The sequence below is a fragment of the Anomaloglossus baeobatrachus genome, chromosome 3 (assembly GCF_048569485.1).
Source record: "Anomaloglossus baeobatrachus isolate aAnoBae1 chromosome 3, aAnoBae1.hap1, whole genome shotgun sequence".
NCBI classification, from domain to species: Eukaryota; Metazoa; Chordata; class Amphibia; order Anura; family Aromobatidae; genus Anomaloglossus; species Anomaloglossus baeobatrachus.
In genome coordinates, this window is record NC_134355.1 from 272,129,015 (window position 1) to 272,590,412 (window position 461,398).

A 461,398-nucleotide genomic window follows, 5' to 3' on the forward strand; every position below is an offset into this window, starting at 1 on the left:
CAGTCCCAATCGGACCGAGAAACCGGATTCTTGCTTAGACTGTACTGTGTTCCTTGTTTCTCTTGCACCCATTCAAGTCTATGGGGCGAGAGAAAAAAAAAAAAAAAAAAAAAAATCGCACTGCACTCGCGGTACACTGGTGTACCGCGAGTGCAAGGTGAGAATGACAATAGCTAGTTTCGGAGAAGAGAGGGAGATAAATCCCTCCCTCCCCTCCTCAGCGCTGCCCCTCCCCTCCGCAGCAACGGCCCTCCCCCCCGCAGCTGAGGTCCGATTGCATGATCTCATGACACTCGGCTCTGCTGTACTGCCACCGTAAGCTGCGTGTCATTTGAGGGGATCGCAGTAACCCCCGTGTGGCCCCAGCCTAACAACTGGACAGGAGAGGGAGTACTAGCTCTTACCTTCTAGCATCTGCGGTTCTGATAATTAGCCACCCAGAGGCAGGCAGAGGGCTGGGGAATCACAGACAGGGAGGAATAGATCCAGTGTACAGTCCAGCCACTGTGCACCAAAATCTAATTAGCAGAAAACTTCAAATGGTGGTTAAAGAAGAACTACAAATTGGATATATAGCAATTTAATCAGTATTACAGTTATCACAGCAATGTCTTAAATTTACAATACAAAATCGTGCTGTCAGTTTCTCCTTAATATATTCAATTTTTAAGGTTTATCAAAAGCTGTGCCCATACTAAGTGTTGTATGGATGGAGATTGTTTTGGAAGCAGATCCTTATGATATCAAACCAGAAAACTAGACATTCATACTTCATACATACAGACCACTGCCGCACTACAGACAGATGACTGTGCTTTACATCCCACACACATCTGAGACAACAGTAAGTTATAAGCCACTAGTCACAGAAAAAGAAACCAAGAACATATAGAAGGCTAGGCAGAATACACAAGCTACACATGCCTCTGTCCCTGCTTGGCTGCAGCACGCCTACATTGTAACTGGTGTAGGGCAGTGAGAGCAGAAATGCTGATGCACAGCTCGAGGGGCCGCCTCCTGACGCATTAACCCTTCCTGCAACACAGCTCTGGGAAGTGACACGACTATACATACCTCCCAACCGTCCCGGATACAGCGGGACAGTCCCTCTTCTGAGCCTTTGATCCCGGGTCCCGCCCGTGAGGCTGTTTGTCACGGCTCCACCCACCCACTGTAGCCCCGCCTCGCTGTTTCTCCCTTCTACTATTCATTACAGAGCCGAGCGCGCACCTACTCCTGTGACTGCTGCTGAGGTATGAATCACCCCCTGCAGCAGAGCCCCCCCCCTGCACCAGAGCCGACCCCCCCAGTCCCGGAGCCTGCGTTTGTCTGCAGCTGTTCTCTGATTCCCCGTGTGCGGCTTCTCACTGCTGCAGACACGCGGGGAGTCAGGACGCTGAGGAGACCGTGCAATCAGCACTTATCTCCTGCAGATAGCAGTGACAATAACCTATGCAGAGTGACATCTGCAGGCTTCTATTACCGATCAGTGGTCTCCTGCCTGTGGAGCAGAGCTGCTGGGTCCTAGCTTCCCAACAACTTCAGCTCTGCTTTATCCTGGCTCCCCTACCAGTTAAAGGGAACATGTCAGCAGAAATTTCACAATAAAAATAAAAGATTCCCCTCTGCAGCTCCTGGGCTGCTTCTAGAAAGGTTCCTGTTGTTATTGTGCCCCCTTTGAGACCTACAAAAATACTTTATGAAGTCTTACCTTTTTGTATGCAAATGTGTTTTTATGGTCACGGGGGCGGGCTGTCTGGCGTCCGTTATTCCCCCTCCTGCCGCTTTACGCAGTCCCCCATTGCTCATTTACATACACAAGGACGCCTTCCTCATGTAACTGTCCTCCCGAAGTTTTGCGCATGTGAACGCTTTTTCAGGTGATTGCGCAGGCACGAGATTATGGGCGGCTCTGTGATTGTCATCAGCAGCGTTAACCAAGTACCCGCCCATAATCTCGTGCCCGCACTTTTCCCTCTGACTCCACCGTTATGCGCAAGTGCTGGCCATATGAACCATGTTACCTATTACTGCTTGCACGAGATTATGGGCGGGTACTTGGATGACTTTGCTGATGACAATCACAGCGCCGCCCATAATCTCGCGCCCATGATAATAGGTAACGTGGTTCATATGGCCAGTGCTTGCACATAACGGTGGAGGCAGAGTGAGAAGCGTGGGCACGAGATTATGGGTGGGTACTTGGATGACTTTGCTGATGACAATCACAGCGCCGCCCATAATCTCGCGCCCATGATAATAGGTAACGTGGTTCATATGGCCAGTGCTTGCGCATAACGGTGGAGGCAGAGTGAGAAGCGTGGGCACGAGATTATGGGCGGGTACTTGGATGACTTTGCTGATGACAATCACAGCGCCGCCCATAATCTTGCGCCTGCGGTAATAGGTAATGTGGTTCATATGGCCAGCGCTTGCGCATAACGGTGGAGGCAGAGTGAGAAGCGCGGGCACGAGATTATGGGCAGGTACTTGGATGACGCTGCTGATGACAATCACAGCGCCGCCCATAATCTCGCGCCTGCGCAATCACCTCAAAAGCGTTCACACTTTGCACAGTGCTTACTCCCGCGAGAGTGGCACTGGGCATGCACAAAACTTCAGGAGGACAGTTACATGAGGAAGGCGTCCTCATGTATGGAAATGAGCAATGGGGGACGGCGTACAACGGCAGGAGGGGGAATAACGGACGCCAGGCAGCCCGCCCCCGTGACCATAAAAACAGATTTGCATACAAAAAGGTAAGACTTCATAAAGTATTTTTTTAGGTCTCAAAGTGGGCACAATAACAACAGGAACCTTTCCAGAATGCAGCCCAGGAGCTGCAGAGGGGAATCTTTTATTTTTTTTGCTAAATTTCTGGTGACAGGTTCCCTTTAAAGGGAACCTATCAGGTGCAATCTGCACTCAGAGCCAGGAGCAGTTCTGGGTGTATATTGCTAATCCCTCCCTAACTGTCCCTGTATACACCAGCATAGATAAAGGCATCTATAGAAAAAGTATTTTTAAAGAGCTTATATCTTATGCTAATTAGCGCGGGGACTAGTCCCAAGGGCGTTACTTCACTTGGCTAGTCGGCTCATATAGCGTGTTAGTACTCACACAGGGGCGTAATAACATGCTAACATGCTATGCGAGCCGACTAGCCAAGTGAAGTAACGCCCTTGTGACTAGTCCCCGCGCTCATTAGCATAAGATATAAGATCTTTAAAAATATTTGTTCTTGATCTCTTTATCTATGCTAGTGTATACAGGGACGGTTAGGCAGGGATTAGCAATATACACCCAGAACTGCTCCTGGCTCTGAGTGCATATTGCACCTGACAGGTTCACTTTAAAGGGAACCTGTCACCAGATTTGGGGCCTATAAGCTGCGGCCACCACCAGCGGGATCTTATGTACACATTCTAACATGCTGCATACCTCCCAACCGTCCCGGATACAGCGGGACTTTCACGCTTTACGTTGTTTGTCCCGTTGCCACGGGCGGGACGGCCGGCTCCCGGGCTCCGCCCACCCACTCTCTCTCCGCCTCCCTGCTTTTCCCTCCTACCATCCTAGTAGACGTGGCATAGAGAGGAGCGCTGCCTGTGCTGCTGCTGGTACAGTAAACTAATCTCCCCAGCGCTGATTTCCCTCCCTCCCCCCTCACCCCCTGCCGCCTGTCTGTGCGGGCGCCCCCCTGCCGCCTGTCTGTGCGGGCGCCCCCCTGCCGCCTGTCTGTGCGGGCGCCCCCCTGCCGCCTGTCTGTGCGGGCGCCCCCCCGCCGCCTGTCTGTGCGGGCGCCCCCCGCCGCCTGTCTGTGCGGGCGCCCCCCCGCCGCCTGTCTGTGCGGGCGCCCCCCCGCCGCCTGTCTGTGCGGGCGCCCCCCCGCCGCCTGTCTGTGCGGGCGCCCCCCCGCCGCCTGTCTGTGCGGGCGCCCCCCCGCCGCCTGTCTGTGCGGGCGCCCCCCCCGCCGCCTGTCTGTGCGGGCGCCCCCCCGCCGCCTGTCTGTGCGGGCGCCCCCCCGCCGCCTGTCTGTGCGGGCGCCCCCCCGCCGCCTGTCTGTGCGGGCGCCCCCCCCGCCGACTGTCTGTGCGGGCGCCCCCCCGCCACCTGTCTGTGCGGGCGCCCCCCCTGCCGCCTGTCTGTGCGGGCGCCCCCCTGCCGCCTGTCTGTGCGGGCGCCCCCCTGCCACCTGTCTGTGCGGGCGCCCCCCTGCCGCCTGTCTGTGCGGGCGCCCCCCTGCCGCCTGTCTGTGCGGGCGCCCCCCCGCCGCCTGTCTGTGCGGGCGCCCCCCCGCCGCCTGTCTGTGCGGGCGCCCCCCCGCCGCCTGTCTGTGCGGGCGCCCCCCCGCCGCCTGTCTGTGCGGGCGCCCCCCCGCCGCCTGTCTGTGCGGGCGCCCCCCCGCCGACTGTCTGTGCGGGCGCCCCCCCCGCCACCTGTCTGTGCGGGCGCCCCCCTGCCGCCTGTCTGTGCGGGCGCCCCCCTGCCGCCTGTCTGTGCGGGCGCCCCCCTGCCGCCTGTCTGTGCGGGCGCCCCCCTGCCGCCTGTCTGTGCGGGCGCCCCCCTGCCGCCTGTCTGTGCGGGCGCCCCCCTGCCGCCTGTCTGTGCGGGCGCCCCCCCCGCCACCTGTCTGTGCGGGCGCCCCCCTGCCGCCTGTCTGTGCGGGCGCCCCCCTGCCACCTGTCTGTGCGGGCGCCCCCCTGCCACCTGTCTGTGCGGGCGCCCCCCCCGCCGCCTGTCTGTGCGGGCGCCCCCCCGCCGCCTGTCTGTGCGGGCGCCCCCCCCGCCGCCTGTCTGTGCGGGCGCCCCCCCGCCGCCTGTCTGTGCGGGCGCCCCCCCGCCGCCTGTCTGTGCGGGCGCCCCCCCCGCCGCCTGTCTGTGCGGGCGCCCCCCCGCCGCCTGTCTGTGCGGGCGCCCCCCCGCCGCCTGTCTGTGCGGGCGCCCCCCCGCCGCCTGTCTGTGCGGGCGCCCCCCCCGCCGCCTGTCTGTGCGGGCGCCCCCCCGCCGCCTGTCTGTGCGGGCGCCCCCCCGCCGCCTGTCTGTGCGGGCGCCCCCCCCGCCGACTGTCTGTGCGGGCGCCCCCCCGCCACCTGTCTGTGCGGGCGCCCCCCTGCCGCCTGTCTGTGCGGGCGCCCCCCTGCCACCTGTCTGTGCGGGCGCCCCCCTGCCACCTGTCTGTGCGGGCGCCCCCCTGCCGCCTGTCTGTGCGGGCGCCCCCCTGCCGCCTGTCTGTGCGGGCGCCCCCCTGCCGCCTGTCTGTGCGGGCGCCCCCCCGCCACCTGTCTGTGCGGGCGCCCCCCTGCCGCCTGTCTGTGCGGGCGCCCCCCTGCCACCTGTCTGTGCGGGCGCCCCCCTGCCACCTGTCTGTGCGGGCGCCCCCCTGCCGCCTGTCTGTGCGGGCGCCCCCCTGCCGCCTGTCTGTGCGGGCGGCCCGCCGCCTCATTGTGCGGGCGGCCGGCCGCCTCTCTCTGCGGGCGGCTGGCCGCCTCTCTGTGCGGGCGGCCCGCCGCCTGTCTGTGAAGGCGGCCGGCCGCCTGTCTGTGAAGGCGACCGGCCGCCTCACTGTGGCTGCCTGCGTGTCCGTGCTGGAGGCCCGCCGGCTGCCTGCGTGTCCGTGCTGGAGGCCCGCCGGCTGCCTGCGTGTCCGTGCTGGAGGCCCGCTGGCTGCCTGCGTGTCCGTGCTGGAGGCCCGCCGGCTGCCTGCGTGTTTGTGCTGAATGGGTGTGGATGGGGAGTGGATATGGGCGTGACTGTGAAATGGGTGTGGTTAGGGGGCGTGGCCTAAAAATTTGCCGCGGCGCGCTACGCGCGCCGCAAACTTTGTCCCTCTTTTCCTTCTTTAAAAGTTGGGAGGTATGGACTATATAATGTGCTCAGAAACACTTCTGGAAACGAGTTCTAAAAGAGGAAAAAAGAAAATAAACCTTTGACTGTATTCTTAAGGCAGGATAAGGGGGGGGGGTGTAAAGATGTGGATGGTTTAATTAACATTTAATCATTTTGCTTACATATAACATTGCGTCTTCTGTCTGCTATAGGGCAGCAGAATATATCCAGTGTGCGGTCTGAGCACAATAAGGAACTTCTATGTCTGCCTCTAGTGATGTAACGTGTATAGTATCCCGCCCAGTGGGCAGTCACATAACACGCAGGCATCAGGGGCGACACACACTACCATCGAAATCTCCAATCTAGCAACAAGCTGCTTGTATCTAGTAAGGGTGTAGTCTCTAGGGCAGGTACAGCTCAGCCTCTCAGGAGAAGCACAGTATGAGGAGCTGCAGGAGGTGACTATGAACAAGCCTGAATGCATGGGACTGAGCCAGGCTGACTGCACGGAACAGAGTCAGGCTGACTTTAGGGGACTCTGAGCCAAGCTGACTGCACGGGACAGAGTCAGGCTGACTTTAGGGGACTCTGAGCCAGGCAGACTGCAGGGGACAGTCAGGCTGACTTTAGGGGACTCTTGAACCAGGCTAACTGCAGAGAATTGTGTGCCAGGCTGACTGCAAGGAACAGAACCAGGCTGACTTTAGGGAACTCTTGAGCCAGGCTGACTTTAGGGAACTCTTGAGCCAGGCTGACTTTAGGGGACTCTTGAGCCAGGCAGACTGCAGGGGGCAGTGCCAGGATGACTTTAGGGGACTCTTGAACAAGGCTGACTGCAGGGGACTGTGAGCCACCAGGCTGACTGCAGGGGACTGTGAGCCACCAGGCTGACTGCAGGGGACTGTGAGCCACCAGGCTGACTGCAGGGGACTGTGAGCCACCAGGCTGACTGCAGGGGACTGTGAGCCACCAGGCTGACTGCAGGGGACTGTGAGCCACCAGGCTGACTGCAGGAGACTGTGAGCCACCAGGCTGACTGCAGGAGACTGTGAGCCACCAGGCTGACTGCAGGAGACTGTGAGCCACCAGGCTGACTGCAGGAGACTGTGAGCCACCAGGCTGACTGCAGGAGACTGTGAGCCACCAGGCTGACTGCAGGGGACTGTGAGCCACCAGGCTGACTGCAGGGGACTGTGAGCCACCAGGCTGACTGCAGGGGACTGTGAGCCACCAGGCTGACTGCAGGAGACTGTGAGCCACCAGGCTGACTGCAGGAGACTGTGAGCCACCAGGCTGACTGCAGGAGACTGTGAGCCACCAGGCTGACTGCAGGAGACTGTGAGCCACCAGGCTGACTGCAGGGGACTGTGAGCCACCAGGCTGACTGCAGGGGACTGTGAGCCACCAGGCTGACTGCAGGGGACTGTGAGCCACCAGGCTGACTGCAGGGGACTGTGAGCCACCAGGCTGACTGCAGGGGACTGTGAGCCACCAGGCTGACTGCAGGGGACTGTGAGCCACCAGGCTGACTGCAGGGGACTGTGAGCCACCAGGCTGACTGCAGGGGACTGTGAGCCACCAGGCTGACTGCAGGGGACTGTGAGCCACCAGGCTGACTGCAGGGGACTGTCTGAGGTGGAGGAACCTGCACAGCTTGAACTGTCCCCTCACTTGAGGTCAGACTCCATTGCTGCTGTGGGAGAGGAAGCTTTCTCAGAAACAACTTGGGGAACTTGCAATTCTCCTTCCTCCTGACACTTTCTGCGCTGAGGAAGAGCCATGAGTGACAGCAGTGAAGGTATTTTATTCTCGGTGCCCGTGTCTCCGCTGCCCCAGCCTGGGTGCTGTATGTATGAGGACAAGCCTGGTCCCAGACTACAAGCAGCACCAGTAGCAGCAGCACCCTGTCCTGGCACCAGGCTCCCTGCAGCTGGCAGCTTCTGGCATGAAGATTACATACATGCCACTGGTGGGGGAAGTGCTTCAGGTCGATGTGCCAAAGGCTTCACCTCAACAGGGACTCCTGCTACCAGCACCCGAAGTATAACTGTGGTCTATGTCATCAATGAGGGCTCTTCAGGGCTGCAGGCCTGTGAGAGTGCAGCCCTACACAGTCTACAGGAGGCGTGCGAGAGTCAAGGGGCAACATTGGAGGCACTGCAATTTGGCAAACTAGACTTCGGAGAGACCACTGTACTTGATCGCTTCTATAATGCAGGTGAGGACACTTTTTAATTTTTTTAATCCATAAATTTCCCTACATCTGAAAGCTTTGGGGAATTCTTTTCTAATCTCGGTAAAATTGTTATATTGTGTAGGTTGTAAATATGGTTAACATTTTATTTGGTATTATTTGAAATATGAATACTGATAATATGTGATATTGATAAACTGCCATCATTACAAATGCGCTATAAGGCTATGTGCCCACGGGAGCCTGTTTGTGCGGATTTTGCCGTGGAAAACCTTCAGATTTTTCTGGATTTTCCAGATAAATCCGCAGGTTTTAGCATGTACAGGCACTCCCCATGTTATCCTATGGGACATGGGGAGTGCTGTGTCCACGCTGCGGAAAGTGCGGCTGCTGACCATGCTGCGGATGTAGGCATCTGCATGTATAATTCCATGTCAATTATTCATGCGGAATTACCTGCGGATGTCCCGGATCTCCGCTATGGAGGTGAGAGGCCGAGATGTCTGCAGGTAAGCCGCGTGAATGTCCGCATGTTTCCCGCAGCTATTCCGCTGTAATCTAGCAGCTAAAAATAGCTGCGGACGCCGGCGGGCAGCTGCGGGAAACATGCGCTCGTACCTGCGGATACATCCGCAGGTACGAGCGCCCGTGGGCACATAGCCTAATGGTACCTGGTACCTTATGATCTGCTTGATGAATCTGTTAACTGTTTTTCAAGTTTCTGTTTAGCTACAGTTGTATATTTGCATCAGATGATGAATTTTTATTTCTCCTAATGAAAGCCAGTGAAACATTATTTATTGTTTTTACAAAAAAAATAGGTCCCCAAGGGCTTTGAGCTGTAAAATTTAACAAATTAAGTGATACTCCTCTCCTTATTTGCTTTTTGCCTGGGCAAGCAAGGCCGCTCCATAGTCTGCACTGACACAGAAAGAGAAGACTTCATTGTTCCACCACCAGTAGGACCACTGCACCATGGATGAAGCTGTCAGGAGAATTGAACAGCGCATTATCTGTTGTTTTTTTTTAGGCCACCTGACCTCTGCAGTCATACACAGGTTGCAGCGGTCTTGCTCCTGATGGAATAGTGACGTCTTCTTACTGTGTAAACAGACCACAAAACTGCCTGCTCTGGATTCAGAGGTGTGCCAGTAGTTGAGTATGACTTAGTTTGTTACTTTTGATGTATTTTATTGGGATTTTATGTGATATACCAAAACTAACTGGTAAGTATAATGATACATGGTTTCCTAAATATTTTAAAAATGTAACTCTAAAAATTGTTACTTGCATTTGTATTCAGCCCCCCACCCATGTCAATATTGTGTAAGACTACATTTTGTTGTAATTACTGCTGTAAGTCTTTTGGGATATGTCTCTACCAGCTTTGCACATCTATGTGCTGACATTTTTGCCCATTCTTTACATCCCAGCTCTGGCTCAGTGAGATTGGATGGAGACGTCTGTGAACAGCAATTTTCAAGTCTTGCCACAGACATGAATTTTCTATGTGCTAAACATTGTAATTGTGGCAGAATGTTTAGAGTCATTGTCCTGCTGGAAGGTGAACCAGTCTCAAGTCTTTTGCAGCCTCTAACAGGTTTTCCTCGAGGATTGCCCCGTATTTAGCCCATCAACCTTCTCATCAACAATGACTGGCTTAGGCTGCTTTCACACATCCGTTTTTTGCCATCTGGCACAATCCGGCGAAAAAACTGATGCAACGGATCCAGCGAAAAAACGGATCCGTTGCATCAGTTTTTTCCATGCGTTCCTTCCGTTTTTTGACGGATCCGTTGTGCTACTGAGCTTTCATTGTAACTCACGGCGCAAGCAGCGTTTCATCCGGCCGCTGGATCAGCATTTATGCCGGATCCGGCAAAAGCCGGATGCAACTCAAGGCCATGCGGCACAATCCGGCGCTAATACAAGTCTATGGGTGAAAGAACGGATCCAGCGGCAACACACGCCAGATCCGTTCTTTCCGGTTTTTACCGGATTGTGCCACATGGCAAAAAACGGATTTGTGAAAGCAGCCTTACCAGTCCCTTCGGAAGCATGATGCTGCCTCAACCATCTGTGCTGATGTGCAGTGTCAGTTTTCCGCCACACATAGCGATTTGTCATTAGCCAAAAAAGTTCCACTGTGGTCTCATCTGACTAAAGCACATTCTTTCACATGCCAGCTTTTTCTCCTATATGGTTTTTTTCCAAACAATCGGGACGCGGGCGGAGTAAGGGACGCTACGCTCTCCCACTGCTCGGGTCCAGCTGCTGCTGCCGCTGCTCGGTGGTGGCTCGAGCGGTGGGCCGGATCCCGGGGACTCGAGCGGCGTTCCTCGCCCGTGAGTGAAAAAGGGATTTGATTGGATGGTGGGGATTTGGTGATTGTCCGTGACGCCACCCACGGTTGTGGTGAAGTTGGTGACACCACCGGTGCTTTGGACGGGGATCCCGGGAGCGGTGACAGGGAGCAGCTTTGATGTTAGTTCTCCCCTCCGTGGGTAGGGGGTTGGTTGTCCCGGGGCCCGGTGATGGGGTAGGGATGAATGGCAGGCGGGTTACGGGGCCTGGTGAAATGCAGGGTCGCGGGGGCAGCGCTGTGCCGCACGGCACGGTGGTACTCACTCAGCCAATGATGAGGACACAGTTCTCAGTAAAACACACGGCTGGATGGACGGGTCCCACAGACGGCTGCGGTGTTGTTTCTCCCGGCAGGTTGATGGTGACTGCCTTTCCCTGCACCTATGTACTGTAAACGGTTCCAATGGGTTCCCACCAGTAACCCGCTCCCCGGCTTGGATGTGGGCCAGAGGAGCCCCTTTTGCCTGCAGGCTCTGGCCCTGGGAACGGTAGCCTTGGCGGTGGCTGTGTTTCCCTCTGACGGTTGGACTGTTGCGTTCTGTCGGGACTTGGCTGCTGGGAAACCCAGGAGGTTCCCTTCGCTGACGGATTTGGCAAATTCACGGCGACTCCTAGCCTTGCCGGGGTCCGTAAGCCCCTGCCAGATGGTGCTGACTTCTCTTTGTGTACCGATCCGGTACCGCCGGGCCACCGCCCGTCCACGGTCCTTACGGTAGACTCCAATAGGCCACTCCTGCAGACGGTCACCACCGTCCGCCAACCTTGCTGATCCGTCCGGGCCACACACCCGGACCAACTTCTGTCTGCTCCTTTACCACTCTCCTCCTACCACTTTCACTTCCAACTCTAATCTCTCTCCACTCCTCAACTCGTCTGCCTGCTTTTCCCGCCTCCAGGACTGTGAACTCCTCAGTGGGCGGGGCCAACCGCCTGGCTCCACCCCCTGGTGTGAACATCAGCCCCTGGAGGAAGGCAACAAGGGTTTGTGTCTGACTTCGGTGTGCCTGACCGGAAGTGTGGGGTGTGTGGGTGTTCTCTGTGGCCCCTGGCTTGTCCAGGGTGCCACATTCCCCCTTAGTAAAATGCAGACCGTCCGCGGGCTGCCCGCCCATCACCGGTTTTATTTTCACAACTGAAAAGATAAACGGTAAAACAGGGCTTACAATTAAAATATCATCTTCCCACATCGGGAGGTACTCTTACTTTAACGTTGCAAACGGTAACAGCTTCCGCTCTCTCCCACCCAAGCAACCTGGCCCTGATGCTGCCCCTAAGCAAACAGGCAGCACCCCTTGACCCCAGTCCAGCACAAGTTGCCCGAGCGGGTTCTGTCCTTTTCAGGGGACCCACGTCCATGGGGAACCCCTGAAACCCCCAGAGGATCGCCACCGTTTCCGGTGGTGGCTGGGCCCCAGCCTGCTCCACTGCGGGCCCTTCCTCCAATCTGCCTCTCCGGAGGCGGTAACGGTGAAAGCCTTAAAATAACATTTTTATTTACAAGCCACAAGCTCGTGGTTGCCTTGCAAGTTCTCAGGCTTGTCCATAAGGAGTTCCTTACGCAAAACTTGTAGAAAGTCCCCACGGGGACAACGGTGCCGGCAACGACCGGTCTCAATCACGGTTTGTCAATCAGGTGAACTTCACGGTAATCATTTACTTATCATTCTTTTTCATTCACAACTTTTAAACGGTACCTTTAATACACACACAGAATTTTTCCCCCTTTAAAGAACAGTTTCCCTGTACCTAAGTGGGGGTCTACCTAGGTTGGGCCGAGTGGACCTCCAGGGTCCAGTGTCAGTGGGGACAGGCGGTGGGGCAGAGGAAACAATCAGTTCCTCTCCCCTGCTATCGTGTGGGGCAGGCGGAGGCATAGGGGAGCTGGGTACAGGTTCATCCCTGGGCACTGGCTCATGGTCGACCACTTCCATCACTCCTTCTTCCACAGGTTGTGGGAACAGTATCACTGGAAGGATCACTGCACCATTCTGTGTAGGCCAGTCTGCTGGAAAGTCACCCATCACGGTGTGGATTACCTCTTTTGCCTTCTCCGCCGGTCTAGGAACCTGAGCTTCAGCCGCTGCCCTCAATGCTGGTGGGCACCTCTTCAGATGGTCCCGGGAAACCGTGGCCAAAGTGCCCCCTTGGTCACGACTGATCTGGTAGGCCTTCCCATCTTCCCATCCTGTGGGCTGTATGACATATGGGGTTTGTTCCCATTGATCATCCAGCTTGTGGGTCCTCCTTTTTCGCTTCAGCACTACATCTCCAGGCTGGAAAGGGCCAGCAGACGCCTTCTGGTTGAAGCGCTGCTCCTGTTGTTCCCGACTCCGACTCAAATTCTTCTCGACATACTCCTGAATTTGTCGGTACTGCACCCTCCGCCGAGTGTCCCATTCAGCTGTCGAAGGGAGTGCTTCTGGGGCTTCCATTCCCATGTCCAGATCCACCGGTAGCCGGCCGGGGCGAGCCCTCATCAGGTATGCTGGGGCGCATTTCGTTGAGCTGGAAGGGATATTGTTGTACATGTCGACTAGGTCAGGTAGCTTCTCCAGCCGCAGGTTCCGCTCTTCTAGCGGCAACGTCTTGAGAAGGCCCAGGACCAGGTGGTTCATCTTTTCACACATGCCGTTGGTTTGGGCATGGTAAGGCGTGGTCCGGATTTTCTTGCAGCCGTACAACTGGCAAAATTCATGGAATACCTCCGCTTTAAAGGCCGGGCCTTGGTCAATAAGCACCTTCTCAGGGTATCCATGTGGCCTACAAAAATAAGCCTGGAACGCTCTAGCGGCGGTACGGCCGGTTAGGTCTTTGACTGGGACAACCACCATGAACCTTGAATAGTGGTCGACAATGGTTAGAGCGTAGGTGTACCCACTTCGGCTGGGGGTGAGCTTTACATGGTCCAGGGCGACCAGCTCCAGCGGTTGATGGGTAACGATCGGGTGTGGGGGCGCCTTCTGGCTGGCCTCGTCCATCCGTCTCAGCGTGCAAGGGCCACACTCTCGGCACCAGGCCTCTACAGATTCCCGCATTCCATTCCAATAGAACCGCTCTCTCAACAGCATTTCTAATTTCTTCCATCCGAAGTGTCCAGCACCATCATGGTACGCTTGCAGGACGGTGGGCACGTTAGCTTGGGGAATCACCAACTGGCAGATTTTCTCATGGGTCTTCGGGTTAATCAGCTCACGGTACAACTTCCCCTGGTGTAGATACATCCGGGTCCGTTCTCGCCACAGGCGTTGGGCTTCAGCTGGGGCAGCAGGGTCTATTCCAGCAGCGCCTTGTTCCACCAAGATCTTGACTAAGCGGACAGCGGGTGCCTGGTCCTGAGCTTCTTGCCACTCCTGGCTGGACAGCGGGTCCAGGTTTACCCGTTGTTGATAGACATGCACCTTCTCAGTCGGTGGCTGATGAAACGCGGGTAGCTCAATCTCTTCGAGGTCGTCATCCTCAGGCCCTTCTTCCAACAAGTGGGGCATCCGAGAGAGTGCATCGGCATAAACGTTGGCACGGCCGGCCCTGTACTTGATGGTGAAATCGTAGTTGGCTAGCCTAGCCACCCACCGCTGTTCCAACGCGCCCAGCTTGGCGGTGTCCAGGTGGGTCAGCGGGTTATTATCCGGGAAAGCGGTGAACTTAGCCGCTGCCAGGTAATGGCGGAACCGCTCGGTGATAGCCCACACCAGTGCCAGGAGTTCAAGCTTGAAAGAGCTGTAGTTCTTGGGGTTCCTCTCAGTCGGTCGAAGCCTTCGGCTAGCATAAGCAATCACTTCTTCTTTTCCGCCTTGGACCTGGGATAGGACTGCCCCTAAGCCTACATTGCTGGCATCGGTGTAAAGGATGAAGGGGTGGTTGTAATCAGGGTATGCTAGGATTTCTTCTCCGGTCAGGGCCGCTCTCAGCTGACGGAAGGATTCCTCATGCCTTTCTTCCCACACCAATGGGGCTCCTAGGGGTCTACCACCTTTTTGGTCTGTCCCACGAGGAGGTCTTGCATGGGGCAGTCATCTTCGTGTACCCTTTGATGAAGCGACGGTAATACCCCACCAGGCCCAGGAACTGCCTCACCTCCTTCACCATGGTCGGTCTCGGCCAGTCCTGAATGGCGGTGATTTTATCAGGGTCAGGGGCGACACCCTCTGCACCGACCACATGCCCTAGGTACTGCACTTTGGGTTTCAGCAGATGACACTTTGAGGGCTTCAACTTCATCCCATATTTGGCAAGGGACGCGAACACCTCGGCTAGGTGCTCCAGGTGGGCTTCATATATCTGGGAGTATACAATCACATCATCCAGGTTTAGCAGGACGGTTTCAAAATTTAGATGCCCCAGACAGCATTCCATCAGCCGTTGGAAGGTTCCAGGGGCATTGCACAGCCCGAACGGCATGCTATTAAACTCGCAGAGTCCCATAGGGGTAGCAAATGCAGTCTTCTCTCGGTCTTCTGGTGCCACAGCCACCTGCCAGTACCCACTGGTGAGGTCAAGGGTGGAAAAGTAAGCAGTTCTCAGCGCAGCCAGAGATTCCTCAATGCGGGGCAGAGGCTAAGCGTCCTTATGTGTTATCTGGTTAATTTTCCGGTAATCCACACACATCCGCATGGTCCCATCCTTCTTCTTAACCAGTACCAACGGGGCGGCCCAGGGACTACAGCTGTCCCTAATAACCCCTGCCTCCTTCATGTTCCTCAACATGTCCTTGGCACATTGGTAGTGCGCAGGGGGAATAGGCCTGTACCTCTCTTTGATAGGGGGGTGCTCACCGGTGTGGATATGGTGTTGGACCCCTTTAATCTGCCCAAAGTCTAGGGAATGTTTGCTAAAAACTCGCTCATACTCCCGTGCCACCCGGTATACCCCTTCTTTGTGATGTGTAGGGGTATCGTCAGTGCCTACGTGTAGCTGTCGACACCACTCGTCTAACTCCCCTTGGGATGGGTGAGTGCTGGCAGTGGGTGGTGAGGTTGGGGCAGTGGCCTCGTGGATGGTGTGAGGATCCAGGGTGAACAGCTTGGCAAGGGTAGCGTACCGACGAAGCCTGACTTCTTCCTCCCCGCAGTTCAGCACCCTCACGGGCACTCTCACCTTCTTTACATCTACCAGCCCTCGGGCGGCCAGTACTGTGGGCCAGTGTTCAGAGGGCATGGGCTCTATCATGGCGGGGTAGTCACGCCCCTGGGGCCCTACCGCTGCCCTACACCAAATCATCATCTCGCTCCTGGGAGGTACAATCAAAGGGGCAACATCCATCACTCTCATCCCACCAATCTCTCCTCCTGTCGAGTTCACATGTTGGTGGTACATCAAGGCTCGGATCTCACGCTGCACAGCTCTCTGTCGGCTCCCCGCCGCCGTGGCGGCCAGCTGCTGCAGTAGGGTCAGCACGTCACTCATACAGTGCTCCATCACGTTGGTCCCTAGCACTACCTTCGGGTTATGATCACTGGGTTCATTCATTATCACAATCATACCCTGGTGTTGCAGTTCAGCTCGCCCCACAGTCATGGCCACTTGTTTGTATCCCACTTGGGTCAATGGGAGTCCATCAGCAGCAATCAGTGTCATACTGGCATCTGGGAGAGCCAGTTTGTCTTTTCCCCAATACCGTTGATACAGTGGGTATGGTATGGTGGTTACCTGTGATCTAGTGTCCAGGAGAGCCATCACCGGTATGCCATCCACAGCCACGGGGATGATGGGCCGGGCCCCGATGTACCGGTCCCGCCAGTCTGGGGGGCCATGGGGTTCTACTCCTGAGGATTAGCCCTTGGCCCCAGGGGTTGCTCGTTTAATGGACACCGTCGGGAGTAGTGGCCGGGTTTGCTGCACCTGTAACAGATTGGGGGTCCATTCCGTGAGTCATTGGCCCTTCTCCGCTGCATCCAGGGGACGTCCACAGGGCTGTCGGCGAGCTGCATCTTCACTGGGGCCTGGGATCTGGTCGGAGGCTGGAGCGCGGCGAGGATCTTAGCGAGGTCCCCATCCATGCGGCAAACTTGAGCAGCGAGCTCTTCCATCGTTCCGCTTGAGGCTGCAGGCACTGGAGGTGCTGGTGGGGTAGAGGCCACCACGACAGGAGCAGTCTCAACCGGCCACGGGCCTGGCTCAGGAGCTTCAAATGCGGGGGGTTGCAGAGCTTTGATGGCCGGTTCCTTTAATATGGCAAAGTCCACATCAGGGTGTTCTAGGGCCCACAGCCGAAGCTGTTTGCGGTCCTCTGAGGACCTCATCACCTGCACAAACTGCTCACTTAACATTTTGTTACTGTCCACACTGTTGATGGTGTCCACCCGCTTCAGTGTGCGGAGTGCGGTTTGCAGGCGCAAGGCATAGTCCCGAATACTATCTGCGGGCCGTTGTCGGCATTGATAGAATTGCATCCGCAACTCTGCCTCGGTACGGGTCTCAAAGGCAGTCTGCAGCTTTTCAAAGATGGTGGCTACAGAGGACCGGTCCCCCTCGGCCCAGGTCTCCGCTTCTTGCTCAGCCGCGCCGGTTAGCTGCCCCAGCACTAGCGCTACATGTTGCTTATCCGACAGGGGATACAGTTCTAGTAGCGGACTAAGTTTTTTCCGGAAAACCTGCAAGGCATCAGGTTTCCCATCGTACTGCGGTAGCCAGGCAGCTCCGGGCACATAGGACAAAGAGAACGGCATCACCTGAGCGAGAGCCAGGGCCGCGGCGCCCCCCCGCCAGCGCGGCCGGGACCTGGGCAGGCCCATTCCCATCTACGGGTGCTCCAACGGCTGCGTCCGCCGCTCTTCCAGCGGCTCCGTCGCGCGCAGACATCTTGTTTCCGTCCCCCTTAGTCTCTTTCCGTCTCCTCCTCTACAGGGGCGGGGTTTTGGCCTTCGCGCCTCCACTACTCGAGGAGACGCTCGAGCGGGAATTCTTCGCGCCCAAGATGGCGGCTACACAAATTTTTCGGCCAGACACCTCCGGCGGTTACACAAGGCGCACTTCCACCAGTTGGTAGAACGGTAGGATCCTGTTCGTGACGCCAAGTTGTCGCGGGAGGAGGAAGGGACACTACGCTCTCCCACTGCTCGGGTCCGGCTGCTGCCGCTGCTCGGTGGTGGCTCGAGTGGTGGGCCGGATTCCGGGGACTCGAGCGGCGTTCCTAGCCCGTGAGTGAAAAGGAGATTTGATTGGATGGTGGGGATTTGGTGATTGTCCGTGACGCCACCCACGGTTGTGGTGAAGTTGGTGACACCACCGCTGCTCTGGACGGGGATCCCGGGAGCGATGACAGGGAGCAGCTTTGATGCTAGTTCTCCCCTCCGTGGGTAGGGGGTTGGTTGTCCCGGGGCCCGGTGATGTGGTAGGGATTGATGGCAGGCGGGTTACGGGGCCTGGTGAGGTGCAGGGTCGCGGGGGCAGCGCTGTGCCGCACGGCACGGTGGTACTCACTCAGCCAATGATGAGGACACAGTTCTCGGTAAAACACACGGCTGGATGGACGGGTCCCACAGACGGCTGCGGTGTTGTTTCTCCCGGCAGGTTGATGGTGACTGCCTTTCCCTGCACCTATGTACGGTAAACGGTTCCAATGGGTTCCCACCGGTAACCCGCTCCCCGGCTTGGATGTGGGCCGGAGGAGCCCCTTTTGCCCACAGGCTCTGGCCCTGGGAACGGTAGCCTTGGCGGTGACTTTGTCTCCCTCTGACGGTTGAACTGTTGCCTTCTGTCGGGACTTGGCTGCTGGGAAACCCAGGAGGTTCCCTTCGCTGACGGATTTGGCAAATTCACGGCGACTCCTAGCCTTGCCGGGGTGAGCCCCTGCCAGATGGTGCTGACTTCTCTTTGTGTACCGGTCCAGTACCGCCGGGCCACCGCCCGTCCACGGTCCTTACGGTAGACTCCAATAGGCCACTCCTGCAGACGGTCACCACCTTCTGCCAACCTTGCTGATCCGTCCGGGCCACACACCCGGACCAACTTCTGTCTGCTCCTTTACCACTCTCCTCCTACCACTTTCACTTCTAACTCTAATCTCTCTCCACTCCTCAACTCGTCTGCCTGCTTTTCCCGTCTCCAGGACTGTGAACTTCTCGGTCGGCGGGGTCAACCACCTGGCTCCACCCCCTGGTGTGAACATCAGCCCCTGGAGGAAGGCAACACTGACTTCGGTGTGCCTGACCGGGAGTGTGGGGTGTGTGGGTGTTGTTCTCTGTGGCCCCTGGCTTGTCCAGGGCGCCACATTATTTTTTGCTTTCAAAAATGGCTTTCTTCTTGCCACTCTTCCATAAAGGCCAGATTTATGGGTGTATATGATTACTAGTTGATCTGTAGATGTTATGCTCCTGACACTAATTTGAGTCTGCTCCATGTCAGGCCTTGCAGGCATTGTGGACTCTATTGGATGTCCTGCTTAGGCCTATTTAAGGGCTTGGAGGACTTTCACCTGGGCCCTGATGTTGACTGATTGATTTAGACTAACCAGTCTGCGTGGTGTGGGACTGATTTGTACTTTGCGTGTTATGCTGCTTCATGGCGTCTGGTGAACTCTAGAGTTGTGTCTGCAACCAACCCTGGGTCTTGGACCTTCTGTTCCGTGGTTGTCTGACTTCTGTGTCACTCCTTTTGAGTCTTCTGCCTGTTACCTGTCTGCCAGTGGTCTCCAGCCATGCCGTGTCCACCCATCAGTAACTCTGCTGCCTGTCAGATTGCTGTCTCCAGTCATCCTATGATCGCCTGTCAGTAACTCTTCTGCCTATACTCGGAGGTCTCTGGACATCTTCCACCTGTCCGCCAGTGGTCATCTGTCATCCTGTTCACCAGCAGCTACCCAGTTATAGTCATCTGTATCCCTGCTGTTTTGTCTCAGGTTCTCTGTCTGTTTTGTTCTGCCATTCTGTTCCTGTCCTTTATTTGTTTATTATTTGCTGAACTCTTTACTAAACAGTTTTTGCTTGTTTTTTTTTTTTTTACACCTGTGTTCCATAAGACCATAGATTCTCCCACCTGAGCTGTCAATCTCTGCAAGTCCTTTAAAGTGACCATGGGCCCCTTGGCTGCTTCTCTAATCCTTGCTCTCCTTTCTTGAGATGTCAGTTTAAGTGGATGGCGATGTCTTGGTAGGTTTGCAGTTGTGCTATACTTCTTTCATTTTTGAATGATGGATTAAACAGTGCCCTGTGAGATGTTCAGAGTTTGGGCTATTTTTTTTCTATAACCTAACCCTGCTTTACTTTTCTCCACATTTCTGTTCCTGACCTGCCTGGTGTGTTCCTTGGTTTTCATGACGCTGTATAATCCCCAATTTTTTTTCAAACAAATCTCTGAATCCTTCACAGAACAGCTGTAATTATACAGAGAATAAATTACACACAGGTGGACTCAGTTTATTAATTAGGTGACTTCTGGAGGTAAGTGGCCTCTTTTATTTAGTTTTATCAGAGTACAGGGGGCTGAATACAAATGTACTTTACAATTTTTATATTTATATTTTTAAAATATTTAGAGAACCATATCTAATTTCCGTTACACTTCACACATACTTGCTACTTAGTGTTGGTAGGAATGTTCACGGAAATTTTCAAAGTGGCCAACTTCAAGGACAAGTTCACGTGACCGTATTTTTGTTACAATTGCTGTCCATGAAGAAACTGACAGCTTACAGACACACTCAAACCAATGTCATTTAATGGCGCAGTGCAGATGAGAGGTTTTGTTTACAGACTAAATCAGTGCATGAAAGAAATCGCAGCATGCACTAGTCTTTTCCTTGGGTCAGATGAAACTTGCCCATTCAGTCTATGGATGCAGAAAAAAAAATATGATCCCATACTGAGCCACCATATAGCATCAATCCTTAGGCTATGTTCACATACTGCATCTTTACTGCTTTTTTGGTGCATTTTTTAGGTCACAGAGATGCACCTAAATGTATGCATTTCCTTCCCCCAGCAAAGTCTGACATTTCTATTTTGCTGTCCAAACTGGGCATCTTTTTTTGGCTGTATCTTGGCTGCGTTTTAGAAGATGCTGCATGTCAATTCTTTTTACATTTTTGCCAGCGTTTTTAGCTTTTCCTGTCAATAGATTTGACTTAAAAAAACGCTTTGGGCAAAATGCGTCAAAAATGTATGCGTATTTGCCACGGGTGCGTTTTCTTTGGGGCAAAAAACGCTGCATCTTTGTGGTTAAGAAAAGATGCAGTGTGTGAACATGTATTTATTCTTGTACATTTTTAAGATCTTCCATTGTATATAAATGGAATGCAGTCTGATGACAAATGAAAGAAAAAACAAAAATACAGTCATGTGAACTTAGCCTTAAGGCCCCGTCACACACAGAGATAAATCTTTGGCAGATCTGTGGTTGCAGTGAAATCATGGACATATTGTTCCATTTGTACACAGCCACAAACCTGGCACTGATTGTCCACAATTTCACTGCAACCACAGATCTGCCACAGATTTATCTCTGTGTGTGACAGGGTCTTTACAGTCATCATACCCGTGCCAGCTGCTGTTTCGTCTGTCTTTTTTCACAGATGTATTGAATCCCACATGTTGAGTGACTCTGTGCATTTCTATTGAAAGTAACCATTGCAGAAACAGAAACCAGATTATGAAAGTCATCATTTAGCTTGAGACTGTGCACACAGGGCTTTTTAAGGGGTACTTCACACACAGCGAGATCGCTACTGAGATCGCTGCTGAATCACGGTTTTTGTGACGCAGCAGTGACCTCATTAGCGATCTCGCTGTGTGTGACACTGAGCAGCGATCTGGCCCCTGCTGTGAGATCGCTGCTCGTTACACACAGCCCTGGTTCGTTTTTTTATTGTTGCTCTCCCGCTGATAAGCACACATCGCTGTGTGTGACAGCGAGAGAGCAACAATCCTGAATGTGCAGGGAGCAGGAGCCGGTGTCTGACAGCCTGCGGTAAGCTGTAACCAAGGTAAACATCGGGTAACCAAGGTGGTTACCCGATATTTACCTTCGTTACCAGCCTCCGCAGCTCTCACGCTGCCAGTGCCGGCTCCTGCTCCCTGCACACTCTAAGCTAAGCGGTGTGCGCTGGTAACTAAGGTAAACATCGGGTAACCATACCCGATGTTTACCTTAGTTACCAGTGTCCGCAGCTTCCAGACGCCGGCTCCATGCAAGCGCAGCGTCGCTTGCACGTCGCTGCTGGCTGGGGGCTGGTCACTGGTCGCTGGTGAGATCTGCCTGTTTGACAGCTCACCAGCGACCATGTAGCGATGCAGCAGCGATCCTGACCAGGTCAGATCGCTGGTGGGATCGCTGCTGCGTCGCTAAAGTGTGACGGTACCCTAAGGCTTGGGACACATGAGCATTAAAGGGAGATAATTGCATGACACTCGGCTCCCGCTCTGATGGAGTGTAAGCTGAGTGTCCTGCCACTGTGCCCATTCTCCTCCATTGTCAGGTGATGTGATTCTCTCACTGCATTCGCATTACACCGCTGTAATATGAGTGCAATGCGATGTTTCTCTCGCACCCTTGCTTTACACGCTGCGACATCGCTAACGATTTATCGTCGGGGTCACTGTGTTTGTGACGCACATCCGGCATCGTTAGCGACATCGCAGCATGTAACACCTCTGAGCGACCTAAAACGATCGCAAAAGAGGTAAAAATCGTTGGTATTGGAGAGGTCGCTCCAACACCAAAAATCGTTGACAGGTGAGTAGCGAGGTTGTTTGTCGTTCCTGCGGCAGCACACATCGCTATGTGTAACACCGCAGGAACGAGGAAACTCGCCGAACCTGCGTCCCGCCGGCAATGAGGAAGGAAGAAGGTGGGCGGGATGTTTGGCACGCTCATCTCCGCCCCTCCTCTGCTATTGGGTAGCCACTTAGTGACGTCGTTATGACGCCGAACGAACCGCCCCCTTAGAAAGGAGGCGGTTCTCCGGTCACAGCGACATCGCTAGGCAGGTAAATAGTGTGACGGGTGTAAGCGATGTTGTGCGCCACGGGCAGCGATTTGCCTGTGTCGCAAAACCAACGGGGGCGGGTATGCTCGCTAACGATATCGGTACTGATATCGCAGTGTGTAAAGTACCCTTTAGACTTGTATGGGTGCGAGTGAAAACTAATCGGATTCCATCCGCAGCATGCTGTGATTGTTTTCTCGTCCAATTAGGACTGAGAAAAAAATCGCTCATAGGAGCTGGCCCATAGCATAAAATTAGTCCGACTGGAATGCTTTTTTTTTTTTTTTTTTTTTTTAACGCATACCACTCGCTCCGTTTTACTCGCCGTTTGTGCTTAACCTTAAAGTGCAGTCCTTGAAGCTACTTGTGTTGAACTTTTGATTGACGCATTCATGTGATCTTTGCATTGTATTTACAAATGTTAAAGGGTGTATCTGAAAATGTTTTAAATATGTCTAAGAACTAACAAGCAGGTAGTTGCTACTTACCTACCTGCCTGTTGTGCCCAATGCCGTTCTTCATCGGCACAGAGCGGTCACAGACATTTCAAGCCAGCAAATCAGCTGCTTTGCCAATGTTGCAGTGATATTTTCACCTCTGCTCGGTAGCAGGACGTCATGCTGATTGACAGCTATCTCCCCCAGTTAGACAGCGGGGAGTCGGCTGTCAATCAGTATTATGTTCGCTGTCCCACCCAGTATATAGAGCAGAAAAGAAGCCTCCACTCTGTTGAAGAAGAAAATGTATTGCCGGCAGGAGGGGTCTGTGCCAGCGCAAAGAACGGCAACAAGCACAATAGGCAAGTAGGTAGCAATTACCTGCCAATTCGTATTGTCGAGTTACACAGACATCCCTTAGTAAGGCATTCCCATGTATATATTTTTTATTAAATTATTTTATATGTATTGTCATAGAAAATTGTAAAATTCATAATACATCAAATAACTAACCAGGAGCTAACAATCCACTCAACCGCCACATGCAGTTGCCCCATCCCCTTTTGTAATCAAGGAAACTTCCAAGAGCTTTTATGGCCAACATCTGTGAGGCCAATCTTAGCGTGAAGCACATGAATGTGAGAAAGGGAAAATGTATTATCAGGTACAGATCAGGACCATGTGGACAAAAGACTAGGTAATTGAAATCCCTTTGTTTCATCTCATAGAAATTATGATTGAGATTTTATGTTCGGCGTTGAGCGATGGTCGATAGTCCATCAAATGGATATCAACCAGATAGATGATATTAGCCATGTCATGTTTCCTATCTATGAACAGGTAAAATCATGATAGGAAAGGTTATGGTAATATCTCCCGGCTGGGACCTTCAGGAGTGGAGATATTTTGCAAGGTGGAATTTCATAACAAGGTTGGTAACATGAGGCAATAAAAGACAGCCTTTGTCAGATCTTGGAGGTACAGCTAGCAGTGCTGTGGTACTGTCTGTTTCTCTTCTAAGGAGCACCTCCCTCCTCTAAGCTTTGAAGCCATTACCTTGAGACAAGTTTTGTAAGTTTCTTGTGTTATTCCTTTTTATTTTATGTTATTATCTATATGGTATTGTTTTCTCCTCGTTTTTTTTTAAATTTTTTTGTATTTTGTAAACACTGCCTATTTTTTCGGATAAATATATAAAACTAGCTGTAGTACCTGGGATAGTAACTGTTTATCTCTCACTCCCCCCCTCTGTCTCTGTTCCTCTCTGTTCCTCTCTGTTCCTCTCTGTTCCTCTCTGTCTCTCTGTCTGTCCCTGTATCAGTCTGTGTGCATGTGGGTGTGTGTGTCTGTCTCTGTGTGTGTTTGTATCTCCCGATATCATATTACCTCACATACAGTATAAGCTTCTTATACTAATAATGTCCTTTGTTGCCTATAGCAACCAATTAGAGCTCCTATTAATGCCCTGTAGCTCCCAGCTCCATTGACTTTAATGTAAGCAGGTTTTTTGGTGGATAACTGTAAAGCGCGTGGTTAAATTTCCCTCTCAAAACATAGTCTATGACATTCCCTTAGTCACATGCGGTGTCTGTGCAAAATTTCTTGATTGTAAATGCAATGCTGCAGATTCCTTTAGCAGACATCCACATACATATTTTCAACTTTATATATTAGACTAGCTGCAGTACCCAGGTGTTGCCCGGGATGGTAACTGTCTCTCTGTCTCTCTCCCAGTCTCTGCCTGTGTGTCGCTGTCTGTCTCTGTGTCTTTCTGTGTCTATGTCTCTGTCTGTCTGTTTCTATCTGTGTCTGTCTCTTTGCCGAACTGTCTCTCTCTTTGCCGAACTGTCTCTCTCTTTGCCGAACTGTCTCTTTCTTTGCCGGGCTGTCTCTTTCTTTGCCGGGCTGTCTCTTTCTTTGACGGGCTGTCTCTTTCTTTGCCGGGCTGTCTCTTTCTTTGCCGGGCTGTCTTTCTTTGCCGGGCTGTCTCTTTCTTTGCCGGGCTGTCTCTTTCTTTGCCGGGCTGTCTCTTTCTTTGCCGGGCTGTCTCTGTCTCTTTCTATCCGTCTCCCCACCGACATCTTATTACCTCACACATAAGCTTCTTATACTAACAGTTTAAATAGCAAGATGTGTGGACATTGTGGAACCGCACACTAAACATAAAATATAACTTTTAATGGTGCTCATTTAAAACGAGTAAACCTCATAAAAACGTGAGTATAAAATGAGAATACCCAAAGCAGTGGTCACCAAGCTCAAATGGACCCTGGTCTGGGTACAGCGCACAAAACACTATCTAGACTGGGTCATTATTATGTCACCTCAGTACGATATTAGAGGTCACCTGTACAGGGAACCGCCCTCCACTTTGTACCTCCAATATTATCTAATGTGTAGATAACTGGTGTAAACGACCGCCATTAAACATATACCATTTCTTTAAATAATATGGTTATAATAATTGGAACGGTTTCACCAAGGACTTGTGGGCTTCAAAATTCTCATGGATAGGATATTCACTGATAAACCTCCTTCATGTTTATCTTTCAAAAAATATTAGCAGCAGGCCTCCGGTCACTCGCTACGCGTTTCATCCCCACATAGAAATCATCAGGGGAGCCCGTGCTCATGGAAATCTGAGCATGATCAACACGAGGCCGGAGAAGGAAATATCATTAATCACAACATCCAGCAGAGAGTGGAGGTCCCTGTGCTTAAGAAAATAATAATCCAGTCTTGAATATCAATCATGTACCAGAGAATAAAATGTGAAACCCCTATCTGCTGGATGCAGCAACCGCCACACATCAATTACCGTAACTGCTGCTCATGCAGTCCCCCTTTGATGCAAAAAAAATGGCTGTCCCAGGCATGGTGGAAGCCCCCCGTGAGACGTTAACTGATGGATCTAGCGCAAAGTTAAAAGTCCCCACCCAGTATTAGTGTACCCTCAGTGAACTCCTCTAATACGTTCAGATATTGAAGGAGAGAAAGACATTGACCAGCATTGGGTAAATATAATTCTGTAAAGATGAACACCTGGGACTGAATGCGGCCCTTTAACATAACCAGTCTCCCCTCCTCATCTGAACGAGATTCCATTAGCTCCCAAGGAAGCGAGCCAGCAATCAGGATACTAGTTCCCCTGGAGCGTGAATCGGGGGACAGGGAGTGGTATACTGTCGGGAATCTCCTATCAGAAAGCCTATACGACTTGTCTGAGCAATAGTGAGTTTCCTGGAGAAAAACTACCTGGAGACGGCTCTTCCATAACAGATTCAGGAGGATCGAGCACTTCTCTGGGCTGTGAAGGCCTTTGACATTCAAGGATCCCACTCGTAGTTTTAGACTGAGACACTGGCTTCATGTCGGTAGCTAAGACCTGTGGAAGAGACACCAAAACAAGACAAACACACATACCACAGAAGGGAAGCAGGAGGGGGGAAAAGTTGGGCGAGGGAGGAGTGTAAATCAGAGACCAATAAGAGCTATGTAGGGGGGGGAAGGCAAAAATGAAAAGGATACAAAGGAAGAGTTGAGGAAGCAGAAGACGAAGTAAAGAATGCTAGTGCAGAAGCAAAAGAAAAGGAAAAAAGACTGTTTAAGGAAGAAAAGACGGAATAGGGGAGAAACAACCAATGGAGGAAAGAAAGCTCACGAGAAGCTCGCAGACCTATGGACCAGCCCTATGTCTACAGGAGAAAATGAAGCGGGGACGGGTATAGATACTCCGGCAGAGGTCAGGTTCTCGCCCGCTAATGTAATGTCGGACCCCCACCCGCACTAACCGCGCGACAGGGTGTCTGCTAACTTTAACACCAATTAACCCGTGACTAAAAATGTTGAGGCTAAAGTAAAATTTTAGCAGAAAACCCTACGATTTTCGTTTTCACAGCCCAATCTAATAAAATTCTGTATAATTTGTGAGTTAAAAATACTCATCACACCCATCGATGAATTCATTATAGAGTTTAGTTTGCCACATGAGATCACCTGTGGGTGTTTCTACAGTTTTGGTACCTCAGGGATTCTGCAAATGCAACATATTGTCCAAATTTTCATTCAAAAAATGAAATAATTCTGTTTGTATTCCGAGCCCTGCCATGTGCCCAAACATTAATTTTTGACCTTGTATGGGGTGTCGCTGTTTTCGTAACAAACTATGGGGTCTGTTTTCTCCTATTATTCATTGTCAAAATTACAAATCTTAGGCTAAAATAACATTCTAGCTTAAAAAACGTAACCAACATTTTAACATCCACATTTTAAAAAGTTCTGTGAAGCACCCATGAGTTTAAAATGCTCAACACATCAATACGTAAATTCCTTAATGGATCTAGTTTCTAAAATGGCGTCACTTTGGGGTTTCTGCTGTTTAGGTACCATGGGGGCCCTGCAAATGCGACATGGTGTCTGGAATCTATTTCAGCCAAATTTATGTTCCAAAATTCAAATATTGTTCCTTCCGTTTCGGTCCCTCCTATTTACCCAAACAGAACTTTTTGACGTGGGGTATGGCCACGCTCATAAGAAAGTGGGTAACAAATTGTGGGGTCAAATTTTTGGTGGTATCTTTTGCAAAAGTGAGACATGGTGCTAAACATCATTTTTTTGAAAAAAAAAATAATTCTCAATATGACGACTTAATGTTATCAAATTTTGTGAAATACGTGTGAGTTAAAAATGCTTACTATACCCCTGGATACAATGTGTCTAGTTTCCAAAATGGGGTCACTTCTGGCGGGTTTCTGCTGTTTAGGTACCTTATGGGCCCTGCAAATGAGACATGGTCTCTGCAATTTATTTCAGCCAAATTTGTCTTTCAAAATTCAAATATTGCTCCTTCCGTTCCAAGCCCTGCCATGTGTCCAAACAGAGGTTTCTGACCACATGTGGGGTATCAACATGCTCAGAAGAAACTGGGTAACAAATTTTGGGGTCCATTCTCTTATGCCATTTCTTGTACAAGGGAATAATTTGGGGCTAAAACAACATTTTTAGTTAAAATGTAATTTTTTTTTTTAATTTCAGTCCACTTTGCATTCATTCCTGTGAAGGATTAATAAACTTCTTGGATGTAATTTTGAGTACTTTAAGGGATACAGTACCTTTTGAAAATTGTGAAAAGGGGGAAGTATTTACAGGGGATGGTGTGGAAAGTTTGTGATGCCACCCGTGGTGCGTGGTAAGATGGAGTATCACCGCTGAGATTGGGAGTACCCGGTGGCGATGGTGTGGGCAGCCAGGTGTTTAACCCCTCCACGGGTAGAGGGAATGCCCCGGAATTCGGTGATGGTGACGGGGAGGTGCCCTTGGGACGGTAAGGGTCACTGTGTACTCACTCAGTCCAATAACGCTGACACCGACAACTGTGATAAACCAAAGTTCTTGACACCGCTGCCGCTTAGAGGGAGCACGCCTGGATCCCGTGCCCGTTGGTGTTGCTTGTTAGTCTGTGACCTTTACCTTGGCACCTTTTCTTCTAACTGGTCCCTTTAGCATAAAACTAGTCGGGTCCCGCTCACCAGTGTGGCTAACTGGGTGAGCTTGCTGTCAGGGTTCACGCTTGGGATTTTCTGGACTATGTAGTGGGAAAGTCCTATCCCCCTCGTTGCGCTACTACCCCGATTTTGGAGCGGGTGGAGAACGGATCTTGAAGGCTCCGTCCTCGTCGGGTAAATTGTCAGGACGCCTGAAGCTGCTTCCTTACCAAGGCCCACGCACTCAGTCGTTCCCTGGCTCCTGCCAGGTGATGGCACAAGTCCGCCGGCTGTCCTCCTCGACAGTCCGTGCCCCTTGTCACGATCCCCTGCGACCGGGGTACAGCTCCTACCAGGCCCAGATCAACGTTTGTCACCTAGTAGTCTCAAGGAGCCCAGCTCCTGACCTCTCCTCTCGAGAGTCACCACTCAACCCACTGTCTGTCTGTCTGTCTGTCTCCTGACACGCCTGATCTCCCCTTAACCAACCCCCCAAGTGGCCAACCCTATTCCCTTCAGGCTAGCCACTGGTGGGTGTAGTGAAGAGTGTTTCTAGGATTTTGATTAGCTGTTCTTGGCAACACCAAAGGTCAGGGACCCGTAACCAAGGAGGAGGTGGATATTGTACATAAGGGCAGATTGCACAATACCCTGTGACGACCTGATAGGCCAGGGAGTCACATTATAACCTCATAAAGTGACACTGGTCAGAATTCTAAAATTTGGCCTGCTCCTGAAGGTCAAATTGGCTCCGTCATAAAGGAGTTTCCTGGTTTGGAAAAACGAGTGTCCATAGGCTGCAATTTGTTAAAAATCAAAACAAAAACAGACTATGCTTTGCTTCCCTGGGTCCTGCACTGTCTCTACCGCTTCTACTGGTAATAGGACAACAGTGCTGAAGCCAATAACTAAGCTCGCCGGCTGTGCCGAATTTGATAACATAAGCCACTGAGCTCAGCTGTTGGCTCTAGCGCTGCAGACAATAACACAACGAGAGCAGAGACACACGTTGCCTTTTTTGTAACCACAAAGATGCAGCATTTTTGTGCGTTTTTGGATGCTAAAAAAACGCAAAAAAAAAACCATCCGTGGTACAGAAACGCATTAAAAAAAAGCATGTGTTTTACCGCGGTTTTTGCCACATTTTTGTTCCTGCGTTTTTTCCATTGCATTGCATGGGATAAAAACGCTGGCAAAAAATGCAGAAAGAATTGACATGTTGCATCTTTGTAGTCACCACAAAAATGCACCTAAACCAAAACTGCACTGTGCAGACAGCAAAAATGAAAACTCAGAGTTTGCTGGGGATACAAGGTCATGCAATTTTAAGACCAAAAACGCACCGTGCGTACATAGCCTTAGGAGAAAGATTTTCAAAAATGGGAAAACCCATTTAAAGGGTAACATTCAAGTGCACACAATGAATATATCCAAAATATTCTATGTAGTCATTCAGTACATGACAGTGAACTTTAAGATTACAACTTCAGACCACTGTGCATGTTCACGATTGCAGACTGTGCAACATTTATTTTTGACTGTGGACCCAATTATGTAAAAGAGCACAGAAATGTCTATAGCCATAGTTCAAATAGCAATGTCCAAGAATCGATACAACAACAAAGCATATGCATTTTGATTTGGTTGCACAATGAAATTCTCAATTAGGCAAAGTTCACAATTCCAGTAATCATCAGTTAGAATGGATCCATCAGTAATCCGTTGGCAAAAAGTTGTATAAGACATAATTTTTTTGTCCAATTTTCAATAACAGATTTCAGCTGGATCCATTTTTTTTTACATTGGAGTTTATGGAAAACAGATCCGTTAACGGATGTCTATTTAGCAATCCGTTTTTCTTTGCTTTGAAAGGATCCTTATTTTTTTTTTTTGCATTAATGTAATCAGTTTCAAATGGAAGATAAATAACAATCAGTGGAAGGATCCGTTTTCCTTAGACGACAATGTTGAAATCAGTTATTTAAAATTGGACAAAAAAAATTTGTCTGCACAACTTTTTTGCCAACGGATTACTACTGGATCCGTTATAATGGATGGTTACTGGACATGTGAACTCAGTCTAAGGCTATGTGCGCACGTGTGCATAATTCATGCAGTTACGCTGCGCTTTGTAGCGCAGCGTAACTGCATGCGTCCTGCGTCCCCTGCACAATCTATGAAGATCGTGCAGGGGCCGTGCGCACGTGGCATATTAGAACGCAGCGCTTCGGCTGCTGCCCGAATCGCTGCGTTCTAAGAAGTGATATATCACTTCTTCCGTGCGCTTTGCCGGCAGCCCCTGCTCTGTCTATGGCAGGAGCTGCATGCAGAGCGCACGTTCTCACCGGCACCATGCGCTTCAGAACGCAGCTTTTCAGTTGCGCTCTGAAGCGCACCTTTTCGGTGCAGTGCAGAGCGCACACGTGCGCACATAGCCCAACTGAGAATTTCATTGTACAACCAAAACTGAACAATCACAAGAAAATAAATATTAATATGCTTTGTTGTCGTATGGATTCTTGGACATGGTCATTTGGACTATAGCTACAGACGTTTCGGTGCTTTGGTGAATGTGCACTGAATACTTTGCAGATATAGTGCAAAACAGAAAGTTATCCAGGGCCAAATCGATAAAACAAGATTTTGCCCTTGAAAGTTGGTGACAGTTGGCAGCTATGCACTGCTCTTGGCTCCATGTACAGAGGCCTTCGTCAAGTTATTGCAAGTAATAATTCTTCCAGTGCTTTGTGCATGAGCCTTATACAACATTGTTGCAAGAAATGACAGTGTAGTACATCTATATCAGATGTCTTTGCTAAAATAGCGCATTGTCTATCAGACCTGCCGCCTATACAGAAAAGTAGAGTACACGACTTGAGTGGAAGGGTATGTGCCCACGATTAGCTTCACTCTCTAATTTTTGACCCTGTGTATTTTCTCTTTGTCACAAATACAGTGTTTTACACTTCAAGCAAAGTGGATGGGAGTTGTAGAATTCTCATGTCCAGTGTGCTTTTTTACGCTGCGTAAACTGACCTGCAGAGCGTTATTCCAAGCCATAGCATGTCCATTTCTCTCGCGGGTACGCTGAGTCTTCTCTGCAGAATTTCCCCATAGACTTGCATTAGATGCAAAAAAACCACAGGTAAAAAACGCACATACATTTTTGGTGCATTTATGTGGCGGAAATGCATCAAAAACGCATGTCAATGATGTCAACACCAGGAAGTTTGAAAAACAAAATGGCTTTATTTAAAAAAATTACAATACAGAGACAAAAAAAGTAGAGCCAAAAAACGCAATAAAAACGTGGCGTCAAAAATGCAAGTCACCTAAGGCGCGGGGATGGTGCAGAAAAACTGCAACGTCAGAAATTCAATGGATACTGATCTTGGGAACGTAGCCTAAGTAATGTGTACTTCCATATGTTACCGTACCCGAGCATCCATAAATTGTCATAAAGGACATGGAGCCTAGCAACAAAAGTAACATAATAACATGCAAACCTTTCTAACTCTCCTAGTAACAACATAGGAATGCATGAACGTTTTTTGCAAAATGAACTTGTCACACCAAAATATACGTATTTGGTGCGTAATATATGGAATGTCATCTTACAGATAAAGAGTATAATATGTCATACTTAAAAAAATTCCTTGTAAACTATATGACATCTTGAGGCTATTTTTAGTTGGCTTAGATATTGTTGTGCATGGTTTGCGCTTGAAGTACATACGTGCTCTATTTACAGCTACGATCCTAAAGTTGGAAAGTGTAAAGAGAGGAAAAAAAAAAGTATATCTGCTATTTTTTTTCTGTTCCAATTCTAAACTAAATTAACAGGGTTTTTCACTTTCATGAAAGTGAATCTCAAAATCTCTAAAATGCCTAAAATAAACAGAGCAGGTAATTACTGTAATTGGGTCCAGCGCGGGGTCCCCTTCGCTGTAAAGGCCACTTCTGTAGCCAATTACTGATCTCATAGGCTCCTGATCTACTTTGGCACAGCCACTGAGCTCAGTGATTTGCTACAGAGGTAATACGCACTGTCGTTATGATGTCACTACTGTAGGGGTGCTCGGGTACGCTCGGTGCTCGGCACAGTATTGTGGGTGCTCGAATGTGTTGTTCGTGGAACATTGAAGACAAAGAGCCAGCTTGCTTCACTACATGATACAAGCCGCCACCACAGTGAGAGCCATTTCCAGTCTTTGAATAACTCTCACTTGGGGTAAAAATAATGTTTTTGGATGCAGTGTGTCCAAAATAAAAATTGGTTAAATTGCCATGTTGGCACTTCGGAAAAAAAAAAAATTTGGTTTAGGGCTACAGTTTGGGCACTTGGCCTGTGAAAGGTTCGCCATGATTAGTATACATCATCAAAGTAAGAATGGTGGTCAGTGTCAATGACTGCAGCTCAGCTCTTTTTTTACCCATCCATAGCAATTGCCTTCCAATACGGTTATTGACATTCAGAGGCTGTATTGTGTCATTGCCTGAGTTAGATATTCCATGATGGCTCATGATGTGAGAACACCTAATTCTTTGTAAGGGATTGGTTTGCCTTCGTCAAAACATCTTATTTAATGTAAACAGTGATTGAGAATGAATACCTCCATTATCAGGTCTAAAGTTACAATGTTTCTATTCTGAAAGTGACAGACAAAAAAATAAAACTGATTAAAGGAGTTTACCGAGAATGAGATTAATAGGTGTCCCTGGTATAATTCAAACCGCAGCCCATCTTAAGGGGGCTTTACACGCTACGACATCGCTAATGCGAACTTGTTGGGGTCACGGAATTGGTGACGCACATCTGGCTGCATTAGCGATGACGTTGCGTGTGACACCTTTGAGCGATTTTTGCATTGTCGCAAAAAACGTGCAAAATCGCTCATCGGTGACATGGGGGTCCATTCTCAAAAATTGTTACTGCAGCAGTAACAAAGTTGTTCCTCGTTCCTGCGGCAGCACACATCGCTCCGTGTGACACCGCAGGAACGAGGAACCTCGCCTTACCTGCCTCCTGGCCGCTATGCGGAAGGAAGGAGGTGGGCGGGATGTTACGTCCCGCTCATCTCTGCCCCTCCGCTTCTATTGGGCGGCGGTTCAGTGACGCAGCTGTGACGTCGCTGTGACGCTGAACGAACCGCCCCCTTAGAAAGGAGGCGGTTCGCCGGTCACAGTGACGTCGCCGGGCAGGTATGTATGTGTGACAGGTCTGGGTGATGTTGTGCGGCACGGGCAGAGATTTTTCCCGTGTTGCACAACAGATGGGGGCGGGTACCCATGCTAGCGATATCTGTACCGATATCGCAGCGTGTAAAGCGGCCTTTAGTCACGTCTCTTAAAGGGATTTTCTGGTTTCAGTAAAACCTTGTCCTCCAAGTGCGGTTTAAAAAAAAAAAAAAGGGGGGGCTTTATGCACCCTCCCTGGGTCCACCACTGAGTCTCTGCTGCTGCTGCTCCTGGTGTCTGTTATTATCTGCAGTGCTGAAATCGCATCGATAGCACTGCATCTAATCTGTGAGCTGAGCAGCTCGTGCCGTCAACTCAGGTGAGCTCATTTATACACTGCACTGCTGTAGACAAAAAGGCTATATTCACAAGTTGCATTTTTGCAGCTTTTTATGTGTTTTATGCAAATTAATAGGCACCTTTTTGAAGTATCAGCAAAATTTCAGAAATCTCATGCGCGCGAGCGCATTCACGCACACACATGCAACTGCTGTGTCTTTGAAAGAAGCAGCATGCCAATTCTTAGTATTTTTGCAGTAATTTTTCCCCATTAAAAACAATGAGGAAGTGCAAAAACACAACCTCTGGTGAGCGAAAAACAAACTATATTAAACATGTACTGTAGACAAATAGCACTCCCAAAAAACTTTTTGGAAGCAGCTTTTTAAGGCTGAGTTCACATGTCCTATAATCATCCAATAGAACAGACCCTGCAGAGATCCGTTGGGAAAATCTATTAACGGACTACTTTTTTATCTTTCATTTGATACAGATCCTGTAAGGGAACAAAAGGTTCCTTAACAATGCAAGAAAAACAGATGAATAAGTAGCAATCCGTTACTGGATCCGTTCTCCATAAATTCAGTATAGAAAAAAACGGATTCGGTAGACATCAGTTATTTAACATCAAACAAAAAAATGTGTTTGCACAATTGTTTTCACCAACGGATCTCTTCAGGATCCGTTCTAACAGATAAATACAGGATATTTGAACTCAGTATTAGGCTATGTGCGCACGTGTGCGCTCTGCACTGCACCTAAAAGGTGCGCTTCAGAGCGCAGCTAAAAAGCTGCATTCTGAAGCGCATGGTGCCGGCGAGAACGAGCGCTCTGCCTGCAGCTCCTGCCATAGACAGAGCAGGGGCTGCCGGCAAAGCGCACGGAAGAAGTGACATGTCACTTCTTAGAACGCAGCGATTCGGGCAGCAGCGGAAGCGCTGCGTTCTAATATGCCACGTGCGCACGGCCCCTGCACAATCTCCATAGACTGTGCATGGGATGCAGGACGCATGCAGTTACGCTGCGCTACAAAGCGCAGCGTAACTGCATGAATTATGCACACGTGCGCACATAGCCTAAGAGAGCAGGTTTTGGCTGCAGAAAAAAACACAACAAAAACGTAATGTGTGAACATAGCCTTACAGACAATTGAACCGGAGTGGAAATTCAGTTCTGGACCCGTGGAGGGTAAGTAAAGCAAAATTAGGCTTTTGGAGTTTTTTGTTTTTTGTTTTTGTTTGTTTTTTTTTTTAAATAAACTGCATACAGAGGACAGGTGTTTTCTGAAACCAATAAACCTCTTTAATGAAGAAGGTTGATATGACTATAGGGTCAGTTTACAACATCCCATTCCATCATTACCATAATGCTAAAAGAAAGTAACACCATATTGACACATTCAGCAACAGTAAAGTATGATGCCCTAATCAGTACCTTATGGCTGTGTGATGTGCAGTTATAGATCAGGCAACTAAGGGCATATACTAAAGGGGTTTAAAAGTTCATTTTAAAGTTTATTTTAATGAACAGATCGTAGAATAATAAGTTCCACAACTGAATGTTTAAAAAAAGTTCCTGTGCTGAGATAATCTTTTAGACGGTATGTGCCCCTGCTATGTACTGTGTAATCGACATGTCTGACCATACAGGCACATGGTCTGATCATACCACATCACTTGGGCAGGGGAAGAAGTAAAAGCTAATACAGAGATTACATTTTTTTTAAAAACAGGCAGGGAAATGTTTTACCTCACAAAAAGAATCAGCTGTGATTCGGTGCTGTAATGTCTGTATATTCGCTTTTGTCTCCTCCCTGGCCCAGGAAATGTGGTATGATCAGACCATGTCCCTGTACGGTCAGACACAGCCATTGCACAGCACATAGCAGGGACACATATATAAGATTATTTCAGCACAGGGAACTTTTTTTTTAAAACATATTCAATTGTGGAAATTCCAAGATCTATTGATTAAACTCAACTTTAAAATTAACTTTGTTCATGTAAATTCCCTTTAAGTAATATTTATGTTTTACCCTCAATAGTTGTACTGTTATCATAAAAGAAGTGCACTGGAACCATGGAGGGTGAGACAAGAAGAGTTTGTTTCTTTAACCATTGTCTGGTACCATGAAAAAAATCACTAGCGCTGGCAATCTTCATGGGGTCCCATTGACCCCATGGTACCAGACAAGGGTTAAAATAAATTGTAGGTCAGGTAAAGGAGTTTTTTTAAAACCTTTTAAGGAATTTAGACAAGATGTGGTGTTGTCTCACCAAGCTCGGTACCTGCAGTCAGCTGCAGCAGGAGACTATGGGCACTGACCTGCCAAAGTAGCTTTAAGGCCTCGGTTCCACTTGCATTTTGCATAGACGAGTACATTCCGATAAAATATCGGATTTCACTTGCACCAGTGCAAAACTATGGGGCAGTGTCCATCTGCGATTGATTTCTCATGCCATATCGGCATGAGAAAAGAATCGCAGCATGTTGCGTTTGGTAGCAAGTCTCGGCTCACACACACCCATACAAGTTTATGGGTGCGTGTGAAACATCGCACTGCATATGGATGTCATCCAACTGCAGTGCGATGTATGCAGAGACAGGCAGCGGAGGAGAGAGAGAGAGAAAGTGCTATCTCCATCTTCTCTGCAGCTGTGATCCGATTGCAAGATCAGATCACAGTCGCATGACCCTTGGCTGACACTCGCAGCAGAGCGTCATTAGCATATTGCTTCCTATGCTCTCACATCGGAAGCCATGCGCAAGTGGAACCAAGGCCTAATGAACATAGATGAGTGAGAGGAACGTCCAGTGAGTGGAACACTGTAAATCCTTGAAAATCAGAGGTAAAGGACATTTTTTAAAAAAAAAAATGCTTTAGTTTCTCGGACTGCATACCGAACGGTTTTCCACTCAAACATACAAATGCATACTATATACCTATAGCAAAATAACTATATAGTTTAGCTACAATCAGCATTGTATTTATCATATATAACATGCAGAAACCTAGGAGTAGTTTAATAAGTAAATTCCTGACGTTGGGTTCCCTTTAAGTCCAGACATTTTAGGATGTTTGGAGGGTACCATTGTTGGTACCATGGTTACAGTGTTAAAAATGTAGCACATAACTTTTAATGAACTTTCTGAAACATAATGCACAATTTATCAGTTTGCTTTTTTTTTTCCTTAACATAAATAGTGCATGCAAGCTTGGATCAGATCACAAAGTCCCATTTTCCAGGCACTGTTTACATTTTGTTGTCTGAGAACTGCGCTCCAGCTGCTGTACCTTCCGCAGAAGTTGTTCTTGTGTCTTTACAAGGTAATAGAGCTGAATGAGATATTTGGATTCTAGGAATTCTTTGCTGTTGGAGGAGGGGCATTTGTCATGGAACAGAAAATTTCAGAGAAACTTTTAAGACATCTGGCACTTCTAGTCATGGAGGAGCTAACATTTTATACTGCTCAGGATTCTTGCTATGTACGGTATGTAGTGAAGAACATTGGAGCACTTTTGGCATAAGAACTTTCTTTTGATTGGACAAAATGCAACATTTTTTAATGATAAATGACTCGCGTACCCAGGATCAAAACTAGTGGGGGGGGGGGGAGATATGGTCGTTCAGGTTGTAAAATATTAGAACGGAATATTCGGAATATCCCCCTCACCCCACTATACCAGTATACAACCAGCTCTGCCCTCATCTACTGTACCCTCACCCATCCCTCTCACCACACTATACCAGTGCACGACCAGCTCTGCCCTCATCTACTGTATCCTCACCCATCCCCCTCACCCCACTATACTGCTGCACAGCCCATCAGCCTCACTTCACTATACATATATAATTATATACAGAAATTTTCAAGGAAAAAAAACCCCTACATGTAAAAAGTCAGGTTTTAGTCTTTAAAAATAAAGCTGTCACAAGTACAAGATAAATGCAAGAAAAAAATTAAAGAAAAAGAAAACAGTGGCAAGAACGCATTTAAGGCCTCCGGCCATGGCTCTCCTGACCTAAGCTTCTTGTATTCTCATGGACCGGCTTTAGGACTGGAGTGAAGCGGCCGGTGACAAGGTCCTTATTGCAAAGAGAGGAGGCGGTGTCGGCGCCGGCGTGCGTTCCACTGTGGAACGCTTATGGGACAAACAGTACCTAGTAATCAAGAGAGGGAGGTGCCCCACCCCCACCCCCCGACTCGTTATGCGTTCCACAGTGGAATGCAAATGTGAGGAAGACCGGCGTGCGTTCCACTGTGGAATGCTTATAGGAGGAAGTGCCTACTCAGAACTGAGTCTGTGCGCTGATCAATCTGTGAAGCCCCGCCGACCGCCGTTGGAAGAGGAAGAGACGTTCGGGGGTGGCCGTGGCGGGATGACAGCAGCAGGTGGGGCAGGTCCAATATGCTCCACTCTCCATATTGCAAAGAGGAGAGAGAAGGCGGTCTCAGCATGCGTTCCACTGTGGAACAGGTCTCCTAGATAGCATGAGTGGGCCCCTCCGTCAGTCCAGGGCCCCGGCACTTGCCCAGGTGTGCCCGGGTGCTGACGCTGGCCCTGATATTAGATGCGTACCCCTCGCTGGGTACGCCCATGTCTCCACTTATAGCGTTGATATATATTCTGAATAAATTAAAGAGTAACTGCAAGACACTCCTATCTCATGTCAATTTCAGTAAATATTTTGTAATACATTCATATATTTCCTTTAGGCTATGTGCACACTAGAAAAGTGATTTTTCTCAAGAAAATTTCTTGAGAAACTTCTGGGAGTTGAAGATTCCCACACCTGCGGTAAAAAAACGCACCAAAACCGCGGGAAAAACGCATGCGTTTTTCTCGCGGTTTTACAGCGGATTTGCCACGTTTTTTCCGCAGGTTGGTCTCTGCGTTTTTTTTATGCTGTAACTGCAATAAATAATATAGATAATAGATAATCGATAGACAGACAGATAATGGATAGAGGGAAAGATGGATAGATGAATGAATAGATAGATAGATAGATAAATGAGAAAGACCTATATAATGTCCCACCTCCCTGCATTTTCTAAGCTGGCACCCTTTAATGACTTTCATGTGGCGCTAAAGGGTGTCTAGCCTTGTATTTAGCCATAAAATAAATAAATAATTAAAAGAAAAAGCACGTGAGGTCCCCCCATCTTTTGTAGCCAGCTAGGGTAAAGCAGACAGCTGCAGCCTGCAAACCACAGCTGGCCGCTTCACCTTGGCTGGTAATCCAAAACAGAGGGCACCCCACGCTGTTATTTTACATTAAATAACTAATTTAAAACAAAAAACGTGGGGTCCCCCCAAATTGGATCACCAGCCAAGGTAAAGCGGACAGCTGTGGTCTAGTATTCTCAGACTAGAGACACTCACCAGCCTAAAAATAGCAGGCCGCAGCCGCCTCAGAAGTGGCGCATCCATTAGACGTGCCAATCCTGGCGCTTCGCCCCAACTCATCCAGTTGCCCTGGTGCGGTGGCAAACGAGGTAATATATGGGGTAGATACCAGATGTGTAATGTCACCTGGCATCAAGCCCTGGGGTTCGTGATGTCAGGCGTCTATCAGATACCCGACATCACCAACCCAGTCAGTAAGAAATAAAAAATAAAACTTTTTTTGTTGTTTATTTGAAAAAAACACTCCCCACATTTCCTCTTTCACCAATTTATTGAAAAGAACAATCAATTCCACGTCCGGCGTAATCCAATAAGGGGGGGGGCCCACGACGATCCATACTATAGTCACTGTCCCATTCAATGAAGAACAGAATGTTCCCCATTGGCTGGGAGAGCAATGCAGTGACCTGAGCTAACATCAATAGCCCAGGTCACTGAAGAGGGATGACGAGCGCTGCCATCAGGAGGATAGATGAGATCATTACCTGCTGTGATCATCTCCTGTACTGCTGACGTCAGCGCTGTCACTGCCTTCTATGCCCGCCGCGTTCTCAGCAGTATCGCGAGAGCCCGTGACGTCACCGCTAGTGACAGTCTCGGGCCGCTCGTGAGACGGGCATAGAAAGCAGTGACCGCGGTGACGTCAGGAGGCAGGAGATCATCACAGCAGTTAATGATCTCTTCTCACCTCCTGACAGCAGCGCCCGTCATCCCCGCGGCTGCACGCACTGCTGTGTGTCACTGCCTGCCTGCGCTGCAGCGTGACAAGCTGCCGATACTGCGGGCAGACACTGACACACTGCAGGGCAGGCAGCCGCGGGGACGGAGCGGGACACAGACTGCACGGGCACCTGGAGGTCACACGGAAGTGCTTCTGTGCGGCGTCCAGCGAGTGTGACGTGTGTGTTTACTCTGCTCCGCTTCCTCTTCTGTCATAATGACATCACTTCCTGCAAAACCGCAGGCAGCGATGAGCATTGCCGCAGGTAAATCGCGGCTATACCGGGGGTATACCGCACATCATTTGCTACCTGCGGTATACCCCTGGTATTTCGCGATTACATTACAGTGAATGGAGTGAAATACCGGGGGTATTCCGCAGGTACCTGCGGAAAAGAAGTGACATGCACATTTTCTCAAGAAATTTTCTCAAGAAAATCTTCACAAAGAATTTTCTTGAGAAAAAACGCAGTGTGTGCACAGCTATTTTTTTCCCATAGGTTTTGCTGGGAAATGTCTGCAGAAAGATTTCAAACATTTCTCAAGAAATTTCCGCAGCAAAACCGCGGGTAAATCCGCGGGTAAAACGGCCTAGTGCGCACATAGTCTTAGGCTGGAGTAACACAGGCATATGACTCGCACGAGTGCAATGTGAGAAAATCTTGCATTGCACTCGGCCCCATGTTAGACAATGCTGCAGCTCAGATCTGTGTGTTTTTCCTCGGCCCTAAACTGACTGAGGAAAAAAAATCATATCATGCTGCAATTGTCTGCGAGAGCCGTGTCACTTGCACCCATTCAAGTGTAAAGGTACCGTCACACTAAGCAACATCGCTAGCAACATCGCTGCTGATGCACAACTTGCTAGCGATGTTGCTTAGTGTGACATCCAGCAACAACCTGGCCCCTGCTGTGAAGTCGCTGGTTGTTGCTGAATGTCCTGGGCCATTTTTTAGTTGTTGCTCCCCCGCTGTGAAGGACACATCACTGTGTGTGACAGCGACAGGGCAACAACTAGATGTGCAGGCAGCAGGAGCCGGCTTCTGTGGACTCTGGTAACCACGATAAACAGCGGGTAACCAAGAAGCCCTTACCTTGGTTACCCCTTATTTACCTTCGTTACCAGCATCCGTCGCTCTCAGCTGTCAGTGCCGGCTCCTGCTCTGTGCACATGTAGCCGGAGTACACATCGGGTAATTAACCCCATGTGTACTGTAGCTAGGAGAGCAGGGAGCCAGCGCTAAGCAGTGTGCGCGGCTCCCTGCTCTCTGCACATGTAGCTGCAGTACACATCGGGTAATTAACCCGATGTGTACTGTGGCTAGGTGTGCAGGGAGCCAGCGCTAAGCGGTGTGCGCTGGTAACCAAGGTAAATATTGGGTTGGTTACCTGATATTTACCTTAGTTACCAAGCGCAGCAGGCTTCCACGACGCTCCAGCGATCCCTGCCAGGTCAGGTTGCTGGTGGGATCGCTGGAGCGTCGCTTAGTTTGACATCTCACCAGCGACCTCCTAGCAACTTACCAGCGATCCCTATCAGGTTGTATCGTTGTTGGGATCGCTGGTAAGTTGTTTAGTGTGACTGGGCCTTTAGGGTGCGAGAGAAGCATCGGACTGCCCTCCGATGTTATCCCAGTGCAGTGCGATATACGCACAGGCTGACAATGGAGGAGATAGGGAGATTAACCCCTCCATCTCTTCTGCAGTGCCCTCTCCTTCGCAGCTGTGACCCGATCACAGCAGAGCCTGAGCCGGGGGGTCAGTAGCATATTGCTCTCGCATAGGATGCCATACGCAAGTGTGACTCATGCCTTAGTAGCAATATCGCAGCATGCATGTCTTCTTGTTTTCTGAGGACAAGTCTAGTCATATCTGCAGTTTGCCAATGTGATTAACCCAAGAAATCACATGTTCTAATAAACTCAGCCTAAGGGGCACTTTGCACGCTGCGATGCCGAGCGTGATAGTGCCCGCCCCCGTCGCAACTGCGATATCCTTGTGATAGCTGCCATAGCGAACATTATCGCTACGGCAGGTTCACATGGACTCACCTGTCCTGCGACCGTCACTCTGGCCGGCGACCCGCCTCCTTATTAAGGGGGCGGGTCGTGCAGCGTCACTGCGACGTCACACGGCAGGCGGCCAATAGGAGCGGAGGGGCGGAGATGAGCGGGATGTAAACATCCCGCCCACCTCCTTCCTTCCGCATATCCTACAGAAGCCGCAGTGACGCCGGTAGGAGATGTTCCTCGCTCCTGCGGCTTCACACACAGCGATGTGTGCTGCCGCAGGAGCGAGGAACAACATCGGACCGTCGCGTCAGCGTAATCATGGATTACGTCGACGCTGCACCGATGATACGATTACGACACTTTTGCGCTCGTTAATCGTATCATCGAGCCTTTACACACTACGACGTCGCATGCGATGCCGGAAGTACGTCATTTTCAATTTGACCCCACCGACATCGCACCTGCGATGTCGTAGTGTGCAAAGCCCACCTAAGGCCAGGGTTAGATGATTGTATGATAAAGGCGCTGATTTTCATGACAAAAACTCAGTTTTCATCCATATTACCCTCCCTGTGCCTGTATTTTTTGCTTGTGTGCCATCTGTTTTGATAAATTAAGATTTTAAAATTTACAGCACATGATCAAATACAGTTTCCTAAGTTTAAAGCAATGTATTCTTAAAAATTCAGATGCTATATGGATGATTGGTATGGTATGTGTTTGGGCACCCAAAGAGTTGTATAAGCAAGTCTCATCCAAGACACTGAAGAGAATAGTGCACTCCGCTTGTGAGATAAAATTATCACCTGAGAATCCCTATTGAATTACATTAATCAGTGTTGTGCTGTCCGATTTTTTTTTTTTTTTTTACTCAGACAATGCATGTCCATATAATGTGCTCATCTGAATGAGCCTCAATGTTAGGATGCATTAACACTGTGTAATGTGTACATTGAACATACGGTATAATAGGCTTCTATTTGCGCAACACAACTGTCAGGCTAGTTTACCTTTTTAGGGGGTGGAGTAGAGTATTGGGTACAGAGTAGACTAAGGCCCCTTTCACACATCAGTTTTTTGCCATCAGTCACAATCCGTTGAATTTTGAAAAAACTAATCAGGCGACTGATGCCGCTGGATCCGTTTTTTTTCTCTTAGACTTGTATTAGCGACTGATGGCCTCACGTTTCACCTGTCGTTCGACGGATCTGTCGAAAATTGTTTGTCCGTCGGACGGAGACTCCGGACAAAGTAACGTTTTTTGTCTACGTTGATAAAACGGACAGCGACGTCCCCATCGCCGTCCGTCGTTTGGTTAATGGAAGCCTATAGGCGCAGGATCCGTCGTAATCCGTGAAATGACGGAATCCGGCGACAGATTCCGGTTTTTTTAACGGAGCATGCTCAGATGGGGTGTAAAACACTGTTGGGCTGAAAAAACTGATGTGACGAATCAGTTTTTCCACAATCTGCGACGGATCCGTCAAACCAATGGATTGTCAATAAAGATATATTTTTTGGCTTGCAACTCTGTATACATATACACATTTGTGCTCACTTCAGTCATCCTTTAGTAAACCAATGGACTGTGACTGATGGCAAAAAACTGATGTGTGAAAGGGGCCTAAGTGGTTATATTGTACCTACTATAATATACCTAAATGGTATGTAGTGGAACATGTTGATATTGTGCTTCCATACTGTATGAATTAAACCTTCTGTCTACTTCTGTTAATATAAATCATGGCTTGTTGGCTTGTTCCATTGTATATTCTTTACAGAGGAATTCTACCCAAGAATCACCTAAGATTATACATTGTCACATGGAGGCACCAACCATAGTGTAGTACACGGAATAGCTCATCATATGTAAATCACATGGAAAGGATCATTTTCCCAAACCTGTACTGCAGCCATAGGTACTTGTTGTGCAGCCACATCTCACCTGCACCATGTGAACCTAGCCTCATGCTGGGCTCAAATGGTGTGTACAAATGCGGTTACTTTACAGCAGGGGTGGGGAACCTTTTCACTGCCGAAGGCCATTTGAAAATTTCTACCAACCTTTCGGAGCCGCACCAAATTATCACTGTGAAATTTACCCGGCTACATTTGGTCAAGCAATTAATTAACTCGCCCCTACTGTGGTGGCCAGAGCTGCTTCTCTTTGGTGCGGCGGTTAATTTTCGGTGACATTGATCATGTTGCATCTCACAACTGCTTTTCCACGATTGTTTCGGTCTGGAGCGCAGTCAACTCTTTGTGATAAGATTGGTAAATCATATACATCACATAACAGACTGGGACTGCTGTACATACATCACAGGAGGGCCTGGGGGCATGTAGGAGACATTGGGACTGCTATATATACATTACAGGAGATGCCCCAGCCCCTCCTTTGATTTGTATGACCCAGCCCCTCCTGTGATGTGTATGCCCCCAGCATCTCTAATATGATGTATATGCCCCAGCCCCTCACGTGATGTATATGCTCCAGCCCCGCCTGTGATATATACATCACAGGAGACGCAGGGGGCATATACATCACAGGAGCCGCTGGGGCATATACATCAAAGGAGGGGCTGAGAGCATATACATCACAAGAGAGACTGAGGGTATATACATCACAGGAGGAGATGAGGGCATATACATCACTGTGAGACATAGATATGGCTTTTGGGCACAGACAGTATTTGGGGGGCACATAAATCACTGGGGGGGCACGGACAGCACTGGGGGGGCACTCACAGCACTAGGGGGCATTGGGGGTAACTGACAACACTTGCAAAGCACAAATAGCATGGACATGGGGGGGGCACAGCATTCGGGGTGGTACACAGCAATGGGGGGAGTCACACAGCCCTAGGGGAGGGGGGCACACAGCACTAAGAGGGAGGCACATTGCCCTGGTGGGACGGGCACACGGCACAGGGGGAGCAGACACATGGCACCTGGGAAAGTGGGCACACAGCACAGTGGGAGCACACACTGAGGGAGCGGGCACGGAACAGTGGGAGCGCGCACAGAGGGAGTGGGCACGAAACACAGTGGGAGCACGCACAGAGGGAACAGGCACACAGCACAGTAGGAGCTTGCACAGGGGAAGCGGGCACATAGCACAGCCGGAGCGAGCACACAGCGCTTGAAGCCGTGAAACTGCTGCTGGTCTTCTTCTGTGGGACAGGGTGCAGAGTGCTAACCCCGCCTACAAAGTAAGTCTTCCGCACACAAGCACTAACCAGCGTTCAGCACACATGGGTATTTAAAGGGCTGGCAGCCGGCAAGACGCTGCGGCTGGTAGATTCCCGTGGGCCGCAGAAAAGGTCATTGTGGGCCCACCCCTGCTTTACAGTGAAAGCATATGCAGATCGCCTTGACTGACTGAACACAAAAAAGCATTCGGCTACTATGCGGTCTTTAATGCAATTCGTACTACACTTTCTTTGCAGTGTGCATACCCAGACTGTGTGTATAGTCAGAGGTTGCAAATAAGTTGTGGTTAATGCTTCGCCATGTTTTTGGACACATTTTATTTTATGCTACGCCTCTTAAAAAATGCAATGAAAACCGGGGTAATATACAACCACATGATCTTTCACAATGCAGTTTAGGGCTTGGTTGAGACTGGCGTATTTCACAGTCCGTATATGGAACACAATGCCCAGATGGACCACGGGTCTCTCCACCCAAACTTACAGCCCCATAAACACATAAGGCTGTAATGTCTGGACAGTCCGAGCATTGCGATACGTATAAAGACCCTAAAATGGGTCAATCTGAACTCGACCATAAGAACATTTTCAAGTAATTATTCTTCAATAATAAAGGAACTGTGACTGCAAAATCTTTCACATGTTAATCTGCAGTTTTGGTATGATTTTCAATTAACCACTTTGTAAAATGCATCTGATATGGAGGTGTCCTTGAAAAACTATTTAAGTGCAAATTTTAAATAGTGAAAAAATAGACAATTTGAGCTATTCTAATCAGATTTTTACAGAATGTTTAGGTTTGACACATATTTAAATTTTTTTTTGTGCTTCAACTACTTTTCTGTTCCCTGGGGCATGGTGTAAATGCACCATCTTCCATCATCTATGGCGAGGCTATAGAGTGACATGTAATCACAAACCTGTTGAGCACGTTTTGGAATTTGTAGATAGAACATCATTTTTCTTTATGGGCTTTGTATCTTGTTACTTCTGGTAGGTTTCATCTTACCAAAATTGATGTGTTTCCGCTGTCTAATGACAGTAGGTGTGGGCTGAATTAGCCGACTTGCATCACATGTGAAAGGACAAGGTGTAGGGCTGCACATGTGAGGATCACAACACTGGCATGCTCTTGATCTGTATGTATCTCCATTTATTATAGTATAGTTTTAGTTTGTGATGAAAAGAGCTACCTAAGTTGCAAACAACAATATGCCATCAGATTGTGGTATGTGAGAGGGGTGAACATTGGAAGGATAGACATTATCAAGAGGGAAATGGAAAGAACAGAAGTGGAATGAGTGGTATTTATTGAACTTCACTGGATTGGAACTGGGGACTTCCGTTCAGTCGACTACACCTTTTCTTACTCAGGCCATGAGACAGAATAAAGTATAGTGGATAAAATTTCGGTCTGGTTGAGCGCTATTGAATGGGCCGACAGGCTAATATGATGATTTGCTTTATTATTATTATTATTAGTAATTAAAAAGCTCCTGTTTGTTATATACAACGCGTTTCAGCAAAATATCTGTTGCTTTCCTCTGGAATAACATGTAAACCCATGACACCATTTATTCTCCAACGATATAGATTGATAAATGTGTGAAGACGTATGCATGTAGATGTTATATATATATATATATATATATATATATATATATATGTATATATATATATATATATATATGTATATATATATAATATGTATATGTGTATCATGTGAGGGTGTGTGTGTGTGTGTGTGTGTGTGTATATATATATATATATATATATATATATATATATATATATATATATATATATATATATATATATATATATATATGTATGTGTACAAAAAATAATTTTTTTTTTTAAAAAAATAAAAAGAGAACAATTGATAATATCTGAGAAACCAATCCTCATATATACATACCCCAAACAACAAACAGAAAAAGCAAAAGATAATAGCAAAATTAACACTGGTATAAAAATAACTAGTATAACAAATGGACAGTACGGAAGATATGGAGAATAACCTCAATTGTAAAAATAATCTAAAAATAATCCAAAAAGGGCTTCCTAATCCTATTACTATTATTTTATCGGTATTATGACTTTTATGATAACCCTTTTTTTTCCTTAAAATACTAAAATATTAAAATATTAAAATTGATGACATAAGAAATATTTTAAATTATAAAGATTCTATAAGATTTTATATATCTACATAACCGTTATATTCTATATAAATGAGTATAAATATTTTTAATCATATTTATATAATTTACAATTACATTTCTTATTAATATTGCTTTTAATATCATTCTTCTAGCCATTATTGCTTTTAATGTGAGTTTATAATATGTGTTTTTATCATATATATTTTTTGATCCATTATAAGACTTTAGTACCCTTAGGGTTAAATGATCCAATGATTTAATCATACGGCACACCCATAGGTTTCACCTGTGGGGTTCTTATAAATTCATTGTATGTAAACCACTCCTGTTATACCTGAGGAAAGCAACAGATATTTTGCTGAAACGCGTTGTATATAACAAACAGGAGCTTTTTTATTACTAATAATAATAAAGCAAATCATCATATTAGCCTGTCAGCCCATTCATTAGCACTCAACCAGACCGAAATTTTATTCACTATATGCTTACTCCCGACAAGGGAATTCGGTTAGAGCTGCTGAGTGGAACAGTACCTGCCAGATCTAACGTGAATCCTTTAGCTGAAGGACGGTGGATCGCACAGGTGCTCCAGGATCCAAGGTGCCGGTGAATCCTAGGAGCTAGCAGCGGTACCAAACCCGGAATCATTCAGCACAGCAACGGAATATCAGCAGTGATAAAAGAAACCCCATACCCCGGAGGATCTATCTATCTATCTACCACCGGGGTTGTGTGAGGGCGCACAACCTCTTCAGGTGAGCAAACCCATAACTATACTAAATATCATTTCAGCCCACGGGTGCTTCTCATATGCGCTACTCTATATTTTTCATGAGACAGAATAAAGGGAGTTGTAATTTTGGCCACCAAAGGATCTGAAGAGTCCCCATAATAATAATAATAATAATAATAATCTTTATTTCTATAGCGCCAACATATTCCGCAGTGCTTTACAATTCAGGAGGATCATATACAAACAAGTAACAATTATAGCAAATACAATATTTAAAGGGAAAAAAGACAACCCTGCTTGTGAGAGCTTACAATCTACAATGAGCTGGGGGGAGCAAGGTACAAGTGCTTATTTACAATGACAATCCAGCCATCTCAAGAAAATGGGGGATAGATAATGGCTTTCTGGGCCAGTTGGCCAGAACCTTGAGATGCATTTGGGTGCCATGGAGTTTGACGTGGGGTTATTTTCTGAGAAGTTGTGGAGGGACTATGTGAATTTAGTTCGGGTAGGAAGTGTGATAGGCCACCCTAAAAAGATGCGTTTTTAGAGTGCGTCTGAAGCTGAGTAAGTTGTGATTCGTCCTAACTTCTTGGGGTAGAGCGTTCCAGAGGTTTGGTGCAGCTCGGAAGAGTCTTTGATTCGGGAGTGGGAGGTTCGAATTAGTGTGGATGTTAGTCGAAAGTCAATATTCAGAGCGTAGAGAACGGGTGGGGTGATAGACAGAGAGGAGGGGGGAGATGTAGGGGGGTGCCTCACTGTAGAGAGCTTTGTGGGTGAGAACAAGCAGTTTGAATTGGATCCTGTGATATATGGGCAGCCAGTGCAATGACTGGCACAGAGCAGAGGCATCCGAGTAGCGGTTAGCCAGATAGGTGACCCTGGCTGCTGCATTAAGGATGGACTGTAGAGGAGAGAGTCTAGTTAGGGGGAGACCAATTAATAGAGAGTTACAGTAGTCAAGGCGAGAGTGGATCAGGGCCACGGTGAGGGTTTTTGTCGTTTCCATTGTGAGAAAGGGGCGGATTCTAGAGATGTTCTTGAGGTGCAAGCGGCAGGAGCGGGCAAGATATTGTATATGGGAGGGGAAGGAGAGATCAGTGTCAAGTATAAAAACCAGACAGCAGGCTTGCTGCCTAGGACTAGGACTGCCTAGTATATAAATGATTTGATCATGTCCATCTTTATCAGAGGGAAACCTCAGAATGTGACTATCATGTAAGTCTATACCTCTGCTATGTCAAAGCAGAAAATTGAGGATGTCCACGCCTAGGTCCAAAGTGCACTCATCAAAAGCTCAAGGAAGGTCATCATCTACATTACGTATGACTTCAGTGCCAAAGTTGGAATATGGAGTAGGAGAAAATGCAAGAGTGCTTTGCATACATGGCATAGGGGACAGGAATGAAGCCACCTGAAGACCATCTAGTTCAGTTCTGTCATGATAATCAACATAAAGTCACCAACACTTTCCTTGATCCAGGCACTTTTACACCTGGGTAAACCAAAATGGACAGCATCACAATCCAACTACATCAGCAGAAATAGAAAATATTGATTTTCTCTGCAAAAACACCAAATGCAGACTATGGATCTGATAACCAAGTTTTTGTAGCCAAAGTCAGGTGGAAGGGAGCCTAGACAAGTTGTCGGCATAGGTCAAAGGAACAAGCACTGAAACTGCTCAAGACCATGCAAGAAGCAAATACATGGTGAGCATTGTTTACAATTGCAACCACCCTCCAGATCTATTAATAAGAGATGGGTCAAAGCAAAGAGTAAGTTGAATAAGGTGAGGCGACTCAATGCTGACTTCTAAAGAAAAGCTAGAATAGATGAGAACAAATTATGTAATGCCCTATGCATTAAAGAAAGCCTATAAAGAAGGGCTATACCAAGATTTATTTGCCATGGTGAATCAAGCGATGAAGTCTTCCTTAGGATGCTAAATAACCATTAAATACCATGGTGGGAATCAAATTTGCAATAAACAGGACATGAAGAAGAGAAAGAAAGAATACAAAAAAGAACCATATGCGTGTGCCAGCATCAACCATCATTAGCGCAGGGGCCAAGAGGTACCGGAACCAGGCAGATTGAAAAGTGAAGTGGATTGGGTGCTGGGTCACCTCTCAAACAACAAAGCACCTGGCATTGATGGAATCCCTGTAGATGTACTAAAACCAGTCCCAAAAGCCACACTAAGAACACTTTACCAGAAAGACTGGAAAAGATCAGAAGACCTGCACATGACCAAAGAACTAGAAAAGATGTCCTTTCATCCCACTGCCAAAGAAAGGTGACGCCAGGGACTGTGCCAAATATAGAACAATTGTTTTGTTCCCCCACACCAGCAAGGTGCGAAGTATAAGTATTCAGAAGTGTATGGGCAACATCCTTGAAAGAGAACTTTAACATCCAAGCTGGATTCCGTAAAGTTATAGGGACCTGTGATCACATCGCAAACCTGAGGTAGCTCATAGACAAAACTAGGTATATACAGATGAAACACTACCTGTGTTTCATTACGTTCACCATGGCTTTTGACTCTGTTGAGCATGCAAAGCTTTGGGAATCAATGAGTGAGGTATGAGTGTTAACAAACATGATTAGATAGGTTATTCAGGTCACTCTACAGTGTAAACTAGGTATGGAGATACAGAGTGGGTCAAGATAAAAAAAAAAAAGGACACAAGGGTGCATGCTATCTCCTTTTCTTTTCAAATTCTATGCTGCTAGAAGTAATCATGAGGAGGCTGGGATTAGATGATTCAAGTGTGATGGTGAAAATAGACAAGAAACATTAGCAATTTGAGATATGCAGATGATACAACAATGCTCTCAGAAAGTGAGAAGGATCCAAGGAAGATCCATAGAGGATGATATTTTTTGAAACAAGAAAGCAAGAAGATGGGACTTAAGGTACCGTCACACATAACGAGATCGCTAGCGAGATTGCAGCTGAGTCACGGTTTCTGTGACGCAGTAGCGATCCCGTTAACAATCTTATGTGTGACACCTACCAGCGATCAGGCCCCTGCTGTGAGATCTCTAGTCGTTGCAGAATGGTCCAGGCAATTTTCTTCAAAGGCGTTGTCCTGCTGGGCAGGACACATCGCTGTGTTTCACACTGTGTGACGGTCATTGTGACTGCTGAGATTTATTATACAGGTCGCTACTGTGACTTGCATCGTTGGTAAGGTCTGACTGTGTGACATCTCACCAGCAACCTCCCAGCGACTTACCAGCGATCCCTATCAGGTCACATCATTTTCGGGATCGCTGGTAAGTTGTTGTGTGTGACTATAAACCAAACAAGAATGCAGTAGTTGGATGTCAAAATCCTTTTCTTTTATTTCATTTTGTAAGTGCAGAAATGTGAAAAAACGGTGCTGTACAATTGTCCGCCAGGTGTCGACGTTTCGGCTAACAAGCCTTCATCAGGTCGGACAGGCTTGACTTACACTGGGATGGCAACCTAGTAAACATGTAGGATGGCTGTAAGAATGTAATGCCCTCCGTGCGGAGATAGCTTATATTATATCAAACATGTGAATTCTCTGGGTAATGTATCAGATCCTAGGAAAGTATGTGGATCATGGTGGGGAGGTCTCAGTGGTTGTATATACCCCTTTGTTGGAGAATCCAGATGCTTGGAAAGGGTGGCGACCATGCAAGTCTGGGGGAGAAAGCGGCTCCTATTGGCTCTGGTGTTATAGCCTAGAGAAAGATCCGCACGGCCTGAGATATATTACAATCATAAGATAGTAAGGAGAAGGGCAGCTCCTGTGGTGTGGAGTCAGGGTCCCGGGCTCACGCTGGGAATCAGGATATTGTGCCTGATTGAAATCCTGGTGACTTCAGTGATATAGCTTGGAGGAAGGTTCGTTGGACTTGGGGGATATAGCAATCATGAGGGTCACACAGAGGACAGCTCCTGTAGCACGGAGTCAGAGTCCAGAGTTCACACTTGTAGTCAAGGTGATATGCCTGTTTGTTGCCTCAGCTAATGACTTCAGTGGTATGGCCTGGAGGGAGGTCCGTTGGGCCTGGAGGGAGTCAAAGGTAGCTAGCATGAACCTGTGGTGCTGCAGAGGTAGATCGCTCGTCCTGTGGGGTCCCCACAGGACGAGCGATCTACCTCTGCGGCACCACAGGTTAATGCTAGCTACCTTTGACTCCTGTGGTGCTGCAGAACCTGTGGTGCTGCAGAGGTAGATCGCTCGTCCTGTGGGGTCCCCACAGGACGAGCGATCTACCTCTGCGGCACCACAGGTTATTGCTAGCTACCTTTGACTCCCTCCAGGCCCAACGGACCTCCCTCCAGGCCATACCACTGAAGTCATTAGCTGAGGCAACAAACAGGCATATCACCTTGACTACAAGTGTGAACTCTGGACTCTGACTCCACAGGAGCTGTCCTCTGTGTGACCCTCATGATTGCTATATCCCCCAAGTCCAACGAACCTTCCTCCAAGCTATATCACTGAAGTCACCAGGATTTCAATCAGGCACAATATCCTGATTCCCAGCGTGAGCCCGGGACCCTGACTCCACACCACAGGAGCTGCCCTTCTCCTTACTATCTTATGATTGTAATATATCTCAGGCCGTGCGGATCTTTCTCTAGGCTATAACACCAGAGCCAATAGGAGCCGCTTTCTCCCCCAGACTCGCATGGTCGCCACCCTTTCCAAGCATCTGGATTCTCCAACAAAGGGGTATATACAACCACTGAGACCTCCCCACCATGATCCACATACTTTCCTAGGATCTGATACATTACCCAGAGAATTCACATGTTTGATATAATATAAGCTATCTCCGCACGGAGGGCATTACATTCTTACAGCCATCCTACATGTTTACTAGGTTGCCATCCCAGTGTAAGTCAAGCCTGTCCGACCTGATGAAGGCTTGTTAGCCGAAACGTCGACACCTGGCGGACAATTGTACAGCACCGTTTTTTCACATTTCTGCACTTACAAAATGAAAAAAAAGAAAAGGATTTTGACATCCAACTACTGCATTCTTTTTTGGTTTATGGGAAATTGGTAGTGTGCCGGAGTTAGCCTCTCATGACTGTTTATTTTCTCCCGAGCACCTACAAGAGGTGATGCGAGGTCTTCACTCCTTCACAGTTGTGTGTGACTGGGCCTTTACCAATAGTGACATTTAGCGGTGAGGTGTAGACGCTCCCAAAAGCAAAAAGGAGGAAAAATTGATGCCTTTGAGCTGTGGTACTGGAGAAGAATCTCATTGACAGCTAGGATCACCAGCAAATATGTTGATCATAACCCAAAAGTGTCCCTGGAAAGCAAGATCACCAGACAGAAACTGATCTCTTTTGGGCATGTGATGAGGGCAAATTGATTGGAAAAGAAGATGCTACTCAGAATAGTCAGTGGCAAAAGAAACGGGAAAGGCTTGCGGTAGTAATTTTTTTTTTTTTTTTTTTTTTTTGCCAGGAGGTGTAGATTTGGTGCAGGAATATGGTATAAAACTTTCAGCATCAAATATGCATCTCTTGGCAACCCCCCCCCACAGTTTTCTGCCAGGAGATGCAGGTCTGTGAACTCTCCATTGAGGTCACCTGGGGTCAGATTACCTGCGACCATTATAGTGGAAGACTGGGACTGCCAGCTGTGACCGCAACTAACCTTAGGTTCGTGTATTTGCACCACCTGGCAGGAAACTGCACCCAAGCGGCGTGAAAACAGTTTTTTTGCATTTTTTTTTTTTTTTTTACCAAGAGATGCAGATTTGCTGCTGTAATTTTTACACCCTATTCCTGAACCCAATCTACACCTCCTGGCAAAAAAAACATCACTACCATATCCTTCCGCATGCGGTAGTAATGAGTTTTTTACCTGCAATCACAGGTGGAAGACCATGGGAACCTCCAACTGTGATCGCAGCTAACCTGTGTGCAGTTACTGCTCATCACGGCTCAGTCTCTGCCTGAGGCCTGAAACACACATCCGTGAAACACGTGCGTGTTTGGTCCGTTTCCGTGTATACTGGAGACACGGCCAAACGTGGACCAATGTTACTATATCTCTGCGGTTACAATTGCGTTTTTGGTTATGTCCGTGAGTCCGTCTCCGTGATGCGTTTTTTGGTCCGTGTCTCACGCCAGCATGTCCGTTTTCTGCACGCAACACGCAGCACGGACCCAATGAAAGTCAATGGGTCTGTGCGCACGTCCGAGTGACACGGACGCATCTCTGTTTGCTCCCTGTACATTTTGTGCTTTTCATGTGATGTCGGTCTTTTTTCTTTTTCTGTTTCGTTCTCTCCCTCAGCCCGTCGGTCGGTCTCTATGTCTGTCGGTCGGTCTCTCTGTCTTATCTGTCCCTCTAGCTGTCTGTCGGTCAGTTCCCCCCCCCTCTCTCATACTTGCCGCTCCCCGATCTCCGGCGCGGCGCTGCACTGCTGTTATAAAAACTTCGGCGGCTTTTACTATTTTGAAAAAGCCGGCCGCCCATTAATCAATCTCGTATTCCCTGCTTTACCCGCCCACCGGTGCCTGTGATTGGTTGCAGTCACACACGCCCACCACGCTGAGTGACAGCTGTCTCACTGCACCCAATCACAGCAGCCGGTGGGCGTGTCTATACTGTGCAGTGAAAAAAATAAATAATTAAAAAAAACGGCGTGCGGTCCCCCCCCATTTTAATACCAGCCAGATAAAGCCATACGGCTGAAGGCTGGTATTCTCAGGATGGGGAGCTCCACGTTATGGGGAGCCCCCCACCCTAACAATATCAGTCAGCAGCCGCCCAGAATTGCCGCATACATTATATGCGACCGTTCTGGGGCTGTACCCGGCTCTTCCCGATTTGCCCTGGTGCGTTGGCAAATCGGGGTAATAAGGAGTTATTGGCAGCCCATTGCTGCCAATAAGTCCTAGATTAATCATGTCAGGCGTCTATGAGACACCTTCCATGATTAATCTGTAAGTGACAGTAAAAAAAACACACACACCCGAAAAAAATCCTTTATTAGAAATAAAAAACACAAACAAATTCCCTCATTACCAATTTATTAACCCCGACAAACCCTCCATGTCCGGCGTAATCCACGGACCTCCAGCGTCGCTTCCAGCTCTGCTGCATGGAGGTGACAGGAGCAGCAGAAGACACCGCCGCTCCGGTCACCTCCACGCAGCTAATAAGATGAGTAGCGCGATCAGCTGCTGTCACTGAGGTTACCCGCGGCCACCACTGGATCCAGCTGTGGCCGCGGGTAACCTGAATGATGTCACCGCAGACAGCGCGACTCACATCAGTTGCTCTGTGGAACTCAGTGAGTGGCAGTGTTCGACTGCCGCTCCTGTCAGCTTCCGATGTAGCAGAGCTGAAAGCGTCATGGGACCTCGTGTGGATTATGCTGGACCTGTAGAGTGTTTGGGGATTAATAAAGTGGTGAAAGAGGGTGTTTTTGTCTTTTATTTCAAATAAAGGATTTTTTGGTATTTGAGTTTATTTACTTTCACTACAGTTTAGTGATGGTTGGTGTCTCATAGACACCTACCATCACTAAGCTAGGACTTAGTGGCTGCTTTGGGCTGCTGTCATTAACTCCTTATTACCCTGATTGCCACCGCACCAGGGCAATTTGGGATGAGCCAGGTAGAGTCCCGGGACTGTTGCATCTAATGGATGCTGCATTTCCGGTCGGCTGCTGGCTGATATTTTTAGGCTCGGGGGCTCCCCATAACGTGGGGCTCCCCATCCTGAGAATACCAGCCCTTTGTTACAGCCATACAGCGCCACATCGGTGATCGGTGAGTATGAGAGAGGGGGTGAGAGAGAGACCGACATCAACACAGAGAGAGAGATTTTCTAACAAAGGAATTTACACATCTGAGCATGCTCCGTTAAAAAAAACCTTGATCCGTCGGTGAAATGCGTTTTTTGCCGCATTACGATGGATCCAGCACCCATGGGCTTTCATTTTACAACACGCCGGTGACAAAAAAAAAACGTTCCCTTGTGTGTCCTTTCCAGCAGCCAGACACAGAAATTTTGCCGGATCCGACGCACGCCGGATGAAACGCAAGGGCATCAGGCACAGTCCGGCACTAATACAATTCAATGAGGATAAAAACGTATTCGCCGGATTGTGCCTGACGACAAAAACTGGATGTGTGAAAGCAGCCTTACTGACCTCAGTAATGTCTATGCCCCCCACTGACCCCAGTAATGTGTATGATCCCCACTGATCCCAGTAATGTTTATGCTCCGAATTGACTGCAGTAATGTCTATGCCACTTACTGACCTCCATATTTTCATTGAATCTTTTGTATTGTTTAACTTACTGTTTGTTTATGAAGGGATAGTATATATACTATATACAGTATTGGGTAGAACTGAGTTAATTAGTCCGACCCTCTAAAACCATCCCGATTTCTCATGCGGCCCCATGAGAAAATGAATTGCCCACCCCTGGTCTAAACAGTCATTCTGTGTTGATAGTCCCTGATTCATATTGCCCAAAACACAGGCAGCATGGATCAGATCTTTGATGAGTGATTGCAGCTGGGTATATTTTTATTCTGAAACTGTATGGATTTTCAGAGAGAATATAATTTACACATAGGCCTCCAAGACCTCTCGCGAGCTGTTCCAGTTCTCTGCAATACACTACCAAGAACAATTCGCTTACTTTACTACACCCACAGTTTTAAGCATGCACTAAAAACGCATTTCTTTAGAGTAGCCTATCACCGCACCTCTAACTAGTCCCTTTCTGCCCTTACAAAATCTTTCAAATCTGGTCCTTTTTATCATCTGTTTACACCCCGTCCAGGCACTTAATAGCAGTCTGTGTCTGTACATACTGGCTGGTGACCAGTTCATGCAGCATTATTTGAACACACTATTTATTATATTAATAGCTGGACTATACGATTCAAGCACTTCTCACCGTTTAACTTTTGTGCCTCCTCTATTTCCTCATAGATTGTAAGGCTGATTTCACATGTCCTGTAATCATCCGTAAGGCCAGAGTCACACTTGCTAGTAACTCGCGCGAGTCTCGCATCGCATCACCCAGCACGGCCACACACTCTCCTGACAGGATAGGATCGGTTGCATGTATCTCTATGCAGCTGAGATGCTCCCCTCCGGAGAGTGTGCGGCCGTGCCGGGTGATGCGATGCGAGACTTGTGCGAGTTACTAGCAAGTGTGACTCCGGCCTTAGAATGGATCTGTACCGCCCCGCGGGCTCGGCTGCAAACGCCGAGCCACTCGGATCCGTGCTCGTACTGCGGGTGGTGGCTCGAGCCCCTCACAGACCCGGGGGTCACGTCACTCTGCAAGGGAGTTGGCGCTATACGCGGGGACTTGGGTGAGGAGTCCCACGGCCGAGGCCGCAGTGGTTTGGTTCGGAATGTAAGTTCGTGATGCCACCCACGGGTTGTGGTGATTGTAGACACCACCGCTGCGGTGAAGGTATGGGGGCTCCCGGAAGCGGTGTAATGGCGCAGCTAGGTGTTGACCCCTCCGTGGGTAGGGAGTGTTGGTCCCGGGGCCCGGATGGCGAAGGCCGGGATGCAGGGTGAAGTGTTGCGGTGCGTGGCCCGAAGGCACTGGTGTACTCACTATGACACAAGACACCGGAGTCTCTGGTAAACCAAACGGAGTGATGAACGGGGCCTGCAGCCGGCTGCAGCTTCTCCCAGAATAGGTTGGTGGTTTCCGCCTTTCTCCTGCACCTCTGTGTGTAAATGTTTGACTCCTATGCCTAGACACCGGTAGTCCGCTCCCCGACTTGCATATGCCGTAGGAGCCTGTTTGCCCGCAGACGCTGGCCCTTTGGGTCTCACTGCCTTGGCGGTGGCTTTACCCTGTATGGTTGGGCTGTTGTCTTCTAACGGGGCTTGTGTGGGATAGGTCCTAAAGTCCATTCCTCAATCAGTTGATTCGACTTGGCCCTGTCGGTTCAGGGCTTTGTACTAGGTCTGAATACCCCTCCTGGTGCTCCGGTTTCCAATCGGTTCCCCGGTTCGGTACCGGCGGGCCACCGCCCGACCCCCGGTCCCTACGGTTCCACTGGCTGTAATCCCAGCTTCTGCAGGCGGCCATCACCGCCTCCTTGCCAATGGTGACTGGGCTCTGACCCAGCCACCCGGTAGTCTCTTGGCAGGCCTGGACGCAGGACTGCCCGTGAAGTTGAGTGCTCACTACCTCCACTCAAACTTGTCTGTCTGTTTTCCCGCCTCAAGGCCTGTGAACTCCTCAGTGGGCGGAGCCAACCGACTGGCTCTGCCCCCCTGGTGTGGACATCAAACCTGGAGGGTGGTGACAAGGCTTTTAGTTTGACTGGTGTCACCTAACCGGGAGGGGGTGTGGTGTTGTGTGTGACTACCTGGGACGACCTGACTAGTCCAGAGCGTCACAGATCCAGTAGAGATCTGTTGGCAAGAAAAGTTCTGCACACAACTTTTTTTTGTCTGTTATTAAATAACTGATGTCTGCTGGATCCGTTTTCTTAACATAAGTCTATGGAGGACAGATCCATTATATGATTGTTATTTAGCCATGCGTTTTTCTTGCATTTGTATTGGGTCAGTTTTTTTCTTACAGGATACAGTTCAAATGGAAGATAAATAGCAATCTGTTAATGGTTCCGTCCTCCATAGACTCCCATGTTAAATAATTGGATCACAGAAATTATTTTCCCAACGGATCTCTGTAGCATCTATTCTAATGGATGATTACAGGACATGTGAACGCAGCCTAACCTTGCATGTAGGGCCCTCACTTCTCTTGGTATCTGTTGCATTGTGTTACTCTGCAATGTCCGATATTGTCTGTATATATCTCCTCTGAATTGTAAAGTGCTGCGAAATATGTTGCCACTATATAAATAAAACTTATTATAGTTTTCTGCAAAATTACTCAAATTTTGTCAATATTTTGAGGAAAATTGGTTGACTGATAACACATGAACCAACCACACTGTGAATAGATCCTTACCTTAACCTTTTGTTATAACCAGAGATGTTAAAAGGTTATAGCCATATCCAAGATCCTATCCCAATATGTAATAGGCATATTATTAATATTAGCACATACAGTGCCTACAAGTAGTATTCAACCCCCTGCAGATTTAGCAGGTTTACACATTCGGAATTAACTTGGCATTGTGACATTTGGACTGTAGATCAGTCTGGAAGTGTGAAATGTCTGACAGCCTGCGGTAAGCTGTAACCAAGGTATACATTGGGTAACCAAGGTGGTTACCCGATATTTACCTTCGTTACCAGCCTCCGCAGCTCTCACGCTGCCAGTGCCGGCTCCTGCTCCCTGCACACGCTAAGCTAAGCGGTGTGCGCTGGTAACTAAGGTAAACATCGGGTAACCATACCCGATGTTTACCTTAGTTACCAGTGTCCGCAGCTTCCAGACGCCGGCTTTGTGCAAGCGCAGCGTCGCTTGCAAGTCGCAGCTGGCTGGGGGCTGGTCACTGGTCGCTGGTGAGATCTGCCTGTTTGACAGCTCACCAGCGACCATGTAGCGACGCAGCAGCGATCCTGACCAGGTCAGATCGCTGGTGGGATCGCTGCTGCGTCGCTAAAGTGTGACGGTACCCTTACTGTGCAACTTTCCATCCCTTTGGTATGTTTACAATGTGTGAGGCCACACCTTTTAGCTCTAGCATTGCTCTAATTAGTCTAATAAAACACATAGTATTTAGCCTAAAGACATGTTTTCCTATTAGTCTAAAGTTCCAAATCATTTCTCTGTAGGCCTCTCCCTGTGTGGACCATGTCAAAAAACATGTATAAAACACATAACAAATGTGGTGCAAATCATTAAAGATTTCTGGCACATATAGTTTATTAAGGCTATGTGCGCACTTTGCTTTTTTTCATGCGTTTCAGCAGTGTTTTGAGCTGCAGCGTTTTAATGCAAAATTGCATGCGTTTTGATTTCCAGGCAAAGTCTATGGAAAATAGGGCTTTCTTGTGCGCACGATGCATTTACAAATGCTGCATTTTACTTGCGGAAAATTTGTCAAAATCCCTGCGTTTTGAAGAAGCAACATGTCAATTGTTTTTACCATTTTGGCAGCGTTTTAATAACATTGAAGTCAGAGAAATGTCAAAACGCATATTTTTCAAGAAAGAATGCGTTTCACTTGCTTTTTACTAGCGATCTGCATGTGTTTTTGACATAATAAACGCAGGTCTTTCGGTCTCTCGGTCAGTCTGTCAGTCGGTCTGTCAGTCGGTCTCTCTGTCCATGTCGGTCTCTCCCTTCTACCCCCTCTCTCATACTCACCGATCCTCGAGCACCGGCGCGGCGCTGCACGACATTCACACTGTGGCGGCTTATCGTCTTTTGAAAATGCCGGCCGCTCATTAATCCATCACGTATTCCCTGCTTCCTCCGCCCACCAGCGCCTATGATTGGTTGCAGTCAGACACTCTCCCATGCTGAGTGACAGCTGTCTCACTGCAACCAATCACAGCCGCCGGTGGGCGTGTCTATATCGAGCAGTTAAAAAAAAATAAATAATAATTTTAAAAAAAACTACGTGCAGTCCCCTCCCAATTTGGGTACCAGCCAGGGTAAAGCCACACGACTAAAGGCTGGTATTCTCAGGATGGGGAGCCCCACGTTATGGGGAGCCCCCCAGCCTAACAATATCAGCCAGCAGCCGACTCTATCCGGCTCATCCTGAATTGCCCTGGTGCGGTGGCAAACAGGGGTAATAAGGAGTTAATGGCAGCAGCCCATAGCTGCCACGAAGTCCTAGGTTAATCATGGCAGGCGTCTCCCCGAGATACCTTCCATGATTAACCTGTAAGGTAAAGAAAATAAACACACACATCCAAAACATCCTTTATTTGTAATGAAAGACAAAAAAAACCCCTCTTTCACCACTTTATTATTCCCTCAAAAACACCTCCAGGTCCGACGTAATCCACACAAGGTCCCACGACGCTTCAAGCTCTGCTACATCGGATGCTGACTGGAGCGGCAGTAAAACACCGCCGCTCCTATGAGCTCCATGCAGCAACTGAAGTGAGTCGCGCGATCAGCTGTGCTGTCACTGAGGTTACCCGCGGCCACCGCTCTCAGGTGGAGGACTGCAGCTGTGGCCGGGAGTAACCTGAGTGAAAGCACAGCTGATCGCGTGGCTCACTGCAGTCTCTCAGGGGATTTGCGATCACAGATGAGTCCTTCACGTATGACCGCAAATCAGGCTGCCACACAGAGAGCCGTGCAATGTCAGTGAAATCGGGTGAAGCTCTGACGTCATTGCTGTGGACTCCTGTGTCCTGGCACTGACCTCGGAGGTTCATCTGAGTTCATGACAGCATACAGAAATAGAGCCGCGGGATGACCATGAAGTCAGGTGCAGTTCATCAGAGTTCATTCTCATCGCCCGACTCTGTCTGTGTCTGCTGTCAGCGGGCATGTAGCAGAGCTGAATTGCCGGGGGAACGCACTGACAAAAATGCATCCAAAACACATGTAAAATGCATCCAAAATACATGCGTTTTTGATGCATTCTTTTTGTCAACACGCAGCGTCACGTCTGCCAGAGGGTGCGTTCTTTTCCGCACTGGTCAGGACGCAATGTGCGCACATAGCCTAAATCTTGGTATGTGCACACAGTCTCTTTTGGAGCGGGTTCACTAAAAAAAAAATCACTAGAAAAATCGGTCAATAATCTCTTGAAAGGTCTCTTTTGTTCTGCTTCACTTGGCTGTCCATAAAAACTTTTCCAAAAAGCTTCAGGAAATGGAAATTTCCTCAAGGAGGGAACATTTCCTGAAGCGGTTTCCAAAAAACATATTGTGCTCATACCCTGAAGGAAAGTCTGTAATTTTTGTTTCCTGATTTGTATTGTTTTTTTACAAGCAAAAATGCCAAAATCCCAATAGAAACATGAAGCAGTGAAAACATGTTTAAAAACCTGAACATATGTACAGCAAGTAGTTTTTAAATAGAAAATGCATATATTCATTCTGTTCAGCATTTTCTAATAGGTTTTTCAGGCGGCTTCTGCGATGGAATCCACCTGAAAAAGACATGATGTGCAGATATTCAGTAATGCGAAAAAATGGCAAGGTTTTAGTCTTTTTATTCCCTCTGCTCCCCTAAAACGTATTCCGTTTTTTTAAATCTGACCAGTGTCATTTTATAAGGTAATAATTCTAGAACGATTCAACGAGAATGTGTTTTTTCATGACACCTACTTTGTTAGTGGTAAAGTTATGTTGAAAGTTTGTGTTTATTTGTAATAATATTGGAACTATGGCGAAAATTTTACAATTTTCAAACTTTCAATTTTTATACTCTTAATCCAGTTAGTCATACTCTAAAAAATAATTTATAAATAACATTTATAAATATATTATAATATAATATAACATTCAAATGTCATTTTATTTAGTTAGGATGTTTTGTAGAGGTTAAAGGTTTAGCAGCAATTTCTTTTTTTTTTTATCAAGAAATTTACAAAACTTGTTTCTTTAGAGACCAGTTAAGATTTAAATTAACTTTGAGGGGCCTATATCTTGGAAAATCCCCCAAAGTGATACCATTTTAAAAACCGAACCCATCAAATACTTCAAAACAGCTGTTAGGAAATGTATTAACTTTTTTCGGTGCTACACAGACATGAAAAGAAAATTGTAATTTGTACTCTAAAATGTTCCTTTTAGTCTCAAATGTTTTCCGTTTTACAAGGGATAGATGAGAAAATGGACCCCACAATTTGTTACCCAGTTTACGCTCAACATGCTGATACCCACATTTAATCAAAAAGTTCTGTTTAACCTCGGAAGGGAAGGAGCGATATTTGATTTTTGGAACACAAATTTGGCTAACAGATTGCAGGCACTATGTCGCATTTTCAGGGCCCCTATGGTACCTAAACAGCAAAAATCCCCCACAAGTGACCCGATTTTGGAAAGTACACCTCTCAAGGATTTTATCCAGCAATATAGTGAGCATTTTGAACCCTCAGGTACTGCACAGAATTTGATTATATTTTGTTTGTCATATTGATAATTCTACTTTTTTTTTCATGAAAATGTTGCATTTGCCCCATATTGCACAGGTAGTACTAAAAATAAGACCCCCACAGTTTATCCATTTTCTTATGCGCATGGCAACATCCCACATGTAGTCAAAAAGTTCTGTTAGGTCACATGGCAGGGCTTTTAAGGGAAGAAGAGACATTTGTTATTTGGAATGTAAATTTCCCTGTAATAGATTGCAGACATCATGTTTCATTTGCAAGACCTTAGAAGTAGGAAAACAGCTGAAAACCCACAAATGACTCCATTTTGGAAAGTAGGCCCATCAAGGAATTTATCTAGGGGAGTGTTGAGCATGTTAAACCCATAGATGCTTCACAGAACTTTTTAAAATGTGATTTGTGAAAAAGAATATTACGAGAGGTTTTTTTTTTTTGCTAAAATGTTGTTTTAGCCCCAAATTTGTAATTTTCACAATGTATAATAGGAGAAAACGGACCCCATAATTTGTTACATATTTCTCCCAAATGCGATGATACCCTATATGTGGTGGAAAAAATGCTGTTTAGGCACTTGGCAGGGCTCGGAAAGTGAACAGCGCTATTTGATTTTTGGAACACAAATTAGTCTGGAGTTACTTATGAATGCTATGTAGCATATACAGAGCCCCTAATATGCAAAAACAGCAGAAACCCCCATTAGGGAAACTAGACCACTCAAGAAATGTATCTAGTGGTGTACTGAGCATTTTAACTAACCTATAGGTAATTCATGAAACTTTATAAAATTTAGATGTAAAAACAAAAAAATATTTCTCTTTCCACTAAAATACTGTATTAGCACTAAATTTATACAAGGAGTAACAGGAGAAAATAGACATGAAAATTGGAAATGCAATTTTTACCGAACGTGGCAGTACCCCATATATGGTTGTTCACTGCTGGGTTGAGCACATGGCAGGATCAGATGGGAAGGAGCGCTACTTGGCTTTTAGAACTTAGATTCCCTTTGAATTAGATTGTGGCCTCCAACAGCCGAGCCCCTGAGGTGCCAGATCAGCAGGAACCCCCACAAGTGATCCTATAGTGAAAGCTTTACTGCTTAAGCTATTCATCTTCATCTAGGGATGTTATGAGTATTTTGAACCCACAAGTGCATCACACAATCTTATAACGTTGAGACATGGAAATATAATATTTTAGTGGTAAAAAAAAAGTTTTGTTTTTTTTTTCATTAGCTGTCGATTTGTCAGTTACACGAGGGTTAAAAAGTAAAACTGGTGCAATTTCTCCTGAGCTATCATGCACTCGGTCATCAGAAACTACTCTTTGGCCACATGGCAGAGCTGAGCAGGAAGGAGTGCTATTTGGCTTTTGGAGAACAGATTCTTTCGGAATAGTTTGCGGAACCCCTAAAGTTCCACAGTACAAAACCCCCAAATGTGACCCCATTGTAGAAATTGCACTTCTCAATGAATTCATCTACATCTGCAGTGACTATTTTATAACATCCACTCCATGTTTTTTTTTTCTGGAGAATTGCAAACATGCCAGCTTAGTTCCCATACATTGTGCTAAGCTTATGATTCTGGCTACGCTTACTTCCTAAATTGTTAATTCGCTTTCCCAACTACAATAATGCTGATCCGAAATGGAAGATGAACGTGAAAAACTACGCTACCAATCAAGAAATAGTAGAAATCGTGATTTTTATTTTTTTTTATTTGTCAACGCATTTCTGAGACTGATTTTCATTCATCAGGTCAAACACAACACATATCTATGTGATTCGTCCTCATGAAGTACAATCTGTCTTTATAAATAAAAATAAAAAATCATGATTTCTACCATTTCTGGATTGGTGCTTCTTCCACAGCAGGGCGGTTTTACCCATTCATCCTCCATTTTGGATCATCCCTCCCAGGGGTATGGCAGTAGCCATGTTATATGCATTGATAATAGTTGTGACTGTCACAACTGGACAAGGTGAGCCTTGTAATTCATTTTACGATTCATCTCTATCTCTCGAATATCCTCTCTTGTCTTTCAAGTTTCTCCCTAGCTACAATAATACAACACACAAGACCGCTTATATGGTTTGGGCACAGTGGGGCTCAAAAGAATGTGGCATTTGGATTTGGGAGCTCAAATTTCACTGGATTTTATTTGAGGGGGTGTTGGAGATGAGTTGCTTTTCCAAAGTCTTTGTTCTTCTATTAATGTGGGAGCCCTCTAAACTTCCAGTAACAGATGACAAACCTAACTGGGGGCTGGTATTGTGTTGGATGTTATGGCTTTTATTGATAAAATTGTGTTCTACGCTAAACACTTATGTCAGGGTTTCCATGTAAATTCCACAAAAATGTAATTCAGACAAAACCCTCAACGAAACCACTAACAGAACTGTGGTCAAACACGCTTGGGCTCTGTAAAGATGCCTAAAATGATGGCACACCGCCAGCAGAAAGACCAGACTGAGTCCAAAATGACTCCATCTGCCTCATTATAGTGAGTGGTTCCGTCCAAAGTTTAGTTTGATTTGTGGATTTGGGATTTACACAGAAACCCTTGTAGCACTCGGGAGAGAGCACAAGACCAATGTGAACAGAGTTTTATGTGTAATCCAGTGGTTCCCAAACTCCAGTCCTCACAACCCCCAACATGTCATGTTTTCAGGATTTCCTTAATATTGTACAGGTAATGCCTTGACAATGATTCCATCACCTGTTCAATAGTAAGGAAATCCTGAAAACATGACTTGTTGGGGGCCGTGAGGACTGGAGTTTGGGAAACACAGGTGTAATCTCTTTTATTAAAGTTGGAGTTAAAGTTTCACAAAAATAAAACATACAAATAGGTGCTGCATTGTGCAGCCGAGGAAACCTCCTCATAGCTGCATTATCAAACATTAAGAGCAACACCTGAGTTATCAAAGAGCAAAGTACCGTAATCCAAACCATAAGAAGTCCCAAACAATTGAGGCAACAAACCTCTGGGACGAACAGAGTTTTATTACAATTGTTGGGAGGTAGAGTGAATATAGACAGAAGTTCAGGAATAGTTCCGAATTTTATTTTTGCACTGTTCACCATGCAGTATTAGTGATAAGATGGCTTTATTCTTCGTGTTGGGGCGATTTACAGCAATACCAGATTTACCGTATATGGGGGTTTTGCCATCACACAGTAAAAATGTTTTTTAGAATAATTTTTTTGGCACCTTTTTCTGAGAGCTGTAACGTTTTAAATTTTGGGCGAAGAAAGCTGTATGAGGGCTGATTTTTTGTGTAACAAGTTGGAGATTTTTTTGGTACCATTTTTTGAGGGATATAATATTTTTTTATTCGCTTTTTATCCAGATTTTTAAGACTAGGAATGAACAAAAATTAGCAATTCATTTATTGTTTTTATTATTTTTTGTGCAGTTCATCGTGCGGTAAAGGTGATAAGACCAATTTACAATTTATTCTTCAAGTCAGTATGATTATAGCGATGCTAGATTTACCGTATTTTTCGTTTCATAAGACACACCGGATTATAATACGCACCCCAAATTTAGAGATGGAAAAAGGTAAAAAAAATGGGGTTCGTCTTATAATCCGGTGTTGTCTTACCGAAGGGAGACAGCAGTGGTGGTGAAGCGGGGTCACAGGAGGCAGAGGTCAGTAGCGTCAGCCATGGCGGGTCAGTGGTGGTAGCGGCGGTCAGTGGCGGCAGGTGTGGCGGGGTCCGTGGTGGAAGCCGCGGCGAGTTCGTGGCGGAAGGTGAGTGGTGGAGCAGGCCGATGCAGTAAGTGTCTCAGTGTGTCCGCGGTCCCGGTTCAAATGATGGCGCCTGGAGCAACGCATGCACAGATGGAGCCGCTCTCATCCATCTCATGTCTCCCAGCGCCATCATTTAAAACTGGGACACCTGCTGCACAGCCGCCCGCCCGCATGCATGCACGCACAGAGAGGCAGCCGGCACCCACAGGCCACCCGGCTGCCGGCACGCAGCCACAGGCACCCGGCTACCCGCACGCAGCCACAGGCACCCGGCCGCCCGCCGCACAGACAGCCCCTTGGTAAGCTATATTCGGATTTTAAGAAGCACCCCTCATTTTCCTCCTAAATTTTTGGGAGGAAAAGTGCGTCTTATAATCCGAAAAATATGGTATATTTTTTATGCTTTGCTACTTTTAGATACTAAAAACAATATTTAACAAAAATTTATGTTTTTGCTTCACCATATTCTGAAAACTTAACTTTTTTTATTTTTTTCAAAATGAGCTATATGATACTTTTTTTTTTCAGGACAATTTGGCGTTTTGATTTATATCTTTTACATATGACTTTTTCATTTTTTTTAATTCTATTTTTGTGTGGCAGTATGATGAAAAAACAGCATGTTTTTGTTAATCTTTACGGTGTTCGTTGTATGGAATAAATAATGTTACGGTTTTATAGATCAGGTCATTCCAGAAGTGGCAATGCCAAATTATGTTTACTTTTTAAATTTATTTTTGATTGAACACAAATGCTGCATTTTTAGTGTCGAAACAGGTTTTTATGATGCTGTTTTGTGTTTTTGTTTTTTGTTTTTGTTTTTTTGTTTTTTTTTACTATTTCACACGGTTTATTTCACTTCTTCCTTTTTCACTTAGTCTCACTGCAAGTAGAAAAAATGGTGGGCACTCAGCTGTAAATGCAGTTGATTCTCTGTGGTAGAAACAAACTCAAATGTAATAAAGTATACCATGGAACTTCAAATAAATGTGACGAAATATTTTATTTTATATGATCTCACAACTGTGCTTTAGGCAAATGTTTGTCTATCTGACCTTGTTCACAACCTATAAAAAAAAAATCAAAAATATCTATCAAGGTAATGCACTCAATTACAACATGAAAAAATACATATGTATCAGCACAGAAAGTCTTATATACATACAACTAAGTAATAATAATAATAATAATAATTTTATTCATTTATATAGCGCCATTAATTCCATAGCACTTTACATACATTGGCAACACTGTCCCCATTGGGGCTCACAATCTAGAGTCCCTATATGTATGTCTTTGGATTGTGGGAGGAAACCGGAGTACCCGGAGGAAACCCACGCGAACACGGGGAGAACATACAAACTCCTTGCAGATGGTGCCCTTGGTGGGATTTGAACCCAGGACCCCAGCGCTGCAAGACTGCAGTGCTAGCCACTGAGCCACCGTGCCGCCCATAAGTACAAAATAATATGTTAACATTAGCAGAAAACAATAGAATATATAGGTATAGATGATATAGAATAAAATATTTCTTCACGTTTATTTGAAGTGCAGTGATATGCTTTAATACATTGGTCCCACTGTGAGCCATGCATAATTTTTACTTTTATTACTTGTCTCATGCATGTACTATTGTATTGCAATGCCGGAGACCTGTCCATGACTCACTGACACAGGCTTTTAGAACCTGCTAATAGCAGGATCTAGCAGTCCACTGTACCTTAAGTCATCAGATGACCTTGGGGTACCATGGCAACAAGCGGCACCCTTTTAACCCCCTTTAAACCACAGAGATGCCATGTCATATACAGCTGTAACTGGCGGGAATTTTGTCCACGAGGGAGTGCTATTCACTTATTCCTCATTGCTGTTTAAAACAACGATGAGGGAATACGGTCCCTTAACAACCGCCATTTTTTGTTTTCATTTTAACTGTTTATTTATTAAGGTATTTTTCATATAAACCTAAAACTACAAAATTTACATCATTTTGATAAGAATAGATGAGACATCAGGTTGGGGGAGAGACATAGGGAAAGATGGGGTATGGGAAAATGGGGGAATAACAAACATGTGATACGAATCACCCGTCCGAGTAAGGCCTTAAGGCATACAAACTCTTTACTCAGACGACCGGCTATCGACTGTCCACAAAAAGGTCCCAAGGCAACCATATATGCTGAAATTTGTCCAGCTGATTGTTGATGAACGCTGTAATATACCCCATCTGCTTCGTTTCTCTGATCCTTGTTTCCAGCTCCTGGAGAGTGGTAGGAAGGGTTAGTTTCCAAAATCAATCAGACACTTTGCCAAGGTCCATATGTGGAGGATCAACCTGGCTGAATCTTTTGTGACCCCCTGGGGGTTGGACATTAAGAAGGTGATGAAATGGGTCTAATGGGACCTTATATACCAAAACTTCGTGGACCAGCTCCCCAACCTCCCTCCAAAAGGGAGAAAGGGTCTCACAGTCCCAGAAAATATGGGTGAGAGGGACCCAAGGATCTCTGGGCTATGGTAACAATGCATTAAAATTTTATATTGATTTTCCTTTTGCGTAGTACATAAAGAGGTCTTTGCTGTTCGTTCCCATATGGTCCATCACATCGATTTCAGAGTATCTCTCCCAAAATACGTTTCCCATTTTGTCATATATGAATGTTGTATTTGTGCATGAGAGATGATTGTCATATATATGCGAAATTAGTCGCCTCGTCGAAGGGCCCTGCCTGCAGAGGGACAACCGCCGTTTTGAGTCTTATTGGTAGTCGGTAAGGAGTTAAGCATGACAAGACATGAAGAAATAAAACCTGATTTCCATATATTGAAAAACAGACACAATATACTGCTAGATTTCTTCTCTTGTTATTTTGGTAAAATGGCAGTATTTTGTTTTCTTTTATCTTCATAGTCTATCAAGATCATATATATTTGTAGCAGTTTTGTCATCCATATAGTCTTTCTTATTGAAGAGTCCTTAATACAAAGGTTATAGAAATGTATGGTATCAATCCGTATTATACTTTGCTTATCAATCCCTGTAGTTGGCACTCTATGTGCAGCAGTTTCCAGTCTGATTATGAGCAACATCAGCATGAAGCTTGTGTTCTCTGTGTTTGTATGGGCTAAGGCCCTCATACACTGGGTGATAGGATCGTTTGTTCCTCACCATAGCCTCAGCTTATTAGCATAGACCACTTTGTAGCTTGTACAGTAGCTTGACATAGAAAACGTATCAGGATTTACTGGACTGAACTGGGAAATTGAGTAATTGATAGCTGCAAAGCAGACAAATATTTCAAGATTGATAACCAGACCCCCTGTCTGAAGCTGAGTCTAGTGGAAAATGAGGCTAACCATTGCAGAAGTACAGGCTGATAAGATGCTTTACTTCCTGAATACTCAAGCAACACATGACTGTCTGAGCCAGCTTAAAAGACCTTTGGTAATAACTATGGATGATCGAATACATCAAATATTCGGCTTTGCGAATATTTTCCGAATAGGTCGCCGCTATGCGAATATTCGATGTGCATTGTAAGTCTATGGAAAGCTGAATAGTTCCGAATAGTTGTTATTCGGGTTTTCCTTAGACTTACCGTATTTTTTGGACCATAAGACGCACCCTGGTTTTAGAGGAGGAAAATAGGAAAATAAAATTTTAAGCAAAAAATGTGGTCATGACACACTGTTATGGGGCGAGGATCTGCTGCCTACACTGTTATGGTGGTAATGTCCCCAAATTCTCTACTAAGGTACCCCATCCTGGTAATGATCCTCCTGCCTTGTATATGTACCCCATCCTGGTATATGCCCTTATCCTGCTATATACTGGCATCCTGCTATATACCCCCATCCTGCTATATACCCCTATCCTGCTATATACTGCCATCCTGCTATATGCTCCCCATCCTGATATATACTGCCATCCTGGTATATGCCCTTATCCTGCTATATACCCCCATCCTGCTATATACTGCCATCCTTCTATATGCCCTTATCCTGCTATATACCCCCATCCGTCCTGCTATATACCCCATCCATCCTGCTATATGGCCCCATCCTGCTATATGGCATGTATCCTGTATCACACAAAAAATAAACGTTCATACTCGCCTTTCCTCGCTCCATGCAGCATTGCTCCTCTCCCTGTCTGTGGTGGCAGCAGCACTGCTGACCTGTGTGGAGCCGTCACTGTTTCCTGCAGCATCGCTCGTCCTGCTGTCTGTCGATCAGCTGATCTGCGTGACTAGCGGCGCGCACAGCGATGACGTCATCTCTGTGCTCACCGCTCGCTACACAGATCAGCTGACCGGCAGACAGGAGGAGATTGCGGTGCTGCAGGGGAACGGTGATGGGTGAGCGCTGGCTCCCTGCACACCTAGCCACAGTACACATGGGGTTAATTACCCGATGTGTACTCCGGCTACGTGTGCAGAGAGCAGGGAGCCGGCACTGACAGCTGAGAGCGGTGGACGCTGGTAACGAAGGTAAGTATCGGGTAACCAAGGTAAGGGCTTCTTGGTTACCCGCTGTTTACCGTAGTTACCAGCGTCCGCAGAAGCCGGCTCCTGCTGCCTGCACATTTAGTTGTTGCTGTCTCGCTGTCACACACAGCGATGTGTGCTTCACAGCAGGAGAGCAACAACTAAAAAATGGCCCAGGACATTCAGCAACAACCAACGACCTCACAGCAGGGGCCAGGTTGTTGCTGGATGTCACACTAAGCAACATCGCTAGCAAGTTGTGCCTCAGCAGCGATGTTGCTTAGTGTGACGGTACCTTTTATACAGCTAATCCCTTTATCTGCTTTGTTTTTGTTGTTTTTTTTTTTTTACTTCCTGTTACATGTTGTTTTGAGGGAAGTCTCAAGCGAGATGTTATCAGCAGGATGAACCTGTAGTCACTTCCTCACAGCTTCTATCTGCTGAAACAGGACATCACTATGTTGTGGCACTGCGGTCACTTACCACAGCTTTTTCACTGCCATCCCCTAATGATGTCCAGAATCCATTGCGGTGATGGACACAGACAGAAGTGACTGCAGTGAAGCAACTTCTATCACCACCAGCATACTGTTTCTGGACCTCACCACCTCTTTCACTGAAATGATATGTTATCATGTGTCAGTGACAAAAGTAGGGTGAGTGACCGGCTCCTGATGATTTGTTTTATGGCGGTAAGAGAATTTGTGAGGAGTTGCTGCTGTCACTCATCCTGCTTTTATCATTAACCCTTGGTGATGGCTTCAATTCTTGATGGTAACAAAAACTGTAGGGTAGCGCTACTGTTAATCACCCAGTTTCTATCATTGCCCTGTGATGACGTCTCGTTTCAATGAAAGAGGTGGTGGGGACAGAACCTCAAAGCAGCGAAGCAGCAGTGACATAAGAGGTATGGTAGCAGTGAAAGAAGCCGCAGTTCTGCGTTACTTCACTCTGCCTCCATCTCCAGTGTTGATTTAGTGTGGGTGATAAAGGTTGCAGAAAAGTGACTGCAGGACCATCCTAGAGTTACATCCCATTTGATACTCACCTCAAACAAAAATAAGTAAGACAAGAAGTAAAGTATAAAAAAATAACATATAAAAATTAGCTGTTTAGTGATTACACTGGAGAATTTTCTAATAAAACAAATTACAAAAGTGGTTAGGGTTTTTTTATTTCACTGCCAGAGTGGCTGCTCCATCGTCTTCTGCTATTTGTGACCTGTCCAATTGCTTCAACTGAGTGAGCTGGAGGTCACTTCTCAAAGTCAGTCTATAAGAGCCAGAAAACGGCTGTCATAGACTTACAATATGAGAGCTTATGACAGGTAGTTTTGACTTCTGGTCAGTTAGGAGTTATGGTCTCAAGACGAAGGAACAGGACCAGAGTGTTGCTGGGAAGTGCAGAAGATGGCAACTTATAACTATTTTACTAGAGGGCAGGAACTTACATTAGTTATACCACTATAGAGGTGAAATGACAAGAAAAAAATGCTGAAGTGGTGCTTTAAAAATATATATTTATATAGGACATTACATGTATAAGACAACCCCTTACTTATGAGTATCAGACACTTGCCTGCACTGGTTCATAAAATTCATGTACATGTGCTCCTACATCAAGAGAGAACAGTGCAGACACCAGTGGCAGTAGCAGCACAGGGAATACATCAGTGGCCAGGGAGAAACAAATACTGGAACCCCCTTCTGCAATGGATCATATGGTGAGAAGAGGCTGTTACATTCCTATGACATACTATCATGAGTGCCTCACTGCCTGATGTGATCTTGGGTGGATCTGGGATCAGAAGGTCACAGCATATTGTGGATTGCAGATCCACTTTAGTGCCTGCTCTGTATTTACCCTGAGTTGGAGCATATTTAATTTCATCAATTACTGAAGGGGTTAAGGCTCATTTTTATCCTGCAGTGATCTAACCGGTGATTGTAACCTCAGCTGCAACCACTCCCTTCTGCTATGAATATCCACTCCTCTCTATGCCGGCTATAGCTCATACCTAAGCTGACCATGTTGAAAGTGCTAGTCACTGCATAGCTGTGATGTCGTTTTTATTGCAGCTTCCTATGGAAGAAACCTTGGAGTGCTTTTTGTTCTGTCTTTCCCCACCTGTTTGTCTCACCTACCTCGTGTTGTCTTATTGCAGTGACTAGAGATGAGCGAACCTTAAGCTCGAGGTTTGACGTTCGACTACAAGCAAGGTTCGAGTTCAGAGTTCGAGTGAGTTACGAGTTCGAACCTCTCAAGCAAGCAGCACTATGCTTGGTTATGAGTGATGCACAGCCCTGTGCAAGACGCGTGCAGTGTTTGATCGGCTCACTTTTGGGGTAGAAGATGTAGTGTAGACACACAAACCTAAAAAAAAATGCAAAACCCTGCCCACTTTTCCCCGGAAGGGTTTTGCAATTTTTTTTGTTTTCAAGTTTGTGTGTGTGAGGTTCGAACTCGTAAATCACTCGAACTCCAAACCCAAACCTTGCTTTTTGGTAGTCGAACCTCGAGCCTAAGGTTCGCTCATCTCTAGTAATGACGAGACTGGCATCTCGCTGGCCCTCACTAATTAGTGTCTAGGCACATGATCAGCACAAGTGGGGAAGGGCCCATCTCGGGACATTAGGGTCAGCCTCAGGAGAGTGTTAAGAGATGACCCCGCTCTCCACTCCCTAGCACAAGGGCCTACTGTTGTATTGTATACCCTTTGTGTTACGTCGCTTGCCGGGAGTTTTCCCCTCCCCTGGGTTAACATCACCCTGGTGTTTCCGTTGAGCTGCGCTGTTTGCTACTACTTGTACCAGTCATCACACCTTGACACCTGTAGTCACATCATGACACAAATATATGATTGATGGAATTCAGATTTTGATTTTACATTAATAATAATAAAAGAGAAGTGAAGTAAAAAAAAAAAAAACACTCACATTTAGGGATTAGGTGGATAGGGAGAAGTGTAGGGTATTGTATAATTCAGCTAATTACAAAAGTGGTTAGGGTGTAAAAATAATTGTCGACAACACATTTCCCCATTTACACAGTACAATGTTCTGGTGACAATACTCAGTTCTATTTGGCCATACATTATCTGATCACGTTCGTTCTTTGGGTAATCAGAACATTTTAATGAACAATCATTTGACAGTTATCAGCCTATGTAAAAGGGCCTTTATACTGTCATGAATGTTTTACATAATCACATTTACAGAATCTCAAAAGTAGATTCTGCTACATATTCCCCCAATATTTCCTTTCATGTTGAATTTATCTGGCCAGGAATAATGGATTGAAGACACATGCTGTTTCAGATATCTGTTAATTCAGCTTTATGTTCCTGTTCCCTCATTTTCTAATTACAGCAGCCTGAGTTTGTTCTAGATAAAATTGGCTGTGATGGATAGTCATTTATTCAGTAAGAACATAGTAAAATTATATTTAGTCATTTCACACTGCTTCATGTGAAAAAGACAACCTGAATTGAAAGGTCACTGTCACTTTGCCTTTTTGGAGTCCTCTCTAGTAGCTTACAGAGAACAAAATATTCTGTATTATTTAAAGTGAACAATCAACTAAAATGATCTTTCATTGGTAAATTTCACCTGCCAAATTTTCGTTTGGTGAAATAAACTATTTCAACCATATCTGTGTCTAGTGTGTATGGGAAACTATTTCAACCATATCTGTGTCTAGTGTGTATGGGCACCTTACGTTAGTAACACATTTTTTATATTAAGGGGAACCTGTCACCACTTTTTTGGCCTATAAGCTGCGGCCACCACCATCGGGCTCTTGTATACAACATTCTAACATGCTGTGTATATAAGAGCCCAGGCCGCTGTGAGAACATAAAAAACACTTAATAATACTTACCTAACGGTCGCTCGGTTGGCCATATGGGCGTCTCCGTTCTCCGGTGCGGGCGCCGCCTCTTTCGGGCATCTTCGTCCTCCTTCTTCTCTAGCCACGGTGCATGACGCTTCCGACGTCATCCACACTCACCGGCATTCAGGTCCCGAGCAGGGCAGATGAAAGTATTGTAGTGCGCCTGCGCAGGACCGGCGAGTGTTTATGATGTAGACGCATCCTGCACACAGGAGTCAGAAGGAGGACGAAGATGGCCGAAAGAGGCGGCGTTGGCACCGGACAACAGAGACGCCCATCTGGCCAACCGAGCGACCGTTAGGTAATTATTATAAAGTGTTTTTTATGCTCTCACAGCGGCCTGGGCTCTTATATACGTATATATATATATATATACGTATATACGTATATGTTAGAATGCTGTATATAAGAGCCCGGTGGTGGCTGCAGTTTATACGCCAAAAAAGTGGCAACAGGTTCCCTTTAAGGGGTTTCTCCAACAATACCATGACAGGTGCATGATACATGCCAGCTCAATTATGCTTGAGTGGTGAGAGCAGGGTTACAGAGAGCAGGATGACTAGGTGGCATGAGGCAGTTAGTCCTGTAGTGATAATGCTCTGCTGATAAAGCAATGATTTAATCGAAACAACACACAGCCTAGTAAGATAGATATAGATAGATATATATAGATATAGATATATACTGGAATCAGGATCTGAGTCTCTATATTATGGTATTCTCAAATAGCATAGCAAAAACCTGATGACGTATTGGCATGAATAGTTTGTCGCTATAATTAATTTTGCCAATCCTTTATCTTTCCAGTTCTTAAGAATCCAGGGTCACCCATTAGTCTTTGTACTTTCTGCTCCATTTGGTCAGAAATGTAACAACTGCAGCCAATTACAGACCGGAGAAGGTGATTACAGTAATCCTTGTCAATCCAGATGGAGCTGGAAGCACAGAGACTGGCAGGGGACCAGGGAAGCATCGAAATGGGAGGGCATTGGATGAGTAAGATGAATATTGCTACTTTTATGGTAATACGTTCCACCAATCTGAGTAGTTTTGTTGTTTGTTTCTTTCAGGTAGGTTAAGAAAAGGTAACTAGCCAGACAAATTTTTCAACGTTTGCTGATATTCTTGTTTGTAACTTGACAGTTTCTAGTTGTCTTGGGTGATAATTGACTAATAGTGCCCGTTTCCTTTTGTGGGATCTCAATTACCATGTTTTAAGAAGAACCTTTTAGGAGTTGTACGGTCGCTAAATCAATTACAATGCTGGGTAGGATAATATTAAACTAGCTGAAGTATACCTTACTTGCCGCAAATAGCTTCTGCAATGCTGAAGAATACATTTTCTCCATCTGATTGATTCTTTATAGGCTCTAAAATTGTAATCCCTGTTATCCTTGGTCTTGATAACATTTTTGACATTTTATTTCCACCTATTACTATTTTCATTAACGTTAGCTATATACTTTGGATCCTATGGGTGATACAGGACATCTGGTAAAGCCATCCTATTAAAATGAAAAAAAAACAAACCTCATGGGATCCATCCAACTTTTACTTTTTGTTTAAATGTTTAATTTAGAATTATTTTTTTTTTACTACGATCATTGCAAGGATAGCAGGACACTGTTTATGTATTGCGATCAGTTAAAAGAAAAATAATGGCAAATAAGAAAATATAATTTGTTTAACGCATAAAATATGTTAAATTAATATATCAAATTATGTTAATAACCAGTGAAGCTAAAAATAATTTATTGAACTTTATAAATTTTCTACAGCAGGAAAATGTTGTAAGGTTTTTTTGACAGCATTGTTACACGTTGTGACTGAGTTGTTTGGTATATGTGCTGAATATATCCATAGGCAACAACAGTGGGTTTGCTGAAAATGTTGGTTCTATATAAGCAAGAATAATAAATATTTAATATTAATGGTCTTGGCATTTACAAAGGAAAACAAGGGCAAACATTTGCATATGTCAGGGCTATAGTTTATCACAGGGATAGATACGTAGTAGACGTAGATTATATCTACGTAGTATATCACAGGGATGGAGATCAGGAAGGAAATGTTGCAGAAGAACCTGATTTATGATGAAGGGAATTTTGTTACTTACCGTAAATTCCTTTTCTTCTAGCTCTTATTGGGAGACCCAGACGATTGGGGGTATAGCTACTGCCCTCTGGAGGCCACACAAAGCACTACATTAAAAGTGCAAGGCCCCTCCCCCTCTGGCTATACCCCCCCGTGGTATCACGGGTTCTCCAGTTTTAGTGCCAAAGCAAGAAGGAGGAAGCCAATAACTGGTTTAAACAAATTAACTCCGAATAACATCGGAGAACTGAAAAACCGTTCAACATGAACAACATGTGTACCCGCAAACAACAAAAAAACATCCCGAAGGACAACAGGGCGGGTGCTGGGTCTCCCAATAAGAGCTAGAAGAAAAGGAATTTACGGTAAGTAACAAAATTCCCTTCTTCTTCAGCGCTCTATTGGGAGACCCAGACGATTGGGACGTCCAAAAGCTGTCCCTGGGTGGGTAAAGAAATACCTCATGTTAGAGCTGCAAAACAGCCCTCCCCTACGGGGGTGTCACTGCCGCCTGCAGGACTCTTCTACCTAAGCTGGCATCCGCCGAAGCATAGGTATGCACCTGATAATGCTTGGTGAAAGTGTGCAGACTGGACCAGGTAACTGCCTGGCACACCTGTTGAGCCGAAGCCTGGTGACGTAATGCCCAAGACGCACCCACGGCTCTGGTTGAGTGGGCTTTTAGCCCTGAAGAAACCGGAAGCCCCGCAGAACGGTAGGCCTCTAGAATTGGTTCTTTGATCCATCGAGCCAGGGTGGCTTTAGAAGCCTGCAACCCCTTGCGCGGACCAGCGACAAGGACAAAAAGTGCATCGGCACGGCGCATGGGCGCCGTGCGGGAAATGTAGATTCTGAGTGCTCTCACCAGATCTAGCAAACGTAAGTCCTTTTCATACCGGTGAACCGGATGAGGACAAAAAGAAGGCAAGGATATATCCTGATTAAGATGAAAAGAGGATACGACCTTAGGGAGAAACTCCGGAATAGGGCGCAGCACTACCTTGTCCTGGTGGAACACCAGGAAGGGAGCCTTGGATGACAGAGCTGCCAGCTCAGACACTCGCCGAAGCGATGTGATCGCAACAAGAAACGCCACTTTCTGTGACAGCCGAGAAAAGGAAACTTCCTTTAGAGGCTCGAAGGGCGGCTTCTGGAGAGTAACTAGTACCCTGTTCAGATCCCATGGATCTAACGGCCGCTTGTACGGGGGCACAATATGACAGACCCCCTGCAGGAACGTGCGCACCTTAGAAAGACGTGCTAGACGCTTCTGAAAAAAAAACACGGATAGTGCCGAAACTTGCCCTTTAAGGGAGCTGAGCGACAAGCCCTTTTCTAACCCCGATTGCAGGAAGGAAAGAAACTTGGGCAATGCAAATGGCCAGGGAGACACTCCCTGAGCAGAGCACCAGGATAAGAAAATCTTCCACGTTCTGTGGTAGATCTTAGCCGAATTCGACTTTCTAGCTTGTCTCATTGTGGCAACGACTCCTTGAGACAATCCTGCAGATGCTAGGATCCAGGACTCAATGGCCACACAGTCAGGTTCAGGGCCGCAGAATTCTGATAGAAAAACGGCCCTTGGGACAGTAAGTCTGGTCGGTCTGGCAGTGACCACGGTCGACCGATCGAGAGATGCCACAGATCCGGATACCACGACCTCCTCGGCCAGTCTGGAGCGAAGAGTATGACGCGGCTGCACTCGGATCTGATCTTGCGTAGCACTCTGGGCAAGAGCGCCAGAGGCGGAAACACGTATGGGAGCTGAAACTGCGACCAATCTTGAACCAAGGCGTCTGCCGCCAGAGCTCTTTGATCGCGCGACCTCGCCATGAATGCCGGGACCTTGTTGTTGTGCCGGGATGCCATTAGGTCGACGTCCGGCACTCCCCAGCGGCGACAGATTTCCTGAAACACGTCCGGGTGAAGGGACCATTCCCCTGCGACCATGCCCTGGCGACTGAGGAAGTCTGCTTCCCAGTTTTCTACGCCTGGGATGTGAACCGCGGAGATGGTGGATGCTCTGTCCTCCACCCACATTAGACTGCGCCGGACTTCTTGGAAGGCTTGCCGACTGCGCGTCCCTCCTTGGTGGTTGATGTATGCCACCACTGTGGAGTTGTCCGATTGGATTCGGATCTGCTTTCCTTCCAGCCACTGTTGGAAGGCCAGAAGAGCAAGATACACTGCCCTGATCTTCCAGAACATTGATCTGAAGGGTGGACTCCTGCGGAGTCCACGTCCCCTGAGCCCTGTGGTGGAGAAAAACTGCTCCCCACCCTGACAGACTCGCATCTGTCGTGACTACTGCCCAGGATGGGGGCAGGAAGGATCTTCCTTGAGACAATGAGGTGGGAAGGAGCCACCATTGCAGAGAGTCCTCGGCCGTCAGGGAAAGGGAGACTTCCCGTCCAGGGAGGTTGACTGCCCATCCCATTGGCGGAGAATGTCCCATTGCCGTTGGCGCAGATGAAACTGCGCAAAGAGAACTGCCTCGATGGCTGCCACCATCTTTCTTAGGAAGTGCATGAGGCGCCTTAAGGGGTGCGACTGGCCTTGAAAGAGAGACTGCACCTCTGTCTGCAGTGAACGCTGCTGGTTCAGCGGAAGCTTAACTATGGCTGATAGAGTATGAAACTCCATGCCGAGATACGTTAGTGATTGAGTCGGAGACAGATTTGACCTTGCCAAATTGATGATCCACCCGAAAGTCTGGAGAGTCTCCAGCGTAACATTCAGGCTGCGTTGGCATGCCTCGAGGGAGGGTGCCTTGACGAGTAGATCGTCCAAGTACGAGATCACCGGGTGTCCCTGAGAGTGCAAGACTGCTACCACTGCTGCCATGACCTTGGTGAACACCCGTGGGGGTGTCGCCAGACTGAATGGCAGAGCTACGAACTGAAGATGTTCGTCTCCTATCACAAAACGTAGAAGACGTTGGTGCTCCGTAGCAATTGGCACGTGGAGATAGGCATCTTTGCTGTCTGTTGAGGCAAGGAAGTTTCCTCAAAACATTGAGGCAATGACGGATCGGAGGGATCCCATCCGGAACAGCCTGGCGTTCGCATGCTCGTTGAGCAGTTTCAGAACCAGAACAGGACGGAGGGAACCGTCCATTTTTGGAGCCACAAAGAGATTGGAGTACAAACCCTCGCCCTCGTTCCTGAGGGGGGACAGGGATCACCACTCCTTCTGCTCTTAGAGCGTCCACCACCTGCAGCAGGGCATCTGCTCGGTGGAGAGGTGGGGCCATTCTGAAGAATGGAGTCGGAGGACGAGAACAGAACACTGTCCTGTGCACGTGAGCACAAAGTCCGTCACCCACCGGTCTGTGACCTGTGGCAGCTAAATGTCGCCAAAGGCGTGGGAGTCTGCCATCAACCGCGGATGCGGAGAGAGAGAGAGAGAGCTGAGAGTCCTGAGGAGACCGCCTTGGTAGCGGTTCCTCCGACTGCCTTCCTTGGGCGAGATTGAGCCCGGCCGGAATCTGCGCCCGTCTGAGGTTTTGTAGCCCTTTTGCACGAGGACAATTGGGACCTGCCGGAGCTTGGGAAGGACCGAAACCTCGACTGTACTCTTAGGACAGTATTAACAGGGTAAGCCGCAGTGCAGACATTGCGGGGTTACGGACGCTGCTCAAGGTCAGCTGCGCAAGAACAGCTGAAAAGGTTAGGTTGTCAATACGGCTGTGGATGCCGTAGCAACCGACACGCCGATAGCCTCCTAGACAGATTTCAACCAGAGTCCATCTGTCTGTGAATGGCATCTTTAAGTGATGCCCCATCTCCAGTGCAACTATGTCTCTAGATGCAAGCCTGGCGATTGGATAATCCACCTTTGGACCCTGGGTCCAGCGCTTGACCCCGTCAGGGAGAAAGGGATAACGTGTATCCTAAAAACGTTTGGAGAAGACGCTTATCTGGTAAGCGTGGTATTCCTGGACTGCTTCTCTGAAGTCAGCGTGGCCAGAAAAATACTCAATATCTGCGTGAGATACTGAAAAGGAACTTCTCCTGTTCGTCTCCTATCTCCACTGGGGGAGCTGAGGGAGAAAGATCCAACCTTCCAGTGATGGACGGTATAGGATCCTTCCGTATGGCGTTACCACCCGGTGTATCCGGATTGAGAGCGATGTCAGTATCAAAACCCTGAAGAGCTGCCTTTTGGTCCAGTAGATTGCCCATGGGTGCAAGTCTCTATATTATGACTACTCCGTCCCTGTCCATGGACAGGGTTGACAGGAGGTTTCTTTGGCCACAACTAGTAGAGCCCCGGCAGACGAAGTGCTAGAGACCCCTGCAGACGACGTGCTACAGGGGAGCATGCACACAATGGGACGGTGTCATGAACAGCATCCCATGTAGTAAAAACAGCACTGAAATCTGTGTTGCTTTTTTGCCGCTGCCGACTAGCTATCTAGAAGTATATAGCCAAGATTGGTGACCGTACATTGCAATGTATAGCATACAGGCATAAAGTACAAATGACCACTGCAGCACAAGCAATACAAGCAGCATAGAAGCCTGTGCCCTGGCACCCCTGCTCTTCTGCTGCTGTATACTAGTCATCTAGGGGAATATAGCCCAGAAGAGTGACCCTACAGTGCAATGTATAGCATACAAGCACAAGTACACATGAACCCTGCAGCACATGCAATACAAGCAGCATAGAAGCCTGTGCCCTGGCACCTCTGCTCTTCTGCTGCTGTAGACTGGTCATCTAGGGGAATATAGCCCAGAAGAGTGACCATACAGTGCAATGTATAGCATACAAGCACAAGTACAAATGCACACTGCAGCCCATGCAATACAAGCAGCCTGGAAAAAAACCTGTGCCCCAGCACCCTTGGTTTTCTGCTGCTGTAGTCTAGCCATTCCAGGAGAATATAGCTAAGACTAGCGACTGTACAGTGCAATGTATAGCATATCAGCATAAACACAAATGAACACCTCAGTCGTGCAAAACAAGCAGCCTAGAAAGCCTGTGCCTTAGCACACCTGCTTTCCTGCTGCTGATGTGTCGCTTGCAGTTAAAAACAACACATGTATACACTGCAGTTATATTGTGTTCAGCACTATGTGTGCCTCTTACCGCCCGCCTATAAGCGGGTGTATGACCGCCACCGTCCTGCCTTGGTACTGAAAGTCCGATCTCGGTGCAGTAATGGCTGCCGGCTTCTTCCCCAGCTCGTGTGAGGAGGGGCGGGCCGTGGGCGTGCCCCCAAGGCAGAGCGGGAATCCGGCGTCCGACCGTGTGCAGTGAGAGGGCTGGAGCATGTAAATAAGGCTCCAGCCCTCGGCGCTGCTGATTGCTCAGCGCCTGTCCCCTTCCCTGAGTGACAGGGAGGGGGCGGGAACGAAGCGGCACTAGGCCGCAGAAGCCGGGGACTGGAGTTATAAGCGCCGCCGCCGTAAAAGCGCGGTCGGCGCCCAGTCCCCGGCGAACTACAAGTCCCAGCCGCGCCGCCGCTCCCGGAGCGTCCGGCGCGGTAGTTCCCCAAAACACAAAGTCACTCAGCAAAGCTGCAGTGACTGTAACCCATTACTGTCCCCGGCGCACTAGCACACCCAGCAAGTCTGGAGTGTGCTGTGCCTGTGTGTACGGGGACACAGAGTACCTGTAATGGTGCAGGGCCATGTCCCTGAACGGTACTCCAGCTCCGTATCCAGCAGGTTCAAATGGGTCTGTGGATGGAGCCCGGCGTCAGAGCTTTGAGGCCGGCAGGATCCCACTTCCTCAGAGCCCCTCAGGGGGATGTGGAAGGAAAGCAGCATGTGGGCTCCAGCCTCCGTACCAGCAATAGGTACCTCAACCTTACAACACCATCCAGGGGTGAGAAGGGAGCATGCTGGGGACACTATATGTGTCCTCTTTTCTTCCATCCGAAATAGTCAGCAGCTACTGCTGACTAAAATCTGTGGAGCTATGCGTGGATGTCTGACCTCCTTCGCACACAAAGCTAAAACTGGAGAACCCGTGATACCACGGGGGGGTATAGCCAGAGGGGGAGGGGCCTTGCACTTTTAATGTAGTGCTTTGTGTGGCCTCCAGAGGGCAGTAGCTATACCCCCAATCGTCTGGGTCTCCCAATAGAGCGCTGAAGAAAAGTAGTTTATGGGAGAAAGCCTACCAACATAACATAGTGGAAGATGTTTTGTATAGAGGAATGGGCTAAAATTCCTCCAAGTCTTTGTTCAGTACTAATCAACATTTTCCAAAAACATTTAAATGCAAATATTGCTGCAAAAATGATCACAACAGATATTGAAATCAAAGGTTCACTTACTTTTGACACTCACAGACATGATATTTGGGTCATTTTCCTAAATAAAAAATGACAAAGCCTGATATTTTTTTAATAGCTTCTTTTTATCTACTTTTAGGACTTGTTTGAAAATCTGATGTAGTTTTAGGTCAAATTTACTCACAAATATGGAAAATTCTGAAGAGTTCACAAACGTTAAAGCACCACCACCATCTTGATATATTTTTGTTCACAGGCACAATACATTGGATGACAAAAAAAAACATTTTGAAAAAAATCAACATTGTTAAAAACAGTAAATAGTAGGAATGAGCGGACCAGGCAAAATTCAAATTAGCTTGTTCGCACGTTTTCCTGGGAAATTCAGTTCACTGAGAAGTTATTCTCCAAGAATTTAATTTCTCTTATTATTCTCTTGGTCTCTCAAGACCACAGAGAATAATAAATGTAATATATAAAAAAATAAACATACGTTATAATCATCTTTCTTGCCTTTAGGGGTACTTCACACACAGCGAGATCGCTACTGAGATCGCTGCTGAGTCACGTTTTTTGTGACCTCATTAGCGATCTCGCTGTGTGTGACACTGAGCAGCGATCTGGCCCCTGCTGTGAGATCGCTGCTCGTTACACACAGCCCTGGTCAGTTTTTTTATTGTTGCTCTCCCGCTGATAAGCACACATCGCTGTGTGTGACAGCGAGAGAGCAACAATCCTGAATGTGACGGGAGCAGGAGCCGGCGTCTGACAGCCTGCAGTAAGCTGTAACCAAGGTAAACATCGGGTAACCAAGGTGGTTACCCGATATTTACCTTCGTTACCAGCCTCCGCAGCTCTCACGCTGCCAGTGCCGGCTCCTGCTCCCTGCACACGCTAAGTTAAGCGGTGTGAGCTGGTAACTAAGGTAAACATCAGGTAATAATACCCGATGTTTACCTTAGTTACCAGTGTCCGCAGCTTCCAGACGCCGGCTCCGTGCAAGCGCAGCGTCGCTTGCACGTCGCTGCTGGCTGGGGGCTGGTCACTGGTCGCTGGTGAGATCTGCCTGTTTGACAGCTCACCAGCGACCATGTAGCGATGCAGCAGCGATCCTGACCAGGTCAGATCGCTGGTCGGATCGCTGCTGCATCACTAAAGTGTGAAGGTACCCTAACACTACTCACTGATACTTCGCCGCATCTTCTGGTTTCCTTCTGATCATGTTGCAATCTTTGATCTTCTCACACTGTCCCGGAATTTAGAGATGTCATGGTGCCCGAGCAGGTTCTGTGCCAGCAAGCGGAAGGTCAAAGGCGCCATGATATCACGTATGTAGAGAAAACTTCCAAAAGCTCAGCACAGTGCTAGAAATGTGAAGATTCAATCCCAAGTGGCGGGGAATCAGAAGATGTGGCAGAGCAAGGACGGGTGGCTATGAGTAGACAAGGGGCTATAGAGGCGAGTACTGAGGTGAGTATAAAGATTTGTTACAGAATTTTACAGCAATTTGCTACAAAAAGGGAAAGTACCAAAGTTTTGACAGTTAAAGGGTTACAGTTCTAACATTTAGTTTAGGCAGAGCGGATATTTCTAAATGTCGAATACGACCATACGTCATCTCTGAGCTGTCAGTTTGCAGCGGTGCCCTCCTTTTTTTTTTTTTGTGCCTTCACACGTCACTGTTTGATGGATTAGTCATAGTAATGGGGACAAACAATCACTGTAGAGAACCATAATATTGTAGATTGTTCTTCAAGAATCGTTTGTTTCTGTTCACTATCAGAGAACAAGTAGTTTAGGGCTAATGGTTATATAGCTCTCAAACTGGGCATAGGGAACAAGACCTACAACTTTCACATACATTCAACACAACTGCAAAGTCATTTATTTATATGACTGTTTCCTGTTGCTATCTTGTATGTCTTTTGTGGCATTAACTCTATAAATATTACGTCAGGCGGATGTATGCTGACTCATAGTCAAAGATCAGCCACTTGCTCACCTGAAAAAGCTGCTGAGTCATTGTTGTTGAAAACTAATACACAAGGTAGAGTTTCAATGTAGCCAACGTTGTGCTCTTTATAGTACAGGCTGTAAATGCAAAGGATTCCAGATATGTGTTTAAATTCTCAGGAGATGCGACCATTTTCTGTTTTTTTGCTTTCTTGAAAAAATTCCAAATGGGGTGAAATTTAAAAAAACAAAAACAAAACAAAAATAAAGCAGCAATTCTAAAATTTTTGTTTTTATGGCGTTCACTTTGTTGGAAAATTGACCTGGTAACTTTGTTATACATGTTAGTACGGTTATGTTTTTTTGTTAGTTTGCTATAGTTCAGTGTTGAGAACCTATAACACTCTATTTTTGTGTCCACAAATTTATCAAATATTTACTGGCTTAGATGGACAGGAAAATAAAACATAACATTTAATAGAATTTTTTTAAAAAGTAGCATGAGCATCTCCATCATAATAGATAAGAAGGCCCATCCAAGATTAGTACTCCTAGATAATAGTAGGAAGTGTATGGGAGGAACAACCTTCTCTATTCCCACTTTCATATAACTGGATCATTGAATATAGGGAGGAAGGCCCTCATTTATTCCTTATTTACCTATGTTAATTAATTATTTAATGGTCTCTTCTTACAACCATTCAATCTTGGGAATTTAATTTACATTCACTCCCAATTTCATTAGTAGATAATTCTTCAATATTTGTAAACCATATACATAAGATGGACAGTATATGTTTAAAAAATAGTTGTTAACATTGTGTTCCTCATTTGTAGCACTAACTTCCTTTTATTAAGTTTCGTAAAAGCTACTTAATATAAATAGATTTACATTTATATGACACACTAGCTGTAGTACCCGGCGTTGAAGGGATAGTAATTGTCTTTGTCTCTCTCCCACATTTTCCCTCACATTCTTCCCCACTATCTCGCACTCTGTGTCTGTCTCCGCCTGTGTCTGTCTCTGTCTCTGTCTCAGTCTCTGTGTCTGTCTCAGTCTCTGTGGCTGTCTCAGTCTCTGTGGCTGTCTCAGTCTCTGTGGCTGTCTCAGTCTCTGTGGCTGTCTCAGTCTCTGTGGCTGTCTCCGTCTCTGTCTCCATTTCCCTGTGTCTCCGTCTCCATCTCTGTGTCCATGTCTATCTACGTCTACATGTCTGTCTCCATCTCCGTGTACGTCTCTGTGTTCATCTCAGTGTGTGTCTCCATCTCCTTCTCTGTCTCCATTTCCCTGTTTTCGTCTGTGTCAGTGTCTGTCTGTAGGATACAGTGTAGGATACAATGTGGCGCGGGATACAGTGCAGCGTGGGATACAGTGGGGCACTATACCAGCTGTCCTTAGTGACACTTCAGAGATTAGGATCACTTTGCGGTCACCAACAAAATGGCTTTGTACTGTGTCCCTAAACTTCATTCTCTCATCTTTTTAGAAACACCCAGGTTGGGAGGTGGGGTGACATCAAACACAGGAGAGCAGATCCTGCCCACTTTTACTGCAGCTTTAATATGAGCTAGTTCTACAGTAGGATTTCAGCAGCTGTTCCCCCTAGTGTTTGAGTGGAAAATATCAAACTTTTAAATTTTTTTTTATATTTTTCTCAATTAAAAACAAATAATATTTAAACAAAACATTAATACTTTACATTTTTTAGTTATTGATTTTTTACAACACCTTCCCTTTAAGCAGGGTAGTTTGAGGGACATGACTTTTTTTATCTATTTGTATTCTGCTGTCTGTGAAGTAAGATGTACAAAAAGAAGCAATTCTGCTAATGTTTTCTATTCTCTGATTGTTAGGGCTCATTTATGCAACTGTATTTTTGGTTTGAGTGCTGTCCATGAAAAAACCCAGAACTCAGACCAATGTTATTTAACCCCTTTACCCCCGGGCAATTTTTCGTTTTTTGCTCTAATTCTTCCAAGAGCTGTAACTTTTTTTATTTTTCTGGCAATCTTGCCATATGAGAGCTTATTTTTTGCAGGACAAATTGTACTTTTGAATTAAACCATTAGTTTTACTTTATAGTGTACTGGAAAACAGGAAAAAAAATTCCAAGTGTGGTAAAATTGCATAACAAGTGCAATTGCACGATTGTTTTGGGGTCATTTATTCACCCTGTTCACTATATGGTAAAACTATGGAGTCAGTATGATGCCTCAGGTTGGTACAAGTTCGTAGATGCCAAACATGTATACTTTTATATAAGGGGTTTACAAAAAATTCAGAAATTTGTCCAAAAAAAGAGTAGCGCTTTTGACACAGTTTTCCAAGACCCGTAGTGTTCTCATTTTTTGGGATCTGGGGCTCAGTGACAGCTTATTTCTTGCATCTTGATCTAACGTTTTTAATTTTTTTCAGTTTTGTGTGGATGTTACGTTTTGATCGATTGTAATTGCTTTTTGAAAAATGTATGCAACAACAAAAAAGCCTCATTTTGGTGTTTGGAATTTTTTGTCTTACCATGCCGGGTATCGATCAGATTAATTGTTTTTATATTTTGATAGATCGGGCAATTCTGATCATGGAGATACCAAATATGTGTATATTTTTTAACTTTTATTTTCAATAGGGCGAATGAGGGGTGATTTGAACTTTTAGGGGTTTTTTTGTCATATTTTTAAAAACTTTTTTTTTTCCATTTATTTATTTTACTAGTCCTCCTAGGGAACTTTATGGATCAGCAGTCTGATCGCTTGTGCGTTGATCAGAGCTGCAAAGATTTAATCAGCAAAAATGCACTGTTCCTTCAAGAGCCGCCGCTCTGTCGGCTCTTAAAGGAAGTATGTCATGGTCGCATCAGGGGTCATCACATGACCCTCAGTTACCATGGCAACCATCGGCTCCTCTTGATCACGCCGATGGCGGCAGGGAACTGTGCGGTCCCCGCCGTGGCCATTTGAATTGCGCGGTCACATTTTGACAGTGCGATCTAACTGGCAAGCAGGTGTGGATTGCAGATTAGCCCCACATCTCTGCTATTCAAATCTGCAGACATCTGCGAGGATCACTGCCGACTCACCGCAGCGGCTGGCAGTGATTACCATGACAAGACCGATGATGTACCAGTACGTCATCAGTTGTGAAAGGGTTTAATGGGGCAGTAGTGATGAGCGATTTTTTTCATTGACCGAATCTGCATGTGAAAAAGATTGCAGCATGCACTAGTTTCTTCTGTAAAATGGATGAGACTCACCAATCAAGTCTGAGTGCATGGAAAAAAATCAAATGCCATTTGGAGCCACACTATAGCATCGGATTTTTATACATAAATTATAATTCTGTAACATGGGAAAATCTAAATGATTTTGTAAATGATTAATAGCTGCTGTAAAACAAATGGATTACATATGGATGACAAGTGAGGAAAAAAAATCGTCCCACGTTTCTGGATGAAACTATTAAAGATTTTTTTTTACATACAGTATTTTTCAGATACAGTGCCTACAAGTAGTATTCAACCCCCTGCAGATTTAGCAGGTTTACGCATTCGGAATTAACTTGGCATTGTGACATTTGGACTGTAGATCAGCCTGGAAGTGTGAAATGCACTGCAGCAAAAAAGAATGTTATTTCATTTTTTATTTTTTTTTTTTTAAATTGTGAAAAGTTTATTCAGAGGGTCATTTATTATTCAACCCCTCAAACCACAAGAATTCTGTTTGGTTCCCCTAAAGTATTAAGAAGTATTTCAGGCACAAAGAACAATGAGCTTCACATGTTTGGAATAATTATCTCTTTTTCCAGCCTTTTCTGACTAATTAAGACCCTCCCCAAACTTGTGAACAGCACTCATACTTGGTCAACATGGGAAAGACAAAGGAGCATTCCAAGGCCATCAGAGACAAGATCGTGGAGGGTCACATGGCTGGCAAGGGGTACAAAACCCTTTCCAAGGAGTTGGGCCTACCTGTCTCCACTGTTGGGAGCATCATCCGAAAGTGGAAGGCTTATGGAACTACTGTTAGCCTTCCACGGCCTGGACAGCCTTTGAAAGTTTCCACCCGTGCCGAGGCCAGGCTTGTCCAAAGAGTCAAGGCTAACCCAAGGACAACAAGGAAGGAGCTCCGGGAAGATCTCATGGCAGTGGGGACATTGGTTTCAGTCAATACCATAAGTAACGTACTCCACCGCAATGGTCTCCGTTCCAGACGAGCCCGTAAGGTACCTTTACTTTCAAAGCGTCATGTCAAGGCTCGTCTACAGTTTGCTCATGATCACTTAGAGGACTCTGAGACAGACTGGTTCAAGGTTCTCTGGTCTGATGAGACCAAGATCGAGATCTTTGGTGCCAACCACACACGTGACGTTTGGAGACTGGATGGCACTGCATACGACCCCAAGGATACCATCCCTACAGTCAAGCATGGTGGTGGCAGCATCCTGCTGTGGGGCTGTTTTCTCAGCCAAGGGGCCTGGCCATCTGGTCCGCATCCATGGGAAGATGGATAGCACGGCCTACCTGGAGATTTTGGCCAAGAACCTCCGCTCCTCCAAGGATCTTAAGATGGGTCGTCATTTCATCTTCCAACAAGACAACAACCCAAAGCACACAGCCAAGAAAACCAAGGCCTGGTTCAAGAGGGAAAAAATCAAGGTGTTGCAGTGGCCTAGTCAGTCTCCTGACCTTAACCCAATTGAAAACTTGTGGAAGGAGCTCAAGATTAAAGTCCACATGAGACACCCAAAGAACCTAGATAACTTGGAGAAGATCTGCATGGAGGAGTGGGCCAAGATAACTCCAGAGACCTGTGCCGGCCTGATCAGGTCTTATAAAAGACGATTATTAGCTGTAATTGCAAACAAGGGTTATTCCACAAAATATTAAACCTAGGGGTTGAATAATAATTGACCCACACTTTTATGTTGAAAATTTATTAAAATTTAACTGAGCAACATAACTTGTTGGTTTATAAGATTTATGCATCTGTTAATAAATCCTGCTCTTGTTTGAAGTTTGCAGGCTCTAACTTATTTGCATCTTATCAAACCTGCTAAATCTGCAGGGGATTGAATACTACTTGTAGGCACTGTAAGATAAGATGGGGGTGTGTCTTATAAGCCACATGTAGGTTACTGGATGGGCACGGGGTGGTGGAGTCGGGTCACAGGAGACAGGGCCACCGCTACAGGCAGCATGTGTGGTGTGATGCTGTGGGCCCTGGGCTTGGAGGAGCGGTGTAACGTTTTACTACTGGACATAGATTAGGACATTCCCTACAGGGTACAGTTTGTTGCGTTAGGATGACTTTTACGCTTTTTGATAAAATAATGTAAACTAAATACCCTACGTTATTTACATGTACTATTGCTATTTACCTATTTTGCTACTACAGTGTATATGCTTATTTTGTGGGAGTTTTTTCCCTCCAGTTTTCTCATTGAATTACAGTGGTCTGAGTTCTGTACGCACTTGTCTCATTTATACACTCTTGTGAGCAAACCCTCACTAGGATGCTGTTTGTATATTTCAGCTTATGGCAAGAGTACAGCTGCAGTGTCTATACCAGCTACTGGACGTATACAGTTGTATTTAAAACCCTACAAACACGGCAAATGGAACGTGGTTGTACACCATTTGTGAGAAGGGGGTTAAACTGTTTAGTTTTGTGTGTATGTACTTTCCTTATCTTGTTTGACAAAGATTGACCATTAAGGCCCAGTCACACTAAACAACTTACCAGCGATCCCAACAACGATACAACCTGATAGGGATCGCTGGTAAGTTGCTAGGAAGTCGCTGGTGAGATGTCACACTAAGCGACGCTCCAGCGATCCCACCAGCAACCTGACCTGGCAGGGATCGCTGGAGCGTCGCTACACGCGTTGCTGGTGAGCTGTCACACAGGCAGATCTCACCAGCAACCAGTGACAAGCCCCCAGCCAGCAGCGCCGCGTGGAAGCGATGCTGCGCTTGGTAACTATGGTAAATATCGGGTAACCAACCCGATGTTTACCTTGGTTACCAGCGCACACCGCTTAGCGCTGGCTCCCTGCACTCCTAGCCAGAGTACACATCGGGTTAATTACCCGATGTGTACTCTGCTACGTGTGCAGGCAGCAGGAGCCGGCTTCTGCGGACGCTGGTAACCACGGTAAACATCGGGTAACCAAGAAGCCCTTACCTTGGTTACCCGATATTTACCTTTGTTATCAGCGTCCGCCGCTCTCAGCTGTCAGTGCTCCCTGTTCCCTGCACTCCAAGCCACAGTACACATCGGGTTAATTACCCAATGTGTACTGTGGCTACGTGTACAGAGAGCAGGGAGCCGGCACTGACAGCTGAGAGCGGCGGACGCTGGTAACGAAGGTAAATATCGGGTAACCAAGGTAAGGGCTTCTTGGTTACCCGATGTTTACCGTGGTTACCAGCGTCCGCAGAAGCCGGCTCCTGCTGCCTGCACATTTAGTTGTTGCTGTCTCGCTGTCACACACAGCGATGTGGGCTTCACAGCAGGAGAGCAACAACTAAAAAATGGCCCAGGACATTCAGCAACAACCAGCGACCTCACAGCAGGGGCCGCCCGGTTGTTGCTGGATGTCACACACAGCAACATCGCTAGCAACATCGCTGTTAATTCACAAAAGTTGTTCCTTAGCAGCGATATTGCTAGCGTTGTTGCTTAGTGTGACGTGGCCTTTAAGCAACCTCTTAAGACTAGATTTGGAGTATTTCATAGTCCTTTACAGATTAACTGCCTAGACTGACTGTATGTCTCCACACCCAAACGTGTTGCCTCATATTTATCTATGAGGCCTGTAAGTTCTGGTGGAGAGACTCATTCATTCTTGACATTGCCATCCATATAATAATAATAATAATAATAATTTGTTTCATTTATATAGCGCTATTAATTCCACAGCGCTTTACATACATTGGTAACACTGTCCCCATTGGGGCTCACAATCTAGAGTCCCTATCTGTATGTCTTTGGAGTGTGGGAGGAAACCGGAGTACCCAGAGGAAACCCACGCAAACACGGGGAGAACATACAGACTCCTTGCAGATGTTGTCCTTGGTGGGATTAGAACCCAGGACCCCAGCGCTGCAAGACTGCAGTGCTAACCACTGAGCCACCGTGCCTGTGAAATACCGCCTGAACCCAGTCGAATACAGAAACCTTTCAGCTTGTTTTCATTTAATTACATTTGATTTTTAGAAAGGATCTGTCACTTTGCATTACATTTACTCTTCCAGTTGTGTCTGCCTTTTTTAGATGGACCCAATAGCCTTGTATACTATGTTGTTTTGGCCGCCTAAAAAAAGGACATTACTCGATCTCAGGCTAATAGGAGTCGAAAGTGACTGACTGCCCCATCATACTGAATGGCTCCATCAGAAGTAATGTTTGATTCCGTTTTTTCAGGGATTTAGATGGAAACCCCGATGCAGTGCTCAATGTAGAGTACTGTATCAAGTGTAATATGGAGTGTGCAAAGTATGATATTAGTGTTGGACAGCTTCAGCTAATGGAAAGCGTCTTAATTTTGGCTGTAAACCCCTGCCATAAATCACATTATGACTCAACGGTAGTTATTATTGCTTGTGAGGTAATAGACCTATAGTGTACAAATTACCTGTGAAAGACGTAACTACCAGGTATGTTAAATTACCCGAGTAGGTCAACATCACTAATTATAACAACTTGTCAAAGTTTTCAATTGAATTAACCCTTTCACTACTAGGAATGTCTACATAATTTTCTAAATAATTACCGTACAAATGCAAAAAGTCTAAAATGTAAAATATTAAAAAAAAAAAAATCACACAATACCAATGTAATAGACATTATACCCCTTGCACATTATAAAAATCACTCAGAACTTTATAATCATGGGCTGCTTTATATACTTTTTGCTTCAAAGGATACTGTTTTGATTGAAGTAGCCTGAGATGGAAAACACTTCTAACTTAAAAGTTAAAACTTTGTAGTTTATACATGCCACTAATGACTGTATCTGCATGCAAAAGCTTCATCATCAAGCCTGGAGACAAAAAATGAACACCATTCATGTGCCAGTAAACATGAGGATTATAAGATATATGAATGTTTTTCTTCCTATTTTTTTCAATAGGGAAAAACTGTATTTAGCACATATTCTCCCGGATTCATAAGAGGGAGTTGACAATAAAAAAAAAGTTGTTATAATGTATTTTGTATGTCTTTGTTAGTGAAAAGGTTAAAGAACATGGCAATCTTTGCCACCAAGTTTTGCAAATTAAAATGGTTACAAATTTTCTTTTGTTCCATGACTAGTTACTTCTCCAATCTGTGTTCCCATGATAACAGACTACAAACAAATTGTATGTGGTCTGATTCTGCAGTCATATTCTCTTCTGTCCACCCCATAGTTTTTACTAACGCTCGTTTCGTTTGTTAACAACATGTATTAAACAGATGAAAAGTGTTATGGCTGCAGGACTAGAATGCATACATTTATTGTTATCCTTTTATCATGGAAATGCATAGCTCTATATAGGAGCTGTTGATACTAAATTCTCAAAATTATAGGTCATGTTTAATCAAAACCATTGCAAAGCTGCTTCTTTTTATGTTAGGTGCATTGAGATAATTAAAGTGATGGGGGAAAGTTGCCTTTGCCTTTAAAATATGCTTACTGGTCATAGTATTTCAGAATGAATTTACATCATCTGTGGAGTGATGAAAGTAAATAGAAGGATCATTTTTATTTTCCTTGTTTGTTTTTGCCTACTAGTTTTATAGTATGGAGGATTGTTCATTTATTTTTTAATTATCTCAAGTTCAATCCAAACTAATGTCTGAAGACTGTAAAGAAAAATGTCATGCCTAATCAAATATTCTATGTTCTGTTCAGCTGACACATAATTTCCATGTTTAAATGGAATCTGTCAACAGGTTTTTGCTTCCTCATCTGATGTAGGTAAAGAGACCGTGAATCCGATGATGTATCATATGGATCACTGGGCGCAACTGTTCTAATACAATCAGAGTTTTTAGATTTAGCCATGCAGCAGAGCTGAAAAAGCTGCCTACACCAGGCCAGGGGTGGGGTTCAGCCAGTTCTTTCCGGTTTTCCCAAAACGGATGTTAAAATCGGAGACAGTTTTCAGAACCAGCAAGATGTGCTCCGATCCGGTACGGTCTCTCAGAGGGCGGTACATTCTTCCTGCTGCAGGACACTGATTGTGTTACCTTTTGAGAGAAAGCCGTCTGCGCTGCACTGCAGGCTGGTCAGGGACCATCCTGACATAGTGAGAAATGCTCACTCCAGCCTGCAGACAGAAGAGACAGGAGCCATGCAGCAGAATTGTTCCCCTAAATGGGGCCTAAATGAACAGGGCGGAGCCAGAGATAACTTGGGAGATGGAGTGTCATGCAGTATGCTGCTCTGTACACACCAGGTGTCATGGTGACTTAAGACTCTGTTCACCCTGCAGAGTCTGATACGTCACCTGGTGCTTCTGTTTAGTCAGAGCCAGGCGTCAACCAGTCTTGTGTACACTGATGATCGGTTTGGCAGGAGTTAATTCCTGCTAGCCTGTGACTTCCTGCTGGGGTAACAGGTTACTGAAGGCCTATCACAGCCACCTCCACCCTTTTAAAGATGGTGGATCCTGGTCCTCCATGCCGAATATAGAAAAAGTGATATAGATCATGGTGCATGGTGTTTCATCTGCTGGAGCACTGTTGTATGCTATTGTGGTGTGTTGTGGAGATACCCTTGTGTAGTTCCTTCCTTTTTCTTTATTTCCCCCTGTGCACATATTGTCTTTACTTCTATGATTGACTGCTGTGTGTGTGCGTTTTAGTTCCTCACCAGTTCCGGCCCCCTCCCGGGGTGGGGATGTAAATCATGGCTTCTCAGACGTTAGGGTTATCCTAGGAGTCCAGGCCTCACCACCATCAGACGTACTTCCGGGATGAGAGACAGGGGCTCCCCTAGCCTGAGAGCCAGTTAAGGACTCTTGATTCCCAGTAATTACGTTACTACCATGACACAGAGATAAAAGAACAGAAAGAAAAGATTAAAAAAGTGACAAAAAAGTGATGCTGGAGAGAAGATGCAAACAGCAGACAAGATAGAGGCAGGATACAATAGAGAGACAGGATACAAGAGAGAGACGGCAGACGAGAGAGACGGCAGACGAGAGAGACGGCAGACGAGAGAGACGGCAGACGAGAGAGACGGCAGACGAGAGAGACGGCAGACGAGAGAGACGGCAGACGAGAGAGACGGCAGACGAGAGAGACGGCAGACGAGAGAGACGGCAGACGAGCGAGACGGCAGACAGACAAGTAGTAGATGAGAGAGAGACAGGCAGGAGACAAGAGAGGCTGGGAACAAGAGAGAGATGAGAGGTCAGTATATAAGACACTTGCTGTCTACTAATTGCTTTAACTCCTTCACGACCTTTGAAGTACATGTATGTCAAAGATCGAGTCTTTTGTCTTTGATGTGAGCTTGCATTCCAAGCCCAAATCTTTCCTGGCAGATGGCAGCTGATTTAATCACCAATTATAATAATAATAATAATAATTATAATATCATTTGCCTATAAACAATGCTGGTGGATTGGAGATGTGCTGGCAGTGGTTAACCAGTTAAATACCGCTGTCAGTCACTTAGCACACGCCTGCAGAGGGATGTGTCATTCCACCTGACGTGATCGTGGGCAGCCGGTGGTTTCTCATGAGAGCCGGAGATGTGCTGATGACCTCTGTGCCTATCATTACGATACTCTTTTGAACGCCATCTGCAAGCCAGCATTCATAGGAGATTTTCATTTCTGCTATAAATACCGTAGCAATGTCAATGCTCTGCTCAGTATAGCACAAACAGTTGGCCAGTCACAAATTCAAGAACCCTAAGGGGTCTATTAAATACATTAAAATTTGAGAAAGCAAAGATTTTAAAACAATTAAAAAAACACAAGTTCAAATCATCACCTTTGCCCCAGTTGAAATAAAACAATAAAAAAATACTCATTTGCTACTGCTTCATTCGTAAATGTCCTATCTACCAGTATATAACATACATTTATCCAATCGGTAAACGGTATAACTAGAAAGAAAATCAAAGTGCCAGAATTATGGGGGGTTTTGGCCACCGCAGCACTGCAATAAATGCCAAGTACAACTTGTCCCATCAAAAACAAGCCCTCATACAGCTATGTGGACAAAAAAAATATAAGTTATCGCTCTTGGAAGAAGGGGAGGAAAAACATGGAAAATAGCCATTTCATGAATGAGTTAACCCTTAATTTTTCCTGTACCGTCCTCCCTCTTCTCTGACTGCAATACTGTATATTAGGAATACATGCCATTACTGTTTGTCATTAATCATAAATTATAACAGGCTCACAATTTAGATTTAATCCCTTAACGCCCCATGTCAGATATATTCATCATGGAGTGTGTCAGCTAAATTGGGAGTGGGCTCAAAAGCAAAGCATCTCCAAAGAGAGCTGATGCCGGCTTTACTATACGGCTGGCATCTGACTCTAAAGTCCGCTTTACACGCAACGACATTGCTAACGAGATGTCGTTGGGGGTCACGGAATTCGTGACGCACATCCGTCCTCGTTAGCGACGTCGTTTCGTGTGAAACGCACGAACGACTATTAACTATCAAAAATACTCACCATATCGTTGATCGTTGATACTTTATTGAAAGTTTAATGAATTTTGCAATTGAAGTTTAATGTAGATAAATGTAAGGTCATGCACTTGGGTAGAGGAAATAAAATTTATAATTATGTACTTAATTGTAGAGCACTGGGTAAAACAGACACAGAAAAAGACTTGGGTGTGTGGGTGGATGGTAAACTTCACTTTAGTGGACAGTGTCAGGCAGCTGCTGCCAGGGCTAATAAAATAATGGGATGTATTAAAAGAGGTATAAGTGTTCATGAAAAAAATATAGTTCTACCTCTGTACAAGTCACTAGTGCGACCGCACTTAGAATACTGTGTACAATTCTGGTCACCGATATATAAGAAGGATATAGCTGAACTGGAGAGGGTGCAGAGAAGAGCGACCAAGATTATTAGAGGAATGGGTGGGCTGCAATACCAAGACAGGTTATTAAACTTGGGGTTATTTAGTTTGGAAAAACGAAGGCTTAGGGGGGATCTAATCACAATGTATAAATATATGAGGGGACAGTACAGAGACCTTTCCAAAGATCTTTTTACACCTAGGCCTGCGACTGGAACACGGGGGCATCCGCTACGTCTTGAGGAAAGAAGGTTTAAACATAATCACAGACGAGGATTCTTTACTGTACGAGCAGTGAGACTATGGAACTCTCTGCCGCATGATGTTGTAATGAGTGATTCACTACTAACATTTAAGCAGAGCCTGGACGCCTTTCTTGAAAAATTTAATATTACCAGTTATGTATATTAGATTTTATGACAGGGTATTGATCCAGGGAACTAGTCTGATTGCCGGATGTGGAGTCAGGAAGGAAATTTTTCCCCATTGGAACTTGTTTGCCACATTGGGTTTTTTTTGCCTTCCTCTGGATCAACATGTTAGGCTACGGGTTGAACTAGATGGACTTAGAGTCTCCCTTCAACCTTAAAAACTATGATACTATGATACTATGATACTTCGTTCATTGTCATAAAATTGTTGCTACTGCAGGACGCAGGCTGTTCGTCGTTCCTCCGGCAACACACATCGCTACGTGTGACACCGCAGGAACGAGGAACATCACCTTACCTTCGGCCGCCCGCAATGAGGAAGGAAGGAGGTGGGAGGGATGTTAGTCCCGCTCATCTCCTCCCCACCGCTTTTATTGGGCGGCCGCTTAGTGACGCCACTGGGACTCCGCACGAATCGCCCCTTTAGGAAGGAGACGGTTCGCCGGCCACAGAGACGTTGCTAGGCAGGTAAGTATGTGTGACGGGTGTAAGCTATGTTGTGCGCCACGGGCAGCTATTTGCCTGTGACGCATAACCGACGGGGGCAGGTACGCTCGCTAGCGATATCGATAGCGATATCGCTGCGTGTAAAGTGCCCTTTACAGCAGAGATTGGTGTACCCGCCAATCATTGCTATTAACTTCTTATATGTCGCTGTCAATAAACCCTGCGTTCTGGCCCATACGAGAGTTTGGGCAGCTATCAGCTTCCTTGCAATGCAATTTCAGTCGAAGCGATGGTTTGCTATGACAGCCGGAAGTCAGCTCAACATCTTATGCCTGTCATGTAATGTCCTCCACGTAATCCAGCCTGGAGCTGGGCATCATAGAAGATGTCAAAGTGATATTTATTATATACTGTAGTGCTGCTGTACCAGCGATCAGACAATCTCAGGTTCAGGTCCCCTAACAGGACTAACAGAGTAAAGAAAAATGTTTTTTAAAATATATAAAAATTCAAATCCACCCCCCTTTTCTCATTTAACAATAAAGATATGTTAAAAATAAATAATACACATACAGTCATATGAAAAAGTTTGGGCACCCCTATTAATGTTAACCTTTTTTCTTTATAACAATTTGGGTTTTTGCAACAGCTATTTCAGTTTCATATATCTAATAACTGATGGACTGAGTAATATTTCTGGATTGAAATGAGATTTATTGTACTAACAGAAAATGTGCAATCCGCATTGAAACAAAATTTGACAAGTGCAAAAGTATGGGCACCCTTATCAATTTCTTGATTTGAACACTCCTAACTACTTTTTACTGACTTACTAAAGCACTAAATTGGTTTTGTAACCTCATTGAGTTTTGAACTTCATAGGCAGGTGTATCCAATCATGAGAAAAGGTATTTAAGGTGGCCACTTGCAAGTTGTTCTCCTATTTGAATCTCCTTTACAGCAGAGTGGCATCATGGGCTCCTCAAAACAACTCTCAAATGATCTGAAAACAAAGATTATTCAACATAGTTGTTCAGGGGAAGGATACAAAAAGTTGTCTCAGAGATTTAAACTGTCAGTTTCCATTGTGAGGAACATAGTAAGGAAATGGAAGAAGACAGGTTCAGTTCTTGTTAAGCCCAGAAGTGCCAGGCCAAGAAAAATATCAGAAAGGGAGAGAAGAAGAATGGTGAGAGCAGTCAAGGACAATCCACAGACCACCTCCAAAGACCTGCAGCTTCATCTTGCTGCAGATGGTGTCAATGTGCATCGGTGAACAATACAGCGCACGTTGCACAAGGAGAAGCTGTATGGGAGAGTGATGCAAAAGAAGCCGTTTCTGCAAGCACGCCACAAACAGAGTCGCCTGAGGTATGCAAAAGCACATTTGGACAAGCCAGTTACATTTTGGAAGAAGGTCCTGTGGACTGATGAAACAAAGATTGAGTTGTTTGGTCATACAAAAAGGCGTTATGCATGGAGGCAAAAAAACACGGCATTCCAAGAAAAGCACTTGCTACCCACAGTAAAATTTGGTGGAGGTTCCATCATGCTTTGGGGCTGTGTGGCCAATGCCGGCAACGGGAATCTTGTTAAAGTTGAGGGTCGCATGGATTTAACTCAGTATCAGCAGATTCTTGACAATAATGTGCAAGAATCAGTGACGAAGTTGAAGTTCCGCAGGGGATGAATATTTCAGCAAGACAATGATCCAAAACACCGCTCCAAATCTACTCAGGCATTCATGCAGAGGAACAATTACAATGTTCTGGAATGGCCATCCCAGTCCCCAGACCTGAATATCATTGCAAATCTGTGGGATGATTTGAAGCGTGCTGTCCATGCTCGGCGACCATCAAACTTACCTGAATCGGAATTGTTTTGTAAACAGGAATGGTCAAATATACCTTCATCCAGGATCCAGGAACTCATTAAAAGCTACAGGAAGCGACTAGAGGCTGTTATTTTTGCAAAAGGAGGATCTACAAAATATTAATGTCACTTTTATGTTGAGGTGCCCATACTTTTGCACCGGTCAAATTTTGTTTATATGCGGATTGCACATTTTCTGTTAGTACAATAAACCTCATTTCAATCCAGAAATATTACTCAGTCCATCAGTTATTGGATACATGAAACTGAAATAGCTGTTGCAAAAACCCAAATTGTTATAAAGAAAAAAGGTTAACATTAATAGGGGTGCCCAAACTTTTTCATATGACTGTATATGGTATCAACATGTTCAGAAAAGTCCGATTTAAGCAAATATGAAACCCAATTTGGAAAAATTGTAATGAGAAAGAAAAATTGAAATTGTGGGTTTTTTGGTTGCCTCAACTCCCCCAAAAAAAGGCAATAAGAAGCAATTAAGGCGTCCTAGATACCCTAAAATAGTGTCAATAAAATATAAGGTTACCATGCAATAATGAACCCTCACACAGCTCCATAGATGGAAAAATAAAAATGTTATGGATTTTGGAAAGTGGTGACTCAAGCTTATTTAAATTTTTTTCCCAATTTTCTGAAATTTTTACTTACCACTTAAAGGCAGGTAGTTAAAGGCATCCTGTCACCAGTTTTGGGGCCTTTAAGCTGCGGCCACCCCCAGTGGGCTCTTATATACAGCATTCTAGCATGCTGTATATAAGAGCCCAGGCCGCTGTGTTGAACATAAACACTTTATAATACTCACCTAGGTCGCTTTGGTACAGACTGGTCGAATGGGCATCTCCAGGAATGGTGCCTCCTCTTTTGGCCATCTTGGTCCTCCTTCTTCTGAAGCGGGCGTGCGTGACACGTCCTACGTCATGCACAGAGGCCGGTATTGAGGTTCTGCACAGGCGCACTACAATACTTTGATCTGCCCTGAGTAGGGCAGACCAAAGTGTGCCTGCGCAGGACCTCAGTGCTGGCGAGTGTGTATATGATGTAGGACGTGTCATGGACGCCGGCTTCAGAAGAAGGAGAACAAAGATGGCCAAAAGAGGAGGCGCCGGTCCCAGAGAACGGAGACACCCATCTGACCAGTCTGCATTTATGTTCTACACAGCAGCCTGGGCTCTTATATACAGCATGTTAGAATGCTGTATATAAGAGCTCAGTGGTGGTGGCCGCAGCTTATAGGCTCCAAATCTGGTGACAGGTTCCCTTTAATAACTACCTGACTATAAGTTCTTAGCCCCATTGGGAAAAATAAGCAAGTCCCGGATTACCCCTTTTAAATCTGATAAGGTGCTTCATTCATGGAGCTTTCTATGAGGAAAGGCTAGTCTTCTGAGTTTTCTCTTCCTCCCGAGCTAATCTTCAAAATTAAGACAAAGTGTCAGATAACCCCTTTAAGAAATTATTTTGCTACTGCTATATTACTGGTTGAGAACAATAAGGGGAACTGACAGGTTCCCTTTAACGCTGTCCTGATTGAGGGCAGAATAAACCTAGTGACAGATTCCCTGTAACGACTATAGTACATAGCATCAAATGTACATGGTAGACAGTTTTTTGCATGGTTCCTTTACCGTTTACCAACTACTTATTGTTTTTGTTTAGATATTCTTTTAGATTATCCCCCTAAAGTCTAACACAGCCAGTAAAAATGGAGTGAACGCCAGCTGAACTAGTGTTTTGTTCTACCTCCTCCAGCTGTAACATTTAGCTAACAAGACATTTTTTTCTTGTGCCATTTCTGACTTGGCAGGAAGTCTTATTCATAATCATACGGCTCTTTGATTAGCATGGGGTTTTCTGCACTTTTCTGAATGTCATAGTTCAGCTTTTCTTGAATACAGCTTTCTTTTTATGAACTCTGTTCAAGAAATGGCAACATAAATAGGGTAAATTCTATTTTTCAAACAAAAACGCCGGCCTACATTGAGCATTTATTTTCATCCTAAGTTACTTTATTCACTGTATTTTAAAATATAGTAGTACTTTAGTAAGGGAACTGCGGGAATAGTGTTACTGTCGCGGGCGGGGAGGGAGCCGTCGCCGCTGGCGCTCGGGTCCAGCGCTGCTGCTGCTCGGTGGCTCGAGCGGTGGGCCGGATCCGGGGACTCGAGCAGCGCTCCTCACCCGTGCAGTGAAAAGGGGTGGTTTTGGGTTTGGGGAGTTGGTCCGTGACGCCACCCACGGTTTGTGGTGAGGTTGGGACACCACCGCTGCTCTGGACGGGGATCTCGGGAGCGATGACAAGGAGCAGCCGAGATGTTTCTCTCCCCTCCGTGGGTAGGGGGTTTGGTGGTCCCGGTGCCCGGTGAGGTGGGACAGGGAGGCAGGGTTGGAATGGTGCAGGGTCGCGGGGGCAGCGCGGTGCCGGACGGCACGGTGGTACTCACTCAGCCAATGATGGATACAGAGTCTCCGGTAAAACAAACAGCTGGATGGACAGGTCCCGCAGCCGGCTGCTGTGGTTACTCCCGGTAGGTTGGTGGTGGCTGCCTTTCCCTCCACCTGTTTTGTATCTTCGGTCTTGATGGCTTCCCACTGGTAACCGGCTCCCCAGCTTGGATATGGGCCGGAGGAGCCCCTTTTGCCTGCAGGCTCTGGCCCTGGGAATTCTAACTGTGGTGGTAGTTGTGCTTCCCTTTCTCGGTTTGGACGGTTGCCTTCAGTCGGGTCTTTGCTGCTAGGAAACCCCGGAGGTTCCGGTCGCTAACTGATTTGACCGGTTTAACGGTGACTCCAAGCCTGGTCGGGGTCCGACGGCCCTGCCGGTTTGTGCTGGCTTCTCTTCGCTCCCCGGTTCGGTACCGGTGGGCCACCGCCCGTCCCCGGTCCTACAGTTCCGCGTCGATCGGCCTCTCCTGCAGACGGCCACCACCGTCTGCCAACCTTGCTCTTGGTGCCCGGGCCATGTACCCGGACACGGTCAGTCTGCTCCTCTACTACTGCTTCTTGCTCCTTCACTTTCACTCTCCCTCACAGAACTCTCCTCTCCTCCACTACACTCTCTTCTACACTGACTTCCTTTCCCGCCTCCAGGACTGTGAACTCCTCGATGGGTGGGGCCAACCGCCTGGCTCTTCCCCACCTGTTGTGGACATCAGCCCCTGGAGGGAGGCAACAAGGATTTGTGTGTGACTGATGTGCCTATCTCGGGGTGTGGGGTGTGTTGTTGCAGTACCTGTGACGACCTGGCTTGTCCAGGGCGCCACATTACTAGAACATATAGGGTTAGGGGGGCAGCTTTTGTCTTATTTGTGGTTATTCCTTACCATGTGTGGCAATGTATAATTTATAGTTTCTCCAATTTAATTGAATAAGAGGGATCATTCCATAATGAAGAGTTATAAGGCTTTGTAATATGGTTTGTTTCTACTCATCAATTTGGAAGTCCAAACTGCTTAAAGGGTCACAACAGATTGTATACAAAAGGGGTTTCTTTTTCGTTTCTAAAATAAATAAAGGAAGCTACTATGCATCCAAAGCAAAAGTAATATACAATCATACATAGAAGACAAGGAAGTCAAAATAGTATTTAAGTGTAAAATTGGAGGAGAAATGGGAAAATAAAGAATGAGGAGTACGGATGGAAGGAGTAAGATATATTAGCTTCCTCTGCCAAGGATGGGTCAGGGCCATAGCCCCAAACCACCAATATATCTTTATACGCTGCAGTGTACTAATGGACAATTGAGTAATGCCAGAGAAACGTGTTCTGGCTGATATTTGGGAACTAAGATCTGCTATACTTTTGTGGGTCTTCAATTTTATGAAAGAAGAGATTGAAAGAAGGAGGATATGATGCAGGAAGCATTATCAATGAGTTGCACAATTAAACCATGATAGGCTATATCACTATTTTTAAAGCAGGTAAAACTGTCACGAGTGTGTCATGGCCTCATCTGTGGGATGTGTGATCAGAAGGTTACAGCATATTGTTGATCACAGATCCGCTTTAGTGCCCGCTCGTCGTTTACCCTGAGTTGGAGCGTATTTCATTTAATCCGTTACTGAAGGGGTTAAGGTTAATTTCTACCCTGCAGTGATCTAAAAGGTAGTTGTAACCTCATCTGCAGCCACTCCCTTCTGCTATAAATAACTGCTCCTCACTATGCCGGCTATAGCTCATATGTATGCTGTCCACTTTGAAGCTGCCAGTCTCTGGAGAAGCTTAGGTGTTGCTTCCGTTGCAGCTGAGAAGCTGTAAAGTGTTATTTTGTGTGTATTTCCCCACCTGATTGTCTTACCTTCCTCGTGTTTGTCTTATTGCAGTGGCGAGACTAGCGACTCATTAGCCTTCACTCATCAGATTTAGTTCAGGGCCAGCAAAGGCCTAAGCAAGTGATGGCGCATGGGGGGAAAGACACGGCTAGGGACATTAGGGAGAGCAAGGATCAGCCGCAAGTGAGTGTTAGGTGATGACCGTACTCCCCTCCCCCTGGCACTAGGGTGTTATGATCCGGAACCATGGAAGACCACCATAACTCATTGGTAAAAGGTGACAAGAGCATTGGCAACTAATCTGGCCGCCATCCCCTTACTAACCATCAACACTAGAAGTAGCCGAGGGGTGAACTAACATCCTGTTCACCGCGAACCCAGCCGGAGAACTAGCTATCCTAAAGGAAGGAAAGATGAATAACTCTCAAAGAATAGCAAGCCCCCCACATTCAAAGACTGCGGTGATATAGGAAAACACAATACACATAGAGATGATCGGATTAGCAAAAGGTGAGGCCCCTACTGACTAAAATAGGAAAGGACAGGAAAGGGGCTGATGGTGGCCAGAGAAAAACCCTGCAAAATTCCAAATTCCTGATAGTACAAAAAGGCCCTCAGATCGCACGATCTGCCCTCTGTCCTATACCAGGCGCTCTTGTCATACCAATGAACAGAAAAAGAAGAATCATTACAAATTCAAAAAGCCACAAACACATGGACTTATAGGAGCTATACTCCAAACAAAACTGCAGGGAGTTTCCCAGCTAAGCAACTGAGAGGGAAAATCCCTGCAAGCAAATAAACTGAAAACAACCACAGCAAATGACAAACTCAGATAAGAGTAAAGAACCAAACCAACAAATAAAGAGCAAAGCACTTATCTGGGGTAGATGTGGTGTGGAGCAGATTGAAGCAGGCTGGTGAACAAAGAACAACTGATATCCGGCATAGCCTGCTATCAGACCAGGATTTAAATAAGCAGAGAGTTAGCAATGGAAACGCCCATTGCTCAACACACCTGGTCTATGTCCAAACCATTCCTGGCCACAAGAGGGAGCCTCCCAGCAGCCAAAGCATAACTGACATATACAACACTAGGGCGTTCCATTGTATTTCACCCTGGTGTTCCTTCTTGTTGCACAGCTCACTGGGAGTCCTCTTGTATCTGGTGTGACACCTAATAAATAAATAAATGCAGAAAATGAAAAAAGTAGGACATTGTCTGGTGTAATTTAGAATGAACACTGTACCATTTAGAATATAGCTTGCTTATTTCTGACCATCTAGACATGGAGCAATGGTACATATGAGGTTTTAATTTCAGCATGTAAATTTATAATATTCCCATTCACTGAAACTAAGCAGGGGTTTTAAAAATAGACATATAGCTGCAATGAAATTACCGATGTTATCACACCAGAGGCAATATGTTATATGTATCATATGTTGCCTCAAAATATACGATGACTTGGTGTCAGACAATTGTGATCGCTCTTAGACAAATAGTCAAGCAAATAAAGGTCTGAAACTATTTCCAAATAAACCCACTTTTGCTTACACAATCCACATAATAAGAATCAAGGGGGAAGGGGCAATTCTTCAACAATTAAAAGTGGATTTTGGGGGCAGTCCTGTAATGTGGCTTCCATGTCCACGTAAATAAAGACTAGTAGTAATCAGGGAAGTAAGGATTGCTTATTTTGCAGTATTATGAGCCTTTGTCCCATTCTTTTCCATTTTCAGACAATAATCATGAGTAGCTGTATTAGGCACTGCAAGTTAATGCCAGTTTATTTCCCTGTAGCAGAACAGTTTTAGAATCACATGTCCCGTGTATTCCCATAAATAAATGATCCCTCAGGACTTGGAATCACTCCACTCGCTCTTAAATGTTTCTATCACCTTGGTAATGCTGGGCATGTGACTTCATTCCTCAGATGCCACTGATTAGCAGCATTGCCTGCCGAATCTTATTCCTTATTTTACCCCCTAATAAAAATCTTTGAAATCTATATGCGCCTTGTCAGATGTGCTACACATATCATTAGTATGAACCAAGCTTTCATTTTTTTCTGTTTTTGTTTTTTTTCCATCAAGAAAGTTGAAGGCTTTTGTGTTTAATCATGAATTTAGTTCACAAACCTCCAACAAGCAGAATGTGCCATCCCCTATGTTACTGACCTCTGTACACTATTTGGTATATTAAGTGCTTACCATGGTTCTCTTGTGTATTGCAGATATTGCCGTGGTAGAAATGACGGATGCTTTTCGCCAGCCTTCACTGTTTTACCACTTGGGCGTAAGAGAAAGTTTTAGCATGGCCAACAATATCATCCTATACTGTGATACAAACACTGAAACTCTGCAGTCTCTTAAGGTAAGAAAAATATAATTAAATGTTTTGCCAGAAAATACTGGGCTTAAAAACAAATTATCAAATGAATTACTTACGGTAAGTCCAGTTCACATCACTCTTTTAAGGCACCTCCCTAGGAATATATCCCAGCCTATACTCTGAGTATGTTCACACTGAGGGTTTTTTTGCAGGCATTTTTGGAGCGTGTCTGCTCTGAAAAATGCTTGAAAAAAATTGCACACAAAAAATGCCTAAAAGGCTCTTCCTATACATTTTTATTGAGAAACGACTGTTCATACGTTCACTTGTTCACACCAAGCATTTAAAAAAAATGGCTAGACCATTCTTCAGGTGTTTCCCTCAGCCACTCCATACTTTACAATAGAACCAAATTGAAAGGCTAAAAAGTCACAAAAATCCTTGCAATTTTTTTATTTATGTTTTCTTAAGCATTCTCTCCCTAAAAACGCTAGAGTTTTATTAATTGCTTAATAAATTTCATAAATATTTAGGAAGTGGCCTCATGAAAAATGCTTAAGGCTAGTTTCACACTTGCGCTGAACGGTATCCGTTGCATTGCGTTGTGTAACGGATGCAACGGATGTGTTGCATATAGTGGCACAACGGATGCTGCAAAACAACGCAATTCGTTTTGATTTTTTTTTTATTTTTTTTACAGTTTTACCAGCGGCAGACTATTGTGAACGATCAGCTGATCGCTCCCTGCAGCCGGCCGCCGGGTGATCAGCTGATCGCTCCCTGCAGCCGGCCGCCGGGTGATCAGCTGATCGCTCCCAGTAGCCGGCCGCCGGGTGATCAGCTGATCGCTCCCTGCAGCCGACCGCCGGTGATCAGCTGAGCGCTGTCACTTGCCGGCCGCCGGGTGATCAGCTGATCGCTCCCTGCAGCCGACCGCCGGGTGATCAGCTGAGCGCTGTCACTTGCCGGCGCCCGGGCATGCCGGCGGGCGGGCGCTCAGCTGAGCGCTGTGACTTGCCAGCGGCCGGGCATGTTTTCCAAAAGGGCGGATTGTAACGGAAGGAAATAAACGCAAGTGTGAAAGTACCCTAAGACACGTAAAAAGTGCTGAAGTGCTAAGAAAAACATTAACAAAACCGTTAAGGTAAAAAAAAAATCACGAAAACATACAAAAGAAGAACATTATTTCAGCTTGAAAAATTTGTTTGTTTTGACCGTTTGAAAAAAAACATGCCCCTAATCAAAATTATTTTTTCTTCGGCATACGTTTTGCTGTTCAGTATTGCACTGGGAACATGTTCCCTGCGTACTCCCCAGGAGCTTGTAATCTATCTTGTGCCAAACAGACCAGTCCCTGTGTGTCAGGAATATGGGAAGCTATTCTCCTTACGGAGACTGAACACCATTGCAGCATGTCAGTGAGGAGACTTTGAAGCCCATTGCTCCTCTGGGATATATTCGAATTGTCTCAGAAGACAAACTCTGGTGCCACCTATTGGAGGTAGCAATCCTAGAAGTCAAAAGTGACCCTCCCACAAGTCTTATCATTTAACTTAGGATTTGTGCCAGATCAGAACCTCAATTTGCAGACACGGTGTTTTTTCCTAGTCAGTGCAAAGTATGAGATTTGATCTGGCTGTATGAGAGGCTAAGATGTAGCCTAAAGGAGAAGCTATTCTCCTTACAGAGACTAACAGCCAGATCAGATCTGATATCTTGCACTGATGAGGGACAACCATCCCGAAACAGTGTCTGCAAATTGAGGTTCTGATCTGGCATAAATCCTAAATCATATGACAAGACTCGTTAAAGGGTCACTTTTGATTCCTAGAATTGCTACCTCCAATAGGTCGCACCAGAGTTTGTCTTCTGAGACTATTTGAATATTTCCTAGAGGAGCATTTGCGGCTTAAGTCTCCTCACTGGCATGCTAGACAGGTGTGTTAGTCTCCGCAAAGAGAATAGCTTCCCCTTTAGGCTAAAGGGGGCTTTACACGCTTCGATATCGTTAATGTTTTGTCGTCGGGGTCAAGTTGTTATTGATGCACATCCGGCGTCATTAACGATATCGCAGCGTGTGACACTGACCAGCGACCTCAAAAATGGTGAAAATCGTTCACCATGGAGAGGTCGTCCGAAACTCAAAAATCGGTAAGGGTTGTTTATCCAGGTGGTTCATCGCTCATGCGGCAGCACACATCACTGTGTGTGACACCGCAGGAGCGAGGAACGTCTCCTTACCTGCCCCCGGCCACAATGCGGAAGGAAGGAGGTGGGCGGGATGTTCGTCCCGCTCATCTCCGCCCCTCCGCTTTGATTGGCCGGCCGCTTAGTAACGTTGCGGTGATGTCGCTGTGATGCCGAACGTCCCTCCCCCTTGAAGGAGGGATTGTTAGGCAGTCAGAGCGACGACGACGACCAGGTAATAATGTGACGCTGCCGTAGCGATAATGTTCGCTACGGCAGCGATCACAAACAATCGCATGCGCGACGGGGGCGGGTACTTACACGCTCGCTATCGCTACAAATTGCTAGCGATATCGCTACCGTGTAAAGCCCCCTTAAGTCTTCGACTACGTCTTAGCCTCTCATACAGCCAGATCAGTCTCATACTTTGCACTGATGAGGGACAACCATCCTGAAACACAGTGTCTGCAAATTGAGATTCTGATCTGGCATAAATCCTAAGTCATACAACAAGTCTCGTTGGAGGGTCACTTTTGACTCCTAGGATTGCTACCTCCAATAGGTGGCACCAGAGTTCATCTTCTGAGACAATCAGGAATATGGTACATATTCTGGATGCAGTGTATTGGAGGATCACCACTTCTCAACCCAGATACTAGTCTATTCATAATTAGTTCCTTCCTCACCCCTATCATATTGCACCTTGTCAACCTCTTCTGCACCCACATTCCCCTTCCTGGAATCGCTTGGCTTTGTACATTAACTTGCAGCTATATTATTTCAGATTTATTTTGTTTATTAAAAAGTCCCATGTTTTATACTTATGACAACAATTTGACTTTCACCTTTATTTACCAAATAAGTGGTGATTGTGTAAATTATATTTAATTTAAGACACAGGCCCATCAAAAATGTTATCCTCTTAACCCCTTCCCGTGCAGCCACTCTTCATTTTTGCATTTTTGTTTTTTTTTCCTCCCCTTCTTTCCAGAGCCATAACTTTTATTTTTCTGAATATATGAGGGCTTGTGTTTTTTTACAGAACGCAATGTACTTTTGAATGACATCATTCATTTTACCAACTACCTTACTGTAAAATAAGGAAAAAATTTCAATTATGTGAAAAACACAATACAGTGGAACTTTGGTTTCAGAGTAACTTGGTTGCAGAGTGTTTTGCAAGACAAGCAAAGCTTTTTACAAATTTGTAACTTGGTTTAAGAGCAATGCTTTGCAAGAAGAGCAAATACTCACCGTGCACACTTCCGGTTCGTTCCTGCGCTGACACCCTGACCGATAATATGCTTCACCGTTTTCCCCCTCTCCTGCTGGGACTTCCAATTTAGCCATTGTGGCTGGTCTGATTTTAGGGAGGGTTGAGCTTAAACGGTGTGGAGGCGGTCTATTTTTAGGGCGGGTCTAAGCTTACCCACTGTACCTCTTATCGCTGTCTCTTATACCTTAGGTCTTATTGTGTCACTATATATGCAGATTGTCTATTTATCTATCGCAATGAAACTTGTTTTTACTATTTCATACCAATAAAGCCTTTTATATTTGTATCCTATAAAACTCCTCTTTTCTGGGTTCTGATTGGTTGATGGAGTAGGTTGTGAGCCTCCAGCTTTCATTTAACTGCATGGCTGCACTCACATTACATTAATATGTGCCATAAGTTTTTTTTGTTTTGCTAACACTTACGGTTCTGTCCTTTCACCGCGCTCTGACCCGCACTGGAGGTAATTATCTGTCCATATGTACTGTATATAGTATACCATTGTACAGTACAGTATATACTATATAGCATGTCTATCAATTTGCATTTATGGATACAGTATTGAACTTTCTTTCTGCTAACCAGTGCAGCACATTGCTTATACTGTATCTCCCGCACACCAACAATTCTATTGTAAGATAATGTGCAGTTCAATTTGCTTTATATGTTATTACTGTACAGTATTTTGTATTAGTATACTGTAATTTATATGAATACAGTACATTATTTTGTATTACTGTAATGAGTCTGTATAAATACAGTAAATATTTTTGGGTTGTGGAACGAATTGTCTGTGTTTCAATTATTTCCTATGGGAAAATTTGCTTTGATATAAGAGTAACTTGGATTTAAGAGCACAGTACCGGATCGAATTAAGCTCTTAATCCAAGGTTCCACTGTATTAACATTGTTTTTTTGGGAATTATTTTTGTGTTAAAAAAGGACCTCGCAATATGATTCTCTTCAGCAGTATAGTTACAGAGATAGCAAACACGTCCAGTGTTTTAAATTATTTTTTGTTTGCTAAAAAAAAAAATTGGGGAGGTTGTGTCGCCATTTTACAAGAGCACTAACATAACGTTTTCATTTTTCAGTCTATGGAGCCACAGAATTTTGGCGTTTTTAACTTTTCTGTGTGTACCGACCAGGTTCTATATATATAATATAGAATACATTTTTTTCATATTTTTTAATTTATTTTTTTTTAACTTCGGATTGTTTTTAATAGTTCTCTTAGTGACTTTAACTTGCGATCATCTGATCGCTTGTTCTATATATTGCAATGCCATAGTGTTTCTGTATATATCAGAAACCACAGTCTCCTTTGAAGCCCAGCAACAGGAGCTGTGCAATGACAAGAAGATCCCTTGCTGTCATAGCAACCCATTGGCGACCCCTGATCAGATCACAGGTGCTCCAACGGGAGCTGAAAATACTGTGCCCCTATGATGGCACATGTTAAATCCTGCTGTCAGTTTCACAGCTGGAATTTACAGAATAACAATTGCGGGCAAAACTCAGCTCCACCAACAATTGTTAATAGCAGGACCTTGCTGTAACACACAGCCATTACCTACCGGGTATGGAGCGAGCTCACCCCTTGAGCCCGCTTCTACACTCACTTCAGACATGCACCATACGTGTAGTACATTGCAGGCATCATATTATATAGCATTGTGTACTTACAATTGCACATTTTGCCCTTCTATCCAGGTAATTTTTCTCTTTTTCATTAAGCCTATGACATCATATGAATAAAAACAGACTAGCTGAATCCTTTTAAGTTCTATGTAGAAGCTGGAAGTCTCTTTTCTCTGCATGAGTCATCATTAAACTTCAAATCTAGCTCACTGATAACACTATGTAGTGCTAACAATGGTTCATGTAGGGAAAATATACTTCCCGTTTCTACATAGAGCTTAGTATGTGATTCAGCTAGTCTGTTTCTAATCATGTGATGTCACAGACCTAATGGAAAGGAGAATAATTAAGTGGATTGAAAGGAATTTTCAGTAAACAGTGCTATATAATATGAATATTTCAATATATTAAGAGGATAACAACTTTGATGTGAGTAATTGTGTTATGTTTTTATTTTAATTAATTATATTCTTTTTTTTTTCTGTTTAGGAAATTATTTGTCAGAAGAATAATGTGAGTATTCATATAAGTTGTCTTTTAAGTATCGTACTAATCTAAAGTATCCATTTACATTAAAGGGGTTGTCAACTACTAGGACAACCCTTTGTCTTCCTCATGTTTGGCCCAATTAAGATAAAAAGACTTTTGCTCACCTCCCATGTCGGCGTCATTCCAGTGGTGCCAGCTCTCGCTCTCTCAGGGCTCACGTGAGGTTGTGAGGTAACGCAAGCCCCATGCCCAATCACTGAAGAGCTTCTTTCTCTCCTTATTCAGACTTATGAGCAGTCCACAGGAAGTGAGTGGCCAGCCGCATCTCTTGCTTCCTGTTAATTACTTATACGTCTGAAGGCAGGGATAGAGATGCCGGTGGTGATTTGAACACAGGGCTCAACTGCAAGTTGACCTGACATCACTGCGGCAGGCCCGAGTCTTCCTAAGTGAGTGGGCTGTGGGCAGTGTTTCACCGCTCGTCATAGCCCAGCATCGCTCCTGCTTGCGGCGCTCTGCAGTGAAGGAAAGAGCAAGGGAGATGCTGGGATGTGACGAGCGGTGAAACGCCGCCCACAGCCGTCACTCAGGAAGACTGGGGCAGGCCTCGGTGGTGTCAGGTCAACTGGAATTTGACATGACATCACCAAATATCAGAGGTCACGGAGTCCGGAAGGTCACGAGAAGGGGATGAGTGGACCGCAATAGCACCGCCCACATGCACTATTGGCAACGCAAGGTATTTGAGAGAAGCCTTGTTTCTCCACATTATATCAATGTGGCTTGGAAAAATAAGTAGTGAACCACCTCTTTAAGAGTGACCTTGCTCATGGCAGTCCATCTGAAGGACTCACTGGAGTACATTGTGCCAAATTTATTAAGAGGTGCACATCACTTAATGAATTTGGAGCATTTTCTCAGTGGCCTGAGCCTTTCCAGAAATGCTAATTCACAATGCTTGTTTATATACAAGTCATGCTACTTCAGTAGCAGATTGTAGTAGCATTTCTGTCGTAAAAATGTTTGCACTTTTTGGTGGAGCTACTTCACTTGAAAACACAAAAAGTCGCAAAAAACTTTGTGACTTTTCAAAGTGTTTTGCATCAGTTTTTCACTATAGTATAAAGTATCGGTAAGTTGTTCATAATGAGCCTCATCTAGTGTTCTTTTGGATTTTAAGTAGCAACAGTAGAGGAAAAAGGAGATCATATGAATTATTCATATTTTCACGATCTGTGCAGCAAAGTAAACCAAGACTGTAATGATGCATACACAGAAGTAATGAGAAGCACATTACAACAAGCTGAGCAGCAGGATATTGCGTTATCCCATTTTAACACTCTCAGAAATGCATTTATTCTCACTCTTATAAAAATGTAGAAAGAAGAACATTGTCTTCAGCACGCCCCAAACCTAAATCTAAGGGGATGCGGAGACAATGAAGTTTTTAAATCCCCACTTCAATCAAACATTATTAAAAAATAGAATATGACAGCATCCATATTGGTAAAATAAGTCTGATCCTTGCATTCTAAGTCTATGGCAGTAAGATATGAAGATAGCGAGTCAATTGGTGCACTCACTGTTATAGACTAAAGGTGGCTTTACACGCTACGAGATCGCTAAAGCGATCTCGTTGGGGTCACGGAATTTGTGACGCACATCTGGCCGCTTTAGCGATGTCGTTGTGTGTGACGCCTATGAGCGATTTTGAATCTTCGCAAAAACGTTCAAAATCGCTCATCGGTGACATTCGGGTCCCTTCCCAATTATCGTTGTTGCTTCAGTAGCAATGTTGTTTGTCGTTCCTGCGGCAGCACACATCGCTATGTGTGACACCGCTGGAACGACAAGCCTCTCCTTACCTGCATCCACTGGAAAAGGAGGAAGGAAGGAGGTGGGCGGCATGTTCCGGCCGCTCATCTCCTCCCCTCCTTTTCTATTGGGTGGTGGTTCAGTGATGCTGCTGTGACGTCGCTGTGACGCTGAATGAACCGCCCCCTTAGAAAGGAGGCGGTTCTCCGGTCACAGCGACGTCGCAGAGCAGGTATGTGTGTGTGACGCTGCCATAGCGATAATGTTCGCTACGGCAGTGATCACCACATATCAGCCGTACGTTGGGGGCGGGTGCTATCGCGCTCGGCATCGCTAGCATCGGCCTGCGATGTCGCAGCGTGTAAAGTACCCTTTAGAATGGAGCGTCAGGGAACATGCACAGCAAGTTGCTCCATTCACCTTCCCCATTCTGGACCATCATTGGAATTCACACCAATGAGATAAGTGATTTATGTAGACTAGAAAACCCCTAAAACTATGCTAGTTGAAATATAGTTCAGATTAAATAAAGTTTTATGAAACCCTTTAGAACTAAACTAATTTAGGTAGCGAGTCAGCCACTTTGGCATAAGTTAAATAGGACTCCCTACTAAAATAAACACAGACATTGTGAATTAAATCTAGCACATTCAAGCAAAATTTTCATGTTATTAAAGGGTTTTTCAATATTTGATGATATTAGCGGCTAAGAAATCATTCCAAAAGATTGTGGGCTGCCCTGGAACTTCACTGGCCGCTCTACAGGCCTTTTATTAATTAAAGGAAACCAGTCAAGTTCACAAACGCTATTAACCTGCAGGTATAGGGTTAATCTGCAGCTAAATAGCATTCCAAAGCTGTCTTGCTGCCTTACCAAATGTGTGGCTACTGGTAAATAGTGAACTTTATTGCTTCTGGCAGCTTTCAGTCGTAGAGGCGCAGCCGGAACAACTTCCGTCAGTACTCCATACATCATGAGCTATGGTTGTAAGTACAGGACGCCACTTTAATTGACGGCTTGCCTTACAGCATGAATGTGCTGTATAATGAGTGATGACTGAAGTATCTCCGGGTATGTATATATGACTGAAAGCCAACGGCTCCTAGGAAGAGTAAAGTTGATTTTATCCTTGTAGCCTCACTTTCAGTAAGACGGCCTGACAGAATTGTAACGCTATTGAGCTACATATTCACCTTATATCTCCAGGTTAATAGAGCTTGGGGACATGATAGGTTCCTTTTAAGTTGTTCCATTCATAATTTAGGGCCCAAGTAATCATTTATGATTCTTTTTTTTTTTTTTTTTTTTAAGTCCTTTTTCTTTTGTATTCCTAGCTGTTTTTAGTACCTAATTCTTTAACCTAGAGTAAAGTCATTCATGAATTTGCCGCAAAATAAGAAAAGCTCTTTATTTATTTATTTTTTTTTGTGCCTTTTGAGAGCAAAAAATTGCATGATCAGTTAAAATGTCCCACGTAACTCTAAAGGGTGCTTTACATGCTGCGACATTGCTAACGATATATCTTCGGGGTCACGGTGTTTGTGACGCACATCCAGCGTCGTTAGGCGACATCGCAGTGTGTGACAGCTAGGAGCGACTATTGCAAAAAACGTCAAAAATCGTTGATCGTTGACACGTTGCTCCTTTTCATAATATCGTTGGTGGTGCATGCCGCTGCTTGTTCGTCGTTCCTGCGGCATCACACATCGCTATGTGTGACGCCGCAGGAACAACGAACATCTCCTTACCTGCGTCCACCGGCAATGAGGAAGGAAGGAGGTGGGCGGCATGTTCCGGCTGCTCATCTCCGCCCCTCCTCTGCTATTGAGCGGCCGCTTAGTGACTCCGCTGTGACGCCGCACGAACTGCCCCCTTAAAGGAGAGATTGTTCGGTGCCTCCAGCGATGTCGCTAAGCAGGTATGTGCGTGTGATGCTGCCGTAGCGATATTGTTCGCTACGTCAGCGATCACCCCCATGACGAAACAGCGATGTGGGTGGGTGGTATCGTGCACGACATCGCTAGCTATCGCTAGCAATGTCGCAGCGTGTAAAGCACTTTTTACATTGCGTGAATAATTGAAACAGAGAAAAAAAACAGCTGAAAAGTAGGAAAAAGAATTGAAAATAGGCGCAGCTTAATGGGAATCGGTCAGTAGTAGAATCAACCCCACTAAGCATTTAGGTCGCAGAAATTTGAGTAAAATGATTCCTTGATATCTGTGATCTAATGTTTTATTTAAATTTTATTTATTTATGTAAATGATCTGTGACAATCTATGGGCCAGACACTGATCTGCATTAAAATTTGCTTCCATAGCTTATTGTAATCAAAAGGGGGCATTACCAGTGTGAGACATGTAATGGCTGATACTTTGTTCTCATAATCACACACAACTCTGCTGTAAGATCAGGTCTAACACAGTACAGCAGAGTTAGCACAGTACATTAGAAGTGACCTTTGTCTTATTACAAACATTTCCAACTACAGTTGTCCTCTCATAGTGCTTTCAGCTCTGCTGCAGACCTGGACCTGGCTATAACTAACACAGTACAGCAGAGTTGAACTTTGACTTATGCAAATATATTTGCTGGGTTTGTAATATGTCTACTCAGTCACCTCTTCTGTTCTGTCGTTCCTCCACACCGGCTGCTGTGAGATGGAAGTGGAAACAGTAAAAGAGGACTTCACCTGAAAATGTTTTTGTAATAAGATAAACTTCACTTTTGCTGTCCATAGATTCAATCAAAATATACAGCAGCCCCAAACGATAAAACGTGAAGCCTTACTTCACATATTTAAAATTCCATGGATAAAACTTTGTTAAAACAAGAGCAGATGACGCGTTTCAGATCAAACAGGATTCTTACATTATATGATCCTACTGACAGATTCCCTTTAAAATAATTATTTGGCGCAAAACCTAAAACAGATTTAAAGGAGTTGTTCACTATTAGGACAACCCCTTTTGATTCCACATGTTTCCCCCAGATGAAATAATGCCTATACTCCTCTTTCGTTTCCCGTCCGATCAGCGCCGGTTTCCGTCTTCCCACTTTGGGATCACAGGAACAATGAACAGGAAGTGAGCAGTAGCTGCAGCGCTCACTTCCTGTTGATTAACTGTTTTGGTCTGAAAGCGGGGAGACAGAAGCCAGTACTGATTGGACTAGGGGCTCGAGTAAAGTCACAACGTCATGGGAGCCCCAAAAACGCGAACCGCGGCATCACTGGAACAGTGCCTGTACGGTAGGTGAGTATAGGCTTTATTATTTTGCCTGGGGGAAACGTGGAATCAGAAGGAGTTGTTATAGTAGTGCAGAGGTTCCCAACTCCAGTCCTCAAGGCACACCAACAGTGCATGTTTTCAGGATTTCCTTAGTATTGCACAGGTGATAATTTAATCACCTGCAAAGGTGCTGAATCCAACACCCATGCAATGCTAAAGACATCCTGAAAATATGCACTGTTGGTGTGCCTTGAGGACTGGAGTTGGGAACCTCTGTAGTAGTGTATAACCCATTTAATCCAGGAAAATGTTGACAAAAAGAAGGCACAATAATGAATCAAGCCCTTAGTTTACAAATTTTAGTCTAAAATTTTACTTTTTCTTTGTCAATGTTGGTGAGAAGATTTCATGATTCCTTAGTGTAAAATATAAAACTGGTTTGAACTTACTGTTCTTAAAGGGATTGTAGTCTTTTAATACTTCTTCCTCCATAGAATCAGAGCTATAGAAAATAAAAAAAGTGAGCCTTTACTCACCCTCTCTGGGCACAGTGCTAGTCCAGTCTCAGTTGATCAGCCACAGCTGTGTTGTCCCATCTACAGCGCTAGTAACCACTTCTACCGATGCAGATGGCATGAGCCGCTGAGCCAACTGAATTTCTGTAGAGGTGATGTCATCGCTGCAGACAGTCAATTACAAAAAGAGCAGCGGGGAGTGCTAGACCAGGAGAGAGGGAGTAAATGATTAATTTCTAAACATCTCAACCCCTTTAACTGATGGGCTAATAACTAATGTCATTCTGAGACTATTCCCATCATTTAGAGCTTTAAATATTTACTGTGCTTCATGATCTGCCTGGAAATTTGTTAGCATTCCTAGTAGCTCATTTTCTTCCTCTATTTTAGGTTCCTGCGGTTTCACGAGTATCATATTAAATTTTTCTCAGGACATTTTGTACTAATTTTATATTGTGTTGACATTCACCAACAAAGTGGACATGGCTATATAAATCTGAGTATGCTCCAGAGATTTGTCCTCCATGAACTTTTCTCACATTGCATTAAATTATATAGTTTGTCATAATACCAATTCAATATAGTCTCGCACCATCCAGTAAAAAGATACATATGGAATCCTATGAATGATGCAAACATTATAGCCATCTAGTAAAAAAGACACTCGTTAAATATATCTAATTTTTTTTAATATGGCAGCCTATTGATGATGGTCATCAAATGACATCCATTGAGGCATCCCACAGATATAGATCTGTTGTATCATGTTTTTTTGACATCCAATACCATACAGCTTGGTATGTTGGGTTTAGGGAAACATTTAGGAATGACACATCTGTTTGTCAAATTAAAAAAATTTGTATGGTCAAGAAGTTCCCGTGATTTCTTGGCTACATTCACACCGTGATGCCTCTTGATCTCTCACCACCAGTCTCAAAGGCTATGGAGCAAGACAGCAATAGAAGCTGGAATGGAGGTCTAGTTTCTCCAGCGCGGAGTCACACTTTTTTATTGAATGTAGTTCTAGTTGGAGATTTGGTCTGGAGACTACTTGGGCAATGCCTTGAAAAGATCTTTGCGAGGGAATGTCACATCGTTCCTACTCATGATGTGAATGGCATAATGTACGTTAGCAGAACTTCTCTAGTCTTCGTTTTAGGTACACTAATGGCACTGCATTATTGATTTTGTCATAGAATCAGTGGTACAGCTATTTCTTCAGTGTCGCAAGTGCTTTTTTTCGACTTGACATCACCAGACCAAAAGTTGCACACACTTCTGTGAGCAGCCTCCATGGCCTAAACCTGCTACATGGCCTACAGTCTCTCCAGACTGGTTTCCCATTGAGCACATCTGGGATGTACTTGGTCGGCAGTTGCAAACGGAGCTGCTAGCTCTTCTTGAGGATTTGTGTGTTCAAGTGCATTCGGCATGGCAGAACATTCATTAGGCAACCATTAATAACCTTACTGATATCATGACAAGGCGTGTAAGTGTATTTCTTAACATTGAGCTCATACTTGATACTGAATAAACTTAAATTGTGTGAAAATTTTGTTACTGTTTTCCATCCTTTGCTTATTATTAACATGTATATCCATCCTTTGATCTCCATAAGTCCATGATTTTTTCTTCTTGGTGATGCAGTTTCAATGTTGAGGAATGTAGTTGCGTTTTCTAATTAATGATAAACATTCAGTTACATTCTCATTTCTATTTCTAATATCTTACTTCTATATGTGTTTTTTTTGCAGATGTGCACAGCTAGCTACACATTTATTCCTTACATGATCACACCCCATAATAAAGTGTTCTGCTGTGAAAGCAGCTTGATGAAGGGACTGACGGAATTGATGCAGCCTAACTTCGAATTGCTTCTTGGACCGATTTGTTTGCCCTTAGTGGATCGCTTCATCCAGGTCTTGAAGATGGCACAAGTCAGCTCATGGTAAGAGACCTTTACAACAGGACGGCCAAGTAATGTAAACCAAACTGAGTATGTACCCGTCATTTTGATTTTTGTTAATAACATGAAAATAAGCAACTTTGTAATATATTATATCACAGAAGTGTGCTTCTTACTCCTCCTGGATTGATCTTTCATTTTCAATTCATGTGTAAAATCTAGTCACTAAAGACTGACTTTCCTACTGAGATAGATAACAGTTGGTGCTTTTACAGCTCTATGGAGGGGTGTAAGAGAAGAATCTAAAAAGCAGACACAGACATTCTGCTGCAAGTTCTTCTGAAATGACCATTACAGTTCTCCGCAGAACCTCATGAGCACCAGCTCTCATCTCCTGTCTCAGAAATGGGAAAATCTGTATTTACTGAAGGCAAATTTACATCTATGTAGCAGGGACAGAAGTAATAAAGTACGGTATATCTCTTAATGCATGTGAGGATAAAGCCACATTGTTGGACTGATTTTATTTTTTTTGCAACTAGTAGCCAGTCTGTCATTATGTGACCCTTCTGGGAACACTGGATTAATTACTTTTAAGCACTTCTGTATCTCCTATCCTACTGCATATTAAAAGGTATATTTTAATACTTCTCAACTTGCAACATACACAGTATATTGTGTCGATGTCTGTACATTTCTTGACAGATTTTACCCGTAAATGGAGAATTTTGAGAATGAATCAGCATTCCTGGCAGAGAAAGAAAATGTCTCTCATATACGATATATTACAATGTTTCTTATTTTCATGTGTAATGATTTAAGGAAGATATTAAATAAAATGACAAGTAGTCTTTAAAGGGAACCACAAGTTTTTGCCCTATAAATTAGAGGCAATGCCATAATGGCACTATGATGCTGATAAAAATGATACCTTTAGATAAGAAATCTGATGCTTAATTGCAGAATAATCGTTCAAACCTTCAGAAATGATATAATTTGTGCACAGACTTAATTATTGGGGTGAGACTTTGTGGGTCGGGTCCTCTGTTATGATTCCTCCTCCTGCCTTGCCTAATTTTCTTCAGTAAAATTTTGCGCTGTTGCAGCCATTACCGCGTGTGCATTGCTAGTGTGATTTTGTCTTTTAATAAAATGACGCCAGAATCAGTACATGCGCGTACCCCAATCTCCGGTGCCATTTTACTGAGGACACTGTGGAGATCACTGTGAGCGGCTGCGGCGCCTGCGCTGATAAAAATAAAAAGTGTGCGCATACGCCACCGCCACTCTTATTCATCTCCAGTGTCTTCAATAAAATGGCAGCATCTGAAAGCGTGGTATTTGCATGCGGTGATTCCAGTAAATTTTTATTGAAGACTGCATCACAATAGCGATTCGCACGCGCCGTCGACAGCGGTAATGGTGGCAGCGGCGCACAATTTAAATTGAGAAAAAGGAGGCAAGGCAGGAGGAGGAATCATTACAGAGGACCCGATCCACAAAGTCCTGACTGGATTCTCAAACCTGTACACAAATTACGTCATTTCTGAAGGTTTGAACAAGGATTATTTTGTAATAAAACCTCGGATTTGTAAACTAAAGGTAGCCTTGTAATCACCATTATGGCACTGCCTCTAGTTCAGGGTGTGTGCACACAATCTGTAGACAGTGCATTCTAGACGCAGTGTCAGCCCTCCCTTGGAGACGCGAGTGTTCTCTACACGCTTCCCGTGCTCACAATTAGTGTTCAGGCCACTGCAGAATTTCGCTGTGTTCTCGCGTCTCTGCAGCATAAATTGACATCCTGTGGCTTGGAAAGCCGCACCGCCTGTCAGTTTATGCTTCAGAGAAAAGAAGCGCAGTGGGCATCAGATTTCTATAAATTCCATCCACCATGCTTCAACTATACAACGCAGCGTTTTTGACACCGTGGAAATACGCTGCATCCAAAATGCTGCTTATCCTGATTGTGGGAACCCAGCCTAAAGGCCGCTTTACATGTAACGACATCGCTAACGAGATGTCGTTGGGGTCACAGAATTCGTGACACACATCCGGCCTCGTTAGCGACGTCGTTGCATGTGAAACGTACGAACGACCGCTAACGATCAGAAATACCTTATCGTGTTGATCGTTGACACGTCGTTCTAATCTCAAATATCATTGCTGTTTCAGGACGCAGATTGTTCGTCGTTCTTGAGGCACCACACATCGATACGTGTGACACCCCCTGGAACGACGAACAATGTACCTTCATCCTCCGGCAACGAGGTGGGTGTCACTTTCCTGCGGCTGCTCTCCGCTTCAATTGGACGGCTGCCGTGTGACGTCGCTGTGACGCCGCACCAACCGCCCCCTTAGAAAAGAGGCAGTTTGCCAGCCACAGCGATGTCGCAGGGAAGGTAAGTCCGTGTGACTGGGCCTAGCGATATTGAGCGCCACGGGCAGCGATTTTACATGTGACGCACAACTGACGGGGCCAGGTGGAATCGGCAGCGACATCGCTAGCGATGTCGCTGCATGTAAAGTGGCCTTTAGAGAGCAATAACCTGGTGGTTGGTTCCCTTTAAGCACTTGAGGAGAAAGTTTCGTAACTGAAATGTAAGAGTTTAAAATTGTAAAGGAAAAGCACCTCAGTTTGCACAGCTTTCACAAAATGTAAACCCGTTTCATAACTGTTAATATCATTATTTATAGAATATTATTTATAATATTTGAAATGCAACAAGAATCTTGGTCCTCTCCTGTGTCCTAGATCTTCTACCCAGACTGTAACACAATATTTAAAGGCAATTTGTCACCCGGTTTCATATTATAAACAACACAACTTAAGAAAAGTGGTGGTCAAAAGGCCAAAGTAATTTTCATTTTAATAAATATCTGTTTTGTGCCATAACCAAAGCTATTTTCTAATATTTTTCCATTAAAAATGTCCTCTCCTCCCCTAATTACACTATCTAACTGCTCTTCTATTTTTTTCCCTGCTTCCTTTTTGATGACACTTCATTTGATAATCTCCGTGTATGCTGAGATACTGCGGTCACTGCCTCTGCCATCTCCCTGACACTAAGCCATCAGTGATGCTCGTTTCAGGGGCTTGGCTACTACCTACGTTCTGTGCAATGTGCACATCCTGACAGCGCTCTCTGTTGTCAGCTCATATTACCAGTAATGGGTCGGCCAACAGAGTGATGTCAGTATTCCCGGCGTGCAGAGACCAGTGATGTCACTTGTGTGGATGGCACTGGTCTCTGTAGACTAGGTATTCTCACATAGCTCTGTTGCCAACTCGTTACTGCTGATCTGAGCCAACAGAGAGCGCTGTCATTGTGTACATCGCAAAGAATGTAGGGACTAGCCGAGCCCCTGAAACGAGCATTACTGATAAAAGTTAATTCCAGGGAGGGGGCAAAGGCAGCAAAGTTACCACAGCTTCTGCCCCCTGATAACGCTTTTTTTGAGCATCCCAACATGCACTGGGATTCTCAAATGAAGCCTCATCAAAAAGGCAGTATGGGGAATAATTAGACTAGCAGTTAGATAGTGTAGTTTGGTATGGAGAGGGAATTTAATTAAAGTATTTTAGAAAATTGTTTAGATTATGGCACTAAAAAGGGAGTTGGGAGGAAAATTACTTTGCATTTGGATCACCCCTTTAAGGGGTTAAAATGAAATCAATCCAGCTGGATTTTGGTAATCTTTATTAGCTCACTGAAAGTTTTACAATGGCAATTTTTCTTACGGATTTTTATTTAATTTAATGCTACAGTAATAATAAAAAAACAGTGTCACACGGTGTCTGTCGCAAAACTCGCTGACTGTCAGGACTACTTCTGACGCTGTTCACACAGCAGAGTCAGACACTGCACACGATGCTGCTTTTGAGTTGCACAGACAGGTTTGGGTGTCGACCAGCTGTTTTAGTAATCAAGCTTATGACTCGCCAACCCCAGGGCCTTAGATGACTCGGTGTTTAGCCGGACTAGTCCAGGGTAGTCAGCGGTGGCGGGGCCCGACTCCGTGACCCTGGCGGAGTCAATTTAAGTGGCAGTATGGGGGAGATGGTAATAAAGTTTATATAATAATCATGACGCCACCTGTGGTATTTGGCGGCTATGAAGCTGCAGCTGCTGGATGGGACCTTCGGGGCTGGTGTTGTGGCAGCTGAGGTGTTTCTTGCTCCCCACAGGTGGAGCGGGAACCCCGGGGCAACCGTTAGGATAAAGTCAAGGGTGGTCTGGTCAGGTAGGGACCGGGTGGACTTCAGCAGCAGGAGCGGGATGGAAGGGACTTTTAGTACTCCTGGTGGTATGTTGCAGGGCCGACAGGGCGCGGAAAGACGGAAAGAAGTAGGCGACACAAAGGCTGCGGTTCAAGGTGTTTTTACTCACTGTTTGTTATGCCCGCAGGGTGCCGGTTTCCACCATGATGGGCTCCAGGCGATTCTGAACTCCTCGGATCCCAGTGCCGGTTGTGACCCGGTGAATTCTTCTCTCATGCACCTCTCTGTTACTAGTGGGTCCAAGTAGCATGTAGCTTTCGAAGGCCCCTGCTTGGCTTTTTTGTATAGAAAGTCCCAGTCCGTTTGCAGGCAGTGCAATCCTTTCAATGGGTTGTAGCTCTGTACCAATTCCCGGGCTCTGAGTATGCTGCGGTGCTTCGGACACTATGGTGGGCCGAGAAATGTGCAATATTCTCTCCCTGTAGATTTATTAGGCGAGCCTGAAGTGTCCCCTAATCTAGGGCTATATACCCTGATGGTGCTCGGTCCTGTGAGTAATCACACTTCACTCCCCAGCAACCGCACTCCTCTTTTCACCAAAGTCACTAGTGAGCTCTGACTGGAACTGATTGGGACTGTCAGCTGTCCCCCTCCTTCTCCTCAGACCGACTGCCTGGACTCCCTCTCTCAACTCGACTGGTCTCAACTGTCAACTTTTCAAAACTAGCTCCACCCACTTTACCTACTGACTCCTCCCACACTCTCTTTGCCAGGCCCCATCCCTACAGGACAGTGAATGGGACTTAAGGCTTCATAACGAGGTATACTGTTTGCTGCTTCCCAGCATTAATGGAGTACCTGCCTTAAACCCTGACCCGAGGTGTGTCCCTACAACTGGCGTGTGTTGAGATGTGATGTTGTGTAGTACCGACACTGATCACCCAGGAATTCAAGATGAGCACAGCACCTAAAATCAGGTGCCGTGCCCTGTGGCGTCTGAAGCCTCAGGGGTGCCACACTTACATCAGTTAATTTCTGCTAGCCTGTGGATTATTTCTTGTGATATGCCCCACCAGGGTCTGGGGGCACTCGTTACCGAGCTGGCTCTGTTCTTCTTGGAGGATGATGTTGCGGCAAAGCCAGGTTCCGTGTCCCCGGCGGTTTCGTTATTTAAATGGTGGTGAGGATTATTTACAGGGGATGATAGTTCATAACGCCACCTGTGGCATGTGACAAGATAGGTGCCGCCGCTGTGGGATGGGATCGCTGGGGCAGATGGTGACGCAGCTGAGTTGGTATAGCTTTCCACAGGTAGAGCTGGGCCCCAGGGCTGTTGGGCGTAGTAGTCTTCACAAATGGTGGAGATGTAAAGGCGGGGCGCAGGGCCGGAGGCACAGGCAAATAACTGGGCAAGGCAGTCTCAAGATTTTACTCACTGTTGAAAGCTCCAGGTTTACATGACCGGTCAAATGTCACCCCCAGAGTGCTGAGTCCTGCTGTGATGGGCTCCAGCCGATCCCCGGATAGTTTGGAGGTAGAACCCGGTACACCCTTCTGTGTTTTTTCCTTTGTTGTCTTCCTGCGCTGACCTCTCCCGCCTGTCCCCCGCCTACACACACAGAGCCCCGAGCCCGTGTCTGTGGACCCTGTCGGGTGGCTTGAAGCTCAATATCTTGGCCCTATGTGGTCACCTTTTCATTGGATGTGTGCGGATGTGGCTTCTGTACTTGCAATAACCTCAGCGTCCTTTTTGCTAGCTGAGTCTTGTAGTACTCCACTAGTTGAGGGGCCATTCCCATTCTGCGGCCAAGTCCCTCCACTCCGGTATGCCGTTTGTGAAATGAGACCACGGGTGTATGGCACACTTCCTGTGGGCTCTAGGACCCTTCTCTCCTTTGCCTGGGCTGAGCTACTCCAGCTCCAGACCACAGGTCTTTGCTCCTCCGCTCCTACTTCCTGACTGACTGATCTTCTACAGTGTGCTCCCACTAACTAAAACCCTGGTCTGATGGAGTGTTGCTAAATAAAGAGTGTATCTGTGTTTGTGTGTATACCGATTTGTGACCTCCTCCTTTTCCGTGAATGGTATATTACACTTCTGGCTGAGGTGCAGTACCTCTGTAGCGACTGGAGCCTTAGGGGTGCCCCACTTGAGTCACATGTTGCAGGAGATCTTTCACAGTTGCCTTCCACCTTTTAAAATGGTGAAGCCTGGTTTCCCTTGTCGATGATACCTTTTACGATTCCGGTTCTTGTGCTTTGATATCCAGTTGCTGGTGTGTTGTGGAAATACTCTTGTTGTCTGATTATTTGCTGCATGGCTGCAGTCTATGTAACCTAGTGTGGCGCCAAACACTAACAGATGTGTGCACACTTCCTGCCAAGAATGTCCGTGCTGGGCCTGATCTCTGGACTTATGGTTCCACTCGTCTGGTACAGGAATATTGGGATGGAAGGTGAAGGTATCAGTAGATTCCATTGGAGTATTTGTATCTTCGGTGGCCGACAACCACCCGGAAAGAGTCACCAGAGTAACGAGTTCAGCAAAGTGGTTTCGTGCTGGCAACACCCAAGAATGTCTTCTGCAATACAGTTGTCAGTACGTCAGCAAATGCACTGTTTTTCCTCGATGTAGCACTAACACCTCTCACGCTCAGCAGACAGTGTCTATCCGATCCAGTACTTTCGATAAATAGATGGCAGCAGATCACCACACGCTCTCTTTGGGCCTGGTCCACTCACTGTCCTTTACCTGACCACACAGTGTTTTGTCCAGCCTACCCAGAAACCCCTCTGATGGACGGGAGGAGACACTGCAGGCGTCAGCTACACACACTCACGCAATCTCAAATCCCTTTCAAAGCTCTTTACATCAGTTTTCTGCTGTAAAAGCTTTGATGAATCGGGACCTATAGCTGTATTCTGTATAACTGTAGGCAACGTAAATGCTGCGAATGCAGTCTGCGCTTGACTAAATACACTCTGCTGCCTGAATACTACAGTATAGAAACATGGTCACAATTGTGCCAATTTATGGTTCCGCGCTGGAAAAGATTGCTTCCATTTGGATGCTCCACAACCACATGGGATGCACTCTCTATACTATTGGGGTTTTATGCAACCTTTCTGGTGGCCTGCAATTTCCCTACTTTCTAACTTGTTTTTATGTTTCATAGAAAAAGATCATAGACAACTCTGTTGGCTTCTTAGAAGTCCTGGCACATAGCTTCTGCTTACTTATGAGTTTCAGTAGAATCTGCCTTTGAGAAGCACGTTATCTAGGGACTGAAACTATGCGTGTTCCTGTGCTTTGTGGAATATTTCACTTTGAGATACATAGGCAAATATGCAAGCTTGTTATTACCCTTATTTTGGCTGACTGTTATTGAACGTTAACCTTATGTATACAGTGCCTATTAATTCACCCATCTTTGTTGTTTTTTTTTTTCTTTCATTATATATTTGAATCACAGTGCATTTTATTTTTCATATTAAATATAAATTTATAAAATGCATACGTTTTCACACCGTTCAAGTACTTGGCAGATATGCACACGTGGTCAAAATTGTTAATACCACTCGTTTAATGAAAAACCCACAATGGTCACAGAAATAACTTGAATCTGACAAAAGCTGAATACATAGAAATACATGCTGTCATGCTCAGATCAGGAAAGCAGACGTCCAGTCCAAGGATTGCAATGCGATGCTCGTGAAAGTAATATGGCAGTCTGACTGCACCTAATGACTGACGCTGGTGCAGAGGGGTGGGTGGGGTTATGGGACCCTGTGAAATATTAATTTTTCTTTAACCTATATTTGACTAGTCAACGTTCAACTATAATCTTTCCGGGCATTAGAGCAACATAACTGTGAAACATAAAGCAATGAAAGTTATATATCCTAAAAGGGGTGCACAAGCTCTATTTAAGGATACCATTAGTATGGTACTCAAAAATCAACTGCAACTAGGGCTTATTTATGGAGTAGAGCTTATATTTTAAGTATATTCTAAAAAGCACAAAAAATTTGTTAGGGCTTATTGTCAAGGTAGGTCTTATTTTTGGGATACGCGATAATATATAAATCAAGATGTTTTGAAATTTTATTTCCAGTTTTCATAATTTTTTTTCAGCAACATTTCTATCAATCCTGTGATTTCTCCACAAAGAACAAAAAGGTTTGACTTTTCTATGTCACAACATCATTGGTCAGGAGAGAATCAGTAGGCCCCCTAAAACTGTCAGGTTTTGCAAACTGTGCACTAATGTCTGTGGGCACCTTAGAACTGAGCTGCTGTGAAAACAGGTAGAAACAGAGGGATCCAGGAGACCAATGTGCTGTCAGATGTTAATGAAGGCTAATTATTTGATTCTCGCCTTTAGGAATTAACAATACAATTTTGTAATGTGAAGGTGTCCATACACTTTGTCATTTTCAAATACCTTTTAATATGCTGAAGTTTAAAAAAAAAATAAAAAATAATGCATTAGGTACTCTATAAGTCCCATCCCGCAACCAAACTATATGTGAAACACTTGTCAGGCTCTAGGTGGGTACCTGATCTCCAGAAGCTCTACTTTAAACTACGGTACTCTGTTTCATCTAACTTCTTACAATGTGTCTTTAGTGGATATCCGCAATTTAACTTTTAACCTCGTGTCACAGGGTCCTTCTCCGATATCACCCAATCGGCAGAGCGAGAGATGGGTGAAATTCAAAGAACATTTATTCCATGCAATCCAGAAGGTCATAAAATAATCCACAACACAGAGGGTAAAATAGTCCAGGAACACGGATACAGTCCAGTAAGGGATAAATGTCCAGGTCTTTCTTGGGAGCATCAGCTTCTCCTACAGAGGATAAATCAGTCATCATCCTCCAACAGTCCTTTTCCAGGGAAATTGGGGTTTCTCAACTTTTCTCTGGGGTGCTGCCTGTAGCTGCAGCTTCTCCCCCAGAAGATGAATCTTCCTGCCTGTCTCGTCTCCTTCTCAGCCAGCCTGAATAATCCTCCAGGTAAGCAGAGAGTTTGGGTGGATTCCAGGCCCCCTCTCCCCCACACCTAATGACAGAAGCACTGCAGGCTGCAGACAGGACAAATAATACATAGAATGGACAGAGCCTAAAATACGAACCTACACAAAATGATACACAACACACAATATTACAACTAGTAACAAGAAAAGGCAATCAGCTCACCTGCCTGGTGCCTGGCAAAAAGCTCTGTGTTGTGATTTAAGTAGATCCTCGTAGAAGCCTGCACTTTATAGTATTCCATAAAAAATTACGGTACATTTTATTATTCAGATTAAAAACTTGAGTGGCAAAGAGCAACAACAAAAATAATTAAAAATCTATATAACAATTAGAGAATGGACACATGAATATTCAGGCTTCCAGGCCTGGATTCCAGAATAGACATGCGTCCACTCTCTACCAGTGTTATATAGGTTTTTAATAGTTTTTTAGATGCCTGAAAAAACATGCGTCCATTCTCTACCATTGTAATATTTATTATTTTTGTTGCTGCTCTTTGCCAATCACGTTTTTAATCTAAACAATAATTATAATTATGTAATTTTACAAATTCTGGCTTCGACGTGCTTCTATTTACTTCAGTGTCACTTTTTTTACATTATGTGTGCCTGCTTCAGATGTATATATTCCTAGCCCTCGTGCAGGGTCATTTTTTAATAGTATTTTTTTTTTATTTTATTCCAATAAAGATTGTCATTTTTAATGCCACTTGCATAATAACATTAATTTCATATGAAGCAGATTAACCTGTATCTTGGAGTGTGGGAGAAAATCTGAGAACCTGGATAAAACCCACCTAAACAAAGGGAGAACTTACACATTTCTTTCCTTCTACAAATGGTTAATAAAATAATATTTGGTGAGAAAAACAGTATTCTTTAGTTCCCTGACTAGTGTGATGCCCACAACCATATTACCTTATGACGATCAAGGAAATTTTAAAATCCATTCAAGTACAGTGACTATTTAGTGTATTTGTAAAAATGTCCAACAGTACAGACACAGGGACAGAACCTCCATATAAGGCTAGTTTCACACTACGTCTTTTTAACATCCGCTGAAAACATTTTTTTAGCGGAAGTACGGATCCTGCTTTTACAGCAAATAACGTATGCAAACGCATATGTTATTTTGCAGGATCCTGCACTGGATGTTTAGGGGCGGGCATTGGAGTCATGTGATCGGGAGTGAGGGGAGCTAGACTGGGAGGAGGCTTCTGACAGCTGCAGACGCTGGTAACCAAGGTAAACATCGGCCTTGGATACCCGATATTTATCTTGGTTACGAGTGTCTGCAGCTGCTAGGAGCAGGGCTGCCTGCACGCGTAACCAACGTAAACATCGGGTAACTAAGAGAAGTGGTTACGCGATATTTACCTTGGTTACGAGTGTCCGCAGCTCTCAGGCGGGGGAGAGAGGAAGGGGAGGAAGGGGGAAAGACATAGATAGAGAGAGAGGGTGAGGGAGGGAGTAGAGAGATAGACAGATCACGCGAGACTGGTTCTGGGCATGCTCAGTACTTTCTGGGCATGCTCAGTACAAAAGCAGGATCCTGTCTATCAGCACGCCAGCGTTCACCTGCGTTTGCGTGCGTTATAGTCAGGATCCAGCAATTTGCAGTATTTGGACGGAGCTCAAAAACGCTACAAGTAGCGTTTTTGAAACATGTTAAAAAACTGCAAGTCACTGGATCCTCACTATAACGCAGGCAAACGCAGGTGAACGGATGTTAACGCGAGTCCATTGCAAATGCATTGAAATGAAAACGCATTTGCACTGGATCCGCTTGTCCGCTAAAATAACGTTAAGGACGGATGTTAAAAAGACGTAGTGTGAAACCAGCCTAATAAGTGTTATATAGCTGATACCTAGAGATGGGCGAGCAGTAAAGTGCTCAGTGCTCGAGTCGAGCAGCTCAGGCGCTCTGAAAGTACTCAACTTGAGTAACGAGTATAATGGAATTCAATGATTGGACAGTTAATCTCCGCCCACATATAGCCAGCCATAAACAGAGCATTTCTAGGGGGACGGTGTGGACACACTATATCTAAAAACATTGTTTCAACCCAAGTGAGAGCCATTCATAGACTGCAAATTGCTCTTCCTGAGGTGTCTGCTCCCATCATGCAGTGAAGCGAATCTGTGCTTTGTGGTCGTTGTTTTTTCACTGCAAGTGCCTGAGTACCCCAATGCGCAATCAAGTACTGAACAGTGGCGAACACGCTCGCTCAACGCTACTGATCCCCCTTTTTATCCTGGTAGTTAGTGCCTGTCCTGTTCGCTGTTCAAAAACACCGGATCCCAGCTTCTGTAAGGCTAAATTCATACTTTTTCGGTACTTTTACAGTACTTATGCAGCTGTGCAACTATATATGACACTAATTAAATTGTGATATTTTTTTTTATACAGAAAGAATATTATTTGACCGTTAAAGTCTATGGATGTGTTGGCTTATATGTATAAAATACCAGTATATAAGAAGAGGTGTTAGAGTGAATTGAAAACTGGACATCCATGTAGAAGTTCCTCTAGTCCTCCTGTTTGTTTACTGGGCCTGTGGTATCAGGGGGCAGACCCAGATTTCTCAATGACCATTGGTGTTTCACATATTCTCTTATCAGGCCAGGAAATTTTTTGACATATCATTGACTTGATTCCCCCCCTCCCCTCCAACTATAACGGAGCTTAAAAGTAAGATGAATAATGTGATTTGTCTAGAGAGAGGTGTGTATTTAAAAAGGAAAGCCTAAGGCCTTGTGCGTACTAGACGGAATTTCCGGTGGATTTCCCGCGGATTTGCTGCATGTTTCGCTGCAGAAAATGTTCATAACATCTCTGCAGTGATTCACCAGCAAATCCTATGGGAAAAAAAATGCTGTGCGCACTAGGCGGATTTTGACAGCTACAGGTTTTGCTGCGGGAGTCCCGCAGCAAAAACAATTGCATGTCACTTCTTTTCCGCAGATAGCTGTGGGATTTCACTCCATTGACTGTAATGTAATCGTGAAATCCTGCAGGGACTAACGCAGGTAGCAAACTCTGTGTGGTTCATTGCGTTTTCCTGCGTTCTTCCCTGCGGTATTTAGCGTTTTTTTGGGACATAATGTTCATCACTGCCTGCGTTTTTGCAGGGAAGTGATGTCATTATGACAGGAAGAGGAAGCGGAGCAGAGTAAAGACACACACATATCAAACTCACACACAGACATATAGAGTACACATAGAAATCAAACGTATATATAAAAAAAACAAAAACATGAGCTCCGCCATATTCTTACCGTCCAGCCGAGGTAAACACACAGCGGCGGCCCAGTATTCTAAGGCTGGGGAGGGCGAGGGCCCGGGTTAATGCCCCTCCCCCTCCCGCAGCCAAGAATATCAGCCCACAGCTGCCCCGGGACTGTCACATCCATTATGCGACAGTCCCGGAGTGTCCCAAGCTCTTCCAGATTGCCGTAATGCGGTGGCAATCCAGGTAATAACATGTTAAATGGCAGCGGATCGCTGTCACTAAGGGTGGCTTTACACGCTGTGATCTCACTAGCGAGATCGCTAGCGTGCGTACCCGCCCCCATCGTTTGTGCAACACAGGCAAATCGTTGCCCGTGGCGCACAAAATCGCACGGACCCGTCACACTACTTACCTGCCTAGCGACGTTGCTGTGACCGGCGAACCGCCTCCTTTCTAAGGGGGCGGTTTGTTCGGCGTCACAGCAACGTCACTAAGCGGTCGCCCAATCAAAGCGAAGGGGCAGAGATGAGCGGGACGTAACATCCCGCCCACCTCCTTCCTTCCTCATTGGCGGCGGCTGCAGGTAAGGTGAGGTTCCTCGTTCCTGCGGTGTCACACTACATCGTCCAAGCAGCAGCAACGATAATTGGGAAGAGGGGGTGATTTCACCGATGAGCGTTTTTGCGACGTTAAAGCGGCCGGATGTGCGTAACAAATTCCGTGACGCCAACGAGATCGCTTTAGCAATGTCGTAGCGTGTAAAGCCACCTTTTGTCCAGGCTTAATCATGGCAGCGTCTGAGACAGCTTTCATAATTAACCCATAAGTAAAGTGAATAAACACACACACCGAAAAGTCCTTTATTTTAAATAAAACACACAAAAAAGACTCCTCTTTCACCACTGTATTAACCCCTCCTACACACAGCTCTGGCGTAATCCACCGAGGTCCTACAACGCCTGCATCCAGCCGCGACTGACACATACTCAATGTAGCCTCGTAACGAGACTGCAGAGGTAATTACAGGTCATTTTTCATGGTCGGTAATGTTAACACACTACCGCTCGTGGGAACTACAGGGTGTCATCACAGGGAATCTATCTATTGATTGATTGATCTGTCCTCTTATTGATTATCTATCCATCTATCTATCCTTCTATTTAACTATCCCTCTACCTCTCTATCTATCCAATATCTATCTATCCTCGTATCTATCTGTCCATTATCTATCTATTTATTTATTTATCTGTCTATCTATCCCTCTATCTATGCATTATCTATCTCTCTATCTATCTATCTATCTATATCAGAAGGAAATGACCTTTTTTTTCTTTTTTTTTCTTCAATGTGCTTTATTGCATAGAATGCATTAAAACACATGTACCAACCTGCGGAAAATCCGCACCAAAACGCATGCGGATTTCGGTGCGTTTTTTTTCCGCGGGTGCGGAAATCTTTCAGAGCCTGCGGACTTTTCTTAAGAAAATTCCATTTTCTAGTGCGCACAGGGCCTTAGGTAAACTCTATAATATCTGGCAGCCATGGATGGACACACCAGTTCTCCTTCCAATGTTTTGATTCAGGACAGTATGATGCACTGTCTCCTATTGTGTTTGCAGTGATTGGAGTTACTATAGAATTAAGGATGCAACTACTGCTACTGTATCAATAGTTCTTGTTGAGCACTAATGGGAGTTATTAGATGGTGCTGAAAGGTGCTACTGATGGAGGTGGAGAGGAGTTAGGGGGTAGGGAAATATGGCAAAATGATACAGCTGGGAGACTATATATATTTTGGATATGGTTGTTCTGGCAATGTCTTTTTTCCTTTCTTATTTCATTAAAGTTAAGATGTTCTGTTTCTTTCTTAAAAAATATATGAAGTTGTAAGAATGAATCTAAAGAGGTTAACTGTACCGTTCTGGATAGTATTACGCTGTCATGCATAACATGGCTTAACTGTACATATGTAACAAAATGTTTGCTTTCTTAATATGTAACCTCTGTTTTATTTGTTAATAAAAAATGATCTGATTTAAAAAGTTGTTCCAGCTGTGCAACCATTAAAGGTTTATTATGTGTTAAAAAAAAAATCTTTCTGCTCATTTGCTGTTTATTTTTTTTCTTCTATTATTGTAGCCAATACTTCCGAGAAGCCATCCTCAATGACATTAGACACGCGCGCAACAAATACACTGGAAAGGAGCTAGCGGCTGAGCTGACAAGGATACGACATCGTGTAGATAACATTGAAGTCTTGTCTCCTGATATCATTATAAATTTGCTCTTGTCATATAGGGACATTCAGGTAATGACCGCTTATTGTTAAATGTGGCTTTATGCTTTATTCATATTTCTAACTAGCTTGTACTGACACTAGCACAGGTATGTTAAGGCTGGGTTCATATTGTGTTTAGGCTCATCACTCTTTTGGGGGGTGACTACTGAATTCCCTTCAAAAAGGGATTCAGAAAGAACGCTCGACAGAGCCATTGAGCACAATGAGGCAAGTGGATTCCCTCGTCTGCAACTTAGTAGACTCCGCTACTGTATCTGGCTAAAAAGACAAACACCGCCAGCAAGAAGGCCAAATAGTCAGTTTCATTTACCTCTTTGTACTCAATTACTTCCTGACAGGTTCCTAAAATAGTGATCATGAAGAAACCCCTGATAGTGCTGTGAAATGTGAACCCTAAACACAATGTTTAAATGGCTTAGGGCAGAATAGAATTCTATTCTCCAAGTCCTGTTACTTTAGGACCATTTAGACTACTCCAAAGAAATGATCAACTTAAAATATTAGTTGTGTTTGTCCAGTCATGTATTATTTGTGCTTCATATATCTACACAAATACACACTGTGATCGCAGGACTGCAGAAATATATACTAGCCTATCACCATTATGTAATTGCATTTATTTTTCCTCTCTCTTTTGAATGATTCACCTGGAAAGGATTATGATTCTATTGTAAAGCTAGTGGAGACACTAGAAAGATTGCCAACCTTTGATTTGTCCTCACATCTCCATGTGAAGTTTCATTACGCATTTGCCCTAAACAGGTGAGAATACATTTCTGGTGACTTTTGCATAGTTAGAAGCAATCAGTGTTAATTTTGATCCCCTTTTTAGTTTATCCCAACTCTACATTGATTAAGTCTGAAATGATGATCTTCTTCACGACTGTAAGAAGGAGAATTAACCGTAACAGCATGATGCTTCACTAATTGCACTAGTGCTGGATTTATGGAGGCCATATGGATTTTTATGTACATGTGATTTAATTTTAATATGTAAATTTGACTTTATATTTGTAAACTGTAAGTTATGCCTCATATATCAGGTTTTAGCTATATGTGCTATCGTTTTTTTTTAAAACATAAAAACTGAAGTACGAAACCAGCCTTAGAGCACATTGGGAATTAGATTTTCATGATATAAATATTTCTGTTTTGGGGTGGATATTGTTTGATTATGTAAAAGCAGCAAGTACAGCCAAATTGATTAAAAACGTTTGTGGAGGGGGTAGGCGGGTGGGAGCGAGCGCGGTGTACTCACCGAGGCGCTGTCATGGCGGCACACTCATTCCAGGTCACACTTTTACCTTCCGGAGCCAACAATTCAATATTCATTGTTTTGCCTGCCCACCGGCGCATATAATTGGTTGCAGTTAGTCGCGCCGCCACCCTGAATGGCAGCTGACTGCAACCAATCACAGGCGCTAGGATGGCTGGTGGGCGGGGAAAGCAGTGCAAGTGTCTGCAGGTCAGCATGGTAGTAAAAAATAAACAATCGGTAGCACAGATATAGCTCGCGGCTGCAGCCCCAGCCGTCGGGCTGTATCTGTGCTGTGTATCCAGTCACACGTGCGAGGCTTTGCCAGGTGATTCCATGGCACACTCGCGCGAGTCCCTCGCTTGTGTGACTCTGGTTAAAAAAAAAAAACAACTTTCCCCCTAATTTTCATTCCCAGCCAAGATAACGCCGGCTGGGGGCTGGTATTCCAGCCCGCAGCCGCCCAGTATTGCCGCATCTATTAGATGTGACAATCCCGGTGCGATACCGGCTCTTCCTGGTGGCGTGGTGCGGTGGCAATCAGGGTAATGAGAGATTAAAAGCAGCGCTCAGCTAGGTTTGTGATGGCATAGGCGTCTATCAGATGCCTGCATCACAAACCTGTAAATAAACACAGACATAGAGAAAAATCCTTTATTATTTTGGAGTAAAATACAAACACACCCTCCTTCACCACTTTATTAACCCCCAACACAACCCTCCAGGTCCGACGTAATCCACAGGAGGTCCCACGCCGCTTCAGCTCTGCTACATCTGAATATCACAGAGAGAGGGCATAGAGCACGACTGCTCTCTGTGAGCTCCAGAGAATGAATGAGCTGCGCAATGAGCGGTGACGTCTGTCAGGTAGTTTGTGGTCACAGCTGGAGGTTCCCACGGTCTTTCACCTGTGATTGCAGGTAACCGAGTCATGCCATCACACTGAGTCTCGGTAAGTATGAAACTGACGCTTATTTGTTGTTTTGTTTATTTTTAATTTATTTGCCGAATCCGGATCGTACACCCGGAATCCTGCGCCTCGGTCCAACACCTAGATATCATTGAAACCGCTCAGATCTTGACTTTTACAGTCCGGATCCGCTCAACTCTAGTACGGATATCCTGTGCATATGCTCATTACCTTTAACATATTTGGATGTATCAGATATCTGAATGCAGTCCGATGATTTCCGCGCACCCATAGACTCATGTCATCCTTTTTGTGTTTTTCATTTTTTTCTTTAGGAGGAGACTCCCTGGGGATAGGGAGAAAGCTCTGGAGATAATGATGCCCATGGTGCAGAATGAAGACCAAGTTGCCTCTGATGTGTATTGTCTGGTGGGAAGGATCTACAAAGATACATTTCTGGATTCCAATTTCACTGATGAGGAGAGCCGAGACAAAGGCACATACTGGTCAGTATGCAATGAAGTCTATATAGTCTGCCTACTTGGGTTTAAAGAAATATTTCATCTTGGTGTCTCATAAGCAATGCTTCCAGCTGAGGAAGGGGATCTTGTATATTGTGCTTATCTTCAAAACAATTGTTCCTGGCATTTGACAAATGTTCTAGAAATGCGGCTTTCATGGCAGATAATGTATTACACTATTTGGATACCACATTGCAATGTAAACACGACCTGGCCATATCACTGCATCAATTATGTTTTTTGTATGTAATATTTGTATGGCAGACTACAACCAATTCATACCAAACTGGATTTTCAGCTTAAAATAATGGTATTATTCAACCGAGAGACAATATGTGACATATGCAGTAGTGGATTTAGCAGTGCAATAGTGCATTAATATTCTAAGCTGTATTAATCACAGTCTTGAAAATCCTGTGGTTTATACATATTTAATTGCTTTGAATAATCATATTTTATTAATGTCTTGCCGTTCATTTTCCAATGTAGGGCTGTGGCAGCATAAACTTAAGAGAAGAACACAGTTTATTGCTTAAGAACATCAATGTATGCTGAAATAATACAATATGAACACTTAGCGAATTGGATAGGGTGAAATCTCGAAAAGTAATAATGAGTTACTTTCCAATTTATTAAATTTTAAAAGTAGCAACCATGGCCCAGTGAAACATTTGAAATTCAGTATATTTTCCGTTATCGTCACATTGTTCTACATGCGTTTTGTTTTTTCTGTTGGTTATAAACTGTAAAGAATCCAATCCTGCAAATAAACTGGGTACGATCCAACTTTGAATATCTGCATAACCACGTCAACTAAAATTACTATTGATGCCTGACTTTTCTCCTCTTTTCTACTCATCTCTCTGTTTGATGTTTTCTTTCATTGACATATGTAGGAGACAACAAAGGTGGAAATGTGAATATGTAGTGGCCAATTGATTAAAGTTTCTACACCACAAAAGTGTTGTAAAAATTTTGAAATGGCACATTTTTTGCGCAATTTAATGTTTTTTGGCATCTTCATGCCAATTTGAATCAGCTCTGCCAACATATGTGGAGCTGGGGAGGGGTTTGGATGCTACACCCACCTGTCCAATGAATCAAAATTTCTGGCATTTTGCATAGCAGAAATCCTACTCCAGTCGCTGGTGTGGTGTGCAACTTGCGTAGCGCAAGCATGCAATTAGCCAGTCTTTATTAATCTGCCCTGTAACATCTGCTATATTTGTCACAAGTGTGTCACGGCCTGATGTGACCTCGGGGGGGATCTGGGATCAGAAGGTCACAGTGTTTAGTTGATCACAGATCCTCTTTAGTGCCCGTTTGTCGTTTACCCTGAATTGAAGCTTATTTAATTTTATCCAGTGCTGTAGTGTTAAGGTTCCTTTCTATCCTGCTGTTTAAGCAGGTAGTTGTAATCTCAGCTGCAGCCACTCCCTTGGGCTATAAATATCCTCTCCTCACTCCTGCCAATGCCAGCTATAGTTCATTTTAAGCTGACTGACTGAAGGAGCTGTTTTTGGAGAAAGCAGTGGTGATCTTTCCAGCATATGCTGGAGTCTCTCTCTGGAGAAGAGTTGGAGTTAAAAGTTGTTTGTATCCCTTGTGTGTTCCCCTTCCTCGTGTTTTTTTATACTAATAGTAAGACTAGTGTCTTGCTGGCCTGCACACTAGACAGGACTAGTCCAGGGTCAGCCATTGCCTAAGTACATCGCCGCGCATGTTGAGAAGAACCCGTCTAGGGACGCTAGTTAGCTCAGGGACCAGCCACAGGTGAGTTCAGGTGGTGACCCCTCTCCTTATCGTCAGGGCTTTCCTTTACATTTTCCCTTTACATCTTCCCTAGTTTACCCCTCCTCTTCTGCCACACACCGAGCTATCCTTGCTCCTGCGTGACAATATTACTAGGATGTTACTCCACTCAGTTTTAGGCTGGAATCACACTAGCATATGGCATCCGATGTGAGTGCATCGGAAGCGATATGCTAATGACCCTCTGCTCAGGCTCTGCTGCGAGCGTGAGTTGAGTGTCATGCGACTGTGAAGCTGAGGGCGGGTGCTGCGGAGGAGAGGGAGGGGTTAATTCTGCAATCTCCCCCATTGTCAGCCTGTGCGTATATCGCACTGCACTGGGATAACATGCGAGTGCAGTCCGATGTTTCTCTCGCACCCATTCACTTAAAGGGTGGTTCACCCATATTTTTTATTGTCTAGATCGATATTATATTGAGAAACAATGTTTCTCTCAAATACCTTGTGTTGTCAATAGTGCCTGTGAGAGGCGCTATTGCAGACCGCTGTTCCCCGTCCAGTGACGTACCCGTCCAATGCTGCCACGTCACATCCGTGCAGCCGGCTACAGTCTTCCAGACTCTGAGCTGTGAGCGGTGTTTCCCTGCTGTCACAGCCCATCTGCTCCCCCCTCCTCCTCCCTCCTAGCACGGCGCGTCTCCTGCTCCCCCTCCCTCCTCCCTCCTAGCACGGCGCATCTCCTGCTCCCCCCCTCCATCCTCCCTCCTAGCACAGCACGGCGCGTCTCTTGCTCCCCCCTCCCTCCTCCCTCCTAGCACAGCACGGCGCGTCTCCTGCTCCCCCCTCCCTCCTCCCTCCTCCCTCCTAGCACGGCGCGTCTCTTGCTCCCCCCTCCCTCCTCCCTCCTCGCAGAACGCTACAAGCAAGAGACGTGCTGTGAGGGAGGAGAGAGGAGGAGTAGGGAGCAGATGGGCTCAGAATATAGCCGGCTGCACGGATGTGACGAGGCAGCATTGGACGGGTACGTCACTGGACGGGGAGCAGCGGTCTGCAATAGCGCCTCTCACAGGCACTATTGACAACACAAGGTATTTGAGAGAAACATTGTTTCTCAATATAATATCGAACTAGACAATAAAAAATATGGGTGAACCACCCCTTTAAATGGGTGCGAGTGATATGGCTCTAGCAGAAAATCACAGCATGTTGTGACTTTTCTCGCATCCACATTCTGGATGAAAAGCTGACCAACTGCTCTCCCCCATTGACTAACATTGGTCAGAATGCAATGCGAGATTTTCTCGCATTGCACTCGTCCGTTTTTCACGCTTGTGTGAGCGTGCCCTAAGGAGCAGATTTTGTGTAAAAATGTATTTGAGCATTCATTTTTTAAGAGTTTTCTACCTCTCCACAAGATATATGATAAATGTCTAATCGCTCAGGACCCCACTATTGATATTGTGTCCTCAATGCACAACTTCCATGATGAGTTCTTGGTGAAGTTTTGATGTTGCAGATTTTCTACCATGATTCTGCATCTATTAACTGAATTTAATTGCTTGTATTATTTTTCAGTGCCTTTTTGAGTGTTTTTTGACACTGCAGATTTTCTTATTTTGTTGTGTCATGTTGTTAATAAAGCTGCTTTATTTTCATGATTTTTGGCTGTAAATAAATTTTATTGATAAAGTCATGTGCAATAAATGCACTGCTTCAAAATCTCATTTGGAAACTTAAGGCTATGTGCGCACTTACCGGATTTTGCCGCGGATTTTTCGCGGATTTGCTGCATGTTTCGCTGCAGAAAATGTTCATAACATCTCTGCAGTGAATCACCAGCAAATCCTATGGAGAAAAAAAATCCTGTGCGCACTGGCGGAATTTGACAACTGCATGTTTTGCTGCGGGAATCCCGCAGCAAAAACAAGCGCATGTCACTTCTTTTCCGCACATCGCTGCGGGATTTCACTCCATTGACTCCAATGTAATCGTTAAATCCCGCAGGGAATAACGCAGGCAGCAAATTCTGTGCGGTTCACTGCGTTTTCCTGCGTTATTCCCTGCGGTATTTCGCGGTTTACCTCCGGTAATGTACATCGCCTGTCTGCGGTTTTGCAGGGAAGTGATGTCATTACAGGAAGAGGAAGCAGAGCAGAGAGTAAACACACACAGACACAGACATAGAACACACACACAGACACATAGAACACACATAGAAAGAAAACGGAAATATAGAAAACAAAGAACGTGGGCTCCGCTGCATATTTACCGTCCAGCCGAGGTAAGCACACAGCGGCGGCCCGGTATTCTCAGGCTGGGGAGGGAGAGGGGCAGGGTTAATGTCCCCCGCCTCACTCCCCCTCCGGCAGCCGAGAATATCAGCCGCAGCTGCCCCGGCACTGTCGCATGCATTATGCGGCAGCACCGGGAGTGTCCTCGGCTCTTCCTGCCGCCGTGTAGCAGTGGCGGTCAGGGTAATATAACAAGGGGTTAATGGTGGTGGATCACCGCCATTAACTCCAGGCTTGATCATGGCAGCGTCTATGTGACAGCTGACATGATCAACCCGTAAGTAAAGTGAATAAAACACAGACACCGAAAAATCCTTTATTTTAAGTAAAACCAACAAGCCTCGTTCACCCTCTTATTAACCCCACCCACAACAAAACTCCGGCGTAATCCACAGCTCCGACATAATCCACAGCTCCGGCTCCGGCGTCCTGCACTGCTGACATCCAGCCGCGACTGTCACAGACACAGGCTGAATGCAGCAGACAGCAGAGGTAATTACCGGTCATTTCCCACGGCCGGTAATGTGAACTCACTGCCGACCGTGGGAAATGCAGCGATCTGTCCTCTATCTATCTATCTATCATCTATCTATCCCTCTATCTATTCTTCTGTCTCTTTATCTATCTATCTATCTATCTATCTATCTACTATCTCAGAATTAAATGACTTTTTTTTTTCTTTTTTTTTTTCAATGTGCTTTATTGCATTGAATGCAATAAAGCACATCCCAACCCGCACGCGGCAAAACCGCGGCAATACCGCGAATAATACCGCGGTAAAACCGCACCAAACCGCATGCGGTTTTCGGGTGCGGTTTCCCGCGGTTTTTTACCGCGGGTGCGGTAATCTTTGAGAGCATGCGGAATTTTCTCAAGAAAATTCCATTTCCCAGTGCGCACATAGCCTAAAGGTGTTTTCCCACAAAGTTAATTTTAAGCAATAGATTTTGAAATAATAATAATTTCCAAAATTGGATGTCTTTTTTAAAAAAAAAAAAAAAAAATATTCCTGTGCCGAGATGATCTTAAATATGTGCCCCTGCTAGATATTGCGTAATGGCATGTTCTGATCATACCGGAGCACCGGGGCCGAGGAGCAAGTAAAAAAATATACAACAGGCATTACAGCACAGGATCACTTATTTCTTTGAAGTAAAACATTTTTTTTAAAAACAGGCAGGGAAATGTTTGCCTCACAAAAAGAATCCACTATGATCCTTTGCTCTAATATCTGTAGGCTTTTTTTTTACTTCCTCCCCTGCCCAGGAGCTGTCGTATGATGAAAGCTTCTCCACAAAAATCCCCACAATGAGGCAGTATACCGAGATCCAGGGGTTCCTACATCCATTCAGATCTGCTCTTCTGTGTGGGGCTACTCACACATATCACCATCTGGAGACCTGCGCTTCATAGCTGTTTGCAAGACCTGGTGCAAATGCACTTACAGTGCTGGCCAAAAGTATTGGCACCCCTGCAATTCTGTCAATACTCAGTTTCTTCTTGAAAATGATTGAAATCACAAATTCTTTGGTATTATTATCTTCATTTAATTTGTCTTCAATGAAAGAAAAAAACCAAAAAACATTGTCATAAAGCCAAATTGGATATACTTCCACACCAAACATAAAAAAGGGGGTGGACAAAAGTATTGGCACTGTTTGAAAAATCATGTGATGCTTCTCTAATTTGTGTAATTAACAGCACCTGTAACTTACCTGTGGCACCTAACAGGTGTTGGCAATAACTAAATCACACTTGCAGCCAGTTGACATGGATTAAAGTTGACTCGACCTCTGTCCTTTGTCCTTGTGTGTACCACATTGAGCATGGAGAAAAGAAAGAAGACCAAAGAACTGTCTGAGGACTTGAGAATCCAAATTGTGAGGAAGCATGAGCAATCTCAAGGCTACAAGTCCATCTCCAAAGACCTGAAAGTTCCTGTGTCTATGGTGCACAGTGTCATCAAGAAGTTTAAAGCCCGTGGCACTGTGGCTAACCTCCCTTGATGTGGAAGGAAAAGAAAAATTGACGAGAGATTTCAACGCAAGATTGTGCAGATGGTGGATAAAGACCCTCGACTAACATCCAAACAAGTTCAAGCTGCCCTGCAGTCCGAGGGTACATCAGTGTCAACCCGTACTATCCGTCGGCGTCTGAATGAAAAGGGTCTGTATGGTAGGATACCCAGGCAGGAAGACCCCACTTCTAACCCCGAGACATGAAAAAGCCAGGATGGAGTTTGCCAAAACTTACCTGAGAAAGCCTAAAACGTTTTGGAAGAATGTTCTCTGGTCAGATGAGACAAAAGTAGAGCTTTTTGGAAAAAGCCGTCAACATAGAGTTTACAGGGAAAAAAAGAGAGACATTCAAAGAAAAGAATACGGTCCCTACAGTCAAACATGGCGGAGGTTTCCTGATGTTTTGGGGTTGCTTTGCTGCCTCTGGCACTGGACTGCTTGACCATGTGCATGGCATTATGAAGTCTGAAGACTACCAACAAATTTTGCAGCATAATGTAGGGCCCAGTGTGAGAAAGCTGCGTCTGCCTCAGAGGTCATGGGTATTCCAGCAGGACAATGACCCAAAACACACTTCAAAAAGCACTAGAAAATGGTTTGAGAGAAAGCACTGGAGACTACTAAAGTGGCCAGCAATGAGTCCAGACCTGAATCCCATAGAACACCTGTGGAGTGATCTCAAAATGGCAGTTTGGAGAAGGCACCCTTCAAATCTCAGGGACCTGGAGCAGTTTGCCAAAGAAGAATGGTCTAAAATTCCAGGAGAGCATTGTAAGAAACTCATTGATGGTTACCAGAAGCGGTTGTTCGCAGTTATTTTAGCTAAAGGTTGTGCAACCAAGTATTAGGCTAAGGGTGCCAATACTTTTGTCTGGCCCATTTTTGGAGTTTTGTGTGATATGATCAATGATTTGATTTTTGTTTTATTCTCTCTTGTGTTTTTTTCATTATAAGCAAATTAAATGAAGATAATAATACCAAAGAATTTGTGATTGCAATCATTTTCAGGAAGAAACTGAGTATTCTCTAACAGAAGTGCAGGGGTGCCAATACTTTTGGCCAGCACTGTAGCTGGCAGACAACCATGAGCCACATGTCATGGTCCCGTGAGACACATGTGGTTCCCAAACCACAGGTTGGAGACCCTGCTGAACGGTCAGACACGACCATTAGTGCCATTAGCACGTGGTTACAGGTTGTTTGACTGCACAGGTTTCCATGCTGGTTCTGGGAGGTGCTTACTCAGGTGTTCGACATTCCTGGTAATTGCTGTTTCATTACTGGGCATGCTCTCCCAGAACTTCGCCAGTCATACTCTCTGGTTCTGCAGTTGTGCTCTTGGCTCCTGTTTGTGCTTGTGTTCTGATCTAGGCTTTTTGACCCTTGACTGTTTATTGACCCCTCTCTGCCCGCCCCCTGTTCTTGTCTTTACCTTTTTGGCTTCTGACCTCTGACCATTACCTGACCACGTCTGTCTGTTCCCTGAACCTAATACATACTCTCCTGGAATTCTGACCTTTTGGCCTTTGACTTGACTGCGTTTCTGCTTACTACTTGAGTCCTGTTTTCTGATCCCGGCTTGTCTGACTACCCTTCCGTCCATACTGTCCATGAGTAGTGACTAGCATTACATTAGGCTTACAGAAACAGCAGTTATGCTATATTCAATTGACACCTTTAATCCCATAGACCTTAAATGGAGGGCACCACTTTTACTCAACTGCACTAATGATGTGCAATAAGAAAGAAAGGGGGAGTTCGGTAGCGCCATCCTAAGGATAATGGGGGTCCCAGTAGTGAGCCACCCAGCGATCAGACATGTATCACTTATTCTTTGGATTTTCCTTTGACACAAAACACATCTGCAGTACGCAACTCTTTAGGGTATACTCACACTAGCATATAATCTAGCATATAACTCGGACGAGTGTTATTCAATATTTGAGCCGAGTGTCATCTGCAAAATCCATCCAATTCTCTCGCATGAGACGAATACTCTAGTGTCAGCGTATCCTTAAAGTGAACTTTATACTTTTGTACAATTAAACATTTGTCAAATTAAAGGAATTTTTCTGTACTAGCAAAAGCAATTGCCTATACAGATAATTTCTGGGGTTCTTGGCTTCATTGTATTACTATTATGATTGGAAAACATAGCAGTTAAAACAAATTGCTTTCTTTCCCACATTTTCAGTTCATTGTGTATTCTTTTTATTCTTATGCTTCTATCGTCTACAGGGCACAGCTGTCATGTTAACCACTTCCTTTTTTCATTCTCATATTTACTTTGGCAAACTGAGATCTATTGGTTTCACATCTCTTGTCAGTGAAGAACATTATCTGTCCAGAGGCAGGAGCTAGTTTTAATGGCTATTCTTATCTCCAAGCTTCTTCTGTAAAGATACAGTCCAATATACAGAGAAATTAACCTGGAAAATGTACTCCACTTGTGTCTATCTACAGTTATTTTGTATGTCCTATAAACCTTACGTATGGACTATTAAGAATGTGGGTGGTTAGTCACTGATGAAATATAAAGTAGAGGAAATGACTGATCATGAAACATGGCTTGAAATAAAATATGAAACTTAATTTCACTATTAAAACTCGCTAAACACCAAGCTTTAAATGTATTCTTTTTTTAATTGGGTTTAGGTGGAGTAAGAGTAGTGGTCAGTTATCTGATGAAGCATCTTGTTAATCTTGCTATTTCTATGGCTACGTGCCCACGATCGGGACATGCTGCTTCATCTCCTGGGGGCAGTGGCTGTTGTTCTCAGGAAACTGTAGCTGCCCGTGCCCACGATCAGAGTTCGGGCCGCTGCGGTCTTTCTCTCTGTTCTCCTGAGCCACAGCAATAAATTGACATGCTGTGGCTCAGGAAGCCGTGCTGCAGGTCCGTTTACACTGAGGGGAAAAACAAGCACCATTGGCATGGGATTTCTACAAATCCCATCCACTCTACTTGTACTGTACAGTGCAGCGTTTTTTTACGCAGTGAAAACATGCTGCGTCCAAAACACTGTGAACCCTGATCGTGGGCACACAATCTTAGGCTCAATTCATCACTTTTCATTCAATTGTATTTTTAAAAAAACTGGGTCTGTCATAAATGGATGCAAACTCTGGTTTACATTTTGCACCTTATTTGTTCCATTTCTAACTGATCCGTTTTTACTAGAGGTGCCTCTGAACACTGCTAGTCTTTTGGCATATGCAGTATTTAAAAAACTAATTCATCAGTGGATGACCTAAAAATGACCATCCATTATGCTCCATTTTCCAGTGTCATTAATGTAAACAAATCACATCTACTGTAATAGTTTTTCTGGCTGGACAAAAAATGCTGTGCAGACTACGTTTTTTAATCCAGCTAACAAACGGATTTTAGTGGATTGCAGTCAAAGTATAGACCTTTTAGGACAATTCTGTTCCCATTCAAATGACTGGATCTAGTACAAGATAATATTATTTCCGTTCGTTATAAAAAAAAACCCTCTAACTACTGGAAATGTAAACCTAGCGTTAAATAACTCTTACAAAGCCTTGAGGTATGTCTTGGCCCATTCTCCTCTTGAAAACAAATTTGAAGACCAAACAAAAATTAAAGGAGATGCTGTAACACTAAAGAATAAAGTAATGGTCATGTTAGTTAAAGGGGTTGTCCACTACCAGGACAACCCCTTCTGATTCCACATTTCCTCCAAGTAAAATAAAAAAGCCTATACTGACCATTGTGATTCCAGCATGCTGGGGATCGCGGTGCCAGGTCTCACATGACATTGTGACTTCACGTGAGCGCTGCATCCAATCAGCACCGGCTTCTCTTGTCCGAAGGTGGCAAGACAAAAGTTGGCACTGATTGGATGTCTCAATGTCATGTGAACCTCAGCACTACTGAAACTGCATCGGATGCGGCTTTTTTATCTTGGAGAAACATGTGGAATCAGAAGGTGTTGTACTATTAGTGGACAACCCTTTAAAGGTATTGTGCATTCATGGGTATAAATGCCCATAGAAGATTCACAACAAAGAGAAATATCCACAAACAAGTACACTACTTGTATGGTAGTTAACACTTAAAACGCATTTACCCTTGCCTATATTTTGCCAGATTCTAATATTTAAAAACACTTCGTTCATGATAATTGTGCAAAATGAATGAGTTGAGCCACCATGTCCAAAAAAATTCTCATTGTTTATGCTGTCCAAAAACTGCTCATTCTTTGTGCTGTCCAAAAAATGTTCATTTATTGTGCATGAAATTGTTTGGTAGGAAAAAAATTCTTGTTCCATTTTTCTAGAATTGTGTAATACATTGTTCATTTGTTCAATTATTACACTAGCAAAAAGGAGGAATAGAAATTCAGAAAAATAGGCATGGCTTTCAGTGATTGGTTGATCGTGTCCCAAGCCAATTACCCATCATATTGTTGTTCATTATTATTGCAAATTTAAATGTTCATATTATTTTATTACACTGTGTGCAGAATTATTAGGCAAATGAGTATTTTGATCACATGATAATCTTTAGACATGTTGTCCTACTCCAAGGTGTATAGGCTTGAGAGCCAACTATCAATTAAGTAAATCAGGTGATGTGCATCTCTGTAATGAGGAGGGGTGTGGTGTAATGACATCAACACCCTATATAAGGGGTGCATACTTATTAGGCAACTTCCTTCCCTTTGGCAAAATGGGTCAGAAGAGAGATTTGACAGGCTCTAAAAAGTCCAAAATTGTGAGATGTCTTGCAGAGGGATGCAGCAGTCTTGAAATTGACAAACTTTTGAAGCGTGATCACCGAACAATCAAGCGTTTCATGGCAAATAGCCAACAGGGTTGCAAGAGGCATGTTGGGCAAAAAAGGCGCAAAATAACTGCCCATGAATTGAGGAAAATCAAGCGTGAAGCTGCCAAGATGCCATTTGCCACCAGTTTGGCCATATTTCAGAGCTGTAACGTTACTGGAGTATCAAAAAGCACAAAGTGTGCCATACTCAGGGACATTGCCAAGGTAAGGAAGGCTGAAAAACGACCATCTTTGAACAAGAAACCTAAGATAAAACCTCAAGACTGGGCCAAGAAATATCTTAAGAATGATTTTTCAAAGGTTTTATAGACTGATGAAATGAGAGTGACTCTTGATGGGCCAGATGGATGGGCCAGAGGCTGATCAGTAAAGAGTAGAGAGCTCCACTCCAACTCAGTCGCAAGCAAGGTGGAGGTGGGGTAGTGGTATGGGCTGGTATCATCAAAGATGAACTTTTTAGGTTGAAGTTGGAGTGAAGCTCAACTCCCAGAGCCACTGCCAGTTTCAAGAAGACAACTTCTTCAAGCAGTGGTACAGGAAGAAGTCGGTATCGTTTAAGAAAAACATGATTTTCCTGCAGGACAATGCTCCATCACATGCATCCAACTACTCCACAGCATGGCTGGCCAGTAAAGGTCTAAAAGATGAAAAAATGATGACATGGTCCCCTTGTTCACCTGATCTGAACCCCATAGAGAACCTGTGGTCCCTCATAAAATGTAAGATCTACAGAGAGGGAAAACAGTACACACCTCAGAACAGTGTCTGGGAGTCTGTGGTGGCTGCTGCATGCAATGTTGATCATAAACCGTTCAAGCAACTGACAGAATCTATGGATGGTAGGCTGCTGAGTGTCATCATAAAGAAAGGTGGCTATATTTGTCACTAATTATTTGGGTTTTGTTTTTGCATGTCAGAAATGTTTATATCTAAATTATGTGAAGTTATATTGGTTTACCTTGTGAAAATAAACAAGTGAGATGGGAATATATTTGTTTTTTATTAAGTTGCCTAATAATTCTGCACTGTAATACTTACCTGCACAAACAGATATCCTCCTAAGATAGCCAAACCTAAAAAACCACACTCCAACTTCCACAAATATTAAGCTTTGATATTTATGAGTCTCTTAGGTTGATTGAGAACATTGTTGTTGATCAATAATAAAAAAATCCGCTAAAATAGAACTTGCCTAATAAGTCTGCACTCAGTGTATAATTTAATGACTTTCAGCTCGATCTCGAGCCATGGCCACTTGATGGATGAACTCTCTATAGGAAGATCAATCATGCATAGGTCTAGCTAGGTCCACTATGGTCTTCTCCACCCTTTTCTTGATAGTATAAAGTAATCAGGTTACTTCTCTTCCTCTTCTTCGACTTGTTCATTCTTTTCTTCGTAACATGATGTCCCTCTCCGGTGTCACTCTTTTCGTATGATGTGTAAAAAGTAGCTTGGTGATTCTTGCTTACAAGTCACACATCTGGCTTGATTTGTTCCAAAAATTAATTTTTGTTCTTCTTGCCATCTATGGTATTGATAACATCCTTCTCCATAACCACATTTCGAAAATGTTGATTCTCCAAAAACATACTGATAGGGACCTTAGATTGTGAGCCCCAATGGGGACAGTGTTGCTATTGTATGTAAAGCGCTGTGGAATGAACAGTGCTATATAAATAAATATTATTATAAAAAAAATAATATTATATCTTCATCCATCTTGTTCCTTTATCGTCCAGGTTTCATATCCATATGTTGCCACAGAAAAGACCAGACTATATACCAACAGTGTCTTTGTCACCAGTGAAATATTCTTTGATTTGAAGACCTTGTTCAGTGACTTCATTGTTGATTTGCCCTTCGCTTTTTTCCTATTGACTTCTGGTCTCATCACTACATCTTGAGTGATTATTGATCCGAGTAGGTTGAAGTTCTTTAAAACGTCCAGTTTGTTGACATCCATCTCAAATGTGTCCCGGTTGTACATAACAGTAGTCAATATCTTTGTTTTCTTTGTATTGATTAGGAGTCCCATGTTGAAGTTTTTCCTCTTAACACTGCATAATAAGTCCTTCATTCTATTCACGCTTGTTGCTATAAATGTTGCTTCATCATATTTAAGATTGTTGATGATTTGTCCAGCAATCTTGATTCTTCATCTTTTTCTGCAAGTCCAGCCTTACTGCCAATAGCTTCTGCATATAAATTTTAAAGAAATGGTGACAGGATGCAGCCTTGTCTGACACCTTGCTCTACTTTGAACCATGCCGTGTCAACATGTTCCATTCAAACTTGTTGCTTCTTGGTCGATGTAAAGATTCCTAATGAGGGTGATCAGATAGTTTGGTACATCTATATCCTTTATGGTATTCCTAAATTTCTAGTGATCAACACAGTCAAAGGCTTTGCTGTAATCGTTTAAGCAAATATAGAGCTCCTTGTTATATTCTTTGGTCTTTTCCATCATCCATGTTAGTAATTACATCTCTTGTTTCTCTACCTTTTCTGAATCCTGCTTGTTCCTCTGGCACCTCCTTGTCAAAATAAGGCCGTAACAGTCTTTGTAGGATTTTCAGTACTATTTTGCTGACATGAGGTATGAGTGCAATAATCCCATAGTTTCCACAGTTGCTAGCATCTCCCTTCTTTGGAATAGAAATAAACACTGATCTTGTACAGTCCTTGGGCCATTTACCAGTAGTCCATATCTGTTGACACAGGCATGTGTTGACATCAACTGCTGTTTCAGAAGACTTTGTTAGCTCTATTGTAATATTGTCACATCCAAACGCTTTATCGCAACAACGACTTTGTCTTTCAAAATGCTCGGTTCACTATCATTTTCAGTCTTAGTTTCTTCCTGTCACACTGAGTGATTCTTGTAAAGGTGCTTTGTGTATTGTTTCCATCTTTACTTGATCTGTTCTTGCTCAGTTAGTTTGTTTCCATTTTCATCTTTCAATATACCCACTCTCTGTTGAAACTTTCAACGTATTGCTTTGATCTTTTGGTATGGTCTTGCCTTTCAGATGCTCATTTTCTATCTCTGTGTATATCTGGTAAAAAAGTTCTTTGTCTGTTCAAATGGCTTTCTTTAGTCTTTTACTGATGATGTCTGCGTCCTGTGTCTTACCTTTTGCTTTTGCCATTCGTCATTCTTTGATGTCCTTTAGGGTCTCTTCTATTAACCATGGCTGTGGGGGCTTTTCTGCCTCTTCTTTATTGTTTTTTTGGCTTCTTAAGTAATAATAATCTTTGTGTCCATAATTCCTCAGGTTTTCTTTTAATCCTTGTTCAGTGATATAAATCGGTTGTGCAGAACATGACCTGTTATCTAGTCAGTTTGTACAACTTGACTCTAATTTTGCTGTGAAAAGTTGATGATCAGTCCCACAATCAGCTCCTGGCTTTGTTTTCGCGGTAATGATCGACCTCCATGCAGGCACGTGTTGTCAATCTGATTTCATATAGGCCCCATTCGGCAATGTCCATTTGTAAAGTTTTCATTTGTGAATTTGGAGGAAGGTATTAATGTTGGATAGTTGATTTGTTATGCAGAAGTGTTTACATTTTCCTCCAGCCACATTTCGTTCACAAAGTCCAAAGTTTCCAACAACGGTTCCATGTTTGCCATGGCCCACTTTGGCATTCAAGTCTCCCATGATAATGAGTAAAGGCCGCTTTACATGCTGCGATATCGGTACCGATATCGCTAGCGTGGGTACCCGCCCCCATCTGTTGTGCGACACGGGCAAATCGCTGACCGTGCTGCACAACATCACCCAGACCTGTCACACATACTTACCTGCCCGGCAACGTCGCTGTGATTGGCGAACCGCCTTCTTTCTAAGGGGGCGGTTCGTTCAGCCTCACAGCTGCGTCACTGAACCGCCGCCCAATAGAAGCAGAGGGGCGGAGATGAGCGGGACATAACATCCCGCCCACCTCCTTCTACATAGCGGCCGGGAGGCAGGTAAGGAGAGGTTCCTCGTTCCTGCGGTGTCACACGGAGCGATGTGTGCTGCCGCAGGAACGAGGAACAACTTTGTTACTGCTGCAGTAACGATATTTGAGAATGGACCCCCATGTCACCGATGAGCGATTTTGCACGTTTTTTGCGACAATGCAAAATCGCTCATAGGTGTCACACGCAACGGCATCGCTAATGAGGCCGGATGTGCGTCACCAATTCCGTGACCCCAACGACTTAGCATTAGTGATGTCGTAGCGTGTAAAGCCCCCTTTAGTCTTGTTTTGGCGTCTTTGCCGATTTTTTTTTCTTGAACATGATCGTAGAATAGTTCAACATCCACCTCCTCAGCATTTGTAATTGGTTAGTAGACTTGTATAACTGTGACATGGATTGGTGCTTCTTGTAGTCATAATGCGATGACTCCATCACTGACTGCATTTTACTTCAACTGTAAATTCAAAACACTGCACTCTCATCAGCATGAGGTAATAGCAAAAGAAAGTCAACAGATTCGTTTTTATCGTGCAAAATAAGTGTCTTTATTTATGAATAAAGTAGGTGGGAGGGACTAAGGGACGTTTCGGCCCAGACTGGGCCTTCTTCATACCAAGTCACACTGGGAAAGGGTAAAGAAAAAGAAATCACTATTTACATATATCACAGAAAACAAACCGAAAAAAACAGATCATATACATATATACATAATTACATGGAAAATCATGTCCTAGTTCTTGTAAACGGCACAGTAATAGCATCTCAGCAGTTAAAGTGACTCTCCAGTCCTCACAGCAAATAATGAAAAATGAAAAAAGGCAAGATCTGACAATGCATGAAAGATTTGCATACCTCCAATCATAGATGAAGTAATATCACAGAGGGAATTTTTTTCTCTCTCTCTCCTTTTTAGGGTTTTTTTTGATATGGAAATGGTGAGGAACTCCACCCAGGATAAACTGAATGTGGTAGTTGCAAAATGCAAGCCCTGCAGATAAAGGCATGATTATGAAAGGGTAGTATTTCTATAAGGGGAGTAACACTATGGGGGAGGGGATAACGGATTACCTTGCTCGTACTAGCAAATGAATAATTATTGGAATTTGTCCTTTTGTATTGGGAGAGTTTAATGACTCGTGGTCCCTAAAGGATGAGAAAGTGTGCAGTCAGCAGGTAACACATGATATGTGACACCCCCACGTAGTGGATCCCCTGCATATCATTACCTTAGGTTTACAATAGGTGGATATGGTCACGTATAATGCACCTATGTCTACAAACATAGGGGGCTTATTTGCATCTGTAATTACGAGGGATAAGTCTTAGTAACGACATTACATGCAAAAGGAGAATACAGCGGTGCATAGAAATTCATGAAGTGACACATATTACCTGTAGGCTTTAGGATAAGAATGTAGCAGTGGGTAATGGAGTCCTCTGAAAAGCAGAAGGAGGAGTGAAGCGTTATCAGATTGGAGGTAGAAAGGATTAGGGACAGATAGAATGATCGCATACCTTTGCAGCCGTCTTCCCAGACTGTGGCTTAGAGCAATGAGTTAACAGGTTTGGGAGCTATTTAACTCCCAAACCCGGAAGTGCACGGACACGCCGGCGCCTGCGCAGTGGCGATCTGCGCTGCTATTAGTGTATTGATGGTACCGTTAAGCCTTGAATAGAGGCGCCCGCGCATGCGCGGTAGGATTAAAGGGAACCTGTCAGCAGAAATGTCCCCTAAAACCTAACAGATTCCCCCTCTGCAGCTCCTGGGCTGCATTCTATAAAGGTCCCTGTTATGATTGTGCCCACTTTCTGACCGAAAAAAAGTGTTTATAAAGTTGTACCTTTTTGGCTTCTGATTCTGTAAATCCGTCACGGGGGCGGGCTGCCTGATGGCCGTTATTCTGCCCCCTGGTCCTGTATGCCGCCCCCATCGCTGATTTCAATACTTCTGGATGCCGCCCACTGCTCCAGCCATCCCCGCGCATGCCCAGTGCCCATCTCTCGGGGATGAGCACTGTGCCCAGCGTCACCGCTGGTGACGTGCACGCAGGGTTAAGATTATGGGCGGTGCTGTGATGTTTATTCCTAAGCAACCGCCCATAATCGCGGGACCGCGCTTTCGGTGTAGTCACTGCTCCGCGCTCTTCCCATCTATTTCCTGCCTCGGGGCAAGATGGGAAGGAGGCAAAGTGAGGTCAGCAGCAGCGCGCTTGCGCAGAAAGAAGCAGGCCGAGGGGGAAAGCGCGGTCCCGCGATTATGGGCGGTTGCTTAGGAATAAACATCACAGCACCGCCCATAATCTTAACCCTGCGTGCACGTCACCAGCGGTGACACTGGGCACGGTGCTCATCCCCGAGAGATGGGCACTGGGCATGCGCGGGGATGGCTGGAGCAGTGGGCGGCATCCAGAAGTATTGAAATCAGCGATGGGGGCGGCATACAGAAACAGGGGGCAGAATAACGGCCATCAGGCAGCCCGCCCCCGTGACAGATTTACCGAATCCAAAGCCAAAAAGGTACAACTTTATAAACACTTTTTTTTGGTCAGAAAGTGGGCACAATCATAACAGGGACCTTTATAGAATGCAGCCCAGGAGCTGCAGAGGGGGAATCTGTTAGGTTTTAGGGGACATTTCTGCTGACAGGTTCCCTTTAAACTTGTACATAGACGTGGGAGGATGTTTATCCTCAGCGCGTCGTTAGAGATCAATGTAGGGATAGGAGGCGGACACTAAATATGACAGTCTGTTGGTAGTGAATGACTGTTGGTACCAGAGGGGAATTTATCTATCCAGTCACTGTATAGGGCAGTAATGTATAGAACATTTGGAGGTATAGGGACATAAAGACAACTGCAATGTAATACACAGGCATACATAGAAAATATAATATTGATCTCTAACGACGCGCTGAGGATAAACATCCTCCCACGTCTATGTACAAGTTTAATCCTACCGCGCATGCGCGGGCGCCTCTATTCAAGGCTTAACGGTACCATCAATACACTAATAGCAGCGCAGATCGCCACTGCGCAGGCGCCGGCGTGTCCGTGCACTTCCGGGTTTGGGAGTTAAATAGCTCCCAAACCTGTTAACTCATTGCTCTAAGCCACAGTCTGGGAAGACGGCTGCAAAGGTATGCGATCATTCTATCTGTCCCTAATCCTTTCTACCTCCAATCTGATAACGCTTCACTCCTCCTTCTGCTTTTCAGAGGACTCCATTACCCACTGCTACATTCTTATCCTAAAGCCTACAGGTAATATGTGTCACTTCATGAATTTCTATGCACCGCTGTATTCTCCTTTTGCATGTAATGTCGTTACTAAGACTTATCCCTCGTAATTACAGATGCAAATAAGCCCCCTATGTTTGTAGACATAGGTGCATTATACGTGACCATATCCACCTATTGTAAACCTAAGGTAATGATATGCAGGGGATCCACTACGTGGGGGTGTCACATATCATGTGTTACCTGCTGACTGCACACTTTCTCATCCTTTAGGGACCACGAGTCATTAAACTCTCCCAATATAAAAGGACAAATTCCAATAATTATTCATTTGCTAGTACGAGCAAGGTAATCCGTTATCCCCTCCCCCATAGTGTTACTCCCCTTATAGAAATACTACCCTTTCATAATCATGCCTTTATCTGCAGGGCTTGCATTTTGCAACTACCACATTCAGTTTATCCTGGGTGGAGTTCCTCACCATTTCCATATCAAAAAAAACCCTAAAAAGGAGAGAGAGAGAAAAAAATTCCCTCTGTGATATTACTTCATCTATGATTGGAGGTATGCAAATCTTTCATGCATTGTCAGATCTTGCCTTTTTTCATTTTTCATTTGCTGTGAGGACTGGAGAGTCACTTTAACTGCTGAGATGCTATTACTGTGCCGTTTACAAGAACTAGGACATGATTTTCCATGTAATTATGTATATATGTATATGATCTGTTTTTTTCGGTTTGTTTTCTGTGATATATGTAAATAGTGATTTCTTTTTCTTTACCCTTTCCCAGTGTGACTTGGTATGAAGAAGGCCCAGTCTGGGCCGAAACGTCCCTTAGTCCCTCCCACCTACTTTATTCATAAATAAAGACACTTATTTTGCACGATAAAAACGAATCTATTGACTTTCTTTTGCTATTACCTCATGCTGATGAGAGTGCAGTGTTTTGAATTTACAGTTTAGAGTCCGGACCTTGGTCCTCTCACTAGCACCTCAATACCACCCTTAATAGTGCAGTGTTCACACCATACATATCTTTACTGCATTTTACTTCAAGACAGCGCCGGCCAATTTTCGGTTGAGAGTAAAAGCAATACTGTTTCTCCTTTTGGTTATCATTGCCAGAATAGTACCCAATGTTCATTTGACTGGGTATATTGGGATTGAGACAATCTTAGTTAATTCTTAGTGAGTCTAGTCTTGTTCTGCCCATTTCAGCTTTGACAATGTTGAGTTTGCCTTGGTTCATGGTTCGTACATTCCAAATTCCAAACTTTATGATATCTCTGCAGCTTTTGATCATCTTCCCTTTCGACCAAGCGATATTAGTACTAAGACATCCTTGCGTCTTTGATCCTGGAACATCATGAGACTTTATCATACCATCGGCTCTTCCCCAGTAGATTGTAGAGTGCCTTCCAAACTAGGGGTGACTTCTAGCACTATTTCAAATAACTTTTGTACTCTCCATGTTTTCTTGGCATAATACAGAAGTAGATTGCCAGGCCTTACTTCCATGCAGTAATGTGGTTCCCATGAAGGAACTACACTAAATCAGAGTTGTATGTTGTGAATTCAAACCGCATCATTGCGCAACACCCTGCTGCACACACTGGCACAGGGCAGTATGCTTAGTTTAGTACCTCAGTTGAAACATGGTCGCCCGGGGTGTCCCTTGTGGTAAAATACATTTCAAACAGCATGACTTTCAATATCATTGATCCACACAAATGCACACATCAAATACACAATACAGGCATCAAATACACAATACGTACATCAATTACACAATACACCAATAAATGCACAGTAAAGGTGGCTTTACACACTGCAACATCGCAAACGACATCGCTGTAACGTCACCGGTTTTGTGACGTTATAGCGACCTCCCCAGCGACATTGCAGTGTGTGAAACACATCAGCGACCTGGCCCCTGCTGTGACGTTGTGATCGCTACAAATCGTTCAGGACCATTCTTTGGTCGTTTTGTTTCCCGCTGTGCAACAAAGTTTTAGTGTGTAAAGGGGACTTTACAGCGACTTCGTTAGCGACTTCCCTTTCAAAAAGCTGCTTTACAACGTCCCCAATGACTAGCTAGGTCGTTCTGCAGGTCCGGATCGCTGTTGCGTCGTTGGCCAGGTTTGCCTGTTTGACAGCTCACCAGAGACTTTGTAGCGATCCCGGCCAGGTTGGGATCGCTGGTGGGATCGCTAGAAAGTTTGTGTGTAAAGGGGCCTTAACAGATCATGATACAGTGCTAAAATAATTCCAATATACAGTCCAAATAATGCAAAGATAGTGCTCAAATAATGAAAAACAAATAATACCAATATACAATGAAACAATTTCCAATAACATACCGTGCCTGAATATATACAAAAAAATCTCATTGGCTAATAATAAATAACATCAAAATTCAGAGCACAAATAGTAGCAAGATACAGTGCTCAATATGCAAATAAATACATTTCAGCCAACTAATACCACATAATTTGCCCAAATAATATGGGTAATTAAATTAGTGCCCAAACATTACCAGCCAAACTTAGCACAAAAATCTCTGGAAATTTTTCAACAATAACCTACTCTTACTAATTTTATCATTTTATATACATACATCACATTGAAGGCATCAAAACTATGAATTAACACATGTGGAAAGAAATACTTAACAAAAAAGTGTGAAACAACTGAAAATATGTCTTATATTCTAGGTTCTTCGAAGTAGCCACCTTTTGCTTTGATTACTGCTTTGCACACTCTTGGCATTCTCTTGATGAACTTTAAGAGGTAGTCACTGGAAATAGTTTTCACGTCACAGGTGTGCCCTGTCAGGTTTAATAACTGAGATTTCTTGCCTTATAAATGGGGTCAGGACCATCAGTTGTGTTGTGCAGAAGTCTGGTGGATACACAGCTGATCGTCCTACTGAATAGACTGTTAGCTGCTTTTTTCTTGCCATAATACAAATTCTAAGTAAAGAAAAATGAGTGGCCATCATTACTTTAAGAAATGAAGGTCAGTCAGTCCAAAAAATTGGGAAAACTTTGAAAGTGGCCCCAAGTGCAGTGCCAAAAACAAACGCTACAAAGAAACTGGCTCACGTGATAAAATTAAGTGGTTGCTGATATCACCTTACCATGTGTGGCATATTGGTACATGGGAGGGGCCAAACATTTGAGGCCGGGTGACGCCCATGGCAGCCATCTGCAAAGCCGCTATTTTGAATTCAGCTTTATTTTTTTTCAATGGCAAGGGGGTCATGTGAGAACATATGAATATAGAGAATCGCACAAGAAAAACAATGATGTACTTATTTTTAACGTAGCTTTATTCATTATCGAGTTATTGACACGTTTGTGACATAGAACAACGACTGTAACCCACTAAAGCATGTGCTTAAAGTGCTGCCCATTGTGTTGAATTGTCAACGCGATTCTCTTCTCTCACTCTTGACACACCAAGAGCAATGCCGCAGAAGAAATGCTAACACAGGCCTCCTGTATCTGTTGTTTCAGGTACCCCACATCCTGCATCTGTGGTATTGCTCTTGGTGTGTCAAGAGTGGGAAAAGAGAATCGCTGTTTTGTGTTTTCTTTCTTTTAACTTACATGGTTAGTAATGGGGGGTCTCATAGACCCTGCTCCATTACTAACCATGGGCTTGATGACCGCTGTGATTTTTGACAAACAGCTGTGGGCTGTTATTAAATTTTTATTAACCCAATTGCCACTGCACCAGGGCAATCAAAAAGAGTAAAGTGCTGGGATCGTGGCATCTAATGGATGTGGCCACCCTGGGTAGCTGCAGGCTGCTATTTTTAGCCCCCAATAACCATGGGTCTCCCCAACTTGAGAATACTAGCCCCCAGCTGCCGGGATTCATCATGGCTTGGTATCAAAATTGGGGGGAGAACACATGGTGTTTTTTTATTATTTATTTAATTTTTTTTTTTAAACCCACATGCGGTTTCTCTTATTTTGATACATAGCCAAGATAAGGGCACGTCTGGGGCTACAGCCTGTAGACGTATGCTTTCTCTCTGCAGGTATAATATGAGGGAACCCTATGCCAATTTTTTTTTTAATTTATTTTTACTGTACGCTATAGACCCGCAAACAAGGTCTGAGATTGGAAGCATCAGACAGGTTGTCACTCAATGTGGGGGCATATCTGACTGCAACCAGTCACTGACACCGATGGGCGGGGAAAGCAGTGCATATGCATGAGCCGAATGGGTGGCCGTGGGAGCAGTTAAAGCTGCGCTGGAGACTCAATAAGTACACCGTACCGTCGCTTTACTATTATTTTCTTTATTTTTCCTTTTATTTTTTGTATTACCCAAGTGCCGGACCCGGATCATTACTGGAATTCCCTAAGAATTCCTGGCCTGGGTCCGGCAACTGGATACTTTTTAAACCGCGCGAATCCGGACGTTTACAGTTCGGGTCCGCCCATCACTAATTAAAACCCTTACTTATTATAATGTTGTCTGGACCATACATGACAAACATGTTCTAGCTTTTGTGTCACACTTCCACCCAATTTTCTTCGGGATTGTAAGCTTGCGAGCAGGATCCTCACTCCTCTAGTAATTATTGAGCTATGTTTTATTTTCTAATGTCTTTGTTATCTGTACATGTTCCCTTCAATAGCAGAATATGCTGACACTATATAAATAAAATAATAATATTTTGCTTATAAAAAGAAACCGTTTTGCAATTTACAGTGTATTAAAAAATGTTCTGCCGTTTTTGAGATATTTACATTTTTCTCTTATTAATAGTTTGTTGTATAGAAAATTGACCACCACCGCTATCTATGGCAGCAGTGAAAGATAAATATGTGCCATGCTTAAAAGTTCCTTTCTATTTAGCTTGTAAACATTGCAGTGGTGCCAGAATGACTGCAGCGAAATTCTAGCTCCTGATCCAACACAGCTTCAGTTTAGTACCATACTTACATTGCACTTATCTTTGTGCAATTTGGGTATAATAACTAGAATAAAGCACTGCTTCCAAAGAGAATTATTTTCTCCTTTATAAAGCACAGGTATGATTGTATCTTGAATAAGCAGTCAAGATATGAGCATCAGTATACTCATCCAAAATTAAGCCCCAGCTGCATACCATACTATAATAGCATCCTGAAATAGAGCTTGGGCAGCCCTTTCAGGATATGTAATGGTTATTGGGGTACATTACCCCGTTGTATTGCTGTAAGCCCCGGATGGTTATAGTCACATGCCGGCTACTTAATGGAAAATTAATATTCACCCCTTTCCCTGCCCACCCTTCTATGCTGGCATCAATGTTTGGAATGTGTGTTTAATACCAAATGAATATTAACCCTTCTCACCTGCCTATAATCCCCCACACTCCTCTGTGCAGGTGTGAGTGCTTGGAATGTGTATTAAAGAAAAATGAATTGCCCCACCCCACCCATAATCTCCCACCCCTCTGTGCTGGCTTCACTGATTAGAATGTGTTAATTGCAAATGAATATTCACCCCATTCCTCCGCCCACCTTTCTGTGCAGCATTAGTGGTTCAGTCAGACTGTCATATTACTGACCGAGGACCGCATTGAAATGCTTGGACTAGCCGGCGGTTCTTCTGACCCGAGAGTGTCAGCTGCATAGAAATACATGCTGACACGCTTGGGTCAAAAGAGCCACTGGCCAGTCCAAGAATTGCATTTCGATCCTTGAACAGTAATTCAGTAGTCTGACTGAATCACTAATGTGGACACAAAGGGATGGGCGGGGGGAGGAGGTGAATATTTAATATGCAGTTAACACACTTTCTAATCACTGACGGTGCAGAGGGTGGTTAGGGGAAAGGAGTGAATATTCATTTTACATTAACAAGTGACCCAATTACTGATGCCAATACAAAATATGACATCCCCTGAAAAGAAGCCCTAGCGCATCTTTCAAAGCTAAAACTAATATAACAACCTGTGTTATTTTTTGGAGAAACACGGTTAGTCCAAATAAATTCAAGGAATAAGGTCGTCAAAAGTATTCTAGTATGACATAAATAATTTTCCTTTAAAACCTGTTATAAAGTTGTTGATATTTTGTGGGTGTGTTAGGCTATGCCACCAGGAAAAACACGATGTCATCTCAAAATTTGGAAGTATTACTCGTGTGAACTGTATTTGATAAAAGAAAAGATGTTGCCCGTAGTTTTAAAAAGGGCCTGTCACCAAGCCTAAAGTGCTTCTGTTTTGCTTTTATTTTATTCCCGCTGCTATCCCGAGTATTCTGGGTATTTTTGTTTTGTTATTCACCACACAGTTCCAGAGATTTGGGCCTTTTTATTTGATGCTAATTTTCAGTCTACCAGCAAGATATTGTTCACAGTATTCCCTGGGAACATGTCTTTAGGTTTCTTAACATCATTACCATGTGAACAATGTCCACTTGGTAAAGACCATAAAGTGGCACTAAATAAAAAGACCATATGTCTTGAAGTGTACTGTAGCTGTAAACAAACAAGCACCAGAATGCTTAGGGGATACATAGGAAGAAAAATTAGAGCCAAAACTGGACACTTCTTTTGTCCTGGTGACAGATCTATTTTAAAGGAGTTGTCCACTACTTGGTCAACCCTTTCTCATTACCCTTGTTCGCCCCAGAAAAATAAATTCGCCTACACTCACCTGCAAGGCGGCTGTGATCCTAGCAATGTATGAAGTCGTGTTCTCTGGGCCCACGTGACATTGTCATGACACGCGGCCCCACAGCCAATCTGCGTTGGCTTCTTTCACCCTGCACTCAGACATTTGAGCAGGAATTCAGCGCCATGCTCACATCCTGCTCAAATTTCCAAAGGCGGGGAGATAGATGCCACTGATTGGTTGCGGTGCTCGCATGGTTTAACAATGTCATGTGGGCCTCGGTAACGCAACTTCAGACATCGCTGGAACCATTACCGAACCGGAGATAAGTATAGGCTTATTATTTAAAGAGGGCGATCAAAGGGGATGAGTAGGGGTTGTTAAACTAGTGGACATCCCCTTTTAAGGAAAAGTTTGATACATTATTTTGGGGACACCATATGCAGGATTAGGGACCGTAATACAGAAAGTTGTTCCCTATTCTGTCCTGTTGCAAGCGGTGGTGAGGAAGAAATGGACAATTAGACAAATTTTTATTATACTTCTCTGCCCTTTAACTATATAACGTAAGTTCTGCTGTTGGTCCGTGTTGAGATTATTAGTTGACAATAAAGATAGAAGCTATGATAAAGTGCAAGCTGCAATTTTTTCAGGAAGTAAAGACTATCGGGTAATTTCCTAACATACACTCAACCTAATAAGGGAGATAAAAAAAGGATGTAATGATAGCATATTCTGTAACTCTGTAAACTTTGGGTGATGTTTGTAAGTCTATCTCAATATGTTTGCTTTTATAGGTACAGGAGAGCATTTGAGTCTGAACCAACTCTTCAGTCTGGAATTAGCTATGCAGTGCTCCTTTTGGCAGCTGGGCATCAATTTGATTCTTCATTTGAACTTCGTAAAATTGGTAAAATGTCTTGAATTAATTAATATAATGTTATTCTTATGTGCACTTTGTGTGATCATGCATTGCAATAAATAATACTCAGTACATCAATATATAATCTGCGCTCAATACATATTAAAAAAAAAACCTATATTCATAAAATACTCTTAGGGTATGTGCGCACGTCTCTGCGTTCTATTCCGCAGCGTTTAAGTCACTGCATGTGCGTTTCAAAACGCAGCCAAATCTGCGTTTTGAAAGCATTGTGCATGCGGAATTGATGCGTTCTGGATGCTTTCTCTGCCATAGACAGAGTGGGAAAAGCATCCGTAACGCACAAAAGAAGTGACATGTTGCTTTTTAGAATGCATAGTTTTGGGAAAATATTTCAGCAGCCGAAACGCTGCATTCTAAAACGCAACGTGCAGATGAAATTTGCACAATCTTCATAGATTGGGCTGGGGACCCAGGACGCATGCTTTTACGCTGCGGTGCAGAACGCAGCGTAAAAGCGTGAAAAAAGCACACGTGCGCACGTACCCTTCTCTCTGTATATTACAAAACATAGTGTTTAGGAGAACAAATTACTTCCTTCCAAAACTGATCCAGAAAATACATAGCTTTATCCAGATAAAATCCTGATGCTTTAAAATAATGTGTTCCCTTTGAAGCAATAACTATGATACATGCAGACTCGTACTGGCACACAGGAGAACAGGTGAATTCCCTGGTGTGCCCCTCTGCTGGAGTGTGATCCCTACCACGGCTACATGAGTAGTGCTATATGATTGATTCAAAATGTTCAAAGGAAGACATCTAATTATTCATTAACAAACAACGCAGTTTATATAGAAGCGTAATAAAAAAATTATTTCTATAGCGCCAACATATTCCGCAACACTTTACAATTCAACCATAAGTAAATTTGTGAATTGGACTCAGGAAATGTTTGCATATAGCTGAACAGTGAGACCCCAAATCAGTGTTACTGGTCGGCCCCCGGCACCCCAGTCCGACAATGGATACATGTAATGGAATATTGCATAGTTTATGGTAGATGTTAAAGATTATTATTGTAGACTCTTATAAAGTACACACTTTACGCCAGCTCTGACTGTTTGTGTCATTGAGTACTGTTGCTTGCTACATGATGACGCCAATGTTATGCTCTAAGCGAAAAACAGAGAATTATGTTTTGAGATCTGCATAATCTTTCTCCAAATTTACTCTACAAATCTGCACCGTATACTGTATGTACACATGTAGAATTATTTGTTAAAAAAAAAACCAAAAACAATATTTTTTACTGATTTACGAAAATGGAAGTAGACTACCAAGTATGTACACAGTTATCCAGTAGCGTAGCAGTATGTACACAGTTGTCCAGTAGCGTAGCTACTGGGGGACCTAGAGGGGCCCACGCGGAACTACTGCTACCCAGGGCCATGTTAGGACACCAGTTTTGTTTTCTTGTGTTTTTTTTTTTTGTTTTTCTTTTTTTAACTCCATCCCTCTTTGCTGGGCTAGGTAGCAAATCCAACATTTTTTTTTCAAGGGGGTGTGGAAGGAGGGGGGTTTAATACATGAGTGTGCTGCAGAGGCAGGGAAGCTCTAATCTGCTCCCTGCCCAGATGGAAGAAAATATCTGCAAGTGGAGCAGGTCAGGGCCTGCAATAATGTCTAGCACATGGGACCCATGTGGGAGAAGCCAGGAGATAAAGAAGAAGCTGTAGAAGATGAGGGCACATGACAGGTAATTAGGGAATAGGAGGACATGGGGGGGAGTCAGAGCGTGACAGGGGGAGTCAGAGCGTGACAGGGGGGGTCAGAGCGTGACGGGGGGGTCAGAGCGTGACGGGGGGGGTCAGAGCGTGACAGGGGGGGGTCAGAGCGTGACAGGGGGGGGTCAGAGCGTGACAGGGGGGGTCAGAGCGTGACGGGGGGGTCAGAGCGTGACTGGGGGGGTCAGAGCGTGACTGGGGGGGGGGTCAGAGCGTGACAGGGGGGGTCAGAGCGTGACGGGGGGGTCAGAGCGTGACGGGGGGTCAGAGCGTGCTGGGGGGGTGTAGCCTGTGACGGGGGGTGTAGCCTGTGACGGGGGGGGTAGCCTGTGACGGGGGTGCAGGCTGTGACAGGGGGGTGCAGGGTGTGGCAGAGGGGTGCAGGCTGTGACAGTGGGGTGCAGGCTGTGTGGGATAAGGGGTGCAGAATGTGTGGTATAGAGGGGTGCAGACTGTAACATAGGGGTAAGCCTGGTTAGGGGCCCATTCAGAAGTTTCACCTCCGCCCCCACCTTCCCCCGTGTCGAACACCTAGCTATGCCTCTGTGGTTGTCCCTCCAGTCACAATATTTCAGCATAAAATGTTCTTTCTTGGGACATCTTAACTTAAATTTGCAGTGTATACATTATTTTATTTTTATCACTGATCTGATTCTGCAAGTAACAAAAAAGTGTTTTTATGAAAACTACTACAGAAAAAAAGTGATATAGCGCTGTAATATAGATTATTATTTTTACGCAAACTTGAAACAGACAGCACAAACCTGGTGACACATTTCCTTTAAGCCAGTGACCGATCATTTTCATTTCATTTGACTTTTTTTCCGCTTTAAGAAGTATTCTCATACTATAAATGTGGTCACGTTTTGTTGGCTTGAGAGCGATTATGAGAAGGAAATGTGTCACTGGCAGTCCTAGCAGATATCTGTGCCAGGCAAGAACTATAAAAGGATTTCCTACTATGCCGATCGAAAGCACAACTGGATGAATTTGCTTGTATAAGCAAATTTTTGCAAGTTTTATATTTTCAACAAAAGGAGAAAATTTAACTCTAAACCCAGATAACTGAGAATGCAGCTTTGATCAGCTCTCAGTGGTCTACTTTCCCCTAAATTTTCATTTATCTACTTGGTTTTGGGCAGATAGTTTAGATCTAAGATCTGGCAGGTAAAGATGTAGAGATATTTTTAGTACAAGTAGTAAAATATGTCAGCTGGTGCCCTTTTCAAAACGTGAAGAAACCACAAAAAAATAATACATTAACACTGTTCTTCTGAGGTGCACTTAGGAAGGCAGTTTTGTCCAAAGTTATCAGTAGTTGCATCGGTCTCTTGTTTAGCAACCTAACTGATTTCTTCTGTGCTTGTATTTTAATGTCATACTGATGACAAGAGATGAACAATACATTTCATTGTATTTAAGCATGTCAACCATTAGTTGCTACCATAGTGAAGAACAAGTTGAGACGCCATCTGTTTATGTATATAGGATTCTTGTTCCAATATGAAGGTTGGTGTCAGATGGACCCTAATGTTTGGGTGAAGGTCACACTAAAAATGTTTTGCAAAATAAATAGCTTTAATGAAAGCTGTTGTAAAACAACAAAATTGTACAAGTCGCCCTGAAAATGTTATCCAATATTTTGGTATCATATTAGAAGCAAGAATAGCTGAACAGATTGATATATAGTCAATCAGATTGGCTCTATTTTTAAGGAAAATCCATAATGTACTCAAAATGCATCCAATATAGAAAAATACTATGTTATTATTATACAAAATAATGATTATTGAGGTAACAGTATCAAAAAAATAGAATCATATGCAAATCAGGGAAACAGACATGATACGGAAAACCAGATCAGGTGGCACACTGCAATACATGATAGTAACCATAATTGTATAACTGATTTAAATTGGTCCTGATTCCCATAAAAGCAAACTTAATGTCTCTCACTAAAGTGCATATGCTTAGATGAATATTCCTCTACAAAGTGGAATTATGATTTTTTTTTTTCCAAAACGTTTTTTATTGATTTTTCAAATTTGTAAAAACATGACAAGTATCATTGCAAAAAAAGAACATTCGTCTGACAAAATGTGACATAGAGGTGGGTGATACCCCAATTTGGAGTTCCATGTTGCTGTTCGATTTAAGATAGTATACAGTAACATTAAACCAAAACAGAGGTAATGAAATATAATATAACATATGCAATACAATTCGTTAAATCTCTGTGTCGTCCCTGAATGATTTCAATTTTGCTAGCGTGTCTTGGTATTCCCAACCGTCTCGTCTCCCCCTCTTGCCAGAGCCCCCTCCTAGGTGATTCTCAGTTTACCCAGGCTGTCCTGGATATCGCTCAGGATATACCACTCCGAGTGAACAAAAGGTGCCATCAGGTTAATTATTTCTCCCTGTGTGAATTGGCTTTCAATAAAATGTCTCCATCTCACAAAAAACTTGGCTGTCAACCCATCTTTATCCCTCTCCGCTTCTAGTTTTTCCCACTTCAGAAGGTTGTGTAATTCGCCCACAACCTCCTTTATGGATGGGCCCTCCCTTTGAATCCAGTGTTTTAAGATGCAACGCTTAGCTATCATGGCTATGTCATGCGTTATTGCGTATTTCCTCTTTTCCTGCGTGCTCGGTCCTCCTCCTACTCCTCCCTCAAAGGAGTGGAAAATCCACACCATTAAGTCTAGTTTGCTGAAAATTCCCCATGTTGACTGGGCAAATAGTCTGACTTGGTTCCAGAACCTAGCGATTGTCTCACATTCCCATAGCCCATGCAGCATATCCGTTTTTTCTTTTTGACACTTAGGACACCACCTATCCCTACCTGGTATGTTGAAACCTATAATGGCCCTATGTAGAATTCTGAATTGAGTGTCTCTCCATCTCTCATTGGTAATATGTTTCCGCACTTGTACCCATCCTCTCAGTATATCATCCACCACTTCTTCCCTTCCCAATTGTTTCCCCCACGCTTTTAAAGTCCGACTATCCTCCCGTGAGATAAGCACCCCCCTTAGCGATCGATATATTTTAGAGACATTTATACTTGTTACATCACATTCCAGTAACTCATCAATCGAACTTCTGTTCAGCTCTCTTCCAACCACACCCAGGTCTCCTATTATTCCATGTTTCAATTGTTCATACTGGATGACATGTGAGCTATTAAGGTTGTATTTATCCAACACTTCCCGACCTGTCATCCACCTCCTGTCCTCCACATTCATAACATCTATCATTCTCCTGACTCCCCTCTCTTTCCATCTAGTAAATAGCTTGTTTTCTCGTCCCAGGGGAAAATTTGGGAATGCCCAGGGGTTCAAGTACTTGGACACTTTCCATGAGAGCCCCAGTTTTTTCCTTACCGACTTCCATGTTAGCATGGTGTCTCGGAATATAATTGAGTTCCTTATGTGCCCTTCAACCCTGGATAGTGGGGAGTGCAGAATGGACGTCAGATCCCACGGTGACGCATATTTAGTTTCCATCGCATGATCTGAGTGCCTACTCGTTCCTCTCACCCAATCAATTACATGCCTCATGATACATACAAGATTATACCCTTGGACATCTGGAAAGTTTAGACCTCCCTCCTCTGCTGACTTCATCAGCGTACGCAGCTTTATTCTGGGTTTCCTTCCCCTCCACAGAAATTCTGTATACGCGGAGTTGAGCTTATTCACATCCTTTAGTTTTAGCAATAGCGGGATTGTCTGGAAGGGATACAGCAGCCTAGGAAAGCTCATCATTTTTATCAGGTGGCATCTTGCCAGTAATGGAAGTGGCAGACCTTTCCATCCCTTTAATTGAACTATAATTTTCCTGATTAGCGGTCCATAATTCAAGTTATAGATTGTTTCCACCGATCTTCCTATATGCACTCCCAGGTATTTAATTGAAGATTGTGCTATAGGAATTCCACATAGACAGCCATCCCTTATTTGTCCCCCCATTGTCCCATGATGCCCCTTTAGGAACATGATCTCGCATTTTTTTTTGTTCAGTTTGAAACCGGAGAATGAGCCAAATTTTTCAATCAAGGCAAGAGTCTGTGGCAAATCCGCACCGGGGTCCCCCATATAAAGTATGATGTCATCAGCAAAAAGCGCTGTCTTTACTTCTGAACCCCTTATCTTGATTCCTTTAAAGCTATTTTGTCCCTGTAGCATTCTTGACAACGGCTCGATTGCCAGGTTGAATAAAAGAGGAGATAATGGGCAGCCCTGTCTTGTTCCCTTCATCAAAGGGAACACGTCTGATAGAAAGCCCGGAGTGTGTACCCTAGCTCCCGAGTTGGCATAAAGGTTTCTAATGTAAAGTCTCATCTTGCCTACAATCCCTATGGCCTCCATTACCCTGTCTAACCACCCCCAATTTACATTATCAAACGCTTTTTCTGCGTCAAGTGTAACTAGGGCAGGTCTAGCCCCTCCCTCAGTGAGACCCAGTCTAACCGCGTCTACCACTAGAATTGTCTTTCGGATATTGGTAACGGCATTTCTCCCCTTAATAAACCCCACCTGGTGATTCGTAATGATCCTAGGTAAGATCTCGGCCAGTCTATTAGCCATGATCTTGGACATAATTTTTAAATCCTGATTTATGAGCGATATAGGTCTATAACTAGAGGGATCATCCAGGTCCTTGGTTCCCTTGGGGAGTAATTTAATATATGCTATGTTGGAATTTTTGGGTATTTCCGCCCCTCCCAGGAAAGCATTAAAGACTGAGGTTAGATCCGGCGAGATCAGATCCTTCAGAGCCTTATAGAATTCACTATTGAAACCGTCAGGTCCCGGTGCCTTGTTGGTGTTAAGCTCCCCAATTGTTCTCGTCACCTCCTCTACTGTGATATCTGCGTATAAGGCACTCAAATCTTCCTCCGTCAAGCTAGGCATTTGGGCTTGTCTTAGCCACTCTGCCTCATCAGTCATGTCGTTATTCCCTGACCCATATAGTTTTCTATAGTAATCTCCCAACAGTTTATTAATGTCCTTAGGATCCGTAGTCACCTCTCCCCCCTTTGTTTTCAGTTTAGAGATCACTGTCATCTTTCTGCTGCCCCTTGCCAGATTGGCCAACATCCTTCCCGCCTTGTTGCCAAACCTATGTAAGTCAACCTCCTTGTGCGACCAGAATAGTTGTTCCTTTTTTTTGGCCCATTCGTCAAATCCCTCTTTTGCCTCCAGCCATCTGCCTTTTGTCATGGGAGATCTATTTGTCACATAATTTGTATATGCTACCCGTACTGCTTCACTATGGAAATTATAATTCTCATTGGTTTTCCGTTTGATCATGGCTGCGTACCCCACCAGACGGCCCCTTAGGACCGCTTTTGCCGTTTCCCAAAATATCACTGGGGACTCTCTATGTTCCTTATTGTCCTCTGCGAATTCTCCCCACCACTCCTGTAGCACCTTATGGAAATTATCTTGCCTGAGAAGGAACGATGGGAATCTCCATATGATATCTGTACCTCTCCTGAATTTCTCTCTAATGCCCAATCTCACCGGACTATGATCAGAGATCACCATATTCTCTATCACACAATCTTGCGTTCCACTCAGTAAGTCTTGCGAGATCCAGAACTGATCAATACGTGACCAGCTATCATGAGGGTGAGAGAAGTGTGTATACTCTCTGTCATGTGGGTGAGTTAGTCTCCAGATGTCTTTCAGTCCTACGTCTTCTAATGTTACATCCCTATTGTCTAAACTCCTGCCCACATTAGCTGTCCCCTCCTCGCCCCTCCTCCTATCTTCAGCTGAGTCTGGGACGGTGTTAAAATCGCCTCCCACTATAATGTTAGCCTCCCCATCTGCTAATATGATGGCCTGTATGTCATCATGAAATGTGATTTGTTGTGAATTTGGGCCATAGACATTATAAATACTGAGTTTACCCGCTGGACTAACGATTGTTAAGTGCTGCCACCTTCCATGGTCGTCTGCCTCATGTGCCACTACCTCATGACTGAATTGTTTATTTATTAGAATCATAGTGCCCGCTTTTCTACCTTGTGCCGCTGCCCCGTAAACGGTGCCCACCCAATGTTTCTTCATGCGGAAAAAGTCCTCCCCCCCCCAAGTGGGTTTCCTGTAATAAGGCAATGTCTGTCTTTAGTCTTTTCAGATGTCTCAATATCATTGCTCGTTTGTTAGGTGATCTCAGCCCTTTAACATTCCACGTAGTTATCTGTATCATGTTAACCTGTGTATTCTGCTTTTACTACTCCCTCCCCTATGGGCCCCTGCATCAAGGAAGACGAGATGTTCGACACTAGAATCACAGTTGGTACCACAAAATCGACACTCCCTTTCCCCACCTTGCAAATATAACAAATACAACAAAAAGCATGTAACTGTAAAACATATTTTCCCTTCCGAGAAATCCACGGCGCTTCCCGCCACGTTGGTGAGCTCCCCTATTCCTAGCCAAAATATGTAGCTCCCTAATCACCCCCCAAAAAATATATGTTCTATCCCCGGACTAACTTGAATAAGCCTTTGAAAATTATGCAAAAATTAGCACAGTATGTCAAAACCTCAGCAAGATTCTCCAGTTCTACTTATCTCTGACTCCAGGTAGCCATCAGTCCGCCCAGAACAGGCCCACTTCATTTGAATTTGGATGATGTTCCTGGACAAAGGAGAAAAAGAAAAAAAAGACCAAGGGGAGAGAAGATGGAGAAAGAAAGAAGAAGAACAATAAAAAAAAAAAAAAAAAAAAAAAAAAAGAGAGGGGGGGGGAAGAGGACCCAGACTTTGGGATGTTTTCCTCTCTTTTCTCCCTTCCCCCTCCTCCTCTCACCTCCCCAACCCTCTCTCCGTAATGCATCCTCCTCAACGCCTCTCCCTGTTTGGGAAGAGAAAAAAAAAAAAAACCAGGCAAAAAAAGGAAAAACAATGAGCGAGTTCCAGTTCAGGTATCATGGTTTCTCTCCAAGGGTTGGTTCCTGTGTTCCAGGCGAGAATTATGCTGTCCACCCGGGCTTGGCCTCCTTTCCTCCCTGGTCTCGACTTGCTTTTGTCCCCCAAGACGTCCCACATCTCTTCCTGAGCTTGTGGGGGATCCTCTTCTATTATTCCCTTCTCCACTAGCTCCTTTTTCTTGCCTTTCTGACCTAGTCTTGTTGAGCTCTGCCATGAGAATGTTTTCTGCTTCTTTGTAGTCCTTGTAGTATACAAACGAGCCATTGGGGTTTCTAACTTTCAGTGTAGCAGGGTATAATAGCTGGCACTTTACTTTTTTGTTGTACAGAAATGAGCAAATTTTGGTAAATTCTTTTCTCCTTCTGGATACTTCCGCTGAATAATCCCCAAAAATTAGCAATCTGTTGCCTTGATATTGTAGTGGACGCTTTCGTTCTCTAAAGGCCCTCAATATTTCCTCCTTATGCTTATAATCAAGGTACTTGACAATCACCTGCCTGGCTCTTATCGGGGTATTCTTGTTTGAGTTTTGGCCCTCTCCCTTATTCGCCTCCTGATGTCTCAGTGGACCCACTCTGTGGGCTCTTTCAACTCTGAATTTCGCCTTTATGCCCAGGGCCTGCGGTAGCTCCAACTCGCATATATTATCCAACTGTCCAATCGACACAGACTCTGGCAACCCGACTATACGTAGGTTGTTTCGTCTCGATCTGTTTTCCAAATCGTCTGCTTTATCCTTCAAGTATTCATTAGATTTTGCTAGAGCTGCTATTTGTGCTTGCATAGCCAGTATTGTCTCCTCGGAGTCAGATATTCTCTGCTCTGATTCTGCCAGTCTAGAGGCATGGGCATTTATCTGTTTTTGCATATTAGCTAATGATGTTTGTATGGCTGCCTCAATAGCCACTTTAACCTCTTTTGACAAGTGTGATGTCACTTCTTCAGCCAGTTTTTTATAGTCCACATTAAGCTTTTGTGTGTACTTGTCTTGGCCTGCAGGTGGTGCTGTTTTCTTAGTTCTCTTTGTCTGGACTGGGCCACCACCTCCATCCCCCAATAACTTGCAGGCTTGTGATGTTGGTGTAGTAGGCTGCTTTTTGTTTCCTTTGGAAGGGGTACTATGAATTCTTGCATTTGACTTCCTGTGAGTCTGAGTGGGATTAATCTCCCTGTGCTGTTTGTCAGTTTCATCCTCCAACACTGCTGTGTCTCTGAGCTGCCCTGCTTTGTCTGCATCTTCTCTCCCCTCTGCCTCCATATCTCCTTCATCCTCCCATTGTGATCCACCATCATCAGTCCCCTGCATCCACCTCTCTCCTGCTGTGTCCTCCTGTGACTCCTCGCTCATATCTTCCTTATCTTCTGTCTCCTAGCTCATATCTCCCTTATCTCTCCCCTTCCAGCTCTGTGTTTGCTTTTCTGTGTCTCTCACCATGCGTTCAGGCTCCTCCCCCATCAGGCTCGGCGCCATTATCTTATCTTCTCCCCTGTCCATATCAAAGCTTCTCCAGGCTGACTCACCGCTCCCAGAGCTTCTCAGGAGGTACCTTTCCATAGCTGTCTGCTTTAGGTAACCTCCTGTGCTGCTCTCTGTTTGGTGGCTCGTCCGGGGGGTCTGTTTTTAGTCGGTTTCTGTGAGGGGTAGCAGGAGATTCTCCTCTAAGCTTCCACCTCAGCCAGGACAGGAACAGGAAGTCGGAATTATGATTTTACAAATAAAGTGCAAGTGCCTGCTGTGCTCCTCCATAAGGTGCAATCGGAGTAGTCTCACAATGGAGAAAAAATGGGGAGCACAAGGCTGCCATGCAAAACCTGCAGGTAGAAAAATCAAAACCAAGGGATATAGAAATATGAACCTCCTTAAGTACATCATACAGTATGAGCCACCAGGAGCACCCCTGATGCGTGTTTCGCACTAGCTTCCTCAGTAGCTTTGCATTAGCTTCTCATACATCCATCCTTATTCTATAGTAACTTGTTGGTGATAAATTGATTTTATCTTTTCTCTTCAAACAGGGGTGAAAATTAGCAGTTTGCTGGGTAAAAAGGGATGCCTTGAGAAACTTCAGAGTTACTGGGATGTTGGATATTATATGGGAGCTAGTGTATTAGCAAACGATCTCACTAAAGTAATCCAGGCAGCAGAAAAACTCTTTAAGATGAAGACACCAGCTTGGTAAGTTACCGTTTTATATGTGATCTTATCTGGTTCCAGACTGCCCTTCAACTTGTATGTTTGCTTGTAGACCCTTCATGGTGGCACAAAGAGTGTCTGGTGAATACTAGGTAGTCTCTAGTATGTTGCAGCCATGAGGAACCATATTCTCTCATTGAAATAATGCTTTATAACACAGTGTGTGATGCTGCAAGGCACAATTTTTTTTCTGCAAATCTTTGATTTGAGCTGTCGCTTTGTATTACAAGAGGGGAACCGTTTTATAAGAAAAATTACAAAACATTTACTTTTTTTGATTCATTGTTGTTTTATAAAGTGACTCATCAAATTATTGTAAATGATGCTCTGCGTGTAAATCAGTGATTTGTCATCATACATTAACATAGGATCACCGTCAATATACAAAGCCTGCTGTATCGTGCTCAGTTGAGGTTTATCAATGATAATGTTATTTTAAGGCCTATCATTAATTAATTCCTGCATGAAGAAATGTCAATAATCTGACTTTTGGTTTTAGCATTTTCATATTACCGTAAGTCCATGTATTATAGATTGAAATATACCTATACTTCAAAGGTATCAGGTCCCCTGACTATACCTAATCATTACTATAGTGGTATGTATTCTGATTACTTTATTTTGATAAATCTTTTATGTAATTTACTATTATTGCAGATTTCTAAAAATGCATTTCTATTCCAGTATTTCACATATGCTAGTGAGGTAGAACTAATCTGGCAGGATACCTCCTCTCCCAGACTAGTCTTGTCTAGGATCCTCTAATCACATCTCCATGTGTGATTGTTAGCATTTATTCAGTCCTCATCATGGTAGGACCATTGGGAATATAGTGCCCATTTGTGATGTGCAGCCGGTCTTATCATAAAGGGGCGTGCATAAAACCTGTCAATCACACTTTCAGGTCTGGTGGTTTGCATGTTAGTGGACATCATGGCAGGTCTCTGGGGATCAGGGGGTTAATTCTTCTCATATATCTGCACCCAAGCGAGTTACTTGCACTCATGGGCATACTCCAGCTCTCTCTTCTATCACCCCTCACTGGCCATGAGGTGTGGCGTGTCGCCTCCCGAGGGTGGAGTTAGTGCAGGTGCTTGCTTTCGCCATGTTTTGCATTCTAAGAGACTCACTTCAGGTTGTGATATTGCTGGGAGGCGAGGTGCTGTCGCTCCCAGCAGTTATATGGTTCCAGGTCGCCTGGTCCTCTAGTGTCAGCTATTGCCAGGGAATATGGGAGGCCATGTCTTCTGGTTCAGCAAGGTGGTGAGAGGTTCCTTTTATTCAATCGTTCTCACCTCCTCCTTTGTCATTCTGGGTTGAAGGTTGTGTGTTTGCTAGCGCAAAGTGTGTCTGGCATACTGCGTTTGCTGGACTACCATAACTATTCTGGCATTGCACACACTCATGAAGACGTGATTACAGAATTCAAGGCATGACTAGTCTGGGACAAGAGATGCTGTGCAGGACTAGTCCTGCTTCATTAGCGTATAAAAAGGAGCGATGCACAGCTCACTGGAGAAAATTAAGTGTAGTGGTGCATGGACAACGTGCTTCGGCTCGCAGGTGAACAAAATTAGAAGGTGAAAAAATCCAGCACCAATAAATAAAATGTAAAAATCTTATTGAAGCAATAATAATAATAATTTTATTCATTTATATAGCGCTATTAATTCCACAGCGCTTTACATACATTGGCAACACTGTCCCCATTGGGACTCACAATCTAGAGTTCCTATCTGTATGTCTTTGGAGTGTGGGAGGAAACCGGAGTACCCGGAGGAAACCGACGCAAACACGGGGAGAACATACAAACTCCTTGTAGATGTTGTCCTTGATAGGATTTGAACCCAGGACCTCAGCGCTGCAAGACTGCAGTGCTAACCACTGAGCCACCGTGCCTCCTCAAGCAATGATTAAGAGCCTTTTTTTGCTTGAAACGCGTTGACGTTTCTTTGCTCTGTACCCGCCCCAACAATTTTTGTCATGAGCTTTTTAATTATGCTTCAATAAAATTTTTACATTTTTTTTTGCTGGTGCTGGAGTTTTTTACCTTCTAATTTTGTTCATTAGCATATGCTGAGCTGCATACATACTAGTGGTGGACAGTAAGGGGACTTGACAGGGTCCCTTTAAATATGAGCACAAGAAAACATTTGCTAATTAGTTCTAACAACAGAGTCATAAAGTCAATAATGGTATTTATTCCTGCTTAGGTACTTGAATTCTGTGGTGGAGACCATTTTGATTTATCAAAAATTTAGGAAACCAAACGTGGAAAAGCCTGTATCCAAACAAGAGCTTGTTGATTTTTGGATGGATTTTCTAGTTGAATCGACAAATACAGATATATCTGTTGTACGATTTCCGGTACGTTTAGGTTATTTGTTTGATAGAAAAATTTAGGTTTTTTTGTATTATTAACAATCCATTTGAATGATATGCTGAAAATGTCGAACACATCATAGTTGACAGGCCCCATTCATGTAAGCCTATCAGCCGAGCATGTTTATGACGGCATGTTTGGTCGACGTTGGCCTAATGTGTATCGGTCTTAACCCTCTTTATTTTTTTTAATGGGAACCAACGAAAGCTAATCACATAGGTTACTACTAATGGTGGGATCCCCTTTTCCACAATCCATTCTTATTTGAGGAAAGTAATTTGCATCTAGCAATTTTCAATCCTTCATTTCAGTGTGCTCTCCTTGTAACAAACAAGAAGTGTCCATTACTTGTAGCCAAATACCATTTTATATATTTTTCTATCATTGCTTCTTAATTTTAACTAGGTCTTGATCCTGGAACCTACTAAGATTTATCAGCCATCCTATCTATCCATCAACAGTGAAGCAGATGAGAAAACTATTTCCATTTGGCATGTGCTCCCTGATGATAAGGTAATTATGTGGAATAAAATATAAGATGACATATAAATTGTAAAATAAAAATTCAAATATAATCCGTTTTAATTGTGTAGAAGTTTATATAATTTAAAATAGACTGAAATCTGAATAATCTCCATGTCATGTATTACTTGCAAGTAATGGACCACTGAAAAAACTGAAACTTGAGTTTTAATTACTAAATTATCATTACACACAATCACCCAGAACAACTTTTCGATAAGCTTTTTGATCTATATCCACATGTTATTATTAGGGATGATCGAATACCTCAAATATTTGGCTTCGTGAATATTTGCCGAATAGGTCGCCGCTATTCGACTATTTGCGAATATTCTATGCGCAGTGTAAGTCTATGGGAAACCCGAATAACAACTATTCGGGCCTCCCATAGACTTACATTGTGCATAGAATATTCGCATAGTGGTGACCTATTCGTCGGATATTCGCGAAGCCGAATATTTGAGGTATTCGATCATCCCTATTTATTATGTCCTTGATAAATATTTTTATGCTATTTTTGGATGAATAGATTAGTTTTATGTTTTCCCCTTGTTTAATTGTGTATTTGTTTTCATTCGTTGTAGAAAGGATTTCATGAGTGGAATTTCGGACCCTCTTCCATAAGAGGTGTAAGGTATGTTTTTTATGTGCGTGAGTGAGTGAGCAGAAAAAATCCTTTCAACTGGTAGCTAACAAAAATGACCACCTTTTTAATAATAATTTGGCTACATACTGTGTAGATATAGTTAACGTACCCCCTCCTCTCCACTTTATTACTTTATTTCTTGTAAGTCATGTTTAGTATTATGTGTTTTTAATGAAATGTGTAAAGTTACACGTATTATAAATTTGTTCTATTAGTTGGTGAATGAATTATATGAAAAGTTAGAATTTTGGTTGCATGTTTGCAGATATTTCATTGCTCTGGTTGCTTCTATTTAAAATTTCTGTAAATTAATCATAACTCATGAATCTAAAACTGGCTTCTAACTCTCTCAGCATCTCAAAGTTTGAAGAAAGGAGCTGTTTTCTGTATGTGATGCACAACTCTGACGACTTCCAGATCTACTTCTGCTCAGAACTTCACTGTAAAAAGTATGTGCAATATTTTCATGGCCAGAAACATATTTACTTAATTTACTATTACATTAGTACTACAATATCTATTGCCTTTCCTTGGCCAATACATCTTGTTATCTTGAAATTCTGTTTGTAAGCATCATTAACTTTGGGATACCATTTGATGTATTCTCACTTGATCAATATGTATAATAAGCATTTAGATATTGAAGTAACATTTTATTTCATTAAAGAGGGTGTCCACTAATTTTACATTGATGGCCTATGCTTAGGATCGGTCATAAATATCACCCCTGCCGATCAGCTGGTATTCATAACAGCGGCGGCGGCAGCACGCAGTCGGAAATGCTCAGTTCCGAGACTTCTCCATATTCTGATAGAGGCCACGTCCAGGTACTGCACCTTCGTCGACAGGGGAGTTCTGGAACTGAGCATTTCCAGCTGCCTGCTGCTGGCATTGGCACCAAGAACAGCTGATCGTCGAGGTTTCAGACCCCAGCCCATCAGACATTGATGACCTATTTTAAGGGCGGCTTTGCACGTTGCAACATCGCACGTGCGATGTCGGTAAGGTCAAATCGAAAGTGACGCACTTCCGGCGTCACTTTCGACATCGTAGTGTGTAAATGCTAGATAATACGATTAACGAGCGCAAAAGCGTCGTTATCGTATCATCGTTGCAGGCTCTGACTTTTTCATAATTATGCTGCCGCGACAGGTACGATGTAGTTCCTCGCTCCTGCGGCAGCACACATCGCTGTGTATAACGCCGCAGGAGCGAGGAACATCAGCTTACCTGCCGCCAGCGTCTATGCAGAAGGAAGGAGGTGGGCGGGACGTTTACATCCTGCTCATCTCCGCCCTTCCGCCGCTATTGGCCGCCTGCCGTGTGACGTCGCTATGACGCCGCACGACCAACCCCCCAAGGAAGGAGGCGGTTCGCCGGCCACAGCGAAGGTCGCAGGGCAGGTGAGTGCATGTGAAGCTGGCGTAGCGATAATTTTTGCTACGCCAGCTATCACAAGATATCGTACCTGCGACAGGTGCGGGGACTATCGCGTGCGACATCGCAGCATCGGCTTGCGATGTCGCAACGTGCAAAGCCCGCCTAAGGTTAGGCCATTAATGTTAAAGTTATGGACAACCTCTTTAACTTTGGATAGTTGTATGTTTTTGCATATGCTTTTTTTTCTGTGTGAAGAACAAAAACTGACTATTAAAAAATAAACCAAACTTCCTGAACTGAATATTCTTGACAGATTTTCATATGATGTCAATCTATTGTGCCTTTTAGGTTTTTTGATATGGTGAATAGCATCACAGAAGAACATGGAAAAAACACAGATGAAGTGGATTTTGATGGAGACGCTCTGGAAGTCAGTGCACTGCTATCTTACTATGACACTCTTTGTCCCGATTCTGTACACTCTTTTAGTCTTGTGACCTTGTAACCCGCAAACAACAGAGAGGTGGGGGAATGGAGTGTTGGACCCCACCCATCTGATAGTGATTACCTATTTTAAGGATAGGTCATCAATATCTTAATCCTGATCAATCCCTTTAGCAAGCTATTGTATGCGCCTATGGGACTATTATATGAGGCTGAGTTTCCAGGTCTGTATGCAGATTGAAGTGTCTCTAACCTCTAATCATCAACAGTAAGCAAAGATCTAAAAAATAGTGTGAAATTGAAACACAAAGAACAACTGAAGAAAATTGTAGACCTTTTTAATTAGATGAAAAACATTGGCTTTATTAACATAAAGCCATAAAAAGTGTTTTTAAGGGGTTTTTCAAGTGAATTGATCAAGGCCACGAATGTCTAGTTGGGATGTGGCTGAGAGTATGCATATGGCATACTTGCGGTCACATGATCGTTTGGTCTCACCACCAGCAATGGAGACTCCTCACAATTCACACTCTGCGCAATGTGAGGATTCACAAGTCTGCAGTCATATAGAGTGACTTCAGACTGTTGTGATAAGCTTGATCAACCCTTATAAATTATTTCTTACTAAGAAGAAATTACGGTGTACAGATCTCATTTTTTTTGGCCAGATTCTTTCCTAGGGGCATAAGCTAGCTTGTGTCATCATATGCTGATGATCTAAACACATGTATAAATGAATGATCTGTAATTATTAAGCATTTTAACAAGCTGTGATTTATTTTTTTTTCTATAGTTTGATTATGAATATGATGAAAATGGTGACAGAGCGATTTTGGGTAAAGGTACGCATGGAGTGGTTTACGCTGGACGAGATCTCAGTAACCAAGTCAGGATCGCTATAAAGGAGGTTCCTGAGAGGGACAACAGGTATGTTTCTTGTCAGTTAAAAAATAATTTTAAGAATGATAATACAAACAAAGAGTAGGAAAAATAGGATCTTATACTGGAGATGCCTTTAAAGAAACATGTATTTGCAGCGCTTTATCACCCTTCCAATAATATTTTTGTTCAGCCCCTTCTAATACCTAAGGGTCGCTGCACTTTGTGTAAAAATGTTGTGTATTCTTCCCTCACTTGTGCCTGGACTAAAGGCCGGTTTACACGCAGCGACATCGCTAGTGATGTCGCTGCCGATCGCACCCGCCCTCGTCGTTTTTGCGTCACCGGCAATTCGCTACCTCGGGGCGTACAAAATCACTAGTACCCATCACACGGACTTACCTTCCTAGCAACGTCGCTGTGGCCGGCGAACAGCTTCTTTTCTAAGGGGGCGGTTCGTGCGGCGTCACATCAACGTCACACGGCAGGAGTACAATAGAAGCGGAGGGGCGGAGAGCAGCCGCAGGAAAGTCACGTCCACCTCGTTGCCGGAGGACGCAGGTACGGTGTTGTTCGTCGTTCCCGGTGTGTCACACATAGCGATGTGTGCTGCCTCAGGAATGACGAACAACCTGCGTCCTGAACCAGCAACGATTTTATGGAAATAAGCGACGTGTCAACGATAAGGTGAGTATTTTTGATCGTTAGCGGTCGCTCATACGTGTCTCACGAATTCCGTGACCCCAACGACATCTCGTTAGTTAGATGTCGTTGCGTGTAAACCGGCCTTTTGTCTGGGACTGCTGTCACTCATCCAAGCAGTGCGCTAGTATCACACCCTCAGTGACGTGACTGACATGCCAGCGTTGACATGCCAGGAGTAGAAGGCTATGTGCGCATGCTGCATCTTTGTGGTGACCACAAAGACGTAGCGTTTTTGTCAAAAACCTATCCAAAAAACGCATGCGTTTTGATACGTTTTTTACTGCGTTTTTGCCCAATGCGTTTGTTAAGTAAAATCTGTTGACTAAAAGGGCTCATAAACGCTGGCCAAAAAACGTATAAAGAATTGACATGCTGCATCTTTGTGGTCACCACAAACACGCAGCCAAAAAAACTGCAGTGTATGCACAGCAAAAATGAAATCTCATAGACTTTGCTGGGGAAGGAAATTAATTGTGTTTTGAGACCAAAATTGCACCCGAAAAATACGCAAACAATGCAGCGTGTGCACAGGGCCGCAGTCAGCCCTCTTCTCCTCAGTGCTTTTTCTGTCTATTCTGGGATGTCTGTCACAACGCTGTGGGAGTGATAATAGTGCACTGCTTAAATAAGTGACAGCAATCACAGACTAATCCAGACACAAAACAGCCAGGGTTAAAGGGAACCTGTCACCGTTTTTTCGGCCTATAAGCTGCGGCCACCACCATCACCGGGCTCTTATATACAGCATGTTAGAATGCTGTATATAAGAGCCCAGACCGATGTGAAAACATAAAAAACACTTTATAATACTTACCTAATGGTCGTGCGGTTGGCCATATGGGCGTTTCCGTTCTCCGGTGCCGGCGCCACCTCTTTTGGCCATCTTTGTTTTCCTCCTTCTCTAGCCGCGGTGCATGACGCGTCCGACGTCATCCACACTCGCCGGCATTCAGGTCCTGCGCAGGACCGGCGAGTGTGTATGACGTAGCCGCGTCATGCACACAGGCTTCAGAAAGAGGACAAAGATGGCCAAAAGAGGAAGCGCCAGCATCTGACAACGGCGACTACTATATGGCCAACCGCGCGACCGTTAGGTGGTGGTGGCCGCAGCTTATATGCCAAAAAAGTGGTGACAGGTTCCCTTTAAACATCATTTTTACCCAAGCTGCAGCAATGCTTAGGTATAATATGGGGATCAATTAAATATATTAGGAGGCTGATATAAAGCGCTGTTACTATATTATAGGGCAAATCCCCTTGACAGGTTCCCTTTAACAAACTGTATATTAAGCTCCATGTAAATACTTGATCTATTGCTCCTTTCACTTGCACCCATTGCCTGTATTATTTTCTTAGGTTTTTGGCAATAATTTCTTCCCATACATAAAGCAGTCTGTCATCAGATTATAATACCAAAAGGGCACGAAAATATTTTGCTATTCATTTATCAGCAACTAAGAAAGAATACAGCAAACTCCTAGTTATGACTCTGCTTAATTCTTGAGTCCAGCATTACACTCCTCATCACTAGTGATTGACAGCTGCTGTTGTATCTGCGTGTATGTACCATGGTGGTCCATTACTGGTGAGAGAGCTTATTAGTCCACTGTATTTCTTCTTAGTATGCCTCTCGTATAATAGCTACTGTTTTTTTCATCTGCCTGCTTTACTGGCATATGCTAATATGCTGCCCGTAAATATTGGGTTAATTTATAAGGACATGTTATAAGTTATTAATAGCCTCTTCTATTTAAAGGGAATCTGTCAACTGTTTTTTGCTTCCTTATGTGGGAGCAGCATGATGTAGGGGCAAAGATCCTGATTCCATTGGTGTTTCGTTTTCTGGACTGCTTTGTGTAGTTTTGATAAAATCATTGTTTTCTCTGCTGCAGATCTAGCAGCGATGTGAATACTTAGTTTTGTATAACCCCGCCCATGCCACTGATTGGCAGCTTTCTGTGTTTACTGTGTATAAACAGAAAGTTGCCAATGAGTGGTGAGGGCGTGCTTAGACTATCTGGCAGCAGGATTACTTAGTCCTGTAGTGATAATCTCCTGCTGATTTAAAAAGTGATTTTATATAAATTACGCTAGACAGGCCAATAGGTGACACACAACCGGAATCAGGGTCTCTGCACCTACATTATGCTGCTCTCAGATTAGGTGGCAAAAACCTGGTGACAGATTCCCTTTAACTGCTCTTTTTCATTAGGAAACTATTAAATCTCTGTATAAAAATGCAGACTTAAAAATGACTTCCATCCCAAAGGATAGCTTGGCAATCCTGCATGTATAAATAGGGTATGGACGTATGATTCACCGAACAGAATGCCAGAACCTGATTCCATCCAGCAAATACAAAGCATGGAAACAATATTCAACATTAATAAAGACTATAAAGAAGTGATTGAGATCCAAGAACTAAATGATCCATTGCCCTATTTAACTAGCCATGCCCAATGCCTATAGTTACACAATCATCTGCAATTACTAATATCTCCTCTTTTTCTAGAATATTTTTTATCTTGTGGTTTGGACATAGACAGTCCTTTCTGTTGTTACTGGCTCCATATCTGTATGAAAAATAGGTCATAGCTCAAATAGATTAATATCTTTTACCAATATGTAATAGTAGAATGCAAAGTCAACAACTTTTATTGTGTACTAGCTGTACTACCCGGCTTCGCCCGGGTTAATAACTGTTGGTAACAAAATAGAATGTATTAACAAAAATGTATTCTGCACACAAAAACCACAAAACAAATAGATAGAAATGTAATTATTAAAAGGCAAAAACTAAGCTAATAGAAGCATTTCATAACATTTATTTCAACACCACAGATTTAACTAAATTGGCCAAGTAATGTGCTCCGTCTGTCTCTTTCCAGGTCTGTCTCTTTCCAGGTCTGGCTCTTTCCAGGTCTGGCTCTTTCCCCGTCTGCCTGTCTCTTTTTATGTCTGTCTCTATCTCTCTGTTTCTTTCCCCATCTGTCTCTTTCTAGGTCTGTCTCTTTCCCCGTCTGTCTCCCCGTCTTTGTGTTTTTTCCTGTCTGTCTCTTTCCCTGTCTGCCTGTCTTTGTCTCTATTTCTCTGTCTCTTTCCCCGTCTGTCTATATCAAGGTCTGTGTCTTTCCCCATCTATCTTTGTCTGTCTCTGTGTCTGTCTGCATGACCGTCTGGCTCTTTCCCCGTCTGGATCTTTCCCCGTCTGGCTCTTTCCCCGTCTGGCTCTTTCCCCGTCTGGCTCTTTCCCCGTCTGGCTCTTTCCCCATCTGGCTCTTTCCCCGTCTGGCTCTCTCTATCCGTCTCCCCACCGACATCTTATTTCCTCACATATAAGCTTCTTATACTATGAATGTCTTTTGTTCCTATAGCAACCAATCACAGCGCTTACTAATAACCTGTAGTTCCAGGCTCCATTTACTTTAATGGAGGCATGTTTTTTGGAGAGTAACGTAAAGCGCGGGGTTAAATTTTCCTGTCAAAACATAGTCCACGACGTTCCCTGGGTCACATGAGGTGTCTGTCCAAAATTTCGTGATTGTAAATGCGATGGTGCGGATACACTTTTCGTTTAACTTTTTCCCCATTATGTAGATAGGGGTTAAAATTTCGCCTCACAATATAGCCTATGACGCTCTCGGGGTCCAGACGTGTGAGTGTGCAGAATTTTGTGGCTGTAGCTGTGACGGTGCAGATGCCAATCCCGGACATATACACACACACACACACACACACACACACACACACACACACACACACACACACACACACACACACACACACACACACATTCAGCTTTATATATTAGATGAAGAATTCAGTTTTAAAGGGAAATCTCCCCAATGTTACTGCTCGTGATATTGGGAGAATGTGTATGAGATTTATTGTATTGTGATACTCCACAAAAGTGAAGCAAAAAATATTGAGTGTTTTCCAGATTAAAAATAACTGATGTAAAATTTTTCCTTGTTGATACAAAAAATGCATATCGGCCTATGCCTGAGGGAACTGTCATTTATTATTGTGGCAGATATTTTTTTCTTTCTTTTCATTAATTTGCACAGAATTCACACTAAATTTTCTCCATAATTTCACAAAACTAGTTATCACTTTCATATATAAGTATATACCAAAGTCAACAAACAAGATGGCAACTTTTCATATTTTCCCAAAATAATACTTGTGTACTTTAGACTATGAATGTATGTACAAAGTTATTATTGTTCCTCCCTCTCCTCCCAGATGTCACCCATCATCCCAGAATAGACTGCATAGCAGTAAATAGTGAATGCTGAGCAACATTTTGTGTTCTTAGGTTGTCAATCATGGGATGGTGGGCTAGTTAAAAGTTTCTGATTCTTTTTTCCCCCATCATGTTATAACTTAAGGTCCATTTACTGGTGGACAGATCAGTGGCACTTAATGTCCACCAGTTGGTAAACCTCGGTCAGAGGTCGTTTAATAGCCTGTTTACAAAAGTAGACTGACATTAACGATGCACACTGAGCGATCTGTAATGGATTTGTTAGTGCCATGGTTCTCGGAACTATGAGACCTGTTTATGCAGGACTATGCACCACCAACAAACAACTGGTGGAAAAAAGCCAGCGAATGAAATGCAGAAAGATCGCCAGTACATAACCAAGTATTCGGCCAAAGACCGCAGAAATCTGGAAGTATTTTCTGTCCCTTGCCTAACACATTGAGTTAACCCAAAAGAGCAGAATATGCGGAATGTAATCAGGTCAGATTATTCTATTTGTATGATCCAAAAAGGACTCCAAAAACATTACACACTTTTTCTACTTCATCACATTTATTATAAAATCAGAGTATAAGTTCTGGACCTTGAGGGTGGCTGTGCACGTATAATGGTTTTGTGATGTCTCACATCTTGTATAGGTGAAATCAGTTTTAACATGCCTAAAACCATATTACAAAACCTTGTTACTTTGTATTAAAAGAGCATATAGTCATAAAGTACTTTTTCTTTGGAATACCAGATCCGCTGCAGAAAAAAAAGGTCAAAATGCTCATTTGGCGCAGTTTTTCCTGTCAACACCCTTTTTTTTTTTTTTTTTTGGTGAAGAAAAACCTTTAGCAATTACGCCATGTGTGAACATACCTTTAGATTGCTAAATTTGGAATCGTGGTGAAATCTGCAGCATAACTGGGCAAGTTCTGGATTTTAGATCCACAAAAAACTTGACAAGAATACAGCGAGTGTAAACAGGTACAAGCTGCTATGACTGCATAATATACAAGCAAAAGAATACAGTACATCTTAGCGTATACAGAGTGTATTCTTTTGTTTGTATTTTATGCCGTTGGTTATAAGTGACTTGGGGACAAAATGTAGAATTGATGGAGGAAGGTTGAACTAGATGGACTTAGGACTTTTTTCAACCTATGTATAGCAGATTGTTTTATTCTGGTAGGAGGTGCTGGTCAGTTTTTTTTTGTGATTTGTAGTATACTATTGGGGATGTTGCCTGCCTCCATATTTCAATGAGTACTCCTCCCATTAGTCTATGGCTATGTTCACATCTTGTTTTAGTATATGTTCAGTGGCTCAGTCAGGAGTTATGTTCAAATGGCCACAAAACAGGATTCAGATGTATGGTTTGATGGGGCCATTGTCTATAATGATGCTTATGTGCTCTGTTGTGCAACATTTTCGGCCATATACGCCATATTGGAAGCGGGCAGCAAAACGTATTCAACAGCGGACAGCTGCAACGTAGGTCACACAGTCAATTGTACTTTATATTAAAAGGATAGTCTTGTGTCTATTAATATAGAACACATATTGGGTCCAGTAGCTATATCATCACTTGTCAGTCAGTGATCAACTTGACACCACACTTATATGTAATATTTTTTCAGATACAACCTTATTTGTTCCTGTTGTATATTTGCATTATTCAGAAAACATATATTTATACCCGCAGATACTCCCAGCCACTCCACGAAGAGATCGCACTTCACAAACATCTCAAACACAAGAATATCGTCCAGTATCTGGGATCATTCAGTGAAAATAGGTTTATTAAAATTTTTATGGAACAGGTACCAGGAGGTAAGACATCATTTAATATGTGCATATACGTATATTTTCATTAAAGGGATTCCACGCTTAAAGGGGTTGGTTGATATTCAACACTTGTCGTCTAATATTAGATTTAATATTAGATTTACATTTAATAAAATGTAGGTGGATAAAAATATGTCCCGGGCCCATGGGTAGGAGTGAGCGGACCTGTGAATATTCAGGTTTGCCGGGTTCCACCAGACTTTAGTTAAATGTTTGGTCCGGGATCCGGAATGACCCCATATAAGTCAATGGGGATCCAAACTTTGGTGCTGTAAAATGATTGTAGTAAGGGCTACAGGGCAGCAGAAGGAAGCAAAATGGGGGTAAGAGCAGGAAAATTGCCCTGCAAGCAAATGTGGATAGCAAATACATTTTTTTAAAAATGACATGGGATGCTCCCGATTTTTGGTAACCAGCGCAGGCTGCAACCCTCAGCTGTCTGCTTTATCTTGGCTAATAATCAGAAATAGAGTGGAACCATGCCTTTTTTACATTATTTATATAAATAAGTAAAGAAACTGTATGGAGTACAATCTGTTTACAATCAAGATAAAGGAAACAGCTGAGGGCTGCTATTATCATGCTGGGAAGACCCATGGTTCTTTGGTCCTTGCCAGCCTAAAAATAGCAACCCGCAGCTTTCCCAGAAAAATCTGGCTCTTTTCCTCCTCTTCCTGATATGCCTGGTGATTGCAGTGGCAATCGGGGTAACATTTTTGAAGTTTATGTCAGCTGTGAATTGACACATGGCATCATGCTCAGGAGTTAGTGATGGTGAGGCATCTATCGGACACCCCCATTACTAACCCCATAAGTGTACTGTTAAAAAGCTCACACATAGGAAAAAAATATTTTTTTTTAATAAAGACAGCATCCCACTCCCCCGTTCATCAATTTATTAATGTTAAAAAATCCTCGAAGTTCCAGTGTAATCCAACGGTGAATAAAGACTCCCCCACACTCCTTCATTCACCAATTTATTAAATTAAAAGAAATCCTCGAAGTTCTGATGTAATCTAATAGTGGAATTTCTCTATCGTTTCATTGGGGGACACAGGACCATGGGTTATGCTGCTGTCCCTAGGAGGCTGACACTAAGTAAACAGAAAAAGTTAGCTCCTCCCCAGCAGTATAACCCCTGAGCCGGAGGCGGGCTCAATCAGTTTTTGCTTAGTGTCGTAGGAGGCTGATGTGGGCCGACTGGGCCCCCTTCAGCCACTTGATTTTTTGCGTATTTTTTCATTTTTTCTCGGCGACGCTCGTCGCTCTCATCTGTGGTACTTCTCTGTTTCTGCAGGTAGCGTACTTCTCTTCCTCAGCTCTCGCAGCCCGGTGGGTACCACTCCCTAGGGTCGCAGAGGTTTGAGTCTTCGGGCCCTCGCCCCCGTCCATTCCCGCGGTACCAATCCCTGGTGTGTTCGTGTGGGGCAGAATCTTCCTTGGCACCCCCTATCCGCTCTGCGGTATCACCCCAAGGGGCGCAAGGGGCTCGGCAAATAGGGACTGGACCACAGCGCGTCTCGATCTAGGATGGGGCCCGCAGCGCTGCTACATTTAGGGGCTTCCCCCCCCACCAGCGTCCACCTCCCTGCCTTCTTCAGCCTTCCTGTGCCCGCAGCCATCCCTTCTGTGAGCGGGGCACACAGGAGCATGTGCAGAGTCCCAGCCTGCACTGTGGAGCGCGCCGCGGATCAGGTAGGACACCCTCTCCTACCTTCTCCCCTCGGTCGTCTGCAGAAATTTAGGCCCCGGTCTGGGCCTAGTCGCTGCAGACGCCTAGGTCGGGCGGATTAGATTCGCGGCTGCGACGCCGCCGCCTTGCGACCGGGTCGCCGGCGCTGCCTCTGCCCGCACGGCAGCATCAAAATTTTAGCCCCCGGCTTCGGCCTGGTCCTCGGCGTCCCAGGCTGCGACGCCGCTGCCTTGCGGCCGGGTCCGCCGCCGCTGCCTCTGCCCACGCGGCAGCGTTAAAATTTAGCCCCCGGCTTCGGCCTGGTCCTCGGCGTCCCAGGCTGCGCCGCCGCCGGCGCTGCCTCTGCCGCGGCAGCGTCAAAAATTTAGCCCCCGGCTTCGGCCTGGTCCTCGGCGTCCCAGGCCCGCCACCTGCGCAGCGCTATTGGCCGCCGGCCTCTCCTTCTCCGCCCTCCGCTCTGCCCCAGGCATCACCAGGGGGGTGGGGGGTATTTTTTCCCGCTCCCTCATTGTTCATTTTATTTAAAAAAAAAAAACAAAAAAAAAAAAAACAAAGATTATGGCAGACTCCCGGTCTGCGGATTGCTGAGGCTGCAGCAACTTTTTTCGGGGAAAAACAGAACACACTCTTATTTGTAGTGTATATTTCTTATATTGGGTCGATTTTTTTTTTTTTTTTTTTTTTTTTTTTTTTATTAAAAATACGTGCATGATTTTTCATACATTGACTCCTACATTGCTTATGCGGGCACTTGTTTTCTATCACGTTTTTTAGTACATAGCGTTTCCAGCTCGACTTTTTAGCGATTTTGGGCCGGTAAGCCCAAGACTCGGTCCCCTCTTTTGTGAGTTATTTTCAAGAAGATGTCAGATTGCTGTTGACCCCTGCCGGCCGGTAACGCCCTGTCTCAGGCCATAACTCCCCTCGCTACGTCCCTCGGGTTCGTGCGCATGCGCCGCGTCTCCGGCCGATGCTCGGTCATACCATCCATAGGACTGGCGCAATCCCCTCGGGGAGGTGAGTCCCGTACCAGGGACCTTTTCTCCTATGCTGGAAGCGGACCCGCCAGGTCTCGTCCTTGTGGCCCCCCAGTTTCCACTTATCCCCCAGGTCCAGACTGTCCTTCCTCCGGCAGTCTTCCGACCTCTCGGGTGATGGCCCAGGCTTCCACCTCTGCTGGATTCCGAGCAGGACCTAGATGTATTGGCGCATGACGAATAGCCTGCTACAAATGGTGAGTCAAGCCGTAAGGCTACGGACAACCCTCTTCTCTCCGTGCACGCAGGTCTCCCTTAAGACATTTGAAGCAGACCCTTATGTGCTCAGAGGACATCCAGAGCTCGCCGAGTTACCGCGGGCTCACAGACAACTACCAGACACGGAGTTGACCAGCAGTAAGTCTTGTCATTGTCTTTTTTCCCTTCTCCAAGGCGATTTCGGAGAGAAGGGGCATACTAAACTGGAGTCGCTGATGATCACAGACGGCAACCAGACACGGCGTTTACCAGCGGTAAGTCGTGTTATTGTCATTTTCATCCCCCCAAAGGGCTCTGGAGAGAGGGGGCATGCCTCCTGGCAGGGAACAAGGTGGGGGCCACTGCGGTTTTTTCAGTGGACATCCAGTTCGCACGGTGACTGCGTGATCATGGATAATCCCCGGACGCGATTTTTCCCAGTGGTAAGTCCGTTTATTTGTCTTGCCCCTTCTCGAAGGGGGCTCCGAAAGGAAGCGGCACGCTACCCTTTATGCGACCCGCCTGGGTTCCTCCGGGCTTCTCGTCACTATCGTGCCGCTCCGCAGGGACTTCGCGGACACCATACGCAGCGGTCCACGTCCCACCTATGCCGACCCAGGGCTGGGTATCTTCTTCAGTGAGTACCCTCTTTTCACAAACCTGATGTCTGCCCGCTACTCGGCCTGAACCTCTAGCATCAGTGTGCCCACCATTGAGACCTCTGACTCGGGATCAGGAACGCAGATTCGACATCTAGGAAGTCGCTGACTTTTTTTCCGACTTTCGGGAACGCCCTTTCGGAGATAGGCGAGTCTAGTTTATCCCTAGGCTACGTCGGGGTAGACTACTCTCTCCCCTAGGCTACGTAAGGGAAGGGTATATCCCTTTCCCGGCATCGGCCCTGATGCACCAGGATCGTTCCCTCACGCAGCCCCGTCCACGCCGCAACCCGTCTGGAAGCCTTTATCCCTACAACAGCCATCTCCGCCTTGCATGGCTGCGGACCGTTCCAGCCTTTTAAAAACGCTTGCAGGGATCACTGTCCCTACGCATCCTACTCTGCAGAGCTGCTAGGCTCTCTCCGCCCAGAAACGACCGGGAGGCCCAGAGTCTCCCTTCAAGGACCCTCGCCTTGAGGTTTAGACCATCATCACCCTCTAGGAAGCTTCCCCTTCCTCGCTACTAGGGTAGCTGAGCTACCGGAAGGAGTCCTCCCAGACCCGGCCCGGTCCGGTCCATCATCCCTCAGGCACAGTATTCGAGCCGTTCAAGGGTGGCTACTCCTCACGCAGGAGTAGTTTCCCTCCTGGCACAGAGCCCCGCGTGCTCTTTGCCTCCCGCTCCCGTTTCTTCCCTTCGGTTTTTTTTGGCTATGCGAGTCCTCGACAGCCTGTGGCGGTGATAGTGACGGTGCACATACCAGATTTCATCCCGGACTCCCCAACGGAACACACTGAAGAACGGAGACAGGATGGTTCAGTCTTCGCGGGTGACCCGTCAATCTCCTCCTAGCGGACCACTCTTCGCTACCATCCCTGGGAAGCTGCCCTTTCCTCCTCTGGAGCTTATTATCAACCGTCACCAGCCTCCCGTGCTGGGGTATGCTATCCCACCATTCCTCGGCACGGTCCCGAGGGACACCCCTAGAGCGTCGTCTCTCCTTCAACATTCCGGACTTCAGAGCCAGTTGGTTAGCCCGGTTACAATTTCTTCTCTAGGTCGTGGTTACCCAGCCAGGTTCCAGTCGGACCATGCCACAGCGGTGATGTGCATCATCCACCAGGAAGACGCAGAGAGTGTCATGGCAAGGGAGAGGCCAAGAAGATCTTGCTCTGGGACAGGTCCCTTCACTCGTTAATCTCGGCAGCACATCCCTAGCGTGGACGTTTGGACGGCCGATTTCCGCGGTAGGATAGACCTCGCGTAGGTAAAGGGCTCCACACGGAAATCACCAGCCAGATCTCTGGCGAAGGAAGACTTCCGGTCGTGGTCCTTTTTGGCCTTCCGATCCAAATCTCAGTCAATGGTGCTTCGAGTATGCACCTGCTCTGGACTAGATGACGACGCCCTAGACCGGTCGTGTAGCCTGTTCAGGCTCTCGTGCATCTTCCCGCGGCTTCCTATGGTCTCGAGGGTTCTCAAGATGGACCAAGGCAAGCGATAGCTCGGGAGTGGCCCAGGCGAGCATAGTTCACATAATTTACTCATTTCCTCGCAAATGCCCCGTGGCTCCTTCCAGACCGCAAAATTCTTCCGTGTCGGGGTCCCTCTATTCTACCAGGACTCAGAAGTCCCAAGTTACATGGCCTCACCAGTGGATCCCGGGTGCTGGCTCGGTCAGGTCTGTGGACAAGATGATGGCAGACATTGAAGAGGGCCGGGAATCCAGTTTCCTCGAAGATTTATTTCATTGTTCATTGTCGCTCAAGGTACCGCTTTTTTCCCTGCTCCCACCTGTTTTGATAGGTGGGCTCCTCATGGCCATCTGGTTGTTACAGACGGCATCAGGGCGGACAGCCCTCTTGTCGTTTTTTCCCCCCTTTTCTGGCTCCGCCAGCAGGACAAGGGGGGGCTCCAGCCAGAACCTTTCGTTTCTGTCCAAGACACCTCGCTGTTCCTTCCAGCAGAGGACTTTAGGTTTCGGTTTTTCGGTTCTAGGCTCCTCTCTCAGCCTAAAAGGGGCATAGTTCGTTCCAGGGCTGGTACGAGCCCTCAGTCTTTCGTGTCTGCAGGACACCATTTTTCGGTTACACCGACCGTCAGTCCATCCTTCCACCCTTGCCCAAGAAGCGTATGCCGGCGCCAAGGGCCAGAATATCACATGGATCCTTTCCTCCATCTGTGAAGACTATCGCATGAAGGACGGACTTCCGCCGCGGTCTATCGAGCAAGGGGCACCCTTGAACGATTGGACTCCAGTCGTCGATCGACCAGGTCCCCTGGTCCGCCACCCGCTCTAGTCGGCATACCTTGACTATTTTCTACCAGGTTCACACCCAAGCTTCGGCAGAGGCCAGTCTTGGCGTAGGGTTTGTGGGTGGCATTGGCACACCTGTAACAACGTAGGCGCTTGTAGGTCTGGGTCAAGCCCGGCAAGGGGAAGCGGCTTCCTTCCTATCTCCGGTGATGGTTTTCTTCCCACCCAGGGACTGCTTTTGGACGTCCCATGGTCCTGTGTCCCCCAATGAAACGATAGAGAAAGAAGGATTTTTGTGTACTCACCGTAAAATCTCTTTCTCTGAGTCTTCATTGGGGGACACAGCACCCACCCTGCTTGTGTTTTTTGTTATATATGACATGCCTGTTGCCCCAGTGCCTATATTCCCAGGTCACTGGTCACACGACTGTTCGTCATAGTTTCTTACCTTGTTTTTATCCAGGATTGTTTGGTTCTCCTCCTACTGCTTGTGCACTAAACTGATTGAGCCCGCCTCCGGCTCAGGGGTTATACTGCTGGGGAGGAGCTAACTTTTTTTGTTTACTTAGTGTCAGCCTCCTAGTGACAGCAGCATAACCCATGGTCCTGTGTCCCCCAATGAAGACTGTGAGTACACAAAAATCCTTCTATTCCATGGTAGCCATCGAATCTCATGGAGCGTCATTCTGAAAACGAGGCTCCGTAGGTCACTCCTGGTTGGAATTTCTCACGAGCATTAAATCTAGACATTAAACGGTATGCTTCATTTAGTGCTTTAGTTTAGTTATCATGCGCTAATTAACTAGTCTGCTCCGTAAAGTGGCCTAGACTAGCGCTGGGTGCAATTTTATTCCACCTGGACTCTAGGTCAGAGGACCGTGTCCACCACCACATAGGCTAACATTTTGGTCATAGTCAGCATTGGCAGCTAACAGCAGCTAGTTTGAACCACTGTTGTCAGCCCCTTAAAGGCCAAGTCTGTTCCAGGCGCCCATCGCTCTACCCATTCTATGCAATCTAGGGGTGTCAGTGGAGTGTTATTGTGGCCAAGCCTCCATTGCTTCCATTTTCATACTCCTTTGAAGCTCATAAATACTACATTTCTAGAACAAGCGACCTGCAGGCTCAAATCCTCTATGAGGAAAATGAAAAAAACAAGGCTATAGGTCTTGTCATTCCCTTTTAATCATTGTGTTTGTCTCTAGCTCCTGTGCATTGTTCTCTCTCGAAGATTTATCCTCCTAACAACTGACTCTCTTCCTAAGGCCCCGTCACACTAAGCAATATCGCTAGCAACATCGCTGGTAACGAACAACTTTTGTGACGTTGCTAGCGATGTTGCTGTGTGTGACATCCAGCAACAACCTGGCCCCTGCTGTGAGGTCGTTGGTTGTTGCTGAATGTCCTGGGCCATTTTTTAGTTGTTGCTGTCCTGCTGTGAAGCACAGATCGCTGTGTGTGACAGCGAGACAGCAACAACTAATGTGCAGTGAGCAGGGAGCCAGCTTCTGCTGAGGCTGGTAACTAATGTAAACATCGGGTAACCAAGAAGCCCTGTCCTTGGTTACCCGATATTTACCTTTGATACCAGCCTCCTCCGCTCTCACTGCCTGTGCTGCCGGCTCCTGCTCTGTGCACATGTAGCTGCAGGACACATCAGGTAATTAACCCGATGTGTGCTGTAACTAGGAGAGCAAGGAGCCAGCACTAAGCAGTGTGCGCTGCTCCCTGCTCTGTGCACATTTAGCTGCAGCACACATCAGGCAATTAACCCGATGTGTGCTGTAACTAGGAGAGCAGGGAGCCAGCGCACAGTGTGCGCTGCTCCCTGCTCTGTGCACATTTAGCTGCAGCACACATCGGGTTAATTAACCTGATGTGTGCTGTAACTAGGAGACTGGGGGCTGGTCACTGGTTGCTGGTGAGCTCACCAGCAACTCGTGTAGCCACGCTCCAGCGATCCCTGCCAGGTCAGGTTGCTGGTGGGATCGCTGGAGCGTCGCAGTGTGACAGCTCACCAGCAACCTCCTAGCAACTTACCAGCGATCCCTATCGTTGTTGGGATCGCTGGTAAGTTGCTTAGTGTGACTGGACCTCTAGCTGACTAAATGGAAGAGGGACGTCCAATGTCATAGTCAGAAGGCAAAAATACTTGTATTAGCGCATAGAAACTCCATTACAGATACCAGGAAACTAATTATAAACTCTTAACCAGATGGTACTGACTTCTAAATGTTCTAAAAAAAATATCCCTCAAATTCTACAACACAGTGCTGGCATTGTCGTTTCTCTGAGAGATTATTACTGCACTCTTATTTCACAATTCTGAAAGTAGGTACATAGTATCTCCTCCAAACTTAAAGGCAAGAACTTACCAAGAGATCCGGGCATCTTTCTTTTCCATCACAACAACATCCATACTGCTTATTACATAATTTACTTGATGCAGATAAGATCTGTATTCCTGCTTTAGGCTGGAGTCACACTTGTGTGTGACTCTCTGAAGGATTGCATGGCATCACTCAGAACGTCCGCTGGCTCTCCTAATAGGAGCGTTTCAGCTTCATATACTTCTATCCAGCTGACATGCCCAGGTAAGGAGAGCCGGTGGCCGGTCCGGGCGATGCGATCCTTGCGCGAGTCACACGCAAGTGTCACTCCAGCCTTAGATGGAAACTGGTTTGGACTAATTAACAAGATATATTGTGTGGCGTAACTAATGTCTTCATCACTATATTTTTCATACATTTATTTCAAAACTATAATTTGTCCTGCAAAAACAAGCTCTCATATGTCAGTCTACAGAAATAGAAAACTTATAACTCTGAAACAGGGCAGGAAAAATTGAATATGGTCTGCTTAATTAATTGGAACCTGCTTGTACACCCGGCTTTCTAGTGTGCATGACCACCGGGTGTAAGAGTCCTGGCTTCTAACCCATGTAGTGCGCATGACTGAAAGTCCAGGATCATTCGCACTGATCTGAATTCCAGGACTTGGACGCGATGGCAGCAGAGGTGAGCACGACCATCCTCTGACGCTGCGCATTCATTAGCATGTTAGTACGTTAACAAGGGCATAGTATCATGGTAAGGGGGCCGACTAGCCAGGGGAACTAATGCCCAGGGGACTAGTCCCTGGCCTCATTAGCATATGATAAAAGATCTCTTTATGTGTCCTACTGTATACAGGGACAATTAAGCAGGGATTAGAAATATGCACCCAGAACTGCTCATGGTTCTGGGTGCATAGGGGACCTGATAGGTTCACTTTAAGGAGTTAAAATAAGCTCCGTGCATGATCACGGCCATGGCAGGATTTTATTGTATTTTGATTTAAATAGGTATTATTTGTTTAGGAACATTGAGTAATGCAGTAATAGGAAATATCGCTGCAGGCACTTAGTAATGCCATATGCTCCAGTCAGCCCCCTGCAAATATGGAATTAAGGAAAGCACGTAATTATGAAGCTGAGTAATAAGACCAGGTTTACATAATTTTTTTATGATATTTGCAACTTTGATGTAGCATGAAGCTTGTCTGAGCTTGTCTGAAGTGAATATTCTCTTTTATTGGCCTTTAGCCCTCATAATACTGGAGCAATCAGTTGCAATTAGGAATAACGCTGCAAATTATAGTTTTCATTAGTCTTAGTAGATTTGACAAAGGTTGAAGCCTCCAGAATATGGCAGCAATTACCATTATGACTGAAGGAAAATATTTTAGCTGCAGCTCAGTACATATACAGTGACCCAGTGTAAAATGAGACACATGCAGGTAGTCATGAGGCTCTTAGTTTGTGCCGAATGTTGGCTGTTATTTTTAGACAGACGACTGTCTGTCTGGGGAGCTATATATATAAGGAGTCGGAGAAAGCAAGTAAACAAACAAGTTCACTGCCGCCTTCTGATCCAAAGAGGTCATTCACTGCCAAACATTTGGACAACAACAAGTTTAGTTCCTGTACAGTCACAGGTCACTCCCAAGCATTCTACTTCATGTCCCTGTGCAGGGATTAAAACTAACAGACAGATTTACTAATTCTGTATAATTGATACACGGCAAACATGTTGTCAGTTGGTGGAGCCTAATGTTCTGACGCCACAACCAGTCGTTCAGAGTGCTGCTCTGACTCACTCACTTCTGCAAGCAGCAGCGCTATGCTCTGGCAAGAGCGTGTGCATAGAACAATAGAAAGAAGACTAGCTAGTGATCGCAGACTTTCTATTGTGTTCTGACACTGTTCTGTGCACGGCTCATATCAGAGCAATCCGTCATTTCAGGATCAATATCCACTGATTGGCAATTAGTTTAAGGTACCATTTAAAATCCACCAAATTCACAGTAGCTCATGCAGGATGATACATTTGGATAGTCTTTACACCATCTGTTAGTTGGCTTATTTTTAGGGTGGCTTTACACGCTACGACATTGCTAAAGCGATCTCGTCGGGATCACGGAATTTGTGATGCACATCCGGCCGCGGTAGCGATGTCGTTGCGTGTGGCACCTATTAGCGATTTTGAATTGCTACAAAAACGTTCAAAATCGCTAATCGGTGACATGCCCCCCTATTCCCAATTATTGTTGGTGCTGCAGTAACTATGTTGTTCGTCGTTCCTGTTGCAGCACACATCGCTACGTGTGGCACCGCAGGAACGAGGAACCTCACCTTACCTGTGTCCCGCCAGCAATGAGGAAGGAAGGAGGTGAGCGGGATGTTCGTCCCGCTCATCTCCGCCCCTCCGCTTTGATTGGGCGGCCGTTTAGTGACGTCGCTGTGACGCCGAACAAACCGCCCCCTTAGAAGGCGGTTCGCCGGTCACAGCGACGTCGCTAGGCAGGTATGTGACTGTGACGCTTCCGTAGCGATAATGTTCGCTACAGCAGCGATCACCACATATCGGCCATACGATGGCGGCGGGTGCTTTCGCGCTTGACATCACGAGCATGGGCTAGCGATGTCGCAGCGTGTACAGCCCGCCTTAGACTACTTTTTAAGCTTAAAAACGTGCACATACGCTTTAACAAATACGGCGAACTTTATTAACACCCTCAACCACACCACCTTTTCTATTTGCAGTGCAGAGGTGCTCAAATCCTTAAAGGTAATCTGTCACCAGGTTTCTGCAACCTCATCTGCGAGCAGCATAACGTAGGGGCAGAGACCCTGAATACAACGATGTATCACTTAGTTTATACAACAGTTGTAACACAATCACAGATTTTAACTGTAGGGTGAAGGAGAACTCAGAAATCTAATCCCACCCACACCAGGCTCTCTATGTACAAAGTCTATTGACTTTGAGCTGCTTGTCAGAGGAGGGGGCATGGTTAGACAGGATCATGTGCCAGCTAGTCACAGCAGTGATATCAACTAGTAATAAAACCTTCATTCAGGCAGGCAACTAGACTACTACAAGGAATGGAAGGCCTCCCATATGATGAGAGGTTGAAAAAGTTAGATATGTTTAGCTTAGAAAAAAGACGTCTCAGAGGAGATCTCATTTATATGTATAAATACATGTGTGGTCAATATAAAGGACTGGCACATGACTTATTTCTTCCAAAGACAGTACTAAGGACCGGGGGGCACTCACTGCGAGTGGAAGAAAAGCGATTCCGACAGCTAAATAGGAAAGGGTTCTTTACAGTTAGAGCAGTCAGACAGTGGAATGCTCTACCACAAGAGGTAGTAATGGCAGATACTATAACAGCTTTCAAAAAAGGGCTGGATGATTTCCTCAGTACACACAACATTGTTGGTTATAAATGACTTTGTGACCAAATGTAGAACTGGTGGAGGAAGGTTGAACTAGATGGACCTAGGTCTTTTTTCAACCTTAGTAACTGTAACTATGTAACTATTATAGGTAAACAACAGCACACAGTGTGATAAGAGACACATTGCTGAATTCTGTGTTTTTAACCTCGTCGTCCTCAGATTACATAGCAAAAACATGCTGACAGATTCCCTTTAGAAGACCCCTATCATCAGATTCTTGATGTCCAAACCAAAGGCAGCATGAATCAGGCACAATGGTTATGTGATTGCAGCCAGATATGTTATACTCTGAAATGCTGCATCCACTTTGAACAGACAGAACGGGACTATTCATCTCAGCTGACTCTTCTGAGGTAAGTCTCCAGCTTCCCACCATGCCGTACACTTCAACTGACAGAATTTATTCTTTTTACTCGTATTGGGAGTGACCTGTGAGTAAACTGGAGCGGGGTAGGAGGACAGCCAACTTAGAACCTGCCTTGAGCTAGATAGCCAAGGTAAATATTTCCCACATGGCTTTTCAAAGCCGCAGCATTTCAGAGTTAAACATGCCTGGCTACAATCTTGCAGCCAGCATCTGATTCATGCAGCTTGTGGTTTTGGCAGCTTGCACATGATGAGAGCTTCCCTTTTTAAAGGGAATCTGTCACGTGGAAAAATGCTATTAACCTGCACACAAGTAGTTAATCTGCAGGGTCGTAGCATTCTAAACATTCCTGGCACCTGCACATTAAACCCTGCTGCCGGGAGGAAAACAGCTTTAATCCTCTCGGCAGCGTTCTGTTTTCAGTCATGGAGGCGGCGCTGGCTCTGGCTCAGTCACTGCTCTGTGTATGAAGAATGGCGGCTGTAAGCATGTTCTCCCCACTGACTGACAGCCACTCTGCTTTAGAGGATGCTTTCAGTCAGTGCTGAAGGTGTGGTTACAGTTGCTACTCTCCATTCACAGAGTAGCGACTGACCCCACGCCCGCGCCACCTACATGACTAAAACCAAAATGTTGCCAGGAGGGTTAAGCGGGCTTTACACGCTACGATATCGTTAATGATTTATCGTCGGGGTCACATTATTTGTGACGCACATCCGGCGTCATTAACGATATCGCAGTGTGTGACACTTATGTGCGACCTAAAACGATCGCAAAAGTGGCAAAAATTGTTTGCCACGGAGAGGTCGTCCTAAAACAAAAAATTGTTTTCTTCTAATTAGCGATGTTGTTCCTCGTTCCTGCGGCAGCATACATCGCTATGTGTGATACCGCAGGAGCGAGGAACATCGCCTTACCTGCCTCCACCGCTATGCGGAAGGAAGGAGGTGGGCGGGATGTTTACGTCCCGCTCATCTCCGCCCCTCCGCTTCTATTGGAACCCTGCCGTGAGACGTCGCTGTGATGCCGCACAACCCGCCCCCCTTAGAAAGGAGGCGGATCGCCGGCCAGAGCGTCGTCGCAGGACAGGCAAGAGCGTGTGGCTGGGGTAAGCAAGGTTGTGCGCGATGGGCAGCTATTTGCCCGTGTCGCACAACCAATGGGGGCGGGCATAATTGCTTGCGATCTCGCTAGCGAGATCGCAGCGCATAAAGCCCGCTTTAAAGTTCTTTTCCTGCCCAGCAGCAGGTTTTAATGTGCAGGCACTGTGCAGGTTCAGAATGCTATTAACCTGCAGATTAACTACATATATGCAGGGTAATAGCATATTTCCGTGGGACAGGTTCTCTTTAATAAAAACGTGATCATGATATGTACACCAGAATTCTGTCTCAATTTTACACAAAATGCTGGTGTATGTTTGTTGGTACATCTACCCCTAAGTGTTTGTGTTGTGGTAGTGCTTGTGTGAAACACTGGTTATTTTCACATGCAATTTTTAATGCTGCAGTTTTCCCCACTGAAATCGTAGGGGAGCCAATAACAAATCTAGAACATGCTAAAAAAATGGGTTTATTCACAATGTTGTTTTAAATAAACAAAACTAATTGGAAAAGAAAATATCTGGTATACGGTATCCATATCTGTACATTTATTACAGTGAGCCAAGTGTTTGCTTAAGCTCTAATGATTTGCTTATATCCTAAGCAACAAGAGCACGCCTGTTGATTCAGATGCCGATATGCAGAAGATCTGAATGTTCCACATCAGTGGCATAGGTAGCTTCCTATATTGATACAAATAGAAACAAAGGCTTTGAAAATAAGGCCATGTTCAGACCTATTCTGTGCAGGAAATCCACATTTCAAGCAAAATGAATGTGATTTCCTGAGACCTCATTCACACTGTGCTGTAAAAGATGCTGCAGAACTACCGTATGTATTATTTTACCCATAGACATCATTGATAGTGCTCACGGTAGAATCGTGATAATTCCGCACTAAACACTGCATTAATAAATGCTGCATAAAAGAAAAAAATAACACATCAAAAAATGGGAAAACATATATGTAATAGCAGTCTACTCTGTTTATTTGTGTGGACCCCCACGGAAAACATGCAAAATGAACCTCATAGGAAAGAGCACCTTTCTACGTCGCAGCATCTGTACCGCCCCGCGGGCTTGGCTGCGACAGGCGAGCCACTCTGATCCGTGCTCTCACTGCGGGTGGTGGCTCGAACCTCTCACGGACCTGGGGATCGTCGCTCTGCAAGGGAGTTGGCGTTACACGCGGGGATGTGGGGTGTTTGGATTTGAGGTGATAGTTCGTGACGCCACCCACGGGTTGTGGTGATCGTAGACACCATCGCTGCGGTGAAGGTGTGGAGGCCCCCGGGAGCGATGTAGTAGCGCAGCTAGGTGTTGACCCCTCCGTGGGTAGGGGATGTTGGTCCAGTGGGCCGAGGCCCGGGTGCAGGGTGTAAGGTTGCGGTGCAGCGCGGCACGGTGCCTGATGGCACTGGTGTACTCACTCTGACACAAAACACTGGAGTCACTGGTAAACCAAACTGAGTAGGTCCCAACAGGGACTTGCAGGTGTGTCCCAACGGGGACTTCATCTTTCTTTGTGAAAACGGGGATCCGCCACCTTACTCCTCATCCTCCACTCCATACTCTTCCTCTACGGTAACTCCAGGGCTGTACGGTGGGGGAGGTGTCTTGGAGCGCCTCGGGCCTTCATGCCGCGCCCTTCTTTGTACGCTCAGGGCAAACCAGCCCCTCTCCCCACAGTGGCGGGTGTAGGTGACCAACTCTCCAGGGATCAGGTCACGGTCCGGGTGGCCCATAGGCAGGTGGGGGTACACGTCCCGATGGGATACAAACACCTCCTTCTCCAAGCCGGGTTCAAACAGGAATCCCCACCCCCTGTCGGGGTCAAAGCGTCGGACCTGGCCCTCGTACCTTGGGCCTCGCACAAGGAAGGTGGCACACCGCAGGTTTTCTTTTTCTTTAATCATGCGGGCCAGGACCTCGGCCTTTCTCTTCTCCTGGGCCTCAATTTCCCGTCCCAGCTGGCTCTGCTGCTGCACCCAATACAGGGCGTCTGCGTGCCCCTCGGGTGCGCGGGTCGGGCCCAGCCAGAGTTCACCCGTGCCAACTATGATCGGCACCTTCTTTTGGGAACCCCTCTGTATCGTGGCCTGGGGTGTTGCTCTGCAGCGACAACCCTGCACCGCCTCAGCCAAGGCTTGGGTGTGGGGAGCGGCCAGATTTACCTGCTGGGCGGGTCGCTGGGTATTTGGCACCTCCATCTTGGCCGGACAGACTGCCGGGGCCGGGACCTCTTCCGGTGCGGTTGCTTCCTGGAGTAGTGGGGCCTCTTCGGGAACGGGCTTCCTCCGGGAACCCTCCTTCCACGGAAGCGGGACGGGTGCTGGCTGTGCATATGGTTGCCCGCGGGCTGCTTCTATGGGCGGGTCCTTCTGGGCAACTGGGACGGGCTCTGCCACCGGTGTCGGGGGCGGCAGACCAAGCGGGGAAGCGGCAGTGAGTGATACGGGCAACGGAGGGGGCGACAGGAGAATTGGGGGCAGACCGGGTCCCTCAGCCACAGCGGCTGGTCCCTCAAGGACATAGGGGTGTGGGTCGCTCGCCCTCTCCTCCAAATTCCCCCCCATCTCGCGTGCCCGCACGGCCGCGGCTCTCTCTCCCATCTCGGCCGCCCATTGCTCCATCAGGTAGCTCACCTGGACCTGCAGCCGGCAGCACATGAGGGTTGTCCGGGCCTCCACCCACGCCGATGTTCCGGGCGCGGACTCCGGGAATTCGGGGCTCTCGGACGGGGCAGACATGCTGTATGCTTGGGTTCCAGGAACAAGACTGGTGGCGGGGTCCTGGCGTCCCTGCCCTTTATCCATACAGTCACATGGCAAACAGTCCTCACCCGCCCCCCTTGGTCTTTTCTGAGCACTTCTCTAGCTTCTTTGCTCCGCTTTGCTCTCGGGGGCGGGGCCTTGCTTTCACACCCTTTCTGCTCAGGGAAGACTGCTCGGGCGGGAACTCTTCACGCCAAAGATGGCGGATTCTCAAGTTTTTCAGCGGGACGTCGCTGACTGGGACTTCAAGGTGCACTTCCACCGGTAAGTGGACGGTTCTATCCGGTTCGTGACGCCAGAAGAGTCGATGTGTACCGCCCCGCGGGCTCGGCTGCAACCGCCGAGCCGTTCAGATTTGTGCTCGCACTGCGGGTGGTGGCTCAAGCCTCTCACGGACCCGGGGGTCACGTCGCTCTGCAAGGGAGTTGGCGCTACACGCGGGGATGTGGGGTGTTTGGATTTGAGGTAATAGTTCGTGACGCCACCCATGGGTTGTGGTGATCGTAGACATCACCGCTGTGGTGAAGGTGTGGGGGCCCCCGGGAGCGGTGTAGTAGCGCAGCTAGGTGTTGACCCCTCCGTGGGTAGGGGATGTTGGTCCCGGGGTCCGGTGGGCCGAAGCCCGGGTGCAGGGTGTAAGGTTGCAGTGGGGCGCGGTGCCTGATGGCACTGGTGTACTCACTCTGACACAAGACACTGGAGTCACTGGTAAACCAAACGGAGTGATGAACGGGGCCCGCAGCCGGCTGCAGCTTTTCCCAGGTTAGGTTGGTAATGTCTGCCTTTCTCCTGCACCTTTTGTATGTGAATCTTGACTCCCGTGCCTAAGCACCGGTAGTCCGCTCCCCGGCGTGTATCTGTCGTAGGAGCCTTTTTGCCCGCAGACGCTGGCCCTTTGGATCTCTGGCCCTTGGCGGTGGCACTTATCCGGAATGGTTGGGCTGTTACCTTCAATCGGGACTTACGTGGGAATGAACCCCTGAGGTCCAGACCGCAATCAGTTAATTTAACTATGGTGGTGGCTTCTAGCCTAGTTCGTGGTCTGAGTACCCTGCCTGGTGCTCCACTATCCAGTTGGCTCCCCGGTTTGGTTCCGGCGGGCCACTACCCTGTCCCGGTCCCTTACGGTTCCACCGGTCGTCTTCCCGGTCTCCTGCAGGCGGCCACTACTGTCTGCCTCCTTGCCAATAGTGACTGGGCTCCAACCCAGCCACCGGAGTAGTCTTTGGCAGGCCTGAGCACAGGCCTGCTTCTGGACACAACCTCCCTCCTTCACTGTCAAAACCAGTCTTTCTACTGACTTGAACTTGACTACTAGGTTCCCACCTCCAGGCCTGTGAACTCCTCGGTGGGTGGAGCCAACCACCTGGCTCCACCCCCCCTGGTATGGACATCAAACCTGGAGGGTGGTGACAAGGCTTTTAGTTTGACTGCTGTTACCTAACTGGGAAGGGGGTGTGTAGTGTTGTTGTGTTTACCTGGGACGACCTGGATAGTCCAGGGCGTCACACATCCCATCACGGTGTAGAACTGCAAATCATTCTAATATAGCAATAAAGAAGGTCTATGCCGGTTATGTCCTAATTACAGTACTTGTGGTGGTTTGGCAGCATTTATGCCTTTGGTAAACTACCCCACTGGCAGACATCACATATGAGTCCTATGTATCTCTTATATCATCGGCTAATTTAGTTAATTCTTTTATTGTTTTGTATTTTTACAACTAACAATGGGACCTTTTGTTTTATTACAGGAAGCCTTTCTGCTCTTCTCCGATCAAAATGGGGACCTTTGAAAGACAACGAACAAACTATTGGATTTTATACCAAGCAGATTCTGGAAGGCTTGAAGTATCTTCATGATAATCAGATAGTACATCGAGACATTAAGGTCTGCTTTCGTACAGTGCTGACAATATGTATTTTGTATTGTGTAATAGGCATCCTTGTGTGGAACTATGCCAAGCACCAGGTGGTCTATTCTGGATATTATTATTTACTATTATAGCGCCATTTATTCCATGGCGCTTTACAAGTGAATAGGGTATACATAAAAAAAATACAACAATCATTACCAGTACAAAACAGACTGGTACAGGAGGAGAGAGGACTCTGCCCGCAAGGGCTCACAGTCTACAGGGAATGGATGAGGGTACAATAGGTGAGGACAGAGCTGGTTGCGCAGTGGTGTACTGGTTATTGTAGGTTGTAGGTGTAGAAATCTGCTGAGTTTTGGGGTGCCAGTTAATCGTAATTAACAAGAACTATTGGATCTTTAAAAGGGGATTTATTACAAATAGGGAATTTACAATGACATACATAAGGGAAACCTAACTAAGGGAAAGGGTACAATGAAAGGGGAAAGGTAATGGGAGAGGGTGGTGGAAGATGGGAAGTGGGAAGACTGACTAGCTTGGTAGGATACCTTTATATCAGACACACAATCACACATGGCCCATACAGTGCCCATCCCTGTAACACCTCCACATATTAGTAACATCCAATCAGGTCACAGTCTTTTGAGTTGTCCAGGAACGTGCATATGGCTGTTGATGTCAATGCTCTCCTGAAGGTGGCTCTCCGAGGTCAATTTGTTAAAGGATTAAGAGGAGTCTTGACAAACCTGTGGATCCTGTGGATAGTGTCCTGGTATGTAGCAAAGGTCTTTCATATCACAAAGCCTGAGGACAGATTTACACTCCATTCAGGTTGGAGACCTGATGTCCATCTCCAGTACAATGGCTTGTATTCCACTTGAACAAGGGATTGTTTACCAATATCCATTTTAATAGGATCTAAACAGGACATTCAATTCATGAATACCACAGGTGTTGTGTATCTTCCAAGAGGCTAAAGGCACCATGTTCAATTCACGTGAAGATGCAACCTTTATCATGTTGATAGGACAAAGGTCAGTTCATCACAGAACACACAATGGCCTTCTTGCCTCTTCAATGGCCATGAAACTCTTCACTGTACATGGCCGATTCTTTTGATGTACAGTCCTGGTAATATTGGTAGCTGATAGATACAATATGGAGTCCAGTAATTCGTTATGATACATACATTGTCCATGTTGGCTTCCAACAGTAGGCTTGTTGGAAGAGGTGGGTCTTCAGGTTCCTTTTGAAGCTTTCCACAGTAGGCGAGAGTCTGATATACTGGGGTAGAGCGTCCCAGAGTTTGGGGGAGGCGCGAGAGAAATCTCGTATGCGATTGTGGGACCAGGAGATAAGAGATGAGTAGAGAAGGAGATCTTGTGAGGATGTGAGGTTGCGTTCAGGTAAGTACCGGGAGACTAGGTCACATATGTAAGAAGGAGACAGGTTGTGAAAGGTTTTGTATGTCATGGTTAGTGTTTTTGAACTGGAATCTTTAGGCAATAGGAAGCCAGTGAAGGGATTGGCAGAGTGGTGAAGCTGGGGAATAGCGAGGGGACAGGTGGATTAATCGGGTTTAGGATAGATTGGCTGGGTGCAAGAGTGTTGGAAGTGAGGCCACAGAGCAGGAGGTTGTAGTAGTTGAGGCGGGAGATGATGAGGGCATGCACCAATGTTTTTGCTGATTTTTGGTTAAAGAAAGCACGAATCTGGGAGATATTTTTGAGTTGTAGTCAGCAGGAGGTGAAAAGGGCTTGGATGTGTGGCTTACAGGATACAGTAGAGTCAAGGGTTACTCCGAGGCAACAAGCTTGTGAGACTGAGGAGAGTGAGCAGCCATCAGTTTTGATGGATAGGCTTGTTGGATGGGTTGAGTGAGGAAGAGGAAAGATAATGAATGCTGTTTTCTCCATGTTAAGCTTTAGGAATCGCGCAGAGAAGGATGAAATAGAGGACACACATTGTGGGATTTTGGTTAATAGGGAGGTGATGCCAGTTCCAGAGAGATAGATCTGTGTGTCATCGGCATAGAGATGATACTGAAAGCCGTGGGACTCTATGAGCTGTCCCAGGCCAAAGGTATAGATTGAGAACAGCAGTGGTCCTAAAACTGAACCTTTGCGGACACCGACAGGGCGAGATGAGGAAGTGGTGTGAGAGTGGGAGACACTGAAAGTTCTCCCATGGATAGACCATAAATGGTGGAAGAATGGCACAGATCATATAAATTTGTGCAAACATGGTGTCACAAACACAGTTAACACTTCAACTAATTGTACTCTTATTTGCCATAGTAAAAATATATAACGCAATGCCAACTGGCCACAATTAATAGGAATGAACATTTCTAGGAACTCTCATCTCCCAATAATTAGGCAATGTAAACAGGCCAAATACTCATTTGTCAGGTGAAATGATCTTTTAATTTGTTTAAAAGTTCATTGTTCTGGGCAGCACATTGTCCTGTGTAAAAAGCGAATGTGCTGCCGAAAACAATAGCAGCCTATACACTGTAGGGCATTCACTCACCGACAGGAGTCGAGGAAGAAAAAAGAGCATGATTAATATCAAAACTGCGAAGATTTATTTAAAGTCTTAAACTTCCAGGAAAAGTAAACAAACAGCCTTTCTCCAGCATAACTACACCGTGTGCAGAATTATTAGGCAAGTTGTATTTTAGAGGATTTTTTTTATTTTTGATCAACAACTATGTTCTCAATCAACCCAAAAGAGTCATAACTATCAAAGCTTAATATTTTTGGAAGTTGTTTTTTTTTTAGATTTGGCTATCTTAGGAGGATATCTGTTTGTGCAGGTAACTATGACTGTGCAGAATTATTAGGCAACTTAATAAAAAACAAATATATTCCCATCTCACTTGTTTATTTTCACCAGGTAAACCAATATAACTGCACAAAATTTAGAAATAAACATTTCTGACATGCAAAAACAAAACCCCAAAAATTAGTGCCCAATATAGCCACCTTTCTTTATGATAACACTCAACAACCTACCATCCATAGATTATTTCAGTTTCTTGATCTATTTACGATCAACATTGCATGCAGCCACCACAGCCTCCCAGACACTGTTCTGAGAGGTTTACTGTTTTCCCTCCCTATAGATCTCACATTTTATGAGGGACCACAGGTTCTCTTTGGGGTTCAGATCAGGTGAACAAGGGGGCCATGTCATTATTTTTTCATCTTTAAAACCTTTACTGGCCAGTGCTTTACAGGCTCGCTGTGGAGTAGTTGGATGCATGTGATGAAGCATTGTCCTGCATGAAAATCATGTTTTTCTTGAACGATACCGACTTCTTCCTGTACCACTGTTTGAAGAAGTTGTCTTCCAGAAACTGGCAGTAGGTCTGGGAGTTGAGCTTCACTCCATCCTTAACCCAAAAAGGTCCCACAAGTTCATATTTGATTATACCAGTCCAGTACCCCACCTCCACCTTGCTGGCGTCTGAGTCGGAGTGGAGATTTCTGCCCTTCACTGATCCAGCCTTTGGCCCATCCATCTGGCCCATCAAGAGTCACTCTCATTTCATCAGTCCAGAAAACCTTTGAAAAATCAGTCTTAAGATATTTCTTGGCCCAGTCTTGACATTTTATCTTATGTTTTTTGTTCAAAGGTGGTCGTTTTTCAGCCTTCCTTACCTTGGCCATGTCCCCGAGTATGGCACACCGTGTGCTTTTTGATACTCCAGTAACGTTGCAGCTCTAAAATATGGCCAAACTGGTGGCAAATGGCATTTTGGCAGCTTCACGCTTGATTTTCCTCAATTCATGGGCAGTTATTTTGCGCCTTTTTTGCCCAACACGCTTCTTGCGACCTTGTTGGCTATTTGCCATGAAATGCTTGATTGTTCGGTAATCACACTTCACAACTTTGGCAATTTCAAGACTGATGCATCCCTCTGCAAGACATCTCACAATTTTGTACTTTTCAGAGCTCGTCAAATCTCTCTTCTGACCCATTTTGCCAAAGGAAAGGAAGTTGCCTAATAATTAAGCACACCTTATATAGGGTGTTGATGTCATTACACCACACCCCTCCTCATTACAGAGATGCACATCACCTGATTTACTTATTTGTTAGTTGGCTCTCAAGTCTATACAGCTTGGAGTAGGACAACATGTATAAAAATTATCATGTGATCCAAATGCTCATTTGCCCAATAATTTTGCACATGGTGTATAAGGAAAAACACAATTAACAAAACAGTCCATATAGGTCTTTCACACATACTCCGACCCAGGTAACCTCTAGCAGAGCTGGCTAACAGGTGTTTTCACCTCCACTCCCCAACAGCAAAATGAGGTAGTTGAACTGTCTTTATAGTTTGTTCCAAATCCTGGAACTGGAGGTAAGGGAATGGCCAGTCCCACCCAGCTCTAGTGGCTGTTCCTAAAACCCGGATCAAAAATCTGGATCTATTAAAAAACTCCTCTCAGCACTATATGTGCTGGAGCCTGCTTCTCCAAGAGCTACATCACCTGGGCTTACCACCTCAGTGACACATACCTCCCGCTGCCACTTTACAGCACATGGTGATCTATTACACATCATTCAGTATCTAGTAAAGACATCTAATTTTAAGACCTTGTTCTCATCAACTTCCACTTATAATGGAAGCCATGATGCTGCTGGATCTGCCATGCATTGTTGATTTACAATGAGATCTATCATATTGACAACAAGAATAGTGATTCATGCAGCTAGCTCTAATCCTCCAATCAAATCTAATGGAATTGGAAATGGGAGCTCCAAAAGGAATCTCTAAATAGAAATGTGTAAAAATCCTTTATCACAGCTATGGAAAGAGATACATAAATGGGATCAAAATGCTAACTACAAATCTTTTCTGTACTTTAGGGCGATAATGTTTTGATAAACACATATAGTGGGGTTTTGAAAATCTCTGATTTTGGGACTTCTAAAAGACTTGCCGGTATCAACCCAAATACTGAGACATTCACTGGTAAGACTACTATGCTATATTAATTAAAAGGTATAGCTTTTTATCAGACCTGCCATTACAGTTGTCAGTGTCTTTTATTTAAAGTGCATCTGTCACCAGGTATTTGTCACCATAATGGAGAGACAAGACAGAGACCCTGATTGTAGTGATGTATTGCTTACTGGGCTGCTTGCTGTAGTTTCAATTAAACGGTCATTTCTTTGTCGCTCCATTGGGAGACCCAGACAATTGGGTGTATAGCTTCTGCCTCCGGAGGCCACACAAAGTATTACACTTTAAAAAAGTGTAACACCTCCCCTCTGCCTATACACCCTCCCGTGGATCACGGGCTCCTCAGTTTTATGCTTTGTGTGGAAGGAGGCACACATCCACTCATGCATTCTCATATTAGTTATGTCGGTTGGAAGAAAAGAGGGCCCCCACGGGGCCCCCGGCATGTTCCCTTCTCACCCCACTATGTCGGCGGTGTTGTTAAGGTTGAGGTACCCATTGCGGGTACAAAGGCCGGAGCCTCATTCCGTCTCCTTCACCATCCCTTAGCGGCTCTGGGAGAAGTGGGATCCTAAACGGTCAGCCATTTGCTGGGACCGTGCTCCCTCCGCAGCCCCTGTGGGAATCTGCCGGACCGGAGTCTATTCAACCTCAGGGACCGGGCCCTGCAACTCTAAGGTACTCTGTGTCCCCATTGGGGAATATGCAGGAGCGCACCTTCTTCCCGGACGCTGCGGCAGCTGCTGAATTGAGAAGACCGGCGGACTTCCGCGCCGACCGTGCCTGCTTGTCGGGCGCGGTCTCAAATTTAGTCCCCGGCTTCATCGCGGCCTAGTCGCAAAAATCCCGCCCCCGGGCCTGCCTGTCAGGGGTAAGGGCGGGACTGCCGACCTGACGTCGGATGTGAGGGCTGGAGCATCCTGCATGTTTCCTCCCCCTCACTGATCACTGTGGGGACCCCAGATTCCCGCACTTTCCTAGCGCCGCCCACGGCTCCACTCCTCCCCTGAGATCTCCGGCAGCCATTTTTTGGGCATTCTGCCGGTGGAGGATTCTCAGGAACAGCTCTGCAGCTCCAGGGGACCTAAAGCTGGGAATCTGGAGGCACACACTCCGCTTGTTAGCGGTCGGTAAGCCACACCGGTCACCCGGTGCTGGTCCCCCCTAGGGTGCCGGAATAGATACGTATTTATATATATATATATTTCTGTTCGGTCGGGCTGTATACCCTGTTTTTGCCCATATACCCTCAGTGATCATTCTCCTAGGAGACAACAGCATGTCATCCACAAGGAGCAAAGCTGTTAAGGTACAGGGGGTTTTTGCGACCTGTACCTCTTGTGGGGCTATGTTACCTGCGGGTTCCACCTACCCTCACTGTGAGCAATGCTCAACCCCTGTTTCACTTGTTCAGCCGGAGCCTCGGTCACTAGTGGACCCCTCGGCTCATGTAGACCCCCCTGCTCCCCCCTGTCCAGGCGGCAGGGACAGAGTTCTCCTCTTTTGCTGAGAAACTCTGAGTCACTTTCACAATCCATGGCTCAGTCTATGGACAAATGGTCTGCCAAGCTGCTAGAAGCTTTGCAGTCCAGACCGGTCCTTACACAGGCCCCGGCCCCTGTTGGATCATCACCTCCAGGTCCCTCTCGGTCTGAGCCGCAGCGCGCTCCCAGGTTGGGCCCTAGGTCCCATGCGGAGGACTCCTGCCAGGACCACAGTCCTAGACAGGCTAAGCGGGCTCGCTGGGAATCTTCCCCGACTTCTTCACGCTGCTCGGGTTCCCAGCTTGAGGGTTCTGACCCTGACGTCGCCCTTAACCTTGATACACCTGAGGGGGACGCATTAGTGAATGATCTTATCTCGTCCATCAACCAGGTGTTGGATCTCTCTCCCCCGCCTCCTACTGTCTAGGAGTCGGCGTCTCAGCAGGAGAAACACCAGTTTCGGTTCCCCAAACGTACACGTAGTGCGTTCTTCGATCACTCTAACTTCAGAGACTCTGTCCAGAAGCCCAGAGCGGTTCCGGACAAGCGCTTTACTAAGCGCCTCACTGACACGCGTTACCCCTTCCCCGCTGAAGTCGTTAAGGGGTGGGCTCAATGTCCCAAGGTGGATCCTCCAGTCTCTAGATTGGCGGCTAGATCTGTGGTATCGGTGGCAGATGGCTCATCGCTAAAGGATGCCACTGACAGGCAGATAGAGCTCCTGGTGAAGTCCATCTTTGAGGCCACGAGCGCGTCTTTTGCCCCGGCCTTTGCAGCCGTGTGGGCACTCCAAGCTATCTCGGCTTGTCTGACTGAGATTAATGCTGTCACACGTAATTCTGCTCCGCAAGTTGCGTCTTTGACTTCTCAAGCGTCAGCTTTTTCTTCCTACGCCATGAACGCAGTCCTAGACTCGGCTAGCCGTACAGCTGTGGCATCCGCTAACTCTGTGGCAGTCCGCAGGGCCATGTGGCTGCGCGAATGGAAGGCAGACTTGGCCTCCAAGAGGTTCTTAACCGGTTTGCTGTTCTCTGGCGAACGCTTGTTTGGCGAACGATTGGATGAGATTATTAAGGAATCCAAGGGAAAGGACTCCTCCTTACCCCAGTCCAGACCTAAGAGACCTCAACAACGGAAAATACAATCGAGGTTTCGGTCCTTTCGTCCCTCCGCCAAGCCCCAATCCTCTTCGTCCAGCAGGCAGGAGAAAGGCCAGAGGAACTCCTATGCGTGGCGGTCCAAGTCACGCCCCCAAAAGGCCGCAGGAGGCACTGCCTCCAAGGCGGCCTCCTCATGACTCTCGGCATCCCCTAACCGCATCCTCGGTCGGTGGCAGGCTCTCCCGCTTTGGCGACGCCTGGTGGCCACATGTTCAAGACCGATGGGTGAGAGACATTCTGTCTCACGGTTACAGGATAGAGTTCAGCTCCCATCCTGCGGCTCGTTTCTTCAGAACCTCTCCGCCCCCCGCTCAGGCCGACGCACTTTTTCAGGCGGTGGACGCTCTGAAGACAGAAGGAGTTGTGACCCCCGTTCCCCTTCAGGAACGTGGTCGCGGCTTTTACTCCAACTTGTTCGTGGTGCCAAAAAAGGACGGATCATTCCGTCCCGTTCTGGACCTCAAACTGCTCAACAGACACGTGAGAACCAGAAGGTTTCGGATGGAATCTCTCCGCTCGGTCATCGCCTCGATGTCACAAGGAGACTTCCTAGCATCGATCGACATCAAAGATGCTTTTCCCCACGTGCCGATCGCACCCGAACATCAACGCTTCTTGCGTTTCGCCATCAGTGACGAACACCTTCAGTTCGTGGCATTGCCTTTCGGCCTGGCAACAGCCCCACGGGTTTTCACCAAAGTCATGGCATCCGTCGTGGCGGTCCTACACTCTCAGGGCCACTCGGTGATTCCCTACCTAGACGATCTCCTAGTCAGGGCCCCTTCTCGGGTGGCGTGTCAACACAGCCTTACAGTCGCTCTGACGACTCTCCAGCAGTTCGGGTGGATCATCAACTTCCCAAAATCCAAGTTGACACCGACCCAATCACTGACTTACCTCGGGATGGAGTTTCATACACAGTCAGCGTTAGTCAAGCTACCGCGAGACAAACAGCTTTCTCTGCAGGCAGGGGTGCAATCACTTCTTCGGAGTCAGTCACACCCCTTAAGGCGCCTCATGCACTTCCTGGGGAAGATGGTGGCAGCTATGGAGGCAGTGCCGTTCGCGCAATTCCATCTACGGCAGCTCCAATGGGACATTCTCCGCAAATGGGACAGGAGGTCGGCTTCCCTCGACAGGAATGTCTCTCTTTCCCTTGCAACCAAGACGTCACTTCAGTGGTGGCTCCTTCCCAACTCTCTATCGCAGGGAAAATCCTTCCTACCCCCAACCTGGGCTGTGGTCACCACGGACGCGAGCCTGTCAGGGTGGGGAGCGGTTTTTCTCCACCACAGGGCTCAGGGAACCTGGACTCCGATAGAGTCTTCCCTTCAGATCAATGTTCTGGAAATAAGGGCAGTGTATCTAGCCCTATTGGCTTTTCAGCGGTGGCTGGAGGGCAGGCAGATCCGTATCCAGTCGGACAACGCCACTGCCGTCGCATACATCAACCACCAAGGCAGCACTCGCAGTCGTCAAGCCTTCCAGGAAGTCCGGCGGATTCTGCAGTGGGTGGAAGCCACAGCCTCCACCATCTCCGCAGTTCACATCCCGGGCGTAGAAAACTGGGAAGCAGATTTTCTCAGTCGTCAGGGCATGGATGCGGGGGAATGGTCTCTGCACCCAGAAGTGTTTCGAGAGATCTGTCGCCGCTGGGGAACGCCGGACGTCGATCTCATGGCGTCACGGCACAACAACAAAGTCCCGGCATTCATGGCACGGTCTCAGGATCACAGAGCTCTGGCGGCGGACGCGTTAGTTCAGGACTGGTCGCAGTTCCGACTGCCTTATGTGTTTCCTCCTCTGGCGATGCTGCCCAGAGTGTTACGCAAGATCAGGTCCGACTGCCGTCGCGCCATTCTCGTCGCTCCAGACTGGCCGAGGCGGTCGTGGTACCCGGATCTGTGGCATCTCACGGTGGGTCAGCCGTGGGCGCTTCCAGACCGCCCAGACTTGCTGTCACAAGGGCCATTTTTCCATCTGAATTCTGTGGCCCTCAACCTGACTGTGTGGCCATTGAGTCCTGGCTCCTAGCATCTTCAGGGTTATCTCAGGATGTCATTGCCACCATGAGACAAGCCAGGAAGCCAACGTCCGCCAAGATCTATTACAGGTCTTGGCAAATCTTCTTATCCTGGTGCTCTGCTAATGGTTTCTCTCCATGGCCGTTTGCCTTACCCACTTTTCTTTCATTCCTCCAATCCGGAATGGACAAGGGTTTGTCACTCGGCTCTCTCAAGGGCCAAGTATCGGCGCTCTCCGTATTTTTTCAAAAGCGTCTAGCCAGGCTTCCGCAGGTCCGCACGTTCCTACAGGGAGTTTGCCACATAGTCCCACCTTACAAGCGTCCGCTGGAACCCTGGGATCTTAACAGGGTGCTAACGGCTCTTCAGAAACCACCTTTCGAGCCGCTGCGGGATGTCTCTTTATCACGTCTTTCGCAAAAGGTGGCCTTTCTAGAGGCAATTACATCACTCCGGAGAGTGTCTGAGCTTGCAGCGCTGTCATGCAAAGCCCCCTTCCTGGTGTTTCACCAGGATAAGGTGGTTCTGCGTCCGGTTCCGGAATTTCTCCCTAAGGTGGTATCTACTTTTCATCTCAATCAGGATATCTCCTTACCTTCATTTTGCCCTAATCCAATTCACCAATGTGAAAAGGATTTGCACTCTTTGGATCTGGTGAGAGCACTCCGGCTCTACGTGTCTCGCACGGCGCCCCTGCGTCGTTCAGATGCGCTCTTTGTCCTTGTCGCTGGCCAGCGTAAGGGTTCGCAGGCTTCCAAGTCAACCTTGGCTCGGTGGATCAAGGAACCGATTCTTGAAGCCTACCGTTCTTCTGGGCTTCCGCTTCCTTCAGGGCTGAAAGCCCATTCTACCAGAGCCGTGGGTGCGTCCTGGGCATTGCGGCACAGGGCTACGGCTCAGCAGGTGTGTCAGGCAGCGATGTGGTCTAGTCTGCACACTTTCACGAAGCACTATCAAGTGCATACCTATGCTTCGGCAGACGCCAGTCTAGGTAGGCGAGTCCTTCAGGCGGCGGTTGCCCACCTGTAAGAGGAGGGCCGTTCGCCTCTTTTTATTGAGGTATTCTTTTACCCACCCAGGGACTGCTTTTGGACGTCCCAATTGTCTGGGTCTCCCAATGGAGCGACAAAGAAGGGAATTTTGTTTACTTACCGTAAATTCCTTTTCTTCTAGCTTCTATTGGGAGACCCAGCACCCGCCCCTGTTCCCTTCGGGCTGGTTGTTCTTTTGTGTACACATGTTGTTCATGTTGAATTGTTCTTTTGGTTCATGGTTCAGTTCTCCGAACATCCTTCGGATTGAATTTACCCTAGACCAATTTATAAGTTTCCTCCTTCCTGCTTTTGCACCAAAACTGAGGCGCCCGTGATCCACGGGAGGGTGTATAGGCAGAGGGGAGGGGTTACACTTTTTTAAAGTGTAATACTTTGGGTGACCTCCGGAGGCAGAAGCTATACACCCAATTGTCTGGGTCTCCCAATAGGAGCTAGAAGAAAAGGAATTTACGGTAAGTAAACAAAATTCCTTTCTTTATTAGCAGAGGATGATTCCTTAAGGCCCCGTCACACGCGACGATATATCGTGCGATCGCATGAGCCATCGCACTCGCCCCCGTCGTTTGTGCGTCACGGGCAATTTGTTGCCCGTGGCGCACAATGTCGTTAACCCCCGTCACACGTGCTTACCTCCCTAACGACGTCGCTGTGGGAGGCGAACATCCCCTTCTGAAGAGGGAGGAACGTTCGGCGTCACAGCGACGTCACACAGCGGCCGCCCAATAGAAGCGAAGGGGCGGAGATGAGCAAGACGTAACATCCCGCCCACCTCCTTCCTTCCTCATTGCCGGCGGGATGCAGGTAAGCTGTGTTCGTCGTTCCCGAGGTGTCACACGTAGCGATGTGTGTTGCCTCAGGAACGACGAACAACCGGCGCACAGAAGGAGGAACGACATTATGAAAATGAACAACGTGTCAACGAGCTACGATAAGGTGAGTATTTTTGCTCGCTAACAGTCGTTAGGAGGTGTCACATGCGTCACAGGTGTCTCTAACGATGCCGGATGTGCGTCACAAAATCCGTGACCCCGGCGATATATCGTTAGATATATCGTAGCGTGTGACGTGGCCTTAAAGGACTAGTAAACCTGCTGTCATGTAGTCCTCCACATTCAGGAGCACTTTATCATCCCTACCCCTACTAATTGGCATCTTTCGGCCTATGCAGAGTGTACAGCACAGTATTCAGTGAACTGGTAGATCTGCAGCAGATATAACTGTTATTTTATCCAAAAAAAATTACAACACAGCCCAGTAAGTGATACATCAGTTGAATCAAGGTCTCTGCCCTTACATCATGCTTTTCTCAGATGGGGTTGACAAAACCTTCTCTTTAATAGCTAATGATTTGAATTAAATTACCAATCTATTCATAATTAACATCAATGAATCTAAACAATTAAAGGGAACCTGTCACCAGATTTGGGGCCTATAAGCTGCGGCCACCACCAGTGGGCTCTTACATACAGCATTCTAACATGCTGTATATAAGAGCCCAGGCCGCTGTGTAGAACGTAAAAATCACTTTATAATACTCACCTAACGGTCGCTGCGGATCAGATGGGTCGGAGTGGTGTCTCGGTTCTCCGGTACCGGCGCCTCCTGCCATCTTTGTCCTCTGTCTTCTGAAGCTAGTATGGATGACGCGTTCTACGTCATACGTTTTCGCTCTCCGGTGCCGGCGCCTCCTCTTTCGGCCATCTTCGTCCTCCTTCTGAAGTGTGTGTGCATGACGCGTCCTACGTCATACACGCTCTCCGTGTTTACTTTGATCTGTCCTGCTCAGGGCAGCTCAAAGTGCGCCTGCACAAGACCACAATGCCGGCAAGTGAAGGACGACAAAGATGGCCGAAAGAGGAGGACGTAGACGCCCATGTGACCCAACTCCACTGCAGCGACCGGTTAGGTAAGTATTCTAAAGTGATTTTTAGGTTCTACACAGCGGCCTGGGCTCTTATATACAGCATGTTAGAATGCTGTATATAAGAGCTCACTGGTGGTGGTCGCAGCTTATAAGCCCCAAATCTGGTGATAGATTCCCTTTATATGCATTACTAACAGTGGAAACACTGGTAAAACTACAACAGTGATTAGTCTGTTATGGAGCTTTAAAATCACGTTCACTTTATTGGTTTATTGCAGGGTTATTCCTAGAATTGCAAATTATCCCCTACCATTAATGGTAGCCTTTGTTGTGCTGGATGTGTACTACAGTACATTGTTAAACTCCTTGCTGGAAGTCCAAACACTGGGACATCAGAGAATGGAACATGCTCCAGAAGTGAGCATGCTCAACCTCTGCCCTGGTCATTGTCTATTTGACTGCTAGAGGAAGGTGAGGACAGCCTCAGCTATTTCTGGCAGTCCCATAGACAACGAGTGGAGCAAAGATCGAGCATGCTCACCTCCTCTCCATTGAAGATTGGGCTCTGCAGTGTGGTTCTGGAGCCCTGCACTCAGGATTGTTGAAGGTCCCAAGGGTCTGATAACTTCTAGTTCTGAGATTAACTCTTTTATGCCATATAGTTTAGGCCTCTAATGTTGCAATTACTTTGCTATTTTACTTTTGCTTCTTTGTGTAGTTTGTACATTAACCTATTTGCATCAACTCAAAATTAGTTTCGGTTTAACTTGCCTTAAAATATTTACATTTACAGTATTTGGGATTAAGATAAATAGAAAAAAGTTACAATTGCTACCAGATATCCATTATCTGATAATACAGATTGCTTTACGATCACTAACTAGCTGGAAATTTTTGAAATTTTTGAAATTCTTTGCATGATATTTTCTGAAAACTGATCAAAGTCTACAGGAATTGCCCTGATGTACTGGTAATACTCACCTATACGGGCTTCATGGATAATACATCCAGCCAAATGATACACTGAAAATACATGAAACTTTAATTCACATGCTTTTAAACAATAAGTGTAAAAAACAGACCTCAATTAAGGCCCCGTCACACTAAGCAACATCGCTAGCAACATCGCTGCTAACGAACAACTTTTGTGACGTTGCTAGCTATGTTGCTGTGTGTGACATCCAGCAACAACCTGGCCCCTGCTGTGAGGTCGTTGGTTGTTGCTGAATGTCCTGGGCCATTTTTTAGTTGTTGCTGTCCCGCTGTGAAGCACAGATCGCTGTGTGTGACAGCGAGACAGCAACAACTAAATGTGCAGGCAGCAGGAGCCGGCTTCTGCGGAGGCTGGTAACCACAGTAAACATCGGGTAACCAAGAAGCCCTGTCCTTGGTTACCCGATATTTACCTTTGTTACCAGCCTCCGCCGCTCTCACTGTCAGTGCCGGCTCCTGCTCTGTGCACATGTAGCTGCAGGACACATCGGGTTAATTAACCCGATGTGTGCTGTAGCTAAGAGAGCAGGGAGCCAGCGCTAAGCGGTGTGCGCTGCTCCCTGCTCTGTGCACATGTAGCTGCAGCACACATCGGGTAATTAACCCGATGTATGCTGTAACTAGGAGAGCAGGGAGCCAGCGCTCAGTGTGCGCTGCTCCCTGCTCTCTGCACGTGTATCTCCGTGCGCTGGTAACCAAGGTAAATATCGGGTTGGTTACCCGATATTTACCTTAGTTACCAAGCGCAGCATCTTCCACGCGGCGCTGGGGGCTGGTCACTGGTTGCTGGTGAGCTCACCAGCAACTCGTGTAGCGACGCTCCAGCGATCCCTGCCAGGTCAGGTTGCTGGTGGGATCGCTGGAGCGTCGCAGTGTGACATCTCACCAGCAACCTTCTAGCAACTTACCAGCGATCCCTATCGTTGTTGAGATCGCTGGTAAGTTGCTTAGTGTGACTGGACCTTTAGTGTTGGGGCATTCAGATCCTCCATCATCTCTACTAAAGTAACATTTAGCACATTAAAGGGAAGCGACCATCTGAAAATGACCCATTATTAAATTAGGAATTTGTGGCACATGTATTTTTTTTAATTTGGTAATTTATTTTATATCACGATCTTTATTAAAAAAAATATAATTTTCACACTGGCCATGGGAGCTTTGGTAGACTCATTCATCCTGTCCTTTCATGAGGAGTTTACGGTAGGAGTAGGAGTAGTAGCCGCCAGAGTATACAATGGAAGAGCTGATATCAAAGCTCCCTCTGCTCCCCCACTCTGCAGAATGACTTTTGCACATGCTCATTATACCGATATCGCAGCGTGTAAAGCACCCTTTAGAGTCTTAAGGGTGCTTTACATGCTGCGACATCGGTACCGATATATCGTCAGGGTCACGTCGTTAGTGACGCACATCCGGCACCAGCGTGTGACACCAAGGATCAACGATCGCAAAATCATTCAAAAACGGTGACCGTTGAAACCATATCGCTATGTGTGACACTGCAGGAACGACGAACATCTCCTTACCTGCGTCCACCATCAATGCGGAAATGAGGTGGGCGGGATGTTACGTCCCGCTCATCTCCGCCCCTCCGCTTCTATTGGCCTGCCGCTTAGTGACGTCGCTATGACGCCGAACGCACCTCCCCCTTGAGGGAGGGATTGTTCGGTGGTCACAGCGACGTCGCTGACCAGGTATGTGCGTGTGCCGTAGCGATAATGTTCGCTACGGCAGCGAGCACCAAATTTTGCACGAACGACAGGGGCGGGTGCTATCGCGCTCGACATTGCTAGCAATCGTTAACGATGTCGCAGCGTGAAAAGCACCCTTAACAGGCCCCAGTGGCCAGTGTGAAAATTACAAAGTTTCTATTTTTTTACAACATATTTTAATACAGATTGTGAAATATGGGGGGGAACCTTGCAAAAAAAATTAAAATATATATTTAACACAAAAACCTATTTTAGCAATATGTTTTTCTTATGATAGTCTCCTTTTAAGGCCTAAGACACACGGTGAAAAAATGGTGCGAGTGGAGTGCGATAAAACATTGCATTCCACTCGGAACAATTTTAGCCTATGTGCCAGCACCCATGAGCGATTTATTTTCTCTGCCCTAATCGCAGCGGGAAAACAATCGCAGCATGCTGCGACTGTAATGCGAGACTCTTTCTCGCACCTATTCAAGTCTATGGGGCGAGAGAAAAATCGCACTCCACTCGCGGTACACCGGTGTACAGCGAGTGCAGTGCGAGAACGGCAATAGCCGGCTACGGAGAAGAGAGGGAGATAAATCACTCCCACCCCTCCTCAGGGATGGCCTGCCCCCCTCAGCTGAGGTCCGCTTGCACAGTCGGACCTCAGTCGCAGGGATACTCGCATGACACTCTGCTCTGCTGTACTGCTACCATGAGCCGAGTGTCATGCGAGGGGATCGCAGTAATCCCCGTGTAGCCCCAGCCTAAGATTACTAATTAAAGGGGTTTTCCCAAAAACAAAGTTAATCTTAATTGATCTTGGAATAATAATAATAATTCCCACAATTGGATGTATTTAAAAATAATGTTCCTGTCCAGAGATAATGTTATATATGTGCCCCTGCTATGTACTGTGTAATGGCCATGTCTAACCATACAGGGACATGGTTTGATGATACCACAGCTCCTGAGTAGGGGAGGAAGTAAAATAAAGTGTACAGATAGCACAGCATGGGATCAGAGCTGGTTCTTTTTGTGAGGTAAAACATTTCCCTGCCTCATTTAAAAAATGTTTTATCTCAAAGAATTATTTTTGATTCCATGCTGTGATTTCTGTATACTTTTTTACTTCCTCTACAGCGCAGGAGCTGTGCTATGATCAGACCATGTTCTTGTACGGTCAGACACGGCCATTACACAGCACATAGCAAAGACAAGTTTATAAGATTATCTCAGAGAAAAAAGTCAACACTTCCAATTGTGGAAATAATTATTATTCTAAGATCAATTGATTGAAATTAGCTTTGTTTGCCGGAAAACTCCTTTACAAAAAAGCTATAGTGGCATCAGTACCCACATTGTGGATACCAACCTCACACAGCGGAAAACCCATTTATTCTAAACTCCATAAAAACACACTGCTCTAAAACTAGGCCCCTTAACTTCTTATTGGCAACCCTATAGGGCATAAATTCCTAAATGTTGTGTGGCCCTCACATATCAAAAAGGGCATACATTCTTAAAAGTTGTTGGGCCTTCACATTTCACTATTGCTATATACAGAAAACCTACAATTGTATGTTTACGAGGGTGTTGCATTTTCTGCATTGGGTACAAGGCTACAGACCAAAACAGTTCTTTTGTAATCCACAAATGTCACATGCCTTTCATCATGAGATTTCTGTTTCTGCAAAAACAGCAAAGACACATTCTTGGCACAGATTAAATAATATTCCTAAAATTCTGAAGCACAAGTAAATAGGTTTCTTCTCCTAGTTATAGTGTACAGCATTATTCTGGTTTTACCTTAAAGATGCCATATTTGATATGAGCCCTCCCTTTAATTAATTGACCTTGTATAAGTGAATCAATGTTACTTTTCAGGCACTCTTCAGTACATGGCTCCAGAAATAATAGATCAAGGACCAAGGGGATATGGGAAGCCTGCAGACATTTGGTCCTTAGGCTGCACAGTAATAGAAATGGCTACAGGGAAGCCTCCTTTTTATGAGCTAGGGGAACCACAAGCTGCCATGTTTAAAGTAAGTGCAATGTACATTTATAACTATATACAAGTGTGAAAAATTAGACTATATTTTTTTAATAAAACCCTTTAAACATAAAGCGATTATATTATCTTATTATTATAAACATTATTTTTATTTTGTACCAATTTGAGGGTTCTGAACAGGTCTGCAGTACATGGCTATATCCAGGTTAATGTATTTGTACTGTAATTGTGTTACTTCTGTTTTACTTTTGTACCAGGAAAGAATATATATCTGGTGTAGACTAAAGCTACTTACCCTAGGCACGGCCAAGCAGTCCAGTGCATCTTCCTCCTAAGGCTAGGTTCACATTTCCGTTGTTTTGCATCAGTCACATGCATTGCTTGACACTTGTGACTGATGCGTTGTACAACAGATGACAAGAATTAGAATTCATCGTCGGACTCCGTTGTAAAAGAGAGAGCGATCAGCTGATCGTTCACAATAGCCGGCTTTTGAGAGCGAACAGATGATCTCCCGGCGGCCGACTAATGCTCACAGCAGCCGGCCGCCGGGTGATCAGCTGATCGCTCACAGCAGTCGGCCGCCGGGTGATCAGCTGTCCGCTCACATTAGCCGGCCGCCGGGTAATCAGCTGATCGGCCGCCGAGAATGTGTGCGGGGGATGGAGTGCGGGGTGGGTGGAGCCGAGCGGGGCCATGGCGCTGAGGACGTCAGTGCCGGGGATGGCTGGGGACAGGTGAGTGTGTGTGTGTGTGTACATGCCGAGTGCGGGAAGAGGCGGAGCCGAGCGGGGAAGTGTCGGGCTCCCTGCACACGTAGCCAGGGTAAATATCGGGTAACTAAGCATTCCTTAGTAACCCGATGTGTACCCTGGTTACGTGTGCAGGGAGCCAGAGAGAGCATCGTACGGATTGCGCTGCTCAGAAAATGTTACAAGCTGCGTTCCTGCAGCCCGGCGGTCAGTCGTTCCACGACTAACCAGTCGGGCGGAGGATGCAACGCAGCCTCATCAGTCACAATCCGCCGCTCATACAAATATATATGGGAACAACAGAATCCGCCAAACGGATTCCGTTGTTTACCAGAGCCGCGGATTGTGACTGATACAAATTGACGGAAATGTGAACCTAGCCTAACTTGTTTTCCATGTATCTTTGTCCCCTCTGGTTTCTGTAAAGTCGGAGCTGTTAATCAAGGAAGAGGAAGGCGGTGATAGATGCAAAACCAATAGATGGGACGGTCAACTGAAATGCTTGGACATACCAATGGTGCATCGAGCACATACGCTTGAATTTAATAGTCAGTTTGTGTTGACTGACTCCTTTTAACATACTATATTAAAAAAAAAAATACTAAGGATCCCTTAATAAAAGATGGCATATTATATATGACCAAGTCTGACCCTTTCATCTATTGCATAATTTTTTAAACTATAGGTCGGAATGTTTAAGATCCATCCAGAAATCCCAGAATCTATGTCAGCAGAGGCCAAGGCCTTTCTTTTACGGTGTTTTGAGCCTGACCCTGTGAAACGTGCTACTGCTCCTGAGCTACTTATGGATGATTTTTTGAAGGTTTCCATGAAAAAACGGAGATCCAACCTTAAGCTGTCAGGTAAGTTACAGACCTCATAAAATACAGCACATATTGCAGATTATATATTCTCTAATCAGCAAAACAATGCTCTATTATTTTTTTTGTTCAACACCATTAGGCCGCGCTCACATAAACGGTATTTTGCCCCATGGCCGGATCCGTTACAAATGCGTTTCAGCTCCATTCATTTCCTAAGGAATCGCGGCAACATGCGGTGACATGCAACCGCAAAACACGCAACCGCATGTGACCGCATCCCGCCGCAACTCCATTGGAGGTGAATTAAGCTGAAACTCATTTGTATCGGATCTGGCCATATGGCAAAATACCGCTGATGTGAGCGGCAAATTATATAGAACCATTAATTGCTTTACAAACTAGACAAAATTGATGGCACTTGTGCCCAGATAGCAACATCAAGGTATAACTCTCATCTGGGTCCTACTCTAATTTCTATGCCTCTCTTGTCCAAACTGACCTTTTATATGGGCTAGAATAGAATCTGCAAAAGGAAAATTAAAACACCTGAAATAACTGGGAGGAGTGTGTGCTGTTCCTATTTGTTTTAGTTAAAACTGTTATTTAATGTTTTTCATGCTTTTCTCTGCTGCCATCTACTGGTCAGACCTTTCGGGTCCTCTGTTTCTTTTTGTCCAGCCCATGGGAGTGTCTGCTGCTCCTCTTACATCACTTCCAGGCATATTCAGTTCACAGCCAGAGATTGTGAGAATCACATCCCTTATTTGAGCTGCTAGAAGCAAAGTCTTCTGACCTTAGTGGCTCCAGAAACAAGCATTATAAGAGAACCACAATGCCAGGTACTTGGACCGCTGTACTCCTGCATGTCCTTAACCTTTGGAGAAAATAAATCACTATTGTTTAATCTCAGCATGTGCATGTTTAACTCTGGAGCGCTCTGGTCATGTCTGCCTCACCTATAGGAAAAATGAAGGTAAGATTCTCACGCCATTCCATAACTACGCGGCTTCAATCGCCTTTAAGTGGGGACAGAACAGTCAGAAGACTGCTTAACAGCTCAAAACCCCGGCTACAGATCCCTAAGAACCCTGTAACTTCCCTTGTAATCTGCCTAGCAACAAGCCTTGTGCACTAGTCTGCCTGCAACAGTGCATGCCTGGACAAGCCTAAGGGGAAGCTCTCCCATCTGCCACGTCCTGTGTCACCTCTGCTTGCATTGTAAAGGGACAGTTAATGCACCTGCTGTTTCCCTCTTGCCATACCCCTTCTATAGACTTGCAGTACATTATACCTCATTACTGCACATTGCTGGACTGCGAACCCCAAGTTTTGCTAAAGACACCTTGGGAATTTCATCAGGGAGTCCTTGCAGAGCTGCACGACAATTTTTGGACCCCTATTCAAAAGTCAAGTTTCTTAAAGAGACAGTACGCCTTAAATCAAAATGGCCGAAAAAGACCTCGGACAGTTCCCCACTGCTGAAACAGAGCAAATACAACCTAATACTGTCCATTATGAAGCCCAGGAGGCAGATCCCGCGCTTCCAGCAGATCAAGTCGTCCGTCTAAAGCGCTCTTCCAAACCCACGATAAAGGCCACTGAAAACTATCACACTATATAAGATGAGCTATGTGAACACCTGGAAGAACTGTGGGAACGAGTCGCCTATTACATGTCAAGACTTGAATCCTCATCAGGCGATGCCGCATGCTTACAAGGCGCTATGGAACAGCTGAACACAGCTCATGAAAGATACAAGAGACTGTCAACAAGGTACATTACCTTTCTAAAAGACTCTAAAATTGATGAAGCTCTTTCAGACCTGAGCAAGGCAGAAGAGGTGGACAAGGTAAGAGATGCCAAGATGCAAGATGCCATAGACAAGGCCGAACACCGTATCTCTCACCAGCAAGAAACTAGATCACACCGATCAACCTCATCTAGACGTTCCTCTCGGTCATACGGGTCATCATCCTCAAGAAGCTCAGCCCTGAGCGACAGGATACTAGAGGCCCGCATAAGAGCGGAAGAATCCAAGGTGAGACGTTCCTTCACAGAAAGAGAAGTAGAGGAAGAAGCCAAAAGGGCAGAAGCAGAACCCCTTGCAAAAGCAGAAGCCAAAAGGGCAGAAGCGGAGGCTCGGATAAAGATTCTTCAGTCACAGATGGAAGAGGAAGTTGCGCTAGCTAAAGTGAGACTACTTGAGCAAGCATTGAGCCAAGGTCCTGATCTAGCTCACTCGCCACCACTGGAAACAGACAATCCAGTTGATCGCACAAGAGACAATGTACTGAATGTTACCTGTAGAAACCTTGGTTTGCAGTACCGTCCAAGCCGACAACACCGAAACCTCCAACTTACCTCTACCAGTCCCAGTACCACCTAAAGCACCTGAGCAAATTAATAAGTCACCAAGAGGTTCCCTCTCAAACACAGTCACCACGGCAAGATGGCAACCAAGTGCTTCCTGACAGACTTCCACAGCTCAAGCAGCGGTCATCAGAATCTGCAGAGGCTAAACCACAGCTCAACCCTGCAGCAACGTCATTCTACCCGGGAACATCTCATCCATTCACGCTAGGCAGCCCATACGCTCCAGGGGCATCACGAGTCGTTGTGGCAACAAGTGGTGAGAAATCAGATATGTCTGAGTTTGCTAGGTTCATGGTGAGCAGAGAGCTAATCAACACTAGTCTCACGAAATTTGATTGTGCAGAAAGCTACAGATCCTGGAAAGCAACTTTCAAGGCAGCCATCGCCAATCTCAGCTTAACTGCAGAACAGGAGCTCGACCTCATGATCAAGTGGTTGGGCCCAGGCTCTACAAACCGTATCAAGAGCTTCAGAACCGTCTATGTGGGAGAAGCAGGTCTCGCTGCTGCATGGCAAAGACTGGAACGCACCTTTGGCAGCGCAGAAGCAATAGAGAAAGCCCTATTGAAGAGACTGCAGGACATCCCAAAGATCAACCTTAAAGAAGTCCATAAGCTTCAAGACCTAAGTGATCTGCTTGTGGAGCTGGAGCTCGCCAAGAGAGACCCTCGTCTGTCTGGGCTGTGCTACCTGGATACAGCCCATGGAGTGAACCCAATCGTGGTGAAGCTGCCATACAGTCTGCAGGAGAAATGGGCAACGTCAGTCTCCAGGTACAAAAGAGTGCATGACGTCATCTTTCCCCCATTTATTCACTAATGCAAGTTCATCGATGAGCAGGCCCAGATGAGGAACGACCCCAGCCTCGACTTCCTAGAGTTCAACACTTCGGCAGCTGCAACAACATCATCATCAAGGTATGAAGGTGCCATACACAAACGCAGAGACATTAAGTACACTGTGAGTGTTAGGAAGACTGAGCTACCATCACCTGCAGCACCTACAGATAAACAGTACACCATCTCATCACGAGATAAGTCTTTCAATCAAGAATGTCCCATCCATAAAAAACCGCACTCACTGAACAAGTGCAGAGGGTTTAGATCCAAAACCCTACAGGAGCGCAAGAAAGTCCTCACAGAGGTTGGGATCTGTTTCAAATGCTGCGCATCACTTGAGCACATGGCCACGGACTGTAAATCCATCGTCAAGTGTGAGGAGTGTCATAGTGAAAAACACGTTTCAGCCATGCACCTAACCCAGCTGGCTAGAGACACACTGGCTGCAGTCACCACCGCTCCCACTCCAAGTCATGGCGGGGAGTCCAAGAATCAGACTGACACCACCACAGCCGTCTCCTGCTCATGCTCAGAGGTATGTGGAGAGGGCCAAATGCAGTAATGTTGTGCCCGAATATGCCTCATCAAGGTTTATCCCGAGGGACATCCAGAAAAGGCAATGAAGGTGTATGCCATCATAGATGACCAAAGCAACCGGTCCCTGGCAGGAACCAAATTGTTTGAAGCCTTCGGAATTCATGGACCATCAGAACCCTACACCTTGAACACCTTCTCGGGTCGCATAGAGACTAGCGGCAGAAGAGCCCAGGGATTCATTGCTTCTCCTATCAATGGGAAGACTGAAATGCCTCTACCAACGCTCGTTGAATGTGACCAAATACCCAGCCACAGGAATGAAATTCCTACCTCAGAAGCTGCATTTCATCAACCACACCTAAGACACCTCGCTAGCGTTATCCCACCTTTGGACAAGAACGCAGAGATTCTACTCCTGCTCGGCAGAGACAATCTAAGGGTACACAAGGCGCGACAACAGTGTAATGGGCCTGACTATGCACCATATGCCCAGAGACTGGACTTGGGATGGGTAGTCATAGGAAATGCGTTGATCGATCAGAAATTGATTCCTTCAAGACTTACGTGCATGGAGATGGACGCACAACCTGCCTAAAGCCATGTCCTCATCACTATGGAGTGAAAGAGAAGTCTCCATACACAATACAGCTACCTGACATCGCTTCTCTGCATATCGACAACTTGGGAAGATCAGTATTTCTCACAAACAAGGACGACGATAAAGTAGCCTTGTCAGTAGAGGACAGCGAATTCATCGAAATAATGGACTGTGAGTTTTCTAAAGACAAAACCAACCACTGGGTCTCTCCATTACCCTTCCGATCTACCAGGGTAAAACTCCCAAACAACCGAGATCAAGCTCAGACTAGGTGTAACTCTCCAGCGTTCCATGAACAGCAAGCCTAAAATGAGAGAACACAGCGTCGCCTTTATGGACAAGGAAGTCTGAAACAACCTAGCAGAATCTGTACCAACCGAACTGAATCCAGCAGATCACGCAACTAGACCTATGTCTATAAGTTCTTTTGCTAACTCTTCTTGGCTTACAGGTCCAGAGTTCCTGCTGAGACAGTCAGAAGAAGGTGTCCAGGAAGCATTCAGCATCCTAGATCAACACAACGATCCAGATGTCCGAGCTGAAGTCAATACCCTGGCCACCAGTGCAGAAAAAACTTTCAACCTCAGTTGCCAACGTTTTGAACTTTTCTCCAGCTGGATGAGGCTCGTCAGGACTGTCACTAGGTTAGTGCATATCGCCAGATGCTATCGTACGGACCTTAAAAACAAAGACTGTCATCGCTGGCTGGCGTGTGCCACAAACCCCTTTCTGCTGAGGACATCTCCCATAGCGAGTCCCTCATAATACGCCACCTCCAGCAGAGTGAATTTGCCATGGAATGGAAGTGTTTATACAACAAACAGCAGATTCCATTAAGAAGCCCTCTCGCCAATTTAAACCCAGTTATCGACAGTTTCGGCTTACTGAGAGTTGGTGGTCATTTGAACCAGGCTCATCTTGGAGTTGCAGAACAAAATCCTCTCATCATTCCCAACAAACACCATGTAACAGTCTTACTGATCCGACACCACCATGAAAAGACTGAACACCAAGGCAGGCAAATTACAGAGGGCATTTTACGGTTTGCAGGCCTCTGGATTATTGGGATGATGAGACGTGCAGCACAAATACTACACGATTGTGTGCACTGTCGTAAACCGAGAGGAAAACAACTGTACCAACAAATGGCTGACTTGCCTACAGACAGACTTTCTACAGAGCCCACTTTCACCTACGTGGGCCTAGACGTCTTCGGACCATGGATGGTGTCCACACGCAGAACTCGCAGCGGCCAAGCAAACAGTAAGCGGTGGGCTGTTATTCACCTGTATGAGTGTTCGAGCCGTTCACATTGAGGTGTTAGAGTCCATGGATACCTCCCAGCCTAATTAACGCCTTGAGAAGGTTCCTTGCCATCAGAGGACCAGTGAAACAGCTGAGGTCTGACCGTGGAAGCAACTTCGTCGGTGCATGTAGAGAACTGAACATCGACACCAAGCCTATCCAAGATCAGCTGGCAGAGAAAGGTTGCACCTGGATCTTCAATCCCCCTCACAGTTCTCACATGGGAGGTTCCAGGGAGAGGATGATTGGGATTTCACGCAACATCTTGAACTCCATGCTAATGGACGTCAATTCCTCACGACTCACACATGAGACTCTAGTCACTCTTTTAGCTGAAGTCTCAGCCATTATCAATTCAAGACCCCTTGTGCCGGTGACCATGGATCGAGAAACACCAACCATATGGACTCCTACTATTCTTATTACCCAAAAAACTGACAATGCGGTAATGCCCAGCGGAGAGTTCACCCACGCGAACACTTATCAAAAAGACTGGAAACGGGTTCAATACTTGGCTGACTACTTCTGGAACCGATGGAGGAAGGAATACCTCACCATTCTTCAAGGAAGAAAGAAGTGGCGACATCCCAAGCCGAACCTCAAAGAAGGAGACCTAGTCCGCATGAAAGACTAGACCACAGAAAGGACTGACTGGCCTATGGGACTGATTACTAAGGTACTGCCTAGCCAGGACGGCAATGTTCGGAAGGTGGAGCTAAAGGTCATCAGGAAAGGTGAGACGAAGACCTTTGCAAGGCCAATCCATGAACTTATTCTGCTGTTGCCCATAGAGAGCGTCCCTACGGGATGAACGCTACCGGACCTGAACTTTGAGCGATCCTTCTTGTTTTGGACTCAGTTGAGTTTGTTTTGCATTTAAGGTGCCTTTCCTTTCAAGGTTATATTATGGACTCAATAGTGAAATCCCCAAAGTGAATTTCAGACGGGGAGTGTGCTGTTCCTATTTGTTTTAGTTAAAACTGTTATTTAATGTTTTTCATGCTTGTCTCTGCTGCCATCTACTGGTCAGACCTTTCGGCTCCTCTGTTTCTTTTCGTCCAGCCCATGGGAGTGTCTGCTGCTCCTCTTACATCACATCCTGGCATATTCAGTTCACAGCCAGAGATTGTGAGAATCACATCCCTTATTTGAGCTGCTAGAAGCAAAGTCTTCTGACCTTAGTGGCTCCAGAAACAAGCATTATAGGAGAACCACAATGCCAGGTACTGGGACCGCTGTACTCCTGCATGTCCTTAACCTTTGGAGAAAATAAATCACCATTGTTTCATCTCAGCATGTGCATGTTTAACTCTGGAGCGCTCTGGTCTTGTCTGCCTCACCTATAGGAAAAATGAAGGTAAGATTCTCACGCCATTCCATAACTACGTGCCTTCAATCGCCTTTAAGTGGGGACAGAACAGAGTGCACTGAGAAAAGTCATAACTCCATAATACAAACTAGAAAAACTGAACATGACATACAATATCCAAAATAGCAGTTGCACTCAAGTAAAGGGAAGGAGAAAAAACAAGAATGTAGTTGGTGAATATGGAATATGAATCTGCATTACTGCCAAGAAAACATGATTTTTTTTTTTAAATGAGTTACTTAGCAAATAAAGGTGGCAAAATTAACTTGTGTCTAGAAACCACGTCAAGGTGCTTACTGACATTGTTATTAATGATGGGCGAGCACTAAAACGCTCAAATGCACTTTACTCAAGTCAAGCTGATCAGACACTCTGTTCTTGACTCGAGAAACGAGTATAATGGAAGTTAATTATTATTGATGTGTTAGCATGCTTAGCCACGTATCACGGGTGCTCGGCTGTCTCATTCATGAAACATCGAATATAAAGCACAGGCTCTCCTCTAAAGAGGAGCAAACCTTTGGAGGTTCGTATTGCTGGCAACAAACAAGCCTAGCTCCACAGGCTTGACCCAAACCCCGGATCAAGTCACTGATTGGCAGTTTGAGTCTCCGCCCACATATAGCCAGCTATAAGCAGAATACTTCCGGGAGAGGGTAAGCGGGCTTTTTTGAAACTTTTTTTGTGTTGCACACTACATCCGAGCACGCTGTTGTTACCCTCTGTGTGCGCCATTCAAACACTGCAAGCACTCGCACAGGGCTGAACACCAAGCGTACCTGAGCACAGCTTTGCTCGCATGTGTTTTGTTCAGATGTACAGCATCCAATCCTCGAACCCGCATCTAGATTTTAAATTTGGTGTTCGGTTCAAAAACCAAAGCTCAGGTTTGCGCATATCTACTCGCTTCACTGCATAATGCAAGCATGCCACCAGTGAGAGTCACTTGCAGCCTCTGGATGATTCTTATTAGGGGTATAAACAACATTTTCGTCACAGCCCAGCATCTTGCGCGCTCTCTCCTTCGCTGCAGAGTGCCACAAGCAGGAGCGATGCTGGGCTGTGATGAGCAATGAAGCGCCACCCACAGCCCAGTCACTCAGAGACTGGGGCAACCTTGGTGATGTCCGGTCAACTGGAAATTGACATGACATCACTGGATTTCAGAGGTCACTGAGCCCGTGGGTCATGTGATGGGAATGAGGGGACCACAATAGCGCCGCTCAGAGGCAGAATTTACTACATAAGGTAGTTGAGAAAAGCCTTCTCTATGAGCTTTCCATCAATGTGGCCACTAATGCTGACTAGTGGACCACCTCTTTAATATAAGATCATGTTGCGATAGGTTCTTGAATTGTAATATCTATGGGCAACATATGAGTTAATTACAAACCATTATTTATGTTACATAATGTAATAATAATAATATTTTAACACTTGTTTTTATCCTCTCTCCTCACAGTACTTTCTCCTGGATCAAATGGTAAGACTTTGCTTTATCATACTTTACTATATCCAAGGGTATAATTAATGAAAGCTGCCATTACATTTATTGCTTTATAAACAGTATACAAAATTATAATTTTTTTATTATTATTACTATTATTATTACATCCTCCATTCTGATCAGTGAGAAAATAAGAAAAAAAAAGGACAGTGACTGGCACAGTGTGAGGCTAAGTGCGCACGTGTGCGCTCTGCACCGCACCGAAAAGGTGCGCTTCAGAGCGCAGCTGAAAAGCTGCGTTCTGAAGCGCATGGTGCCGGCAGATTCGTGCGCTCTGCATGCTGCCTCTCCCTATAGACAGCATGCAGAACGCACGAAAGAAGTGACATGTCACTTCTTAGAACGCAGCGATTCGGCAAGCAGCCGAATCGCTGCGTTCTAACATGCCACGTGCGCACGGCCCCTGCACAATCTCCATAGATTGTGCAGGGGACGCAGGACGCATGCAGTTACGCTGCGGTGCAGAACGCAGCGCAACTGCATGTAATACGCACACGTGCGCACATACCCTTAGACTCCTTCACACATGACATGTGAGGTCCATTTTCACACGTACCGGAGACACGGACACACGTAGACCCATTAAAATCAATGGCTCTGTCCGTGTTTTCACAAGAACCATATGCCCGTGTGCTCCACACAGCGACCTTTCCATTTTCTCCAGCAATGTGAAAAAAGATTTAGTTGCTTAGAGGTTCTCTTTGCTTCCTTTGCCACTTTGCGGACTATTATAAGCCTTGCTATTGGAGTGATCTATGTTGGTCAAACACACCTTGGGAGGGTATTCATGATCTCAAATTTCCTCCATTTGTACACAATATTTCTGACTTTGGATTGGTGTAGTCCGAACTCTTTAGAACTGGTTTTGCAACCTTTTCCATCATGATGAGCATTAGCAACTCTTCTTCGTACATCCTCCGAAATCCCCTCTATTTGTGACATGATACACTTCCACAAACAAACAGATCGGTAAGGTATATGCGTTTTAATCCTTCTTCTGCAGAATATCTGAGGAGTATATCATTGCCTGTACCAGTAATGGTGGAAGATACAAGTAGCAGCAGTGAATATGGATCAGTATCACCAGATACCGACCTGAGATCCGAGCCTTTCAACTTTACATCGAGAACAAAATCCTGCATTGAAAAAGAATCAAAAATCAAAAGAGGTTTTTTCCTAGGGTGAGTTAGTGTTTCCACTTTTTTGGCATTCTGTATTATTTGATTTTCAATTCATGTATCTTGTTCTATATGTTTTGTGTATCTGACCAAAGCTAAAAAATAACCCAAAGTGACGGCTTGTGAAACTAAAATAGGTCCATGTGCAGATATGATCCATGTTTGAATAAATTAAAAGTAATAACTACAGTTTACCAATTATATTTATTTCCATCATAGAGCTATTGTCATTATTCTGGATTTAATTATTACAAAAAAGACATGCATTTATCTGAAACTAGAAGGTGGCCCGATTCTACGCATCGGTTATTCTAGAATTTACGTATTGTGTAGTTCATGTATGATTTTTGTTATATATATATATATATATATATATATAGATGTTGTTGTGTGTACTTACCAAGTGTTTGTGTAGGGCACTGTACATGTTCTGGGTGTTGTCTGGGTGTGGCGGGGGGTGAGAGTGGTGTTGTATGTGTGTTGCGTTGTTTGTGGAGCGCTGTGTGTCTGTGTGTGTGTTGCGCGTTTTGTGTGTGTGTGGTGTGTTTTGGGGGGAGGTATGTTTTGTGCAATGTGTGTGTTGTGCAGTATGTGCGTATATTTATGTATGCCGCGGTGTTTGTGTGTTGGGTGTTGTGTGTGTGTGTGGGTGTCTGTGTAGTGCGGCGTTTGTGGTTCCCAGTGTGTGTGTGTGTTGTGCAGTGCGCGTGTGTGTGTGTGTTGGGGGGAGGTGTGCACCTCCCATCGTGCTCCATCCCCCATGCTGCGCACTCCCCATCGTGCTCCATCCGCCATGCTGCGCACTCCCAAACGTGGTCCATCTGCCATGCTGCGCACTCCCAAACGTGCTCCATCCGCCATACTGCGTACTCCCCATCGTGCTGCATCCCCCATGCTGCGCACTCCCAAACGTGCTCCATCCGCCATGCTGCGCACTCCCAAACGTGCTCCATCCGCCATGCTGCGCACTACCCATCGTGCTCCATCCGCCATGCTGCGCACTCCCCATCGTGCTCCATCCGCCATGCTGCGCACTCCCAAACGTGCTCCATCCGCCATGCTGCGCACCCCCAATCGTGCTCCATCCGCCATGCTGCGCACTCCCAAACGTGCTCCATCCGCCATGCTGCGCACTCCCAAACGTGCTCCATCCGCCATGCTGCGCACTCCCAAACGTGCTCCATCCGCCATGCTGCGCACTCCCAAACGTGCTCCATCCGCCATGCTGCGCACTCCCAAACGTGCTCCATCTGCCATGCTGCGCACTCCCCATCGTGCTGCATCCCCCATGCTGCGCACTCCCAAACGTGCTCCATCCGCCATGCTGCGCACTCCCAAACGTGCTCCATCCGCCATGCTGCGCACTACCCATCGTGCTCCATCCGCCATGCTGCGCACTCCCCATCGTGCTCCATCCGCCATGCTGCGCACTCCCAAACGTGCTCCATCCGCCATGCTGCGCACCCCCAATCGTGCTCCATCCGCCATGCTGCGCACTCCCAAACGTGCTCCATCCGCCATGCTGCGCACTCCCAAACGTGGTCCATCTGTCATGCTGCGCACTCCCAAACGTGCTCCATCCGCCATACTGCGTACTCCCCATCGTGCTGCATCCCCCATGCTGCGCACTCCCAAACGTGCTCCATCCGCCATGCTGCGCACTCCCAAACGTGCTCCATCCGCCATGCTGCGCACTACCCATCGTGCTCCATCCGCCATGCTGCGCACTCCCCATCGTGCTCCATCCGCCATGCTGCGCACTCCCAAACGTGCTCCATCCGCCATGCTGCGCACCCCCAATCGTGCTCCATCCGCCATGCTGCACACTCCCAAACGTGCTCCATCCGCCATGCTGCGCACTCCCAAACGTGCTCCATCCGCCATGCTGCGCACTCCCAAACGTGCTCCATCCGCCATGCTGCGCACTCCCAAACGTGCTCCATCCGCCATGCTGCGCACTCCCAAACGTGCTCCATCCGCCATGCTGCGCACTCCCAAACGTGCTCCATCCGCCATGCTGCGCACTCCCAAACGTGGTCCATCCGCCATGCTGCGCACTCCCAAACGTGCTCCATCCGCCATACTGCGCACTCCCCATCGTGCTGCATCCCCCATGCTGCGCACTCCCAAACGTGCTCCATCCGCCATGCTGCGCACTCCCAAACGTGCTCCATCCGCCATGCTGCGCACTCCCCATCGTGCTCCATCCGCCATGCTGCGCACTCCCCATCGTGCTCCATCCGCCATGCTGCGCACTCCCAAACGTGCTCCATCCGCCATGCTGCGCACTCCCAAACGTGCTCCATCCGCCATGCTGCGCACTCCCAAACGTGCTCCATCCGCCATGCTGCGCACTCCCAAACGTGCTCCATCCGCCATGCTGCGCACTCCCAAACGTGCTCCATCCGCCATGCTGCGCACTCCCAAACGTGCTCCATCCGCCATGCTGCGCACTCCCAAACGTGCTCCATCCGCCATGCTGCGCACTCCCAAACGTGCTCCATCCGCCATGCTGCGCACTCCCAAACGTGCTCCATCCGCCATGCTGCGCACTTCCAAACGTGGTCCATCCGCCATGTTGCGCACTCCCAAACGTGCTCCATCCGCCATACTGCGCACTCCCAAACGTGCTCCATCCGCCATACTGCGCACTCCCCATCGTGCTCCATCTGCCATGCTGCGCACTCCCAAACGTGCTCCATCCGCCATGCTGCGCACTCCCAAACGTGCTCCATCCGCCATGCTGCGCACTCCCAAACGTGCTCCATCCGCCATGCTGCGCACTCCCAAACGTGGTCCATCCGCTATGCTACGCACTCCCAAACGTGGTCCATCCGCCATGCTGTGCACTCCCAAACGTGATCCATCCGCCATGCTGCGCACTCCCAAACGTGCTCCATCCGCCATGCTGCGCACTCCCAAACGTGCTCCATCCACCATGCTGCGCACTCCCAAACGTGGTCGATCCGCCATGCTGTGCACTCCCAAACGTGGTCCATCCGCCATGCTGCGCACTCCCAAACGTGCTCCATCCCCCAAGCTACGCACTCCCAAACGTGGTCCATCCGCCATGCTGCGCACTCCCAAACGTGCTCCATCCCCCATGCTGCACCAGCATCAGCCTCTCTCCTCCCAGCATCAGCCTCTCTCCTCCCAGCATCAGCCTTTTCTGTCCCTAGCATCAGCCTCTCTCCTCCCAGCCTACCCCAGCCTCAGCCTCCCCCAGCATCAGCCTCTCTTCTCTCAGCCTCCCCCTCCCAGCCTTCCCCAGCATCAGCCTCTCTCCTCCCAGCATTAGCCTCTCTCCTCCCAGCATCAGCCTCTCACCTCCCAGCATCAGCCTCTCTCCTCCCAGCATCAGCCTCTCTCCTCCCAGCCTACCCCAGCCTCAGCCTCGCCCAGCATCAGCCTCTCTTCTCTCAGCCTCCCCCTCCCAGCCTTCCCCAGGATCAGCCTCTCTCCTCCCAGCCTCCTCCAGCACGCCGTGCTCCTCTGCCGACACAGATCCGATCGCATACACACACACACACACACGATCGCATACACTCACACACCCCCGATCGCATACACTCACACACACCCGATCGCATACACTCAGGCACACACACATTGACGATATTGCACATACGCGCTCACACTCACAACATCCGGAGATACCACATGCTTCTGGCCATGTGATCCTCCGGCAGGTCCTGGAAGTTCACTGCACAGTATCGCCGCCGAGAAGCAAGCGATATCCCAGGATGTTGTGAGTGTGTGGATGCGATGTGGTGTGTGTGTGAGGTGTGTGTGTGTGTGTGTTGTTATGTGTGTGCATGTGTATGTTCCGCCGCTGCAGGACCTTGATGCGCTGGTAACTATGCTACCATGGTTACCAGCGTATCCCGTCCCCCGCTCGCACGGGAGCCCACACCAGCATACGGCGGCAACCCCAGCAATGTGAGGGTATGTGTCGGCTGGGTTGGCGGCGTACGCTGATGTGGGCTCCCGGGGGTACAGTACTCACCTGGGAGTCGTGGCTCCGTGTCGGTCGGATCGGGGAATGCGTGCGGGGGGCGGGGCCAGAGCGAGCGTGCATTGCGTGAGGGGGGCAGGGCGTGGGCAAGTTGCCTGGGCGAGCGGCCAATCCGTGCGGGGGGGTGGGGCCATGGCGAGCCCAGCGGCCAATCAGCTTTGTGTCACCGTAAGGACACAATTTTGGAGACAGACAGACAGACAGAATAAGGCAATTATATATATAGATAAGAACTTGTATTGCAGATATCAAGCTTTCACTTTATTCAACTTTCTATAACCTGCATGCCCATATATACAGGTTAGGAGGGTTGTTCCTACTGACACATTCCCTTTAAGGTTTTTCTAATTCTTCTACTGAATAATAAATTAAGTTAGAATTAATTTTAGAATTCCAGATGAGCTGTTTGAAGATCACAGTGCACCTCCCTCACCGGAGGAAAGAGACTCTGGATTTTTCATGTTGAAGAAGGACAGTGAACGAAGAGCTACTCTCCATCGCATCCTGACTGAAGATCAAGACACTGTTGTTAGAAACCTGATGACAGCACTTGGTCAGGTAATTTGGTGATTAGTGATCTCTAATTACATATTCTATGGAGTACACATTTTTTTGAGAGTTAAAAGTAGCAACTGTGAAAGGTCTAATCTAGCATTGTCTGAATAGTTGTAGGATATTATATGTGTTTGTAAGACTAAGGCATTGAAATATGTCAACCACATACATATATAAGCAAGCTATAGGCGTCCAGCAGCTACTGTTTTCCCCTGAAAATAAGCCCTTATCAGGATTTTTCGGCTTTCTGCCAGCAGCATTGATTGAAACCTGTGTTAGGCCGGAGTCACACTTGCAAGTGACTCGCGCGTAACTCATGCGAGTCTCGCATCCCATCAAACGGCATGGTCTCCTTCTCTCCAGACAGGAGTTGGTCAGCTGCATGTATTTATATGAAGCTGATCCACTCCTATCCGGAGAGCGGCAGGCCATACTGGGTGCTGTGATGCGAGACTTGCGCTAGTCACTCGCAAGTGTGACTCCAGCCTTAATGAAATAATGAATATACACTTCCTTCCCAGCCCACCCCTCTGCCTGCATCAGTGACTGGAACTTATGTAAATGTAAAAATGAATTATCACCTCCTTTCTCTGCCCACCCCTCTGTGCCAGGTGTCAGTGATTCACTCAGATTGTCATATCACTGCAAGACGGCTTGCCTCACCTGAGTGTGATAGCTCCATAGAAATACACACTGACATGCTTGGATCAAAAGAGAAGCCGGCCAGTGCGAGGATTCTCTGTGATCCTTTGTCAGTAATATGACTGACTGAGTCACGCACAGGTATTGGCACAGGAAGGGGTGAATATTCATTTTTCAATAATTGGCAACCCAATCACTGACATCAATACAAAATATAAAATAAAAATAAGTCCTATCGCATCTTTTGGAACCAAAAATAATGACACTGTCTTATTTTTGGGCAAACACTAAAAGGGGCTTTACACGCTACGACATTGCTAATGCGAACTCGTTGGGGTCACGGAATTGGTGACGCACATCCGGCCGCATTAGCGATGCCGTTGTGTGTGACACCTATGAGCGATTTTGCATCGTTGCAAAAAAGTGCAAAATCACTCATCGGTGACATGGGGGTCCATTCTCAAAAATCGTTACTGCAGCAGTAACGAGGTTGTTCCTCGTTCCTGCGGCAGCACACATCGCTCCGTGTGACACCGCAGGAACGAGGAACCTCTCCTTACCTGCCTCCCAGCCGCTATGCGTAAGGAAGGAGGTGGGCGGAATGTTACGTCCCGCTCATCTCCGCCCCTCCGCTTCTTTTGGGCAGCGGTTCAGTGACGCAGCTGTGACTTCGCTGTGACGCTGAATGAACCGCCCCCTTAGAAAGTACCGATAGTATCGGTACAGATATCGCAGCGTGTAAAGCGGCCTTTTTCTTTTTGGTACCAAAAAAAGCATCTTTTAGATGGTGTTATGTTATTATTACCCGATAGCTAACTTAATTTGGCAATGATTTTGGTACTGGCAATTGCCATTTGTGTTACACTGTGCTAAAAATATTTCTCCTTTAGGGAACAGAAGAAACAAAATTAAAGAGGGAGCATATTACAACCCTAGTGACAAGCTTACGAGAATTTGTGAGATCCACTGACCGGAAGATAATTGCTTCTATGCTTTCAAAACTCAAATTAGAGCTTGACTTTGATAGTCACGCTATTAGTCAAGTCCAAGTGGTGCTGTTTGGTTTTCAAGATGCGGTGAGTAGAAATATAATGATCACTTAGGTTTAAAAGTAATAAATATTTTTTATGATATGCTTTTGACCTTAATATAGAGGTAGTATCTTAATTTATCAAATTTGTTAAATCAGAATGGTCTTAAAAGTTGGCAAATTTGTTTACATGTGAAGTATCATATATATTCTGGTTGTTTTCTTTGTAACCAGGTCAACAAAGTTCTCCGTAACCACAATATCAAGCCCCACTGGATGTTTGCTCTTGACAGCATCATTCGAAAGGCAGTACAAACCGCTATTACCATATTAGTACCAGGTACCTATGTTCATTAGTTTGTATTTACAATATTTATGACCGACTTCTACCTCCACCCTCATACTCTACATCCTCCTATCAAAACAATTGTATGATTTATCAAATAGTAAGCTTTAATTAGCAATTTTTGTGGCAGAGACTAGACTTTTTAGCTAAGAGGAACTTCTGTGCCACTCGATATACATATTCAGCCCATAAAGTCATTATGTAAACATCTATCCATGCTTTTGCAATAGCCAAATGCGGGATGTCCCTAAAATAAGCTTATAAGGCATATTTGTCTCTCATATTCAGCTTTCTTATGGATAATTTAGGTTCCTTATTTTCCCCAAATTTCTAGACCAGTTTTCATACTTGTTCCCAATAAACTGGGTTGGGGCTCCATTGCAAAAAGGGAAAATACAACAAAAAACCTCAGGGAATGAAATATTGACACCTCACCTGTCTATCAATCTACATATTTGCACGTAATCTTAAAGTTGGCGATAAACATATCATAAATGTTAGCCAAGAGCTCACTTGCCATCAGCTATTTCTCCAAACTCCCTCATACACATAAATGTATGGCTTGGCCACATATTCATGTGTTGTCAAAGGGTAGCACAGAGAAATTGCCTTATAGTGGATTAGCTCCTGAGGAACAAAAGGGTCGAGTATTAACATTCAAACTCTTAAGGCCACTTTACACGCAGCGACAACGCTAGCGATGGCACCCGCCCCCATCGTTTGTGCGTCACGGGTAAATCGCTGACTGTGGCGAACAATATCGCTAGGACGCGTCACACGCACATATCTTCCTAATGACGTCGCTGTGGGCGGCGAACAAACTTTTTTTTTTTTTTAAAGGGGAGGTTCATGCGGCGTCACAGCGACGTTACACAGCTGGCCACCAATAAAAGCGGAGGGGCGGAGAGTAGCCATATTAATGTCACTCCCACCTCGTTGCCGGAGGACGCAGGAATGCTGTTGTTAGTCATTCCCGGAATGTCACGCGTAGCGATGTGTGCTGCCTCCAGAACAACGAACAACCGGCATCCAAAATGAGCAACAATATTTGGGAAAGGAACGACGTGTCAACAATCAACGATTTTTGCCGTTTTTCGGATAGTTAGCGGTCGCTTGTAGGTGTCACACGCAACAACGTTGCTAACTAGGCCGGATGTGCGTCACGAATTCCGTGACCCCAACAATATCTCGTTAGCGATGTCGTTGCTTGTAAAGCGGCCTTTACTTTTCTGATATTGGGGGAGAGTTGGTGGGTCCTATACGCATTAGACTGTATGCTGATATCAACTGATTCGATCAACTATAGACTAATGTATATGGAGGGTTTTACTTTCCTTTTTTTTGTCATACCTCTAAACTTTTTCTTTTTCTGATTAAGACCAATAATGATAAGATACAGAAGCTGTTAGGACATGTAGTTAAGGCTGCTTTACACGAGTCGATATATTGTGCGATGCATCGTTGGGGTCACGGATTTTGTGACGCACTTCCGTCATTCGTAACGACATCTCCTCATGTGACAGCTCCTTGCGAGTCCAACCGATGCCTAATCGTTTGAAAATCGGCCATCGTGTACTCATCGTTTAATTCCATAAAATCGGTCAGTTTAGTCTTAATGAACGACACATTGCAAAGTGTGACACCGTGTAATCGGCCATCCTCGTAGTTATTTGTGACGTCATTAAACGTTCAGGGCGTATTTGTGGTTTTAAATAGCTGTGTGTCTTTCATAACCTAACCAATGTATCTTTCTTCTATATTCCGAGCATGTGCACCTTATTGCACTTTGCACAGATATATATATATATATATATATATATAGATAGATAGATAGATAGATAGATAGATAGATAGATAGATAGATAGATAGAGATATATTTTTTTTAGATATATTTTTTGAGATATTTTTTATGAGTAATTTTTCATGAGCAATGTACAATTTTTTTCCACGGACGCCTCTTCTGGATTGCTATGTTGGTGTCATTTTTACCATATTGTTCCTTTATTGTTTAATAAAATTTAATTGAACCACATGTGTGTTTTTGTTGTTAGTTGTTTGTATCTTCCCAGCATGTCTAGCTATAGTATACACTTACTTATCTCACTTTTGCTCTTTAGAACTGCGACCTCATTTTAGCATTACTTCTGAAAGTGACCCAGCAGACCAAGATGACATTGAAGTGGAGGAAGACCCTAATGGACACACGACACACGAGGCCAGCGAGGTGCCAGGTGTAGTGAATGAGGATAATGTGCATACATCTGGAGTAAGCACTCTCAGTTCCACTCTGTCCCATGAATCTCAGAATGCTCACAGATCGCTTAATATGCAGTTGGGGAGACTTAAGCTTGAGTCAAACAGGTAAGAATACTGTAATGAGATTTAGCTTTGCAGATTTGACAACATCCATCAGTCTAATTTTCTACAGTATCTTGTGTACATCTGAACCCTTTTATATCTGCTACTTTAATTGTTTTTTGAGTGATGTGTTAAACACTATTGTCTATATAATGTCATCTGTTAATGTAGACTTCTGGAGGAACTGCTACAGAAAGAGAGGGAATTCCAAGTTTTACTACGTCAGGCTATTGATGAAAAGGATCAAGAGATCAAGAGGCTTCAAAACCGGACACAGCCGATAAGTAAGAAAAATCAATGTGTAGATGTAGACCTTGATTTATCATTGTCTTTGTGCCTGTTTTTTTTTGTCCAGTTTTGCGCCTCTTTTTTCTTAGCACCCAATTCAGTATTTTATATTCTCCTTTTTTGAAGTATGTTTTATATGCAATGGCCTGTCTTTATGTTTTCTGCTTTATGGGTGGAGTTTAGAGATTCCAGATGTTTTTGTTTGATTCATCAATTGCGACTTTTTTAAAAAATGCAAAATTTGGTGCAACTCCACTTGAATTTTCCCTATTGTATTTTTGAGTAAATTTGTATTTTGGCACAATTTGCAGTATGGCGACATTTGCCACAAGAATCACAAAAATGGTTAAAAATAGGGAAAAAATGGTCTGAAATACGGCAATTAATACCACAAGACAAAATAGAAGAATGCTCTAAAAAGAAACAAAAATGATTAATCAGGCAATATTGTTTAATAATACATAGTTTTTGCTTTATATGCTGTAAAATGTTCCTTTAATCAACTACCGTTTTAGAAAATGAAATATGTATTCTAGTTGGGCAAATATTAAAGGAGTTGTCCAACAAAGTAAGTACATTTTCATCAATAGATCTTGGAATGGTAACAAGCTCCACAATTGGAAGTGATAAAATAAAATGTTCCTGTGATGATAATATTATAAATGTGCCCCTGCTATATACTATGCAATTTATTGCATCTGACCATGTATAACTGCAGCTCATGGTCGCGCATACACAGCTCTGGTCAGCTCTTGCTTTGCTCTGTGGTTTGTTTTGTGTATTTCCCTTTCCAGCATTCTTTCATTCTATTTTATTTAGGATTTGGAGGCATTCCATTTATTTAGACTGTCTTTTTGGGTTTCTTTCAATTTTATTCCATTTTCCCTGTATGACTGTGTGAACACCTCCTTAGCCCTGTATCTCACTTTCTGCCGGTGTACACTTCTTTTATGTTTATTGATGTTTTGTGTTACACTTGGTTTTACAGTTTAGGACGCAGCTAAGACCACTCATGGTCAGACGACGTTGAGTGGGGGTTAATTTTTTGTGCCAACCTCCATTGTTATGCAGGGACAAAACGGGGTTAGGTTTAGGGTCCTCTAGTGTGTTCGTCCCTGTGTTATTGAAAGGGCTCAATTGCAACATTTGGTAGAAACACTTGTTCCTGTTATAAAACAAGCAGGCAAACAGATGTACTTCACAAAAAGCCTCTGCAGTGTCACCAGTATATTCATTTATTCTTCGTCCCCTTGCTAGGAGCTGTGTATGTGCAACCATGAAATACAGCAGCTCTACAATTGCAGACACAGCAAGTAACACAGTACATAGCACAGGCACATTTATAAGATTATACCAGCACAGGAAAAAAAATTGTGGAACTTATTAATATTCCACCCCTTTTAAGGCCAGATGGAACAGTGACGGTATGGTAGCCACATGTTCGAAGCTCTATTCTCCTGACAATTGTGACGCATAATTATGCAGCTATTGGCCATAGTAGTAGGTGGTACTTTGATCACATGAGGCCAGCCGCATCCTCTGACCCTACACTAAGGATTCTCCTTTCTTTGACAAAGTTATGAGAAGGATGTCTCATTGTTAACTGATTATGACAAAAAAGATTCCTATGATTTTTCTCAGTATGTAAGACCTAGTCTTGCAGAAAACTGCCTCAGTAAATGTTGACTTAAAAAAAAGCCTTTGGTTCAGGCTTTCATAAACCTACTAAAATGTAATAAAATAGGGATCCAGATTTGTTTTGTAACAATATTTTTTTTCTCACTTACGTGACATTTTACCTGTAATAAGGAAACTGAACATAAATTATACCAGAGTTGTCTAACGAGTTCATTTTTTGAACAGATATCCCTGGTATTTCAGTGTCCCACATAAAAACCCCCAATGCATGCAGTGAAGACCTGGAGCTCGTCTACTGGCTGCAGCAACAACAAGTCGATGAGGATTCAATAAACAAGGTAGGTAGCATATCCACTGCCAAAACTTACAAAAAACATTGTGCTGTTTTAGCTAATAGCATATTGCACTAAACATTGGCACAACTTTAGCAATGTTGGTGCATTAGGCCGCTTTCACACATCCGGCTTTTCTTCACTTTGTCGGATCCGGCGCGCTCCCGTACAGTGCATACAGTACAAAGCTCCGGTCACGTGCTGTCATGTGACCGGAGCATGTAGCCCGGAGTTGCGGCGCTGCCATTGTACTGTATCATACTGTACTGGCGTGCGCCGCATCCGTCAAACCGGCAAAAAGCCGGAATATGTGAAAGCGCCCTTATCCGTCCTCTTTTTCTACACATTGTTATATGTTTTGATTTAAAGAGTGTACAAAACGTGTAAAAAAAAAAAATTTGGGACATGACGTTAATCATTCCATTTTCAGAATTTGGTCACATTTGTATAGTGTATCTCCCCTATTGCCTGTATAAGCACTTTTGCTTCTTGATGGAGCTTTAAAGGGGTTTGGTGAGATATTACATTGATGGTCTATTATTTAGGCCATTAGTGTAAACTCCTAAAACATCTATATGTAGTAACCCTGTTGATGAGAAAATAATGCATACCCTTTCACTTATTTTAATGCATGTTTACTTTGCTTAAGTTTCTGGCAGAAGACTATACACTGGATGATATACTGTGGCATGTTACACGCGATGATTTAAAATCCATGAATCTAAGGTAAATTGTGCAAAATTATTGCATGTGTGTTACTGAGAACAAATACATAGATGTTGAGAAGAAAATCTGTAATTAGATGGTTACATTTATTATCCAGTTGAAAAACTACTTTTTTAATTCAACTATTTCAAATATGGCTTTCCCCAAAGTTTCCCTTTACAAGATTGAGACTCTAATATTAAGCTTGTTTTAAAACTTTTTGCATAACTTGATACAGTCCTTCCACCTCTAATCTAAGCTCCTCATACACGTTAGACTAATGTGGACATCACTTGGGGATATTAACGAGTCTAAAGCCCCCGTCACACATAGCGAGATCACTGAAACATCACAGGTTTTGTGACGTATCAGCGACCTCGCCAGGGATATCGCTGTGTGTGACAAGCAGCAGTGAGCGGGCCCCTGCTGCGAGGTCGCTGATCGTTACAAAACGATCAGGACCTATTTTTGCTCATTTATCTCTCGCCGCTGTGCAGCACGCATCAGCGTGTTTGACTGCGGGAGACCAACGAGCACCGACTCTGTGTAAGCAGCGTACGCTGGTAACCAGGGTAAATATCGGGTAACTAAGCAAATCGCTTTGCTTGGTTACCCGATATTTACCCTGGTTACCAGCGTACGCCGCTTACAAGCTGCCAGCGCTGGCTCCCTGCACACGTAGCCAGGGTAGATATCTGGTAACTAAGCAAAGCGCTTTGCTTAGTAACCCAGTGTGTACCCTAGCTACGTATACAGGGAGCCAGCGCTGGCAGCCTGTAATCGGTGTACGCTGGTAACCTGGGTAAATATTGAGTAACCAAGCAAAGCGCTTTGCTTAGTTACCCGATATTTACCCTTGTTACCAAGCGCAGCATCGTTACACGAGTCGCTGGTGGCTGGTCCCTGGTGAGATCTGCTTGATTGACAGCTTACCAGTGACCATGTAGCGACGCACCAACGATCCCTGCCAGGTCGGATCGCTGGTGGGATCGTTGGTGCGTCACTACGTGTGACGGGTCCCTAATGTATATGAGAGAGTTAACCAGCTGATTGTTATGGAAGATGTTGTTGGGGCATGTCTGAGATTGGTCTGTCAGTTGTATTGTCTCCAAGAAGATAAGCCGCCAGACATGTCTCTCTAAGAGAACACAAGAGCATTTGGCCAAAACAAGAGACTCTATGTATGGGAGAGATGGCCGAGATGACTTTTAGCCAAAGGATCGGCCAAACCATCTTTCGGCCTACAGCTATTAAATGTGTACGGGAATTTTTACTCACTTTTCTACAAACTAAAAATTTACTTCTGGCCCCTCACTCCACTGTGACCTTAATTGAAGTCACTAATTAGCTGTTAACTGCCATAACGTTATAAGATTACTCTGTGTTCCGGCTTCTAGGCTTGGTCTCTACCTTCAACACATTTGACCACAATCCCAATGACAAACTATTTGTATTCATAGACATGGTCTCCTGTATCTCCTCATATCTCACCAAGTGAACATTTAGTTTCTTCATTCACAACTCTCCTGTTTGACTTTCTGTTCATGTCTAAACCTTTGGCCTGCCGCAGTCCAGACAATGCCAAGTCTTTCAATAGCACTTCTATGGTGATGACACTCAACTTTACCTCTCTGGCAAAGGTATCACCGCTCTTTTATCCAGAATATTAACACTAGAACTACTGAGGTAGTCATTTTGACTACTTTGCACCATGTATTTCTATATAGGTGTCACGAGTCCAGTAGTTCTAGTGTTAAAGTGTCTATCATCTTTCTCTTTCTTCTTTCAAAAATTCTCCATGGAGAAATGTACTCCATCAACTGTCCCCTGTCTCACTCATTACCTTTCCAACAGACTTATCAATCACAAATAGAAATAGAAATATAAAGGACAACCACGGCACACTACTACTCCCAAAATAAGTAAAGCATGCAGCTGTTAAAATGCAAATTTCTCTTTATTGATCAGGTTATTCTGTAAATAGTTATGTACTTTATCACAGTTGGTATAATAGTACAGAATCACATCAAAACGTGAGCCAAGGGGTAAATAGTGGAAGAACATACGTCAAGTATGACATTCACTGTTACTCTGAATGCACTAATACGCTGTTAGTACAAAATACTGTGGGAACTTTCATGCAGGTACTGGAAGTATATGAATTGTACCGTATGACTGTGAGGATATCCACATAGAAGATGCGGAAAATACTGGTCCTACCGGTGATATTATACAATTTTGGCCAGACTAATAAGAGTAATACAGCTTTCACACCACATACTGGTTTGCATCCCAGCAACCTCCACTCATACCTCCTGCTACTGACTTGCAAAATATGGACCCCACAGCAGTCCCACTATGACTATTTGATGTATCTAAAGGAGATCCAGCGCACACTATTCTAGAAGTGCTACTGAGTCCATAGAAGATATACTATAGGCCCCACAACCTATGGACTCAGTAGCACTTATAGAATAGTGTGCACTGGATCACCTTTAGATACATCAAATAGTCATAGTGGGACTGCTGTTGGGTCCATATTTTGCAAGTCAGTAGCAGGAGGTATGAGTAGAGGTTGCTGGGATGCAAACCAGTATGTGGTGTGAAAGCTGTATTACTCTATTAGTCTGGCCAAAATTGTATAATATCACCGGTAGGACCGGTATTTTCCAAATCTTCTATGTGGATATCCTCAGTCATACCATACAATTCATATACTTCCAGTACCTGCATGAAAGTTCCCACAGTATTTTGTACTAACAGCGTATTAGTGCCTTCAGAGTAACAGTGAATGTCATACCTGACGTATGTTCTTCCACTATTTACCCCTTGGCTCACGTTTTGATGTGATTCTGTACTATTATACCAACTGTGATAAAGTCCAGTCTGACGAAGGCCTATGGCTGAAACGACTACTTGTTTGGACGAATCATAATACATAACTATTTACAGAATAACCTGATCAATAAAGAGAAATTTGCATATTAACAGCTGCATGCTTTACTTATTTTGTGAGTAGTAGTGTGCCGAGGTTGTCCTTTATTTTTGCAGCCTTTTTACCCCTGAGCACCTATCTATCGGTGACGCAGAGCTTCTCTCTGATTGCTTCAATCACAAATAGTGCCTCCATAATTTCCCAAACTTTACAAGTTTGCTGTCTCTGGGTAACCCTTGGTTTAACTCTGATTTCAAACTACATATTCAACCTCCTGCCACTGGTAACCCAAAAGAAAACCTGTTCTCAACTCATCTGCTCCTCTCAAAACTTTCACTAAGATTTATGTGTGCGCCATGCTTTGGAACTCCCTAACCTAACTAGGCTGACTCTTCTCCTTCATCTAATAAGTTAAATTCAACCTGGAAACTTCCCTCTCTAAAAAAAGGCTACCACACACACAATAGCCCTGGTGCCACGTCATTACACTAACACTACACCAACTGTCATCTCCACTCATTTAATCACATTTTTTGTACTTCTCTTTTTTCGCTTTTTATGTACCTATGTTATTTTGAAACTATACTATGTTATCTACTGAAATCCTGTTTCCTCTTTTCACGCTCATTCACATGTACAATTCCTTGGAATTAAAGGTGACCTCATAACCTAAATATATGTAATATAGGTAGAGGTTTTGTATTCAGAATGTTCAGGAGTGGAGCCCATTACATAAATGGTAGGTGCAGGCTGTGTTTTACAACCAATATCCACCTGTAACTGAAGTAATCCCTTAGATGCTGTAGGCTAGATTCATGGCAACATCCAAGCACAGTAGTTATGAGAGAGGCTGACAGGTTTCCTTTAACTTCTCCTGAGGTTGACTGTTGAAAAAACAGTAATTATTTCTGGCCCTCTGACAGTTAAAGAGGTTGTGCACTACTTTAACATTGTGGTCTCTCTTTAGGATAGGTCATCAATGCTGATCAGCCGGGGTCCAACATCCTTCACCCCCACCAATCAGCTGTTCCCGGTGCCAGTGGCGGCAGCAGGTGTCTGAAAATGCTCAGTTCTGGAGCTGTCCCGTCTTCTGATCTGCCATGGCTGGTTACCGCACATCCGCCCCCTATTGATTTCATCTGAGAATTTCCGGCCACCTGCTGCCACCACCAACACCTGAGAATAGCTGATCGGTGGGGGTGCTGAGTGTCTGACCCCAGCTGATCAGACGATGATGACCTATCCTAAGATTAGGCCATTAATGTTAAAGTAGTGCACAACCTTTTTAAGACTCCCCAATACATTTGAGATGATAATCAAACAATGAAAGGTCGTTCATATGCATATTGTACAAATATCTTATAGAGTGAAATCATACATTTTCAATGTGCACAGAACAAATACATGTGATAAGGGATAGCTTAGGGAAAAAAACAGATCCTACATTTTTTTTTTAATGTTCAGCACATACAGATTATGCCTTGGATGATAGTTGTATGAAAATATCACACATGCCTGATCAAGCTTTCGTATGACTACAAACTTTCGTTACCCAAAAGTTGATCGCTTGCCATCTAAAGTACCAAATCATCGATTTGGTCAAAATGGGCCATTTGTAACAACTTTGGTCCAATCTGTATGGGGTCCAATAGGTTTACATGGCTCTAAAGCATGTACCAATGTTTTCTAATAAATTGTCTTTATTAAATAGCTGGATCTTCCACCCAATCACACACAGCAGATCAGATCTTTCTGTATTATAATGCTGAATTTGATTTCACGTTAAGATTTTCCAGGAAAGGCTTTTTTGAGTTTTTTATGTTTTAAACATTGTGATGCCAATTCATTATGGATAGGAGGATCACTAGCATCACATGTTCAGTAAATGCTTATCATAACCTTTTCCTCAGATATGTCACATGATATGATGTCGTTTTTCTCCACATTCAATGCATACTTATTTTCAACACACATATTTAGCATTTGGATAAATTGCTTAAGTTTACATTAATATTTTAAAAAGACATTACGTGATGTAAGAGCAGATTAAAACATGTTTTCAATTTTTGTTTACTTCACTTTTCAGTTGTGGAGATATAATCAATCACAGGATTTGACACCTAATAAGTTAACTTTTGTAAATCCAAGTGGGGGCATGTATTTTTCTCCCTCTATGATGCTGACCAATCATAAGCAGGCAGCAACACTCTTATTAGAAAAAAGAACACACCCACTACAGCTCAAAGCAAGTTTCTCAGTGTGAGATATAGAATATCAGACTGCCTGTTCTCCTGGTGTAACCTTGTGCAAGTGTCGGAGTAGAGGAGCATCACAGCTGAGTTTAGCTGGGTCACATTACAAGCCATTCGAACACCTCTGCTCCACTCTTAGCATGGTCACATCTGCTGTACTGCCCCTCTACAATGCCTGTCCATGTTCTTTTTTTATTTTAGTGTTGCTGACTGCTTATGATTGAAATTGTCTCTCCAGCAAAGGAGACAAACTCTAGCGCAGCACCACCTATTGGAAGTAGCGATCCTAAATGCTTATGATTGGACAGCAAAATATAGTGGGGAAAAATACCCCTAGTGAAAATTATCTGATAATATCTTCTTGGATTTAATGAAAATAAACTCATTAGGGGGTCAAACACTTTGATTAAATTTCCACAACTGGAGAACCAAAATTTATATAAAAAAACAACTTTATTCTGGTCTGCAGCCATTACTTCATCCTATGTCCAATTCAAAATGAGAAAATGATTAAAGGTCCTCTATTATGAGAATCCATTCAATTTGTGTGCACAAATCTGAATATTCATGTTTATTTTTCTACTCATCTGAAGTTTCTGTAAATCATTTGATTTTTTTTTTTTCTGAGACCTCCATAATGATTGCCTTTTATTTTCACAGGGGAGGAACTTTATGTGCAATCTGGAAGGCTATCGTGGACTTCAGAGAGAAGCAGTCTTCTTCACATTCCTTTTGAGTTGTTTCACGAACCAGAATTCCTGGTAGAGACACTGCTGCACTTTATCCCAGTATTTGTTCACCAATGTGAAATCATGGTGTAATCCCCAGGATAGCCTGTCCTCCTGCCTAATGAAACCTTTGATAGGACTATAGAAGGGAATACAAGATAGTGTAGTCTTACTATTTCAATCTGTACATATAGTTTTCCATTTTACTGTAAAGTGTGACTACAGATTCATTTTACTGATGAATGACGAACAGAATCACACATTTTTATTTTAATCTGTTCTTTGAAATGTGAGTTGATAATGTGTAAACTTTAAAGGAAATCTGTCAGCACTTTTTTGCTATGTAATCTGAGAGTGCCATAGTGTAGGACCTGAGTCCCTGATTACAGTGATGCCACTTACTTGTTTGTGTTTTGCTGTTTAAATACAATCAGCAGCAGATCACGAGAAAACAACTGGCTTCCTGCCTCCAAGTCCAACCATTCCCCACCACTGATTTAGCAGCCCTGTCATTATACAGTATACAGTGTGTCCACCCCTATCCTGTCCACCGCCATTAACTTGAGAACAGCGGCAGCTATAGGAATAGAAGTGGTGTCTAGGTATAGTAAAGTAGCCATGCACTACGCAATGAAACCACCTATAGCACAACCTGGTGGAAAACAACAGAGTTAGCATTTTGATCTCAAAAACAGAACGAGATAGAGAACAAAAGTGAATTAAAAAATTGTAGGGCATCATCAATTCAATACGAATCGACACCTTGCATACAGAAATGCTATGATTAGAACATGTAAAACTCACAAGGCTGCGGACGTGAAGCGATACCTAATGGAGACCTTCCTACAAGTCATTGGGTACGGTGGCTGCGTGGAGTGGCCTCCTCGCTCTCCTGACCTAACCACATTGGACTTCTTTCTGTGAAGTCACATCAAACAGCAGGTGTATGTGACCCCCTCCACCAACATTGCAGGACCTACGACGACGTATCACAGATACTTGTGCAAACGTGTCACCTACCATATTGCACAACGTGCAGCAAGATACAGTATGCTGTCCAGAGTCCAGATGTGCATTGCAGCTGACGGTGGCCACTTTGAGCATCAAAGTTAAATGAATGCCATATGCGTGACCAGCATTTAATGTTTTGGGAAGGGGGGGGACATGGGTTTCATATCATAGCATTTCTTTGTCGCTCTATTGGGAGACCCAGACAATTGGGTTGTATAGGCTATGCCTCCGGAGGCCGCACAAAGTACTACACTTAAAAGTGTTAAGCCCCTCCCCTTCTGCCTATACACCCCCCGTGCTCCCACGGGCTCCTCAGTTTTTTGCTTTGTGCGAAGGAGGTCAGACACGCACAGCACAGCTCCACAGATTGGTCAGCAGCAGCTGCTGACCATGTCGGATGGAAGAAAAGTGGGCCCATATAGGGCCCCCAGCATGCTCCCTTCTCACCCCACTCTTGTCGGCGGTGTTGTTAAGGTTGAGGTATCCATTGCGGGTACGGAGGCTGGAGCCCACATGCTGCTTTCCTTCCCCATCCCCCTCAGGGCTCTGGGCGAAGTGGGATCCATGATCGGTCTCCAGGCACTGAGACCGTGCTTCATCCACAACTCCTGTGGAGACTGCTGGATAGGAGCCGGGTACCGTTCAGGGACATGGCCCTGCTACGTGAAGGTACTCTGTATCCCTGTGGGGACCGCGCACGGCAACACCTCAGCTTTGCTGGGTGTGCTAGTGCACCGGGCCGCGGCGCTGACTGGGTTAAATGTGCCATTACACACTCAGCGTCGCTGAGTGTGTTTATATGTAGGGGCTACCGCGCTAACCGCCGCTGCCATGGGAAACTGCGGCGCGGCTGGGACTTGTAGTTCGCCGGGGACTTCGGCGTGTGCCGCGCTTTTACGGCAGCCACGCTTATACTCGAGTCCCCGGCTTGCTTGCGGCCTAGTTTTCCCTTTCTCCCGCCCTCAGCCCTGACAGGCAGGGGGAAGGGCGGGACGCTGCACGGAACGAGCAGCACTGAGGGCTGGAGTATGATTTGCATACTCCACCCCCCCTCACTGTGCACAGTGCGGGCACCAGTTCCCGCACTTTCTCGGCCACGCCCATGGCTCCCTCCTCTCGTCAGGACGCCGCAGCCATTCCTGTCAGCTCCTCCGACGCTGCAGAGAGGGACAAACCCTGGGAGACCCAGACACGGTCTCTGGTGGCCTCACAACCGTTTTAAAGCGGGTGGTAAGCAGCACCTGTTGGTGCTAGCCCCATGGTGCTGTAGTGTATTGATACATTATTTCTTTATAGTATATACTCTACACTGTATGAGCACAGTTCATTCTGGCTATATACCCTATTGTGTTACACAGGGAAAACAATAGCATGGCGCCCACAAAAGGCAGGGGTGCCAAAACACAGGCTTATTATGCTGCCTGCGCCGCATGTATGACCCCACTACCGGCAGGTTCCACTGACCCTCATTGTGTGCACTGTTCGGCCCCTGTGGCACTTATTCAGCCAGAGCCTCTGCTAAGAGGGGCCCAGGGGGAGCCACCTGTTGACACTGTCCAGGTGACGGGGACTGAGTTTGCAAAACTCTCTGAGACTATGGCTAAGATACTAGAAGCCTTGCAGTCCAGGCCGGTATCTCAGCAAAGGGACTCTGTTGAATCATTGTCCCCTGACCCCCCTCAGTTGGTCCAACAATGTCCTCCCGGGGTATCTCATACATCCCAGGCTGAGGGTTATGACTTAGACCCCAGCCCCAGACCGAATAAGCGGGCTCGCTTAGAATTTCCCTCGACATCATATTGTTCAGGGTCTCAGCGGGGGGAATCTCTGGTTGATGATGCGGAGACAGCTGATCAGGATTCTGATCCTGAGGGCGCTCTCAATCTTAATACTCCAGACGGGGACGCCATAGTGAACGATCTTATTGCGTCCATCAATCAAATGCTGGATATCTCTCCCTCAGCTCCTCCGGCGGAGGAGTCAGTGTCTCAGCAGGAGAAATTCCGTTTCAGGTTCCCCAAGCGTACACCGAGTATGTTTCTAGACCACTCTGATTTCAGAGAGGCAGTCCAGAATCACCATGCTTGTCCAGATAAGCGTTTTTCTAAGCGCCTTAAGGATACACGTTATCCTTTTCCCCCTGACGTGGTTAAAGGTTTGACTCAGTGTCCCAAAGTGGATCCTCCAATCTCCAGACTGGCGGCTAGATCCATACTTGCAGTGGAAGATGGGGCCTCGCTCAAAGATGCCACTGACAGGCAGATGGAGCTCTGGTTGAAATCCATCTATGAAGCTATCGGAGCTTCTTTTGCCCCAGCATTCGCAGCCGTATGGGCGCTACAAGCTATCTCAGCAGGTCAGGCGCAAATTGAAGCGGCCGCGCCACAAGTGGCATCCATTACCACCCAGACCTCGGCAATTGCGTCTTACGCTATTAATGCTGTCCTGGACTCTGCGAGCCGTACGGCGGTTGCGGCCGCCAATTCGGTGGTACTCCGCAGGGCCTTGTGGCTACGGGAATGGAAGGCAGATTCTGCTTCCAAAAAGCGCTTAACCAGTTTGCCAATTTCTGGCGACAGGCTGTTTGGCGAGCGTCTGGATGAAATCATCAAACAATCCAAGGGAAAGGATACATCCTTACCCCAGCCCAAACAGAACATACCCCAACAGAGGAGAGGGCAGTCGAGGTTTCGGTCCTTTCGGGGCGCGGGCAGGTCCCAATTCTCCTCGTCCAAAGGGTCTCAGAAGGAACAAAGGAACTCTGATGCATGGCGGTCTAAGTCACGTCCTAAAAAGACCACCGGAGGCGCCGCTAACAAAGCGGTTTCCTCATGACTTTCGACCTCCTCTAGTAGCATCCTCGGTCGGTGGCAGGCTCTCCCGCTTTTGCGACACCTGGCTGCCACAAATAAAAGACCGCTGGGTGAGAGACATTCTGTCTCACGGTTACAAGATAGAGTTCACCTCTCGTCCCCCGACTCGATTCTTCAGGTCATCCCCGCCTCCTGAGCGAGCCGAGGCTCTTCTGCAGGCGCTGGGCACTCTGAAGGCGGAAGGAGTGGTGGTCCCTGTTCCTCTTCAGCAACAGAGCCACGGTTTTTACTCCAACTTGTTTGTGGTCCCAAAGAAGGACGGGTCTTTCCGCCCGGTCCTGGACCTGAAACTGCTCAACAAACACGTAAAAACCCGACGGTTCAGGATGGAATCCCTCCGCTCCGTCATCGCCTCAATGTCCCAAGGAGATTTCCTTGCATCGATCGATATCAAAGATGCTTATCTCCACGTACCGATTGCTCCAGAGCACCAGCGCTTCTTGCGCTTCGCCATAGGAAACGAACACCTGCAATTTGTGGCACTGCCGTTCGGCCTGTCAACAGCCCCACGGGTTTTTACCAAGGTGATGGCTACTGTAGTAGCGCTCCTACACTCGCAGGGTCACTCGGTGATTCCGTATTTGGACGATCTGCTGATCAAGGCACCCTCTCAAGAGGCATGCCAACGCAGCCTCGACGCTACCCTGGAGACTCTCCAGGGTTTTGGGTGGATCATCAATTTTCCAAAGTCAAATCTGACACCGGCCCAATCGCTGACATATCTTGGCATGGAGTTTCATACCCTCTCAGCGATAGTGAAGCTTCCGCTGATCAAGCAGCAGTCACTACAGAAAGGGGTACAATCTCTCCTTCAAGGCCAGTCACACCCCTTGAGGCGCCTCATGCACTTCCTGGGGAAGATGGTGGCAGCAATGGAGGCAGTCCCTTTCGTGCAGTTTCACCTGCGTCCCCTTCAATGGGACATCTTACGCAAATGGGACAGGAAGCCGACGTCCCTCGACAGGACCGTCTCCCTCTCTCAGGCGACCAAAGCTTCCCTTCGGTGGTGGCTCCTTCCCACTTCATTATCGAAGGGGAAATCCTTCCTACCCCCATCCTGGGAAGTAGTCACGACGGACGCGAGTCTGTCAGGGTGGGGAGCGGTTTTTCTCCACCACAGGGCTCAGGGTACGTGGACCCAGCAAGAGTCCTCGCTTCAGATCAATGTTCTGGAAATACGGGCAGTGTATCTTGCCCTGAAAGCGTTCCAGCAGTGGTTGAAGGGCAAGCAGATCCGAATTCAGTCGGACAACTCCACAGCGGTGGCATACATCAACCACCAAGGCGGCACACGCAGCCGGCAAGCCTTCCAGGAAGTCCGGCGGATTTTGATGTGGGTGGAAGCCACGGCCTCCACCATATCCGCAGTTCACATCCCAGGCATGGAAAACTGGGAAGCAGATTATCTCAGTCGCCAGGGCATGGACGCAGGGGAATGGTCCCTTCACCCGGACGTGTTTCAGGAGATCTGTTGCCGCTGGGGGGTGCCGGACGTCGACCTCATGGCGTCCCGGCACAACAACAAGGTACCAATGTTCATGGCACGGTCTCAAGATCCCAGAGCTCTGGCGGCAGACGCCTTAGTTCAGGATTGGTCGCAGTTTCAGCTCCCTTATGTGTTTCCTCCGCTGGCACTGTTGCCCAGAGTGTTACGCAAGATCAGGGCCGAATGCCGCCGCGTCATCCTCGTCGCTCCAGACTGGCCGAGGCGGTCGTGGTACCCGGATCTGTGGCATCTCACGGTCGGCCAACCGTGGGCACTACCAGACCGACCAGACTTGCTATCTCAAGGGCCGTTTTTCCATCTGAATTCTGCGGCCCTCAACCTGACTGTGTGGCCATTGAGTCCTGGATCCTAGCGTCTTCAGGGTTATCTCAAGACGTCATTGCCACTATGAGACAAGCTAGGAAACCAACGTCCGCTAAGATCTACCACAGGACGTGGAAAATTTTCCTGTCGTGGTGTTCTGCTCAGGGTATTTCTCCCTGGCCTTTTGCCTTGCCCGCTTTTCTGTCCTTCCTTCAATCTGGACTGGAAAAGGGTTTGTCGCTCGGCTCTCTTAAGGGACAAGTCTCAGCACTCTCTGTGTTTTTCCAGAAGCGCCTAGCCAGACTTCCACAGGTACGCACGTTCCTGCAGGGGGTTTGTCACATCGTCCCTCCTTACAAGCGGCCGTTAGAACCCTGGGATCTGAACAGGGTGCTGATGGTTCTTCAGAAACCACCATTCGAGCCAATGAGGGATATTCCTCTCTCACGCCTTTCGCAGAAAGTGGTTTTTCTAGTAGCAGTCACTTCACTTCGGAGAGTGTCTGAGCTAGCAGCGCTTTCATGCAAAACCCCTTTCCTGGTGTTTCACCAGGACAAGGTGGTTCTACGTCCGGTTCCGGAATTTCTCCCTAAGGTGGTATCCCCCTTTCATCTCAATCAGGATATCTCCTTACCTTCTTTTTGTCCTCATCCAGTTCACCAATGGAAAAGGATTTGCACTTGTTAGATCTGGTGAGAGCACTCAGAATCTACATTTCTCGTACGGCGCCCCTGCGCCGCTCGGATGCACTCTTTGTCCTTGTCGCTGGCCAGCGTAAAGGGTCACAGGCTTCCAAATCAACCCTGGCTCGGTGGATCAAGGAGACAATTATCGAAGCTTACCGTTCGGCTGGGCTTCCGGTTCCCTCAGGGCTGAAGGCCCATTCTACCAGAGCCGTGGGCGCGTCCTGGGCTTTGAGGCACCAGGCTACGGCTCAGCAGGTGTGTCAGGCGGCTACCTGGTCGAGTCTGCACACTTTCACGAAGCACTATCAAGTGCATACCTATGCTTCGGCGGATGCCAGCCTAGGTAGACGAGTCCTTCAGGCGGCGGTTGCCCACCTGTAGGAAGAGGCCGTTTTACGGCTCTCTTACGAGGTATTATTTTACCCACCCAGGGACTGCTTTTGGACGTCCCAATTGTCTGGGTCTCCCAATAGAGCGACAAAGAAGAAGGGAATTTTGTTTACTTACCGTAAATTCCTTTTCTTCTAGCTCTAATTGGGAGACCCAGCACCCGCCCCTGTTTTTTTGTGTACACATGTTGTTCATGTTGAATGGTTTCAGTTCTCCGATATTCCTTCGGATTGAAGTTACTTTAAACCAGTTTATAATTCTTTTTCCTCCTTCTTGCTTTTGCACCAAAACTGAGGAGCCCGTGGGAGCACGGGGGGTGTATAGGCAGAAGGGGAGGGGCTTAACACTTTTAAGTGTAGTACTTTGTGCGGCCTCCGGAGGCATAGCCTATACAACCCAATTGTCTGGGTCTCCCAATTAGAGCTAGAAGAAAAGGAATTTACGGTAAGTAAACAAAATTCCCTTCTTCTGTATGCAAGGTGTAGATTTGAATTGAATTGATGATGCCCTACAATTTCTTAATTCACTTTTTTTCTCTATCTCGTTCTGTTTTCGAGATAAAAATGCTAACTCGTTGTTTTCCACCAGGTGGCGCTATAGGTGGTTTCATTGCGTAGCGCATGGCTACTTTACTGTACCTAGACGCCACTTCCATGCCTATAGCTGCCGCCGTTCTCAAGTTAATGGCGGTGCACAGGATATGGGTGGACACACTGTATACAGAAAGCTGTGGTGTGGTGGGTTATACACAGCTCAACTTCTACTGTAAGCTCTGCTCAATTTGCCCAGTATACTAAATAATAGATCTCTGTAATCCGGGCCTCTGTCCTTTACTCACGGTGTTGTCAGTTTACATAGCAAAAACCTGCTGACAGATTCTTTAATGTGAGGCCTCCCAGTCTCTTAAGTTTCTTTTTAGTTTATAAAATAAAATATAAAATCCCATAATCTGGTGGGACACTAGGATTATTCTACTATAAGATGGTGACTTTTAACTTTTTTATTATTCTGAGTACTGTTTTTATTGATTATTTTGGCTATAGGGGGATGTAGAGTTATTTTTCTTGGCTAAACGTGCATTTGTTTTTCACTTCAACAATATCAAACTGTACCAGTTCAACATTCTGTATGTGCATTGGACCAACATTGGCTTGTTCTAAAGCTATTGTGACATTAGTCTCACTAATAAACCTCTGAAAAACATGTATCTTTTAATGGATTTTTTATTTTTTAGCATACATTGCAAACGTAAACAGAATGTGAAAGTATGAGAAAATTTATCAGATAATCACAGTAAAAGCTGAAACAAAAAAAATCAGAAAGCTGCAATATGTAGAAGGAATGTAGGGTATTGGGCTGTTAACTATAAATGAGCGACTAAGGCAAAATTTGATTTCACCTGTTCGTGCATTTGTTTCCTGGGAAATTCGATTTGCGGAGACATTATTCTCTATGAATTTAATGACCTTTACTCTGGGGTCTCTCCAGACCCCACAACATAATAAACATAAGATTTAAACCATTTAAATAAATCCTTATACTCATCTAACTGCTCAACTCTCTCAGAACGCTCCTACTCCTCACAGTCCGGCCTCATCACATCTTCGATCGCTATTGGCCTAGCATGGCCATGATCTTTGCAGGAGCATGTGTAGAATCCTCCCAGGCCCAATAAAACCCAGAAGCCACAGCCTAACATGAGGCCCAGCGATTCGAAGATGTGACGAGGACCGGAATGGGTGGCGGTGAGGAGCAAGTGGACTAGATAAGTGGGATGAGTATAACGTTTTGTTTTTTTTTAACAAAAGGTAACATTTTCATGGCTTCTTACGGTTCCGAAAAAAAAGGTCAGTAGCCTACATTGTGCTGAATCAGCGCAGAAGCGAACTACAAAAATCTGTTGTTTGGCGAATGTGGATTTTTGTAAAATTCATGTAGAATTCTATTTTACTCAACATTTTTTCACTCATCTCTACTGTTAACATCTGCACTGTGGTTTCTGGCTAAATTCTTGGTCTCTATCACTAGGAACCAAGAGACGTACAGTATATCGTCGTTTGCTATTTAACAACTTCAGCATGGGCAGAACAATGTCTGAAACGGGACAACCCCTATTAGGGGTCCTGATGTATAGTTTATTGGATGAAAATGAAGGCAACATGGTCGGATCAGTACACGCTAATTTATACATCCATGTTACAAGATTATCTTCCATACGGTCTTTAAAAGGAAGTCCCTAGTGAGGGCTTTGGCTTCTGCTCACCTCCTTTTGATTACTCATACGTTTGAAGGCGAGGAGAGAAAAGTCATCTGTGATAAAAGTTTAAACACCACTCCTTATACACTCCAGGTGCTAAATAGTACTATCTGAGATTCTTCCACCATAAGGATACTCCCAACAGGTCTCTACCGCCATAGTTCTTCTTCATTGTCCTTTTTCCTCCTCTACATACATTATTCCTCAATCCCATGGCATTTTTCCTGCCTGTCCTCCTTCCAGTGTACCACCACCTTGTCACCATGACTCTGGGATAGCAGGGAACTGAGGCCTCTAAGCTGTCCCTCAAGCTGGGGGTCTTATGCTAGTATCCCTAGTCTCAGGGATACCCCTAATGATGGGGATGTCTGAGTCTCATTCTTTGCCCTGCTCCTGACCAGTCTTGATTTGATCCCCCCCCCCAGGTAGGGACGGAACAGGAGTGACTGACAAGGGAAAACCAAAACTCTGTCACATAGCATGCATACACATAGGTAAAGATAATAAGAGATACAGGAGGAAACACAAGAGAAGGAAGGAAGCTACAAAACAACAATCGTAAGCAACTGCAACAAGCAAATAGCACAATTTTCACCAGAGAATCTGTGACACCACATCACACAGACCAACATAAAAACTATAGCTGGCATGGGTAGAAGATTCCATCCTGCATAAATAGAAGCAGAGCAAATGTGATTGGCTTCCCTATCACATGTGATCAAAGAAACCTATCAATCAGAGAATAACTGTTGCTAGCTCGCCTATGAATCAGCACATAGCAGGTCAATGCCCGACTCTGCCTGTGCTGATCCCAGACACCAGAAAACCATCGGGCTCAGTTTCAGAATGTGCAATGTGAACAGAGATCAACACTGACATGATACTTGCGTAGTTTGTGCAAAACTCCGTGTGACACCCCCCCCCCCCCCCCCCCCGTCACACACAGACTGTATTTTTCTATTGTGTACCAGTATATGGAAGATATGGGGGGTGTATTATTCTATATGAAGAACTATGGGGTGTACATTATATTATATGGAGGACTATGGGGTATACATTATACTATATGGAGTACTATGGGGTGTGCATTAAACTATAAGAAGCCAAGGGGGAGAAGAGAGAGACACTGCACATAAAATTAAATATAAAAAAAATACACCTTTGTTAAATACAAGACAAGAACACACATTAAAAGCATTTAAAACCATAAAGGACAAAGACCACGAAGCGGAGCCTATCTCAAAAGGTTACATGGATATACAGTAAGTATATAAGGATAGTAACAGTAGACCCAATATATGTACAGTGTCAAGTACTCAATAACATGGAACCACCTGATATCCTGAGAGATAGATAGATCAATAGATCAGACTACAAAATGAGTCCCACAAAAATGTAAGTACCCTGGTCACATAAAGATAGTATAGCTATATGTGGACAAAAAGTGACCTGATGAGTGAAAAGTAGAGAAGTGAAGCCTGAAATGCCAAAAAAAATAAGATAATTGCAATCATATCAAGGTTGTATGCTATCAAGATTGTACGGGTGATAATAAGGGTGATGTAATAGAGAGATAACAAACCCCTGAAGGCACAATAAGCAGGCAACAGTCATCCACAAAGAAAGTTATACATACCACCGGTTGGTAGATGTTGGAAATAGACCAGAGGTACGAATTAAGTTGAATTAGATAAGAGGGTGATCACCATAATGGAGCACACGGTCAATCAATCACACATAATGTGTGAATAGAAGGCAAAAATACCGCTCAGAGTGGTCAGACTGACGCGTGTCGCCGCCAGAGTGGCTTCATCAGGGAAGGGTGAGTCAAGTACAAAAACAGGGAGTAAATATATATAATATATATATATATATATATATATATATAAACACGTATTATAATAAGTGAAGACACCTGCGTAGCGGTAAGGATAGACGCGGTTGTCGCTGTTGGGCGCCATGTTCGCGCATGCGCAGTACAGAAATATTGAACCACATAGTGATCAAAAAGCTGAGGAATGCAAAGTACCGGTAATGCGCATGGGCGGAGCACAAGTAAGTCAAAGGAGTCTTACTGCAGAGGCGCCGTTACTACAACAACATCAAGATAAATAAAGCAATGAGAATAATTCTCATAGTGGCAGTTTACTTGGAGAGAGAAGTGATGCACCAAGATCCCCAAAAGAAGAGGGAGAGTAGGCAAACAAAGATGATCATATCATTGCATATGGGTAAAACCTAGAGAGTTTCTCTACATGTAGAGAGATGCATAGATAGTCAATACAGGGCGGCTGCAGTCACATATGAGGGATTTGTCTTTTTCCTATGTCCACCATATGCATAAATAGTGCATCATATATCATATGTGTCACATACATATGTATTCACACATACATGACGATCCCGATGGGGGTAGTATACAATAAAAATTAAGTCCACCCATGCCAGACAAAACGGATCAGCATATTATGGTGAGTGAACAAAGTTCGCCCGCATGTTGAGTAGGCGTCCAAAAGGGGATTTATATATCCAACAATTATATATGGATATAGAAAACAAATTACATGCATATCAAATATAGTGTCATAAAAATAAATAAATTGACACATGCATGAATCCCTTGCATAGAGAAGTGCATAGTACTAGATGGCATTTGGGAAATTCGGGTATGTGCCTCGTGTACATTCGTGCATGTGCCCAGAATGTAGATATTTAGCCAATATACATCGGAATGTAAACATATACACATACAGTACATGTAAATGCACATATACGCATATATGTACGTGCACATACACTGTTTTCAATACGCCAAGATACATAATGGGAGAATTACATAAAAATTCTACTCAAGATAAATGAACCCCATCTGATGTAATAGGAGCCGTTTGTCTATAACCCAGGATGGATCCCCAATACATGGTGTAGAAGAGATAGCAAGACACTAAAAAGGAGGTGCAGGATAAATTTATATTTGGTCATTAGGCAGGTGCACAGTTATATAGGACAACAGGAGAAGATAAAAAGGAAAAATTCACCTGTATAGCGATATATATCATAGACCCTTAAGGACCATAAGGACCGGTACGGATTACAAAAGTACTTGACACTGAACAAGGGGCCATGTGTACATGTACCAAAATATTGATTACATAGCCGATGGTATTCAAAAAGTGTCATGAGAAATTGTGCACAGACAACGATATATTGAGTCTGTTAATACACCATGTAGTGCCAATAGAAGGCATACAAATGAGAAACATATATATATATATTAGATGTTATCAAACGTTCACCAATCCTGAGTTAGGGAGAATAAGCTTCATGAAGACTGAGGAGGACGATGAATCCATGCAATATTGACCCCCAAAGAGTTCCGCAGGTGAATGGCATAAGGTGCTCTGATAATAATCCCAGAGGTTTGGCAGGTGTTCTAGATGTGTCATGCAGAAGATGATTACAAAAAGCCTAAAAAAGAAAATTAGTAGAAAAAAGAAGAAAAATATATCAAAGTAAAAAAAACGCTAAAGAGGAGTTCTTCATTTAGTAATCTCGGGGACACAGAATTTAATTTGAAAATCCAACGTGATTCGTTTTGTAACTGCCACCTGGTGCAATTGCCACCCCTAGCGTTGTTGTTGAACTTTTGCAATCCAAATACACGAGTCCCACGTTGATTACCACAGTGATGTGATAGAAAATGAGCCTCCACCGGGGTTATAGGTTTACCTTGTAAAGAGTCTGAAGCCGCTAAATTAATCGTTGAAATGTGTTTCTGAATTCTCTTTCTTAACTCTTGGGTGGTCTGGCCCACATACACTTTGTCACAAGGACAGATCATACAATGTATCACATTTTTGGTCTTGCAGTTGATGTAATCTCTGATGGGATGGTCCATAGAGTCCTGTGGGTTGTGAAACACATTGTGGGTAGCATACATAAAGCCACATATATTACAATCTCCACATGGAAATGAGCCCCTAAGTGTAACAAAACGATTAAGCTTAATCGTGGGTCTAACAAAATGGCTGTGGGTAAGGAGATCCCTAAGGTTCGGAGCCCGACGTGCAGTGAGTAAAGGATAGGAAACAACCACTAGAGACGTCTGCGTGTCTGTGGTTAGAATAGACCAGTGTTTCTGTAAGATGTCTCTTACCTGTTTCCACTCACTGTTGAAGGTGGTTATAAATCTCACATATCTCTCCTGAAGTTTAGATTTTGTCCTGATGAGAGAGGCTTGGGTTTCCGTCTTAGGCCTTTGGTATGCCTGAGAGACTACCTTTTTCGGATATCCATCAGTAAACCTGGTGGGGAGATTGAGGGCTTGTTTATGGAAATCCACATCTTCACTACAATTTCGCCTAACCCGCAGAAATTGACCGGTAGTTATACCTGATCTGATATGTCGCGGGTGGAAGCTTGTATAGTGAAGTCAGCTGTTGGTAGCAGTAGACTTCCTGTAGAGGTTTGTTGAAAGACCGCCATTTTCGACTGAGATTTCTAGATCCAAGAATGTGGCAGCTACCGATGAAATATTATGAGAGAGAAAAATATTCAAGGCTGGAAATTAATGAGCAACATTCTTTTGATATTATAATATACAACAGGTGTGCCCCTGATTTTATGTGCAGTGTCTCTCTCTTCTCCCCCTTGGCTTGTCTTCACCCTCCACTACACCATGGTGCACACACTAATATAGATTGCTAATAGTGGTGCGCTCCATTGCCTTTCTTCCATTGAATTATATGAAGGACTATGGGGGTGAATTATATTATATTGAGGACTATGGAGTGTTGTCACGGCCAGGTGGACGGGCAGACCCAGGAGGTGGATCCACTGGGCCGAACTCCTAGATGGTAGTAAAGAGTCCGGTAGCTGGAACACTATAAACAGCAGAACAGTCCGTGCACACGAGTATAGCGGAGAAGTCCCTGGGACCACGGAGTCACGGGTGGTAGTCCGGGTGACGCAGCTCAGGTTCGGAAGCCGAGATGATGTCAGGCGGGGTCCGGAACCTTTGGAGCGAGATGACGGGTCACCGCAGGGATCCGAGATGGTGCGGACTGTCAGGATGGCAGATGGACAGCGTTCGGGGTTCAGGATACGGCAGGACTGGATGGCGAGGCAGGCACGGCTCTACAAGAGAGATAGGTGAGTATATACACATATACACCAGGAGACCTGACTCCTAGCTTAGGAAACACGAAGATCAGGCCCCGCCCCCTTGGACAATAACCCCCTTTATACCCTGTACCTGTTTAGCCTCATTTCCTGTTAATGGACGCTGGCCCTTTAAGAAAGGGTCAGTGACCGCGCGCGCGCCCTAATGCGCATGCGCGCCGCCCGGGTGCCAGAAGCCAGGGAAGGAAGCTGAGAGGAGGACGCAGGGGAGCCGGCCAGGGCCTGGGAAGCCGTCGGGCGCCGGGATCGGAGACCAGGGGGCCTGGGAAGGACGGGCACCGGAGGCTGGAGAGCGGGGAGCGTGGCAGGTGAGCCGGGGAGCGGGGGTGAGGACCCGGGGAGCGGAACCGAGGACCCGGGAAGGGGAGCCGAGGACCCGGGGAGCGTGACAGTACCCCCCCCCCACGCCCCCCTCCCCGCAACCGGGACATGAAGGCACGGATCAGAGGAGTGCCCACGTTCTCCCTGGGCTCCCAGGACCTATCCTCAGGACCATACCCTTCCCAGTCCACCAGGAAGAACTGTCGACCTCGTACGGTCTTCATGGCCACGATATCCCTTACCGCATAGATGTCGTCATCGGCAATAGGTGGAGGAGCCGGACTGGCAGCAGCGGAGAAGGGACCAAGGACAACCGGCTTGAGCAGGGAGACGTGGAATGAGTTGGGTATCCTCATCGTGGCCGGGAGCTGTAGCTTGTAGGAGACCTCATTGATCTTGTGGAGGACTTTAAATGGCCCAATGTAGCGAGGACCCAGCTTGTATGATGGTATCTTCAGGCGGACGTACTGGGAAGCAAGCCAGACGAGATCTCCAGGAGAGAAACACGGAGGGTCCAGACGTTTCTTGTCTGCGTGTCTTTTCATCCGCAGGGAAGCACGCCCAAGGGACGCTTTGACAGAGTCCCAAATGGTAGCAAAGTCACGGGCTACTGTATCTGCAGCAGGGACATCCGAAGAAGGGGATACAGGCAATGGGATGGAAGGCTGAAGTCCGTAAACGACATGGAAGGGAGAGCTGGAGGACGACTCACTGATGTGGTGGTTGTGGGAGAATTCAGCCCAAGGAAGAAGAGCGGACCAGTCGTCGTGATGGGCGTTCACATAGTGACGTAAGAAAGAGGTCAAGATTTGATTGACCCTCTCTACCTGGCCATTAGACTGAGGATGGTATGCAGATGAAAAGTCCAGAGTCACTCCCAGATGTTTACAGAGAGCCCTCCAGAAGCGGGAGGTGAACTGAGTTCCTCTGTCGGATACGATGTGTAATGGAAAGCCATGCAAGCGGAAGATGTGTTGTATATAGGCGTCCGCGAGTTCCTGAGCAGAGGGCAGTCCAGCCATAGGGACGAAATGGGCCATTTTAGAGAACCGGTCCACCACGACCCATATGACTGTGTGTCCGGAGGACAATGGCAAGTCCGTAATAAAGTCCATTGCTATGTGTTGCCACGGAACTGAGGGTATCGGCAGAGGCAGAAGACGGCCATATGGGAGGTGTTTGGGCGTCTTGTTCCTGGCACAAGAGGAACAGGCGGATACAAAAGCAGCGACGTCCGTGCGAAGGGATGGCCACCAATAATGACGTACAATCGCACCCCATGTCTTTTTCTGACCAGCATGACCGGCTGTTTTCGAGGCATGACCCCAGTGTAACACTTTTTCCCTGTCTACCTCGGAGACATAGGTCTTCCCGGGCGGTATCTGGGCCAGGGTGACAGGGGCCACCGGAATGATTTTACTAGGACAAATGATGGGTTGGGTAGTCTCTTCCTCCTGCTCCATGGGCATGAAAGACCTGTACAAGGCATCAGCGCGTACATTCTTGTCCGCGGGTCGGAAATGAAGCTGGAAATCAAACCTGGCAAAGAATAGGGACCACCTGGCTTGCCGTGGGTTCAGACGCTGAGCGGACCGTAGGTATTCCAAGTTCTTGTGGTCCGTGTAAATAATCACGGGGTATACTGCACCTTCCAGGAGGTAGCGCCATTCCTCCAAAGCCAGTTTGACTGCCAAGAGCTCTCGGTCACCGATGGTGTAGTTGCGTTCAGGCGCTGAGAAGCCCTTGGAGAAGAATCCGCAAGTCACCATCTTCCCGGAGGAGGACTTTTGCATGAGCACTGCTCCGGCTCCTGAGGAGGAGGCATCCACCTCCAAGGTGAACTGGCGGTTTAACTCCGGACGGTGGAGTACAGGAGAGGAAGCAAAAGCCCGCTTCAGAGAGCCAAACGCGGCGTCAGCCGCAGGTGACCAGTCCTTTGGATTAGCCTCCTTCTTAGTCAAAGCGGAGAGAGGAGCAGTCAAGGCAGAGAAGTGAGGGATAAACTGGCGGTAGTAGTTGGCGAATCCCAGGAAGCGTTGGATTGCCTTCAGTCCAGAAGGAGGAGGCCAGTTGAGAATGGCGGAGACCTTCTTGGGATCCATCTGCAGTCCAGTATCAGAGATGATGTACCCCAGAAAGGGGAGAGAAGACTGCTCAAAGACACACTTCTCATACTTTGCGTACAGACGATTCTCTCTCAGTCTTTGTAGAACCAGCTGTACGTTTTCTCTGTGGGTTTGGAGGTCCGGAGAGAAGACAAGGATGTCATCTAGATACACTACCACACAGATGTAGAGAAGGTCCCGGAACACGTCGTTCACCAGTTCTTGAAAGACGGCAGGAGCGTTACACAGGCCGAAGGGCATCACGCAGTATTCATAATGTCCATCGCGCGTATTGAACGCGGTTTTCCATTCGTCACCAGAGCGGATGCGTACCAGATTGTAAGCACCCCGAAGATCCAGCTTGGTGAACACACGAGCTCCTCTAAGCCGGTCAAACAATTCGGGAATGAGCGGCAGAGGGTACTTGTTTTTTACGGTGATTTGATTCAGACCCCGGTAGTCTATGCATGGGCGTAAGTCGCCCTCTTTCTTCTTGACAAAGAAGAAACCTGCTCCAGCAGGAGAGGAGGATCTCCGAATGAACCCCCTTGCCAGGCTCTCTGAGATGTAAGCAGACATGGCCCTTGTTTCGGCTGGAGATAAAGGATATATGCGTCCTCGTGGTGGTGTTGTTCCTGGGAGCAGGTCGATGGCACAATCGTATGGACGATGTGGCGGCAGTACCTCGGATTCCTTTTTATCAAAGACATCTGCAAAGGACCAATAGGCCGAGGGCAGCCCCGGTAGGTTCTCTGGAACCGGAGGTCGTCGGATGGGTTGTATGGACTTAAGGCACCTCTCATGACACGATGAGCCCCATCGGGTGATTTCGCCAGTGCCCCAGATAACTGATGGTTCGTGTGTCCGCAACCATGGAAGTCCCAGCAGGATCTGGTGGGACATGTGTGGGAGAACGTAGAAAGCGATGTTCTCGGTGTGAAGGGCACCGATACGCAGTTCGACCGGCCTGGTGATCCAGGAGATGGTGTCAGAGAGGGGTCTCCCATCCACCGAGGCAATCACTAGGGGCTTGTCGAGTGGAATAACAGGCACCCGGTACTTGTCCACCGTGGCCTGCTGGATGAAATTGCCTGCTGCCCCGGAATCGAGGTAGGCATCAGCCGTGAACCGCGTCTCTCCCGTTGTCACTTGCACTGTCCATGTAACCGGGTCGGAGAGAGTCCCAGCACCTAGGGTGGCCTCTCCTACCAACCCTAGGCTTTGGAGTTTCCCGGCCTCTCTGGACAGGAGCGTAGCAGGTGTGTGCCCTCACCGCAGTAAAAGCAGAGACCCTTGGCGAGCCGCTCTGCTCGACGTTGTTCAGACTGACGCACTCGGTCGATCTGCATGGGCTCGTGGACGGGAGCCCCAGCTGTCGATGACTGAAGTACGGAGGGTTTCTGCGGAGGAGAGGAATGCCGTACTGGACGTCTCTCACGGGACACTTCCTTGGATCGCTCCTGAAAGCGAATGTCCACTCGAGTCGCTAGGGCAATCAGGGCATCCAGGGTGGTCGGTACGTCACGACCCGCCAGCTCGTCTTTAATTCGCCCTGAGAGTCCTTCCCAGAAGGCGGCGGTTAGGGCCTCGTTGTTCCACCCGAGTTCTGAGGCCAGGGTGCGGAACCGGATCGCGTATTGACCCACCGTCAGAGTCCCCTGACGTAACCGGAGAAGAGACGAAGCAGACGCGGAGGCGCGTCCGGGCTCATCAAAAGTACCACGGAATGCCTGCAGGAAGTCCTGGATGTTCGTGGTAACAGGATCCCCCTTCTCCCACAAGGGGTTCATCCACGCCAGTGCCTCACCCTCTAGATGGGACATGATGAAGGCGACCTTGGCTTGGTCGGAGGCAAACAAATGCGGCAGCTGCGTGAAATGGAGGGAGCATTGGTTTAAGAATCCCCTGCAGGTCTTGGGGTCTCCGGCGTACCGGGGTGGTGAAGCCAACCGAAGTCTGGTGGTATCTGAAGAAGTCGCCACAGGACCTGGATCCGTGGATTGACTAGTGGAAGCCCGGGATGTTGAAGTCGTAACTGCCGTTTGTAGCGTGTTCAGGCGGGCGTCCACAGAAGACATGAATTGCAGCATGCGGGTCTGGACTTCACGCTGGCGTTGGAGTTCCTCCTGTACGGCTGCTAGTGCTGCAGCGGGATCCATGGCCTGATCTTACTGTCACGGCCAGGTGGACGGGCAGACCCAGGAGGTGGATCCACTGGGCCGAACTCCTAGATGGTAGTAAAGAGTCCGGTAGCTGGAACACTATAAACAGCAGAACAGTCCGTGCACACGAGTATAGCGGAGAAGTCCCTGGGACCACGGAGTCACGGGTGGTAGTCCGGGTGACGCAGCTCAGGTTCGGAAGCCGAGATGATGTCAGGCGGGGTCCGGAACCTTTGGAGCGAGATGACGGGTCACCGCAGGGATCCAAGATGGTGCGGACTGTCAGGATGGCAGATGGACAGCGTTCGGGGTTCAGGATACGGCAGGACTGGATGGCGAGGCAGGCACGGCTCTACAAGAGAGATAGGTGAGTATATACACATATACACCAGGAGACCTGACTCCTAGCTTAGGAAACACAAAGATCAGGCCCCGCCCCCTTGGACAATAACCCCCTTTATACCCTGTACCTGTTTAGCCTCATTTCCTGTTAATGGACGCTGGCCCTTTAAGAAAGGGTCAGTGACCGCGCGCGCGCCCTAATGCGCATGCGCGCCGCCCGGGTGCCAGAAGCCAGGGAAGGAAGCTGAGAGGAGGACGCAGGGGAGCCGGCCAGGGCCTGGGAAGCCGTCGGACGCCGGGATCGGAGACCAGGGGGCCTGGGAAGGACGGGCACCGGAGGCTGGAGAGCGGGGAGCGTGGCAGGTGAGCCGGGGAGCGGGGGTGAGGACCCGGGGAGCGGAACCGAGGACCCGGGAAGGGGAGCCGAGGACCCGGGGAGCGTGACAAGTGTACATTAATCTATATGAAGGGCGATGAGTGTCCCATTGAACTATATAGAAGGCTATGTGGGGGCCATTAAACTATTTGGAGCACTATGAGAGAACCTTTATACATTACAAGGACTATTTGAGGGCCATTATACTGTATGCAAGCAATGATAATGTGAAGATTTGTGTTGTTCCATTATACTGTTTGGAGGGCTAGTGTGGGCCATTATACAGAATAATTACATTTTTTCACTAAAATGTTGTTTTAGCCTCAAATATTAATTATTATGAGGCCTAATAAGAAAAAAATGGACCACACACTTTGTTGTATATTTTTTCCTGGGTTCACCAATACTCTCCGTGTAAATGGGAACTACATTTTGGGGTACAGTGCAAAGCTGAGAAGGAAGGAGCATCATATTGGACTTGAAAATTTGCTGGAATGGTTTGTGGGTGCTATGTCAATTTGGCAAAGCCCTTGAGATGCCAAAACAGCAGATATCTCCCACAAGTGACATCATTTTATAAACTGCACTCCTCAGTGAATTCATCTAGGAGTTCAGTGAGTACTATTAGGTGGTGAAGAAAAAATAATTACATTTTTACCATTAAAATATTGTTTTAACATCAGATTTTCAATTTTCACAAGGGAAATAGGTTAAAAAAAAAAAGGTGCTATGTGTTACACAGGTGTACTGACAATTTTGTCTTTGGAAAACACCCATGGAGTCAAACGCACTGAATGTTGTAGGATTAAAAATTGCAAATAAGCCTCTATACATTGTAGTGCCCATAAATTGTGCCCAGCTCGCGCTTCTGGAGACAACACATAGCAAATTAGGCAGGTTCTCATCACTACAACCATGCCAGACATTTGGACAATAACTGTGGTGTATGCATATTGTTGTGCATTTGGATTTCAGAGCACGGATTTTCCTGGATTTCTGGGGGAGCCATAACGCTTGTCCAGAGCCTTTTTGTGGCTTCAGTTGAATACTATTTGTTGGAGTACAGAATGTTTTGGATCAATTCACATGTATCCTGTGCTCCATGCTCAGCACTTATATTAATGTTTCCATCCACATCTCCAAAATACACGACTCTGGTCAAACCCTTGAAAGATCCATTTACTAATGAGGCAGCAGAGTTACTCTGGACTCAGTTTGGGCTCTGTTCAACAATGTCCTTCTTTTCAAATGGTTGAAAAAACTTGTTGACCGCATTTTTGTGCACACCTAAAAAGACGAGTAAACACATAGACACCGCTTGACCATAGGCCAGACGGAAGTTCAAAATGACTCAATCTTCAATAAAGTAAAATTTCCGTTGGGAATTTTGTCTGAATCACGTTTTTCAGAGATTTATACGTAATCCATGGTGTAATGCAGGCGTCACGCGGTACGATATATCGGGCGATATGTCGTCGGGGTCACGTCAATAGTGACGCACATCCGGCATCGTCTGATATATCATAGCATGTGACAGCTACGTGCGACGGTGAACGAGCAGAAATACCTTCTCGTTCATCGTTGACACGTCGCTCAGTTTCAAAAAATCGTTCCTTCTTCTGCGCGCCGGTTGTTCATCGTTCCCGAGGCAGCACACGTCTCTCCGTGTGATACCTCGGGAACGACGAACTCAGCTTACCTGCATCCCGCCGGCAATGCGGAAGGAAGAAGGTGGGCAGGATGTTTACATCCCGCTCATCTCTGCCCCTCCCATCTCCGCCCCTCCGCTTCTATTTGCCGGCTGCCGTTTGACATCGCTGTGACGCCGAATGTCCCTCCCCCTTCAGGAAGTGGATGTTCGCCTCCCACAGTGATGTCGCCCAGGAGGTAAGTACGTGTGACGGAAGTTACCGACTTTGTGCGCCACTGGCAACTAATTGCCCGTGACGCACAAACGACAGGGGCGGGTACGATCGCTCGTGCAATCGCACGATAGATCGTCTCGTGTGAAGCCCGCATAAGCGCTCAGTGTAGAGCACAGAATAAATGTGAGCCCAGTCTTACTGCAATCTTTGGGAGGCAGACTGAACAGATCAACAGCAGTTGAAGAATTGACTTTATTTATTTTCACACCGTTCGGCCTTATGGTATAAGGGATAAGGCGACTTTATTCCTTCGGTCAATACAATTACAGCGACAGCAGCTTTATATAGTTTTATATTATATACATTTTAGGTTTAGCTACTATCACACTAAAGCACTTTTTGTTTTACAAAATAAAGGGTTTTTGTATCATCGAATTTTGAAGGCTATTTTTTTTTCTTTTCTAACAGTTATGTGACGGTTTGATTTTTGCAGAATGAGTTGATGATTTTATTGACACAATTTTGTGCCATATAATATTTTTTATCGCTTTCTATTCCGCTTTTTGAGAGGTAGAATCAAAAAGAAACAGCAATTAATTCAAGAAAAAAAATGTAGCTTTTTTACGCCATTCACAGTGTCATAAAAATGATAAGACAGCCTTACTGTTCATGTCAGTACGAATACAGCAATATCATATTTATAATTTTTTATGTGTTGCTGCTTTTACACAATGAAAACAACTTTATAGAAAGAAACTGTTTTTGCATTGCTGTATTCTGAGAGCTACCATTTGTTTTTTTCTGCTGACTGAGCTGTATGAGGGCTTGTTTTCTGTGGGACAAGATGACGCTTTAAGCTATACCTTTTTTATTTACATTTGATTTTTTTTTTTATCGCTTTTTATTCACCTTTTTGGCAGCTGTATGATGAAGAGACAGTTTTTAACTACATTTTTGCTGCTGAGAGCAGTTCTACTATTCATATGTGAGGCCGTATGGCACATTTTATAAAAATATTTTAGTGTAGGACTGCCTCTAATGAGATTTGCCGTTACGTGGCGAGGCAGCTCAAGAAATTGCAATTTTTTGCCAAAAATCTCAAAATTTTTATAATAAGTACAGTTTGGAATGTTTAGTGCTGAAGTGCACATTTGGTGCTGGCTTTTTGTTTTTTCTTCATTGAATTGGTCGGTGGTTGACCTCCACCTTGCTATGCACCCCAATTTGGGATGTATTCCATCTGTCTAGATTTTGGCGGTTGGTGACTGTTCACATTGAGTCATCAGGCTTTGTCCACAGGCTATTTACTTCATGCAGCATTTGCTTGGACCTGTCCCGCCCACAGCCATGACTCAGTCATGGGTACGGGATTGAAATAGACCAGGTGATTGCTGCTGAGAGCAGTTCTACTATTCATATGTGAGGCCGTATGGCACATTTTATAAAAATATTTTAGTGTAGGACTGCCTCTAATGAGATTTGCCGTGACGTGGCGAGGCAGCTCAAGAAATTGCAATTTTTTGCCACAAATCTCAAAATTTTTATAATAAGTACAGTTTGGAATGTTTAGTGCTGAAGTGCACATTTGGTGCTGGCTTTTTGTTTTTTCTTCATTGAATTGGTCGGTGGTTGACCTCCACCTTGCTATGCACCCCAATTTGGGATGTATTCCATCTGTCTAGATTTTGGCGGTTGGTGACTGTTCACATTGAGTCATCAGGCTTTGTCCACAGGCTATTTACTTCATGCAGCATTTGCTTGGACCTGTCCCGCCCACAGCCATGACTCAGTCATGGGTACGGGATTGAAATAGACCAGGTGATTGCTGCTGAGAGCAGTTCTACTATTCATATGTGAGGCCGTATGGCACATTTTATAAAAATATTTTAGTGTAGGACTGCCTCTAATGAGATTTGCCGTGACGTGGCGAGGCAGCTCAAGAAATTGCAATTTTTTGCCAAAAATCTCAAAATTTTTATAATAAGTACAGTTTGGAATGTTTAGTGCTGAAGTGCACATTTGGTGCTGGCTTTTTGTTTTTTCTTCATTGAATTGGTCGGTGGTTGACCTCCACCTTGCTATGCACCCCAATTTGGGATGTATTCCATCTGTCTAGATTTTGGCGGTTGGTGACTGTTCACATTGAGTCATCAGGCTTTGTCCACAGGCTATTTACTTCATGCAGCATTTGCTTGGACCTGTCCCGCCCACAGCCATGACTCAGTCATGGGTACGGGATTGAAATAGACCAGGTGATTGCTGCTGAGAGCAGTTCTACTATTCATATGTGAGGCCGTATGGCACATTTTATAAAAATATTTTAGTGTAGGACTGCCTCTAATGAGATTTGCCGTGACGTGGCGAGGCAGCTCAAGAAATTGCAATTTTTTGCCAAAAATCTCAAAATTTTTATAATAAGTACAGTTTGGAATGTTTAGTGCTGAAGTGCACATTTGGTGCTGGCTTTTTGTTTTTTCTTCATTGAATTGGTCGGTGGTTGACCTCCACCTTGCTATGCACCCCAATTTGGGATGTATTCCATCTGTCTAGATTTTGGCGGTTGGTGACTGTTCACATTGAGTCATCAGGCTTTGTCCACAGGCTATTTACTTCATGCAGCATTTGCTTGGACCTGTCCCGCCCACAGCCATGACTCAGTCATGGGTACGGGATTGAAATAGACCAGGTGATTGCTGCTGAGAGCAGTTCTACTATTCATATGTGAGGCCGTATGGCACATTTTATAAAAATATTTTAGTGTAGGACTGCCTCTAATGAGATTTGCCGTGACGTGGCGAGGCAGCTCAAGAAATTGCAATTTTTTGCCAAAAATCTCAAAATTTTTATAATAAGTACAGTTTGGAATGTTTAGTGCTGAAGTGCACATTTGGTGCTGGCTTTTTGTTTTTTCTTCATTTTTTTTTTTTTACAGTATTCAAACTAAAGGGCTTAACTAGTGTGTTTTATAGATCGGGTTGTTCCGGACGTGGCAATAGCAAATATGTGTGCTTTTTTGTTTATTTTTGTTATTACATAAATTATACATATTTATTGGTATATATTTTTTTTTCATTTTTTTTATTGTTTATTTTAATTTTTTTTATTTCAAATCTGTTTTATTATTAAGTTTATAAATCAAGCATACATCTTGAACATTTATAAAGATTATAAAACATAAACAGTGATCTCTCAGTTTCGGAATGACAAAAATAACATCACATTGTAGATTTCATTGGAACTCTATAAGCTATCCTTATGCTAACACTCCATGACAAACCATACACTAGAAATCAGAGTTCCAGCTAAACATGTCTTCCTGATGATTGACAAGACCACTCTCAGCATAAAACAATCCCCTTTTAAGTTATTGAATAAACATTTAAGAAAAAGTAGAAAACTAGAAAAAAAAAAAAAAAGAACAGATATAAGCTTAGAAAAGAAGGAATCAAATAGAGTGAAGAAAGTAGGGTAAAGAGGGGGTGGGGGAAAAAGTGTGTGGGGAGAGGGGAAGACAAGGTATGTCACCATTTCTCATCCCAAATAACCTGCCAGACTCACCGTGAACTCAGGAGACTCTATTTTAATTTTTTTTAAAGTACAATTGTTTTGACTTTTTCACTTCGTCCATATATGGGACTTTAACTTTTATTAGTCTGATTGCAGGTATAACTCATGGCAGTCCTGCACCGACAAAACGCCTGTTAGACCATGCTGCTGGCACGACAAAGCTGAGCGCAATCATTCACAAGATATCAGCATGTCTGCTGTTCAGAGCGATGCTAAAGCAGTCACAGGTGGGCTACCATGGGAACCTCCAGCCGTGACCGCACATAAACTCAGTGATGTCACTGCTCACAACTGTGGCTGCCAGTTTCTGCCTGAAGTCACAGCGAGCAGTCATGTTCTGTGCCTGTGCGCTGCAACCTCAGTATGTAGCAGAGGGAGGATCATCTTGGGACCTCGTGTGGCTTACAATAGATCTGCAAAGGTGTTTTGGGGGTTAATAAAGGGGTGAAAAAGGGTGGGGGGGTTGTATTTTGTGTCAAATCATTTTTTTAGTGTTTTATTTCTTTTCACTTACAGGATTAGTAATGGGGGGAATCTCATAGATCCGTACCAATTAGGGATGAGCGAACCCGAACTGTATTGTTCAGTGTCTGTACTGAACACCTTGTGTCTGGTGGTGAACACCGAATACAGACGTTTGCCTGTACGTCCAATTCCTATTCCAGTTTGTCACCCGAATAAAGCATGTTGAAAGGTTGCAGAGCAGCCAATCAGCCAACGTTTAGGTTCTGGTACTTAAGGAGCCATCACAGCCATGCTAAGTATTGGCATGGCTGTGATTAGCCGGCGCACCTCGTGACTCGGCCTGTATAAAGGCCAGATTGTGGCCTCAGCGCCATTTTCCCTTCTAGAATAGGGAGAGTACGCATTTGGAGTGAGGGACAGTGATAGGTGCAGGAGAAAAAAAATGCAGTGTAGGGCTAGTACACTGTAGAAGTGAGGACACTGTAGAAGTGAGGACACTGATAGGTGCTTTTAATTGTAAATCAAATACAGTGTTGCATTGCGCAGCTTTGTGTATCAAAACAGCAGCGTATAGGCAATGTAATCTATTAGCTCTATCTAGCTAAAAACAACATTTTTCACAGCGTGCCTTCTTGTGGCAATAGCTCTGCAACCTTATATTGCGTTGCGTCCCACAGCTTTGCATAGTGGTACAAAACAGCGTACAGCCAGTATAATCTATTAGCACAATCTAGCCCAAAACATTTTTTTCACAGCGTGCCTTGCTGTGGCAATACCTCTGCAACCTTATACTGAGTTGCATCCCACAGCTTTCCACAGCGGTGCAAAAAGCTGCATACAGGCTTTGTTATAATCATTCTCTGTATAAAGGCCGTGTATTAATCTATACTTTTTTGTGCCAAGCAATAAGGTGAACCTGTAATAAGGGCCTTGGCCGTGGTGGTGATTCTTATGGTGTAGCTGCTTCAGGGCAAAGATGTGGTAGATGTGTGCCTGCTATGCTGCAAACTGAAACGCCTTCTTCCTCTGCACGCAGGCCACAGGCTGGTCTTCGTCATTTCTTAGGCCCCAATACCACTGGACGAATTGTGAGGCCAGAACATGTTGAGGCAGTTTTAGATTACATGACTACCAGTGCCTCCAGTTACTTTGCATTGTCTTCCAAACAGTCCATACCTGAATGCTCAGAGTTGTCTCCTAAGTTCCATGGTCATCTTCCTTCCAACTCAACCATTCAAAATCAGCCAAGTAGTGTGAGCCATAAGTCATGCTGCATTCACTTGTGCTTTTTGATGACTCTGCTGGCTGGGGTCCTGTGGCCCATTCACCTGGCCTTGCCCCAGAGGGGGAAGAGACCAAGTGCACTGATGTCCAATCACTTGTTATATAGGAGGATTAGTCTGTGGGAGGGCTGGTGGACACAGTCTGCAGGTCACCACAGCTCAGAGGATGATAAAACACATGGGCAAAGTTCTGCGGTTTTAATCAGTGTGCAGACTGGGAAGGACGGCAGGGCCGAGGAGTGGGTAGAAGATGATGCGAGGGATGATAACCTGGAGCGAGGGCCTTGATAGCAAGCAACATGTGCAGTTTCGTTGAAGAGGAGGTGTTCAGCCAGACAAAACAGCAGTACACCAAAATAGGGAGCACGGGGTAAATGCCCTGTGGACAGCTCAGAGCCAGTAAGTTGGCTGATACTGGCCGTTGCGCCAGTGAAGACCACCCACCAAAGTCAGCTCAAAAGACTTCCCTGGCATGGAGTTTCTTCTGCGAATGTGCTGATGGCAAGAGAATGGCGGTTTGCAAGATGTGCCATCAGAGCCTGAAGCAAGGGAAAACTCTTCTCAAACTGAGCACCACCTGCATGATGCGTCATATGACTTTCAAGCACGAGGTGCAGCGGAGTAGTCTCCTGAGAAATCAGGAAAGAACTCCAGCTCTTCCTGCTCCCTCTTCTACTGTGGTGTTGGCCTCTTCAGCTGCGGTGTCAGCATCTTGCATCCGCTTACGATCATCAGTGCCACCTTCCTCCGACGTAAGCAGATGATGTGGCAGCAACAGCATCACTAACATCACTCCAGCATCACTCATTATATCCACACTGTCCCATGGAAGTCTGACGCTCACCTTCCCCCAAAGCCTTGATAGAGGATATACCCCCCTTAGCCACCCCCGAGTCCTGGCCATAAATGACAGTATTTCCAAAATGCTTGTTTTTGAAGTGCTGCCTTTCACCCTGGTGTAGACTGACAGTTTCCAACAAATGAAGTCAGTGGCTTCACCACAGTACCTTGTTCACAGCCGCCACTATTTTTCCTGGCCTGTCATCTCTGCCCTACACACAGATGTGGCGGAACAAGTCCATTGTTTACTCCGCAACACCATAAGTGGAAAGGCCCACGTAACTACGGATACTTGGACCAGTTAGCATGGGCAGGTATGGTATATTTCTCAAACTGCACACTGGGTAAACGTAGTGGCAGCTGCCTGGGCATGAGTCTCCTGGTTTCAAGCCCATGTCCTGTCACCACCTCAGATTGCTGGATGTGTGTCGGTCAGTGTTGCTTCCACCTCCTACTCCACTTCCTTCACATCCTTCTCATCTGGTCAGAATAAGACATGCACCACCAACTTCAGTACAGCCAAGGTTAAATGACAGCAGTATTTAACAACAAAATATTCAAAAAGGCATAAGGTGAACATATATAATTTATTAATTGAAAACCAAAACAAACACAGAGGACATTTAAAATCACAAAAAGGTCAGGGATGTGCAAGGGGGAGAGGAAGATCACTAAGGGCGGCTATAGAAAAATATATAATGACAAGAGAATATTAATTTTGACATGCACATAAAATGATCTCCAAAAACTGCTGATACAAAAATTCATATTGCTTGAAGCCTGAAAAAATCTCACCACTGCATATACCATATATTGGACAAAATCCAGACGTAGGTTGACAAGGCTTATAATATGGTGCCAGAAAATAGGGAAATACATATAGTCTTATCTAGAATTGGAATCACAAAGTAAGTTCCTAATATGGATAACCATGGTCAATACTAAAAGTAGATATCAAAAGATAAATATACAGTGGGTACGGAAAGTATTCAAACCCCTTTACATTTTTCACTCTTTGATTCATTGCAGCCATTTGGTAAATTCAAAAAAGTTCTTTTTTTTTTCTCATTAATGTACACTCTGCACCCCATCTTGACAGAAAAACACAGAAATGTAGAAATTTTTGCAAATTTATTAAACAAGAAAATCTGAAATATAACATGGTCATAAGTATTCAGACCCTTTGCTCAGTATTGAGTCGAAGCCCCCTTTTGAGCTAGTACAGCCATGAGTCTTCTTGGGAATGATGCAACAAGTTTTTTACACCTGGATTTGAGGATCCTCTGCCATTCTTCCTTGCAGATCCTCTCCAGTTCCGTCAGGTTGGATGGTGAACGCTGGTGGACAGCCATTTTCAGGTCTACATAGATGCTCAATTGGGTTTAGGTCAGGGCTCTGGCTGGGCCAGTCAAGAATGGTTACAGAGTTGTTCTAAGCCACTCATTTGATATTTTAGCTGTGTGCTTAGGGTCATTGTCTTTTTGGAAGGTAAATAGGGATGAGCGAATGTATTCGCCACTATTCGGTATCCGACGGATAATAGGGTATCCGAGGTATTCGCTATCCGACGGCTAATATGGTATTCGCTCCGGTACTTTCATTTTTGTTTCTGGCCTTCCTGGCGCCATTTTCCAGCCAATGAACACATCTGACGTTGCTTGCCCTCACAGTAACGCCGCAGCCATCTTTGTTGTGGTGTTACTGTGATTGGCTTGACCGCACAGCGTCATAGGGGCTATATAAGGCAGCCGCTATTTTGTGTGCATGCATTCATTCCTGAGCTGCCGGTGTAGCGAGACTGTACTGTGTACAGAGTTTTTCCAGCCAACTAATACTAGTCCTTCTAAGGCCTGAAGCTATTTAGCATTACCTGTTAGCGACTGTGTAAATAATATAAACAGGTATAGGGGCAGTGGAGTTCATTCTATGAGATAGTGTTCCTGCTGCAGAATCCAAAATAGTCCTTATAAGGGCTGAAGACAGTGTCCACTAGCTGCTACCAGCTGTGTAAATCATAGAACTGCTGCTACAAACAAAAAATCCTCTTATTAGTGCTGCATACAGTCTGTTCCTGCAGTGTGTGATATAGGGACAGCTTACTCACAGGCAGGGAGAGATTTTAGGCTATGTGCCTCTAGAAATGTCCTTTTTCTCAAGAAACTTTCTTGAGAGACATTTTGGGAGTTGAAGATTCCCGCACCTGCGGGAAAAAAACGCACCAAATCCGCGGTAAAAACTCATGCATTTTTACCGCGGATTAGCCATGATTTTACCGCAATTTCACCGCGGATTTTCCGCAGGTTGTTCCTGACACATGCAAGTATAGAAATTCCGGGGGTATTCCACAGGTAATAATGGACATGCTCATTTTCTCAAGAAAGTTTCTCGAGAAAATTTTCTCAAGAAATTTTCTTGAGAAAAATCCTCAGCGTGCGCACAGCTATTTTTTTTACACATAGGTTTTGCTGGGAAATGTCTGCAGAAAGATTTCTAATCTTTCTCAAGAAATTTCCACGGCAAATCCACGGGTAAATCCACGGGTAAAACGGTCTAGTGCGCACATAGCCTAAAGCTGTCCTGACATCTGCTACTAATAATCAACAATCTCAGCACTGCTACATCCCTTGTGTCTGTTATACTAGCAATAGGTATTACAACTTGCAAAAAAAAAAGGTCCCAAAAGTCTAAAAACAAGGGGTTCAGGTGTAGTGTAGTGCCTGTCAGCCACCATCTCAATTCACAGTCTGAGTGTTTTTATTAATACTTGGTGTGAGGGTCAGTAATTGTGCCTCAAGGCCAGTACCTTCCTAGCAACAACCTTGTATAGTTTTGGGGGCTTCATATCTTACAGCACCTACATAATGGCTTGCTCTTACTAAAACAGTGTCAAAAACCAATACTAAAAGAAAAGTGTTGTCAAACCCTGTTTTCTTCTGGGGCTGAAAGACATTCACAACATCTTTGTCGACTCCTCCAAGTGGTACTTTGTCCAATAAAGGTATCTTTTGGTTTTTAGACTTACAGAAACAGCTATCATGAGAAACTATTAACCCCTTCAGCCCCGGGGCACTTTCCGTTTTTGCGTTTTTTGTTTTTTGCTCCCCTTCTTCCGAGAGCCGTAACTTTTTTATTTTTCCGTCAATCTTGCCATATGAGGGCTTGTTTTTTGCGGGACAAGTTGTACTTTTAAATGAAACCATAAGTTTTACCATATGGTGTACTGGAAAGCAGCAAAAAAATTCCAAGTGTGGAAAAATTGCAAAAAAAGTGTGATGGCACAATAGTTTTTGGGATGTTTTATTCACGGTGTTCACTATATGGTAAAACTGATGTGTGGGTATGATACCTGAGGTCGGTGCGAGTTTGTAGACACTAAACATGTATAGGTTTACTTGTATCTAAGGGGTTAAAAAAAATTCACAAGTTTGTCCAATAAAAGTGGCGCACGTTTTGCGCCATTTTCCGAAACACGTAGCGTTCTTATTTTTTGGGATCTATGGCTCAGTGATGGCTTATTTTTTGCGTCTCGAGCTGATGTTTCTAATGGTAGCATTTTTGCGCAGATGCTACGTTTTGATCGCCTGTTATTGCATTTTGCGTAAAACTTGCGGCGACCAAAAAACGTAATTTTGGCGTTTGGAATTTTTTTGCCACTACGCCGTTTACCAATCAGATTAATTAATTTTATATTTTGATAGATCGGGCATTTCTGAACGCGGCGATACCAAATATGTGTATATTTATTTATTTTTTAACCCTTTAATTTTCAATGGGGGGAAAGGCGGGTGATTTGAACTTTTAGGTTTTTTGTTTTTTTTTTAATTTTTTAAAACTTTTTTTTAACTTTTTTTATTTTATTTTACTAGTCTCCGGAGGGGGCTATAGCGATCAGCAATCCGATTGCTGATCGCTATCTGCTGATCACAGCTATACCACTGTAAACAGCAGAAATAGTCACTTTCTTTCTTCCTCTGCTCCGTGCCGAATGAAAGTGAAACTTCGTAGCACCAGGCGTCATCACATGACCCTGTGCTACGATGGCAACCATCGAACGTCACGTGATCACTCACGTGACGTCCGGAGGGGGCGGCGGTAAGTAAAAAAGATGGCCGCGCGCATATAGATCTCGCTGCCAGACTTTGGCAGCGAGATCTAAGGGGTAAATGTTCCGGGTGGAATGCGATTCCACTCGGAACATGTAGGCACACATGTCAGCTGTTGAAAACAGCTGATATGTGTGCCGATCCACGCCGCCTGCCCGCGGCAGGGGGCGGGGCTTACCGGGACACGATCCATGACGGAAAGATCCATCCATGGTCGTGAAGGGGTTAATGCAAGTTTAACAACCCGGCATAAGTGTTGTTCCACTGCCTGTAGAAAAGGTCATGTTACAGTATTCACCTTGAATAAACAAACAAAAAAAATGGGAAAAATAGGGGGTAAGGGCCGTTAACGAGGTGGTAGTGACAGTGGTGGTCGCCCAAGCACTGTGATCGAGCCAAAGAAAAAGGTTCCTGCTTTATCTACCTCTGGCTTCCTATCCCAATTTTTTTCTCCACGTGGGAAAGCACTCTTGCGCCCTGAACAGTGCGAACAGGTAACGAGTTGGATAGCAGAACATGCCTCCAGTTACTTGCCGAGTAGCAAATCCCAAGGGTCCACACAGACAGACTTGAGTAGCCCAGAGACTGGCCCATCGAATTCTCAGCCTGGTCATCCTTCCTCACACCAATCAGTATTCTAAGGAAACATATGACACCAAAGCAGGTTACTCTGAGGAACTGTTTACGGGACCCTTTGACCTTTCTTGCCTCTCACCGCGCAACAATACCAATGCAGGTGAGGCTATGGTGTGCAGTGATGCACAGATCTTTGAGCACCGAAGGCCAGAAGAAAGCCATGTTGTTGGCCGTGACATGCTGGGCACTCAGGTGGAAGTGTTGGAGGATGATGAGACACAGTTGCACTCAGGTCAGCCTGAAACCTCCATTCCCGAAGATATTGACCTTCAGGAAGTGGAAGACGACATGGTCGATGATGAGGTGACTGATCCAACATGGAAGGGTGGCATAGATTGCGAGAGCAGCAGTGCAGAGGAGCATGTGCCCATAGTCCGCAATAAGGCTGTAAGACATAGGGTTTCGACCACTGCCAGAAGTCAATCAACTGTGTACATGACACCACCACCTGTGCCATCTCAGACTCCAAGGGTCCGTGCACCACCTCAGCCATCTCAAAGTCCAAGGGTCCGTGATGCGATTGTGTGGGAGTTTTTTTTCAAGAGTCCTTCAGACCAAACGGTTGCCATTTGTCAAATCTGTCAGACCAAGCTTAAAAGAGGCAAAAATACTTCCAGCTTGGACACCTACAGCATGAGAAACCATATGTTAGCCAAGCACACCACTAGGTGGTTGACAGCTCTAGGTGAAAAACACGATTTCCAGACTCAAAACTCTGCCACTTACCGTGGGCTGCCTGCTTCCCAAAGTGGTGTGCAAGAAGGTGGCGCTGATGCCTCCTTCTCCCAACCTGATGTTGGCCAAACTCAATTATCAACGACATCAGCTTCGGTGTCCCAGCGTTCAGTTGTCTTTACCACAGACCTTTGAAAAAAAGCAAAAATACCCCGTTACGCACCTAAGGGCAGAAACCATAACTGCACACATTGCACGATTGATAGTCCTTGAGATGTTGCCGTATCGGCTTCTGGGAACAGAGGCTTTCCGCGACCTTTTGGCGGTGTTAGAACATTGGTACTCTGTGCCTAGCCACCACTATTTTTCTCGTTGTGCCGTCCCTGCACTCCACAATCACGTGTCTGTAAGCATCAAACGGGCTCTCACCAATGCCATAAGAGGGAAGGTCCACTTAACCACAGACACGTGGATAAGCGGAAGTGGACAGGAATGCTACATCTCACTGACGGCACACTGGGTAAACCTGGTGGAGGCTGGTACAGAGTCTGAGCCGGCAACATCCCATATAATTCCTACACCCATAATAGCGGGGTCAACTTCAATCACAGTTTCAGTAGCCTCCTACACAGCAAAACCTCCCCCTTCCTCCTACTCTACATCTGGCTCTTGTGCATTCTTCTCAACATCTGCCAGTGTCCAACTGTCGACATCATTCCCCAGCTGGGATCCCTGCAGCACTGGCTTGGCTAAGCGTCAACACGCTCTACTGAAGTTCATCTGTATCAGTGACAAATCTCACACGGCACCTGAGCTTTTGAAAGCAATAACTGAGCAGACAGATGAATGGCTTGACCCTTTGGATCTCCGTCCAGGGATGATAGTGTGCGATAATGGTCGTAATCTGGTGGCGGCTTTAAAGCTTGGAAAGCTTGTACACATTCCTTGTATGGCCCACGTTGTAAATTTAGTAGTTCAGCACTTTCTGTAGAAATACCCTGGGATACCAGACCTACTTACCAAGGTACGACGTACTAACGCACATTTCCGCAAGTCATCTCCCTCTTTTGCTGGCCTGGCAGTGCTGCAGCAGCGCTTACACTTGCCTCGTCACAGACTAATATGTGACCTCCCTACGAGATGGAATTCAACCTATCATATGTTGGCCAGGATCCATTAGCAGCAAGGGCAGTATCCCAATTCCAGCTGGAACATGCCCGTCAGACGCAGCTGCCAGACATAAGTACTGCAGAGTGGATGTGGATTGCAGACATTTGTCAGGTCCTAGAGAATTTTGATTACTGTACCAACATTGTGAGCAGTGAGGATGCTGTTATCAGCATTACCATTCCACTGATTTGTTTATTGAAACGCTCTCTGGATGGTCTGACTGAACAAAGTGTTCATGCACCCGAGTTGTCTGTGGATCCAGACTTCACAATGGTTGCTAGTAATCCACACAACCTCTGCCAACAAGCTCAGGCCACCTTTGCTCAGCATCATGAAGATGAGGAGGATGATGAAGAACAGGAATGCTTTGAAGTTGGTAACCAAGGGTTTGACAACCCAAGTTTCAGGGCTGTCCAGCATGGATGGCCTGAGGAGGAGGAGGAGAGACAGACTGAGGAGGAGAGGAGGTTTAGGGAGACAGAATGTATTCTTAGCAGTGATACACAAAGGTTTCCAGTTCGGAGTCTGGGACACATGGCACAGTTCATGTCACACTGCCTTTCTCATGACTGTAGGCTAGTCCACATTTTGGCAGACAATAAATACTGGTTATGTACCTTCCTTGACCCACACTACAAAGACAAATTTGCTTCGCTACTTGTGGAGGCAAATAATGATTGTACTACGGAAACATTCAAGAGGGCTGTAGTGGAGCAGTTGATGAAATGATTACCCTCAGATCATGCTGGCGTCAGAGGTAGTGTGTCATCTCACGTAACAGGATTACAAGAGAGGGCTATGCATAGTAGGAGCAACACTGGCGGGGGACTAATGTGCTAAAACTGGTCCATTTTTCACAAACCGTCAACTGCGAATCAGATACCGGTTGGGGGAACGATGACAAGGAGGGAACAGTTAAGTAAGATGGTGAGGGACTATGTAGGTGACCGTATCAGTGTGCTTTCCGAGTCTACTGTTCCCTTTAACTATTGGGTTTCCAAGCTCAACACTTGGCCAGACCTCACGTTATATGCTTTGGAAGTGCTAGCTTGCCCTGCTGCGAGTGTGTTGTCTCAGCGTGTTTTCAGCTCAGCGGGGTCAATAATAACAGATAGTCGCACACGACTATCCATGGAAAGTGCAGACAGTTTGACCATGATCAAAATGAACCATAGATGGATTGCCCCAGAGTATCTCAGGCTGCCTGTTAACAAGTTCAAATAAAGGCTGCTTTACACGCTGCGACATTGCTAGCGAGGAGAGGCGATCAGACATGCCCAGGTCGCTGGAACGATTTTCCGAGATCACTCCTTGATTGTCATGTAGCAGTCACACTTAACAACCACACAAATGACGCATCATCGCTCAGCGATCCATTGTTTGTCGGAGGCGGTCATGTGGACACTGTCACACAACATTCCTCCGAAACTATTCTGGCAACGACAGAGGCGTAGTCTGCGTCCTTTACATACACCCTGGCGTGTTTGTGCATCGTCCTCTTCACGCCCCTACTTCCATATTATCGAATTCTCCTCAACAAGTCACGTACGTGCTTGGTCGTTACAGAAATCAAAGGGCTCAGATGCGTATTTTCCGTGTAATGCCACCGCTCCCCCCGCAACCTTCTATTTCGCACATGCGTCATTGTGGGTTTGAGGCAAGCCCAGCTCTCTTTTGCGTTACGCAAGGTATATTGTTTGTATGGAATTTTTTTTTTTTTTAAGGTTGTTTTTTCTCGTGTTTGACGTCTGATGTACGTTTTCACATGCTCTAATACCCCAATGTACCTTATGTATGATTTAATTGTCCAAGTTTTCTGATAACAATAATCTTTTGAAATGTGATAACGACATTTCAATTGTTTTTAAAAAATATTTACTCACTGCACATGCATTTTGTATATTTTTAGTGTTTAATATATAAAAATAATAGTTTTTTTTTTTTTTAACACAGATGACATCCCAAAATGAGCTATTTGTCCGAGAATTCATTGAGGAGTACCAAGCCAATCCTTGACCTGCCAAGTCACCCCAATACAGCAACAAGCTTCTTAAAAAAGAGGCATATGGGAAGCTTGTTGCTGTATTCGACAGACATCATCCCTCGGAAAAAGTCACAGAGGTGCTAGGTAGGAAAAAATGACAGGCCTTGCGCACGGTTTCAAGAAGGAGCTCAACAAGGTAGAGGTGTCAAAGAGGTCCGGGGCTGGCACGGGGAATGTCTATGTTCCTAGGCTCTAGTACTATGACCTCCTGTTGTTTACCAGAGACCAGGAACTCCCCCATGCCTCTACCAGCATGATGCCACCACAGGAGGAGGACCTTGGAGACCCTCCCACCGAGGCCTTGTTTGATGATGTAAGTCTGTCCTGTTTTGTTTTTTTTCATTTTGTTGGTTGTTTTTAAAAACCGTGCATTATTTACAAAACAGTTCTCACCTGTTTCATTTTAAAATAAAAGTTTTGTTAAATCACACATGCTGGGGGGGCGTGGCCAGCAGGCAGCATGAGCGGTCGCATCTGAGAGCAGCTCCGCAGTCCAACGCTGAAAAATACTATTAATCCTGCCGAAATTGGTGCCTAAATACACCTCCGGATTACCTGTGGTGCGGTGAGCATTCTGATCGGTACCATGAGCAGAGGTCGCAGCGCAGCGGCGGCTGAAAAGCTGAAGACGTTTGCCCGGGACTCCCAGCAAGATGGCGTCGGCAAGCAGTCGGAGCGGGAATCCAGTGAGGCGGAGGAGGAGGAGAGCATGGAGCCCGGATCCAAGGAACCGCAGGAGCTAACCTTGCAGCAAGTTACTTCGCAATTACTTGCGGCGATCCAGGATTCAAAAGTGTCGCTGACGGGCAAAATCGAGGAGGTTAAGATAGATGTGGGGCTCCTCCGGCTGGATCTGCAAAATCTGAGAGAGCGGGTAAAGGAGACGGAGCAGCGGATCTCCACGCTGGAAGACGACGCAAGAGCGACGCCGGGCAGATTGTCCTCCTTGGAAAGCGCGGCAAACAACTGGGCGCAAAGGGCTGACGATCTGGAAAACCGCCTGCGTCACAATAATTTAAGAATTCTGGGGATGCCGGAGAGGGCAGAAGGGAGTGACCCATGTAAGTTCATGGAAACATGGCTTTCTGAAACTTTCCCTGATGCGACGCTGTCAGCGGCCTTCGCTATAGAAAGAGCCCACCGGGTACCGGCCAGACCTCCTCCCCCGGGAGCGCAGCCTAGACCTCTCCTGGCCCGACTGCTGAGCAGCAGGGATAGAGATGCGATCCTTGGTGCGGCGCGACGCAAAGGCCCGATCCTACATAATAATGCTCCCATACTGATTTTCCCTGACTTCTCTGCATCTCTCCAGAAAACGAGGGCATCCTTCATTCAGGTGAAAAAACACCTTAGAGATCACCAAATTGCTTACTCCATGATCTTCCCGGCTCGTCTCAGAGTGGTTCATCAAGAGCGATCCTTGTTCTTTACATCTCCTGCGGAGGCGGATGACTGGATCAACACGCTGAAGAGGAAGCGCTGATGCGTTACAAGGCTCGAGCGACGCCGGGAGGATCGCTGTTGTGATGGCGTCGCGGTTCTGATTTGTTTATTTCATCTCCTTTGGAGTGAGGTCGGTGATACGATTCTTTTTCCTGGGACGTCTGAAATCGCTGTTGCGATAGCTTTAGGATCATCCTATGCAGATATTCGGCGTCCCTTGATATTGAAGACGCAAAATATTTCTGTTTCCTTCATCCCTCCTGCCATACGAGTGGAGCGGTGCTCGGGTTCGCAGTTGCGGCCGCGTCCTGCTTTTTTGGTTCCAGTTTGTTGAGAAATTGACGATTCCATCAGGAGGCGCCGGTGCGCTTGAGACTCCCGGAAGCGTGGGAGTTACTGGATGTGTTTATTATTGGCCTTCCATTGTGCCGGTCTCCAGGTTGGCCCCCCCTCGAGGCTGGGTAGCTGGAGGTTGTGCCTCTGAGGGTGTCGGGACCTGAGCTCACTGCGATCATTACTAAGTCCAGTTTGAGTTCTGGAATTCTCGTCGCTGGTGGGACCGGATTGAACTGACTTCAAGCGGGTCAAGTGCCAGAACGCTGCTGCGGTGCCATGATCACCTTCATGCGATCTTGAATTATCCTGCATCTTGCGATCCAAAATGGGACTTCACTCCGGGTTTGCAGTATTTAGCAACGCACTTAAGTTCAGGATGCTGAATTTTGTCTTTAGAGCTATATTAAGGTTTTTTTTTTTTCTTTTTAAGGTCACCATACATGATAATCACTTATGATTTGGGATTGCCTGCAAATTCTCCTCCCATTTCCTTTACATTCCTATTTCTTCTTCCCCCCTCTCAGTCGCACTTACTTGTTTAATCCCTCAGCCCTTTTATCTCATCCTCATACCCATCCTTGCTATCCTATTTCTTATCTACCTCTAAGTCTTCTTTTGCTATTCTTTCCAGCTTCCCTCTTCAACCTCCCTCTCTCTTCCTCAGCCTTCACCCAGTATGCCCTCCGTCACCTCTCTTCCTCTTATATTTCTATATTCCCTCCTCCTCACACTCTCCCTTCTTCCACCCATCTTAAATTCTCTTCTCTCTCTTCTCTTCCCTTGCCCTTTTCTCTTTTCCTTACCCCTTCCCCGCCCACCTTTCACTCCCTTTCCTCCATCCCACCCCCCCCTTTTTTTTTTTTTTTTCTTCTTCTTTCTTTCTTTTTCTTCTCTCTTCTCTCTTCTCTTTCTTTCTTCCCATATTTCTATGCCCATTTACTCTGGGTTCTATTACCCACGTACGATTAATTGGCTATGTTGCAGGGTAATTCAATACGTTGGACTGCAGGAGAAGCTTAAGTCCTTGTTTCGAGGACACCCCCGTACCAAGTACACCATCTAGCCACGTTGGTTCACCCTGGTCGTTACTAGGGACACCCTCTCCTGGTCACACTACTGTATTAGTTCTTTCGGCTGAGTGTTTGCAACCGATAGTTTGTATTTAAGGGTACGTTTGCCCAAGTTCTACTGTGGGTTAAGTTTTTGACATTTCCCTATTAATTCAGTGGGAGACACATTTCAATGGCTTTAAGCTTGATGACATGGAATGTTAGGGGACTGGGCACATCCAGGAAACGGGCGGCAGTGTTCGCACATATCAAAAAATCCAAAGCTCAGATTGTATGTTTGCAAGAGACCCATTTATTGTTGGAAACCACGAGAGTGCTTCAGAAGCCCTGGGTTCAATGGTCAGCTCACTCTGTTCATTCCTCATATTCGAGGGGAGTATCGGTACTAGTCCATAAAGCACTGCGGTGGGACCCGGGTAAGATCATAAAGGATAATGATGGGAGGTATGTGTTTGTCCAGGCTCACATCGATGGGATCATGATAGTGATCTTAGCCATATACATCCCCCCTGCGATGGGAATCTCAATTTTGTATGAAGCGGCTAAGTTTGCCTCACAATTCCCACAAGCCTTGGTGCTCTGCATGGGGGATTTCAATTTGATTAGTAACACAGGGCTGGATAGATTCAACACCCGACAGGTCCCGATCTCCCCTACGATGCAAACTAGACTGAGTGCATTCCTCCAGGAGGTGGGGTGGTGCGACATGTGGCGGTTTTTTAACCCAGTACTGAGAGAATACACATGTTATACCCCAGGGAAAAACTCATTGTCTAGAATTGATTACATCTGTGGAAATGAAAGAGTCTGTGCCCTTATACAATCGGTGTGTCATCTACCCAGATCAGTATCAGACCACTCTCCGGTATTTGTCAGCATTAAGTGGGAAGGTTGTAAATCTCGTAAAGTGTCACGGAAGATTAACCCTTGGTGGCTGTCACTCTTTGGTGCCAATGATAGGATTCCTGATCAGCTCAGGGCATACACCGAGACGAACTCCGTGGAAGAGAATCACTCGGCCTATTGGGATGCGCTTAAGGCGTATTTGAGGGGATGCTGTCACTCCTCTATCTCTTATGTCAAGAAACAGGCGGCCAGAGAGGAGGAGGAATTGGCCACTCAAAATAGAGTGCTTGAACATAGATTTACCTCAGACCCTTCTGAAGGAAACAGACTCCAGTGGCTACAGGCTGGGAGGAAATATCTTTTGTTCCTACAAGATAAGGCTAAGAGACATGTCTTCTTCATGAACCAGAGATATTTTGAGCAAGGGAACCAATCTAGTAGTTTACTAGCGTTCCTGGTGCGCCAATCCACTAGCTCACCTGCGGTCCTTAAGATCAGAGACTCCGATGGCGATTCAATCACCTCCGTCACTGGTATTCTGAAGGTGTTTCTGGACTTCTATAGGAACCTATATGAGTCCAGACTGACTGTGTCAAGGGGGGAGATCACTGAATACTTACGGGATCTGGAGTTTCCCAGATTGACTTTGGCCCAGAGGTCGGCCTTGGATGAGCCCATTAGCATGGAAGAGATGGTGGAGGCGATGGGAACCCTCAATAAGGGTAAGGCGTCTGGCCCAGACGGACTCCCAATTGAAATATTTGACAAGTATAGGGGGGAGCTGGCTCCAGCTCTCCTGGAGACGGTTGAGGCTTCATTCCGCAGGGGACGGTTGCCTGATTCCTTCTATGAGGCAACCATCGTGCTACTATTGAAACCAGATAAGGATCCATTGGATTGTGGCTCGTACAGACCGATCTCTCTGTTAAACTCTGATTACAAAATTCTTACCAAAATTCTAGCAACTAGACTCAATAAAGTGATCTCCTCCATAATACATGAGGACCAGTCTGGATTCATTCCGGGTAGAAGTACCTCGGATAATCTGAGGAGGGCACAGGTGATTCTACAGATGGGCACCAAGTTAGAGGAGGATTGGGCTTTGGTCTCCCTAGATGCGGCCAAGGCCTTTGACTCTATAGAATGGCCATACCTGCTGGAGGTGCTGCGGGCATTTGGTTTCGGCAACAATTTTATTAGATGGATTGAGATTATATATAAAGCTCCAACGGCCAACATTCAGGTGGGAGGTGGAGTATCAGAAACTTTCCCTTTGGGGAGGGGAACCAGGCAGGGATGTCCTCTATCCCCTCTTCTGTTCGCCCTTGCCATGGAACCGTTGGCAGTGCGCATTCGGACGGACCCAATCTACCGGGGAGTGAGACATCGTAAGGGAGATGAACGTTTGTCTCTGTATGCTGACGACCTGTTATTGTTTGCTTCTGATCCGGATTCCTCCATTCCTAGAGCCGTAGAGTTAATCGACCGATTCGGGGAGTTCTCGGGCCTGTCAATAAATTGGTCAAAATCGTACCTCCTCTTCCTATCTCGGGACAGGGAGGAAATGATGAACACCCGCATATGTAGAGTGCCAGTGGTGGATCATTTTAAATACCTGGGGATTATATTGACGGGAAGCCCTTCGGAGATGATAGCAAGAAATATTGCCCCCTTATTATCACACCTCGGGGAGAAATTTAATAGATGGAACCAACTCCCGCTCTCAGTGGCGGGAAGGATTAATCTTCTTAAAATGATAGTGCAACCAAAGTGTCTTTATATAACCCAACATGTATTCGTACAGATTCCCCGTTCTTTCTTTCGGTCCCTGGAATCTTTGATGATCACCTTTGTCTGGGGTCCTTCCAGATCAAGGGTCCAGTTGGCCAAATTACAGAGACCCAAGGACATGGGGGGTATGGCCCTTCCTGATCTGTATATATACTATCTGGCCGGACAATTGAAATATTTGGGACAATGGACACTTCCTGGGGTGAGGGGTTCTCCGGAGGGTCTTCTGGCAGAGTTCACAGGTATGGATCTCTTATGGCCATTATTGACGGACCACAAGAGGGCTACTGAGGGTCGGGTCCTCCCAATACACAAACTGGGGGCCAGGGTCTGGAAAGAGGCGAAAACCATTTTTGGTTTTCATGATATGCCAACTGAGACACCCCTATGGGATAACTTGGACCTTCCACACTTTTGTGGGCTGCCGGGGTTTGGCGAATGGAGGAATCGAGGAATAGTCTCCCTGGGATCACTGGTCCGGGATGGTGATCTCCGCCCCTTTGCGCAACTGCGTGCAGAATTTGATTTGCCGGAATCTCATGGGTTTCAGTACCTCCAGATTAGGCACGCCTTTCGGGCTCAGTTCTCTGGTCGTGGGATTAGATTCTCTTCCTTTCCAGTCATTGGAATTATCAGATCACAGGGCCCTGGAGGTCTCATTTCCAAATTGTACTCCTCCCTTATCCGGGCCAAGGCCATGAACAGTCCTCTTTCTGTCTGGGAGAGGTGGAGTGTCAGGATCCCTGAAATTGATGATGTAGTGTGGGACGACATTGTCGAATCCCACATGCTAGTCTCTCCTGCAGTCAATAATAGACTGATTCAGTTATACATAATACACCAAAGTTATATGACTCCTCAGAGACTGAACAAGATGAAAAAGGCAAATAATCTGGTGGGGGTGGGTTGTCCAAGATGCGGGAGAGACGGTGCTGATTTCTGGCACATGATATGGGATTGCCGGGCCATTAAACAAGAAGATGTGTGTCAGCTCACCCCTCTTCACTCCCGGACTCCACACTGATGCAAGGAACGCCCTGGCCCGGGCGGAAGGCAACATCAGAAAGAACAAGAATCCAGCATCACGGAGAATGTATGGAAGAATAAAAAAATTATATTTATAAAATTTATATTTCTCCAGAATAACTCTAATCCTCTAGAATACTTTACATGATCTGTGTATAGACATATATATTCATACATATTTTTTCAACTGCGGTTTCTTATATACATGTTTTTATTCCTGTCCTTTGTATATCTTCCCTGCATGGGATTATGCACCTGTCTGTTTTTAGTTTTAATTAAGCACTCAGCTTTGCCAATGACGTCTAATGTGCACCCTTTATATGGGATCATTTTGGGGTAAAACACATGCCATGAGTAAGACCTTCTGGTCGAAACGCGTTGGATAATCCGCTATCATACTTGTGCCTCTGTGCTTACTGGATTGAATACCTGTTTTTAAGAATAATTCCAATAAAAGAAAAAAAATTTTTTTATTCTTCCATACATTCTCCGTGATGCTGGATTCTTGTTCTTTCTGATGTTGCCTTCCGCCCGGGCCAGGGCGTTCCTTGCATCAGTGTGGAGTCCGGGAGTGAAGAGGGGTGAGCTGACACACATCTTCTTGTTTATACAGCTGGCTTTCTTTGTCGTGCCCCCCCTGAACACTATATTATTATAATATTCACAATTTCTTGTGAATCTACACCACTCCATATGGATTCCTCAACAAATAGGAGAACTCGATTTAATGCCATATTCAACATCCAGACTTCCCAGTCCACAACTGAACTTGCAGAGGGAAATGCACATGCACAAGTAAATGAAGATTTTGAACAACTTTACAGATCATTGGAAAAACTCAAAACTAAAGAGACTAAGCTGTGGTGGGACTCTACTTCACTACATTCCTATGTAGAAAAAAATATGATACCACGCGGTCTCAGACTTTTAAAAAATCCTACTTTTTCAACTCACACAGAGGACCTTATGTGCAATTGGAATTCCATCTTATCTGACTGTTCCATCAAACTAATGGAGCTCATTATTAAGCATGAAGCTTCTGAATTAGATAACATCAAAAACCGTATACTGGAGACAGAAAAATCACTAGAGTCTTTTAAAAATCATAAAGACTTCAATAGCATGCAAAATGGCATGAATAAAAGACTCAACGACTTGGAAAATATTATTGCTGATAGAAAAAAGAAAAAATATGAAAGAGATACTCAGGACTATAAGCTCAACAAAGTCTACACCTGGCGTCTTCCTTCTTACTCCTCTCGTAGACATTTTAAACATCAAAATAAAACACCCTATACTAACCGCATCAGAAGGGTCAGTTTTGGTGATGTTAGCACTGCATCAGCTTCCACCAACTATACCATGGATGATTCCTCAGACTCTTCGAGCGAGCCTGAAACTAATCGCAGGAATTTCAATACCAACATCCCTAAAAAAATGTCAAAAAACTACAACGAAGAGGGGGCAGAAAGCACAGGAGGAAACAGATATCCAGATCGCCGCAAGAAAAGAAAGAGATATTAACATGTCCTGTCTGGAATCTTTCCGCCCAAATTCTTTCTTGTGACCAATTATCTGTTTTGTCCAAAGGACTGAAGTTTTGCCCAACGAAAAAATTTGACATATTCTCTACCCTGTTGGACATTAATACATTTGCCAGGAATTTAACACTCAAGTGCCATTTTGACCCTGCGTCCGATACCAATGTGAATACTCTTCAAGAATCTTATATCACAGAGGACAACGTGATACCGAGCTTCAAGGAACTTGTTCGGCTTACAGATTTAAGAGCACTGGAATCGGAATCCAGGTCATTCAATCAGCTACCTGTACCACCTTTTAAAACATCTAATCCCTACTTCTATCCCCTACAATCTCGTCCCAGCATATTGGATGTTTTTCAGGAGAGGATTGAGCAAGATCTGGTACTTTTGGATCAGACTCATGGATCTTCTTCCCACAATCTTACAATGGCTGAAAAAACCGCACTGGATTCTTTGAGGGACAATAATTCATTGGTTTTCAGAGAACCTGATAAGGGAGGGGGGATCGTTGTGTTGGATTTATCTTTGTATATTAAATTGAACAATGACATATTACAGGATACCAACACTTACATTCATCTCAAGGGAGATCCCACTATTTTGTTTAAAACTAAGATTGACAGATTATTGGAGGATGGGCTTACATGTGGGATTTTTTCACAAAAGGTTTTTGAATTCTTAAAAGTAGATTTCCCAGTGATCCCCATTTACCATGCCCTTCCTAAGATCCATAAGGGGGTTTTCCCCCCCCTTTCAGGCCCATCATTTCGGGCATCGGATCATTGGGGGAAAAATTAGGTTCCTGGGTTGATCATTTTTTGCAGCCACTTGTAAAAGAATTACCTGGTTTTTTGAGAGACACCAAAGCCCTTTTGTTCAATCTCAATTCACACACCTGGCAGTCTGACTACCACTGGATTACTTGTGACATAGTGAGTCTCTACCCTTCTATTCCCCACCATGTGGCACTGGAATGTCTGGAATTTTTTCTTTCCAAGCACAGCTCATACCCTTCCGAAATTCAGGATTACATTGTAACAGCAGTCAATTTTCTTCTAACACACAACTATTTTTCTTTTAATAAGGAATTCTATCTACAGAAGTGTGGCGTCAGTATGGGGGGGAAATTTTCCCCTTCTTTAGCCAACATTGTTGTGGCGGTTTTTGAGGAAATGTACATCTTTGACTCTTTTCACAATTATTTTTCAGACCATATTATTTTCTATACTAGATATATAGATGACCTACTGTTAATTTGGAAGGGCGACATTCAGAAAATCCCAGAATTCATCGATTACATTAATAGCAACCCTCTTAATTTGAAATTCACGTATAATATTGACTCTCAAAAAATTCACTATCTTGATGTCACATTGGTGGGGAATCAGAACCGTATTGACGCTATGCCATATTGCAAGGATACTGACTGCAATTCAGTGCTGCTGGCTAATTCTTGCCATCCGGCACACACTATAAAAAATATTCCTGTGGGGGAATTAATCAGAACCAAAAGGAACTGCTCGGTTTCTGATTTCTTTCCGCAGGAATGCAACAAAACTGTGAACAAGCTAAAAAATCGGGGCTACCCCAATTGGTGTTTAAAAAGAGCCTGCAATATAGTCCATAATATTGATAGAGCTGACTTGTTGAAAAACAAAAAAAAGAAAGCAATCGGTGGTTCTGATAAAATCACTTTCAGTACCACCTATTCTCCCCAATATAATGACATAATTAAAATCATCAAAAAACATATACCACTACTTCATCAAGATAAAACTCTTTTCAATATTTTGGAGCAACATGATATCAACTTTGTTGCTAAACGTGCGGCTAGTCTAGCAAATATTCTCTCCCCTAGTGTGGTTACAGGCTCTACGGCACAGCAAAAAAACTGGCTCTCTTGCAAAGGGTTTTTTCGCTGTGGCCACAACCAATGCACAGCCTGCAGGTATGCCAAAATCAGTAAAACATTCATGTCCACTCATACAGGTCTTACCTATGACATAAATAATTATATCAACTGCAATACTTCTTTTGTAGTTTATTTAATAGAATGCACTCTCTGCAAAATTCAATACATAGGTTGTACTGGGAGCCCATTAAAAATAAGAATCAGGCGACATCTCTCTGACACCTTAAATGTCAATGCTTCTAATATCTCAGCTGTTTCACGGCATTTTGTCAGTGCACATGACAGATGCACGGACTCCCTAACTTATATGGGCATTGAAAAAGTTATTAAGCCAACTAGAGGAGGAAATCATAGGAGAAAACTCCTCAACAGAGAGTCCTTTTGGATTTTCAGACTAGGTACCAGGGTACCGCACGGTCTGAACACCCGACAGGACTTGATCCTACAATATTCCTAAAATAATATTCTTCCATCTATAACTTCAACAGCTCTTGAACCAATTATATATCTCTACATTTTTCTATAAATAGATCTTTGTCCATGCTTTCAATATTTCAGCCGTTTCACGGCACTTTACCAGCATATATTTGGAAGCATGGATTTCCTGATTTATATGAACATGAAGAATCAAATCATCAAAACAGCTAGGGAAAGAAATTATGGGAGCATATTTCTCAATAATTAGTCCCCTTGAATTTTCAGATGGGACACTAGCGTACCGCATAGTCTAAATACTTGATAGATTTTGACATTGCATTACCCTTATAACAACCATTTCTCCATCTCATAAATTCAACAGTCCTCGAAACATTTGCACATTTTCACATTTATATTTCTCCAGAATAAATCTAATCCTCTAGAATACTTTACATGATCTGTGTATAGACATATATATTCATACATATTTTTTCAACTGCGGTTTCTTATATACATGTTTTTATTCCTGTCCTTTGTATATCTTCCCTGCATGGGATTATGCACCTGTCTGTTTTTAGTTTTAATTAAGCACTCAGCTTTGCCAATGACGTCTAATGTGCACCCTTTATATGGGATCATTTTGGGGTAAAACACATGCCATGAGTAAGACCTTCTGGTCGAAACGCGTTGGATAATCCGCTATCATACTTGTGCCTCTGTGCTTACTGGATTGAATACCTGTTTTTAAGAATAATTCCAATAAAAGAAAAAAATTTTTTTTATTCTTCCATACATTCTCCGTGATGCTGGATTCTTGTTCTTTCTGATATTGCCGGGTCATTCTCTCCTATTGGAGTGAGGTTGTAACAACTCTGTCCACCATACTTCAGAAAGGAGTTGCTCTGTGCCCAGTCCTGTGTCTATTTGGGGTGATGGATGTACGCTCCTGGTCCCAAAATGAAAATTTGCTAATAAAAAAGGTATTATTTTTGGCCCGGAAGGGCATTATACTAAACTGGATGGGCATCCACCCTCCAACTAAAGCCTCATGGATTGCATTGGTAAATGCTATAATCCCGTCAGAACACTATGTTTATAAGATAAGAGGTTCTTTAAATAAATTCGACAAAATATGGGGTAGATGGATGGGCTCGCCCTTGACCGGAGGATCACCCTAGCTGATAGCATACAGTCGGTACTGGCGTAATAGTAACTGATGGTAATCCGATGGGTGGAAAGGAGAATTACGTGGTTTATGATATAATGTATTGGAGATATTACGAGACCTCTGTAATCTGGGTTGCGCTTCTCTTATTGGTGTGGGCTTTTTGCCCCAGAATGGATATGTTTCGAGAACTGACACCTCTGCAATGATTAATGTGCTAAGGCCAGATTGAAAGTAATAGTTGTTGATTTAATTGTTGTTGCTTTATTACCCTGCTTATCAAACAGTATACGTGTATACTTGTAAAGTATAAATTGCTGACTTATCCTATAATGTAATGTCTTACTTAACCTTCAATAAAACGAGTTTAAAAAAAAAAAAAAAAAAAATCACACATGCTAAGGTTTTTAACATTTTGAGGCCTGTACTTAACATAAGTAATGATTGACTTTGTGTCATGAATGTTATATCCGGCTGTGGACACACAACATCTTGTAGAATTTACAATGACTTATCCAGACATGAATTATTTCACGTGTCGACAAGTCCCTTTAGTACATGACATCCCTAGGCAACACCTTGATGTATAATGTAATAGTCTGTTACCTTAAATATTGTGACACCTCAAATTGTTCCCTTTATTTCTTCATCCCCAGTCATCAACTATGGAAACCGTGTCTGAGGTCACTCAGGACACAAATTGTGAGGGCGGCCAAAGTCCATCTATTACATCCCCAGACACTGAGGTGGCCCAAGAGGTTGCAGAGACATCTTCAGCCCCTCGAAGAATCTTCCTCAGCCATAAAAGGCAAAATACACCTGTGTCAGGAATAACGGAGCTAGTTGGAATAGCGAAAAGCATTCTTGAACGACACAACTGCCCACCAGTCTGTGCATTCGCCCAATTAGTGGATATAAAGATCCAAAAAATTAGGGTTGATCAAAGAGAACAGGCAGACAGGCTAATGTTTGCAGTGATTAGGGCGGGCACAGCTGGTTTACTGACTGACCGTTCTTATTTTGGTGTGGGTGATCCAGCGAAAGTTCCCTCTTTTGGCCAGCCAACCCCAGCCTCGCCCCCGGTTGCTTTTGAAAATGTTTATCAACGGCCTACCCTTTCACGTGGCGGGAGGCCATTGCGGAGGCAGTCGCGCCGTGTATATAGGCCCCACATTCCTGCCTCCAAAACCACTCACCCAAAATCCACATCTTAATTTACTTTATTAATGTTTCATATTATTTTCTGTATGTATTTGTAAACCCATTTTGATTTTTTTTTTTTTTTTTAATTACAAAAATTTCAAATGATCAACATGTGAATAAACATGTTTCAGTTGGCAAACCAGAGTTTGTTTGTTATTAAAGTTTTTAAGAAATAAAAAATTCTTCTAAAAACAAGGTCACATTACTTTTTCAAAATGAACTGTTGTATCTGAATAACCTTGGAGTGGTGACAAATAACCTAGCATGACAGGGGCCATAATGTTAAATGTAGTAGTTTCGCTAGATTTCACAAAATCACAATCTACAATTTAGGTGGTCAATCACCCGTGACATTCTTGTTGGTGGTCATAATTTTTTTTTTGTGTGTGTTGACATAAATAATGGCTATAACCTTGTATATAAGCCTTTTAATTTTTTAATACTTTTCCATTGTGAATACAATATTTATTAGTAAAACCATATTAAATTTGTGGACAATGAAGTCCTTACTATGTTGACATGTAGTTTGCCCACAATGTTATTTTTTTTTTTTTAATAATAAAATTTTTATTTTGGAGGAACATCAAAAACTGGAAAACTAGGAAATTAACATTTCTGTGTGTCAAAAAACAGATTCTGAACATATTAAACCTGTTTTAAAATAATTATGCTCTTCTAGCAACTATTATACTTTCCAGGAACCTCTTCACCAATGCCTCATGGGTCAGCCCTGTCACCCTCACCCTCCTTGCAGACGCCCATAAATCCCGCATTGTGGGGTATCCTGTGGATGAAATTATTAATTGTAGAGTTTGTATTTGAGCTTAAAATGCTAAACAAAAATGGGTTTCAAAATAAGGGTACACGTACCAATGTTGTGGTAGAGCTGGTCCTCATCACCATAGAGCATGAGCTGACCTCCCATCTGGCCTCTGCTGCGCCAAAGGCTAGTTCCAAACAAAGTAAGCAACATGTTCACAATTTTTTTAAAGCCATGGCCAAACAATGTGGCAATGATGTTTACCATTGACATGTTGCAATGATGTTAACTCACCTTGAGGAGTGCCTGCTCCAATATCATCTAGAGCCGATTCTGATGACTGTGGCAACATGGCGGCAGGCGGAGCATCATCATCTGATGAGGGTGAGGGAGTCAGTGATACTGGAGGGGTTGCAGCATGGGGAGGTGTCATGGGATTGGCTTCTTGCGGGAGGCGGGGTGCTTGCAGGGGCTTGTGATGCGATTCCTGAATGGCTCCTTGAGCGAGGAGGTGTGCCTGCAGGGGCTGGTGATGGCACAGGTGATGGTCTTCCCGCATCAACTCTTCATTCTGCTTGGTCTTCTTCTATAGTGTTAAGACATGAAAACATAGGTATGCTTAGACCATAACACTTATTGAAACCACAGTGTTTGTATTTATTCTTAAAATAATTACTGCTAAATTATGCTTCCCAGGTTTTTTATTTTCATGATACAACCAATGAGAGGATGTGTACACAAAGCAGGAATTGTTATCATATCCCAGAGTCTTGCATAATAATATTATGGCCCTATACACATTTCAACAAAGCTTCACAAAACAGCATCAATACATTATGTGTCATGTAATTGACACAGGTATAAACCTTTTTTTTATTTGGTTTAAACGTGTGATTACATACACATAAGTTTACGTTTAACATCTGCTTTACTATTCCATGTGTGTAACGGTAGTACATGGATCACTTACCACGCAGGCTGCGTATAGTAGATCTGATATTTGCAATCCTATCGGATGACCGATACCGTAAGTCTGCCCATCTTTTCCTGATTTGGATGTCAGATGTCCTAACCACCGCAAAATTCATAGCCAGGCCTCGGCGGATCTGGCACAGCACCGCCCTTTTGTGGGCCATGGGGTGATCATAGAGCCTACTGCAGCCATAATCCATGGCATCCGTTTAATGAGGTAAATCACCTCACCCTCATCCCCACACAGATGATCGGTGTTGCAATGCCATCTTCCTTCATGTGAATTCGGCAATCCAATGCTCCAGTCTGCCCATGCCAACGCAGGGTCATGCGTCATGATGTAAGAACGTCACGGCATATTGTGTAGCTAAAAATCAGAGATGTGTAAAATATGTGACGCACATGCGACATTGTAAAGAGAAATGCTTCATGTCCGGTCTACGCTAGTTCTGAGACGCATTGAGATAAGGTCTGAGCGGATAATTTCCTTGAGAAATAAATAACCTTCGGCCCATGCGTATCAAACATTACGTATGAGAGATGTTGCACACTAAAATGATTGAAATTGTTAGAAGTACACATCTAAACACAAATGTTTGAGAAAATTATCAAACATGAATATCCATAATGACACACAATTTGCAATCATATTTTAGAAAATTTGTTTGCAAAAATTTGTCTGATTTAGGTTAAAAATATTTAACAAAACACCAGTGCCTCAAACAAGGCAAGTGGGGCTACACAGTCAAAAATAACTGCAGAATGCATATGCGGATTTCATCACATCACTGTGCTATGATATGATTTATAAAGCCATTGGTATACCTAATGAAAAACACATGTGTCACTCTTACATAGTCAATGGTCCATTACATGATAAAGTGTCAAATTCTGGTAGTGTTTTTATAATTGTACAAGTGAAATAATTTTTAGCATTTTCATATTTTTAATTTCATTAATTCTTTACATTATAATGTAATTAAATAAGAGAAATTTTATTTTTACATTTTTTCATCCAGACAAGATTTTTTAAAACATCCACATTGTTATACAATTAATGATTAATCAACAATAAAAAAAAATAAACCATTAATCACCACAGTAAAAAAATACCTCTAGACTGCTGTAGCAAGAAATAAACTTTAAAATAAAAAATAAACAAAAACAGTATTTACATATCCATACATAATACACCACTAAACAAAAACAAAAAACTTCAAATATGCTGTTGCCAGGTCACAGCCCCTGGCCCATTAAAATAGTCACAATAGCGGTCATGATTAGCTAAATCCTCATGATGGGTTCGGGCGGAAAAGGGGAGGGGAGGTGGGAAGAGATCATGCTCATGCCACTCTCCTGGTAAAAATTGCCCAGTAATGCTGTTGTTGGTGTCAACATAGCCTGCCGGAATGTAATCTTGCCCATCCATCTTCTGTAGAAAATTATGCAACACACAGCAGGCTATTACAACACGATCAATTGTTTCTACTTTCAGATTAATGGGGGTTGAGAACACCCTAAACTGGCTCGACATAATCCCAAAGGCATTCTCGACCACCCGCCGTGCCCTGCAGAGTCTGTAATTGAATATACTTCAAGCTGGTGTTAAGAATATTTGGGGATAGAGTCTCAGGAGGTGCTTTTGGAGGGTAAATCCCTCATCAGCAACGAATACGAAATTGAGGTTGCCACAATTGTCCGAGTTGGGAGGCAAGGGCAACTGAGATCTGGCCAGACGCTGACCAAACTGGGTGTGTTCCAGGACCCCAGCATATGAAACACGGCCAGTCATCCCCACATCCACAGTGAAATTCATAATTAGAATTTACAAGGGCCATCAGAATAATACTGAAATACCCCTTATAATTAAAAAAAAATAAACAAGACCCACTGTTGGGTGGGTTGTGTAATTCTGATATGTTTGCCATCCAAGGCACCTACACAGTTTGGAAATTGCCATTGAATGGCAAAATCTTCGGCTATTTTAGCCCAGTCAGCAGCAGATTTGGGAAATGGCATAACTTCCCGGAGACAGTCTTATTGCCCGACAGGTCTCTGGAATCAGGCTGCTCAGCAGGGAATGGGACACCGCTGCAGAGTACTGGAGATCAGTAAGGCAACGTCCAGTGGCCAGGAACCGCAGGGTCACACCCAACCGCTCATCCACAGGGACAGCAGAACGCATTACAGTGTCCTGCCTCATTATGTATGTGTGTACTCGCTCCAGGATGAATTTGAAGGACGCCTCAGACATTCTAAGGTAATTTCTGATGTCCTGTGGATTTCGCCCTTGCAGATCCCGGATTAGGTGCATGTGGGTATAATGATCCCTTCTCAACAGCCACTTTCGTGCCCACATCCGACGTCGTCTGTTGTGGCAACGGTCACGCCTTTCCACCTACTCCGAGGCCACGGAAGCTGCAGCAACTATAGCACCAGCAACAATAACTTGCTCCTGTTCAGAAAGCATGATGATCCTGCAATAAAATAAACACGTATGAGAGTTGTGGAACAGAAACATACAAAATGTATGTAATAACTACAAGATTTAAATAACCACAAAATGAAAAAAAAAATTATTGTCTGCATGTGCTCACAGGTGTCTTCACGTGTGAACAATACCAGTTAATGCTCATTTTTTAGTTATTCCAAAAGTGTGCACACAATCCAAATCGTACATGCGTCTACAAATTAACATTACATACGTAGCACAGAGATCCTAACAAAAAAAAACAAAAAACCGCAATGTGAAGATTTAACGGAACTTCTACATGACCCAGCAGTGCTCGGTTGCAAAACGCACACGCGAGCATGGAAAGCCACAAAGGACGAGAATGAAATGTAATGACTGGCTTTTCTACACAAACTGGCCAATGAAAACGCAGTTGCGTACACCTATCAGAGCAGAGGAGGCGTTATTCATTATTGGAACACACGTCCGCGTCGTTGATGACGGACGCAGGAACGATGTTGTTCGTTGTTCAAGGGGTGTCACACATAGCGATGTGTGCTGCGTCCGGAACGACGAACAACCTGCGTCCTGAGCAACCGATATTTTGAAAATGAACAACGTGTAAACGATCAACGATTTATGCCATTTTTGCGAGCGTTTGAGGTCGCTCGTAGGTGTCATACACAACAACATCGCTAAGGAGGCCGGATGTGCGTCACGAACACAGTGACCCCGACAATATCTCGTTAGCGATATCATTGTGTGTAAATGGGCCTTAAGAATCTGACCTATCTTGAATCCGCCAAGAGACTGAATCCTAGGCAGGCTAGGTGGGCTCTATTTTTTACACGTTTCAATTTTGTGGTCTCTTTTCTTCCGGGCACTAAGAATATAAAAGCTGATACTCTATCTAGGAGTTTCTTTGCTGATTCTCTGGATGTTGCGGAGCCATCTAACATACTTAATGAAGGTGTGGTCCTCTCTGCTATTTCACTCAATGTGAGGTTGGCACTTCAGAGATTTCAGGGAGACAAACCTGAAAGATGTCCTGTGGGGAAGCTTTATGTTCCTGATCAATGGAGGACTTGTTTTGGCCTAGATTTATTGTTCCGTATTGGCTAGTCATCCTGGTATTTTTAGTGCTAGGGATCTTGTGCGTAGGTCTTTTTGGTGGCCTTCTTTGTCTCGGGATATCAGGATTTTCTTGCAATCTTGTGGGATTTGTTCCAGATCCAAGCCTTATTGTGCACATTCTAGTGGGTTGTTGTTGCCATTACCTGTGCCTAAGAGACCCTGGACTCATATTGCTATAGATTTTATTTCGGATCTTCCTGTCTCTCAAAGGATGACAGTTATTTGAGTTATTTGTGACAGATTCTCTAAGATGGTCCATTTGTTACCATTACCGAAGTTGCCGTCTTCTTCAGAGTTGGTGCCCTTGTTTTTTCAACAGGTGGTTTGTTTACATAGTATTCCTGAGAGTATTGTGTCAGATAGAGGAGTTCAGTTTGTGTCTAGATTTTGGAGAGCATTTTGTTCTAGATTAGGCATTGAACTGTCTTTTTCTTCTGCTTTTCATCCCCAGACCAATGGCCAGACAAAGAGCTATAGACAAAAAAGACTGACTGCACTCACCAAACTGACGTGTGAACATGACAAACATTTTTGTATTTTATGTCATGTTCAGTTATGCACCTGTTCACACGTCAGTTTGGTGAGTGCAGTCAGTCTTTTTTGTCTATATTAAGAGGGTCATACCTCTGACCGTGCACCCCTCCCCCAGTTGCCACAGGTAATCTTATCCTATATAGTAGGTTCCTACTTGCCCATACACAGGAGGTTCTTAACCCAGAGAGAGGTTTCAGCATAGTGTAGGTACCCAGTTACGAGATATGCCGTGAAGGGGCAACTGGGCAGATATACAAATGGCCATTTATATATGCTAAATATCTAATTTTTCTTAGATTTTCCTTAGCATTAATGCAGGTCCATGTTCACACATTCATGGTTTCCATACTTTAGCATTATCAGAGTGTAGGCTGAGAGAGCTAATCAGACCTTGGAAACTTTTTTGAGATGTTTTGTATCTGCTGATGAAGATGACTGGATTTCTTTTTTGCCATTGGCAGAGTTTGCTCTCAATAATAGGGAGAGCTCTGCTACTTTGAGGTCTCCTTTTTTTTGCAATTTTGGATTTCATCCTAGGTTCTCTTCAGGGCAGGTTGAGGCTTCATCCTGCCCGGGTGTTGATTCTGTGCTGGAAAGAATGCAGCGGATTTGAGCTCAAGTAGTGGACAAATTGTTTCAGTCCCAGAAGAATGCTCAAAGGTTTGCCAACCAACGTAGGACAGTTGGTCCCCGGTTTAAAGTGGGGAACATGGCTTGGTTGTGCTCCAAGAATGTTCCTATGAGAGTTTCCTCACCTAAATTTAACCCTAGATTTATTGGGCCCTATAAAATTTCGGAGATTATCAATCTCGTATCGTTTTGTTTGGCTCTTCCTGAGACGTTTAAAATTCACAATGTCTTTGTTAAAGAAATATGTGTAGCCAGTAGTTCCCACAGCAGCGCCCCCGGATCCTGTGTTGATGGGGATCTGGAGTATGAGGTAGAGTAAATTTTGGATTCCCGTTTTAATAGATGAAAACTCCAGTATCTTGTTAAGTGGAAGGGTTATGGTCAGGAGGACAATTCTTGGGTCTTTGCTTCTGACATTCACGCTGACAGATTGGTTCGTGCCTTCCACCATACCTATCCTGACAGACTCGGTGGTTCTGGTGAGGGTTCGGTGCCGCCTTCTCAAGGGGGGGTACTGTTGTGAATGTCATCTGTGTGGGTGCTGTTTTGAAGCTCCCTCCAGCAGCCAGGAATGGTAGTGGAGCTGAATCTGAGCCTGTGACTCAGACAGGTGTCGGCATTAATTGGGAATTAGGGAAGTCCTATTGCAGACAAGTCTGGTCTATATAGGAGAGCACTTTTTGCCTTGCTTGCGCCAGATATAAATGTATATTCCTCAGTCTCTGTTTCTGGCTTGGAGTTTTGTCCTTCCCTGTTTCCCTGAGCAAGATTTCTGCAGATAAGTTCCCAGTTTTTTCCTTGCTTCCTAGTTTACACCTTAGGGAAGTGATGGCGAACCTATGGCACACGTGCCAGCCGGGGCACGCAGAGCCCTTTCTGCCGGCACACGCGCTGTCGTCTCATCGTGCTGCTTTGCACTGCTGGCGCGGTCGTGCCAGCAGTTCAAAGTTGTGTTGGAGCGTAGGAATATTTCTCCTCGCTCTGACATTACTTCTCTTAGGCCGCAGGTCTGTTGCCTAGGTGTGTCAGTAAGAGGCATCGGCGTTATGACATCTTCTGGCCGTGCGGGAACTGAGGACCCAGCGGCGCACAGGAGAGGAGCGGGTGCTAGAAGGTGAGTTGTGTTTTTTTTTTTTTACTTGTGTGTGGCTGTGCCAAGGTGTGGGGCAGTGCCAGGATGGGTGAAACATGCACGCCAGGATGGGGGAAACATGCACGCCAGGATGGGGGACATTTACCAGGATGGGAGGAACATTTGAGGATGGGGAATATTTACCAGAATGGGGAATATTTACCAGGATAGGGAATATGCTGGAATGGGATACATCTACAAGGATGGGGCCATGATAGGGACAAATATACCAGAATGTAGGAAATCTATATATATCTCAGGATGGGGGATATGTTTACCAGAAAGTGGCCCAGGAAGGGGGGACATAACTACACAATGATAGGGGAGGGTAGTGTGGAGACACGGGGCTCAGTGGGTGCTCTCGTCCACTAAAACCCGCCGCCTTTAGAAAGACAGCGTGGCTCAGGGCTCATCCCAACTGAACGCCGGCCTCCCTAACCGTGGGCGTAACACTACTCAGACAACACAGGGTGAGGGAACCACAATAATTAGACTTTATTGGATCCCCAAACAATTAACGGCACATAACACATAACCAGCAAAACACAAATGTAACAGGCAACAGAGTCTCACCCTTCCGCTGGCTCACCAGGGATTTAGAATGTCCATGCCTCAGAGGTTCCAGGGCTATTTACTCCAATCCAGCAGCACCCCGCTTTTGGCGGGCACCCACCGAGAAAAGAATAATGCCAGATTCAGGAAGCTGTGTGAGGTCTGCAAAGTCTGTAACAGGTGACTGAACTGTCCCAACCTGAGTGTCCTCCTTAGGTAGTCCTGGTATGATGATACAATCCTGGCAGCCGGAGTCGAAATCCCTAGGCTTTGGATATGGTCTCCAACTGGAACCGGAGTCCCTAGATTGAAGCCATAAGATATCCTGATCCTCTAGTCAGCTCCGAAGAGCTTAGACTGGATCCATCAGCATCCAACAACAAAACACTGGTGGCTTAAAGAAATCCCTTTCATAGCCACAGCCTTCCACTTGGATACACTGCGTCCTCATCGATTGGTTGGACAAGATCGCCTCTCCCATTGGATGAATCTCAAGCTGCATGGGCAATGTTCATTTAAATGATGTGCATAGAAAGACTGAAGATATCTACATGAAGTCTGCAAGTCACAGACTCGACAATGGCTACTAAGGTAATCACATTAGCAATACACAACTACGTTACAATGGTTACTGAAAGAGTCTGGAGAAACAATGCATCTGGCTTTCAGTGGCCAACACAATTACATGAGTCAACAAGAGTCTTGTAGAAACAATGAGGGACTTATCCCCCGTCTATAAACAATCTATCATCCTGTCTGGCTGAATTTTAAGAAACTTTAACCCATGAGAGTCCATGTCATCACAGGTAGCAACTCGTACATCTTTATGGGATTTCAAGATGTTCAAACTATGAAATGTAGATGTGGATTTCAGGGTGAAATCTGATTGCATTGCATGCTAAAATCTCTGTCTAATATGCTGCAATTTTTTCCAGAAAGATCAATCCAACTGCTGTGTCTGGAAAGGACAGTGGCAGTGGCTCAGCTTCAATGAGTGGTAAGCACGAATGAGTGTGATGCCCTCTGCTGAAGAGAAAAGAAGACTGCAAAGGTAAGGTAAAATCAATTATTTACATAATAGGATTGGTTGGCACTTCGGAAAAAAAAAAAAAAAAAAAATGGGTTTAGGGCTATAGTTTGGGCACTCGACTGCGAAAGGTTCGCCATGACTGCCTTAGGGTGTTTTTTTTCCCTTGTTTTGCTTTGTATCTGTTTTCTTGCAGGTGAAGTTTGGTTTCTTTTGTGTTGTGAGCATGGGGTCCCCCCCTTTGCTAGCTCTCCTGCAAGAAAAGAGATTTTCTCCCTGTTCAATTTGATTATTCGCTCCTCTGTATTTTGTGTTCTTTTTTGTATTTTGTTCTTCCATTATTTACAGGAGTACCTGATATCGTGGAGGTGAGGTCGTTCGACCTCTAGGGCCATTTTTATTTTACTATCAGGAGTTTGGTATTTTCCTATAGGGATTATGCACTAACCACAATCAGTGTCCTTTCCTTTCCTTCCCTTCCCATCTAGTTAGTCAGGCCTCAACTTTGCTAAATCTATTTTTCCTATCCGTGTATTGTGTTATCTTACATCACCGTAATCTTTGTATTTGGGGGGCTACCTACTCCTTTAGGGACTACTCTGAGGCAAGGTAGATTTCCTCATTTCTTTCTGTGAGGCGTAGCTAGTTTCTCAGGCTGTGACGTGGCGTCTAGGTTTTTAGGAACGCTCCACGGCTAATTCTAGTGTGGTCTGATAGTTAGGGGATTACGGTCAGCCCAGGTTCCAACTACTCCTGTTTTCTTGGTGTTTTTTCACCAATGGGAGTTTTTTGTAATCTTCCACTGTTACCGGATCATAACAACCACCAAACCCAAAAATGGAAATAGAGTCTAAAGGCCCTGTCACATGCAGAGATAAATCTTTGGCAGATCTGTGGTTGCAGTGAAATCATGGACATATTGTTCCATTTGTACACAGCCACAAACCTGGCACTGATGGTTGCAGTGAAATTGTGGACAATCAGTGCCAGGTTTGTGGCTGTGTACAAATGGAACAATATGTCCATGATTTCACTGCAACCACAGATCTGCCAAAGATTTATCTCTGTGTGTGACAGGGCCTTTAGTCCATTATTCAAAGCTGTGGTATTCAGACAGAGCTGCCTGCTTTGAACAATATTTTTATTTCAAAATAAGTGCTTCGGATTCCCGGGACAGACAGTGAGCAGCATGGGTGAGCCCCTTTAAAGTGTAAATGGCTGGAACTGGCAGGAACAAATCTAGCTGGCATACCTCTGGCTCGATTCCAAACCCAACAACAAACTGTTTAAATGCAGAAACTAGACTGTCCACCACTAGAGCAGAAAATTGCCTCCTGTTTTGAAACTGTTAAAACAGGCAGTCAGAGAATTGGTGCCCTCCTACTTAAGCACCTAGTTGGCACCTGAGGAGCTTAGCCATCTTTCATCAACATCACCCCCTGTAATAATTATAATGGATAACTGAGAAATCTATTTGCGTGGAGCAAAGACACAACTGAACCCGGTTTATAGGTGATAAAGTTTGTATTGTAACACACGGTGATTAGAAAACAAGTGCAGAGGAAAAAACAAAGTCCATAAAACACACAGTGAAAATATCAAAAGAAGTCTTTAAGGAAAGTCTCTAGAAAACCTCACAGGATAATGTGATTTAGCAATGCAGTCCTTGAAGCGCCGTAAGGAAGGCTCTTTAAGTCCAAAGAGAGATACAGAGCAGTATACAATGTTCAGGAAACAGATGCAGAGCAGTTTCTAGTGTCCAGAACAGTCCCGTGCTCTGCTACTGCATAAATTCAAATGGTGGAAGCAACAAAGCAGTATACAATGGTCAGGAAACAAATACAGAGCAGTTAATTAACTAAGCCAGCTTACATGACAGCAAGGCAGGTCCGAACCACAGCAGGGCTAGGCATCAGCAGCAGGTGAGCAGAACCTTTGAAGAGTAGCAACAGGAGTTTCACACAGGATTTGCTGAAGTAACTTGAGATGCCACTAGGAGAAGGAAACCAGGCAGAATACTCAAGCAGAGGACTGTAATTAAAAAGGCAAGAGGATACAGAACACATAGAGAAGAATGAAGCAGGGGACACCATCTTGGAAAAGGGCAAACAGCCCAAAAAGGATAAACAGAAAAACCAGAGTCCTTACACCCCCTTACAAACGAGCAAAGTAGTGTGAACATCAAGAAGTCAGGCACCTATCACTTCTGTTTTTTGAACACTGGGGTTCTATGGCCCATGTTTGTTTTAATTGGGTGCTGTGTGGTGGATCTCATGCAGTAAAAGTGTGACGCCCTGGCAAAACCAGGTAGTCACAAATAGGCCCCCGCATAACACCAGCCCTCATTAGGCAACACACAGCCAACCTAGAAACCCTAGTCACCCCCCTTAGGGAAAGATAGACACACCAGTGGGCGTGACCACGTGGTTGGACACGCCCACCCAGGGGTCTAGACAGCCCAGGGCGGGAAAACAAGCAGTCTGAGTCAGATAGTGTTTGGATTTCAGTTTGGAGAGGAGTGTTTGTGGCAGCTAGGTGTCGCTCCAGCAGAGAAGTTCAAGTTGAACGGTACCAGGGTAGGAGCCCTGGTGCCTTTGGCTAGGAGGCAGACAGTGGTCTCCGTCAGCAGGAGACAGGAAGACGGCTCGGCAGAACCAAGGTGGACTGGGACAGGGTTGAAGCCCGCCGGTACCAACACGGGGAATCGACCCGGAAACCGTAGCACAAGGGGGGTACTCGGACCCTGAAGCGAGAACCGGAAACAAGCGGACTGGTTAATTCACCGATTGAGGCCAGGACTAGAGGTCCTGTCCCAACCAAAGTCCCTCATAGAAGACAAGAGCCCACCGATAGGGATAAGAGGTCACCGCCAGGGCCCATAGATCCCACGGGCCAGCGTCTGCGGGCACGGCTCCTTAGGTCACATCCAGCCGGGAGCGGACTCCTAAGTTCCAGACTAGGAAGTCCACCTTACACAAAACAGTGCAGAGGAAAAGGATAGGGACCACCAACCGGGTGGGGGACCCGAATGCAACCGGCCGCAGCACCGGCCACCAGCACCTTAGTTTACCAGAGACTTGTGTGATTTATTCACTGTGAGTAAACACGCATTCCCCTGCTGTCGCTATACCCTGCACCAGAGCCACTGAACCCGGGGCCACCATCCCTACCCACGGAGGGGTTAACATCTTGCTGCCACTACATCTCCCCCGGGTGTCCCATAACCTCAGCGGTGGTGTCCCAACTCACCACACACCGTGGGTGGCGTCACGAACTTAATACGGCCTAGCCCGTACATATACGTCCCCCCATTTATTCGGCGTGTCCGCGAGACCCCCGGGTCCGGAGACCCTCGAGCCACCATCCCTGAAGGTCCGGATCTGAGCAGAGCCGGCTGCTGGCACGGGGGCGGCACAAAAGCTGTGAGGCTCAATCGGGTAAACAGGCTGTTTAGGGGCCTTTATAAACAATAGGTGCTGTGTGGTGGATCTCGGGTAATCTTGGCTGTGAGAGTTAACCTGGTAAAGAGGCTGTTAAGGGGTCTTTTCTTTACAATTCAGTGATCTGTGGTGGAATTCTGTCAATCTTCTCTCTGTGGGGAACTGGGAATACAGGATACAGAGGGCAGATTTATTAAACTTCTTCCTCTGTGAGGGAAGTCTGTCAATCTTGGCTGTCTGAGGCAACTGTTTCAAGAGGTTTTGTTGAAGCCTACTTTTTAAACATACGCTCTGTGGTTAAACTTTGGTAAACTTGGCTGTGTGAGGCAACTGTTTATAGAGGCTCTGTTGTGGCCTCGATTTGAAAATTACACTGTTTAAACTGGCAGTCTTGACTGTATGGGTCAGTTGGAATACAGGCTATAAATGGGAAATTGGTTAAACCTATTGTTCTGTGGGTGAAGTCTGGCAATCGTGCCTGTGTGGGTGAACTGGGAATGCAGGCTCTGTAAGAACTCTTAAATTGTTGGTCTGTGGAGAACCTCTGACATCCATTTCTGTGGGCTAATTGTGAAAATTTTGAGTTTCTTCATTTACTTGCTCTTACTCCCATTCTGATTCCTTTTGCAGCCCTTCTAGCCCTTACTACAACTATTTTACAGCCCTATTGACTTGTATGGAGGGGGGGTTCGTTGTTCGTTGTCAAGTTCGCTCGTGCTGTTCCGGCGAACACGAATACAGCTGCAGGGAAGGTTGGTAAGTATAACTGTCCTGCTTTATTCCTTAACTAGCTGTAGTACCCGGGCATTGCCCAGGATAGTAACTGTCTCTCTGTCTCTCTCCCAGTCTCTGTCTGTGTGTCTCTCTGTCTGTGTCTCTGTCTGTGTATATGTCTCTGTCTGTCTGTGTCTATGTCTCTGTCTATGTCTCTGTCTGTCTGTTTCTATGTCTCTATCTGTCTCTTTCCCCGGCTGTCTCTTTCCCCAGCGGCCTCTGTTTCTCTCTGTCTAACCACCGACATCATATTACCTCACACATAAGCTTCTTATACTAACAGTTTATTTTGTTCCTATAGCAACCACTGACAGTTGCTATTAATAGCTTGTAGCTCCCACCTCCATTCAGTTTAATGGAAGCAGGATTTTGTAGAGTTACTGTAAAGCGCGGGGTTAAATTTTCTCATCAAATCATAGTCCATGACGTTCCCTGAGTCACATGGAGTCAAATTTCGTGATTGTAAATGCGACGGTGCGAATTCCTTTAGTGGACATACACACACACACACACACACACATACAAACATACAGTACATACAACACATACAGTACATACACTGAGTTTTATATATTAGATTTCTTTTTCCTTTTTTTTTTTTAATCATCCAGGTGTCTGAACCCGAACTGTAACATGGACTTCCCTGAGAGGTCCGTGTTCGGGGTCCGTGCACAGACATGAAGTATCCGGTTCGGGCCCCAAACTTTACTCATCCAAAGCATTCTATATCCTCTGAAAAAAATGGTGGAGGCAGTGTGAAAACATCGGCATGCATACCTTCCATTGGCACTGGGTCACTAGTGTCCATTGATGATGTGACTTTAAATAGTAGCAGTTGGATGAATTCTGTAGTCTATAAGACTACACTTTTTGCTCAAATTCAACCAAATGCAGAAAGGCTAATTGGACGGTGTTTCACAGCACTGATGGATCATGATCCAATACATAGTGCAAAAAGCAACCCAGGAATTTTTTAAGGCAAGTAATGGCTTAGGCAGATCCCTGACCTAAACCCCCTTAAGGGTTCTCCTAGAGTGAGATAACATGGCGTCCCTGATATTATTCATACTTCAGCCTGTCTTGGTCACATGTCAATATGGGCTGCAGACTGAAGACATACAGATCTCAAGAACTGTATTTCAGCTCACAAGAGCTGTATCACGCATACCTGGTTGGTAGGGAGCAGGGCTGCTACAGAGACATCCAAGCTAATCTGTGGAGAACAGCAGAAACATAATAGTTACATTTTACTGTACTGTGACAATACAGTTCATTTAAATCAATGGATGTCTATCCATTTTTTTCTCATACAATTTTTGTACTCATAGCCCAACTCTTGATAATAAATAGGAATTCCCCTGTATTAACACAAAATTCACTAAAATTATTTAAATGCACATGTATAGTACATTAGCAGCGATGAACATACTCACAGCCTCCATCTTTTGTATTGAAGCATGTGTGCAAAGGCCACTGTACGGGCTCATGCAAACAAGCATATAAATTGGATGCATGCTATCCGATTTTTGATCTAATAGCACATGGATAGGACGCTGACCCGTGTAATTCAATAGGGCTGTTCAAATTAACAATTCTCTCGTCCCCAACAATTCATTGTGAAAAAAAAAAAAAAATCGCATCATGTACAGTGCTGGACAAAAGTATTGGCACCCGTGCAATTCTGTCAGATACTACTCAGTTTATTCTTTAAAATGATTGCGATCACAAATTCTTTGGTATTATTATCTCCATTTATTTTGCTTGCAATGAAAAAACACAAAAGAGAATGAAACAAAAATCAAATCATTCATCATTTCACACAAAATTCCAAAAATGGGCCAGACAAAAGTATTGGCACCCTTAGCCTAATACTTGGTTGCACAACCTTTAGCCAAATTAACTGCGAACAACCGCTTCCGGTAACCATCAATGAGTTTCTTACAATGCTCTGCTAGAATTTTAGATTCTTCTTCTTTGGCAAACTGCTCCAGGTCCCTGAGATTTGAAGGGTGCCTTCTCCAAACTGCCATTTTGACATCTCTCCACAGGTGTTCTATGGGATTCAGGTCTGGACTCATTGCTGGCCACTTTAGTAGTTTCCAGTGCTTTCTATCAAACCATTTTCTAGTGCTTTTTGAAGTGTGTTTTGGGTCATTGTCCTGCTGGAAGACCCATGACCTCTGAGGAAGACCCAGCTTTCTTACACTGGGCCCTACATTATGCTGCAAAATTTGTTGATAGTCTTCAGACTTCATAATACCATGCACACGGTCAAGCAGTCCAGTGCCAGAGGCAGCAAAGCAACCCCAAAACTTCAGGGAACCTCCGCCATGTTTGACTGTAGAGACCGTATTCTTTTCTTTGAATGCCTCTTTTTTTTTCCTGTAAACTCTATGTTGATGGCTTTTCCCAAAAGCTCTACTTTTGTCTCATCTGACCAGAAAACATTCTTCCAAAACGTTTTAGACTTTCTCAAGGAAAGTTTTGGCAAACTCCAGCCTGGCTTTTTTATGTCTCAGGGTAAGAAGTGGGGGCTTCCTGGGTATCCTACCATACAGTCCTTTTTCATTCAGACGCCGACGGACACTACGGGTTGACACTGTTGTACCCTCGGACTGCAGGGCAGCTTGAACTTGTTTGAATGTTAGTCGAGGTTCTTTTTCCACCATCCGCACAATCTTGTGTTGAAATCTCTCGTCAATTTTTCTTTTCCTTCCACATCTAGGCAGGTTAGCCACAGTGCCATGGGCTTTAAACTTCTTGTTGACACTGCGCACCGTAGACACAGGAACTTTCAGGTCTTTGAAGATGGACTTGTAGCCTTGAGATTGCTCATGCTTCCTCACAATTTGGATTCTCAAGTCCTCAGACAGTTCTTTGGTCTTCTTTATTTTCTCCATGCTCAATGTGGTACACACAAGGACACAGGACAGAGGTTGAGTCAACTTTAATCGATGTCAACTGGCTGCAAGTGTGATTTAGTTATTGCCAACACCTGTTAGGTGCTACAGGTAAGTTACAGGTGCTGTTAATTACACAAATTAGAGAAGCATAACATGATTTTTCAAACAGTGCCAATACTTTTGTCCACCCCCTTTTTATGTTTGGTGTGGAATTATATCCAATTTGGCTTTATGACAATTTTGTTTTTATTTTTTCATTGAAGACAAATTAAATGAAGATAATAATACCAAAGAATTTGTGATTGCAATCATTTTCAGGAAGAAACTGAGTATTAGGTGACAGAATTGCAGGGGTGCCAATACTTTTGGCCAGCACTGTACAACTTTCTTACGTATGTCATATGAAACTCACCCATTTAAGTGTATGGATGTGTGCAAAAAATGGATTCCACACGGAACATCCATGGAGCATCTGATATTTACAAATACATTTCTTTCCTACACTTAGGAAATTGAATTGATCATGTACCGGTACTTTTTAAAGTAGATGTGTGAAAACTAATTGCACACCGATGTCACAAGGACATCACACGGCTGTTATACAGAAGTAAAAAAAAACAGACGCATAAATGAAAATTAATTGAAAATGGTCCGAGTTTTCTGGGTGAAGTTTGGGCAATTTTTCATATGCTCATCTGGAGCTGTCTTAAAAGGAAGATAAGCAGGGGAAACTGTGACATCACCAGCTGTGAATGGTGGATCCTGTGTTATCAGCTGTGTTGAGGTATTACCTGTCATTGTAATCCTGCCTCTGATTATAATGAGACTTCTAAAAACTCTTCTATAAAGAATAGAGAAGTATGAGCCTCAACTAGCCGTAGAGAGTGTGAAACATAGCTAACAGTAGAGAGTGTGAAACATGCAAGATTTCTAATAATTTTCTATTCACTTTGAAACATTTCCCTTTAAGATTTTCTTCTTAGAGATCAGCCGTATTAGGGGACCGATTTCTGAAATTCAGCAGGCAACCCTATGAAATTTATGACAATATTGCAGCTTATAGCTGTTTCTGTCTCTAAATGGATTTACCCTAGTGATGGGTGATCCCCCCCGATGGTTGGAATTGGGAGCCTTGCACAATCGTTTAGTAAGGATCGAGATTGGGATCGCGATAATAAGATCTTGCGTCCGATCACCGAACTCGGACTTTACAGTTATGGGATGGGGCGAGGGGGAGCTGTAAAATAAAGAATATACTTAATAATAAACATTGTCATTATACTTACAGGTCTCGCGACGCGTCCTGCAGACTCTATCTCCCGGCCGATTCTGCTTTTGAGTCTGATCATTGCTGTTAAAGGACCCTCCATGATGTCATAGCCATGTGACCAGTCTGGTGTAAATGTTGTACAGACATTGGCTTACAGACTGGTCACATGACTATGACCTCATTGAAGGTCCTCACTGTCAGCCTGCTTTTCGCTCTGTACAGAGCGATGTAGCAGAGCTGACATGGCTCTCTTTGTTTCTCACTTTGTATAGACGGTGTCTGTACAGAGTGATGAAGCTGACATTGCTGTCCCTGTGAACTTTGTTGGACTAAGGAGGGTTTTTTATAATAAAGATGTAGTCTCTAAATTTTTTTTTTGTTTTATTTCTAATAAAAAAAAAATAATTCTGTGTTGTGTTTTTTTTTTTACTATTTATTAGAAATTTATAGTGGCCATGTCTAATTTGGCGTGACACCATGAATTTCGGGCTTAGTACCATCTGAGAATACAAAGCTGGTGTTAACCCCTGTATTACCCAGCGTGCCACCGCCTTCAGGGCCACTGGGCGAGCCGGGTAAAGCGCCTGGAAATGGCGCTAAGAAACAATGTGCCATTTCCAGGGGCGGCTGCAGGCTGCTGAGAATACCAGCCCCCAGCTGGCTGGCTTTACCTGACTAGTGATCAAAATACGGCGGGAGCCCAGCATTTTTTTAATTATTTTTTTAAATAATTAAAAAAAAAGAGCTTCCTTGTATTTTGATTTCCAGCCATTATAAAGCCAGGCAGATGGGGGTGACAGCCCATAGCCGTCTGCATTATATGTGCTGAGATACAAAAATACCGCGGAGCGCTACGTTTTATATATATATATATATATATTGTGAGACAGGGGATATAGCTCAGCTGGGATCTTTGCTTTGGTCCAAGCGAGTGGCTATGGATTCACAGATGACAGCGGCAGACTGGCAGGTTCCACATCGATACGGCCACTGCCATGTTTATTGTGTACACTTATCTCTCAGTGTTACGCATTCAAAAACAGGAAAATAAATGTCTAAGGCCATCTGGCCACTAACTAACAACAGAATGCTAACTAAAAAATAAACCTATGTAACAAACAAAATAATATTCTCTTACTGTGTCGGTTCCTCAGCACAGCAAGCGGAGGTGTGGAGTCTCAGCACCAGCAGCCATGAGCCTGTACTGCTCTCCTCGGCAGTCTCCTTGTACTGAATGCCTCCTGATTATTTCAGCTGATCCAGTCAGGAATCAAAACCTGGATTGAATGTGGAGAAGGGAGCAACCAGCCCCACTGCCATTCCTACTGATTACCCCAGGAAAAACCGAGCCCAAAATTACACTGAATTAAACAGGCTTCAGTGACTAACTTATTGCTGAGCCAGATCTGACTTTCCCAGCTTTTCCCAGCCCATTTGCATGGGCTGACCGCTCCACAATCAGTACATGGAGGCATATGAAATGAACCGAGGGGAAACATACCTGTTCTCTAGTACTTCTCCCCTCGGCATCTCACAATATATATATATATATATATATATATATATATATATATATATATATATATATATATATATATATATATATATATTACAGACACACCTTCTCATTCAAAGAGTTTTCTTTATTTTCAGGACTGCGAAAATTGTAAATTCATATTGAAGGCATCAAAACTATGAATTAAAACATGTGGAATGAAATACTTAAAAAAGTGTGAAACAACTGAAAATATGTCTTATATTCTAGGTTCTTCAAAGTAGCCATTTTTTGCTTTCATTACTTACTACTTTGTACACTCTTGGCATTCTCTTGATGAGCTTCAAGAGGTACAGTAGTCACCGGAAATGATTTTCCAACAGTCTTGAAGGAGTTCCCAGAGATGTTTAGCAATTGTTGGCCCTTTTGCTTTCATTCTGCGGTCCAGCTCACCCCCACACCATCACACCTCCTCCTCCATGCTTCACAGTGGGAACCAGCCATGTAGAGTCCATCCGTTCACCTTTTCTAAAAAGACACGGTGGTTGGATCCAAAGATCTCAAATTTGGACTCATCAGACCAAAGCACAGATTTCCACTGGTCTAATGACCATTCCTTGTGTTCTTTAGCCCAAACAAGTCTTTTCTGCTTATTGCCTGTCCTTAGCAGTGGTTTCCTAAGAGCTATTTTACCATGAATGCCTCCTGCACAAAGTCTCCTCTTAACAGTTGTTCTAGAGATGAGAAGGTGTGTCCAAACTTTTGGTCTGTACTGTGTATATATATATATTATATATATATATACCGCTCTGGCAAAAATTAAGAGACCACTGCAAAATTTTCAGTGTTTCTGATTTTCCTATTTATAGGAATATTTTTTAGTACAATGTAAATTGTTCTTTTATTCTATAAACTACTGACAACATGTCTCTGAATTTCCAAGGAAAGAATTTTTTATTTATTTTCTGAAAATACTATTTTTATTATAAAACAACAATTTACATTTTACTAAATTTTATGAGTTTACATTTAAATTTACATTTTATTCATTTTTACTAAATTTTACGCTTTACAATTGTTGAAAGGCATTTACTTGCTAACAGCAGATGGCAGTACAGGCTCAGGCTTTGACTATTTGCAAGCTCAGCAAAAGTTATATACAGGTATATGTACAGTGGGGAAAATAAGTATTTTCTACATTACCGATTTTGCAAGTTTTCCCACTTACAAAGAACCAAGAGGACTGTCATGTTTATCATAGGTACATTTCAACTGTGACAGACAGAATAAAAATAATCCAGAAAATCACATTGAATGATTTTTAAATAATTTGCACTTTATTGCATAAAATAAGTATTTGATACAATAGAAAACAGAACTTAAAATGTGGTACAGAAACCTTTCTTTGCAATTACAGAGGTCAGTCATTTCCTGTAGTTCTTGACCAAGTTTGCACACACTACAGCAGGGATTTTAGCCCACTTCTCCATACAGATTTTCTCCAGATCTTTCAGGGTTCGGTGATTAGGTTGAGGTCTGGAGACTGGCTAGGCCACTCCAGGACTTTGAAATGCTTCTTATGGAGCCACTCCTTAGTTGCCCTGGCTGTGTGTTTCGGGTCATTGTCTTGCTGGATGACCCAGCCACAACCCTTCAATGCTCTTACTGGGGGAGGAGGTTATTGACTAAAATCTTGTGATACATGACCCCATCCATCCTCCTTTAAATATGGTGCAGTCGTCCTGTCCGCTTTATGAAGTGCTTTATCAAAAAGCTCTATCTTAGTCTCATCTGTCCACAAGTCACTTTCCCAGAAGAATTTTGGCTTTCTCACATACATATTGTCAAGCTACAGTCTAGCTCTTTATGTGTCAACAGTGGGATCATCCTGTGTCTTCTGCTATAGTGTTTCAGTTCATTCAGTGATGCACCCTGATCCTGCAGGACAGATTGAATTTCTTTGGAACTTGATTGGGGTTGCTTTTCCACCATGTGCACTATCATGCTTTGCAATCTTTCATCAATTTTTCTCTGCTGTCCACATCCATGAAGATTAGTGACGGTGCCATGGATTGTAAATTTCTTCATGTTGCGCACTGTGGATAAAGGAATATCAAGATCTCTAAAGTTGGACTCGTAACCTTAAGATTGTTGATATTTTTCGACAAGTTTGGTTCTCAAGTCGTCAGATAGTTCTCTTCTCCTCCTTCTGTTCTCTATGCTTAGTGCGGCAAAATGCAAAGATTGAGTCAACTTTAGCCCTTTTTTATCTGGTTTTAGGTATAATATACACATTGCCCACATTTTTTACTTGCCAAAGATGAATTTGAATGAATATCACATGCAGGGCCGCCATCAGGGCATTACAACCATGACTGGTGTACTGGACCCGGTGAAGAGGGGGGCCCAAGGTAATTACATAACTTTATTAAGCACTGGCCTCCCACTCTTCACAGGGCCCACGTGGCTACGTAGCACGCTGTGCGTGGTCACGTCCTGGCAGATCGTCTGCGTGAAAAGGATCCCAGCATCCTCTCTGCTCTCCAGACAGGACCTGTAGAGCTCAGTGCAGGCTCCGCCCCTCCTTATCCTGTGCTGTGATTCATGGCTTTTCTCCTCGACATGGAGCTCCTGGCCAGTCAGAGGCTGGTAAGATGGATGTGTGGCGATAGCTGATGATAGGGTTCTGGGTCTACTATACTGTGCACTGTGGTGGGCTGTACGGAGAGCTAATAGAGGGTTGTATCTCGGTATGTTATTAGGGGCTGGGGGACTGTGTATATTATAAAAAGCTGGGGGGTGTTGAGCTGTGTATATTATATGGGCCTGGGGGTTTATTGCTATGTTAATTATGAGGGACTGAGGTCTGCTACACTTTACACTGCGTGGAGAGGTGCTGCACTCTCTACTGTTAAGGGCTAGAGGCAGATTACCCTGTGTACGGTGTGTTTCGCTGTATACTGGGGACATATTGCCCTGTGTACTGTATGCTGTGTGTGACGCCCTGGCAAAACCAGGTAGTCATAGTTAGGCCCCTGCATATCATCTTCCCTCATTAGGCAACACACAGCCGACCTGAAACCCTAGTCACCCCCCCTTAGGGATAGACACACCAGTGGGCGTGACCAGGCGGTTGGAACACGCCCACTTAGGGGTCTAGACAGCCCGGGGCGGGAAAGCAAGCAGATACGTTTTAGAGTTCAAGCTGGGGAGGATTGTGGGCTGGAGCTAAGTGTAGCTCCAGCAGGAGAAGTCCAGATTGAATGGTACCAGGGTAGGAACCCTGGTGCCACTGGCTAGGTGGCAGACGGTGGTCTCCATCAGCAGGAGACGGGAAGACGGCTCGGTGGACCGAGGTGAACCGGGACAGGGTTGTAGCCCGCCGGTACCGACACAGGGAACCAACCCGGAAACCGTAGCACAAGGGGGGTACTCGGACCCTGAAGCCAGAAACCGGAACCAAGCGGACTGGCTAATTAACCGATTGAGGCCAGGACTAGAGGTCCTGTCCCACCCAAGGTCCCTCATAGAAGACAACAGCCCACCGATTAGGGATAAGAGGTCACCGCCAGGGCCCATAGATCCCACAGGCCAGTGTCTGCGGGCACGGCTCTTTAGGCCACATCCAGCTGGGAGCGGACTCCTACGTTTCAGACTGGGAAGTCATTTCTACTTAAAACAGTGCAGAGGACAGAGATAGAGACCACCAGCCGGGTGGGGGACCCTGAATGCAACGAGCCACAGCACCGGCCACCATCACCTTGGTTTACCAGAGACTCATGTGTTTTACTAACAGTGAGTACACCAGTACCCCCTGCGGTCGCTATCCCCCGCACCGAGCCACCGGGCCCCGGGGCCACCATCGCTGCCCACGGAGGGCTTAACAACTTTCTTCACAACATCTCCCCTGGGCGCCCCATAACTGCAGCAGTAGTGTCCCAATTCACCATGCACCGTGGGTGGCGTCACGAACTTAATACAGCCCAGCCCGTACATACACGTCCCCCCTTTTATTCGGCGTGTCCGCGAGACCCACTGGGTCCGGAGACCCTCGAGCCACCACCCCTGAAGGTCTGGACCCGAGCAGAGCCGGCTGCTGGCACGGGGGCGGCACACTGTGCTGTATACTGGGGGCATATTGCCCTGTGTACTGTGTGCTGCGCTGTATACTGGGGACATATTTCCCTGTGTACTGTATGCTGTGCTGTATACTGGGGACATACTGCTCTGTATACTGTATGCTGTGCTGTATATTAGGGACATATTGCCCTGTGTACTGTGTGCTGCGCTGTATACTGGGGACATATTGCCCTGTGTACTGTGTGCTACACTTTATACTGGGGACATATTGCCCTGTATACTGTGTGCTGCGCTGTATACTGGGGACATATTGCCCTGTATACTGTGTGCTGTGCTGTACACTGGGGACATATTGTCCTGTGTACGGTGTGCTGCGCTGTATACTTGGGACATATTCCCCTGTGTACTATGTACTGCGCTGTATACTGGGGACATATTCCCCTGTGTACTGTGTGCTGCGCTGTATACTGGGGACATATTGCCCTGTGTACTGTGTTCTGCGCTGTATACTGGTGACATATTGCCCTGTATACTGTGTGCTGCGCTGTATACTGGGGACATATTGTTCTGTGTAGGGTGTGCTGCGATGTATACTGGGGATATATTCCCCTGTATACTGTGTGCTGCGCTTTTTACTGGGGGCATATTGCCCTGTGTACTGTGTGCTGCGCTATATACTTGGGACATATTCCTGTGTGTACTGTGTGCTGCGCTTTATACTGGGGGCATATTGCCCTGTGTACTGTGTGTTGCGCTGTATACTGGGACATATTGCCCTATGTACTGTGTGTTGCACTGTATACTGAGATTCATAGACTTGTATCAGCCCTTGTCATTAGTTCTGCCGGAAAAACACGGACTTGTGGGCAGCACCATAGGTTAAAATGGGTACATGCGGCATCTCTGTAGTAAGCTCAGCTCTGATCTTGTATCTCTGTAGTAAGCTCAGTTCTGTTCCCACATCTCTGTAGAAAGCTCAGTTCTGATCTTGTATCGCTGTAGTTAGCTCGGTTATGTTCCCATATCTCTGTAGTAAGCTCAGTTCTGATCTTGTATCTCTGTAGTTAGCTCGGTTATGTTCCCATATCTCTGTAGTAAGCTCAGTTCTGATCTTGTATCTCTGTAGTTAGCTCGGTTATGTTCCCATATCTCTGTAGTAAGCTCAGTTCTGTTCCCGTATTTCTGTAGTTAGCTCGGTTATGTTCCCATATCTCTGTAGTAAGCTCAGTTCTGATCTTGTATCTCTGTAGTTAGCTCGGTTATGTTCCCATATCTCTGTAGTAAGCTCAGTTCTGATCTTGTATCTCTGTAGTAATCTCGGTTCTGATCTCGTATGTCTGTAGTAAACTCAGGACAGAGGAGCAGTGTGTGGGGGGATATAATACAGAGGAGCAGTGTGTGTGGGAGAGATATTATACAGAGGAGCAGTGAATATTAGGCTATTATACACAGTGGCATTGTGTGGGGGATATTATACAGAAAGGCAGTGTGTGGGGGGGAATATTATATATGGGGAAGTGTAGGAGAGATATTTTCCAAGAGTGGCGGTGAGGCTGTGGAAGGTTTGCAGGGTGGAGTCTCAAGGGGGCCCCAAAATTTTGCCATTATGGGGCCCTGAAATTTCTAGTGGCGGGCCTGATCACATGCTTCAAACAAAGGTGTTTACCCACAATTTTGGAAAGGTATCAACTTTGTTTGGCCCATTTTGTATGTTTTGTGTGAAATTATGTCCAATATAGATTTTTCTCTGTTTTTTGTTTCAATAAACACAAAGATTATAAACATGTGTATAACAGAACATGTGTAATTGCAATAATTTTCTGGAAGAAATACTTAATTTTCTTGACCAATGTTAAGGCTGCCATCACTTTTGGCCATTACTGTACATACAGCTCTGGCAAAAATTAAGAGACCACTTCCAAATTTTCAGTTTTTCTGATATTTCTCTTTATAGGCATATTTTTGAGAATAATATAAATTGTTATTTTATTCTATAAACTACTGACAACCTGTCTCCGAATTTCCAAGCAAAACATTTTGTATTTATTTTCTGAAAATGAGAAATGGTCAAAATAACAAAAAAATGTTCGACACCCCATGGAGCTCAAGATAGGAGCTTAAATCCGTACCTTATATACCCATCGCCGGGCCAATGGTTTGTAGAAGTCGTGGCTTGACCTGGTTCTGTGGCCCCGTGAGAGGTCGTCACCAGTTACAGTGGTGACTGGGGTCCTGGCCTCCTCCGCTGCGGACCCTTCCTCCGACCTTTCCTCCTCCAGGAGTGGAACGGATGATGTCGACTACGCCACCTACGGTGTGCGGCCAGGTATAAGGCCGCCGCTGCAGGGTACCTCGCCGGGGGAGATGTTGGGGTGCAGAAGGGATGATATCGCCCCCCACAGGTGAAGCGGCCCGCGGGAGGGAGAACGGGGAACTGGGAATCGCCAGATCACAAGGCAACGACAAACGGAGTCAGAGTCACTGGGTTGCGGGTTTCAGATTTTGTCTACTCACAGTTCTTTCTTTACTGCAATGACTCCGGTCATTTTCAGGCAGGTCAGAGGTTAAAATCTGGTAGAGCAGCCTGTGGGCTTTTTCCTTCTGTGCTCTTGTGCTCTGTGGAGCTCTTGGGACACGCTCTGCCACCCGAAGCTGCAAAGCTCTGTAACCCTTTTTCCCTCCATGCCACATGACTACCGGTCCAGGCGCTCAACTCCTTCCTAGTTAGCCACCTGGAGCCTCCTAACTGGCGCTATCCGCTATCTCAGCTTCGGGGTCCTTAGTCATCCACTCACCCGGTCCCAGGTAAGGAAATGGTGTATAACCGATCTGGAACTGGTAGTTCCTCTTCTCTGCCTCCCTGAGAGAGATGCTCCCAGGGAGCTGGTCACTGCATGTCCTCTCTCTCTCTCTGGTATCCAGCATTCTGAGATAAAGTGAAACCAAACTGTCCCTTTTGTAACTTCCTCCTGCTCTACAAGTCCCTCTGGCATGTGCCCCCACCTAAGGAATGTTCCCTCTGCCTGTGTGTGCTGCAGAAACAGACTTAACCTCTTCCTGCCAGGGTGGTCTGACATTATAAAATACATAAAAATACATAAAATACAATACCCTGTAGCACCCAGTCTCAGGGGCGCTACAAATGCATTGCTTTCAGACCGCAAAGAAAACAAGTTCATAATCATTTAGAAACAACAATACTAATATTTTAACTTGGGAAGAGTTCACAAATCAATATTTTGTGGAATAGCCATGATTTTTAATCACAGCTTTTATGCGTCTTGGCATGCTTTCCACTAGTCACTGCTTTTGGGTGACCTTATGTCACTCCTGGCGCAAAGATGTAAGCAGTTCTTCTTTGTTTGATGGATTGTGACTATCCATCTTCATCTTGATTACATTGCAGAGGCTTTCAATGGGGTTCAGGTCTGGAGATTGGGCTGGCCATGACAGGGTTTTGATGTGGTGGTCCTTCATCAACACTTTGATTGACTTAGGCGGGCTTTACACGCTGCGACATCGCTAGCATCGGCTAGTGATGTCAAGCGCGATAGCACACGCCCCCATCGTACATGCAATGTATGGTGTTTTCTGCCGTAGCGAACATTACGCTACGGCAGCTTCACACGCACATACCTGGTCGGCGACGTCGCGAGGTGCGTTCGGCATCACAGCGTCACCAAACGGCCGGCCAATAGCAGCGGAGGGGCGGAGATGAGCAGGAGGTAACATCCCGCCCACCTCCTTCCTTCCGCGTTGCTGGTGGTTGCAGGTAAGGAGATGTTTGTCGTTCCTGCGGCTTCACACACAGCGATGTGTGACGCCGCAGGAGCGACAAACAACATCGTATCTCCTGATGTAGCGACATTATGTAAATGAACGACGTTACACAGATCAGCGATTTTTACGCTTCTGTGTTCGTTCATTGTCGCAGTTAGGATTTACACGTTGCGATGTCGCTACCGGCGCCGAATATGCGTCACTAACGACGTGACCCGGATGATATTGTGACAACCTGGGCAAGCCAGGGGTCACAGGTCATGACACCACCACACCCTACACCCCAGATAGGTACACCAAAGCTGACCAAAAATCCTTGTTGCCTTCCTCCAGGGGCTGATGTCCACACCAGGGGGTGGGCCAGGCGGTTGGCTCCGCCCACCGAGGAGTTCACAGCCCTGGAGGCAGGAGAACCAGGCAGATGAGTTTAGGGAGAGTTTGGAGGAGGAAGTGGAAGCAGTGAGAGATTAAGTTGAGAGTTCAAAGTGAGAGGAAGAAGAAGGAGGACAGTGAGAGTAGTGATAGAAAAGGTGACAGTTGAAAGCCTGAAGTTAGTCCGGGTGTGTGCCCCGGACTGAGACAGCAAGGTCAGCAGACGGCAGTGACTGTCTGCAGGAGAGGCTGCTTGGAGGTTGCCGAAAGGACCGTGGACGGGTGGTGGCCCGGCGGTACCGGAGCGATATACGAAGAGCAGTCAGCACCATTGGCAGGGGCCTTTCGGATCCCGGCAAGGCTAGGAGTCGCCGTGAATTTGCCAAATCCGTTAGTGAAGGGGACCTCTGGGTCTCCCAACAACCAAGTCCCGATTGAAGGCAACAGTCCAACCGTTAGAGAGAGACACCGCCACCGCCAAGGCACCAGTTTCTCAGGGCCAGCGCCTGCGGGCAAAGAGGGGCTCCTCCGGCCCATATCCAAGCCGGGGAGCGGGTTACTGGTGGGAACCCATCGCTACCAACATCATCTTAGGTGCAGGAAAAGGGACCGTCACCGTCAACTACTGGGGAAAAGCAACAGCAGCCGTCCGTGGGAACCGTCTTTCCAGCCGTGTGTTTTACCGAGAACTGTGTCCCCGTCTCAGGCTGAGTGAGTACCACAGTGCTGTGAGGCACAGTGCTGCCCCCGCGTCCCTGCACCCCACCAAGCCCTGCACCGGCCCCGCCATCCCTCATCACCCACCTCATCACTGGGCCCCGGGACAACTACCCCCTACCCACGGAGGGGAGAACCAACAACTTTGCTGCTCCCTGTCACCGCTCCCGGGATCCCCATACAGAGCAGCGGTGGTGTCCACACAATCACCACAACCGTGGGTGGCGTCACGGACAATAAACAATCCCAAAAACCAATCCCCTTTTCACTCACGGGCGAGGAGCGCCGCTCGAGTCCCCGGGATCCGGCCCATCGCTCGAGCCACCGAGCAGCAGCAGAGGCCGCAGCAGCAGCGGCAGCCGGACCCGAGCAGTGAGAGAGCGAAGCGTCCCCTCCTCCGCCCGCGACAATATATCGGTAGCGATGTCGCAACGTGTAAAGTACCCCTTTGTTGTGTGGCATGGCGCATTGTCCTGCTGCAAAAAACAGTCCTCAGAGTTGGGGAACATTGCCTGAGCAGAAGGAAGCAACTGTTTTTCCAGGATAACCTTGTATGCGGCTTGATTCATACGTCCTTCGCAAACTTTAATCTGCCCAATTCCAGCCTTGCTGAAGCATCCTCAGATCATCACCAATCCTCCACCAAATTTCACAGTGGAAGCAAGACACTGTGACTTGCATGCCTCTCGAGGTCTCCTTCTAACCATTAGATAACTCATCAGAGAATCTTACCTTACTCTAGAAATTGGGCAGATTAAACTTTGCGAAGGACTTATGAATCAAGCCACATTTTATATATATATATATATATATATATATATATATATAAATATAAATATATATATATATATATATATATATATATTAGAAGGTGGCCCGATTCTACGCATCGGGTATTCTAGAATTTACGTATTGTGTAGTTAATGTATGATTTTTGTTATATATATATAGATGTTGTTGTGTGTAGTTACCAAGTGTTTGTGTAGGGGCTGTACATGTTCTGGGTGTTGTCTGGGTGTGGCGGGGGGTGAGAGCGGTGTTGTTTGTGTGTTGCGTGTGTTGCGTTGTTTGTGGAGCGCTGTGTGTCTGTAGCGTTGTGCGTGTGTGTTGCGCGGTTTGTGTGGGTGTGGGGTGTGTGTGTGTGTTTTGGGGGGAGGTATGTTTTGTGCAATGTGTGTGTTGTGCGGTATGTGCGTATATTTGTGTGTGCCGCGGTGTTTGTGTGTTGGGTGTTGTGTGTGCGCGGCGTTGTCTGTGTGTGTGGGTGTCTGTGTAGGGCAGTGTTTGTGGTTCCCAGTGTGTGTGTGGTGCGTTGTGCAGTGTGTGTGTGGCGGTGTGTGTGTTTTGGGGGGAGGTGTGCACCCCCATCGTGATCCATCCCCCCATGCTGCGCACCCCCCATCGTGCTCCATCCCCCATGCTGCGCACCCCCCATCGTGCTCCATTCCCCATACTGCGCACCCCCCATCGTGCTCCATCCCCCATGCTGCGCACCCCCCATCGTGCTCCATCCCCCATGCTGCGCACCCCCATCGTGCTCCATTTCCCATGCTGCGCACCCCCCATCGTGCTCCATCCCCCATGCTGCGCACTCCCCATTGTGCTCCATCCCCCATGCTGCGCACTTCCCATTGTGCTCCATCCCCCATGCTGCGCACTCCCCATCGTGCTCCATCCCCGATGCTGCGCATTCCCCTTCGTGATCCATCCCCCATGCTGCGCACTCCCAAACGTGCTCCATCCCCCATGCTGCGCACTCCCCATCGTGCTCCACCCCCCATGCTGCGCACTCCTCATCGTGCTCCATCCCTCATGCTGCGCACTCCCCATCGTGCTCTATCCCCCATGCTGCGCACTCCCCATCGTGCTCCATCCTCCATGCTGCGCACCCCCCATCGTGCTCCATCCCCCATGCTCCGCATCCCCCATCGTGCTCCATCCCCCATGCTGCGCACTCCCCATTGTGCTCCATCCCCCATGCTGCGCATTCCCGATCGTGCTCCATCCCCCATGCTGTGCACTCCCCATCGTGCTCTATCCCCCATGCTGCGCACTCCCCATCGTGCTCTATCCCCCATGCTGCGCACTCCCCATCGTGCTCCATCCCCCATGCTGCGCACTCCACATCGTGCTCCATCCCCCATGCTGCGCACCCCCCATCGTGCTCCATCCCCCATGCTGCGCACTCCCCATCGTGCTCCATCCCCCATGCTGCGCACTCCCCATCGTGCTCCATCCCCCATGCTGCGCACCCCCCATCGTGCTCCATCCCCCATGCTGCGCACTCCACATCGTGCTCCATCCCCCATGCTGCGCACCCCCAATCGTGCTCCAACCCCCATGCTGCGCACCCCCCATCGTGCTCCATCCCCCATGCTGCGCACCCCCATCGTGCTCCATCCCCCATGCTGCGCACCCCCATCGTGCTCCATCCCCCATGCTGCACACTCCCCATCGTGCTCAATCCCCTATGCTGTGCACCCCCCATCGTGCTCCACAGTCACACATCAGACAGTATACATGCACACATCTGATTGCATACACTCACACACACACCCCACTTCTCCCTGTGCCCACCGGTGGGCGGTCCCAGCAGCTGTGCTGCACGCCGTGCTCCTCTGCCGACACTCACAGATCCGATCGCATACACTCACACACACACACTCACACATCAGAACACACTCACACACATCCGATCGCATACACGCACACACACACTGACGATATCGCACATACGCGCTCACACAATCACAACATCCGGAGATACCACATGCTTCCGGCCATGTGATCCTCCGGCAGGTCCTGGAAGGTCACTGCACGCACAGTATCGCCGCCGAGAAGCAAGCGATATCACGGGATGTTGTGAGTGTGTGGATGCGTTCTGATGTGTGTGTGAGGTGTGTGTGAGAGTGAGTGTGATCTGATGTGTGTGTGTGTGTGTCTGTTCTTATGTGTGTGCGTGTGTGTGTGTTCCGCCGCTGCATTGAGTCGGTTCGGGGAATGCGTGCGGGGGGCGGGGCCAGAGCGAGTGTGCAATGCGTGAGGGGGGCAATGCGTGGCTGACATGCCAATGCGTGCAGGGGGCCGGGGCGAGAGGCCAATCCGTGCGAGGGGGCGGAGCCGAGGCGAGGCGAGCGGCCAATCCGTGCAGGGGGCGGGGCCATGGCGAGCGCAGCGGCCAATCCGCTGTTTGTCACCGTGGGGACACAATTTTGGAGCAAGACAGACAGACAGATAGACAGACAGACAGACAGACAGAATAAGGCAATTATATATATACTAGAAGGTGGCCTGATTCTACGCATCGGGTATTCTAGAATTTACGTATTGTGTAGTTCATGTATGATTTTTGTTATAGATATAGATATAGATATATATATATATATAGATGTTGTTGTGTGTAGTTACCAAGTGTTTGTGTAGGGCGCTGTACATGTTCTGGGTGTTGTCTGGGTGTGGCGGCGGGTGAGAGCGGTGTTGTATGTGTGTTGCGTTGTTTGTGGAGCGCTGTGTGTCTGTCGCGTTGTGTGTGTGTGTTGCGCGGTTTGTGTGGGTGTGGTGTGTTTTGGGGGAGGTATGTTTTGTGCAATGTGTGTGTTGTGCGGTATGTGCGTATATTTATGTATGCCGCGGTGTTTTTGTGTTGGGTGTTGTGTGTGTGCAGCGTTGTCTGTGTGTGTGGGTGTCTGTGTATGGCGGTGTTTGTGGTTCCCTGTGTGTGTGTGTGTGTGTGTTGGGGGGAGGTGTGCACCTCCCATCGTGCTCCATCCCCCATGCTGCGCACCCCCTATCATGCCCCATCCCCTATGCTGCGCATTCCCCATCGTGCTCCATCCCCCATGCTGCGCACCCCCCATCGTGCTCCATCCCCCATGCTGCGCACTCCCCATCGTGCTCCATCCTCCATGCTGCGCACTCCCCATCATGCTCCATCCCCCATGCTGCGCACCCCCCATCGTGCTACATCCCCCATGCTGCGCACCCCCCATCGTGCTACATCCCCCATGCTGCGCACTCCCCATCGTGCTACATCCCCCATGCTGCGCACTCCCCATCGTGCTACATCCCCCATGCTGCGCACTCCCCATCGTGCTACATCCCCCATGCTGCGCACCCCCCATCGTGCTACATCCCCCATCGTGCTACATCCCCCATCGTGCTACATCCCCCATGCTGCGCACTCCCCATCGTGCTACATCCCCCATGCTGCGCACCCGCCATCGTGCTCCAGCCGCCATGCTGCGCACTCCCCATCGTGCTACATCCGCCATGCTGCACACTCCCCATCGTGCTACATCCCCCATGCTGCGCACTCCCCATCGTGCTACATCCCCCATTCTGCGCACTCCCCATCGTGCTACATCCCCCATGCTGCGCACTCCCCATCGTGCTACATCCCCCATGCTGCGCACCCGCCATCGTGCTACATCCCCCATCGTGCTACATCCCCCATCGTGCTACATCCCCCATGCTGCGCACTCCCCATCGTGCTACATCCCCCATGCTGCGCACCCGCCATCGTGCTCCATCCGCCATGCTGCGCACTCCCCATCGTGCTACATCCCCCATGCTGCGCACTCCCCATCGTGCTACATCCCCCATGCTGCGCACCTCCCCATCGTGCTACATCCCCCATGCTGCGCACTCCCCATCGTGCTACATCCCCCATGCTGCGCACTACCCATCGTGCTACATCCCCCATGCTGCACACTCCCCATCGTGCTACATCCCCCATGCTGCGCACTCTCCATCGTGCTACATCCCCCATGCTGCGCACTCCCCATCGTGCTACATCCCCCATGCTGCGCACTCCCCATCGTGCTACATCCCCCATGCTGCGCACCCCCCCATCGTGCTACATCCCCCATGCTGCGCACTCCCCATCGTACTACATCCCCCATGCTGCGCACTCCCCATCGTGCTACATCCCCCATACTGCGCACTCCCCATCGTGCTACATCCCCCATCGTGCTACATCCCCCATGCTGCGCACTCCCCATCGTGCTACATCCCCCATGCTGCGCACTCCCCATCGTGCTACATCCCCCATGCTGCGCACCCCATCGTGCTACATCCCCCATGCTGCGCACCCCCCATCGTGCTACATCCCCCATGCTATAATAGTTCTCCTATTATACTCAGAGAGGAGTATAATAGGAGCACTGTAATAGGAGGAGTAGTCCTGGGGGGAGAGGAGTATAATGCCGGCTCCCTGCACATGTGTACCGGGAGCCGGTGTTCACTGGTAACTATGATACACATCGGGTAACTAAGGGACCTTAGTTACCCGATGTGTATAATGGTTACCAGCGTTCACGGGCTCCGTCAAGATCCGAGCATCGCAAGGTTATGTCTGGCGCTGCTGGGATCGTGACGGAGCCGGTGTACACTGGTAACTATGATACACATCGGGTAACCAAGGGACCTTAGTTACCCGATGTGTATAATGGTTACCAGCGTTCACGGGCTCCGTCAAGATCCCAGCATCGCAAGGTTATGTCTGGCGCTGCTGGGATCGTGACGGAGCCGGTGTAGAAGCAAGTGATATCCCAGGATGTTGTGAGTGTGTGGATGTGATGTGTGAGGTGTGTGTGAGAGTGAGTGTGATCTGATGTGTGTGTGTGTGTACTCACCTGGGAGTCGGAGCTCCGTGTCAGTTGGGCCAGAGCGAGCGTGCATTGCGTGAGGGGGGCGGGGCCTGCAGAGAGCCGGGGCGAGAGGCCAATCCGTGGGGGGGGGCGGGGCCATGGCGAGCCCAGCGGCCAATCAGCTTTGTGTCACCGTAAGGACACAATTTTGGAGCATGACAGACAGACAGACAGACAGACAGAATAAGGCAATTATATATATAGATATATATATATATATATATATATATACAGTTAGGTCCAGAAATATTTGGACAGTGACACAAGTTTTGTTATTTTAGCTGTTTACAAAAATATGTTCAGAAATACAATTATATATATAATATGGGCTGAAAGTGCACACTCCCAGCTGCAATATGAGAGTTTTCACATCCAAATCGGAGAAAGGGTTTAGGAATCATAGCTCTGTAATGCATAGCCTCCTCTTTTTCAAGGGACCAAAAGTAATTGGACAAGGGACTCTAAGGGCTGCAATTAACTCTGAAGGCGTCTCCCTCGTTAACCTGTAATCAATGAAGTAGTTAAAAGGTCTGGGGTTGATTACAGGTGTGTGGTTTTGCATTTGGAAGCTGTTGCTGTGACCAGACAACATGCGGTCTAAGGAACTCTCAATTGAGGTGAAGCAGAACATCCTGAGGCTGAAAAAAAAGAAAAAATCCATCAGAGAGATAGCAGACATGCTTGGAGTAGCAAAATCAACAGTCGGGTACATTCTGAGAAAAAAGGAATTGACTGGTGAGCTTGGGAACTCAAAAAGGCCTGGGCATCCACGGATGACAACAGTGGTGGATCATCACCGCATACTTTCTTTGGTGAAGAAGAACCCGTTCACAACATCAACTGAAGTCCAGAACACTCTCAGTGAAGTAGGTGTATCTGTCTCTAAGTCAACAGTAAAGAGAAGACTCCATGAAAGTAAATACAAAGGGTTCACATCTAGATGCAAACCATTCATCAATTCCAAAAATAGACAGGCCAGAGTTAAATTTGCTGAAAAACACCTCATGAAGCCAGCTCAGTTCTGGAAAAGTATTCTATGGACAGATGAGACAAAGATCAACCTGTACCAGAATCATGGGAAGAAAAAAGTTTGGAGAAGAAAGGGAGCAGCACATGATCCAAGGCACACCACATCCTCTGTAAAACATGGTGGAGGCAACGTGATGGCATGGGCATGCATGGCTTTCAATGGCACTGGGTCACTTGTGTTTATTGATGACATAACAGCAGACAAGAGTAGCCGGATGAATTCTGAAGTGTACCGGGATATACTTTCAGCCCAGATTCAGCCAAATGCCGCAAAGTTGATCGGACGGCGCTTCATAGTACAGATGGACAATGACCCCAAGCATACAGCCAAAGCTACCCAGGAGTTCATGAGTGCAAAAAAGTGGAACATTCTGCAATGGCCAAGTCAATCACCAGATCTTAACCCAATTGAGCATGCATTTCACTTGCTCAAATCCAGACTTAGGACGGAAAGACCCACAAACAAGCAAGACCTGAAGGCTGCGGCTGTAAAGGCCTGGCAAAGCATTAAGAAGGAGGAAACCCAGCGTTTGGTGATGTCCATGGGTTCCAGACTTAAGGCAGTGATTGCCTCCAAAGGATTCGCAACAAAATATTGAAAATAAAAATTTTTATTTGGGTTTGGTTTATTTGTCCAATTACTTTTGACCTCCTAAAATGTGGAGTGTTTGTAAAGAAATGTGTACAATTCCTACAATTTCTATCAGATATTTTTGTTCAAACCTTCAAATTAAACGTTACAATCTGCACTTGATTTCTGTTGTAGAGGTTTCATTTCAAATCCAATGTGGTGGCATGCAGAGCCCAACTCGCGAAAATTGTGTCACTGTCCAAATATTTCTGGACCTAACTGTATATATATATATATATATATATATATATAAATAAATATATATATATATATACACATATATATATATTATATATGGCCCCAGAATTTCTTACACACTGTAATATGACTCCCAGTATTTCCCCCACACTATAATATGGTCTCCAGTATTTCCCCACACTGTAATATATCCCCTAGTATTACCCACACATTGTAATATGACCCCCAGGATTTCCTATACACTGTATTATGACCCCTAGGATTTTTCCCACATTGTATAATGGCCCCGAATAACCCCCACACTGTAATTTGGCCCTCAGTATTTCCCCCACATTGTAATATGGCCCCAGTATTTCCAACACAATGTAATAATTCCCTCAGTATTTTGCCCACACTATAATATAGCCTCCAGTATTTCCCCCACACTGTAATATGGCCCCCAGTATTTCCGTCACCATGTAATATGGGCCCCAGTATTTCCCCCACGCTGTAATGAGACCCTCAGTATTACTCCTACATTGTGCTATGGACCCCAGTATCTCCCTCGCACGATAATATGGCTCCCAGTATTTCTCCCACATTGCAATATGGTCCTTAGCATTTCATCCACACTGGCCTCTAGTCTTTTTTGCACACTGTAATATGGCCCCCAGTATCCTCTCACACTGTTTCACATGGCCCCAGTATTTTTCATACACTGTAATATGACCCCCAGTATTTCCCCCACTCTATAATATTGTATCCAGTATTTCCCCACACTGTAATATATCCCCCAGTATTGCCCACACATTGTTATATGACCCCCAGGATTTCCCATACACTATAGTATGACCCCCAGTATTTTTCCCCATTTTATAATGGCCCTCAGTAAACCCCATACTGTAATATGGCCCTCAGTATCCCCCACACTGTAATATGGCATCCAGTATTTCCCTTAAGGTCCCGTTACACGCAACGGCATCGCTAATGAGATGTCGTTGGGGTCACGGAATTTGTGACGCACATCCGGCCTCGTTAGCGACGTCGTTACGTGTGACACATACAAGCGACCGCTAACGATGCAAAATACTCACCAAATTGTTGATTGTTGACACGTCGTCCATTTCCTAAATATCGTTGCTCATGCTGGACGCAGGTTGTTCATCGTTCCTGAGGCAGCACACATCGCTACGTGTGACACCCCAGGAATGACGAACAACACCGTACCTGTGTCCTCCGGCAACGAGGTGGGCGTGACTTTCATGCGGCTGCTCTCCGCCCCTCCACTTCTATTGGACGCCTGCCGTGTGACGTCGCTGTGACGCCGCACGAACCGCCCCCTTAGAAAAGAGGCGGTTCGCTGGCCACTGCGACGTCGTTAGGAAGGTAAGTATCTGTGATGGGTCCTAGCGATTTTGTCCGCCACGGGCAGCGATTTGCCCGTGACGCACAAACGACGGGGACGGGTGCTTTCACGAGCGACATCGCTAGCGATGTCGCTGCGTGTAAAGCGCCCTTTACACTGTATAATAGCCCACAGTATTTCATCCACACTATAATATGGCCCCCAGAACGTTCACCTAACTGTATCATGGTCCCGAATCCCCCCACCCACTGTAATATGGCCCCCAGTGTACCCCCACTCTGTAATATGACCCCCATTATTTCCCCACACTGTAATATGGCTCCCAGTATATCCCCCTAGTTATATCATGGTCCCCAGTTTCCCCCCACACTGTAATATGGCCCCCAGTATTTACCTCACACTGTAATTTGACCTCTAGTATTTCCCCCACACTGTAATTTGGCTGCCAGTATTTCCACCACGTTGTGAATTGACCTCCAGTATTTCCCCCATACTGTAATTTGTACCCCAGTATTTGCCTTTCACTGTAATATGGCCCCCAGTATTTCTTCCACACTGCATTATAGCCCTCAATATTTCCCCCACACTGTAATATGGCCCCCAGTATTTTCCCCACACTATATTATGGCCTCCAGTATTACCCCCACACTGTAATATGGCCCCCAGTATTTCCCTCACCATGTAATATGGGCCCTATTATTTCCCCCACACTGTGATATGGACCCCAGTATTTCCCCCTCACTTTAATTAGGCCCTCAGTATTTCCCCCCCACAGTAATATGGTCCCATGTATTTCCCTGACAGTTGAATTTGGCCCCCAGTATTTCACTGTAATATATCCAACAGTATTACCTACACATTGTAATATGACCCCCAGGATTTCCCACACACTGTATTAAGACCCCCAGTATTTTTGCCACATTATACAATGGCACCCAGTAACCCCCATACTATAATATGGCTCTCAGTATCCCCCACATTGTAATATGACCTTCAGCAGTTCCCTTCTGTATAATAGGCCACTGTATTTCCCCATCACTGTAATATATCCTCCAGTATTTCCCCCACAGTGTAATATGGTGTCCAGTATATCCCCCACACTGTAGTTTGGCCGCAAGAATTTCCCCACACAGTAATTTGGCCCCAGTATTTCCCCCAAACTGTAATATGGTCCCCAGTATTCCACCATACTGTAATTTGTTCCCCAGTATTTCCCTTTCACTGTAATATGGCCCCTAGTATTTCCCCCACACTGTAATATGGCCCCCAGTATTTCACCCACACTGTAATATGGGGCCCAGTTCCCTCCCACACTGTAATATGGCCCCCAGTATTTTCCCCCACACTGTAATATGGCCCCCAGGAGTTCTGACATGACACAAGTCAGGTATTGATAATGTTTTTAACTTCAGTAGGTTAGGGACTGTCTCAGATGGGTACACCGTGACGAGGTGAGACAGCTTTTTACCTTTTTGCAAAAATGTATACACTAAGTACCCTGTTATTAAGCACTTGCAATTTATTTATTTATATTCAGGGTATTTTTCATACAATTTTTCTCCTTGGTTTTTTCTAGTCTTAAGGCTGCAATTCACATGCTTAATGTTGCATGTTTACTGAACATTGTTTCAGCTCAGGTTTTTGTGTTTTTTGTATGTTTTCTTGCTTGGTTGCAAGTTGGGGGTGCAGCCCTCCTAGTACTGAGACTGAACAGCTGATTGCGTCTCACTTTGCTGTGTATTTTATCTGGGACACAGCTAACCACTTGCCACCATCCATATTGGAGTTCTGACATGACACAAGTCAGGTATTGATAATGTTTTTAACTTCAGTAGGTTAGGGACTGTCTCAGATGGGTACACCGTGACGAGGTGAGACAGCTTTTTACCTTTTTGCAAAAATGTATACACTAAGTACCCTGTTATTAAGCACTTGCAATTTATTTATTTATATTCAGGGTATTTTTCATACAATTTTTCTCCTTGGTTTTTTCTAGTCTTAAGGCTGCAATTCACATGCTTAATGTTGCATGTTTACTGAACATTGTTTCAGCTCAGGTTTTTGTGTTTTTTGTATGTTTTCTTGCTTGGTTGCAAGTTGGGGGTGCAGCCCTCCTAGTACTGAGACTGAACAGCTGATTGCGTCTCACTTTGCTGTGTATTTTATCTGGGACACAGCTAACCACTTGCCACCATCCATATTGGAGTTCTGACATGACACAAGTCAGGTATTGATAATGTTTTTAACTTCAGTAGGTTAGGGACTGTCTCAGATGGGTACACCGTGACGAGGTGAGACAGCTTTTTACCTTTTTGCAAAAATGTATACACTAAGTACCCTGTTATTAAGCACTTGCAATTTATTTATTTATATTCAGGGTATTTTTCATACAATTTTTCTCCTTGGTTTTTTCTAGTCTTAAGGCTGCAATTCACATGCTTAATGTTGCATGTTTACTGAACATTGTTTCAGCTCAGGTTTTTGTGTTTTTTGTATGTTTTCTTGCTTGGTTGCAAGTTGGGGGTGCAGCCCTCCTAGTACTGAGACTGAACAGCTGATTGCGTCTCACTTTGCTGTGTATTTTATCTGGGACACAGCTAACCACTTGCCACCATCCATATTGGAGTTCTGACATGACACAAGTCAGGTATTGATAATGTTTTTAACTTCAGTAGGTTAGGGACTGTCTCAGATGGGTACACCGTGACGAGGTGAGACAGCTTTTTACCTTTTTGCAAAAATGTATACACTAAGTACCCTGTTATTAAGCACTTGCAATTTATTTATTTATATTCAGGGTATTTTTCATACAATTTTTCTCCTTGGTTTTTTCTAGTCTTAAGGCTGCAATTCACATGCTTAATGTTGCATGTTTACTGAACATTGTTTCAGCTCAGGTTTTTGTGTTTTTTGTATGTTTTCTTGCTTGGTTGCAAGTTGGGGGTGCAGCCCTCCTAGTACTGAGACTGAACAGCTGATTGCGTCTCACTTTGCTGTGTATTTTATCTGGGACACAGCTAACCACTTGCCACCATCCATATTTGAGTTCTGACATGACACAAGTCAGGTATTGATAATGTTTTTAACTTCAGTAGGTTAGGGACTGTCTCAGATGGGTACACCGTGACGAGGTGAGACAGCTTTTTACCTTTTTGCAAAAATGTATACACTAAGTACCCTGTTATTAAGCACTTGCAATTTATTTATTTATATTCAGGGTATTTTTCATACAATTTTTCTCCTTGGTTTTTTCTAGTCTTAAGGCTGCAATTCACATGCTTAATGTTGCATGTTTACTGAACATTGTTTCAGCTCAGGTTTTTGTGTTTTTTGTATGTTTTCTTGCTTGGTTGCAAGTTGGGGGTGCAGCCCTCCTAGTACTGAGACTGAACAGCTGATTGCGTCTCACTTTGCTGTGTATTTTATCTGGGACACAGCTAACCACTTTCCACCATCCATATTGGAGTTCTGACATGACACAAGTCAGGTATTGATAATGTTTTTAACTTCAGTAGGTTAGGGACTGTCTCAGATGGGTACACCGTGACGAGGTGAGACAGCTTTTTACCTTTTTGCAAAAATGTATACACTAAGTACCCTGTTATTAAGCACTTGCAATTTATTTATTTATATTCAGGGTATTTTTCATACAATTTTTCTCCTTGGTTTTTTCTAGTCTTAAGGCTGCAATTCACATGCTTAATGTTGCATGTTTACTGAACATTGTTTCAGCTCAGGTTTTTGTGTTTTTTGTATGTTTTCTTGCTTGGTTGCAAGTTGGGGGTGCAGCCCTCCTAGTACTGAGACTGAACAGCTGATTGCGTCTCACTTTGCTGTGTATTTTATCTGGGACACAGCTAACCACTTGCCACCATCCATATTGGAGTTCTGACATGACACAAGTCAGGTATTGATAATGTTTTTAACTTCAGTAGGTTAGGGACTGTCTCAGATGGGTACACCGTGACGAGGTGAGACAGCTTTTTACCTTTTTGCAAAAATGTATACACTAAGTACCCTGTTATTAAGCACTTGCAATTTATTTATTTATATTCAGGGTATTTTTCATACAATTTTTCTCCTTGGTTTTTTCTAGTCTTAAGGCTGCAATTCACATGCTTAATGTTGCATGTTTACTGAACATTGTTTCAGCTCAGGTTTTTGTGTTTTTTGTATGTTTTCTTGCTTGGTTGCAAGTTGGGGGTGCAGCCCTCCTAGTACTGAGACTGAACAGCTGATTGCGTCTCACTTTGCTGTGTATTTTATCTGGGACACAGCTAACCACTTGCCACCATCCATATTGGAGTTCTGACATGACACAAGTCAGGTATTGATAATGTTTTTAACTTCAGTAGGTTAGGGACTGTCTCAGATGGGTACACCGTGACGAGGTGAGACAGCTTTTTACCTTTTTGCAAAAATGTATACACTAAGTACCCTGTTATTAAGCACTTGCAATTTATTTATTTATATTCAGGGTATTTTTCATACAATTTTTCTCCTTGGTTTTTTCTAGTCTTAAGGCTGCAATTCACATGCTTAATGTTGCATGTTTACTGAACATTGTTTCAGCTCAGGTTTTTGTGTTTTTTGTATGTTTTCTTGCTTGGTTGCAAGTTGGGGGTGCAGCCCTCCTAGTACTGAGACTGAACAGCTGATTGCGTCTCACTTTGCTGTGTATTTTATCTGGGACACAGCTAACCACTTGCCACCATCCATATTGGAGTTCTGACATGACACAAGTCAGGTATTGATAATGTTTTTAACTTCAGTAGGTTAGGGACTGTCTCAGATGGGTACACCGTGACGAGGTGAGACAGCTTTTTACCTTTTTGCAAAAATGTATACACTAAGTACCCTGTTATTAAGCACTTGCAATTTATTTATTTATATTCAGGGTATTTTTCATACAATTTTTCTCCTTGGTTTTTTCTAGTCTTAAGGCTGCAATTCACATGCTTAATGTTGCATGTTTACTGAACATTGTTTCAGCTCAGGTTTTTGTGTTTTTTGTATGTTTTCTTGCTTGGTTGCAAGTTGGGGGTGCAGCCCTCCTAGTACTGAGACTGAACAGCTGATTGCGTCTCACTTTGCTGTGTATTTTATCTGGGACACAGCTAACCACTTGCCACCATCCATATTGGAGTTCTGACATGACACAAGTCAGGTATTGATAATGTTTTTAACTTCAGTAGGTTAGGGACTGTCTCAGATGGGTACACCGTGACGAGGTGAGACAGCTTTTTACCTTTTTGCAAAAATGTATACACTAAGTACCCTGTTATTAAGCACTTGCAATTTATTTATTTATATTCAGGGTATTTTTCATACAATTTTTCTCCTTGGTTTTTTCTAGTCTTAAGGCTGCAATTCACATGCTTAATGTTGCATGTTTACTGAACATTGTTTCAGCTCAGGTTTTTGTGTTTTTTGTATGTTTTCTTGCTTGGTTGCAAGTTGGGGGTGCAGCCCTCCTAGTACTGAGACTGAACAGCTGATTGCGTCTCACTTTGCTGTGTATTTTATCTGGGACACAGCTAACCACTTGCCACCATCCATATTGGAGTTCTGACATGACACAAGTCAGGTATTGATAATGTTTTTAACTTCAGTAGGTTAGGGACTGTCTCAGATGGGTACACCGTGACGAGGTGAGACAGCTTTTTACCTTTTTGCAAAAATGTATACACTAAGTACCCTGTTATTAAGCACTTGCAATTTATTTATTTATATTCAGGGTATTTTTCATACAATTTTTCTCCTTGGTTTTTTCTAGTCTTAAGGCTGCAATTCACATGCTTAATGTTGCATGTTTACTGAACATTGTTTCAGCTCAGGTTTTTGTGTTTTTTGTATGTTTTCTTGCTTGGTTGCAAGTTGGGGGTGCAGCCCTCCTAGTACTGAGACTGAACAGCTGATTGCGTCTCACTTTGCTGTGTATTTTATCTGGGACACAGCTAACCACTTGCCACCATCCATATTTGAGTTCTGACATGACACAAGTCAGGTATTGATAATGTTTTTAACTTCAGTAGGTTAGGGACTGTCTCAGATGGGTACACCGTGACGAGGTGAGACAGCTTTTTACCTTTTTGCAAAAATGTATACACTAAGTACCCTGTTATTAAGCACTTGCAATTTATTTATTTATATTCAGGGTATTTTTCATACAATTTTTCTCCTTGGTTTTTTCTAGTCTTAAGGCTGCAATTCACATGCTTAATGTTGCATGTTTACTGAACATTGTTTCAGCTCAGGTTTTTGTGTTTTTTGTATGTTTTCTTGCTTGGTTGCAAGTTGGGGGTGCAGCCCTCCTAGTACTGAGACTGAACAGCTGATTGCGTCTCACTTTGCTGTGTATTTTATCTGGGACACAGCTAACCACTTTCCACCATCCATATTGGAGTTCTGACATGACACAAGTCAGGTATTGATAATGTTTTTAACTTCAGTAGGTTAGGGACTGTCTCAGATGGGTACACCGTGACGAGGTGAGACAGCTTTTTACCTTTTTGCAAAAATGTATACACTAAGTACCCTGTTATTAAGCACTTGCAATTTATTTATTTATATTCAGGGTATTTTTCATACAATTTTTCTCCTTGGTTTTTTCTAGTCTTAAGGCTGCAATTCACATGCTTAATGTTGCATGTTTACTGAACATTGTTTCAGCTCAGGTTTTTGTGTTTTTTGTATGTTTTCTTGCTTGGTTGCAAGTTGGGGGTGCAGCCCTCCTAGTACTGAGACTGAACAGCTGATTGCGTCTCACTTTGCTGTGTATTTTATCTGGGACACAGCTAACCACTTGCCACCATCCATATTGGAGTTCTGACATGACACAAGTCAGGTATTGATAATGTTTTTAACTTCAGTAGGTTAGGGACTGTCTCAGATGGGTACACCGTGACGAGGTGAGACAGCTTTTTACCTTTTTGCAAAAATGTATACACTAAGTACCCTGTTATTAAGCACTTGCAATTTATTTATTTATATTCAGGGTATTTTTCATACAATTTTTCTCCTTGGTTTTTTCTAGTCTTAAGGCTGCAATTCACATGCTTAATGTTGCATGTTTACTGAACATTGTTTCAGCTCAGGTTTTTGTGTTTTTTGTATGTTTTCTTGCTTGGTTGCAAGTTGGGGGTGCAGCCCTCCTAGTACTGAGACTGAACAGCTGATTGCGTCTCACTTTGCTGTGTATTTTATCTGGGACACAGCTAACCACTTGCCACCATCCATATTGGAGTTCTGACATGACACAAGTCAGGTATTGATAATGTTTTTAACTTCAGTAGGTTAGGGACTGTCTCAGATGGGTACACCGTGACGAGGTGAGACAGCTTTTTACCTTTTTGCAAAAATGTATACACTAAGTACCCTGTTATTAAGCACTTGCAATTTATTTATTTATATTCAGGGTATTTTTCATACAATTTTTCTCCTTGGTTTTTTCTAGTCTTAAGGCTGCAATTCACATGCTTAATGTTGCATGTTTACTGAACATTGTTTCAGCTCAGGTTTTTGTGTTTTTTGTATGTTTTCTTGCTTGGTTGCAAGTTGGGGGTGCAGCCCTCCTAGTACTGAGACTGAACAGCTGATTGCGTCTCACTTTGCTGTGTATTTTATCTGGGACACAGCTAGCCACTTGCCACCATCCATATTGGAGTTCTGACATGACACAAGTCAGGTATTGATAATGTTTTTAACTTCAGTAGGTTAGGGACTGTCTCAGATGGGTACACCGTGACGAGGTGAGACAGCTTTTTACCTTTTTGCAAAAATGTATACACTAAGTACCCTGTTATTAAGAACTTGCAATTTATTTATTTATATTCAGGGTATTTTTCATACAATTTTTCTCCTTGGTTTTTTCTAGTCTTAAGGCTGCAATTCACATGCTTAATGTTGCATGTTTACTGAACATTGTTTCAGCTCAGGTTTTTGTGTTTTTTGTATGTTTTCTTGCTTGGTTGCAAGTTGGGGGTGCAGCCCTCCTAGTACTGAGACTGAACAGCTGATTGCGTCTCACTTTGCTGTGTATTTTATCTGGGACACAGCTAACCACTTGCCACCATCCATATTGGAGTTCTGACATGACACAAGTCAGGTATTGATAATGTTTTTAACTTCAGTAGGTTAGGGACTGTCTCAGATGGGTACACCGTGACGAGGTGAGACAGCTTTTTACCTTTTTGCAAAAATGTATACACTAAGTACCCTGTTATTAAGCACTTGCAATTTATTTATTTATATTCAGGGTATTTTTCATACAATTTTTCTCCTTGGTTTTTTCTAGTCTTAAGGCTGCAATTCACATGCTTAATGTTGCATGTTTACTGAACATTGTTTCAGCTCAGGTTTTTGTGTTTTTTGTATGTTTTCTTGCTTGGTTGCAAGTTGGGGGTGCAGCCCTCCTAGTACTGAGACTGAACAGCTGATTGCGTCTCACTTTGCTGTGTATTTTATCTGGGACACAGCTAACCACTTGCCACCATCCATATTGGAGTTCTGACATGACACAAGTCAGGTATTGATAATGTTTTTAACTTCAGTAGGTTAGGGACTGTCTCAGATGGGTACACCGTGACGAGGTGAGACAGCTTTTTACCTTTTTGCAAAAATGTATACACTAAGTACCCTGTTATTAAGCACTTGCAATTTATTTATTTATATTCAGGGTATTTTTCATACAATTTTTCTCCTTGGTTTTTTCTAGTCTTAAGGCTGCAATTCACATGCTTAATGTTGCATGTTTACTGAACATTGTTTCAGCTCAGGTTTTTGTGTTTTTTGTATGTTTTCTTGCTTGGTTGCAAGTTGGGGGTGCAGCCCTCCTAGTACTGAGACTGAACAGCTGATTGCGTCTCACTTTGCTGTGTATTTTATCTGGGACACAGCTAACCACTTGCCACCATCCATATTGGAGTTCTGACATGACACAAGTCAGGTATTGATAATGTTTTTAACTTCAGTAGGTTAGGGACTGTCTCAGATGGGTACACCGTGACGAGGTGAGACAGCTTTTTACCTTTTTGCAAAAATGTATACACTAAGTACCCTGTTATTAAGCACTTGCAATTTATTTATTTATATTCAGGGTATTTTTCATACAATTTTTCTCCTTGGTTTTTTCTAGTCTTAAGGCTGCAATTCACATGCTTAATGTTGCATGTTTACTGAACATTGTTTCAGCTCAGGTTTTTGTGTTTTTTGTATGTTTTCTTGCTTGGTTGCAAGTTGGGGGTGCAGCCCTCCTAGTACTGAGACTGAACAGCTGATTGCGTCTCACTTTGCTGTGTATTTTATCTGGGACACAGCTAACCACTTGCCACCATCCATATTGGAGTTCTGACATGACACAAGTCAGGTATTGATAATGTTTTTAACTTCAGTAGGTTAGGGACTGTCTCAGATGGGTACACCGTGACGAGGTGAGACAGCTTTTTACCTTTTTGCAAAAATGTATACACTAAGTACCCTGTTATTAAGCACTTGCAATTTATTTATTTATATTCAGGGTATTTTTCATACAATTTTTCTCCTTGGTTTTTTCTAGTCTTAAGGCTGCAATTCACATGCTTAATGTTGCATGTTTACTGAACATTGTTTCAGCTCAGGTTTTTGTGTTTTTTGTATGTTTTCTTGCTTGGTTGCAAGTTGGGGGTGCAGCCCTCCTAGTACTGAGACTGAACAGCTGATTGCGTCTCACTTTGCTGTGTATTTTATCTGGGACACAGCTAACCACTTGCCACCATCCATATTGGAGTTCTGACATGACACAAGTCAGGTATTGATAATGTTTTTAACTTCAGTAGGTTAGGGACTGTCTCAGATGGGTACACCGTGACGAGGTGAGACAGCTTTTTACCTTTTTGCAAAAATGTATACACTAAGTACCCTGTTATTAAGCACTTGCAATTTATTTATTTATATTCAGGGTATTTTTCATACAATTTTTCTCCTTGGTTTTTTCTAGTCTTAAGGCTGCAATTCACATGCTTAATGTTGCATGTTTACTGAACATTGTTTCAGCTCAGGTTTTTGTGTTTTTTGTATGTTTTCTTGCTTGGTTGCAAGTTGGGGGTGCAGCCCTCCTAGTACTGAGACTGAACAGCTGATTGCGTCTCACTTTGCTGTGTATTTTATCTGGGACACAGCTAACCACTTGCCACCATCCATATTGGAGTTCTGACATGACACAAGTCAGGTATTGATAATGTTTTTAACTTCAGTAGGTTAGGGACTGTCTCAGATGGGTACACCGTGACGAGGTGAGACAGCTTTTTACCTTTTTGCAAAAATGTATACACTAAGTACCCTGTTATTAAGCACTTGCAATTTATTTATTTATATTCAGGGTATTTTTCATACAATTTTTCTCCTTGGTTTTTTCTAGTCTTAAGGCTGCAATTCACATGCTTAATGTTGCATGTTTACTGAACATTGTTTCAGCTCAGGTTTTTGTGTTTTTTGTATGTTTTCTTGCTTGGTTGCAAGTTGGGGGTGCAGCCCTCCTAGTACTGAGACTGAACAGCTGATTGCGTCTCACTTTGCTGTGTATTTTATCTGGGACACAGCTAACCACTTGCCACCATCCATATTGGAGTTCTGACATGACACAAGTCAGGTATTGATAATGTTTTTAACTTCAGTAGGTTAGGGACTGTCTCAGATGGGTACACCGTGACGAGGTGAGACAGCTTTTTACCTTTTTGCAAAAATGTATACACTAAGTACCCTGTTATTAAGCACTTGCAATTTATTTATTTATATTCAGGGTATTTTTCATACAATTTTTCTCCTTGGTTTTTTCTAGTCTTAAGGCTGCAATTCACATGCTTAATGTTGCATGTTTACTGAACATTGTTTCAGCTCAGGTTTTTGTGTTTTTTGTATGTTTTCTTGCTTGGTTGCAAGTTGGGGGTGCAGCCCTCCTAGTACTGAGACTGAACAGCTGATTGCGTCTCACTTTGCTGTGTATTTTATCTGGGACACAGCTAACCACTTGCCACCATCCATATTGGAGTTCTGACATGACACAAGTCAGGTATTGATAATGTTTTTAACTTCAGTAGGTTAGGGACTGTCTCAGATGGGTACACCGTGACGAGGTGAGACAGCTTTTTACCTTTTTGCAAAAATGTATACACTAAGTACCCTGTTATTAAGCACTTGCAATTTATTTATTTATATTCAGGGTATTTTTCATACAATTTTTCTCCTTGGTTTTTTCTAGTCTTAAGGCTGCAATTCACATGCTTAATGTTGCATGTTTACTGAACATTGTTTCAGCTCAGGTTTTTGTGTTTTTTGTATGTTTTCTTGCTTGGTTGCAAGTTGGGGGTGCAGCCCTCCTAGTACTGAGACTGAACAGCTGATTGCGTCTCACTTTGCTGTGTATTTTATCTGGGACACAGCTAGCCACTTGCCACCATCCATATTGGAGTTCTGACATGACACAAGTCAGGTATTGATAATGTTTTTAACTTCAGTAGGTTAGGGACTGTCTCAGATGGGTACACCGTGACGAGGTGAGACAGCTTTTTACCTTTTTGCAAAAATGTATACACTAAGTACCCTGTTATTAAGAACTTGCAATTTATTTATTTATATTCAGGGTATTTTTCATACAATTTTTCTCCTTGGTTTTTTCTAGTCTTAAGGCTGCAATTCACATGCTTAATGTTGCATGTTTACTGAACATTGTTTCAGCTCAGGTTTTTGTGTTTTTTGTATGTTTTCTTGCTTGGTTGCAAGTTGGGGGTGCAGCCCTCCTAGTACTGAGACTGAACAGCTGATTGCGTCTCACTTTGCTGTGTATTTTATCTGGGACACAGCTAACCACTTGCCACCATCCATATTGGAGTTCTGACATGACACAAGTCAGGTATTGATAATGTTTTTAACTTCAGTAGGTTAGGGACTGTCTCAGATGGGTACACCGTGACGAGGTGAGACAGCTTTTTACCTTTTTGCAAAAATGTATACACTAAGTACCCTGTTATTAAGCACTTGCAATTTATTTATTTATATTCAGGGTATTTTTCATACAATTTTTCTCCTTGGTTTTTTCTAGTCTTAAGGCTGCAATTCACATGCTTAATGTTGCATGTTTACTGAACATTGTTTCAGCTCAGGTTTTTGTGTTTTTTATATCCCCCACACTGTAGTTTGGCCGCAAGAATTTCCCCACACAGTAATTTGGCCCCAGTATTTCCCCCAAACTGTAATATGGTCCCCAGTATTCCACCATACTGTAATTTGTTCCCCAGTATTTCCCTTTCACTGTAATATGGCCCCTAGTATTTCCCCCACACTGTAATATGGCCCCCAGTATTTCACCCACACTGTAATATGGGGCCCAGTTCCCTCCCACACTGTAATATGGCCCCCAGTATTCCCCCCCACACTGTAATATGGCCCCCAGTATATCCCCCACACTGTAGTTTGGCCCCCAGTATCCCCCACACTGTAATATGGCCCCCAATATTTCCCGCCACACTGTAATATGGCCCCCAGTATATCCCCTACACTGTCGTTTGGCCCCAGTATTTCCCGCACACTGTAGTTTGACCTCCAGTATTTCCCCTACATTTTAATATGGCCCCCAGTATTTCCCCCATACTGTAATTTGTCTCTCAGTATTTCCCCCACTCTGCAATATGGCCCTTGATATTTCCCCACATTATAATATGGCCCACAGTATTTTCCCCACACTATAATATGGCTTCCAGTATTACCGCCACACTGTAATATGGCCCCCAGTATTTCCCTCACCATGTAATATGGGCCCCATTATTTCCCCCCACACTGTGATATGGACCCCAGTATTTCCCCCTCACTTTAATTAGGCCCTCAGTATTTCCCCCACACAGTAATATGGTCCCATGTATTTCCCTAACAGTGTAATTTGGCCCCCAGTATTTCACTGTAATATATCCAACAGTATTACCTACACATTGTAATATGACCCCCAGTATTTCCCACACACTGTATTAAGACCCCCAGTGTTTTTGCCACATTATACAATGGCACCCAGTAACCCCCATACTGTAATATGGCCCTCAGTATCCCCCACATTGTAATATGACCTTCAGCAGTTCCCTTCTGCATAATAGGCCACTGTATTTCCCCATCACTGTAATATGGTCTCCAGTATTTCCCCCATACTGTAGTATGGCCCTCGATATTTCCCCCACACTGTAATATGGCCCCCAGTATTTCCCCCCACACTGTAATATGGCCACCAGTATTTCCCCCATACTGTAGTAAGGTCCCCAGTATTTCCCCCACACTGTAATTTGGCCTCCAGTATTTCCCCCACACTGTAATTTGACCTCCGGTATTTCACCTACATTTTAATATGGCCCCCAGTATTTCCCCCATACTGTAATTTGTCTCTCAGTATTTCCCCCACTCTGCAATATGGCCCTTGATATTTCCCCACATTATAATATGGCCCACAGTATTTTCCCCACACTATAATATGACCTCCAGTATTTCCCTCATACTGTAATATGACCCCCTGTATTTCCCCTTTGTCGCCCAGAGTTATGGGGTACTCGGTCCCGGGCGGTGTATAATTGGGGAATGTCACTTTAGTGGCCGTTGCCCTGTTCCGTGCCCTGGGTGCTTTTTGAAAAGGGGATATTTACAGGGGATTGTTGAATAAAGTTTATAAGTGACGCCACTTGCGGTGTTGCGACTATAGGGATGGAGCCGCCGCTGCACAGTGTTCACTACTGGGGCTGGTGTTAGTGGCAGCCTGGATGTTAGGGCCTCTGCAAGCAGGGCCAGGCCCCAGAGGTTAGGAGTTGCAGGTGGGTATTGAAAGAAGGTAGGCCACAACGGGAGTTTGGTGTAACTGGTTCTTTTTACTCACTGCAAGCTAGTAACTGGTCACCCGAGGCTGGCTGGTTTTAACCGCAGGTCCCCTTAGTCCCAGTGCCGGTTTAGTGACCTGGTGGCTTCTTTCCCCTGCACCTGTCTTTGGTTGGTGGGTCCCCGTGGCGTAGAGCGGCTGGGGGTCCCCTCCGGTTGTCTTCTTCAGCAGTCCGTATGACAGTAGCGTGAACCCCGTGGGGTTGGAGTCTCTGGTCCTGTCCCCGGTTCTCTCTTAGCTACTTAGTCCTAAACTTCAAGGTCAGTGAGGTCCTTGATGGTCCCCTCACTGTGCAGATTTTATCAGGTCTGCCTGGAGCATTTTCCTGACCTAGGATTCTGTACCCCGTTGGTGCGTAGTTCCGGGAGTACTCCACCGGCAACTAACCGCCTGGGCCCTCAGGTCACTGTTCACTCCGGTCAGTCCGTCTGCTCACTTTCACAGTCTCTCCTCTACTAACACCATTAGGCTGGAATCACACTTGCGAGTGTAAAATCGGTCCGAGTCTCATGCTAGAAAGTAGCATGAGCTTTGTCCGAGTGTTGATACAAGAGCAATGCAACTGCGATTCTGTGATTTTTCTCATGATTGTAGTCCATGTGCAATCCGTGTGTGATCCATATGTGTTCCGTTTTTATTCTCAGCAACTATGTCATCTGCCAGTCACCTCTGCTACATGGCCGCTGACAGCAGACACAGACAGAGCCATGTAGCAGAGCTGAATGGCCACTGACAGCAAACACAGACAGAGCCGCGCGATCAGAATGAAGTCGGGTGAACGTCACCCGACTTCATTGTCATCCCACGGCTCTGTCTGTGTGTCATGGCCTGATTTTCGGTCACCGCACCAGGGCAAATCGGAATGAGCGGGGTACAGTCCCGGGACTGTCACATCTAATGGATGCGGCAATTCCGGGCGGCTGCTGCCTGATGTTGTTTGGGTGGGGGGCTCCCCATAACGTGGGGCTCCCCATCCTGGCAATACCAGCCTCCTGCCGTATGGCTTTACCCTGGCTGGTATGAAAATTGGGGGGGACCGCACGCCGTTTTTTTTAATTATTTATTTAATTTACTGCACGATATAGACCCGCCCATGGGCAGCTGTGATTGGTTGCATTGAGACAGCTGTCACTCAGTGTGGGGGTGTGTCTGACTGCAACCAATCATAGGCGCCGGTGGGCAGGGAAAGCAGTGAATACTAGATGGAATAATGAGCGGCCGGCTATTTCAAAAGAGGAAAAGCCGCCAGAGCTTTGTGACAGCTGTGCAGCGCCGCGCAGGTGATCGGGGATCAGTGAGTATGAGGGAGGGGGGGAGAGGGATAGACCGACAGAGAGAGAGACCGACAGAAAGAGAGAGACCAACAGACAGAGAGACCAACAGACTGACAGAGATAGAGATTGACCGACATCGACAGACCTCACTCATTTCCAGTGTTTTCTGCAACATGCGATAAAAGTACCGAATTTAGAATAACGCATGTCACTAGGATAGTGTGTGTGCCGTCCGTGTGACATCTGTTTTTTTTACGCACCCATAGACTTTCATTGAGTGACTCGCGCGTGGAACTCACCAAAACGCAGCATGCTGCGATTTTTTTCTCAGTCCGATTTGGATTGAGAAAAAAATAGCAGATCGGAGCTGCCTCATTGATTAACATTGGTCCGAGTGCAATGCGAGATTTTCTCACATTGCACTCGTGCGAGTTAATCGCAAGTGTGACTCCAGCCTTAAGGCTGCTTTACACCAGGCAATCTATCGTGCGATAGATCGTCGGGGTCACGGTTTTTGTGACGCACATCCGGCATCGCTGGCGATGCCGGCCTGTGTGACACCTCCTAGCGACGCAGTGTCGCTCACAAATCGTGAGTCGGGTACTGCTCGTTAGGTTCCATAATATCGTTTACTTTAGTTGACCATCGTTTCCGTGGTAGCACACGTCGCTCCGTGTGACACCACGGGAACGATGAGCAGCTCACCTGCCTCCCGTGGCCGCCGCCGCCGTCTCTATGTGGAAGGAAGGAGGTGGGCGGGATGTTTACGTCCCGCTCATCTCCGCCCCTCCGCTTCTATTGGCCGGCGGCCGTGTGACGTCGCTGTGATGCCGAACGTCCCTCCCACTCCAGGAAGTGGACGTTCGCCGCCCACAGCGAGGTCGCACGAGAGGTAAGTATGTGTGACGGGGGTTACTAACTTTGTGCGACACGGGCAGCGATTTGCCCGTGACGCAAAAAGGACGGGGGCGGGTACGATCGATTGTGAAATCGCACAATCGGTCGTACCGTGTAAAGCAGGCTTTACTGTGTCTCTCCTTCACTCTCTGACTCTCCACTCTGACTGTCCACTGTCCGCCCCTCCCACCTGGTTGTCTAGTGGACTGGACTGACTCCACCTCTAGGCGGCCATCCATTGGTCCAACCCTAGCCTTGTACCATTCTATGGGGGATGATTGTTAAAAACAGGGATTTTCTGGAGTGTTTGTGTGACGCCCTGACAAAATCAGGGTGTCACAGAAGACTGCGCCTCTCTTCCAGGTGCAGGATTCTCTCTTCTTTGGTCCTCCATCACAATCCCCATACTGGTACACAGCACCGCCATCAAAACCCTAGTGACCCCTCCATGAGAATAGGGACACACCAGTGGGCGGGGCCAAGTGGATGGCGATGCCCATCTAGGGGTTCTGAGGTGTTATGGGAGGGGACGGTTGACAGTTGTAGAGAGAGTTGACAGTTGTGTGGAGGAAGACGGTTGTAAGGAGAGGACAGTGAGAGACGGTGAACAGAGTAGTCAGGAGTTGGAGCTCCTGGGCTACCGAACGACTTGACAACTGGCTAGGTGGCAGTCGGTAGACAGGGACACAGGCAACAGAGATCCAGTCGCGGGAAACCTTAAGTGGACTGGGGCAGGGTCATAGCCCGCGGATACCGACAGCGGGAATCCGGTCCGGAGCCGTGCACAGACAGGGTACCTGAACCTAGGGCGAGGAGCAGCTTTAAGCCCCTTACCAATTGACCAGCCGGGGACAAGATTTCAGGTCTCGTCCCACAGGAGGCCCAGATAGAGCGAGACGGAAGCCCAACGAGGGGGATAGAGCTCCGCATATGCCTGCTAAGATCCCACGGGTCAGTTCTCGGCCCCAGTCCCCTCCCCCACCGTACAGCTCCCAAAAGACAGTAACACTGGGAGCAGACTTCCCCGTTTCACACGTAGTTAGTACAAAGGACTCAAGCATAAAGTGCAGGTGGAAGGACCCCGGTTCTACAGTACCGGGGTGCGGGATCCGAACACACCCTCCGGAGGCTGCTGGCTATTAGTCGTTTGTTTTACCATCTGGACTCTGTGTCAAGTTATTTCAGAACTGTGAGTACACCGGCACCATCCGGTCCAACCCTGCAGACTGCACTCCGTCACACCATCTCGCCTGTACCGGGGTCCCGGACAACAACTCCCCTACCCATGGAGGGGATAACATCCAGCTGCCCCACTCCATCAGCCCCGGGCACCACCTCCAGCGGCAGCCACCAAAATCACAGCATTCCACGGATGGCGTCACTGGCAAACCCCCCCCTATGTATATAATACCCCTTTTTCACTTGCGGGCAATAGACGGGTGCTCAGGCCCAGGTCCGGCTTCCCCTCGAGCCACCGCAACGACCCCGGATCCGAGCGTCTCGAGCAGCCCCCCTGCCGCAGTCTGTCCCCCCGCCCGCAACAACTGTGTGTTACCGGCACTGGTCTTCTGGGTCCCTAGGGGGTAGGCCCTGCATCCTGGTGGGGATGTGTGACGCCCTGGACTAGCCAGGTTGTCACGGGTAGTCCCATACACACACACGCCCCCCCTCTTAGAAAGGTGACAGCAGCCAAACTACAAAACCTTGTCACCACCCTCCGGGTTTGATGTTCACACCAGGGGAACGGAGCCAGGTGGTTGGCTCCACCCACTGAGGAGTTCACAGGCCCCGAGGCGGGAAAAACAGTAGTCTAGGAAAGTTGAGCTTTGACAGTGGAGGGAGTGAAGTTCAAGGGCAGACCTGTGTCCAGGTGTTACGTCACCGCCGGAGTCTGCTCCAGCGACTTCTGCTCCGATCGCCAGGCGACGCCGTGTTCCTGCCGTGGATGGTGCTGGTGATGGGAGAGGAGTCGATGCCAGCGGCGCCGGTGGGTGCAGGCTCCGGTCATCCACTGGGCTGGGTTATCTTGGGATCTGCAGTACTGCTGGCTGACATGTGTCTTCCAGCTGAAGTTGCCAGCGTTCAGCTACAGCCAATGGGAAGACACCACACCCTTCTTATTCCCCCTCCTGTCACATGACCACCGCCAGAGATAGTTCTGATTTTCCTGGCTCCTGTTACGTCCTATTCTGTTTGGTTATTCCTGTGTGCTGACTTCTGCGTGTTTTCTGACTACCCACCTGCCTACTCTTTCTTTACCTCGCTGCCCGATCCGGATTTGACCTCTGCTACGTTTGCTGACTACGTCATTGCCTGCCGATTCTGTCCCTGTTCCGCAATTCCTGGTTTGACCCTGCCTGACTACTACTCTCATCGGACTGCAGCCTTCCACAGGTAGTGATCACCAGAGCCCTGTGTGATTCCAAATCCCAGTATAGGGGTTAAAGGGTTTCAGGATTCTGGGGGTCCTGCTTGGTGAGTGGCTTTCCGCTAGCCTCCCCATTACAGCCCATCTGAGTCTGTGGATCCAGGCAGGCGTTACACCAGGCCTGCCATAGTCTACACCAGGTGTCTGGGTTGGAGCCCAGTCACCTCTGGCAAGGATGCAGACGGTGGTGGCCGCCTGCAGGAGCTGGGATTACAGCCGGTGGAACCGTAGGGACCGGGGACAGGCAGTGGCCCGCCGGTACCGAACCGGGGAACCGATTGGAAACCGGAGCACCAGGAGGGGTACTCAGACCCAGTACGAGGCCCAGAAACAACCGGGCTGAGTCAAATCAACTGATTGAGGACTGGACTTAAGGACCTATCCCACCTAAGACCCAACTGAAGACAACAGCCCAACCATTAGGGTAACGCCACCGCCCAGGCATAGAGACCTGAGGGGCCAGCGTCTGCGGGCAAAGAGCGCTCTCCCGGCACATACCAAGCAGGGGAGCGGACTACCGTTGCTCAGGCATAGGAGTCGACGTTTTCTACATAAGTAAGGTGCAGGAGAAAGGCGGAAACCACCAACCTGATAAGGGGAAAACTGCAGCCGGCTGCGGGCACCGTCCACCATCTCATTTGGTTTACCAGAGACTCCAGCGTGTTTGTAATAGTGAGTACAGCAGTGCCTTCGGGCCGCGCACCGCGCCGCACCGCACCGACACCCCAGCACGCATCCATTCCCCCGCCTCAGCACCTCCCTCGGGCCCCCGGGACCATCATTCCCCCTACCCACGGAGGCGTCAACACCAAGCTGCGCAACGCCGTCCCCGGGAGCCTAGTCAACGGCAGCGGTGGTGTCCATCCATTCACCACAACCCGTGGGTGGCATCACGAACTCAAATCCCCTGCAAAGAACCACGGCTCCGGCCGTGGACCTCTCCACCGAAGTCCCTACGTGTAGCGCCAACACCCTTTCAGAGCGACGTGACCCCCGGGTCCGTTAGGAGCTCGAGCCACCCACCGACGAGCACGGATCCGAGCGGCTTGGCAGCCGGCCGAGCTCCGGGGCGGTGCAGATGCAGTACCTTGTAGCTCCCTGATGGCTTCAGGGGCGCTACACCCCCATACTGTATATGGGCCCCATGCAGAAAAAAAGATGGGCCCCCTCCTACTTCCCTTCAGTTTTATGTATATATGCACATTTACATTCCAAGTTGGTTATGCTATGAGTAAGGACCCTCCAGTCCGAAACGCGTAAGCGTACACCCTGCATTGGTGAATCATATGTTTTTTAACATGTCAATTTTTGGATTATTTTAAAGAAATGGAATAAAAAGGTTTTTTTTATATATATCCTGGTCGAGCTGCTGGAATTTTCTAACTAAGAGTTCCTTTTAATATGGGCCCCAGTATTTCCTTCCAGTGTAATATGGCCCACAGTATTTCCCCCACATTGTAATATGGCCCCCAGCATTTCTGTGACACTAATTTTTTCCCCTAGTATCTCCCTTACACTGTAATATGGTCCCCAGTATTTCCCTCACAGTGTAATATGGCCTCCAATATTTTCCCTACACTGTAATATGGCTCCCAGTATTTCCCCCACACTGTAATATGGCTCCCGTATTTCCCCCACATTGTAAATTGTCCCTTAGTTTTCCCCCCACACATTGTAATTTGGCCTGCAGTATTTCAACCACACTGTAATATCGCTCCCAGTATTCCCTCAACTGTAATATGGCCCCCAGTATTTCCCCCACGCTGTAATAGCCTCCAGTATTGCCCCCACACTGTAATTTGGACCCCCAGTACTTCCCACACACTATAATATGGCCTTCAATACTTCCACCACACTGTAATTTTTCCACCCAGTATTTTCCAACACTGTAATATAGCTCCAGTATTTTCCAACACTTTACTATGGCCCTCAGTATATCCTCCCACACTGTAATATGGCCCCCAATATTTCCCTCACACTGTATTATTCCATACACTGTAATATGGCCCCCTTTTTCTCCCACACTGTAATATGGAACCCATTATTCCACCTCACTGTAATATGGACCCCACTATTTCCCCTACGAGCAAACCCCCTCCCCCATCTTATACTCGCCTGCCCATGGATCCTGAGGGGTCTGCCAGCAGACACGACCAAGGTGTAGAAGACCCAACTCACTGATGTCATCGAGTCGGGGCTTGCAGAGTCTCATCAGCAATTTTGAGCTGGACCACAGATTTTGCACTACTTTCCGATGATGAAATAACAATTTTTATCTGGACCACAGATTTTGCACTATTCAGATGCTGAAATAGCAATTTTTAGCTGGACCATGCGATCACAACTATTTAGACACCATCATGCCGCTTCACACCCCACCTCATTCATCAGTCTCCCTATTGTTCGGTAGACCACAGTACTGAAACCACCGGCGGGCTACATGGAGACCGTTAGTGCAGGGAGAACATGTCTACTGCTGTACCACAGAGTCTAATGTATGGGCCACAGAGTCTAATGTATGGACCACAGAGTCTAATGTATGGGCCACAGAGTCTAATGTATGGGCCACAGAGTCTAATGTATGGGCCACAGAGTCTAATGTATGGGCCACAGAGTCTAATGTATGGGCCACAGAGTCTAATGTATGGGCGTTATGTACGCCAATACAGATAAAAGTGGCATAGCTCCAGGTGGACCCCTGAGCTCGCAGGGCCGGGGGTGACGGCCCCTCTGTCCCCCCAGGTACGCTGCTGAGCGGAATGGAAAGCAGCAATAGTGGAGCCAGTCAGCGTCTCCAATCTCCCTGCAGGACAAGCCTCTCCCCAGGCTGCCTCATTATTTCCCTCCATGATGAAGAGCCCTATGCAGTCTGCTTTGTAACATGATTTCTTTTATTTTTGCTAGCCATTAAAAGCCATCCGAATAAGTACAATGTTACTGCTTTGCTTCTCCCACGGAGAGCAATCTTTTCCCTTCCATCCCTCTCATCTGCTGGAACCTGTGGCTCCTCCTACAACTCTCGCAATACCGCTCTCCGCCTGCAGATGGCGACTGACCGCAGGAATTCACCTACGTGGAACTCACCTGTCCTGCTCCGGCGGTGGCTCGGGAGCCCCGGGAGGGGAGGGGCCGCTTCTCCTGGATGACGTCAGCCTAGACATGGCGGAGAATCAGCAAATGCAAGAAGAACCCAAGGCTTTTCCAGAGTCCCCCGGTGACCCCGTGATGATGAGCCCCCAAGCAGAAGGTGAGGGCATGTGCGGACGTGTTCAGCTGGGCGCCGCTCCGGCACACGCACTATGGGGGCTGGCACCTGTGCCCATGTGATACATGTCATCATGGGGTCAGCAACCATCATGTCATAATCTGGGCTGCTCGCTCCTAATACACAGTGTGTGGGAATATACAGGCTTGTATTGTGGGTGCTTCTGTATGTTACTGTATGTACTATAGTATATATTACACACCTATCATAATATGCACGATCTACTGGTGGTACACCTGATCTGCTGGTGGCACCCCTGATCTGCTGGTGGCACCCCTGATCTGCTGGTGGCACCCCTGATCTGCTGGTGGCACCCCTGATCTGCTGGTGGCACCCCTGATCTGCTGGTGGCACCCCTGATCTGCTGGTGGTACACCTGATCTGCTGGTGGTAGACTGATCTACTGGTGGCACACCTGATCTACTGATGGTGGCACACCTGATCTGCTGGTGGCACCCCTGATCTGCTGGTGGCACCCCTGATCTGCTGGTGGCACCCCTGATCTGCTGGTGGCACCCCTGATCTGCTGGTGGCACCCCTGATCTGCTGGTGGCACCCCTGATCTGCTGGTGGCACCCCTGATCTGGTGGTGGCACACCTGATCTGCTGGTGGTAGACTGATCTACTGGTGGCACACCTGATCTACTGATGGTGGCACACCTGATCTGCTGGTGGCACCCCTGATCTGCTGGTGGCACACGCACACCTGATCTACTGGTGGCACACCTGATCTGCTGGTGGCACACGCACACCTGATCTACTGGTGGCACACCTGATCTGCTGGTGGCACACGCACACCTGATCTACTGGTGGCACACCTGATCTACTGGTGGCACACCTGATCTACTGATGGCACACCTGATCTACTGATGGTACACTGATCTGCTGGTGGCACCCCTGATCTACTGGTGGCACACCTGATCTGCTGGTGGTATACTGATCTACTGGTGGCACACCTGATCTACTGATGGTACACTGATCTACTGGTGGCACCCCTGATCTGCTGGTGGCATCCCTGATATGCTGGTGGCACCCCTGATATGCTGGTGGCACCCCTGATATGCTGGTGGAACCCCTGATCTGCTGGTGGCACCCCTGATCTGCTGGTGGCACCCCTGATCTGCCGGTGGCACCCCTGATCTGCCGGTGGCACCCCTGATCTGCCGGTGGCACCCCTGATCTGCCGGTGGCACACCACCTGATCTGCCGGTGGCACACCACCTGATCTGCCGGTGGCACACCACCTGATCTGCCGGTGGCACACCACCTGATCTACCGGTGGCACACCACCTGATCTACCGATGGCATGCGGGAACCAATGGTGGCACATCTAATCTACTGATGGCGCATTTGGTTTAATAATGACACTACTGTTGGCACACCTGACTCAATGGTGGCACATCTTATCTAATGATAGCACGTGGTCTAATAATGACACTACTGATAGCATCTGACCCAATGGTGGCACATCTGATTTGATGATGGCATATCTGATCTAAGAATGACACTACTGATAGCATGTGACCCAATGATGCCACATCTGACCCAATGGTGGCACATCTGATTTGATGATGGCATATCTGATCTAAGAATGACACTACTGATAGTACACCTGCCCTAATGGTGGCACACCTGAGTTGATGATAATGGCACACCTGATCTATTGATGGCACATGTGATCTAATAATAACAGGACTGATGGCATAGCTACATAATTGCAGCTTCTAAAATGATCATTGAAGCGGATATTCTAATCATCAGTGTGTATATGTGAGGAGCGTATTAGCAAAATAGCGAATATATAACAATGTAAATATAAGAGATGAATGGGAGTGACATTGTGCCGCATTATTTGTAAACACCCTGCACTGTGTATCCCGTACAGCAGGTGGCATGTGGCACAGCTGAAATCAGTCACATGTAGATCAGGCATTTTAATTTCAGAGTAGAAACAATGGACTGATCCCCTCTTGGGGATGTATGCCTGCCTATTGCCACACAGCAGATGGCTGCCCGTCATGGCTGACAATCACTACCCTTCTCCAGAGTGCATAGCTGCAGCGCCTGGACGGGAAATTGGATTTCCATTTAACTGTTTGTGCTTCCTATGGGTGATGTGTGAGTGCAGGGGGTGTCACTGAGCCTCGATGACATGGAGAGGCACACTGTGCTGGAGCTGTCAAAATATCACATCTGACCTCACTTGACCTAAGACAATTGTAAAGTGTCCTATTTTTTTCTCCTTACACACATGTATATCTGGTACATTCCCGTTTTATAAATGTGTATATTGTGTGCGATCCATCCAGATATCACTCGCCTTCAGCAGGTGGGTTAGCTTTGCTCAAGCACTTACCTATTGCTTTACATGTATCTGTGATCAGCCGGAGATAAAGACAAAAAACATTACCTGCTGTATTTTAATAAGGTTTATTAAGATAATAATCTCTTCCATCATTCACATCCCACCATTGGTTGTACCAGTGATTGGCTGCAGTGGTGACATGAATGATAGATGTGACGTCAATGCTGCAGGACCACAGGATTTGTAAAGTTAATATATGAATATATCATCATGGGCCCAATCATTTCATTTTTATGAAACCTAACTCCAAAGCTCGTGGATGGACAATGCCTTAAATGAGAACATATGACTTATGCACTCTCCACTAGAGGGAGCTCAGGAGCTGCATATTGAGTATACCTTGAACTCAATATATTATAAGATAGTTTCCAGTGAGCGAGCATGCTCCCTCTGGTGGCTCCTGCAGGCAATCTGCTTAAAGGGGTTCTCCGAGATAAAATGGTATCCCTGATATAATTCATACTGTAGCCCATCATAGTCACGTATCAGTAAGGGCTGACGGTATACAGCTTCCAGGACCTGTGTATCAATTCACAACAACTGGATCACATACATCTGTCAGCTGTGATGTGTGAAGAAATATTTTAACCCATCTTGACAAGGAGATCTTCAGCTTCGTCCACCTTTACAGTCAGTCTGACAACTTTATAGCAGTGCACGAAGATTGACTGCCTCTAACTGGAAAACAAACATTGAGGAGGTGCTGCAGTTTTAATTCTACTAAGGAAGGCATTTGGGGAGAGAGAGAATTAGCAAAGCAAAGGTATTAAATTTGTGGTCACAATTAAAATTTAACTTTTAATATATGAATTTTTTAAAAAAGAAATTATACCACACACCATAAATGGTTGTAAAACCAACCAGCTAAATAGGGCTGTTGTTCAAGCCCTCTCTATTCAACTGGTAAGCAACGACACATTCTGTTCCTTAAGGAAGGCATTTGATATCATTCTCAGAGAACCCCTTTAACTGAATCAGTCACCAGGTTTTTTGTTACCTAATTTGAGAGCATCATAATGTAGAGACAGAAACCCTAATTCCAGTGATCTGTCACTTACTGGGCTGCTTGCTGTAGTTGTGATGAAATCACTATTTTATCAGCAAGAGATTATCAATAGAGTATTAGTAAACCCACTGCATGTAGTCCTCCATATTTATGTGCTCTCCCCAGTGTTCCATGGCCCCACGCACAGTGAGACGGTCCTCCACATGGCCCTGTGCACAGTTTGACAATCTGCCACAGCCCGCCACGTGGCCCTGCCGCGCAGAGTGACGACCCCTCACACAATGTGACAGTCCGCCACACTGTGACCAAAAAAGAAATAAACAAAAACTTCTACTCCTCTAATCCAAATTCCCTCATTACCACAGCCTCTCACCTTATGTCTTGTCTAGACGTTGATAAGAGATACATGATGTAGTGACATCAATGCGCTGCCATTAAGTGCTGTCATCCTCTGGCAGGCCGGAAGTAGACTACATCCTACTGAAGTAAGTGAAGGAGCTGGTGGCTCTATTCTCCACCATGGCTGTTAACAGTATTGGTGTCCTATGGATGCTAGTAATGTTAAGTGTTGCAATCAATACAGCCCACGGCCAGCTAGCTCTTCTGGCATTTGCAATATTTGTCCAATGGCCAGTGGGGCCCTGAACCTGATACAACTAAACTCAATTGCACTGCTCTTCTTCCCACACGGACTCATGCAGGAGGTTAGACCAGGAGAACAGGGCAGTCTGACATCTTACCTCTAACACCCTGAGAAACCTCCTCTAAGCCGTAGAGGTTGTGTTCTTCTTTCTCGTTAGTGTTGCTGCCTGCTTATGATGCTGACCAATCATACAGGGAGAAAAGGTACACGCCCCCACTGAAAGCTGTCTGATAACTGCCTTTTTTAAGTGAAAGTGAGTTAACTTATTAGGTGCCAAATAGGTTTCATTCCGCTCTACAGTCACTATTTCATTTTGTGTTTAGTTTAACATGAAAAATTTGATGAGAGGTCCTCTTTAAGAATGACATGATAATAAAGCCGAGAAGTGAACTTTAAACTGTCAATAGGCACTAGAAAAATATCAGCCACAAATAAAGACTTTGAAGAGTTGAACATTGGTTGTATTAATCTATCATGTGGACTGTTTCAGGCTGGTGTGTTTATTATGTAAGTTACAAGGAAATAGCCTGTTTGGGGTGTACTTTTATTCTGATTCTTGCTGTAGATGATGATGTATTATTAGTGAAAGTACAATTAGACTACAAATTAGTTATCAATCTGTCAGTCAACTGAAAACTCACTAATTACCCATACAGCGCAGTCATCTGCTGTTCTTTACTAATGGAGGCTCATTTTGAGCCGCACATATAAATGTTGGGCAAGGGAATTCTAGCCACTAACCATAGCAGATATATGCACAATTCATTTTTTTATCAAAAATGAAAAAGTGCATGATACGTGTCAGTTGAGTAATGACATGACTAGCTCCGATCACCTCCCGATACAGAGATCTTGCTAACCTTATATAAATCTCACCCATAAAATGACTTACCATAAGCAATCGTGCCCCTTTTTATATGTGTTTGTAATAACGCTCATTCTCAATAATTGGTCAATGTAAAAAGACCACGATCAACTGATGATAGTGCAAAACAGCAGCTTGTCAGCTGACAACATCCTTTATGCTGCCTAAAAGATCATCATTGTCACTGGAACATCCCTGTAAATGGCGAATACACTGCTGACAATAAGGAAACCAATAGCTTTCCATATAGTTGTGTGTATAAAGGGCTTTTAAATGAACAAAATTGTCTTATATTATTGACTGGTTCCGATATTGGCCGTAATTTGGCTTTGTAAAATTACCTTTAATGCCCCCATTCACTTTAGATGTCTGGCCAGCAGCTATCTCTACTGACTTTCCCTTACATAGAGGCGGGAACTCTGCCAAGTGCTTCTGTGTTCTCTATGAGAGCAGCTGACAAGACAGCTCTAGTAGCGGCTTACCTCTTAGAGAACAAAAGGATCGTCAGTCCAAACTTTGAAATGCCAAAACCTTAACTCGCCCAACAATCATCTGTCTGGAGACCCCATACACATGGAGTATAAGTTTATTCAATCGAATTGTGGACAGTTTAAAACTATGGGATACATACGTCCCTTGGTCCTGAAAGGGTAAGACTCTTTGAGTCTGTTGATTATTGGTTGGTTTGGCAAATTTTGAAGCAATGTTTATGAGAGGCTTTTGACTCATTGAGCAGCCTAGTCTTATGGCTCAATCACATTGCTGTATTTGGGATCCATGGGACAGGAATCACAAATATTGTGCCTTGTATATAGGCACCAGTTGAGATTGGTCGTCTTCAGTGGTGGACATATAGCCGGTGCAACTGCATCAGGGCCCAGATGGGAAGAGGGGCCCACGCAACCAGCGTCTGACTGGCTAGATGGGACAGTGGTTGATTCCCCGATGTCCCCGAGTCCACGGTGGGCCCTCGTGCTGGATATAGAGGGGGCCCTCCACCAGCAACTGCAATTGTTAGAACGGGCCTATGCACCATCAAACATCACTGGTATGTGCCAAGCGGTGATGTCCGCATGCAGCGCATAGCAGAGACGTTTACTGGCTGCTAGACTATCAAAGGTCGCATACATCAGAGAGTGGACTGTAATAGGCTGGCGGGCAATTGAATGTCACTGATGTTCCTAGAGCTGTGGTGCATAGCAGTGACGCTCAATGGCAGTTATTGCTTACCGCATCACGCTGTGCACATTATGGAAGAGTGTGACAGAGAGCAGTGTGGGGTGAGTGGACTATATGGAATATGGGGAGTACAGTATGAAGAGGGGAATAGTATGGAGAGGTAAGAACTTGGGGGGACAGTATGGATGAGGGGGAGCATAGAGGGGCAGTATGGATAAGTGGTAGCATGGAGGGATTGTATGGATGAGGGGGAGCATAGTGGGCAGTATGGATAAGTGGGAACATGGGGGGATTGTATGAAGAAGTGGCAGTATAGCGGGACAGTATGGATAAGTGGGAGCGTAGGGGGATTGTATGGAGAAGTGGCAGCATAGGGGGGCAGTATGGATAAGTGGGAGCATAGGGGGATTGTATGGGGAAGTGGGAGCATGGAGTGGATTGTATGGAGAAGTAGGGGAACTATATGTTGAAGTGGGACCATGGGGGACAGTATAGAGAGATAAATCTGATGTTTTCTGGTAACAACTTTACCTTTGATAAAGAAGGCTTCCATTGAATATTGTATTCATTAAATGTGTGTATGTGCATGTGATATAGTGTGAGTGTGATAAAATACTCACCCACCGCTGCTTTCTCTGGAGTCCAGCGCTGTTCTCCTTTTTATGGTGACGTCACCGCGCCGCAGACTCTCTGGGACATGCTGCTCTGCGTGTCCCAGAGGTGACTTTTAGACTTGGGACCGGGGAGCCATTCACAATTCTTACACAGGGTCCCTTTGCTTTGTGTCCTCCACTGGTCATCTTATATATTTTATGCAATAAGACGCATACTGCAAGATATCTACTATGATGGGAATACTTTCCATTGGCCTCAATTTACATTATAAGATTTTAGGCCCCAATATCCAGTAGGCATCCTGATTACGGCATGGTCACCTGGTTAGGTTAATTCTTAGCTGAGCTTTGTGTGTTGCTGACCCTTTTCCCTAGAAATTCTGCTTTTTCTGAAATTCACGCAATGGCTTGTAATGTGTCACAAAGATGAATATTCAGGTTACTGAAAGCACCATAAACTCAATACTGGCTGTAATTGGAGATTTCAGCTGATAGGTGTGGTTCCAGCCAAGTGTTTGTCTCAGTCATCTGTGTCTGTAGGGGGTGGGGGTGCTGAACTGCCCTGGCATCTTTCAAAGACAGGGCGGATCTGGGTGTGTCGCAACGACGTGGAGATTTAGCACTGACCCCTCCTAATTCTCCTCTTGTCTGCAGGATGTAAACATGTGAAACGTATATTTGTTTTCTCCCAACTTTACGCTTATGAGGAGTATCCAAGTCTTGTTTGCCAGTGAATAAAATTTGGTGATAGACATCCAGCCCAACAGTTGTGCTTATCATCCATTATTTGGGTAATTGCGGGAGAGCAGACAGTCTGTAGAAAGCTGTAAGATTTTATAGATGCAAGGTTTTTCTGTCTCGTATCTAAACGTCATCACTCCTATTAGTTGTCACATTTTTAGGAATTGTTAGGCTAAGTTCACATGACCACATTTCGGTGTGAGTTCTGACCTCACATGGACAGACTAGGATCACTGGGATTCAGTAGGGCTGTTCAGATTACAGGTCAATTAACCATCTGTATTTTGGATGAGACTCACTTATTCAAGTATATAGGTGCTCTAAAAAATTGGATTCAACATGGATAACCTGCATTGCATCCGATTTTCATGGATTATTACGTTTATTAATTTAACATACTGTTTTTGGTCTTGTAAATGTTATTAATTGTTGATGTACAAAAACATTATGACAAGTAAAAGGGTAACGATGATTTGAACTTCTGACTTTCAGGCTCGATATCTGACCATTCACTATAGCTTTGAGCGTGAGATTACCTTCATTTTGTAGACAATCATCTTGGCTATCTCACACATAAATTAGACTTGCAACTATTTAGTATACAATTACTGTAGTTATGCAGATTCTTGTCATGTCACTGCATTGTTACTGTTTTGCTTCTGGTGTTTGAATAAAAAATGTTTTCTTCTTCTATAACTGTGAATTACAGCCTGCTCTCACATTCCCTAAGGCTATGTTCACACACTGCATCTTTTCTTACCCACAAAGACGCAGCGTTTTTGGCCCCAGAAAACGCACTTGCGGCATAAACGCATCAAAAAATGTATTTAAAAGCCAAGAGGTGGACGTCCAGGCAAAATACCGGCGTCAACAAGTTGGCTCATAATAAGGTCTATCCATTTGCGACAAATACGGCAGTGGAGGTGGCTTGCATGTTTCTTAATAGTGGGATCACTGAGGTCAATGTAAGCACACATGTTATATATAAGTCTGGAATGGTGGTTCGAAAAATTATGAAAAAGCCTCAACTTCATAAAAAGCGTTAGCTTGCGTTTTCAAAGAAGTACAAAAAGTGGAATGTAGACGATTGGAAATGGGTGATTTGGGGCGATGAGAGAAAAGTAAATATACTAGGCTCTGATGAGTGCAAATGGGTCTAGCCAAAACAAGGGAAAATGGGTTAACGGATCGAGAAATTGAAAGAACTGTCAAGTTTGGTTTAGGAAGCTTGATTTTATGGTGCTTTTTGAACTTTTTCACAGTCAAAGGCGTTTGATTCTTGACCAGGATTGATGGTGGTCTCAATTCTGAGCTATATGTAAATATCCTACAAGATGAGTTACTTTTACTTTTACACTCGAGTAGTATGGGTTTGAAAAGGACAACAAAGTGTTCCACCAGGACAACGATCCGAAGCAAACGTCGATAGAACTGGTTCAGTGATAATGAAGTAGAGGTGCTGGATTGGCCTCAATAGTCTTCAGACCTCAATGCAATCGAACACTTTGGGGTAGAGTTGAAGAAAAAGCTGTATACATACCCAAGTGAGTCGACCAGTATGCACCAACATTGGGAACGTGGAGAAGTGACCTGGGATCAGATTTTGGTCGAGACATGCTTGAATCTGATAGAGAGCATGCCCAGAAGGATTCAGGCAGTGCTGACAGCCAAAGGTGGATTTAAAAAATACTAACCAAATTAATAAAAATTTAAATTTAGCTTATTAGGAGCTAAACAGTAACCATGCAGTAACAGGACAAGAATCTGCATAACTAATCATATGCTAAATAGTTATTGGTGAAATTTATGTATGAGATAGTCAAGATACTGGTCTATAAAATGAAGGTAGTCCCACACTCAAAGCTGTAGTGGATGGTGAGATATGGAGTTAGAAAGTCTAAAGTTGAAATCATTGCTCGGGTACTTGCGGTGCTCGGACGTGTTATTCGTGAAAAATCAAACACAAAGCACAGGCTCACTTCAGTGGATGATGGGAGTCGGCACCCCAGTGAGAGCCACTTAGCCTCTGAATGTTTTTTACCCTCAGTGAGAGCCATTCTCAGATGTTGTGTGTTCCAAAAAAAACCCCTGACCTTCCGCTGATGGAAATGGTCTGTGAGTTCACCCAGTCCGAGCGTCTGACCTGCTCGACTCAAGTAAAGAGCACCCGAGCATCGTAGTGTTCAAACATAATTTTGGGCACTGAGCATTGTACTTCTCGACCATCATTAATTGTTACCCTTTTGTTTTGTCAATGTAGTTGTCCGGATTTCTTTCTTTTTTTTGGGGGGGGGGGGGGGGGAGGGTGAAGATTTTTTTTTTCTCACTGTTCATGTGAACTTTGCTTAAAGGGAGCATTTCATGTAGTTTTCCAGTTGATTTAATCATTGAGGCAATATATTTCTAACAGTTATGGTTTGCTTTTTCACTCTGTGTATAGAGGAAATCCTCTTTAGACTAAGAAAAATGTAAAAAAATCTAAATCTAATTTGTTCAGCATACTCTAGATTTATGACTTTGATTATTAAAGGGTGTTTCTCATCATAAAACCTTACAAAACATCTTCCACTTGTTCATGAGTGATGGCATCAGCAGTGTCTGACATCTTTGTGCCTGGCACTGATATACACCATGTACATAAACAGTGGGCATCAAACTACTGCGCAGGTGCAATACGAAGATTTCTCTGATGGCAGCAGGGGTTTGGGGCAGCCCAATGGGCACTTGTCACCTGATTTACATACAGATTAAAGTTTAATTTTCTTAGCAGTGATACATCAATCGGAAACCTTGAAGGCATGCTTTCACATGTTAAGTGGACTACTACCCTGTTATTAGTTTAGTTGGGAGAAATCTGCTGACGGACTCCCTTTAATTAATCTAGGTGAGAGCACTCCGAAACTGCTTTTGTTTTCAGTTGGGATTAATGAAACCTCACTTTCAGAGCACATAATCCTAGCTGCCTTTTTATTAACTGTGTCTCCGGCTTTTGTACTGCTTGGAGGGAATAGCTCAGTAATATTTCGTGGTGGAGTATGCATTTTTTTTCTCATGCAACAGGGGAATTGAAAAGAGTGTTATGTCAGAGGTGAATGTAGCTATATGATTGGTCCACAGCAGGCCATCGGTGCCTTGTAAGGGACTCGTGAACAAAAATCTACTTTTTATAAATGATCCTTTTTTGTCCAATTATTTTGACCAGTGATGAGTGAACACTACGATGCTCGGGTGCCCGGTACTTTAAGAGCAGTTGGTGCTCGGATGGATGTGTCTCAAGCACCTCAGACAAATGGAAGTCAATGGGGTAAACTCGATTTTTTTTTTTTTTTTCCAGGACATCATCGGGAAGAATTAGGCCAGAATCCAGTATGCAATAGAAATAATTTCCAGCTTTATGTTCTTCTTATAAAACATGTGCCATTGACAAAACGCCACAAACAGTGTCACTATTTTAAGCGTCTCTAGCCAATATGGCCCTTAGTCTTAGCGTTTCACAGACTCCACATTCAGGTTATAATGTTTTAATAGCCTGGATTGTTTTTGCTTCTGATCGTCTTGTGGGCTACTTTTAGATTACCTGTATAGTGGCCAAACACAAGTCATCTGATTTCACCACCCTTCAGATTTTGGCTGGATCACCTATTTTATATGTATGAGGTATGACTCGCTAAGGCTACTTTCACACATCCGGTTGTAGCAGTGCGGCACAATCCGGCGCTCTGCTGAAAAAACGAAACCATTTTTTTTTTTTGCCGCCGGTTTCGTTTTTTCCAGCATTGACTTGCATTGGCGCCGCATTGTGCCGCATGGGCTTGCGTTCCGTCCGTTTTTTTGCGGCATGCTGCAGATTTAGCCGATGCGGCGGCCGGATGGAACGTTCCTTGGCACGTTTTTTGCTCCGGCCAAAAAAACGCATCGCGCCGCATCCGGCCGCTGCGGCGCATTTTTCAATGCATGCCTATGGAAAGCCGCATGCGATTTCTTCCACTGCGCATTCTCAGTAGCGTGCCGCAACTGGAAAAAACGGACGGGCCGCATGTAAAAAATTATGCAAAGGATGCGGTGTTTTCGCTGCATCCGTTGCATAGGTTTCACAGCCGGATTGAGCCGCACTGCTCAAACCTGATGTGTGAAAGTAGCCGTAGATGGGAGAAAAAAAGAGTGTTTGAGCATATTGAATTTCAACATGCCAATCTTATCTTTTTTCTTCTCATAGGAGATAAGGTGCTGCCTGCTTACATGAGGACTTCATGCTTTCTTTAAGGAGGTGAAATCTGTATTTAAAATAAAGGACAAATCTGATTCTCAGCATGATGAGGGTTTAAAATGGCTGTCTTCTACTGGGGCTGCACTTCTTAAATGCTTAAGGCTATGTGCACACAGTGCGTTTTTCGCGGCGTTATTGCACGTTTTTCGGGTGCGTTTTTGGCCTTAAAACTGCATGACTTTGCTTCCCCAGCAAAGTCTGAGTTTTCATTTTTGCTGTCTGCACACAACTTTTTTTTTAAGCTGCGTTTTTTAGCTTACAAAAAAAATGGACATGTCAATTCTTTCCTGCGTTTTTTCTGCCTTTTCCCCCCATGCAATGCATTGGAAAAACGCAGGGATCAAAACCGCACCAAATTGCGGTAAAAACGCATGCGTTTTTTGCCGCGGGTGCGTTTTTAGCGGCCAAAAACACACAAACGCAGCGTCATAAAAACCCAGCGTGTGCACATAGCCTAAATGTTCCACATACCATAAAGAAAACAACTTCCTTTCTAGACCGGCGCCATTCCTGCAATGTCACAAGACATTTTTATGTAGCCAGTGCAACTATCATACTTTACAGTAAGTTAGATGGAATTTTCTGTCTGTCGAAACGTGAGCACTGCAGCCAATCGGCACCCACTGATTGACTGTAGAAGTCACGTAACAACTGGAAATCATAGTGCTGACATCACAAAAGTGGCGCTGATCTGGGAGGTATGTTTTTTGTTATATAAGACACTTTGATAGTCCACTAGCGAATAACATCTTTAATTTGCTGTATGATCATGTTTCGATGCTAAAAAACTCTAAAGCATGTGGAAGAGATTTGTAACATTTGATTCACTTGCCTGCTACTGTAACCATAATTTACCTACACAGACCTGTAGATAAAATCTGCAGCAAGTTTGGCTTTATGATTTACCCTTTGGGCCTGGGTTCACACACAGATTTTTAAGGCTTATTCACTTCAAACTAAATGTAAAAAAAACCCAAACAAACAAAAAACGTGTGAGCATACTCATGGGTGCATTAATGTGCCGCTAATTTCTGTCACTGTCTAATTAGAAATTTTCAGTTTCACACATATCTGCTAAAAAATCCGCAGCATGTAATTCACACTCAGATTACGTCTTTAAGACACAAGTTTACTTGGCGAGTTTTTCCTGCAGAAGACACTTCAGGAAAATGTAGAGGCGTTTTTCCCAAAGGGTCTTCGTGACGCCCTGGCAAAACCAGGTAGTCACACAAAGAGTTAAACCTCCTTGGTACCACCTGATCCCACACTGGTACAGTGAAGCAGCCGCACCTAACCCCCCCCCCCCCCCGTGTAACAAAATGAGCAGGAGGGGAGGAGTTGAGTCAGTCGGTGGAAGGAGGGAGAGGAGTGCAGACAGGGTTGTAGCCCCTGTGCTGCAGGGGGAAGTGAAGCCAAGAGAAAGCAGAAGTCTTGGAGCTGAAGTGGAGAGTAGGTTCAGGGGAACCTGTAGTGGCCCGCCGGTAGTGTGCAAGGGACCCCGGACTTGTGCAAAGAGAGGACTTCCCCCGTCCGAAACAGAGAAGGTGGCTCTTAGCTGGAGTGCAGGAGAGAGAGAGGGCCCTGCTTCTTGTACCGGGTGTGGGATCCGAACACCCCGTACCAAAGGCCTATGTGACGCCCTGGACTAGCCAGGTAGTCACAGATAGCGCCCCGCACAACACCTTTCCCCTAAAAAGGTGCCATCAGCCAACCATTAAAACCTTGTCACCTCTCTGTGCTTGATGGACTCACCAGGGGGCGGAGCCAGGTGGTTGGCCACGCCCACCGAGGAGTTCAGAGGGCCTGAGGCAGGAAAAACTGCTCAGTTCAGTTCAGTGGAGGAAGGAAGGCCTGTGTGTGAGGTCTGCAACTAACTGACAGGTGCCGGGGTTGGAGCCCGGGCACCTTTGGCTAGGAGGCAAGCGGTGGCCTCAGCCTGCAGGAGCCGGGAAGACGGCTCGGTGGAACCATGGTAGACCGGGACAGGGTAGTGGCCCGCCGGTACCGACCCGGGGAACAAACTCGGAAACCGGAGCACAAGAGGGGGTACTCAGACCCTGAAACGAGGTCCTGAAACCACTGGACCGAGTTAATTAACGGATTGCGGTCTGGACTATAGGTCCTTTCCGACCCAAAGTCCCGACTGAAGACAACAGCCCAACGAGGGTGATAGAAAGCCACCGCACAGGCAGAGAGATCCCACGGGCCAGCTTCTGCGGGCAAAAGGGCTCTCCCAACATCCACAAAGCCGGGGAGCGGACTCCCGTCGCTGAGGCGCAGGCAGTCCACAGATACACAACACTGTGCAGGAAAAAGGCAGAGACCACCAACCGGGTGGGGGACCCGACTTAGCCGGCTGCGGGCACCAACCACCATCAACTTGTCTTACCAGAGACTTGTGTGTGTTACTAATCATGAGTACAACCGTGCCCTCCGGCTGCGCACCTCCCTGCACTGCCCAACCACACAACACCCAATAGGTCCCAGGGCCATCATCCCTGCCCACGGAGAAGTTAACATCTTGCTGCATGAACATCTCCCCCGGGTGCCCCGTAACTACAGCGGTGGTGTCTACCTTCACCACATCCCGTGGGTGGCGTCACGAACTTAACCACGGCTCCGGCCGTACACCTACGTCCCCTAAACTGCCAGCCCCTTTCAGATCGAAGAGACCACAGGGCCCCCGGGTCTGGAGACTCTCGAGCCACCTACCAGTGAGCCCGGATCCGAACAGCTCGGCTGCAGCCGAGCGTGGGGCGGTACACCTACGGACACTGGCAATTTCTGGTTAAGTACTGGACTCTGTTTCCTGACCCTACACATGAAAGCACCTCATCCAACACCAGGACAACCGAACTGTGAGTTTCCTGCTCCCTGCAATCCCTGCCACCACCACAACTCCCACTGGGCCCCGGGTCATCCATCCCTACCCACGGAGGGTTAATAACATCCAGCTGCCAGCCCAACGCCCCCAGGAGTCCCCTCAATGGCAGTTGTGGTACCCCATTTACCACATACCGTGGGTGGCGTAACATACAAACTTTCCAAAATCCCATACACCATAACCCCCTTTATAAAAGGAAGTGACCGCGAGACCCCCGGGTCCGGAGACTCTCGAGCCACCCACAGAAGGTCCGGATCCAAGCAGCGTCGGCTGCTGAGAGCAGGGTGGTACATCTTTTTTTTTTTTATGGCCCCTCTGATATCTTTTTGCAGCAGGTTTTTTTATATTTTATAAGTTGTATGTATTACTAGTGAGCAATTTACAAGCAGAAGCCCCCTGAAGAAAGGCCGGATCACTTCTTTTAACTGCACGTACTTTTATGTCCGCTGTGACCCCTGATCTGAATGCCCGGCACTTCCGGTCCTGCGCAGTATGAAGCTGGGTGTATGCGTCTCGGCTTCAGAGAGGTCTACTGTGCATGACCGGAAGTGCTAGAACTGCTAGTGGTTCTGGGTGTGTGATGCCCTGGACTACTCATGTCGTCACAGGTTTCTGCACAATCTTTCTCTCCCCGTGCAGGGCTCAAACCCCTATGGTTCTGGGAACCTAACCTGCATTACTGCCTCCACCAGCATTCACAAATCCTAGATACACCTTACACCACACCTGTCAGGCACACCAGTGGGTTACTTAAGCTGGAATAGGGCAGTCCACCTAGGGGTCAGACAGAGTGGTGGGAGGGAAGAAGTCAGCAAGGGAGGAAGTGCAGAGCAGAGCTGACGGGCTGAACAGAAGTAGCTGCCAGTAAGTGAGGAGCTGGGAGCAGCAGCTCCCCAGAGTTGAGTGGTAGCCCTCGAGTTGTGAGGAACTCTGAGGAAGCTGGGAGTTGTAGCTCCCAGGGGAGAAGCAGACTAGGTCGCAGACGGTGGTCTGGACCTAGAGGAGTCGGACCCCTGGTCGCAGGGGATTGAGACTAGGTGCCTGGGACCTGTCTTGGAGGACGGTCAGCAGCCTGGGCCTAATCACCAGTCCGGGACCGAAGGCACGATGGGGTACACGAACCCTAGGTCGGGGAGAAGCTTCAGGCGACCCGGCAATTAACCTGCGGAGAACAGGACCTCTATGGACTGTTCCCATGAAGCTCAGAGATCGGGGGCACTAGCGCAACGAGGGGGATAGAGCTTTCAAACAAGCGGCCCACTGAAATCCCAAGCGTGAGCCCCTGAGAGCAGGCTCCTTCACTTAGCCATAGTGGGGAGCGGGGCCCGGAGAGCTCCAAGCTGACGGGCCACAAAGGAAATTCTGTGCCAGGTGGCAGGTCATGGACCACCAGGCGGTGCTGCAGGGAATGGGACCCGGACGAGCTCCCCTCAAGAGACAGCGGCATTCAGAGACTTGGTTTACCCTGTTGTCAGCATCTGCTTTATTGTTGAGTGAGTACCTAATTAACTCCTGCAACCTGTGAGCCTGCACTCCCCCTGCACCCCACACCACATAGAGATTCCCGGGGTAATCCCCTACCCGTGGAGTATCACATAACTTAGCTGCCCCACTCCATCACCCCGGGTACTCATAACGGCAGTGGCGGTACTCCCAATTACCGTACACCACGGGTGGCGTCACGAACTATCTATATCTCCCCTGTAAATACCCCTTCTTCATTTGACTGTGGCCCCTAGCCCCCGGGTCCGGAGACCCTCTATCTATGTTTAATAATCACCCCGGGATCCGAGCGGTTGGATCGCTGCAGGGGCGGCACACCTCCATATTGCATTTGACAGGTTCCTTTTATGGTATGTCCACAAATACCAGAACAAACACTGCTTTGAATTTCATATCAAAATGGCAGTGTCTGTGAACATGTAGACCTAACACAACCCTTATCTATTTCTGAGGGTTTTTAAGAACATGATGTTGGTAATGCCCAGTTCATAGGACTAGTCCATAGTCTGGAAGGAGTTGAAAACCCCAGCAGCACTTTGCCAATACAGGTTTACACAGTCACACTTAATTTTGCAGGTAAAATGCTGTTTCGCTTGCGATACGGCTGCTGCAGTTTTCGGCCACTGTGGGTTAATGTACCCTAATAAGAGGAAAAGATTATCCACAGATGCAGAGACCGAAGCGAGAAAGGGCTTCATGTTTACTTCTGCGGCTAATTAGTGCTTGGGATCACGCTGTTACGAGCTGCTTTAGATTCTCAAGCCGTGTACATGGCACTGACTGCACACAGAATACCGGTACATTTATATTAGAAAACAATAAAACGTTGCTGTTCCTGGAACTGACGGCCTTTCCCATGCACATTACATTCATTGGTTCTCTTGAGTTGCCTTATACTTATTTTTCTATTGACTGTAAATTGCTTTGAAAAGTTGCATCATTTTTGTGCAACCTCGAGTTGCTCTGAAATTTTGCAACTTTTGGTGTTTTTTTCGCCAGTTTTGGCAGAGCTGGGGCCGAACGAGAGCATAACGCTTTAGCTAATTTAATTCATGACAAGCTGTGGTCTTCCTAATATTACTCCAGTCTCTAGAGAGGCACGCCAAATGAACGTCAGATGCCAACAGCCCCCCCCCCCCCCCGACCAAAATTGGCAAGCCTATGAGTTGTTCAGCGTTCCTGGATGGTGGAAGGTCATCTCCAGAGAAGAGAAGTGTTATGAATGGACTCCTAACCTCCTAACTAAACAGCAATTGGAGAGTTTCCAATATGGAATCACTCCTAGAATTAATGTCCGTTCTGTATTGGAAAGTCAGACCGTGCAGTCAATCACTTTAATAGAGAGTGCAGCTAATAGATACTTTATAAGATATGTTTACTACTATAATTAAATGGGTGACTCATAAATAGGGAAGTAGCCGGTGATAACTGCCGAGTTCTCCTCCCATTTCTTCCCACACACAAGGGCAAGGATTTATTTATAGTCAGTGTTGGCTGCACATGGAGTGGGTGGTGATGATCCATAGTATTCTCATCCCCTTAAGATATTTAGTAATCACATTTGCAATCTTTCTCATAATTAGAGATTGGTTTGAAGATATGACTGGGTAAGGATGCGGTTGTTTTTCACCTAATGCAATGGCTGTTTCAGGTCCATGAAGGCTTATTATGCATACGTCAACATTTTGCTTTGTTGGTCATTGACCTTGATTGCAGGCACCACTAGGCTAAGCAAAATTAAGCAATCTACTGAGATGTATACAGGAGACCTGGAATATGCTTTCCATAGTGAAGTAGCTGAAATCTGATAACTATTACATTATAGCATTGGAATTACAAATTTCAAACAACCTAAAATGCAAGAACACTGAACACTATCGTACAAGCACATAACTGGCTCTCAATCGATATCTTACCACTGGTCTCCTCAGCCCCCATTATTCCTTGTTGACAACCTGGCATAATATAACTACTATTGAAATATCATAGCGCCACATTGTCCTTGTTGGGCCATGAAGTCGCGCTCTCCTGCTACAGTTTGTTTGGAGCGAACCTGGATACCTAGCTTTAGGGCCTTTTGCTAGATTTTTTCATAGTCTTAGCTATATATTGGTGCAGTATATGTTCTTACATCACATTAGAGAATTCATAGAAGACAAATCATTACTGATTGGAAATATGTGGATTTAGTAGCATTTCTAAAGCTAAAGCCATTCGAACTCAAGCTATAGGTTTACCCACTTTAAGGGGACAAGTCAGTATCTGTGATTTCTCTGTTTCAGTAAGCATTTCCATTATTAAGAAATAATTAATTCTTGAGTAGGAATGAGTGGACCCATGGAAGTTCGGGTTTGCTTGGTTCAGCCGGACTTTTAAATAAAGTTCGGTTTTGGACCCGAACTTGACCCCAAACCCCATGTAAGTCAATAGGGACTCGAACTTCTGTGCTGTAAAAAAGGCTGTAAAATGGTCATAGTAAGGGCTAGGGGCTGCAAAATGGGTGTAAGAGCAGGACAATTGTCCTGCAAATAAATGTGTATAGGGAATAGAAAAAAATGACTTGGGAGGTTCCCCTAATTTTGATAACCAGCACAGGTAAAGTAGCATATGAACCCCACCCCCCTGGGGTAGGTGTTTTAACCTATTCGTTGCTGGGCCGGGGATGCAGATCCTTTGCGTTGTCACGGGGTGGTCTGGCCTGGTTCCGTTGCCCCGAAGCATACAGAAAGGAAGAATGGAGGTGGTAGTTGGAGGTGGATGAATGGGGGTGACGTTGAGGAAATTCTTTAGAGGAGTGTGACGCCACCTGCGGTATGCGGCCAGGTAGGCGGCCGCCGCTGCAGGGTCTCTTACCGGGGCAATAGGTGTTTGTTCCAAGTCTTTACTTACTGGTTCAACGCCACACAGCAGGTACTGGTCTCTGCCGTAATGAAGCTCCAGTCAATCCCGGGTAGGTCAGAGGTTAGGTCCAGTATGGCAATCTCTGTGGGACTCTCCTTCTCTAAGATGTGCTGTGTCGATCCCAGTGGCATAAAGCACCTTGGGGACCCCCTTAATTAAGTGTCCTAGCCTTATCGCAGGTGAAGTGGATCCTCGCCTTGGGACTAGCCGCTGAACTCAGTCCCGGATCTGGTATATCACTGTGTCTCGAGCTATTTGGGTGGTGGACGGGAGACTTGAAATCTTTCCGTCCTGCAGATTTTGGAAGCCAACGTGAAATATAACTTGCTCCCACCTGGCCAGAACCCTACTCCACACTGATGAGGGGCAATACCCCTAAACAGCTGTCTGTGGAAGGATACCTGGCCTTGGTATTTCCCTTGTCGTATCTTTAAACTCGTCAAGAGCTGGATATTGGCTGAAAGGGCCACTTAATATGGTTATTTAGTTATGGTGGTCTACTAAAAAGAGCCACTCCTTGGCTAGGTCCTTCCTGGAGGGATATCTGGCTATTTTCTGTGTCGAGACTCCTAACAGAGGCTCCATGAACCTTTTTGATTTGCTAGTTAAGGTGGTGTCACACATAGCGACGATGACAACGACGTCGCTGCTAAGTCACCATTTCTGTGATGTAGCAGCGACGTCGCTGTCGCTGTGTGTGACATCCAGCAACGACCTGGCCCCTGCAGTGAGGTCGCCGGTCGTTGCTGAATGTCCTGCTTCATTTTTTGGACGTTGCTCTCCCGCTGTGAAGCACACATCGCTGTGTGTGACAGCAAGAGAGCGACAAACTGAAGCGAGCAGGGAGCAGGGAGCCGGCATCTGGCAGCCTGTGGTAAGCTGTAACCACGGTAAACATCGGGTAACCAAGAAGCCCTTTCCTTGGTTACCCGATATTTACCTTAGTTACTAGCGTCCGCCGCTCTCACGCTGCCAGTGCCGGCTCCCTGCATACGTAGCTGGAGTACACATCGGGTAATTAACCCGATGTGTACTCTGGCTAGGAGTGCAGGGAGCCAGCGCTAAGCGGTGTGCTCTCACGCTGCCAGTGCCGGCTCCCTGCACACGTAGCTGGAGTGCACATCGGGTAATTAACCCGATGTATACTCTGGCTAGGAGTGCAGTGAACAGGAAGACGGCACTGGCAGCGTGAGAGCGGCAGACGCTAGTAACTAAGGTAAATATCGGGTAACCAAGAGAAGTGCTTTCCTTGATTACCCGATATTTACCTTAGTTACGCTTCCACGCATCGCTGCTAGCTGGGGGCTGGTTGCTGGTGAGATCTGCCTGTTTGATAGCTCACCAGCGACCAAGTAACGACGCAGCAGCGATTCTGATAAGGTCAGATCGCTGGTCGTGATCGCTGCTGCGTCGCTATGTGTGACACCACCTTTAGTGAGAAGCCAGTGTTATGCAAGGGAAACGGTCTGACTCATTTCCTGGCTGTGTTAAGCAAGCTATGGCACAGATTGTTGTATAAGAGAGACATACCAGACACCAATCTCCCCAATACCCGTGATGGATACTGTACCTTAATTGAGATGTAGTACCCTGTGGCGACCAAAAGCCTGAGGGGCCCCACACATACACTTTAAAGACCAATATGGCTTATTGCTCCTTCCATAATATCCACGGATGCTCGGATCAATGTGGCTGGCTCCACTGCTAACAGCAAATAGGATATATGAGTCTAGCATACCGTTCTTCTTAAAATCTTGTTTTTATTCGTTCAATTAATTAAAATACAGAATTATAAAAACATTCTATACACAATGAGCTTCCCTGACGCGTGTGACGCGTGTCAGACTCGTGTCCTTATTCATAGGTGTAATGTTTCATACTGAACAGTCCCCTAAAAATACAACCCAGGGTTTGAGCCTAATGAATCATAATTACTACATTATTCCTCACTTGTGCTGAATTACTACAAGAAGAACCTCCCATAGACTCCAAAAAAAAACCTTTAAACCACATTTTGTAACAAGTTTAACCTCCCTTTAAATCCTCTGCACAAAAATTTCCCATCATATCTTAAACAATTTTGCAGTTGAAATTATTTATATTAATGTCATATGATAAAAGATCCATCCCATCACAATGTACATACCATTACATCAAGCTAAAGCTAAGCAAAATAAACAAGCATGTTGGAAAAAAAGAAAAAAAAAACACAAGTAGCATGTAGAAAAATAAAAAAAAACTTTTTGAAAAAAACTTTCTAAACCATTCCTTTTATAAACTTGCCAGCCTGATAATTCCAGCACCCAGCTGTCTGCTTTACTTTGGGTGGTTATAAAAAAAAAAATAGGGGTGCTCCACCCCATTTGTAAAAATGATTTAAATAAATAATCATGTTTTTCATCATGGGATTCTCTTTATTTTTAATAACCAGCCAAGGTAAAACAGACAGATGAGGGCTACAGCCCATAGCTGCCTGCTTTACCTTTATTGATTATCAAAAATAGGGGGGATCCAACATTATTTTTCATTTACTATTTATTGTTCACTGCAGCGTACAGGCCGAAAACCTTGTTAATTGACTGCACTGTAGCCTTTTAATAAACTTTATTAACATACAAACAGCACCCAAACTCTGAACTTGGACACAGACTTTTTATAAAAGTTATAGTTCGAGTCCTAGACACCAAGTCTATACTACGAACCCCGAACTTTACTGTATGAGTTCACTCATCGCTATTCTTGAGCATATTCGTTCTGTTATTCCACTTAGAAATATATGACTACATATGACCTGCTCAATTTACCACTTAGGGATGTGTCCCCACATGAGCTGACAATGTCACCACCAATTTGATAAGGTCAAACTACATTGGGTCATACCCATATCTGGTACATGCAACTGTAAATGTGTTTGTATAGAGACAAACCTCAGCTCTGCTGTAGCTGTAGTCACACCCAGCTCTGCAGTGAGGTCAGGAGAGCAGACTGTCAGTCATTACACGTATCACACTGGTAATGTCTCCTATCATTAAAATAAGCTCTGGAGGCAGATTCTCATGCAGATCTGTGTCCCTCCCATAGATCTTATCACCTTATTTACATAATATAAAAATGCAGATTTCTCTGCAATGAGACATTGAATCAAAGATAACAAGGTATCATTTTAGTGAACTTCCTATGACCTGCATGCCCATATAGACAGTTTAGGAGGGTTAATCCTACTGACAGATTCCATTTTAGTCTCCAATATTCGGTCAGGTCAGCCGGCTGATTTTCAGAGATTTCTAGGGGAATTAAGCTACTGCCCTGATGAAGGCAATCTGTTACCTTCTGCCACCTTACCGCAGAATAATGAAACCCTGACCCACATTATTCCATGTTTGTAGTCAGGAGAGTTTAACACCGTTTATGGCTCTACGTGCGCTGTCGTTCTTTTGTTTTCCTATTCATTGTCGGAACAAAGCATAGCGTCTCCAGTTTCTGAATGCGTATTAGGTATCTAGGTTTAATGCTTTTATTAATTATATCAAAGCTAATCATAGGTTTGTTTCTAGGGCAAAACATCATGCTATAAAAGACAGATGCAATAATCACCAGATTGAAAGCTTTAGGCCTGTTTCACACTATGCTTTTGTACCTTTTGAAAGCTACAATTTTTTATTTTATAAATGAAAATACAGCTGATCTGTTGTAAAACTGATGCAAACAGTATATTCGCTTTTTTATTTATTTTACATATTCATTACATCATTATCCCTCATGCATATGCACTGCTTCCCCTGCCCACCGGCAGTCCTGTTTCTGTAGTTGGTTGCAGTCCAACGCACCCTCAGCCTTTGTGACAGTGTGTCTCACTGTTGGAATCACACACACTGTGTGTGCCTCTATAGTGGTGTAAAAAATAAATAAGTTAAAAACAAATTGTCATTGGGTACCCCCATATTGTGATACCAAGCACAGATAACGCATATGGCTGCAGCCCCCAGCCATGTGCTTATCTTGGCTGTGTATCAAAATAAGAGGACCCCCATGCAAGCTGCATTATTATTATTATTATTATTATTATTATTATTATTATTATTATTATTTAAAATGGTGTGCGGTCCCCCCCAACTTTGATACCCAGCCATGATAAAGCCCGACAGCTGGGGACTGGTATTCTCAGTCTGGAAAGGCCCATAGTTATTGACCCCACTCAGCCTAAAAATACCAGCCGCACAGAATTGTCGCATCCATTAGATGCTGCAATCCCTGCACTTTACCTGGCTCTTCCTGATTGCCCCGCTACAGTGGCAATCGGGGTAATATCAGGGGTTAATGACAGCACACAGAAGCAACTAAGCCCTAGAATAGTAATGGGAGGAGTCTGAGACCCCCCTGCATTACTAATCTGTAAGTGAAAATAAATAAACACAAAAACCAAAAAAATTCTTTATTTGAAATAGAATACAAAAAAGAACACCCTATTTCATCTCTTTATTAACCTCAAACACCCAGTTCCGACTTGGTATGTAGTGATATAGTGGAGCTGTGCTCTCGATGGCTGACACTTGGGATTTCAGTGGGCTGCATAAGCTGGAAAGCCCTCTCCCCCTCGTTGTGTTGATGCCTTCGATCTCTGAACTCTTGGGGAAAGTTCATAAAGAGACTATCCTCCACAAGTGAATTATCAGGTTGCGTGAAGCTTCTCCCTGCTCTAGGGTCCTGTACCCCGACGTGCTCGGTACCGGTCCGGTTACTGGACTTCTGGTGCCGACCGTTCTCCAAAACTAAGTCTGCTATACCTCCTCCAATACCCTGCGACTGGGTCTCTGATGCCTCTGGTCCCAGACCACCGGCTGTGACCCAACCAAGGTCACACAGCGAGATCCAACTCCCCCAGCTCCTCACTCTTTGGGAGCTACTACTCAATTTTAGGGAGCTGCTACTCCCAGCTCCTCACTCTTTGGGAGCTCTCAATAAAACTGACTTCCTCCCTCCCACCAGTCTGCCCGACGTCTAGGCGAGTGGCCCTATTCCAGCTAGACCATCCACTGGTGTGCCTGACAGGGTGTGGTATGAGGTGTGGTTAGAATTTGAGTGCTGATGGAAGCAATACCAGTAGTTTGGATCCCAGAACCATGGAGGGTGGGTTCTGCACCATGAGAAACAGGGGTGCAGTTCCCTGTGACACCCTGATAGTCAGGGGTGTCACATGTTCTTTAGCATTTTCATGGTGCTCCTCCTTAACATTGCCAGTTTTATCTGGTTGTCCCACCATGCATGGTGTCATCCACAAGCACCTCCGTCACCATCCTTACTACCTGCCACATTCTATTCTGAGAGCCAACTGCCATCACCTCTCTCCCCAGTACCTGCTGCATCCAACCCTCGTTCACGGTTCCAACCATATGGTAGTTTTTTTTTTTTGCTCGCTGTAGATTTTATTAGGTGCACAAGATCTGATATGACCCTTCAGCCTTTGGTTACCAACAAGGTAAAACTGATTATGCTGCTGTTTGCACTACATGAGTTTATTGAAGGAGACTCCTTAGGCTAGGTTCACATTTCTGTTATTTTGCATCAGTCACATGTGTTGCTTGACGCATGTGACTGATGCGTTGTACAACGGATGACAAAGAACAGAATTCATTGTCGGACTCCGTTGTGTGCGGGGAGCGGAGTTCGGGGTGGGTGGAGCCGAGCGGGGCCGTAGCCCTGAGGACGTCAGTGCCGCGGGGACTGCAGGACTGAGGACTGGTGATTGTGTGTGTATACATGCGGAGTGCTGGAGGGGGCGGAGCCGAGCGGGGAAGTGTCGGCCTCCCTGCGTATCCAGAGTAAATATCGGGTAACTAAAAGCAAAGCACTTTTTGCTTGGTTACCCGATATTTACACTGGTTACCAGCGTACACCGCTTAGCGCTGGCTCCCTGCACACGTAACCAGTGTAAATATCGGGTAACTAGCCAAAGCGCATTGCTTAGTAACCCGATGTGTATCCTGGTTACGTGTGCAGGGAGCTAGAGAGAGCAAGCGCAGCGAAATCCTACGGATTGCACTGCTCAAAAAACGTTACAGGCTGCGTTTTTTCCGCCCCGCGGTCAGGCGTTCCACGACTGATCAGTCGGGCGGAGGGTGCAATGCAGCATCATCAGGCACAATCCGCCGCTCATACAAGTCCATGGGAACAACGGAATCCACCAAACTGATTCCGTTGTTTACCAGAGCAGCGGATTGCGACTGATACAATTTAACGGAAGTGTGAACCTAGCCTTAGGATTACAGGCTCCTATTTTGTAAAATGGTAAATCTTTTTATAAATACTACATATGTCCACAGAAAGTGGTTTTGTCTGTATTTACTGGTGGTGCTAACTTACTGATTTCTCTACATGATATATATGTTTTAGCATGTCCTATTTAGAACAAGTGCACTTTGTTCACCTGTAAATGACAGACGACCAAATGTACAGACATGTTTTATGGTGCGATACAAATTATGCTCACTCCAAACTATGTCTTTATGCTTCATCACCCATCAGCTTTGAGAGCAGGAAGAGGTTGAGTGCTTGGCAATCTGACAGATCTCACGTCTTGCCTATCTTATAACTCTAGCACAGCAGACAATGTGGGTAAGCTGCCAATTAATGGTTCTTTGACTTCAGTTGTCCAACCTGTAATGTCTGATGTGAAGGACACAAAATGTAAATTCACGTTTTCAAGTTTTTACAATTTAGTTGATAGGTCCTATTTTTTTATTTGGGTCTCTTAAAACAACACTCCATTTTTTTTTTAGCTTTTTTTCTTTCTTTCTTAAAGAGGACCAATCACAAGGATTTTTCTGTATCAGGTAAGGGCAGTGCCATGCAGGCATACCTATTATAGAAAGGTGTAATACTTGGTTGATTAAATATCTTCAATTAAAGTTGCCGAAATAGAATGCACTTTGATGTATGTGACAAGGAAAAAAAGTCTTTTTCAGCTCACCCACATGATCATTCCAACTGGCTCCGGGATCCAGAACGGTGCAGGGACATAAACTCCGTGTTCAGGAATGCAAAGCAACAAACTGTGCAAATTCCTTTCCTTATCCAGCAACACGTCCGAGAGTATTTGTGTAAAATTAAAACTTCATTTTATTGAAATTTTTTTTAAAACTTAACAATCGTTAGAAGGATATTCCAACATTAAAAGAAGGCGTCTTACGCGTTTCAGGCCAGTGTGGCCCTTCGTCATAGACATATGCTATCCAAATGAAACACATAATATATAGGAAAAAATGATGTATATGAAACACTCCACGCGACCGGGGTTTCTTTTACTCATCACCAGGCCGATGATGGAGGGGTCTTTGGGGATATCACGGCGGCTAGGCCCGGCTTCGTGGCCCGGAGGTGTCCACGAAAGGGAGATGTGAAGGAAAGAGAGATGATGGGGTAGTTGTCTCGTTACACCACCTGTGGTGTACGGCTATGAGGGAAGCCACCACTGCGGAATGTCGCTCTCCTCTGGGGCGGATGGTAACGCAGCTCGGGTGTTTCAGCTCTCCACACGTAGAGCTAGACCAGGGGGAGGATGATGGGGGTGGTAGAGGTGACCGATGGCGCCGGAGCGCGGGATGTCTGTGCCAGCAATGAAAGGGACAACACAGGAGCTGCGGTTCAAAGTTCTCTTTACTCACTGCAACTGTCGTCACCCTTGGAGTGCCGGTTTCTACTATGATGGGCTCTAGCCGATCCCAGATAGTTCAGAGGTCTCCACCGGTGTTCCCACTTTGTGTCCTTCCTGGTAGGGGTCCTGCCACTCCCGTGTCTGGTATATGGAATGGGCCGCGGGTGCTTCCTGCACATTCCGCGGACCCTGGAATTCCCATGTGCTGTGGAGACCCTGGGGTGAGCTTCTCTCCTCCAAACGTCGGGCCCCGCTGATCTCTCAGAAGTTAAAAGGTAGTTGCTTTGGACCGAGGTCCCGACTTGTCTCCCTACCCCGAGCTGTTCCTGGGGTTGACTAACCATTTAAGAAGATGCTCCTTCCTTACCCCCAAGTGGTGGCCGCCCCCCAGGTGGTTGTCCTAGTGACCAGAAAGTCCGATGCCTCGTGATGGCCACCCCTATCCACCCCAGGCCAATCCCAGTGGGAACGCACCTAACTGTATGTTGTATGTGAATGTGGTAAACACCAGCGTTTAACCCCTTCCTTACCTGGGGGTAAGTACTGCACCTTAAGTGAGATACAATACCCTGTGGCAACTGACCCTCAGGGGCCCCACATATGCAACATGGACGGGTCTTGGTGGGTCAGGTGTTTATTCCTCCTCCTCTGGGGTTCTCCTGGCTAGCCCCCTGCTCTTTATTTGAACATCGTGCCGCCATTGCTGGGTTTGGTAGCGTGTGTGCATTGCCACAGATCTTCATTAAAATGGTTCCGGCGTCCACACATGTGCATGCCGCAATCTCTGGTGCCATTTGATTGAACACATTGTGGTGAAGATTATGAGATGCATAGTCACGTGCGCAGATGTAAAAAAATAAATTAATGAAAAATATGGACATACGCCGATGCTTCTCATAGTCCTCACTGCAGTGTGTTCAATCAAATGGTGCAGAGATCGCGGTATGCACATACACGGACTCTGGTGCCCTTTTAATGAAGTCCTGAGTACTGTGGCAATGTGCACGCACCGCCAACAACAGTAATGGAAGAGCGGCGCAATTTTCAAATAAAAAAAAGGGGTCATGCCAGGAGAACCCCAGAGGACAAGTTTACAGTGACGACCTGACCCACAAAGACCCGTCCATGTTGCGCACATCAATCAAACTGCAGTGCTTTTCTGCAACTTTGATTAAACATATTTAATCAACCAAGCATCACATCTTTACACAACAGGTATGCCTACATTCAGCATCTTAGTGCCAGTATGGCAATGTTTTTACTTCAGATAGCAAAATCTTGCTGGTTGGTCCTCTTTAAGTCCCCTGCCCCTGTCTTATACTCACCGTCCAGCGACCACCTTTTTTAATCTTTACTCCGTTCCCTCCTCTGCTGAGTATGGCTGGTGCTCGAATGTGTGGTTTCTGAAACATCGAACACACAGCACAGGCTGTATCCAGTGACTGATGGGAGCCGGCACTCCAGTAAGAGCCACTTGCAGTCTCTAGCTCTCATTAGGGGTAAAAACTAAATTTTCTGATGTATTGTGTCCAAAGGAAAAAAACCCAAATCCCTCCCACAGAAATGCTCTGTTTATGGCTGGCTGTATGTGGGCAGAGAGTCCGACTGCCCAGTCCCTGACTTCCATTATACTTGTTACTTGAGTTGAGCCCGTCCGGGCATCTGACCTGCTTCACTTGAATACCGAGCACACAAGCTTGATAGTTACGTAGGTTGAAAAAAGACCTAGGTCCATCTGGTTTAACCTTCCTCCACCAATTATATTTTTTCTCATTTATAACCAACAATGTTGTGTGTACTGAGGAAATCATCCAGCCCTTTTTCAGAAGCTGTTATAGTATCTGTCATCACTACCTCTTGTGGTAGGGCATTCCACAGTCTGACTGCTCTAACTGTAAAGAACCCTGTAGTTAGTGATCACTCATCATTACAAGCATTGCACTGCTCACTCATCACTAATAGGCTGTTCAGATGTTTTCTCCTAACTTTTGTTGACTGTGAGCACAAAAGACTGCACATAGACACAACTCACAAATGATATTCAGTGTGATTCAAGCAATTTTCTTCATGCAGCAACAATCCTCGTAGAATCAAATCACAGTGTGCACTAATTTCCTATTATATTTTTGGATAAGGCTGGACTATTGAATTCAATAGGTTCATTCATTTTTAGGGATATTCACTGTGCATTTACGGAAGATGCATGCGCTTAGTGTATGGAGCAGATTCAGCATCATACAGAGTGGGTGCCAGCTCTGATTGCAATGGTTTAGTTTTTGCAGATACAGAGAGAAGGTGGTTTCTAATGTAGTGATGGGCGAGCGTTACAATGTTCGGGTGCTCAGTACTCGTTAAGAGCTGTTAGATGTTCGGGTGGGTGTGACTCGAGCACCCAAGTATAATGGAAGTCAATGGGGGATTTGAGCATTTTTATGTAAGATTTCTTGGAAAAATGCTCATGTCCCCCATTGACTTCCACTATACTCAGGTGCTGGAGTCGCGCCCATCCGAGCACCAATTGCTCTTAATGAGTACCAAGCATTGTAGTATTCGCTCATCACTATTCTATTGCAGTGAGGTGTCTGTAGATTGTCATGGCAGCCGATGTTCTATTGAAGGCCCCAGTATCTGCCATATTATACATCTAGATGGGTAAATATTAGTAATGAGCTTGCAGTACAATGGTCGGTGCTTTGTACTCGTAATGATGAGCAGACACTACGATGCTTGATTGCTCTTTACTCAAGCCAAACAGCTCACAAGCTTGAACGGGCTAGACTCGAGTAATGAGTATAATGGAAGTCAATGATTGGCCAGTTTTTGGGGGCACGCTACATCCAAAAAACATTGTTTTAACCCCCAGTGAGAGTGATTCAGAGAATACAAGTGACTCTCGCACTGACGTATCTGCTCGCATTAGTCAGAGCCTGTGCTTTGTGTTCAATTTTTCATGATTAATGCACCCGTGATACTCGGCCGAGCACCGAGTGTACCCAAGCACCCCAGTGCTCAATTGAGTATTGAGCAGTGGCGAGCACTTTCACCTATCATTAATAAATATTCAATAGTCTGCAATGCTATAGAATTGCAGTGTATTGTGTAAGCAATCAAGTGGTCACCTTTTTTAAAAAAAAAAAAAAAATTCTTAATTATAAAACCTCCTATAATAAAAAAAAAAACAAACCAACAAACCTGAGTGGTAAAATTTGTTAAAAAATATATAAATAAATCTATAATAAAATATATATCACCTTTTGGTATTGCCCCTTGAGTCAAAGTCCATACTATTAAAATCTAAAAATATTTCTCTCCTAAGGTGACTGATAAAAGGGTGAGAGAACAAAAAAATAGAAACTGTAAAATTGCTGGAGAGTTTTGTCATGTCACCAAAAAATGAAATAAAAAAATGATCCGTATGGAATTAAATGATGAACAACCAAAAAAACATTCAAAACAAAAAAAAAAATCACATACAGATGACACATGTATATGGAAAACTTTTGTGACCATCCGAATGAAAAACCTCTGGATCTATTCGTAGGGCCATGGTCTAGCAGTCACATCAGTATTCTGTGGCCATCTGATAGGAGCCCTATGAATTGTCTCCTAATCTGCCGGCATCCTGGGTGTCTGTTCAGATTTGTAGGCATGCTGCAATGTCATGTGTGGGTATCCCCACAACAATGACATTCATTAAAAAGGGGTTGATGATGCCCGAAGAAAGGAGGCAGTTCACAGGGTTCCTGTCTGATGGCCACAGAATATTATCGTGCCTGCTTGACCAGGGTCTTGTCGGTCGATCCACTCCTCTCTACCATAACCATATGTGTGGGAAAAACTAATTTGTGAGACATGTTACAGGCTTCTTCTGATCCGTGTTTGCAGTTTAAAATAGGTCGTTAACATATACGGGGATCTGTGAAACAAGGCCCAAAACAGATGACACATGAACAGAAAACGAGTGTATGAATGTAGCCTAATCCTGCAACAAATGTGAGCAATAACCAAGAAGGCCCAGTATAAGGTGATGAGCTAACAGTCCTATGAATAAATTGATTACACCAATTTATAGTATTGAAATACAAACTTTAACATAATATACCAGTTTGCAATCTCGCTGTTGACTGGAATGAATGTAGTGAGGAATTATTACATTTATAGATTCCAAAAATGTATTAACCCCCTAGATGTAATCTGTTATTAATGTTTGATTTGATTTTGTGGATTTCAATAAGTCACTCTTTTTTTTTTTTTTTTTTTTTTTTTTTTTTTAGTTTCTTCCCTTTAAAGCACCCCTTCATCATGTTTGCAATTTATTTAGTGGAGCTTTAAATGTAAGCCTACCCATTGTCTTATACCTTCTCTCCGGCCTATTCATTCTTTTCCGGCACCACTCCAGTTTTGCAGTGCCACTCCAGTTTTGTAACTGTAATGTCAGACTGGTCAGAAGTCACAAGCTCTCAATCCAACTCTATGAGAACCAGAACAAGACTCTCATAGACTTCTATTTTTGTTCACCTCCGGCTCACACTATGAAGCACTGGAGCTGCTGGCAGGTCACAAATCGCCAGAGACCAACTGGAGCAACGCTGATAGAAGATGAAGCCACAAAAGGGTGAGTATAAGACAGGGGTCAGGAGATTTAAAGTACCACTCCTGTCAGTCATGCCATTAAAAAACTCTGGAGTGGTGCTTTAAGTGCTGCAAATTAAGTTTTATGCTAATAACCAGTAAGAGTGAAGGTGCAGAGAAAGTTGGTTGTTTGCGCCTGCTAGCTCATGGCATCTCATGGCAACAACGGCCTGTGTACCCTGAATACATATTTGCTGTATACAGTGTAAGCTGTGAACATGGAATACGTCAACAGAAGGAAGGGAGTGTGGTGAGACTATGGCTTCAGTCCTTATCGGTCTAGTTTGTCATGCACCAGTTCATGATACACCGCATATTTGTTGTGTTGTACATTAGAGCTGAGCGGTTCATTCACAGAGGATTGAGTTTGAGTTGAATATTCTGAAATATGTGGTCTCGCGCAAATTCAAACATTTTGAGATTTGATTCACGGTTTAGACAAAAATAAAAAGAAAACTTGCCTGGCTCCATTTGTCACACTTATGAAGCGTCAGAGAAAAGGCAAATATCATGTTGCCAAACCATGTGTTCTTCCCCATAGTGCCCTGCCGCTATATCATCTACGTAGAATCATATCTTGTGCGGTGGTGGTCAGGACCTGGGCCATTACAGATCAGACGTTCTCAGTGTAGCACAGTTTGTACAGATGAGATGGTTTCCACCTCCAAAGTCTTCTGTAGAATGCAAGCTTTTATGGTCAGCAAGGTCCACTGTCTCACCTGTAAATTGTAAGCTTTAATGGTGGGATTGGTCTATCGTTTTTCACGGCTGATATTACGCCAACAACTACCAATAAACAGGTCAGACGGATATGTCTAATAATATTGCTGCTATTGTAAGCTGCTTGAGTACTGGAAAAAAGAAGCAGGACACAAATATTTGGTAAGATTTACTATCGATTGAGTAGATATGACATTACTCCCAAAATATGAGATCCTGGAGATAGTGCGCCAATTAGACATTCTTAGATATTGATCCTGGGAATTCTGCTTGAAAACTGAAGTGCCGTCATTCCAGCACTGAAATCCTGTTGGATAAAATTAAGTATTCACACACACCACAAAAGAAAAAAAAAAAAACAAAAAAAAACAAACCAAAAAACACTGGTGCATTTCGGATAAGAAGCCTTAGCTGTCTTTTGTGGTGTTTCTATGATTTTAAGATGATAGAAGAAGGACTTACATTCCAAAATCAAGTTCCTCTTGGATAGAAAAAAGTCCCGGTATTTCTTTTTTACAACATCAAAAAATGACAGAAACACTCCCACAAGATAAAAACCGCCGACGCGTTTCAGACAAGATCCTTATGTCTTGTGTGGTGTATGTTGTTTTTTTTTACGATTTTATGATGTTGGAATAAAATATTTTTATCTAAGAGGATTTAGGTGGTGGAATATATCTTATTCTATTTGACAGTATTGATGATCAGGCAATACATACAGTATCTAGCAGAACTGTGATAATGCAGCTCTTTGAGTACCCGAGCAGCGCACTTGTTCATGCAGCTGTACCTCAGAGGTAGAGAAATAAATAGCATCATTACGTGTCTAGCAGTGCAGTCCCTGAGCTATTAGCATCCCTGAGGAGACGGCACCACACAATCTCCAGAGTGTACGTTACCTTTGGTCCTTGTAATCAAAGGAAAAAAGCTAGAACAAGGCTCTCATAGACTTGTATTGCTTTGTCAGTACTGTTGTCTCATGTGTAGGCTTGAAGATGGCAAGCAATAATGTACATAATGTATTCCGATATCGGAGGTAATGATACACAGGCAAAAAATGTTCCTAAACCCATCAGATATTTACTCCCATAATTGTCACACATAAGTGGAGTGCGCCATGGACTTTTTCTTCCACTACATGAAACTGCTGACGGTTTCTTTTGTGTTTCTATCTCTAGTACCATACACCAAAGCAAAACCGATGTATTGCTATATCTCTATTTCTCCGCACAGTGACAGCTTGAAGCCACAAACTGAGCTCCACCTTGTGTAAATGCAGATTTTCCTGGGAACAAGGATGTCTGTTGTATATTTTCTGTAAACTTTGTTTGAAGAAGTTGAACTAATGATTGTTATTGAAATGTGCTACGGTGTTATTGTGTCTTCATAGTGTTATATTCACCATAGCACTATAAGGTTACTGTGTGTGGATCTATATGCTACCAAAAACCCTTTAAAGTCTAGACTAGAAAATGGACTTTTCTTAAGAAAACCCGCACCCTCTGGCAGAATACCGCTGCAAATCGGAGATAAAATCAGCGATATATCTGCAGTGTGCGCACATAGCCTTAAAACGCTCCCTATTGTTAACACTTCGTATAGATAATCCTCAGTACCAGGGGCGTACTTCAATATCATGGGGCCTCATAGCAGAAGTTCTAATCGGCCCCTGCACTGCCCCCCCCAACTCCCTCCCCAAAAAAATGTGGGTGGGTTACGTAAGAGCATATTCCACAACGTTTCAGCCCTTTCAAAGTAATTTTCCTCCTATTCAAGCCCCTAGGTGACCTATTCATTACACCCATAAAGTGTGATGCTAACAAAATTGCCCAACAAACAGTCTGATACCTGCACAGTGAATTCCTCCACAGTACCCTCCACACACGCAGTATGATATTGCTACTGTATCCTCCTTCAACTTCTCCAGCAATGGTGACCCCAACACAGTATAATCCCCAACTGTGATCTCATCAAAGCCCTACATACAGTATAAAGGCCCACATACCTTTCCACACTACTTAAAGGCCCCCACTAACCCTTCAAACAGTACAATACCCCCACAAACTCCTCTGCAGAGTCTGATAGACTCCATACAAACCTTTCACTCCGTAGAATAACTTGCATACAGTATAATGGCCCTTAAATAGCCCTCCATAAGGTATAAAGGCCTCCCATAGTCCTCAAAATATTATAATGGCCCCAACATAGCCCTCCAAATATTATAATTCCCCCACATAGCTTTCCCTATAGTATAATGGGCTGATGCAGTAGTGACATCAAGCCCCTCAACGCACGAGTCCCATTGCGGTGGCATGATCTGCCGCCACTGCTCAGTACAGTCAGAGCATTCATAAAAAATATGTAGCAAAAACTCATTAGGAGTCATTGTTCACAGTAACCAATTAGGTTTCATCTTCCTTTTGTCATATGCGTTGAGAGCTGGAAGATGATTCATTGCTAAGGTGAGAATTGTATCTTTTGGGAACTTTGTTATACTCTATGCATTGGAGTGACTACCGGTAATTACTTGGTTGGTCTTGTGTATATACATACTATGTTATGCGAGCAAACCCTCCAAGTTTTTCTAACAAATACACTTAAGGAATTGCTAATTTGTGTTTTTTAACCTAAAGTCCTGAAGTGTCTTAATTAATGTTTTGTTTTTTTTTCTTTTTTATGTTTGTCTTTTCTTGAGTACTTTTTTCAAGCTTAATTGAGTCTTATTTTCTACAGCTGATTTCCAGACTCTTTTTTTTTTTTTTTTTTTACTTAATTCAACAATGAAGAAACAGCATTTTATCAATAAAAAATGTCAAAATGCTGAAAAAGGTGCCAGGCATCTTTTGAGACATCATATTGACTTATAATGTAAATTATAGAGCGTCTTCTGATCAGAAAAAAAAGCTGAGAAACTGTTGGATCACTACTTTAAACTACTTGGTAGCTTTTTAACAAAAACAAACTAAAACTCTAAAGGCGCCGTTACACGCAACGACATTGCTAACGATATGTCATTGGGGGTCACGGAATTCGTGATGCACACTCAGCCTCGTTTGCGACGTCGTTGTGTGTGACACATACGAGCGACCGCTAACGATGCAAAATACTCACCAAATCGTTGATTGTTGACACGTCGTCCATTTCCCAAATATCATTGCTCGTTTAGGATGCCGGTTGTTCGTCGTTCCTGAGGCAGCACACATCGCTACGTGTGACACCCCAGGAACGACGAACAACAGCGTACCTGTGTCCTCTGGCAACGAGGTGGGCGTGACTTTCATGCGGCTGCTCTCCGCCCCTCCGCTTTTATTGGACGCCTGCCGTGTGATGTCGCTGTGACGCCGCACGAACTGCCCCCTTAGAAAAGAGGCAGTTCGACGGCCACACCGACGTCGCTAGGAAGGTAAGTATGTGTGACGGGTCCTAGCGATTTTGTCCGCCACAGGCAGCGATTTACCCGTGACGCACAAACGACGGGGGCGGGTTCTTTCACGAGCGACATCGCTAGCAATGTCTCTGCGTGTGAAGCGCCCTTCAGACTGAATGTATGAACGGCAAGTAGATTTTGCATACAAATGTTTATGTTCAATTTTTTAAGTGTTTAGTTAATGCTTTTTCGGGTGGGTTTTGGAGCAGGAAAATAAATCATGTCGCAAACGTTGCAGAAAAAGTGCCCTAAAAATGCTCAAAAGGTGGAACATATCCTTTTTTTTATATCAAAATGGCTTGCTGCTCATATCTTCAGACTTCTAATAGTCTTTTAACGTCAGATTTTAAAAGAATCAAAGCTATTAAAAGAAGTGAACTGACCATTTTACTGGCATCTGTCACTTGGAAGATGCCACAGACTAAGTAAAGACGTTTATGGGGAGCCCCAAAAAGTCAGACGGCAGTTGTCACTGTCAGGCATCTTTTTTAGCATTTTAAAAACGTCACAACAAACACCATCGTTTCTCAAAGCAGTTTCCACTTTTAAAAATTTGGTGGGTGAGCCTAAAAATAGAAAAAAAGAATAATTTTGCATGTAAGGCAGGTTTGGGCAAACTGCGGCCTGTGGGCCACATCTGTGATGCCCTGGACTAGTCAGGTCGTCCCAGGTAGTCACACACCACACCACACCCCCCTCCCGATTAGGTGACATCAGTCAAACTAAAAACCTTGTCACCACCCTCCAGGTTTGATGTCCACACCAGGGGGTGGAGCCAGGTGGTTGGCTCCGCCCACCGAGGAGTTCACATGCCTGGAGGCGGGAAAACAGACACTCAAGTTAAGGTCTAGAGGAGCAGAGTAGTCTGGAGGAGGTATAGAGCAGTCAGGTTCACGGGCAGTCCTGTGTCCAGGCCTGCCAAGAGACTACCAGGTGGCTGGGTCGGAGCCCAGTCACCATTGGCAAGGAGGCAGACGGTGGTGGCCGCCTGCAGGAGCTGGGATTACAGCCGGTGGAACCGTAGGGACTGGGGTCGGGCGGTGGCCCGTCGGTACCAAACCGGGGAACCGATTGGAAACCGGAGCACCAGGAGGGGTACTCAGACCCATTACAAAGCCCTGAACTGACAGGGCCGAGTCAAATCAACTGATTGCGGACTGGACTTAAGGACCTATCCCACACAAGCTCCGTTACAAGACAACAGCCCAACCATACAGGGTAAAGCCACCGCCAAGGCATAGAGACCCAAAGGGCCAGCGTCTGCAGGCAAACGGGCTCCTATGGCATATACAAGTCGGGGAGCGGACTACCAGTGTCTAGGCATAGGAGTTGAACATTTACACACAGAGGTGCAGGAGAAAGGCGGAAACCACCAACCTATTCTGGGAGAAGCTGCAGCCGGCTGCGGGCCCCGTTCATCACTCCGTTTGGTTTACCAGAGATTCCGGTGTCTTGTGTCATAGTGAGTACACAAGTGCCTTCGGGCCGCGCACCGCAACACTTCACCCTGCACCCCGGCCCTCGCCAACTGGGCCCCGGGGCCAACACCCCCTACCCACGGAGGGGTCAACACCTAGCTGCGCCATTACATCGCTCCTGGGAGCCCCCATACCGTCACCGCAGCGGTGGTGTCTACAATCACCACAACCCTCACCCAAGCCCCGCGTGTAGCGCCAACTCCCTTACAGAGCGACGTGAGAGGCTCGAGCCACCACCCACAGTATGAACACGGATCCGAGTGGCTCACCGGTCGCAGCCGAGCCCGCGGGACGGTACACATCCAGCAGGGCAGATCATAGTGTGCTTGCGCAGGAGCACAATGGAGGCCTTTGTGTGGATGTGTCATCCACATTAGGCTGGGAAGGAGGACGGCGACTGCACAGAATAGGGGAGGACAAAGACCAGTGACATCCATCTGACCCCACCCGCAACCCAGGTCAGTATAATAAAAGCTATTTTTTTTTAGTTATACATAGCGGCCTGGGCTCTTATATGCAGTATTCTAGAATACTGTATATAAGAGATTACTCCTGGTGGTCGCAGCTTATAAGGGAAAATCCAGGTTACAGGTTCCCTTTAACTATTCACAATAACAGTAATTTTGACCAGGGGTGCCCAAACTTTTGCATGCTACTGTAATATATAAAGGGAGGCTATGTGGAAGCTCATAATGTGTAAATAGGTGGATATGTGGGAGCTCATAAAGTCTACAAGGTGCTATGTGGGGCTCATGATGTATTTAGGAAGCTGTGTTGAGCTTATGCTGTGTTTAGGAGGCTGTGTGGTGCTCATAGTATATATAAGAGGCTATGTAGGGGCTATGTGTGCTTTTATATTAGGGGCTATGTGAGAGCTCATACTGTTTATAGAGAGGCTATATGGGGGTTATACTGTTTATAAGGGCTATGTGGAGGCTCATACTGTATTTAGGGAGGCTGTGTGTGCGCTCATGCTGTATATAGGAGGCTATGTTGGGGCTCATGCTGTGTATATGGGGCCTGGGACTGCATGTGAGCTCACACTGTATATATGGGGATGTCAGCAATCACCAATCTAAGCGGTAATATTGTCGTAGATGTTGCAAGAGCGGTGAGTGTGTTGATTGGCTGCAGCAGTCATATATTGTAGATGGTATGTCACATTGAGTAGCTTGTGTGCTAACTGGTCATTTTGTTTGTGTTCAATGAAACATTTTGTTGCATCTTTTATTATTTTCAAGTCGTTGGCCTATTGGCTTCTGGTTGACTTTATGCTGACTATAGTCCTGTTGAAAGTGGTTTGACTTCCAAAGATCTCCAGCTGGCAATATATAGATTTGCTGCCATGTTGTCTACATGTGGAGAATTGAGGAGAATCCCAGTTTATGGGCCCCTTTTTGCAGAAGATCCTGTAATATTGTTACTTCTTAGATCTCTTCATTGTAATTCTATAGCATGTAACAAGTGTCACAGTATTACAGTATTTATTCGCATTTAGAAAGTAATTATTTTGTGCAAGTCAGCTAAGGTGTTTCCAACATAGTCCTGTGACGTACATGTCTGATTAGTCAGACTGGGAGGACAATGTCATGAAATGATAACTGTTGCTTCTCCTTCACTTGAGGTTGCTCAATAAATTATATAAAAAACACGGGTGGAAATATTATTACATTGGGTGGAACCCAACAAAACCAATTTCATTGGGACAAAGACTAACTTTAAAATTGTGATAAAAATTGTCATGGTCAGAGTATAAAATAAAAAACCTCTAGGCAGTCCGGAAACGCATTAAATGGGGTCTAGAGAAGCATAAATGCACATAACCAGCATGTGCCTTGGAGATTCCTGGAACAGATATATCCTGACATAGGTGTCTTTTGATGGCATCATTATGGTTCTGCTGACAGAACTGATTTTAATGAAAGGTATAAGAATTTATCCTTGTATGATGTATGGAGATGTTTTGTTACTTAAAGGGCACCAATCACCAGGATTTTCGTATATAAGTTAAAGCCAGTGCTGTACTGGCACTATCAGGCTGATTCTCTACATACCATTAGTGGTCAGCTCAGATGTTTTAGGTTTTGAAATCCAAAAAAGTAAAGTTTATATAATTAGCTGCTTGTTGAGTGGCAGTTGCAATGGAGCAGATAATATATTCATAGTTATCCCCTCCCCCTTTTAGAATTAGCATAAGTATTATACAAATGATTCACTTTGTCTGTTGCAGGACCTGTGGTGAGGTCATACCCATGTGACCATAACGGGCGGTGCCTCAGCCAACAAAGCTGGATACCAGGTCACATGGGTATGACCTCAGACAGGTTCTGCAACAAAGTGAATCGTTTGTATAATATTTATGCTAATTCTAATGGAGGGGATAACTCTCAATATATGATCTGCTCCATTACAACTGCCACTCAACAAGCAGCGAATTTTATAAACTTTATTTTTTTGGATTTCAAAACCTAAACATGAGTTAAAAACTACAGCTATGTATAGAATCAGCCTGATAGTGCCAGTATAGCCCTGGCTTTAACTTATGTATGAAAATCCTGGTGATTGGTTCCCTTTAAATGCATGTATTTAGGGCTAAAAGTCATTTTTGCAATTGGGTTTCATTAAGAATTTTGCACCATTTGCCCCCTATAATCTCTGGGTTGCACAGTTATGGCCACGATGACGGCCTAACAACAAGTTTGAAATTATGTTAACGGTCTATTCAATGCCCCTCTGATTTCTGACCACAGACCATATTAAGGTTGTAACAACGGCGTTCCTGTGCTGTCCTCCTTCCTCCACCCAGCAGGGATGTTGACGCACTCTCCTCTGTTGAGCATGGAACTCCCCACTGTCCTCCGCCATGGCTTCTGACTCCTAGGTGCTGGTCATGCCATACAGGTCTCTTGGGAGCGCGCTTAGTGCGCGCTCGCTTCACATCTCTTAAGTGGGCAGCTTGCTCAATCTGGAATTGCGTGCAGCCTATGGAGCAGAGACACTAGGTACTTAAGGCATCCTCCCCCTTTGGGAGGTGCCTAAGCAGCATTGTTTCTAGTCAGTCGTATGCCTGCTAGTTAGTTATCAGGTCCCTGAACTTATATCCTGCCATCCCGAACCTGTATCTGTCCTTTCAGCCTGAACCCGTACCTAACCCACCAGCCAGCATCCCATTCCGACTATCCTTTGAGAACCAGCCGTCCAGTCGGTAGCGACATCTATATTCACTCTGCCTGTGATCCTGATCCAGTCCTGCTTGTTACTCTGAGCACTATACCTGCACCCCTGACCCCTGGGGTCCGTTGCTGCAGTCCGGGAACTCCCTGTAGTGGTACCTGGTGTCTACTGGCATCCAAGTCCAACTTCCGCATTAGAGGCTCTGGTGAACACCTGGCAGGCACTTAGTCTTGCCCCTCCAAAGTAAGCTTGGTCCATGGTGAAGTGACATGCCTGAGAAAAGTTGAATGTCTAAGTACAAACATTTTAATGAAACCCAAGTAATGAAAGAATTTCTAACAAAAAATAAATATATTTTAATAGAAAAAAGTCCTCAAAGGTGAAGTTGTCCACCTTTCTGGACATTTTTTGAATCTTAATTTTTAGACCAAAATACGTGAATTTATTTTTGCTATTGGGTTTCATTTGTTTTTTTATTTTTTCATTGGGTTTAATTTATTTTTACTATTGGGCTTCATTTGCCTTCTATAGCTGCTGAATTGCACTGTCTATTGCTGACTACAGAATACCATACTTCAATGAGCCCCTTGGAGAATTTGTAATTATGTTTTTTTCTGAGCTCCTCTCGGTTGATTTCTGACCACAGACCACATCAAAGTTGAAAGTGCAGGGAAATCAAGCCTGTAAAGACCAAACAATGAACACTTTTAATGAAACCCAATTGCAAAAATATTTTTTGTTCCCAAATACCTTCATTTAAGTTAATACAAATTTGTCAGCAAAGGTGGCCATCCTCTTCATTTTTGGAATATATGTTTCCGTGTGTCCTTTGTCTTTTCTGTTATTCATGTCATAACAAATCAATTGTAAATTTACAAACATTTCAGAGCTGCACAAAATCCCACAATGATCTAACGGCAGTGCGGAACTCCCCTTTATGGATCCAGACTTCATTATTGATTCTGTTTATTACGCATTGTGTCTATAGGCAACTGATGTCGTACACCCGTCCCATAGATCATTTATTATTGTGAAATAACAAACCCCTCCAAAAAATAAATATTATGACAAGGAAAGGTCGTTCTTTGTGTATAGATATGTATATGTATAAGTATGATTATATATATATATATGTGTATATAAACATATACATATATACCCAAAATTGTAGTATATGTGTAATAAATATTTGTGGTGGTTTAATACACCATTATGTCTTCTGCTTGCGCTTCTATTTTGCCTATGGCGGTTTAGGACTAGCAGCTGCAGTATGCAGTGTAAGGTGTATATGTGTATCTTTCTGCATCTTCACAGAGCAGCTGTCTTGGTGCCAGCCCATATATCTCCTGCCAGTGGTATTCCTCTAGAACTTCAGGTTGCTGTATGTTTAACCCTATTATGCAAGCATCTCTACCGCCCCACATGGGATAGAAGGCACAGCCCAGTGACAGCTCAGTAATGTTAGTGGGAAGCTCGGGAAGCCATTCATTCCAGCAGGCTCCAGCTGAAGAGGCAGCATTACGCAGCTCTCCGTGATTAGGCGATGTCACTGTTGTCAGGGTAACTGGGAACAGCGGCGTATCATATTTTTTTCCTCCTGCGCTGTGTGCTGAATATTTTAGTGTGCTGAAGCCGGCAGAAGGCTTAGGGAAAAAGGTGCTTTTGCAGGAAGAAAATTGATGGGTTGCGTCTATCTGGATTGCAGGAAGAACAGGTTTGTGGAGCTACTCGGAAAGGACGTTTCCTGGGATATCTATGCAGGTGGATATTGACATTCTTCTTGCTCTCTCTTATGGCCCATGCTGGGGCCACTGACTAGCCTATAGAGGAGCCAGCTGCTCCATTTACTCTTCTAGGAAAACTGCAGCAGGACGAGGGGATACATGCTGATATTCCTAAAATCCAAGAAGAAAAAAACTGTGGCGGGCAATATGCCAGGATCTGCTACTGCCACCCGGCAGGATAGGGCGAAGAAAACTGGAACCAGGCCTACAGCTCCGGTACTATTCACTATAAATGAGGAAGACGAGCAGCAAAGGAATGGCAACAGCAAGAAGGAAAAGGGTAAGCATTATGATTAACTTTTTATTTTACAATGCAGAACATGCCTGTCTTTTATACAGATGTAGGCAGACACCAGGCTTACCTCCACTTCCATGTCTCCGACTGGTTGCCACAGCATGCCTTCCCTTTATAAAGATGTAGGCAGAACAGGCTTACCTCCACTTCCATATATTTGGCTGGTTATCAGACTGTGCCTGCCTTTTATACAGATATTGGCAGAACGGGCTTACCTCCACTTCCATGTCTTCGACTGGTTACTAGACCATGCCTGAACATTATACATATGTAGGCAGAACAGGCTTACCTCCACTTCCAGCTATCCGACTGGTTATCAGACCGTGCCTGCACATTATACTGATGTTGACAGAACAGGCTTACCTCCACTTCCATCTCTCCGACTGGTTACTAGACCATGCCTGCCCGTTGTATAGATGTTGGCTGAACTGTCTTACCTTCAATTCCATGCATCTGGCTGGTTGTCAGAACATGCCTGCCCTTTAATGGAGCTTTAGGCAGAAAAGGCGTACCACCACTTCCATTTATCTGGCTGGTTGGCAGAACATTCCTGCCCTTTATACAGATGTAGGAAGAACAGGCTTACCACCACTTACATGTACCGGCTGGATAATAAACCATGCCTACGGCCTGCCCTTCAATGCAGATTTAGATAAAGTAGTTGTACCACCACTGCCATATATCCGCCTGGTTACTAGACCATGCCTGCCCTTTAATGCAGATGTAGGCGGAACAGTCGTACCACAAACGCCATGTATCCAGCTGTAGTCTGGGCTTTGATTTGCATCTCTCTAGAAATGAATGGCAAGAATATGTTCCTGGGTCTGGTTGCATTACGTTTCTTGATGTACACATCCTTCCTTGGCTTTTATGTGGATATGAATGGTACTCAATGGTCCTTTTCTTACTAATAGTCTGCTTTGCATGTTTCTCTACGGTTCCTCTGTCTTGAAAGAGAACTACGCTGTATGATATGATAGAGAAGAATTGATGCCTCATCCTATAGTAAATCTGCACAGTGTTTATCGGATTTTCTTGTGTAATGCTGACATTTATGCGTGCATTTCATTCATCTGCGAGGCCTGTTCGGGACCCCAGTATGCAGACCATTGTAGGTCTTGTAGAAGGAACAGAGCCCTCCCTTATGCAGAGATCTGAGCTGGTACGCAGTGTGATAGGGTAGTGTGCCCTAGTGAACTGGCCTGGCAGTGCAATGCTTGCCAGATCGTAGCTGGATGGCAGGGGTGTGAAAGGTTGTGTGTCATGCAAGTCGAATGTTTCCATTTCACCTCCTCCACAACAGCTGAGGAGTGTCAAGGGTGTCACTGACATCTTTACATAAAGATAATCCATTATTAACCCATCCCATAGTCCTTAGTATTGCCAACTAGTATGCTGCACAGGGAGGACTCTATAAATAGATCTAGAATATACCTACGTCTGCCAGGGTGATCTGCTGTAGAGTTGTTAAAATGAATATCTGGCAAAATAGAAAATCCAAAATAAAATCATAAATGGTCATTATGGTGCTTACATATTAGTTATGTAAGAAAGAACATGAACCCTGCTATTATGGCACTCGCTGTTCTGTAATATTCTTTGACCTTGATATATTGTGTGTCTAAACCAGAATAATAGCAACACTATCCAGGTTGTATTCTGAAATTTTCAAAGCTTTATTTATTTATTGAAAAGAAAACATTGCATGTGGTGGAGGCTTGACTTTCATAGATGACTACTACCGGTAATTACTTTGGTGTAATATACATATTTCGGCAATATTGGTACACGACTGTAGCCTTTGCAGTTTAGTCTGTGTCAAATTCACCAGAAACCGAACTCTATGCCATGCCACTTAGCCTCAGTATCCTCACAGTCTACCTTTAGAAGGTCTCTGGTCCACCTTGTGATGCTTGCATGATTGATCTCTAAGCAAGACTGCTTTCCAAATAAATTTGTGGGGTCATGTGTCAAAGGTCAGTCCACATCTCCTAAATGAATGTATTAGTTTCTTACAGGCCCATATCATATCTTTGTATCTCTTAAGGATCGGATCATGAAGTGGTTCATCTTGTGATTTTGACACCAATTTTATTCATCAATTACATAGCTCTATCTGTTATATTTGCTGATTCAAGAAGGAAAATCATTCATTGTCTGTTGTACTTTGTCATATTTGTAAATGTAGCCACTTTCCAATATGTACCTATCATTTAACTCTGAAACTTGTTGATTTTGAACTCCTTTCTTCCTTTTCTTTTCTTCTTTTATCACTCCTTCCTTATAGTTCCTTCCTTATCACTCCTTCCTTTTTTTTCTCCTTCCTTCCTTCTTCCTTCCTTCTCCTTCCTTCTTTTTCTCCCCTTCCTTTTCCCCCTTCCTTCCCCCTTATTCTTCCCCCTTATTCTTCCCCTTATTCTTCCCCCCTTTCTCCCCCCCTTTCTCCCCCCCTTCCTTTTCTCCCCCCCTTCCTTTTCTCCCCCCTTCCTTTTCTCCCCCCTTCCTTTTCTCCCCCCCTTCCTTTTCTCCCCCCCTTCCTTTTCTCCCCCCCTTCCTTTTCTCCCCCCCTTCCTTTTCTCCCCCCCTTCCTTTTCTCCCCCCCTTCCTTTTCTCCCCCCCTTCCTTTTCTCCCCCCCTTCCTTTTCTTTCCCCCTTTCCTTTCCCCCCCTTCCTTTTCTCCCCCCCTTCCTTTTCTCCCCCCTTCCTTTTCTCCCCCCTTCCTTTTCTCCCCCCCTTCCTTTTCTCCCCCCCTTCCTTTTCTCCCCCCCTTCCTTTTCTCCCCCCCTTCCTTTTCTCCCCCCCTTCCTTTTCTTTCCCCCTTTCCTTTCCCCCCCTTCCTTTTCTCCCCCCCTTCCTTTTCTCCCCCCCTTCCTTTTCTCCCCCCTTCCTTTTCTCCCCCCCTTCCTTTTCTTTCCCCCTTTCCTTTCCCCCCCTTCCTTTTCTCCCCCCCTTCCTTTTCTCCCCCCCTTCCTTTTCTCCCCCCTTCCTTTTCTCCCCTCCTTCCTTTTCTCCCCTCCCTCCCTTTCTCCCCTCCCTCCCTTTCTCCCCTCCGTCCCTTTCTCCCCTCCGTCCCTTTCTCCCCTCCGTCCCTTTCTCCCCTCCGTCCCTTTCTCCCCTCCGTCCCTTTCTCCCCTCCGTCCCTTTCTCCCCTCCGTCCCTTTCTCCCCTCCGTCCCTTTCTCCCCTCCGTCCCTTTCTCCCCTCCGTCCCTTTCTCCCCTCCGTCCCTTTCTCCCCTCCGTCCCTTTCTCCCCTCCGTCCCTTTCTCCCCTCCGTCCCTTTCTCCCCTCCGTCCCTTTCTCCCCTCCGTCCCTTTCTCCCCTCCGTCCCTTTCTCCCCTCCGTCCTCTTCTCCCTTCCTTCCTCTTCTCCCTTCCTTCCTCTTCTCCCCTCCGTCCTCTTCTCCCCTCCGTCCTCTTCTCCCCTCCGTCCTCTTCTCCCCTCCGTCCTCTTCTCCCCTCCGTCCTCTTCTCCCCTCCGTCCTCTTCTCCCCTCCGTCCTCTTCTCCCCTCCGTCCTCTTCTCCCCTCCGTCCTCTTCTCCCCTCCGTCCTCTTCTCCCCTCCGTCCTCTTCTCCCCTCCGTCCTCTTCTCCCCTCCGTCCTCTTCTCCCCTCCGTCCTCTTCTCCCCTCCGTCCTCTTCTCCCCTCCGTCCTCTTCTCCCCTCCGTCCTCTTCTCCCCTCCGTCCTCTTCTCCCCTCCGTCCTCTTCTCCCCTCCGTCCTCTTCTCCCCTCCGTCCCCTTCTCCCCTCCGTCCCCTTCTCCCCTCCGTCCCCTTCTCCCCTCTTTCCTTTTCTCCCCTCTTGCCTTTTCTCCCCTCCCTTCCTTTTCTCCCCTCCTTCCTCCTCTCCCCTCCTTCCTCCTATGAGTTTCTCAGACAGGATAATTATTGACCAATTTGAGCATGTTACCTCAGTAGAATAAACAGAAGAGTGGCCACCCAATTTCACTAACTCAGTTTTCTTAAGGGGGAAAAATAGATTTATTCCATGGCGCTTTACAAGTGAAAGGGGTACATGTAAAAAACAAGTACAACAATCATGAACATTATAAAAACAGACTGGTGCAGGAGGAGAGGAGACCCTGCCCGCGAGGGCTGATAGTCTACAGGGAATGGGTGAGGGTACAATAGGTGAGGAAAGTGCTGGTTGCGCAGTGGTGTAATGGACTGAAGGTTATTGTAGGTTGTAGACTTGTCGAAATAGGTGGGTCTTCAGGTTCCTTTTGAAGCTTTCCACAGTAGTCGAGAGTCTGATATGCTGGGGTAGAGCATTCCAGAGTATGGGGGAGGCACGGGAGAAATCTTGTATGCGATTGTAGGAAGAGGAGATAAGAGAGGAGTAGAGAAGGTGATCTTGTGAGAATCTGAGGTTGCGTGCAGGTAGGTACCAGGAGACTAGGTCACATATGTAAGGATGAGACAGGTTGTGGATTGTTTTTGATGTCATGGTTAGTGTTTTGAACTCGAGTCTTTGGGCAATGGGAAGCCAGTGAAGGGATTTGCAGAGTGGCGAGGGGACAGGTGGATTAATTGGGCCGCAGAGTTTAGGATAGATTGGAGGGGTTTCGAAGTATTGGAAGGGAGTCCACAGAGCAGGAGGTTGCACTAGTCGAGGCGGGAGATGATGAGAGCATGCACCAATGCTGATTGTAGGTTAAGGTTAAGGAAAGCACAAATCCGGGAGATATTTTTTTAGTTGTAGTCGGCTTGAGGTGAAAAGGGCTTGGATATCTGGCTTGAAGGATAGAGCAGAGTCGAGGGTTACTCCTAGGCAACGAGCTTATGACACTGGGGAGACCATGTTTCTTTTTGTGTGTCTGATATTAAATGGATTATCCAGGCTTGACACAAAAGTCTGCAGTCACTTCTAAATCGTGACAGTGTGCGATGTGCACACAGTCGGGATTTCCCGATATTGCGAATGCGAGTAAGCGGTCCCATGACCACATGTATGCAATTTACATATTTATGGTCGGGTGCGGACTAGAAATACTCAGCCTCTTTCAGTAGAAGTGCATTGAGAGAACCCGGATACATCTAATCAGCGCAAGACTGCAGTTATGCAAATCACACACATGAATCCTGAAGTACACTATTATGATTCAGTAGTCTGCAGTCACATAGAGTTACTGCACACTGTAGTGTCAAACCTGGACAGCTACGTTAAAGTGGTTCTACCAAGATTATATGTCATCTCCTATTCAATGGATGGGGGATAACGTTGATTTCTTAAAGTGATAATTTTAAGTCTCCTGATGATTCTGAGAAGGCGGAATTGTGGAGCCGTCTAAATGAAGTCCAAGTTAAACAAGCGCCGTGCTCTGCTATCTCTGACGGTTCCATTGACAAAGAATTGAGCAGAGGTGCACATGCTTGAGCTCCACCGCATTCAGATAGTGCTCTCCAGATGCTCCTTCTTGAGATGAGTAGCAGTCTCAATGGTAGGTATCCTCAGCAACCATTATCCCTAGTTCTATTAAATGATAGGAGATAATTTATCCTAAGGCCGAAGTCATGCTTGCGTTAGTCTCGCATCACATCACTCGGCACAGCCGCACACTCTCCTGACAGGAGCGGGTAAGCTGCATGTATTTCTATGTAGCTGAGACTCTCGTGTGCGGCCTTGCCGGGTGATGCGATGCGAGACTCGCTCAAGACACTCGAAAGAGTGACTCTGGCCTAATACAAACACTTTAATCAGCATCTGGATATGTGTAGTCATTAGAATTTTTCCATCAATAGTTATTATTTCTGATCAGTTTCTGTCCAGTCACGAGTTCAAATAATGCTTGGCTAAAATGTAGCTTAGCTTTATTTGACACAGCTATGATTTTCCAAACAGTTTTGCCATAGTGTACACAGCAGATCTGAAGTAGTCTGAGACACGCCCCTCATCTTATAATTGGTTCCTGCTGCTACGCTCTATCTTCAGCTCTGCCCCCTCAATTTAGATGACAGGCCCATCAGGAAGTTAATGTATTGATACTTGATTTCCAATACAGCAAGGTCAAAATTATTATAATGTAAAGATTGTTAAATTACCAGTAACAAAAATTATGCATATTTTGGTCCCTTTAATTGCCTTTAGATTGGTGGGTGCTGGTCCAGAGACCCTTACCAATTACTTAAGTCTCCTGAGAATAGCTAAGAGCTCCTGCCTCCTTACCTGTACACTTCTAAGGAGTCTTTTGAACAATTAGTGAGGGGCCCAGAACCTGAACCCTCACCAGTCTGCGCTCACCTGAATATCAAATATAGTAAGAAAATTTTTGTAAATGTTTAGTTACTGTTTTAAGTTAAAAAAAAGAAAACTGTCACCAAGACGAAAGTGGCCAGTTTTTGTTCCTTTTTTATACTCGCTGCTCTCCTTAGTATTTACCTTTTTTTGCAGGGTATTTGGCATTGCTCACAGAGTGATAATGTAGAGCAGCCTAATGAAATGCCCAATTAGTAAAGATCCTAAAAATTAGAACTTAATTAAAAGGTTTATATATTTAAAACCATATGATGGATTTAAAAATAAAAAATAGGAATACTGGGGAATAGCGAGAATAAAATTTAATAAAAAATTTGCTACTTCTGGCCCGGTGAAAGACACCATTTAAGATAGCAAGTGTAGGACAATTATTTTCATGCAAAAAGAAAAGGGTGATATACTTTTACTATTCTTATGACTTTGATTGCCAGTTTAACGATAACCATATAAAAGTACAAATATTGATTTGTACAGTTTTCCAATTGTGATGAATTAATGTTGAGACTGATTTCTACAGATGCTGCAGCACATTTCTCTACAATATATTCCTGTGGGTGGCTTTATATGGCTGGCATGGACTGCTTTAAGACATTGCTATGGTACATAGACTTAAATACCAAAGCAGAGGCGCATTTCAGTAATCCTGCAACCGAAAACCTCTGCCAAAAGTCAACAAGCAAGAGGTTGCCAGAATGAGCTGCAGGTATAAGGATGTGTCTGTGGTGTCATTTGTAGCTGTATAATACAAATTAGGAAGCTCACAAAGGCCACCACACATTTGGAGAATACTGTGATTTGTTTTCCTTTTTTTCCCATTGTCTAATTTGTTTTGGGGTATTTTTCCTATAGGAACACTAGACAAAGAAGTGATGCAGAAAGATAATGGGGACACAATAATAGCCATATGTATAATCTAGAGTAGCACCAAATGGAAGTAGAATCCTGTGTGTTAGCAGATTGTTGGTTTTAGTTCACTATTAAAGGGGGTGTCCAGACTTGGGACGCACGTCTGCAGTCACTCTGAAACTACAGACTTGTAAATCCTCACAGCACGCAGTGTGCACGCTGTTAGGACTCTCCAGTGCCAGGAGCTGCGATTTGCCTACATGTAGTCACATGCCGACCAGATGTGCTCGGCCTCGCTCAATACAAGTGAATTGAGACATGCCAGATACATGTAGTCAAAATATGGCTAGAAATGTGCAAATCGCATCTCCCAGCACCTGAGAATCCTGACAGCATGCACACTGCACTCTGTGAGGATTCACGGGTCTGCAGTCACATAGTCACTGCAGACTTGCGATTTATGTCTGGACAATACCTTTAACTCCTTTTTTTTCTAATGACTTTAGAGTAGGAAATTTGCACAGATCATATTGTAATTAAAGGAAACTTGTCACCATGCAAATGCAGTCCAATCTGCAGGTACCATGTTATAGAGCAGGGGGAGCTGACCAGAATTGATTACATCTAGTTTTGTGAGCAAATATCCAGTATAACCTGTGTTTTCATCATTTAAACATGATTTTTCTGTTATTTGCAGTTCAGTGGGCAGTCCACTTAGTGACTTACCGTTATATCTGTATCAAGCACACTTACACAAATATACAAAGATAGCTGTCAGGACCGCCCATTGGACCAATATCCAAGAACTAACAAAAACACAGGTTTTACTGAAGCTTTTCTCTAGAAACTATATATAAATCTACTCAGCTCTCCCTGCTCTAGAACATGTTGGCTGCAGAATGAACTGTGTGACAGATTCCCTTTAATGTATGCTATGATTGACACTTTGGCAAAAATGAACATTTAAATGACTATTCTTAGGCCGGGGCAACAAGGGGACTAATGCGATCCTCGCATGACACTTGGCTCACGCTGGCAGCACAGCGGGAGCCAAGTGTCATGCGAGTGTCACTGCGACTGAGGTCCGATCATGCGATTGGACCTCATCTGCGGGGGGCGGGCCGGCTCTGAGGAGGGGTAGGCCAGCACTGAGGAGGGGTGGGCCGGCACGGAGGAGGGGAGGGATTTATCTCTTTCTCTCCTCCGTTGCCGGCTATTGTGATTCTCGCCCTGCACTCGCGGTACACCGGTGTACCCGCAAGTGCAGTGTGATCTTTCTCTCACCCCATAGACTTGAATGGGTTTGAGAGAAAGAGTCTCACATTACAATCGCAGCATGCTGCGATTGTTTTCTCGGTCCGATTGGGGCCGAGAAAATAATCACTCATGGGTGATGGCACATAAGCTAATATTGGTCCGAGTGGAATGCGATCTTTTATCACATTCCACTCGGTTCGTTTTTCATGCCGTGTGTCTTAGGCCTTACTGCTAAAATTTGAAGGTCATTCATACCCCAAAAAAGTTCGGAAAGAGTAAAGCTATGTGCCCACAGGACAACGTACCCACGGATTTTGCCGCGGAATACCTGCGGATTTATCTGGATGTTTCAGATAAATCCACAGGTTTAAGCAAGTACAGACACTCCCCATGTTACCCTATGGGATTTGGGGAGTGCTGTATCAATGCTGCGGTATGTGCAGCTGAGGAATATGCTGCAGATGTCCCGCAGCCGCATGTAACTGCATGTCAATTATTCATGCAGAAATATCTGCGGAATTCCCACTCCTACACTATGGAGATAGAGGCCGGGAAATCCGCGGGTATGTTGTCCTATGGGCACATAGCCTAACTAAACTTTTTTTTCTTTATTATTTTGTGATCAATGAATATTATGAAGCTTTGTTAATCACTTTATTTGTGGATTTATATTCTATCCTGTAAAAAAAAAAAGTACTTGGTTTCCAAACCCCTGCCTTTCCCCAATCTATTTGGTACCAGCTATCCGTTTCATTAAATATGTTCTCCACTTTTTTAACATTGATGGCCTATCCTTAGATTAGTGAGTTGATACACACAGCACTTCTGGGGTGGTGTACAATTAGGGTCCAAAACCGTCTCAAGTAGATGTAGAAACTTGGCACTCAAGATAAATGTGAATGGTGGTCTTTTATTGAGAACAACTTGTAGGACCAGCACAAGCACAGTTTAAAAGACCTTCATCAGTGTGCGTACAGGGGGTCCTCAGAAAGTATAGTAGCGTGACAAGCAGCCGTGTGGCACTCCTTAGAATAGGTCATCAATGTCTGATCTTCCCGGGTCCGACACCCCGCACACCCTACGATCAGTTTTTCTCGGTGTCGGCAGCTGGTTGCTGGAAATGCTCAGTTCTGGAGCTGCCCCGTCCTCTGATAGCGGCTGCTGCCAGGTACTGCACATCCACCTCCCATTCATTGGAATGTGATCAGACACTGATTCCTAAAGATAGGCCTTCAATGTTAAAGAAGTGGACAACCTCTTTCATGTGAGAATGTATTAATTTGTAGTACTGATGATCAGCACCTCTGTCTCACTATGGACTCACACCCACGTGAGTGATTTTCTCATACGAGAAAGCTGGTACACGTTTCATCAGCGGTTTCCATTGGAGTCTCATCAGTTTTTCTCTGATGAGAAAATAAGTTTCTCCTTTTTCTTCTATATATCAGTCTGAGAAAACCCAGACAGTACTCTGAGTGCCTGAGTGCTGTTCGATTTTTTTTTTTTTTATTTTTTTTATGAACCCCTAGACTTTATTACAAGTTTGATCCAACATTCTGCAATTTATTGTTTTACATATATACCTCTGACCACTCGGCCTGAGGGAAAAATGTAGACGTGCACTGCCTCATTGTCTGGGTGCGATCCGATATTTTGTCAAATAGCACTCGGGCCAAAAATCAAGTCTCTCTGAATGAGTATTTTAATGACATGTGAGCCGTAACTTTGGTAATAAGCTGTTGCAGCAGATTGTTCTGATAAGAAAATTTTTCGGTGAAGGACTTGGTGCTGACCCTGTCACTGCCATCATCTGTACTCCAAATGAGTACATTTTGATATCAATGCAGGTGAATGCAAGAACATAGACTGGGGAAAAGCAGGTGGTGTAAAGCCACTTACAAGGATGGAGACAAATCCCCTAATAAAGTGGTTTTGCAAAGTCTCATAATTTTCCATGGTGATAAAATTATTTTAAAAAATGTAAAAGTTTAGTTACTTTTTAAGGGAAGTATTCCTATTGCTGATATTTTTTATCCACAGAATATGCTAGAAACGTCTGATGGCTATAGAGAGAGAGAAACACTACATACCGTATATAGGATAAGTGCACATCCACATATAATAAAGACATAACAATACTTTATTAGATCACAAATGAAGAGGAAAAACAATAAAAACTAAAACAATGTAAACCATTTGGACAATGAGATCAATACAACGGTCCATTATAGACCCTTCTAAAAAATAAGCCCATAAGTAAAGTAGGTATATACTCCTAAAGTAACCAGGTCATAGTGTCAACCAAATAGCAAAGTGCTTTCAAAAAGGTTTTTAAAAACTGAATAGTCCATACAGTAATGCAACCATCCCATAAATAATGTGACATCTGAGTGCAGTATATGTAGGGTGAGAATAGAGGGATGGTATCCGTTATTGCACTTATCGGATAGGCTTATTCTCTTCATCTAATAAAATATTGTTATATCTTATATAATAATATTTTATTCATTTATATAGCGCTATTACTTCCACAGCGCTTTACATACATTGACAATACTGTCCCCATTGGGGCTCACAATCTAGAGTCCCTATCTGTATGTCTTTGGAGTGTGGGATGAAACCGGAGTACCCAGAGGAAACCCACGCAAACACGGGGAGAACATACAAACTCCTTGCAGATGGTGTCCTTGGTGGGATTTGAACCGAGGACTCCAGCGCTGCAAGACTGCAGTGCTAACCACTGAGTCACCGTGCCGCTCGTATGTGAATGTGTGCTCATCCGATTTGTAGCTTTTCGTGTGTTTTTATATATTAGCTGCATACCATGGAATATTCAGCTGTGCCCATCTTTTGGTTTCCTTACGGATACTTGCCCACACATGGAGAATGGATCCCCACCTTGAATAGAGAGGTGACTATGCATGCTGGCTGTCTCTATTAAAGTCTATGGGAGTTCCAAAAAGTAGATGGACATGTAGTCTTGTTTTAGATTTACAGCATCTATGCTGAGCTCTGTGTCTCCATGGTAACAGACTATAAACAAGCTGCCTTTTCTGATATGGGCATATACCATTGTAAAAAACAGGAAGCAGTGGACCAAAAATAGGAAGTATAGGACCGCATTCACACACACTTTCGAGTGCTGTCTGATTTTATTTTATTTTTTTAATTTTTATCAGACAGCAAACCGCTGATGCAATAGTGAGATCCTTATGTCTCAGGCATGTATTCTGATGCTATGGGGATCCAGGAGAAACTGATACATATTGGAAACCTTCCAATTTACTTCCATTTTTCAGCCGTGTCTCAAGGAGCACACCTCTTTAGTGAGAAAAAAAAATGCAACTACAATGTCTCCTGAGGAAAAAATTAGCTGATCTCTATTGGACGTGTTCATGCACCATAGCTGTGAGAAATATAGGTATATAAAGAATTATTTTATATTTATCTCAGAAAGTCGGCAATTGCTAGGTCATTAACAAGTGTGGTTAGCTGGAGAAGACGCCTCCCCCTGTTGTTTGTCGTTAATAAGAAACCAAGAATTCTCATCCACACCTCATGTATAAGCCCCCCTTCAATGTCTTGCTGGGTAAACATGGCATTTTGTAAGTTGTGACGCCCCTGAACTAGTCAGGGTGTCACAGGATACTGCACCCCTTTCCTTCTGGTGCAGGACCCAGCCCCCCATGGTTCTGGGATCCTAACTCTTGGTATTGCTCCATCAGCATGCAAATCCTAGTCGCACCACACCCTGTCAGGCACACCAGTGAGTGGTCTAGCTGGAACAGGGCCACTCGCCTAGGGGGTGTTGGAGCTCCCTGGGAGACGTTGCCTAGGTCGCAGACGGTGGTCTTGGACCGAAGGAGTCGGAGACCCGGTCGCAGGGTATTGGAGAAAGGTGCCAGGCTTAGTTTAGGGGAACGGTCAGCACCGGAGTACCTAGTAACCGAACCAGTACCAAGCATGGCGGGGTACTGGACCCTACCTAGATCAGGGAGTAGCTTCATGCAACCTGATAATTAACCTGCGGAGGATAGTGTCTTTATGAACTTTCCCCAAGAGCTCAGAGATCGAAGGCATCAACACAACCAGAGGGATAGGGCTTTCCAGCTTATGCGGCCCACTGAAATCCCAAGTATCAGCCATCGAGAGCACAGCTTCCCTACTTAACAGTGGGGAGCGGAACCCTGACCGCTTCAAGCATAAGGTTCACTCAGACCATCTAAAATACAGTGCATGGAGGCAAGGTACAGATCAATAGCAATACCAAAGGGAGCGGACTCCCGGACGAGCTCCCTTGAAGTGGCAGCGGCACCCAGAGACTTGGTTTACCCTTTGTGTCAGAGTCTGCTTTGCGGTCGCTTCACTCCCAACATTGCCTGAGTGAGTACGCTGTCCCCCCCTGCTTCCAATCTGAACCACGCTCCCCTACACCTCCATCATCCAGAGCCCCAGGGCCTCCCCTACCCATGGAGGGAACGTTATCTGGCTGCCCAACTCAATCTCCCCTGGGTACTCCCATCGACAGCGGTGGTACTCCCTTTACCGCGAACCATGGGTGGCGTCACAAACTCTTATCCCTTGTAAATACCCCCTTTTCATTTGAAGTGGCTGTGAGCCCCCGGGTCCGCAGACCCTCGAGCCACAGCAGACCCCGGATCTGAGTGGTTTGACCACTGCAGGGGGTGGCACATAAGCCAAACAAGGAGTGTAACAATCAGAGGAAAATTATAATAGAAACACGAGCACCATGTCTGTATTATTACCCACTCCTGGTTTTATGACTCACCAAATACTCAACAAGTGCACATGGCATAAACCATCTTAAGCGATGAGCACACATTGAGTATTTGGTGAGTTTTTTTACCTCAACATCTGTAAGATAAAACCAGGAGTGGGACAATCAGAGGGAAAGTATAATTGAAACACGAGCACCACTTCTGTATTATTACCCACTGCTGGTTTTGGCTTACACATACTGAGGTAAAAAAGCCTCACCAAACACTCAATTTGTACACACGGCTTAAACCGTCGAACTGTAAAACTCCCACAGACTGACACAAACATTAGTTTTGCTTTCATTTACTCTTGTCATTAATTTCTAGGTTTCATTTTCCCTTGAAACTAGATTGGTTGTTATATTAGAACTTGTAAAACTAAATATTTGTACCTTGTTTTGCTATATAAAACCTTACCAGCTGTAAAGCGGGCTTTACACGCTGCGACATTGCTAACCATGTCGCGAGCGATAGCACCCGCCCACGTCGGTGGCGCGTCACGGGGTGATCGCTGACGTAGCAAACAATATCTCTACGGCATTATCACACGCTCTTACCTGTTCACCGATGTCGCTGTGGCAGCCGAACAATCTCTCCTTTAAGGGGAAGGTTCGTGCGGCGTCACAGCGGCGTCACTAAGTGGCCGCCCAATAGAAGCAGAGGGGCGAAGATGAGCGGCCGGAACATCCCATCCACTTCCTTCCTTCCTCATTGCTGGTGGCCGCAGGTACGATGTTGTTCCTCGTTCCTGCGGTGTCACACATAGCGATGTGTGCTGCTGCAGGAACGACGAACAACCTGCATCCCAAAGCAGCAACGATATTTGGGAAAGGAGCGACGTGTCAACGATCAACGATTAGGTGAGTATTTTGCATCGTTAGCGGTCACTCGTACGTGTCACACGCTACGACGTCGCTAACGAGGCTGGATGTGCGTCAAGAATTCCGTGACCCCAACGACATCTCGTTAGCGATGTTGTTGCGTGTAAAGCGGCCTTAATGCCACTTTTATTTTTCTCAGACTTTTAACTTTAGGATATATTCACATTTGGAATTTTTATGATATCCATTGCAGATATTTGTTACATTAAGTTGCACAAAGGATAATAAAATGGCTCCATTGTTTTGCTAAAAAAATATACCTTTTAAATTCAACCACTTGTACAGTTTTAGGATATAGTATTCTTACTGTAGCTAAAAAGATCTGGCCACTGTATAGTAAAATTCACAGGCTACCCTTGCTACTCCGATTTATGTTAGTTAGTGGTAATATACGTATACCATGCTTCGAAGCAGCACATGATAAAATGGGCCACTTAATGTGTTTTTATTTTTTTATTTTTTATTTTTTTCCATCCTGTATCATTTGTCCTGAGGGTGAACATTTTGTACTGGACTTCCCTCCCTAATAGAACTGCATTTTTTTCAACTGGAGGTTAGACGGGTTCTGGGAATAGGCCAAATGGTTATGGAAAGGCTACAAAGCAGTGGCATGACTAGAGTTCGTTGGTCCCCAGTGCAAAATTTGGACCTGCTGTTCCCTCTCACATGTTATATGTATGTATACATTTATTGTTCTAACTCCTATAAAAACATACGAGTTGCCCCCCCCCCCCAATAATGTAGTAGTGTCCCCCATCTTGTTTTAATGTACCCCATCCTGGGCTCCTTCCTAGTAAATATGTCCCCCATCCTGGTATACACTACAGTTCAAACGTTTGGGGTCACCCAGACAATTGTCTTTTCCATGAACAATCATACTTTTATTTATCAAATGAGTTGTATAATGAATAGAAAATATAGTCCAGACATTTACTAGGTTAGAAATAATGATTTTTACTTGAAATAATTTTTTCCTTCAAACTTTGCTTTCGTCAAAGAATGCTCCCTTTAGAGCAATTACAGCTTTGCAGACCTTTTGGCATTCTAGCTGTTAACTTGCTGAAGTAATCTGGAAATATTTCACCCAATGCTTCTGTGGAGCCGCCCAGGTCTGTATTACCTTCAGGGACTCCACGTGGAGGGACAGTCTGGTCACAGGTAGGTCGTCTTCTTTAGGATTCGTGACTCCACTCTCAGTATTGCGGTCAGGGTGACCGCCACTGCAGATTAGGGGACACCTAGGGCTGATGTTGAATGCAGCTAGATGTGGTGGCCTCCCGAGAGTGAGGCTAGCCCCAGGACCCAATTTGGATGTGTGGAGCCACAAGTCGCAGAATGACTCACACGCACAACCAGAGTGTCTTTCAGGGTTTTTACTCACGTCAGGCGGCAGGGTGAGTAACCCGGGTGTACCTGTGATGCACCAGAGGGAACCAGGCTCCTTCAGGCTGATTTGTGAGGGTGGCTACTGACTCGCCTTGGTAGCCCTTGTGTTTTTGGGGTGACCCCGACTTGAAGTCCTGCTGGGATCACCCAGGGAAGTTGCTGCTGTCTGTTCTCCCCTTCTTTGGCCCGTCTGCTTGTAGCCTAGATCAGGTCACTTTGGCTGCTTGCCTCTTGTGAGCTATGGGCCCTCTCTTTGTTACATGGCTGCGGACTCTGTGGTGTTTGGTGGAGGGTATGAAGTACCCCCACCTGCAGGTTGAGCAGGACAACTGAATGGGCCCCTGCTCTTGGAACCTGTAACCCGTGCGGGCCTGGTACCTCGCTGGCAGTCCCCGTACTCAGCCACCGCTCTGCACTCTAGCCTTGGGTGGTTTTCGGGCGGCACTACCAGGTGACCGTTCTCCTTTTCAGTAACTACTACGCGTGCGTTGTCAGGATCGTGACAGCCTGCAGGGTCTGCTCCCTAAGCTGCACTAACTGACTGGCTCACTACTTCATCCCCTCTGTGCCTGCCTCCGCATCCTAGCAACCAGGCTCTCTACCACACCCCTTGAGTGGAGATGGAGGCCATGCCCCCCTCCTGGATTCCCCAGGGGTCCCTTAAAAGGTCCATGTGGGAGACCTGGCTACTATGCACCTGTCTAACCACACCTCGGTCAGCCTTCTGGATTACTTGTTTTGTACTGCCCCCAACATGGGTGCAGTACTCAGTTGTGCCTGACCAGGTCAGGGGCACCACAGTTCCAGAAGCCCCTCCCACAAGTTGAATTGGCTTGATGGGCACTTTTTGCTTACCATACGGTCAAGCTGCTCCCACAACAGCTCAATAGGGTTGAGATCTGATGACTGGGCTGGCCACTCCATTACAGATAGAATACCAGCTGCCTGCTTCTTCCCTAAATAGTTCATGCATAATTTGGAGGTGTGCTTTGGGTCATTGTCTTGTTGTAGGAGGAAATTGGCTCCAATCAAGCGCTGTTCACAGGTTATGGCATGGCATTGCAAAATGGAATGATAGCCTTCCTTATTCAAAATTCCTTTTACATTGTACAAATCTCCAACTTTAACAGCACCAAAGCAACCAGACTATCACAATACCTCCACCATGCTTTACAGATGGCGTCAGTTACTCTTCCAGCATCTTTTCAGTTGTTCTGCGTCTCACAAATTTTCTTCTGTGTGATCCAAACACCTCAAACCTTGATTTGTCTGTCCATAACACTTTTTTCCAATCTTCCTCTGTCCAATGTCTGCGTTTTTTTGCCCATATTAATCTTTTCCTTTTATTAGCCAGTCTCAGATATGGCTTTTTCTGTGCCACTTTGCCCTGAAGTCCAGCATCCCGGAGTCGCCTCTTCACTGTAGACGCCTCTTCACTGTAAACGTTGACACTGGCATTTTGCGGGTACTATTTAAAGAAGCTGCCAGTTGAGGACCTGTGACGGGTCGATTTCTCAAACTAAAGACTCTAATGCACTTGTCTTTTTGCTCAGTTGTGCAGCGGGGCCTCCCACTTCTCCTTCTACAATGGTTAGAGCCTGTTGATGCTCTTCTCTTAAGGGAGTAGTACACACGGTCGTAGGAAATCTTTAGTTTCTTGGCAATTTCTCGCATGGAATATCCTTCATTTCTAAGAACAAGAATAGACTATCGAGTTTCACATGAAAGTTCTCTTTTTCTGGCCATTTTGAGAGTTTAATGGAACCAACAAATGTAATGCTTCAGATTCTCGACTAGCTCAAAGAAAGGTCAGTTTTATAGCTTCTCTAATCAGCAAAACTGTTTTCAGCTGTGCTAACATACTTGCGCAAGGGTTTTCAAGGGATTTCTAAACATCCATTAGTCTTCTAACACAGCAAACACAATGTACCATCAGAACGCTGGAGTAATGGTTGTTTGAAATGGGCCTCTATGTATCTATGTAGATATTGCACTAAAAACCAGACGTTTACAGCTAGAATAGTAATTTACCACATTAACAATGTCCTCTGATTTTTTTTTGTTTTTTTTTGGGGGGGGGCTTTAACCCTCTCACTTCTAGCAGTTCCACTACATCTGCAGGTGGTGTTTGTGCAATCTGGGTCTGGCGATTTTAAGATCCTTCGTCATTATTGTCTGTCCTTATGTCACATATAGTTATTTATTAAACATTGTGTATTTCACTAAGAACTTGTGTTTTGGTCTCTCCTTTACCAGTGGTCTTCCCCTTTACCTTATTTATTGGTGCTTTGGCTACTGGGATCTTTATAGGTTTTAATGTATAAAGTGTATTTCCGTTTAATTTAATGTTAGCTTCCATTGAAAAAAAAAAAATAATGTGCTTTTCTTTAAAAAATAAGGAAATATCTAAGTGATCCTAAACTTTTGAACTGTAGTGTATATGCTCCCCATCCTGGTAAGTATATCCCCGTCCTGATATATATGTTACCCATTCTAGGCCACATCCTGGTGTATATAACTCCATCCTGGTAATTGCTGGACAATTCGTTGAAAGAGCCACAAGTGGATATAGTTTGGGGTGTGAAATCCTGCTGACAGATTCCCTATAAGCTTGGTTCTTGGTTAACATTGTCTTTTCCTTGGAGAATCAATGAAGTGGCAGATTGGAAGCTCTATCCAACTTTTCTGACAGCTGTCTTGCGGTTAAAGAGGAGGTTTCACCAAATACTTTTCTAAAATCTTTGCAAAGTAGAGGCAAAATAGAACACCCCCCCCAAAAAAAAAACCAAAGCGTTTTATTCTGCTCTGCAGCCACTATCACATAGTGTGTACATGAAACATTTCGTGGTCTTCTTTAAGGTAGAAGCAGGGAAGACTAGGTAACCTAAAGGGTGCTTTACACGCTGCGACATCGCTAGCAATCTCGTTAGTGATGTGACACGCCAGATCGCAGATAAGATTTGCCGAGATCGCATATAGGTCATTTTTTTTATAGCGCCGGTCACATGTGCGATCTGGCGTGTTACATCGCTAACGAAATCGCTAGCGATGTCGCAGCGTGTAAAGCACCCTTAAGTCCCCTGTTCTGGCGATTGGTGGGAGTCCACGCAGTGGTATTTACGCTGATCAGTAATTGTTAGTAGACTAGAACATCACTTTAATACACTTAAAATCTTTCGTTTGTCTAGCAAAATCTATCTAATCTATTTCTACCATTCATACTGTATAAATAATCACATCTTATTCTCACATACTCCTATTATAAATTAAATCTATATATGCACTTTTGTAAGTCTTTACCATAAACTGTTTAGTTTTTTTAAATTAGTTTAAGGATATTTAAAGTTTAATATATTTTATGTGGCTGCTGCCACCTTTATTTCTAGATGTCTTATTGATGCTTATTCTGTAGTTATCTTCCAGTCAGTGTAGTGAGCTATTATATGCTCTAAAATAGCAGGGACCCTTAATTTTTTTTATTCTTTAATCATAATTTTATAAACAAAGAAATAATTAATCCCACATATTTTAACATTTGCTTGTTTATTTGAGTAGTATTCTATTTTTACAGCAGATTTTCTGTTTTTAGGACATCCTCAGTGTTGATTACATTATTACTGGTAATATGTTGATTTGGTATTTGTCCAAGGACCAGCATTTAAGCCAATAGCATGTCATAAATTCTACTAGAGATTTCATATCGCAGAGCTAGCCATAAGCCTTCAGTAGCTTTTGGCCAGACATGACTTTGGCTTAGTCATCACACCACTTTTTCCATTAATATGCATGTTTGGCCAGGTCAATGTGTATATCATTCCAATACCATTCCAAGTTAGAGGGATATGTGGCTGTAAGATGTCTGATCAGCTTCTCGCTTAAAATCCAACCTATTACTTTCAAAGGGCTTTGCTTAGGTAATAGTGATGATCGAGCATTGGGTGCTCAGGGGTGCTCGGCTGAGTATCACGGGTGCTCAGATGTGTTATTCGTGAAACATTGAACACAAAGCACAGGCTCGCTTCAGTGAATGATGTGAGCACATACCCCAGTGAGAGCCACATGCAGTCGCTGAATGACTCTCACTGGGGGTAGAAACAATGTTTTCAGATGTAGTGTGTGCCCCCCCCCCCCCCCCAAAAAAAAAATCCCACCCTCCCTTCCCTGGAAATGCTCTATTTATGGCTGGTTGCATGTTAGTGGAGAGCTGAAATGCCAAATCATTGACTTCCATTATACTAGTTACTCGAGTTGAGCCCATTAGAGCGTCCAACCTGCTCGACTCTAGTAATGAGCATTTGAGCATCGTAGTATTCACTCATCATTCCGCATTACAAGTACAAAGCATGGTAGTGCTCGCTCATCTCTAGTGATAAATGCTCATGGGATAAACCCTTTACATTTTAAGACTCCCATACTAGAAGACACATGTAGCTTAGGGTTAATCGTCACACTTGAGTGCTCCTATTCAGTATCCATAGTACAAGGATCCCAAATACACATCTATATAAATGGTTTTTCTCATTATCCATACGCTTATATGAACAAACCACCAGCTAACCTATGTTATTACAGCACTCAAATGAGATTATCTATTTTCAGTTCTAGTTTTGCCTCTAGAAAATGTATTTTGCATTCCATGTGACACCCAGGTAACACACCTTGGAGAAAACAAAGTATGCAAGTTGCGTATTTGTCATATTTGCAAAACATATTTTTGTGCGTAGAACAGATAACCATGAAGACTGGGCAGCCGCTACACACATTGCATGCAACAACCGAAAATGATAAAACTGCTATAATTTCAATTCATATATGTATTTGTAATAGTCATACACTTTCTATAATTACAGTAGTATTTGCTATACTGGAAGAAGCAAACCTAATTGTATACTCATCAGCCATAACATTAAAGAAAATGTGATTGAGCAGGCCACCTTCTTCTATTGCTCCATGATCTAGTTCCAAACCTCACATTACCACCATGGGTACATGTAAAGATGGACAGGGGTCAGCATGGGGACTTTGTCTTAGCTGTGTGGTCATACACTCTTCAAGCATAGCCAGCATTAACTTTTTCTGCAAGTGGCTACTCTCTGGAATTGAACCAGTTGGGTTAGCTTTCACTATCCACAAGTATCCATAAACCTGGTATCCATTGGACCACTTTTGGTAGATGTTAACTACTGCTTAACCAGAACACCTCAGAAGACCTACCACTTTGAAGATGCTATGACCTGGTCACCCCATAATTATGTGTAGGTCAAAACTAGGAGAGGATAAAAAATGGAGTATAATGTGCGAGGTTTGTGAACCAGTTTTGGATTTGGCTTATAAATACTGATGCACAATATGCAACAAATTACTGCTGTATGAGAAAGACCTTTGCTTTAAAATAGCCCTATACTGCACTCAACTTCGACGGGTTGGTAAAGTATCATAAAAAAAGCAAAAACTGCAGCAGCTCCAGTCATTAGCTGCTCGAGCACACCGTAACAAAGAAAAATTGGTCGAAACGTTGCCTTTCTGTACACTGACGGAATAAAGAAAGAAAAAAGATTTTTTTCACCCTAAGGGTGCTGTCATCTAACTTTTTTGCTGTGGTTGGTAAATTCGACTAGTTTGTACAGGCTAGCTGAGCTCCTATAATGGGTCACCCGCTACACTTCCTAAAATGCAAATTGTCAGAAAAATCTTTCTGCAATAATTTAGCCTTTTGGGGTTGTCAACTACTCGATTACTTATGTAAATAAACAACACCTATGCTCACCTCTGGTGCTGGCTTCGTTCCAGCGGTGTCTGCACTGGCTGTCCTGGGGTTGACGTGACACAATAATCAACCTGCAGCCAATTAGCGACCACTTCACTCTCCCATCTTTTGGATAAATCAGACATCCAGAAGAAGTGAGAGAGCAGCTGCTATTTTGTCTTCCACCAGATATCACGTCATAAAGAGGCGACTTTGTCATGGCTACTGATTGGCCACACAGATCTCAGGACATTGGCCCTGGAAATCCAGTGCTGACACCGCTGGAATAGCGCCAGCACTGGAGGGGGTATAAATGTTATTATTTTACAAAGAAACATTCTGATTGAGAAGGTATTGTCTGAGTAGTGGACAATCCCTTTAAGACTTAATAAATATGGTATTTATGCCTTATGATAATTAAGTAGATTGGGTCTGACCGGTTTGTCGTCATTGGTGGCAAGACCTGGGGTCCTGCGTCTCCCTAAAGTAGGAGGAAATCACCTCAAGGGAAATGACAGAGGCATCTGAGTGAGCGTGATTAGATGATTTAGTATCTCCTGCAGAATTATGATTTATGTGCCATGCCTCGATCTTCTGCTTATATTCCCTTTTTTCTTGTTTGACTGGAGGAGGGCATTCATTGTAACTGAGATTTCCTAGAGCCACATAATCCCGTCTACCGACAGGATGTTTAGTGATCCAGATAATCCCTTTTTGGAAGCTATAAGTTTGTTGTTTTCATTAGAAATCCTAGTGTCAAGAACAGTGAGTAACACTTGAGTTAATTTAAAGGGGTATTACTTTCTCTAAGATCCTATCACAATATTTAGTAGGTGTAATAATAATAAAAAAATTACAAAATACATCCAATTAGAAATGTAGTATAGTTTTCCTGATCTGTTATGTCGCTTACTTCATGTGCAGGGCATTGCAGCAGCTTAGGTATCCATAGTAACCTAAACTACTGCAGTGTCCTGCACATGAGGTAAGTGACCTAGTTTATCAGAACTATAGTACGTTTCTAATTGGAGGTATTATTATTAATATTATTATTACACCTTCTACATACTAAGATGAAAAAAACTCACCAAATACTCAACGTGTGCACATGGCTTAAATGGGCAATATTCTGTCTGTGCATATATTCTTTTGATTATTGTTGGCCTAAAAATATTTTTTTGCAGCTTGAACTCTTTTCTTCAATACATTCCGATTCAGTATATAGACAGTGAATACTCTTCCAACCATTACTAGGTTTTTGCACCTATTTTTATGTTCAGTTTATTATACAGCACTTCTCTCCGGTGCTGTGTATAGGCAAAGTGACTCCTAATAAAGCCAGTGTTTTTCCAGCGTGAAGCGGGGACGTCGCTGAATGTCACAGTCAGATATTTGTCCCTGCGTCAGCCCTGCAATGAATATTGGGTGGTTTAAATCATTAGATCATACTCCAGTAACATTTTACAAAGGCCTATGAGGCATTTCTATTCTAAATGGATACGGACATATAAAAAGTATTTTAAGAGGCACCAATTGTGGTAACAGTAAATCATTGGCTACAGCTGATGTTACAATAACTATGTATTTATTGTACAATTTAAAGGGAATGTATCATTACAAAATTGCATATTGTATAAAGCAGGTTTTTTTGTTAAACACTTTTTTTGTTTATTTTTCTAAATGTCCATGTCTTTGTCACTAAAAATTAAAATCCTGACATCAAAACAATTATCACAAGCTGGACTATGATAACAGGTAACACAGAATTCACAGATTACAGTAGGGTCACAGCCTTCTCCTATGGCCTCTGCATAGATCACAGGGCATGACTAGAATATTCTCCATAGAAGTCAATCTAAAAGCTAATATTTCCTATGTACATTTAAGAAATGGAGCGTATTTCTCAACCTAAATGTACCAAAAATAAAAAGATCCTTCATGACTTGTAATATACTCTAGTTATGTAATATGCTCTACTTGCCCCTAGTAGAAGATGTAGTCCATTGCCTAAAATTGGTGTGGCTTGTTGGAACGTGGTTCAGAGGGCAACACAAGGCATTGCCAAAATGTTGGTGCACAATTCTAGCACCCAGTAAGCCAAATAATAGGCGACGTATACGTAGGCTAGAGAGTCCTAAAATTAGATTTGTCAAACACTTTGGTAAATCTGGCTCATTTTAAGACTGTTTAGTGTTACTTGACACTGTCTAAGAAATAGACAATAATCATAAATCTGCCCCACTATCTGCAGCTGCTTTTAAACCCCTCTGAGGCCGGAGGGGAGCACTCAATAGTTAAAGCACCACTCCAGCTTCTTTTTTTTTATATTTGACCACTGGTCTTAAACTCACGTGTAGAGATGAGTGAACTGTTAATTGCTTAGTTAATGTAGCGAACATTTTTCCAAAAGATTTTCCAGAAAAATGCTTGCGTTCTCCATTGTCGTCCATTATACTCTGTAAACAAGTACCGAGCACCTGAGCTTCAGAATGCTTGTTATGCGGGCGTCACAAGAGGCGATCTATCGTGCGATGGGTCGTCGGGGTCATGGTTTTCGTGACGCACATCCGGCTTCGTTGGTGACGTCGTCCCGTGTCACACTTACGAGCGATCGTAAATTGGTGACAAATCGTGTACTCGTCGTTTATTTTTAAAAAATCGTTTATTTTACTTTGCGCCGGTTGTTCATCGTATCTGAGTAGCACACATCGCACTGTGTGACACCCTGGGAATGATGAACACAGCTTACCTGCGTCCCGCGGCTCCCGCTGACTATGCGGAAGGAAGGAGGTGGGCGGGATGTTTACATCCCGCTCATCTCCGCTCCTCCACTTCTATTGGGCGGCCGCTGTGTGATGTCGCTGTGACGCCGAACATCCCACCCCCTTCAGGAAGTGGATGTTCGCCGCCCACAGCGACGTCACTCAGCGACGTAAGTACATGTGACGGGGGTTAAACGACTTTGTGCAACACGGCAGCAATTTGCCCGTGACGCACAAACGACGGTACGATCGCACATGCGATCGCACGATAGATCGCATCGTGTGACGCCCACATTACGCTTACACAAGCACTGAGTAGTTTTGAGTAGTTTGCTCATTCCTACTAACATCCCGCCATTTTCATCTTTTTCAAGCATTGCTCCCATTGGTCTCTGGCGATTTGTGACCTGCTGGTAGCTCCAAAGTTTAATGTAGCGTGCCAGAGGTTACAACTCAATACAACTCTGAGATCCTTGTTCTGGCCTTGCCCTGGCTCTCATAGACACGCATTGAGAGTTAGTAACCTAACATCTGACTTTCAGATAGTCAGAAGTTACGGACACAAGGTAGACCCCCCCCCCCTCCCCTCCACGGGTCCGTAGCAGTACCGAAAAAAATGAAGCTGCCGGAGAGGGAGTGTATGACAGGGAGCAGGGGACTTACATTTAAAACACCACTCGAGTGCTGATAAAAACAAACCAAAACAAACACTGGAGTGGTGCTTTAATGTACAAAAATAAAATAACAACTGAAGTATCAAGAAAAGAAAACATCTTTTATTATTTTTTTTAAATAGCGCTAACATTCCACAGCACTTCACATCCCCACTGACACCCGCCAGTCAGCAGCCTCCAAACTACTCTCCCTTGCTTCATCTTTTGGTCTATCTCAGTGGTCCACCTCTGCCACCCATAAAGATGGACACACATTAGACCTTATCTTCACCCGTCTCTGCTCTCTATCTAACCTCACTACCTCCCCTCTCCCCTTATCTGACCACCATCTATTGACCTTCTCTGCCCTGTCCTCCTCACCTGCCCCTCCTGTCCAGCACGTATCACACCCTCGCAGAAACCTCGCACACGTCAAGATACATACCCTTTCTGACTCTATCCTACCACTGTCCTCCATATCTTCAGTGCACGACACAAACAGTGCCACCACTTTCTACAACGCCACTCTCACATCAGCTATTGATTCAGTTGCTCCTCTTGTGCATGGCAGAGTGAGACAAATCAATAGACAACCCTGGCACAACAGCCTCACTAAAAAACTGCGGCAAGTGTCTAGGGCTGCAGAGCGGCGCTGGAAGAAAACGCACTCCCAGGAAGACTTCACCACATTCAAAAATGCAATTCACACATTTCGCTTGGCCCTTACCTCGGCTAAACAGGAATACTTCAGAAACCTCATATCCTCTTTAACACACAACCCCAAACAGCTCTTCAATACTTTCAACTCCCTCCTTCGCCCACCACTGCCCCCTCCAACCTCCCTCATTTCCGCAGAAGAATTTGCCACATATTTCAAAGAAAAGATCGACCAAACCAGACAAGTCTTTTCTGCTCAACCACCACAACCCCTTCATATAACAGACCACTGCTCCTCCCCCATAAACTTCCTCTCCACTATCACCGAAGAAGAGCTTGCACATCTTCTCTCAAAAGCGCACCTCACCACCTGCGCACATGATCCCATCCCAACCCACCTCCTCCCCAACCTCACCACTATCCTAATTCCAGCCTTAACCCATCTCTTCAACCTATCTTTATCAACTGGTACCTTCCCTTCTGCCTTTAAACATGCAACAGTCACACCCATCCTAAAGAAACCTTCCCTCGACCCAACCTCTGCTGCCAGCTATCGCCCCATATCGCTACTCCCATTCGCCTCAAAACTCCTGGAACAGCACGTCCATGCTGAACTTTCCTCCCACCTCTCCTCTAACTCTCACTTTGACAACCTACAGTCCGGCTTCCGTCCACATCATTCCACTGAAACTGCCCTGACAAAAATCACAAATGACTTACTTACTGCCAAAGCTAACAACCACGTCTCTATACTCCTACTTCTAGACCTATCCTCAGCTTTTGACACTGTTGACCACTCCCTCCTACTACAGATCCTCTCTTCCCTTGGTGTCAGAGACCTCGCCCTCTCTTGGATCTCTTCATACCTCTCCAACCGCACTTTTACTGTCTCCCACTCCCACACAACCTCTTCATCCCGTCCTCTCTCTGTTGGTGTCCCTCAAGGCTCTGTCCTGGGACCATTACTTTTTTCTATCTATACATTTGGCCTGGGACAACTCATAAAGTCCCATGGCTTCCAGTACCACCTATATGCCGATGACACTCAGATCTACCTCTCTGGTCCAGATGTCACTTCTCTGCTGTCCAGAATCCCAGAGTGCCTATCTGCTATATCTTCCTTCTTCTCCTCTCGCTTCCTAAAGCTCAATGTGGCCAAAACTGAGCTGATCATCTTTCCTCCATCTCCCCTACACTCTCTACCTGATCTATCTATTACAATAAATAACATCACGCTCTCCCCAGCACCCAAAGTTCGGTGCCTCGGAGTGACCTTTGACTCTGCCTTGTCCTTCATACCACACATTCAATCCCTCACCACCTCCTGTCGTCTTCAACTCAAAAATATTTCCAGAATCCGTCCCTTCATCAATTCTCAATCTACAAAAATGCTAGTGCATGCTCTCATAATCTCCCGCCTCGACTACTGCAACATCCTCCTATGTGGTCTCCCTGCTAACACGCTCGCCCCTCTCCAGTCCATCCTTAATGCTGCTGCCCGACTGATCCACCTCTCGCCTCACTACCACCCCGCTTCTCCTCTCTGCATGTCCCTTCACTGGCTCCCAATCTTCCATCGTATCCAATTCAAACTACTAATACTGACTTACAAAGCCATCCACAAATTGTCTCCTCCATATATCTCTGAACTAATCTCTCGCTACACTCCAAAACGTAATCTCCGGTCCTCCCAAGATCTCCTTCTATCCTCCTCTCTCATTCGCTCCTCATGCAACCGTCTCCAAGACTTCTCCCGAACATCCCCAGTCTTCTGGAACTCACTGCCTCAACACGTCAGATTATCTACTACACTTGCAAACTTCAAACGGAACCTAAAGACTCATCTGTTCAGAAATGCCTATAACCTTGAATGACCTCACTGCCCCACCACCGTGCGGAGCTGCCGCCCCACCACCGTGCGGAGCTGCCGCCCCACCACCGTGCGGAGCTGCCGCCCCACCACCGTGCGGAGCTGCCGCCCCACCACCGTGCGGAGCTGCCGCCCCACCACCGTGCGGAGCTGCCGCCCCACCTACACCCCACCTACTGTCTCCTCCCCATAATCCTATAGAATGTAAGCCCGCAAGGGCAGGGCCCTCTTCCCTCTGTACTAGTCTGTCTACTGTAACTTGTACATGTATTTTGTATGTAACCCCCTTCTCATGTACAGCACCATGGAATCAATGGTGCTCTATAAATAAATAATAATAATAATAATAACATACGTCAGGAACACTGTCCCCATTGGGGCTCACAATCTAGTGTTCCTATCTGTTTGTCTTTGGAGTGTGGGAGGAAACCGGAGTACATACAAACTCCTTGCAGATGTTGTCCTTGGTGGGATTTGAACCCAGAAGGACCCCAGCGCTGCAAGACTGCAGTGCTAACCACTGAACCACCGTGCCGTCCGAAAATGTATTCTCTGTTTTTAACTAGTAAAAAATATATAGGTGATGCATTGCCTTTATGCTCCCAAATTCTGACGCTTCACAATTCCTCACCATATATTTAATTATATTGGGTTTTTTGGTTTTTTTTTCTTGCTTCACAAGATTTACCAAAATGTGATTAAACTTATTACATGATATGGTTTTTATTTATTATAAAAAATTATTTTCAGAATTTGATTTTGAGGTGTTTATAGCACTGTTTATCGGAGCATCTCATTTTCTTTATATAAGTCCAAGAATGCCAGACCACTGCGACTTTACTTAAAAGGTGGAAAGGAAGAAGGCTGGCTGGAACTCTCAGAACAAGGCTCCATAGGTCACTTGCGGTCAGCGGCAGGTACAGAATTTCTCATGAGCATGAGAAATTCCGGGTCTGCCGCATTACTAGGAGTGGGAGTGACCTATGCAGTCTTGTTTTGAGAATGTCCTCAGAACGAAGTTCCATAGGATTCGATGAGCGTTGTGCAACATTCCATCATTGGATTATGTCAGAACTTTGAGGATTTTTTTTATTCAATCAATTGGTGAATAAGGGCATGTGGAGAAGTGTTTTTTTTTTTTTTTGTGTTTTTGTTTTAACTCTACTCTTAGACACCTATCCATTACTAACCCCCATGCATTTGGCGACGGATTCCAGTGCAGGATTCCATCAAGTTCTACTGAGCATGCTCAGCATATCTAGCAGAACATTCTAAATAGTTTAAAATCACTCCTGGTCTCTACCTCTGTCTCTGCCTCTGTCTCTGTGTCTGTCTGTCGGTCTCTATCTCTCTCTGTCGGTCGGTCTCTCCCTCTCACCCCCTCTCTCATACTCACCGATCACCGACGTGGCGCTGCACGGCTGTCACACTGTTCTGGCGGCTTTCCCTCTTTTGAAAATGTCGGGCGCTCATTATTCCATCTCGTATTCCCTGATTCCCCGCCCACCGGCGCCTATGAATGGTTGCAGTCAGATACGCCCCCACGCTGTGTAACAGCTGTCTCACGGTGACCAATCACAGCCACCGGTGGGCAGGTCTATATCGTGCAGTAAAATAAATTAATAAATAATTAACAAAAAACGACGTGCGAGCCCCCCCCAGCCTAACAATATCAGCCAGCAGCCGCCCAGAATTGCCGCATCCATTAGATGCGACAGTCCCGGGACTCTACCCGGCTCATCCCGAATTGCCCTGGTGCCGTGGCAATCGGGGTAATAAGGAGTTAATGGCAGCCCATAGCTGCCACTAAGTCCTAGGTTAATCATGGCAGGCATCTGAGACACCCCCAATGATTAACCTGTAAGTGAAAGTAAATACAACCGAAAAAAAATACTTTATTTGGAATAAAAGACGAAAAAAAACACCCTCTTTCACTACTTTATTAATCCCCAAATACCTTTCCAGGTCCGACGTAATCCACTCGAGGTCCCACGACGCTTCCACTGTGCTACATGAAGCTGACAGGAGCGGCCGTAGAACACCCCCGCTCTCTGTCAGCTCCACGCAGCAACTAAAGTGAATCGTGCTGTCAGTGGGGACGTCACTGAAGTAGTGCCGGTGTGTGCGGTGATGATTGGTGCAGTAGTGCCGCGGTATGTGCGGTGATGATGGGGGGCGGTAGTGTCTGGGTGTGTGCGGTGATGATGGGGGCGGTAGTGCCGGGATGTGCGGTGATGATGGGGGTGGTAGTGCCGGGGTGTGTGGTGATGGTGGGGGCGGTAGTGCCTGCGTGTGATCTCTCTCTCTCGGCTAAAGAAAACTAACGCAATGTGTTATTTCTCAGGAATCCATTGCATTTATTATTAAACTATTTATAACGCATCTGTCACATGCGTCACACAACGCATTGTGTCAGATGCCGCACAACGCAAGTGTGAAACTAGCCTAATATGTGCATTGACAATAATGTGTCGGACAAGTACCTAAGTTTTCTGCAGTTTTGACATTACCGTGTTACATCATAATTCAGTGACGAACTTCTAAGTATGTAAGTTCTGCATAATGAATCATATGTATGTGCTATAAAATTGGGCCTTAGAAGCAGAACTTTCACAGAATAATTAACTCATCACTGTTAATTGCTTATTAGGGAGTTTTCTAAAGGGTGACAAGTGCACTTTATAGATCTTGGGTCATAGTAATGGCAAAGAATAATATCATGTTTCTGTAATCTAAAATATGTCTTGATTTAAGTTGTACATTTGCAGTGCTGTAATGTGAAGCTCAAGGACACCAATGCAAAATCTCCAATAGGACCCCCAACTATCACAGGCCTTTAATAGGAATAGTCTTTTCATATGTCCAACAGTGACCTTATGAGCCCCCTTAGGCACTAATGCCCGGGTACAATTGCAACCCACACATTTATTATAGATAGTTACACTTCTGGTATTTATCTAGTGTTATTCACACATCAGTGTTTATAAATTATAAGCTAAAACCAGGAGTGGATGCTACAGAGAGAGAAAGAATATGTAACAGATTCCCACATTCAGTGTTTTGGAGCCACTCCTGGTTTTGGCTTATAAATATTGACAACATGTTATTAGGCCTCACTCTGTCCTCTCCAAATATCCATCTGCGTACTTCATTGCTCAGAATTCCATATTTTAACCACTACTTTGAGCACCTCTCCAACGTTTTGCTACCCCCCCCCACTGGAGTAGTGCTTTTAATCTAAGTTCCCTGACCCTACACTTACATTTGTGACCTGGCAAGATCGCATTGTTTCGTGGAGTGCACCCAAGGTCACTCTTCAATGCTAGTCTATGAGAGCCTTGTTCTGGCTCTCATAGACTTGCTTATGAGACTTGTGACATAACTTTTGACTTCCGGCCAGTCAGAAATAGCCGTCACAAGATGCCGCCATGGCACCTGCGCCGATAAAAGGTGACCACTTCAGAGTATAAGCATAGAAGCAGGGACCTTAGATTGAAAGCACCACACCAGCCCTGAAAATCCCCCCTCCAAAAATGCTGGAGTGGTGCTTTAGGTACTACTATACTTTACTTTGCTTTTTTTAGGACAACACAGTATCCTTTGTTCCTAACATAATGCTTACATTATTTCAAATTTAGTGCGTGCTGTGTATCTACATAGATGACTGTATAGTGCCGTACATTGTATGGTGCTTTGTAGTTTGTGCAGTGCCCTCACCAGGGAGCAGTCGGTATACCACCCTAATGTTAACACTAAGAGGATGACATATCCTACTCTGTGCAGGGAGTGATGTTTCCCTCTGCTGACAGCAGCCGGTAACACCTTGTCATTCCCAGTGCTAGCTTTCCATTACTGTAAGCTCCACCTAATATTAGGACGCGGCACAAAGGTGGATTGGATAAAAGAACTTCCGACGAACCGGGAGTGATGGGGAAACGCCTGAGCCAGTGTGCGGAAACCTATCATGTAACATACCGCCTTGGGGAAGGCAGGCTCATATTGACCACTGGGGTTTGTTTCGGGCAGTGTTATACTGTATGTATGTATGTATATGTGTGTGTGTGTGTATATGTATGTGTATGTATGGATATATATATATATATATATAATATATATATAATGTAGGAAATTGCGAAAATTTGATAGTATTTTAGATCTGGTTCCATTAGTAATACGTTAGGTACATTCTTATTGAAGAAACCTGTGTCTGTGCTTGCTATAACTCACAAGTGCTTGCATTGTATTGGTAGCGTGGCTCTATACTGTGGAACGTGTTAACCTTGTAGTGTATACTGTGCTGTTTAGAAAAGGTAAACTATGCTGCCTAAATGATTGAGGAGTCTGTGTACCTAAGCGTTGTCCATGCAACTACCTGTCTATAACACCTAGGCAAATAACAGCACTAAGGTTACCGTACAATGCTCTGCTTGGCACGGAGGCTTACGCTTTATAACTGCTGTGTGCCTCCACTGCGTTAGGACTTGTTTACGTTCACATGTAGCAATATTAGGCCCTGTGCGCGCACTGCGTTCTTACCCACAGTTTGTTTTTTTTTCTAGAAAATGGTTGTAACCTTTCTGCAGACATTCCCCAGCAAAACCTATGGAAAAAAAAAGCTGTGCGCACATTGCATTTTTTTCTCAAGAACATTCTTTCTGCAGAATTTCTTGAGAAAAGAATATGCATGTCACTTCTTTTCTGCAGGTACCTGCGTTTATTGCTATAGATAATGGTAAAAAAAACCCGCAGAGACCAACCTGCGGAAACAACGCATCAAAAACAGCGGTAAAAACGCATGCGGTTTTCAGTGCGTTATTGGTGCGTTTTTGAACGCAAGTGCGCTAATCTTTCAGAAAAATCCTTTCTCTAGTGCGCACAGGGCCTTAGTGGTTTTTTTCTGCAGCTTTTTAACCACTTTTTCTGCATACGTCCACATCAAAATATGCAAGGCAATCCTCTCTGATCCCGGATTACAGTTTGGATTTGTGTATGTATACATGAGTAACGTATGTACACACTGGTCTCCCCTTTATTTTATACATTTTGGTGCAGATTTGAAGCTGCAGGGTTTTTTAATGCATTTTTTTTTTTACTACAGAAAAATTTTAATTCTGTACTAAACGTGTGTTTTTGAGTCTTCGCACCCAAAAATTGCCCAGTTCAGCACTGCCTTGTAACGTAGAGTGGCCATGTGTTTTCATGAAATCACACCCACTTTGCTTGGACCGTTAATCGCAGCGGAAAAAAAACAGCAGTTACGCTTTGTGGGAACATGGCCTTACACAGCTAGAGATGGTGTGTTTGCACATTTTATATATTAGATAATCTATTAGTACATGCATAGTCTTCTCACAGGATGGAGCAGTTAAATACTTAAAGGGAACCTGTCATCAGAAATTTCGCCCAAAAGCTAAAAGCTTCCCCCTCTGCAGCTCCTGGGCTGCATTCTAGGAAGGTCCCTGTTATTATTGTGCCCCATGTGAGACCAAAATAAAGCCTTTATAAAGTGGTACCTTTTTGTATGCAGCTTCTGTAAATCCGTCACGGGGGCGGGCTCTCTGCCATCCGTTATTCTGCCTCCTGGTCCTGTATGCCGCCCCCCATCGCTCCTTTCCATATCTGATGCACCGCCCACTGCTCCAGCCATCCCCGCGCATGCCCAGTGCCAGTCTCACAGGACTGAGCAGTTTGACCGCTGGTGACGTGTGCGCAGGCAAGTGATTATGGACGGGACTGTGACTGTTATCAGCAGTCATGTGATAGTATTTCGAACACGCCCCTATCACATGACAAAGGGACGTCATACCTGGAAGCAGCCCATACAGTCTAGCATAAATCCTGAGCACAGTGTGACCGCTGGTTAGGTTTGCGCGCTCAAGAGATTATGGGCGGGTACTTGCTGATAACAGTCACAGTCCCGTCCATAATCACTTGCCTGCGCACACGTCACCAGCGGTCAAACTGCTCAGTCCTGTGAGACTGGCACTGGGCATGCGCGGGGATGGCTGGAGCAGTGGGCGGTGCATCAGATATGGAAAGGAGCGATGGGGGGCGGCATACAGGACCAGGAGGCAGAATAACGGACGGCAGAGAGCCCGCCCCCGTGACGGATTTACAGAAGCTGCATACAAAAAGGTAGAACTTTATAAAGGCTTTATTTTGGTCTCACATGGGGCACAATAATAACAGGGACCTTCCTAGAATGCAGCCCAGGAGCTGCAGAGGGGGAATCTTTTAGCTTTTGGGCGAAATTTCTGATGACAGGTTCCCTTTAAGCACCACCCCAGCGGGGTTTGTTTTTTTTCTTTTATTGAACCTCTGTGGTTTTAATTGTAAGTGATACTCACCTGCTGCTGTCTTCATCTTTTTCGAGCATCACTCGGTTCGGTCTTCAGCGATTTGTGACCTGCTGGCTGCTCCAGTGTTTCATGGAGCACATCGGGGGCCACAAAATGATGTAAGTCTATGAGAGCCTCGTTCTGCCACTCATAGGCTTGTTTTGAGAGCTTTTGATGTAACTTTTGACTTCTGGCCAGTCAGAAATTATGGGCACAACATGCCGCCGTGAGACCGGAGTGTGCTGAAAAAGGATGAAAACATCGGAGGGTGAATATAAGACCGAGGGCAGGGAATTTACATTCAAAGCGCCACTCCAGCGCTGGAAAAAAAAAAAAAAAAAAAGCTGGCTTATTCTTCTCATGTACAAGAAACCTTTTTGTGAACCTTTTGGCCCCTGAACACATTGAGTATTTGGTGAGGGTTTTTTTATATCAGTATTTGTAAGGCAAACGCACCAATGTGTGCACTTGGCCTTAAGGTATGATACAAAGCAGGTTTATGGATATTTTTATGACTGCCTATTTAAATGGCCCTTACAGATGCACATGTATGGTCTATGCACGTGCTACAGAAATAACCCCAATGTAAACTATCTTTCCATCCCCATAACATTTGCATGGCAGGTACTCGTCAGCACAGCTTCTGTTCCCATGTAAAAGGACTTTTAAAAGGAGTCGGACGGTGTTGGATGTATACCTATTTGCTAAACTTGATGTCTTTTTTAAATTATATCTTTGTAATATTTTCACATTTTTATGCAGAAGTATTTATTTCTAAATCTTGTAGTTTACAGTTATCGCATTGAATTACCAAGGTGACACTTTTTTCTTTGTAAAGTAAAATAAAATTTAAAGGGAATCTGTCATGACCATCAACACTGAAAAGCTGTCTATATGGGCATACAGGTCATAGAAAGTGGGGGGAAATGATACCGTGATATCTGCAATCCGATGTTTTATTTCAGATACGTTTTTTAATGTAAATAAGTCGTGAAGACCTATGGGCCGGACACAGATCTTGCTGAGGATCTGCCTCCAGAGCTTTTGAAATGAAAGTGGGCATTACCAGTGTGAGACATGTAATGACTGACAGTCTGCTCTTCTGATCTACATATCTCATACTTGTAACTTCACCTTGCATTCAAAATAAGCTCTGAAGGCATTTTCTCAGTGAGATCTGTGTCCGGCCAATAGATCTTAACAGATCATTTACATATTGAGGAAATGGTAGATTACTCTGTAATAAGATATTTTATCACAGATGTTTAGCTGGCTTCCAGTGACCTACATGCCCATATAGAACGGCTGAGGAGGGTTGATCCTACAGACAGAGCAGCATGATGTTTTATCAGCAGAAGATTATCACTAGAGGTCTAGTAAACCTGCTGCCATGTAGTCCTCCATATTCATGAGCTCTGTATTGTTCTTAGTGGGATTATACAGAGCTCAACATTCAGACAACTTGTAGATCTGTAGTAGATAGAACAGTGATTTATGAAAACTACAGCAAGCAGCCCATTGGAATCAGGGTCTTTCTCTCGAATTGGGAAGGCTGAACGGAGCCAGGGCAGAGCCATGGGCGTAGTGACCCATGACTCACCTTTGCAGGGCAGCAAGGGGTTAATGTTTTTCTGTAGAAAGAGCGGGCTTGTGCGGGGTCAAGAGTTTAGGGGGGGGTGGATCTATAGGGCCAGGGGAGGGGACAGGGTGGGGGCTGTATATATGTCCAGGGAGAAAGGGGGGGGGCACTACTTCGGCGCGAGGTACCATTAGAGAAGGTCCCCGTGTCACCTCACCTTGTCTCCCCCTGATCTGATGGCATCGGTTGCAGGACTCCTGGAGCAGCTTCGGGCTGCTGCCGGCGGCGCAGATGGAGCGGCGATCAGGACAGCGTTGAGGGAGATCCTGGGGGGTCCGGATGCGGTGTCTGAAGCTGACCCCCCACCACTCCGGAGTGGGCGCAGGGCGAGGGCACCGGAGAGGTTCTCGCCTGATGCTGCTCCTGGTCCTCAGCGGCGCCGTAGGAGCCCCTCCGGGGACCCTCCTCACCAGAAGAATCCACCTGCAGCAGCTAGCAGGAGCAGGCGAGGGAGGAATCCTGCTCGGCGTTCAGGACCTGCGGCGGTGGGCGGTCCCTCCAGGGGTCATGTGACCGGCTCAGCTGCCTCTACTGCTTCAGGCTACGACAAAATGGCGGCGGTCCTCCCTGGCGATGCTCCTGTCGGGGGGACTGCTAGACAGCATGGAGATGGAGTTTCTGCGGGGCCTCCGGGGCCGGGAGTGTGGAGTACGACCCTGCAAGGAACGTCACCTGCCGAGCCCAGGATGGATGCAGCTTCCAGGATGACAGCGCGCACTGGGTTCGAGGATACTGCCAGGAGTGGGGCATTGCAGCTGCGGAGATCATCGCCAGAGAGGAGGTCGCGGTCCAGGTTTCGGTCCCCTTCGACGCGGAGGAGCGGGTCGCCATCAGGGAGGTCAGCGACGGGGAGAAATTCGCCCGCACGGCAGGGGCCTGCGCCATCCCGATCGAGGTCGCGATCCAGGAGGAGGTCGCCTTCACGGTCGGCATCTGAGGGGAGTCATCCTGCATCTCATTATCCGGTTCGCTCCCGGGTCATCCGACCAAGGTCGAGCGCGGCGGGTTCCCAGGTCCCCCCTGGTCGAGCTGCCGAAGACGTTTCCGTGCTGGTCCATTCTGGAGGAGATCGTCGTCTGGAGTCAGGATTTTCGGCTGATGGGTCTCATGTACCGACGCAGCTTGGTGAGTACTCCTCTATGTTGTGTGCGTCCTCACCTAGTTTAGTTTCCCCGGGAGTGAGCAGGGGCCAGGCGCAGGGCGTCATAGGGGGTCTGGGGGTCGCGGGGCCGAGCGCGGCGGGGTTTGATGTCGGTAGTCTGACCAATGTTTTGGAGGGTGTGCGTGATTTGTTGGCACAGTTGGATAGGACGAGTCAGGGGGCGTCCGGGTCTCCTGTCCCAGCGTGGGTGCCGGATTCTGGGGCGGCAGCATCGGCTGTGGTTGTGGTACCGACGGGAAGCGAGGTGGTTGCTGGGGATAGTGTGGCGGATCCCGGGCAAAAGGAGAAGGATAAGGAGGGAGATAGGATTATTTTGGATGATAGGGCCAGAGGGAAGGTGTACGTTTGCTTTGAGGGCCCCCTGGGGGCGCATTTAAAGAAGGAAGTGAAGGAGAAGATTTGGAAGGATGAATACGTGGAAATTTTTTCCCTCCTTCCTTTGGAGAAGTTTAATTTGGATAAGAAAAAGAAGGATGATAGCAAGAAGGAGGAGGAAGAAAAGCGGAGGTGGCGGCTGATCCCTCAAACGTTTGTTAACTGGTTGCAGGCTTTTGCGATCCTAGCTAGCGTCATTGGCGAAAAGGCGCCGGATAATTGTTCTGGGCTATTCTGCTACATGGATGCTATAGCGGAAGCTCATAGGATTTATGGTGGGCAGACGTGGTTGCGGTACGATGAACAATTTAGGCAGCGGAAAGCCGTGCGACCCAGTATCCGATGGGATCAGAAGGATATTGGTTTATGGTTAAAAGTCATGGCTCCGGCTCGTTATGGTCAGCCCTTTCACGGGGGGGCCGGGTCGGCCGGCCACACTACTGCTGGGGGTGCGGGGACCCAGGCAGGGGGTGTTGGAGCAAAGGCAGGTGTGTGCTGGCAGTTTAACGACAGCCAGTGCAAGTTTGGAAACTCCTGCAAGTTTAAGCATCAGTGCTCAGGTTGTGGAGGGTCCTCCCATGGAGCAGCTCGTTGCTTTAAGAAGGGTAGGCCCAAGGCAGGGGGAGATTTGGGAAAAGGGGGTGAGCCCGGTGAGGCTTCACGAGATGGCCCCTTATCTAGATAGATACCCCAAGCGGGATAAGGCGGTATTGTTGGAGGATGGTTTTCGTGTTGGTTTCAGGATCCCCCCCCCTCCTCATGTTGTTCCGTTTCAGTTAAAGAATTTGTTGTCGGCGCGGCGACACCCAGAGGTTGTGGCTAAAAAGCTTTTTGGGGAGGTTGCTTGTGGGCGGATGGCGGGTCCGTTTGCATCCCCCCCCATCCCCAATTTGGTAGTATCTCCGTTAGGGGTCGTCCCAAAGAAGGAGCCGAACAAATTTCGGCTCATTCAGCATTTGTCGTTCCCCAAGGGTTTGTCGGTGAATGATGGTATTGACCCAGACCTCTGTGCGGTGGTTTATACCTCGTTTGACGCAGCCGTCAGCTGGGTTCGGAAATGTGGTCGGGGAGCATTGTTAGCGAAGACGGACATCGAGTCGGCATTCCGCTTGCTGCCGGTGCATCCTGAGAGTATGCGACTGTTGGGTTGTTTTTGGGACGGTTCCTATTTTGTTGATCGTTGCTTACCAATGGGGTGTTCCATTTCTTGCGCTTATTTTGAAGCGTTTAGTTCCTTTTTAGAATGGGCAGTGTGTGATGTGGCGCAGCTCTCGTCGGCGATCCATTATCTTGACGATTTTTTGTTTATCGGCCCCGCTGGGTCGGCAGTGTGTCAGACGTTGTTGGGGACTATGGAGTGGTTGTCTGGCCGGTTCGGGGTCCCCTTGGCTCAGGATAAGACGGAAGGCCCGTGTACTTGTCTGAATTTTTTGGGTATCACTATTGATACTGTGTTGATGGAGTGCAGGCTGCCTGAAGAAAAGATCTCAGCTTTGCGGGCAGAGGTGGGATCGGCTGCGCGTCTTAGAAAAATCCAGTTGAGGGACCTCCAGTCTTTGTTGGGCAAGCTTAATTTTGCTTGCCGCATCATGCCCATGGGCCGCGTTTTCTCAAGAAGGTTGGCGTCGGCGACCGCTGGAGTGCGCTCCCCAAGGCATTACATAAGGTTGACTCGGGACCTTAGGGAGGATTTGGCGGTATGGGGCAGTTTTTTAGAGAAGTACAATGGCCGGTCGCTAATGATTGCAGAAGTCTTAGATGATTTTGATTGTGAGCTCTTCACCGATGCCGCGGGGGGTAAGGGCTTTGGAGCTTACTTCGGCGGCAGATGGTGCGTGGGAGAGTGGCCCGCGGCTTGGCATGAAGCAGGGTTTACACGGAATTTGACTTTGTTGGAGTTTTTTCCAATTGTGGTGGCGGTGTCCGTTTGGGGAGAGCATTTCAGCAACAGAAAAATTCGTTTTCACTGTGACAATATGTCAGTAGTCATGGCAATTAATAACCTGTCGGGCGCGTCTCCTCCGGTGGTCCGCTTGTTGCGGTACTTTGTGTTGCGGTGCCTTTGTCTTAATGCGTGGGTTGTGGCAGTGCATGTACCGGGGGTTGAGAACGCCATTGCTGATTCCCTTTCTCGCTTGCAGTGGGATCGTTTTTGGAGCCTGGCACCGGAAGCGGAGTCCGCTGGCAGCATCTGGCCGGCGGAGCTCTTGGAATTGGTGTTCGAGAGGCGAGTTCGTTGATCAGAGCATCATTGGCCCCTGGCACGTGGGCTGCGTATGAAGCAGCTTGGATGGAATGGACAAATTGGAGGCAGGAATTTGGGGCGGGGGAGTCTGCCGAGGATTCTGTAGGCGCTTTGCTTTGTTGGATGTGCCGGATGGCTTCCGGTAAGTGGTCTTTTTCCAGGGTTAATCGGTTTATGGCAGGGGTTGCGTTTGGTTGTAAATTGCGGGGGATGGTTGACATAACAAAGAATTTTTTGGTTCGACAAGCTGTGAGGGGCTTGAGGAAGGGGCTTCATAGACTGGACAGTCGGAGGCCGGTGTCATTCCAGCTGCTGGAAGAGCTGGGTGCGCAGCTGGAGCGAGTGTGTGTTTCCTATTTTGAATTGGTTTTGTTTCGGTTGGCGTTTTCCTGGGCTTTCTTCGGAGCTACGAGGATAGACGAATTGGTGTCCCCAGCGTCGTCCCGTGGGGGGGGGGGTGTTTTGGGAGAAGACACAGTTGATTTGGGAGACTCTGTGGAATTTTGGATCCGGCGGTCTAAGACGGATCAACTTGGTCGGGGAAGAAGGGTCACTTTATGGGCATTGGCGGGGGCCTTGATGTGCCCTGTCTCTTGTTTTAAACAGTACTTAGAATTGGGGCCTGGCCGTATGGGCCCGTTGTTGAAGCATCAGGACGGATCGTTTTTGTCCAGGTACCAGTTTGTGGCAGTCTTTCGGAAATGCCTGGAGAGGTTGGGGTTGGAGGCGGACAAGTTTTCAGCCCACTCTTTTCGCATTGGGGCGGCGACGGAGGCAGATAGGTGGGGGCTTCCAGCGGAGACAGTGAAGAGGATAGGCAGGTGGGAGTCGAGGAGGTTCAGGCTGTACGTCCGCCCCCATTTGTTGTAAAAGTCGTGGCTAGTCTGGTGTAGTGGTGTATTTATAAAAAAAAAAAAAAAAAAAATTTGTAATGTTGTTCTCAAGTTAATGGCAGTTCCTGGAGTGTGTCTGACTTGTGGTTGTTGTACCCTCCTCCCCCCCCCCCCCCCTCTTTTCTGGTTTTTGTTTCCTTTTATAGGTGGTGCGCCCCTGGTCTGGATTTTCGGCCATTCATTTGTTTATTGGGGGGCACTGAGAGCTGATGTGCGGCGCAATGGTCGGCAGTTGGGTTGGTCCAGAGACGAGGTAATCGTACGTTGGATCGGGGTGAGGGGCATGCGCTGGCGGCAGGTGTTGGTTAATTTTCACCGGTTCGCTCGATTGGATCGCACCCCGGATGTGCTGGTGTTGCACATTGGGGGAAACGATTTAGGGGCCCGCCCCTGTCGGGAGTTGATTCGGGATATACGGTATGACCTGCTCCGCCTTTGGTCAGTTTGCCCTAACCTGAGGGTGGTTTGGTCGGACATTGTTCCCAGAAAGGTTTGGCGGGGGGCTCGGTCCCTGGAGGGGATCGACAAGACCAGAATAAAGGTCAACAGGGTGGTTGGGAATTTTGTGGCCCGGAATGGAGGAGTTGTGGTTCGGCACAGGGACTTGGAGTCGGGGGAGGGGAATTTTTGGCGATCAGATGGTGTGCACCTGACTGCCGTGGGTATTGATTTATGGGCCTTGAGCATTCAGGAAGGAGTGGAGCGGGCACTCATTTTGGTGGGGTGACTCGCATTATGAGGTGTCAGGTAATGCTCGTGGTGGCGGTGGCGAGGGGGGTTCTTGGAGTCGGTGGAAATTCGGGGTGGGGGGTGGTACATCGGATAGATGGGGGACCACCCCCCTTTTGTTTATTCTGGTATGGTAATTGCCTGGCGGACTTGGGGGGGCTCTCCAGGGGTGGGGTCCCCTGAGAGTCGGTTAGGGACACTGTTTTCCGGCAAAGGTGGTGCCCCCGAGCTTGTAGGCGCGGCTGGGGGCAAAATATGCCGGATGGTTTGGTAACAATATTTGGTGTCCGCCAGGTTTTGGGGCTCCAAGAACTGCCCTTGCATTGGTAAAATGGTTATTTATTATCTGTTATAATGTTTGTTAATAAACCGGGCCGATTTGGCCAATTTATCCAAAGAAGGGTGTTGTGTTTTTATTAGCGGTTGGGAAAAAGGGGGGTTTGGGGTGGGGGATTCTGCTGACAATATGAAGAAAGCCTCTGCAGTAGGGCAGTCAAGGCTGAACGGAGCCAGGGCAGAGCCATGGGCGTAGTGACCCATGACTCACCTTTGCAGGGCAGCAAGGGGTTAATGTTTTTCTGTAGAAAGAGTGGGCTTGTGCGGGGTCAAGAGTTTAGGGGGGGGTGGATCTATAGGGCCAGGGGAGGGGACAGGGTGGGGGCTGTATATATGTCCAGGGAGAAAGGGGGGGGGCACTACTTCGGCACGAGGTACCATTAGAGAAGGTCCCGCCCTCCCGCCCTATACATATATGTTTAATCTTTGTCGGAGAAGATGGTGGAGTCGAGGTTCATTTAATTTTATATTGGGGTTCGAGTCATTTCGGCGAGCGGTGGCGAGGGGGGTTCTTGGAGTCGGTGGAAATTCGGGGTGGGGGGTGGTACATCGGATAGATGGGGGACCACCCCCCTTTTGTTTATTCTGGTATGGTAATTGCCTGGCGGACTTGGGGGGGCTCTCCAGGGGTGGGGTCCCCTGAGAGTCGGTTAGGGACACTGTTTTCCGGCAAAGGTGGTGCCCCCGAGCTTGTAGGCGCGGCTGGGGGCAAAATATGCCGGATGGTTTGGTAACAATATTTGGTGTCCGCCAGGTTTTGGGGCTCCAAGAACCGCCCTTGCATTGGTAAAATGGTTATTTATTATCTGTTATAATGTTTGTTAATAAACCGGGCCGATTTGGCCAATTTATCCAAAGAAGGGTGTTGTGTTTTTATTAGCGGTTGGGAAAAAGGGGGGTTTGGGGTGGGGGATTCTGCTGACAATATGAAGAAAGCCTCTGCAGTAGGGCAGTCAAGCAAAAAACTGGTTACAGATTACCTCTAATGCCATGCTGCTTACATATGTGTACTGTGTAGCACTTGCACATCACATTGGAACCAGTGTGAAAGTCTAAAACGTACAGAAACTGAAATGCCGTGGCACAATTTGAAAGTCCAGCAATGTCTGCAGGAGACTTGTGGGCTTTGTCTAATGGAGCTATGACTTATGTAGATGTTCTCTTGAGGAATTAGGCCATGCATGGAGTCAGCTGCCAACAGCAGTGACCAGTTTGCTCTGGGCTTAGCATAAGATAAGCAGCTCAACACATTGACGCAGCGTTTCAGGGAAGGTGATCAGAGGAGCCCCAATGCCCTCCCCGCACATCTAATCCCCTGATGCTTTGGACGTGCAAGCTCCATTTTAGCCAGAAAGAATGGAGTGAGAGCACTGATTCTTCTCTCTCCGATGGTCTTCTGGCAGGCCTGACCTGTGTCTCCTGCACGGAGTGAACTCTGACGTCGGATTACATTACTCTGTGATGTATTTCTGTGCAGCATCACCTCCATGACATGTCACCTTGTTGATTATGGACACCAATATTGGGGATGTAAATAGCTCTGATATCAGACACTATAGTGAAAAAGATGGGTAAGATGCATTTCCAATTGTTGTTTTTTTTGTTGGTGTGATGTATTGTTGTGAGCTTTGTTCAGTTTTTTTTCTTAATACAATATATTACTAGATGGTTTTTATGTAGTAGGCAGGTCTAAGTCATAAGATGTTGGGTCTCACGGGAAGTAGGCCATCCTTTGTCTACATATACGGTACCTACCTAACTCGCATAATTGCTTGGTGAAAATCCTGTACGTACCCTACTTTACGTACAAATTCTGTTTTATACCACTCATATATAAATAAAAGTCTGGTTATATATACAGTGTGTGTGTATGTGTGTATATATAATATATATAGCGCATACTAACACTTGGAGAAATACAAATAATTCATGCCTACACATAAAAATAGGAGAGCGCTATGGAGACCGTTATTCTTCCATTATTTTTCCTTTTGCGTAATTGTAGCTTTAGATTACGTTTCCGGCTGCACATTGTTAGACTCATTGACTTGAGGCACATTGGTTTAACAGGGCTTTCTTAAAAAGTGGTACAAAGGTTATGGTTAGTTGCCTAGAAATCCAGTAATCCCTAGAGACCTCTGGGTCATATTTAGGTCAAGCTTAAAATCCCTTTTTCCTTTACAGTGTGCCTATTTTTAACACTATAAGGGGTATGGATGTAGATATGTTTTGCTAGTTGTTAAATTGGGTGTTGCAGAATAGTTGATGGCCAACACATATAGCCCTGTTATCTGCGAGCATTGCTTATTCAGCGACCTACAAACTATCAAGTCTTGAAGACAAGCTCCCTGGCATACTTAGTGTAAGGCGATATTCACACATTGCATCTTTTCTAACCACAAAGATGCAGCATTTTGGGCCCCAAAAAACGCATAAAAAAAACCATAAAAAAACAAGCGTTTTTGCCACATTTTTACCGGATTTTGCCCAATGCATTTTTTAAGTCAAATCTATTGACTAGAAGGGCTCAAAATCACTGGAAAAAACGCAAAAAGAATTGACATGATGCGTCTTGGGTGCATTTTCAAAAACGCAGCCAAAAAAGATGCCCTGTGTAGACCGCAAAATAAAAAATCTCATAGACTTTGCTGGAAGAAGGAAATTTGTGATCTCAAAAACGCAGTTAAAGATGCAGTGTGTGAACAAAGCCTTACTAGACAACATGACAATGCAGAATGTCAATGAGTTCTGCTTAAGGAGAACATATCATGGGAAGAATAGTAAGTGGTGGCTACCGTCAGAGGAAAAGGAGCATCTCAGGCCTCTCTGAGAGATACCTGTACCCAGGATATGTATTTATGCCTCCAAAAGGATACAACTAAAAGACTTAAATGTTTTGTTTTTTTGGTTTCAGAAAGTCCTCATTAGTCCTTTTTTTGTTAAAATAAAACAAAAAAGTGCTTTACTTACCCTCCCCAGGTCCATCACTTAGTGTCTGTTGCTACGTCTCAACCACTGTTCTCAGTGTCTGTTGTTGCCTGTAGCACTGACATCACATTGACAGCGCTGCCGCCAATCAGTAAGTTCAGCAGTTCTGAGCTGCTCATAATATAAACTTCGCGAGAGCCGCTGAGCTCACTTGTTGACTGCCGCTCTCTAGACAATGATAGACACTAGGAGTAGTGGTGGAGACCAAATGCTGGACCAGAGGAGGGTGATTTTTATATAAAACTGGTGTTCCAAAACCAGAAAATCCCTTTTTAAAGATGAAAAAGCAATAAAAACACAGCTGACATGGTGTCTTTCTTGGCAGCAGGCCTGGGGCTGTGATTTCCATCTTTAGGTATAGAATCCTCTTGGTCACTAAATTTTTGGGGAGGAAATACAAGTTGGTTAAATCTACAACCCTAATCTCAAAACAATTGTGTAAAATGTACAGAAGGCTGTTGCAATAATTTGAAATCTTCTTATTGCAATATTTTCTTCACAACAGAACCATTAATTAATTTGGAAATTGATAGTAAGACTTGATGTTTTGTTAGATTCCTATGGCTGACATTGCCTTGAGGGTCCTCATCTGTCAATACTGTAATGGGCACTGTTTCAGGACGATGGGCAACACTTGAATTCCAATTCACGGAAACTTTGAAAGAGAACTTGACATCACATGTTAAAGTAATGTCATAATGAGGCTGTTATACCGATTTATTTACTTGTAGTGTAGAAAAGCACAGCATGGTTCATGTTTAATTCATTACAGCAGTTTAGATGCAATATCCTTTTCGTGCTTTGGGGCAGGACCGTGGGTAGGGCCTTTGGCTCTGCCACGGCTCCTCCACATTTGTACAAGTGTCGCACCCAGGGAAGGGGGTACTTGGTCCCGGGTGGTTGCAAACAGGGATGTCACTCTGGGTGGCCGTTGCCCGGTCCCGTGCCCTGGGTAGCTTAATGAAATGGCAGGGGCTATTTACAAGGGACAATAAAGTTAATGTTCGTGACGCCACCTGCGGTAGTGTGGCAAGGGAAAAGGTGCCGTCGCTGCTGCTTATGAGGGACTGGGGCTGATGGAATCAGCAGCGAGTGTGTTAACCCCCTCCGCAGGTAGGGTGAACCCCATTGTCCTCTAGGAGCTGGATGAGGTGCAGGCTAAAAGGAATGCAAGCAGGCAAAGTCCGAGTGGAAAAGGGAGTCTTTACTGATGATTTTTACTCAGAGGTTACACTCCCCTGGTGTTGGTGACAGATTCCTGGTTCCCTTTGTCCCATCTCTGTCCGTGTAGCCTGGCTATGGGCCCCCTCCATGCACTTCTCTTGTCGCGTGGCTCCCTCCTAGCTTGGAACACTTGAAGGGCCACTAAAGGGTAGTGAGGAGCTCTGGAAGTTCTCTCACCGTGCAGATTCTGGCAGAAGGCTTGAAGCTTTCATACTTCTCCCCTCGAGTTCTGCACCCGGTTGTGTGCACAGCTCTGTCAGAGTCCCTTGCAGACCCTGCAGCCAGCTGCCTCTCCCCTGGGCATTGTACGATCGATCCTCAGGCCTCGCACCCAGACCTGACACCCCGCCGGGTGTCCTCCTCCTTCCTTCTCCTCTCTCTCCTCTTTCACCCACTAACTCCCCCCCTTCCCTCCAGGGACCTAACTACAGGAGCTTTGGATTTACACCTCCTTGGCATCCTCCACTTCTGGGCCGGCTTTACGACATAGGACGACCAACCCTCTCAACCTGTGTCTGTGTCATTCCCTCTAATGGTTCAGGGTGGTGTTGTGTGAAAGTTTTAGGTGTGTGCGGGTTTAGCCAGAGCTAGGACTCCAGGAACCAGGTTGCAGATCTTAGTAGCTTGACCGCGGGGGCACTTCACAAGTCTCTTTAAATTTTGCGCTAGCACCACCCATGGCATCATTTTGCTGTAGACCTCTTTGGAGATAAATGTGTGCAAGTGCTGTACTTACTACAAGCAATGCTAGCGCAACATTTAAAAAAAATGCTCAAACAAACGTGGAGGATCCATAGCAGAGCCAAAGGCCCTACCCACAGTCCTGCCTCAATGCCCGAAAAGGATATTTCACCAAAACTTCTAAAATGAATTACACAAGAGCCAGTCCCCGGATTTCTGCTCTACTGGTATTTATTAAATCAGTGTAACCGCCCCGTTATGGCCTTATCTTTACTTTAACATGTTAAATCTTGATGATGGGCTCCCTTTTAAGCCCCCCTAGGATCACAGAGTAAAACCTCCTTAGGCCTAACCCATTTTCATGAGACAATCCCATGATAAGCAGGACGGCTGATTGACTTTGCAATGACTATGACTAGAAATACCATGGCAGACATTATATTTCTACAGCTGGCAATATACTGGTGACTATGAGGTCCATATGAGTGTTTCTTCACTATACCGTCTACCCTTTTGTTCCACTTTCATATTATCCGTTCCTTAGTAACACTGACTGTTCTTGTGTTTGTTCTTCATTTCTTGAATGATTGGGAAGCTGGTACTCACATTTTATCATGTAGAGCATCTTCTAGTAGTCATCAGGCATCAGATTCATCGGCTTCCTGGAAAGCACGTAATTTGCAAATGAGCAGTAGAGCAGGCCAGCTGCCAGGCGTCGGTTTGTTTCAGTGACAAAGTGAAGGTTCTGTTTGCCAGTGTTTTCAGATAACCGTACCAGCCTCTGTTTCTGCACATAGACTTTGGCCTGCTTGCAGCCTGCTCATTGAGGAGGGGAAGTGTCGAGGTCTTCTTTTCTGGCAGTTCTACATGTTTGTGCACATGCTTTTATGAAAGATGCAGCTTTGTTATCCTACTAATGTATTTTTCAGCAGTTTCTGGGAGGGCACATCATGACAAACTACATGCTATCTTTTTCCATTGTTCCATTCCAACACTCTAAAGGCCCAGTCACACTAAACAACTTACCAGCGATCCCAACAACGATCCAACCTGATAGGGATCGCTGGTAAGTTGCTAGGAGGTTGCTGGTGAGATGTCACACTGCGACGCTCCAGCGATCCCACCAGCAACCTGACCTGGCAGGGATCGCTGGAGCGTGGCTACACGAGTTGCTGGTGAGCTCACCAGTGTCCAGCCCCCATCCAGCAGCGCCGTGTGGAAGATGCTGCGCTTGGTAACTAAGGTAAATATCGGGTAACCAACCCGATATTTACCTTGGTTACCAGCGCACGCAGCTACACGTGCAGAGAGCAGGGAGCAGCGCACACCGCTTAGCGCTGGCTCCCTGCTCTCCTAGTTACAGCACACATCGGGTTAATTACCCGATGTGTGCTGCAGCTACATGTGCACAGAGCAGGGAGCAGCGCACACCGCTTAGCGCTGGCTCCTTGCTCTCCTAGTTACAGCACACATCGGGTTAATTACCCGATGTGTGCTGTAGCTACATGTGCACAGAGCAGGGAGCAGCGCACACCGCTTAGCGCTGGCTCCCTGCTCTCCTAGCTACAGTACACATGGGGTTAATTACCCGATGTGTACTCTGCTACACGTGCAAGAAGCAGGAGCCGGCACTGACAATGAGAGCGGAGGAGGCTGGTAACGAAGGTAAATATCGGGTAACCAAGGACAGGGCTTCTTGGTTACCCGATGTTTACCGTGGTTACCAGTGTCCGCACAAGCCGGCTCCTGCTGCCTGCACATTTAGTTGTTGCTCTGTCGCTGTCACACACAGCGATCTGTGCTTCACAGCGGGACAGCAACAACTAAAAAATGGTCCAGGACATTCAGCAACAACCAACGACCTCACAGCAGGGGCCAGGTTGTTGCTGGATGTCATACACAGCGACATCACTAGCAACATCGCTGCTACGTCACAAAAGTTGTTCGTTAGCAGCGATGTTCCTAGCGATGTTGCTTAGTGTGACGGGGCCTTAATTCTGTTGTTCATGTGCACTTTATATGCACTTTTAGCCGTGACTAGGAATCATCATGGGATCTCTGACAAATGTGTGGCTATGTAGCCCTTTACGTGGCATGCTGATGTAGAGTAGCGCTGAGTGGTAGTCATTGGCGAGGGATTGTTTCCAGATGCCCAGGCACGCTACATGGATGAGCTGGTCCTGGATGGTCATGTGGGCTGTGAACCCATGCAGGCCGCAAACTGCTGCTGATGTTGGCCAGGCCTGCATCATGACTCATTTCTGCACGAAGATTACCAGTTAATTTTAAACAACAGTACTTTACTCAACGCTTCATCTTCAGCAACATCTTTACACATTGAATAGTGGGCATGTCTATCAGCACATTTCAATACAGTCTCATTTCCCACTGAGTTACTTTCAATCTTAGTTGGCCCTTTGAGTCACATCACGATCCAGCCTAACACTTATCTCCAACTGTTGACGGTCACCTTCCCTTCTAGCTGCTTCCACATCCAGTCTCCTAGTGGAAAGGTTCAAGGGTTCTGTCACTATCGACAGAGTAGAGATGGACAAAGTAGAGCATTGTGCTCAGAAACATTTCCATAACCAGTTCTCTTTTCCTCGTAGAGGAAGGGAGTAAGGGCATAGCAGAGCTGAATCTTGTGCTCTCAGACACCTGGGGAACTCCAAAAGGGTATGGCTACTTCATTCTCATGCTAGTTAGTATTAACCCATTACGTTGACTGTTAGGAACCGTCCTACGGCTCCTATTGTCTGGGGCCAGTCTGTTCGAGGGTCGGTCTCTAGCCTCAATGTTGTTCTCGGCCATCACTCAGGAAGCACATTAACTTTCTCTCCTTTTTTTTGTTGCCACAGGTCAACCACTGTATGCGAACTTTACTACCTACAGACTTTACATATGTAACTATTGCTCAGTAGATCTTCATTTACTCTCTAGAAGGAACAGTCTCTTTCCCTATGAACTAACCTCTCCCATTGTGGGCTAGTCCTAATGCTTAACTACTTCTGACCCTGCTCACAGTTTGTTGCAGGGCAGGACTCAACCCCCTAACAGGACAGTGCACAACATCATACATGAAACATTATAACAATATACATTACATCAACTTCACAATGAAACAAGACTTATCACACTTTGCATTAAAGGGAACAAATCCCCAGTATTTTTGTATATAACCTAAAGCCAGTGCTATACTGGCACTATCAGGCTGATTCTCTACATACCTTTAGTGGTCAGCTTGGAAGTATAGTAAAGTTTATAAAATCGGCAGCTTCTTGAGTGACAGCAGCTGAGGATCAGATAATATCTGAGGGCTATTCAGAGTTATCCTCTCCCCCTGTTAGAATTAGCATAAGTATTATACAATCGATTTAACTTTTCACTAGCAGGATCTGTGCGGAGGTCATACCCATGTGACCAGAAGGGGCGGGGCCGCAGCAAACAAAGCTGATACCAGTAAGCAACATTTTTCTGTTTGATGAGGCCCTGCCCCTTCTGGTCACATGGGTATGACCTCCGCACAGGTCCTGCTAGTGAAAAGTTAAATCGATTATATAATACTTATGCTAATTCTGACAGGGGGAGGGGATAAGTATGAATACCCCCCAGATATTATCTGACCCTCAGCTGCTGTCACTCAAGAAGCTGCCGATTTTATAAACTTTAGGTTTTGAAATCCAAGAAAGTAAACATCAGAGCCAACCACTATAGGTATGTTGAGAATCAGCCTGATAGTTCCAGTATAGCACTGGTTTTAGGTTATATATGAAAATCCTGGTGATTGGTTCTCTTTAAATTACAATTCACATGTCACAATATTTACAAAAGACACAGGACACAATTCACATTACATGACAGTACAATATGTGACTGGTGTCTTCAAGGGAAGGAACGCCACAGCACCTAGTCCACTTCCTTAAATTGGCATGCTTTTTGTCTTCTGATACCTTTTTATCCTAGCACTATATTTTTCAGCAATTTTCTGCCCCAGTTGCTCTTTTTCGGGGACCGACCAGAAGGCATTAGCCTTGAATGCTCATAACTTTGTCATTGGCTCACCAATCATCCATCCTTGGATCACTTTTCATATCTACTAACCACTGCATACTGGAATCACCATAGATAATCTCTCATTTGAAGATTCTCTGACCATATCTCTAGCCATCTCACAGATTAGTGCTTGTCGACTAAGGGGTGCTTCACACACAGCGAGCTCGCTGCCGAGATCGCTGCTGAGTCACGCTTTTTGTGACGCAGCAGTGACCTCATTAGCGATCTCGCTGTGTGTGACACTGAGCAGCGATCTGGCCCCTGCTGCGAGATCGCTGCTCGTTACACACAGCCCTGGTGCGTTTTCTTCAAAGCCGCTCTCCCGCTGTGACACACAGATCGCTGTGTGTGACAGCGAGAGAGCGACAAATGAAGCGAGCAGGGAGCAGGAGCCGGCGTCTGACAGCTGAGGTAAGCTGTATCCAAGATAAACATCGGGTAACCAAGGTGGTTACCCGATATTTACCTTAGTTACGAGCCTCTGCAGCTCTCACGCTGCCTGTGCTGCCGGCTCCGGCTCTCTGCACATGTAGCTGCTGTACACATCGGGTTAATTAACCCGATGTGTACAGCAGCTAGGAGAGCAAGGAGCCAGCGCTAAGCAGTGTGCGCGGCTCCCTGCTCTCTGCACATGTAGCTGCATTACACATCGGGTTAATTAACCCGATGTGTACTGTAGCTATGGTAGGAGAGCAAGGAGCCAGCGCTCAGTGTGCGCGGCTCCCTGCTCCCTGCACACACAGCTGTGCGCTGGTAACTAATGTAAACATCGGGTAACCATACCCGATGTTTACCTTAGTTACCAGTCTCCGCAGCTTCCAGACGGCAGCTCCGTGCAAGCGCAGCGTCGCTTGCACGTCGCTGCTGGCTGGGGGCTGTTCACTGGTCGCTGGTGAGATCTGCCTGTTTGACAGCTCACCAGCGACCATGTAGCGATGCAGCAGCGATCCTGACCAGGTCAGATCGCTGGTCGGATCGCTGCTGCATCGCTAAGTGTGAAGGTACCCTTAGCCTACCCAGTTGTTTGTTTTTTTTTTTGCTCCCAACACATCAGCTCCAAGAACTGGCTTTCTGTCTAAGACACTTTGACAGCTGCCACCGTCACTAGACAAGCAACCTGTTTTTTTTTTATATATGTATTTTGTATATATGTATTTTTTTTATGTATGTATGTATGTATGTATGTATGTATATGTGTATATATATATATATATATATATATATATATATATATATATATATATACATACATACATACATACATACATACATACATACATACATACATACATACATACATACATATATACATATATATATACATACATACATACATACACATATATACATACATACATACATACATACATACATCAGCTACAGCATTGGAAACATTCCAACCACCAGCCTAATACTATATAGTTACTCCTTCTGTTGCCAAAACAGCCCTGATCTGTCAAGGTGTGGGCCATCACAAGACCATTGAAGGTGCCTTTTGTCACCAAGACATTACCAGCAGAGATGTTAAGCTCTTTCATGTGCATGTTATTCTGTGAAAGGTGTCCCAACCATGTAGGGAATACTTTTGCTATTTAGTGGTGTACTTGGCCTACAACTATGTTTTTTGTTGTGTTTTTTTTTTTAATTTTTTTTCTATTTTGCTACACTTGGAATTTTTTTCTCGCCAATCATTACATCATACGAAAAAATGAATCGTCTCATTCAAAAGTTCTTTCCACAAAAAAACAAGCCCTCACATGGCTATATCAACGGAAAAATCAAAACGTTATGTCTTTTTGAATAAGGGGAGGGAAAAATGAAAGCTCAAAAACAAAAAATTGTCCGGTCCTGAAGGGGTTAAGGAAAATCTCGCGGTAGATATCAGTCAGGATGGGCCTCCGACTATGCGGCAAGATGCAATACAATTTGCATTTCAGCATCTTTGTATCATAACAGAACTGTAGACCACCAACAAAATGAGCTCACTGGTCTCCTGTGAAGCGTGCAGCTTTGGGTGCAGTCTGCGGCGAGCTAATTTTATGGTCTGTAGTTCTGATGTGATTGCGCATGTTCACTATGAGAGCAGAGGAAGTCAGGGCGCATGTGTCGCGGGCGGGGAGGAGGGTGTCAGCACACTACGCTCACCCCTTCTGCTCGGGTCCGACGGCTGCTGCTCAGTGGTGGCTCGAGCGGTGGGCCGGATCCCGGGGGTTTCTCGAGCGGCGCTCCTCGCCCGTGAGTGAAAGGGGATTTGTTGGGTGAGGGGATGAATATTGTCCGTGACGCCACCCACGGTTGTGGTGATTTCACCACCGCTGCTCTATACGGGGCTCCCGGGGATGGTGATGCGGAGCAGCCAGGTGTTGTGTTGCCCCTCCGTGGGTAGGGGTTGGTGATCCCGGGGCCCGGTGATGGTGAGGGAGGTGCAGGGCCTGGTGGGCGCAGGGACGCGGGAGCAGCGCTGTGCCTAAGCTGTTATGATCGCTGCTTAGCTGTCAAACACAGCGACGCAGCAGCGATCATAACGTCGCTGTGCTACATGTGCAGAGAGCAGGGAGCCTAGCTTAGCGCTGGCTCCTTGCTCTCCTAGGTACAGTACACATCGGGTTAATTAACCCGATGTGTACTGCAGCTACATGTCACAGTGCAGAGAGCAGGGAGCCGCGCACACTGCTTAGCGCTGGCTCCTTGCTCTCCTAGGTACAGTACACATCAGGTTAATTAACCCGATGTGTACTGCAGCTACATGTGCAGAGAGCAGGGAGCCGTGCACACTGCTTAGCGCTGGCTCCTTGCTCTCCTAGCTACAGTATACATCGGGTTAATTACCCGATGTGTACTGCAGCCACATGTGCACAGAGCAGGAGCCGGCACTGGCAGCAAGGGCGGAGGCTGGTAACGAAGGTAAATATCGGGTAACCAGGGAAATGTCTTCCCTTGGTTACCCGATGTTTACGCTGGTTACAGCTTACCGCAGCTGCCAGTGCCGGCTCCTGCTCGCTTCATTTCGTCGCTCTCTCGCTGTCACACACAGCGATGTGTGTGTCACAGCGGGAGAGTGACGACCAAAAAATGAAGCTGGACATTCAGCAACGACCGGCGACCTCACAGCAGGGGCCAGCTCGTTGCTGGATGTCACACACAGCGACAGCGACGGGACGTCGCTGCAACGTCACAGAAAATGGTGACGTAGCAGCGACGTCGTCGTCGTTGTCGCTGTGTGCGACACCAGCTTTAGGCTTGTTTCACATGAGCGTGTTTTTGCCTTGAGGCAAAAAAACGCAAACTGCATGTGACTGGATCCTGTTGAATTGGAGTTGAATGCATGCAACCGCAAGTGTTATTTACTGGACCTGTGACTTGCAGTTTATGAGTCATGTGGTCGGGAATGAGCTGAATGGGGCTGGGCGGGGCATTAAAGTCGTGATCAGGAGTTAGCGGAATCTGCCATGAAAGCGTGGATGCAGCTCTGGATGAGAGAGTGTGTGAGTGAGTGAGAGTGTATCAGTGTGAGTGAGTGTTAGTGTGTGTGTGTGAGTCAGTGTGAGTGTAAGTGAGTGTGAATGAATGTGAGAGTGAGTGTGAGTGAGTGAGAGAGAGAGAGAGAGTGTGAGAGTGATATTCAGGCCATGTTCTGTACAGCAAACAGGATCCTTCCTGCAGCATACAACCGCAACTGTTAAAACCGGATCCAGTGCCCATTAAAATACATTGCAGCTACTGCCGTAATGTACAGGTTCCAGTGAGTTGCAGTTTTTGGACGGAGGTGAAAAACGCAACAAGTCGCGTTTTTGATAAAAGGTAAAAAACTGCAACTCACCGAATCCTGACACTACCGCACGCAAACGCATGTTGCTGCAAGTCCATTGACATTGCATTCAGCAGACAACAGATCCTGTAAGATGCGTTTTTTTGCCGACCGGCAAAAAAACGCTGATGTGAAACCAGCCTTACACAGATTAACTGGACTGCTTGGCACATGACATCTAGTCTGCCAGTCATAATCTCCTGTTGATAAAACACTGATTGAAATTAAACTATAGCAAGCTGCTTGAGTAAGTGACACATCCTTACAATCAGGCTCTCTGTCCCTGATTAAATATCAAAAATCCGCTGTCCGATTCCCATCAAATTTGGTGTGACATAAAAATGATATCTTGTCTGAAGCATGTTACCTGAAGTTAATATTCTGAGACTTAGTGGACTCCACCAGCAAGTTCCTGATGACAATTCCGGGGAACCTTCTCAGACTGCAGTATGCACATGGTGCAGTGCTAGTCTGAGACTTTTCCTTGCCCTTAGATTAATTATTGCTGCTGTCAAACTGTAAGGTCACCTTAATGTTTTAAGCAATTTCTGCTAAGGGTACTTTCACACTTGCGTTATTTTCCTTCCGTTACAATCCGCCCTTTTGGGAAACAGCGGAATCCGTTAACGCTGTTTCCCATAGACTTGTATGGTTGACGGATTGTACCAAAAGGAGCAGACACCCCCCTCCTTTCCGCCGCTGCGACAAATACGATCTTCCTTCTTTTCTTCATCGATGTCGAATCCACAATTAGGGCGGGCGGGCGGGAACGATTCCAGTCACCGTCCAGGTAGGAATGACCCACCCCCCCTCTGACCTGCCCTATATACTACCCCCTATAGCCACCACCCCCTGACCAATCAAACTGACCCCTGATCCTAACTGCCCCTTAGCACCACCCCCAAATTTCGCGCCCAAACTGACTTTCTCCATTAACCCCTTATCAACCCTATGGCCTGGCATCCCTCCTAGTCATGTAGCCCTCCCTTAAGCCCCTTCGGGTCAGCAGTCCGGGCTCTTCCTTGACTCCGGAATGTCTGACTGAAGGCCTTTGACCTTCCCCAACAACCCCCTACCCCTTAGGGTTCTTATCTAAAATAAACACAAACACTGTGTGACGTTGGAATATAAAGGCCACAGCAGCCCCATTTATTCATAACATAAACATCAGCCATGTAACAATACAACTCTTCATTGAAGAACCCGAAAAAGGAAGGGGGGGGTACCTGAAGGTTAACCAAAATGTTCTTTGCAACATCAGCCCGTCTCCTGACCCTCAGCCGCAACACACCGACTCGAGAGCCCAAGCCAGATGTTGCCCCCACTATGTCCCGCTGAGACTCAACCCAGCAAGGACCCGTTTACCAAACAATTGCACCGCTAGAGGTAACCCGCTCCAGCACTGGGTTCCGTCCTCTCCTCTGTGCAAACCCCCACCTTCAGACACCCCCCTCCTTTCCGCCACCGCGAGCTCGCATGACCCCTTGTGCGCGCGAGTCCTCCCACACCAACAAGGCCTTCTCAAGCCCCTCCATCAGCCCTAAGGCCCAAATATCATTTCCCACCGAATTTAAATGGACCCCGTCCCGGCGCAACAAGTCGGCGGACGCCGCTTCCAACTCCGGGTGCCGAACAGAGACACCCCCAACCCGGGAAATGAACCGCCCAATCTCCCGATTCACTTTACTTCGCGCCCTGTTTACTGCCTCCACCGACCTGGCGTGCCGCCATGTCAGCCGCGCAACCATATCCGACCAGACAATTACTAGACCCGGGTGGGAAGACAGGAGCCGCAGGCAGTCACATTTTATGTCTTGTATCAGGTCCCTGGAAGCCCGGAGACCCAGGTCATTCCCACCCGCGTGTAGTACTACCACGTCCGGTGCTCTGTCCAGCTGCGAATGGTGGCGCCAGGTAGGCAACACCTCACTCCACAGCATGCCCCTGACCCCGATCCATCGCACAGTAGCCTTTTCTCTGGGAACCCCCAACTGGCGGCCGTCCGGTCGTATTCCCGCACGAAACGCCCCCCAATACACGTATGAGTGGCCGAGCACCCACACCAACAACGGTAAACCTACAAAACAAAAGGTGACAACACAGAGGGGGTGGGGGGGAGAGGGGGGGGCACGAGGAAGAAAATGGGTAATGATTACCAAACAAATACCGCCCCCGACCCCCCCCCCCCTTCCCCACCAATAGCTCACAACAAGTTCGGCCGGACGTAAGATCTAAACCTGGCCGAGTCCCATCGTCCAATCTTACGGAGAGCCTGCGCGCCCAGACCCCAACGAGCCGCCTGAGTCGCAGCCCCAATCCGAAAGGAATGCGACGCGAAATCAGCCTCGTTGAGACCGCAACACTGCAGGCACCTCCGAAAGATGCAGACAAATTGGTAACTCGACAAGGCTGACCCGTCCTGGAGGGACAAAAGGGACCCCGGGCGAGCTCCCCTCACTTCTAAAAACGCCGAAAGCCATCTGACAGGGCACTCCGCTAAACCAGGTACACCCCATAGTTCCACCATCCGACCTCTACCCAGCTGGTCCGTCTTTGACCGTCCCAAGCAACACCGCACCACATCCATACCGCATTCCACGTCCTCCAGCAACAAACCTCCGTGACTCCTCGTGTTTCTGCTCACCAGTTCACTAATTCTAAACGCCCCAAAGAAGGCCAAAACAAAAGAGGTCCCGAACAACTGGCATTCATACTCCGAACAGCACACCCGAGGCAACACCGACAACAGCTTGCCCAGCAGCTCAAAAGATACCGGGCGCCGAAGGTCTCGGCGCGCCCCCGCCCTCCGGTAACCATTCATCACCTGGCGCACCCAGAAATCCTTCGTAACATCCTTCCAGCCCAATAACTTGAAAAAGAAGGAAATGCCCGCTAACCTGCCCGCCACGGCCGACCACGAAAGGCCTTCTTCCTTAGCCCTGCCCAACATGAACAAAACTAAATAAACTCTGTCACCTTCAGATACATGACCTCCCACCTCATCAACCAACTCGAGCCAACGGTCCCACGCTGAATTATAGCTGCGCCACGTACTGGGTGCCACCGAGTGTCGGATCAATTCCCAGGCCGGCTGCAAACCAGGTCCCACAACCAGACGGGCCATACGGTCTCCTGCTGCTCCGCGTCCGGCGCCAGCATTCGAAAGCGGTCCCACTGGAAGCGAGATAAAGCATCAGCCACAGAATTCAGCACCCCCGGCACATGTACAGCGCAGACCCACAAGTTCAACTCCAGACATTTCAGCACCAAATGACGCAAGAGATCCACCACCGGGGGGGAATCAGCTGTCAACTTGTTAACACACTGAACAACCCCCAGGTTGTCACACATGAAACGCACCTTCCTGTCTTTCAAATCCTGTCCCCAAACCTCTAAGGCCACGACAATAGGGAAAAGTTCCAACAGGGCCAAATTCCTAGTCAGACCGCAAACCCGCCACGAATCAGGCCACCTGCCGACACACCATCTCCCCCCAAAATATGCGCCAAAACCACTGGATCCCGCCGCGTCCGTATACAGCACCAACTCCTCATTTGACACCACCTCACGAAGCCACAATGACCGTCCATTATACAGCTGCAAAAAACGGGACCACACTCTCAGGTCCGCCTTGTGCTCCACCTTCAAACGCACAAAATGCAAAGGGTGCAACACACCGGTAGTGGCTTGAGCCAAGCGACAGGAAAAAAACTCTCCCCATCGGCAATATTCTACACGCAAAATTCAACTTCCCCAACAGGGACTGCAAGTCCCGTAAACGAATCTTCTTGGCCTCAATGGCCCCTTGAACGCAACGCCTCAAATCCACCAGCTTGTCCTCCGGCAAGCGGCACTCCATGGCAACCGTATCCAGCTCGATACCCAGGAATTTCAAAACCGTAACCGGACCCTCCGTCTTCTCCGGCGCCAACGGAACGCCAAACCGGCGAGCAACCTGCTCCACTGTCCGAAGCAAAAGGGAACACTGCGAGGATCCCGCAGGCCCCATGCACAAAAAGTCGTCCAAGTAATGCAACACTGAATCTAGACCCGCCTCCTCCTTAATTACCCATTCCAAGAAACAACTAAACTTCTCAAAATAAGAACATGAAATTGAACAGCCCATAGGCAAACAACAATCTACATAAAACTTGTCCTCCCACCAACACCCCAACAAGTGAAAACTGTCCGGGTGCACCGGCAACAGGCGGAAGGCCGCTTCTATATCCGTTTTCGCCAAAAGCGAACCACAACCCAACTTCCTTAACCATTCCACAGCCTTATCAAAACGGACATACGAAACCGAAACCAGCTCAGGATCAATACCATCGTTCACCGACCGGCCAGTAGGATAGGACAAATGGTGGATGAGCCGAAACTTGTTAGGTTCCTTTTTCGGGACCAACCCCAACGGGGACACAACCAAGTCCGGCAATGGAGGGGCATCAAAAGGCCCCGCCATCCGTCCTAGCTCCACCTCCTTCCGTAACTTATCCGCAACAATCTCACCATGTAGGCGAGTCGACTGTAAATTTTTTAAACGAATCTCTCCCGTCTTAACCACTGACGGTATCTTGAAACCAAAACTAAAACCGTCACTCAACAATTCCGCCGACCCCCGATCCGGGTATCTACTTAGAAACGGCGCCATCCGATCTACCCTCACCGGGGTCCTCCCTTTTTGACGAAGACTCAGCGGCCTTTCCTTTTCCCTTCCGGAAGCACTTAAGGTGACTGTGGGCGCCACCACAGCCCGAACACTCGTGCTTGAATCGGCAGGAAGACCCAAACCGGCATTCCTTCTCATTAAACTGCCAGCAAACGCCCTTTTTGGGCCCCGACGAGGTGCCAAATGATCCCCCGCCGGTGCCCCCTGGAAAGGACTGTGATGCCGACTTCGGCGCAGCCATCAGCCGCATCCATAGACTAATTTCTTTGTGGTCCCACCGTAAACTGGGTCTGACCGCCTTCCTCTGGCGAAACTGCTCGTCATACCGTAGCCAAGCAGTCCCCCCATAGGTCCTATACGCCTCACAGATAGAATCCAGATAACAAAAAAGCGCCGTACAGTTATCCGGAGCCTTTTCCCCCACCACACCGGCCAGTATCACAAAGGCCTGCAACCAGTTCTGAAAAGTGCGGGGAATAAGGCGATAACGCCGCCGTTCTTCCTCGTCCTTTTTGCTCTCATCCGGTTTAACCCGATCCAGATTAAACTTTTCCAACGGAAGCAATGAGAATATTTCAACATATTCATCCTTCCATATTTTTTCCCTGGTCTCCTGCTTCAGATGCGCCCCCAACGGGCCATCAAAGCAAACATACACTTCCCCTCTCGCCTTGTCATCCAATCGAACAATGTCCACTGCAGCCGCAGCTGCGGCAGCGGGAGCCGCAGCTGCGGCAGCGGGAGCCGCAGCTGGGGCCGCGGGAGCCGCCACCACCGGCTCGCCAACCGCATTGCCATTAGCAACCCCTCCAACCGCAGGAGTCGCAACCTCCTGCCCCGTCGCTCCCTGCCACACCAAGCTAGGGCCCCCCACAGGGGCAAACAAACCCCTAACCAGCCTCAACAACTCGGATGCCACACTGCCGTCACCCGTCACCACATTCACGACCCGCCCACCACTCGGGCCACCAAGTAAACCACCCGTACCACCAACCACATGCACGCCCTGCACGCCATCCATATCACCAGACACACCATCCATAGCCAAACCAGATGCACGAGAAATAGAAGAAACCGTGGTCTTACCAGGCTGACTCCGAGAAGATCCCGAAACAGCCGTCACATGTCCTCCGCGTTGCACTCCAGCCGCCTCGCCGACCTCCACGATCTGGTCCCCGGTGCCGTCCTCCGCGCCGTCCTCCTCCAGGGTGGCCTCATCGTCCTCACTGGACCCAGGCCCAGGGAGCCCGCCGTCCGGCAGACTCGACCTTAGGCCCCGTCCGCCCGCAGCACCATCCATCATCCGCGACGATCCAGACGCTGGCTCCGCCACATATACACCGCCTGGGGCATGCCGTCCGGCATCCCCGCGTGCTCCGGCTGATCCCGACGCCGTCCCATCGTTCTCCCTCCGCTGCGATCCCAGGCCGGGCCCCGCTGATCCGGGCCGTCTCCGCACGGATTCCCCCGCCGACACTGGGACCCCCATGCTCCTGCAGGGGCCCCGCTCTGCTCCTGGACCTTGCTGCCGCCGCCACTGTGGCCTCATCTGCGCCCCGCGATCCCGCTGGCCCGCGCAACCCAGCTGGCCCCCGTGACCCCGCTGGCTCATACGACCCCGCTGGCCCACGCGACCCCGCCGACCCACGCGACCGCGCCGGCCCACGTGACCGCGGCGGGTCAGGTGACCGCACCGGGTCAGGCGAGCCTGCCGGATCGCGGGGACGCGCCGGGACGGGTGAGTACGCGGGGTCACATGACCGCGCCCGGTCAGGTGACAGCGCCCGGTCAGGTGACAGCGCCGCCCCACGTGACCGCGCTGCCCCACGTGACCGCGCCGCCCCACGTGACCGCGCCGCCCCACGTGACCGCGCCGCCCCACGTGACCGCGGCGGGTCAGGTGAGCGCGCTCGGTCAGGTGAGGCCGCCGGAGCACCAGGGGACGCCGGGTCACGTGAGCGCAGCGGAGCACGTGACCGCGCCGGGTCAGGTGACCGCGCCGGGTCAGGTGACCGCGCCGGGTCAGGTGACCGCGCCGGGTCACGCGGCCGCGACGCGCGCGTCACTGCCGTGCGCCGCGAACCGGAAGAGGAGGGGAGGCCGGCCGTGTCGCTCACCGCCCCGTTGCCTTGGCGCCCGCGGCCCGACTTCCGGCCGGGGCCTCGCGACGTTCCGGCTCCCGGATCCACCGCCGCACATCCACTTGGGCTCCGTCTCCGCTGCCGGCTCCTCGGCGTCATCTCCGGGCTGAGGCGCTCCGGGGGCCGAGTTCTTCGCTGCCGCTTCGGAGGCAGGGGGGTCCCATCTTCCTCGCCGACGCCGGACCATCGCTGGAGCTGCTCGTCCATCCAACGCTGCCCACGCTGCTCCGCCATCCTCTTCATCTGTGCCATGAAGTCCTCCATCTTCGGGATCCAGCC

General features: G+C 45.7%; 2 protein-coding genes and 2 long non-coding RNA genes across 9 annotated transcripts in view; 2 read left to right on the top strand and 2 right to left on the bottom strand.

The window, feature by feature from the left end:
* Positions 1-6,150: 6,150 nt before the first annotated feature.
* MAP3K5 (mitogen-activated protein kinase kinase kinase 5) lies at positions 6,151-251,658 on the top strand. Its single transcript, XM_075339839.1, has 30 exons — positions 6,151-8,050; positions 106,750-106,889; positions 112,441-112,464; positions 119,754-119,947; positions 134,539-134,707; positions 135,354-135,460; positions 137,199-137,369; positions 162,885-162,997; positions 173,724-173,883; positions 176,115-176,268; positions 176,690-176,797; positions 177,391-177,440; positions 177,806-177,901; positions 179,181-179,262; positions 180,070-180,203; positions 186,815-186,942; positions 204,584-204,720; positions 209,591-209,696; positions 221,852-222,009; positions 223,416-223,593; positions 232,038-232,058; positions 233,086-233,263; positions 237,665-237,833; positions 239,363-239,548; positions 239,737-239,842; positions 241,967-242,210; positions 242,379-242,491; positions 244,359-244,471; positions 245,115-245,191; positions 251,018-251,658. Exons 1-30 carry the CDS (start codon positions 7,612-7,614, stop codon positions 251,091-251,093), a joined length of 4,131 nt encoding a protein of 1,376 aa, XP_075195954.1. The 5' UTR covers positions 6,151-7,611; the 3' UTR covers positions 251,094-251,658.
* A 49,044-nt stretch (positions 251,659-300,702) lies between these two features.
* Positions 300,703-301,138, bottom strand: LOC142295179 (uncharacterized). The gene is made up of 3 exons (XR_012751390.1): positions 301,055-301,138; positions 300,871-300,947; positions 300,703-300,784 (listed from the first exon to the last, which is right to left on the bottom strand). It is a non-coding gene; the product is annotated as an uncharacterized LOC142295179 (long non-coding RNA).
* A 1,686-nt stretch (positions 301,139-302,824) lies between these two features.
* On the bottom strand, positions 302,825-358,638 carry LOC142296360 (uncharacterized). The gene is made up of 4 exons (XR_012751623.1): positions 358,441-358,638; positions 314,576-314,620; positions 311,066-311,185; positions 302,825-304,209 (listed from the first exon to the last, which is right to left on the bottom strand). It is a non-coding gene; the product is annotated as an uncharacterized LOC142296360 (long non-coding RNA).
* MAP7 (microtubule associated protein 7) overlaps positions 358,435-461,398 on the top strand; it is a 218,158-nt gene continuing 115,194 nt past the window's right edge. For 5 of the 6 annotated variants that reach the window (XM_075339840.1, XM_075339841.1, XM_075339842.1 and 2 more), the window contains exon 1: positions 400,145-400,735. In XM_075339840.1, coding sequence (XP_075195955.1) covers positions 400,555-400,735 — 181 coding nt within the window. In that variant the 5' untranslated portion in view covers positions 400,145-400,554. Of the gene's footprint in view, positions 358,604-400,144; positions 400,736-461,398 lie in introns of those variants that run through there. The other variant, XM_075339843.1, reaches the window with a different exon arrangement.

Coding starts and splice junctions, on each gene's coding strand:
- MAP3K5 (XM_075339839.1), top strand. CDS start 7,612: ATGAGTGACAGCAGTGAAGGTATTTTATTCTCGGTGCCCGTGTCTCCG. Junction 223,594..232,037: donor ATCCAACCTTAAGCTGTCAG/GTAAGTTACAGA, acceptor CTCTCCTCACAG/TACTTTCTCCTGGATCAAAT. Junction 232,059..233,085: donor ACTTTCTCCTGGATCAAATG/GTAAGACTTTGC, acceptor CTTCTTCTGCAG/AATATCTGAGGAGTATATCA.